At 36.6% G+C, this 576716-nt stretch overlaps 3 protein-coding genes and 3 long non-coding RNA genes across 10 annotated transcripts; 2 read left to right on the top strand and 4 right to left on the bottom strand.

The window, feature by feature from the left end:
- Window positions 1–14653: 14653 nt before the first annotated feature.
- Window positions 14654–17808, bottom strand: LOC102125611 (melanoma-associated antigen B6-like). 2 transcript variants are annotated; one of them, XM_045384458.2, is made up of 3 exons: window positions 17722–17808; window positions 16239–16756; window positions 14654–15986 (listed from the first exon to the last, which is right to left on the bottom strand). In XM_045384458.2, exons 2-3 carry the CDS (start codon window positions 16714–16716, stop codon window positions 15241–15243), a joined length of 1224 nt encoding a protein of 407 aa, XP_045240393.2. In that variant the 5' UTR covers window positions 16717–16756; window positions 17722–17808; the 3' UTR covers window positions 14654–15240. The 2 variants fall into 2 exon arrangements, with proteins under 2 accessions (XP_045240393.2, XP_045240392.2); XM_045384457.2 differs by lacking the exon at window positions 17722–17808 and having other exon boundaries at window positions 15241–16269; window positions 16519–16716.
- A 24293-nt stretch (window positions 17809–42101) lies between these two features.
- LOC102125222 (melanoma-associated antigen B6B) lies at window positions 42102–44101 on the bottom strand. The gene has a single exon (XM_074029200.1). The coding sequence runs from the start codon at window positions 44050–44052 to the stop codon at window positions 42577–42579; it is 1476 nt and encodes a 491-aa protein (XP_073885301.1). The 5' UTR covers window positions 44053–44101; the 3' UTR covers window positions 42102–42576.
- Window positions 44102–65684: 21583 nt separating this feature from the next.
- MAGEB18 (MAGE family member B18) lies at window positions 65685–68049 on the bottom strand. The gene is made up of 3 exons (XM_045383955.3): window positions 67925–68049; window positions 66404–67508; window positions 65685–66248 (listed from the first exon to the last, which is right to left on the bottom strand). The coding sequence occupies exon 2, from the start codon at window positions 67444–67446 to the stop codon at window positions 66412–66414; it is 1035 nt and encodes a 344-aa protein (XP_045239890.1). The 5' UTR covers window positions 67447–67508; window positions 67925–68049; the 3' UTR covers window positions 65685–66248; window positions 66404–66411.
- Window positions 68050–225881: 157832 nt separating this feature from the next.
- Window positions 225882–477523, top strand: LOC123570889 (uncharacterized). Of its 4 annotated transcripts, none has more exons than XR_006695105.2 (4): window positions 225882–226168; window positions 390988–391090; window positions 456433–456558; window positions 476325–477523. It is a non-coding gene; the product is annotated as an uncharacterized lncRNA (long non-coding RNA). The 4 variants fall into 4 exon arrangements; XR_012430262.1 differs by lacking the exon at window positions 476325–477523 and adding an exon at window positions 457149–457423; XR_012430264.1 differs by lacking the exon at window positions 456433–456558.
- On the bottom strand, window positions 272713–324526 carry LOC135969034 (uncharacterized). The gene is made up of 3 exons (XR_010584086.1): window positions 324308–324526; window positions 322156–322252; window positions 272713–273508 (listed from the first exon to the last, which is right to left on the bottom strand). It is a non-coding gene; the product is annotated as an uncharacterized lncRNA (long non-coding RNA).
- LOC135969168 (uncharacterized) lies at window positions 403352–408031 on the top strand. Its single transcript, XR_010584242.1, has 2 exons — window positions 403352–404088; window positions 404152–408031. It is a non-coding gene; the product is annotated as an uncharacterized lncRNA (long non-coding RNA).
- Window positions 477524–576716: the final 99193 nt, after the last annotated feature.

Here is a 576716-nt window from a genome sequence, read left to right as displayed (position 1 = left end):
TATTCCTTTATAACAGTTATTCCAGAGTATAAACTGGCTTATAGCAGTTTATACTCTGGAACCAAAAATCAGGTGAGCAATCACAATACCTGGTTTTAAATTCCTATCACTGAAAGGGGCATTGAGGAAGGCAGAAGAGAGAGTCCTGAAACACTGTTACCCCTCACCCAGCCTCTTTCACCCCTCACACTTCCCCACAGTAGCCATGCAGTGCAGAGAGAGAATCTGTGCACTGTGGGGAGAGAACACAGTGACTGGAGGATTTTACATTGAATTTGGTGCTGCCCTGTCACGGTGAAGTATAAACTGCTGTTTATACTCTCCTACTTATATGTTAATCCTTCTACATAAATATATAGGTATACACACAAACATACATACATATTACATATATGTAGGTATGAGTGTGTGTGGCCCACAATCTCTGTACTCAAGTTTTTATTCTAATGTTCTTCCACTGTTGATTAGTTTGCAGTTTGGGGACATTATATTTAGCCATAATAATTTAGGTTTTAAATTTGGGTTATACTACTTATGCTTCTGGAAAAGAAGAATAAAAGGGAATAGATTTAACTACATACCTAAAACAACTTTAAAAAACAGACAAAAATGACAACATATCTATGTCAATTTTTAATATATTGGACATCCGGCAACAAAAGACAGTGATTCCTGTGAGACTGAAAAGAAGGTGAGCCTATAATTTCCCCAGCTTGCTGCCTTGAGCCTGCAGTTCAGGGAGGGGTAACTCAGTTGAAACCTGGCCATCTGTTGTTGAGATGAAGCTGACGGTGAGAGGAGGATCCGATGTCTAGAGTTCCTAGCACAAAGTATCTGAGAGGAGAGAGTTTCAGAGAGAGAGAATTCCAGCCTACCTAGGGGGTTCCTGTTCTCACCAGCCAATGTAAAAATCATGTCATGCCCAGAATATGAGAGGGACAGACCAGAGAGAGACAGAGAGAGAGTGTGTGTGTACTCAGATACTCAGAAGGGCTTAATGTCTGTAGCGATGTGAGATTCGTCCTAGATTTATGAAGCTCTGGTCACACCTAAGAAACTTTAAAAGCAAGAATTATCAGGACCATAGCATTTTGAACAAACTTAACTGAGTCATAGAACAAAGTATAAGAATACGAATCTATTAAAAAAATAAATATCCAGCACACTTATGCTGTACAAATGTGAGCGAGGCCAAATTCACAATACTTGGCATACAATCTAATTGCCAGACATGCAAAGAAACAGGAGAATATGTCCACTAGGGAGAATACATACATCAAAACATCATATTGTATCCCATAAATATACACAATTATTATCTGTCAATAAAAAATAGATTTTAAAAATCAATGGATTAAAATTCATCGAGAAATGACATAGATAACAAGAGCAGACAATGGCATTAAAAGTTAATGTATCTTCAATAAATGGTTGTGGGTAAACTGGATATCTATGCAAAGGAATGAAACTAGAACACTATCTCTCGTCATATACAAAAGTCAAATTTAAGTGGATGAAAGACTTAAATCTAAGACCTCTAACTATGAAACTACTACAGGTAAACATGGTGAAAACTCTCCAGGACATTGGTCTGGGCACAAATTTCTTGCATAATACCTCATTAGCACAGGCAAGCAAAGCCAAAAAAAAAAAAAAAAAAAAGGAAAAATAGGATCACATCAAGTTGAAAAGCTTCTGCACAGAAAACGAAATATTTAAAAGTGAAGAGACAATCCACAGAATTGGAGAAAATATACTCAAACTACCCATCTGACAAGCAAATCATGAACAATATATAAGGAGCTCAAATATCTCTGTAGGAAAAAATCTAATAATCCCATTACAAATGGGCAAAAGATTTAAACAGACATTTCTCAAAGGAAGACAGGCTAATTGCAAGCAGACATATGAGAAGGTGCTCAGCATCTCTGATCAACAGAGAAACGCAAATCAAAACTAGAATGAGATATCATGTCACCGCAGTTAAAATGGCTTATATATAAAAGACAGGTATTAAATGCTGGCAAGGATGTGGGGAAAAGGAAGGCTCCTACACTCTTGGTAGCAATGTAAATTAGTACAACCACCATGGAGAACAGTTTGGAGTTTCCTCACAAATACTAAAAATTAAGCTACCATATGATCCAGCAATCCCACTGCTGGGTATATACCTAAAAGAAAGGAAATCAATATATTGAAGATGTATCTGAACTCCTACGTTTGTGGCAGCACTGTTTACGATAGCTAAGACTAGGAAGCAACCTAAGTTTCCATCAACAGATAAATGGACAAAGAAAATGCGTTACATATACACAGTGGAGCACTATTCAGACATTAAGAAAGAGATCCTGTCATTTGCAACCACATGGATGGAACTGGAGATCATTATGTTAAGCGAAATAAAGCAGGCACAGAAAGAGAAACATGGCAAGTTCTCATGTATTTGTGGGATCTAAAAATTAAAACAGGCCAGGTGCAGTGGCTCAAGGCTGTAATCCTGGGACTTGGGGATGCCAAAATGGGTGGATCACCTGAGGTCTGGAGTTCAAAACCAGCCTGGTGAACATGGTGAAACTGTGTGTCCACTAAAAATACAAAAAATTAGCCAGGCGTGGTGGTACACACCTGTAATTCCAGCTACTTGGGAGGCTGAGGTAGGAGAATCACTTGAACCTGGGAGGCGGAGGTTGCAGTGAGCCAAGATTGTGCCACTGCACTCCAACCTGGGTGAGAGTAAGACTCTATCTCAAAAAATAAAATCAAAAATAAATAAAAATGAAAACAATTGAACTTATGGAGATAGAGAGTAGAAGCATGATTACCACGGACAGGGAAAGGGAGCGAGAGGAAGGTTGGGATGCTTAATGGGTACAAAAAATAGTTAAAAATAATGAATAAGCCATATTTGCTAGCGCAACAAGGCGACTATGGTCAATAGTACCTTAACTGTACATTTAAGAATGATTTAAGAATGATTAAAAGAGTATAACTGGATTGTTTATAACAATCAGACGTTAAGAAAGAATGAGATTCTGTCATTTGCAACCACATGGATGCAACTGGAGGTCATTATGTTAAGTGAAATAAAGCAGGCACAGAAAGAGAAACATGGCATGTTCTCACTTATTTGTGGGATCTAAAAATGAAAACAGGCTTGGTGCGGTGACTGATGCCTGTAATCCCGGCACTTTGGCAGGTCGAGGTGGGAGGATCACCTGAGGTCAGGAGTTCAGGACCAGTCCGGCTAACATGGTGAAATCCTGTCTGTACTAAAAATACAAAAAATTAGCCAGGTGTGGCGGCACGCATCCGTAGTCCCAGCTACTTGGGAAGTCAAAGCTACAGTCAGCCATGATCAAGCCACTGCAATCCAGCCTAGGTGACAGAAGGACCCCATTTCCATGATAAAGAGCCCACTGGAACCTACTCCTGAAAAACAGCATTTATCCACTCATGAGAGCAAAAACCTCGTGGCCTAGTTATTTCCCCCTAAGCCCCATCTCCCAACACTGTTGCACTGGGGATTAAGTTTCCAACATATGATTTTTGAGGAACACATTAAAACCATATTAGTCAGGAATGACCCTCATAATGCAGGATCCTCTGAGTCCTGCTTATTATGATCAATACAATGAAGTATGAAATGACTGATGCTTGAGATTCTTTGAAAGTAGCTAGGCAAATAGGTTATTTATTTACCTTCTTTTTAAACTGGGTGAGGTGCTTGAGGCTAAGCAAGGGGTTATACTCTAGTTTCTCATGTTTGCTTGAAGGACTCTTTGGAAAACTTTAACTTAATATGCTTTATTAACCTTTTGTGCACAAAGAAGTCACTTTCTCTCTATCCAATCCTTCTCCCATAGGCCTTTGGATCACCTTAAATGAAAATCTTACACAGAGTACAGAATCTTATGCATGTACGATATCTCTTTCCCCTTTTTGCACAGCAGGTCTTTTGGTATATCTGTCTTGTTTTCCTCCCCAGCAGATACCCTTCTTCATGGCTCTTTAAGGAACTAGAGACCGTTGGCCTATGAAATTCTAAGGTGAGCCCTCAAAAATCAATGTTGGGGATAATTACTCAGTGCCAACAGAAATTCTGGTAAAAGAGAAACCTCGTGGTATTTGGGATGTTGGGAATTTTGAGTGAAGCTGACCTGACAGCTTCAGGTTTTCCAGGACTCAGGAAAATAACAATGAACTGAGAATGTATTTCTGGAGGACATGCCAAGACATATGCCTTCAGACAAATGAGTTTTCCTTTGTGCAGCTGGGGAAGTGAAGCTGACTTTGGATATCGGTAAGGAGTGAGGATAGAAGTAGGCATAAGTCTGAGGTTCTAAACCTAAGAGGCTGAGCAAGACATTTGGGAAAAATGCTTAGTCTAATTTCTTTAAAGTAGTCTTCAGCTACTCCTACCTGGTGCTGAAAGCTGCATTGTTGATATATCCTTTTAAAATTTTCAGGCCAGGCTCAGTGGCTTATACCTGTAATCTCATTACTTTGGTAGGCTGAGGTGGGAGGATTGTTTGAGACCAGAAGTTCAAGACCAGACACTGGCAACAAAGACCACACCTCTACAGAAAATAAAAAATAAAAATTAGGTGGTCATGGTGGCATCCACCTGTAGTCCTAGCTACTCGAAAGGTCAAGGCAGGAGGGTTACATGAGCCCAGGAGTCCGACGCTGCAGTGAGCCATAATCCTGTCACAGTGCTCCAGCCTGGGCCACAGAGTGAGACCCTGTTTCTAAAACAAACACATAAATAAATAAAAATTATAAAAATTTCATCATGATGTCCCGAGATTGCTCTGGAAGTTAAGAATAATTTCAAAAGTAGAAATCTAGCTGGGCAGTGTGGCTTATGCCTGTAATCCCAGCACATTGGTAGGTGGAGCTGGAAGGATCTCTTGAGCCCAGGGGTTCAAGACCAGCCTGGGGAACATGGCAAAACCCCGTCTCTATTAAAAATATTTTTAAAAATTATCTAGGCATGGTGGAATGCACCTGTAGTCCCAGCTACTTGGGAGGCTGAGGTGGGAGGATCACTTGAGTCCAGGAAATTGAAGCTGCAGTGAGCCATAATCAAGTCACTGTACTCCAGGCTAGGTGACAGAGGAGAGACCCAGTCTCAAACAGCAATAATAAAGTAAAAATCCACAGATATACAGTTGGTTCACCTCCCAAACCAAGCACTTCTTAAAGGTCCCTCAGACCTGTGTGGAAGACTGTCCCACCCTCGAAGAGGGCTATCACATAAATCTATTCCTTCCTGGTTTCTTCATGTCCCACTAGATTTCTGCAGTCCCAATCACCCAGCCCTGTTCTTTAAAACAGGAAGCTAGATTAATTGTTGTCTTTGTGTGAATTGGCATTTCAGGGTGAACTTTCAGGAGCGTTGGAAAGTAAAAGAAAGGCTCTATCCACTAGGAAATTACCTTCCCCCACAATTTATATGTTGAAAACATGACAAATCTTGGCAGTGATAGACATCCTGTAGGCTCTGAATGTACCTTTCCCCTCTGCCCTGTGCTAAAACATTAAATTAGAAGTCCTATGGCACCATGATTCCATTGGGTAAGAGGAACAGTACTGAGGTGGAGGAAGCCACCTGAAGCAAGCAGGACCCACTCTACATCAGGAAGGGGATGTGCCTTGGATCAGATGCCCTTTGGGAGTAGAGGACCTCTGCTCTATTCTCAGAAACTGCTAGGAATCCTGTTGGAATTCTGGGCCAGCCAAGCCTCTGGTAGCTTAAAGCCAGATAGAAAGGCAGTAGGTATGATTGTCCTGGGTCTTAGCCAGTCTGTGTTTCCTTTTGTCCCCACCAGTCTTTAGAATTTTCTCTGTTGTCTGGATGAGTTCCTGCAGGGAGGAGGACAGAAAATCAGTCTCTTTGCTCTGGGAAGTCAGCCAGAGATTTCTGGGAAGATAATCCTTAAAATCAACACTTCTCAGTCTCTCCCCTTTGCCTTTCCAGAGTCTTCTTACGTAGTTACGGTTGCACTTGATGCTGTAACATCTTCCATGACTCTTACTGGCACTTTCTTGACAACCCTGGTGGCATCCCACCTATTAAAAGTTATGCTGCTTTCAAAGGAATTTGAGCTTTTAAATTAAATCTATAACCTTATAGATCCTGTAAATAGGGGGATCACAAAGATAATATCTTGTGTCATGGCAGATACTTTATAAACTGTTGTTTCCTAAATCATACTACTATCTTAGAAGTCATGCACTTCCCAGATTATTATGATCTTCAAAATGCTTTGTAAGATGGGGTGAGGGGAGTGGAAATATATATGTGTATATATATATAAATATTTTTTTAAAATATCCAGGCATGGTGGTATTTTATATATAAATATATATATATATTTATGTATATATATTTATATATATATTTATGTATATATATACACACACACACACACACACATAGTCATGCACTTCCCAGATTATTATGATCTTCAAAATGCTTTGTAAGATGGGGTGAGGGGAGTAGAAATGTTATATATATGTGTAATATATATATTATTTATGTACACACACACACACACACACACACACACACACACACACACACACACACACACAGAGTATACATTTTTCTAAACTTTCTTGTGAATTCCTTCCGGAGCTTCCTGTTTGAATCATGATAGAAAAGGAACTCAAGTTCTGTGTGTAGGAAACTTGAGCTTTCTGCCTGCTGGTATTCTGGAAATTGCCTTATGTATTCACAAGCTCTAGGAGTTTTGAGGAGAACAAGCAAGAGGCACTTTATCCAGTCCCACTCATCTAAAAAAACCTATACTTTTAATGTTTAAAAAATGAGGCTTTATGGACCCCACACATTATTGTATGTGTTTTTTATAATTTGTAATTGTAAAAACGTTAAAATACACAGTTGGAAAATCAAAAGAGCAATTGGAAATCAAGTTAGCTGCAATAAAACAAGATGACTTTTGCATGTACAAAGATACTGCATGTAGACTGTGAAAATAGCAAATAAAGCTTTGATGTAAGTTAAAAATATTTTTTAACTGATAAATAAATACACAAGAGAGCATTTTTTCCTATATATTTATTGGCCACTTGTATGTCTTCTTTTGAGAAGTGTCTGTTTAGGTCCTTTGCCCATTTTTTTATTGGAGTTGTTTGTTTTGTGCTTGTTGATTTCTTTGAATTCCTTTTAGATTCTGGATATTAGACATTTGTCAGATGCGTAGTTTGCAAATATTTTCCCTCATTCTTTAGGTTGTCTCTTTGTTCTGTTGATAGTTTCCTTGGCTGTGCAGAAGGTCTTTAGTTTAATTAGGCCCCACTTATTTATTTTTGGTTTTGTTTTGTTTTCTTGGTCTATTTTTGGTATTTTGTCTATTTTTTATTTATTTTTGTCTATGTTTTGTTTTTGTCTATTTTTCTATTTTTTTTTTCTATTATTTGTTGTTGTTATTTTTGTTACAATTGCTTATGGTGTCTTCATCATGAAATGTTTGCTGGGACTATGTCCAGAATGGTATTTCCTAGATTTTCTTCAAGGGTTTTATAGTTTTAGGTTTTACATTTAAGCCTTTAATCAATCTTGAATTGAGTTTTGTATATGGTGTAAGGAAGGAGTTCAGTTTCACTCTTCTGCATATGGCCAGCCAGTAATCCCAGCACCATTTATTGAATAAGGAGTCCTTTGTCCATTGCTTGTTATTGTACAATTTGCAGAAGATCAGATGGTTGTAGGTGTGCGGCTTGATTTCTGGGCTCCTTAACCTGTTCCACTGGTCTACGTGTCTGTTTTGCTACCAGCAACTTGCTGTTTTGGTTACTGTAGCCTTGTAGTATAATTTGAAGTCACGTAGTGGGAGAACTCTGGCTTTGTTCCTTTTGCTTAGAGTTGCTTTGGCTATTTGGGCCCTTTTCTGGTTTCATATGAATGTTGGATAGTTTTTTCTACTTCTGTGAAAACTCTTGTTGGTATATCATTGAATTGGTGAACTGGTTTGGACAGTATGGCCATTTTAACAATATTAATTCTTCCTGCCTATGAATATGGAATGTTTTTCCATTTGTTTGTGTTGTCTCTGATTCCTTTGAGCAGTGTTTTATAATTCTCACTGCAGTGATCATTCCCCTCCCTGGCTAGATGTATAGCTAGGTGTTTTATTCTTTTTGTGGCTATTGCGAATGGGATTACATTTTTAATTTCACTCTCAGCTTGGACATTATTGATATATAGAAGTGCTACTGATTTCTCTACATTAACTTTGTATCCTAAAATTTGACTAAAGTTGTTTATCTGATCTAACAGCCTTTGGAAGAGATTATGGGGTTTTCTAGATATAGTATCGTATCATCTGCAAAGAGAGGTAGTTTGACTTCCTCTCTTCCTATTCGGTTGCCTTTTTCTTTCTTTCTTTTTTCCTGATTGCTCTGGCTAGGACTTCCAGAACAATATTGAATGGACTGGCGAGAGTGGGCATCCTCGTCTTGTTCCAGTTCTCAGGGGAATGCTTTTAGCTTTTGCCCATTCAGTATGATGTTGACTGTGGGTTTGTCATAGATGGCTCTTATTATTTTGAGGTATCTTCCTTTAATGCCTAGTCTGATGAGAGCTTTTACCATGAAGGGATGTGGAATATTATCAGCATCTTTTTCTATATCTATTAAGATGATCATGTAGTTTTTGCTTTTACTTCTGGTTATGTGATGAATCACATTTATTGATTTGTATATGTTCAACATCACCAATCATTCAAGAAATGCTAATCATGACCACAGTGAGATACCATCTGATGCCAGTTAGAATGACTGTGATTTAAAAGTGAAAAAAATAAATGTTGGTGAGGTTGTGGTGAAAAGACAACACTTATACACTGCTAGTAGGCATGTAAATTAGTTCAGCCACTGTGAAGAGGAGTTTGGACATTTCTCAAAGAACTTAAAACAGAATTTGCCATTTCATCCAACAATCCCATTACTGGGTATACACCCAAAGAAATATAAAGCATTCCACCATAAAGAGATATGCACGCATATGTATATCACAGCACTATTCACAATAGCCAAGACGAATTCACCTAGCTGCCCATCAGCAGTGAGTGGGATAAAAAAAAAATGTGGCACGTATACATCACAGAATCCTACACAGCCATAAAAAAGAAAAAAAGCATGCCTTTTGCAACAACATAGATGCAGCTGAAGGCCATTATCCTAAGCAAATTAACACAGGAACAGGAAACCAAATACCACATGTTCTCACTCACATGTGGAAGCTAAATATCGAGTATACAAAGACACAAGGAATGGAACGCTGGATTCTACTTGAGGGTGGAGGGTGGGAGGAGGATGAGGATCAAAAACTACTTGTTGGGTACTATACTTACTACTTGGGTGATGAAATAATTTGTACACCAAACCCCAGCAAGTTGCAATTTACCCATGTAAAAATTCTGCACTTGTACCCCCTGAACCTAAAATAAAAGTTGGAAGAAAAAAAATAAATAAAGCAATATTTGAAAACAAAACAAAACAAAATCAAGTTATTCACATAGAACAGAAACACAAAGAAGATATAAACTTTATTTCTTCCAGTCCTGCTTAGGTCCTCTACTAAGTTGAACATTAACTGCATTATTTTTCAAAAGGGTAAAGAATCTCCCTCAACCTTCACTTGACATGGGAGAAACTGCTGTTTGTAGCCCCAGAATGTGCACTGGTCATGGCATTAGCCTCAGTCCTGGCTGCAGCTATACCTCAGGCTCTCTCTTCCTCATGTCTCAGTGCCTTGTATAAAGGGATGGGAAGACACTTCAGGATGGTATCCTTGACTTTGGCCAAAAGTCACCAGTTTTTCCTCTTGCTGGTTTCAGCATGGGCACTTGGATTCCACAGGAATTCATAGTGTAGGGGACTTCTGTTGGACACCTGCTGGTACTCTAGGTTCTTTCCTGTACCAAACTTTTTTCTGGACTCTTCATATATGAAATCATTCTCCCAGCATAGACCCAAATCTTACTCAGAAATGTTTGGATCTCCTCTTCTGTGGTGCAATTACCTTTCGTGAAGCTTATACCCAGGAGCATCATCAAGATACCACTTTTAGGCAATGCATTATCACCACTCAGACTCCTATTGCTGGGGACACCCAGTTCACTGAAAAGAGCATTGACATCACTACTGGGGTCAACTTCTTCAATTCAAGGCCAAAGAGCAGCTCCATGTACTCAGAGATTCTCCTGAGGATCTCAGGGAAATGGTCCTTGCACTTTTTGTTAACAATGTTCAGCAATGCTGCTTTTGTCATGGGATCTTTAATTTTACATTTCTCCAGCAGAAATTCTATTACCAAACTTCCCTTCCAGAATAGAAGGTCTCTGTGTGAGCTCCAGTGGAGGCTCTTGCTGGAGAGGTGCTTGGTTTTTCCTCATTTTGGCTCTTGGCATGTTCATCAGATCTTGTGCATGAAACATCTACAGAAGCAGTGATGATGCAGGGGGCTCTCTGAGATTCCTGGGGAATGCCAGTAGAAAGAGAGCTCTGAAGAGCACTTCCCAAAACAGGAGAAAAAGAGGAGAGGGACTCTTCCTCTCCTGCAGTGACGTGAGCACCCTGGTAGCATTTCTCATGAGTGTGGAACTTCCTCTTCTGACCCCAAGGCATGACTATGGGCAGGGACAGCAGACAGAAGTGTGACTAGGGTCACAGGTGAGACGGGCACCTGGTGGAAGGAGAATGAAATGGTGTAAGCACCGTCAGCAGGGAGAGACCACCTTGGCTCTAACCAAGGCTGCCAATGCAGGTTTCTCTGAGATCACTGCTCTAGGAATCTACTGGGCAATTGTTCTCCCATCAGTCTGTCCCCTGAGAACCCGGTAAAGCAACTTAGAGTGAGTCATAGGCTGCAGCTTGGCAACCCAGCTTGGGGTCTACTAGAGTGGCAGCAGAGACTAATTGGGGAGCTCCCTGTGTTCTGGGGTTGGGGAGTACATTCAGGTGATATTCCACATCATTATGCTAACTGTTGACAGGGCCTGGTACCTCTTTCCTGTTCTGCTCAGAAGTTGACACTTGGAAGCCCCTGGAACCCACATAAAGCGAGAGAGTGCCTCAGCCCACCACCCCTGTCAAGGATGACAACTTTGAGGGATCTTTTCTGTCTTGGGATCACTGGACCCTCAGTCCTTATTCAGAGTTCTCATATTGGCTCCACGTTGGCTCCGTGTAGGGCCTGGGACCCCTCTTCTGCTCTATCATGGCTTCACTTTCTTATTAAGGAGATCACCTCCCTTAGACCCAATATAAAACAATGTGGAAGCCTCTCCCTGACAGTCCTGCTATGGGTTTTCAAATGCTGAAAGCCAGGGTGGGTGCTGGTATTATGTTGCCCCTTTTGTTGGGGGAAGGAATACGATCACCTTAGTCTTCACCAAGGGTCCTCAATTTGACTCCTAGAAGGACCTGCAGCTTCTCTGTTCTTTGATCTGAAGGCATCTCCTCACAGCAAGGCCCAGAACTCTCTGAGACCTAGTAGAGGGAAGGGAGGGCAGCCTTATTGGGCCATACCTGCCTGTAGTCTCCTGAGGCAGAAAGCTGTGGCAGGCATTTTGGGCCTCATGAGGATTGGCCTCACCAGCCCTTGCCCAGATTCTTCATTTTGACTCATGACAGTGCCCACAGTTTCTCCCTTTCGTGGCTTGTCACCATCTCCCTCAGAATAAGGGCCTCATTTCTCTGTCACCCTGAGGAGGAATTGAGGGGTGCCTCTGCTCTGCCTGACATTTATCCCTGAGTCTCCCAGGACTAACAGTAGGGGAGAGATTATGTGCTGCCTCCACTGTTGCAGGTTTCATGTTCTGCTCCATCCTCATGGTCCTCACCCTGACTCCTGGCTCAACCTGGTAATGTTCTCTATGATGAGATGGCCAACCTCAGACCAAGTTCCTCACCACGTGGAGTCCCCAGATGTGGAAGTCAAAGTGATCTCACTGCAGCTATTAGGGGATTCTGAGAACTAATAGCAAGAGAAAGACTCCATGGGACTCCTCTGTTCAAGGGTTTGCAACTCCTTGAGTCCTCACTCAGCCAGGATCTCAGACTCCTCCCTCTAGTGATGCGAGTCCTACAGGGCGAGGAGAGTGGCTGACATATCCGGTTATTTGTGTCTGGGGATTTCCAGGGCTGAAAGGGGTGGAGCTATGTGGGTTCCTTTCTCTTCTAGGTTGGTTGCTCCCCTAAGTCCTTGCTCAGAGTCCTCACAATGAACATTCCCAAGACCTAGAGGCCTGTCTGCTCATATACAGATTTAAAGTCCCTAATACTATCAAATGGTCACCTACGGCTGACAGTACCTGAGGGATTCTGCGTTGTCTGTACTGTTAGGATTTGAGTGGTTCCTTCCATTCTCATGGTCCTCGGCTTGACTGTTTGTATGACCTGGAATTTATCCCTGTGGTAACCTCAGACTGACCCCTTAGACCAGGTGCCTTACCTCCTTGAGATGCCTTAAAAGGAAATGAGTGGGACTCATCATCTCAGAATTTCCTGGTTTGCCAGGGAGAGACACCAATGGCAGGGCTTCGTGTAGCTCCAACTGTTCTAGGAGGAGTACCATCATCCCTGTTTAGGGTCAGCAGTGTGACTCCTATTAAACATCCTCTGCTGAATAGGGTTGTTCCCATTAGAATAAGGCTCTCACTTCCTTGAGACCACTGCCAGAGGAACTGAGGGGGCACTTCAGTCTGAGAGTTCTGCCCTGGTCCTCCTAGGGCTGACAATAGGGACAGGACACTGCATTCCCACTGTTCTTGGGTGAGTGGTCTCCTCTATCCTCCCTCAGCATCTTTACCTTGACTCCTACCTAATGAAATCTGAAACTCCACTCTCCACTGACTCAAGGCTGCACTCCTCTGACCAAGGCCATATCTTCCTGGAATCTCCCAAATGGAAGTTAGGAACAGCCACATCTGGCCACAGTTATTGAGGATCCTCTGAGGAATAATAGCAGGGTCAGAATCTGACAAGATTCCACTGTTTTGGAGTCAGTGGCTCCCTCAGTTCTCACTCAGGGTTCTAATATGGATTTGGGGATGTAGAACTCCTTCCTCTACTAAGCTGAGTCTGCCAGCCTCAAGCCAAAGCTTTTCCTTTACTGAGAAACCAGAGGGGGAAGTCAGGGTGCTACTCCTTGGCTACCCCACATGGGCAGAATCGGAGCTACTGCCATGAGATCAAAGCCTTTATCTCCCTGGGGCACCAGTAGAAGCCCTAGAGAAAATGAGGAGGAGCCTCAACCAGATAGCCCTGCCTATGGCCACCCAAGGCAGAAAGCAAGATAAAGCTTTAAGAGCCCCTACTGTTCTGGGTGGATCATTCCTCATTTCTCATTCAGAGTCCTCTTCTTGATAGTTTTCAGAGGCTGAGATCCTCCTCCCAATAACCAGAGCACACCACCCTTAGACCAGGACTCTTATGTACCTGAGAACTTGAATAAATAGAGAAATTTTAGCTTGCTGCTATAGCTTGGGCCTTCTAGATCTGAGAGTAGGCAGGGCCTGGTCTCTCAGTGACCCCGATATTCTGAGGCAGTGATCTCCAGAATCCTCATTTATGGGGGTTCTCATCATGCCTCCTTTCTGTTTAAGCCTGCTGGGAAATGTCACACACCTGCAAACAATTGAGCAGGTTCCCTACTGCAAACCTTGCAGACAATGGCTCCCTGTCCCAGGTTCTGTACGAGACAGGGAAGCTGTACCACAAGGCAGGAGGCCCCAGACAGGTGGTGGGCTGTCAGTGAAAAAAGCACACTGATCTATTCTTTGCTTTGCCAGCCAGACTTAGCCTATTATGTACTTTGCTTTGAGGATATTTAATTTCTATGGGGAAAGGGCAGAGCAAGATGATTTGGGGAGCTCCTGATCTTATTGGGTTATCTGATGTTGCATATCCAGATGATCATACTGTCACTGTGTATTATTTTTTCTTTTAGCAATTCATACTACTCATTTATTCAGCATTATGATTATTCTAGTTGTATATTCCAAAGAAGTGCTTTGGGTACAGTGTCCTTTTAATGCTCTGATAAGCATTTTGGGCAGTGAGAGGAAAAATGAATTAAAAGACACAAAGTCTGGCTCAGGCTGAGAGGACTGGAAAATGTGTGCTCTAGATGAATCCAGACCAGAGATCTAATCCCAGCTCTGTCAATTACAAGCTTGTGAGCTTTTAGAAATGTGTAATTTATTCATTTTGAAGTAAGTCTGCTAAACCCCATCTTGTAGGAATTTTGGGGTATAAATACTGTCCATAAAAAATATGGCATACTAAGTAGGAAATGCTGAGTCTGTCATAAATGACAGTTACTATAGTATGTGTTTTTATATAAATTATTAATTTTTAATTTTCCTAAGGATATATTAAGAAACAAAATTACCACATCTTGAAAATATTTGGGACAATTTAAGCCTATGCAAGTTCTTGAATGTAGCCGCCTTTTTTCAAGAAGGTTTTTAGTGAACTCATTCTGGCTTATATTGATCACTGCATTTCATGTGATGATTTTAAACCCAGAAAATACCACCCTGCAATCAGAAAGGCTTTTTGATGCAGTAGACAACATAGAATATAAAGTGCACTAGAACAAAACAAACGGCAGTCTTAATAACCTAAATAAATCCAAGTATCCTTTATTTATACTAAAAGAAATAGGAAAAGGAATTAGGCAAACCAAGAATTAAACAAACTTTTACATTTCTGTTTTTCCTTTTCTTTCTCGTCATATTATGATGTCAACTTTTTTACTGTGGAGTTCTTAAAATTCATATCAAAATCCATTTTCTATTACCATGTTATCTAGTTCTGAATTACAACGAAAATATGTTGTGTGATTTTGTTTTATTAATACCCAAACCGTAACTTTCAAATTGGTTAAACAGCCATGAATGTGAGAGCTATGTTTTTGATAACTGTATAATCTGAAGCAAAATAAACCTTCACTTAACAGAAACAATCTTAAAAATTGACAAAGAAATAAAACATAAATCTACAAGTTACTCATATATAACAAGACAAAAGAAAGAGATATATCTTGTTCCCTCCAGCCTCTACTATACTGCAGTACTTAGAAGGCTCATTACTCTCTTCTAACATAAAGCGAAAATCCTAATTCAGACCTCCCTAGAAATGGGAGGATCTGTAGGATGTGGCCCCATAAGGTGCCCTGGCCAAGGGAATAGTGCCAGTTCTGCCTTAAGCTCTCAGTCTCAATGCTCTCTCTACCTCATCCATCAAAGCGTCTTCATACAGATGGGGGTATAAACCAGGGCTGGTGTTATTGCTCTTGGCCAAAACACGCAGGACTCTCATCTTGGTGGTTTCAGCATGGGCTCGTGGACCCCACAGGAACTCATAGCGTGGAGGATCACTGTTGCGCACCTGCCGGTAAACCACGTACTTATCTTGCACCAAATCCTCAGTAATGAGCTTCTGGGGATCCCCATAGATTGGGTGTGTCATCCCAGCATAGATCCCCAAACAACTCAGGAACTCCCAGACCTCCTCTTCAGTGGCACGGTTACCTTTCATGAAGATCACACCCAGGACCGACATCAGGAGACCCGACTTCCGCAGCCCCTTAGCATCATTCAGAATTCCTTCACTGGAGAGACCCAGCTTGCTAACAAGGGTGTAGGACTCGCCGCTGGAATCCATTTCTTTCAATTCAACGCCAAAGGCCACCGCCAAACGTTCGGAGGTTCTGTTGAGGATCTCAGGGAAGTAGTGCTTGTAACGTTTGCCAACACGCTTCAGCATGTCTGCCTTCAAAATGGACTCTTTCTTCTCAAACTTCTCCTGCAGCAATTGCACCAATGCACACGCCTTCCTCTTTAGAGGATCTTGGCTTAAGCGCTTAAAAATGATGGCTTTCTGTGAGGCTCTTACACTTTCCTCATCTTGACCCTTGGCAGCCACATCATATTTTGAGCCTGAAATACCTGCATCAGGAAAGCCAGTGGGTGAAGCTCCCTGAGACTCCTGAGAAATGGAGGCATCAGGGGAGGTGCTCGGACTGTTCTCATCTTGACCCTTGACAGCCACTTCAGATTTTGAGCATGAAACACCTGCATCAGGAGAGCCAGTGGGTGAAGCTCCCTGAGACTCCTGAGAAATGGAGGCATCAGGGGAGGTGCTCGGACTTTTCTCATCTTGACCCTTGACAGCCACTTCAGATTTTGAGCATGAAACACCTGCATCAGGAGAGCCAGTGGGTGAAGCTCCCTGAGACTCCTGGGGAATGGAGGCTTCAAGGAAGGTGCTTGCACTTTTCTCATCTTGGCCCTTGGCAGCCACATCAGATTTTGAGCATGAAATACCTGCATCAGGAGAGCCAGTGGGTGAAACTCCCTGAGACTCCTGAGGAATGGAGGCTTTGGGGGAGGTGCTTGCACTTTTCTCATCTTGGCCCTTAGCAGCCACATCAGATTTTAAGCATGAAACAACTGCATCAGGAGACCCAGTGGGTGACACTCCCTGAGACTCCTGAGGAACGGAGGCATCAGAAGACCTACGACGAGTCCCCAGACAATCGTGAGAAGAGGATGAGGAAGAGTGGGACTCTTCTTGCTTCTCTGCAGTGACCTGGGGACCTGTGAGACCCTGTGGCTGACCATGGGTCTCCTGGCGTTTCTCACGGGCACGGAGCTTACTCTTCTGACCCCGAGGCATTATGGCTGAGTGTGGGTAAGAAGACTGGGAAGGCTGGTACCTGGATGGGAGAGAGTGATGTCACGTCAATACCTTCGGCTGAGAGTGACCATCTTGGCTTTAACTAGCGCCCCTTCTGCAGGTTTCTGCAAAACAACTGCTCTAGGAACCCACAGGACTCCTGTTCTCCTGGTCAGTTTATGTCCTTCGAACTCAGGAGGAAGTTAGAGTATTAGGCTCTAGAATGACAGCCCATTTTGGGGCTTATTGAGGTGACAGCACCGGCTGGCAGTGGATGACCTTCCGTTCAGGGGTCGGATCCTCTCTGTTTACATTCAGGATCATCATTAAAATTGTTGACAAGACCCAGAGGCCCATTTCCCTGTGCCGCTCTGAAATTGACACTAGCAATTTTTACAATACTAACCAGCAGGAAATAAGGAAGCACTTCTGCCCAACACTTCACTCCGGGGACACGCAGACCGCCTAGGGCTGACAACAGCGGAGGCATTTTAGTGCTCTTCCTGTTATAGTGAGAACGGTCCTCACGGTAATTAGACTCCTCACCCTGACTCTTCCCACAACCTGGAAATCGCCCTCACTAACCTGCTGCCATCTCCTTACAACCAGGGGCCTACCTCTCTGACTTTCACAGGGACAAAGTGAGAATGCACCTCAGTCTCTAGAGACCTGCCCAGACCCCCAGGCTAACGTCAAGGGCAGAGTTCGGTGCAACCCGTTATGGTACATGGAGTTCCCTCAGTCCTAAGAAGGGTCCTCTTAACTATGTAGGGCCTGAGATTTCTCCCTCTACTGACCTACGTCCACCAGCCTTGGACCAAGGCCTTCATGTTCTACAACATGATGGAAAAAATGAATGGACTTTGGGCCTAACAGCCATGCTTGGGGACTCCTCCGGGACCAGCTCGGGGCAGGTTGGAGCAGGGCTCTGTGGAGCCGCCATTTTTAGGGGGAAGGGGGTTGAAGTTGGGGAATGCCCCCCCAGTTCTAGGTCAGGATACCCACCAAGACAGCTGAGAAGATCTGGGACACCTCCTTCCGCTGACGTAACACAGCACTTTTCAGACTGAGGCGTGCTGCTCAGACCCCTTTCTAGGTGGAAGTCAGGAGGAACCACTTCCGGCCACGCCCACCTGGCCCTCCCAGCGTAACAGCAGCTGCGGGCTCTGTCACTCCCCCTTGTGTTCTGTGGGTGCAGCAGATTCCAGGGAAGTCACATAAAGTTCTTTCAGGGGCTTTTCGTGGACCCTTGGACTTCTCTATCTGTTGAGCTGAATCAGTCAACCTGAGATAGAGGCTCTCATTCCCTGAGAGTTCAGAGTAGGAAGTCAGGTGCAGCCTGAGCCCAGAAGCCATGCCGGGACCTTCCAAGACTGATGGTAGGGGTGGGGCTCTGTGGGACCCCCTTTTTGTAATGAACTTTGCCCTCATCCCTTACTCAGTGTCGTCGCTTCATTCTTGCCATGCCCCCTCTAGTGACTTGAGGACACCCTCTCAGACTAGACTTCAACTTCCTGAGACTCCTCATGTGAAATTCGGTTACACCTCACCTGGCCACTACTGCCTGGGGCCTCCTGAACCTGGCTGCAGCTATTAAGTTGTGATGCAAGATCAGGGAATGAAGGGAGATTTGGGGGGCACTCTTGTCTCTTCTGATGTGTGGAGCCCCTCAGTCCTCACTCAGGGTCCTCACATTGACTGCTGGCAGTGTCTCAGTTTTCTCCATTTTCTGATGTAAATTCATCCCCTTCCTCTGACTAGATCCTGTAAAATTCATAAGGAGAAAGTGAGAGGACTTCTTAGCCTGACAACTATGTCTGGGACTTCTCTCTTGGCTGACATCAGTGTCTGTATTCAACACTTTCATGAGTGAATTTCTACCATTATCTTGTGTGACTCACTGCAATCTTTGCTATCCTAATTTAGTCCATTCTTTATATTATATTAAAATAATACGAATTTAAAGGCCAGTCCACTTCCACTAAAGAAGTTTCAGGTGGTTATTAGCATAGTGTCTGGATTCATACTTCTTCAGCCTACCCAGAAGTTTTTGCTGTCCCAATATTACCCCATGGAACTGGCACATAGGGTCTGAGTTCCTGACTGAATTTCCTTTAGATAAGCAGAAAAAAAAAAAAAAATGCATTGTGCAATGGCACAGCGAAGGAAGCAAAGACCAAAGTTTTAAAGCTTTTTCTCTAGCCAATTCCGTTATCTGCCTCTATTGTAGGCTACAGACCTGTCTCTACTTCAGTGCATGCCCCTAGCTGCCCACACACCAGTTCTTGTTCAATATAAACTGACCGTCTCTCAGGGATCTCATTTTTGTTTGCTGTTGTTAATATTGCCTTTTTTTTTTTAAATTCTTCCTTTAACTTCTGTATGGTTGAGTTTGGTCATGGGAAAGAACCGCCCAGGTTTGGTTGTCATCTTCACAGCTATGGCTAAGGCAGTGAATCTGTAAACATTTTAAGGAGAATCAACATCTTTACAATATCTCCTCCACAGTAAATAAACATAGTATACTGCTTTATTGGAGACTTATTTTTCCTAAGTCTTTCAGTAAATTTTTATAGCCGTCTCCTTAATGAACAGGTACATTTCTATTTGGTTTTCTGTTAGATATATTTTGGATATTGTTGCTGTTGTGAAAGGCATATTTCACATTACATGTTATAATTAGTTATTGATTTTGTGTGACTATACTCCTGACTTACCTATAGTGATCTTTTGTACACACATTTTCTTAATTTCCTTATACATTTAAATATTTTTGCACCAATTACGTTGTTTTGTGTTTTTTTTTTTTAATAGGAGATTCTATTATCACAATTATCTCCTTTTGTTATTGTTACCTCTAATTTACTTGGCATTATTATGGTTGTGGACTATAGATGTATTTTCATCCAATTGTCAGCAGTAGGGTTTATATTATACAGGTGTATATTCTTCTGGACTCTATTTGGGATGTTTGTAATGTTTCACATTCAGTATGTCAATTTATAGATTTTACAAGATGGAAATTCTCTCCTAATGTAAGTTTGCTAAAAGTTACTATCATGCACTGGTGTTGAGGGATTTTTAAGGCTCTTTCTTTACCCCTGCACACGATCACATGCTTTTTCACCATTTTTGGTAACAGTGATTTCCAATTGATAATATTTTCTAATATGATATCATCTTTTCATTTCTTGGATACAGGCTATTCATTAATTCACTGCTATATTGGATATGCCTATATTGGATATACTATGAATTTATTGAGAATATTTTGTCTCTATGTGAATGAACTTGTCTTAAATGTTATTTTATTGGAATATCTTCATCTGGTCTTTGTGTCAACGAAAGCAAGCCTGTGAAAATGATGGAGTAATTCTCCCAATCTTTTTGTGTTGTTTGGAAGAGTTTACATGAAGTGGTGACTAGTTTCTTCTTCACCATTTGATGTAATGGGTCTCTAAACCTGGCTGGTCCTAAAACAGTTTGATGGTACTTTGGGTTTGGACTATAGTTTCAGTTTCTACTGTGCATTCAAAGAGTTCTGTAATTTTATGGGTCGTTTTAGTCATTTTCAGTTTGCTAAAAATTGTTCCATTTTACTTAGGTTTTCATATTTAAAAGCATTATATTCATAATAAAATCCTGTTATGGAAATTCTCAAATATATGCAGTAGTACAGAGAATAGAATAATGAACTCAATTAGCTAAGATTTGTCATGAATAATCTTCAATTTTTATAAGTAGAATATTATTCATATTAAAGTTTATTGGCAAGTGCACCCCAGAGGTGATACGGTACAGTTTCATTAAGAGATAGATAATTTCTGTTATTTCCTTTGTGATGATGTTGGCAGCCATCACTTTTATCCTTTTATCTGTCACGGGTTACAAGATGGTAATTCTCTGATTCCAAAATTCTTTTGAGTTTGTTACCCAAAATTTTTCAGATAGAACCTTCTCCTTGTCCATCATTTGTTATCCTGAGATACAGATAATACTTACAGTGTTCCCTATTAGCATTACATCTTTTCTACACCCAAGTTTTGTATAATTTTACTTATCTAATATCATTTATTTCTGCTTTTTTCATTTGTAATTGATAATACTCATACACATTGTTATATAAATCTTTTCAAAGAGCTGGCTTTTACTAGTTGGTTCGACTATTTTCTCATTTATCACTTTTGAATTTATCTTCATTATTTCCTACCTTTTCTTTGTGTTTAATATGCTATTCATTCTCTAGCTTCTTGAATTGTTACAATGTTTCAAACATTTTTATAGTAAATCTATTTAATGCAATAAATATCCCTGTAAGTACTGCTTGGGCTACTTTTCAACAATTATGCTAATAGAACTTTATGTGTAGAGCTCAATTTTTTTACAAGCTGAACATATATCTCTTAATGCTCTATAATATTTTCAATATATAAATATAAATATATGTATGTATTTTGTGTGTATGTTTATGCATACAAAAACTAGGGAGTGTAAAATTTATTTAGGACAGAAACAATTATTTAAAGGAGGTTTAAAGAGCCATGGTGTGTTGTGTTGTGTTATATTTTACTTAATGATAGAAGACACTTGAGCAAATTTAACTACTAGTGACAGAATGGCTGTTTTCTTAAGGAGTGAAAGAGTTTCAGATGAGAAAATCAATACAAATAATTAGCTAACTGCAAATATTCATGGGTTATTCCAGGAAAACAAACTACTCTAAATATGTAACGCAGGGATGGAGTTTTAATGGGCATACTTTATTTTGTAGAGCGGTTTTCAAGTTTACAGAAAACTTCGGTGGTAAGTACAAAGAATTCTCATATACCCTCTCATCGGTTCACACACTGTTTCTTGTATGATTAACATCGTACATTAATGTGGTATACTTGTTAAAATTGATGAGCTAATATTGATTCATTTTTATTAACTAAAGTCAACAGTTTATATTAGGTTTAATCTTTCTGTTATATATCCTATGGGTTTTCAAAAATGAATGACATGTATACACTATGACAGCATCATACAGAACAGTTTCACCATACTAAAAAAAATCCACTGTGCTCCCCTTATTCCCCCATTCCCCAGAACCCCCTTTTTTTAACTGTCTCCATAATTTTGCCTTTTCCAGAATGTTATATACTTAGAATCCTACAGCATGTAACCTTTTCAAATAGGCTACTTTCACTTAGCACTATGCATTTAGGTTCCTGCATGTCTTTTCATAGCTTAATAACACACTTTTTAATCACTAAACTATTTCATTGTATGCTTGTGGGACACTTAATTCTCATTGGTTTCTGCTAAGTTTTGACAATTAAGAATAAAGCTGCTTTGAACATTTGTGTTCAAGTTTTTGTGTGGACATCAGTTTTCAACCCATTTGGCTAAAAACCAAGGAGAGCAACTGCGGAATCATGTGAAAAGAGTATTTTCAATTTTGTAAGATGTTGACAAACTGTCTTCCAACGAGGCTGTACCATTTTTGCACCCCCATCATTACTGAATGAGAGGTTCTATTGCCCCACATCCTCTCCAGTATGTGGTCTTGTCAGTGTTTTGGATTTTATCCACTCTAATACATGTGTAGTGATATCTGATTGTTTTAATTTGCAGTTCCCTAATGATCCATGATATTAAGTATATTTTCATCTTTGTGTTTGTTTGCAGAGAATTGATATCGTTCCTTCCTAAAGATTTGACAGCATTCACCAGTGAGCTCATTTGGCACTGTTGTTTATTCTTTTGGAAGGTTATCAATCATTGATTCAATTTCTTTAATAGATATAGGCCTATTAAGATGATCTCTGTCTCCTTGTGTGAGTTTTGTTGGATTGTGTCTTTCAAGGAATTGGTCTATCTCATCTAGGTTACCAAATTGGTGGGCCTAGAATTGTTCATAATATTCCTTTACTATCAGTTTAATGTCAATAGAATAATCAGTGATGGCCTTTCTTTCATTTTTGACATTAGCAATTTGTGTCTTCTCTCTTCTTAGTTAATGTAACTGGAGGTTTATTAATTTTATGAATCTTATCAAATGAAGATTTGATGACTGATGACTGCCTTAGTTTTGCTGATTTTCTCTATTGATGTGTTCAGTTTTATTGATTTCTTCTCTAATATTTATTTTTAACTTTATTAGGATTTAATTCACTCTTCTTTTTGTAGTTTTCTAAGGTGGAAGGTTAGATTATTATATTAGATATCCCTTTTGCTAGTATATGCAGTCAATGATATAAATATCCCTGCAAGTTCTACTTTTTTTGCTCCTCACACATTTTGAAAAGTTGTATTTTTAAAATTTCTCTTGAGATGCCTTCTTTGACCCATGTGTTATTTAGAAGCATGTTGTTCAATCTACATATATTTGGGGATTTTCCAGCTATCATTATGTTTTCAATTTCTAGGTAAATTCAATTGTAAACTTAGAGCATACTTTGTATGCTTTCCATCCCTTTAAATTTGATGGTGTGTTTTTATGGGACAAAATGTGTTCTATCTTGGTGTATGTGAGCCTGAAAAAGTGCATTTTATCATTTGGTTAAGTATTATATAAAAGTCATTTAGATGTGGTTAATTGATGGTGCTGTTCAGTTAAACTATACCCTTACTGATTTTCTGGCTGCTGTATCTGTCAATTACTGATAGAGGTGTGTTGAAGTCTTCAACTTTAAGAGTGGATTTGTCTCATCAGTATTTGCCTTATGTGACTCATTTTAACACCATGTTTTTTGGTGCATACACAATAAGCACTGGTATATATTCTTGGAGAATTGACCCCTTTATCATTATGAAATGCCCCTGTTTATACCTCATAATTTTCCTTGACCTGAATTCTGCTTTGATTGAAACAAACATGGCTACTCCAGCTTTCTTTACATTTGCAGTACAATCACATATCTTTTTCCAGTTCATTTACTTTTAATCTATCTATATCTTTATGTTTAAGGTAGATTTCTTGTAGACAACATTAAGTTTTTTGTTTTTTGTTTTTTAATCTCCTCTGACAATTTCTGGTTTTGGTCTTTTTATTGGTGCATTTAAATCATTGTATTTAAAAGTTATTATTGGTATAGTTGTGTTAATATCTACCATATTTGTTCGATTTTAACTTTGTGGCCGTTGTGTGTTTTTTATTTTTATTTATTTATTTATTTTTAATTATACTTTAAGTTCTAGGGTACATGTGTACAACGTGCAGGTTTGTTATATATGTATACATGTGCCATGTTGGTTTGCTGCACCCATTAACTTGTCATTTACATTAAGGTATGTCTCCTAATGCTATCCCTCCCGATCCCCTTACCCCACAGCAGGCCCCAGTGTGTGATGTTCCCCGCCCTGTGTCCAAGTGTTCTCATAGTTCAGTTCCCACCTATGAGTGAGAACATGCAGTGTTTGATTGTCTGTCCTTGCGATAGTTTGCTCAGAATGATGGTTTCCAGCTTCATCCATGTCCCTACAAAGGACATGAACTCATCCTTTTTTATGTCTGCATAGTATTCCATTGTATATATGTGCCACATTTTCTTAATCCAGTCTATCATTGAAGGACATTTGGGTTGGTTCCAAGTCTTTGCTATTGTGAATAGTGCCACAAGAAACATACATGTGCATGTGTCTTTATAGTAGTGTGATTTATAATCCTTTGGGTATATACCCAGTAATGGGATCCCTGGGTCAAATGGTATTTCTAGTTCTAGATCCAATCACCACACTGTCTTCCACAATGGTTGAACTAGTTTAGAGTCCCACCAGCAGTGTAAAAGTGTTCCTGTTTCTCCACAGCCTCTCCAGCATCTGTCGTTTCCTGACTTTTTAATGATTGTCATTCTAACTGGTGTAAGATGGTATCTAATTGTGGTTTTGATTTGCATTTCTCTGATGGCCAGTGATGATGAGCATTTTTTCTTGTGTCTGTTGGATGCATAAATGTCTTCTTTTGAGAAGTGTCTGTTCATATTCTTCACCCACTTTTTGATGGGGTTGTTTGATTTTTTCTTGTAAATTTGTTTAAGTTCTTTGTAGATTATGGATATTAGCCCTTTGTCAGATGGATAGATTGCAAAAATGTTCTCCCATTCTGTAGGTTGCCTGTTCAGTCTGATGGTAGTTTCTTTGGCTGTGCAGAAGCTCTTTAGTTTAATTAGATCCCATTTGTCTATTTTGGCTTTTGTTGCCATTACTTTTGGTGTTTTAGTCATGAAGTCCTTGCCCATGCCTATGTCCTGAATGGTATTGCCTAGGTTTTCTTCTAGGGTTTTTATGGTTTTAGGTCTAACATTTAAGTCTTTAATCCATCTTGAATTAATTTTTGTATAAGGTGTAAGGAAGGGATCCAGTTTCAGCTTTCTACATATGGCTAGCCGGTTTCCCCAGCACCATTTATTAAATAGGGAATCCTTTCTCCATTTCTTGTTTTTGTCAGGTTTGCCAAAGATCAATGGTTGTAGACGTGTGATGTTACTTATGAGGCCTCTGTTCTGTTACATTGGTCTATATCTCTGTTTTGGTACCAGTACCATGCTGTTTTGGTTACTGTAGCCTTGTAGTATAGTTTGAAGTCAGGTAATGTGATGCCTCCAGCTTTGTTCTTTTTGCTTAGGATTGTCTTGGCAATGCAGGCTCTTTTTTGGTTCCATGTGAACTTTATAGTAGTTTTTTCCAATTCTGTGAAGAAAGTCATTGGTAGCTTGATGGGGATGGCACTGAATCTATAAATTACCTTGGGCAGTATGACCATTTTCATGGTATTGATTCTTCCTATCCATGAGCATGGAATGTTCTTCCATTTGTTTATGTCCTCTTCTATTTCGTTGAGCAGTGGTTTGTAGTTGTCCTGGAAGAGGTCCTTCACATCCCTTGTCAGTTGGATTCCTGGGTATTTTATCCTCTTTGAAGCAATTGTGAATGGGAGTTCACTCATGATTTGGCTCTCTGTCTGTTATTGGTGTATAGGAATGCTTGTGATTTTTGCACATTGATTTTGTATTGTGAGACTTTGCTGAAGTTGCTTATCAGCTGAAGGAGATTTTGGACTGAGACGATGGGGTTTTCTAAATATACAATCATGTCATCTGCAAACAGGGACAATTTGACTTCCTCTTTTCCTAATTGAATACCTTTCTTTCTTTCTCTTGCCTGATTGCCCTGGCCAGAACTTCCAACACTATGTTGAATAGGAGTGGTGAGAGAAGGCATCCCTGTCTTGTGCCAGTTTTCAAAGGGAATGTTTCCAGTTTTTGCCCATTCAGTATGATATTGGCTGTGAGTTCGTCATAAATAGCTCTTATTATTTTGAGATACATTCCATCAATACCTAGTTTATTGAGAGTTTTTAGCATGAAGGGCTGTTGAATTTTGTTGAAGACCTTTTCTGCATCTATTGAGATAATCTTGTGGTTTTTGTCTTTGGTTCTGTTTATGTGATGGATTACATTTATTGATTTGCATATGTTGAACCAGCCTTGCATCCCAGGGATGAAGCCAACTTGTTCTTAGTGGATAAGCTTTTTGATGTGCTGCTGGATTCAGTTTGCCAGTATTTTATTGAGGATTTTTGCATCAATGTTCATCAGGGATGTTGGTCTAAAATTCTCTTTTTTTTGTTGTGTCTCTGCCAGGCTTTTGTATCAGGATGATGCTGGCCTCATAAAATGAGTTAGGGAGGATTCCCTCTTTTTCTATTGATTGGAATAGTTGCAGAAGAAATGGTACCATCTCCTCCTTGTACCTCCGGTGGAATTCAGCTGTGAATCTGTCTGGTCCTGGACTTTTTTTGGTTGGCAGGCTATTAATTATTCTCTCAATTTCAGAGCCTATTATTGGTCCATTCAGGGATTCAACTTCTTCCTCATTTGGTTTTGGGAGGGTGTGTGTGTCAAGGAGTTTATCCGTTTCTTCTAGATTTTCTAGTTTATTTGCATAGAGGTGTTTATAGTATTCTCTGATGGTAGTTTATATTTCTGTGGGATCAGTGGTGATATCCCCTTTATCATTTGTTATTGCGTCTATTTGATTCTTCTCTCTTTTCTTTTTTATTCGTATTGCTAGCAGTCTATCAATTTTGTTGATCTTTTCAAAAAACTGGCTCCTGGATTCATTGATTTTTTTTTTTTGAAGGGTTTTTTGTATGTCTGTCTCCTTCAGTTCTGCTCTGATCTTTCTTATTTCTTGCCTTCTGCTAGGTTGTGCATTTGTTTGCTCTTGCTTCTCTAGTTCTTTTAATTGTGGTGTTACAGTGTCAATTTTATGTGTTTCCTGCTTTCTCTTGTGGGCATTTAGTGCTATAAATTTCCCTCTACACACTGCTTTAAATGTGTCCCAGAGATTCTGGTACGTTGTGTCTTTGTTCTCATTGGTTTCAAAGAACATCTTTATTTCTGCCTTCATTTTGTTATTTACCAGGTAGTCATTCAGGAGCAGGTTGTTCAGTTTCCATGTAGTTGTGTAGTTTTGAATTTCTTAGTCCTGAGTTCTAGTTTGATTGCACTGTGGTCTGAGAGACAGTTTGTTGTGATTTCTTTTCTTTTACATTTTCTGAGGAGTGCTTTACTTCCAACTATGTGGTCAATTTTGGAGTAAGTGCAATGTGGTGCTGAGAAGAATGTATATTCTGTTGATTTGGGGTGGAGAGTTCTGTAGATGTCTATTACGTCCACTTGGTGCAGAGCTTAGTTCAAGCCCTGGATATCCTTGTTAACCTTCTGTCTCGTTGATCTGTCTAATATTGACAGTGGGGTGTTAAAATCTCCCATTATTATTGTGTGGGAGTCTAAGTCTCTTTGTAGGTCTCTAAGGACTTGCTTTATGAATCTGGGTGCTCCTGTATTGGGTGCATATATATTTAGGATAGTTAGCTCTTCTTGTTGAATTCATCCCTTTACCATTATGTAATGGCCTTCTTTGTTTCTTTTGATCTTTGTTTGTTTAATGTCTGTTTTATCAGAGACTAGGATTGCAACCCCTCCTTTTTTTTTTTTTTTTTTTTTTTTTTTGCTTTCCATTTGCTTGGTAGATCTTCCTCCATCCCTTTATTTTAAGCCAATGTGTGTCTCTGCACATGAGATGGGTCTCCTGAATATAGCACACTGATGGGTCTTGACTCTTTATCCACTTTGTCAGTCTGTGTCTTTTAATTGGGGCATTTAGCCTATTTACATTTAAGATTGATATTGTTATGTGTGAATTTGATCCTGTCATGATGATGTTAGCTAGTTATTTTGCCTGTTAGTTGATGCAGTTTCTTCCTAGCATCGATGGTCTTTACAATTTGGCATGTTTTTGCAGGGCTGGTACCAGTTGATCCTTTCCATGTTTAGTGCTTCCTTCAGGAGCTCTTGTAAGGCAGGCTTGGTGGTGACAAAATCTCTCAGCATTTGCTTGTCTGTAAAGGATTTTATTTCTCCTTCACTTATGAAGCTTAGTTTGGCTGGATATGAAATTCTGGGTTAAAAATTCTTTTTTTTAAGAATGTTGAATATTGGCCCGCACTCTCTTCTGGCTTGTAGGGTTTCTTCCAAGAGATCTCCTGTTAGTCTGATGGGCTTCCCTTTGTGGGTAACCTGACCTTTCTCTCTGGCTGCCCTTAATATTTTTTCCTTCATTTCAACCTTGGTGAATCTGACAGTTATGTGTCTTGGGGTTGCTCTTTGCGAGGAGTATCTTTGTGATGTTCTCCATATTTCCTGAATTTGAATGTTGGCCTGCCTTGCTAGGTTGGAGAAGTTCTCCTGGATAATATCCTGAAGAGTGTTTTCCAGCTTGGTTCCATTCTCCCCATCACTTTCAGGTACACCAATCAAATGTAGATTTGGTCTTTCCACATAGTCCCATATTTCTTGGAGGCTTTGTTCATTTCTTTTTACTCTTTTTTCTTCTCGCTTCATTTTATTCATTTGATCTTCGATCACTGATACCCTTTCTTCCACTTGATTGAATTGGCTACTGAAGCTTGTGAATGCGTCACGTAGTTCTCGTGCCATGGTTTTCAGCTCCATGAGGTCATTTAACGTCTTCTCTACATGGTTTACTCTAGTTAGCCATTCGTCTAATCTTTTTTCAAGGTTTTTAGCTTCCTTGCAATGGGTTTGAACATCGTCCTTTAGCTCAGAGAAGTTTGTTATTACCGACCTTCTGAAGCCTACTTCTGTCAACTCATCAAAGTAATTCTCTGTCCATCTTTGTTGCATTGTTGGCAAGGAGCTGCAATCCTTTGGAGGAGAAGAGGTGCTCTGGTTTTTAGAATTTTCAGCATTTCTGCTCTGGTTTCTCCCCATGTTTGTGGTTTTATCTACCTTTGATCTTTGATGATGGTGACCTACAGATGGGGTTTTGGTGTGGATGTCCTTTTTGTTGATATTGATACTATTCCTTTCTGTTTATTAGTTTTCCTTCTAATAGTTCCCTCAGCTGCAGGTCTTTTGGAGTTTGCTGGAGGTCCACTCCAGACCCTGTTTGCCTGGGTATCACCAGCAGAGGCTGCAGAATAGCAAATACTACAGAACAGCAAATTTTGTTGCCTGATCCTTCCTCTGGAAGCTCCCTCTCAGAGGGGCACCCGGCTGTATCAGGTGTCAGTCAGCTGCTACTGGGAGATGTCTCCCAGTTAGGCTACATGGGGGTCAGGGACCCACTTGAGGAGGCAGTCTGTCTGTTCTCAGAGCTCAAACACCGTGCTGGGAGAACCACTGCTCTTTTATTTTTATTTTTATTTTATTTTATGTTATTTTTGGTCTTCCACTCTTTTGCTGCCTTCTCTGGTTTTGAGTATTTTGTACAGTTCCATTTTCTCTACTGTTTTAGCACATCAATCATACTTCTATGTTTTTAGTTCTTTCAGTGGTTGCCCTAGAGTTTGAAATATGATCACGACTAATTCAAGTCCACATTCAAAACATACTCCACCACTTCACAAGTAGCACAAGTACCTTATAGAAGAATATTCCCAGTACATATTTCCTGTCTGTTGTAACACTACTGTCATTTATTTTACTTGTTCATAAGGTATAATCAATGAATACATTATTGCTATTATTATTTTGAACAAACTGTTATCACTTTGATCAACCAAGAATAAGAAAATACTTTCTTTTACCATCATTAATTTTGTAACACTCTTCCCACTTTCATGTAGAGCTGAGTTTCTGATGTATATAATTTTCCTTCTCTCTGACAAACTTAACCTTTCTTGCAAGGCATGTCTACTGGTGACAACATCCCTCAGGTTTTGATTTTTATTTGTCTGAAAGAGTTTTTTCTCCCCCTTCATTTTGAAGAATATTTTTACTGAATATATAATTCTAGGTTGTTTTTTGCTTTTAACAGTTTGTCTTTAACCCTCTTCTCTCTCATTTTTCTGTTTACCTACCATTCTTGCATGTTGTATACTTTTTCCATTATAGTCCTTAGCATATTCATCATAATTATTTTAAATTCCTGGTCTGATAATTCCAAAATGTCTGCCATATCTAAGTCTGGTTCTGATGATTGATCTGTCTCTTCAAACTGTGTATTTTGTGTTTTAGTATGACTTGTAATTTTTTTGTTGAAAACCAAACATAATACACTGGGTAAAAGGAGCAAAGGTCAGTAGACCTTTAGTGTGAGTTTTCATATTTTTCTGGCCAGGAATGAGTCTGTGTTTACCACTTGCTATAGCTGTAGGTGTTAAATTCCATCATTTCCTTGAATGCCCTTGTTTTTGTCTCCCCTGTTCTTCTTAAATAAGGTCTTAGCAATGTGCAGTTCTTTCAGTTATAATCCTTGATTCTTCTATAGGAGCCCTGCTGATGTAGTGGTAATGTATGGGGTGAGGGGAAGCATTCTATGATTCTGTAGTTAAGTCTCAGTCTTTTGATGAGACTCTCCCAGTCCAGTAAACTATGACTTCACAAGTACTTCAGGTTTTTCACCCCTTAGGGGAAACAGGAAGTCAAGAGGACCTGTAAATGAGTATTTCTCGTCCTCCACTTACAAGGATATAGAGGGGGCTGGAATGGAGACTTTCTCTTTTTTCAAGTTGTTTAGGCCCTAGTCTAACCCTTGTCAGAGTCTGGTAGATAGGTTTATCTTTAAGCAGGCCTTGTTATAAGGAACAGGTTGCTCTGGGCATGTTTCAAAATGACTTTTTTCCTCCCCCTGCTGAAAGGACAAGAGCATTTTTATCTGATCTCCAATCTTCACTGTAAGAACCTATTAGGACCACTGGAGGAAAAACTCACAAGAATATGAAAGCCCCTTAATATACTGGGCCCCAGTAGAGTTTTTAACTGTGAAGCTAGTCTACACTGAAGATTCAGTAACTTGTCAAATATAGCTTACATTTTCTTATCCTGGTACCAGCTCTAGCAGTGGTTTCTGCTCCTGGGGTTCTGCTCCAGTGAGCTGTGGATGCTCTGTATCTTCTAGCCTGTCTCCATTTTGTGGGGACAGCCATTTGCTCTGTGACCTCAGTTAACTGATTGGTCTAAGAAAGGTGGTTGATTTTCAGTTTGTTCAACTTTTTTCTCATTGGTAGGATGGGAGTGACACATGTCTAAGCTGCTTACATGTTGGACTGGAAACTGAAAGTGGACAAGAAAATATCCACTGTCAAGCTCACTCCGGGTTTTTTGCATAATTAATTACCTTTTGTCTATAGGACTAAGAGTGTTTTATAAGCTCTTGCTTAGAGACCAACCTCAGTCCTAACCAAAGCCTGCAATTTCATGCCACATTTTCCTCTTTACAGGCCATTCAAAACATGGCAGGTTTCTTCTTCAAGACAAGCAGGATAGCAAGAGCCTATCTGACAGCAAAATAGTGTCTTACATAGTATCCGTTATTAGACAAGTGTCATCTCTACTCTGACATCTAATGTAATTGCTGGAGTGATATCCCATCACCTTTGTCATAATCTATTTTTTAGAATAAAATCAAGTGCCCTACCTACATAAAAGTTAGGAGTACACAAGTCATGACCACCAGAAGGTGGGACTCTTTGGGGACGCATAAGATTTTTTTTCTGTTGCAGTCTGCCCGCTAGAACCCATTGTTTCCGATCTCTACCTTATGCAAAATACATACATCCCTTCCAAAGATCTCCAAAACTCTGTTCTCACTACAGCATCAGCTCCAAATTCAAATTGCACCATCTAAATCAGGTCCATCTGCAGATGAAGAGGCTCTTGGGGTAGTTGTTAAGTATAGCAGTTGGGCAAGATACAGCTTTATATGTGGATCTCTATAACAAAAGAAACAAGTTGTCTGTCTTAACTCACCCAATGTACAACGATGAGATAGGCATAAGATAACAGCTATCGACTTGCTTATGTAAAAACAGGCATAATTGGAGGTACAAAAGAGTATCTAGAAAATAGCAGTTCTGAAATCCCAATGAACAACAGTTATCTGTTCCTTGATTAGATTTCAAAGCCTAAGAATAATTTTCTTGGGTAGTGGCTCCATCCTATGGGTTCTTGGTTGTACCTTCTATGTGATCTTTCTTTTTTAATGGAAGGTAGCATATGTTTGCAGTTTAGTATGCAGAACAATTATTTACCAAACTATGATCAAATACACTGAGTCAAGTACAGGGAACACCTATCTTACTTCTCTCTGGAAAAGTTTGCTTTAGTTTATCCAGGATTCAAGAATAATTGCTAAGAGCCATTTTGCATTCTAAGCTTTAATAGACCCTGAGACACACCATTTGAGGCCCTGGTGCCAGTTCGTCACTCCCAGAGCCTTACCTCACCAACCACAGGGAGAAACCTAAACATTAGTACCAGTGAACAAATACTGTTTTTCAAATATCCAAACAGACTTGTCTCAAGATGCTTACATTTAATTGCTCTTGCCTTAATTCCCACCTTCTCACTCCTTCTTTTAAATCATCCCGCCTGGCTACCTTAGATGCCACCAACTTCTACTGCTCCTATAACAGAAATCCTAGGATCTCCAACAATAATATGGTGTTTTCCAAAAAGTGGATATTCAATTAATATTTAGAGAATAAATGAGCATTGTTATATACTGAATGTTTGTGTCCCTCTAAAATATGTATGTTGAAATCCCAACTCCCAATATGATGGTATTAACAGGCAAGGTCTTTGAATAGTAATTAGACCATGAGGGTGGAGCCCTTGTGAATGGAATTAGTGCACTTATAAAAATAAATGAGGAAGCTTGCTTTCTCTCTCTCTGCTCTCTGCCATGTGAGGATACCATGAAAAGACAGCCATTTGCAAACCAGGGGCCTTCATCTGTCTATATTTATTAAGATTTAATTTCTCCCGCATTCTTGAATAAGCTAAGTAAATTTATGTATATATGTATGTATGTATATGTAAATTTCAAAGGAACAATACACTGAAAATTTAGAGAATCTAAAAGTTGAACATCTTCCACTTCATTTGTCTCCATTTCTTGAGCCAAACAATTTTACTGTTATTTCATATTTCCAATGAAACACTTAATTCATTGCCACATTATCTTGTTTCAGATCATGAAATACAATAGAAGATTTTCCTTTTTTCTCAAAACACCTTAGTTCCTACCTTTAGACCTAATACATAGCAATAAATGTATAATCCAAGTGACAATTCATAAACTTATATTCTGAAGCAATTTAAACTTTCGATTTAAAAAGTAACATTTAGAAATTAACTGAAAAGAAAGAAAGAGAATTAGGAAAAAAGGAAAGAATTAAGAAAGAAGAAGATAATGGAAGGAAGGAAGAAAAATGTTTGTTATTTGGTTAAACAAAATACAAAAATGATACATGTACAGTGTGTTTCCTCCTGCCCAATAATGGCCTCTACTACTTGAAAGTTGTTTGCTCTATTTAATTGGAAATAGAAGAACCTACCTCAGACTTTACTAGGGATATAAAAGGCTGTTGTACATGGCCCTGGAACATGCCCTAGCCATAGTAATAGTGTCAATCCTGGCTGCAACTCTGGCTTGGGCTCTCTTTTACTCATCTCACAATGACTTTTCACACAGGAATAGAAAGAAACAGTGACATATCATTGGCCTTGGACAAAAATTTTAGGACTTTTATTCTTGCTGATTTAAGTGTGAGCTCTTGGATACCACAGGAATTTATAGCATGTAGGATCACTACTGGGAACTTGCTGGTACTCCAGGTACATTTCCTATGTAAAATTTCTGGTGATGAGCTTTCTGAACTACCTACAGATGAAATGCTTTGCCCCAGCATATGTATTTAGCATATTTAGAAACTCTCAGACCTTCTCTTCAGTGGTGTGGTCGCTTTTCATGAAGGTCACACTAAGAAGAATCATCAACAGTCTGCTCTTTGGCAACCCCTACCAGCACTCCAACTCCCATCATTGATGAGTTCCAATTTTCTGACAAGGGTATAGAGATGCTTAGTAGGGTTAAAACCCTTTGAGTCAAAGACAACGAGCAACTCCACGTGTCAGAGGCTCTCCGCTGGATTATGGAGATGTGGTCCTTATACTTTCTGCTGTCATTTTTTAGAATGTGTGCTTTCATGATAAAAGTCTAATTTTATATTTGAGCAAAGTAAACATATGAGGTTGTGCATAAACAAAGCCACCTCCTTGGTTAGAAGGTCTTTGCGTGAGTTTTCAGGGGCGGGTGGGGCTTGTGAAATGCTTGGATTTTCATCATCGTGGCTGTTTACCCCTTCATCAGTTTTCGTACATGAAACATCTACAGCACTCTTCGTGGTGAATGGGGTGATCTGAGGGGCCTAGGGAGAGCTGTGTGTCCTAACAACCAGCAAAGTCTGAAGAATACTCAGAAAAATAATCCTTCTACTGCAGTGGCCTATGATTTTCCCCACCTTCCCTAGATTCTGGGTACAACCTCAGGCAAAGATGTGAGACACAGCTGCCCGGTGTCTCTCATGACTGAAAGCAGAGGTAAGAATGTGTTAATCCTTATGTTCTGAAATTTGTGGTCACCTCAGTCTTCTCTCACACAGGTCTTCATATGGGATCCTTGCTTTTTGATCAAAGGCTCTCTGGTAATAACACCTTCCTGCAAGCTCTGAGCTCTGGCCCAATTGCATACCTTACAGAGAATAAGTCAGGGTCTCACTGTAGATGTGAAATAGGGAAGCTGCACTCAATGTCATAGACCACAGGACAGCAGGACTGTCAGAAAAAAACACACTGACCTATTCTTTCCCTTGGCCAGCCAGACTGTCTCTATGAATTCTCTGATCAAAAAAGATATATTTCTACGGGGAAGAGGCAGACCTGGAAGATTTTGTAAGCCCCTGATCTTTCCAAGTTGTATGTAACATTGCATAGTCCAGTGCAGGGACCTTTATTTTTAACCTCCAATATAGTATAATAATAAGAAATATCTACCAAATGTGTTAGTGATTTGGAGTTTTTATGTACATACATATAATCAAAGTTCCATGCAAAATTACCTGGCTTATCTATGTGTGATTCATTCTGGTATTTACTATTCTATTTTTAGTCTATTAGATATACTTTATAAGATAATAAAGAATTCCAAGACTTACTTCTAAAGGAGTTTCATGTGTTAGTTAGTATATCCTCTGGAGTCACAGTGCCTCAACCATACAAACTTCTGTGCTTCCTTATATAAACGCATGGTACTGTAACCTGTGGTCTGAAGTGTTGTCTCAGATTCCTATAGGGAAGCAGTAGAAATGAATGTTCCAAGACACACTGGGGAGAAACAAGGGCAGAATTTTTGAAAACCTTTTGTCCAACTGGTCTTCTATTGCAGACTGTAGAACAACCTCAACTTCAGCATATGCTCCTTCCCTCTACCACAAAGCATTTCTCGACCTAAAATTAGATCCTTAAAAAAGCATACATAAATTGTCCTTTATCAAAACTAAAACCTGAGGGAGAGGTAGAGCAAGGTGGTGGAATAGAAAACTTCACCCATTGTACCCCCTTCCTACAAGGACACAAAGTTAGCAACAGCTTACACAGAAAAAAACACTTTGTTAAGGACCAAAAATCAGGTGGGCGCTCATAGTACCTGATTTTAACTTCACATCGCTGAAAGAAGCACTGAAGAGATAGCAAAAATAGTCCTGAATCATTGACACACCAGCCCTCCCCTACCCCTGGGCAGCAGTGGCATGGTGCAGAGAGCATCTCTGGGTGCTGGGGGAGGGCGGACACAGCAATTGTGAGGCACTGAACTCAGCTGTTCTGTTAGAGTAGAAAGGAAAACCAGGCCAAACTCAGCTGACACCCTCCCACAGAGGGAGCATTTAAACCAACCCTAGCCGGAAGGGAATCACCATTCCCAGTGGTCCAAACTTACATAGAAACCTCGCCACAGAGGACTACGGCACTCTGGGTCTCCAGGTAAATTTGAAAGGCAGTCTAGGCCATAATGACTGCAAATCTTAGGTGAATACCAAGGCTGAACTAGGCCCATAGACAGTGGACGGGGGGCACAAAACATACTGGGACATCAGCTGGGGCAGCCAAGGAGGTGCTACCCTGCCATTGCCCCTCACTTAAACCCAGGCTGCACAGCTCACAGCTCCTAAAGAAACCCCTTCCTTCCACTTGTGGAGAGAAGGAAGAGTGGGGAGGGCTTTGTCTTGCATCTTGGATACCAGCTCAGCCAAAGCAGTATAGGGCACTGGTGAGAGTTGTGAGGCCCCCATTTCAAGCTTTAGCTCCCAGGTGACATTTCTAGACACATGCTGGGCCAGAAGGGAACCCGCTGCCTTGAAGGAAAGGACTCAGTCCTGGCAGCAATCATCGCCTGATAACTGAAGAGCCTTGAAGCCCTGAATAACCAGTAGTAATACCCAGGCACTACATGGAGGGCCATGGTGAGCCTCTGACACTTGTGGGCTTCATGTTAGACTTGGAAACTTACCAGCTGTGCTGGCTATGGGGAAAAGCTCCTTCTGCTTGAGAAAAGCAGAGGGAGAAGTAAAGGGAACTTTGTCTTGCACCTTAGGTACCAGCACCATCACAAGGGCGTGGAGCCCCAAGCAGGCTCTTGGGGTCCCCAGTTCCAGGACTTGGTTCTTGTATGGCATTTCTAGACCTGCCCTTGGCCAGATGGGAGCCCACTGCTCTGAAGAGTCCCAGCTCAGGAACATTCACCACAAACTGACTTGAGAGTCTTTAGGCCTTAAGAGAACATCAGTGTTAGTCTGGTGGTACAGCTCATGGCCAGGGGTGGTGATGGCTATGGGGTAAGGTTAATCCGCCTTTGCAAAGGGGACTGCCGAGTGGGAAGAACGGTGTCTTGTGGTTTGAATGCCAGCTCAGCCACAATATAATGAAATATGAAGTAGACTTCTAAGGTTTTTGGCTCTAACCTCTGAATCCCAGACAGCACTTCTGTACCCACATGGAGCCTGAGGCAGCTTGCTGCCCTGAAGGGAAGGACACAGGACTGGTTGGCTTTGTCACATGCTGAATGTAGAACCCCACGGCTTTGAGCAAACATGGGCAGTACCCAGGGAATGGTTACACAGGCCTTGGGTGAGACTCAGCACTATGCTGGCTTCAGGTCAAACCCAGTGAAATCATAGTGGTGGTGGCCACAGGGGTGCTTGTGTCACTCAACCTGCAGCTTTAGGTGGCTCAGAACAGAGAGAGAGACTCTGTATGTCTCTGAGAAATTAAGGGACAAGAACAAGAGTCTCTGCCTGGTAATCCAGAGAATTATCTTGGATTGTGTCCAAAACCATCAAGGCGGTACCTCTATGAGTCTGCAAGAATCACAAGGTTACTGGGCTTGGGATGCTCCATAAAGCAGAAACAGCTTGTAAGGAGACATTACAACTGATGCTCAGGAAATTGAAAGGATCATTAGTGGCAGCAGTAAGCAACTATCTGCCAATACATTACAAAATCTAGGAGAAATGGACAAATTTCTAGATACATACAACCTACCAAGTTTGATCCTGGAAGAAATTCAAAACCTGAACAGACGAATAACAAGTAATGAGATTGAAGACACAATAAAAAGTTTAGCTGCATGAAGTCCTTCATATAAATATTGAATCCAGTCATGTCAAGGAGCATATGTTTTAGATACAGAGATGTTCTTCGACTTATGATGGGACTACATTCCAGAAAACATAAGTCAAAAGTATCAATTGAAAATGCATTTAATACCACTTATAATGGGTTACATCCTGATAAACCCACTGTAAAACCAAAAAAATCATAAGTTGAACCTCATAAGTTGGAGACGATCTGTAAATATAATTTCTGTTTTTAAAATATAATTTGAAACTTTTTCTGGAGGGAGTCTTTCAAGTTGGTTGAATAGACCTAGTTTATACTTAACTTTTAATGTTTTCCTCTAGTTGAAAAAACAGCAAGTAAACCAGAGGCTAAATAGAGTCAGGCAAGAGGTTGACCAATATAAAAACACAAAAGCAACAATAAAAACCTAGAGGATGTGTATTCATTATTAGTATTGTGATGGTTAATTTTACATGTCAACTTGCCTGAGCAATGGAGTGCCCAAATATTTACTCAAACACATTATTCTGGGTGTTTCTGTAGGGCTGTTTTTGGATGAGATTAACATTTGTATCAGTAGACTGGGTAAAGCATATTGCCTTCCCCGATGTGTGTATGGGCCTCATTCAATCAGTTGAAGGCCTGAAAGACAAAAACAGTAACTTTTCCTTGAATAAGAGAAAATTTGTCCCTCATTACTTCATTCAAGCTGGGTCATCAGTTGTTTCCTGACTTCGCACTTCAATGGGGTGACAACTTTGGGGGATCCTTTCTGTCTTGGGATCACTGGACCCTCAGTCCTTATTCAGAGTTCTCATATTGGCTCCATGTAGGGCCTGGGATCCCCTCTTCTGCTCTATCATGGCTTCACTTTCTTAAGGAGATCACCTCCCTTAGACCCAATATAAAACATTGGGGCAGCCTCTCCCTGACAGTCCTGCTATGGGTTTTCAAATGCTGAAAGCCAGAGTGAGGGCTGGAAATTATGTTGTCCCTTCTACTGGGGGAAGGAATATGATCAACTTAGTCTTCATCAGAAGTCCTCAATTTGACTCCTAGAAGGACCTGCAGCTCCTCTGTTCTTTGATCTGAAGGCATCTCCACACAGCAAGGCCCAGAACTCTCTGAGACCTAGTAGAGGGAAGGGAGGGCAGCCTTATTGGGCCATACCTGCCTGTAGTCTCCCGAGGCACAAAGCTGTGGCAGGCACTTTTGGGCCTCATGAGGATTGGCCTCACCAGGCCTCGCCCAGATTCTTCATTTTGACTCATGACAGTGCCCACAGTTTCTCCCTTTCGTGGCCTGTCACCGTCTCCCTCAGAATAAGGGCCTCATTTCTCTGTCACCCTGAGGAGGAATTGAGGGGTGCCTCTGCTCTGCCTGACATTTATCCCTGAGTCTCCCAGGACTAACAGTAGGGGAGAGATTATGTGCTGCCTCCGTTATACGTTTCAGGTTCTGCTCCATCCTCATGGTCCTCACCCTGACACCTGGCTCAACCTGGTAATGTTCTCTATGATGAGAGAGCCAACCTCAGACCAAGTTCCTCACCACCTGGAGTCCCCAAACGTGGAAGTCAAAGTGATCACGCTGGAGCTATTAGGGGATTCTGAGAACTAATAGCAAGAGAAAGACTCCATGGGACTCCTCTGTTCAAGGGTTTGCAACTCCTTGAGTCCTCACTCAGCCAGGATCTCAGACTCCTCCCTCTAGTGATGCAAGTCCTACAGGGCGAGGAGAGAGTGGCTGACATATCCAGTTATTTGTGTCTGGGGATTTCCAGGGCTGAAAGGGGCAGAGCTATGTGGGTTCCTTTCTCTTCTAGGTTGGTTGCTCCCCTAAGTCCTTGCTCAGAGTCCTCACAATGAACATTCCCAAGACTTAGAGGCCTGTCTGCTCATATACGGCCTTTAATTCCCTAATACTATCAAATGGTCACCTATGGCTGACAGTACCTGAGGGATTCTGCGTTGTCTGTACTGTTAGGATTTGAGTGGTTCCTTCCATCCTCACGGTCCTCGGCTTGACTGTTTGTATGACCTGGAATTTATCCCTGTGGTAACCTCAGACTGACCCCTTAGACCAGGTGCCTTACCTCCTTGAGATGCCTTAAAAGGAAATGAGTGGGACTCATCATCTCAGAATTTCCTGGTTTGCCAGGGAGAGACACCAATGGCAGGGCTTCGTGTAGCTCCAACTGTTCTGGGAGGAGTACCATCATCCCTGTTTAGGGTCAGCAGTGTGACTCCTATTAAACATCCTCTGCTGAATAGGGTTGTTCCCATTAGAATAAGGCTCTCACTTCCTTGAGACCACTGCCAGAGGAACTGAGGGGGCACTTCAGTCTGAGAGTTCTGCCCTGGTCCTCCTAGGGCTGACAATAGGGACAGGACACTGCATTCCCACTGTTCTTGGGTGAGTGGTCTCCTCTATCCTCCCTCAGCATCTTTACCTTGACTCCTACCTAATGAAATCTGAAACTCCACTCTCCACTGACTCAAGGCTGCACTCCTCTGACCAAGGCCATATCTTCCTGGAATCTCCCAAATGGAAGTTAGGAACAGCCACATCTGGCCACAGTTATTGAGGATCCTCTGAGGAATAATAGCAGGGTCAGAATCTGACAAGATTCCACTGTTTTGGAGTCAGTGGCTCCCTCAGTTCTCACTCAGGGTTCTAACATGGATTTGGGGATGTGGAACTCCTTCCTCTACTAAGCTGAGTCTGCCAGCCTCAAGCCAAAGCTTTTCCTTTACTGAGAAACCAGAGGGGGAAGTCAGGGTGCTACTCCTTGGCTACCCCAGTGTCCTCACCTTAAATCTAATCCAGGCTCGTGAGGATCTCCTTCATGGGCAGAATCGGAGCTACTGCCATGAGATCAAAGCCTTTATCTCCCTGGGGCACCAGTAGAAGCCCTAGAGAAAATGAGGAGGAGCCTCAACCAGATAGCCCTGCCTATGGCCACCCAAGGCAGAAAGCAAGATAAAGCTTTAAGAGCCCCTACTGTTCTGGGTGGATCATTCCTCATTTCTCATTCAGAGTCCTCTTCTTGATAGTTTTCAGAGGCTGAGATCCTCCTCCCAATAACCAGAGCACACCACCCTTAGACCAGGACTCTTATGTACCTGAGAACTTGAATAAATAGAGAAATTTTAGCTTGCTGCTATAGCTTGGGCCTTCTAGATCTGAGAGTAGGCAGGGCCTGGTCTCTCAGTGACCCCGATATTCTGAGGCAGTGATCTCCAGAATCCTCATTTATGGGGGTTCTCATCATGCCTCCTTTCTGTTTAAGCCTGCTGGGAAATGTCACACACCTGCAAACAATTGAGCAGGTTCCCTACTGCAAACCTTGCAGACAATGGCTCCCTGTCCCAGGTTCTGTACGAGACAGGGAAGCTGTACCACAAGGCAGGAGGCCCCAGACAGGTGGTGGGCTGTCAGTGAAAAAAGCACACTGATCTATTCTTTGCTTTGCCAGCCAGACTTAGCCTATTATGTACTTTGCTTTGAGGATATTTAATTTCTATGGGGAAAGGGCAGAGCAAGATGATTTGGGGAGCTCCTGATCTTATTGGGTTATCTGATGTTGCATATCCAGATGATCATACTGTCACTGTGTATTATTTTTTCTTTTAGCAATTCATACTACTCATTTATTCAGCATTATGATTATTCTAGTTGTATATTCCAAAGAAGTGCTTTGGGTACAGTGTCCTTTTAATGCTCTGATAAGCATTTTGGGCAGTGAGAGGAAAAATGAATTAAAAGACACAAAGTCTGGCTCAGGCTGAGAGGACTGGAAAATGTGTGCTCTAGATGAATCCAGACCAGAGATCTAATCCCAGCTCTGTCAATTACAAGCTTGTGAGCTTTTAGAAATGTGCAATTTATTCATTTTGAAGTGAGTCTGCTAAACCCCATCTTGTAGGAATTTTGGGGTATAAGTACTGTCCATAAAAAATATGGCATACTAAGTAGGAAATACTGAGTCTGTCATAAATGACAGTTACCATAATATGTGTTTTTATATAAATTATTAATTTTTAATTTTCCTAAGGATATATTAAGAAACAAAATTACCACATCTTGAAAATATTTGGGACAATTTAAGCCTATGCAAGTTCTTGAATGTAGCCGCCTTGAAATTTTCAAGAAGGTTTTTAGTGAACTCATTCTGGCTTATATTGATCACTGCATTTCATGTGATGATTTTAAACCCAGAAAATACCACCCTGCAATCAGAAAGGCTTTTTGATGCAGTAGATAACATAGAATATGAAGTGCACTAGAACAAAACAAACGGCAGTCTTAATAACCTAAATAAATCCAAGTATCCTTTATTTATACTAAAAGAAATAGGAAAAGGAATTAGGCAAACCAAGAATTAAACAACTTTTACATTTCTGTTTTTCCTTTTCTTTCTCGTCATATTATGATGTCAACTCTTTTATTGTGGAGTTCTTTAAGATTCATATCAAAATCCATTTTCTATTACCATGTTATCTAGTTCTGAATTACAACGAAAATATGTTGTGTGATTTTGTTTTATTAATACCCAAACCGTAACTTTCAAATTGGTTAAACAACCATGAATGTGAGAGCTATGTTTTTGATAATTGTATAATCTGAAGCAAAATAAACTTTCACTTAACAGAAACAATCTTGAAAATTGACAAAGAAATAAAACATAAATCTACAAGTTACTCATGTATAACAAGACAAAAGAAAGAGATATATCTTGTTCCCTCCAGCCTCTACTATACTGCACTACCTAGAAAGCTCACTACTCTCTTCTAACATAAAGCAAAATTTCTAATTCAGAATGGGAGGATCTGTAGGATGTGGCCCCATAAGGTGCCCTGGCCAAGGGAATAGTGCCAGTTCTGCCTTAAGCTCTCAATCTCAATGCTCTCTCTACCTCATCTATCAAAGCGTCTTCATACAGATGTGGGTATAAACCGGGACTGGTGTTATTGATCTCAGCCAAAACACGCAGGACTTTCATCTTGGTGGTTTCAGCATGGGCTCGTGGACCCCACAGGAACTCATAGCGTGGAGGATCACTGTTGCGCACCTGCTGGTAAACCACGTACTTATCTTGCACCAAATCTTCAGTAATGATCTTCCGGGTATCCCCATAGATTGAGTGCAGGATCCCATCATATATCCCCAACACACCCAGGAACTCCCAGACCTCCTCTTCAGTGGCACGGTTGCCTTTCATGAAGATCAAACCCAGGAGCGACATCAGGAGACCCGACTTCGGCAGCGCATTATCACCACTCAGACTTCCTTCACTGGAGAGGCCCAGCTTGCTCACAAGGGTATAGGACTCGCCGCTGGAATCCATTTCTTTCAATTCAACGCCAAAGACCACCGCCAAACGTTCGGAGGTTCTCTTGAGGATCTCAGGGAAGCAAGGCTTGTACTGTCTGCGGACACGCCTCAGCATATCTGCCTTCAAAATGGACTCTTTCTTCTCAAACTTCTCCTGCAGGAATTGCACCATCTTGCTCGCTTTCCTGTTTAGAGGATCTCGGTCTGCGGTTGTAAAGAACACAGTTCTCTCGGAGGGGCTTATACTTTCCCCTTCTTGACCCTTGGCAGCCACATCAGATTTTGAGCCTGAAACATCTGCATCAGGCGAGCCAGTGGGTGAAGCTCCCTGAGACTCCTGAGGAACGGAGGCATCAGGGGAGGTGCTTGGACTTTTCTCATCTTGACCCTTGGCAGCCATATCAGATTTTGAGCATGAAACACCTGCATCAGGAGAGCCAGTGGGTGAAGCTCCCTGAGACTCCTGAGGAAGGGAGGTATCAGGGGAGGTGCTTGGAATTTTCTCATCTTGACCCTTGGCAGCCACATCAGATTTTGAGCATGAAATACCTGCATCAGGAGAGCCAGTGGGTGAAGCTCCCTGAAACTCTTGAGAAACGGAGGCATCCCGGGAGGTACTTGGACTTTTCTCATCTTGACCCTTGGCAGCCACATCAGATTTTGAGCATGAAGCACCTGCATCAGGAGAGTCAGTGGGTGAAGCTCCCTGAGACTCCCGAGAAACGGAGGCATCCCGGGAGGTACTTGGACTTTTCTCATCTTGACCCTTGGCAGCCACATCAGATTTTGAGCATGAAACACCTGTATCAGGAGAGCCAGTGGGTGAAGCTCCCTGAGACTCCTGAGGAACGGAGGAATCAGAAGACCTACGACGAGCACTCCGACAAACAGCAGAAGAGGATGAGGAAGAGCGAGACTCTTCTTGCTTCTCTGCAGTGACCTGGGGACCTGTGAGACCTTGCGGCGGACCATGGGTCTCTCGGCGTTTCTCACGGGCACGGAGCTTACTCTTCTGACCCCGAGGCATGGTGGCTGTGGCCTATGACAGCAGGTAGGAGTGTGGACATGAAGGTTGGCACCTGGACGGGAGAGAGTGACATCATGTCAACACCTTCGGCAGAGAGCAACTATCCTGGCTTTAACCAGCGGCCCTTCTGGAGGTTTCCATGAAACAATTGCTCCAGGAACTCGCAGGACTCCTGTTCTCCTGGTCTGTTTGTCTCCTTCGAACTTAGGAGGAAGTTAAGAGTGAGTGTTAGACTATAGCATGACAGCCCATTTTGGGGCTTACTGAGGTGACAGCAGGGACCGGCAGTGGGGGCCCCTCTGTTCAGAGGTGTGGTCCTCTCCGTTTTTATTCTGGATCATCATAAAAATTGCAGTCAAGTCCCAGAGGCCCATTCCCCTCTGCCGCTCTGAAATTGACACTAGGAATTTTTACAGTACTAACCAGGAGGAAATAAAGAAGCACTCCTGCCCAACACTTCTTTCCGGGACACCCAGACCGCCTAGGACTGACAGCAGCGGAGGCATTTGAGTGCTCTTGCTGTTATATTGAGAACGGTCCCTACGGTAATCAGACTCCTCATCCTGACTCTTCCCACAACCTGGAAATCACCCTCGCTGACCTGCTGCCACCTTCTTACAACCAGGGACCTACCTCTCTGACTCTCACGGGGACAAAGAGAGAACGCACCTCTCTCTAGAGACCTGCCCGGACCCCCAGGCTGACATCAGGGGCGTAGTTCGGTGCAACCCATGCTGCGGCATGGAGTCCCTTCAGTCTTAAGCAGAGTATTCCTCCTAGCTACGCAGTGCCTGAGATTTCTCTCTCTACTGACCTGAGTCCACCAGCCTTCGACCGAGGACTTCACGCTCTTCGACCCCACGGAAAAAGCGAATGGACTTTTGGCCTAACAGCCATGCTTCGGGACTCCTAAGTTACCATCTTAGGAGCAGGATGGGGCAGGGCTCTCTGAAGCTGCCCTTTTTTAGGGGATAGGGGGTTGTAGTTGTTGGGGAATGTCCCTCGAGTTCTAGGTCAAGATACCCACTAAGATACCTGAGAAGATCTGGGATGCCCCCTTCCGCTGACCCGACGCAGCACTTTTCAGACCAAGGCCTCCTGCCTGGCCGCTTTTCTACGCGGAAGTCAGGAGGAACCACTTCCGGCCATGCCCACCTGGCCTTCCCAGCATAACAGCAGGGGTGGGGGTCTGTCACTCACCGTGTGTTCTGTGGACTGGGTGGCTGCTGAAGAACTCACATAAAATTCTTTCTAGGGCTCTTCGTGGACCCTTAGACTTCTCTGTCTGCTGAGCTGAATCAGTCAACAGGAGATGGAGGATCTCATTCCCTGAGAGTCCTGAGTAGGAAGTAAGGTGGAGCCTGAGCCAGGAACACATGCCAGGACCTTCCAAGACTGACAGTAGGGATGGGGCTCTGTGGGACACCCTCTTCCAGAATGGACTTTGCCTCCAGCCCTCACTCAGTGTCATCACTTCATTCTTGCCATGTTCCTTCCCTCTACTGACTTGAGGACACCCTCTCAGACTAGACTTCAACTTCCTGAGACTCCTCATGTGCAATTCATCTGGCCACTACTGCCTGGGGCCTCCTAGACCTAGCTGCAGCCAGTTAGTTATGCTGTGGAGTTAGGGCAAAGGAGGAGACATGCTGAGCCCTCTTCTCTTCTAAGATGTGCAGTCTTTCAGCAGTCAATTAAGGTCCACCCACTGACTGCTGTCAGGCCTTGCGATTTTTCCCTTTTTTATTATGAATTCATTCCCATCTCCCAACCATAGCCTTCAAAAATCAACAAGGAGAAAATAAGGGGACTCCTTATCATGGCAGCTTTGTCAGTGCTTTCTCTTGGCTGACATCAGCATCATCAAATGTTTCAGGAGTATATTAATATTCTTATTACATGTGCTTCACTGTGACACTTCTATTTTAGTATATGTTTTATATTCTATTACAATGATCATTTAAAAAATCAGCCCTCATTCGCTATAGAGATTTTAGGTGGTTATTACTACAATGTCTGAACTCATACTGCTTTAACCAACTCAAATGTTTGTTATTACCCCATGATTCCAGCATGTGGCACCTGAGATGTTGCCTCAGATTCTTTAAATGCAGCTGTAGAAAATCATTGTCCCAGGCACGCAGAAAGAAGCAAAGGCAGAACTTTAAAATAATTCCTGCAACTAATGCTGTCATCCGTTTGTTACTGCAGGCTATGGATCTGTTTTCACCTCAGGGCAGGCCGCCATATAAGCACTGGTTCAACAGAGACTTAGTATCTCTCGGGGTTCTCACTTTGTTATTTTGCTGATGTTTATGGCATTGTTCTTTTTTTTTTCTTTAGATTTCCCATGGTTAATTTTGGGCATGGGAAAGAAACACTAGCTTGGTTGTCATCTTGGAAGCTGTAGATAAAAACTATATCTGTAAATAACCTAAGGAGAATGGATATCTTTGCAATATAGGCATACCTCATTTTATTGCAATCTGATATATTATACTTCACAGTTATTATGTTTTCTTACAAATTGAAGCTTTGTGTCAACGTTGATTCAAGCAAGTCCTTCAGTGCCATCTTTCCAACAGTATGTGCTAACTTTGTGTATTTGTGTCACATTTTGGTATTTATGGCAATATTTCAAACATTTTCATGACTATTATATCTGTTATGGTGATCTGTGATTAGTGATCTTTGATGTTATTATTGTAATTGTTTTGGAGAAGCATGAACAGCACCCATATCAGATAGCAAATTTAATTGATAAATGTTGTGTGTGTTCAGGCTGCTCAACTGGTCAGCCATTCCCCTTTCTCCCTCTATTTGGGCCTGCCTCTTCTCTAAGGTGAAAAATATTGAAATTAGGCCAATTGATAACTGTACAATGGGCTTTAGGTCATCAAGTGAAAGAAAGGCTCAAATGCCTCTCACTTTACATCAAATGTTGAAAATAATTAAGCTTAGGTAAGGAAGGCATGTTGAAAGCTGAGAGGCTGAAAGCTAGGCTTCTTGCATCAAACAATTAGCCAGATTGTCAAAGCAAAGGAAAAGTTATTGAAGGAAGTTAAAAATGCTACTCCAGTGAATGTACAAATGATGAGAAAGCAAAAGAGCCTGATTGCTGATTTGGAGAAGGTAGAAGATCAAACCATTCACAACATTCCCTTAATCCAAAACCTGATCCAGATCAAGGCCCTAACTCTCTTTAATTCTATGAAGGTTGAGAGAAGTGAGGAAGGTGCACAAAAAAAGTTTGAAGCCAGGGGAGGTTGGTTTGTGAGATTTAAGGAAAGAAGCTCTCTCCATAACATAAAAGTGCAAGATGAAGCAAGTGCTGATGGAAAAGCTGCAGCAAGTTATCAAGAGTATCTAGCTAAGATCATTGATGAGGATGACTACACTAAAGACTTTCAAAAACAAATGAAACAGCCTTATATTGGAAGAAGATGCCATCTAGGACTTTCGTAGCTATATAGGAAAAGTCAGTTCCTGGTTCCAGACTTCAAAGGACAATCTGACTCTGTTGTTATGGGCTAATGTAGCTTGTGATTTTAGTTTGAGGCCAGTGCTCATTTACCAGTCCATAAATTTTAAGGCCCTTAAGAATTTTGTTAAATCTTCTCAGCCTGTGTTCCATAAATGGAACAACAAAGCCTGGATGACATCACATCTTTTTGCAGCTTGGCTTACTGAAAATTTTAAGCTCAATGTCAAGACCTACTGCTCAGGAAAACAAAAAAAGATTCCTTTCAAAATATGAGTGCTCATTAACAGATCATTAACAATGTACCTGGTTACCCAAGAGCTGCAATGGAGCTACACAAAGACATTAATGTTGTTTCTATGCCTGCTAATATAGCATCCATTATGCAGCCCATGGAACAACAAGTCATTTTCACTGCCAGGTCTTATTATTTAAGAAATACATTTTAAAAGTCTGCCAAAGATTGTGATTTCTATGATGTACCTTTGCAAAGTAAATTGAAAACCTTCTGGAAAGGATTCACCATTGTACATGTCATTGATGGAAGGAAGTCAAAATATCAACATAATAGGAGCTTGGAAAAAATGGACTCTAACCCTTATGGATGATTTTGAGGGGTTCAAGACCTCAGTGGAGGAAGTAACTGCAGATATGGTAGAATAGCAAGAGAATTGAATTAGAAATGGTGCTTGTAGATGTGACTGAATTGCTGTAATCTCATGATAAAACTTGAATGGATGAGGAGTTGCTTCTTATGTATGAACTAATAAAGTAGTTTCTTGAGATTGAATCTACTCTGTGAAAATGCTGTGAACATTGTTGAAATGAAAACACAATATTTTAAATCTTACAAAATCTTAGTTGATAAAGCAGAGGCAGGGTTTGAGATGATTGACTGTAGTTTTGAAAGATGTTCTACTGTGGGTAAAATGTTATCAAACAGCATGGCATGCTACAGGGAATATTTTGTGAAAGGAAGAGTCAATCAATGTGGCAGACTTCCTTTGATATGGTTTGGCTCTGTGTCCCCACCCAAATCTAATCTTGAATTGTGACCCCCAAGTGTTGAGGGAGGAAGGTGATTGGATCATGAGGGCAATTGCCCCCATGCTGTTCTCATGATAGTGAGTGAGTTCTCATGACATCTGATGGTTCTGTAAGTGTCTGGCATTTCCCCTAATTGCTCTTCTCTCTCCTGCCACCATCTGAAGAAGGTCCTTGCTTCCTCTTCACCTTCCACCATGATCATAAGTTTCCTGAGGCCTCCCCAGCCATGTGGAACTGTGAATCAATTAAACCTCTTTTCTTTATAAATTACCCAGTCTCAGGTAGTATCTTCACAGCCGTGTGAGAAAGGACTAATACAATAAATTGGTACCAGGAGTTTGGGGCACTGCTATAAAGATACTTGAAAATGTGGAAGCAACATTGGAACTGGGTAACAGGCAGAGGTTGGAACAGTTTGGAGAGCTCAGAAGAAGACAGGAAGGTATGGGAAAGTTTGGAACTTCCTAGAGACTTGTTGAATGGTTTTAACCAAAATGCTGATAGTCATGTGAACAATGAAGTCCAGGCTGAGGTGGTCTCAGATGGAGATGAGGAACTTATTGGAAACTGAAACAAATGTCACTCTTGCTATGCTTTAACAAAGAAACTGGTAGCATTTTGCCTCTGTGCTAGAGATCTGTGAAACTTCAAACCTGAGAGAGATGATTAGAGTATCTGGCAGAAGAAATTTCTAAGCAGCAAAGTGTTCAAGATGTGACAGAGCATAAAAGCTTGAAAATTTTGCAGCCTGATGATGCAATAGAAAAGAAAAACCCACTTTCTGGGAAGAAATTCAAGTCGGCTGCAGAAATTTACACAAGTAGTAAGAAGTCAAACGTTAATTGCCAAGACAATGGGGAAAATGTTTCCAGGGCATTTAGGTGACCTTTGTGGTAGCCCCTCCTATCACAGGCCCAGAGGCCTAGAAGGAAAAAATTGGTTTCGTGGGTGGGCCCCAGGGCCCCTCTGTGCAGCCTCCAGACTCATTTTCCTGTCTCCCAGCTGCCCCTGCTCCAGTCATGGCTAAAAGGGGCCAAGGAACAGCTTGAGCCATTGCTTCAGAGGGTGCAAGCCCCAAGCCTTGGTGGCTTCCATATGGTGTTGGCCCTGTGGGTGCACTGAAGGCAAGAACTGAGGTTTGGGAACCACCACCTAGATTTCAGAAGATGCATGGAAATGCCTGGAAGTTTGCTACAGGGGTGGAACCCTCATGTAGAACCATTGCTAGGGCAGTTCGGAAGGGAAATGTGGGGTTGGATCCCCCACACAGAGTCCTTACTGGGCACTGCCTGTGGAGCTGTGAGAAGAGGGCACCATCCACCAGACCCCAAAATGGTCGATCTACCAACAGCTTGCACCATGTGCCTGGAAAAGCAGCAGGCACTCAATGCCAACCCGTGAAGGAGCTGCCCAAGGCCGTGGGAGCCCAACCTTCCATCAGTGTGCCCCAGATGTGAGACATGGAGTCAAAGGAGATCATTTTGGAACTTTAAGATTTAATGTCTGCCTCACTGGATTTCACACTTGCGTGGGGCCTGTAGACCCTTTGTTTTGGCGATTTGGAATGGAAACATTTATACAATGCCTGTACCCACGTTGTATCTTGGAAGTAACTAACTTGCTTTTGATTTTACAGGCTCATAGGTGGAAGGGACCTGACTTGTCTCAGATGAGATTTTGGACTTGGACTTTCAGGTTAATGCTGGAAATAGTTAAGGCTTTGGGGGACTGTTGGGAAGGCATGATTGCTTTTGAAATGTGAAAAGACATGAGATTTGGGAGGGGCTGGTGGAATGATATGGTTTGGCTCTGTGTCCCTACCCAAATCTCATCTTGAATTGTAATTCCTATGTGTTGAGGGAAGGACCTGTAATCCCCATGTGTTGAGGGCAGGAGGTGATTGGATCATGGGAGTGGTTTCCCCCATACTGTTCTCTTGATAATGAGTGAGTTCTCATGAGATCTGATGGTTTTATAAGCTCTGGCATTTTCCCTGCTTGCTCTTCTGTTTCCTGCCACCATGTGATGAAGGTCCTTGCTTCCCGTTCACCTTCCACCATGATTGTAAGTTTCCCGAGGCCTCCCCAGCCATGTGGAACTGTGAGTCAATTAAACCTCTTTCCTTTATAAATTATCCAGTCTCAGTTAGTATCTGTATAGCAGTGTGAGAATGGACTAAGACAACATTGTTGCCTTATTTTGAGAAATTACCACAGCCACCTCAACCCTTGGCAATCACTACTCTTATTAATAGGCAACCATCAACATTAAGGCATGATCTTCCACCAGCGAAAAAGGTTACAATTCACTGAAGGCTCAGATGATCGTTAGCATTTTTTAGCATTAAAGTATTTTTTTTAATTAAGGTATGTACGTTTTTTAAAAAATCATGTAATTGAAAACTTAATAGGCTACAGTATAGGGTGTACATAACTTTTTTATGGACCAGGAAACCAAAAAATTGTGACTCACTTTATTGCAATATTCAGTTCATTGTGGTGTCTGGATCTGAACCCACAATATTTCTGAGGTGTGCCTATATTCTATTTTCCTGAATAAACATAGAATACTGCTGTATTTGGCACCTTTTCCCCAACTGTATCAGTAAATTTTTATAATTACCTCCATAAAGATCTTGTACATTTCAGTAAGGTTTCAACTTAGGTACGTTTTAGGTATTGTTGCTGTTATGAATGGTATTTTCTTCCATTTCATGCCTCTTATTTATTTTGATATTTTTATGCATGGATTTTTATTGGCTATATATGCCAATCCAGATTTGTGGTATCATACCTCTGTGTGTTTTTCCAGACTTTATTGGGAATGCTTCTAATTTCAAAGTTACAAAGGTTTGGCTACAATTTACCGTATGGAAATTTCATTCCTATGTAAGTTTGCTAAAAGTTATTGCCATGTACTTGTCTTGAATTTTTATTAGTTATTTTTTAATTTTTGTGTGGACATAGTGGATGTATATATTTATGGAGTACATGAGATGTTTTGATGGAGACATGCAATGTGAAATCAGTGTGTCATGGAGAATGGGGTAGCAGTCCCCTCAAGCATGTATCCTTTGTGTTACAAACAATGCAATCACAGTCTTTTAGTTATTTTTAAATATGCAAATAAGTTATTATTGACTATAGTCACCTTGATGTATGATAAAATAATATGTATTATTCATTTTTTCTAACTATGTTTTTGTGCCCATTAAACATCCCCACATCCCCCTCAACTCCCACTACCCTACCCAGACTCTGGTAATCATCCTTCTACTCCCCATGTCCATGAATTCAATTGTTTTGATTGTGTTGAATTTTTATCAAAGCCTTCAACTCTGCCCTTGCACATGATCAAATGATATGGGAAAAAAATGCTCAATATATAGGCCAATATATAGGGGAATGTCAATTAAAACCAGTGTGAGATATCACCCCACACCTGTTAGAATTGGTTTTATGAAAAAGACAAGTGATAGCAAGTGTTGGCAATGATGTGAAGAAAACAGAATCCTTGTACACTGATGGTGGAAATGTAAATTAGTGCAGTCATTTTGGAAAATGCTATGGAAGTTCCTCCAAAACTAAAATTAGAATTACCATATGATCTAGCAACCCTACTTCTGGGTATATATTCAGAGAAATTGAAATCAGTCATTTCAACATTACTCCCAATAACCAAGAAAGATATGGACGTGGTGTAAGTGCCCTTCAAAGGATGAATGGATAAAGAAAACGTTTATATGTTTATATGTATATATAAACATAAATTTATATTTATATAAATACATATAAATGTAACATATACATGTAACATGTATAAACATATATGTATATATGAATATATGTATATATACATATAAACATATACACAAATATATGTATACATATATGTATATACATATATACATGCATATACATATATACACACACATATATATGCACAGTGGAATACTATACAGCCTTAAATAAGGGAATTCTGTCATTCATGACAACACGGATAGACTTGGAGGACATTATGCTAACTGAAATAAGCTAGGAACAGAAAGAAAAATAATATATGATCTCACTTATATGTGGAATCTAAAAACATAGATCTCATGGAAACAGAGAGTAAAAGGTTACTAGAAACCGGGGTGTTGGGGATAGGGAATAGAGAGATGCTGATCAAAGAATATAAAGTTTCGGTTAGACTGGAGGGGTAAGTTTTCATGATCAATTGCACTACATGGTGACCACAATTAATCATAATATATCGCACATTTCAAAATTGCTAAAAGAATGGATCTTTAAAGTCTTCACCACAAAAAACATAAGTTGATGAGATGATGGCTATGTTACTTTGATTAAATCTTTCTACAATGTATACACAGACAAAACATTACATTGTATCTCATAAATATACACAATTATTTTTACCAAGTAAAATAAATTTCAAAATACTATAGTAATTAAAAATTTATGCTATACTTATGCTATACTTACAGAGATAAGCAAATAGACTAGGAGAACTGAATAGAATGTCCGAAAATAGGCCTACTTATACATGGATTCTTGATTATTAAAAATGTCATTTTGGGGAAGTGGATAAAAAAGAGTGTTTTTACTAAAATAAGACTGGATATACAAATATGAAAAAAGTGGAACACTTCTTCACACTATACAAAATTCAATTCTAGGAGGGATTAAACCCTTACTTTAAATATTTCATGATGAAAATGTTTAAACTTACAAAATAGTAAAGAAGAGTAAAAATAATTTTGCATATATGTTTTTCTCAACTAGGGAGACAACAGCACTGGGCAAGTAGGATGTATGGAAGTAAAGTACTGAAAGATAGGTGACACTAGTCAAGTGAATAACAGGAGGGCTTGCTGGGTAACATGTGAGCTAGAGAAGAAATGGCAAGTCCTTCTAATAAATGGCAACTCCATTATTCCCCTTTCCCCCCCTCAATACCATTTGTTGTCCCTGATACCATGATGGACCTTTACTTTCAAAGAGTAGTGGATGAGACATGTTGCTGGCTTTGGAGAAAGCTACCTGGGCCAAAGATCTGTTCATTCCATCTACCTGCACACCAGCACCAGTCTCCCCACTGACCTGTGGATCTCTGCTTTCCCAACAAGTATAAATTTGACAGTAGTGTTTTAGAAAGTAGTGACTAAGGAATGATTACAGACACACTGAAGAGAACCAAAATGTTACTGAGTTAGAGGCAGTGCCAACTTATCCACTATATGACAGGAGCAGTATCCTACCTCATTCCCCAGCAAGATCAATATTTCTGATGTAAGGTTAAAAAAACTTTTTTGGAGCATAGCCCTCTCCCGCTTTTGTCCAAGTGGAGGCATCCTGCACATTCTTGTGTTTAGCTGGGAAACCCTTTTGTAGAAGCTCATAATTGGGGTTTAGAGTACTTAATGGAGCAAGGGAGGAGTCTCTGTGTTGCTTTCAGGACTACTCTGAATGAAAAGAGGTCAGAAAGCAGGGAGTAACATCAAGTTAATTCCACAGCTTAGAATGATCCCGTTGTGAGGGCCTCTTCCTCTAGCTAGTGAACTATTAGGTTGGTGCAAAAGTAATCGTGGTTTTGCCATTAAAAGTAATGGCTAACAAATACAACCACACAGGGCAGGTTGTCCTTTCAAGTGCCTAAATGAGGACTCTCTACTGTGTACGTGGTATTTGGGTCTCCAGAGAGAAATAATTTAGGCTGATAACCTGTGCTTAAATGTGGAGAAGTCACCCAGAAATTGGTCCAAAGGATCATAATCTGAGGGGAACTGGAGGAGGATGGGTGCTATCTTGCCTGCCTCATCAATCATGGGTACTTCCCAGCCCAGAGCAAGGCTGGTTTCCACCTCTATTCTACATACTTCCTTCCAACTATCCTCAACTTTGACAATAAGAACAACTCCTCCTTACTCGAACATTAACTTATTTCTACCTGTTACAGGTAACACTTTCGGCTTAGAAACTTGGAACATAAAGAATGAAGAAAAACTAGAAGAAAGAGTTACTATCTGGGTAAATATAATAGACTATCTTATATTCATTTTCTATTGCTGCATAACAAAGTATCACCAATTTAGCAAGGCAAGAAAAACAAATTTATTATCTCACAGTTTTCTGTGTATAAAATGTCCAGGCAAAACTCAACTGAGGTTTCTGCTTTAGAGTTTTACCTGACTGCATTCAAGGTATCAGCTGATCTGTGTTCTCATCTGAATGCTAAATGGAGAAAAATCTAAACTCACTCACTGTGTCACTATGTTGGCAATAGAGCTAAGAAACCTGCTGTGCAAATGTAAAGTTACCATGTTTTATACACTGGATGAAGTATCTGTGGAGCTCCTTGGAAAAAGAAAAGATACCTGATTTTAAGATGTGCCTTCTGAAAGACAAAGGGTATGGCAGAATATGGCAGTATCACTCCATGCTGGAAAAGCACTCTAAGCTGAAATAAATCTATGCATCACTTTGGGCTATGGAGAAAAATGAAACTTGTTTAATTAAACTTATAGTACCGTGAAAAATAGCTTAGCAAAAGAATAAGCCATGGCCATATGTAAAACCATATCTTTTGTTAAGAGCTCATTTAGAAGTAATAAAACTAATTTTAAAAGAATGACACAGAAAGGGGGGAGAATGAAAAAGAAAAAAGTCATTCTCCGTATAATACCACCATATTTCCAGTAAAGAAGGAAAGTAAATGTTATAAAGAGGGTTGACCACAATATATATTTGTATAAGATCTTAGAGAAATAAATGTGTCATTCCATTAACCCATAATCATGCAACTATTCTGACTTGTTACTTTGGTACCATTATTTGCAATATTTATCTTTCTCTGTAGTTGATCTATGATCTGATGTTATTCTCCCTCTTTTTCTGTTTTTCTAGCACACAAGTCTATAGTCTTGTGTTTGCTTATACAGAAGTCCAGTATTTATGGCAAAGGATTCCTCAAGAACTTTAGGACTCTCCTACAATTTTCTCTAGCCATTTCCAGGAAAACTTGGAGTAATTTGTCCCATTAGGGGACTCTATAATTATTTAATACTTCGGTGATTTGCTGGTAGCCTCAGAAACTAAAGAGCAACACAAAACTGATACTTTGACTTTGTTTTAATTCCTCTCTCCTGGTACAGAAAAAGGAGAATTTTCCCAACCCTTTTTTCTTAGAGCATTTACTTCAGAGAAACTATAAATATAAAATATTTTATTTTATAAGCTAAATAAGCCACTTGCCAGTTTTACAGCTCAGGATTGTTTTCCCTTTTGATGAAAACAATTAGCCAACACAGAAGGCCACCTTAATTATTAAGTGAATTTAGAAAGGACTCTGCATGACAAATGGTGCCATTAAGTTCTCTTCCTTGAGGACTAATTATCTTTTATATGAAGAATATGTATTTAACAGATTGTATCGGCTTGACTACATAAAAGGTGGAGATTGCTTTCTGTCTTTGCTATATCTTTAGTGGATTGCCTATGATGTGCATCACATTCCAGTTTAATGATTATTCAATAAAACTTATTTTTCTTTCTTATATGATAATGTTGACGTTTACCTAAGCCCTGTGATCTTGGGAAACAGTGCAGGTTAAGAAAGTTTCTTTCCCCCCTTGAACCCCCAACTTTGTTTTCTAGCAGAAAAAGGTTTATTGGAAAGAACCACTCTTCACCACATGACTTAGACAAGACTCATGGAAGCCTCTCTGGTTTACCAATGACAAGCCCGGACAAAGATCCTCAATATTCCCTTTCTTTTCCTTGTACATGACAGATAAACTGCTTGTTTCTACTAATCAATCGAAACAAAATACTTGTTGGCCAAACTTTGGTTAGGATTTTCTTTTTCCTCCACGCTCGTGAACTTTGGCCCACTCTCCACTAAGCCGGTAGGCAACCCCTCTTGAGGATAGATTGGCCTCAGGGTAAAAATTCTCTAATCAACTATCAAGTCACAACAGCCTTTCATCCCACTTCCTCACATACCTGGTTCTTTCTAGCTTTGTTTATTTCTCTCTATAGAAGAAAAACTTTGCCTAACTCTTGAGATACTTGCATATCTTATAGTCACAGTGTTCTTCCTATTGCAGTAGTCTCCACCTATTTCAAAAGTCTCTCTTGCAATAATTATTTTTGAGAAAAGTCTCTTCTTACTAAGTCTGAATTGTTTTTTATTTGCCATATATTTTGTGGAGAGGTATTTTTGCATTAGCAGGATATTTTGTTTTTAACTGTTTCCTCAACACATATAATCATGAGGATGTCATTTCATCATCTTTACAATGACTGATTATATAGAAGCAAGTCACAGGCCTACTAATGTTCAAGGATAGTCACACACAAAGGCATGATTGTCAAGAGGTGGAGCTCATGGGATACCCATGAGACTCTGTCAGCCACAGTCCATTCTCTAGGTCCCAATGTTTAATGTTTCTACCTTATTCAAAATACATTTAACTTCCTCCAAGGTCCCCCAGAATCTGACTCAATTACAACATCAGCTCAAAATTCAAGTCTCATCATCTAAATCAGGTCTAACTGCACATGATGAGGCTGTGTGGAGAGTAGTTCATTAAGCACACCAGCTGGGGACAATAAATCTCTATTTGTGGACCTGTGAAATGAAAGAGACTAGTCATCAGTCCTAACACATCCAGTGCACAGTGGTGGGATAGGCATAGGATAACATCTGTACACATTTCACTTGATCTCCATTTTTTGAGCCTCAAAACTTTACAACTGCCGGGCGCGGTGGCTCAAGCCTGTAATCCCAGCACTTTGGGAGGCCGAGACGGGCGGATCACGAGGTCAGGAGATCGAGACCATCCTGGCTAATATGGTGAAACCCCGTCTCTACTAAAAATACAAAAAAAAAAACTAGCCGGGCGAGGTGGTGGGCGCCTGTAGTCCCAGCTACTGGGGAGGCTGAGGCAGGAGAATGGCGTAAACCCGGGAGGTGGAGCTTGCAGTGAGCTGAGATCCGGCCACTGCACTCCAGCCTGGGCGACAAAGCGAGACTCCGTCTCAAAAAAAAAAAAAACAAAAAAACAAACAAAAAAAAAACTTTACAACTGAGTTATTTCATATTTCCAAAGAAACACCTACTTGATGCTCTGTTATCCTGTTCCAAATGATAAAATGAGATGGAAAATTTCCACATTTGTTTTATAAAATAGAAAACTTCTACTCTTAAACCTGATACACGGCAACAAATGTATTGAATAATTGAAGTGGTGATTCATATACTCGTAAGGCTATTCACATTTTCTGTTAAAATGAGCAACATTTAGAAATGAACTAGAAAGAAAGAAACTATAAAAGAATGAAAGTAAGAAAAAGAAGGAAAGGAAAGAAAGAAAGGAAGAAGAAAGAAAAAGAAAGGTAAACTCTATGTTGCCACATAAAACAGGAAGACAAAATGTTACACACTGTGTTTCCTCCAGTCCAATACCAGTCCCTCACTACTTAGACTGTTGACTGCTTTCTTCAACCACAAAATGGAGAAACTAACTCAGATTTATTCATTACAGATGGGAGAAGCAGTGGGACAGTAACCCCAGAACATGCACTGTTCATAGATAGGAGTGCCAGTCTCACTCCTGCTCTCATCTCTTGAAGACTCTTCATACAGATTTGGGAAGATACTACAGATTGTATCATTGATCTTGGTCAAAACTTCCAGGACTTTAATCTTTCTGGTTTCAGCATGGGCTCTTTCACCCTGCAGGAACTCATAGAGTGAAGGATAATTATTGGACACGTGCCAGTATTCCAGGTACTTTTCCTGTACCAAATTTCTGGTAATGAGCTTTCTGGCTGTCCGTAGATGAAGCGTTAGCTTCTATCCTGCACCTTCATTGTATTCAGGAATTTCCAGATTTTCTCTTCAGTGTGACAGTTGCCCTTCAAGAAGGTCACACCCAGGAGAGTCATTAGGAAACTGACTGGTCTTAGATAACCACTTATCACCACTCAGACTTCTCTCATTGGGGGAAATCCAGCTTCCTAATAAAAGCATAAGAAGAATGACTATAGGATTGACTTCTTTCAATTCAAGGCCGAAGACCTGTTCCATGTGCTTCAAATAACAATGAGACAATATTTTTCACCACAAAGATTGAATAAAATGTAAAAGAATGATAAAAGTAAATGTCTCTGAGAATATAAGGCACTCATATACATTAAGAGACTAGGGACTGCAGTATAGCATTTTGGAAACAGAACTTTAGCAGTACAACATTTGTAAAACATTTCAGTCTTCACACCTTTCCCACTTTAATCCAATTTGCACTTCTCTATGTCTTTCTTATGAGAAGGTGTGCACATTTTCCTCAAGATTTCATGTTCAAAAATGTTCATTTTAGTTTCATTAATCATAGCAACAAATGGTAAACAATTCATATGTCCATCAGGAAACAATTAATTATCGTACAAACATAATAATTCTAGAGAATAGTTTAAAAGTAAGGTGGGTCTAAATGCACTGTCATGGAAATATCTTGCACTCATTTTATTAAATCATCAGGTCAAGAGGCAGAAGAATATGGACATTGTTACCTATGTATATTAAAAATTCAATATATTTTTATAGCATACCTATATGTGAAAAAGCCTAGTATCAGCTTTAAAATGATACATACCAGATTAATTGTGGTTACCTCCAGAGAGGGGCTGAATTTTGAGGAAAGGGGGAGATTGTGATTTCCATACCAATAGAATTTTTGGTAACAAGAATGTATGTACTATTACCTTTGTAATGAATATATATATATATATATATATATATATATATATTTTTTTTTTTTTTTTTTTTTTTTTTTTTTGAGGCGGAGTCTCGCTCTGTCGCCCAGGCTGGAGTGCAGTGGCGTGATCTCGGCTCACTGCAAGCTCCGCCTCCCGGGTTCCCGCCATTCTCCTGCCTCAGCCTCCCGAGTAGCTGGGACTACAGGCGCCGCCACCACTCCCGGCTAATTTTTTTTGTATTTTTTAGTGGAGACGGGGTTTCATTGTGTTAGCCAGGATGGTCTCGATCTCCTGACCTCGTGATCCGCCCGTCTCGGCCTCCCAAAGTGCTGGGATTACAGGCTTGAGCCACCGCGCCCGGCCTATAATACAACTAACCACAAAAATAGTAGTTGTGCATTACTTATATAAAGTAACTTCTAGCTGATACAACATACAAAACCTGCAACTGAATGGCTTAAAACAACAAAGTTCATATCTCATACACATAAAATCTGATGTAAGTAGGCAGAGGTTTCCACTAACAGGTGATCCAGAGATACAGGCTGCCTCCAACATGTTGCTTTACATCTCAGCATGAGCTCTTAATAGCTTGTTTCAGGGGCAAGGGAAGTCACATAATCCTTCCTAACTACAGGTGAACTGGGTAATGTAGTCTTCCCGTGAGTTCAGAAAGGAGAGTAAGACACCATGTGGATGAGCACTTGCAGTCTCTCTCATTAACTGTTACATAATAAGTGCTTGGTAAAGGAGTAATCATTAGAATTTGTTATGAAAACAACCCTCTTCATTTCTTGGTGGAGTTTCTAAGGAGGCAAATTTGCAATTCAACAATTTCTGTCAGCTTCCTACATGACAGTTGCTTTCAAATACAGGATCACATTTCATTTTCAAAAGGACGCTGTAAAATCTCAGCATGGAGAATTCTCCTTTTTCATTCAGTAGCACCTTTCTGCACTGATCTCACGGCACTGAGTGTCAGTAGGATAAGAATATGCACCTTTCTATTTCTGCATGGTAACAATCTTGACATGAATTCTGCAAACCTCGACATGACTGAACATGCAGGACACTTACAAGTGCCATTTGGCACAAGGGAAAATCAGGATTTTCCTCTGGGACAAGTACTGATACAAGAGGCAGCACAACAATGGTGAATTATTTTTGTCTTTGCTGTTCAAACACAGCATGTCTGCCAAAAAGCCATTTTTTCTTCTTAGACAGGCTCTGATCGGGGAAGGACTGAGGAATTTGGCCTCAGTCAATGTTTGCTTCACAGTAATTTCCTTGGCCTTTCCTCACCTTCAACTTATGAGGGTAGCTTTGTTTTTGACCATCTAGGTAGGCTCACCCATCAGTGCATTTGTTCAGGGGCTGGCCTCAAATAGCACACCCTTTAAAAATCCTGCTGAAAATCTGGGTTATTTAAAAAAGCCTTCTCTCACACTTCAGTTACATCCCAAGAACCAGTACATGGTCTGTGAAAAATCAGAACCAGACTCTAATAATTGGTTCATTTGAAATACACTTTAAGACTACTTAAAGATGTGGGGTGGAAGGGGAGTTTGTGGTAATCAGATATCAAAACATCACTGTCAGAGGTTCCACTGAGAGGGATGGGGCCTCCAAGGGGCATCTGCAGAGAGCAGAATGCTCTAAGTCTAGAGGCAGGCAAGTGATTCTGGTCTGTCCATATCACAGAAAACAGGGGTGCAGTCTTCAGAGAAGGCAGTGAAGAGCTCGGTAGAAAACAAGGTGCCATTTTGTACATGAAGGCACACTGGGGAATACTTAGGGGAAAGGTGCTGTAATGTAAAAAAGTGCTGAATCAGGACTCATGTCCCAGCACTTGGGCAGAATCTACTCTCAAGGAAACCTTGGGCTTGGGACAGGAGGAGCCTCAGAAAATGAATCCCACAAATAATCCCAAATGTATGCTTTATTCTCATCTTTACCTTCCTTCTTTAGGCCTTGTTATGGTTTGGATCTATGTCCTCCCACAAATCTCATGTTGAAATGCAATCCCCAGGGCTGGAGGTGGGGCATTGTGCAAGGTGATTGAATTATGGGGGCAGATTTCCCCCTTGGTACTGCCCTGAGTTTTCATGAGATCTTGTTGTTTAAAAGTGTGTAGTACTTCTCCATTCTCTCTTCCTCCTGCTTCGGCCATGTAAGATGTGCCTGCTTCCCCCTCACCTTCTGCCATGATTGCAAGTTTCCTGAGGCCTCCCCAGAAGCAGAAGCATCCTGTCCAGCCTACAGAACTGTGAGCCAATTAAACCTCTTTTCTTTATAAATTACCCAGTCTCAGGTATTTCTTTAGAACAATGTGATAGTGGCTTTGCTATAAAGAAATATCTGAGACTGGATAATTTATAAAGAAAAGAAGGGCTGCCCAAGGTATCGAGGAGTGGGGGACTGCTGTAAAGATAACTGAAAATGTGGAAGCAGCTTTGGAACTGGGTAATGGGAAGAGTTTGGAAGGTTGTGGAGGACTCAGAAGACAGGAAGATGAGGAAAAATTTGGGACTTCCTAGTGACTTGTGAAATGGTTGTGACCAAAATGCTGATAGTGATATGGACAATGAAGTTCAGGTTCAGGAGGTCTCAGATGGAAATAAACGTACTGGGAACCGGAGCAAAGGTCACTTTTGTTATGTGTTAGCAAAGAACCTGGTGGCACTGTGCCCCTGCCCTAGGGATCTGTGGAACTTTGAACTTGAGAGTGATGATTTAGGTTACCTGGTAGAAGAAATTTCTAAGCAGCAAAGCAGTCAAGATGTGAGCTGGCTGCCTCTAACAATATATGCTCATATATGTGATCAAATAAGTGATGTAAAACTGGAACTTTATATTCAAAGGGGAAGCAGAGCATAAAAGTTTGGAAAATTTGCAGCGTGGCCATGTGGTAGAAAACAAATGCCCATTTTCAGGGGAGGAATTCAAGCAGGCTGCAGAAATTTGCATAAGTGAAAAGGAGCCAAGTGCTAATAGCCAAGACCCTGGGAAAAAGGCCTTGAAGGCATTGTGGAGACTTCCACAGCAGCCCCTACCATCACAGGCCCAGTGGTCTAGGAGAAAGGAATGGTTGGTTTTGTGGGCTATGCCTAGCCCTCCCGACCCGCTCTTGCTTTTCTGTGCAGCCTCAGGATATTGCTGCCTGCATCCTGACCACTCCAACACCAGCTGTGGCTCAAAGGGGCCCAGGTACAACTCAGGCTGCTGCTTCAGAGGGTGCAAGTTGTTAGCCTTGGCAGCTTCCACATGATGTTAAGCCTATGGTTACACAGAGTGCAAGACTTGAGGCTTGGGAGCCTCTATCTAGATTTCAGAGGATGTATGGAAACACCTGGTTGTCCAGACGGAAACCTGCTGCAGGGCCCAAGCCCTCATGGAGAGCCTCTACTAAGGCAGTGTTGGGAAATGTGGGGTTGGAGCCCCCATACATAATCCCCACTGAGGCACTGTCTAGTGTAGTTATGAGAAGAGGGCCATCGTCCTCCAGACTCTACGATGTTAGATCCACTGGAAGCTTGGACTATGCACCTGGAAAAGCTGCAGGCACTCAGTGCCAGCCCATGAGAGCAACCAGAGGGGTTAAAGCCTGCAAAACCACAAGGGTGGAGCTTGGGAGCATCAGAGTGCTTTGGATATGGAATATGGAGTCAAAAAGATTATTTTGGGCCAGGCACGGGGGCTCACACCTGTAATCCCAGCACTTTGGGAGGCTGAGGCAGATGGATCACTTGAGGTCAGGAGTTCAAAACCAGCCTGACCAACATGGTGAAACCCTGTCTCTACTAAACAAAAATACAAAATTTGCCAGGCATGGTGGCGCACATCTGTAAAGCCAGCTATTTTGGAGGCTGAGGAAGGAGAATCGCTTGAATGCAGAAGGCCTGCACTCCAGCCTGGGCAACAAGAGTGAAACTCCGTTGCAAAAAAAAAAAAAAAAAAAAAAAAAAGATTATTTTGGAGCTTTAAGATTTAATGACTGCCTTGCTAGGTTTCTGACTTGCATGGGGCATGTATTCCCCTTCTTTGGGCTGATTTCTCCCTTTTGGAATGGAAGTATTTAACCAATGCTTTTACTCCCATTGTATCTTGGAAGTAACTTTTTTTTTTTTTTTTTTCCTCCCTATAAGTGGAAGGTACTAGCCTTGTCTCAGATGAGACTTTGGACTTTTGAGTTAATGCTGGAATGAGTTAAGACTCTGGGGCACTGTTGGGAAGGGATGATTGGATTTTGCAATGTGAGAAGGACATGAGATTCGAGAGGGGTTGGGGATGGAATGATAAGGTTTTGCTATGTGTCCCCACCCAAATCTCATGGTGAAAGGTAATCCTCGAGGCTAGAGATGATGTCTGCTGAGAGGTGATTGGATTATGGGGGTAGATTTCCCCCTCCATACTGCCCTGAGTTCTCATGAGATCTGGTTGTTTAAAAGCGTGTGGCACCTACCCCTTCTCTCTCTTCCTCCTGCTCCAGCCATGTGGGTCTTGCGCGCTTTCCCTTCACCTTCCACCATTATTGTAAGTTTCTCACGGTCTCCCCAGAGGCGCATACTGCTATGCTTCCTGTATAGCCTATAGAACCATGAGCCAATTAAACTTATTTTCTTTATAAATTACCTAGTCTCAGATATTTCTTTGTAGCAATGTGAGAACAACCTAATACAGGTCTGCTTCTAGTACTTTGGCCAGAGTCCTTTATTTTTAATTGTAATAGATTTTGCAGTAGTGAAAAGACTAGTAAATTAGACAAAAGATCTGTCTCAGATTGGGAGGAGTGGAAAAATGTGAACTTAGAATAATTCTGGCCACATTAGACTAGTAGTCTAGTCTCAGCTCTGTCACCTATCAGCCGTGTAAACTTAAAATTATAAGTTTGGCAAATAATGTCTGATAAGCTCTAACTTGTAGCACTGTTGGAATCTATGTAATGGATATGAAGCACTTAGCAGAATTATGGAAAATATTGGGTCTTTAAAGAATGGTAGTTATATAATTATTTTTACTACAGATGATATCACCCTCCCCTCTGGGGAGATTTATTTTTTATTAATTCAGGAAAATATGCAGCTTTCTAGGACAATTAATATCAAATTAACTCATTATGTATTTAGCATATAAAAGTAAATAAAATTTCCCCATCTGAATATAAGTTGCTGAATTTGCATGTAGGGAGTCTTCCTCAGCTGAATGAAACACGAAGTCCTAGAATTTGTGTCAAGGACCAACAACTTCCCCCCCAGGTGCCATTCCATCCAAACCACCCCTATTTTCATTCATTTCATCATCATTAAATGTGTTCTCCCTTAGAGTTTGCCAAATTACACTGAAGATAATTAAAATATCCTTTTGAGTGTGGTGGTTCACACCTGTATTCCCAGTACTTTGGGGGGCTGAGGTGGTTGGATCACTTGATGTCAGGAGTTCAAGACCAGCCTTGGTGACATGGTGAAACCCTATCTCTACAAAAATACAAAAAATTAGCTGGATAGGGTGATGTGTGTTTCTCGTCCCAGCTACTTGACAGGCTAAGGTGGGAGGATTGCTTGAGCCTGGGAAGTCAAGGCTGTAGTGAGCCATGATTGCACCACTGTGCTCCAGCCTGGGAAAAAGAACCAGACCCTGTCTCAAAAATATGTCCTTTTAAATACTAGGATCTGGCTCTCTCAGTTCAGAGCAAAGGAGCCAACACAGTAGCTTTTCAGCATCGCACATCAAGGCAGTTTCACCATTATTTCTCAAAAATTCCCTGGGGAGGCTGTACATAAAATAACTAGATTATGCTATGTGTTCAACTGAATGTGAACAAGAGCACAGGACACTATCCACTTCTGCTCCAAGAGGTTTTCTTCTGCTTTATTGATGTCACCAAGGTAACTCTTAAGTGGAGGTTTCCACTCCAGGGTTTTGTCCTTCAACAATGAGACACACCATCTGAGTGCCTGGCCTCTGCTCTCCAGTCCCACAGCTTCATGTAGCTCACCACCCAGCTTAAATTAAAAGTATATCCCACTGAGAGACTCATAGTTTCCAAAAGTCTAAAAGGGCCTTTCTTCAGAGAATTTGCACCTTACCATTTTCAGCCAGATACACTCCAGCACTTTTCCCAAACCCCTCTCTAACTCCTTACCTCCTTACTCCCTCTTCTTACTTGTACTTTAGGTCTTAGAAGTATTTCACCATCTTCCATGCATTATTATTGTTCATTAATTGTAAAAGTCTAAGCAGGGCTGGGTGTTTTGTATCCTAGTTTTCCCATTTCTAACAAAATTACTTTCAAAGATCAGATGTTTTATTAATATTGGAGGAATGAATGAGGCAGTAAGCATAGATGCTAGTTCATAAACATTTTATTTTTTCCTACCTTCTTCAGTAAGCTAAGCCAATCCAGGTATGACTCTTTTATCTTTATATAACAGAATAAAATGGATAAAGAAAACCAAGAACTAAAAAGTATTACTTTTTCTCACCTATGTTTTGATCTCCAAAATTTTACTGCTAAATCATTTCACATTTTTTAAGGAAATACCTATTCCAATACTGTGTTTCCTTGTTTTGGCTCATTAAATATGAAAGAAGGTTTCCCAATTTGTTTTACAGAACAATAAAACTCCTACTCTTAAATAGCAATACATGTGTAACCAAAGTCATTAATAAATTTCGATTCTGAAGTAATCTAAAACTTCTATTAAAAGAAACAACATTTGAAATATAACACCAAAAAAAAAAAGAAAGAAAAAGATACAACTCCAAGTTACTATAGAATATTAACACAACATGATATATGCTGTGTTCCCTCCAGACCCACCCTGGCCATTCACTACTTAGAATGTTGATTGCTTTTTTCTTCCACAAAGAAAACAATCTTCTTCAGACTTCAACATTTGAAATGTAACCTAGGGAAAAAAAAAAAGAAGGAAAAGTAAAACTCTACTTATCAATATACAATAGGAACGCAAAGATGATATACGCTTATTTCTTCCAGCCCCACCATGGCCCTCCACTATTAGAATGTTGACAGACCTTTTCGACCAAAAAGTGAAGAACCAACCTCAGATTTCACTTAGCATGGGAGAAGCTGCTAGACGTGGTTCTGGAACGTGCATTTGCCATGGCAGCAGTATGAGCCCTGGCTGCAACTCTGGCTTGGGCTCTCTGTTCCTCATCCCTCAAAGCTTCTTCATAGCAGGATGGGAAGGCACTAGGGACGGTATCATGCATCTTGGCTACAAACTCCAGGACTTTCATCTTGCTAGTTTCAGCGTGAGCTCTTGGACCCCACAGGAATTCATAGCGTGGAGGATCACTGTCGGGCACTTGCTGGTACTCCAGGTACTTTAGCTGCACCAAATCTTTGGTCATGACCTTCCTGGGATCCCCATAGAGGAAGTGCTTCCTATCAGCATATACACCCATCACATTCATAATTTCCCAAACTGCCTCTTCTGGGGCACGGTTGCCATTCATGAAGATCACACCCAGTGCAATCATCAGGAGGCCAGTCTTGGGAATTTTTTCTTCATCACTGGTTGTTTCATCATAGGTGAGGTCTAGTTTGCTGAAAAAGGCATAGTAGTGCCTGATGGGATCCACTTCCTTCAAATCAACACCAAATGCCAGCTCTATGTGCTCAGAGGCTCTCTTGAGGATCTCATTGAAGTGACCCTTATCCTTTCTGATAACAAACTTTATCATATCTCCCTTTGTAATTGGCTCTTTCTTTTCATACTTCTGAAGCAAGAAATGCACCAGCGACACTACTTTCTTGCTTAAGGGATCTTCTTGCCAGCCCTCAGCTTCCCTTGAGGAACCTAGACTTTTCTCGTCTTGGTTGCTGGCACCTTCATTTGAACTGGTGCATGAAACAGGTGCAATAGTATTGGTGGTGGATGGGGCTCCCTGAAGCGCCTCAGGGATGCTAAGTGTCTCAGCAGCAGGCAAATTCTGGGGTCTATCACCAAAGAGAAGATTGGCAGAGGAGGACGACTCTCCTTCTGCCACAGGGGCCTGAGTAGCACCCAGATCCTGATTCTCACAACGAGCCTGGTGGCGTTTCTCACGGGCACGGAGCTTACTTTTCTGACCTCGAGGCATAATTACTCTTGTCAGGGACTACAGACAATAGTGCAGGCAGTTGGGTTGATGAAGAGGTCACCCTAGAAGACGGAGGATAAGATAGTGTTCACAGCCTTGGTAGGGAGATTCTACCTTGGTCTAAGAATGGCCACCTCTGCTGGTTCTCTTGAGGGTATTGCTTTAGGAACCCATAAGGCAGGAGCAGGCTGGGACTGTTCTGTGGGGGTTTATCACATCAGTTCTAACTCAGGATATTAATTTTACTTTAGTCCTTTGAGTCCTCCCTCTGTTGACTTGAGGCTGCCTCGCTTTAGACCATGGCTTCCCATCCCACAGATTCCCAACAGGAAGTAAGGGTATTAGGCCTAACAGCTGCGCTTTGGGACACACACAGTTGACGGTGGGAGCAGGACAGAGCAGAGAAGGATGGGTCTCTATGAGGCCGCCTCTGTTCTGGGAAAAGTGTGTCTCGAAGGTCATAACAAACGATACTCACTTTGACACCTGCCGGATCCTGAAATTTATTTCTCTGGCCACATCTTTCAGACCAAGGCTTCGCCCGTAACAGCTTGATGACGTGGAATATAGGTCAAGAGAAACACTTCCGGCCACGCCCACCTTGCTCTCCCAGCATAACAGCAAATGGTTCTGTGTTCTGGGGGAGGGGCAGTTCTTAAAGAAATACATATATTTCTTTCACTGACTTTGCAGGCACTGGGACTTCTCTCTTTGCTAAGCTGAATCAGTCAGCCTCAGAAAAAGGATCATTTCCCTGAGTTCAGAGTAGGAAGTAAAGTGGAGCGTGAGCCTAGCAGCCATGCCTGGGGCCTCCCAAGATTGACAGTAGGGGCGGGGTCTGTGGGGGTCCCTCTTCTTGGGTAGGTAACGCCCTCAGTCCTCACTCAGTGTCTTATCGTGACTTTTTATAGGTACAGGGCCACTTCTCTGCTGACTTGAGGCCATCAAATAAGGTACTAAATCTGTAAATAAAGATAATTGACATCTGTACAATATTATGTTCACCACGTATAAATATATTGTATTGCTCTACTTAGGCATCCATCTGAGTCTATCAGTAAACTTTTATATTTGCTTTGATAGAGTGTATGTTTTTGTTAATGTTCTTTTTAGGTACATTTTGAATGTTGCTGCTCTTTTGAATGGTATATTTTTCATTACACTTTTTTTTTTATTTTTAAAGCCCTCTCAAATTTGTTGAAATAGATTGTTTTCAGGACGGTACATTAGGAGAAAAATGAGGATGACAAAAGCATCAAAGGATCTTTCATTCAGGCACTAAAAGGAATCCAGAAAAGAACTTCTTAGAGAAAATCTGGAGTAGCTAGGATCTTTCCTTATTTGAAACCATGACTTTCAATTTAATGCTTTGTATATTACTTTTGTTTTGTTTCTACTACACTGGCTGAGTCAGGTTTGGATTTCTGAAAAGCTTTACTTCCGCCCCTCCCGTAAGATCCTAATCCAGTTCACAGTGAATTTCAGTGACTTAAAGCCTTGAGGTAGCACAAATGTTTTTTATAAGATTCCTTGAGGCTTCTTTTTTTTAACCTTTATTTTAAGTACAGAAGTATATGTGCAGGTTTGTTATATAGGTAAACTCGTGTCATGGGGGTTTGTTGTACAGATTATTTTATCACCCAGGTATTAAGCCTAGTACCTATTAGTTATTTTTCCTGACCCTCTCCTTCCTCCCACCTTCCACTTTCTAAAAGGCCCCAGTGTCTATTGTTCCCCTATATGTGTCCATGTGTTCCCATCATTTAGCTCCCACTTATAAGTGAGAACATGTGGTATTTGGTTTTCTGTTTTTATGTTAGTTTGCCAAGAATAATGGCCTCCAGTCCCATCCATGTTCCTGAAAAGGGTATCATCTTTTTTATGGCTGCATAGTATTCCATGATATATATGTGCCACGTTTTTGTTATCCAGTCTACTGTTGATAGACATTTAGGTTGATTCTATGCCTTTGCTCTCTTGAATAGTACTACAATGAACATATGTGTGCATGTACCTTTATGATAGAATAATTTATATTCCTTTGGGTATATACCCAGTCATAGGATTGCTGGGTGGAATGGTAGTTTTGTTTTCAGCTCTTTGAGGAATCGCCACATTGCTTTCCACAATGGTTAAACTAATTCATACTCCCACCAACAGTATGTAAGCATTCCTTTTTCTCCACAACCTCTCCAGCATCTGTTATTTTTTTGACTTTTTGGTAATAATCATTCTATTTTTTACATTGTTACATTTTCTAATTAGTTATTTGTTGTGAGATGGTATCTCATTGTGGTTTTGATTTGCATTTCTCATCAGTGATCAATGATGTTGAGCTTTTTTTCATATGCTTTTTGGCCATATGTATATCTTCTTTTGAAAAGTGTTTGTTCATGTCCCTTGCCCACATAATGGGATTGTTATTACATTTTCTCTTTTTTTCTTCAACTTTTAAGTTCTGGTGTACATGTGCAGGATGTGTAGATTTGTCACATAGCTAAACATGTGCCATGGTGGTTTGTGTCACATAGGTAAACATATGCCATGGTGGTTTGCTGCCCAGATCATCCCATCACATAGGTATTAAGCCCAGCATCCATTAGCCAGCATTCATCTTCTTGATGCTCTCCCTTCCTCACTCCCACCCAATTGTTACATTTTCTAATTAGTTGTTTGTTTCATGTGGCTAGATTTCTGATTTTACTATAGTGATTTTCTATACAAGTTTACTGAATTTCTTTATACATTTGGATATTTTGTGAGCTGACTTCTTTAGAATTTTTAATTAGAGGATCATATTATCTCTTTCCTTTCATTTTTCATAAATTTTATCTTGGTATCCTGTGTGCCTGTATACTGGCTGTGCAATCCAGTCTGTGTTTGACCAGCAGAATTGGTACCACACCTCTGTATCTGGTTCTGAACTATTGAGAATGCTGCCAACATTTCAAATAGTATGATTGCTGTTTATTTTATGATATGGAAATTCCATTCTAATGTAAGTATACTACAGGTTATTACCATGAATTAGTGTTTAATTATTACCAGTGGCTTTTCCTTTACTGCTGCATGTGATCAAATGCTTTCTCTTTCTCTATTAACATAGTGAATTCCAATTCACATTTTTCCTTTTATGATATGATCTTTGCATTTCTTAGACACAATCTATTTCCCTATTTCTTCACTGCTGTATTATTCACTGCTATATTAGACATTCTATAAATTTATTTAGAATATTGTCTCTATGTGAGTAAATTTGGCTGAAGTGTTCTTTCTTGGGATATGATCATCTAGTTTTTGTATCAAGTATAGCTAGCCTGCTAAAGTGGTTGAATAGCTTCCCATCTTCTTGTATGGTTTGTAAGAGTTTATTTAATGTGGTGATCAACTTTTCCTTCATCATTTGGTGTAATGGGCTTCCAAACATGGCTGATCCTGGAAGATTTTGCGGGTGCCCAGGGCTAGACTACGGTTTGCTTGTACTATCTGATTAAAGTTTTCTATTTCTTTATGAACCTAGTTATTGACTTATATTTCATTAAAAATTGTTTTATTTTACTTGAGTTTTCCAATTTAAAGGCATGATATTTATAATAAATCATGTATTATATAAATTCTCAATTATATACAACTTTACAGAAAATAGAATAATAACCCAATATACCTTTCAGCATCATAATCTTCAATAGTTATAGGGAGAAGCTTGTTCAGATTAAGGTTTATTTATTTATTCATCTGTGGGCAAAACCACTCCAGAGATGATGCTGTGCACTTCCATTAGGAGATACATAGCAACTGGGCGTGGTGGCTCACGCCTGTAATCCCAGCACTTTGGGAGGCCAAAGCAAGTGGATCACTTGTGGTCAGGAGTTCGAGACAAGCCTGGTCAACATGGTGAAACCCCATCTCTACCAAAAACATAACAAATTAGCCCCGTGTGGTGGCATGCACCTGTAATCCCAGCTACTTGGGAGGCTGAGGCAGGAGAATCACTTGAACCCAGGAGGTGGAGGTTGCAGTGAGCTGAGATCATTCCACTGCACACTGCACTCCAGCCTGGGCAACAGAGCAAGATTCTGTCTCAAAAAAAAAAAAAAAAAAAAAAAAAAAGGAGATGCATAGCGTGTGTTCATTTTTTGTGGTGATGGTGGTACAGTCACTCAGGATCATCACTCTCATTCATCATCATTAGTGGCTGCAGAATTATAATACTCTAATTCTATTATTCCTTTTGAGATTATTAGCTGAAATAGATCTAGAGGTAGAATCTTTTATTAACCTTCATTTGCTATTCTTAAGGTGTGCCATTTTACTGCCCAGAGGAATAAATAAAATAAAATCGTTGTCTAATTGATATCAGAAAACATTTTAGTCCAAAAATTTTTAATACATATTTATAATTTTGAGTTACAAAAAATATTTTTCTGGAGAATGAATCTGGTTTGTAACCCATTGAATAATTAATCTCTTATTAAGGATTATTAGTTAGAAGTGTTGGAATAAATAATGTTCAGGCCCTAGTGTTTGTCACATGACATATTACTTGTGCCTACAAATAGTTATAATTTTGGAAAACAGAAAATGTTACTATGATTTCTTCAAAGCTACCTTTCTTTGAAGGTTTCTGTGTTGTTCCTATATAGCTAGCCAGTTAGTAGGCCAACTGGATTTTATTTTTATCTTTACAAATTGTAATATGGATATGGTAAGTGATATGAGTTTTGTTATTATCTTAGCTTGCATGTATGTAGACCTAAAAAACAATTGTGGCACTCTTCCCTCTGGGTTCACAAACTTATTCAATATATGGCTATTCAAATGAACTTTATATCAAGACTCTTTTCATTAATGTGGTAAATGCAGAAATGTTCATGTATTTGAATAGATATGCTAATATGTTGTCATAATTTATTAAAAGAAATTTTCCAACTTCTCAATTCACCTGTTACTAAAAGAAATATTTAGATTGTTCAGTGAATATTTACTTCTTGAGCTTGTAACTTTTATGACATGTTTCTGGGTTAATAAGCCTAGAAATGTAGAATGTTATGGAGCAAAGATATTAATCTATGAGTAAGGAGTCTTAGGTTATTTTTATGGCTTGACTATGTTCCCCAAAGTTCACGTGTTAGAAACTTAGTCCCCAAAGCAATAGTGTTGAGATGTGGGACCTTTACGAGGTGACTAGGTCCTGAGGGCTCTGCTCCTATGAATGGATTACTGCTGTTATTGCAGGTTAGTTATTATGAAAGTGAGTTCCTAATGAAAGGATGAGTTCAGTGCCCTTTCCTCTGTCTTTTGTTTGTGCTTTCTTGCCCTTCTGCCTTCCACTGTGGGATGATGTAGCAAGAAGGCTCTCACCAGATGCAAGCCCCTTGACCTTGGTCTTCCTGGCCTCCAAAAGTGTAAAAAATACATTTCTTATAAACTACCCAGTCTGTATTTTACTATTATAGGAACACAAAATGGGCCAAGGCAAATACAAACCTAGGTTTATCACCATTCAGCTGTTAGAATTGATTTTAGAGCTTTTTATCTACTATAGCTTCCCTCTCTCCCTGTTACCCTACCCATCCTGTAACTCCCTGAATGATATAATAACAACTTCTCAAACAAAAGAAGGTCTCTAGAGTGATCTGGCAAAAACTTTAGCCTTTCTGTGGTTGAAGACTTCGTTCACCTTTACCTTGATTCTGCTGCAGTCTAACTTGGACTAATTGCTCATCCTTAAACCTTCTGTTTTCAATAGCATTTTAACCATTTCAGTGGCCATGCTGCCAATGAATGACTAAAGTTCTAATGGCTTCCTCTTCCCTAAACCTTATTCTTTTGATTACTGAGAATTTTTGGTCTTCCCTTACTTTAAATTTTGAACTCAAAGCAAATGCCTCATTTGCCTCATCCTAGCTCCAGCCCTGGTGAGTGTTAAATCTTTAATGCTAATTCTGGCCACACATTTTAAAAAGCATAATTAATTATATTATTTTTAATTTGTTATATTCATTTGTTGTTTACTTTTATTTTCACTTGTTTTAGATTTTAGTCATAATTTTATTGTCTGCCTTTGTGATATTGAGCAATAAAATTATATATCTTATAAAAATTTTAGAGTGGAGAATAAGGATATTCTTTTTACTGAGTTGATGGGAGGATTAAATTAAAATATATATGTGAAAAAACACTTTGTAAACTTTACAAACGTCTAGTTACTTATAAATATTTATTGGAATGAAACTTTGAGAAAGTACTAAAAATGTCTTTACCCAGTCTTTGAGATACTCAGTACATTAAGTGTTCTGTTAATGCATAACAAGTTATCACAAACTTCCTGGCTTAAAATAACACCCATTTGTTATCTCACAGTTCTGTAGGTCAATAATTCTGATACAGTTCATCTGTATTCTCTGCTCAGGTCCTCAGTTTCAGAGTGTCTTGTTGACTGGGCAGCATGCTTATCAGGAGGCAGCAGGCACAGATTTACTTCAAGGATTCAGGCAGATGGCAGAATCAAGTTCCTTGTAGTTGTAGGACTGAGGTCCCCATTTTTTTTGCTGGATGTCAGGTGGGGCCATTCTTAGTTCCTGGAAGTTGCCTATATTCCTTGCCATGTGGACCTCTCCATTTTCAAACTCAGCAATGGAAAATCTCCTTCATATAGAATCCACAATAATTTTAATCCCTTTCATCAGGAAGAATCTTGCCGCTTTTAAGGGCTCACCCCATTAGGTCAGGTCCACCAAGGATAATTTCACTTCTTAAAGTCAGCTATGTCATGTAACATAACCTAATCATGCGAGTGATATCCTATCATATTCATAAGTACTTCCTGCACTCAACGGGAGGGGATTATACAGGATTGTGGGTCATCGGGGAAAATCTTAAAATTCTGCCTATCATACCTAGAAAAAATAAATTATTGCAGAATTTATGACCATAACAGTAGCTAGAACTCCCAAGTTGCATACATAGATTGTGAAAGAAAAGGACAGGAAGATAAAATCATGGAATATAAAAGGATTTAAAATCTCTACTGCTGTAGATTTTTTTAAAATTATTCTCTTTGAAGCAATTGTGCTTAGTGGCTGCTGGCATCTATAAACCAACAATTTCAATGGAATATTTGCCTCAGTAGGCAAAATTCAGGCCCCTAATTACCTAACTGGAAGGCTGCATTCAAATATTCAACTTTACAGTGTCCGTTGTTTCATCATGAATGTCTTCATGTTGTTTCTTCAATTCAGGGATTACTTTCTTTCTGCTTATCATTTATTTAGCAAATGCATATACCAAGCACTTTGCCAAGAGTGGGTATGCAGTACGAATGAGCCCGCCTATATGTCTTCAGTGTACTAAGTCAAAATCAACAGAGTTTACAGCTCATTCATTCTTTCTATTACAGTAACTTTAAATATAAAAAGCAATACATTACTCTTACATTCCAGTATTTTCAAAGACGTAGCAATGGTAATATAACACAGTAGGAGTGATACATGGAATACTAAATTGGAACCAGGACAACTGGGTTTCAGTGTTAGCTCAGCTTCAGCATGCCTCAGAACTTGACTGTACCTTTACCTGCCTAGGCCTCAGTTTCCATTGGACTAGCCTGTTATGAGTATTTATTTTTCGTCACTCGTGTTTACAAAAAGCAAACAATAAATTTAGATGCCGTAGGATATGTATACATAATATAAAAGAAATTTCAAGAGAAGTGGCACTAATTCATTTGGAAAGGAATAATCTGCCAAATACATATAATAATAACATGTAAATAATAATAATAATATGGTAAGTTGAGACTAGCTAGTGGCTAGAATTTTCCTGTGCTAAAAAAAGGGGAAATTGTAGGAATTTAAGGAAGAAAAAAGGATGACAACCAAATAAAGAAACAAGTTTAATTAATTTAAACACTAGGGGATGTATATTTTATAGATGTAGAAGATGTATTGTTAGAAAATGCTAAAAGAAATTAAGAAAAAAAAATTAAAAGGCTCCTACCAAGCAAAGGTAAAAGTTTGGTTAATTTAGAAAGTATTATTTGAAAACTGAATTGAGACTACAGCATTTTGAGCATTTTAAATCTGATCATCTAGGAGGTTTTGAATTGTTTGTTCATTGGTTTTCTTTTGTTTTCACTTAGGGGAACTAATCCTCTCAGTGTACATGTGTGTACTCATAGGACAGGTAAGAAGGAATGGGAGGGCAAGTTAGCAACTGAGCAAGTGAGGTGGGTCCTAAGAAAGAAAAAAAAATAATTAGCCTGGCTTTTCAGACTTCTTTGTAGATTTAAAGTGTGACTGAATTATGGAATGAGACCCACAGATATCCTCACCCCATTCTCTAAAACATCTTTCTGTTATTGGACGACAATAATATGAGGGAATAGTGTAAGGCAGTAGAACAAATATTTTAAAATACAAATAATAATAACTATTTATTAAGGACCATGATGTTCAAGAAAGTGGATTATGTGCATTGTCCTACTTAGCCTGTGGTTTGGGTTTTATTAACTGGACTGTACATTCAAAGAAACTGAGGCTCATAAAGATTAGGATGCTTTTATCATCCATATAATTTATATTTACTATAACCAGGAAGTTGAACAAACTCATGAAAATAGCAAAGGCTTAGACTGAACAAGAGGTAGAGAAGAGTATTGTCAGAAGTCTTTTTCTGGTCAATTGTGGGAAATGTTCCTTGGCAATGTATATGCAACTTTATTTAGTTTCACGTATCATACTCAACCTCATGCATCACTTTGTTTTAGCCTTTTCTGGTTATTTTTTGTAATATTACTCATTATCTTAATAACCAAAATGATTATTCTGAATTAGTCCAACTATAAACTTAGCATTAAAATCATTATAAGGAAAAAATAGTGATATTTACTGTAAGGATGTTATTCGTGGTAGTATAATCTCAAATATTCAGCTGTAAAAACTTAGGAAATGTGATTTTAGCTTAGCTCTTTTATTGAAAAGAAACTATGTTGTCTTTAATTGGTGGACAATCAGTTGTATTTTTTAGTCAAGTCAAATGGGAATCTCAAAGTCAGATTTATGCATTCTCATAGCAAGCAAACATGATCTAATTCTATGTACTTTGATTACCACCTCAATAAATTTCCTTCCCATTCTAATATTTTTCTGGGTACAAAATAAATAAGCAATCCTTAATTCGACAGCTATTTATTGGTAATGTAATTTGGTCATGTACTGGGCAAGGATTGGAGGATAAAATGGTAAGTAAAATGTGGGTATACTCTGCCTTCGTAGAGCTTGTCAACTTATGATCTAGTGAGAAAGACAGATGTAAATCTAATAGACACACACACATACATACTATGAATTGTTAAAAATTATTAAAGAAAAAGACAGGAAAATAGAATCATGGGATATTATCAAATTCAACAAATTTGAGAAGGCTGTCCTGAAATATTAGTACTTGAACCTAGACAAAAGGATGAAGGTGAGTTAGATTCACAGGAGTGGAGTGAGGTTTAAGAAGTATTTCTTTAAGGAACTGTCTGTTCAAAGGGTTGAGTGAAGAATAAGCCTGGTACACTCAACTGACTGAAAGAGGACCACTTTGACAAAAATGTAAAGGTCAGTGAGGAGAGTATAGTAAGGAGTTGGGTTTCTCAGACACAAAATAAAACCACTAAATGTTTTAAAGCAGAGGAATGACCTGATTAGATATAAATTTTGTAAATGCCACTGTGACTGCAACGTAGAAAACATGTTTAAACATATTTAAGGGAAGCAAGCAAACATCCACACACAGACATACACACATGCACAAATATATATTTAAAAAAAGAATATGGATGCTGAGTATTCTAGAATGGTGACACTGGAGATGGAGAAATTTGGATAGATTAAGAAGTCATGTGTGAGTAGAATTTGCAGGACTTATGGGCTAATTTGGATATGGATGGTGTGAGAGGACAGTGTGAAAGACACCTATTTGTATCCCAGCATTCACAGTAGTACCACCTATTAAAATTGGGAATTCTGCAAGTGTGCAGTTTACTGGGCTTCAGTAAAGTCTGGGCTTCAGATGCACAGCTAAAGTCATGAATAGGTATTTGAAAATGGATGGAATGGATATAAATGAGATTGGCAAGGAAGAGAGTACAGAATGAGGTCAGAAATTTGTAGGAAACCCAACATTTAAAGAATGAGTAGAGAAGTATGCTCACTGTAGTTGACTTAGAACACATATAAAATAATTTTATTACCCACAATACTACTGCACGTACATAGAAATTAACATTATATTCCAGGGCTTGCAGTTCCTAAACATTTTACTCTTAATTATCAGATATAGTAAGTGCTCATTCAATTTATTTATTTATTTATTTATTTTGAGACAGAGTCTTTCTCTGTCACCCAGACTGGAGTGCAGTGGTGCGGTCTCAGCTCACTGCAAGCTCCGCCTCCCGGGTTCAGGCCATTCTCCTGCCTCAGCCTCCCGAGTAGCTGGGACTACAGGCCCCCGCCCCAACACCGGGCTAATTTTTAGTATTTTTAGTAGAGATGGGGTTTCACCGTGTTAGCCAGGATGTTCTCAATCTCCTGACCTCGTGATCCGCCTGCCTCGGCCTCTCAAAGTGCTGGGATTACAGGTGTGAGCCACCATGCTCGACCGATTCACTGCTAATAAGTGAATTAATCCACTTAGAATATTGTTAAATTAGAAGCATAATGAGGCAATAATAAATACATTCTGTAAAGAGGTAAGCCTATATAATTAATAATTCTAGTTTTAGGGCATCTGGAGAATTTGGTTAAATATAGATAAATATGTGGAATTCCATACTGTCTTTGCTTCAGGAAAAAACTAATTATCACCATTTGTGAAACAGCAGAAAGCATATGTTCTGTCGATGGTGGTATCATGTTGCTATGTGAAGGACCACAAATTAAATGCACATTATGATGGCAAAGTAGAATAACTCATTGTTAGCTTTTACTAGACTAAGTCATTTGTCTTCCTATTAAAACAAATATTAACTAGTTTGTTCTAATTCGATTTCAAGTTGAACAGCATTTAAAAATATCAATGTCTACAAGCAGAGTGTTTTTTAAGTGCACCTAAAATCCATTTTTAAGGAAGGAAAATGATTGTGTGCGTTGTACTTATATAAATGCGAAATTGATGGCAAAGCTTATTGATAGTAATGTGTAATATTTCACATTTACATTAGAGAGTTCCTTTCAACTTTCAGTGGTACCTAGTTTATGGAGTCTGCGGCAATCACATTATTTATGATGTAAGATACCAGCTGAGCCCTGAGATGAGCATGATATGTAAAAATTTATTTTCTCAGAATGGATAAGTAATTTTTGAAGTAATTAACTTCTTTCTTGCTTAGTTACAGCCATGCTTTCCCAGAATTTAAGAAACTGTCCTCAGGATTATTAATTTCAGGTTTCATTGCATGTGCATTTAATGTTAATTGTGACAACTATTGAGGCATGTACACATTTATTGTCATTTTGATTAGTTTGGATGTTTAAGTGAAAAGAAATATTTTCTATTAAATTTTAAATTTGATGTAGGTCTTTAAATGTAAGTTTTGTCTTAGTAACTGGATAGTTTTTTAACTCAATTTTTATTATTTGCCATTTTAAAAAATATATGTTAATTTAACTAAAAAGTAAGAAATATCTTAGATACTCAATGGCAATGAGGTATAGGATATATAGGTAATATACAAACAAGTATGTAATTCAGAAATCCTATTTTAAAATCTCAAAAATTATTCTAACCATTCTTTCCTTTTTATGCTTCTACTAAACCAAACTGTTTACTCTTTGAATGAAACTAATTCTAATTATTTTTCTCTACTTCTTGGACTGATGACTGGATTAATGGCCAAAAGACAAACACCAAGAAAGAAAGGTGTTGAAACAATAACCAAGCTATAGCTAAATCAGACACATCTACTTCAAACAAAGAAATCATAAAGATAAATAATGAAGAAAACCAGATATAACAAAACAATTCATTTACATATTTTATGAAACATTTATAACCCTGGTATTATTACTTTAGATAGTTATAAAGAATTAGAGATATGTACAAAGAGATTGGCATATATCAGGTATCTGTATATGTTTATTGCTGTTATTATTTATTATTATTATGTGATTGATAGAGAATACCTTTCTAGCATGATGTCATATTTACTTCTGGCTAGAATTCTTTCTATTCAGAAAGAGAATTGAAGGTCTAAAGGTGATGCTTTTCTGAGGGATTTCTAATGACTGTGAGGCATCCTAGCCAAAGGAGCCTCTTAAATCAGAAGAAAGGGATAAACCACACACTCAGAATTTCAGGCTAATCTTGAAAGAAGTAGAGACTGCTAGTCTTCACCTCCCTTCAGCACAGGGACGGGATATGATTCTGAGGGAAAAGATGTGGGACAGTATACCACAGAACTCCTATAAAATGCTTTGGTTATATTATATTACTATATTTTTATAGAGCAATAGAATATATTATGTTATTATAATTATATAAAATAGACTCTATGTTGTAATATTATGTATATGACATAATGCATAAATTATATATATATTCTTACCTAATTCATTACATATATCTTATTCATATACATGTAAATATGCTAAAAATAGTTCCTCTTGTTCACCTTCAAAAAGACAATGATTTATTATTTTTATTGTATGAAGGAAAATGCATTCTAATAGCTTCAACATAGCACATACTTTGACCAGAGCCAGCTTCATGGGCATGCTACCTGTGCTATAGCATGCTTAGAAGGCCCCATGCTTGCTTTAAAGCTCTGCTGTCACTAACTTGAAATCCTTAATAATTTTTTAACAAGAGGTTCCACATTTTCATTTTTAACTGGACCTGGCAAATTACATAGCTGATCCTGATTTACACAGACATTTAACTATGAAATCACATAATTCTGATTTTTAAATTTTAATATGTTTCTTGAAATGTGTATATGAGTAAACATATACATGTATAAAATATTAATAGACAAAATGTCATTCAATCATTCAAAATGTAAATATTGAGGGCAGATTTAAATCTATTAAGAATGTATTACTTTATTAATTTATTTTTATTGCTGTATATAATTTTAACAGAATGAGAGAAACAACAAGAAGTTTTGTGATTCATGAGACAGATGTACCAAATAATGTTTTTTATTTGAAAGCTCCTTATTAACTATTCAGATGAGGGCCACAGAATGTGTAGAAGCATGCTCCCTAAGTGTTTACCTTGAGATGTCTTTTTTTTCATGATGTGACCAACTCAGTTCTCCATGTGCTCACCCAGCCAAGAGTAGTACATTTACTATCAAAAAAATCATTGTCATTATGCAAAACAAAGTGATTCAACTGTCAAAAGCCATCTTCATGATGAAAATGGCATTGTTTTCTCTTTGTACAGATAAAGTTGCATATAATAATGTACATTAAGCTTTAGGAATAATGGAATGCTCTTTATTTCTATATGTGGTTTTAGAATTCCTTCAGTTAACAGATTACAGTAATTTTTCACATAGAAACATTTTGATATAAAATATTAGGTGATGTATTAGTCCATTTTCTTTTTTTTTTTTTTTTTTTTTTTTTTTTTTTTTTTTTTTTGAGACGGAGTCTCGCTCTGCCGCCCAGGCTGGAGTGCAGTGGCCGGATCTCAGCTCACTGCAAGCTCCGCCTCCCGGGTTCACGCCATTCTCCTGCCTCAGCCTCCCGAGTAGCTGGGATTACAGGCGCCCGCCACCTCGCCCGGCTAGTTTTTTGTATTTTTTAGTAGAGACGGGGTTTCACCGTGTCAGCCAGGATGGTCTCGATCTCCTGACCTTGTGATCCGCCCGTCTCGGCCTCCCAAAGTGCTGGGATTACAGGCTTGAGCCACCGCGCCCGGCCGTATTAGTCCATTTTCACACTGCTATAAAGAATTCCTGAGACAAGCTAATTTATAAAGGAAAGAGGTTTAATTGACTCACTGTTCCACATGGCTGGGGAGGCCTCAGGAAACTTATAATCATGGCAGAAGGCAAAGAGGAAGCAAGGCACGTATTATATGGTGGCAGACGAGAGAGAGAGAGAACGGGGAAGTGCCAGACACTTATCAAACAACCAGATCTTGTGAGAACTCACTATCATGAGAACAACATGGGGGAAGCTCCCCTCATGATCCAATCACCTCCCACCAGGTCTCTCCTTCAACATGTGGGGATTACAATTTGGATTACAATTCCGGATGAGATTTGGGTGGGAACACAGTCAAACTATACCAGGTGATCACCAGAAATTTTAATATTGTGAATCTTCAAAAGATAAAATATAAGCAAGTGATCAAAGTAAGCAATTGAATAGAGGCTGTGGTAGTAAAGGTGATGTCATGGTCCAAATGGCTATCAAAACATAAAATAGTAAATCAAATTTCATTGTGTCCTTACAGAAAGTATCATGATAGCTCAATCTCCATCATAGAACTGGGGGTTACCAAATGTTTGCATCTACATAATGATGGCCTTGGTAAGCAAATTGCCAATCTTCAGCTGATTCAAAAATCCAAAGTTAAGTCCAATCAGCAAATCTATCATTTGAATTCTATTTTTGCATCTACCTAATAAATCTCTAATTAAATATACAATGCTTTTTAATATTAGACAGTGGATTATAGGTTTTGTTTTCTTTTTTCCAAATATCAGTGTAAAATTTCAGCATCTAGAGTCCTGCCCATTATTTATAAATGTTGATTAAAAATTCCAGAAAAAGTAAGACTATAAACAAACTGTTTATATGTGAGAGAACCTTGATACATAGGCCTGTGGTGTACATGTACACTAAATATTTTACATTATTAATTTTAAAGGGTCTTAAAGTTCTGACATTAAAACACTTTTAACTACTTTACTATTTTTTAGTGTATCACAAATAGAAAATTGTTCGCATTCTGGTAATCCATAACAAAAACTCAAAGGCAGGTTGCATTTTTATTCAAGTATAGATGATAGATTAAATTATCATTGAGCAAATATTCACTTCTTACTTCCCCTGCCCCCATCTATATGGGAAGAGTATACATCCACAACCCACTGATGTTAGGTTTGGCAATATGACTTACTTTTGCCAATGGGATGCTAGTGGACATGAAATAAGATTTGAAATGTGCTATGTAACTGTGAACTTGGACTTGTTCTCATGCATATCTTACCATTGCTATAAGTAGTAGATGCCACAGCTAGCCCCTGGTAGAAACAGGATGAAAGTTATATGTAGCAGACTTGGGCTCTAACTGCAGTTTGGAGCCCAGCCCAAACAAACTCAACCAAGGTCTTAATTAAATACCATCCAACCTGCATAACATGAGAGAGACATAAATACTTACTGTATGCATTGAATTTGGGATTTAAAAATATATATACAGTACAATTGTGGCAATAGCTAACTGAATCAATAAACGATTCAAAGAACTACACAGGCATTTTAAAACTCTTTCAGGGCAAAATCTGGTTCAATATATACCCATGCAAGGTAAATTGGATTAATTGCTAGAATTGTTAAACTTGGATTTTATAACAACTTGGAACGATTTGAAAATAATGGATATAGTTTGGGTGTTTGTCCCCTCCAAAACTCCTGTGGAAATGTGATCCCGAGTGCTGGAGGTAGGTCCTAGTGGGAGGCGTTTGAATCATGGGAACAAATCCCTCATGGATTGCTCAGTGCCCTCCTTGGTAATGAGTGAGTTCTTGCTCTATTAGTTTATGTGAGAGCTGATTGCTTTAAGAGGCTGGCACCTCCTGCCTTCCCTCTTGCACCTTCTCTCACCATGTGATAAGCCTGCTCCTCTTTCCCTTCTGCCATGACCGTAAACTCTGTCAGACTTCAACATAAGCAGATGCTGGCACCAGCCAAAATAAATATCTTTTTTAAATAAATTGCCCAGCCTCAGGTATTCCTTTATAGCAACACAAAGGCGACTAACCCAATATTCTCTACAAATATTATGTATGCAAAATTACTAAGCAATTATATTAAAATACACCAAAATTTATCTTATACTACAGTAGTCCCCACTTATCTGTGGTTTCACATTCTATAGCTTCAGCTACCTGCAGTCAACCACAATCCAAAAATATTAAATGAAAAATTTTGGAAATAAATAATTCATACATTTTAAATAGTGCATTGTTCCAAGTAGTGTGACTAAATCTCATGCCATCCCACTCCATTCTGTCCAGGATGTAGATCATTCATTTGTGCTGTATATACTACCTGTTAATCACCTTATAGCCGTCTCAGTTATCAAATTGAAAACAATGTAGTATATATAGGGTTTGGTACTATTTGCAGTTTCAGGCATTTAGTGGGGGTGCTAGAACATGCCCCCCATGAATAAGGGGGGACTACTATACTGTGATAGTTAATTTTGTGAGTCAACTTGACTGGATAAGGAATGCCCAGTTAGCTGGTAAATCATGTGTATTAGTCTGTTCTCACACTGCTATAAAGAACTACCTGAGATTGGGCAATTTATAAAGAAAAGAGGTTTAATTGACTCACAGTTCCACATGGCTGGGGAGGCCTCAGGAAACTTATAATCATGGCAGAAGGTGAAGGGGTAGCAGGCATATCTTCACATGGCTGTTAGGAGAGAGCAAAGGGGGAAGGGCTACACACTTTCAAATAACCAGATCTCATGAGAACTCACTCACTATCATGAGAACAGCAAGGGGGAAATCTGACCCATGATCAAATCACCTCCCACCAGGTTCCTCCCCAACACTGGGGATTACAATTCAACATGAGATTTGGGTGGAGACACAGAGCTACACCATAACACCATAATTTCTGGGTGTGTCTATGAGAGTGTTTCCAGAAGAGATTAGTATTTGAATCAGTAGACTGAGTAAAGACTACCCTCACCAATGTGGCAGGTTATCATGCAAACTATCGAGGGCCCAAATAGAACAAAAAGGCAGAGGAAGGATGAATTTGCTCACTCTCTCTGTTGAGGTGGGACAATCGTCTTTTCTTGACCTTGGACATTGGCACTTCTGGCTCTTGGGCCTTCAGATTCAGACTGAGACACCATCACCCCTCCCTGCCCCTCGCCTATTCTCAGGCCTTCAGTCTTGGACTGCATTATACCACTAGCTTTCCTGGTTTTCTAGCCACCAATCATAAGATTCTGCTCCTCCATAATCACATGAGACAATTTACATTATCTCTCTCTCTCTCTCTCTCTCTCTCTCTATCTATCTATCTATGCTATCATCTATCCTTTTCTTCCCATTTCTCTGGGGGATCCTGATTAATACAACCAACAATTAAATGTTCATCCTGACATTCAACAAATACTTAGTAATGTCTACTATAAATAACCAGGCACATGTGAGCATCATTTAGATCTGCAAACCAAATGTAAACAGGGAGTTGTCAATAGTTCAATAGGCCGAAAGAAAAGAAGATCCATCTGGGAATTTCCTGACGTATTTTCCTCATCATATTTCTTTCATATTGTCTCAATTTGTTATTATACTCTTTCTTGTTGACTTCGCTATGTCTAGAAGTTTTATTATTATTACTGTTCAATCCATTTCTCTACCTCTTCTTCACTACTTTCTGTTTTTACAGTATTTTTAATAAAGCACCAACAAAAAGAAAATTCATCTTTCTAATTTGAAATAATTTTGCTCCTGAGGATAGGAGGAAAGATTAGTAAAATATTCAAACTTTTACCACTATGCACAGTGAAATGTATGTTCTAACAACTTTAAGCAGATGACTTAGCTTCTCTGTGCCTCAGTTTCCTTGATCCATGAGGTGGGGACATAACAATATATACCCACACTCCTCAGCACTGAGATAATCACATTATGTGTCTGAAAACACTTAAGTAATGTAAGTCATTTGTTCTCTTTTTAAATGTAGAGGCACTTTTGAATCACATAAAATTTGTTCCTTACAAAAAAAAAAAAAAAACTGGCTTTGAAAATTTCAGCAATACAGCTATTTTATATATTCTTCCACTAAATAAAAAATACTTACCTCTTTACAAAAGCAAGAAAAAAATGTTAAGTGGGAAAGCCTTTAAAAAAATTCTATTCTAGCATTGATAGTATAGATTTGTTTGGAAGTAAGTTTATCACTACACAATAGTCCAAACGGTCCAAAATAGATCTTGTCATGAGCAGATTGTTATTATGATTATACCTACAAAATATTACCCACATTTTACCTTTTTGTCAATATGGTTATTTTTTCTAGGGAGGGATCTGATTGATTACTCCAGGAACTAAATTATTCAAATAATGGCTACATAGCTAGTCCTGGGCTTTCTCTAAGCATAGTCATATCAAAGTGGATAAAAAAAAATTCAGCTCTTTGTTTACTTTGAAGTATGTTTTTAATTTTTCTTTTGATTCTTTTAGTCTTACTAGTGATTCATAAGCCAAGTAAATTGATAACTCTTCATGGAAGACTGAGTTTATGGGAAAATCTAGGTTCAGAAAAATAATTTGTTCATTCAGGCGAGACTGTTCTTTCCTGCCAACACCAAATTTTCAAGAAAGAGTCTCGGTTAAAATGATGCCTAACAGAAAACACTTTATAACTCACTTCCTATGTACAATAAATCTATTGTAATCCTCTTTATGATGAAACCTGGGAGTTTCAGAAGGTCCCTGGCTCCTAAGAAGAGCACTACAGCACCAGTAAACTGTTATATATCCACTTAGAACTTCACAGTAGAAAACACAGGGAAAATGAGAACTCAGAAATGTAGTTTTACCTCAGAAAAACTGTGCTTTATTAAGTAGGTTATCAAGAACTTGGGGGCAACAGAATTGCTTTGGTGCTTTATTGAAAAGGAATTTTCAAAGTTCCAGGGCCTGGATGACTCAGAAAATTTTCCATGGAGAAAAGAACTTTGCAGCATAAAGTTAATTTAACTATTAAGACTACTTTGCTCTTCGCGAAGTCTAAATTTATGTTCTTTTGTCAGTTTCTATTGGTGGAGCAATATGAAACTTGTCAAAAGTAAAAACAACAGACATTTGTTTAAATACATTTGAATATATATGGTCATGCTAACTACATTCTTACGAGCTGGAAATTATGTTTCCTACTTACGGGATCACTAAGTCAGACAGTACGGTGAACAGAGTCATAGCTCCCATAGTGTGATGATGTTGGACTTGATTCTACTACTTGAGATATATCTACCAAATCTTTAGTGGTTACACCATGGCTGATTAATTGCTTTCCTCTTGCCTTGACTCTTCACTCCAAGAAAGCAACATACTGCATAAATTGAAGTTCTCATCTAACAAGTAGTCAAAAAGTTTTAGAATTTCAGAACCAGGATGTACTTTGTAGATCCTTGAGTTAGTAGGACATTAGTGGGGGAAAGCTTGGCCTTAGGAATCAAGAAACCTGGGTTTAAGTCCGGTCTGGGTAACTTACAATCAGTCTGTTAGTCAAGACAATTTCCTTTACCAACTCTTGATTTTATAATCTGTAAAATAAGGATATTAATACCTGTCATAGGAGATAGAAAGTAAAAATATTTCTTCCTTGTGTATGCATTTTCAGTGAATGCACACACATGCATATGCTTAAGGGTGCTTATGTGTTTGCTCTTATGAAACAGGCACTATTTGGTATAGATTGTAAAAATGGTTCTGAAAATTGGAGGAAGATATTTCAGCCTTCAGGGAGCCTTGGTGGAATCATTATATATCAAATTGCAGGTGTAAGGTCATGGATTTATTAATTAGCTTGGTTTAATCATTCCATAAGGTAAACATTTATCAAAACTTCACATTGTAGCACATAAATATATAATGTATACAAGTATCATTTGTCAATCGAAAATAAAATAAAGAAATCATGTGGTAACTTACCACCAGTCCAACGTTTAATACAAAAGACATAGTTTTCCCTGTGTGACCTGTTTAGTATGCTTTTGGCACAGATTCTGATTTTGGCATTCCCACTTGCTCACAATTACCCTACAGGGTTTAAGATGTGAGCACATGAGAATCCAGTGCATCTCACAGGGAAAACAAACCAAAGTGGGAGGATATCTCTATGTTGTCTTGCTCATCCTGTGCTTTCAACACCAATTAATGTGTGCAACTTTTTTTTAGTTTGATGATGATAAATCAATGTATTTTACACTCCTACTATGAGTGTGTTTTAGAGGGTCTTTTTGCTCAGCCAAGAGAACACTTAACCCACACTTGTTTTGAGGATCAAATTATTCTTAATAGTCTTGGAAATCACAAAATGAACAAAAACGAGTTCAAGAAAATGTTAATGTATTAAATTTACATTCTGTTCTAACACCACATTTTAATTTGCCTTCTTCATTGCTTCATTTTTTTTTTTTTTTTTTGAGACCAAGTCTCACTCTGCCTTATCGCCCAGGCTAGAGTGCAGTGCCACAATCTCGGCTCACTGCAAGCTCCACCTCCTGGGTTCATGCCATTCTCTTGCCTTAGCCTCCTGAATAGCTGGGACTACAGGCACCCACCACCATGCCCAGCTAATTTTTTTTGTATTTTTAGTAGAGACGGGGTTTCACTGTGTTAGCCAGGATGGTCTCTGTCTCCTGATCTTGTGATCTGCCCGCCTTGGCCTCCCAAAGTGTTGGATTACAGGCGTGAGCCACCGCGCCTGACCCATTGCTTCATTTTTACAAGTGTTAATTCTAATTTTAATGAAAGAAGAAAATACAAATAAAAAACATTTTCTAATTAAAAATCACCACCTAAGAAGAATACCACTTTTTTCATGGCATTTTTGTATTTGTTTTTTGCACAAATAACATGCTATAAGTATTAGTCTTCATTTAATTTTTAATTAAAAATTTAAGAGCTGCATATGGCTAGCGGCTACTGAATTGGACAATATAGACTTAAGGAAAATGGAAACTGCTTGAAAACAACAAATGCAGTTGAAACCAGTTGAGACAAGTTAAAACAAGGTTAGTATTAAACAACTGAAACTGACTGAGACCAGCTGAATTTCAGATGCAACTGGCTGAAGCTGGCTGAAACTAGATGGAACTGGATGAAATCAGCTGAAACCAGAAGAAAGCAGCAGAAACCAGATGAAAGCATTTGAAATCCATGAAACTGCCTAAAACAAGGTGAAACCTCGTGAAATCAGATGGAACTGGCTGGAACTGGAGGAAAAGGTTTAAACAAGCTGAAGCTGGCTAGAACAGGTAAAACCAGGTAATACAGTATGAAAACAGAGAAAACCAGATGAATCCAGTTGCAGCCAGCTGAAACCAGTAAAAAAGCCAGCTGAAATAGGCTGAAATAGGCTGAAACCATTTGAAGACAGCTGAAACCAGTAGAAACCTGTGGCTCAAACCAGAAGAAACCAGCAGAAATTGGCAAGAACTGAATGAAACCAGAAGAAACTGGCTGGAACTGGAAGAAACCAGCTGGAGTGAGATAAAATTGGCTATAACTGGATGAGGCTGAAAGGAACCAGTTGTGACAAGAAGAAACTGGATGGAACTGGATGAAGTCTGCTGAAACTAGATGTAACCATTTGAAACAGGATGAAGCTTGTTGAAACCAGAAGAAAATGCCTGAAATTGCATGAAGTTGTCTGAAACCAGCTGAAAGCCAATGGAATTAGATGAATCCAGTTGAAACTTGCCCAAACCAGATGGAACTGGCCAATACTGAATGGAACTGGATGTCACTACAAGACTCTAACCAAAACTGGATGAGACCAGTAGTGACTAATTGAAGCTGACTGAAACTGAATGAAACCAGCTGAAGCTGGCTGGAATCTGGATGAAACTGGTTGACGCTGACCAAAACCTGATTAAATTGGCTAGAACCAGTTGAAACCAGATGAGACCATTTGAAAACCATTGATATCGATGGCACCCACTGAAACTGGCTGAAACTGTTACCAGAACGTGTGGGAATCCCAGGTTCAAATGCTTAAACTAACTTGAAAGAAAGCATGCAGTCAAGAGATTCATAGCAAGGGTTAAGTAGCAGAGTTTATTTAAGTACATTCCTAGAGAGGAGTGTAAAACAGATCTGGGTTGGTCCAGTTGGAGAAATAGTAGAAGCAGTGTTTATTTAAAGAGACAGTACAATCTGAAAGACAAGACAGAGTGGGCTGCTCAAAAGAATGAACCAGCAGCAGCTAACACTGGGGGACTTTATGAGAATCTTAAATGATTATTCATGAAGGGGCATGAGAGGATGTTACTTGCAAGCATGTTTTGGGACGTCTCTTAGGATGCACATGCTCTGTGGTTGTACATGCTAGTACACATGTCACGTGTCTCATTAGCATTTAAAATCTCCAACCGGGGATGTGCTTTTTACCATTATAATGAGCAAAGGGCTACTCTAGGGTAAATTTTTGAGGAGTGTGCCTGCTCATCAGCAGAGAAAATCTCTTCTATAGTTATCTCCAGTTAGGGCCTGATAAGTCCCCTTCAGGGTCAGATGAGCCTAACCTCAAGGACAGATGTAGCCAATGTAGCCTGTCTCAAGAATTAATGAAAAAGTCTACAAATTCTGCAGTAGAAGAAAACAGATCTAAACAAGCATTTGGAACATAAATTTTTTTTTTTTACTCAGTGCTACTTTGTACCTAGTATAGTGCTAAGTATTGGGAATAACAGAATAAATGAAACTTACAGTTTACTGGAAATATATTAGTGATCAATAAATATCAAAATTAAATGCTGCCTTACACTTGACCAAAGAAATGCAAATGGAAACAGCAATAAATTATAATTTTCAACTGATCAAATTGCCAATGATAAACAACGAAGAAAACAAGCCAATGTTGACTTGAATGTAGAGAAATAGGCATTTTGTAATCTGGCAAATTTGGGGATATGATTTATCAAAATATATTAAATTTATTTTAATATAAATAAATTCAAAGATTCTTATCATAGTATTGCTCAACATTACAAAAAACTGAAACCCAAGAATGGAGGATGGGGTAATTGAATTCTCAAGACACTTTAATATATGAATTATATTAATTTTGTATAAATATAATGCATGTCATGTATTTATCCCAAATGTATTAACCTTTACTACATATATGTAATTATGAATATTAAATATATATAGCTATCAAAATAGAGATATAAAATCCATCTAGTACTTGTTCTAAGATGTGGAAAATGTTTTGAGTTAATCAGGTAAAACTCATATTTTGTCTTTTTGCTTTTGACAGCAGGAACACATTTTCCCCTTAGCCCTGAAGAGCATGCAGACCATTATTAGCAAGGAAGCTAACTTGTTTTTTGCACCAAAGGTAAGACAAGTAGACGTTGCCAATTTATGTGCTCTGTTACTACAATGCTCACTAGCAACCTGGGCTCCTTTTTCTAGTCTGATGCTGTGTGACAATTCAGGCAAGGCAGGACCATGCTGTCGATACTTGTTACTTTTTGTCAGTTGGCTTTCTTCCCTCTCACTCTGATTTCAAAGATGCATCATCAGTTATTAACATCACCATATATTTGTTGCTCTCCAGTGGAAAAGTAACTCTAGTAGCTGACAAAACCTTCCAGTGAGCAAGTTGTATCAACCTCCTGAATGCACCATGGGAGAAGTGTCACTTCACATATAAACTAGAAAACTGAGCTGTGTCAAGCCCTTTCAGAGCATCTCTCGCTAGGAATGTGGCCTTACATAATATCTCTTCATCAGTAGATGTGGCTACTTTTGGTCTGGCTTCTTTTACCAGAGATAAGTAGAAGAGAGCCCAGGGGTAGCAATAGCAGATATTACAAGGGAACATTATGGAAAGCTGAAACACAAAGCCCGAAGAGAGACAATATCTGTTTGACACTGATCACAGGCATTGCATTATATCCTTGCTGTATACAAAAAGATTCTATGGACCAAGCGGCATTACTTAGGCCTATAATCCCAGTGCTTTGGGAGGCCAAGGCAGGAGGATTGCTTGAGCCCAGGAGTTCAAGGCCAGCCTGGGCAACATAACCAGACCCCATCTCTATCAAAAAAAAAAAAAAGATCATATACTTTATGATTCCATTTATAATTTATATAACATTCTGAAAAAGGCAAAATTATAAAGATGGAAAACATACATACTAGTGGTTGCCAGCGGTTAAGGACAAGGAAGTATGCTACTATACAGGGGCAGCACTAGGGGGTTCTTTTTTGATTATGAAATAGTTTGATATCTTGATCGTGGCTGTGTTTACATGAATCTATATGTGCGATAAAATTACATAGAACCACACACACACACACACACGAATGCATGTAAAAACTGGTGACATCTGAATAAGTTTTGCAGTCTGGTTTTGATATCGTACAATAATTACATAGGATGTTATATGGTGGAAGCTGGATAAAGAGTTCATGGCATCTCTACTATTTTTACAACTTCCTGTGACTCTATAATTATTTCAATTTTTTAAAGTTTAAAATGTATAATCAAAAGCCCTTTCTGATGTATAATATTTAGAGTAGAAGAGGTAGGGTTTTTTTTTGTTGTTGTTTTTGTTTTTTTTTACATGCTTTGAGGCAGAGGGTAAACCAAATACCACAGCATGTGCAGGATGAAGAGAAAACATGAGTTTCTCCAGCATCCTGCATGCCTTAAAAACAAACTGGACTCCAGGACTAGAAGGCAGTGAAACTTTAATATTCAGCTCACTTTTTTTACATCCTCTGGGAAACCCTCCTGAAATTCCTAGCATAAATAAGTGTTTTTTCTTTCTTTATTCTCCCATAAGACTGTGTTCCTTTCTCTACTGTTGAATACACTGTGGTAGTACTTATTTCCTCATATGTGTGACTCCACACTGGATTGAGAACAAGGGAAGATTCTGCTCCTCTTTCTCTTCCCCATGATATGGCAATGCTTAAAAGTTTAAGTACTAATAAAATTCTGATTTAAAAAAACTAATGAAATAACCTGGGTTAAAGCATGAAAAAGCAGGAAGGAGAACTCTCAAATACTATATCAACTTGTAGAATACATGCCTGTGTCCTGCAGTCGCATGATAGTACAATGTGACTATTGTCTCCCATTTCATATATTAATTTGCCATATATTTTCAGTATTTTTAATATATTGTGCTATTCTAGCAAAAAATAATGTGGGTAGGGTTGAGGTCAGGATTGGAATGAAAACAGTGGGTGGGGCTAGTGTGTCAGTGAAGAAAGTCAAATAACTAAATTGTACTAGTTAGGGCTCAGCTTTTTAACAGAGTGATGATAGATTAGCTTGAATTAAACAAGATAGAAAGTTGTTTCTGTCAAATGAGAAACAGACCACAACTGAGTCGTCCAGGCTCGTAGGACAGAATTGCTCCTCAAGCACATTTACAGACCAGATTTTTCCCATCTTGCTTCACTGTCTACTGAGCTGATGTGTTCTCTTCTGGCTTGGTTGCTTCCACATTCAAATTCTAGCTTACAGAACACAGGAAAGCAAATGGCTATGGCAAGCAGCTTTGCCTCTAAGGCTATGACATGAATGGTTTCATGCCAATGTCTTGAGCCCACCTAACTACCAAGTAGTCTAGAGAATGTAGTCTGATGTGGGGGGCCAGATCAAAATTTGGAGATTCTAGATAGACATGAGATAACATGCAACGGTGAATTTTTACTACATTTTAAGATTAATGAAATATATTTATTGAATAACATATTTCATCTTATTCACTATTATATGAGGCCATATTTAAATTCAATTCCTAACTACACAGCTTACTTGGTAAGTTGAACTTGACTCTAAACTTCAGCTGCTTTCCATCCTTAAATGTTTATATGAACCCTTTGCAGGATTGCTATGTGGCAATTATGATAATTAAATAAGATAGTTTACTGTGACAATTACATGTAATAATAAACGTAAGTTGGTTACCATGATTTCTATGCTCAAAAATGGTAGCTATTATTTGTAGACAGTCACATTTCATTGTAATCTTTTAAAATATCCACCAGCTCCCCTTATTTGCAAGACTCTTCTTATGGCAAATAATCTATGCAGTGTGGCAAGCTGTGCAGTTTGACAAAACTTGTATTTTGGGCTTGCTAGTTGTAGCAGCCGATTTAAGGTAAAATTCCTTAACCCAACGCAGAAAAAAATAACACACATCAGTTACTAGGTGCAGAAGCAAATGTTTTAGCAATCAGTGTATTTCACGTATAGGAAAGACAGCCACATCTGAGAAATATTTCCAGTAATTTTTGAAGCCTAATATATTCTTAGATTTTTGTTTGTCTGTTTGAATATATATGAGAGAGAATATATTCTGGGAAAATTTTAAACTATGCATTAATCATGCTGATGATGACTTTGCATTCTGCATTTTTATAAATATATGAGATGGATATAAAGAAAGAAAAATATGGCCACATTTAGCATATGACCTAGAAAGTAGGAGACAAATACTACTGTAATACAGTAATGTACATGTAATTACTGTGCCTTAATTGAAATGTGTATTTCTGGATTAAAATATCTAAATTATTTTAATAAAAATCTATAATATTCCTCAAATTTATATTCAGGTTAAATTCTGGCATGTATACAGCTGACTGGATAAGGGATGAGAAATAGATTATATCTAGCAGGCCCAATTTGGATAAATGGCTAGTGGTAGCCTGTTGGATTGTGTTGGTAATGATTATGAGGTCATGTTTGTTAGGAGTGGGAAAGAGGCCTGGAATCAGTTGGTGATGTCTGTTATGGACATTGAAGGTGGAGCAGAGGCATTTGTTTTGGGTTCCTGTCATCTTGAGTTATAAAGCAGTCTGACTTTTCAGTGATTAGCGGACTGCTTGGAACAAATGTGCTAATTGATAATTAGAGGACAAATGAATATCCTTTTACTGATTTCATTTTTACCCAATAATTTATCATTATGATTTCATTTTAATTGTAAGCTCTCCATTTCTTTTTCTTAGCCCCTAAGATAATGCACGTTTGACTTGCAAAATAAATTTGACCTACAAAATAAATATGCTGATTTACAAAAATAAATAGACTTTTAGAATTGGCAATGAAATTGACTCTTATTCAGTGGTTCAGTTACAGTGTCAGAGCATAAGGTGAAATGTAAGCATAATTAAATGTACACCTCTGACTAAATATCTATTACACAGTATTGGGTATAGAGTCTTGAATAGCAAGGCTTTTTTCTCATACTAATGAAGGTTTGGGAATTCCTGAGTTAGACAACTAAAGAAACAAAAAGAAAATCTGTATAGAGATATCTTGATAGGCAAACTGTTCTACCTTTAAGATAATGATAAAATACTTAATACAAATGAACGAAAGAAGGAGAATGCTAAATTACTGAAACTCACTTGCAGAGTTTACTCCATTCTGTATTCTATATTAACAGTAAGCCTGTATCATTTTAATTCATATGAAAATATTTGGATACTGTCTTGTGGATCAAGTGAGATAGTGGAGTAGCATTTTGGGGAAGGCATTAGGTTAGAAAGTCAGTTTCCTCTCAGGGTGCTAAGTAGTAATAGGAAATATCATTTGCCTCCACAGATTGATCAGTCTACAAATTTATGGATGCACACTTGAATTAAGACCTCAAAACCACCTGTAAATCTTATGTTTGCCTAGTCAGCTTTTTCTGTCTCTGAATTCCTTGTCACAGAAGCTATCTCAAACTTTCCCTCCACATCTTAAACCTTCCCAGTCACTATCTCATTAGAAGTCACCTCCTACGTAACAAAGACAAGCCATCCTGAAAGAAATTCTCCTATGTATTTCTATTTGTATATATCTCATCTTGCCTTGTCCCATGTCATACATTAGATATCTTTCTCTTTGTCTCTCTTTCAATGTCTTTGGCCTCTGTTGTCCTCACTCCTTAGATGCCTCACTCCATCAGTAATCCACTCTTACTTGAATCCTTAGCATAACTCACCAAATGACTTATTTCCCTAGCAAGCTTTACAAGTTCTCACTTCTCTTCTATCTTGAAAACAGATCCCTCAATCCCACTTCCCTTCCAGTTTCCACTCTATACATTTTCTTATCTCCATGGAGCAAACTTAAAGTTTTTGCTACACCTCCATTCTTAATTCCTCGAGTCCCATTCACTCCTTAGCCCACGGTAATCTGGCTTCTACCACTACGAAGTCACATGAAACCAACTTTTCTAATATCACCAAAGTCACCAGTGTTGAAATCCGATGGAAACTTTTCCAGTTATTTTTAATTTTATTTCTGGCCATCATTTGATACCATTAAACACTACTTCTTTCTTAATGTTCTCTCTTTTGTTGACCTTCATGGCACCACTTTTGGGGGTTTGCTTCTTAATTATCTGACCATTCCCTATAAGTCTAGTTTGTAGACTGTATTTTCTCTGCTAAATCTTTAAATATTGGTGTTTAACCTTTAAATGTTGGTGTTTCTTAGACCTTCTAACTCTATACTCTTTCCCTAGACTTAGTGTCATAGATTTAAATGTCATCTACATTTTGGGGGTGGCGGGGGGAACTGATTTTATTGCTTCAGTAACCCTGCTGCTCTTCTCAATTTCCTTTATTCCTTTCCACCTTCTACTTTAAAGGCAATAAAATTTAAGGGAAGTCTGCTGGGCAGCTTTTGAGTAAAAGCAGAGGAAAACTTGTTGAGACCATGCCTTCCATTTTCATCCTTTGAACTCAGACATGACGCCTGGATCTGCGGCAGCCACTTTTCCATTAAGAGGAGTCATAAAATAAAACCCCTCTTGGTATAAAAGAACAGAAACCTTAAGAGAGGAAAGTTCTTGATGTCATTTTTGAGCAACTAAAACAATGCCTGAAGTTGCCTGCCACCTGCCTTTGGAATTGTTTTATGTAAGAAAAATAAATCTGTGTTTTATGAGCCACTATCAGTTAAATTTTCTGTGCTGTGGTGTTAAAGGCCTTCATAAGACAGAAAATCCACATTGTTCCCCTAAACACCAGAACTTAGTTATCTACTGAGCATCTGCATTTGCATGTCTCAGAAATATGTCAAACCCAATAAGTCCAGAATGGAAATCGTCAACTTCCCCTTGCAACACTGCTTTTCCTTCTGTATCCTCTCATTAGTGAATGGAACTGAAGCTTTAGTGTCATTCTTGCTGCATCACTCCTGCTTTCTTAATCCCACATCAAGATCAGTAAAGATTATTGATTGTTGATACTACCTCCTAAATATCTCTGACTTATTTTAGAACATTTCATTGTATGTTTAAAAATTTGAAATATAAAAATATGTAGATGAGGGCATATTAAATACCTGTACAGTAGAATACATCATTATAATGCAAAGATAGGATTCCCATTCCTGTCTCCAGCGTGTTCTCCCAGTGGCAGCCAGAGTTGTATTTCTAGACTGTGAGTAAGATTATGCTGTTGCCCATTTTAATGTTTCAAAAGTTTCCTATAGTGCTCAGAATAAAGTTCAAACTCTTTAACAATCTTTACATTACATTTCTTGCACCCCGCTCTGGTTAACTTCTCTTGCCTTTTCTCTGGAAGTGACCTTTCTATCTGCTTAGTACCTTGCACTTAGCCCTTTAACAAACAGAACTTAATAAAGTTGGCTTTACTTTATATCTTCTATCAGACTCTGACCTTTGCCAGGCCGAGAAGAAAATCTTATTTACTACTGTACACTCAGGCCTAACACTGCCTGGCTCATAATAAGCATAAATATATGCTTACTTTGTATTCATATAAAATATATGAAGAATTCTGAATAAATGGAAAAACTCCACACTTCTTTAAAATTAGACCTCTATAATTGACTTTATACTTTAAAATCACTTTATTGAATAATCAGTTAATTTAACAATTCATCCTCATTGTTCAAAAAATTTAAATACATACATAAATAAATAATCCTCCTCTCTTCCTCTTCAATCCTTCTCCAATTCAAAGTAACCACTTGTATCAGTTTTTTGTGTAAAAAAAGGTAACTTTTTGCATATAATACATAGATTCTATATTAGTTTCATATAGCTCCCATAATAAATCATGGCAAACTTAGTGGCTTAAAACAACACCCATTTTTAAACTTACATTTCTGCAGATCAGCAATTGGGCAGAGTATGGTTAGATTTTCTATTTAGGGCTTCACAATTCCAAAGCCAGAATGTTGGCCAGATTTGTTCTCACTTGGATCACAGAGCCTTTTTCCAAGTTCATTTCTGTCATTGACAGTTCCTTGTAGTTGTAGGGGCTGAGGTTCCTGTTAACTTGCTGGCTATAGGCCATGGACCATTCTTAGCTCCTTCAGGCCCTGTGCATTCCATCTCTTGTGGCACCACCATCTTCAAACCAGCAATGGTACTGTTAAGTCCTTCACATGCTTCAAGTCTCTTTAAGTTCTTCTGACATCAGCTGGAGAACATCCTCAAGTGATTAGCAGGCCCATTGGATAATCTTATATTAAGACTGACTATTCCATATAATATAACATAACATAAGATAACATAATGTAACATAACATAACATAACATAGCATAACTGCAGGAGTAATGTTTCATCATATTCATGGGTTCTGGAAAGATTAGGACAGGAGATCATTGTGAGAGCATAGATTTTCACAATACATGCCATTTTCCAAATTCCATTCTTTTCCCCTCATGAAATACTTTAGAGATGTTCCCATTGTAATTGCCACAGAACATTTCATAGTCTATAGGTGATGTAACCAACTTAATGATTTTCATATTGGTGGGAATATCAGTTTTTAATTTTGTGTTATACAAAGACTACATAGTTGTTAAGACCACGGATTTTGGCATTGCATATTCAAAGTATGTTGAAGTATTTTTTCCGTAGAAGATACTTTAAGATTATTTCTACCGTCCAGTAAACAAAGTGAATTATTCATTTTTTGGGAAAATTATCAGAAGAGTGATTCATTGAAAGAGAAAAAGATAGATGGCGGTAGGGATACATATCTAAACAGAACACTTTTAAAGCTTAAAACATTACTTTTGTTTTAAGAGACAGAGTCTTGCTGTGTTGCTCAGGCTGGACTTGAACTCCTGACCTCAAGCTGTCCCCCCATCTCAGTCTCCTGAGTAGCTGGGACTAATGGTGTGTGCCATGTTGCCTGGCTTAGTATTATTAGTTTTCATTTTGATTATCCAATCAAGATATGTGATTATAGGTCAGAATACCATAAACCCATGATATGAAGCTCCTGGTGATGTTTCCCACAGAATTGTTTAATGAACTTCAAGGAACATTTCTTTTTTGTTTGTTTGTTCCTGTTGCAGTTATTGTTTACATGTCTATGTAGCCTACTAGTTTACTTGAGTGTAAGTATGGTCTCATTTGATTTTATTGCCTTCACAGCTTCTGGCACATAGGAGGCGTACAGTGTGTTTGTTCCAAACTATATGAAAAAAAATGTTAATGGAAGAATCTAGTTCCTATAATAATGTAGGCAGGGAAAAGGAGCTATATGGAGACGGAAGGTGAGAATAACAATTCACTATTTGCATTTGACCAACCTATCTGCTCTCAGTCTCCAAATACTACATGCTCATTTTCTTCTCCCTGACTTTGCTTTTCTACTGTTTCAACTAGCTCTGCCACTTTCAAGTTGTTGGATAGTAAGAGTATTTTTTAAAAACTTTTATTTAGAAAATAAATATAGATTTACAGAAAAGTTACAAAGATAGTAGACAATTCCTGTCTACCCTTCATCCAGCTTCCTCTAATACTAACATCATACCTAAACATGGCACATTTATTAAAACTAAGAAATTAACACTGGTGCAATATTATTAACTCTAGACTTTATTCAGATTTTACCAACTTTTGTACTATTGACCATTTTCTGTTCGAGGATACAATTCAGGTTACTTTGTATTTAGGCCTCATATCTCTTTAGTCTCCTTTATGAATGTTCTTCAAATATAAATTAGGGAAATATTTATACCAACTTATAGGTCTATTGTGACAGGTAGATAAATGACCATAAGCTAAGCATTTATAACAGATTATGGCATATGATATTCGCTATGTTAGAAAAAGGGAGGCTATAAATATTCTTGTACTTGATTATTTGGGGGCATATGCATTATTTCCTCCGGATTAGATACTTAGCAATGGAATGAATGGATAAAATGATATTTATATTTTAAATTTTGAGGTATACAATCAAATTGCTCTCCAAAATGATATACCAATATGTATTAGAATATTCATTTTTCCATGCCCTTTCCAATAATTGATTGTTATCAATTGTTTTCATTTTTGCCAATTTGATGGGTGAAAAATTACGTCCCCTATTTTAAAAAACTCAAGTATCTCTAATTTCTAGTGAGATCATGCATTCTTTTAAAAGCTTATTGGCTATCGGTATTACTTCTTGTGTAAACTATCAGTTCATACCCTTCATACATTTTTCTATTGGGATCTGGATATGTTTCTTATTGATTTGTGGTTATTTCTATATTCTGGAAGTTTATACACCATATGCTTTGCAAATATTTTCTTTCAGTCTGACACTTGAATGTTAACTTCATAGTGCTTTTTAAAACCTGTGTCCATGGTAATATTTATGTAATCAAATTCAGTAATTTTAATATTGATCTGAATTGATCTGAAATTATCTTATATATGATATAAAGGAAGGTGGCTTTATCATGTTTAGGTAAACTCCCATATGTGCCATGCATTACATTGAATTTCAATATAATTATACATTTTAAAATTCAGGCAAATTTAGTGTCATAGCAGATCATCTAAAACATTATTCCCTTCCATTAACCCTGATCATCAATATAGCTACATTTTAAATTTGCACTATTATTATCAATATCCAATGATAAACATACTAAGAGAGAATGAGAAAAAGAAAAGAGAAGGGTGAGACACATTCCAAAAGGAAAATAATGACAAGCAAAATTTTGACCATGGGGTCCAATAATTATTTTCCGTTGATATGTAGGTAACTGTGTGCAGTCCCTCTCTCCCTCTCTCTCTCTCTCTTTCTCTCTCTCTCTCTCTCACACACACACACACATTTATACTCTCAGAATAACATAAATTAAGTGCTCTGATGTATAATATGTTAGGTTATTTTTAATGGTAATAATATGTGACCTGTGAATAGAATTAGTTACCTATTAATTTGGAATACTAGAAAACCCAACATAATTCTAACTAAGGCATAAATTAAAATTGTTTCTGATATAAAGCATTCTTATTACTACCACATTAAGATTTAGTATGCAAAAACAAAGCAGATTTTACAAAAACTTGACTTTATATTAAAGTAGTAGTACCTCACCTGCCAATATGATTGTTAAAAGAAACCATTCTCTAGCCTCCTCTACCCTTCTCTAGCACCATTTTAGAATTTTTTAAAGTCTCCCTTTGGGCAGTCTTCTTATGGCTTGAGTATAAACAACACTTGTTTGTTAAATTAGTCTCAGTTCCACTCAAAGGTGCCTGGGCTTGGCTAGGCAAGCATGGACTGAATTGACACCCCAACTCTCCCCACAGCCAGATGATCATGTGCAGGTCTGAACTGCACAACCATATACAATAGTTCTGATGCCCCTGACCTCAGACTCCCATTATGAACTTCATTAACCCTGCCACTTTGAGGGTAAGACATGATTTCTCTCAAAATCAAATACAGAAACAGTGCAAAAACTAGTAATGAAAGGAAGTGGCTTCTATCATCCTCCGTCAAGACAACCTGACACTAAATTATCAAGATCTGCTAAACTGTTATTGGTAACTGATAACATACTCACTCTTATACTGATAGCAATACAATTATTTATAAAATCAATCAAAGTTAAATTCACCCTTGTATAAATACTATCCATTAACCACATGGGATTTTACATCTATTTCCAGATGCATTTAAGTCCACTAGTCCTTTGGGTAGACTCTTTAATGCCTTATTTTATGGCTTCCAAAATCTTGTGATCTAAGACTCACTTGGCTAATTACATGTGTGGAATACAAATGATGATACGGGAAAATTATTCTGGGTCAATATGAATGGTGACTCAGTGGGGCACTACAGAAAGAGGGAGTTTTGTTAATTGGAATTAGGAATTAGAGTTGGTCCTCTAAAATTTAAAGAGAATCTCAAGGGCCAAGAAGCTCCCCTTTTGCTGATTGACTATCTATACTGAAGGAGGATTCTAAACACCCTTCATCAGAGCTCTGTAAGATGGAGCTCCACAAAAAAGCAAAGACAACAATCCAACAAGAGCATTAGTTAGCCTCACCATTATCCTTTCAAAAGATCTGAGATACATATCAGTAAATGTTTGTAGACTATGGGCCTTAGTGGGCAAAATAACTATATTATTGTTGCTTCTTGTCTTGATGCCAAAATGCATAAAAACTGCTAATACATTAAATAGATATTAACTTTCAGTGATTGCAGACTAGATGTATGTTTTTAAATAGGTTATGCTTGCATATATGTAGCTGATTAGTCTTTATGAATTATATGCAAAGGTATTCTTTTAGAACCAAACGATACTGTTCTATTTGCTTTAGTATGATAGTGTTTTGCTATCATGAAAAAATAATTGAATAGTCACATTGTACAAAGCTGAAAGCTTTTAATAAAGAATAGTTAAGATAATAAATGACCATAAAGAATACTGGGCGTTATAGTATAGAGTGGTAGAAGGCCAAATGGAAGCTGGGGCAATCTCCTCTAGTACAGTTTGCTAATGCAGTAAATAGTACAGATTCTAGATTTTTCTTCTACTGAAATCTTCTCCAGCAAGGGCTTATCTCATGCCCTTGGTCCAAAAAAAATTTTTTTTTACTCTTTTTTTTCCTAATTTTGACCCCATCACTATATTTGTTATATAATTTAAAGATCTCTACACATATTTTTGGCTCACTTTATCTTTAGAATCTTTGATGTATGAAGCAGATGAAGCTTCGATTATCAAGTATTTGTTGGAAATTTTATTAAAAATATACAATGAGGCCATATTTACTTCTGTTACTATCAATTTATTGTTAATTTGTTTCTTATATATATATTTTACAAAGTAGTAGTAGAAGCAAATTTTGATATTATACTTCTTCAATAAGGGTCACTAACTCATTATATGTAGCTTTGTGGAATTCTGCCACTTAAAAAAGTGTTAAAAGCAATGGGAAAATGAGACACGGTGTCTTGCAGGTCAAGAAATGGTTTATATATGATGGTAATGAGTTTAAATTTATTTTTATGGTGAGTGAAAGCCTTTCAATTGTTTTAAAAGGAAGAGGAGAAGGGGAGTAGTATTTTAAAGAACTAACTATGGGTCATGAATTGTGCTTGTAATATACATGTATAATATTAGATAATCCTCACAATTTCATAATGGAAAAAGTATTGCCCTGATGTTACAAATAACATCAGTTTTAGAGAGGTCGATACATGGCCAAGATTGCAGACTCAGAGTGAGAGTTTGTTTGATACTAAAACCTGTTCTCTTCCCCTACCTCTGGTCATTTGAAATTGGTGGGGAAGATGCAGTGGAGGGTATTAAGGCTAAACATACTAAGGAGCTACTGTTGTAGGTGATAGCAAAGGATATTGAGCTCCTGAACCTAAGCTGTAGAGGTGGATACCAAGAGGAGAGAATGAATTCAAGAAATATATGAGAGAAAAATATCTCAAGACATGCAGAACAGAGTGAAGCAAAAAAAAAAAAAAGCCTCAAATTTCAGCTTGGGTGATGGGATAATGCGATTGTTACCAATATTTTAAACAATCCAGAAAAAAGCATTGTTTTGCACCTTTGTTGTGGAGAGTGAGGGATAATGATTTGATTCATGTTGTTTGTGTTGAATTTAAAGTGCCTATTTGACAGCCCAATAGAGCCATCTAGCATGAAATTGGATGAAAGTAACTAAAGCTGATAAAAAAAAAAAAAAAAGGATCTCTTACACTGGTGGCAGCTGATTGAGATCAGAAGGTTATTGTAGTACCCCGAGAAACATGAATATTTAAGGCAGGAGTCTGCTCTGAAGGGTATATGAACCCTCTAATGTTTTTAATGTTTTTGTGGGGGCCGTATCCCCCATTTTATAAATAGTATGCCCTCATTATTAATTACTTTCTAAAATGGACGTTGGAAAAGATAACCCTACATAAACCCTGAGTGTCTCTGCACATTCTTGCTGGGAATGCCAAGATTGCAAGGCCCTGACCAATCTTTATCCAGGCCATTTGTCAGAGTTAGGTTAACAAGAGCAATACTGAGGAATAAGCAGGCTTACTGCTTGCTAGAAAAAGGAAAATTCCCTAAGCTCAGAGTTCTTCAGTTGCGATGCAAACCAACTGCATGTATAACATCAACTGAGCCCTTCCGTGTCATCACCATGAAACTTCCGGGAAAGGGAAACTAAAACAAACACACTAAGGCTCATAGGTCTTTCTGTGCCACAAATAATGAAGTTCTTTGTCTTTTACTCGTGTGCCTCAGCATTCCTGAACTACTAAAAAGGCTAACTTAATAATTTATTCACTTTTAAGTAAGGTAAAATCAAATCCAGATCTGAAAATGGATTGTGTTTTTTAAAGTTTGAATGTCAGAGGTGAGAAATTAAACCTAGCCTATGTATAACCCTGAGAAATGATGAAATATGAGAGTAATTTTACAGAAGCAAAGGATTTGAGGAGATGTGAAGGGAAAACGAACAGGAGAGAAGGTAGTCCCCAAAACTTATAAAGTTCAAGTAAAGACAGATTAAAATAATAAGTGAATTTGATAATTAAGTATTTGAATTTTCAATGGGAGCCAGTTCAGAGAAATGGTATGGTATATAAACTCTGGAATATCTAGTACAGTGATTTTCAAACATCTTAGTCTCATGGCCCTTTTACACTCATAAATTTTTGAATTACTAATCACTGTAAAGTAACAATTAATTACATGTTAATATAATATTTTTTAAAAATCTATATTTTCCAAAGAAAATAGTAGTGAAGAGTGGCACTGTTTTACATTTTGTAAATATTTTAAATATCTGGTTTAATAGAAAATAACTTGATTCTCATACTTATTTCTGCATTCATTTTGCTGTGATATCACATCTTAGGTCCTCTGGAAAATTCCACGTGCAGCCTAACATAAAGTGAGACTATCTGCTGTCAATACAGTATAGTGGTTATTTTTTAGTCTGTGGGGGAGTTAGTAGAATCTGGAAGGGGGCAAAAAATGACTTCTAGGGTACTGGCACTAGTATTGTTTCTTGATCTAAATGCTAACTCCATGACTGTATTCAGTTAGTAAAAATTAAATGAGTTATATACACTTACTTTCACCTTTACTGTATGTATGCTATACTTTAGTAAAAACATATGTATGTAAAGCATAAGTGTCAATCTTATTATCTCTGCTAATATTTAAAACACAGTTTAGTCTATCAATGAAGTAAGATAGATGCATAGTTTGATCGACAGATGGTGAATGTGGACGCATGTAGGCATGGAGTTAAAATGTGTATTTGCAATATAGTACAAAAAAAACCTTTCTAAATTGTGACTAAGCTAAACATTCTTTAAAGTTATGTTTACACATCCATTTATTTACAAAGTGAATGTTTCTTAGTTGATGACAGTCATTACTGCATGCCTGAGAGGTAAACTGATTTCATTTCCCAGATCTGCTAGGATGGAATTGCACCCATCCTTTAATTTCCGGTAAACTCCTCAACTCAGTATTTCTATTCCACAAAAGTTTCTTAAAAGGTAGATATGTGGCTGGCTTAATGATTCTCTTCACTTCAGTGTTCTGAAAGGATATTAATTAGTAGCTCTTATCTGGGTTTGCTTCCAATAATTCCAACCTCAGTATGAATGTGTTGTTGCTGCACTCTGAGAAAGTGCCAAAAATCATTTTTAATACACACAGAAAAGTACCCAGAGGGATCGTTTTCTTTGTTCTGTATGATTCTCGCTTAGTTTGGACAATTTGTAGAAAAGTCTCAACATGTTTGCAGGGCACATATAAAGCAGCATTTACACTAATGTGCTCCCCTGTTAAAGATGGCACATATGTAATAACTAATAGGAGATTGTTGTGGGTTAGTGAGAATGAATATGCTTCACGTGCTTGTGAATGTGCCAAAGAAGTGATCACTCCACTTATCTTGGGCATCAAGGCTAATTCCTTAATACCTATGTGTAATGTAGAACAAGTATTTCATGGTTTGAAACAAAGTTGTCATTGCTGAAAGTAAAAGCAACTAATTTAATGCCATAACAGTGAAATGAACTAAGAGTCATACTGTTGAAAAAGCATTTAGGCAAAGAGCAATTTTCTCTTGTTTAACACTGGGAAAAGGCTTTAAATAACAGCAGACAAGTGATTTGAATAATGCAGACTCTTCTTGCCTAGAAAGTCCCTTAATCCATTGCTTAGTCTTGGAAGAATACTGGAGGCTAACTTAAAATAATAAAATCATTGTAACTACTTTCACGGCAGTCAACTTCCTTATTCTACAAAATGAGCACTACCAATACAATATGATCATACTTTCATATAATTCTTGTTTACTTTGGAGTTTAAACTGCATTAATCACCACTCCTTATTGAATTGGAAAGCACATTAAAACCAGTGAAGAGCACCTCCTTGCAGTGGTACTTGCTAGCAATAGGTTGTGGTCTGAAATAGCAGTACATTGACACACGGAGAGAAGCACAATTTTTGACAGAAACCAGATACCATTCAGATTTTAAAACAGAGTCGCTAAATTTAAACAAGGTGCATCTGGGCAATGAGTTTGGCGAGAACAAGATTTGGAGTTCAATTTTGTAGAAGCTCTTAAGTTAGTGAAGTAATTCCGGTAAGTCAATGATCTTCTTCATATTATAAGCAGCTAATTAAAATTGCTATACAACCTGATGTCCTAGTTGTGCGAAATTTCATAGTTTAAAATAGCTAAAGTAATGGAGCAGAATTCTTGAATTAGATCAATTGGTATCAAGGGATTTTAAAAGCACACCTGGGGCATGTTTGGAAAATTCTTGAATGTCAGGATTATGCAAGTTGGAGGAAAGCCAGGATGTTCTATGGGGTAAAACTCCCACCCCTTTCTACTTTTTATGGTGTTCTGAGCTATTTGATTCTGAAATTAGCAATTATTTCCATGCAGACACCCTGGAACAGTGAGTGGTCCTTAAATTTTTTCATGCATCAGAATCCCCTGGAGGGCTTGTTAAAACACAGACAGCTGAGCCCCACACCCAGCATTTCTAATCAGTAGGTTTGGGGCAGGGCCTGACAATTTACATTTCTAATAAGTTACCAGGTGATGCTGATGCTTGTGCTGACGCTGCTCGCCCAGGGATCACACTTTGAGAACCACTGCTCTGGATAACAGCAACATCTCCACCAATGTTTCTGAAACTTTGATGTGCATGTGAATCTCCTAGTTACCCTATTAAAGCGCATACAAAGCATGTGGGGAACTTATGAAAATGCAGATTCTTACTTGGTAAGTATGGTGTGCCAATTTTTCTGTTCTGTGGAGCACAATTTGAGAAGCAAGGATGTATAATATCTTCATGTGTGTGAATCTATTTCTCATGCTATTCTTTCCCTAATAGGAGAAACTCTGCAAGGCATGAAAACACTGGCCAGTGAAGCATTGTGAGGGAGAACGGGAGCATGCTGAGGTTGGGGTTAAGCTCAGAGAGAGGGTATCACACTGAAGACAAACTAGACCAACTTTATAGTGTCTCCTTAGTTAAGCACTTAAAAAATATCTTAGTATGAAATATAGACCTTTTACTGTTTTATATTGCATGTATCTCACTTTGAAAATTAAGTGTTCAGAGCCCAATAGATTTGGAATGAAACACTCTAGACTTAACTATATTTTCAGGATAGTGTTCTTTATTTTCAGAATTGCGAAAGGAAACTCAGTGGTAGCTACATAATTGTTCCTCCCGTTTACAATAAGCTTAGTTACCTGTTTTTGTCTTGCCTTTCAAAGTTTACAGACAGCAACTCTCTAGCAGTATATACCCAGCCTTGAACGTCTGTCGTGATTATAGATGAACCAGTGTCTAACTACTGCAGAGGGTAATTAGGCATTTGGGACTATGCTTTCTCAAATCTTATGCAAATTATAGTTAGTAAGGTGTAAAGAAAATAGCTCATACTTCAAACCCCAAGCTATTGTTTCCTGTAGTCTCTATGTTGATGTATGTTCCAGATCACCAGTGGAGAGTTTCTCTCTCTCTTTCTCTCTCCTTCCTTTCTTTCCTTTTCTTTTGTTTTCTTTTCTTTTTCTTTGTCTCTCTCTCTCTCTCTCGTTTCTCTCCCTCTCTCTCTCTCTTTCTCATTTCACTCTCTCTCTCTCTCTCTCTCTCGTTTCACTCTTATTGCCCAGACTGGAGTGCAATGGCGCAATCTTGGCTCACCGCAACCTCTGCCTCCTGGGTTCAAGCGATTCTCCTGCCTCAGCCTCCCAAGTAGCTGGGATTACAGGCATGCACCACCATGCCCAGCTAATTTTGTATTTTTAGTAGAGGCGGGGTTTCACCATGTTGGTCAGGCTGGTCTCCAACTCTTGACCTCACGGGATCCACCCACCTTGACCTCCCAAAGTGCTGGGATTACAGGCTTGAGCCACTATGCCCGGCCAGTGGAGCATTTCATGTGCATACATTACTGCCTGTATTACTTTATTCACACATTTTACATGTTATAATTGTGTTTTTTTAATATGACAAAATTCTAGGTTTAATTTTTGATTTACATGTGTTTTGGAAGTGGAGAGGATGTGCCTATTGATGCTGGAAGTGATGCCTTAACATCTGTGGAAACCAATTATGCTCTTGCATACTGATAATTTGCTTACCCCATGTTAGCCTTGTTATTGTACCTAGATATGGAGCCTAGAGGAAAGAAGACAGTGATTTCAGGAGACGAATGTAATTTAATAGTGAGGCATTGAAAAGATAAGAAGTGCAACAATCCGTAGTAAGAAGTAAGACTTTTCCAATAAAAGTTGCCTATAATTCTAAGAAACTTTGACATGGGTGTTCACATGACTAGTTGAGGTTCAGTGTGCATTTCACTATAGCAGGAGGCCTCATTCAGTTAATATGTTATATTAAGTGCTACATTATTACCTAACAAAAACAATACCATATGATCTGCGATAATATGATTTCCTTTCCTTTTATAGAAACATATGTGATTAAGGTTTTGTTCTTGTTGAAATAATGATATTTGGATTTTAAGTCCCTGTTTTGAAGGTGTAAGGAAAACTACTGTTTATTATTTTTTTCTTAAAGTGTCAAATGCAAGGATGTTCCCTCTCGCCACTCATAGTCAAAACCTACTAGAAGTCTTAGCTAATACAACAAGGAAATAAAAGCTATAAATATTGAGAAGAAAGAAATCAAAATGTCTGTTTACAGATGAGGTGATTATGCAGAAAATCCTAAAGAATCAAGGAAAAATTCCTGGGACTAATAAGTTATTATAGCAAGTTTGCAGGATACAGTGTTAATACATGAAGGTCAATTGCTTTCTTATATATTAATTAGAATTTGAAATTTAAAGCAGTACCATTTATATTAGCACTTGAAAAATGAAATGCCAATTTCCTATTGTATAGTTGGCATCCATGGCAGAGTCATCTTGATGAGACTTTTTCCAAGAGGGCTATTTGCCAAAATGAGGGGATCCAGCAATAAAAAGTCACAGAGCAAGTACTCAGAGAGGTCACAAAATAAGCCACAAAACACATAGCCCATGAAAGAGAAATGTGTTTTCAAAAACTCTCAAAATAAGTCTTGTGAAAGACCAAGTATTCTATTGCTTTCCATAATAGAGGCCATCCTGGCTGGTTTTGATCAAGAGAATACTAAAATACCTGAGTTTATGTAAAGCTATTTGCTCCTCTTCCTCTGATTCTCCCTCACTCCAACTCTGACAAGCAGCCCAAAGCAAAACTGGAGAGGAGGCGGAGGAGTGTAAAAGAGACCATATTGCTCTCCCTCTCCTAGTACAGGTTCATACATCTTGTGTCAAACCTAAGGATGGGACAGAAAGGAAGATTAAATGAGATGTGAGCTTAAGGTTTTAATTTATACAGTACCATTCACAAACAGAAAATGATTAGGAAACATCAAATGAGATTATTCTTATTTCATATATTTACAGGAAAGCTAAGGGAACCTCCTAAAATGCCATGCACGGGTAGAGAAGAGATCATTGTTGATAACAACAAACAAAAAGGTAAAGCTATTAATAATTTGTAATGTGGAATTAAGCTAATTTGACAAACCAGTACCCAGTAAGTTGTTACAACAAAACAAGGAAAATTACTGAATATGGTTGTGTGCCCTCTGTCAGCCTTCACTTTTTCACTCTTCTTTGAGAGAAGGTATGCAGGTATTTCACTTGTGGGGAAAGTTATATTAAATAAATTTAGCGTGCCTTATATTTTGATTGCTAATTTAAAAGCTAAGATGGAGAAGTGGGAGGGGAAAGATGAGAAATTGAATGTCTTGGTTGAAGGGATTACTAGGTACCTGTTGTTATCCACCTAATAGTAAATAAATACATGTATGATGAGGGCTGGTAAGGAAATATAACTTTTTTTAAAGCTGGGATAAAAAGGAAATGGAGGAGGTAAAGAGTTACTCATCACCCCAAAATCTAAGTGAAAATGCCATGAGGGTACATTTAGGTTTAGATCCCCTCCCTTTTTCTGGTAAGGAATCATTTTTGACAGCTATAAATTAAGGCTCATAACTCATCTTAAATCAGAAGATTGCTACTAAATAGGGGTATATTTACAATAAATGTTTAGCAGGAGCCTTGCCAGTCCTTGATCCATATGTAAATAACATGGGCAATGAACCTTGTACATAATGGGGAAGATTAATTTGTGAATTCATAATTATAATAAAAATTATAACAGATGTCTGAACAAAATATATCAGAAGTTTAGAAAGAGTAATTGATTAGGGTGATTAATCAGTGAGAAAACAGGAAAATTACAAGAGAAGGTGAACTTCTTGAAAAAAAATACACCACGGCTTATTGTTATGTCTCCAATGTGTTGCCCAATGTCTGTGAGCTAGAAGTAAACACAAGTTGACATTTGAATGCATGACACAGTTAACAGTGTTGGATTCGGATTCGCCCCTACTAAGTTGTATGTCTTCTAGGGTAGAACACCATCCTATATGACCAATATTATATCACTTACAGCACATAGCAAAATATCCCATTTATAGTAGAAAGAAAGCAAATTCTTATTTACTGAGTGACTTTTAATAGCTGTGCAACAAGTATGCTTTACCTATGTATTGTGTACTAGACGTAGTTTGTATAAGTTATCTTTTTACATATATTATTTCATTTTATGTTTCTTGAGGTAGCTTAATGTAGCTTAATGACTTTGACTGAAAGCTTAAGTTGTCAAAGTACCACACTAGGTATAACAAGGAGCTGAAGATATAGTATATTCATAAAGAGATATAGAGATCCACTACAAAAGATGGAAAGTAGGACTGGTGGAGCAGCCTTGTACCCCTCAGTCCTGTTATGCTAGGTCATTCCTAGGTCAGTCTGAAATTTTATAAGCCCACAGCTATAATTATTCTCACGTGCAAATGCAGTCCCACCTCAATTGTTCAGTATTTTGGTCTGAAAGTAAGAAGCCCTCCACCCTGCGTCAGCCTATAGCCAATGGTCTGAAAGCAAGTATCCTGAGGTTCTTATCTAGTCCTCTTTACTTATTGCCTAGAACGTGTCAACTAGTGGGCTAAATAGAAAGCAGGCAAGGCCTGAACGCCTATATTAATAGTATAGGCAAGCTAACAGGCTCAGATATATTCATAATTGTAATTGAAATTGAATATAATAATTGCATAGGTTTTACAGCTATACCAGTATGAGAGGGCTTCTGATCATATGACCCATTTTAAAAACAACTGAGTAGATAAGAAGTATTCTCACCACAAAACAACCACCACCACAAATCAAGGAAACTATGTGAGGTGATGGAAATGTTAATTAGCTTGATCGTGGTATTCGTTTCACAATGTATATGTATATCAGTTCATCACATTGCACACCTTAAATATATACACATTTTATTTACCAGTTAAAGCTCAATAAAGTCTACGTTTTAGTAACTCATTTAAATTTAAGAAAAATTGCACAGGGAAAGAACAAAATGAAAAATTATTGCAAAGCTAAAGATAACTACAAATCCAGTTCTAATTTATAATTGATTCTCATTTGAAAATCATCCATTACATTATCCCATTAAACATTTTTGAGTACTTGCTTTATATCAAGGACTGTCTAAGAGCTCAAAAATAAATACTTCCAATAAAATAATTTTCATAATTTATAATATTAAGCACATATCTTCAGGAAACTTTACATATTCTCTGCTCCTTTGAAACAACGCTTCACTGTGGGTTTTGTTGTTCTCCTTTTACAGCTAATGTCACAGGTTCAGAGAAGTTAACTAAGTGGTCCACGTTTAGAGCTAATAAGTAAAATCCTCCTCTTTGAGTCTGATGCATTGTCTATTTTACCATCCTGCCCTTGTGAATTCAATTACGGATTCCAACATTGTTTTGGGATTCGAATAATAAAAAGAACTTGCAATGAATATTTACATGGAATATCAATAGAATGACCATATATCAACCCCAAACCAGGGTATTTTGAGAGTGAAACATGAGTATTAAAATACCATATAGCAATAGGTGTAATGTGGTATATTATCACCTTTTGTGTTAATGTTCTGGGCAGAAAATACATGACAAATTGGGAAGGGTTTAACTGAAAAGAATTTGAAAAAGGAAGAAAGTATAGAGATATGGGTAATGTAAGACATCTGATAAGGGATGGCAAGACTCCATGGATTAACAATAGCAGATTTGAGGGGGCAAAAAACAGAGCAGTGCCGGCTAGAGCCTTGTGAGAGTTGGAGTCATGGCCAGAAAAGGACTGCCTTTCAGAACTGTAGAAGTGAAGGAAAGCAGACACTGCCGTGACTGGAATGAGGGACAGAGGAAGTGGGCAGGAATACTTTCCCGCCTTCTCTATCTTCCCACTCTCCAATTTCCTACTGGTTCAATTTTATTGGTCAAATCCAACCAGAATACTGAGGACACGTTATCTGATGTCCTCTGTAGGGGCCAACCCTCTGGGATCTAGAGTAGAGCAGAAAATGCACAAGAATCGATTTAAGGGAAGAAATGAGAATAACCAGTGTGAAGGGCTTCTGATCATATGACTTATTTTAAAAACAAGTGAGTGGATCTGAAGCATGTCCACCACAAAACAGCAACAACAAGAACCAACTATGTGAGGATATATACACTTCATATTTGTCAATTAAACCTCAGTAAAACTGGGAGGGAGGATGAAAGAAACCATGAAAAGTCATTGAAAAGGAACAAAAAATTAAAGAAATCTAAATATTTAAATGTCTCTGATCTTAGCCAATAATATGGGCTTCAGCATGAAGATATTCTTACTACTTGTCCTACTTTGAATTTTAGTCCCACTACTGACAAATGATCCTAAGATAAGCCCTGCATCCAAATTCTGAAAATTATTTGTTTTGTTTGTTTGCTTGCTTGTTTGGGGCAGATTTTCTTGGTAGCCTGTCTAGTAACCAAGTCTTTCTAGAAGGTGGCACCCTTAGTGATACAAAAAACAAAAAAACAAAAAAACAAAAAAAAAACAGGAAACCTGAAGTTCTGCAAACCTGGGTTTAACCCAGATTTCTCCCCCTAACTAATTGCAAAACTATGAATATTGCCTTCTCTGAGTTTTAGTTTCTTCTCCCATAACATAAGGCCAATAAGACTGACCTTAATAAGAGAGAATATAATAAATGCACCTAGGAGGTGCCTAACATGTTACCAGAGGTCAAGAAATAGTAGTTATTGTTATTACTACTGTTAGTATCATTGTATGATATTTAGTTATATAGTAGAATATTCATTTTTTCCAGTGCGTTTTCCTTAGTCTGACTGCCTTTTTGCCTAGATGTCTTTTAGTTGTACCCATAACGTTGTCTTCTGCTTACTTGATGGAATGTCCAGTTTGACTTCTCTGCCTCCCTAGAATGGCTCAGGTTATATGACATACTCTAACTTCTATTAAAATTCTTTTAGTTATTTTTCCTGATCCTCTCCCTTCTCCCACCTTCCACCCTCCTACAGGCTCCAGTGTCTGTTGTTCCCCTCTCTGTGTCCATGTGTTCTTATCATTTAGCTCCCACTTACAGGTGAGAACGTGCAGTATTGGTTTTCTGTTCCTGTGTTAATTTGCTAAGGATATTGGCCTCCAACTCCATCCATGTCCCTGCAAAGTATATGATCTCATTCTTTATGAAGAGAGGTAGTTTGACTTGTTCTTTTCCTGTTTGAATGCCTTTTCTTTCTTTGTCTTGTCTGATTGCTCTGGCTAGAACTTCCAGTTATATGTTGAATAGGAATGCTGAGAGTCGCCATACTTGACTTGTTCCAGTTCTCAAGGGGAATGATTCAAGCTTTGTCCATTCAGTTTGATGTTGGCTGAGGGTTTGTTGTATATGAGTTGTATTATTTTGCAGTATATTCCTTCAATGCCTAGTCTGTTGAGGGTTTTATTATGAAGGGATGTTGGATTTCATCTAAAGCTTTTTGTGTGCCTGTTGACATAATCACATGGTTTTTGTTTTTCATTCTGTTTATATGGTGAATCACATTTATAGATTTGGTTATATTGAACCAGCCTTGCTAGGAGAGAGATAGCATTAGGAGAAATACCTAATGTAGATGACGGGATGATGGGTGCAGCAAACCACCATGACATGTGTATACCTATGTAACAAACCTGCATGTTCTGTACATGTATCCCAGAATTTAAAGTATTAAAAAAAGTCAAAAAATAACAGATGCTGGTGAGGTTGTAAAGAAAAAGGAATGCTTTTACACTGTTGGAAGAAGTGTAAATTACTTCATCCATTGTGGAAGACAACGTGGCGATTCCTCAAAGACCTAGAGGTAGAAACACCATTCCATGCAGAAATCCCGTTATTGGGTATATACCCAAGGGAATATAAATCATTCTATTATAAAGATACATGCACACATGTGTTCATTTGCAGCACTATTCACAATATCAAAGACATGGTATCAATTTAAATGCCCATCAATGATAGACTGGATAAAGAAAATGTACATATACACCATGGCATACTACACAGCCATAAAAATGATTGAGATCATGTTTTTGCAGAGACATTGATGGAGCTAAAGGCCATTATCCTTGGCAAACTGACACAGGAACAGAAAACCAAATACCACATGTTCTCACTTATAATTGGGAGCTAACTGATGAGAACACATGGACACACACAGGGAAACAACACACACGGGGGCCTTTCAGAGAATGGAGGATAGGACGAGGGAGAGAATCAGGAAAAATTACTAATGGGTGCTAAGCTTAATAGCTGGGAATAAAATAATTTGTACAACAAACACTCCTGACACAAGTTTACCTATGTAATAAACCTGCACTTGTACCCCTGAACTTCAAAGTTTTTAGAAAATGTGAAAAAAAAATGAATTCAGAGTTGCAGACTCAGGAATGAAATTTTGCTTTTCAAATAGTGTGTGTTAGTCCACTCATGCTGACATAACAAAATACCATAAACTGGGTTTTTTATACAACAGAAATTTATGTTCTCACAGTTCTGCAGGCTAGAAGTCCAAGATCAAGGTGCCAGAATGGTCACTTTTGGGTGAGGGCTCTCTTCTGGTTTGCATGACCACATTCTCTCTCTGGTCTCACATGGCCTTTCCTAGGTGTGTGTTTGGAGGAAAGGACACAGAGTGCTCTGGTGTCTCTTCTTATGTGGATACTAATTTTACCAGATTAGGACTCCATCCTTATGACCACATTTAACTTTCATTACTTCCATAAAGGCCTTATCTCCAAATACAATCACATGGGGCGTTAGAACTTTGGGGGACCACATTAAATTCATAACAGAAAGGAAAGGAATATTACAGTTATTTAAACATAAATTTGATTAGGATTATATATGTGCAGTTAACAAATAGTATCTTAATTCTTTAAATATAAATATACCAAGTAAAATAATGTAATAAATAGATTTCAATTCCATATTATGTCAACAAAACCCAGACTATGAATTAGGTTTGTATCATAGTTTTATGTTATTTTTGTGTCATCCATAGCGTACTTTTCTGACTTGATACTACTGTGTATGATCATTTTCATTTTCATCTTCATGTTCATGTTTTTCTGTAATTTTAAAATTTCTATTTAATTTTTAAACTTGAATAGCTTTTGGAGCACAAGTTTTTTTATTGTTACATGGATGAATCATATAGTGGTAAATTCTGAAATCTTGGTGCACCTGTCACCCGATTAGTGTACATTGTATCTAATGTGTAGTTTTTTATCACTAGCCCCACTCTCACCGTCCCCTTTCTGAATCTCTAAAGTTCATCGTATCACATAGTTACTATTTTATTGTGTTAAAAGGTGATTTACTGTTTACATTGTAATGTACTGTATGCATCTAATAATTATTAATGCTTGCCATTTTTACAACTTATTTCTTGTAATTCTAAATTCTTTTACTAGTAACATGCTAACTCTCTTCAATGATCAATTTTATTGAATTGCATTAGTGCAACTCTCAAAGGAGTTACTGTATCATTTCAGTTGTTCAGCAGGTGTTTTGCCTGTAACTCCGTAGTACTTTTGCACAACCTAAGAAAGTGACAATGAAAGTTGAAGACCAGATGCATTAAAATAAGAATTTGCCGTTGTTTTCCTTGAATTCACAATGCAATCTCTTTTACTGAAATTTTTGAAATTGGTTATTAGACTTAATTTGAATAGGATCAATGCAAAATGATTTTTTTTAAAGCATACTAGGTAGAAAAGCTTGTTTTTATCACAGTTTAAAAATAAAAAGTAGGCATCTATATCATTAACATTTATCTACAATTTAACTTATAGCTGACTCCTTTTCTTTTTTCAGTTCTTTTTCTATTGTAGCAAGATATACAAAAGTGGCACAACTGATTGTCACAAATTGTAAATCAGACTTCAAAATGTGATTACATTGTTTTTCTGTTTTAAGATTAAAATCCATTTTGCTTAGATTCATTTTATTTTTTTCAAAAAATTTTCCAAGGGATATACATTATTCTATGAAATACAATAAAGCAAATTATTTGTGCCTGCATTTGCCATACCAATTATTAAAAGAAAAAATTTTCTGTTTTTTTCATATACATTGGCACTTAGGAAGAGGAAAGATTAACAAAAGACTAAATTTTTACTAGTCTACTTTTCAGAAAGATTGTGAGTAGGATTGAACACTTTTTAGATTTAAACACTATGTAAAAAGATAGTTGAAGAAAATTGGTATTTGTTTTCTGAGCTATAATTTGAAACTTATTCTAAGCAGACCCTTGGGAAATTTATACACACATATACAATATACCCATGTGTGTGTGTGTGTGTATGTATATATAAATATACATATTATATTTGTATATATACTAATATAAAAATATACACAAACATAATATATACTCTATTACAGATGTATATATAATATGTATATACATGCATATGTATATATGTATAAACATGTATATATACATATATGTACATATGTATAAATGTGTACATATACATATATGTATATAAATATACACACATATATAAATAATACATATATACTCTAATTGTTACAGATGTAACCTTTATTTCATACTAGAGACAGGTATATGCTTAAAATTCATGTTTTATTTATTTATTTATTTATTTATTTATTTATTTCTCTTAAGACATTATAACCTTGCCTATTAAACCCACTTCTAGCCAGAACTCTCTTTAATCACATGATTTCATTTCCCAATCATTCCTGAGTTTTGGAGCCCTCTACTGTATCCCCTATTTGTTACCACTGAATAAACTCAGAAAAAGAGCATGCAAATTTCTACAGGTGTTTTAAAAACCAATCTTTGAAGTAATGTATATTACTTCCATTCATATTTCATTGTCCAGAATGCAACCACATGGCCCCACATAACTGCCAAGGGGTGTCTCAAAAAAAGAGAACATTGATATTAAGGAGAAGTAACATTCTGTCACATCTTTTCTACCATGAGGATGTGCACATTATACCTAAGCAATTGACTGTTTCTGAAAATTGGATTTTGTCATCTTCAGGAACACAAGAACAACAGTGGTTTTTACTTAGATGACTTAAGTATTTTCAAACACGTAGCTTGACTTTACGCCAATTCTTTCATGTATTTAACTCTGAATAAATATTTGTCCTAAATATCTCCACTGAATATAGGAAAAGAATCCTCTACTGTTGTCAATCCATGGCCCTTCTTTACAATAATAATACTATTTTTCCTTTGATAAACTTTGTATCATGGATTTATAGAGCATTTTTATTATTTTGGACCAACAGTTATTGTTTGTAGAAGTGGTCAATGTTTTTAATGATTTTGTATTTATCTAATAGCAAACACATAACTATCTTGGTTATACATAGGCTCTGTACTCAAAGAATGAGAAAGTAACAGGAGATAAAGGAAAGTAGTATTTATACTTTGTCTTCACAAAATTCATGTGAATTAAGAGGTGCAGAAATGGTTAATCATCATGTCGCAATCAATAGCTCTCATGTGGAATTCACACACCTGGCTTAGGGCTAAGCTTCTGTATGAATAATTTAACTGTTTTACTATTTATGCCTTCACTGTGTTTTAAATCAGGTCAGAACATTGCTATTTCTTTGTAAATAAAGTGTTAATGAAACACAGTCATGTCCATTGTTTATGTACTGTCTATAGCTGATTTCAAGCTACAGTGGCCGAGTTGAATGGCTGTGACAGAGGCTATATGTGGTCCACACCACTGAAAATATTTACTATCTGGCCTATTCCAGAAAACATTTACCCATCTGCTCTAAAGCCTTGGAGTATGAACACTAAGTTTACTTTTATCATTGGAAAGTTTTCATTTTTATCCTACAGAAAATAATTTTTAAAAAACTAAAAGCTATTAAAATCCAACTACAACACCTAGTTAACAATGTTGGTTGTTTAGTTTCAAGAAGGTTCAAACTCAAATTGAACTAAGGAACACTAGGAAACTTTATTGAACAGCATTTCTTTGTAATGATTTCCTGCTTGTGGAGGCCAGTTTTGAATGCATTTTATCTTCAGTTATACAAATATGAACACAAAGACAAATTGTCTATAAAATTACAGTTTTAGTCTTGGATATTTCCTATCCCAGTGATTTAAGTTTTAATCTTTGTAAATAGTTTGAAAAGAATAAGGAGACTTTAAAATGTAACATAAATCTTACTGCTATCTGGGACATGTTTTAAATAGTAGGCCTGTAAAGAAGTTTCTAAAATATGACTTTGTATTCTCAAACCTATGTGCATTAAATAATGTATAACCAAAGTCTAATTTAAATTGAACATACTGAGGTGCCAAGTTATATTTTAATCATAAATATTAAAATTATATTTCTTTCGTTTAAAAATATCTAAAACAAAATATTATATAAACTATTCTTACCAAATTACTTCACATATATATAATTAACCCCATTAACGGCAAATGTGCTCTAGTTTCTAGGACCATTAAAAAGCAGGAAATTATATTTCATTTTTTATGGTCTTCCCACCTGATAAAAATTAATATAAAACAATCATATTTGATGATTGATAACTTCAGACTCACAATTGATAGTTTTTATTTCACTCAGAGACACATGTATGTAAAAATTTAAATGAAAGCATATCTTTTGGAATCTGCCTTGTGAATATGCCATGCTTTATAGTACTTTTTTTGTTTTTTACTTTTGTATATATTCTCATAGATTTCAGTTACTTTAAGGTATGGCCATGCAGTCTGATAGGGACTCCATCAGAAGCCAGCGTTGGCCAAATATACAAAATTGATTTGTTCTCAAAGTTCCTTTCTCCTACCTTATAATCACTTTCCAGTTCAAAGTTCCCCTGGCTGTTTATTGGTTTTATGAAGCAGCCCTTTCTTTCTAGACAGAATTCCTATGGGTCCTTTACTAGACCAACCATAACACACTCGATGGGGGTGAGGGGTGCTTGATATGATATACAGATATCTTGGCCACATTTCAGTCTTACTGTATAAAATTATAAGAGAGATGGGCCTGGAAACCAGTCCAAACCTAATCATAGAAAGTAGGCTAATGGCAGACAATGCCATAATGTGTTTTTTCTCTGAATTAGGTATTGCCATTTTAAGAGTATTCTTCATGAGATAAATACTTAAACTGGAGGAGAGTGTTAAATTGGAAGGATTTCAGGTAAATTGGAAAGATTATATAGATATGTGGGAATTTGGTGTTTTGGGTTTTTTTTTTTTTTTCTATTTATGGTGTAAAGTGGGTATCTGGAGGTTCGATGCTTGCTTCAACTGTACATGTGATTTTCACTTTATTAGCTTACATTCTACTACCCTGGATTGCCTAACAGAAATTATTCCTAGGAAATTTTCTAATGTGGTAGGCAATAGCATATTTGCCTACAAATTTATGCAATATTTTGAAGACTTACACATTTACCATTTTTAGGAAAACCATGAATGTTAGGTGAGAACATTTCTTACCAACTCAGAGTACAATATTTAAATGACTGGTTTAAATATTTTGTGTATTTGGAAACGTGGGCCCTGTGACTTTGGAGATGGTTATTTTCTTGTATAATTCTTTTTTCAGCAAATACAGAGTATCCCTTAAAGTAAAATATTCAACTACTTTTATTTTAGTATTTAAGCCATCTAGAACCATAATGAGAAATTTGTTGTTAAGAGTAAAGCCATTTTTGTTTGAAATTGCTTTTAAAGAAAGCTACTTATGGCTAGACACGGTGGCTCACGCCTGTAATCCCAGCATTTTGGAAGGCTGAGGTGGGTGGATCACCTGCGGTCAGGAGTTCAAGACCAGCCTGGCCAACATAGTGAAACCCTGTCTCTATTTAAAATACAAAAATTAGCCTGGCATGGTGGAGCACACCTATAGTCCCAGCTGCTTGGGAGGCTGAAGCATGAGAATCACCTGAACCCAGGTGGCAGAAGTTGCAGTGAGCCAAGACCATCCCACTGCATTCCATCCTGGGTGACAGAGTGAGATTCTGTCTCAAAAATAAAAAATTAAATTAAATTAAAAAATTAAAACTACTTACAAACTAGTGAGTACCTATTAAATCTAAAGCCTAGACCAGTGATTAAATCTAAAACCTAGACTAGTATATTTTATGAGGACAAGAAACAAAACAGGAGCTTTATTATTTTGCTTATAAAAGAGAAATCCTTAAATGAGAAAAAACAAATGCATTAAATTGTAATGTTCCCTTTGCAACCTAGAAAGTGAATGGGAAAATAAAAATGGAGGAAAGAATCGTTAACATACTGAACATCTACTGTGCTGTGAGCTTGATACCTACATAATCTCATGTAGCCTTCATAAGAATACAGGGATCAGCACATTGTTAATTGTATACTTTGCAAATAATAAAACAGAGGCACAAGTATTAAATAACTTGCCATGCTCTGTATCCCATATAGGATGGCTAAAAAGTGATGTGTAGTCAAGATGAGCAAATGCTGAAGCAAAATCAAACCAACTGTTGAGGAAGTGTGGCATTTCACTAACGAAAATGAAACATGATTTCCTTTGATTAACTCAAGAGAGTGGATGAAGTTAACTGCCAATATAAAAGTAGATTTAAATAATGTAGGGGTTTTGACTTTGAAATTAAGTAATTGTGGTATTGTCTCTTTAAAACCAAACTAAAGAAACAACTTAAGAATTTAATGATAAAATTGGTGCTTTTATTTTCTTTATTACCTTATCTAATTATCATTATATCTTTTCTTTTAGAGCATAATGGAAAGTTATGAGTTTAATAAAACATATCTTCGAGTCATGATTTCTGTAGAAAAATAATATTTCAAAGACTGTTAATATGCTTTACTTTGAATTTTTCTTTATGCTGCCAGAGTACTCCATTGCTTCATTCCTCAGGGAGTCCTATGCTATATCTGGAAAGCAAGAGAAAGAGTCATTGTTCACATTTTTAAATCTAAAAGAGCTTTCAAAAGCCAATCTTTAGAAATAAGAGTTGTGAAAACCGGGTCTTCATTTCAAAACCCAGGCATCTGAGAGAGAAAAGTAGAAGCCCCAGCTAGGTTGAAGATGGAATCTAAACCAGTGAGGGCCAATGATTAATTTTCAAAATTGAACTCTGGGACTGAACAAGGTTTCATTTCTAAGGTCAAGATTGGTTTGCTTTGGAAGATCAGAATTGGTAACAGGATATGCAGACAAGGAATGTCACTTTATTTACAAATAAGTTTCCATATGACCCAAGTGAGTATGTGAGTGCTATAAAGGCTAGTCAATAGCCAAGGATCAAGGATTGAGATAAGGATGACCTTTAAACCAGAAATCATGGCAGGAATCAGGAAAATCCAAAGCAGGTACTGCAGTGCAAGAGCAGCTGTAGCTTCTATGAAAACCAACATTCAGAGACCAAATGGCAAAAGACTTTTCAGTGGGGGCCACCGGGGTACAGCCCTTAGATTGTTCACCTCTGGTGCCATAGTAAGTTTTTGTCTCAGGCATGACCTTTGGAAATGGAAAGGAGAAACCTTGGAATCTGTGTATTTACTCAGCAGAGATCACATTAACGCAAAAGAGACTCATATAAGATTGGAGATGACTAAAATGTCAAAGCAGAAATCCAGACTAGTTAGAGATCGAGACGAAACTGCTATAGTAGAGAACCTTCAAAAGGATGTGATTTCTTTATGAAATTTTCTTGGTGTCCTTATTGGAGAACGGATCAGTGTGAAAAACTACTGGGAGAACAACTTCAGCAATGGAGAAGTACTCGTCTATACAACTTGTTGTTTTTCAACATTCCTGTAATTTTTTAAATTGATTAACTCCAGTTTTGGGTGGTACATAGTTGCTACCATCTCCTCCTTGGTATTTATTGCTCCTCAGATTTTGCAGCAATTATCTGCCTTTATCAATTCTGAAAACTGCATTTTGCATACAAGTTCGATACAAAGGTCGTGAGTGAGAAAGCACAGCCTTTTACAAATATAACTGTTAGTGGGAATATCCCATTTTTTCTCACAGGCTAAAATAACGAATGAGCAAAATGAATTATCTAAAGAAATGTATTTTAAAATTTACATTTCTATGATATCTGAGTCAGTGTAACTATAAATCTTAAAACTGCTACATTTGAAATCATTGTTAACCATATTTTAGTCAAGAATACTTTTGCCTTATTTTTTAGGAATAGTGAAACATGAATAATGTGATTTTCTAGAGCTATATACACCACCCATTGTGTGTGTTAATGTCCAGTGTTAAACAGTAAATTAACAACATTATAAGAGTATTTAAAAACTTCATAATAGATCACATATGCAATGGGTTTATTGAACAATTTTAGACTACAATTTTAGAATGCATACATACATACACACATGTAGGAGAAAAACTGGGAGATTATAGCAAATCATTCTCAATTTTATTTCTGGTGGGAAAATTGAGAGATTTTTTCACATGCAATTCTGTATTTTCTTTATCGTGAAGATTTTTTGTTCTCCCCCAAAAATGGCATAGAATAAGTTATCTTCTGACTGTTTAATTGGATATTTATGATGTTTCATTGCTTTTTCTATCATTCAAAGATTTCGAAGTATCTTTAGAAGGAAAATTGACGTATCAATAGGGTTCATAAAATTGCTACAATAAGTGAAAATATTAGGTCATAGAATAATATATATTATGCAGTATTATGTTTATGTGGGCCAAAAATATGGAAAACTAAACAGCGTATTTTTAAACAAATGTGACAAAACAGTTTTTTAAAGGAAAGAGGCCATCTGGTGACTTTTACTTCTGGGAAGGAAGCTTAGAGAATTACTAAGCATCCTGCTGAGGACAATTAAAAGACTTAGATGAACTTTAAAAAATAAATCACTAAGTGCATAAAATAGCTAACAAGAGAGTAAGAAATTACCAGATAAAGATGTGTGGGGTGGGTTTGCAAAATCAAGAGAAGTAAGCTTGGTACCAAAGTGATTATTTTCCCTCAGGGTATTGTTTCTTGTAAAGAAACAGCTGTGAAACTAAGTTGTAGTTTTTAACTGGCCTTATGGGAATACTGGGAGGCACATAAGAAAATAAGACCAAAAAAAATGAGAACCAGTAAAACAGACCATGAAAATCTGTTGAGCTTATCAGGGTATAAAATAAGTACATTTCCTTCAATATATTAAGATAAAGGCTTAAAATATATTCAGTGAATAACCATAAAGATGACATAGTAGATATAAAAACAACAAAAAAAGAATTACTAGAACACAAAATAAAATAAAATCAATAATTCAGTATATGTGGTTAACATCAGATTAACACAGCTGAAGAGAGAATTAGTGAACTGGAAGCAAGTCAGTGAACATTTATAAATGTTCATTTTATAAATTATATGAACATTTTATAAATTATAAAATGACTACTGATGAACCAGAAAATACATCAGAAAAATACTTAGAATAAAGCACAGTTAAACAAAAGTACAAAACAGGATAAAAGTCATGGAGGATACAATAAGAAGATAGAATATATAGTTAATATCAGAAGAAGTGAGAATTAAAGACGAAAAGGCAGTATTTGAATAGATAACGGCTGAAAAATATTGTAAAACTGATGAAAGATACTATTCCACAGATTCAAGTAACCCAACAAATCTCCATCAATGTTAAGTACATATGTGCATGTATACACATACACTCTCACTAGGCACATAGTGAAACAATAAAAAGCAGAAACATTAAAAATAATAAAAATAAGGTAACCCTCAAAAGGGAGACAGACTGTAAGTCACAATGGAATTCAGGAGAAAGTAGAATGACTTGTTCAATTTGCCTTTCAAAAAAGTAAAATAAATCCTATATGTATATCCACGTAAAACATTTTTCCCAGAACTAATGTAAAAGAAACCAAACAAAATGAAGCTAAAACTGGAATTTGCCATTAGCAGACCCAGTCTAAAATAAATTCTAAAGGTTCAGATTCACCAATAAATCTCTGAAAGGCAGAGATTTATGAAGAGCTGAAAATTAAAGAAATTTAAAGTAATGTCTGATCTTAAAATGAACAGAATCAAAATATAAAAATAGTCAAAAGATAGCAATATCAAAGTATTTTAAGGTTTTAAAATTGGGAGGGGATAAAGGTATCAATTAACATAATATTTTTAAAACAAGGGAGAAATAAACACAGCATTTAGAATAGTGGTTACCTCTGACAAGGCAGGGTAAATATCTAAAATATAGTCTACAAATAAAAGCAGTATATTACGTTCTAGTTCTTAAGTTGGATGGTAGGTTCTTGGGTACTTACTTTATTATCATACTTAATTTTTACACAAAGTACATACATGTTATGTATTAATACATGCTTATATTTAAAATAAATTATAATACTGGACAAGAAATGGAAATAATATTTAATGAAACAGTAGTCTAGAACAGTGGTCTGCAAGTTTTTTTTCACCAGGGACCAGTTTTGGGGAAGACAATTTTTCTACAGACAGTCTTGATGGGGGAGGGGGGTGGTTTCGGGCTGAAACTGTTTCACCTCAGATGATCAGGCATTAGTTAGATTCTCATAAGGAGGGTGCAACCTAGATCCCTTATATGCACAGTTTACAGTAGGGTTTGCTCTCCTATGATAATCTAATGCCTCCACTGATCTGACAGGAGGTAGAACTCAAGTGGTAATGCTCACCCATCTGCTGCTCACCTCCTGCTGTGTTGCCCGGTTCCTACCAGGCTATGGTTGACAGCCCAGGAATTGGGGACCCCTGGTCTAGTCTAGAATACAAAAAGGAATGAATAAAAAATTTATAATTTTGTCAGCAAAATATTTAAATTATTTGTATAATACTTATAATTCAAGCTAACTCATATTTTGATGATTTTATGTGTTATCAATCCAATTTGATCAATTATTATTTCTCCAATAGATTGTATTCTCCTTTGCCTAATAATAACATACATCACAATATTTTTTCCTATTCCTTTCAGGACATAACACAATTCTGGGAAGGCATTACATATTATACTTGTATGACTCAGGATTTATTCACCAATACTAAAAAATCAGCAAACATATGTCCTACTTTAGATTGAATGGATGCATTAGTATAAATATGTTCTCACTTGTGAGTAGACATGCTCATGCCACACAGATATACTTTCATCATTTTCATAAATGTGGACTGGTGGATTTTATATCATGATTATGTCAAATGTTCAAGAGCCATTATAAGCAAACTAATTAATTTTACTGTTTATTATTATTTTAGGACTTGCTTTTTCATACATTTCATCTCATTTGAAAATGTATAAAATAAAGGTTTAAAAATGCATATCATATGTATACACACACAAATGAAAGTGATAAACTCTATAAGAGTCTGTATGTGTATATGTGTAGTTCTTAGTTGATATTAATGGTTTATTATAGTATGTAGCAATTAATGGCTGTGAATATTAAAATAATTAGTTTCTAGGTTTTCAGGAAAGCCTTTGTATACCACTTTGTTCATCATCCTCTTACAGGTCATTTTAACCTTTCACTGGAGTATGCCAATATTTTATGTGTTGGCAGTCACTCATCTTGGAATGTCAATAATTTTGAATACAGCAGAACATACAAAGACATTTGAAAGCCTTACTATTTTAACGAAATTAATTCACTAATAGGCTTTTAGACACATACCATTTGGATAATAACAATACACGTTCTCAGGTAGAGTCTGTTTACTCAGAGTTTAACTTTCATTTTAACACATTTGGATATTTTATTTTCCATAGAGGAGAACATTAAAAGCAAAAGTTATAATGTTTGAGAGAATAAAGGAGTTATTAGGGATGCAGTCATAGCACTTCTCTGAAATAACTGATGGTCTAATAGAGGGAAAACAGAGTGAGAAAGTCTTTAATAAGTATAATCCACTTTGAAATGATGAATATTTTAAATTTTAAAAAGACCAAAAAGGGAGCCAGGCTCAGTGTCTCATGCCTGCAATCCCAGCACGTTGAGAGGCCAAGGCAAGAGTATCACTTGAGGTCAGGAGTTCTAGACCAGCCTAGGCAACATAGAAAGACTCTGTCTCTACAGTTATTTGTAATTAACCAGGGGTGGTGGTATGCACCTGTATTCCCAAGCTACTTGGGAGGTTGAGGCAGGAGGATCGATTGAGCCCAGGAGTGTGAGGCTTCAATGAGCTGTGATCATGCCACTGCACTCCAATGTGGGTAACAAAGCAAGATCCTGCCTCAAAAAAAAAAAATTTAAGAAATAACAAACATAAATATCAAAAAGGGAATTAACTGAATCCAAAAACTGAAAACATAGATAAATGAACCTATAATCTATATCAGACTGATTATATGTATAACTTAGATCCTTGGCCCAGTTAAACCAGTACCTCAAAAGTTTCCTCCTTGCACCACCTGATTAACCTCTGCAAGTCCCACGCTATTCAAATGTGGCCCAGAGGATTTTTCTTTTCTGGTTGCAGGTTGCCTGGTGATTGCGCACTCTTTGATTGCACTCTGAAAGGTTGTTTCCTGCTTGTCCAGTTGACTGCAGACCAGCTCTGGCCTGGGAAAACCAGCAAACTTCTCCACTATCTAGTGGGCTGAACGACACCTTCACCCACAAAGTCTGAAACCCAACCTTGGGGCAGGGCCTCCTTCTAAATTTGTCCTCCTACAGAAACAATAATTCATATTTGCATCCAGGACTGTGATTAAATACTTAGTAGATATATTTTAAGAACAGAAATCTTCAAATAAGCATTGAGTGTTACACAGTAGTTTCGCTGTTAGTAGTGGTATTGGTTTAGTGATTCTAAACAGTATTGTGTATATTATAGTGTAATATATCCTGTGTGTATCTGTTCTAATGATTAATATATTGATGTTATGAAACAAGTTTCTCACTGTGGGAAAAGGGAGATACAACTATGAAGAGTGAGGAACAGCTTGTGGAGATGCATTTGAATTGGAGATATCAGTGTGAGTTCTTTATGTAAGCATTATATCTGTGCCCACTCAAAGAACCTACAAACAATGGCACTTATTGCAATGAGCACTCCTGTATCAGTCTGAGCCCAATCAGGATACAGAAATCACAATGTGGGTTAAACAGGGGAAGATTAATAAAAAGAATTAGACTGTAATAATAGGTGACTGTAAGATGTACAGAAACTCTATATGGTACTCTAGCTGAAGGACAGTACAGAAGGAAGGACAAATTTGGAAGGAGGCCCTGCCCCAAGGTTGGGTTTCAGAACTTGTAGGTGAAGGTATCGTTCAGCCCACTAGATAGTGGAGAAGTTTGCTGGTTTTCCCAGGCCAGAGCTGGTCTGCAGTCAACTGGACAAGCAGTAAACAACCTTTCAGAGTGCAACCAAAGAGTGGGCAATCACCAGGCAACCTGCAATCAGAAAAGAAAAATCCTCTGGACCACATTTGAATAGCATGGGACTTGCAGAGGTTAATCAGGTGGTGCAAGGAGGAAACTTTTGAGGTACTGGTTTAACCGGGCCAAGGATCTCAGTTTGCCAAGGATCAGGCACATTATGTGCATCACTGGGGCAGAGTTCCACCCCGTGTCCTTTCACTGGCACAACTGTTCTACCACACTGCAAGAGGATCCTTTCCTGCTGTAATATGTCCCTCCTGTGCCTCCAAAGAAAGCCTAACATCACTCCCACTTCATAGGAGAAACAAAGGAATTTTGTGTATTACCACAGAGTATATATTGAAGTGTGCAGCTGGAACTGAGAGGTAATAAATTGATTACTGTCACAACAATTAATACTCAAATATTTGTTTCTAAATACCATTACTTACTGAAAAGAACTAGTCCTCCTTGGATAGACAACTGATTCTAGGTCTGAATATGGAAAGAGCAGAGTCTGGAACTTTTTTGCCAAAGACTTGCTCAAATATCAATGAGGGCATGTCAGCTTAAAAGGGCTCCCACTGGCCACATGTGGTTCAGTTGAACATCAAAAATAATAGTGAGGCTGGGCACAGTGGTTTGCACCTGTGATCCCAGCACTTTGGGAGGCTGAGGCGGGTGGATCATTTGGGGTCAGGAGTTTGAGACCAACCTAGCCAACATGGCAAAACCTTGTTTTTACTAAAAATACAAAAAAAAAAAAAAAAAAAAAAAGCCAGGCGTGGTGGCACTCACTTGTAATCCCAGCTACTCGGAAAGCTGAGACATGAGAATGACTTGAACCCAGTAGGTGGAGGTTGCAGTGAGCCAAGATCCTGCCACTGCATTCCAGCCTGGGCAACATAGCAAGATTCTATCTCAAAAAAAAAAAAAAAAAAAAAAGAAAAGAAAGAAAAAAGATAGTGACAGTAAAACCTATAACATAGACAGTTGAGAAAAAATCATTGAATCCATGTTAGTATTCAAAAAGAGGGAACAGAGGAGTGAAAGTTTTTTTAGGAAAGAATGACAGTCAAAATAGATGGAATAAAACAATTAGAAAATGACAATTATAAATGAGCAAAGTGATAACTGATTTAGGCAAGGAACATTAATGGATGCTAAACCCATTGGGTAAAAGTTTTGGGGGACCTGAACTTTCCACTCTGTTGAAAACTATCACCCTGGGCCAAGATGGCTGATTAGAAGCAGCTGCAGTCCGTGGCGCTCATAAAGAAGGAAAATGGTGAGTGAATTCTACACCTTCAATTGAGACCAGGTGCTCGCATTGGGACTGACGAGGTGGTTGGCACAACCTACAGAGAGCAAGGAAAAGCAGGGTGGGGCAATGGCCTGCCCAAGAATGGTAAGGACCATGGGGAACCCCCACCCCCAACCACTGGAGGTGGTGAGTGATTTTGCGACCCTGCCCAGGAAACCATGCTTTTCCCACAGATCTTTGCAACCCGTGGATCAGGCGATCCGCTCATGAGCCCATGCCACCAAGGCCTTGGATCCAAAGCACAGAGCTGTGTGGACTCTTGGCAGCCACTCAGGCAGGCAAGGAGACACAGGAGTTTTTGCATACTCCTGCCCAGGAATTCCGGTGAGGCAAGAGAGCTGACCATGCCCCTGGGAAGGGGGCTGAAGCCAGGGAACCAAGCAGCGTCGCTCAGCAGACTCCACTCACACAGCACCTCAGTGGTTAAGACCCACTGGCTTGGAATTCCAGCTGGCCAGTGGCAGCAGGCTGAAGACTGCCCCAGAGATGACTGAGTTCCCTTTGGGGAGAGGCAGCCACCATCACTGCAGCTCCAGTGGGCCGTTCTCCCCCGCGAGCTCCTGGGAGTCTGGGTGGTCTGGACCTGGAGGAATTCCCCACAGTGCAGCACAGCTGCCGTGGCAGATGGTGGCCAGACTGTTCCTTTAAGTGGGAGCCTGATCCATCCCTCCTCACCAGGTGGGGCCTCCCTGCAGGAATTTCAGCAACTCCAGCCAGGGTTTTATGGAACTCTCATCTCACTGGGATGGAGCCCCTGGGCAAAGGGGCAGCCATGGTCTCTGTGATTCAGCTGACTTAGTCTTTTCTGCCTGCTGGCTCTGGGGAGGACAAGGGGGGTCCCCCAACCAGGGCAGTGTACCTGCTCCACCAAGGGGCAGCCAGACTGCTTTTTAAAGCAGGTTCCTGATCCCGTTCCTCCAGACTGGGTAAGACTCCACCCAACAGGGGTCTCCAGACACCTCCTACAGTAGTGTTCAGGCTGCCATCAGGTCGGTGCCCCTCTGGGATGGAGCTCCCAGAGGAAGGAGCAGGCTGCCATCTCTGGTGTTTTGCACCCTTCCCTGGTGATACCGCTAGGTGTGGGAGGGAGCCCCAGCAAACTGCAGCAGCCCTACGGAACAGGAGTCTGACTGTTAAAAACAAATAGAAAGCAATAATAACATCAACAAAAAAGACCCCTACAAAAACTCTGTTTAAAGATCAGCAATCTCAAAGACAGAAAGTAGATAAGCCCACAAAGATGAAAAAGAATCAATGCAAAAACGCTGAAAACTCAAAAAGCCAGAGTGCCTCACCACCTCCAAATGACTGCAACACCTCTCCAGCAAGGGCACAGAACTGGGCTGAGGCTGAGATGACTGAATTGACAGAAGTAGGCTTCTGAAGGTGGGTAATAACAAACTTCACTGAGCTAATGGAGTATGTTGTAATCCAATGCCAAGAAGCGAAGCATCATGATAAAACAGCACAGGAAATGATAGCCAGTTTAGAGAGGAACATAACTGACCTGACGAGCTGAAAAACATGAGAATTTCACAATGCAATCACAAGTATCAATAGCAGGATAGACCAAGTGAAGGAAAGAATCTCAGTTTGAAGACTATCCTTCTGAAATAGGCAGACGAGAATAGAGAGTGAGAAAACAGAAAAGGAATGAACAAAACCTCAGAAATACGGGATTATATAAAAAGACCAAGCCTATGACTGATTAGGGTACCTGAAAGAGGTGGGGAGAACAGAACCAAGTTGGAAAACATACTTCAGGATATCATCCAGGAGAACTTCCCCAACCTACAGAATGGGAGAAAATTTTTGTAATCTGTCCATCTAAGAAAGGTCTAATATCTAGAGTCTACAAGGAACTTAAATTTACAAGAACTCATTAAAAAGTGGGTAAAGGATATGACCAGACACTTCTCAAAAGAAGACATACATGTGTCCCAAAAACATTAAAAAAAAAAAAAAACTCACCACCACTGATAATTAGAGAAATGCAAATCAAAACTGCAGTGAGATACCATCTCACACCAGTCAGAATGGTGATTGTTAAAAAGTCAGGAAACAGCAGATGCTGGTGAGGTTACAGAGAAAAAGGAACAATTTTACCCTGTTGATGGGAGTGTAAATTAGTTCAAGTATTGTGGAAGACAGTGTGGCAAGTCCTCAAAGTTCTAGAAGCAAAAATATCATTTGACCCCGGAATTTCATTACTAGGTATATAACCAAAGGAATATAAATCATTCTATTATAAAGATACATGCATGCATATGTTCATTTTAGCACTAGTCACAATAGCAAAGACATGAAATCAACCCAAATGTCCATCAATGATAGACTAGATAAAGAAAATGTGGTACATATACACCATGGAATATTATGCAGCCATAAAAAGAATGAGATCATGTCCTTTGCAGGGATGTGGATGGAGCTGGAAGCAATTATCCTCAGCAAACTAATGCAGGAACAGAAAACCAAACATCATATGTTCTCACTAAGTGGGAGCTGAAGGATGAGAACACATGGGTGGGGAACAACACACACTCGGGTCTGCTGGGGAGGACAGGAGAGGAAGAGCGTCAGGAAGAATAGGTAATGTATGCTGGGCTTAATACCTAGGGGATGGATTGGTCTGTGAAGCAAACTACCATGGCACATAGTTACCTACTTAACAAACCTGCACATCCTGCACATGTACTCTGGAACTTAAAAGTTGAAGAAAAAAAAAAAGAAACTGTCACCCCACTGACTATGTATAGCTACAAAAGTAAAAGGGTACCTTTTAAAAGGATATTGTGGAGAACCCCAATTTAACTAAATTGTCTGCAATAATGGGGTAAACTGATATTTGTCCCCTTGATGCGACGTGAAGGAAAGCATGTACTACCCCTGTAGAAATTTTACCAAGCATGTTTAACCTGAATCTGATTATGTGGAAATAATTATACAAATCTGAATGGTAAGACATTCTATAAAACAATTGATCTAGATGCTTCCAAGATGTCAATATCATGAAGGTGATATGCTTCTGAATTAAATGACATTTTAGAAACATAAGTAAATGCAGTGCAGAATCATGGATGTGTAAAAAGGTATAAAGTCATTATTTGTAATATTGGATGAACTTAATATAATACTGCTGCATACATAAATTTGTGTGTTTATGATAATATAGTTATATATTTCATTCTTAGGGGATCCCTGCTGATATATATATGTTATATATACATATATATCATATATACAGCCTATATATCATATATACATCATATATATCATATATACATCATATATACATCATATATTGTATATATCATCTATATCATATATACATCATATACATCATATATATCATATAATAACTTTTAAATGACTCAGAAAAATAAACACATGCATAGAGAGACTACATACAGTTGTGGCAATTAGTGACACAAGTGTTAGTGAATCAAGGTGATGAAAATACTGTGTTTTTTTTTTTAACATATAGAAACTCAACTCCCATCACTCCTGCTCACTTCAGACACAGAGGCCAAAATATAAAAGTAAATGTGGTAGGCTGAGTATATCTAAGGTTAAGTATAGGTAATTCCATGACTTTTGTTTGTGACAATGGTACCAGAATTTAAAACAGAATGCAATAATTGATTTACTGATAATAAGCTTATCTCCCAAAAGGTTAAATTATATCATGTGTGTTAATTTAAAGATAATATAAGCCATCGAATATAATTTAGAAAATTCTTAATCTGCTTGCTAAAAGGGGGAGATTTTTGTTACCTGGAGAATTCAGTTGTTTGGTATCTGCTTATTACCCTTGATATCCAAAAAAGGAAACAGTTTAGTAATTATTTGGTGGTTTTTCATTTACAGTTGTGTAAATTTAAGAAGCTATCACCTTGAAGGAAGGTTACGCTATGCAAATGTCATTATCTCCAATGAAATTTTGGCAATCTCATCCTTGCTTATAGACTTTTAAAATTATATTTATTTTTTCCCTTCATAGACGGTGGATTTTGTGGGCACATACCATTTATTCTTTAAAAAATTATTTGCAAGACATAGTGTATTTCCTGGCACTCTAAAATTTCATAAACAAAGCAAAATAGGAAAACTTTAACACTGTGGAATTGGCAAATTTACATTCTGAGACACTGCTAATTTTTATAGCTCTTTCTAACTGCCAAAATAAAATATCACCTTAAAGATATTTTCAGTTCAGAAGATTTTTAATATTTCCCAAACTTTACATACCAAAACGTCACAGTGGGTGACGTTAGATATCCCAGTGATGGCTACAAACTCTCACTGGGATTGACAATGGGAGGAAACATGGTTTTGCAACATATATATTTCCCTCAGTAGGAATTTGCATTGGCTGGTGTAATGTGTGCAACATGATTTCACTGTAGTAGGATCAATACTGTTATAGCATATGTCTTTTCCATTTAATTCCTTTTGTTACACAATTTTTTTTAAGAGGTAGCTTTTTGTTTAAATTGTTTTTCTCATTGCAATGAAAACCTTCCCTAATTTTTTCTTTTGTAAGACCTTCACAAATTCATTTACACGTCTCCCATCAAGGAATGAGATGTAAGTCCTGTCCCCTTGAATCTGTGCTGGCCTTTGTGACTGACTAATTAAAAATAGAATGTGGTGAATGTAACACCTCATGATTTCTGAGGCTAGGTAATTAAAGACAATGCTGCTTCTGCTATACTCAATGGAACATTAACTTTTGGAGCACTGAACTGTCATTAAGAAATCTGACTACCTTGAGATGAGCATGCTCTGAGAAAACCCAGGACACATGGAGAGGCCCTGTTTATGAGTTTTGGTCAACAAACACAGCTGAAGTCCCAGCTTACAGCCAGTATTAAGCACCAGAAATGGAAGTGAAGACATCTCCAGATAATTCCAGTCCTCAGCCATTGATGTACCTACAGTGTGAAGTCTCCCTCGCTTAGACCCTAGGCATTTTGGAACACAGACAAGCCATCTCACTTCACTATCTCAATTCCTAAACATAGAATCCATGAGCATCTTATGATCATTTTAAGCTGCTACATTTTGTAGTAATTTATCATGTAGTAATGATACTCGGCTGAGACGATCAAGTTGATACTTTATCTTGCTGGAGGAATTGGTGACAAGGATCTTATTATGTGCAATATTTTATCGTATAACCTAGGCAAACTACAAAACTACACAAAAGCAAAGTGGATATTTCAGGCCAGACTTTATGAGTTACAGAGATCACTATATACATATATATGAGTAACTGTGCTGATTTGTCAACCAAGTTCATATAGGTGTATAAGCAGCTTCATAGCAATTAAGTGACAGGTGGCTGATCAGTTATACATGTGTCCATGCTTGACCAGTGAGCATTGCTGACTGATCTTTGTCAATTTCCAAATCATTCTACAGAAGCTTTTTTATTAGGTGTTAGCAATTCCTAATGGCAAAGGCAACTGTAACTTTTTAGATTTGCCAGTGCTAACTATATGTTGGCTGGTATTTCCAAAGTGATACAAGATGACTTAATTCTTCCTCTCTGGTGTTTAACTTATTTATCTGTATCAAAGTCATTTCTTTTCTTGTCCTCCCTAATTAGATTACACGCTCCTGGAAAGCAGAACCTCTTTTTTTTTCAGTTGTAAATCTACATTGACATCTAGCTTAGCTCAGCATTTCGCTTTAGATGATCAAGTCATAACGGTGAAAGTAAAGCAAATTCTAAACAAGGATAGCCTTTGTTGCTGTTGTTATGTGTGTTTGGAAGGGCAAGAGCAAGCCTGTACATCACATAGTATACTAAGAAAAAAAGCCTGCTTTCCGTTTTACATACAAAAAACAAAACAAAACAAAAAAACTCTAACAATTTGTGCTCATAGGCAAGGCCTGAAAGAATACATCCAAAATTTTAAAGGCAAACATTCTTGGGAAGTAAAATTTTGGAGGGTATCACTGAGAAAGGGATTCACCTTGCAATGTATATACTTTGGTATAATTTGGCTTTAAAAATTTTGAGCAAATATGTTACTTTACAATTTTTAAAATAAAAATTCATAATTTGCACAGATTACAATTAAAATTGCTTTTGGATTTCACCTTTGGAATGCTAATAATAATTTTTATTGCAGAGGCTAATATAATACAAAGAGTTTTGTGATAGCTTTTGGCTTACAATTTTTCTCTTGATTGGAAATTACACTCAGAAATCTAGGAAAGTCACCAACTAAAAACTTGAGACTTCCATACTTGCAGACATTCTATATTAAATCTTTGATAAATTTGAATTCATACAATTATAAGATATTGATAGAGGTTTGCCAAAACGAATGAACAATACTATTTCCTGCTCCTCTGCTCAATTTTTAGGACCCCTCCATTCAGCTTTATATTACCCCAAGGTTCCTGCTGCTTCCATTCTTTGCAAGCCTTTTTTTCAAATTGAAGTATAATTAAAACACTGTAAATATATAGAGATTTTACCTGTTCAGTTTGATGAATTTTGACAACTTCATATGACCATGTAACCACCACCCAAAGCAAAATGCAAAACATTTCCACTACCACTTAATTTTCCTTCATGTTCCTTTTTGAGCAGATCCTGCCATCACTGCTCCCCACATCTGGAATCAACAATTTTCTGATATCTGTCTCTGTAGATTAGTTTTACATGTTCCAGAACTTCATAAAATCATAGGTTATACCTTTTTTATATCTGACTTTTCTTGCTCAACATCTAAGTTATTGTTTGAATGAAAAGTTTATCCCTTTCAGTTGCTGAGGAGTATTCTGTTAAATCAATATAACATATATTTTTCATATTTTCACCTGTTAATGGACATTTGGGTGGTTTCTAGTTTCTGTTATTATGAATGAAGTTGTGAGGAATGTTCTTGTATAAATCTTCTTGTGAACACATGTCTTCACTTCTCTTGGATAAGTACCTAGAAGAATAGTCAGGTTTTGACACCAAGATTATATTGACCTCATAGAATGAGTTGGGAAGTGTTCACTTCAATTCCTGAAAGTATTTGCATAAGAACTTCTAAATTAACTGTGTAAAACAATTTACTGGTAAAGCTCTGTGAGCATCAATTTTTCTTGATATAAAATATTTTAATTCATTTTTGTAACATATAGATATTCAGAGTTTTCAATTCTATCTTACTCAGTTTTGTAAGTTGTATTCGTCTAAGGAATTTATTCATTTCATGTAAGTTGTTAAATATATTGAGATGGTGGTTTGCAAACCACAATGGCACACGTATACCTGTGTAACAAGCCTGCATGTTCTGCACATGTATCCTGTTTTGTTTTTTTTTTTAGAAAAAAATAAGAATAGAAATTTAAAAGAAAACCATATGTGTGTCTGCGCGCGCGCGCGCGCGTGTGTGTGTGTGTATGTATTTTCTGGTTGCTGTAAGATATCCTCTGTACCTTTTGTTTTCAGCAGTTTTATGATTCTATGCCAAGTTATGCTTTTCTTGTGTTTATGCTGTTTGGGGTTTCCTGACCTTGAATCTGTGGGTTGATGTAGTTAATCAACTTTGAAAAGTTCTTAGTGATAACTTCTCTTGATACCCTTCTGCTACATTATTTCTCTACACTTGTTCTGAAATTCTAAGAACATGAATATTTTGCCACAGATATCAGGTCTTCTGCTTCATTTTTTAGACTTTGTATTTGATTTTGGTAATTTCTGTTGCTTTCTTTCAAAATCATCTTTTTTTCAGCTATGCAGAGGAAGAGCTGTGTATTAAGCCAATTGAATGAATTATTCATTTATGTTATTGTGTATTTCTTTATTCACTATATTTTCTTGTTATTTTTTATAATTTACAGTTCTATGGTTTATAGATTTCCAGTTTTTTATATCTTTTATTGCTTTGATGAATTTCTACACCTGTTCATGCATGTTACCTCCTTTGGTACTAGATCTTTTAGCCTAATTACCCTCATTATTTTAAAGTCATCAAGCAGTAATTCAGGCATTTGGGCCATCTCTGTATCTGCTTATATGGAATATTTCCTCTCTTGATGACAGGTCAATTTTTTTCTTCCTTCTTTCACAGTTATTTATTTTATGCCAGACATTGTGTATAAAAGAACAATAGTGACTGGAATAATACTGTTTTACCACAAAACTGGTACATTGTCTCTTCTCTCAGGTCAATAGATCGGGTGACAAATTTAATCTGTTTTCAGGTAGGGTTTGAATTTTGTGCCAAGTTCAATTATGTTAGATTAATTACTGACTTTCAATATTTTGAGGTAGGGATCAATAATTATACTTCAGCAACATTTGTGATCTGAGCACTGAAGTTTTAAAAATGTTTTTCAGGCTGGCTGCTATCTTTTAAAATTGGGAGAGATCACTCTACTTTTTGCCCCCATGATGGATTGTTGGTTCTTTATAAAGTTCTCTTTGCTAATCAGTTCTCACCATAAACTTCCTGCATATCAGATCATCTCTCAGCCCCTTCCCAGCTTTCAGAGGTTAATTCAGTACACCCATTGAGAATTATCTTAGCTCACTTGTTCTGAATTCAAACTTCAGCTGGTGGTAATCCACCTTGAAAGGTCTTGGTGCCTTCAAGGAACTTTTCTCAGTTTACTTCCTCTGTACTCAGGTGTGGAGGTCAGCTTCAGTTCACTTGATGAAGAATTGATGTGCCTTATAGGGAATTTTCTCCTTTCTCCTGCTTTAAGCCTTCAGATGACTGCTGCCTTGAGCTTGGAGAAGGCCCTACATACCTCGAGGATTATCTCTGAGCTCTCCTTCCTTGCACAGGACTTCAGTGTACTACTTCTGTGTGTCAAGTGAAAGTTCATATTATAGGAAAGGTTTGGCAGGTCAGGGAAGACTTACTCTGGCTGAAACTCCTCAGGTTTCTAATACATCGTGTCCTCCCAATCACAGCCATTTGTTAAAAATTTGGTTTCTTCTTCTTAATTCTAGCTATGGCAGATACCTTCTACTTCTATGTTGCAGTTAAAGCAAACATGTACCTTTTCTTCTAAGCTTTCTGAATGTAACCTATTTGGATTTATTTGCTTCCTCGGCTCTCCAATAGGCTTAATAATTATGCATGTCTTTATTCAGTTTATTCTTACTGTTAAAATGGGAACAACTGTTTCTTGAGAATTTGTATATACCCATTTCTTCCATCCATAAGTGGAAGTCTCTGATTTTTTATAACACCTGTAGAATATAGCGTACTGCTTCTTTCAAACAGTTATACCCTATTCCAGTTCTTATTGCTCATATATCAAGTTTGCCCAAGTACTGAAGCATATAACATTAACATGAAATTCCCTGGACATATTTCCAACTCAGTGACGAAACTAAAATAGAATTAAATGGTATCTTTTTTGATGAATTACATACCTGCATCAGTTTTTTATTGCTGTTATAACAAATAATCACAAACTTGGTGGCTTCGACAGGAATTTATTACCTTACAGTTCTGTAGGTCATAAGTCTGACACAAACCTCATTGGGCTAAAATCAAGGTTTCAGCAGGGTTGTGTTCTGTTAGGGGACTCTAGGGAAGAATCCACTTTCTTCCCTTTTCCAGGTTTTAGAGGAAATCCATATTTCTTGGCCCTTGGTCTGCTTCTTCTGTCTTCAAAGCCATCAGTGTTGGATCTGACTGACCCTAATTCACATAGGCACATCTCCCTCTCTGACTCTCCTCTTCTGCCTCTCTCTTTCACTTATAAGGACCCTTGTGATGATATTGGGCCCACCTAGATAATCCAGGTTAATCTCTCTATTTTAAGGTCATCTGATTAACAGCCTTAGTTCCATCTATATCCTCAGTTCCCCTCTGCCACATAACATAACATATAGGTAGGTTCTGAGAATTAGAATTTGGATATCTTGATGAGGCGGGACTTATTATTCTGCCTACTCCTCACCTTTTATTATTCAGAATTCCCAGAAATTGATTAGTATCATTTCATCAAGAAGATCATTCTAATTCCTCAGTAGTTTACACATACCATGATTAACTTTCATTCTACTCTCATGGAAACAATTACAAAAAATTAAAAAATATATCAACCCAACAAAAATGGCAGTACCCTCAAATGCTAATATTTAAAATCATTTTTACTGGCGTTATTAAATTTTACAGCATAGATATGTTTTATACTTTTATAATACTTGAATTTACAAGTATCAATAAAATACATGTAGAAATTTAATCTTAAATGTATTTTCGTAATAAATTAAGAGTAAATTACATGTTCAAGTGATTATGTCAAATATTTTATTGGCATATTTTAACTAGCTTGAGGTGTTATCACAAATCTATCTGATGAAGGAAAAATATGTCTTGTTCTGAAGAAAACATACTATGGGATAAAAATATGCTGAGAATTGGGTGACAGAAAGCAAGTCATTTTTTATAATATCCCAAGCATTTTAATGGAGAGCTATTTATCATGCTTTCCTATTATCACTTGGTATTTGAACCATAAAGGTAATTAACTAGGAATAAGTGAACCAAATAATATGCCTACACCTGTCCACCCTTTTTCAGCAAGACTTTATGATGCACAGTAGTAGGAGAAATGTTTTAGCTGGCAGGCAAAATATTAAAATATTAATGCTTTTAATATTGAATGCCTTTATGCCTTTGGAGCAATGATTCAATAATGTGAGCCAGGCCTTGGGATTTAAAGGTGTTAGAGTCACACCTGAGTAGCATAGGAGTTCCTTTGCCAGACCCAAACATCCTGACTCTAACTTCTAACCTGGAACTATCACTAAAATCCCTCACTTAGAAACATTGCCATGCTCACTAGCTGTAAGGGTTGATAGATCAAATTCAATTTATAATATATTGTCTGTGAAACTCTTGCATATTTATAGAATGGTTAATTATAAATAACACAAAATCGTTACACTAAATTCTCAAAACAAATAACAGGCTTTTTTGTTTATTTTCCTAATTTTGAGATAAGACGGGAGATTATTGCATTTTGAGATGCAACAAAATATCCTGGAGAATGAAAAAAAAACCTTTTTTTTTTGAAGATGGGGAATTAGAAGTTGGGAGAATGTGTGATTCATGGAGAGAAAGTAGAAACTGAAACCAAAATAAATTAACCAAAGAATTTAAAGCCCAAAACAAGAAAATGGTTTACCCATCTAAATTCAGGGATATTAAACACAGGGCACATATATAAATTTAAAGGTCATATGTCAGGCAATAGGGAGAGAAAGGAGGAAAGGGAATGAAAAAGTACAAATCTAAGAACTGTCTTTAAATCATGATACACACTTAATATACCTGTGGAGCTTTCTACCATGCCCCATCCCTGGATTTTTCTCTTTTCGTATGTCAGAGAGCAATTCAGGCAAATGCATTTATTGTTATTTAAATATATATCCTGTATTGTTATTTTTTACATTAATCTATCATTTGAAATTTCCGAGTCTAAGTCACAGAATACAAAAGTGAAGAGTCAGGTACGTTCAATGAAGGTTAACAGTCAAATGTATAAAGGTTTAGTTAAACTACCTGTGATTTTCAGGCTATTCCACACAAGCCAATTGGCACGGTAGTATTTTGGGGAATAGATGCACATTTAGTCAGAAGTGTCAGTAGCAAAGAAAGAGCGTTCTGAGGAGTCAGTTTATTGACCATTATAAGGGTGAGGTTCATTATTTGACATCCTGGAAAAAAATCAACAAGTTGGTGGAGTGTTTTTTTATTTTGAATCTTTTGTTTGGCCTTGCACATATCTCGCATCTAAGAAAATGCTTAGCATATCAAGAGTCAACTTAGCAAGACTAATGTAGAAACAACTGCTATGAATATTCTACCATTCGGAATGGGAGAGGGAGGGGGTCTTATAAATAAAAAATAAGGCCATCTGGTTGTTTACTTACACCTCTATAATATATGTAACTAAAATAATAATAGTTTTTCATATTGTTCTAATATATAACCATAGCCTGCCCTATTCCATGGACTACCTTAATGGTTTCATTCAAATTATTTGTGATACAATGATGAATATGTATAAATTATAATATATGCTAAACAAAGGAAATACATGAATTAGAAAAAAGAAAAAACATTCTATAAATGCTTATGTTGTAATAAAAACTTGCCCTGAATTTAAAAAGGCAGTTTTTAAAATCAAAAATTTGTAGAGTCAAAGTATTAGGTGTTTATTCAAATTATAAAGTAATAATATGCTTTCAAACAGATGCGATGAGTAGTTCTTTAAAAGACCTACACTAATTTATTTAAAATATTTAATTCACACACATTAACATGCACACACACACATATCAATCAATACGCAACTATTACAAGGATATTTCTTTGATAATTATCTAGAGTTGCATATTATCTTTTTTGGAAAGCTTCTTTAGTGTCTAGAAATGTGTCCTCTTTTAAGCAAAAGGGATTTATTTAGTATAATGATGATACAATTAAAAGTGTAAACTTAATGCTATTCTACTCAGCAACCATAATCATCTTTTGTTTTTCTGGAATTTCTTCCCCTTTAAGGTCACTAATAGTTTTGGTTTTTCCCAGGGACATACATAAAAGAAAACAAAGCTCATATTTTTTAATATACGAGGGAGACATTGCACGTGCATCCATTCAGCTGTGTTTTTCATTGGTTAAATACAATATTCTGCACTTTTTGTGTATTATTTGCTTTTCTCTTATTATAATCACTAGCTTTGTGCTCTGTCATTATTTTGCATGCCAAACATTAGGATTTTCCATCCTCTGTTATGATGTTAGGGCTTTTGATATTTTAATCACATTTAATTTAAAAACAAACCTATATACATTTTTATCTTTGTGGATTTTTATCACATCTCTTGTAGCATTTTTAATGCCAAGGGAAAAAGCATTGCTTTGTCAACACAATCTGATTTGATGTTTAAACAAAAGAGGCCATTTTATTTTTATTTTTTTTAGTTCCAGTGGAGTTATACAATTATATTTTCAAATTCTGCTCTGTTATTTTCCTCCATTAAAATATGAAATTCTCTAACACACCTAGCATAATGTGCTCTACTTCTGAAACTTTCTGACTTGACATGAGAAGCAATGTAGCATACGGAAAAAGCATGAATCAAACAGATTTAAGTTAGATCCCTGCCTTTGACAATTAATAGTTGTGTAAATTAAGTCTAGTTTATTAATTTCCCCAAATCCCTATAGCTTCCTCTCTAAATGAGGGGAACATGCCCACTCTCAGAGTCTATGAAGTTTAAATGAGAAAATGAATATAAAGAGCTGAGTAACAGCGAAGCTTTATCACAATGCAGTGAATAAGATCTAGGAAATTCAATCCACATGGAGTCATCATGATGAAGAAATTGTGAATGTAACAGAATAATGACCACTACAAACCTGTACACTTAGTTGGTAGGAGTTCTCAGATTTCAGTTGCCAGATGCAAATCCACCTGGTTCTATTTGCATGTTGATGTCACCTGATGGGATTTGTAATGTTGGCTTAAATTCCTATGGGGATACTTGTGGAGTTTATGACTAAGGTGATCAGATAAAATACAGGATGTCTAGTTAAATTTCAATTTCAGATAAACGATTTTTAGTGTAAATATGTCCCCCAAGTACTGCATGGGGAGGAGGAAGAGAAAGTGATAAAGTGAGAAGTTCTGTGTCTAGTTATACACAGACATTATTTGAACAATAAGGTGATGGATCCCTAGGGTTTGGGATCATTTCCAGGCCTAGACTGGGAGATGCTGCAAAGCTTCCATGGGAGTCCCAAAGGCTATATGGTGCCACATCTGACATGGCACAAGGATTGCAGAGCATGGTAGAGGATCTGTCAGAGGATCTTCAACCTTTTTTCTTGCTACAGAGTCTGGTGCCTATGAAATCCTTCCCAAAATAAGGTTTTGAATACATAAAACATAATATATGGTATTATAAAGGAAATTCATTATATTAAACTGTAGTTAACAAAATTAAAGCAAACCGTGATATTGAGATACATTTGCTTTTAATTGAGACATTAATAAGAACTATTGGTAAATCTAAAAATCTATAATTTCAAAATAGACAATTCAAGTCATGTACAAAATTGCAATGTGATACTAAAATTATTTCTATTGGTAAAAAATCATAGGTAATGTTAAAAGTACTGTGGTATGTTGCCTAAATTCATGCTCATAGAAAATACCAAATTTAGCTTAGACATTATGAAAATACGGATGTAAGATCAACTTGAGGTATTTTTTCATTTTTTTTTTTCCCCCAAGACAGAGTCTCACTTTATCACCCAGGCTGGAGTGCAGTAGCATGATTTCGGCTCACTACACCCTCCGCCTCCCAGGTTCAAGCGATTCTCCTGCCTCAGCCTCCCGAGTAGCTAGGATTACAGGCCCGCACCACCACACCCAGCTAATTTTTGTATTTTAGTAGATAGAGATGGGGTTTCACCATGTTGGCTAGGCTGGCCTTGAACTCTTGACCTCAAGTGATCCGCCCGCCTCAACCTCCCAAAGTGCTGGGATTACAGGTGTGAGCCACTGTGCCCAGCCAACTTGAGGTATTTTTTCAAACGTTCAAATTTTACTTAAAGGTGTAGTCACAGAAAGAAAATACAAGCTGGATATTAATAAATTTAAATCTTTGCTTCATAGTTAACAATATTAATGGTAAGAGCATGGAAACATATTCTGAGCTCTCTGAGTCTTTTTCCTCATGACCTAAGGAGAGGGTTGGACTAGAGAGTACCTAGAAATAACATTAAGTGATTCTATAGCATCTACCACATTAGATAATGAAGGACACAAACAACATGCCATTTGGCAAACACACACACAAAATATAGTTTTTAAAGGCATTGATATTTTTGTTTGCTTTGTGTGTAAGACAAAGATAGGCGAATTTAAGCATTTCAGAGCTGCAGATTTTGCTTCAGGAGTGGTAATATTTCATGGACTACTTATGTAATGATGTTATCATACATCATTTCTCATATGTGACCAGGCAACATGAAATGTTCCATAATACCAAACCCATAAAGAAGGGAGTGATTCCATTCAAGGCCAAGTGAATTTTTTAGACAATTCAAATTTTTCCTTTAATTACAAAAGAGGCAGTTTAACAATGCTATGGTGATGTCAGCAAAATATATCACAGTTAATTGTAGCCCGTTTATTGAAATCATGAAGATTATAAGGCTGTGCATCAATTATTTTACCATGATAAAAGGCAGCTATAACCTCAAGGAAATTTGGAATGTGTATGACTCATTATTCATACCCTAAATGTACTCAGATTACTCTTTTGTTTTTTTTCTCAAAACATATTAGAATTATTTTCTGATTTCTCAGGCACTTTCAGTTTGGCAGTAATTATTTCTGACAATCATCCGTGTGCTCATTTTTGACCAGCAGCTTCATACTTTGTTAAGCTTCCTAAGTTAAACAATTAGAAAAGCAAATCTCAAAAAAATAAGAAGGAAGGAAGAAGAAGGAAGAACAAGAAAGAACAAGAAAGAAGAAAGTGGAAAGAAAGTGAAAATAAGGTATGAATGATGACCTGAGAATTTTAGACCAATATCCCTGATGAACATCGATGCAAAAATCCTCAATAAAATACTGGCAAACCGAATCCAGCAGCACATCAAAAAGCTTATCCACCATGATCAAGTGGGCTTCATCCCTGGGATGCAAGAGTGGTTCAACATACGCAAATCAATAAACGTAATCCAGCATATAAACAGAACCAAAGACAAAAACCACATGATTATCTCAATAGATGCAGAAAAGGCCTTTGACAAAATTCTACAGCCCTTCATGCTAAAAACTCTCAATAAATTCGGTATTGATGGAATGTATCTCAAAATAATAAGAGCTATTTATGACAAACCCACAGCCAATATCATACTGAATGGGCAAAAACTGGAAGCATTCCCTTTGAAAACTGGCACAAGACAGGGATGCCCTCTCTTACCACTCCTATTCAACATAGTGTTGGAAGTTCTGGCTGGGGCAGTCAGGCAAGAGAAAGAAATCAAGGGTATTCAGTTAGGAAAAGAAGTCAAATTGTCCCTGTTTGCAGATGATATGATTATATATTTAGAAAACCCCATCGTCTCAGCCCAAAATCTCCTTAAGCTGATAAGCAACTTCAGCAAAGTCTCAGGATACAAAATCAATGTTCAAAAATCACAAGCATTCTTATACACCAGTAACAGACAGAGAGCCAAATCATGAGTGAACTCCCATTCACAATAGCTTCAAAGAGAATAAAATACCTAGGAATCCAACTTACAAGGGATGTAAAGGACCTCTTCAAGGAGAACTACAAACCACTGCTCAGTGAAATAAAAGAGGACACAAGCAAATGGAAGAACATACCATGCTCATGGATAGGAAGAATCAATATTGTGAAAATGGTCATACTACCCAAGGTAATTCATAGATTCAATGTCATCCCCATTAAGCTACCAATGACTTTCTTCACAGAATTGGAAAAAACTGCTTTAAAGTTCATATGGAACCAAAACAGAGCCCACATTGCCAAGACAATCCTAAGCAGAAAGAACAAAGCTGGAGGCATCACGCTACCTGACTTCAAACTATACTACAAGGCTACAGTAACCAAAACAGCATGGTACTGGTACCAAAACAGAGACATAGACCAATGGAACAGAACAGAGCCCTCAGAAATAAGACCACACGTCTACAGCCATCTGATCTTTGACAAACCTGACAAAAACAAGAAATGGGGAAAGGATTCCCTATTTAATAAATGGTGCTGGGAAAATTGGCTAGCCATAAGTAGAAAGCTGAAACTGGATCCTTTCCTTACTCCTTATACAAAAATTAATTCAAGATGGATTAGAGACTTAAATGTTAGACCTAATACCATAAAAATCCTAGAGGAAAACCTAGGTAGTACCATTCAGGACATAGGCATGGGCAAAGACTTCATGTCTAAAACACCAAAAGCAACGGCAGCAAAAGCCAAAATTGACAAATGGGATCTAATTAAACTAAAGAGCTTCTGCACAGCAAAAGAAACTACCATCAGAGTGAACAGGCAACCTACAGAATGGGAGAAAATTTTTGCAATCTCCTCATCTGACAAAGGGCTAATATCCAGAACCTATAAAGAACTCAGTCAAATTTACAAGAAAAAAACAACCCCATCAAAAAGTGGGCAAAGGATATGAACAGACATTTCTCAAAAGAAGACATTCATACAGCCAACAGACACATGAAAAAATGCTCATCATCACTGGCCATCAGAGATATGCAAATCAAAACCACAATGAGATACCATCTCACACCAGTTAGAATGGCAATCATTAAAAAGTCAGGAAACAACAGGTGCTGGAGAGGACGTGGAGAAATAGGAACACTTTTACACTGTTGGTGGGACTCTAAACTAGTTCAACCATTGTGGAAAACAGTGTGGTGATTCCTCAAGGATCTAGAACCAGAAATACCATTTGACCCAGCCATCCCACTACTGGGGATATACCCAAAGGATTATAAGTCATGCTGCTATAAAGACACATGCACACATATGTTTATTGCAGCACTATTCACAATAGCAAAGACTTGGAACCAACCCAAATGTCCATCAGTGACAGACTGGATTAAGAAAATGTGGCACATATACACCATGGAATACTATGCAGCCACAATAAAGGATGAGTTCGTGTCCTTTGTAGGGACATGGATGCAGCTGGGAACCATCATTTTCAGCAAACTATCACAAGAACAGAAAACCAAATACCACATGTTCTCACTCATAGGTGGGAATTGAACAATGAGATCACTTGGGCACAGGAAGGGGATCATCACACACCGGGTCCTATTGTGGCCGGGGGAGAGGAAGGGATAGCATTAGGAGATACACCTAACGTAAACGACAAGTTAATGGGTGCAGCACACCAACACGGCACATGTATACATATGTAACAAACCTGCACGTTGTGCACATGTACCCTAGAACTTAAAGTATTAAAAAAAGAAGAAAATGCTTCTGTATTTCTAAGCAACATTCTAGATATATGGGTCTCTTGAAAGTAAGCCTTGTATAAGCAGTGTTATTGTAATGTTCTGTAATGTCACTAGAAATTTATTTCCTTTATATTCAGTGTCCACATGGAATAAGAACTTCCTGGTTAATTCTTCCTTCCTTTCCTTCCTTTTCTCTTTCTCTCTTTCTCTCTCTCTTTCTTTCTTTCTTTCTTTTCTTTCTTTCTTTTTCTTTCTTTCTTTCTGTCTTTCTCTCTCTCTCTCTCTTTCTCTCTTTCTCTTTCTCTCTCTCTCTCTGTATCTCTTTCTTTCTCTCTTTCTCTCTTTCTTCTTTCTTATTTTTGATAGAGTCTGCCTCTGTCACCCAGGCTGTAGTGCAATGGTGCGATCTCAGCTCACTGCAACCTCTGCCTCCCAGGTTCAAGGGATTCTTCTGCTTCAGCCTCCTGAGTGGCTGGGATTACAGGTGCGTGCCACCATGCCCTGCTAATTTTTGTATTTTTAGTAGAGACAGGATTTTACCATGTTGGTCAGGCTGCTCTAGAACTCCTGACCTCATGATCCACCCGCCTCGGCCTTCCACAGTGCTGAGATTACAGGCATGAGCCACCGTGTCCAGCTGATATTTTATATTATTCAAACATTGGTTTGTCTAAGCATGAAGATTGAGAGCAGATATCTTTGAAGCAAAAGGCCACAAAATTACTTAAGAATACCAGTCATTAAAAAATAACAGACAGTAAAGTGAAAAGGAAGTTGAATTTAAGAGCATTGCAACGAAATGCCAAAACTATTTTTCATGCCTGTGACTTCTACATCTATAAATTTCAGTGACAAATATGTATGAAACACATCATATCAGCATGGATCTGAGGTCTTGATGGTTGCTTCAGGTTGTGTATACATGTTTATGATGATGAATACATATGTATGTGTGTGTATGTATGGAGGAATATATATATAATTATGGGAGGAATAAATATTTTTCTGTCTTCAAATAATATGCTAATCTGTATTCAATTCTTCATGTTTTAAAGAATTCAACATAAAACTTATATAAATGCAAATTAATAGAAAAAATTTTACTTACCTTTTTTTGGTAAAAAGAAAATGCCATTTTGTCCTTATTTCCTCACTTCTATAATCCCTTACAACTGTTTATACCTTTCTAGAGGAAAAAAGGAAGTCTTTATTTTCTAGGATTTGTGAAATATTGGGAAAACAAAATCATTTCAAAATATCACCATGCAGTAATGATAATATGAAATAACTAATCCCTGTAATTAAAAGTGAAATCCCAAAATACATTCTGTTTTTATATTTAAAAGTTATTTAATTTTCTCATTAAGACCATTGTAACATGCAGCTTATCAGAAATATTATCTGTATTTACTAGAAACATCTAAAAGTATTTATTGCACCTAAATTTTTTTTAAAAAGAGGACAATTTATTTCATTTATTTCTTCTTTTGTTAAGATAATTGCAAGACTTCTAAAAAAACCCTTGTTTTCTTTAATATTTATCAGAATTTTTAGAAATGATTGAGTCTAATTTGGCAATTTATTGTGTCTTTATGATTCTTTCTTGAAGAAAATACTCATTAGAAGTTCCAAAAGTATGGTAGATGATTTCCAGTTTTCTCACCTGTGATTCATACAGATCTAATTCTACTTCAAACTAGTGAGGCAGAACTATCCTATCTATAAAAATTGTACTTTGATATATCCAGGTGTTTAGGAGTCACTTTAAAGGAAAACTTTTAAAATACAAGACAAAAGATATTAAAATGTGAGTACTTCTGTGTCAAAAACATAGAGGAAACATACAGGAGAGTAAATGTAACATTCAGAATTGAAAAAATATAATAAGTTGCCTCAAAAATTTTGATTTTGTTTCAGTCACATGTAATTTTATTATAGTATTTCTTTGCATTTTCTATTTATTTCATTTTATTCTTGGATTTCCAATTAATACATTTACCATCTGTATTAGTCTGTTTTTACACTGCTGATAAAGACATATCCAAGACTGGGTAATTTATAAAAGAAAGGGGTTTAATTGGACTTACAGTTCCACGTGGCTAGGGAAGCCTCACAATTGTGGCAGAAGGCAAGGAGGAGCAAGTCACATCTTACATGGATGGCAGCAGGCAAAGAGAGAGAGCTTGTGCAGGGAAACTCCCCCTTATAATAACCAGTAGATCTTGTGAGTCTCATTCACTATCATGAGAACAGCACAGGAAAGACTTGCCCCCATGATTCAGTTACCCCCCACTGGGTCCCTCCCACAGCACATGGAAATTCAAGATGAGATCTGGGTGGGGACACAGCCAAACCATATCACCATCATAATTCTTTTAATTGTTAAAAGTAGAAGATACAATGGAGGTAAAAGTAATTACAGAATGGCAGAACAAATAACTTTATATATCACATAATACTATTTCCAAAGTCTGGAACAAGGAATTCTTAACCAGGGAGTTTTATTTCCCCCTTAGCTTTGGCTTTCTGTATTGAAACTGCTTTATTAGGAATCAAGAGATAGCTGATAATTTCTCTAATACCTTCTTTGATCCACTTAAAGATTACTTTAATAAACTGTTATCTCAGACACAAGGAAAACTAAAAGCATTCTTTAAAAATTCCTCAAATAAAATAACCATGTTGCATTAATATTCAGGGGAATATAAGCTCCCTACTGTTCTGAACCCTGCCATTTTGTATTTTTCTTTAGCTTGATCTGATTCGAGACCCTTTCACCTGTATTTTCCAAACAAGAAGTACTTTTTATCTTCAAAAATGATTTTGAAACTTCATCATTAGGAATACACAGTCTTTGAAATGGCCATTTTTCTTGCAGAACTTCCCAGGTCTCAGATCAATTCCTCAGGCAAGATCGAAGGTCATGGCCCCTGTGCTTCTTTCTCTACATGTATGTCTGTGTTGGCTAGGGGTGAAGACAAAATTTATCTTCCTCTTCCCTGAGCAAATACCAGGGATAGAATTTTAGTTTTTTTGTTTTCTCCTCCCATAACATTGTATTACATTAAATCTCCACTTTGATTGGGAAATAAAAAATAGGCAAGTCCTTAGGGCTTTAAAAATGATAGGATATTATTACACTTTTGACACCTTACCAAACAGGCCTGCTTAAAAGCTAAATCACCTATTAAACAATAGGATACTTGGTGTAACAATATAAATGGCTTATGTATACTATTTTTTGATTAACATGTGTTTTCTCTCCCACAGGGAGTAAAGAACAAGCTCTCTCTGTTTGAAAATAAACCCAGCTGTCAAATAATTAACTTTAACACAATTGGAAACCAAATAAGCATGCCAGGGTTTTACTAAAGCATTTTTTACTTTCTTGTGATTATTACCATTTACTCATTAACTCCAATTTCAAGAAGCCTTTAAAAAAGTACATAAAATCTTCTCTTTCTCTATTTTATATAAGTAAAGTTCTTGACCCAAAATGTCTACAAACATACTATTTCCCATTCAAATAAAATTGGTTTTGTGTATTCTGCAATTTTTCTTGACCACTAAATGTCAGTGTAACCAAGGGTTCTGTCATCTGCTGACTCTATTTTGGTAACCTCATCTACTTTGACATCTGGTATAACCATTTTTTCTCTAAAAGTCTTGACTAAAATTTCCAAAGGCTTATTTTATGTCTCTGTTTCTTAAACAACATTCCAAATGTTAAAACTCATCTTTCCTACTAAAGTTCCTTTCCTTCTCGGCTTTCTGAAGTAAATAAATCGATAACAAAGTAAAAGTATAATCTTTTTGCTGTTGTGCAGGTCTAAAACTTCAGAATCAGTGTTGATTTTCTTCTTGTCAGTTGATTCTTATACTATTATTCATGTGAAATCTTGCCAGTCTATTTTCTATCTACTTTCTTCTTTCCTCTGCCACTTGTGCTTGTGCTATGGGGCCTCATTTTCTCTTAGATTATTATAATAAGCTCTCCATTAGTTTCCAGACCTGTATTAAACATAACAAATATATGAGTACTAATCTAGCTGCAGGGGTGATCAGAGGACCACAGGATATTCAGTATATATTGAAACAACTTGATAAGCTAATTTTTCATTGCTACAGTTTTCCTGCTATTACAAATATGTTCAAGGACATAAAGGAAAACAAACATAATGAGGAGAGAAATGGATGATATAAAAAAGATGCAAAATAAATTTATAAAAATAAAAATTACAATATTTAAAATAAAAATTTCACTAGCTGGGACTACAGAAGAATAGACCTGCACAAGAAAAGGTCAAGAGAAAAGAAGACAAATTATACAAAATAAAGAACACGGGTGGGGGAAGGCTCAGTGAACTGTATGACATTATCAAGTACTGTAGAATATGTGTAATTAAAGTCCCAGGCAAAAGAGGAAGTCAGGATGAGAGAAAAGAAATACACCAAAACATTCACATATTTGAAAAACTCTGAACAGATAGATTCAAGAATCTCGATGTATTACAAGTACAGGTAGATCAACACACACATACATACACAAACACATCATAATAAAATTTCAGAAAGGCTGTGATACAAATAAAAGTCTTAAAAGTAGCCAGAAATTCTACTCCTAGGAATTTCCTCAAGACAACTCGGGCACGAAGTAATTTTGCATTATTAGGTCAAAAGTGCATGATACTGGGCTAATGAAGGTTTATGATTACTTGGCCTTAGGAAAAATAAGAGAGGGTCTCAAATATGAGGCAACTGTGAAGATTACAAGAATGTGAATCTTGTTACTGGAAAAGGGATAGAAAGTAGAAATCTGCTTTCAAGGATCAGGTAACCATGTATAGTAAAAGCAAGATTGACTTAATGTTGAGTGACCCAAGTGATAGAGTCTTATCAATTCTTCCTAAGCTAGGATGCAAGTGGGGAATGAATTACATTACAGTAGGTTTCACCTAAATTTCTCCTATATCACACAGCATTTTGGAATCTGAGTTGCTAGATTATGGGGAAAGGAAAAGAAGAGTTGAACAATTAGTACCAGGATGACTAGTCTGGGAAGTTTTTTTTTGACAGTAAGAAGAGATTTTTGATTTTCTTGAGTCAGTAATTCCTAACATGCTGTCTGATACAGTATATGTTTGCAGAGTGTGAGAAATAACATGAGTACTAATATAGCTTCAGGGATAATCAGAGGATCAAAAGATGTGAAACAACAGACAATAGACTCAGTGTCACTCTTTACGGGATCATCTTGCTATGCCTTTACAGAAGTTGGTTGGATGAATAATGAATAAGATTGTTATGTCTCAGAGGATTCTTTCCATAAGAAGCAGAATTCCAGACAGTGACCAGAGTTATCAAAAAGCAGGGGACAATTTTCTCTTAAATAGTTCCTTTTAAGAAAAGTTACCTTCAAATATCACATGAAAGTGGGCAAACTGTTCCCCAACACAAAAGCATTACAAAAGTCCTGCTAAATGGACTAAAGTAAGGTGAGAGTTTGAGAGCTGGAGTTTGATGGGTACGGTGTGTCTCAGAATCATAGCATACTAGATACTAGTTTGAGGACAATAAAACTAACTTCAAACTTCAATTGCTTCTAAGAATAAGGCTCTTGCAAACTCAGGGAATCTTGGCTCAGAACTGAGTGATGAAGCTAAATCTGCAGATAAGAGTTCTACAAACCCTGCAGTGGAGAGTGGAGTCCAAGATTTGGGAAGGATGGAACTGGAGAGGACAAGGATTGTTATAATCTGGAAGAGCCAGGAAATTACGTGTGTGCACGTGTGTGTGTGTGTGTTTCAATTCTCTCCTGAATTTGATATCACTGTTTAACTTGACCTCAATAACTTTTGCTTTTCTTCATTGGTTCCTCATATTCAATCATGAAATATGTGTCAGATGTCTATTCCATGCAAAAAGATCCCTTACAGTCTGCCTTAGCCAGCGTTTACCATGCACTTTTGACCAATGACTCTTGAGAAATAATTTATTTTTGATATTTGCTAAAAAGACACAAATTATCAAATTTCTCTTTTGTCTCACTAAATTAAGCTTATATTGCCACCTAATGCCCAATATGCAATTAATTGGGGTTTTATTTTAGAGTCTTTGAAAGTCTTACATGCTCAGAGGATCTCTACGTCTTGTTCCTGTGTATATATGTGGAATGGACGTGGCATCCTTTGTATTTTCTTCTATCAGAAATTTATACCAGGTTATTAGTGTTACTGTGGATTCACAGAACAGGAACTAGATCCATTCAAGTTGTTTTTCAACACATAGCTTCTTCTAATGGATTGTAAATTGTAACTATGTATAATTAATTTTATGGCCTTCCTTTTGAAAAAACAGTTTTTAGTTTAATGTATTTTCAATAATTATTAATGTTCTTGTTACAAATGTTATTTTCTACTTTGTTACTATAACAAATGAAGTCAAAGATTGTCTTAATCTGTTTATGTGTATCTCTCTAGTGATAATAGAAATTCTAAGAGACAGCATTACAGGTCTAGATATAGTTGTGGTTTAAATTATTAAGTCTATGTTTGTCATAAGGATAAACATATATATTTTAATTTCATGCAACTTGGTAACAGTTATGACTTTTTTACTACATAGGGACATGTCTGTGACAAGATTTAGTCATCCTGAAGTTTTAAGAGACATGTAACTGTCTTACCTTTTTGCTTGAATGTTAAAGTGATTCAGTACTGTCTCAAGCTATATATTATTCCAACCCAGCTGTGTCTGACATTTCAGACTGATGCTTGAAAATTATGAGCCTTATTGAACTCAGTTCTCAACAGATCTTTTCATTTCAAGACTAAAATCCAATGTGATTATAAGACCTATTCTTTTAAGGATCTGGACATTCCTCTGCATAGACTTAAGACAGTATAAACTTCACTCCTGAATCCTAAAATTATTTATGTAAACAACCAGATGTACTCTTTGTACTCTCACTTGGGTGCCTTTTAATATATAATAATAATAACAGTAATAGCACAAGCAGTAATAGTAGTAGTAGGAGTGGCAATATTGATCACTAAAAACTGACATATATAGAACACTTGCTATGCTAGGTGAAACCACATTACATGAATTATCTCATTTAACCAACATAACAACCCCAAGAAGTATTGTGATGACCCTCAGTTTAATTTTTTAAAAAAGAACAGTATTTGAAGCAATTTGTCCAGGGTGCACAGTTAGTAAATTTCAGTATCCCATCCAAGGTTTTCCAATTCTGTTATTGTGGTAAAGACATTTAACATGAGATGTATCCTCTTAAATTTTTAAGGGTCAACACAGACTTGTTAACTATAGGCACAATGTTGTACAGCAGATCTCTAATCTTATTCATCTTGCATAACTGAAACTTTATACTTGTTGGATAGCAGCTGCCCATTTTTTCCTCTTTTCAGCCCCTAGCACAACCACTCAGTGCTTTGCCACTATGAGTTTGACTATTTAAGATACCTCATAAAAGTATAATCATACAGTATTTGTCCTTCTGTGACTTGCTTATTTCACTAAGCATTAGGTTCTTAAGTTTCATCCATGTTGTTGCATATGGCGATATTTCCTCCATTTTTAAGGCTGAATAATATTCTATTATTTTACAGAGCACTGATTGGTCCATTTTATAGAGTGCTGATTGGTCCATTTTACAAACCTCTGGCTAGCCACAGAGCGCTGATTGGCACATTTTACAAACCTCTAGCCACAGAGTGCTGATTCGTGTGTTTTACAATCCTCTTGTAAGACAGAAAAGTTATCCAAGTCCCCACTTGACCCAGAAGTCCAGCTGGTTTCACCTCTCAGGTCTATTTTTAATTTTTTGAGAAACCTTTATACTGTTTTCCATGGCAGCTGCACCATTTGACATTTACACCAACAGTGTACAAGGGTTCAAGTTTCTCCACATTTTTGCCAGCACTTAATTTGTTTTTTTGATATCAACCATTCTAAAGGTGTGAGGTGATACTTCATTGTGCTTCTGATTTGCATTTCCCTGATAATTAGTAATGTTGAGCATCTCTTCATATTTCTGTTGGCCATTTGTATGTCTTCTTTGGATAAATGTCTGCTTAAGTCCTTTGCTTATTTTTAAATTGCTTTATTATTTTTTGCCGTTTTTTAGCTGTAGGAGTTATTGATGTATTCCATATATTAATCCCTTATCAGCTATATAATTTGAAACTGTTTTCTTCCACTCCATTGTTTCCTTTGCTGTGCAGAAACGTTATCATTTTATGTAGTCCTGCTGTCTATTTTTTTTATTTTGCTGCCTATGCTTTTGGTGTCCTATCCAAAAATTCATTACCGAGGCCAATATTTTTCCAAGACAAAAGCCAAAGCATTTCCACAATGTTTTACTCAAGGAGTGTTACAGTTTCAGGTCTTATGTTTAAGTCTTTAATTTATTTTGAGTTGACTTTTGTGTGATATATAAGGGTCTAATACCATTATTTTGCTTACGGATATTCAGTTTTCCCAGTACTATTTTTGAAGAAACTATTCTTTGCATCCCTGTTGAAGATTAATTGAACACATATGTATGGTCTTATTTCTGGATCGCTACTCTCTTCCACTAGTCTATATGTCTGTCTTTATGCCAGAGCCATACTGTTTTAGTTACTCTATCTTTGTAATATATATTGAAATCAGTAAGTATGATGCATCCAGCTTTGTTCTTCTTTCTCAAGATTGTTTTGGCTTTTCAGGGTCCTTTCAGAAATGTCTTCTTTATTTATAGTATATTATTATTTAGAAGTTTGGAGAATATAAACAGAATAGAGGAGATATAAACAAGAAGTTTTAAATTTAATTATGTTAACTCTAACAGGGAATATTTGCATCAGCTAATCAATAAGGTTGATTGTACCCTGGTGTCTGCCTGCTTAATAATTGGAATTTGAAGATGAATAAGGTAAAACATAGCCTTTGGAGGAACTCATTAATAAATAACTAAACCCATTAATTATTTTCAATTAAATGAACCACTAAACATTATTTAAAATAGCATGATTTAAATGTTATATAAACCAAAATAACAATTAAAATATACATGTTAGTACAATATTCTGGTTTGGACACTAAAATATAAATACAGAAAAAATTGCTTAATTTACAAACCAGCTAAATGACAAGAAGAGTTAAAGACTTGGCTGAAAGTTTAAGGGCAGATAAAATGGTCAAACCTTGACAACAAATTGCAATTATTAAATAGCGATGTTGAAATTCATGGAAGTTGCAACTCTAAAATTAATTCTAAGCAACAAAAACTTGTCAGAGATATGGACATAGAAGGAATCTTGGAGGAATATAATATGAGGCTTAGGAATTGATAAGAGTAAAGAAAGATGAAACTGAGCATATTTAGATGTGGCTGAACTTCAGGAACATTTTGACATCTCAGGGGAAATATTGGAACTGCTAAAAATTCCAACAGTGGAAGGTTTAATATGAGTTACAGGCTTAAAATATATTTTGATTGTATTTCCAAATAATATCATTGAGAAAAAAAATATCGCTTTTAAAATAACTACTGTGGATTCATAATTAACTCACAAATAAACACAAAACTGAAAAAGACAGAAGATACACATGTGATTTTTAACAAAACTATATTTATAAGGATCAAAGATACTTTGCATACTTTTGCATAATTTGGGGGTGTTACATTGCTAACAAATGACAAACATGCATGATAGATATTCAGTAATAAAAAGGAATAAGTTACTGATATACACAAAACATGGATGAATCTTTAAAATATTCTAAGCAAAAGAATAGTCAAAAGCACATAGTGTATAATTCAATTCATATGATGTTCTAGAATGGGCAAAACCAATATATGGTGATAGAAATTAAAACTGTTGGTATCTGGGGAGAGTGGGAATAGATTGGAAAGTGTAACTAGTGTTTAAGATCTATATATTGATGGAGGCATGTACATTACATAGATGTATGTATTTGCCAAAGTTCACTGAAACGTCTATTTAAGAACAGCATGTTTCTTTGAATGTAAATTATACTGAATGAAGTGATTACTATTTTCTAGCAACTCTATTTGATACTTTATATGTTTTGTCATTTAACTTGAAGTCTTGCAGCAACTTTCTGAAAAAGGAGCTATTATTTTCATTTAACAAATGAGAAACAGAAAACAGAAATTAAGTGACATCAGAGGCAGAATTAGAATACAAAATAAGCTGCTTGCTGAACATGAATGGTCAGTCACTACACTATTTTATTTTATTTTTGTCTCCTGTGAAACACAAGTTAATTGCAGTTATATTAAAGAAGGTATGATATTGTGTAAAGCTGATTTTGGAAAACAGAATATTTTTATAGAATTATATATTAGAATACCAAATAAATTTAAATTCAAACTTAAAATAATGAACACTATAGTATAAATGAATGAAATAGTTACTAAATATGAATAAAATCCAGCAGGAAGAAATTTATTTGCAGAAAAGCCTTGGTAAATATATCTAGTTTATGCCTGAATACCTGGGTAAATAAAAAGGAATTGATTAGAGTAGGGAAAATATAAGACAAGATAATATCTTATTCACTTTTTTTACATGAAGAACAGAATAAAAATAATAAAATTCATTTTAAATAAAAATAAGACAAATAAAATTAAAATATTGTTTTATAGTATATAACGTGTTTACATTAACATATTGATTAATGTTTAATGTTTATAGTATTAACAGTAATATATTGTGTATAAAATATTTAAATAAAAATAAAATTGTAAATAATAAAATATAGTTATAAATTCAGAAATATAAATATGCAGAAGTCCTAGGAGTTATGATGGAAGGACTCAGAGAAATTGGAATTTGAGTCTGACTCCATATGAAATGCATGTGGCTTCAAGTACACTGCAAAATTTGCCTTTCTGTAGTAATACCCAAAGAATTATTCCACCTAATAATGTTTTGTTATCACTTTGAAATTCTGGGTTCAAAAACACTTCGTAGAAGTTATAGCATGCTAAGGTGAAATATGAATCTCTTACACATTGTATACATGTATCAAAATATATGTTCCCCCAAAATATGTACAACTATGATATATCAATTAAAAAATAGAAAAAAGTAAAAGTACGTATATACACATACGTATATATGTATGTATATAATATGAATATAAAACCATTTTAAGGATTCTCTTAATGCAGAGTCATTTATGAAATATACGCTAGAAATTTAGAGGATTTCATTGCTCTTATAATAGCCACTTATAGTAACTAAAAGTACTAAGAATAAAGATTTTGCTAAATGTTCAAGACTTTATATTTACCTGAAAGAATAATATCTAACAAGTATTTGAACCCCAAGACTAAAAAGCTTAGTAATTCTACCTCATTTGCTGTCTTTGAGTTACAAAAGGTGACCTTTATATTTACTTTTAAAAATATCGAATGTATAGTTTCTACATAAAATTACATTCAATTTGTGAATTGAATTTTAAGAAAAATAATTCAGTAGCAACTCAAAATCAATAAAAGTTGAAAGATAATACAAAGAACAGCAACTACCTGTTATAAATGTGATCAAATGTCATATTTTAATAAATTATGTCATAGGATAATGAAAGCACATTAGAGATCACAGAAACAATACTTTGTTTGAGAAAGAAGACAATGAAAGTTGTGCATGAGAGTGAAAAAGATACATATCCTGATTTTCATAATAGGAAAAATAGATTGATTATGGGAAGCATAAACAAGGAAGTGTAATGTAAAATCTCAACATAATCGTTGCATATATTACTATTTAGTTAATAATAAACAACTAACCTGGATAAAATGGTAGTGAACAACAGCCCAGTGGATTATGGGAAACATTCTCTTGGCAAATTTACTAGATTCATAACTATAGTAATATTGAAAATGTTATATATATGTATATATTTTGAGACGGAGTCTAGCTCTGTTGCCAGGCTGGAGTGCAGTGGCACGATCTTTGCTCACTGCAACCTCTGCCTCCCGGGTTCAAGCAATTCTTCTGCCCCAGCCTCCCAAGTAGCTGGGATTACAGATGTGCACTACCATGCCCAGCTAATTATTTTTATTTTTTAGTAGTGACGGGGTTTTACCATATTAGCCAGGCTGGTCTCAAACTCCTGACCTCAGGTGATCTGCCCACCTTGGCCTCCCAAAGTGCTGGGAATACAGGCGTGATCCACTATGCCCGGCCTGCAAGTGTTATGTTTTAATTTCAGAAAGACTTTCAGTTTCAGAATCTCTGACAAGATCCTGTGGGCAAGATTTAAAACAAAGGGTAAATACTTGGATTGCTTGTCACATATACATTCACAAGATAGATTAATGGCTTATTGTCACTTTGCAGCATGCTGTATGACATGCCCTAGGTTTTTTTCCCACAAGCCATTCTGCTTCACTTTATAATAAGGACTTCAGCAAATGCCAAGAAACATGTGAAAAAAAAGTTCAGGGAGAATAAAAACTAAGAGTAATAATTACATAGCTGGTAGCAAAAGCGACATTCAAAACATTCCAAATAAAATGAAATTATATACCAAAGCCCCAGAAATGAAATTTAGTTAAGATAAGTGCATTGACCTGTACTTTGGTTATCAAATAGTAATTAATTAGCATACAAGTAAGAGGTACATCGACAATAGTCAAAGAGTTAAAGTTTTAATTAAGAAGTTCAGTGTACCTCAGTTTAGAAATTAAACCAAAAAATTAAAAAAAAATACCCTATACCATGTAAGCCTACACTAATAGAGCTATAGTATCTGCAACAAGTGAGCTGGTATACCATTGTTTTATATTGATCATGATTTTTGTGTTCAGTTCTAATATCACATTTTTAAAGGGTCTTTGCCAAATCGTATGTTTAGAAAAGGGAGAACAAAAAACAATGAAAATACATGTGAAGGTTATTAAAGGAATTCAAGATAATTAATACATAATGAACATAAGTACTAGTTGTAAAGTGCCATGAAGGAATGGCAGAAAGAATTCTGATAGTGAAATAACACTCCTTTTTATTACCGAAGACACTTTGCCCTACATACATTGTCAAAATCACAAGGAGCCTGTTTCAAACCCATTTTATGATATTCAGAGTACTGATTTCCACTACAGCATACTCTATTTTCAAATACTTTAGAATTGCTGTGTGGACGGAAAATTGGCCAAATATAACTGGCAGATGACAAACTGGAAAAAAGATATGGAAGATTCCCCTGAATAACACACAAATGCTTTCATCCAGCAATTCAACGGCTAGCATTTTATTTTATGGATTTATTCATGTAAGTCAGCAATGGAGGCAGATGATCACAGCAAAATTATAAAAAATATATAATATTAATAATAACAAACTAAGGAAAACGGACACCAACAGTGTTACATCACCAGCATATACTTATACTGATGAGATAATATTCAGTAGCTAGAAAGCCTGAGTTTGAAGAATATGAAGCCCTTTGCAGAGAGAAAAGAAGATTCAGGCCAGACATAAAAGCTTTATCTTGGATGTCTAGAAAGAGTGACTGAAAGATGAGACAGCGGCTAAATAAAGTTGTTGAAAGAATGAATAAAATATGTAAGTCATGTCGAAGCAAAATAAAGTTTGTTCCCTTTAGTTCCAAAGGATCAAAAAGAAACCAGAAATGGAACATGCAGAAAAATAAATTTCAGGTGAATGGTAAGAAATTTTCCCAATCTTTAAAGCTGACCAAAAATGCTTTGGTTGTTCAAGAAATGAGTTTTCTATCCCTGAATGTGTTTAGGCATAGGCTGAGTATGCTTCTTATGAAACAAATATTATGGAGGTGCTTTAAAAATTGTTTGTTAGACAAGGAAACTTATTATTGTAGTATATTATTGTACCTTGGACAGTTGGCTCCATCACTAACCATTTGTGCCATCTTGGGTAAGTCACATAATTTTTGGAACTCAAAATCTTCATCTCTAAAACTAGGGTTTTAAAAATAAAGGAGGGAAAGAATTAACTAGATCATTTTTGTCCTTTTCTGCAATATACCTTTTTTGTCTTTTTTATTTTTTGGCCTTTTTTGTTTTTTATTTTTTTATTATACTTTAAGTTCTAGAGTACATGTGCACAACGTGCACATTTGTTACATGTGTATACATGTGCCATGTTGGTGTGTTGTACCCATTAACTTGTCATTTACATTAGGTATTTTTCCTAATGCAATCCCTCCCCTCTTCCCCAACCCCACAACAAGCCCTGGCATGTGATGTTCCCTACCCTGTGTCCAAGTGTTCTCATTGTTCAATTCCCACCTATGAATGAGAGCATGCATCATTTGATTTTCTATCCTTGCAATAGTTTGCTCAGAATGATGGTTTCCAGTTTCATCCGTGTCCCTACAAAGGACAGGAACTCATCCTTTCTTATGGCTGCATAATATTCCATGGTGTATATGTGCCACATTTTCTTAATCCAGTCTGTCACTGATGGACATTTGGGTTGGTTCGAAGTGTTTGCTATTGTGAATAGTGCCGCAATAAACATACATGTGCATGTGTCTTTATAGTAGCATGATTTATAATCTTTTGGGTATATACCCAGTAATGGGATCGCTGGGTCAAATGGTATTTCTAGTTCTAGATCCTTGAGGAATCACCACACTGTCTTCCACAATGGTTGAACTAGTTTAGAGTCCCACCAACAGTGTAAAAGTGTTCCTATTTCTCCACATCCTCTCCTCTCCAGCACCTGTCATTTCCTCACTTTTTAGTGATCGGCATTCTAACTGGTGTCAGATGGTATCTCATTGTGGTTTTGATTTGCATTTCTCTGATGGCGAGTGATGGATGATGAGCATTTTTTTCATGTGTCTGTGGGCTGCATAAATGTCTTGTTTTGAAAAGTGTCTGTTCATATCCTTTGCCCACTTTTTGATGGGGTTGTTTGATTTTTTCTTGTAAATTTGTTTAAGTTCTTTGTAGATTCTGGATATTAGCCCTTTGTCAGAGGGTAAATTGCAAAAAATTTCTCCCATTCTGTAGGTTGCCTGTTCACTCTGATGGCGTGCAGAAGCTCTTTAGTTTAATTAGATCCCATTTGTCAATTTTGGCTTTTGTTGCCATAGTTTTTGGTGTTTTAGTCATGAAGTCCTTGCCCATGCCTATGTCCTGAAAGGTACTGCCTAGGTTTTCTTCTAGGGTTTTTATGGTTTTAGGTCTAACATTTAAGTCTTTCATCCATCTTGAATTAATTTTTGTATAAGGTGTAAGGAAGGGATCCAGTTTCAGCTTTCTATATATGACTAGCCAGTTTTCCTAGCACCATTTATTAAATAGGGAATCCTTTCCCCATTTCTTGTTTTTGTCAGGTTTGTCAAAGACCAGATGGTTGTAGATGTGTGGTATTATTTCTGAGGGCTCTGTTCTGTTCCATTGGTCTATGTCTCTGTTTTGGTACCAGTACCATGCTGTTTTGGTTACTGTAGCCTTGTAGTATAGTTTGAAGTCAGGTAGCGTGATGCCCCCAGCTTTGTTCTTTTTGCTTAGGATTGTCTTGGCAATGCAGGCTCTGTTTTGGTTCCATATGAACTTTAAAGTAGCTTTTTCCAATTCTGTGAAGAAAGTCATTGGTAGCTTGATGGGGATGACATTGAATCTATGAATTACCTTGGGCAGTATGGCCATTTTTGCGATATCAATTCTTCCTATCCATGAGCATGGATTGTTCTTCCATTTGTTTGTGTCCTCTTTTATTTCATTGAGCAGTGGTTTATAGTTCTCCTTGAAGAGGTCCTTTACATCCCTTGTAAGTTGGATTCCTAGGTATTTTATTCTCTTTGAAGCAATTGTGAATGGGAGTTCACCCCTGATTTGGCTCTCTGTCTCACTCTGTAACCCAGGCTGGAGTGCAGTGGTGCAATCTCAGCTTGCTGCAACCTCCGCCTCCCAGGTTCAAGTGATTCTCCTGTCTCAGCCTCCCAAGTAGCCGGGATTACAGGCACCTGCCACCACACCTGGCTAATTTTTGTATTTTGAGTAGAGACAGGGTTTCATCATGTTGGCCTAATTTTTGTATTTTGAGTAGAGATGGGATTTCACCACGTTGGCCAGGCAGGTCTTGAACTCCTGACCTTGTGATCTGCCCGTCTCGGCCTCCCAAAGTGCTGGGTATTATAGGCATGAGCCTCTGCACCTGGCCTGCTATATACCTTTTTTTTTTTAAAGGTTATTTTTCATTGTTAAATTAGTGGTAACACAACTTGTTAAATATCCTTAGTGCTTGTTATCTTAATATACGTGGAGCTTAACTATCTCTGTTGGAAGAGACAATTATTCAACTTAATATGTTCACTCTGGAAGAAGTGTGATGGAAAACCATATAGTTGTCAGCTTAGCACAGCTGCACAGTTTTAGGACCCTAAGGGAAGGGTGTTGTTTTCAGTGAAACTCAGTAACGGAGAAAAGATGCTTTAGGGCAGGCATAGAGCCAGAGGTAAGTTTGCCAAAGTTGGCATCTCTCACTCTCTCAGCATCACTGTTATACAAGGAGTCTGGGCTTTGCTGGTATTTCAGTGGTACTCCATACCTGTCTTTCTCTTGATGTGTTCCTCTTACCTACTTCAGTTTCCCAGTACAGGTATGTTGTATGAGAAAATGCTTTTGTAGTACCAGTGGGAGTACTTGTTAATTGCTGTGACTGAAAGCAGAATTGACATCCTCTTGGTTGTAATGGGAGAACATCGATCACAGACTTGGAAATGAGCCATCCTAAAGGAGGAGTGAACAAAGTAAGTAGCAAGATCTTGAGTCTTTAATTATCCAATGCCCTTGGTGACTTGTGGCTCAGAGTGTGTAATTTTCTGTGGTTCAGAGCTGATGTATTGTGGTTGGGTTGGAAAAAAAAAGAGAGGGGAAAAAAAACTCAGCGGGAAACAGGGAAATGCCTCCATGATGCTGTAGTTCCCTTAAAAGTAATTCTCTTGTTGTTTTATGGACTATAAAATCTTTGAATACTTCATTCTTTCACAGATTGCTCTTCAGATTTAAGTGTGCCATCATAACAAGGAAATATTTAACAACAAAATGTCTTTTAATGTATCAGCTCACTGGGGGGTCTGCAACACTGTGCATACCTAATTGCAGACTGCTAAAAGAGAGGGAAGATGCAAAGAGCAGAGGGCAGCATGTTTTGGAACTTCCTCTGTTTTTCGTGTTTTTTTTTTTTTTTTTTTGTCTATTTAAGGTTCAAGGGTCTATGTGCAGGTTTGTTACACAGGTAAATTCGTGTCATGGGGTTTTCCTGTACAGATTATTTTGTCACCCAGGTACTAAGCCTAGTACCCAATAGTTATTTTCTCTGCTCTTCTCCCTCCTTCCACCCTCCACTAGCAAGTAGACCCCAGTATCTGTTGTTCCCTTCTTTGTGTCCATAAGTTCTCATCAGTTAGCTACCACTTATAAGTGAGAACATGCGGTATTTACTTTCCTGTTCCTGCGTTACTTTGCTAAGGATATTGGCCTCCAGCTCCATCCATGCTCCCGCAAAAGACGTAATCTCATTCCTTTTCATGGCTTCATAATATTCCATGGTGTATATGTACCATATTTTCTTTATCCAATCTATCATTGATGAGAATTTAAGTTGATTCCACGTCTTTGCTATTGTGAATAGCGCTGCAGTGAACATTCGCATACATGTTTCTTTATAGTAGGATGGCTTACATTCCTCTGGGTATATACCCAGTAATGGAATTGCTGGGTCAAATGGCAGTTCTGTTTTTAGCTCTTTTAGGAATTGCCACACTGCTTTCCACAATGGTTGAACTTATCCAAAGTCAGAAGATTACTTTTCAAGCTTCTCTAGGTTTAACATACAGAAGGTGAGTTGTTGAGGAGTAAGTGTTGCTCTATTTCCTAGACTCAGAGGTGGAGAGAGAGGAATTTTAATGGCCTTTGTCGATTTTAATTTTTTGTAATGTGTTTCATGAGATCAAGCTCCAATATCACAAAATACCAATACAAAATAACCTATTATACTAATATATTGACTTTGACATACTTTTATTATAGTGATTAACTCTCTAGTTATGTGGAATAGTGCATTGGATTAAAAGTTAGAAGGCTAGGCTTTAAATATGGGCCTATATTCTTAATTACTCCTTTGCATGGAGGCAAGTCATTTACTCTAGGCCTCAACTTATTCATCTCCAAATAGACAGTATCCCTTTATTTGTCTCATGAAGTTTGTATAAGACTTTTAAAGAAGTGTTTGTTTGACAGTACTTTTTAAACTGTAAAAGTTACACATAGCTATCATGTGCACTCAGCCTTTTCCTAGAAAACTAAACATAAGAATTAAATAAAAATAATCAGTTAATTCTTACAACCTGTATGAGTATAAGCCCTTGGATATGTTAACCAGTTGAATAATTGGCTTAATTTTTGCTTTTTGACATCTGAATGTTTTTCTCAATAAATGATTTTGGCCAAGCAGTATGAATAATTGCATTTACATATCATTTCTTGTCACATGTCTTTTTCTTGACTATTAATAATATCAAAAACAGTCTGTTAACTTTTGGTTATTTGGGACAAATCTTAAGGAAAATGATAATTAAGTGGTCTTAATTATTTTAAAAAAATCTTTTACAGGAATGTAAGTGGCGTGCCTATTATCTCCATTGTTAAAGCAGAGACCAAGCCTTATTCAGTTATCATGTCAAACCCCCAATATGGCATTTCTGTTACAGGGCAGTTTCCAAAGAAATGACTGATAAAAGAAGTTACCAATGGTTATTCCTTATTAACAAAACTTTCTATATTTATTATTTAAATTCATAGTCACTGCAACCCTGAACATCACAAAATGACAAGGTTTAAATGTCTTGATGTATTACCTAACACCTGTCATTAATCTATCATTGGAATTTTCCTTACAATCTTCTTATCAACTGCTCATCCCATTTATTTCCAATCACTCGCTGTAGTGGGTAACTCTATACTTTTTGAGACAGGTAATAATTCCCTTTTTGTCAGTTTTCGTTTATTCCCTTATTAGCCATACAAATTTGGTCAAAAAATTTAATCTCTATGAACTTGTTTACTCCATTTTTTAAAAATATGGAGTTAAAGTCCAACTTGTGTGTTTATTAAAGCAATCAAATGAAACAACATTGCCTAAAATTATTTAAAAATGGATAGTTCTTTAAAAATGGAAGTTTCATCATTGTATCATATTTAGACAGTTTTGCTGACTACATCATTCTAACTTTTCTACTACTGATACATTAAAACACAATGTCACATCCAGTGTCAACCTTCCCTTCAATCTCCCAGGCATAGTGACATCTTTGTTTCATGTAACATTTTGTTAATGCTTTTGCTATGTTTGTGTTACCTTGTATTAAAATATATAATATTTTGGTATCCAAAAACAGACCCTGAAATCCTAAGTCTCAAAAATTATCTTATTCATATTTGTATCTCTAGCACTTAAAATGCTGCCTATCACTCAATGTGTATTTAATGGATAAATGAATGATTCAATGAGTAAATGATATGAAGATTTTTCTCCTCATAGCTCCTCCCCAGTAATCCTAATACAGCCTCTAGTTTCAGGCAATTTTGAACTTGAAGATTTTTAAGATTTTATAGTTTTTTTTCAGCAATACTTTATCAGAATTCCATTGAGTAATTTTTAGTTCAATTTCTAATAAAATCAACAGGTCATGCAACACTAACCTCTCAGTAAATCTGCTGTGTAGATGCCTAGTGTCATAGTCTGTTTAGGCTGCTATGACAAAATATCATACACTGTGTGGCTTAAACAACAAACACTTATTTCTCATAGTTCTAGAGGTTGAGAAGTGCAAGATCAATGCTCTGGCAGATATGGTGTCTGGTGAAGGAGCTGTCTGATATTTCTAAGGGTAGTAATCCCATTCATGAGAGCTCTACCATTATGGCCTAATTATTTCCCAAAGGCTTCAACTCTAAATACCATCACATTGGGGATTAGGTTTCAACGTACAAATTCTGGGGGGACACAGATATTCAGTCTAGAGCATATAGTATTAAAAGAAATTATTATTTGGTTTATTTATCTACCAGCAAATATTTACTTATTTATTATAAGCACTTTATGGAAGCAGTAATGAAGGAATAAATACCCTGCTCTTCGAGAATTTATTTAGTAAGAAATATAAGAAAAATACAGGAGATCCATCAGCAATTATGAATTTTCCTTCCTAGAGTTATAGTGTTATCTGTGTTTATCCATTCTGTTTCCTCTAACAATGACCCCCTTCACCTGGGCCTGACAGTGCATAGACCAATTTGAAAAGGGTTGGAAACGTTGTTCGTTTGTCACCTGTATGCTACTAATTTTTTTTTTCACACATATTTAAATCCCTGAAATACTCATTACTTGACAATAGAAAGTATAGTGGAGAAAAAATGAGTAGACTGATGCTGGGAGTAAGTAAACCTTGAGCCCATGTCTCAAAATTATTTGTCATTCTATGTTACTGTTAGATGTTCACTTGAATTTACTATTTTATTGGCTTGGAATAGTTACATGTTCCTGTCTGTTGCTTCAACTAAATGAAAATCTAGTTGTAGCCAGCTTCCATTTTTATTAAGAGTGGGAAGGCAATGAAAACAAAAAGTAAGAGGAAGTGATAGTGTGTGCAACAGAATTCCATCTCTTGTGGGGCTCATTTGCCTCTAGTCCCTCCCAGTTTTTCATCTTACTGGAACAACCTCAAAATTTCCTCTTGCTATTAGGACTGATAAAGTTTTCTCTTTAAAATGTGTAGGCCCTATATCTGTTAAAGTTGAGTTTACATTGAGAAGCTGTGGATACTGAAGCCCAAATATGGTGTACATATAATAATTGAAACTGGAGCTCTGATGTTCATCATTTTAGAGCATAGTGACATATCCTTGTAAACTCATAATAACAGAAGCAGCAGCAGTAATTCTATAATTGGATGTCCACACAGATACTATAGATAGCAAAAATCTAGGTTAGATTCATACTGCCATTCTCCTATAACATCCTGTACTTGGCCTAATATCACCATGGCACTGCATTATAATTCATTGCTTTCCTCTAATCCACTCCATAGACCCCAAGCTCTGTGAGAACAGACACCTGCTCTGTTTTTCTTTTTTCTTTTCTTTCTTTCTTTTGTTGTTGTTTTGTTGAGACAGAGTCTTGCTCTGTTGCCCAGGCTGGAGTGCAGTGGCAAGATCTTGGCTCACTGCAGCCTCGACCTCCCCAGGTTCAAGTGATTCTTGTGCCTCAGCCTCCTGAGTAGCTGGGATTACAGGTGCGTGCCACCACTCCCAGCTAGTGTTTTGTATTGCTAGTAGAGATGGGGTTTTGCCATGTTGGCCAGGCTGGTCTCGAACTCCTGGCTTCAAGCAATCCCCCCGCCTTGGCCTCCCAAAGTGCTGGGACCACAGGTGTGAGCCAATGTGCCCGGCCCATCTGCTTTATTTTTTCAACTGGTTAAGAGATTAGCACACTGCCATCAAGAGGGGTATTATTTGAGAACCTAGGAGCTGCAGTGATACTAAGTTCATGGACAACCTGGGTCTGAAGCCAGCATCATTTGTAACAGGACTAAGGAGCCGCTGGAGAGTGAAGTCAGGCTCATCCTGCCTCCACTCTAATGAGCAGGAATGCATGTGACCTGAACTCAGATAACATATTTGTCTTTATATAGGTATCTGAAGAGATATTCGAGGAATTCAGTTGTATAGCATCCAGCATTGTGCCATATGACCACCCTGCAGGAATGATGTCCATTTCCACTACCCAAGTCATTGTTTAGTCCCTGACCAGCATACCTTTTTTGGACAGTGCCCAGCCTATACTGGCTGATCACTAATTATTTGCTGAATGCAATGAAGGAATGAATGAATGTGATATCTCTGGGCACTAAATCCCTGCATATTTTGGGGAATATTTTGTGATATGAAAGGAAATAAACAGTTCCTTTATGAGTGAGAATGCAGAAGATTCTCTCTGAATCTGAGCATTGGTTAAACATACTCATGTTACAGATGAGTGAATGAAACGATCTTTCTATGGCAAACTATGACTTAACTGTAATCACAATGTTTAAGATTCAAAATGTATGCAGAGATAACATACCTAGAATAAGCTATAGCTTAATAAGTTCTAACCTTTATTTAAAATAGTTGCAGTGGATGAAATATGCTACCTTGGCCAATATGAAATTTCTTTATATGTTTAAATGTCATTCTTTCAGACTGTTTCACTCAGTAATATGCTATGAAGATCTAACCATGTTAATTCATGCAAAACTTATTCATTTTGCCACTCTATTGTACTTACACAAATGCACGTAATCATATAAATGCAACACAAGTTATATTTTTTATTTAATTAGGAATGTGTGATTGAATTCGTATTAGTAAAAATTCCCACAGGAACCAAATGACTAGAGTTTAATAAAGGAACTATTTCTCCAAAGTGTGAGAGGATTTCAGCAAACCTGCAAGTGGTAATGTAGTACCCCATAGCTGGCAACAGTGAAGAGCCCTCCTCAGCCCTAGATCTGAAGGGAAAGAAAGCAGTTACACAAACTTTGAGAAGGTAGATAGAAGATAGAAGGAGGGGGCTGCCTGCCAAGAACTGTGGTCTTCATAGAGTGAAAATGCTGCCAAGTCAGAATGACCTTGCAGGGAGGCTGCTGACAAATACATAACTCAACCCCACCCTTCTAAGAAACCTCCCAGTTTCCGGCAGTGCCTTCTGCAGCTGAAAAAAATCAAGAGCTGGAAGTTAAGACTGAGTCAATCGATGGTGTCCAAACTGATTCATCCATCTCTCAAAGTCCAGAATAAATGAAGAAGAATAGAGTGGATTTGGAAGCGGAAATGAGTTATTCAGCAGTTCAGCGATCGATAGATAGATAGATAGATAGATAGATAGATAGATAGATAGATAGATAGAGATAGAGATATATAGATAGATAGATATATGTGTGTGTGTGTGTGTGTGTGTGCATGTGTATATGTAAATACATTGTCATTTTCAGAGAAGGGGTGATGGAGGAAGAGAGAGAAGAGAAATCTGTGCTATGCTATGAACTTCCTTATGTTTGTCTCCTGGAGCTAAAGGATAAGGGTTTCTTCATTGTATAATACCTAGGGAGTGAATTGCTGTGTCATCATCATCTTCACTATCAAAATGCTTGGTAATGTCGTATGGTTTTCCAAAGTATTTGTTTGAATGTGTACTTCAATCACCTGTGTATGACAATCCCTTTTGCGGTTTTAACTTTTTATAGTACTCAATATCATTTAGTTTCTCAGACTTTCCCTTATTCATAGTATGTTTCAGCAACATTTTAAAAATCTTAATATCTGTTGAGTTTTCTTCCTCAGGGGACTATTGTTTAAGGTTCTTTTGTCTATTTTACTATTTTTTCTTATTTATCATCTACCTGCCATTAGATAGATAGGAAGGTCGATAGATACACGTATAGATATTACTTTATCAGTCATACAAATTGGAAATAACTTCTTTATATTTTCATTCTCCTTACAGTGTCTTTTATTAATCAAATGTTCTTAATTTTCAGGTAGTTTTTATGGTTATGGTTTTTGATCCTTATTTAAAACATCATTTTCTATGCAGAGTTCAAAGAGAACGTGAATATTGTGCCACAGATATCAGGTCTTCTGCTTCATAGTTTTAGACTTTGTATTCGATTTGGATAATTTCTGTTGCTTTTTTTTTTTCCAAAATCATTCATCTTTTTTTCAGCTATGCAGAGGGAGAGCTATGTGTTGTTAAGCCAATTGAATAAATTATGGTATTGTATATTTCTTTATTCCCTTTATTTTCTTGTTTTTAAAATAATTTAGAGTTCTATGGTTTATAGAGTTCCTTTTTTTTCTTTTATTCTTGCTTCTCTTATTTCCTTGGTCAGTTTTTTTAGGGGTTTATCAATTTTATTGATCTTTTCAAATAACTAACTTGGCTTTGGTGAATTTCTACACTTATTCACACATGTTACCCTCTGTTGGCAGTAGATCTTTTAGCCTACTTGCCCTCATTATTTTAAAGTCATCTATCTACTAGTTTGCTGTAATAGTGGTGGTTGTCTCTAATGCTCTTGCTCCCACTGAAAACTCTCTCTGTTATTCTATTCCGTGAGTGATTTTGTAGAAATCTGGAGTTATCTCTTCTTTAAATGTCTGGGATAGCCTTACTCTCTCTCTCTCTATGGCAGTCCTGGCCTAGTGTTTTTTACATGGAATAATTTTTCAAGTTTATTATCTCTTCTTTGTCATCTCAATTCTGTTGGTAAATTGCAAATTCCTTTAAATTTATCAGTAACAAGTAACGTTTCAAATATTCAACATAAAATGTGTCAGCAAGTGTTCTTATAACCTTTTAAATCTCTGTTGTAATTTATGTTCCTCCTTTCCATTTCTATTTTTAATCTATTCTTTTTTTCCTTTACTGTGCTTGCCACAAATATATCAATTTTCTTAGCCTTATCAAAAAACTACTTTTGGTTCTGTTGATTGTTTCTATTTTATGTTTGTTTTACGTTTCATTAATTTCTCCTCTTATTTTTCTCTAATACTTGCCAGCTAATTAGGCTATTTATTTCTTCTTATGTTAGATTTTTAGGTTATTAATATTTAGCTTGTCTTCTTTTTTGACATAGTTAAGGCTCTACGTTACTACAAACTGTTTTATAAGCATATCATAAGTTTGATATGTATTATAGTTATTATATTTTTTATTTCTCAATACTTTCTAATACCCAGTATTATTTTTATTTGATGGGTTGTTTGGACGTGTAATCTTTAAATGTCCAAGGATATGGGTGTTTAAAGGTATTTTTATTTCTATTAATTTAAAATGTAAATTCCTTGTGGTTAAAGATTACAATCTGCATTATGTCATTCCCATAAAATTTGTTGAAACTCACTTTTATAACCTACCACATAATCAATTTCTTTAAATATTCCATGTCTTCTTGAAGACAAATGAGACTAACTTTTTGATTTAATATCCTATATATGTCTAGTAGAACAATCTTATTAATCTGCTATATTCTGACCTATGTTTATACCATTGATCTATTAGTTACTGACAAAAAGTGTACTGAAATCTTCCACTATAATGATATACTTGTGTATTTCCTCTTTTATGTCTGTAAATTTTTCCAATAGTTGTTTTGAGCCCATGTATTATATACAAAAACTATAGAATTTGTATGTCTTCTTTGTCAATTGAAACTTCAATCATTATGACACAACCTTACTTATGTTAAGTATTAGTTTTTTAGTTAAGTCTATTTTGTTTGTTACAAGCTCATCTTTTTGTTAGCATTTGACAGGTAAATATGAGTCCACCCTTTGATTTTCAAACTTCTGCATTCTAATGTTTTGACAGTGTCTTTTATGCACAACATGTGGCTAGATGTAGTAAATTCAGGACTAAATGTCTTTTACTTTCAACTGAATAATTTTAGCCATATGTGCTTATTGATTATCTACTCACTTTTATTTATTATCTTTATTCTGTTTTCAATATATCCTGTTTTTGTTCATTATTTCCTTTCCTTTCTGTCTTTTTTAATTGAGGTTCTATTTTTGCCATAATTTATTTCCTTCTACTAGAGTGCAATTTACATTCTTTATATATAATCTTTTAGTGTTTACCTTAGTTATTTTAAGCATCAAAGTCAAAATAGGTAAATTTCCTTTTTGTTGTGTTGATATCTTCTCCTATGTGACAAACTTATTTTTTAACATAGTGAGAATGTAGTTCTCTTATTAGACTCTGGCTTACACAAGTCATCAATTTTTCTCCTGTCTCCTATTCCTGATCAGGTGACAGGAAAGAAGCTCAGGGTCACCATATTTCTGATGTTACCATCAACCTGAAAAACTAATTCAACATTCATCTTCCAGTTTTACCACTTTCACTTTATTTTCAAGTTGGAATTTTTAAAAAATCTTACCAGCTTAGGGATGTATACAGTTATTTTTGTGTATTTCATTCACATTTGTGTTATAGCTGTTTAGGGTTGTTTATGGTATCTAATGGATCATATTACCAGAAACTCAATTCCCTCTGAAGAATTTTTTTAAACTCTGTAAGAATGGGATTATACACATTTAAAATCTCAAACATAATATTTTCAATTAATCACTAACTTTTATTTCAATTTTGAAATATTAACATCCGTAAATTAAAATTACTCCAGGAACTATTATAAAATATTTGCTATGAGCTGGTCCAGGGCTTAGTGAAGTAATGCATTTCTGAATCCTTCAGGAAACAGAATATCCTGTGCAACACTTCTTTGACCATGAATGGCCTTTCTGATTCTGGGGAGAGTCAGAAAAATGAAAGGCATATTTATGAAAGTTAGAACTCAGAAAGTAAATGTTGATGATCTAAGAAGTAAGCAGCACTGCAGGAACTACTGGAATTACCACAAGATAGTCTTCCTTGACACAACTGAAAATTAACCATGTGGACTGGGGACATTATAATAGTGTCTTCAGACTGACACTTGCTCTGAATTTAGGAAGATTTTGTAGATCTGCCCAATCTTTTGTGATTAAGGTTACCACATTACTAATCCCCTTCTATTATTGAGCATATAATAAGGATTTAGTGTAGACTTTTTGCTAGAATGATAGGAGGGTAACTTTTTGTTCTAGTTAGTATTAGATGATACAAAATATATCCCATCACCAACCCCTATTAATTAGAACGCCTATTTCACCCTACAAGATGTTAAGCTCAGTACATTACATTCTTTGAGAAATGGATTCTGTGTTGCAGAAAAAATTGTGGAGGTAAGATCTGCCAAAGTTCTGGAAATAAATCCTAATGGATGGGTAGTTGGTTTGAAACCTAACTGCTCCATGATTAATAAAACTGGTTGGCAACAAAAAAGAGAGTGCCAGAGATTTGTGTGCCACATAAAAACTGCTCATTAAATCAAGCTTCATGTAAAATTGATTTTGACAAAGAATTTTATTTGCAGATATTCTGGCACTTTCTAATGGGAGTGCATAACAATTGTGAAAACATATACATTCTCACATATATCTAGCTTGCTTTTCTGTCAAATGAATGCAGATATTTAAATGGAAGGCTAATTTTCCTGAGGATAGATCAGTTCCATTACACTATAAAATAAACTCTAGTTGAGGCATTCTTGTTTAATTTAGGGCATACAAGAATGTGCAGAAGGCTTTTCAAATACTGCACAAAATATAAAGAATTTAACTCAAAATATTTGAAAAAATTCGATTAGCTATATAAAATTTGTATATAAAAAGAATTTTTTAAAATAAAGGATAAGCAGCACCAATAAATGTTTCATAAAAATGGATTCAGCTTTACTGCATATAGACACACTAACAAAATAGTTGCTTAATTTGCTAAAAAATATTTCATTTAAAAATACTGATATTCGGCTGGGCACCGTGGCACAAGCAAATCCTAGCACTTTGGGAGGCCGAGGCGGGCGGATCACCTGAGGTCAGGAGTTCGAGACCAGTCTGGCCAGTGTGGTGAAACCCTGTCTCTACTAAAAATACAAAAATTAGCCAGGCGTGATGGCAGGCGCCTGTAATTCCAGCTACTGGGGAGGCTGAGGCAGGAGAATCGCTTGAACCCAGGAGGCGGAGGTTGCAGTGAGCCGAAATAACGCCATTGCACTCTAGCCTGTGGTACAAGAGTGAGACATCGTCTCAAAAAAACCCCTCAAATTACTAAGCTAATATAATAAAGCAACCTATAAGGTAGGACTGTGATGTCATTTTTTTTTTATATCTCAATTTCTCTTTCTCTGTGACTGAGATGTGTTCAAACATTTCATGATCTTTCCATCTGATTTCTTGAATCCGTGAATTCAGGTACTTTTTCATGTGCTGTCAGGGTAATGAGTGGACTCCCTGTTAACTAACTTAGATGATCATATGACCTTTGGGTGAATACAACCCAGGAGCGCTCACAAACCTTGGCATTCTTAAAGGACAATGAGATGCAATAGCATACATTTTTGATAAATTAAACATCTAGACAAAAGGGATAAATCACCAATAAAGCAGCCCATATCAGGACTTTTTATTTGTTGTTATTTATTTTTGTTTTTCCTGGAGTCAGAACATATTCAATCTAAACCTTTTATAATCTTATTTCCATATCACAAATTAGCCTTTAATACATGCTTATGATGTGAATATATAAAATCCATTTTTACTAATTTCAAAGCTTGGTGCAAATAAAAAGGGTAAAATCAATGAGGATTATATTTAAAAGGTGAATATCCGTAGAGAAAGAAATTTCATTTGTAATCTGTGAGGATGTTGCAAGAAAGAATAACTAAAAATGAATGATACAACATTACTTGCTCATCATTGACTCATTCAAATGCAAGTTTTGCCTCTTGATATTTTGTGTTTGCTCTTACATATGCTTGATACATGTGTGCATGTATCAAGATAAATCTATGTATATTAAGTGCCTCTGTTAATATATCTGAGTGGTTCAAACATATTTTTATATTTTCTCTGATTCTACATGCTCTACTACCTATATTTTTAATATTTTGATTTGCAGATTTTTTTGTTTTCTTACTGATAGAAAAATTCCAGCCAGAAGGGAAATATATGTCCAGAAAACCCCAGCTCAAACATCATCTCCTTTATAAAAACTATATCCATTTTCTTGGTCAGGTAATCCAGTTATTCTGCTGTAATCATAAATAATCATCTATTATGGTATGTATTCTTTTGTTTATGTTCTTCTTTTTGCTAAATTTATAGATCAGGTTTTATTCCTGTTTGCCTTGCTGGGGAGAAAGGGACAGAGGCAGGGTAGATTGAGAGAAGGAGAAATCAAACACTGCCTTCCACTTTCTAAGTAGTTAATTCATGAATGGCAGCTTTGACTTAGTAATCCTATAAAGTGAAAGTTTGAATTGCCTTAAAACATATGACTGCCTCAGGAGGGGTCTCCAATTTTGAAAATTATTTTCTGATTACATGATACCAATGAAAGATAAACGTCTATATGTATAAGACAAATTGAGCTATATATATATTCCTGAGAGTTGGAGAGAACATCAGCAAAAACAGCTCTGTGTGTGGACATGGGTTTGATCCTAGTAGCTCTGCCAAGTTAAGCAGTTTAATACCTTTTACTTTAAAAAAGCTTTTCATAAAAATAAATACATTTTTTCTCAAAGAAAACATGTTGAAAAGGAAAAATAATCCACTAGATTTCTCTATTTAGTTTGAATAATTAGTTGTTTGGCCATAGGGGAAAATTTTAGGGGAATGGAGTAATTTTCTCTCTCTCTGGGGGGAAAAAATTACCAAAACAGCACCTTGTTCTGATTCTGGCTGCTTTTGGAAGGGGTGAAGTCCAGAAAAGGTATGTGCATTCTACCAACATGATCTATGGGGGTGAAAAGGCTCTATGATGGTCATAAATCTCACTGCCTCTGTGAAAAAGCTGAGAACAGGAGCGTGATGCCATCCACCTGACATATATAAATGATGCATTTTCCACTAGAGCCACAGCTCATCTCCATAATCCACACAACTGCTGAGAAGACAAAGTGAGAAATGCAGTTTATCCGATGCCATAGCTAAAACAAAATAAGCTGCAGTTAATCATTTATCGACCTCCACAAATAATAATCCTGGAAAGTAAATACCAGCAGTAGACTGCAGTGATCTAAGGAATTTTGTGGTAAACGTTGCACTTATAAATAAAACCATGAACAACAACCAATTTTGTCATTTATATGAAAACATAGGTATTATATACTACTTTTATTTCACTAGAGTTTCATTGTCAGGAATGAAGTTTCACCTTATACGTGAAACTAAAGAGTATTATAGTAAAAGAAGATTGATTTTTAAAACTTTAAAGGCCAAATTTTTTTAATGAACCCCCAAAACTCCCACATCAGTTGAATTATATAACCAGAGTAAAAAATAAGTGCTTTAGAATTTCAATTAATTTGCTTATTCTGTAAAGTTGACAGTTTATGATGGTATTCTAATACCATTTTTGGCCTGTGGAAATGAGAGACACATGTTAATAAATGGAAGAGTCTTTCATAATATTAGTCCCATTTTCACACTGCTATAAAGACAAACCCAAGACTGGGTAATTTCTAAAGGAAAGAGGTTTAATTGACTCACAGTTCCACGTGACTAGGGAGGCCTCAGGAAACTTACAATCATGGCAGAAGGCAAAGGGGAAACAAAAACCTTCTTCACATGGTGGCAGGAGAGAGAGAAGAAAGTGAAGGAGGAAGAGTCCCTTATAAAGCCATCAGATCTTGTGAGAACTCACTCACTATCATGAGAACAGCATAGGGGAAACTGCCCCCATGATCCAATCACCTCTCACCAGCTCCCTCCCTGGACACCTGGGGATTACAATTCAAGATGAGATTTGGGTGGGGACACAGAGCCAAACCATAACAAACACCCTGCCATTTCCTCCCTCCTTCCCATGTTTAATCCTCACTTTGGGTCTCTGAGACAGTGACCACTCGGAACCAGCGGGAGAACTGTAAATGGCAGCTCTCTGCTTTTCTTCAGGAGGACAGTTTTTTGTCAATAAATTATTTTCCCCACAATCCTGATACTCCTTTTCCCTTCTGTCATGCTGTTGTCCCAACCTAACTGTCCTGTTATGCCATACTATTGAGACAAGAAATGAAGCCTGAGAATGCAAACAAAGAAAGTTGCTGACCTCATTTTATTCACTCATTAAATATATATATTTAGATGAAATAAACTATACAAAATGACTTTCTAATTTACCAGCCCTCATAACTTTTGATTAGCCTCTCCATATTAAAAAACATACCATTGCTTCAGAGAACACAGATATTTATGATTTTCATCTTCTCATCCATATTTAACACAGGAATATACATTTGATATAATGGAAAATTAGTAATATATATAAATACATACGTATATAATGTGTAACAGATATATATGTATATGGGTTCTTTTTATTCATAGTAGTGGTTATTAACGGAGAGCATATTCCAATTTCTTAGAACCTCTGATGGGAAATAACTCATTTTGTCCAGTTAAGGTAAATGTTTTAGACTTTGTACATAGTGTTCATCCTCTTACATATGTTAATGGACTGGTGGGCACTTTCACATTTCATTACTTGTGGATGAAACCAATTGGATAAACAATTGCAAAGATACAAAGCAAGTACAAAGTTCATTTTTGCTATTATCTAAAATCATTTTACACAGAAAAAAATGAACAGATATTTAAGTTACTTTAGGCATAATACATTGAGAAGACTTGGTTAAGCAAAATCAGTGATAGCAACTGATACAATCAGCTGTTTATCATCAAAGATATTACTTTTTTCTTGTAGAACTTTTAAACTCTGTTGTTAAATTGGTACTTTTGTGTGGATCTTTTCTGTAGGTTTTAAACTGCATCAACGGTGAGGAACAGGACCTAAAATCTGCTTTTGTGTCCCTCAGGACTTCATATGTGGTATTGTCCACTCACGCTTGCAGATTGATAAATTATTTAAAAAGCACAGGTTTAGACCCAAGTCCATTCTTGTCTTGTCACATCATAACAGCAATAGAATCAGGCTTTTTCTTATTAGCATAATTGTGCTTCCTCACTCCTGCTGGCTCTGCAGGGCCACATGGATGTCCCCTCCATACTGCCATGCCAAACACTCCAACACATTCTCACCCCTACTGCAAGCCACCTGCCAGGGTCATATCCACCGTTCCACATGTCCCCAAGAATCGTACTTGCTCAGCTAAGCACCATGTCCCAACCATCAGAACTTGGGCTATTGGCTCTTATAGCAGGATTATTTGGTATAAAGGTAGAAGCAGAATTTGAAAGTTGTGGCTACCCTTAAAAACACAGACACACTATAAAAAGGTGAACCCTTGACTAAAGAGTAAAGTTGCTATGAAGAGGTTGCTGAAATACAGTCAATGAAAATAAACTCTTCAGGTAGATAAATCACATAGTAGAGAGAAAAAATCAATCAAAACACTGGTTTAGGTGGTCCACATACTCAAACAGATATTTGTATATAGCTGGGGTAATATGGTTTGAATGTGTGTCCCCTCCAAATCTCATGTTGAAATGTGATTCCCAATGTTGGAGGTGGGACCTACTGGGAGGTGTTTGGGTCATGGGGGTGGATCCCTCATGAATGGCTTGGTGCCCTTCTCATGGTAATAGTGAGTTTGCCCTCTGAGTTCACAGGAGATCTGGTTGTTTAAAAGAGGATAGCACTTTATTCCTCCTCCTCATGTGACACACTGGCTCCTCTTCACCTTCTGCCATGATTGTAAGCTTCCTGAGACCCTCACCAGAAGCCAAGCATATGCTGGCACTATGTTTTTCGTATAGCCTGCAGAACTTTGGACCAAAATAAACCTTTTTCTTTATAATTTACCCCATCTAAGGTATTCCTTTACCTGAATACCTGGTAAAGCAATGCAAATGGACTAACACATGAGGTTACATTACACTTTGCGAAATTAAGAATAAGAGGTCATTTTAAAATAGCAACTTAATTTTAATTTAATTATAGATGGTTTTTAATTATATTTCAAACATGCCTATAACAGAAGAATATATAACAAAAATATGTGTTCATCACTATAGATTGAGCAGATGATGCCATCTTGCTATATAGGTTTTATATATTTAAAGAAAAATAATAAGTATTTCTGATGATAAAAGTAATCGATGTTGATTATTAAAATTTAAGAAAAAATTATATCATTTTGATGTATATATGTGCTATACCTGTTGTACAGTTGGGATCCTATCAAAAACATTGTTTTCTTATGTAAAAATATTATCTTAAAATACGATTTTTATCATCTGCTGCCATTGACCTATTATTAAATAATTTTGTTGTTTTTAGTTTTTACTGTCATAAAGAATTCTAGGATGAACCTGAAGCCATTATGTTAAGTGAAATAAGACTGGCACAGAAAGATAAATACAACATGATCTCCCTCATATGTAGAACTTAAAATAGTAGATCTCATAGAAATAAAGAATAGAAAGCTGGTTATCAGAGACTGGGGTGGTTGGTGGGAGTGGATTGGTGAGATATTGGTCAAAGGATACAAAGTTTCAGTTTGATAAGAATAAGTTTAGGAGATCTATTGTATAACATTGTGACTATAGTTAATAACAATGTATTGTATTATTAAAAATGCTGATAGTAGATACTGTTTCATCATAAAATTACAACTATGTGAGGTAACACATATGTTAATTAGCTGGATTTACTCATTTCATAATGTATACATACTTTAAAACATATTATGCACAATAAATACATATAATTTTATCTGTTAATTTACAAAAACATTACAAGAAAGCCAATAATCATAACTGATTCATTTCTTTCCCTTACTCCCTATATTCAACCCCTCAACAGCATTAATGAGCTATAACTCCAAATGTAAATGGAAACTGCATTCTTCCTTCTCTGACTTAAAATTTTAAAGATGCCCTCTAGACGAGAGCATTAATAGAGTTTGGTCTGTGGACTATGGGTACCCCTATCACCAAAGAGCCTGTTAAACATGGAAAATCTCAGGCCCTATCTCAGTCCTACTGAGTCAGAATCTGAACTTCAACCTGATTCATAAGAGAATCATCAACAGCAGAGTTGGAGAAGAATCACTGATATGGTTTTGCTCTGTCCCCACCCAAATGTCATCTTGAATTGTAGCTCCCATAATTCCCACGTGTCATGGAAGGAACCCAGTGGAAGGTTATTAAATCATGGGAGTGGGTCTTTCCCATGCTGTTTTCCTGATAGTGAATAAGTCTTACAAGATATGATGGTTTTATAAAGGGGAGTTCCCCTGCACAGACTCTCTTGCCTGCCACCATGTAAGATGTCCATTTGCTCTTCCTTTGTCTTACACCATTATTGTGAGGCCTCCCTAGCCACATGGAACTGTGAGTCCATTAAACCTCTTTCCTTTATAAATTACCCAGTCTCAGGTATGTCTTGATTAGCAGCATGAGAACAGACTAATATAATCACTGTGCTGAAAATCACCACCATCTCTAATTTCTTAAGCTTCCTAGCTGTTCTCTCTACTACTTCTCCCATACTACACTCCATTCTCCTCTCTTCAACCAAAGTGATTCTGCTAATAAGTTTAATCAGTTTTCAGTATTTTCCTGCTGAAAATTCTCCAGTAATTTGCATTGGGCTTAGAACAAAAGCCATATTATTTTGCAAGGTTTAGAAATCTCCCTGCCTGTCTATCTCTTCATCTTCTATGTCTCTTCCTCCTCTTACTATGCTCTGACTGGTCTTACTCATACAGTTATGTTTTTTTCTGTTGCTCATTCCATTTTCATTTGCTACTTGTCCTTGCTGTTTCCTCTGCTTGGGAAAGTATTATCTCCCCAGAGCCATGGTGGCTTCTTTATATTAGTTAGCTGGAATGTCACTGCCTTGGGGAGTTATTTTCTTCTTCTCACTGCCTACCATATTACCATGTTTTATTATTTTCATAGTTCTTACGTAATTAGCATTTTTCATTGCACTTTTAATTGTCTTCTCCTATAAAAAATAAGCTGCATAATACATGTTATGGAAGTAGGGCCCAGAACACTAATTTTTATGCAGATCATGCCTGATACATATTTGTGGAATAAATGGATGCTGTGGTAATCATTCTTGTACACTAAACTTTGTGTACATCATTGTTCCTAAGCATAATTCACCTGAATTTTTTTTTCATGGAATCTCTTGATTTAGAATTTGAAAGCATATCACCAAATTGAATTCCAGATCATCTCTTATCAATTAGAGGGTAAACAAATACACACACACAAACACACACACACACACACACACACACACACACACACACACACACACAATTTTATGTGACTATTTCCCAAGTTGATAGGGGAAATCAGAATCTGAAGTGTTTTTTGCTAACTACCAAAACTTGGACAACTTTGATAATACTCTGGTATTTATGTTTTTTAGCTTTTGTTTTCTTTAATGGAATATCCATCTCCTTTTCCCATGTTCCTGTTGGAGTGTTTACACTTTTCTAATTGATTTTTAAAGTTTTGGTGAATTTTTTAGGGGTTTGTACATTAAGGTCATGTCATCGGCAAACATAGCCAGTTTTAATTCTTCCAATCCAATTTGCTTTTCCTCCTTTGATTGCTCTGGCTAGGACTTCCAGTGCTATGTGGAACTGAAGTGGTGAGAGTAGGCAATCTTGTCTTTTTCTTGATCTTAGAGGAAAAGCTTCCCACCTTTTACTTTGAGTATTATGTAAGCTGTGGCCTTGCCATATATGGCCTTTATTATGTTAAGGTACATGCTTCTACATCTAATTTGTTGACAGTTTTTTTTTTTTTAAATCATGAAAGGAGGTTGAATTTTGACAAATGACTCTTCTGCATCTCTTTAGATGATTATATTATTTTATCCTTCATTCTGTTAATGTTCTGTGTGTATCACATTGATTTACATATGCTGAGCCATTCTTGCATCCCTGAGATAAATTCCACTTGATTATGGAGTATGATTCTCTTAATGTACTACTGAATTCAGTTTACTAGTATTTTGTTGAGGATTTTTGCTTATATGCTCATCAGGGATATTAGCCTATAATTTTATTTTCTTATAGTGCTCTTGTCTGACTTTTGTACCAGGGTAATGCTGGTGTCATAAAATTAGTTTGGAAGTGTTTCCTCCTCTTACAATTTTGGAAGATTTTAAGAAGGATTGATATTAATTCTTTAAGTGTTTGGTAGACTTCAGCTGTGAAGCCATGTGGTTCTGGGCTTTTTTTCACTGGGAGATTTTATTTCTTACTGATTCAATCTCTTTACTTGTTATTGACCTGTTTAGATTTTGTATATCTTCATAATTCGGTCTTAGTATGTTGTATGTTTCTAGGAATTTATCCGTTTATTTTAGGTTACCCAATTCATTAGTGTATAATTGTTCATAGTAGTATTTTATGATACTTCTTGCTTCTGTATCAGTTTTTATGTCTACTTTTTAATTTATAATTTATTTTTGTCTTTTCTATTTTTTTGGTTAGTCTAGCTAAAGGTTTTACAATCTTGTTTTATCTCTTTAAAAAAAACCCTCAGTTTTGTTGACCTTTTCTACTGTTTCTTTAGTCTCTATTTCATTTATTTCTCCTCTGATCTTTATTTTCTTTCTTCTGCTGACTTTGGGCTTAGTTTTTTTTCCCTAGTTCCTTGAGGGTGAAGAGTTAGCTTGTTTATTTCTGATCTTTCTTTTATTTCTTAACGTAGGTGCTTATCTTTATAAACTTCTCTCAGAACTCTTCTGGATCTTATAGGATTTGGTATGATGTGTTTCCATTTTTGTCTCATGGTATTTTTTATTTCTCTCTTGGTTTCTTTAATCCATTTGTTGTTCAGGAGTGTCTTGTGTATTTACACACCTGCATATTTTCCAATTTTCTTCCTGCTACTGATTTCTAGTTTTATATCATGTGGCTGCAAAAGATACTTGATATGATTTTAATTGTCTTGAATTTCTTAAGACTTGTTTGTGGCTCAATATGTGATTGATTGTGGACAATGTTTCATGTACTCTTGTAAAGAATATATATTCTACAATATATAATTAGATGGAATGTTCTGTATATGCCTGTTAGATCCTTTTGGACTATGGTGTTCAAATATACTGTGTCTTTATTTATTTTCCCCCTGGATTATTTATACATTGTTGAACGTGGGGTATTGATGTCCCCTAATGTGTTGCTGTCTATTTCTCTCTTCAATTCTGTTAATATTTATTTTATGTATTTAAGTGTTTCAATATTGACTACATACATATTATATGTATAATGTAGAAGTGTATTAGTTCATTCTCACACTGCTATAAAGAACATACCCAAGACTGGGTAATTTATAAAGGAAAAAGGTTTAATTGACTCACAGTTCCACATGGCTGGGGAGGCCTCAGGAAATTTACAATCATGGCAGAAGGGGAAGCAGGCATTTTCTTTCTTCGTAAGGCAGCAGGAGAGAGAGTGTGTGTGAAGGAGGAACTGTCAAACACTTATAGAACCATCAGATCTCATGAAAACTCACTACTGGGAGAACAGCATGGGGGAACCACCTCCATGATCCAATTATCTCCCATTAGGTCTCTCCCTCAACACATGGGGATTATGTGGATTATAGTTTGAGATGAGATTTGTGTGGGGACACAGACCCAAACCAAATCAAGAAGATATAATTCAATCCTCTTGATGAATTGGCCGTCTTTCATAATATAATGATCTTCTTTGCTTCTTGTTAGAGTTGTTGACTTAACATCTATTTTGTCTGATACAAGTATAGCCATTCCTACTCTTTTTATGGTTACTATTAATTCATGTGGAATATCTTTTTTTCATCCTTTCCTGGTCAGCATATGTGTGTCCTTAAAGGTGAAGCGAGTCTCTTATCAGTAGCACATAGTAGCACCTTGTTTTTATTTTTTTATGTGTACAGTCACTATATTTCTTATTATTGAAAATGTAATCCATTTACATTTAAAGTAATTATTGATAGGTAAGAACTTACAATTTCCATTTTTAATTGTTTTCTGAATTTTGCTGTTTTATTCTTCTGTTTTATGTGCTGACTTCCTTTGTGGTTTGATTATTTATTTTTTTGTGTGTGATGGTATGCCTCAAGGGTTTTCTTTGTGGTTGCCATGAGGTTCAGGTAAAACATCTTATAATTATAACCATCTATTTTCAGGTGATTACAACTTAACTTCAAATGCATAAAAGAACTCTACAGTTTAACTTCTCCCCCCGCCAACATTTTATGTTATTGATATCACAATGTACATCTTTTATATATTGTGTATCCATTAACAAATTATAATAGTTATAGTTGTCTTCAATGCTTTTATCTTTTAATGTTTGCTCTAGATTTAAAAGTGATTTGTGCACCACCATTACATTAGTATTTGGAATTTGACTATAATCTTATCTTTACAGTTTTCACACATTCATATTTTCATATTGTTAGTTTGTGCCCTTTTATTTCAACTTGATATCATTTAGTTTTCTATCTTTTTGTTTGTAGCTCACTGAACTCCTTTAAGGCCACTGATATGGTTTGGCTGTGTCCCCACCCAAATCTTGTCTTGAATTCCCACATGTTGTGGGAAGGATGCGGTGGGAGGTAATTGAATCATGGGGGCAGATCTTTCCTGTAAGGTTCTCATGATAATGAATAGGTCTCATGAGATCTGATGGCTTTATAAGGCACAGTTTCCCTACACAACTCTCTCTCTTTGCCTGCCACCATCCACGTAAGATGTGACTTGCTCCTTCTTGCCATCCACCATGATCGTGAGGCCTCCCCAGCCATGTGGAACTGTGAGTTCACTTAAACCTCTTTCTTTTAGAAAATGCCCAGTCTTGAGTATGTCTTTATCAGCAGCATGAAAACTGACTAATACAGTGACTATTTTGAATTCTTTGTCATGCAATTTTTAGGTCTCATTGTCTCTATACCTCTCCAACATGTTTCACTGGATCCTTCATATTTAGCCATATTCCTTTCATAATCTCCACTTCTAACTGATTGCTACCATAATTTGGTAAAAACTGCAAGTGGTTTGGAATCAGATATCCTTTGGTTCAAATTTAGACTCAAACACATTTTACTGAGAATCTTGGACTAATCATTTCACCCCATTTGAGCCTCAATTCTTTCACATAGCAAATGCTGTCTGCTGAATATGCTCTGACTGCTAGCTCCTATGCATGTCTTACAGCCTCCTATTATAAGTGCCTATAACTCTCTGCCTGAGGGACTTTTTTTTTGGCCTACAGAAACATGATTGGCCTGACTGTGGAGCATTCTGAAATTGCTGGTTGGTTGATGGGTCTGTAAGCAGTCCTGAGAAAAATGATAGATATACATTGGAGGTTATAGACTTGGATTTCTTATCCCTTGGGTAGGGTAAACTATGAGGCATATTCAAAAACAACTTTCAGAAATCCACACTAGGATTGATCTTCAATTACACACACTGGTGACCTGCTCATTAATATACCCTTTAGTGGTGTTTTTCCCTTCCCTGTTTGACTTCCCTGCTCTCCAGCTGGTAATCTATTAGGATCAACTCCAAAATCAACTATTTGTACTTGAATCTTTATTTCAATCTTTAATTCTGGAGGGATACAAGCTAAGACTCCTGTAACTATGAATAATAAAAGTGACAATTACAACAAATAATTAATTGAACATTGAAAAATACATAAGTCATTGCAATAAGGCCTTTATAATAATCCTCATGAGCCAATTTAGAAGATATTATCCTCCCAATTTAACAGATAATATAATTGAATCATCATAGAGAGTAACTAACTTGTCAAATCTCACAGACTTCCATGTGATAAACTAGAATTCTGTTTCAGATCCTTGACCTCTTCAGTCATGAAACACCATTTTCAGCTGGCATAGTAGAAAAAAAATCAAGAATCTAGGATGGTAGAATTAGCCAGAACAAGGCCTTGTAAACCTTTTAATGACTTCTTTTCATAAAATGGAAAGGAGAATTATTTAAGAACTTCTTTTGGGTTGGGGGCACAGAGATGAGGGTCATATTTACATTGCATTGCTAGAAGATCACACAAGGGAAGCAAGATCACACTAGTTAGAGGCTATTGTAATAATTTCAGGAATTGTTAACTTTACTAAGGAAATACCAGTAGGAATTATTATACTTAATGATGCAAGGCAAGTGACAATGAGGGGAGATGAGATCTCTGAACCTTTTAGGTTTCTGACTTAACTGACCAAGTACTAAGTACTACATTTGCTGATATGCAAGGCATAAGAAAAGAAACTAATTTAGAAGGGGATATAAGTATACTTAAGAAGTACAGGTAAACAGTCAATTATAATGTGGAGTAAAATGCATTAACATAGGGTAAATACGAGGGCACTGGAGATACATTCAGCATCTAACTCAGTCCCAGGACATGATTGGTGAACAGAGAGATATCTAAGCTCAGAAATGAAGAATGAAAAGGTGCAATCTGTATCCCTTAATATCCTATATGTATCTGTGCTACATTTTACATCCAAGTGATTCACCTTTTGGTAGCTGCTTCTCTCAATTTTTAATATATTGCATTCTACTGTAATTTATTATTTAAAGTTTAGGGGCATTCTGCTCCCCAAAAATCCCTAAACAGCATTAATAATATTTATTGTCAACATCCATCCCTCTCTCCCTCTACTTTTCCCTTCTCCACTGACATTTTAAATACTATTTCACATTTCACATGGAAGTTAAAATACTGGTCAGATACTGACAAGTATAGGACAGAAGCCTCTCAAATGTTTTTAAGCACACTTCAAGTAGAAGTCACAGGTAGAAGAGCCTGCCAGTCTACTCCTTCTATTCTAAAATTATTCTTGGAGCTATTATTAATTCCACATTGGTAGAGATATGGAGTTTTCTCATTTATGAAGTGTCTGCCCACAGTACCCTGAAGACCTGGGTTTTCCTCCTCTGGAGGAAGTCTTAAATTTCAGTGTAGAGACAGCATTCTTGAATGTGTTGAGTAAAATAATATACCTGGATATATGTTTGGGTCATATCAACATCCCGTGTTTCCTATAGGATAAATTTCAGCCATAATCCTAGAACTAACCACATTTCAAAATTCTAATCTAGAACTAACCACATTTCAAAATTCAAACCTAAAAGTACATTATTAATCAATTCCTGGGCAATGTATAAGCTATACTAGTGATGTATATGGAATAACAGCTTCAGTACCTGTGAATATGTACCTTACATGGCAAAAAAGACTCTGAAGATGTGACTAGGAATCTGGAGATGAGGAGATTATTCTGGATTATACTTGAACTAAATCTAACCACAAGCATATTTATAAGAGGAAAACAGGAGGATCAGAGTCATAAAGAGGAAGTATAAAGATAAAAGCAGAGGTCAAAAAGGAGAGAAGATTCTACACTGCTGGAGTTGAAAATGGAGGAAGGGACCATGAGTCAGTAATTATAGTGGCCTCAAGTGGGCAGAAAAGACAATGGAAGGTCTGGCATGGTGGCTAATGCCTGTAATCCCAGCACTTTGGGAGGCCAAGACGGGTGGATCATCTGAAGTCAGGAGTTCGAGACCAGCCTGGCCAACATGGTGAAACCCCATCTCTATAAAAATACAAAAATTAGCTGGGCATGATGGTGCACGCCTGTAATCCTAGCTACTCAGGAGGCTGAGGCAAGAGAATTGCCAAACCCAGGAGGCAGAGGTTGCAGTGAGCCAAGATCACACCACTGCACTCCAGCCTGGGCGACAAGAGTGAAACTCCATGTCAAAAAAAAAAAAGAAAAAGAAATTGATTTTTCCCATAGTCTCCATAAGGAAAGCAGGCCTGTCAACACCTGATTTTAACCCAGTGACCCCAATTTCAGACTTCCAACCTCCAGACCTATAAGATAATAAATCTGTGTTGTTTTGTGCCATTACTTTTTGGCAATTTGTTACAGCAACAGTAGGAAAACGATACACTTAGTAAACAGCACTATCATTTATGGAAAAACTGTAGTTCAATCGTTTTGAAGAAAGTCATTTTATTTGCATTGAGATGTCCTGATTCTGGAATGTAGTCAACCAAATATTAATAACAACCATTAATTCACATAGTTTTTCATGGTTTCAATTTGCGTTCCGGATGAAGGAACTAAATCATGCCATAATAAAACTAAATAAAGGGTACAATAAAGTTACAGAAGTGTGTCTTCCAGCCTTAGATTTATGTCCGTTCAATAGGGTAGCCACATACAGCTATAGCCACTCAAATTTAAATAAATTAAAAATAAAATTAAAAGTTGAATTCCTCAATTACACTAAGCCATATTTCAGGGGCTCAGTAGCAATATGTCATTAATGGCTTCTGTATCAGAAATCACAGATTATAGAATATTTCCATTGTACTGCTTTTGAGAATCTCTCTCTCTCTCTTTCTCTCTCTCTCTCTCTCTCTCTCTTTCTCTCTCTCTCTCTCTCTCTCTCTCTCTTTCTCTCTTTCTCTCTCTCTCTCTCCCTCTCCCTCTCTCCCTCTCTCTCTCATTTTTAATTTGGCCACATAATAGCTCACAAGTCCTATCTTCCAGAAAGGACACTGAAATCTTAGAATTGACAACACATTTACACTTCTTGTAATTTCATCTTTTTATTTAGAAAAAAAAAAAACAGCAAAGTATAAAGTATCGTGACTTTCTCAGTAAAGAAGGAATTGATAATCTGGAAAATCAGGAGCCAACAAAAAAGTGTAAGTAATATTTAAGAGTGGCAAAACACTTTTGAAAAATTCAAAATAAGAACTGAAAATGAATCCAGCAAGAAAGAATAAAACCCCAGACTGGAAGTAAACAATCATTGTAAGTTAAAGAACAAGATTAAACATTCTCTCTCTCTCTCTCTCTCTCACACACACACATACACGCACACACACACACACACACAAGTACATATGCACCCATATACAGTTTTCCCTCCCTTTTCGGGGGAAGAGGTCAGAAGATAATTAAAAAACACATAAACCACCATGAATTATACTCCAAAGAGAACTCATTAGTTTAACTTATCCTGGTTTATTGAAAAATTCACCTGTAATTAAATAATCAAGTGAAATCAGGATCTTGTAAGGTCTAAAGGAATTAATACTGACTCTTGGAATTATGCTGTTAGACCTTAAACATAATTCCAATGCTAGTATTTTTACACATAGGATTGTTGTTGAAATTACATGTAGGGAAATTTTATCATAATGATGGAGAAGTGGACAGAGCTAATACTCTGCTTACAGCTAAGGCTTTTTTGCAGCGTAATAACATTGATATTAAGGAAGTCAATACATTGTGATAATACAGAAAACTTATTAGCAGTTTTAGAGGAAATAAAGGATGCATATAAAAATGCTTCAGGCTGTCAGAAAAGCTGGATGATGATAGAAATATCAATCACAACTGCCTAAATTGATGACTACAGTGTCTTGAGAAGGCAGCAGGGTTTGAGGCTTGGAGAAGGGGAAGCATAAAGTTGTTCTCAGGCAGGAGAGAGAAATTTTGTAAGGGAAAAGATGCATACTTGTAATAACTAAGATGAATATGCTAAGAAAGGACCCTGAAAGACGTAATACAGAAGCAGCCTGTTACCCATACTACACAAACTCCCAAAGTCTTCTGCAGAAGCTATTGACAACCTAACTGTTTTGGGGGATTTTTGATGACCCATCTGGCTCCCCAACAGCAGAAGACCCTAACTGGTGCAGATTGCCAGGTAACCAGCATCTGACTCAAGAAGGGGAAAACAAAGTTGGCTATTCTAAATGTCTGCAGATTCTTCTTCTTTTCTCGTTCTCATATTTAGATCCTGTTTTTGCTTTTTGTAGATGAGATCAATATATGTATTAGTTTCCCTTGTATACAAGTAAATACCATGCTAATAATTATATATTCCTTGGCAAAGGGAATTATTCCTTGACAAAAAGAATGAGGTGAGATGGAGTTTACAGGAGATCTTTGGCTTATCAGGCCACCATTAAATCAGAATACACTCCAGATCCCTGAAGAAGACGGGTGTAATCCTCTTTAGTCACAAAGCCCCCTAAAATAGGCCTTTTCCTGTTCAATTCCCTCTCAAACTTCAAATGAGCACAGAGTTTATGTGGAACTGGGTACCATACAACTTCACTACCCTGAAAGGATCAAGTCCGGATTTCCCTGCACAGTGAAACAATTCCCCACTGCTTTTTTAAATTTTATTTTTATTTTATTTTTGTTATAAAATAATCACTGAACAATTTTATTTATTTGAATATTGTTTTACTTCTGAAGCTTCCAAGAATAAGAAATACTTTAAAAGGTGATCTAAAATTTAAGAAATAAAAAAAGCCTAAATCTTTATTATAATTTTACATGGTAGAAACAAGAGTCTAGAGTGAGAAGACTTGGCTCTACTTCTTATCAGCTACTGGATGCTGTCACTCATGTCATTTAACTTTTCTGCCTCCCTCATAAGGGAAACATTACTAAAAAATAAAAATTAAAAAAAAAAAAAACAGCAGTCAGGTCTGAATGGTGGCATCCCCTTAATCTCTAATACGGGAGTATTTTCTAAATGCTTAGGCTCCCAGAACAATGTTATCATTAAGAGCATGGATTTAACAGGCCAAGTGTAGTGGCTCAGGCCTGTAACCCAAACACTTTGGGAGGCCAAGGCGGGTAGGTCCCTTGCATTCATGAGTTCAGAACTGGCCTGTGTAACACAGTGAGACTCTGTCTCTACAAAAAATACAAAAATTAGCGAGGTGTGGTGGTGCACAACTGCAGTCCCAGCTACCCGGGAGGCTGAGGCAGGAGAACCACCCGAGCCCAGGAGGTTTTGGCTGTAGTGAGCCATGATTGTGCCACTGTGCTCCAACCTGGGCAGCCCCACTGCTTTTTTAAAAATAAACGTTTTTTTTTTTTTTAAGAACTGTTTTAGATTTACCAAGAATTACAAAGATCATCTATGTTACCATACATCTAATCTCTCCTACTAGTAACATCTTACATCAATATGGTATATTTGTTACAATTAATTAGTCAATATTGATACATTATGAACTATGTGCTTTTTCAGATGTCCGTAGTTTTTACCTAACAGTATTTTTATTGTTGTTTTCCCAGGATACCACATTACATGTAGTCCTCATGTCTTCTTAGGTGCTTCTTGGCTGTGGCAATTTTCTTAGACATTCAGTGTTTTTGATGACCTTGACAGTTTGAAGATTATTGGTCAGGTATTTTGTAAATTTCTGTCAATCAGGATTTGTCTGTTGTGTTCCTCATGATTAGACTGAGGTTAAGTGTTTTGGAGAGCAAGACCAAACAAGTAAAATGCCGTTTTCTTCACTTCATACATATCAACATGACTTCTCACTGCTGAGGTCAACCTTGATTACCTGATTCAAGTGTTCATCGGATTTCTCCACTGGAATGCTATTCTTTTCCTCCTCTTTTCATACTGTACCTACTATTTGGAAGGAACTCCTTATGTCCAGCACACACCTAAGGAGTGGGGAGTTAGGCTCCATCTAGTTTAGGCCAGAGTATCTACATAAATTATTTGAAATTCTTCCTCATAGAAGATTTATCTATTCTCTTTCATTTATTTTTAATTCAATTGTTTATCTATACAACTACAGACTCATGGATGTTTATTTTGGATTATAACCTAATAATACCTCGTATTTGTTTCTTAAATTATTCCAATTTTAGCCATTAGGAGGTCTTTCAGTTCCTGTTTACCTTTGACATACTGCCATCAACATAGGGTTGTTTGTTTATTTTGAGCACTTTCTTACTTTCTGGCACTGAACCATTCTCTGGGCTCTTTTTGCAGATCAAAAATTGTCTGGGCTCTTTTTAATTAGGTCAGCAACTTTTGCCTCTACCCATTTCGGTAAGGTTATTGTGGATTCCCTGCCCCAGTACAAGAATCAGCCATTTCCCCAAGGATCCCTAGGATTTTTTCTTTGGACTAAGGTATTAGAAGCCAAGACCTGAATACTAAGGTACACTTCTTGCTACTGTGGTATCATTGCTTAGGCCCTCTGAGCAGACAGAGCAAGGGCATATAGGTATGTATACTAACCCATGTACATACACATATCTTTAAATATTTCTATATGTAAACACTGGTTATGTATATTAAACATGGGTTCAGACTGATGTCTCCAACTTTAATTCATTACCAGATGAACCATTCTAGCCTCTTTCCTCGCTTATCTGTACCTTCCCACTCCAATAGTAAGAAACCTGGCTCCCACAATCTGTAATTAATTTACTTAATTGCTTAACTCCAGTATATGTGTATAGTAGTATCAGAGTTATTAACCCAAACCCCCATGGGAAACAGCAGTTTCAACTACAGTACTGTTTATGCAGTTTTTTTTTTGTTTTTTGTTTTTTGTTTTTTCCTTTACTGTTGCTGACTAGATTCATTTCCACATTTACTTAGGTCAGCAACTTCTGTCCCTATCCATTTGAGTGAGTTTATTTCATACATTTGTAATATAGTTAGACTGTTTCATCACAATCTGGATTTCATACCCAACAAGCCGTATATATCTGCAATAAATCCCACTTGATTGTGGTGTATAATTCTTTTTATACATTATTGGTTTGGATTTTCTAATCTTTTATTGAAGATTTTTGCACCTCTGTTCATGAGAAATGTTTGTGTATAGTTTCCCCATTTTCTTACAACTTTATCTGGTTGTAGTAACGAGGTAATGTGGGCCTCACATTCCCTCTGCTTCTATTTTGTGGACAAGATTGTGGAGAACTGATATTTCTTTCTAAAATGTTCGCTAGAATTTATCAATGAAACCATCTGGGTTGAGTGTTTTTCTTTTTTGGAAGGTTATTAACTATTGATTCAACTTCAAGAGGTACAAGCCTTTTCAGATTATTTATCTTAGTGTATATTTTAGTAGGCGGTGTCTTTCAAGGAAGTGGCCAATTTCAGCTAATTTATCAAATCTGTGGACATAAAAGTATTGTTAGTATTCTTTGTTATCTTTTTCATGAGCATACTCAGTAATAATGACCTTTCCTGCATTTCTGGTATTGTTACATTTTGCTTTCTTCTCTTTTTTTCTTGATTATACTGCCTAGATGTTTATAAAATTAATTGATTTTTTTCAAAGAATCAGCATTTGATTTTTTCAAAGAATCAGCATTTGATTTTTAAAATTTTTCCATTGTTTTCTTATTTTCATTTAATTGGTTTCTGCTCTAATTTTTATTATTTACTTTCTTTTGCAAGTTATACAATGTTGTTTTTTAATTTTTATGTATACATAGTAGGTGTATGGATTTATGGGATACATAAGATATTTTGATACAGGCATGCAGTGTGAAATATATCATGGAAAATGCAGTATCCATATCCTCGAGCATTTATCCTTTGTGTTACAAACAATCCAATTATACTCTTTAAGTTATTTTAAAATGCATAATTAAATTATTGACTATAGTCACTGCATTGTGCTATCAAATGGTATTATGCATTCTTTCTATTTTTTGTACCCATTAACCACCCCTACACCACCCCACAACACCCTAGTACCCTTCCCAGCCTCTGGCAACCATCCTTCTACTCTCTATGTCCATGAGTTCAATTGTTTTGATTTTTAGATTCCACAGATTAGAACATGCTGTGTTTGTCTTTCTATACTTGCCTGATTTCACATAACATAATGATCTCCAGTTTCATCCATGTTGTTGCAAATGACTGGATCTCATTCTTTTGTATGGCTGAATAGTACTCCGTTGTATGTATGTACTACATTTTCTTTATCCATTTATCTGCTAATGGACATTTAGATTGCTTCCAAATCTTAGCTATTGTAAACAGTGCTGCAACAAACATAGGAGTGCAGACATCTCTTTGATATACTGATTTCCTTTCTTTTATGTATATACTCAGCAGTGGGATTACTGGATCATGTGAACCCCAAATATCTGAGATGATCTCAGTTAATTTATAATGTTTATTTTGCCAAGGTTGAGGACGTGTGCCCGTGACATAGCCTCAGGAGGTCCTGATGACATGTGCCCAAGGTGGTCAGAGCACAATTTAGTTTTATACATTTTAAAGACATGATGATAAGGAGCTAGAAATAAATTATTTAGGCAGATAGTGATGGCTGTTGCCTTGGCAGAACAGCCCCTTCTAACAAAAAGAAGCCACCAAATCACTTCTCTTCTGATAAAAAGCAGCCTGAGACATTGAGCTGCAAACATAGATAAGCAAGCTGGAAGCTTGTGCAGGGGAATGCCAGCAGCTGTGTCAATAGAAAAGGGATACCTGGGGGCCAGGCATGTCCAACATGGCGTCTCCATATTCCTTTTTTTTGTTACCACATATACAGTAAAGAAATGGGCAACACGGCACAGCCCAGGCAGAGGACCCGCTTGCATACTAAAAGATTAGGGTGGGGGCAGCCAGAAATTTGTGCCCTATGCAAAAGGCACATCTAGTCCTAAACAGTTTTTCATGTCCTATGCAAATGGCACACCTGGTCAAACCAATTTTTTGTGCCGTATATAAATCAAACACCACTTCCTCACCAGGTGTCTATAAAACCCCCTGCTTTTCACCGCACATCTGGCAACCCATTTCTCCGGGACCCAACTCTGCAGCAGAGAGCTCTTTCTTTTGTCTACTAAATTTCTGCTTTTAACCTCACTCTTGTTGTGTCCTCTTCATTCTCTGTGGCCATGAAACCATGAACTTCGGGTGAATCTCCAGACAACGAGGTCGTTTCATTGAGACATCAATCAATGTGTGTAAGATGTACATTGGTTCCATCCAGAAAGGTGGAACAACTCAAGCAGGGAGGGGGCTTCCAGGTCACAGGTAGGTGAGAGACAAAGGGTTGCATTCTTTTAGGTGTCTGATTAGCCTTTCCAAAGGAGGCAATCAGATATGCATTTATCTCAGTGAGCAGAAGGAAGACTGAATAGAACGGGACCAGCTTTGCCCTAAGGAGTTCTCAGCTAGACTTTTTCCTTTAGTGATTTGGGGGTTCCAAAATTTATTTTCCTTTCACAACTATATGGTAGCTCAATTTTTAGTTTTTTGAGGACCTTCCAAACTGTTCTTCAGAGCGTTTGTATTAATTTACATCCCCACCAACAGTATACAAGGATTCCCTTTTCTTTATATCCTTGCCAGCATTTGTTATTGCCTGTCTTTGGATATAAGCCATTTTAACTGGGGTGTGATGATATCTCATGATAGTTTTGATTTGCATTTCTCTGATGATCAGTGATGTTGAAAACCTTTCCATATGCCTGTTTGCCATTTATATGTCTTCTTTTGAGAATGTCTATTCAAATGTTTTGCCCATTTTTGATTGGATTATTAGATGTTTTCCTATAGAGTTGTTTGAACCCCTTATATATTCTGGTTATTAATCCATTTTCAGATAAGTAGTTTGAAAATAATTTCTCCCATTATGTGGGTTGTCTCTTCATTTTGTTGATTGTATCTTTTGCTGTGCAGAAGCTTTTGAGCTTGATGTGATCCCATTTGTTCATTTTTGCTTTGGTTACCTGTGTTTGTGGAGTATTGCTCAAGAAATCTTTGCTGAGACCAATGTTTAGGAGATTTTCCCCAATGTTTTCTTATGGTAGTTTCATTGTTCGAGGTCTTAGATTTAAGTCTTTGTTTCATTTAGATTTGATTTTTGTATATGGCAAGAGATAGGGGTCTAGTTTCATTTTTCTGAATATGTATATCCAGTTTTCCCAGCACTATTTATTAAAGAGACTGTCTTCCCCAGTGTATGTTCTTGGCACTTTTGTCAAAAACGAATTCACTGTAGGCATGTAGATTTGTTTCTGGGTTTTCTATTCTGTTTTATTGGTCTATGTTCTATTGACCTGCTTAATTCCTTATCTGGTATTTCAAAGATTTCATCTTGGTTTGGGTCCGTTGCTGGAGAGTTAGTGTGATCTTTGTTTTGTCATATTACCAGTTATTTTTCTGGTTCCTTCTCATTTGGGTAGACTATTTCTTCTAATTATTCTTGAATTTATGTTTGATTTGATTGTGTTTCTTTTGTTTGTTTGCTTTTAAATTTATTTTTCCCCCTTAAGGATGAGACTTTAATGCTTATAGTTACTTATAGCCCAGTTTGGTTTTTGGTGCTTTCAGGGTGAAGACTCTGTAAGAGTTCTTTGGTTATAGAGTTCTTTGTATGATGGCTTTCTCATATACTGGTTGCAGTAGCAATGTGCTCAGTGTGTGACCAAGTTCATTGTCTCCTATGCAGTTGGAATGGTAGACATCTCTTAAAGCTTATCTCACATTTCTCCATGGCATTTACTTTTTTATTTATTTATTTTTCCCCAGTATTTTATTTACTTGTTTGATTGTTCAGGCTTCAGGCCAGTAGGGGAGGTGTCCCTGGGTAGGAACCACTTGTAACTAAAGCAAGTGAGTAAATGAAGTCCCAGGCTTGACAGAAGTGGTTGGAGGAACTCTGAGTGAGTTGCACTGAGGTCTTATCAAGGGGAAGGGTTGGAGCCACCTCTGCTCCCCTGACAGGTGAGCAGGAAAGTTATCCACCTCTCAGACATGCTCTTGTCCCAGTACTCTGGCTATTCAGGTTAGACAGGCACCTCTTTTCATCTGAAGGAATGTTGATGTTCCAAATAGAGAGGAATTGTGACTCTGTCTCTCTCCTGCAAGCCTGAACCTGGAAGGTGCTCCTCCTGTGGGGATGCAGTCACCTGATGTGTTCCAGAAAGGCTATCTAAAGTGGCACCCACACCAAGCTCTCATAGGAGAAGGCCCAACTGTGACTATGGTGGTAGACAAGGGGAGAAAGACTTCCTCTTCTCCAAGACCTTTCATGTGCACCAGGGCTGTCTGACTGTTGGGACAGAGCCAAAGACTTTCCCCACTGAGCCCAGCACTTCAACTGTGCCTCTGCTGAAGTAAGCTTTCCAGCAGTGAAAAGATCTAGTGCTCAAGGTCTGTCATTTGGATTCTTTTGTCTCATGGTATGTTCCCTTGATGTACACTTCCACTTCCCCTGTGAGAGTCCCTGGGAGCCAGACTACTGTGAGTGTTGTTGCTCCTCTGAGTCTAGCTGCCCAATGAAGTTGCCATACTCCAGAGTGGTGCTGGAAAATGTCTGAAAGGGATCTGGCAATGTGACCTGTCCTCAAGTTTCCCGGCAGTGGGTAGCAGCACCAGTTCTAATAGGAGTGGCAGAGGAGTGACGTAGACTCTGTGAAATTCCTTGGTTATTGATAGCCTTAGCCTTAGCGTGTTGGCTTTCTTGACTGCTGGTTATAGTAGTAATGAACTGGTCATGTGGACAAACTCAGGACCTTCTGTTTAGCCAGAGTGGTGCAGGCAGTGGTGATAGCTGAGATCTCGAAGCCGTTTTCTCCTTCTTCGGCACAGTGTTATACTACCAGGAGATATTGTAATGGACTATGTTGGTTGGCCTCGCTGTGGTGGTTGCGGTAGCAGTGGGATGTTTGCTTGCCTTATGTTTCAAGGGGGAGAGGTGTACTCTGGTTTCTCAGGCAATGGGCAGGGCCATGTAGCTCCCAAGAGATTGTCAATTCTGTCCTTTGTGTAAAGCTACCAGGGCTGTGGTGGGACAAAGCCAGGTGGGGCCTGGGTTGGGTGTGTTTGCACAGGAGTGGGTCTCAGGCCACTGGGTTGATGTTCCAGAAAGAAGCATTGCCACCTCTGCTGCACAGAAGAGTTTGTGCAGGGAGTAGGGAGTAGCAGGCAGTGGTAAGTTCCATAGTTCCCATGCACGTGGCAAGAAGGATCCACTCCCACAGTGTTCCACTGGCAACAGTGAGCTAAGCTCCAGTCAGCCTGTAATCAGAACTTGCCACTGCCTGGAGTCATAAGCTTTCCCCTAGGAGATTGCAACCAAGGCTTTCGGGCCACACCTCTCCCTATAGCTGCAAAGCCCTGTGCCCAGTTTCAGCACCGATGACTCCTGTACACGTGACCCCAGCACTCACAGGCTGCTTTTCACTCTTCTCTGCTCCGGCCTTGGCCAAAGGAGCTCGTCCCCACCTGAGGTTGTATTGTGAAACCCCATTGGGAGCTTCTTGCAACCTGCAACCACTGCCTGAACTTTTTGGCTGTCCTCTGCAGAGTCCCCTGTGAGGAACAGTAAGGAATGGCTGGCTGCCTTTGATCCATGGTGGGATCTGGGAGTACGTACAAGGGTCTTCCGGCCACTGCTCCTACTTTTATATTCCATGACCTCCCCCAAGTCAGTTCCTTCACTGGTTGGAGTTAGGGCCTTCCCCTTCAGGGTCCCTGGTGGGAGTGTGTATGCCCGAGGCAAAGTCTCCCCACGTGCATGGGAACTATGGGGCTTACCACTGGGGACTCACAGCCCTTCGCCTGACTCACAGTGTAGACTGCAGCTTTCTGCCTTATTCAAAGTGTCCTTAGATTCCTTTGGTTTTTCTGTTCAGTTACCATGTCGCTTCTTGAAAAAAAGTTTACAATGTGAAATTCTACACACTATTTTGTCCTTCCAAGTGGGGAGAGGTATACTAGCAATGCCTCTAATCCACCATTTTGGAAAAAACAAAAACAACAAAAAAACAACTTTGGTCCATTTTTTTCATCAGATTATTTTGTGCTAATGAGTGGTTTGAGTTCCTTATATATTTTGGATATTAATCCCTTGTTAGTTATATAGTTGCAAATATTTTCTCCCATTTGCAGGTTGTTTCTTCACTTTGTTGATTGTTTCCTTTGCTATGAAGAAGCTTTTTAACTTTATATAAGCCCTCTTGCTTATATTTATGTTTGCTTTTGTTGCCTGTGCTTTTGCGGTCTTAGCCAAAAAAAATCTTTGCTCAGACCAATGTCATAGAGCATTTTCTAGTGTTTTCTATTAGTAGTTTCATAGTTCCCAGCCTTACATTTAAGTCTTTAATCTATTTTGAATTGATGTTTTATATGCTGTAAGACAGGGAACGAGTTTCATTCTTCTGCATATAGATATCCAGTTTTCCCAGCACCATTTATTAAAGAGAATGTCCTTTCTCTAATTTAGGTTCTTGGCACATTTGTTGAAAATGAATTGGCTGTAACTGCATGGATTTATTTCTGTGTTCTTTATTTTATTCCATTGGTCTCTGTGTCTGTTTTTATGCCAATATCATGCTGTTTTGGTTACTGTAGCTTTGTAGTATTTGGGAAATTCATTAGATATCTAGTTTAATTTCAGTAATCAATAAATTATACAAAAAAATAAAGATTCCTTTGAAAGTAACAAAAAAAGTGTGACCTAATAGAGAAAAACTTTGAATAACATAAATAAAACTTTGCTTATAGACAAAAAAGTAGATTTATTAATCAATGGGAAGATAGAATATTGTACTCTATTGTTCATATATTAATTTGCTGCTTTAATTTAATCCCCACCAAAATTCATTTTGGGAAGCTAATTCATGAATATAGGGGCAAAAAAACCCAAACAAAATATTAGCAAACCATACCATATACCACGTACAGGATAAAATAATTGTAACATATTATGACTAAAATGAGTATATTTCAACATTGTAAGGATAGTTTAACATTAGAATATATGTAAAGATCATTCTCAACAAGAGCTGATTAAAAGAGAAAAGCAATATCTGTACTTCAGAGTGGCATAAAAATAATGTCATAAAATTCAGCGTATCTTTGATTCCAGTAAACTAATAATATAAATGAACCTCTAAACTTGATAAACAGAATCAAACAAAAAACTTAAACAGACATCCCTTATAATAAGAAAAATTAGAAGCATCCTCTTAAAATTTAGAAACAAACAAGAATGTCAATTAGCACTGCTTCTAATCATTATTGGACTGGAGATCTTAGTGCAACAGAAACAGAAAAGAAATTTAAATGTGTGTGTGAACACGTGTGTGTGTGTTTATCAGAATGGGGAGAAAATATCATTATACAGTGGTTATTATTACTTAGAGTTTCTACAAACAAATATTATAAATAAGAAAATGTTAGTGAGTTGCCTGGCTATAACATCAACATAAATCAAGAAACAGATAGAAGCATAATTTAAAAGAATGTACCCTTTACATAGCAATAATAACAACAAGATTCACAGAGAAAAAAAAAAGTCTAGTAGAATATGTATTAAGGTGTAAGTGTGACACCAGCTCCTCCTTGTACCTCTGGTAGAATTCGGCTGTGAATCCATCTGGTCCTGGACTTTTTTTGGTTGGTAGGCTATTAATTATTGCCTCAATTTCAGAGCCTGCTATTGGTCTATTCAGGGATTCAACTTCTTCCTGGTTTAGTCTTGGAAGAGTGTAAGTGTCCAGGAAATTATCCATTTCTTCTAGATTTTCCAGTTTATTTGCATAGAGGTGTTTATAATATTCTCTGATGGTAGTTTGTATTTCTGTGGGGTCGGTGGTGATATCCCTTTTATGTACCATTCCTTTTGAAACTATTCCAATCAATAGAAAAAGAGGGAATCCTCCCTAACTCATTTTATGAGGCCAACATCATCCTGATACCAAAGCCTGGCAGAGACACAACAAAAAAAGAGAATTTTAGACCAATATTCCTGATGAACATCGATGCAAAAATCCTCAATAAAATACTGGCAAACCGGATTCAGCAACACATCAAAAAGCTTATCCACCATGATCAAGTGGGCTTCATCCCTGGGATGCAAGGCTGGTTCAACATTCGGAAATCAATAAACATAATCCAGCATATAAACAGAACCAAAGACAAGAACCACATGAATATCTCAATAGATGCAGAAAAGGCTTTTGACAAAATTCAACAGCCCTTCATGCTAAAAATGCTCAATAAATTCGGTATTGATGGAACGTACCTCAAAATAATAAGAGCTATTTATGACAAACCCACAGCCAATATCATACTGAATGGGCAAAAACTGGAAACATTCCCTTTGAAAACTGGCACAAGACAGGGATGCCCTCTCTCACCACTCCTATTCAACATAGTGTTGGAAGTTCTGGCTAGGGCAATCAGGCAAGAGAAAGAAATCAAGGGTATTCAGTTAGGAAAAGAAGAAGTCAAATTGTCCCTCTTTGCAGATGACATGATTGTATATTTAGAAAACCCCATTGTCTCAGCCCAAAATCTCCTTAAGCTGATAAGCAACTTCAACAAAGTCTCAGGATACAAAATCAATGTTCAAAAATCACAAGCATTCTTATACACCAGTAACAGACAAACAGAGAGCCAAATCATGAATGAACTTCCATTCACAATTGCTTCAAAGAGAATAAAATACCTAGGAATCCAACTTACAAGGGATGTAAAGGACCTCTTCAAGGAGAACTACAAACCACTGCTCAGTGAAATCAAAGAGGACACAAACAAATGGAAGAACATACCATGCTCATGGATAGGAAGAATCAATATTGTGAAAATGGCCATACTGCCCAAGGTTATTTATAGATTCAATGCCATCCCCATCAAGCTACCAATGAGTTTCTTCACAGAATTGGAAAAAACTGCTTTAAAGTTCATGTGGAACCATAACAGAGCCCGCATCTCCAAGACAATCCTAAGTCAAAAGAACAAAGCTGGAGGCATCACGCTACCTGACTTCAAACTATACTACAAGGCTACAGTAACCAAAACAGCATGGTACTGGTACCAAAACAGAGATATAGACCAATGGAACAGAACAGAGTCCTCAGAAATAATACCACACATCTACAGCCATCTGATCTTTGACAAACCTGAGAGAAACAAGAAATGGGGAAAGGATTCCCTATTTAATAAATGGTGCTGGGAAAATTGGCTAGCCATAAGTAGAAAGCTGAAACTGGATCCTTTCCTTACTCCTTATACGAAAATTAATTCAAGATGGATTAGAGACTTAAATGTTAGACCTAATACCATAAAAATCCTAGAGGAAAACCTAGGTAGTAGCATTCAGGACATAGGCATGGGCAAGGACTTCATGTCTAAAACACCAAAAGCAACGGCAGCAAAAGCCAAAATTGACAAATGGGATCTCATTAAACTAAAGAGCTTCTGCACAGCAAAAGAAACTACCATCAGAGTGAACAGGCAACCTACAGAATGGGAGAACATTTTTGCAATCTACTCATCTGACAAAGGGCTAATATCCAGAACCTACAAAGAACTCAAATTTACAAGAAAAAAACAAACAACCCCATCAAAAAGTGGGCAAAGGATATGAACAGACATTTCTCAAAAGAAGACATTCATACAGCCAACAGACACATGAAAAAATGCTCATCATCACTGGCCATCAGAGAAATGCAAATCAAAACCACAATGAGATACCATCTCACACCAGTTAGAATGGCGATCATTAAAAAGTCAGGAAACAACAGGTGCTGGAGAGGATGTGGAGAAATTAGGAACACTTTTACACTGTTGGTGGGATTGTAAACTAGTTCAACCATTATGGAAAACAGTATGGCGATTCCTCAAGGATCTAGAACTAGATGTACCATATGACCCAGCCATCCCATTACTGGGTATATACCCAAAGGATTATAAATCATGCTGCTATAAAGACACATGCACATGTATGTTTATTGCGGCACTATTCACAATAGCAAAGACTTGGAATCAACCCAAATGTCCATCAGTGACAGACTGGATTAAGAAAATGTGGCACATATACACCATGGAATACTATGCAGCCATAAAAAAGGATGAGTTTGAGTCCTTTGTAGGGACATGGATGCAGCTGGAAACCATCATTCTTAGCAAACTATCACAAGAACAGAAAACCAAACACCGCATGTTCTCACTCATAGGTGGGAACTGAACAATGAGATCACTTGGACTCAGGAAGGGGAACATCACACACCGGGGCCTATCATGGGGAGGGGGGAGGGGGGAGGGATTGCATTGGGAGTTATACCTGATGTAAATGACGAGTTGATGGGTGCTGACGAGTTGATGGTTGCAGCACACCAACATGGCACAAGTATACATATGTAACAAACCTGCACATTATGCACATGTACCCTAGAACTCAAAGTATAAAAAAAAAAAAAAAAAAAGATGTAAGTGTGAAAAGCCACCCTTAAAATCTTTAAAACAAAATACATAATTATGTGTTGCCAACCTTGGGATAAGAAATAATTTACTAAGGATAAACACAAATAAGTTCATTCAATTCAACTAAATCAAAATAAGAACTTTGTTCAATGAAAGAAACAATAAGAAAAGTAAAAAGAAAATATAAGCAACAATCAGAAAGAAGAAAACTATAACACATGTAACTTACTAAAGATTAGTTCTTACAATGTAAAAATTCTCCTATTGGATGAGAGAGCAATAAACAAACATCCCACCTTCCCTCAATAAAAATAAACAAAACACATGAAAAGTCCTGTCACAATTATGGCCAATACATACTATGTAATCAGAAAAATGAAAATTATGATCTTGCCTTAACCTGGGTTTTCCAGATAGCTACTACTTTATTAGAGAATTCAATCCCAGGTAGTAGGAGTGGGGGACGGGGAGAATGGAACAGGGAAAGAATGAGAGTCAATATGAAGGTGTATTAAGGAGCTAGTTGCAGCTAAGTATGACTGATTACTATAGGATTGCCTTCTGAGAAGTTGTTTAACTGCATTTCAGGTCATTCAATCTTGGGGGTGAGCAGTGGTGAGCAGAAAGATGTACCCAGCAGTTCCCATGTTACCTAGTCAAAATTCATCCCATGGGGCATATACATGGTCGTAGAGCAGAGTCCCATAGCATCCCACATCTTGGCATCAACTTGGAATCCCCAGGCTGTAGAGGGGGTATGGGGAAATGTGCTATTATTTCATAGCTGCTTAAAAATGCTATAAGGCTACACTGGCTGTATAGCATCTGGAACAAGAGATAGGTTGAGAGAATCTGAAGTGGTTCATAAGGTTTGTCTGACAAAGGCACTAGGTACCATTTTATACCCACTGTATTATCAAAAATTAAGAAGTCTAGCTACATCAGTTGTTGGAAAGGATGTGAAACAAAGAGATTGCATTATTTTTTGCTGGTAGGTATTTTTATATATATATATATATATATATATATATATATATATATTACTGGTATATTACTTTAGAAAATAATTTAGATTTTTTCCTTATAAAGTTGAAAATGTATTTCCTATGACTCAGCAATTAGTCCTAGGTATATAAAGTGGAAAAGCTCTTGCTTGTGTTCACCAGGAGACATGTGAAAGAATGTTCACAGAAGCACAATTAATAATAGCAAAACCTGAACAAATTCAAAGGTATAGGAGATAAGAGATAGAAAATAAGTATATTTGGGTGTATCATCACAGTACAAAACATACAGCAGTGAAAATCAATGACTTTCAGCTCTACAAAGCTATATGAGAGGACCTTAAAAACATACTATTAAGGAATTATAAAGCAAGTTCCAGAACTTAATATAGTTTAGCCATACATACATATAATAAAACTATTTGGAAAAAATGCAAATGATTATTACATACCAGATTCAGTTTAATTGTTACACGCGCGCGCGCGCGCGTGTGTGTGTGTGTGTGTGACGTGGGTAAATTTAAGTTACTGGTCATGTTTGTAAGGGTAAATATTAATAGAAATATAATGAAAAAAATAGTTTTCTCTGATTTATATCCGGAAAAGAATCCTCCTCCCTTTCAAAGCATTTTATTTAGAAAACGTGTAAATTCTTTCTTTTTTCCTTTTAGATATATGTACATTTTATAAAAAACCTAAATAAACTTCTTTCCAGATTTACAACCCAGGAATATCTTTCTTAGGAACCTAGATGCTGTGTCTTTGGAATATAATCATCAAAGGTTTTCTGTTTTCTTTGGGAGAGTGGGCTCCTCACTTCAGCTTGAGTCTAGCTCAAAAACTACCTCCTATCATAAAGACATGAGAAGTTTATTTTTCCTTTGGTTAAAGCCAGTTAGCTAACATAGATAGTCACTCCAACTATCAAGTGAATTTGAGATGAACTGTGTGGGACAAACATTGCAGTCAAGTCCTCTTACTTGAGACTAGTTATTTTTTTCTCTTGAGAACGTTGTTATAATGAGTTGTGTCTGCTTAACTATAGAAAAGGGTGAAATTTCTTTCTGTCTTTGTAATCTCTTTAACAGATTGCCTGAGAGGCACGTGACATTTTGGTTTAATGCTTACTCAATGATAAAACTGCTTTCTTTCTCTTCTACTTTCGTTGGAGAGATTTTCTGAGTGGCAGGAAATTTTGTTTTAAATTATATTTCCCTAACAGGTTCTCCTTTTGGATTTGGGACTTAAGTTCATGAGGATTCATTATATGATTGTGATGCATAACTTACAAATACACACACACAGATATGTATTATTTGGATGATCACATAACATTTTAAAACATATTAAATAAAATATTTGAGCCTGTACAAAATAATCTTCAGAGCTGAAGTTAGATAGCCAGCTGGTAATTGTTTACAGCAAATATATAAAATTAAGTTTTAATAATCTTAATATGTAGATCTCATATAAATTAATGTTTTAAATATGCTGCTAGGCTGTCTAAGGTTAGGACATGACCTTAGCAAGGCAACTCCTTTGGTCTCTGACATTTCTTAGGGATGAAGGAAATGAGATGTGAACTGTCAACAGCCAACCCTCCTAGCCATGGGGTGAATGAGTGCTTCAGTTCTAAAGAGGGATCTGAGGGGCGCAGCTGTATCTTTTTCCTGACAAGATAGCGAACTAACATGTCTCCGTCCTTCAAGCTCAATTCAAAATTTGCCACAGAAGCAAGAATTATAAGTCACGGAAACCAACATAAGAAAAGCCATGTGAATAGTTTTGTAAAACTGAAATTAAAGGTAAAAAGAAAAAAGACAAGTAATGAAAATAGAAAGAATTAGCTAAAATTACCAGAGCAATCCAAATATAATAGTATTCAAATAAAAGTAAATGTTTTCCTAGCATTTCTAGACACAGAACACTAAGATTGGATTTTTAAAAAAACAATTCAAAAATGTCTACCAAGATGTAACCAGAAATGTTGAAAATAAAAGGCATACACAAAAAATTCTAGATGCATATAATACCTAGGTGTGCAAGGTAAACCTCTGAAACTAACAAAATAAACTGTAGGAGAACATCTTTTTGCTGGAAGAATTCAGAAGAACATCGTCAAGGTAGTAAGATCCAGAATATCCAAGGAAATCCTGAATGTAAACAGGAAAAATAGGTAAAGGATGGATAATTTGTATACAAATAACTGTTCATCTTTGATCACTCAACAAAAATGCAAATTAAAAGAGATGCTATTCACAATCATCAGTTTAATAATATTGGAAGTCGGCAATATAAAAGTTTTGTGAGGATGAAGAGCAATGGGTCCCTGTTTGAAATCTGAACTGGTAAAGGCTTTCTGGAGAGTAATAGGACAACACTTAATACAATTAAGTATATATGTTTGTTTTCGGTGGTGAGTGGGTGGAGAACCTCCCATCTGAAATGGGAAAATTCTTTTTTCAGTCTGGCATAATGTAGAGTCCTCTTTAGAACTCTCTTAATAACTTGGGAAAATCACCCATTCTGTTTCAAGCTTTTTTGGAGGTATTTGTAGGAAAATGCAGCAAATTTATAGTGACTTAACCAAATAATGGTTATCTTCTCCTTTTCTGAAGACCTAACCGTGGGAAGAACGCACAGGAACAGGAAAAGAGGAGAGAAAGAGACACCGTTATAACATTAAGATACACTAATTAACCCTGTTAGTAGACAGAATGACAGATTTGAATTTATTTACTTCTCATGTGTTTACTTGCATCATTAATATACCTGAGGAGTTACTACAGTAATGACAATAAATATACTTTTGGGACTAGATAAGTAATTGATATTTAATTTGACATGTACATGTATTTAATATCTAGGTAATAGTAAATTTAAGCAGAGGAAATTTAAAAAAATTCACACCGTGGTTTATTGTTTCAATAGTCTTAATCAAAATGTGTATCAGTCTGCTTTCTGGAGAACTTTAAATAAAAATGTATTTAGATTTTTGTAATTTTCTAATGAACTTTAACTCACAAAAAGTCAGCAGATGTTTTCTACACCTTCAAGGATAAAAAATAGATTTCTCTTTTTAAAGAATCAGTTTTACAAGTAAGAAGTGAGCATATACCCCAGATTCCTCTGACTCATAACAAATCCTGAGTAATTAGTTGCTAGTATCTACTTAGTTTTCAAAGAATATGACAACATTAGTAACATGAGTTTACAGTCACTGAATACACACCTTAATTTCCTTTCAACAATGTCGGATCCCCTTCTTATTTGTGAATAATGTAATTTTACAGATTTCAAATTATCTAGGTAATAATGACAGTTCAAAACCATTTAAGAGGCCAAGTTTCATTTGCCAAATGTGTAACTGTGTTTTCTACTTTGAACAGCTTACATGACTCAGAGTTCAATAATCGTTAGTGAATTTCATCAGATCACTTTTCAAAACATATCTTTAAAGTCATAATGAAATCTCAGGCCAAATAGATACATTTTCATTGCAATTTATTATTATGTAAACAATTGTTTATGGTAATATTTGAAATTGTTTAATAAATCCATTTATTTAATAATTCCCAAAGGTGTTTTGGAATGGGTCTTGTCCTTCAATTTGATAAAAAGAGATAATTGTTTGATTTATTTTAGATTTATGGGAAATTTAGCACCATTTTAAGACAATGATCTTATGAAATGAAATACAAATCATCCTGACTCATGGTGGTTCAGTTTATAATTTTTTGACTTGAAGATGATGCGAAAGTGATGTGCACCCAGTAAAAACTAGACCTCAAAGTTTGATCTTTTACCGAACTAGGGATACGCAGCATGATACCCTTTTGCAGTGCTGGGCTGTGGCGGGGAGCCATGACTCCTAGTCAGCCATGTGATTATGGGTAAACAACCCATACTCTACAGTGTAGTGCGTTGCCAGCATTTCTTGCATATTTTGTTTTGTGTTTAGTGTACCATCACATGTATAAAACACCCATCTATGTCTCCTGCTTAAGGTGAGAAGAAGAGGAAAGCGATTACTCGAGATAAAACGTAAGAGAATTTCCCAGCATGAAGGCAGCAAGCCAGTAATGGCCTCTGCACATGAGTTATAACTTCCATAATCAATTATCATGACCCTCTTAAAGGATAAGAAGTGAATTAGTGATGCAATGAAACCATCGTCATCCGTTAAATTCACTGTCATTATGAAAAACCAGCCAGGCCACTTGAAATTACTTGCCATGTGATGGAAAACAAGATTCAGAACCACATACCTCTTAGCCTATTGATGAGCCAGGTAGGCAAGAAGTTTTTCAATACACTAAAAGTACGTGCCAATGATCCTACATATATGGAACTGTTTATAGCAAGTCGTGGGTGGTTCCAACTCTTCAAAAGGCAGCATAATTTTCATAAAGTGAAGGTCAGTGGTGAGGCAGCAAGTGCCAATACTGAAGGTGTCAAAGCTTTTAAGAAAGAACTGCACAGGATAATTGTGGGTAAGAAATAATTATCAGAACAAATATTTAATGTTAATTAAATGAGCTTTTTCTGGAACTGTATACCAGAGTGTATATACAGATGTGTCTTGACTTACAATGGGGTTACCTCCTGACAAACACATCATAGATTGAAAACATCATAAGTCAAAAATCTATTTAATACACCTAACCTATCAAACACCATAGTTTAGCTTAGCCTACCTTAAACAGGTCCAGAACACTTCCAGTAGCCTGCAGTTAGGCAAAATCATCTAACACAAAGCCTACTTTATAATAAAGTGTTGAATATCTCTTCTCTCCTGTAATCTTTTAAATACTGTACTGAATGTGAAAAACAGAATGGTTATATGAGTACTCAAAATATGGTTTCTACTGAATGTGTATCATTTTCACACCATCATAAAGTAAAAAATTGTGAGTCAAACCATTATAAGTAGAGGACTGTAAATTCATCAACAGTCCAAGACAGTGCCAGTATTCAAAGCATTCAAAAACTGTGTAATACTGGTTTTAGGCTGAAATGTTACAGAGTTCAAATTAAAGCCTTTCCTCATCTACCACTCCAAGAATCCTAGAGCATTCAAGAATGTGAGCAAGCATATTCTTCCTGTTTATTAGCACCTTGGCCAAAAAGCCTGCATGACATCCACATTGTTTGAAGACAGGTTTTTGAATTGTTTTATTCTTCAGGCAAGAGAATATTGTAGGCAAAACAATGTCACATTCAAAATTCTTCTGATTTTAAACAATGCTCCAGGGCATCCACGGCATATAGGTGACATGAATCTTGATGTAATGAGTGTGTATTTGCTGTGAAACACAACCACACTCTTCAACCAACAGACCAAGGCTTAACTGCTGCATTAAAAGAATACTATTTATGCCAAACATTTTCACAGGCTATTGAAGCTACTGAATATGGCCAAACACTTAAGAGTTTTGGAAAGGTATTAAGATTCTAAATGTTATCTGGAACATCACTGCAACATGGGAAAAAGTCACACAGCAGTGCGTAAATGACATTTGGAAGAAAATTTTGAAGACATGTGAACACATTCAAAGGCTTTAATAAAAATTCCACTATTGGTGAAATAGTAAGTAATAAGATATTGGTGCTTAAGAAACAGCTAGAATTGGGCATTGATGAAATGGTTATTTATGAACTTGTTGGCATTGATGCTAGAGAGCTTTCCAACGAGGAGCTGATCAAACTGGAGGAAGACAGAAGTAAAGAAGTTGAAGCAAAGGAAGAAATTGTACCTGAGGCACAGAAAATGTACAACAAAGAAGCTGTCAGAGGTGTTTGCTACTGTCAGCAATGGCATGTTCATGTCAGAAAAAAAGTGGACATCAATTATGAGGAATTTACAAGACATCATGGGCAGATACGGGATGTTTTTGCTTGCTATAGGGAAATACATAATGAAAAGAAGAAACAAACTGTGTGGTCAAAACTTGACATCTTCCTGGAGAACACTATGCCTACTAAACTGTCACCAAGTTTTGATGCCCCAGTGCATTCTACCAGCTATTCTAGAGCCTCATCAGAAGATAGAGAAATTGATGACCTAGGCACTGTAGTATTCCCATAATCCAGCATTAATTTTAGTTCAATGCATCAAACATTCTGCAGGCTCACTACGCTTTCAGCTGTATATGTTAATAGTGAGTACCCAAATTTTCACTTTCATTACAGTATTCAATAAATTACACGAGAGACACTCAGCACTTTATTATAAAATAGGCTTTATAGTAAATGATTTTGCTCACTGTATGCTAATGAAAATGTTCTGAATATGTTTAAAGTAGGATAGGTTAAGTTATTGATGTTTGGTGTATTAAATGCATTTCCAACTTAATATACTTTCAACTTAAAATGGGTTTATCAGGAGGTAACCCCATTGTAAGTTAAGGAGCATCTGTACTGATTTATAAAGCATGCACACAAGCACACATACAATTTAATCTGATTGAACCTTTTGTGAATACCTGATCATTGAGGAACCAAAATAATGTTTATGGTGAAATTCTGTGCTCCATGCGGAATATCACAGATGTCTTGGATTTACCAATACCATAAGTTGTTTCCTTTTTCACTAAGATGATTTTTTTCTTACAGAACAGGATCATGTGGCAACAAAGTTTTATTTCCAGTAGGGTTGATAACAAAATATATATTTCCTGATAGCTTAGTTAAAAAATGATTGTTGGTATAACAGATGAAAGAGATTAAAGGAAAAGTAAGAAGCATCTCTTTCCTAGCAAAGATGAGCTTCAAAGAGAAGAAATTAGAGCACAGTTTTTGTGATATTAAGAATATATAAAATCCAGTCCCAGTCAATCATATTGATTACAGTTTTTAAAAATATATGACATGAGCAAATGAGCTAAAGTTCATTTTAGAAATACATTTGAATTAATGCCAATAGAATTAGATTTAATACTAGCTTTGATTTTTTTATTTTTTATTTATTTATTTATTTATTTATTTATTTTTGAGATGGGCCTTGCTCTGTCACCCAGGCTGGAGTGCAGTGGCATAATCTTGGCTCACTGCAACCTTCGCCTCCCGGGTTCAAGCAATTCTCTTGCCTCAGCCTCCTGAGTACATGAGATTACAGGCACATGCCACCACGCCCGGCTAATTTTTGTATTTTTAGTAGAGACGGGGTTTCACCATGTTGACCAGGCTGGTCTCGAACTCCTGACTTCGTGATCTGCCCGCCTTGGCATCCCAAAGTGCTGGGATTACAGGCATGAGCCACTGCGCCCAGCCCAGTTTTGATAAATTTTTTATTCCGGTGTTAAAAAACCTAAGCGTTTACTACAGTTAAGTTCTGGAACCCAAATTCAGCAGGTCTCATATTATAATTGCTATTTGCTTTTTAACATCCTTAAGTGACTTGTGTCAATTTTGTTCAAAAAAATTGAAATTGAGTTTAAGGAATGAAAAATAAAATAATTTTATGCAGGTAGCTCTCTAATAAACCAAAGGATCAAGTAAATATTAAAAACTGACAAAGCAGAAAAAGAACTTGTATTAAGGAGATACTTCTATTTAGGTATCTGTGTTAAATTGGGATTGTGAAAAAAATTCCGCAAGGAAATTCTTAGGCAGAAAAATGATGGCTTATTACCTCGGTTAGGGGAAACTAAAAAAGGAGCAAGGCCAGGGTGCAGGTCAAAAGGAGAAGCTAGAGAAATTTACCTGAATATTATTTTTGATTCCCTTTATTGGTATCTGCAACTTTTCTCAGGGCCCTCATGAAACTCAGAACAAATCTTTAATTCCCAAACATTTTATTCTTTCCAGCTTCCATGAAAATCTATATAGGCAGACATGAGAGATACTGGAGATTTGGTTCCAGACCACACCATAAAGCAAATGTTGCAATAAAGTGAGTCACACAATGTTTTTTGTTTCTTTGCATATAAAATTTATGTTTATATTATATTGTGGTTTATTAAGCATGCAATAATTCATTTTACGTCTTAACAATGGATTTTATTGCTAAAAATGATGATCATCTGAGCCTTCAGTGAGTTGTAATCTTTATGCTGGTGGAGGGTCTTGCCTCGATGTTGATGGCTGCTGACTAATTAGGGTGGTTGTTGCTTAATATTGGAGTGGCTGTGCCAATTTATTAAAATAAGAAAACAGTGAAGTTTGCTGCAGTGATTGAATCTTTCTTTTATGAATCTCTGTAGTATGTGATGGTGTTTGATAGCATTTTACCCACAGTAGAATGTCTTTCTACTGTGGGTCAAGTCTCTCAAACCCTGCCACTGCTTAATCAACTAAGTTTCTGTGATATTCTAAATCCTTTGTTGTCATTTCAACTATGTTCATAGCATCTTCACTAGGAGTAGATTTTATCTCAAGAAACTACATACTTTTTTTTTTTTTTTTTTTTTTTTTGAGATGGAGTCTCGCTCTGTCGCTAGGCTGGAGTGCAGTGGCACGATCTCAGCTGACCGCAACCTCTGCCTCCTGGGTTCCAGCAAGTCTCCTGCCTCAGCCTCCTGAGTAGCTGGGACTACAGGCACATGCCACCATGCCCAGCTAACTTTTGTATTTTCAGTAGAGATGGGGATTCACCATGTTGGCCAGGATGGTCTCGATCACCTGACCTCACCACTTTCCTTTTTTTATGCACAAGAAGCAACTCCTCATCCAGTTTTATGATGCAATTACAGCAATTCAGTCACATCTTTAGGCTCTACTTCTAATTCTAGTTCTCTTGCTATTTCCACCACATCTGCAGTTCCTCCACTGAAGTCTTGAACTACCTGAATTTATTCATGAAGGCTGGAATCAACTTATTCCAAATTCCTGTTAATGTTATTTCGACCTCTGCCTATAAATCAAGAATATTCTTAATGGCATCTAGAATGGTGAATACTTTCCAGAAGTTTTTCAATTTACTTTGTTCAGATCCATCAGATGAATCACTACCTTTGGCAGCTATAGCCGTATGAAATGTATTTCTTAAATAATAAGACTTGAAAGTCACAATTACGTATTGATCCATGGGTTGCAAAATGGATGTTGTGTCAGCAGGTGTGAAAACATTAGTAGCCTTATACATCTCCACCAGAGCTCTTGGGTGACCAGGTGCATTGTCAATTAACAATAACTTTTTGAAAATAATCTTTTTTTCTGAGCAGTAGATCACAACAGTGGACTTAAAATATTCAGTAAACCATGCTGTAAATAGATGTTCTGTAACCTATGCTTTCTTCTATTTATAGAGCATAGGAAGAGTAAAATTAGCATATTCTTAAGGGCCCTAGCATTTTCAGAATGGTAAATGAGCATTGGCTTCAACTTAAAGTCACCTAGCTGCGTTAGTCCCTACAAGCGAGTCTGCCTGTCTTTTGAAGCTTTGTTTTTGTTTTGTTTTGTTTTGTTTTGTTTTGTTTTGTTTTGTTTTGAGACGGAGTCTCGCTCTGCCACCCAGGCTGGAGTGCAGTGGCCGGATCTCAGCTCACTGCAAGCTCCGCCTCCCGGTTCACGCCATTCTCCTGCCTCAGCCTCCCGAGTAGCTAGGACTACAGGCGCCCGCCACCTCGCCCGGCTAGTTTTTTTGTATTTTTTAGTAGAGACGGGGTTTCACAGTGTCAGCCAGGATGGTCTCGATCTCCTGACCTCGTGATCCGCCCGTCTCGGCCTCCCAAAGTGCTGGGATTACAGGCTTGAGCCACTGCGCTTTTGAAGCTTTGAAGCCAGGCGTTGACTTCTCTCTAGCTACAAAAGTCCTAAATAGCATCTCCTTTTAATATAAGGCTGTTTAGTCTACATTGTAAATATATTGTTTAGTGTAGCCACCTCCATCAATGATTTAGCTAGATCTTCTGGATAACTTGTTGCAACTTCTGCATCAATGCTTACTGCTTTACCTTTCACTTTTATATTATCGAATGGCTTCTTTCCTTAAACCTCATGAACCAACCTCTGCTAGCTTCAAACTTTTCTTCTCCAGCTTCCTCACCTCTCCTAGCCTTCACAGAATTGAAGAGAATTAGGGCTTTGCTCTAAATTAGGCTTTTGCTTACAGGAATGTTGTGTCTTGTTTGATTTTCTATCCAAACCACTGAAACTTTCTCCATATCAGCAATAAGGTTGTTTTTCTTCCTTATCATTTTTGCATTCACTGAAGTAGCACTTTTAATTTCCTTAAGGAACTTTTCATTTTCATTCACAACTTGGTTGTTTGGCACAAGAGGCCTAGTTTTTGGCCTATTGTGGCTTTAAATATGCCTTCCTCACGAAACTTAACCATTTCTAGATTTTGATTTTGTGCAACACTTCATTTCACTTAGGCAATCGTAGGGTTTTAATTGTCCTCATGTTAATATTATTGTATGTCTAGCAATACAGTGGCCCGAGGATAGTAAGAGAGATAAGGGCACTGCTGGTTCATGGAGCATTAAGGACACACACAACATTTATTGATTGCTTACCATCTTATATGGGAGTGGTTCATGGAGCCCCAGAACAATTGCAATAGTAATATCAAAGATCATTGATCACAGATCACCATAACAGATAAAATAATAATGAACAATTTGGAAATATTTGGGAGAAATACCAAAGTGTGACCGAGAGGGATGAAGTGAGCACGTGCTGTTGGAAAAATGGTGCTGATAGACTTGCTTGATGCATGGTTGCCACAAACCTTCAATTTGTAAAAAAAGCTCGGTGGCTATGAAGAACAACTAAGTGAAGCACAATAAATCAAGCTATGTGTGTACATTCTTTATGCCATTGCTCAGATAATGTCAGACAGTGGATACTCTAGGCTGTTTAGACCACACAGGCCTTGTAATCCTTAGCTGTGTCTATTTAGGACCCCAAATCAGAAATTCCAGTTAAGTGACTTAAATTATATAGCTGTTTTGGACAACTTTGAAAATATCGTGTTCTGAGTAAGAATTCAGAAGTTTGATCCAGCAAAGCTTGTGGTTTATTTATCCCTTCATTCAATTAAAATGTATTGAATGACTACTTTCCTCAGAAACTGAATATCATAATCAGTGCATTATGGTGAGTGTTTATACAAGATATATATTGTGGAATTATCATCAAAGATCTTGGCCCTACATGAAAAGTCTGGAGAATAGACAGTATTTGCATATTTTACATTAATGCAAAATATTTAACATGTATATACATTATTTTTATTCTTCATTTTAACCTATATTTTGATTAATATATTAATTTTCTATTTCGACTGTAACACATTACCGCAAAATTACTGCATAGAACACAAATGCGTTATCTCACAGTTCTGGAGATCCAAAGTGTAAAATGGGTATTACCAAGCTAAAATCAAGGTGCCGGCAAGTCTGTATTTCCTTCTGGAGGCTCTAAGGAAGAATCTATTTTCTTGCTTTTTCTAGTTTCTAGAGGCTGTTCACATTCCTTGCCCATGGCCCCCTTCCATCTTCAAAGTGGCAATGGCCAATGGAGTCCTCGGATTGCATCACTCTGATTCTGCTTCTGTCATCATATCTCCTCTGACTCTGACTCCTTCCTCCTTTCCTCTTCCACTTTCATAGATTCTTATGCTTACACTGGACCCACCTAGATAAGCTAGGATAATCTCCCTATTTTAAGGTCAGCCGATTAATTAATTCCCTTTGTCGTGTAACCTAACATATTCATAGGTTATGAGAATTAAGACATGGGCATCTTTGGAGAGCCTTATTCTTGCCTACCATAATTAGCCAACTACTAGTTTCAATTTTGTCAGATAAAAAGGATAATATTATGGCTAAGTTTGGTCAGTTACTTTGCTCACATCCGAACTCCAAACGGTGATGTCATTCCATTCACTAATCCTAGACCCTCCAAAACTACAGCAGTCAGAATTGGTGTATAGTAATTTGGTGTCATCAGAGAAGTAATTGGCTTCTGCTCCTTCAAAGGTGGTTCACTGGGGACCTAGGAATTTAATATGAAATTTAAGAGAAAAGAAGGAGAAGGAGAATACTTATTCCTACTCATCTTTCAATCTCTAACTGGTCAGTCATTCCAGTCTTTCTTGAAGAGGTGTGACAAATTTATTAGAGTAAGCCCTAATGGTTTAATTATATTCCCAAAGCCATTTATAGAACAGAGAACAGATCATATGTCATGTGTGACCTATTTATTAAGAAGTCAATTAGGGAAAAATACTCATTATTGACAGTATAAAAATAAACTCAATGCTCTTTCCATGTTTTAAAGTTATCTCTTCCTTTTCCACGCTTTTATTTTCATCTTTGTTGTTTATTTGTTGTATATTTAACAAATATCCCTACTGAAAAGTGGCTACTTAAAACACCTTAACATTTTTATTTGGAGCTCTGAGAAAATAGAGTTCAATACTTTGTATGGGGCCAGGCACGGTGGCTCATGCCTGTAATCCCAGCACTTTGGGAGACCAAGATGGGTGGATCACCTCAGATCAGGAGTTCGAGACCAGCCTGACCAACATGGTGAAATGCCATCTCTACTAAAAATACAAAATTAGCAGGGCATTTTGGCACATGCCTGTAATTCAGCTACTTGGGAGGCTGAGGCAGGGGAATTGCTTGAACCCAGGAGGCAGAGGTTGCAGTGACCTGAGATCGTACCACTACACTCCAGCCTGGGCGATAAAGTGAGAATCTGTCTCAAAGCACAGTAAAAAATAAAAAATAAATTCAATGGCCATTATGATAATATAAACTTTAAGAGCTGCATAAATAATTTATAAGGATTTGTTTTAACTGAGTGTGTTAGAGAAGAAAATGGATTACTGAACTGTTATGAATGTGATTAAAATGCCCAGGCCGCTGTTCTCTCAAAAAGAGATATTTTGCCACACTTTAAAAAAGGAGGTAGATAATTTCAGAATTTGGAGCACTCTGTGGGATAAGGCATGGAAGGGTTAGTTGCAACAGAAGAGGGATTAGGCAGTTTAAAAATAACTGATTTGAAAGGGAAACTTATAAGTAAATCTTATTGGTAAATGGAAAATTTCTCATCCGTTTTCTGTCCCTGTCTTCTACAAAAATGCCAAGTCATTGAAGAATTATTGAATATTTGAGAATTAAGTTGAATTCATTCCAACATAGAATGAAAAGTAAATTCCAGACAATATTATTTTATTTTACATTTATATCACTCAATGTGATAACTTGTTCAAAGCATGCATTTCTACTTGATAATATATAGCGCTATGTTTAGAATTTGTACGCTAAAACCATTCATTATTTTCTACTTATATGGCATTTTCTAAGCCAAAACTCTAATAGGTATTTTGTGTGTGAATTTCATACTTGTTTATTGCTGATTAAATAGATGGAAATGAGCCTTTCACTATCTCAAATGACAGCCTACAGGTTGTTAACAAGATGAAAAGTGAAAACCTCTGTCAATTGTTTAGCACTTCCCAAATAACTAGGTAAACATTAAAGTGTGCATGAAATATTGGCATGATGTAACAACTATTATTTATTTTTCATTTGGAGGATTTGGCTTTGTGTAGTTAGTAAGTCAATAGTGATCAATGAACAGAACATATGCCTCTTGATTACTGGCTCAAAGCTATGAGCAATGGCAGTTAGTAGCACTAAAATTGAAGATATATACTAAAAGTGATTTTAAAGACATAAGTAAAGGACATTCATTTCATCATTAAAAAAATGAGAAATGTAAAATGACAAGCAGAAGAATAAAGGAAAACCATTAGGATTTATTCCATTTAAAAAACACTTCTTACTTAAATATGCACAAGTAGATCAGAGAATAGAGCTAAACATCAGTAGCAAACATGTGGACTTGTTTTCAGGGCCACAGAGAGCAGAGTGCCTAGAATTTGTGAGATGTCTCCTTTTTCACTCAGTTCCTTCACATTCACCACAGTGCTATTTTAAAATCTAATTTCAGAGGAAAATTTGATTCTCATTACTCAAGCTGTAAAGTGAATTAGGTCAGTGTGTTACTATTACTATTATTTGCAGAGATAAAATGCCTCATCATTGAAAGAGATCAGCCTTAGAGTCAGAAGGATGTGCATTTTAATCCTGATTATGCCACCTAATCAGCTGGAGGAACATAAAATTTATTTACTTCTCGGAACCTATTTATTTCTGGAAGTAAGGTCTGCTTTATAGCAACATTGTGATAATTAAACATAAATTTGCTTAATTCTTACATAAGGATTCAGCAAATTGTAGCTATCAATACTGTTATCTAATGTTATCATTGTTATTCCTATTATATCGTTCTACGTTTAGTTATTGCAGCCTCAGGCTATTTGCTTATTCTGTGGTTGCCTTAGTCTCCAAATATGTAAAATGGGGATAATAACAATATATATTAACTGGGTAATGTGAGGGTGAAATTAGTTAATATATGGAAATCACATCATAGAATTCTCTGTGTACTGCATGTACAATATAAATGCTAACTCTTTTTATTCATATTAGAGGAATTACATTTTATAAGCATCAGTGAGCAGATTGGGGAGGTATTTGAGAAGTATAAAAACTCATACGCCACAAACATTGATTTGTTTTGTCTACACATTATGGATATCAGCAGCCAATTTTATGGTTTTTTATTCCTGCACCCATATAAAAATGTCCTAAAAAATTAAATACATGGAAACAGAGAGGAAAATAGTGGTTAATGGGACCCGGGGAGTTCAGGGTGGGGTGAGGGTGATGGGAATATATAGGGAAGATATATGGGAAGATTTTTTTTTTTTTTTTTTTTACTTTAAGCTCCCGGATACATGTGCAGAACATACAGGTTTGTTACATAGGTATACGGGTGCCATGATGGTTTGCTCCACCTACTGACCCATCCCCTAACTTCCCTCTCTCACCCCCCTGCCCCCCAACAGGCCCTGGTGTGTGTTGTTCCCCTCCCTGTGTCCATGTGTTCTCATTATTCAACTTCCACTTATGAGTGAAAACATGTGGTGTTTAGTTTTCTGTTCTTGTGTGAGTTTGCTGAGGATGATGGCTTCTAGCTTCATCCATGTCCCTGCAAAGGACGTAATCTCATTCCTTTTTGTTGTTGCGTAGTATTCCATGGTGTATATGCACCACATTTTCTTTATCGGGTCTATCATTGATGGCATTTAGGTTGGTTCCATGACTTTCCTATTGTAAATATTGCTGCAATAAACATACGTGTGCATGTGTCTTTATAGTAGAATGATTTATATTCCTTTGGGTATAGATCCAGCAGTGGGATTGCTGGGTCAAATGGTATTTCTGGTTCTAGATCCTTGAGGAATTGCCATAATGTCTTCCACAATGGTTGAACTAATTTACATTCCCATCAACAGTGTAAAAGCGTTCCTATTTCTCCATAGCCACCAGCATCTATTGTTTCTTGACTTCTTAATAATCACCATTCTGACTGGGATGAGATGGTATCTTGTTGTGGTTTTGATTTGCATTTCTCTAATGATCAGTGATGTTGAACTTTTTTTCATATGTTGGTTGGCCGTGTAAATGTCTTCTTTTGAGAAGTGTCTGTTCATATCCTTTGCCCACTTTTTGATAGTTTTTTTTTTTTCTTGTAAATTTGTTTAAGTTCCTTGTAAATTATGGATATTAGACCTTTGTCAGGTGGGTAGATTGCAAAAGTTTTCTCCCATTCTATAGGTTGCATGTTCACTCTGATGATAGTTTCTTTTGCTGTGCAGAAGCTCTTTAGTTTAATTGGATCCCATTTCTCAATTTTGGCTTTTGTTGCAATTGCTTTTGGCATTTTCATCATGAAGTCTTTGCCCATGCCTATGTCCTGAATGGTATTGCCTAGCTTTTCTTCTAGGGTTTTTATGGTTTTTGGGTTTTACATTTAAGTCTTTAATCCATCTTCAGATAATTTTTGTATAAGGTGTAAGGAAGGGGTCCAGTTTCAGTTTTCTGCATATGGCTAGCCAGTTTTCCCAGTACCATTTATTGAATAGCAGATCCTTTCCCCATTGCTTGTTTTTGTCAGATTTGTCAAAGATCAGGTGGTTGTAGATGTGTGATGTTATTTCTGAAGTCTCTGTTCTGTTCCATTGGTCTATATGTCTGTTTGGGTACCAGTACCATGCTGTTTTTGTTACTGTAGCCTTGTAGTATAGTTTGAAGTCAGGTAGCATGATGCCTGCAGCTTTGTTCTTTTTGCTTAGGATTGTTTTGGCTATATGGGGTCGTCTTTGATTCCATATGAAATTTAAAGTAGTTTTTTCTAATTCTGTGAAGAATGTCAATGGTAGTTTAATGGGAATAACACTGATTTCATAAATTACTTTGAGCAGTATGGCCATTTTCACAATATTGATTCTTTCTATGAGGATGGGATGTTTTTCTATTTGTTAGTGTCTTCTCTTATTTCTTTGAACAGTGGTTTTGGTTTGTAGTTCTCCTTGAAGAGGTCCTTCACATCCATTGTTAGCTATATTCCTAAGTATTTTAATCTCTTTATAGCAATTGTGAATGGGAGTTCATTCATGATTTGGCTCTTTGCTTGTCTATTGTTGGTGTAAAGGAATGCTTGTGATTTTTGCAAATTGATTTTGTATCCTGAGACTTTGCTGAAGTTGCTTATCAGTTTAAGGAGTTTTTGAGTTGAGATGATGGGGTTTTCTAAATATAAAATCATGTCATCTGCAAACAGTGATAAGTTGACTTCCTCTCTTCTTATTTGAATACACTTTATTCCTTTCTCTTGCTTGATTGCCCTGGCCAGAACTTCCAATACTATGTTGAATAGGAGTGGTGAGAGAGGGCATCCTTGTCTTGTACTGGTTTTCAAAGGGAATGCTTCCAGCTTTTGCCCATTCAGTAGATATTGGCTGTGGTTTTGTCATAAATAGCTCTTGTTATTTTGAGATATTTTCCTTCAATACCTAGTTTATTGAGAGTTTTTCACATGAAAGGATGTTGAATTTTATCAAAGGCCTTCTCTGCATCTATTGAGATAATCATGTGGTTTTTGTCTTTGGTTCTGTTTTACGTGATGGATTACGTACATTGATTTGCTTATGCTGAACCAGCCTTGCATCCCAGGGATGAAGCTGACTTGATTGTGGTAGAGAAGTGTTTTGATATGCTGCTGGTTTTGGTTTGCCAGTATTTTATTGAGGATTCTTGCATCGATGTTCATCAGGGACATTGGCCTGAAGTTTTCTTTTTTTGTTGTGTCTCTTCCCAGTGTTTGTATCAGGATGATGCTGGCTTCATAAAATGAGTTAGGGAGGAGTCCCTCCTTTTCAATTGTTGGAATAGTTTCAAAAGGAACGGTAGCAGCTCCTCTTTGTACTCTGGTAGAATTTGGCTGTGAAATCATCTGGTCCTGAACTTTATTTGGTTGGTAGGCTATTAATTACTGGCTCAAATTTCAAAACTTGTTACAGGTCTGTTCAGAGATTTGGCTTCTTCCTGGTTTAGTCTTGGGAGGGTGTATGTGTCCAGGAATTTATTCATTTCTTCTAGACTTTCTAGTTTATTTGCATAGAGGTGTTTATAGTATTCTCTGATAGTAGTTTGTATTTCTGTGCGGTCAGTGGTGATATACCCTTTATCATTTTTTATTGTGTCTACCTGATTCTTCTGTCTAGTCTAGCTAGCAGTCTATCTATTTTGTTAATTTTTTCAAAAAAAAAAAAAAACAAAACCCAGCTCCTGGATTCGTTGATTTTTTGGAGGTCTTTTCGTGTCTCTGTCTCCTTCAATTCTTTTCTGATCTTAGTTTTTTCTTGTCTCCTGTACCTTTTGGATTCGTTTGCTCTTGCCTTTCTAGCTCTTTTAATTGTGATGTTAGGGTGTCAATTTTCGATCTTTCTGGCTTTCTGATGTGGGCATTTAGTGCTATAAATTTTGCTCTTAACACTGCTTTAGTTCTGCCCCAGAGATTCTGATACATTGTCTCTTTGTTCTCATTGGCTTCAAATAAATTCTTGATTTCTGTCTTAATTTCATTATTTTCCCAGGAGTCATTCAGGAGCAGCTTTCCATGTAATTTCCATGTAATTGTGTAGTTTTGAGTGAGTTTCTTAATCCTGAGTTCTAATTTGATTGCACTGTGGTTTAAGATACTGTTTGTTATTATTTCAGTTCTTTTACATTTGGTGAAGAGCGTTTTACTTCTAATTATATGGTCAATTTTAGAATAAGTGCCATGTGGCACTGAGAAGAATGTATATTCTGTTGAATAGGGATGGAGAGTTTTGTAGATGTCTATTAGGTCCACTTGATCCAGAGCTGAGTACAAGTCCTGAATATCCTCATTAATTTTCTGTCTCCTCGATCTGTCTAATATTGACAATGGAGTGTTAAAGTCTCCCACTATTATTGTGTGGGAGTGTAAGTCTCTTTGTAGGTCTCTAATAACTTGTTTTATGAATCTGGGTGCTCCTGTATTGGGTGCATATATATTTAGAATAGTTAGCTCTTCTTGTTGAATTGTTCCCTTTACCATTATGTAATGCCCATCTTTGTCTTTTGTGATTTTTGTTGGTTTAAAGTCTGTTTTGTCAGAGACTAGGATTGCAACCCCTGCTTTTTTTTTTTTTTCTTTCCATTTGCTTGGGAAATTTTCCTCCATCCCTTTGTTTTGTGTGTCTTTGCACATAAGATGGGTCTCCTGAATACAACACACCAGTATATTTCTTTGAATTGGGGCATTTAACCCATTTACATTTAAGTTTAGTATTGTTATGTGTGAATTTAATCCTGTCTTTGTGATCTTATCTGGTTATTTTGCACACTAGTTGATGCAGTTTGATCTTTATAATTGGTGTGGTTTTGCAGTGGCTGGTACCCATTTTTCCTTTCCGTATTTACTGCTTCTTTCAGGAGCTCTTGCAGGGCAGGCCTGGTGGTAACAAAACCCCTTAGCATTTGCTTGTCTGGAAAGGATTTTATTTATCTTTTGCTTATGAAGCTTAGTTTGACTGGATATGAAATTCTAGGATGAAAATTCTTTTCCTTAAGAATGTTGAATATTGGCCCGCAATCTCTTCTGGCTTGTAGAGTTTCTGCTGAGAGGTCCACTGTTAGTCTGATAGGCTTCCCTTTTTAGGTGACCTGGCCTTTCTCTCTGGCTGCCCTTAACATTTTCCTCTTCATTTCGACCTTAGAGAATCTAATAATTATGTTTCTTGGGGTTGATCTTCTCATGGAGTATCTTAGTGGTGGTCTCTGTATTTCCTGAATTTGCATGTTGGTCTGTCTTGCTAGGTTGGGGAAGTTCTCCTGGATAATATCCTGAAGTATGTTTTCCAGCTTGTTTCCATTCTACCTGTCTCCTTCAGGTATTCCAATCAATCATAGTTTCGGTCTTTTAACGAAGTCCCATATTTCTTGGAGACTTTGTTCATTCCTTTTCATTCTTTTTTCTCTAGTCTTTTCTGCATGCCTTATTTCAGCAAGTTGGTCTTCAAACTATGATATCTTCTTCCACTTGGTTGATTTAGCTATTGATACTTGTGTATGCTTCACAAAGTTCTTTTGGTGTGTTTTTCAGCTCCATCAGGTCATTTATGTTCCTCTCTAAACTGATTATTCTAGTTAGCAGCTCTTCTAACCTTTTATCAGGGTTCTTAGCTTCTTTGCATTAGGTTAGAATATGTTTAGCTCACTGTAGATTTTTATTACCCATCTTCTGAAGCCTACTTCTGTCAATTCGTCCATCTCATCCTCTGTCCAGTTCTGCACCCTTGCTGGAGAGATGTTGCAATCACTTGGAGGAGAAGAGGCACTCTGGCCTTTTAGGTTTTCAGTGTTTTTTCATTGATTCTTTCTCATCTTCGTGAGTTTGTCTAGTTTCGATCTTTGAGGCTGCCGACCCTTGGATAAGGTTTTGTGGGGACCTTTTTGTTGTTGCTGATTCTGTTATTGCTTTCTGTTTGTTTTTCTTTCAATGGTCAGGTCCCTCTTCTGTAGGGCTGCTGTCATTTTTCTGGGGGTTCACTTCAAGCCCAATTCATCTGGTTCGCTCCCGTGCCTGGTGATGTCACTCGAGGCTGGAGAACAGCAAAGATGGGTGCCTGCTCCTTCTTCTGGGACATCTGATCTCAAGGGGCACCAACCTGATGCCAGTGGGATTGCTCCTGTATAGGGTGTCTGACAACCCCTGTTGGAGGGTCTCACCCAGTTGGGTGGCATGGGAACAGGACCCGTTTAACAAAGCGCTTTTACTGTCCCTTGGTGGAGGGGGTGTGCTTTGCTGGGGGAAAACCCATTTGTCTGGGCTGCCTGGATTTCTCAGAACTATCAGGAGGAAAGACTGAGTCTGCTGGTCCACAGAGACTGTGGCCACCCCTCCCCCTAGGGTCTAAAGCCCAGGGAGATCTAGGTTCTGTCCCTGAGCCTCTGGCTGAAGTTATTGGAGTTCCTGCAGGGAATTCCCACCCAGTGAGGAAGGATGTGTCAGGGTCAGGCCTGAAGAGGCACTCTGGCTGCAGTCTGCCACAGCGGGTGTGTTGGGCTGTGGGGGGCACGTCTTGGGACAAAGCCGTGCAGCCTCCCTGGCTCCAGCAGGGGAAAAGTGCGGCCAGGAGCTATAGAGATGAGTGCCACCCTTCCCTCGCCCAGGAAGCTTAGCTTGTTAGGCAATTATCAGTCCCAGTGCTGGCTGCTGCTCCTCCCCTAAGGAGCTCAAAAGGCTTAGACAGCAGACAGCCTCAGCTGTGGTGCTGGTCACCCCTCCCCCCACAGGAGCTCCCCGCCCCACCCCCGCAGGAGGTCAATAGGCTTAAGCAGATTCCAGCTGAGGCTGTTGAGAATCTGCGTGGCTCCCGGGTGGGCTGGGACGCTAGGCCCCAGTGGTATGGGTTTGCAAGTGGGATCTTCCAATCCCTGGGTTGCACAGTTCCGGGAAAAAGCACGGTTTCCCTGGTGGGGTAGCACACTCACTCACTGATCCCCTTCGCTGGGGGGTAGGGGCTCCCCTGCCCCGTGTGGCTCTCAGGTGGGCCACTGCACCAAACTGCTCTTCCTGCCTCTCCGTGGATCACGCCAGCCTCCTAGTCAGTTCCCATGAGAGAACCGCCACAGCTTGGTTGCTGGTAAGGATTCACACGCTTATTATGGTTTTTTCCAATGGGAGCCTCGGATCGCCGCTGTTTTTAGTCAGCTATCTTGGCCCTACCCCCGGGAAGATATTTATTATCCTGTGTTAGAATCTGAGAATCTATGGTTTAAAGTAATGAGTTATTTCACCTTTGGCATCTGGTATGTTTTTTGTTTATTTATTTATTTATTTATTTGAGACGGAAAGTCTCGCTCTGTCGCCCAGGCTGGAGTGCAGTGGTACCATCTTGGCTCACTGCAACCTCTGCCTCCCGGGTTCAGGCGATTCTCCTGCCTCAGCCTCCTGAGTAGTTGGGATTACAGGCACCCGCCACCACGCCCGGCTAATTTTTGTATTTTTAGTAGAGACGCGGTTTCACCATGTTGGTCAGACTGGCCTCAAACTCCTGACCTCATGATCTACCCGCCTCCGCCTCCCAAAGTGCTGGGATTACATGCGTGAGCCATCGCGCTTGGCCAGAATTTGTTTGTTAATATTCTTTATTATCTATTTTTATCTGAATAATTATACACTAAGTATATATAAATCTTTAAGTCACTTGAAGATGAAAATCTTATGGAGATGAGATTAAGCCAACTTGTTTGCAGTTGAGATTTAATTTCGGAGCTTAATGAGACTTTTTGTCCACTGGATCTACAATGGTTTCTTTTGAGTAGATAGAAAATTAAATATCTCACAACAGTCAACATTGAAGGAGTATCGTACTTTTACAATGATAAAGGAAAGCTTTTACTAAATGAATAGTCCAAAAGTATTGGCAAATAGTCAATTTAAATTTCTCAAATTAACAGGAAATACTTGATTACTTTGTATAAAATCCAAACAGGATATGTGGAATGATAGAATATGTGTTTGATTCCTTTTAAGTTTCGTATACGAAATTAATATCACTGTTGGTCATAAAGTTAAAAGAAGGTGACTTGCATCATTTTTGTATTGAAGAGTTGTCCAAATTGTTTTCATTATTTTTGGGGAAAGAATTTCAGGGCTTCCAAGTTTTTAAGTTACATATTTAAAAATAAACTTTTTTTTTTAATTTTAGATTAAAAGTGTATATGTTAAGGCTTGTTACATTCGTATATTGTGTGATGCTGAAGTTTGAGCTTATAATGATCCCGTCACCAAAGTAGCAACAAAGTGCTCAGTAGAGTTTTTCAATACTTGCCCAACTCCCTCGCTTTTTTTTTGGCGTCCTCAGTGTCTATTGTTCCCATCTTTGTGTCCGACTGTACCCAATGTTTAGCTCCTACTTATAAGTGAGAATATACAGTATTTGATTTTCTGTTTCTGTATAAATTCACTGAAGATAATGTCCTCTAACTGGATCCATGTTGCTGCAAAGAACAAGATTTTGTTAGGAGCAGCAGATTTGATGAGTCTGCAGCAAATTCGATCCTTGCCTCCTCAGAGGAAAGAATATTCAGCTGAGGGACAGAAATAGGTTTAAGTCAGAGGGAGAGACTGAGGCAAGTTTTAGAGCAGGAGTGAAAGAAAGTAAAGTACACTTGGAAGAGGGCCAAGCAGGTGACTTGAGAGATCCAAGTGCCCCATTTGGCCATTGCCTTGAGGTTTTATACATTGGCATGGTTCCAGGATTTGTGTTTCTTCTCCCTTCGTTCTTCCCTTGGAGCAGGCTGTCTGCATGTATGGTGGCCTGTCAGCATTTGGGAGGCGCCGCATGTGCAGTGCGTTTATTGAAGTTGTGTGCATGATCACTTGAAGTGATTTTCCCTTTTCAGTCTAGTGTTCTTAGAGGGAGGTCATATATTGTTTATACTCCACTATCTTGCCTCTTAGTGTGCATGCTTGAGCCTCTTCACCCATCTCCTGAGATCTTATTGGGAAGCTGCTAATCACCAGCTTCAGGTGTTTTCTATCTATTAGGAGAAATCTTTCCCTGGTGCCAGCTGTGACCAATCATTGTTTTAGTGAGATTGTTTAACAACAGCCTGACCATCACCTGATGGTCGCCTGACATTCCTGAGTGGTAGGGGAGCTCTCCTGCCCTGCACATATCTGCCTAACTACCTACTCTTAACAATTTCACTCTTTCTTATGACTACATAGTATTCTGTAATGTGTGTGTGTGTGTGTATGTATGTGTGTGTGTGTGTATATATATGTATATATGTATATATGTATGTATATATGTCTATATGCATATATATACATATATATGTATATATGTATATATACATATATATGTATATATATGTATATATATACATATATATGTATATATATGTATATGTATGTATATGTATGTATATATGTATATATATGTATGTATATATATATGTATATGTGTGTGTGTGTGTATATATATATATATATATATATCTTCAATCTGTCATTGATGGGGAAGCAGGTAGATTCCGTATCTTTGCTATTGTGAATAGTGCTGCGATAGACATACAAATGCATGTGTCTTTTTGGTAAAATAATTTATTTTCCTCTGGGTATATACTCAGTAATGAGAGTGTAGCATTGAATGGCAATTTTGGTTTTAGTTCTTTGATAAATCTCCAAACTGCTTTCCACAGTGGCTGAACTAATTTACATGCCTACCATCATGTATGAATGTTCCCTTTTCTCCACAGCCTCACCAGCATCTGTTACTTTTTTTTTTTTTTTTTAATAATAGTGATTCTGACTGATGTGAGATAATATCTCAGTGCGGTTTTCATTTGCATCTCTCTGATGCTTACCGATTTTTTTTTATGTCTGTTGGTCACTTGAATGTCTTTTGCGAAGTGTCTGTTTATGTCCTTTGCCCACTTTTTAATGGGGTTGTTTTTTTCTCATTGATTTTTTTAAGTTCCTTAAAGGTTGTGGATATTAGTCATTTGCTGGAATCATAGTTTGCAAATATTTTCTCCCATTCTGTGGGTTGTCTATATACTCTCTTGATAGTTTCTTTTGCTGTGCAGAAGCTCTTTAATTAAGTCCCATTTGTCTGTTTTTGATTTTGTCACCTTTGCTTTCAGGGTCTTCATCATACTTTGCAGAAGCCAACATCTACAAGAGTATTTCCAAGGTTTTCTTCTAGGATTTTTATAGTTTGAGATCTTACATTTAAGGATTTAATGCATCTTGAGTTAATTTTTGTATATGGTGAAAGGTAGCGGTACAGTTCCATTCTTCTGCATATGGTTAGCCAGTTATCCCAGCACCATTTATTGACTAGGGAGTCCTTTCCCCATTTTTTTTTTTTTTTTTTTTGGTCAGCTTTGTTGAAGATCAGTATGCAGCTTTATTGCAGGAGGCTCTATTCTGTTCCACTGGTCTATGCCTATATTTTTGCACCAGTACCATGCTATTTTGGTTACTGTAGCCTTATAGTATAGTTTTAAGTCAGGTAATGTGATACTCCCAGTTTCATTCTTTTTGCTTAGGATTTCCTTTGCTATTCAGGCTCTTTTTGGGTTCCATGTGAATTTTAGAATAGTTTTTTCTAATTGTGTGAAAAATGATATCAGTAATTTGATAGAAATACCATTTAATCTGTAGATCACTTTGGGCAGTATGGAGACTTTAACAATATTCATTCTTTGAATCCATGATCCATGGAATGTTTTTCCATAATTTTGTTTAGAAGTGTTTTGTAGTTGTCCTCATAGATATGTTTCACCTCCTTGGTTAGATGTATTTTTGGGTAGTTGTGTGTGTGTGTGTGTGTGTGTGTGTGTCTGTGTGTGTGTGTCTGTGTGTATGACTATTGGCAATGGGACTGCATTATTGATTTGGTTCTCAGCTTCAACATTGGTGAATAGAAATGCTACTGATTTGTGTATGTTAGTTTTCTATCCTGAGAGTGCTGAGTTATCAGTTCTAGGAGTTTTTTCATAGAATCTTTAGTGTTTTCTAGGTATAGAATCATATAATCAGTGAAGAGAGATAATTTGACTTCCTCTTTTCCCATTTAGATGCCTTTTATTTATTTATCTTGCCTGATTGCTCAGGCTAGGACTTCCAGTACTATGTTGAATAGGAGTGGTGACAGTGGGCATCTTTATCTGTTCCAGTTCTTAAGGGGAATGCTTCCAGTTTTTGCTCATTCAGTCTGATGTTGGCTGTGGGTTTGTCCTAGATGGCTCTTATTTTGAGATATATTATTTTGATGCCTTGTCTCTTGAGGGTGTTTATCATGAAGGTACGTTGGATTTTTTCAAAGGCCTCTTCTGTGTCTACTGAGATGATCAGATTTTTTTTGTTTTCAATTCTGTTTATGTGGTAAATCACATTTATTGATTTGCGTATGTTGAACCACCCTTGCTTCCCAGGGATTAAGCGCACTTGGTCATGGTGAATTAAGTTTTTGATGTTTTGCTGGATTTGGTTTGCTAGAATTTTGTTCAGGATTTTTACATCTACGTTCATCAGGAATAGTGACCTGCAGTTTTCTTCTTTTGTTGTGTTTTTACCAGATTTGGGTGTAGGTGTTGTGTTTTTGCCAGATTTTGGTTAGAGAGGAGTCCCTTCTGCACAATTTTTGGAATAGTTTCAGTAGGATTTGTACCAGCTCTTCATTGTATGTCTGGTAGAATTTGGCTGTGAATCTACCTGGTCCACAGCATTTTTTGGTTGGTGTATTTTTTAAAATTACTGATTCAATTTCATTACCATTATTAGTTGGTTCTGGATTTCTGTGTCTTCCTGGATCAATCTTGGGAGGTTGTGTGTTTCCAGGAATTAATCCATTTCTTCTTGATTTTCTAGTTTGTATGTATAGAGGTGTCCATAATGCACTCTGCTGATCTTTTGTATTTCTGTGATAACCGTTGTGTTGTGATGTCACCTTTAACATTTCTGATTGTGCTTACTTAGATCTTCTCTTTTTCTTTATTAATCTATCTAATTATATGTCGATCTTGCTTATCCTTTCAACAGACCAACTTTTTGTCACAATCCTTTGTGTGGATTTTTTGGGTCACAATTTCATTTAGATCTGCTTTGATTTTAGTTATTTCTTTTCTTCTGCTAGCTTTAGGTTGAGTTCTTGTTTTTCTCCTTCCTCTAGACGTGATGTTAGATCATTAATTTGAGATGTTTCTATCTTCTTCATGTGGATGTATAACAATACAAACTTTTGTCTTAGCACAGCTTTTGCCATATCCCACAGGTTTTGGTATGTTGTGTGTCTATTTTCTTTTTTTTTCAGTGAACTTATTTCTCCCTTAATTTTGTTGCTTACTCAGAAGTCATTTAGGACCAAGTTGTTTAGTTTCCATGTATTTGTGTGTGTTTTTTAGAATTCCTCTTGGTATTGATTTCCATTTTTGTTCACTGTGATCACAGATGATGCTTGGCATGATTTCAGATTTTTTGAATTTATTAAGACTCCCTTTATGATTGAGCATATGGTCAATCCTAGAATATGTTCCATGTGTAGAAGAGAAGAATGTACATTCTGTGGTTATTGGGTAGAGTATTCTGTAGACATCTATCAGGTCTAATAGGTCAAGTATTGAATTTAAGACCAGAATTTCTTTGTTGGTTTCCTGCTGCAATCATCTGTCTAATGCTATCAGTAGGATTTTGAAGTCCCCCCATTACCATCTGTTAAAGTCTTTCGTTAGGTCTAGAAGTAATTGTTTTATAAATATCGGTGCTCCAACGTTGGTTGAATATTTATTTAGGTAGTTAAGTCTTGTTGTTGAGTTGAACCCTTGATTATTACATAATGCCCCCTTTGTCCTTTTTTCTCTGTTGTTGGTTTAAAGTCTATTTTATCTGCTACAAGATTAGTGGCCTCTCCTCTTTATTGTTTTGAATTTGTTGTGATAAATCTGTTGCCATCCCTTTACTTTGAGCCTGTGGGTTCCACTACATGTGACATGGGTCTCTTGAAGACAGCAGAAGAATGAGTCTTGCTTTTTGAAATCCAGTTTGCCATTCTGTGTCTTTTAAGTGGAGCATTTAGGTCATTTACTTTTTAGGTTAATATTGACGTGTAGTTTTGTAACAACTTGTTAGCTAGTTGTTTTGTAGTTTCAACTATAGAGTTGCTTTTGGGCTTCGTGGGCTCTGTGCTTGCATGTGCTTTTATGATAGCAAGTACCATTATTTTGTTTCCGTGTTTAGAACTCCCTTAAGCATCACTTGTAAGGCTGGTCTGGTGGTGATGAATTCCCTTAGTAATTGCTTGTTTTGGAAAGACTTTATTTTCCCTTCAGTTATGAAACATAGTTTGTTAGGATATGAAATTCTTGGCTAGCATTTCTTTTCTTTAAGAATGTTGAGGCTGGGCACGGTGGCTCACTCCTGTAATCCCAGAACTTTGGGAGGCCAAGGGGGGTGGACCACGAGGTCAGGAGATTGAGACCATCCTGGCTAACATGGTGAAACCCCATCTCTACTAAAAACATAAAAAATTAACCAGGCGTGGTGGCACACACCTGTAGTCCCAGCTACTTGGGAGGCTGAGGCAGGAGAATCGCTTGAACTCAGGAGGCAGAGGTTGCAGTGAGCCAAGATCGCACCACTGCACTCCAGCCTAGGCGACAGAGCAAGACACCATTTCAAAAAAAAAAAAAAAAAAAAGAGCTGAAAGTGGGCCCCCATCTCTTCTGGCTTGTAAGATTTCTGCTGATACATCTACTGTTAGTATGATGGATTTTCCTTTATAGCTGATATGACCCTTTTCTCTTGCTTCATTTATAGTTTTTTCTTTCACATTGACCTTGGATAGTCTGATCACTAAGTGCTTTGAGGATCATTGTCTTGTATAGTATCTCATAGGAGTTCCCCAGATTTCTTCTAGCTATATGTCAACCCCTCTAGCAATTTTGGGGAAATTTTCCTGAATTGTATCTTCAGATATGTTTTCAAAGTTTCTTATCTTCTTTTCTTCTGTCTCAGTAATGCCAGTAAGTCATAGATTTGGTCACTTAACATAATCCTGTATTTCTCAAAGGCTTTGTTCATTTTATTTATTCTTTTGTCTTTAGGTTTTCTTTTTTCCACTGAGTCATTTAATAGGACCAATCCTTGAGCTCTGAATTTTTTTCTTCTGCTTGGTCTAATCATTTGTTAAGGTTTATGATCATATTTTGAAATTCTTAAAGTAAATTTTTAAATTCCAGACATTCCATGTGGTTCTTTCCTAATGTAACTATGTTGTACTTTCAAATCTTGGATCATTTTTCTGGCTTCTTTGTGTTGGATTTCTCTTGGATCTTGTTGAGTTTGCCATTTATATTCTGAATTCTGTATCTGTCATTTCAAACATTTGACTCTGTTAGGATCCATTAGGAGTTAGTGGGATCCTTTGGAGGTGATTAAACACTCTGGCTTTTTGTATTGCTGGAGTTCTTGTGCGGGTTCCTTCTTATCTCAGAGAGCTGATGCTTTTTGGTTTGTTTGTTTGTTTTTTTAATTTGCTATTGTTACGATGAGGCTTCTTGATGTCTTATTCTTTTCTGCCTTGGGGGTATGACTGCGGTATATAATGTGTATGATCATCTGGCTTTATTTCTGGATGCTTTCAATGTGCCAAGGCTCTGTACGTGTTCCATGGTTGAACTTAGGTTCCTGCCGTGGCTTTCTCAGACATTGCTTGTTGCAGCAGTCTAATTTATTTGTTGGTGTAATTTAGGCTGCTTCCAGGAGATGGTGCATAAGAGTAAGAGCCAGCAGGTTAAGGCAAGGCAGAGGCAGTGGAGCACAAAAAACACTGTCCCCTAGGGCGCATTCACCTTCATTGTGGGTGGAGCTGCTGGAGAAGCCCTTGGAGAAGTGGACTCTTAGCCCATACTCTTTGGGTCTCCACAGCAAGAGCCACTACTGAGTCTATGACATTGCACCGAGGAGGGGGGTGGAGGAGTTGAAAGAATTCCCCCTTCTCTACATTCATTCCTGGGCTTTGGTGGTGCCCCCTTCAGTGGCCAGCACCATGTTTGCATTTCCTTTGACTCAAACTGGGCTTTGGCAGGCTGTGATACCCAGTCCCTTAAGGATGATCCATGTTGAGGGGGTAGATCTCCAGGGGAGTGGAGGCTACCTCCCTTCCACTCCTCAGAGCTAATGGGGCACTGTCCCCCAGCTGACCAAGGGAACCAGCTGGGGCATCCAGCAATGACACACACAGAATGGTTCTGAGTTGCAAAGCTGTCCCTGGTTTCTAGTCTGGTTGCCCGGGAGAAACTTCAGCTTCAGCAACTCCCATCACTCTCCAGTACTGTGATGCGAGACTGCCTAATTCCAGCACCTAGTGCTGAGGCATTCTCCACACTCACTGTTCAATTCTGGCTGTGGGGACTCTCCCCCCATTCCAGAGGAAGCACGCCAATCTCTGGCCCCAGACTACAATGCCATGTCACCAAACAATGCCTCTGAACTCTCAAAATGTTGCCAGCTGTGGGCTTGTAACTACAGAGGGTGGATCCCCTCTCAAGCAAGCAATGTGGGCAAAAAGCTGTGGAGAGTGTGGTTTGCATCTCAGTCTGACAGCAGCCTGTTGCAGAGCAGTGGGTATTGTCCTAGATGTGCATAGGATGGCCTGGTCTCCCTCTCCCTCCGCAGCTACATCAAAGCTTAAGCCAAAGGCAGAGTGCAGGCTCGAGTTAAACTCTCAAAATGGTACCTTGAGCCTGGGGCCAGGGAGGGTAGGACACCACCTGGGCAAGCAGCTTGAGCAAGAAAGTGTGGGGAGTGTGGTCCACTCACATCTCAGTCTCAACAGCAGCTCCTGGCAGAGCAGCAATACTCTCCCAAGCGTGAATAGCGAGCCTGTTTTCCCCTGTCCTTCCTTGTAGCACTTCAGTGGCTGCAGCCATGTCCATAAACCCCTGGCATCTGGGCTCTCAGAATGGCTCCCAGCTGAGGCTGCTCCAGGCTTGGATGTGTGTGGGATTCTGTATGGGTTCCCTTTCTGGAGCAACATCTCTGTGCAATCTTTATGCAGCTCCAGATGTCAGGCACAAGGCCCTTGTGGGTCAAGGGTTTCTTCCACAGCCAAGATCATAAAAGCCTGTTTCAGAGCCCTGGGTATTTCTCTCTTGCTGTTTCCCTGTGTCCAGGAGCCACTCTGAGGTCTTAGCCAGTTCCCAGCAGGGCAAGCTGCCTTGAACCCTGTCCTTATGTACTTCCAGGGCTTCCCATCTCTTCTCTGGTGAATCCAAGTGTTCTCTCCTAGACCATCTGGTCAAAATGTGTCTACTTACTATTCTGGCTCTTCTCTGTGGAGGAAGCACACACCAGAAAACAATAGGAAGAGCTTAATGTTTTAAAAATTAGGTAACAGTTTTAGAATTTAAGATAAGCCAAACATTACCGTAATTATCTCACTTTATCTTCACACCAGCCCTATTATTAACACTGTGCAGTATTGTTTAGATTTTGTTGATTAAGATACTGAAACTGAGAGAACTTATATCGTGTACTCGTGGTCAGTCAGATGGTAAGCTTAGCAGAGTGAGGGTTTGAATCAGGCCTGCTTGTATCCAGAACCTCCATTCTTGACTATCAGAGTACAGGTTATATGAGGCTGCTAAAGGAACATGATGAACCAAAATACTGAGTCTGATGCAGCCATTGGGACTTTCAGAGAAATGGCAATGGAGAGAGTTCTTGTTTGGCCAGCACTTCTTTGATTATTCTCTTTAACCTATGTGGATGGGGTCATAATGGATGAGGTAGTCTTGCGCCTTAGTTCATTTTGTGTTGCCATAATCCCACAGACTGGATACTTTTTAAATAACTGAAATTTATTGACTTATGGCTTTAGAGACCGGCTAGTCTAAGAACAAGGTACTGGTATCATGTAAGGGCTCTCTTGCTTCATCATTCCATGATGGAAAATGGAAGAGCAAACAGAGTTTGAGAGAGCGAGAACAAGAAGAGGCCAAACTAATCCTTTTAGAAGCAACCCACTCCTATGATAATAAACCCACTCCCATGATAATGACATTAATCCACTCATAAGAGTTGTGCCCTCATGACCCAAACACCTTTTATTAGGTCTCACCTCCCAACACTACCACACTGCGGAGCTAGTTCCCAACACATGTACTTTGAGGAACACATTAAAACCATAGCACTTTGTATCCTTCTCATTTGGAGAGACATATGGCTATTTATAAAACTAAAAATGATATAATTAAGATGAAAGTGAGCTATAGTAGATATAATGGTTTATTAAAGATCAAATTTTTGAGGGTGGGGGAAGAAATGTTGAAAGAAAGGCATTGGGGCTGCCATTTGCCCTGGAGCTTTTACAACTAAAGCTATTTCTAAAGACACATTTGTGTAGACATTGGAGGTCCCCATAGTAGCTTCAAGCATGGTAATTTTCTTAATACCCACAATCTGATTCACTGCTTTATTATTTAATCCACTGTGAGCACAATTCTGGGGCGCTCTTGTTAATTTTGTAAGGTTGAAAATGGATACAATCAATTTTTATTAACAATAGATAATATTTGTTGAATGTTGTATGGCCTCTTCTAAGATATCTATATGCTGCAGAAATATGAAGACCCACTATTCAGATCTCTATGAGCCATAGAGAAGAAAATATACAGGACAGCAAGATAAAGGGTTTATTTTGTAGCTAAGTGCTACAAAGTTTCTCTGTTGCCTCTAGGATATCAAGCAGTACAAATCAATTTTGTAAGTATTAACAACAGACCTGCTTCTCTTGCAGTTTAATGATTTGTATTATGGGTTACCTTTTTCTCTCAGTAATGCAAAATCCTCTTGAGCAGTACTTGTTTTGCAAATTTTGTCAGCATGATGACAAGGTAGTGTGAATGTGCACTGAAAGAACCCTGCAGTTTTTAAATATTCAATAGTTAGTCAAGGTATAATTTAGCCTCTCTCTTGAAAAATCCATAGAAGAAATTACCAAAAATGCTTACTTTGTTTGTTCTCATAGTTTTCTCCTAAAATAGCTTGCACTTACTATGATCACTGATAGAATGTAACCTTCTATTCTGATTATTACTATCATAAAATGGTGAACATTTTATTTCATATTCTTTGGAGAATTCCAGAAGTTTAGGGACACACAGGTACAATTTTCTTCAAGGTACTTTTTTTTTAAGTGAGGTACATGTGAGGGTGACTGAGAACTAGAAAACCACAGGAGATTCAGGGCCAAGAGTTCCATGTCTATAGCCATCATTCAGCTTGAAAGTCAGATTGACAAAACAACAACAACAACAACAAGAAAAAACACTAAAGTCCATTCAGCATGGGAACTCAAATAATCCGTCCAACAAATATGAAAGTTCTCTTCCAAGCCTACGCAGTCATTCAATAATTCAGTTTTAAAGCTCCAACATCTATTCAGTATTATATGTTGGTAGTATGTAGCAGATGTTGATAATGTCCCGCTCATACCCCTTTGGCATGTGACATTTCAGTGCATATCAGCAAGCTTGTTAAAAATGGTCATCTGTGTTGAACTGGGAGAATGTTGGGTTGAACAGAACACTCTTGCTGGTATGATCATTTAGGCATTTTAAAGGTATGGGAAGAAAATGCATACAAGCACAATGGAGTTGGCTGGTTATCACTAAGTTGTATTGACATCTTACAGAGAGATAATGAGAAAAGGAAGGGTCTTACCAAAGGAATGTTATACAAACCAAAAGAACTCTTTTGCACTTTACAAATACAAGCAGTCCTCCATATTTGTGAGTTCCACATTTGTGGATTCTACCAACTAGGGATTAAAAAATATTCAAGAAAAAAAGGATGGTTGCATTGGTACTTAACATGTACAGACTTATTTGCTTTTCATTATTCCCTGAACAATACTGTATAACAACTATTTACATAGCATTTATACATTTACATCGTATTAGGTATTATAAGTAATTTAGACATGATTTAAAGTATATAAGAAGATGTACTAAGGTATGTGAAAATACTACACCTTTTTTTATAATTTAAACCTTTATTTTAAATTTAGGGAATGCATGTGCAGGTTTGTTACCTTGGTATATTGTGTGATGCTGAGGTTTGGGGTATCACTGATCCTGTTACCTAATGTATTAGTCCATTCTTGCATTGCTATAAAGAAATACCTGAGACTAGGTAATTTATGAAGAAAAGAGGTTTAATGGGCTCACAGTTCTGTAGGGTGTATAGGATATGTGGTGCTGTCTGTTTGGTTTCTGATGAAGCCTCAGGAAGCTTAAAAGCACAGTGGAAGTTTAGCGGGGAGCTGGCATATTACATGGTGAGAGAGAAAGTAAGAGAGAGAAGGAGGAAGTCCCAGACTTTTTTAAACAACCAGATCTCACATGAACTAACTGAGTAAGAACTCACTCATCACCAAGGGGATGGTGCTAAGCCATTCATGAGGGATCTGTCCCCATGATCTAATACCTCCCACTTAGGCCCTACCTCCAACATTGCGGATCACATTTCAGCATGAGATTTGGAGAGGACACACATCCAAACCGTGTCACCCAGGTACTAAGTATAATACCCAATACTTTTCCAACCCTTGTCCCCCATCCTTCCCCCACAACTAGTAGTTCCCAGTGTTTCTTTTTGCCATCTTTATGTCCATGAGCATCCATTGTTTAGCTCCCACTTGAAAGTGAGACATGCAGACTTTGATTTTTTGTTTCTGCATTGATTTTCTTAGGATAATGGCCTCTAGCTGCATCCATGTTGCTGCAAAGGACATGATTTTGTTCTTTTTTATGGCTGTATAGTATTCCATGGTATTTATGTACCATATTTTCTTTATCCAATCCACCACTGATGGGCACCTAGGTTGATTCCTTGCCTTTGCTATTGTGAATAGTGACACCATTTTATATCAAGAACTTGAGAAAGTGTGGATTTTAGTATCCATGGGGTTGTTGGACTCAATCCCCCATGGATACCAAGGGATGACGACCTCTTTTTCTGACCAAGACTTTCACAACCCCAGCCTGAGAAGGGTATGATTACTAGAGGCTTAGACTCCCTAGAAATGTGGGGTTTAGGCACACCTCCATGGCTGCCACAGTCTACCTTTCGTATCATACAGATCCACTTTTGTACAGATGTTCGGGGAGCAGCTCTTTGATAATCCCCATGTCTTCTCTTCTGAGAGGAAACTTCCAAGAAAGAGATTAATGGGACAATCTATAGCCACCTAACCTATTATTTGAGGCCCCATTATCCCCATTAGTTACAGTAAATCAAGCTCTGTGACAGTCTCTATGATAGGTCTATGTCTTGATGATATCCAGTTTAGCAATTTTTTCTTTTATTATTCATGCTTTTTGTGTCCTAAGAAAGCTTTGAGTACCTCAAGTTTGTAAGGATATATGCATGTTTCCTTCTATAAGATTTATGGTTGTAGAATTTACCTTTAGGTTTCTGATCTTTTATAAGTTAATTTGTTTGTTTGTTTAGTGTGAGGTAATAGTTGATTTTTTATATGAATATCAAGTTGATCTAGCATAATTTTTGACAGCACTTTTCAAAGAATCTAATTAGAAAAAGTAATCTACCTCTATCATTACTACTGTTACTAAAGCAATAACAACTGTCTTTGGTGCCTTACTATTGTCAAGGAAAGATGGCAAGTTCTTTATATATGTTATCTCATTTTTAATTTTGAAATCAGCATGTGAATCAGTTTGACTTTAAATGCTATGACTGTCTACCACTGAGGGTAAAACTTCGAGCTGTTGAGTTCTTATTTATTGCTTTTCTATAAAACCAGGTTGACTTTCTAATAGATTCTTTAAAAAGTATCAGCAAATTAAGACAACTGTAATAAGGAAAATAAACACCTGAATGAGGACCATGTCCTGTCATTGTTCTGAAATTTTTATGATGCATTACTAAATTTAAAATACTATCAAAAGTGTGATTATTAGGTATATTTTTCCTTTCTTTGATAATCCATATTATGATATCTTAGATCAATAGGTTTAGAATTAATCACTTAAAACACATTATCAGAGGTTCACATGTATTTAACAAAGGTTTGTTATATACACAAATTCTACAAAACAAAGTCAATAACCCCTATATATCAATTATGTAAAATGTAGTGGCTGGTTTTTCCTATACCTCTATAAATCGCAAGTACATATTGATAGTACTATAATAACTATACCACTGAAATTTAGTGGAATATTTTCAACATTTATAAATGCAGTGCGGTTAGTAATATTACTAATTTAATATTACTAAATATTACTAAATATTACGAATTTAAAATTGACTTATTTTAGGCAGGCAAACATTAAATACAGTAGAATCACATGTTAACATTTTAATCCATTATTTATTCACTTTCTTAGCAATTAAGTTCAAACATTGCTCCTATTATTATATTTTGCATGATGTAAATTAAATCTCACCCATCAATTTTGCTTCAAGAGAATGCCCCACTGAGCAAGCAAGATGGTTTATCACTGAGAATTCAAACAGTTTATCATAGCTTATTATTGCTAAGATTTGTTGTGTTTTTCATTTTCTAAAAATGTGGCTTTATATTCAACAGGACAAAATTGGTTCATTCAGATATTTAGTTATGATTTTTTAATAAACCATTCATGCATTATTTAACTTTTTTCCAGACAATTACCTTGTTTGGAGGAATACATTGTGTGTGACTCTAACACAATCAAGTTTTCCTGGTAGCTGTACTTATAAGGCCAGCACCAGCTTTATGTGGAGAAAAAGTAGATAACTGCCTAAAGAGCCATGATTGAAATGTTTCACATAGTCCTCTCAGTCCCAGAGCATTTCCTTCATCAGCTTTCATGGGGTAGCTGTGGATTTACCTATGCAGAAATTCCATCATTATACCGGTATCCATTGTTTAGACAACAAAAACAAGGACATATCCTCTAGAATTGTGTTGGTCAATTGAAATAGCTACTAGCCAGGTATGGCTAGTTAACTTTAAATTAATTAAATATAATTAAAAATTCAGTTCTTCAGCCGTAGTGATCACATTTCAAGTGCTCAATATTCACATGTGGTTGGTGGCTACCATATTGGACAGTGTAGATCATTTCCATCACAATAGGAAGTTCTCTCACGCAGCACTGCTCTAAAAGGTCTAGAAAGTATCTGTTTAATAAATTAGCCCTTGAATACAATTCAAGTTACATTTTATGAGAGCTGTGGATATATCTAGCATTATGTATGCTGGGTGAAGGCATAGATGTTATTATTTGTTAAGTGCCACAGCAATCCTTATGGATAGATGCTGTTCTCATTTTAGAGATGAGAAAACAGAGACTGTGCACAACACAAAAGAAAATGACAAGCTGATTCATGCTCTTCTCACCAAAGCATGCTGCCTCAAAAAGTGAAATGTAATCAAAGATAGTTCTTAAGAGTGAACATGAGAGAAAGCTACAGCCTAGCCAGAGCTCAGTTTGGAAGAGTTTCTTCCCTTAGGTGAGGACACTAAAATAACAATTGTTATGGCTGGAAATAATGACAATGGGGATGGAGGAAAAAAACAAAACACTGAAATGCAGGGCCTTATCCAGAGGGAACACTTGGGTATTTCGGTTTTTTCTCTAACATATTCAATACCTACTATATTCTATCTTAAGGCAAAATTTGATATATGTAAAACTTTAATGCATTAAGATAACCTTCATAAGTTTATTTAAAGAATGGGAAAATGGAAACTACTTAAATGTCTAACAATAGAAGTATACTTAATGAAACTCAACAGAATGTTATCCAACCCCTGGAAACAATTGTTTGGAAATTGATATAATAATTTAGAGCAGTACTTTGATGTGTTGTTGAGATCAAAAGGGAGTGCTAACTCAATAAATGTATATACAGTAAAGATGACAGCATTGAATGGAAAGACATAAAATTCTAACAGTTTGAACCACTGGGTAGATAGAATCTATTTTTACCTTTGCAGTGCTTAGCAATTACATAAATTGTACAATTAAAAAATGTTTAATAACCTTGAGCAAGAGGACAATATGGAAATATCCACAAATCAAATGAAGAGAAGCAGAAGTTTGAAGACTTTCAATTATAGTCCACCTGACATAGAATAAGCAGTTTTTCCCTATGTATTCATCACACACATACACATGACATCTTCCAATCTATGCATTAGTGTAACTTAAATATTTATTGGTAAAAACAATTCCTGGAACTAATAAGCAATTATAGCAAGCTTGCATAATATAAAGTTAATATACAAAAGTTAATTACTGTCTTATGTACCAACAATGAACAAGTGGAACTTGAAATTAAAAACAGAATACCTTTAGGGCATCCAAATTGGAAAAGAAAAAGTCAAATTATTCTCATTTGTAGATAATGTGATCTTATATTTGGAAAAACCTAAAGACCCCACCAAAATCACAACTAGAACTGATAAACAACTTCAGTAAAGTTGCAGGATGCAAAATCAACATAAAAATCAGTAGCATTTCTATATGCCATCAGCAAACAATCTGAAAAAGAAATCAAGACAGTAATTTACAATAGGTACAAATAACATAAAATACTTAGGAATAAATTTAACCAAAGAAGTAAAAGATCTCTACAATGAAAGCTATAAAACATTGATAGAGTAAGTTGATGAGGACACAAAAAAATAGAATATGCAGCCATAAAAAAGAATGAGACCATTTCTTTTGCAGGGACATGGATGTAGCTGGAGACCATTATCCTTAGCAAACTAGTATAGGAACAGAAAACCAAATTCCACATGTTCTCACTTATAAGTGGGAGCTAAATGATGAGAGCTGATGGACACAAAGAGGGTAACAACAGACACTGGGGCCTACTTGAAGGTGGAGGGTGTGAGAAGAGAGAGGAGCAGAAAAAATAACAATTGGGTACTAGGCTTAGTGCCTGGGTGACAAAATAATCTGTACAACAAACCCTCATGACACAAGTTTACCTGTATAACAAACCTGCACATATACCCCTGAACCTAAAATAAAAGTTTAAAAATGTAACTTCTAAACTAATATTCTTTTTCTAGCTTTAGGAGTCACTGTAATTCTCCCTTAGTTAATGTTTCTGAAATATGTCAATCTCTCTATTATTTCAATTAGGCTTCTTGAATTTATAAGCTTTTCTCTCTGATTTAAGATGTCATTTTGTTAGTATTCTATGTAAGATAATGAATTCAAGTGACACTGAAAATTTGTCTCATAAGAGTTATATTTTAAAGGTATAAATAATCTCTCAGTGCTAATTTAAAACTTTCCATCTAAAAACAACTTTTTTTTTTTTCTCTTTTAACACAAGCTCTGCTGCTTATGGTGTTATTTGATTTAGCAGTTCCTATTTCACCTAGAAATAACAATGCTTATTGTTAGACATACACTTAGACACACAGAAGTTACAATACTGCCCTGTCAGTGCTCTTGAAACTAACTGTATCATCACTGGACCAGGGACTTGTATTAGTCTGTTCTCACACTGCTAATAAAGGCATACCTGACACTGGGTCATTTATAAAAATAAAGGAAAATGTTTAATTGATTCACAGTTCCACATGGCTGGGGAGGCCTCACGATCCCAGCTGAAGGCAAATGTCGAGCAGAGTCGTGTCTTATATGGCAGCAGGCAAAAGAGCCTGTGTAGGGGAGCTCCCCTTTATAAAACCATCAGATCTTGTGAGACTTATTCACTATCATGAGAATAGCATGGGAAAAAACCTGCCCCGATGATTCATTTACCTCCCACCATGTCCCTCCCATGACACATGGGAATTATGGGGACTAAAATTTGAGAGGAGATTTGGGTGGGGACACAGCCAGATCACATCAGGATTCTTAAATTTAGTAGAATCTAGACATTTTATTATTTTTGCTTAATCACTACATTAATTATATTTGGAATTAAATATGTCATTTTTTTCAAGCTAAGATTGCTTTTGTTATAATTGCATAGCTGCAGTCTTTGAAAATATTTTAAACACCTTGCTAACATCCTGATTATGTCATTACCAGAGGTTGTAAAGGTGATGAGAAACAAATGAAAACATACTTTTCTTGCAGAAATGAAAAGAAATGAAGCAGTGACTTGTATAAAATAAAGATCCACAATTAAAAGTGGCCTGTATTACTAGCTACAGCCCATGAGCTCAAGGTTACAGTGGGCTGTGATAGTGCCACTGCACTCCAGCCTGGGCAACAGAGCAGGAACCTGTCTCTGGTGGCGGGGAGGGGGAGTTGAGGTCTATATCTATTAAATAGATGTGTATCTTGAAAGCTCACCATCTTCTGCAGTGATATAATTTGGAATACTAATATGTAACCTGTTTGAGTTTATTATACTGCATTTTGGTAGGAAAAACAAAAACTTTAAGGAATAAATTAGATCTGATGATCTAGTTTCCAATGCCAATAAATATGTGATGCTTTTTTATTATTTGATGTGATGTCTCTGTTCATGAAAACTCCTTTTTGTTAATATTGACCTTCTTTCAATGATATAATGGTTACACTTTATTTCCAAAATAGTTAGTTCAAGGTCTTACAATAATTAAGTAAAATACCAGGGTATTCAAATAACACTTATCCTTGTATAAGAGAATATTTATAAGAAATACCATTGGCATTTGGGTTAAAACAAAGAAAAAGTACCTGGAGGTTAATGAGTACTTCTAGTGTGGAAAGCACTTGTCCCACAAGACTGGCTGGCAGTCAGACAGGCCTTACTGGAGAGAGACAATGTGTAGAATCCAACCAAGCAGGAATATTTCTTCAGCCACTAGATAGCTGAGTATGACGGAGTTTGATTCCAGAAAAGCAAATAAATGCTTGGCTATATATACTTACATACTTTGAGTAACGGTATGGCCTTCTTACTTAAAGACACAAAAGCATAAAGTAAGGTTAGGGAGCAAAAGACTGTTGGAGAATAGAAGAGATGAGAGACTTAACTTCCAAATTTAATATGTGGGTGTTGTTTGGGTTCAAGCCAACCAACTGTAAAAAGATATCATTGAAATAATCATGAAAATGTAATACAAATACAATATGAAGTAAGTTTTAAGGGATTATTGCTAAATGTATTAGATGTAATATGCATATGTGTGTATATATAAGTATATACATGTATATATGCATTCACACTCATATTCATGTATGTATGTGTATGTGTTTTGATCAGAGACACATACTAAAGTATTCATGGATAAAATGATATGATGTCTGGGATGTGCTTTAAAAGGGGGCAGATAAATGAAGAAAGATTGGTCTAATACTGATAAATGTTGATGTTGATTAATGGATACATAGGGCTCATTATTCTTTCTATGTATGTATTTGAAAATTACAATAATAAAATGTTTTGATTTTAAATAAAAGGGATCAATAGGCAGTCCAGTAGGCAGGGAATAGTTCTGTCAGACACTAAATAACCAGGCAGAAAAGAAGTTGATTTCAGAGATTGCCCCACTCAGGCAGATAAATGCGGAGTAATCAGCCTGGTCACCAACGTCCAGAATCTTGGGATTCTAACAGTCAGCAAAGTCAGCAAGAGGAATCAAATTAACTCATAAGGCAGACACTGTTTTCTCTGTCTTCTATTTCATTCTGTTTGTTTAAATGGGCAGCCTGGGTTCTACAGTGCCCATTCTACCTAAGGGCCCTGATCTGATTCCTGTCTCTTCTCAGAGACAAAGACTGGGAGACTGAGACACAAGAATTTTCACTCAGGATCAGATAACAAATTTTCATTTGCTTATTTAGAGAGAAGAAGGAAAAGAAAACTCTTAAAAACATTTGTACAAAAATGCAATTCATGGTATAGTTCTGTTATGGTTATAAAGACTAGATGTGGCACATAATGCAAATATTCAATCCTTACATGTGTTAATTTACAGAGAAGCCAGAATGGGAGAGGCAGGAGAAACCTCTCCTTGATTGATTTTGATTGCCAGAAAATACAGAACTTTATAAAAGTCAGATCTGTCCTCAAGATAAACTTTGATGTCTCATGAGCTCTCAATTGAACATCATAGGGTACTAATTGATTTCCTTCATAAATCAAGTCTTATTTCTGACTTTTGTCTCTCAGTTTTTAATATCATTATCATTCCAGTCGTTCAATTTCAAAATTCCAGAGAGACCTGCCACTTTTCCTTCACAAACAAATCTTCTAACGAGATATTTCTTTAATTGGTCCCTTTTTTTCTTACACATACTGCTACTACACCAAATCAGGCTATAATTTTTTTGTCTCATGGACATTTATATTTGTCCGCTTATCTGAAAATTTTACTGCCCTTTTCACCTAATAACGCGCTACTTCTCTAAATAATAGTTGTTTCATATTTCCGTGTCTAGTCTATTTTCTTTAATGCCATGGATTAGAAGTGATATGTGCAGCTTAAGTGTTATCTCAACTATGATTAAGCCACTTGCCTTGGATTTCCTTCTTTCCCACTGGATGGAAATGGCAATGACCCCAGGTACTTTGGTAGATATTAAGGATAGCTGAGCTACACTACAATCCTGGGTTCCTGGATATTCTCATGCAGCAGCATTCGTTTACTTGTCCTGGACTTCTTTATATAAAAGAATAAAATACTTCTAACTTATTTGAATAAAATACCATCTAATTGAGCCATTGGTTTTGAAGAGGACTCTTTGTTAGTTTAATCTATGCCTTAACAAATAAAAAGAACAAAGTTATTTTTGGCAGAGCAATACCATGAGAAACACAGCTCAACATTTTTTAAGAAAACCAAACTGAAAGAAATCCTGTTAAATGCTGAATGTTGCTGAGTTTTAGGGAGATTTATTTGTCAGCAGTGTTTAAAGCAGTCTCCTGCTAAGAATCTCACTCTGAAGGCTGGGAAGGGCGTGTGGAGCAGGATGAAGAGAATGGGTGAATGGGTACAAAATACGCATAGGAAGTGTAAGTTCTAGTGTTTGATAGCACAGTAAGAGTGACTATAGTTAACAATTTATTGCACATTTCAAAATAGCTAGAAGAAAGGATATTGAATGTTCCCAACACAAAAAAATGATAAATGTTTGAGGTGATGGCTATCCTAATTACCTTGATATGATTCTTGCACGTTGTACACAGATATCAAAATATCACATGTATCCCACAACATGTACAATTGTTAGGTATCAATAAAAAGCAGAACAAAAGATAACATAAATGACAAAGGAATGTGGGTTTGAATTTTACGCAAATATTGATAGAAAAAATTTTACCTAAAAGATTTAAAGGGTAAGCTAATCTCATGTATCTGTAATTATCATACGCCCCCCAAAAAGTATAAAGGGAAATTAGGGCTTAAATTCTCACTTTAGGTATTCAAACATCTGTAAATAAATTGTATTAAATTGTTTCAAAACTTAGACAAATGACAGTGTGATTATTGCACCATGCGCATTATAAACTAAGCATGTCCAAAATTAACCTCAACTTGTATACTTCCATTCATACTCCACTGACCTGAACTTAACCATATGACCCCATCCCAGCATAAATTTAGGAGATTCTATTACTAAAAGCAAAAAGTTATAATAGATGGAGGAGAACTAGCAGTCTCTGCCAAATGTCTACCAAATAGAGTATATATTTCTAACCTGTGCATTCAGTTGGTTTCATGTTCCAATGTCGGGCTACTTTTCAAGAGTCAAGGGATTCAACTTAGTTTCTAAAGTGAACCTCATATTTTCCTAGCTTTTCCAAGTCTGCTAGAAATATTCTGGCAATATTATTTGGTTTTCTGCAACCTTGACCTAGGAAAAAATCTATGAAAATTCTGCCAGTTCTTCTACACTCAGACCAAATTCTGCTCTCATGAAGCTTTCCTAGATCCTTTTCACCACACTTTAATCACATATTCATCCATACTTTTTTGGGCATCATCTCTATGCCAAACCTTGGATTAAATATTAGAGAATGGTAGATGAATAAGAACAATTTTCTGCCTTGGACATTGCCTCTCTCACTCTTCTATATCTTCTTGTTTTATTTCACATGCTAGTCGTCACATTCTATATTTAATTGGAATTATTTGTTCACATAATCAATTTTGGTTTCATCAATTCCTTGAGGCAAGGAAACACAGTTTGGTTTTTTCATTCTATTGCCATTTAACAAAGGACATTACCTATTGTAGTCACTGTTTTGAATCAGCCAAGAGAGTGAGTGAAATTATAAATCATATTGTCAGTATTCTCCAAAGCATATTTCATATTAAAGTTCTATGACTCACTACTTTTTAAACTGACTTTGCCTCATAGTATCATATTATTTCCACTCAAATTTGTTAGCACTGCCCAAATTAAAGTAGGCTTTTTGGTTTAAATCTAGAAATATTTTTTCAATCAAATAGTTCCTGAGATAACATAAAATAGATATTTCAAAATAGAATAAGCTGGGCTTTTGGCACATTAAACACAGACATGTCTTTGTTAGTCCCCCCGACACCTCATTAAAATAACAGTACATAAAATAGAAATGTGTAAGGCCACAATAGTGAAAAGCATGGGGGTAGAGCAATCAACAGACAAGAAATGAAACAATTACCTGTAAAATGGAAAGCATATTGCCTTCCATAATGTTGGCAGGCCTTATCCAATCAGTTAAAGGGCTGAATAGTACAAAAAGGCTGACCCTCCTCCAAGTAAAGATAATTTTTCCTCACTGATAGCCTTTGAACTAGGATACAGGAATTTTTTCCTGCCCTCTTACTTGAACCGAACCTTTGGTTCTTCCTTGGCCTTGAGTCATCCAACCTTTGAACTGGAAGTATCCCATCAGCTCTTCAGATTCTTAGGCCTTTGAACTCAAACTGGAATTAAACTATTGACTCTACTGTGTCTGTAGCTTGCTAACTCACTTCAAAGACCTTGGAGTTGCCAGCCTCCATAATTGTGTGAGCTGGTTTCTTATAAATCACATATATAGAGCCAATAAGATGTGTGTGTGTGTGTGTGTGTGTGTGTGTGTGTGTGTGTGTGTGTGGTATATGTATGCAGACATACACATCCTGTTAGTTCCATATCTCTGGAGAACCCTGACTAATACAGAAAGGAGAAGGTGATTTAGAAATTCATTTAGAGTAATGGAACAAGAAATAGAGGTTTAAAATATTTGACAGGGAGGATAAGATGAGTGGAGGAGTTGAGATTACTGTTATGAAACTGACTGGGGAGAGACAACAGCAGGATAGTCAAGCAGAAACCTTTTGTGTTTGTTCCTCCCCGCGAAAATAACCCAAAAGACAAACGACTACATTTTGATTAAAATAACTAAAGGAAAGCACCAGTGTGCATCAGAGGAGTAGCAGAAACCCTGTAGAACACAGAAACCCAGGATGATTACATGGAGAAAGAAAGAAAATACCTGGCCTCCACCCCATCCACCAGCCCAAATCAGCTCAGGACCAGCAGGGACTTCTCCCTGTGGAGAAAAGGTAAGCAAGAGTACTTCAGCAGCTCCAATCAATACCTTAGACACCTATGGTCCTTACCACTAGGAAACCCCTACAGTCCACATACACTAAGCCCAGCTGAGGGAGCTTCCTGGAGTCCACACAACCATGCTCCCCATAGATAAACAGCCAGCAGTGCCCCACTCGCTGTGGCCTATTGGGCTACACCATCTTGGAACTGGAACTACTGCTGGAGTGTGTCCTGCTGCAGTGGTGAGTGGCCACAGCACCCTTCCACCAGTGAAACTTAGGTGCCACTGAGCCACCCTTGCCTGGTGGTCTGCCATACCTGAGCCAAACTACTGCTACACCCTACCCCATGGGGCCAAGCTACTGTGGAGGTGGTCCATCTACCCCTCCCAGTCACTACTGAGCCTTGCCTCTCAGGGCTTGACCTAAAGCTGTACACTGCCTTCCAATGAAACAGCGCATTGGCAGAGCCATTCTATCTACCCCCTCTACTGCTGCTGCTCCCCATCCTCTGTGCCTGAGCTGATGCGGCACCCTGCATCCCAGGGAAATGGTGTCTTGGCTGTCCAAAGTAGTAATGCCTTCCAGGCCTGAGCTGAAGAGGTGCATCACCTCCTGGGAAACCAGTGCCTTGGCCAAGCCAAACAGACCTACATCCCAGAGCAGAACTGACATAGTACCCCATGTCCCAGGGAAACAGAGCTTTGACTGAGCTGAGAAACCCCACCCTACAGGCAAAACAACTCTAGGACCCTGCTTCCCTGGAACTAGACTAGGACCCTAGACACTTGAGCTTTTGAGACACCCTTCTACCTGGGAAGTGGAGTCATGATTGTGCTGCTTCCTGCCCCCCAACGGCACAGGCTACACTCTACCATTCCGAGATCCTTCCTGGCGCTGCATCTGGACTCAGAGTTTGAGATACTGCCGTGTCCCATCATCTAAGGATCCAGAGTCACCACTAAAAGATGCAGGATGAGAAACCAACACACAAAATTGTGTAGTGTTTCTATGCACTAACAGTAAACTATCTGAAAAGGAAAGCAAGAAAGCAATCCCACTTGAAATAGCTACAAAAAAGATACCTAGTAATAAATTCAACCAAAGTGATAAAAGACCTCTACAATGAAAACTATGAAACATTGATGAAGGACATTTAAGAGGATACAAATAAATGGAAATATAACCCTATCATGATTAGTAGAATTAATATTGTTGAAATGTTCATACTGCCCAAAGAAATCTACAAATTCAATGCAATTCCTATCAAAATAACAATGACATTATTCACAGACATAGAAAAAAATCCTAAAATTCATATAAAACCACAGAAGACTGAACAGTCAAAGCAATATTGAACAAAAAGAACAAAGCTGGAGACATCACACTACCTGTCTTCAAAATATGGTAATCGAAACAGCATGGTACTGGCATAAAAACGAACACACAGACTAATGAAACAGAATAGATAGGGAGCCCATAAATAAACACGTACATCTACAGCTAACTGACTTTCAACAAAGACGCCAAAAGCACTCACTGGGGAAAGGACAGTACTCTCAAAAAATGATGTTAAGAAAATTGGGTATCCATATGCAGAAGAATAAAACTAGACCCCCATGTCTCACATAAACAGAAATCAAATCAAGATGGATTAAAGATTCAAAGGTAAGACCCACTAACTATGAAATTACTAGAAGAAAACATAGGAGAAATGCTATGATGTTGGTCTGGGCAAGCGATTTTGGATAAGACCTCAAAAGCACAGACAACAACAGCAAAAAAAGAATCAAATAGCATTACCTGAAACTGTAAAAACTTCTGCACAGCAAAGAAAATAGCAATATGAAGAGACAGTCTACAGAATGGGAGGAAATATTTGCATACTATACATCTGACAAGGGGTTAATATCCAAAATTTTATAAGGATCTCGAACAACTCAATAGCAAATAATATAATTCAATTAAAATCAGCAAAATATCTGAATAGACATTTTTCAAAAGAAGAGATAAAAATAGCAAGCAGGTATATGGAAACCTCTCAGAAGCACCGATCGTCAGGCAAATGCAAATCAAAACCACAATGGGATATCGCCTCTCTCTAGTTAGAATGACTTATTTTAATAGAAGAGAGAAGTGTTGGCAAGGATGTGGAGAAAAGAGAACTTTACACACTATTGGTGGGAACGTAAATTAGTGTAACCATTATGAAAAACAAAATTGAGGTTCCTAAAAAAATTAAAAATAGAATTACTATATGATCCAGCAATCCCACTACTGTATATATGTACAAAGGAAGTGAAATCAGTATGTCAAAGAAATAACTGTACTTTCATGTTTAATGCACCAATAGCAAAAATATGAAATCAACCTGTGTCCATCAAGGGATGAATGGATTAAAAAATGTGGTATATATACACAATGGAATACTATTCAGCCCTAAAAAGCAATAAAATCCTGTCATTTGTATTAACATGAATGAACTTGGAGGACATTATGTTAAGTGAAATAAGACAGACACAGAAAGACAAATACTACATGATTATCACTTATGTGTCGAATATAAAATGCTGATCTCATAGAAGTAGAAGGCAGAAGAGCGGCTACCAGAGGCTGAGGAGAGTAGGGGAGAAGCAAGGAAGGCATGAGGTTGGTCAACAGATATAAAGTAGATAGGAGGAAATAGTTTTGGTGTTCCATTGCACAGTAAAAGTGATTGTAGTTAGCAATAATATATTTCACAAAAGCTAGGAAAGGGGATTTTGTATGTTCTCACTACAAAGAAATGATAAATATTTGATGCAATGGATATGCTAATTACCCTGATTTGATCATTACACAATGTATACACTATGCAAAAAGTAAATTATACCCCGTAAATATGTAAAATTATGTGTCGATTAAACATAACACTGTAAAAAATAAAAAACAACAAAACTGACTTGGCAAGATAAGAAATAGAGGGTGTGGGATGGTGTAAATAAGCCAGTTGCTTATCATCAATAGAGAAAGCCACAGACAAATATTAAAGTCAATAAATGTAAGCATTATTATATAATATTTAGAAATAGGACAGCAGCCATAAAAGGACCTTCAAGCAGAAAATGTTCAAATTGATTATTTCTGGGGAGTGAACCAAACAAGGGATGATTGGGGATAGAAGATTATTGATTGTATTAAACACCTTTCTGTACTATTTTATTTAAAAACGTGCATGTATTACTTTGGCAAAATTATAAAAAGTTGATTTTCGTTAAAATGAATTAAATACCAAATTTCTTTTTCAAAAAAAGTAAAGCATCAAATAAGACTATAAATTCTAATTTTATTTCTCTATATGCAAAATTCGTTTCCCTATTATTAAAAAGCAAGTTGTCTCTTGCTTTGTATAGTGAACGGAAGGCATATATATCATTTCGTATGAATCAACACATTTAATATGCAAGGAAATTATTTTGCAACTTGTCCAGTTGCTCACAAACAGTAAGTGACAGACTAAGGAATCATGCACCTTTTCTTGTGACCATAGAGCAGATGCTCTGAAACTATTGCCTTGGAAGGGAAATTTGGGAAGGCAGTGTAGGGGCTGAAAAGGAGCGTTATAAAATCATAGACATGGTATTAAATTTGGCAATGGCATGAAACATTGATAGTTAAAATAAAAGGCTTTTGGAAAATACTGAATGAAAGGTTCAGGATAAAATTATGACCCTTTCTCATGCATGCACCCTCCTTCCTCTTCCCTGAATCCATCCCACACCTACTGTCAAAAAGATAGTGCTAAAACAAAACTATGAGTATTACAATCTGGGTCCCCATACCACCCTATGAGTAACTTTATCCATCACTTACTCTGGTGTACTATAGGTGCCACTTCAATTATCTGTCTCCCAAAAAGATTGTAAAATACGTAAGGATGGGAATATATTACATTTATGTGTGTATCTTAATGCCTAACAACACATCTTGTATACAGCTTGTACTCAATAAAGACTGGTTAGATTAGCAGAATAATTGTGTTTAGGCTCAGACTGCCCAAGATATCCCTGCTCAATTAACATTGATTTAGTGTTCATTATGTGCCAGGTACTGAGGCATGGTCACTGTCTTTGAGAAGTTCACAATTTAGAGCTAGGGAAAGTCACATAGATAGATAGATAGATAGATAGATAGATAGATAGATAGATAGATAGATAGATAGATAGGGCACAAATACAGTTGTTCAATATTGGGAGAGTTAGGAAAGGAAAGAGACTATCTTTAAATATCACTGGTTAAAAAGAGTGAAATGGTACCAGCACTATTACTTTAAGGTATTGAGGACTCTGCAAATCATATTTTAATATGGTCTTAGTAGGGAGGATACTCACTGTACAGTGTGTTCTTAAGCCATATCATTCATTCGGTACAGGAAGAAATAATTATCTAGGTTTCTACATATCTGTCATTTGGATTCATTGGCTTCATGCTGATACACAATAAATTTTGTTTTCATTGGTCTCGGTTCTTTTTATCCTCCTAGAAGCATAGTTTAACAAGAAATAAATTCTGGTTTGATCAGTTGATAAAGGGTTTCTCCTTTTTGTTTTCACAAATATCTTTGGAGGAAATGTCCACAGGGTAGTAAACTGTGTGCCTCGCTATATGCAGGTTTCCTGGAACTCTTCCAAAATATAAGGCAGCTTATATCAATGATCATTGCTAGTCATGTTTTTTTCAATGATGAGGGGGTGAACAAGTTGAACTGTGATACTCTAAGAGTGTACTTTATGATGGTGCCAAGTAAATGGGGAAAAATAAAATTCATTCAAAACAAAACCCATTAAAAATTAAGCAATCTTTTTGACAAATATAATAATTTTGACAAATATAATACTTTTTCATATATAATTCTATAACATTACATAAACAACTTGGTTGAACTGCAGTATCAGAACCAATTATCTTACTAATTATCCAGATTAAATATACTATGAAAATTTCACTGTGACTAAGGAAGTCTGTTTTAATTAGATGGGTTACTTTTCATAGGTTTTCTCAATAAGCTGAATTATATATTATATTAATGATCTGTCTTAGTCAATCACATCCTTCTAAATCTTATCTATATCACAAATGTTTCATGTTTTCCTTAGTTAGAATTTAAATTAATTATGACCGTTGACTTAACTATTTCTCAAACTTTCAAGTTCTTTTTAATATTTATACTCAATTAGCCCAATCTATACTTACATCACCAAAAAATCCAGTTGTGTGCTTTGCACTATATTTCAAAAATTAGATTTTCCTCGTGGTCTTGAACATAAGCCTTTTTTTATGCCAGAAAATTACACTGGGAACCTGCCTCTGGAGTCTTAAAATAATCATAATTTTAAAAATTATTTTTTTGTTGAACAAAATTATATATATTTATCATGTACAACATGTTTTGAAATATATTTAGGTTGTGGAATAGCTAAATTGAGATAAATGAAATTATTTTTTGTGGCAAGAACACTTAATATCTCTCTCAGCAATTTTTAAGAGTATGATACATTGTTATTAAGTGTAGTCACAATGTTGAACAATAGATCTCTTGAACTTATTTCTCCTATCTGATTTTCTATCATTTGAACCAACATCTCCCCAATCCTAGCCTCTGGTAATCAACATTCTACTATCTACTTCCATGAGTTCATCTTTTCTAGATTCCACATGGGAGTGAGATCATGTAGTATTCGTCTTTCTATGCCTGACTTATTTCACTTAGCATAATGTCCTCCAGGTTCATTCATGTTGTTGCAAATGATGAGATTTCATTCTTTATTAAGATTGAAAGGTATTCCATTATGGACATATAGCACATTTTCGTTATCCATTCATCTGTTGGTGGACACTTAGATTGATTACATATCTTGGCTATTGTAAATAAGGCTACCATGAGCATGAGAGTGCAGATATACCTTTGAAATACTGATTTCATTTTCTTTGTATGTATAACCAGTAGTGGGATTGCTGGATCACAGGGTAGTTCTATTTTTACTTTTATTTTTATTTGTAGATCCTTCATATTGTTTTCAATAATGGCTACATTAATTTACATTCCCACCAACAGTGTGCAAGGGTTCCCTTTTCTCCATACCCTCTCTAAAACTTACCTTTCATCTTTGTGGATAATAGCCATTCTAACAGGTATGAGGTGATATCTCACTGTGGTTTAAATTTACATTTCTCTGATGATTAGTAATTTTGAGCATTTTTTTTTTCATATACCTAATGGCTATTCGTATGTCTTCTTTGAGAAATTTCTATTCAGATCTCTTTCCAATATTTTAAATGGGCTGTTTTCTTACTATTGAGTTGAGTTCATTATATATTTTGGATATTAACTCCTTGTCAGATGTATAGTTTGCAAGTATTTTCTTTCATCCTATAGGTTGTCTCTTCATTCTATGGTTTGTTTCCTTGGCTGTGCAGAAAATTAAATTTTACCTAATTCCATTTGTCTAATTTTGTTTTTGTTATGCTTTTGGACTCATATCAAAAAAATCATTGCCCAGATCAGTGTTGTGGAGCTTTTTTCCTATGTTTTCTTCTACTAAGTGTATTGTTTCACATCTTACATTTCAGTCTTTAATCCATTTTAAATTGACTTTTGGATATGGTATGAGATAAGGGTCTAATTCCATTCTTCTGAATGTGTTTATCAAATATTCTTAATACCATTTATTGAGGAGACTATCTTCCCCATTGTGTGCTCTTGGTACCCTTGCTGAAAATCAATTGACTATAAATACGTGGACTTATTTATGGGCTCTCTATTCTGTTCCATTCATCTGTGTGTCTGTTCATGTGCCAGTACCATGCTGTTTGGGTTGGTTAGCTTTGTAGTATATTTTGAAGTCAGATACTGTGATGCTTTTAGCTTTGTTCTTTTTGTTTAAGATTGCTTTGGCTATTCGGGGTCTTTTGTGTTTCCACACATATTTTAGGATTTTTTTTTTTTCTATTTCTGTGGAAAATGTTACTGGTATTTTAATGGGGATTGAATTGAATCTGTAGATTTCTTTGGGTGGTATGGACATTTTAGCAATATTAATGGTCCAATCCATGAGCACAGAATGTATTTTCTTTTATTTGTGTCCTCTTCAATTTTTTTAAATTGCTGTTTCATAGTTCCCAGTATATGGGCCTTTCCCTTTTTGGGTTAGATTTATTCCTAGTATCTTCTTTTATAGCTATTGAAAATAGGCTTGTTTTCTTGATTATTCTTCAGGTAGTTCATTTCTGGTATATAGAAATGCTACTGATCTTGTATGTTGATTTTGTATCCTGCAACTTTGCTGAATTCATTTATTAGTTCTTAGTCTTTTCATGGAATCATTAAGGTTTTTTTATACATAAGATCATGTCATCGGCCACAATTTAACTTCTTGCTTTCCAATTTGGATACCTCTTATTGCTTGCCTTATTGCTCTAGGCTAGGACTTCTAGTGCTATGTTGAACAGAAGTGGCGAAAGTCAGCATCCTTGTCTTGTTTCTTATCTTAAAGGTAAAGCTTTCATTTTTTTTTTTTTTACCATTGAGTATGATGTTAGCGGTGGGCTTGTCATATATAACTTTGATTGTGTTGGGGTACATTTCTTCTATGCCTAATTTGTTGATAATTTTTATGATGAAAGGATGCTGAATTTTTAAAATTGCTTTTTGTCCATTGCTCAAGATGATCATATGGTTTTTGTCCTTCATTCTGTTAGTGTGGTGTATCGCATTTATAAATTTGTGTATGTTGAACCATCCTTGCATCTTGCATCCCTGAGACAAATTTAACTTTGTCATGGTGCATAAGCCTTTTATTATGATGTTGAATTTGGTATAATAGCATTTTGTTAAGTAATTTTTCATCTACGTTCATCGGGGATATTGGCTTGTAATTTTCTTTTTTCCTTTGTTTGGCTTTGGTATCAGGGTAATACTGGCCTCATAAAATGACCTTGGATGTATTTTTTCTTCAATTTTTGGGAAGAGTTTGAGAAGGATTCTTATTCTTCCTTAAATGTTTGGTAGGACTTAGCAGTGAAGGCATCAGCTACTGTGCTTTTCATTTTTATCACTCATTCAATTTCTTTTTTGCTGTTTCTTCCCGATTCAATCTTGATAGGTTGTATATGTCTAGGAATTTATTCATTTCTTCTAGTTTATCCAATTTGTTGGCATAAAATTGTTTATATTAGTCTCTTATGAGTCTTGATATTTCTGTCATACCAGTTACAATATCTCTAATTTCCGATTTTATTCATTTGAGCCTTCTTTTTTTCTTAGTCGAGTTAGTCAATTTTATCTTTGAAAAAAGCAACCCTTAATTTTGTGAATCTTTTCTCTTGTTTTCATAGTCTCTATTTCATTTATTTCTTCTCTGATCTTTACTATTTCCTTCCTTTTGCTAACTTTGTGCTTAGTTTGTTCTTATTTTTCTAGTTTATTAAGGTGTAACATTAAGTTATTTGGGATCTTTCTTCATTTTTTACTGCTGTAAACTTCCTTTTTTATAACTGTTTCTGCTGTGCTCCATCACTTTTGGTATGTTGTGTGTTCATTTTCATTTGTTACAAGATTTTTTTTAAGTTTCCTTTTTAATTTATTCATTGACCCATTGGTTGTTCAAAAGTATGTTGTTTTATTTTCAGGTATTTGTGATTTTTTTTTTTAAATTCCACCTGATATTGATTTCTAGTTTTATACCATTGTGGTCAGAAAAGATACTTGATATTATTTCAATCTTTTAATATTTGTTAGGACTTATTTTGTGTCCTAATGTATGATCTCTCCTGGAAACTGTCTTGTGTGCCCTTGAGAAGAATATTTTCTTTAGCTGTTGGATCAGATGTTCTATATATGTCTGTTAGGCCCATTTGGCCTAAAGTGTAGTTTAAGTCCAATGGCTTTTTATTGATTTTCTGTCTGGATGATCTGTCCTTTGTTGAAAGTGGGGTCTTGAATTCTCCTACTATTATTGTTTACTGTCTTTTTCTTCATATCTATTACTATTTGCTTTATATATTTAGGCATTCCAATGTTGGGTGCATGTATTTGTAATTTTATATCCTCTTGGTGAATTGACCCCTTTATCATTATATAACGATCTTCTTTGTCTCATTTTACAGTTATTGACTTAATGTATATTTTATCTCATTTAAATATTGCTACTCTTACTCTCTTTTGGTTTACATTTGCTGCAATACCGTTTACCATCCCTTCACTTTCAGTCTATGTGTGTCCTTACAGGTGAAGTGAGTCGCTTCTGGCAGCATGTATGTCATTTTAAAAAAAAAATCACTCAGTCACTTTTATATCTTTTGCTTGGTGAATTTATTTACATTGAAGGTAGTTATTGATATGTAAGGACTTATTGCTGCCAATTTGTTAATAGTAATTTTGAAGTAGCTTAATGATCACTCAGTAGAAGCGCAAGACTGCTTAGAATACTTTGCATCTCTTTCTTTTCTCCTTCACCTAGTCCATGTCTAACAATACTTATAAAGTTTGGCCTCAGTCTGTGTTACCCCTGCCCCACTCCATAAGCATGATAATGAAATACTGCCAAGGCAAAAATGCTATAAGGGGTAGGTTAAGTTTAAAGACAGTATAGAAAAAGGTCTACTTGGCATTTTTAAAGTTGAATTCTAGCAATCTCTAACCTGCTAAAGTAAAACTATAGAAATACATTTCGTAGAAAAACTATAATCAAGGACCTTGATCAATATATTTTTGTGATTAGGAACTAACCTCATACACTTTTTCTACTCAAATGAAGATTACTTATGCCACTGAAATTCATGCTTTGCTGTTATGCTCCCAATTATTTGACTACTTCTTGCAGCCATTTTCCAAATATAAACTTTGTCTTAATTTACCCTGTTCTTCTGGAAAGCCAAAATGTGTAAGAGTAAGATCAATACTTGTTAATGTATTATCAGCTCATTTGAATCATGCAGCCTATCACTGAGCATGGATATGAAGTACTTACTGTATTCCAAACACTGTTCGTGGCATTGACACAGGATTCATGAAACTTTCATTATCAAAAGCTTTCTTTGGAGAAGAGGACTGTTTTGATTTTACTTTGTTTTGTTTGCAGAGATGGTGTTTGCAAATATATTACAGGAACTGTTTTAGTGAAAAATAATCTTAATAGGTTGATGTAAAAATGTTACTGCAATCCAAAGCATTCAGTATGGAAAAGTACCTCAGGCAGCAGAGATCACTCATGTTATACAATGGACTGGCGAGCCACAGAAAGATGTAGATTTTGAGATTTGCTTCCCTGTTAAAAATATTCTTTAAAAACCCTTAATATTAGAAAAAAACTAAATTAAACTTGAAATATTTAAATGTGAGGGAAGCAGCTCATAATTAGCATAAACATTTGGAGTAACTGCCTGTAGATAGTTATTCTCTCCTCTTAGCTTGAGTCCCTAAGTCTAAATCATCAAGCCTGACCTGACCACTTCAGAGACTGACAATAGATATAGCGAATAAGAGTCTAGTTGGGTGTCTAAAAATATTCCCTTCATAAAAGTCAGAACTAGATTTCCAGGACACAGACCTAGAAACCATGTTTCTTTGTTTCTCCTTCCCCTATTTTTCTCTGTCTCACTAGTGATTTTGTTAATTAACACTTTATCCAAGTGTTATATCTCTTAGAGGCTCAAGAGAGTGTGAAATTGTCCTGCTGATAATGACAAAGATGAAGGAAAATCTTAGTCTTATAGCTGTTACTCTACATCTAGACTTAATATTTAATATTTTAAAGACTACTCTGGTGACAGAAAAATATGATTCTATGGCAGTGGTTCTCAAAATGTGATCCCTAGACTAGCTACATCACCACTACTCAGGAAAGTGTTAGAAATGCAAATTATCGAGCCCTATTCCAGACCTAGTAAATCAGAATATCTGGAGCTGGGGCCCAGTAATCTGTGTTTTAACAAGTTGCTCTGGTGATTCTCATGCATGATAAAGTTTGAGAACCATTGGTCTGTGAAATTACTATGTTGCATGTGAATATATTATTTAGTGATACAAGAAGGCTTAGGTTGAATTATTGGTTAGTAATTTACATTGTAAACCACTGCCTTAGAATGTAAAACAGACTAGTTCAAGTCCATGGGGCTCCATCATTATTGTATTTCATTACACAGCATGTAGGTCTGTTGGCAGAGAAAGAACTAATTGTCTTAGTAAATACAAAAGAAGGAAATGCCAGCTGGTGAGTGGCAACGCTTGTTTAAACAAAGGCTCCCAACTAAAAATGCACTCAGTAGTTAGGGTTTTAAATGCCATCATATTCATTCTTGATACTTTGTATAATCTTCAAGAATTATTATTGCTTCTTTGTCCCTGTCTTACGTCATAGTGATCTCAATCAGCTCATTTACCATTGTGGTTTTACCATGTTAATGTTATTTGTTCTAAATAATGCTAATTAGTAGTATTGCTAATTTTGATGCCAAGGCAATATTGTTGTTGAAGAGAAAGTAGGAGTTCCCTGAATGAAGGTAAAGGCAGAATTTTATCCCTATGAACTCAATTTTTCATAGTGGAAAATTCAGCCCTGTTCATTTCCTCCTCTCTCACTCACCACAAGTGATCTGTTGTCAGGTCCTGTAACTTTTTTTCTCAGCCTTCTCCATCCACCTTCTGCATTTCAATTCCTTTGCCACTGCTGTGATTCAATTGCTAATCATCTCTCAACTGGTTGACTCTAAATCCAGAGACACAGAAAGGATTACTGTATCTATAAAATCCCAACTATTTCACAGGTCTAATAGCCATTCTAGCGTCTAAAGTGAGCTCAGGTACTTCTTTATTGCTGCTGTTACCATAAGCGAACTGAATAGGAGAACCACCTAGGTGGATTGTGATGGTTTCGTTCCTTTAAAAATCTCCCCTGCCTCCCTCATAATGTACTATATTAATGATGATTGCAGTAATTCATTTAGTCAAAAATTTTTTCTTATGTGTCAGGAGCTGTTTTAAACATAAAGATAACAGTAGTCAACAAAGACAAACATCAGAAACACTCTGCTTGTAGAATTCATAATGTAATGTTAGTAATGAGTGGATGAAGACATACTGTTATATCTACATCTATATCTATAGCTATATCTACATATATATCCACATCTACAGGTGTATTAATATCTAGCTATCTATTTTGTTATTTTTGATATGATGGTGAAAGACGTCTTCTGATGTGGTGACATTTGAACAGAGACCTGAATGAAGTGATGAGGATGCCACCTGGCTATATGTGGAAAAAATGTTCCAGTATAGCAATTGAGGAGCCTGGGGGAAAGAAAGGAGAGTGATATGAATAAAGAGAGATAAGGAAGGGGCAGGGTAGAAAAAGAGGTCAGAGGTAGGAAACAGATCACCAGGGACCATGTAGATTATAGTGTAGGATTTAGTTTTTATTTTAATGAGATGAGAAGCTTTTAAGATTTTGAGAAGAGAGATGATATAATGTGGTTGATATTTTTAAAGGATAACAGTGATAACTGTGAAGCAGAGACTATAGGCAAGCAGGAGTTGAAGCCAGGAGACCAGTTAAGGGACTATTTGCAATAAAACTTCTAAGATTTGATGATGGCATAAACCAGGGTGGTAGGGGTAGAGGAGGTGATATTTCCTATTGGATTTAATGTGGTGAGGGATTGGCAAGAGTCAAGGATAAACATAAAAATTTTGGCCTGAGCAAACCGAAGGTGGAATTACCATGTGCTGAGACAGGGAAGGGCTTAGAAGGGGAAAATTTGCTGGGGAGAGGAGAGAGGGGATGTTGTTGAGGAAACAAGATTTTAGCATCGAATGCATTATTGGGATACCTACTGGAAATCAAATTAAAATAAGCCATAAATTATTGGAGTCATGAATTCAGGTAGGAGATTTAAAAATATACCCTTAAGTCTCATTCTTTTCTAAATTAATTTTTTTATTGTATAGTGTTGTCTAATATTTCTGTTCTTAATACAAATCAAAGCTGCTCATTCCTCAAAAATACAATATACAGATATATAAAAGAAAACTAAAAATTAGTATCATCTATTCTTTCCAGATATCCATTGTCAACACCTGAGTGTACATATTTCCAAATCATATGTTATATGCATATATATTAGTTTAAACCATATGAAACTACTACTATTCAATCTTTTCAACCTATACAAAATTGTATATTTCATCCCAATATATAGAGATATTAACACTTCATAAAAAAATGTGCAGAGCATGCTTATATATGCAATTGTCAGATGTTTGAATTATTTCAACTGATACTCTTATGTTGCCCATGACCGGAAAAACCTGGAATAACTGGCTGACAATTAATTATAATAATGAAAGGAAAATGGTAGTGTAAAATACCCTGAAAAACTTCTATAATATACAATGTATCTATAAAAAATTAAGTGTTACATAGGGGCCCAGTTAGACAGAAGGCATGAGTTCTGAGATCTACTGCACAGCAGTGTGACTGTAGTCAATGATAATGTATTGTGTATTTTAAAATAAGAGACTAAATTTCAAATTTCTCATAAAAATTATAGGTAAGCAAGGTGATAGATACGTTAATTAGCTCGATTTAATTGTTCCACATTGCATACATATATCAAAACATCACATTTGCATCCTCTAAATGTATACAATTATGATTTGTAAATTGAAAATGCTAATTTTAAAAGATAGAAAATATCATTACAAGTGAAAAAATAAAAGGTCCCATGCTACCCCAAAACTAACAACAGACACAATACCCAGGGCTAATTATTTTTTAAATGACTTTATTTTTTAGAACAGTTCACAGCACAATTAAGGGGAAGGTACAGAGATTTCCCCTCTACTTCCTGTCCCCCACAGATATATTGCTTCCCTCATTATTAACGTTCCCCCACCAAAGTGGTACATTTTTTACATTTGATGAACCTATAATACATCATCATTACTCAAAGTCCATAGATTACATTAGGATTCACTCTTGGTGTTGTATATTGTATAAGGTCAGACAAATATTGTATAGTGACATGCATCTATCATTAAAGTATCATACAGAGCATTTCCACTGCCTCCAAAATCCTTTGTACTCCCTCTATTCATTCCTCCCTCCCACCAACCGCTGACAACCACTGATCTTTTCATTGTCTCCATGGTTTTGCTTTCCATGTCATATAGTTAAACCTACAGTATGTAGACTTTTCAGATTGGCTTCTTTCACTTAGTAATATACATTTACATTTCCTCCATGTCTTTCTGTGGCTTGATAGCTCATTTCTTTTCATCACTAAATAATACTCCATTGTCTGGATGGACCACAGTTTATCCACTCACCTATCAAAGGACAGCTTGGTTGCTTCCAAATTTGAGCATTGTGAATAAAGCTGCTATAAATAAAGATGCCAGTACGTTTTGAGGCAATTTGTTATGCAGCCCTAGTAATTTATATAAGATGCTAAAAGATTATATTCAGGAATCCATCTCTTACTCAACTCTGTTTTCTTCTACATTGGCTTCGATCGCAAGCAGTTCTCTTCTGGTATTAGCTTCAAGTTCTCATTTTCTTTCTTATTATAGTTGCAGCAAAAGTTTCAAGTAGAGGTCTGATTAGGGCAGCTTTGGACCAATTATTAGTGCCTGGGAGAGGCAGTGTTTTAATTTATTCAGGACTACAGAGACTGTTCTGAAATTGAGGTTGGAAATTCTCCTCTGAACCACACAGGCAAAAAGTGAGAGAAAGGCGGCCTATCTAAGGGAAATCAAATTCTGAAACCCAAATGTGAGGCATATGTATTCAGACAAAGACAACATATTTTAGCTACAGAAGTTTCAAATATAAAAATAGAGTATTGTACACTAATACTTTTAATTTAAGATATTAAAAATAAAATGGTAAATTGTCTTTACTTCTAAGGTTATAATTAAGGAAATAACTTATAATTTTAAGTTGAAGAGAAGGAAACAGATGCAAGCAGAGTAGTGAGTCATTTGGAAGTATTTTTCAAATCTCACTAAAGATTTTAATAACTGAAAACAAACAAACACTACCCCTCAACTGTTAAAGTACATATTCACTCATCTCAATGGCTTTTTTATTTACTGTGTTTAGAAAAGCAACACTAAACAAATTGAGGAATATTTGTTGGTGACCAAGCATGATGTGGATGAGATTGAGATTACAGATTTAATACTTCCCTGGGTCAATTTTGGGACGTAGTCAATAATCTTAGCTATGTATATCATTGTTCTTAAGGAAAGCACGAAAAATATGTATCAGCTAGCACATTTCTGCTTCAGGAAAAATTACCCACAGTGGAAGTCACAGAGTTATTTGAGGATTAAAGGTAAAAATTACAGCATGCAAAATGACTTTATAAGCCATCAATCACTAAATAAATTTAAGAGATTATTCTAGTGACAAGATATGCTAGTAAACATATAGAAAATGGATTGTCGTTTCTTTTTTTTTTTTTTTTTTTTTTTTTTTGAGACAGAGTCTTGCTCTGTTGCCCAGGCTGGAGTGCAGTGGCACGATCTCGGCTCACTGCAAGCTTCACCTCTCAGGTTCACGCCATTCTCCTGCCTCAGCCTCCCGAGTAGCTGGGACTACAGGCACCTGCCACCACGCCCAGCTAATTTTTTTGTATTTTTCGTAGAGACGGGGTTTCACTGTGGTCTTGATTTCCTGACCTTGTGATCCGCCCACCTCGGCCTCCCAAAGTGCTGGGATTACAGGCGTGAGCCACCGTACCCAGCCGGATTGTCCTTTCAACTTCAATCTTTTGTTGTTTCTTGTAGGTATTATAGATTTGTTTTTGTTTTGTTGTTGCTTTACAAATGAAACAAACAGAAACCTAAATTATACTGTGGGGCAAAAAGAAAACAAATAATTTTCAAAAAATGTTTTTGTCTTCTTTTTAAATGTTAACTCAAATGTTTTCTTTCATTAAGGATGATCTTGGCTGTTTTACAAACTCCCTATGTCACATTTCTCTGTATAGCATCATAAGCAAATCTATATTTAGTGTTGGGTAGGTGCAAAGCATTATGGAAAGTGTTAGAAGTACTAACTTCTTACAGTAGTCAGATATACACCCTACTATCAAGGAGTTTACACTATAGTAGGGTAAACTGCCAAACTATTTCCACCTAGATAGTAAATACCATAGGACAGTACCCATGTCATATTTATTTCTGTAGATTCATTTCCAGATCACTTAGCATCATGCTTTGTTTGTAGAATAAGTTTATTAATGCAAAGACAACTAAGACTACTCAAATATCAATTGTGGTACAGATTGCAATGCCACCGAAGCTCAAACGTCTCTAAGCTGGCAAAAGGATATTTGTGTAGAAGTTGAATCATGAGTTTGTTTTATGGGTATAGAACTGGAGAGGACAAACAGTGTTTACACAAATATCACAGCAACCCCAAGAGTATATGTTGTCATTTATATTTTTCAGATGAGGAAATTGATGTTCAAAAAGCTTCCAAAATAAACCTTGATCAGTATCCCAGGTTGTAATTGTTAAAGCCATTGCTTCAAACATTTTCTTCCAGGTTAGCAGAAAGAAAGTAGGTATGGAAGTGAGAATGAATACAACAGTTTCCCCAGAACATAGTTCTTATAAGGGCAATAGAAGCCATCCATTTTAGAGCATAATTAAGAAATAGTTAAAGGAAAGGTTGAGTGGCATACTAAAAATTCTTTATTTTATAAGCAATAGAAAGACATTAGAGATTTTTGGGTATTGTGTGACAAGTGAAAAACAGCGATTTGGAAAAGTTAATTATCCATGATGTTGGCAATGGCCAATAAATGAAAAAGTCTAATGCAGGGAAATGAATGAAGAGAACGTTACAATATGTCATGTATGAAGTGATGAGTGCCTGAATTATAGTATACAAAATTCTTAATTCCTCACATGCCCCTTGCTTACTCTCCATAAACCAAATATTCCAGTTTAATAATAACTTTTCTTAAGGATACAGCTAATCATTTCCCAGGATACACAAAATAAATTATATTTTTTCTACTATTATTAGCATCTTACATTAATGTGGTTCATTTATTATAATTGATGAACAAATATTAATACACTTTTATTAACTAAACACCAAAGTTCACATTAGAGCTCAATCTTTGTATTGTACATTAATGGGTTTTAGCAAATATATAATGCCATGTATCCACCATTACAATACCATACAGAATAATTTTACTCTCCTAAATATCTTCCATACCCTGCCTATTCACCTCTCCCTTCCTCCCTCCTCCTGGACCGCGATAATCACTGGTCTCTTTATTGTCTCTATAGTTTTGCTGTTTCCAGAATGTCATATAGTTTAAATTGCAGCCTTTTCAAACTTGTTCATTATTTACTTAGCAGTACTTAAGCTTCCTCCATGTCTCTTCATAGCTTGACAGCTTATTTATTTTTATTACTAAGTAATATCTCATTGTATAGATGTACCAGTTTGTTTATCCATTGACCTCTATGGTGACATCTTTGTTGCTTTCAAGTTTTGGCATTTATAAATAAAGTTGTTATAAACACTTGTGTGTAGGTTTTTATGTGGATATACATTTTCAACTCGCTTGGGCAAATACCAGAGTACAATTAATTATTTGTATGGTAGGATCATGTTAACTTTGCAATAAACTGCCAAACTGTCTTCCAAAGAAGCTATACCATTTTGCATCCCCATCACCATCTTTATATGTATAATCAAGATTATTTTTGAGATTTTTATCATAGTTTTTATAATAATATACAATTTTTGCCTAAATGGGTTTCTGCCCTGGCCATTTTACAAAATTTCAAATCACTAGTATTAATTGGGGAAAGCCTATTCTCTTTTTTTTTTTTCTTTTTTTTTTTTTTTGAGATGGAGAGTCTCGCTCTGTCGCCCAGGCTGGAGTGAAGTGGCCGGATCTCAGCTCACTGCAAGCTCCGCCTCCCGGGTTCACGCCATTCTCCTGCCTCAGCCTCCCTAGAAGCTGGGACTACAGGCGCCCGCCACCTCACCCGGCTAATTTTTTGTATTTTTTAGTAGAGACGGGGTTTCACCGTGTTAGCCAGCATGGTCTCGATCTCCTGACCTCGTGATCTGCCCATCTCGGCCTCCCAAAGTGCTGGGATTACAGGCTTGAGCCACCGCGCCCGGCCCAAAAAGGCTATTCTCTCAAGTCATACATAGTCTTCATATTAGTTTTATATCTTATAAACTATTGATGCAGTCTCTATTTAGAATGTAGAGCAACTTAGCAAAAACTATTAAATAATGATGTAGCTTATTTTTACAAGGATTTCTCTGGTTGATGGGTGGAAAGTCAACTATATAAGTACAAGAGCAGAAACAGAGAGACCAGATATTATAATAGAAGAAGTAGGTATTCGATGATCCTAAGATCTAGAGCATTAACTCTGGAGATAATGTGAAGTGCTCAGCTTCAGAATATAACTTGAATGTAGAAGCAACAGGACGTAGTGATAAAATGAATGTGGAAGATGAAAGAAAAGACTAATGATGACATTTGTAATATTGACATGAACAATTAGATTTTAACTGAGGCATGTAGGGGTGAGTGTCTTGGGAAGAGTCAACAATTCAACCTGGACATACGATATATGAGATAGCTATTAAACATTCAAATGGAGAGATGAGTATTTGGATTTAGTAGTCTCAAATTCAGTAGAGTTCATAAGAATCTAAATTTGAGAGACACTGGCATATATAAAGAAATCAAAGCCATGGGACAGAATGAAACCTAAGAATTGAATATAAACTTCTTCCTAATACTGTACTTATGGTTCCGAGTAAATTCACTTACAATCAAAGAAACTTACCTTATTATGGATATGGTTAGCATTGGATGTGATGGAAGTGACTCTTATACTATGGTTTGGATGTCTCTGTTTTCTTCGAATTGTCAGTATATCTCAAAGTTGGATCTCTAGCCATTTTGTAAATATATAGATGTTCTGGGTTCTCTTATATTGTCTTTCCCCTTTGTTTCTGTTGTAACAATTTGGGTCTACCCTTCAGTGTTTTACCCTCTGCAAGACTGTACACTAAAAACAGTGAATTACTTCTCATTGGCTAGTCTATTTAAAGTAGAGCCTGTTCTTTTTAACTCAATTGCAATACCTTGATTTTTAGATCTATCAAATATGGAACAATAAAATGTTCAAACTGCTAAACTTCAGGGGTATTTAATGGAAGGACAATTTATAAAGGTGTGGAGAGTCTGTTAGGAAAGTACAAGCACTGTAGGGCACAATGTTACTAATCCTATGCCTAAAGAATGAGAGTAGAAGGAAATTTCTAGAACCTGGAGACAAAGAGCTGTGTGAAGAAGGGCAACTGACAGGAGCAAACAAAGTTGGGGATTTGCAACCAGCTTAAGCGGATCTGCAAGGAGGAGGCAGAAAGAATAAGCACCCTGATCTTATTTGTCTCCCAGTTTCCTACCTGTGGGTGTTCTTAATATTTAGGACTCTCCACGGGTGCCACCATAGCTAATTTAAAAGAATAAATAAAGTTTAGAGACTGCATCTCACTATGTTGCTTAGGCTTGTCTTAAATGCCTGGCCTCAAGCAATCCTCCCACCTCAGCCTCCCCCATAGCTTGGATTACAAGTGTGATCCATCATGCCCAGCTCTGTTATTTTAAAGAAGAAAAATTGCTCTCAGCTCTCATACTCCAAGAGGCTTTAACCCCAGGCTAAACACAACTTCGGCACAGACATTTGGTAAAGTGGAGGGAGCTGACAGTGCCAAGGAAATTGATAGTGCCAAGGCTAAAGGGATATTGAAGATGTGTAGGCCGGGCACGGTGGCTCACGCCTGTAATCCCAGCACTTTGGGAGGTCGAGGTGGGTGGACCACCTGAGGTCGGGAGTTTGAGACCACCCTGACCAACATGGAGAAACCCCGTCTCTACTAGAAATACAAAATTAGCTGGGCGTGGTGACACATGCCTATAATCCCAGCTATTCGGGAGGCCAAGGCAGGAAAATCTCTTGAACCTGGGAGGCGGAGGTTGCGGTGAGCCGAGACCACGCCATTGCACTCCAGCCTGGGAGTGTAGCAGAAGGTGCTTATAGACAATATATTCAATCACATGGCTAGTTGCAGAAAGGAAAACGATGGCCATTACACATTTTATTTATTAATATAAGTCAACTTTTATTCTCTATTTTGTATATAGACTATTTGGTTATTTAACTTGAAATGTTAAAATAAAAAATATTATAAGTGATAGTGACTAAGCTAATAAAGGAGCGTATATTATCCAGAGACGAACAGAGTTATTTATGGGCAGGGTGACTATATAATTTATAACTTGGAAAATTTAAGATATAAGGGGAAGATAACAAAATTATAAATTAAAAATATTTATCTATGTCAGTGAACCTCAAAATTAGTTCTGTTCAAAAATTTTCTATAATGACTCTCAAAAAACATATATCTGCATACATTAAAACAATTTTATTCATATTCTGAACATTAAAATATAAGTGAAATAATTATTAAATATCCACATACTTCTATCAGTTTTTAAATATATATTGCTAATAGTGTATCATTAGTATTTTTCTATAAAACATATTTTTCCAATGTTGTCTTGTTTTAAATTTTTTCCAAGATAATATTTGCAACTTCCTCGAAGTTGCATTTAGTGGCTAATAAATTTTGAATTGGTGACAATTTCGAATGCCTTGTCTCTGTAAACTTTAATAATTTTAATTGAGAGAAGTATCTCTGTATAGGTGCTTAGTTGCCTGGTAAGCTCAAGCTAAATCTGCTAAATGGGAGATATTGTCAAGGCTGTTTTTTCATATTTAAAAGAATAAATATTTAATTTCAAATATTTTATTTTTTATTCATACTAAGTGTCTTTGATAAATATTTTACCAGAAAAACTTATAAAATAAGTTGCTTCTATTCATGATGCTTTTTAAATATTTCATTGGATTTAGAGACCATATAGTCATATTCTTTCTATTTATCTCCTTTTCAGGACAGAATACATTTTTTTCAATTAAAAATATGAACTCCATTAAGACATTCTTCCTACATGTCTAGATTTCCAGGCACAATTATAAAATTTCAAAATTAGATATCATATTACATGTAAGCTCTTACAGTTTATTGTTTCTTCCTTGCCTTTGTAAAAATAAATTTTAATAATTTACTGTTTATAAGCTTTTAAAAAATAATTGCAGTTTGCAAACAAAGTTCTTTGTTGCTCCCTTTTGTGACTACTGTGATTAAAGCCTTCATACTGATTTTGAACAAAATGCAGCTGACATTTAGAAGAATCATTTAGAAAAACATCGTTCAGACAACAAATATGGTCAATTGATATGCAGTAGTGATGGTTGAATAATTGGATATCCATGTGCAAAAAAAAACACAAAAAAAGTAAGAGAGAGAGAGAGAGCTCCCACCCATACTTAACACCATATACAAAAATCATTTCAACATGGACCCTAGATATTAATTTAAACCCCAAATTATAAAACTTGTAGAAGAAAATATAGGAGAAAATTGTTATGGTCTAGGATTAGCAAAGATTTCTTAGATACAACACGATAAGCACATTCCATAGAAGAAAAAAAAAATTGGACTTCATCAAAATTCAAAAGATGATTAAGAGAATGAAAAGCCAAACCACAATTCTGATAAATTATTTGTGTCCATGGTATACGTAAATTTAAAAATATGTAAATATATATTCACTATATATGTACATATGCATATATATACACATACATTCTCAAACGCTAAGAAAACAACCCAGTAAAAACTGAAAATGGGCAAAAGAGTATATAGACACTTATCCATAGAGGAAAAATGGATGCCAAATATGTGAGGATGCTTATTAGTCATTAGGGAAATGAAAAATTAAAACCACAATAAGATACAACTACACATGTACTAGACTAGCTAAAACCTCTGACCATACCAAATGTTGGCAAGTATATTAAACAATGGGAAGTTTTAGTCACTGATGATTGGAATGTAAAATAGTACAGCCAGTTTTGAAAAAAGTTTGGAAGTTTCTTTTTAAAATTGTTTATATTTAAGATGTACAATATGACATTCTCAGATACACATACATATTGAAATTATCACTACAAAGAAATTTACATAGCCATCATCTTTCATAGTAATTTTTTTGTGGTTAAGAGCACCTAAAATTTATTCTCTCAGCAAATTTTCAGTATTTAATGTTATTAATAATAATCTTCATGCTATACATTAGAGCTCTAGACTTATTCATCCTACCTAACTGCTAATTTGTATCCTTGAACTACATCTCTCCATTTTCTCCCCCATCCCCACCCCTTGTAACCACAGTTCTACCCTCTATTTCTACTTATTTACCTTTTCTCTTTTTAGATTCCACATACAACTGAGATCATATACTATTTGTATTTCTGTGTCTGGCTTAGTTCACTTAGCATAATATCCTCCAAGTCCATCCATGTTGTCACAAATGGCAGTATCTCCTCTTTTAAGACCAAATAATGCTCCATTGTATGTATGAATCACAATTTCTTTATGGATTCATCTGTCATTGGACACTTAGGTTGTTTCCATATCTTGGCTATTGTGAATAATGCCATAAAGAATATGGGAGTACAGCTATCTCTATGGAATGCTGATTTCATTTCATTTGTGTAGACACCCAGTAGATGGACTTTAATTTTAAAAATTGATATTTTTAGTTTTATTAAAGAGATAAATTAGTTGTTAAATAAATGCAGTAAAATGTCATATGTATTAAGTTTTCCAAAAGAATGAGATTCCTTATTAAAATTGTAGATTTTAATTCAATAAAATATTTTTATTCACTTTAATAAACAGTCATCCATCTAATTTTTCTCCAAACTTGTATGGGTTTCTGAAATAATTTGGAAATATTGAGGTCCACTTGCCAATGAACTTGCTTCCTTATTTGCAAAATAGGATGCTGAATTATCTTAACTGCCAGGACATGATTGTTGTGACTATAATGTGACAGATTATAGAGAAAGGTTTAAATAAAAGAAACATCCTACAGAAATATAAAGCATTTTATCATGAAAATAATCAAATATTTGTTCCATATTTTTTCAGAATCAAAATTATTAAGAGCAAACCCATCTGGATTTTTTAGGATAAAGGTAAGTTTATGTGACAAAAATGAAAACACACATGGCTAAAAGTAGACAAAAGCATATTTATTTCTCAGATGAGCTCAATAGGCTAAAGGTGTGGCTCAGCTCAATCATGGTATACAGTGGTGTAGATACTTTCCACATTGGTGTAGCATCATTCCCTAGCATATAGACTACTTCTGTATGGTCACAGTTGTTCACTGCCTCATTTGGCTTTAACCAAAAGGGGATAGGAAATAGGGAAAGTTCAGATTCACAAAAAAATTGTTTATGCTTATACTTTATTAGCAAGACTTTAGTTGAGTGTCCAAACATGGCTACCTACAAAGGAGGCTGGGAATATTGTCTTCAATTGGGTTAGCCTATATGACCAGGGAGAAAAGTGCAACAAATTTAGAGGAGAAAACTACCAGTCAGTTGCATCCCCCTATGCAGCATATCTGACCACTTAGTATTTACTATGGAATTCAGTAATAATATTTTAATGAATTTCTTTGTATTCATGATGTAACTGACTTTGTGCCTAAGTCATACCGTTTATCTTTTACTCTGTGTGGATTTTCTTTACAGGCTATAATTTAGTATAAGACAAAAAATAATTTTGACAAGTCTTCTGCATTTTATAGGGATTTTATCTCTTCTAGTCACAAAGGAACTCTGTTCCATCATCAGATGTCTTGCTTCTCAGTATCGCACTGTGTAAAACTTCATGAGCGTTGTGGACGAAATTAATGTTTGAAATTGGTTAACTTTGATGGCGTCTGTGAGGGATACGAAAAAAAAAAAAGTGAGGAGAGAATATCTGAGCTATTTCAGAGAAAAACACATTTTATACAAAAAGCTTATAATGCAACTTACAGATTTGGCAAAATGCCCAAGAGGTAGTTTAACATGCCGTAGTAATGGGAGATTGCTTTAATACGCTCATGAAGAAGCAATTTCTTTGTTAAAGGCTTTCCAATTGAATGAGTATGCCCTGTGCATACCGTAGGAGGCCTTCCTTTCCTAGGAACCCATGTGCATTGCTTAATGCATGTCTGGAGACAAACCTAACCTTGATTTTCCAAGGGAAAAAAATCTTACCTTTAATTCGAAAAATGGACTTAATATATCAACCCATTAAGCCTTTCATTATTAAGTATTATTTCTAGGATTAGGAATAACCTCATACTATTCAAAACTCCCTCCGTTACAAGAAGCATGTGGTTTGGGACAGAAGGTCTCAAATCTAATTTCAAAATTTCCATGGTTGGTGTAAATTACTTTGGGCAGAAAGGTGGTAGCAGAGTTCCTATGAAAGATACTATTTTAAATGTCATAGAGAGAATCGATAATCAAGGTTTGTAACATAAAGTTTCTTTTGGCAAATACAAGAATGGAGAGAGGCTCTATAAATTCCCTAAGGTCTTTTGTCTTATTCCTACACAAGGAATTAATAGTAAGTGAACAGTTTGAGCAACTTAAAAAAATAATTCCTTCATGATCTGGAGAATGAAAAATGAGAATTCAAAAGAACGTGTTAGAGTCATTAAGCAGCTATTTCAGAAATTGTGAAAAATAGGGGATGTGAAGTCATCATAGTGAGAAACCAGTTACATGCTTATTTTTTAAAAAATATTTTACAAAAATGTATCATAGATTCAGACAAGTAAACAAATCTTAACTGTACAACTTGTTAAATTTTCACTAAGTAAACACATCCATATAACCACTACCAAGATCCAGGAGTAGAATATTACCATCACCTTTGAAGTCCTCCTTGTACCTACTTCTAGGCTCTAAGTGCCACAGTAAAAGTAACCATCATCCTGCTTTCTAACACCTTCAACAAGTGTTGCCTGGTCTTGAACTTTATATGAGTGAAATTATACAATATATAGTCTTTGGCATCTTTCACTAAATGTTATGTTGATACTTATTCATGTTAATGGTGTGTAACAATAATTTATTTCCTCTCATTGTTATATAGTGTTCAATCGTGTGAATATTTCGCAGTTTATTCTTTCTAGAGATGATATGCATTTAGATTGCTTCCAGTTTAGACCACATGTGAATAATACTGCTATGAACACTTTTGTATCTATAGATAGATAATTGATAGGTAGATTAGATAGATAGATGCAGGTACACACATTATTTTGGGTTATGCATACTTAGGACTTGAATTTATTTGTCATGCATAAATAAAGTATATGTTCAGATTTAGGAGATATTGACAAAGATATTTCCAAAGCAATTGTACCAAAATAAACTCTCAACAGCAAGATATGAAGGTTCCAGTTACTCTCTATCCTCAAAGATCCTTAAAATTGTCAGTCTCTTTAGTTTTAGGCATTCTGATTGGCATGTGATTACAACTTCTTTTGTTTTAAAATTCATATGTAAATTTGCATTTAAGCATATAAGAATAGTTTAATTCATATATGATTTAGGGGCAGTAAAATTAATTATATAATATCACTAAATATAATAAATCATTGCAAACTTCAAGCATTCTGCACTATATATGAATATACATAGAGACAGATTTTAGTTTGTGAATTATTTACACATGTTATCTTAATAGCAATTTATTTTAGTAGAAATTTTAAGACCTTCATTATCCTTTAGGAATCAGATGAAACATTTTCTACATTTCCATTTGACTGAATAGGTTATATCATAAAATATAATCAAATTATTGAAAGAAACACTTTAATAGCACATGCTGAGTTTCTATCACAAAATTTGGTTCAAGGAGTTTATGTTCCTTTCCATTTAAGGAGTTGAGTCATTATGCTGCAATAATGAGAAATTAATAGATTTTTTTGAGTTCTGCAAGCAAAAAATCTTACACTCCTACATTATTCTTAATTATAAAATGTTATGGCTGATTTCCTTCAATGTCGATCTATACAACAAAGGTACAATTTTAAATGGATGTAAACCTTTCACTAAGGCACATGGAAAATTTAGTTTGTTCTTAACAATTGTTCAGAAATTAAATAGCCTGCAATTTAAGAATCATAGACTTCCTGCTAAAGAAATAGTTGATACAAAAACTAAAATGTCCTTATAACTCACTACCTCCAGACCTTCTTGAAAGAGGGAGCTAGTCATCAGTTAGCACTGTTTTGTAGGTCTAGAAAACCATCTAAAAAATAGTAACAAGGCTTCATAAATGTTTCTTTCATTGATTTTATTTCTTAATATAACATAGTATGATAATAAGGTGGATTAATCTGTGCAAGTTCTCAAATGATCTAAGGTTAGAGGCACTGAATATAGAAAATGAACCCACAGGTTAGAACTCAATAACATTCATTTACCCTTTAAACAACTGGAGAAATCCATTATCACTCTGTTTAAGATGACTATCTTATTGCCAGCTGTACAGTGTTTTATCTGCTTTTTTTAAGAATTAAACTCTAACTCTGTTGGAGCAATTTAAGCTTGATCCTAATGCTTTCCTCTCTGTAGCATGCCCTTTCTCATGTGACTTTGTAGTTTCACTAGAGGCAGAGTTAACTTTCTTCTTGATTTGGGCTCAACCATATGACTTCCTTTGGCTAATACGTTTTAGCAGAAGTGATGCAACCAAAATCATGAAACCTACTTGGTTAGTAGGACTATGCTCTTGAAATTGTGCCACCACTATGAGAAGAGAATGGGTCTCAAACTAATGCTGAATAAAATGGAGCCCAATATATAGCCAGGAATCATGCCCAGCAGAACTTGACATTTGAAGCAGCCAATCAGATGATTAAAGGAGCGATTACCCAATCCACAATTAACCTCCATACCCATGAGCGTAAAAGTAAATCTTTATGGTTACATGCCACTAAGTTGGTTATATAGCATTGTTGTCGCTGTAAGTCATTGATATAATTCTCTTTTTTATTTTTGAGATGGAGTTTTGATCTTGTCACCCAGGCTGGAGTGCAATGGCTCAATCTTGGCTCACTGCAATCTCTACCTCCTGGGTTCAAATGATTCTCCTGCCTCAGTCTCCCGAGTAGCTAGGATTACAGGCCCCCACCACCATGTTCAGCTAATTTTTGTATTTTTAGTAGGGACAGGGTTTCACTGTGTTGGCCAGGCTGGTCTTGAACTCCTGACCTCAGGTGATCCACCCACCTCGGCCTCCCAAAGTGTGGAATTACAGGCACGAGCCACCACGCCCGGCCTCACTGATGTAATTCTTAAAGGCAGACACTATGTTGAATTCGAGTTTGTCCATAGCTTTTATCTAAATGCATATAGTAGGTGATCAAAAAAAGATTATGATATGAAATATATGAAAATAATTATTTTCAAAAGCCCAAGCTTTGAAGACTTCATTTTCTTCTCAGTATTTTATTTATTTGCTGTTATTTTATTATTTTATTTTTTATAATTTCAACTTTTATTTTAGATTTAGGGGATAGCATGTGCAGGCTTGTTACACAGGTATATTGTGTGATGCTGAGGCTTGGAGTATGATTGATCCCATCACCTAGGGGCTGAACATAGTACCCAATAGTTAGTTTTTCAACCCCCACTCCTTCCCTGCCTCCCGCATCTATTAGTCTCCAGTATTGTTGTATCTTTATGTCCATGAGTACCCAATATTTAGCTCCCACTTATAAGTGAGAACGTGCAGTGTTTGGTTTTCTGTTCTTCCATTAATTCGCTTAGGATAATGGCCTCCAAATGCATCCATGTTGCTGCAAAGGACATAATTTTATTCTTTTCATGGCTGCATAGTATTCTGTGGTATATATGTATTATGTTTTATTTATCTAATATACCATTGATGGGCACCTAGGTCCATTTCAGGTCTTTGCTATTGCAAATAGTGCTGTGATGAACATACGAATGCATCTTTTTGGTATAATAATGTATTTATTTATTTTTTGATATATACCTAGTAGTGGGATTGCTGGGTCAAATAGTAGTCCTCGTTTAAGTTCTTTGAGAAATCTTCAAACTGCTTTCTACAGTGGCTGAATAATTTGCATTCCCACCAACAGTTTATAAGCATTCTCTTTTCTCTGCAGCCTCACCAACATCTGTTGTTTGGGGACTTTTTAGTAATGGCCATTCTGACTGATATGAGATGGTATCTCCTTGTGGTTTTGATTTGCATTTCTCTGATGATTAGTGATATGGAGCATTTTTTTCATGTTTGTTGGCTGCTTGTATGTCTTTTGAGAAATGTCTGTTGATGTTTTGCACACTTTTAATGGGGTCGTTCTTTGCTTGCTGAATTGTTTAAAACTCTTATAAGTTCTGGATATTAGGCCTTTGTCAGATGCATAGTTAGTGAATATTTTCTCCCATTCTGTAGGTTGTTTACTCTATTGCTAGTTTCTTTTGCTGTGCAGAAGCTCTTTAGTTTAATTATGTCTCACTTGTCAATTTTTGTTGCAATTGTTTCTGGGGACTTACTCATAAATTCTTTCCCAAGGTTGATATCCAGAATGGTGTTTTCTAGGTTTTCTTCTAGGGTTTTTATAGTTTGAGATCTTACATTAAAATCTTTAATCAATCCTGAGTTAATTTTTGTATATGTTGAAAGGTACTGGTCTAGTTTCATTCTTCTGCATATGGCTAGCCAGCTATCCCAGCAACATTTATTGAATAGGGAATCCTTTCTCTATTGTTTACTTTGTCAGCTTTGTTGAACAGCATTTGGTTGTAGGTGTGCAGCTTTATTTCTGGGTTCTCTATTCTGTTCCATTGGTTTATGTGTCTGTTTTTGTACTGGTTCCATGCTATTTTGTTTACTGTAGCCTTATAGTTTGAAGTCAGCTAATGTGATGCCTCTGGCTTTGTCCTTTTTGCTTAGGATCGCTTTTGCTATATGGCCTATTATTTTTGTTCCATATGAATTTTAGAATATATTTTCTAATTCTGTGAAAAGTGACGTTGGTAACTTGATAGAAATAGCACTGAATTTGTAGATTGCTTTGGGCCATATAGCCATTTTAACAATTTGATTCTTCCCATCCATGAGCGTGGAATTTTTTTATTTGTTTGTGTCATCTATGATTTCTTTCAGTAGTGTTTTGTAATTCCCCTTGTAGAGATCTTTTACTGTTGTCAGTATTTATTATCAACATTGATACTGAGAAAAGCTGAAAGAATAGTACAGGGAACACCCATATACCCACCACTTATATTTGCAAACCTAACATAAAAGTTGATATGTCATTTACAATAACCAATAAAATAATCTCATAGAATGTTCATGCACTTTTCCCCATACATTGTGGTTATCACTTTGTTTTATCATTTATTACATTCCTTAAGTAACTCAGGAAAAAAAAAAAAACAGATCAAGGCTAGTATGCTAAAGGATAACTACTCAATACATGCTCCATTGGGATTTTAGAAAGAGTAATTGAATTACTAAGACAAATTACATAATTGCATTGCATATACATTACATTACTAAGTATACATTTAGGTAAGAATGGTTTCTGTTATTGATTATCTTTCCCTGGCATAGTTCTTTCGAGAAATGCCCAAATAGACATACTGAGAAATAACACTTCATGTTGAGGAACAGGGAATCATTTTTCATGGAGTGGAACTAGGCTAGGTTTGTCATCTCTGGGTGTCCCACTAGACACAGGGTCTCTTCCAGAGATAAGGAGAAGAAGTGACTTACATTTCAGGGCTTATCATTCCACCCACTATACATTGTGTAACTATAAATAAAGACTCAAAGGTGTTTAAAACAAAGAGATTATGAAGTTGAGGAAGCACAATCTAGTCTAAACCACTCAGCATGCTATACATCCCTCTCATGCTATGTGCATTTGTGTTTTTTGTTGTACTGTTGAAGCACACCAGTGTGCATTTAACTCATACTAATTTAACTACATACACTCAAAAGGGAAGAATGGAGGAATAAGAGAGAGAAGAAAAACAATTAAAATATTTGTAGTGATTCTGTAGTTATTCCATTCAACCAAACATACATTTAGATAGAAGAAATAAGTTCTACTATTCAATAGCAGGATAGGGTGACTATAGTTTGCAACACTATATTGTATACTTCTGAATATTCTGAAGAGAAGAAATGTTCTAACACATAGTAATTATGAATACTCAAGGTGATGAATGCCCCAAATTCCCTGACTTGATCTTAACATATTCTATGCAAGTATCAAATACTCATATGTACTCTGTTAATATGTAAAATATTATGTATCAATAAAATAGAAAAAGAAAAAAATACATGTTTTCATACACTATAATCTTAAAATATAAGCAAAATAGTTCATCTGTTGCCAAACTGAAGAAAGAGAGATCTCGTAAAGGAAGAGCTAGATAAAAAGCTATCTGTGAGATGGGATGTCCAGACAAAATCAACCCCCACAATTCTAAGGATGATCAAAGGTAATTTTGACTTCAAATGATATTGTGTACACTGATGTTAAAATCTAAGCCTCATGAAAAATTGATTTCAGTCCCCTGACATGAGAATAAAACCTCTCTCAAATGAATTATGAAGTATCCAATCTATCACATAGAAATAAGATTTATTAAATTTTATAATGAATTAATATTTATCAAATACTACTAATATATGAATCATAGTTTTACTGTTTACCATCTGTAAAATGATTTCCAGTAGTTATTTGCCTGTTTCTTATCTCCTATACTAGATTCTAGACATTTTGCTCTCTTTGCATTGCTCAGAGCATTAGAATATTTCACTGCATAATCTTGTGAATGAACAACTAAATAAATTAGTAAAAAAACATTAAATGTAAACAGATGGGAATATAGATACTATGGTTTTATATTATGCTAACTCAAAATAGAGTCAGACAAATTATGTTAAAAACAAAAGAGGAAAAAGCAGTGTGATATAACAGCTACGACACATAGGAGATCTAATCTGATGAAAAGCAAATCTTTTCTTATTTGAATCATTTAATTGTAAGGATTGACTTGGAAAAATATAGAACTAAAAGAAAATACTACAATATTTTATAATGCTAACATTTTTTGACTTCTTAAAACAATCCTACGAGGTAGGTACTATTCTTATCTTCATTTTTTAGATGAGAAAACTATCACGTGAAGTTAAGTAATTTGCCTAATGTCACACAGCTGATGTTATTGCTGGAATTTGAACCCAGGCAGGCTAGCTCCAGTCTGTATAGAGAATCTTTTTGTTTTAGTACCTAGTATAGGTATATGACACTAAAAACTTATATCTATACAAATGTTTCCCCTTTTTGCCCTGTTGGGAGTGAGAATTCATATATATGAATTAGATTGTGACTATCAACTCTCATTTTAAGAAATATATTCCCAAAGCGATGTACTTGGCCATGAAATAATAATTTTAAAAAGGAAAAACCTTTGGAAGCATTTTTGAATCTAACACTATATGAGGAAATAATGCACAAATCAGCAAAATCAATCAATTCTACATTGTAGAAGCAGCTTATAAGAAAAGAGATAACTCTTCGGTACCAACAATTGATCAATACATGTTTTATGAGTAAAAACGAAAGCAGTCTTTATTGTAACTGTAACTGTACTGAAGTCCAAATAAAAATCTAAACGTATTGATAATCTTTCTCAGCTTTATCACTAACATTTCACGTAACAAATTGCTTCTCAAACCCATGTTCTATCTACAATTTATCTGGAAACATCATTATCTATTGTGGTTTAGTATCGTTTGGATAGGTAAAGACAAGCACCCCAAGAAGACTGAATACAGGCTGTATCTTGTCAATTACTTAGGAAAGCCCTGATCATTGTGTTCTCTTTATATCTAGGAGTAGGTATGCTTTTGTATTTTTCTATGTGTGTTAATAAATTCACATTTTCCAGTGCTCATTCTAATGAAAATTGGGGCTGCCTATTTCCCATTTGTTCCTTTTCTCAAATATGTTTTGTCCTCTTCTCTGCTGTCACTCCTTTCCTATGATTACTTAGAACTACTAAATAAATGTTTGTGAATAATGAATAGTATCACATAAACATAAATCCTTAAACCCCAACCACCTTACATGCTGATTTTCTAGCTTCCAAACATCATAATTCACGACTACTTTTCTAATTGATTATCTTGACATCCAAAAGGATAAATCCAATCCAATGAATCTTCTGATTTTCTTTGGGGCAATTTTAATACAACCCAGAACATTCAGTGGACTCCACAGGACCTTTACTACTTCTTTTAACTTTAAGATTGACACACCTATCTGGAATTTGATTCAGATTAACTCAGCCAGTAAGTTCTGAGGTAAAAAATGAGATTGTGGTTTATTCCCCATAAGCCTAAAAGACATGTATTTTTTATTTTACTAGTAGCACTTCCATTCAGACCCCTGATATTTGGTAAATCTATTATTTCATTTTGATAAACTGTAAAATTACAACAAAAGGCCACTTTCACCTTATTTACAATATACAGTTAGAATTCATTAAATATAATTTATATATTAGGTAAATGTACAATATTAATAGATCAAATGTTACTTCCACTGCCTGCTTTTTAAATAGCCTGTGTCCCCAAATAAGAAATCACATATATGAGCAAAGACACATTTATACTCTAAAAACAAACTTCCACCATTAAAATACCTAAGCTTTAAAACTTCCAGATGGATGGTTTCTAATTAGGAAGAGGGAGAACCTAACACTTTCATAGGTAGTAAGAAAAGTGCCTAACAAAGGATTTTAGCTAATCCTGTGTGGGTGGAAATTTCAGTCAAGAGAAAAGAAACCTCATAAGAAAGATGTTGAACAGAAAAAAACAAACTTTTTTAATGCTACAAGAAGGAAAAATACAGTAACTTACCAAAATTTGACACATTTGTCTGTGTCACCACATTATAGGGCAAACAGGCTATATGCGTCTATTAGAGTCAATAAGAAAACACCTTTTTAACACCTCCCATGTGATATGACCTAGGTCAGTAAAATTCAGACCTAAGGAGGAGACATCCTTTTTTTTTTTTTTTTTTTTTTTTTTTTTTTTTCTTCCAGATGTGAGTGGGAAAATACTTTGCAACACCATTGAGGTCATTATGATGAAAGCGATTAAAGGTGATCTGGGGTAAATATAACAACATAGTTCACTGACTGACGGTACAGAGTCTTAAGGTTGAACTGGCTGTATTTGATCCTGGTTCTCCTATATTTGTCTGCATGGCCATGAGTAAATTATGCAACCTTTCAGGTCTCATCGTCTCTTTATATAACACCAAAGTAATAGAATTCTTATAAGGAATAAACAAGATTTTGTATGTGAAGCTCGTGGGACAGTGTCTGTAATGCAGCAGAGCTGTAGTTATGGGTTTGAGATGTTAACAAGACTTATAAGACAAAATTAGACTTTACTCTGATTCTACATTTACTTAGTTTCATAGAACAATTCAAGGCAGGAAATACAACAGGTAGGTCATCAGCATCTCATTGGCAGACCCAGCATCTATCCAAGTTCACACATTCTTTTTCCCGTTACTCTTCTACAGCATGAGCACCAAGGTGCCTGTGGGTCACCTTGAAATATAAAAGCCACAAGCCCATCTCCTTATTAATCTTTTATACTGTCCCAGTCACATAGGCCAGAGTCCTGCATGCCAAGCCAGAGCTCTGTCAACATAGGCAGCTTCCCACAACAAAGGGGGGAGACATAGCTTTTCCCATTTATCTTTACTGTTTGCAAGGAGATAATGGTGCAGATCCCCAGATCATTCTCTGTAAGGTCTGCATCAGCCCTAACCTTATGATAATCCTTGATTCACAGTCAAGCATGTAGAAAGTGTTCTAAAAATGTTGCCTGTTATTGCTCCAATTAGCAAAACAGGTAATATTTTAGGTGAGTTAGTGTGTACTCTCACGGCTAATGAAGGGTACTGACAATAACACATAAAAGTGAAGACTCTGGAAGAATTTAAATGATCCATTGAGTATTGAGACAGTAACTGTATGTTGTAAATAGAAGGAGTTGCTTTTTTTGTCTGATCAGTATCCACTTCCTCTTTATTCTGGTAAGAATATAATATTGTAGTTTTTCTTTGTGAGGTTTATTCTTTCTTCAATCCCATGTAGTTCTGATGGGTTGAACCACCCTTCTATCTAATGGCAGGACTTGCATCACAAATATCTGCCCCTGTGGTGAATTCAGGACTGACATATGACTTAAGTGAGGTCAATGAGTATTACCTTGGATTTTTCCAGAGATACTACAAAAGAATTTTTTTTCAGCCACTAGTTTGTTACAGTAGCACTTCCTGGGAGAGTGTCAATGACCTGATACCAAATGGATAAAGCCTACCTGGGAATAAAGGAGACACGGAGAAAATCAATGACAAAAGATGAAAAGAAGGTAAAATCTAAGCTCTCTGGAATTTTCAAAAATGTAAGTCAATAAATTCCTTTTTTATTTTCAATTCAGTTTGAATTTGATGTCTGTTAAATGGAGTCTATAAGATTCTTGACTAATACAGGGCATGAATTGGATGAGGAGATGCACTTGGAAAGAGCCTGCTTAAAGAGAAAGAGCAAAATCTATAACAAATAATTCTAGCAAGTATTTGCCAATGTAGATCAATTCCATACATGTATCAATGGCTGAAAGAGGTGGTCTGAAAAGGACTAAGACTGAGGTTGGAGAGAGGGTCAGGTAAACCATTTATTGGGAATAGACACTTATGAATGTCCCCTGGCAGATATGAACAGTCTATTGTAAAGCAAAGATGAATTGCAACAAGCTTAATTCCTGGAAAAGACTGGCAAACCTTTGGCACACAAGACATATCCAGTCTGTTGCCCAAGACATAGGACTTGGCTTCTTTCAAGAACCAGAAATCCTGTGGGGATGAAAAAACCTGGGGTTATCCCAGAGACAGAGGCAGAAGCAGCCAGAGACCAGAGGGAAGATGAAATAGACATTTAAGGAAACTTCCTGATTGTGTTAAAAAAAAAAATTCGTGGGGATCCAATGTGAGCAGTGTGGAGATGAAAGAGGAACATGGCTGGTATTTGGTGAGGGACTACTATGCGACAGGCCTTGCTATTTTACATTACTAGGAAAATATAAAAGATATTATTTGCTTCCCAAATTTATTGGATAAGAAAAATAAAAGGCCAGTAGAACTAAAAGTTTTTTTAATGTTTGTCATTCAAATGAAATAAACCCTTTTAATGAATCCAGTAAAGTTGTAGGATATGAAATCAACATACAAAAATCAGTTGTTTCTCTATTCATTAATAATATACTATCTATAAAGAAAATTAGCAAAGCAATCTCATTAACAATAGCATCAAAAAGAATAAAATAAGGAAGTGAAGGACTTCCTTATTTCTGAATTTTAATTAGAATTTCTGAAACCATAATAAAACAAATTTTAAAAGACATGAAAGTATCTCCTGTTCATGATAGGAAGAATTATTATTGCCCAAAACAATCTACAGCCTCAACGCAATCCCTATCAACATCCCAATGGCATTTTTTCCAGAAATATAAAAAACAATATTAAAATTCTTGTGGCACCACAAAAGACCCCCAAACAGCGAAACAATCTTGATAAAGAAGAACAAAGCTGGAGACATCACACTTCTTGATTTCAATATATATTACAAAGTTACAACAGTGAAAACAGTAAAGTACTGGCATAAAGACAGACATACAGACCAATGGAATGGAATAGAGAATCCATAAATAAACACACATATATGGTCAACTGATCTTTAATGAAGCTTCCAAGAACACCCAATAGAGAAATAACAGGCTCTTCAACAAAGGGTGCGGGGAAAATTGAATATCCACCTGGAAAAGAATTAATTGGGATACTTGTCTTACACATACATTTTATTCAAGTATAAATGGATTAAAGACTTAAAACTTAAGACCTGCAACTATAACACTCCTTGAAGAAAACACAGGAAAATTCTTCATGACATTGGTCTTGGCAATGATTTCATGGATATGACACTAAAAGCACAGGCAACAAAAGCAAAAATAGACAGTGGAACTAAGTCAAATTAAAAAGCTGCATAGCAAAGCAAACAACAGAATGAAAGGGCAACCTGTGGAATGGGAGAAAATATTTGCAAACCATATAGCAGATAAGGGGTTAACTGCCAAACTATACAAAGGAGTCAATAACAACAACAACAAAACCCTAATAACCCAGTTAAATGGGCTGAGGACTTAAATAGACATTTCTCCAAAGAAGACATACAAATGTTCAATAAGTATATTAAAAGATGCTCATCATAACTAATCATCAGGGAAAGGCAAATCAAAATTATAATGAGATGTCGCTTCACATCTGCCAGGATAACTATTATCAGAAAAGTCCTCTAAAACAAAAGACAAATGTTGGCATGATTGTAGAGAAATTGCAACAGTTGTACACTGTTAGTAGGAATGCAAAATGGTGCAACCACTATAGAAAATAGTGTGAAGATTCCTCCAAAAATTAAAAATAGAACTATCTTATGATCCAGCAATCCCACTTCTGAGTATTTAGCCAAAAGAATTGAAATCAGGATCTCAAGAACTTATTAGCACTCCCATATTCACTGCAGTACTATTCACAACAGCCAAAATGTGGAAACAACCTAAATGTTCATCAAGGGATGAATGAATAAAAAATACAGTATATGCATTCAATGGAATATTACTCTAAATATACAGAAGGAAACCCTGCTATGTGCAATAACATGGATGAGCTCTGAGGACACTATGCTAAGTGAAATAAGCTAATCAAAGAAGGGCAAATACTACATGATTCCACTTTTATGAAATATCTAAAATTATAACATTTATGGAAGCAAATAATAGAATTTGGGGTATCAGACTTAGGGAAATGGGGAGTTGCTAATCAGTTATGCAAGATGAATATGTTATAGAGATCTGCTACATAACATTTTTCCTATTAACAATATGGTATTGTATACTTTACAATCTGTTAAGAGGGTAGATCTCATGTTAAATGTCTTACCACAACAAATAAAAAAAAAACAGCAGTTATCAACAGCAAAAAATAAAGCAGTGATTATATACTTTTTAAAAATAGTAGAAAATGGGACAATTTCTCTTAAGGACAATCTCATTAGTGGAGATGTTATGTAGCATTAGATACTCACATAAAAATATCAAAAATTTTAAAAAGCATATATATAGCAATAAAATATTTCTCTTTTATTGGTTAATAGAAAATATTGATGACATACAAATATACTAGAGACTTAAAATCAAACTTGATATAATACAAGTAAACATTACAGGGTTATGTGATATATTCTGGTCAGGCATTTCTGTAAATTAGGTAAAATGAAGCATATATATACAAAAGTATCAGTATATAAAACATCATTCCTAAAAACTGCAGATGATTGAAAGTCAAGCTGTATTCTTTAATAGTCTAATATAATTTATTCACAATTTACTACATGATAATGTTAACAATAAGCATAGAGTACTTAATGAGGGCTCACTAGGAATATGTTGAATAGTTTCACATATGTTTTCTAATTTATTAAAAGAATTCCCTCAGGCTCCAGCACACTACAAGATCAAATGAGATCACATTAAAAGTAAAAACCTAGATTTCCATGGCTCTTACCCCCAGTGCTTATAAAGGACTTCCACTTACCTGCAAAAATCTCACACGGTTATATCTGAGAGTCTGCAGGTGTGAACCTATGTATGTTCATATAAGTGCCTATAGTTGCTGGGTACCTTCATAGTCACAGGCAATGGGCATACTATTGAAAACTATTTTCAGCCACTGCGGGACACTCTGTTATTCCTCCAGACATCCAGAGATAAAGTCTCTTCCAGTCATCCTCTGGGTGCCATGTCCTATTTCTGTTAGGTCAGACATCTAGAATTGTCGCTGAGCAGTACAAATGAAGGCTTGATACACTTCTGTTGGCAAAGCTGTTCAAGAGTGGTGCAGTGAAGCAGTACAGTGAACCCTTAAATCAGAATCTCTGGCTCTACCTGCCTGTGGCATGTGCTTGTTCACTGTTATTAGTATACTACAAAAGATGAAGCATCTGATAAATGTTGCCTTCCCTGCTGTGTTTAAGTTCCCATTCAACCAGATATTTGGCTCTTTGTTCATGCCAACTTGCAAAAAAGTAACTGACACTCATGTATTAGCAATGAATTGGCCGGCCATCAGTTCAGTGCTGTTTTGGGGATACTGCCAATGCAGTGGCTCAAAAACTCCCCATAACCGACCCGATATTCTAGCCAGAGATTTTTTAAAAATTATATGTTAGAGATGCTCTAAGTTTGCGTGGAAACAAACGTGGCAGTATTTTCTCCATATATTTAATACAACATTGAATCAGTATGTCATTAGCTTTGCCCTGGCCACCTCTAAAAGTCACCATATTGAGAAAGCTCCTCAGCTTACCTTCGTGATAAAAGCTTAAAGAAAAAGGAGGAGGTTGTTTCTTCTGTTAAGAAAATTAAGGCCTGAAATGATATTTTTAAATGCCTATGCATTTTAGAATACAAAAGCTGACAAGAGTAAAATGAAGAACCAGCAAGGATGCATCCACAAAGGAGCACTTGCCCAAGGATCTGCATCGTTAACATTTACACTCATTAAGATTTGAGAAATAATTTGAGGCAGTTGTTACCAACCTTTGCAGTATAGTAGAAGCATCTGGGGAGGATTAACAAACACTGTATTCTGGATCCCAGCCCCCAAATCTCTGATGTAATTGGTCTGGCATGTAGTCTTTGTGTTCCACAGGTGATTCTAATATGCAGTGGAGGTTGAGAACCACTGTGACAGGGGAATATGATATTGATTACTGAAAACATTTACAAAGGTGTTTTAAAGGCCATTTCTCTTCTGAGGAGAAATGTGAAGAAAGTGTTCATCAATGTGGCAAAAGAAACTGGGGAGGTTTTTCTAGGAGAAATAATGGTGAATATAAAAACTCAGAGGCAAGCCTAAGACATGAACTCTCAAAAGTAATTAGGTTTGGAATACAGAGGTTTATGAACGTGACTGGATGGAAAATAGGGACTTTTAGATAAAAGTGTATAAACAAGTCGAGAACCTTACCACCCAGAATCAGGAAATTAAATTCAAACTGAGAGCCAATTAAGAGCCATCATAGGAGTCTGCAAATGGCAGTGGCATGATGAAAACCATGTTTTAAAATGAAAACGTTGGCCAGGTGCGGTGGCTCATGCATGTAATTCCAGCACTTTGGGAGGCCGAAGCAAGCAGATCACTTGAGGTCAGGAGTTCGAGACCAGCCTGGCCCACATGGCAAAACCCCATCTCTAACAAAAATACAAAAATTAGGTGGACGTGGTGGTGTGCGCCTGTAATCCCAGCTACTCGGGAGGCTGAGGCAGGAGAATCGCTTGAACCCAGAAGGTGGAGGTTGCAGTGAGCCGCATTGTGCCACCGCACTCCAGCCTGGGTGACAGAGTGAGACTCGGTTAAAAAAATAAATAAATAAAAAGAAAAAAGAAAACATCACTAATAGCATAGCAAGGTAGTCAATCCAATGTATGTTTTTAAAAAACCACCTCCAGGGAGCTGCATTTCCTTGTTTCTCCCTAAGAGGCATTTTAAGCTACAACAATGAAATATATCCACAAGGAAACTACATGTGGGATCATCAAATTATCTAATATTTAACAATGCAATTTTATGATGTCTGTTGAGTTAGGCCAGATTACAATTGTTAGTATATGTTTAAAGACTGATGAAAATGAAGATTTTTGAGTTAATTTGACTTTGTTGCAAATAAGCAGGACAAAGGATCCATGCACCTGCACATGATGCCATGAAACCTGAGTTGTTCCTTGGGAAGCAATTATGCTTGAAGTTAGATTGCCAGAGCAAGCAGGAAGTGAGGACTCTATCATGTGAGAAGAGCCAAGAACAAAGGACTCAGTACTTTTTAAATATCATTCTGCTTAAGGTTTTTTCTTTGTACGTCAGCACTCAAAGATCCCCCTCAATATAAAAGGACATCATTGCAGGACCACAGTAAAATACTTTCTTGTTCTAATTTTTACTTCGTTCTTGGGACAGCAGTAGGCCTGAAGACTACCAACTATACCTGGCAACAACCAGATCAGGAATGTGCTCTGTTGAACCATTGGGTATGTAATGGTGCTTGTCAATGGAGCTGAGTAGATTCAGATAAGGGGAGGCTCTACTGAAGAACTAATCAGTGACAGGATGATCAGTTGAGGTCATTCGGTTTAGGTGTGGTACTCCTAATCTAAATATGTCAAACTAAAAGTCTTTAATTTGGGACTTACAAAACAAGGATTTGAGGAGAACCCAAAAAAATATATTTGGTAGAACCATATGAAAGATAGGTTAAATGGCTAAACTTAGCACTTATATAATTAATTGTAACAAATTTGGCCCAGGTATTGTCAGACTCTGCCAGGTTTCCAAGTCTTATATTCCCCTTTCCCAACAAATGAGACAATTTGCCTTCTATCTGATGCTTCAAATTTTAAGACATATTATGACCTTATGTGGTCAGAGTTCCTTAAGGTATAATCCTTGACCAGCTGTATTAAAATTCCCGAGTTTCTTTCTCCAAAAATGTGACTCCTTGGTCCTATCAGAGACCTCTTCAATCAGAACATCTGGTGGATACAGCCCATTAATATCCATTTGTCTATGTTATCCAAATACCAAAGTTGAAAACCACTGCTCTGGTAACTTTCAAATATAGTACTTCCTAAAGTCAGGGAGTTGTATACTAGGCAGGAGTTTTATGCTACCAGCCTAATACCAGACTGGGTACCAGCATTTGGATATTGAAGTTCTAAGGCCTGCAGGTATCACATCCCCACTTGACAAAAATTCCTCCTGGTCCTGTTGACCAGTTTTGGTCCTTGCCTAGTATTAAAGTCACTCTCCCAGACTATTACATATTTTGGTTGTTAATAAACTCTCTATTTAGTCCCGATGCTAAATCTCAGTGATTGCTATGGCCTCCACTAGCACATTATCAACTTCTAACAGTTCTTTCTCTATGGTCTGGGATGGAAAATGATACAGTATTTCAAAATATTGCTGGTTATGGTCTGATTAGCAGTAATGAGACAGAAAAGAATAAGGAGACCCACTATCTTAGACATACCCATTTGAACAGGTATATTCTAGAGGGCAAACTCAATTATTATCTTAGATAGGAAATCCAAGCCCTAGGGTGTGGGTGAAGGATCAAAGTGCTAAATGTGTAGGGATGGTACTCCAGGGACTCTCTATTGGAGGATTCAAAATAAAACTGTGCTGATTTCTTAATTGCTGGCAATGGCAATGGAGGAAACAGCAGTCAACATTGGAAAATCAGGATTGACAGATTTGGGGATCATGCAATCTTAGAAGTAGGTAACAGAGTTCCAAGTATTGGTCTTTACTATAAGGGCAGAATTCCACCCAACTGGAGTGAATTTTTTTTCTCTTAAACTTCATTTCTTATAGAAGTTACCAAGTCAAGAACTTACAAACAGGCAACCCCTCTTTGGCATATGATATAGGGACATATCTTAGAACCTACTGGAAGAAAGGATGACTTGATGGGCTAGAGCCTCTTAAATCTCTCCTATGTTAGGTTGAACCTGAGGCTGCTTATCAGAATTATCCTCAGAGCATCTTTGTTATTATTGTCTTGTTGTTTATATACAGATCCAGAAATTCAAGAAGCATATAATGAAAATCTCCTATGTTTTGTACATTTTAAAACTGCACAGGTCATTCATATGAGCTACAGTCCTAAAAATCAGAATCAGGCTGAATCTGAAAGGGGTACTGGGCAATGGGCAGTGGTGGTGAAAGTGTCAAGTGAATGTAACTATTGGGCCAATCAAAATAAATCTCTGGGCAAAGTGCAATAAAGAATATTAATGCTTAAGAAACATAAAGCAATTCTTTTTTTCTGGTCCACCTACTCCACTGAATCATAAAATGTAAATAAAAAGAGTTCAGCTTTGTATTCCAAAATTGTGGAGGGTTGAGAATTACTGCAATCCGAGGAAAGGGGAGCCTTTTCAGCACTTTTACCTTTCTCTCGCCCCTGCAAATATAGGTTACCGTGACACACAGAAGATTTTATTTATACCCTATGGACCATTACACATTTAGGTCTGTTATTCAAAAGAATTTCGTACTATGAAAAATCTCTGAAACATCTAAAGAAAGTAATTTTGGCACTTTTCTATCATTCAAAAATTGATAAGCGATTCACTTCTCACCTCCCAGTTATATTATTTTAGATGAGGGAATTTTGTTATCAGTGATTCTTTCATATCTGTCCAGAAAACCCATTACAAACAACCACAGGAAAGCAACTATCATCTCGCTAAAAGTGAGAGTAAACACAAGGCTTAATTTGTTCATGTGCAGTAAACAGTTTATTTTTGAAAGCAGAACCTGAAGATTTTATTTCTTTGTGGTCATTTTGATCTCCCCAGTTGAAAGATACTACTGAGAGATAAGGAAGTGTCAAAACCTAGCAGCAAGTAATCAGAGTTGAAGGAATATAACTTTCTTTGGCATTATTGTCTTAAATCTTCTTTGGCTCAAGATAGTAAAGCTTGTACCCCTTACGGGCTTTCTTCTGAGATGGCTTGAGATACGAATCTGGCCTGTACATACTTTAGGAGCCAAATAGTGAAATACAAAGATTCAGTTGGTAATTAGGTGCTTGGGATTCAGATCTTGCTGCCAAATGAGGAGGAGAAGGCAAAATCTGTTATATTGCTTCTAAGTTGGAGAGGCTAGGTCACTTTGTGATTATGTTTGTCAGATACCCAAGATCATTATCACCATGGAAAAAGACAACCAACTCCAAAACAGCTTTGATCAGCAGGAGTGCACACCATGGATCTGGGACTAGAGAGGACATCATATCCCTGAGACCAGAGTGGCTTTAGAGTGGGAGTTCAGAATTGCTAATTGGCTCACTGTTTACTGAGGGATACACCCTCCTGTTGCAACATGCACTCAGACTAGTAGAGCTCTTGTATGCATTGTCTTTTTCTTTTAAATGAAAATAGTAATTCTATGAAAGATGATTTCACAGTAGGTATAAATATCTAAAGCTGCAGTTCTTTACTGGTGCCAAGGAATCCATACTGTTTGTTGTTTAAGTCGAAAGTCAGTTATGTTGTGACTGTACCTTATTCAGTTACATTTTGAAATTTCTTTGACAGACATTATTTTTCCTCACGCAACCTTTTCTGAAGCTGAACAGACAACTTCCATAAACAAATAATTGACACTTCTCTAGAAAATGTAAACCTCAAGGTGCAATATTCTGTCTTTGGAAATAGTAAAAATATATACAAAGAATAAGCTGGTTTATAACAAGAAAGCCAACTATTATTTCAAATCTCCAGACTAACACTTTCACCTTTTCACTTTATTCCAGATAACTGCTGCATGAAGGTAAGTACGGGGGAAAAAGGAATCTGACACAAAATTGGTTTCTAGTATACTCTGGAATGAGATGATTAGTGCTGGATCAGACCCTGATCCAACTTGGGTCAACCACGCTCTTTTCCATGGGAATTTTAAAGTCACATTGAGAGAAAGAATGGCCAACCTTGCTAAACATAAAGTCAACATCTATGAGTTGTTTTCAACAAATCATCTACCATATTTTTTTCTTCAGGAAAATCAGGGGAAGCCTATCTCAAAGGGAAAAACAAAATAAGCAAACAAGCATAAAGTGACAATTTGTGCAAAAGGAATACCGGGGAAACTGCTTATAGTTAACTTCTGTGTTCTGGAAAAATCCCTGACTCAAAGTTCATTGAGATACCTCTGAATCCTGATACTAAATATCACCCCCACAATTTGTATGTATAGTCTAGTGCAAGTAATGCAGTTTTCCTGACTAGCAACAGTAATCTTTTCTAATACATTAATTTTAAAATGTGGAAAAAAATCTTATTGCTAGTGATCAAAAATGTAAAATCTCTGATAATAATAACACAATGTTATAAATGATATGGGATTTTATATCAAAAATTACTGAAGTATATAAAAGAAGATATGCATAAATGGAAAGAGGTAATCAATTTCTATGTTAAAAAGACTCATATAAAGACAAATTCTCATTCACTTAAAATATATTCTGGATGAATTATGGCTATCTTTTAACTTGACAAAATGATTCTAAACTTCTTTTTAGAAGAATTAACAAAAAAACTAAAAAGAAAGAAGAAGGTAACTTTCAGTGTTGTATATTAGAATCTGGATTAAAATGCTAATTATTACAATACTGTGTAAATGTGCAGGAATAGAAAGATCTGTGAAACATAAAATCCAGAAACAGACCAAGTTTTATCTAAACAATTACTGTTTGATTAAGAAGGATCATCTAACAAATAGGGCTTGGTTAAATTATTATTTTTGGAACTATAAATTAAAATTGGAGCTCTATATCCAATTATACAACAAAATATCAGGTAAATTAAATACAGAAATCTAGTTAAAAATCATACATGTACACAAATTAGAATAATGTATGGTTAAATATTAATTGGATTGCTGGTCAAGGAAGACCTATTTAAGTACAAAAGTAAATAAATAGGAAGGCCTAGTTGGAGGAATCAGGCAAGAGAAAGAAATAAAAGGCATCCAAATAGGAAAAGTAGAAGTCAAAATATTATATCTCTCTTCACTGATTATATGATTCTGCACCTATAAAAACCTAAAGATTCTGCCAATAGGCTACTAGATCTGATAATTTCAGTAAGATTTCAGGATACAAAATCAATGTACAAAAATAAGTAGCATTTCAATACACCAGCAGTGTCCAGACTGAGAGTCAAATTAAGAACACAATCCCATTTACAATGACCACACAGAAAATTATATACCTAGGAATACAGCTAACTAAGGAGGTGAGGGATCTCTAAAAGAAGAACTACAAAACACTATTGAAACAAATCAGAGATGACTCAAATTAATGTAAAAAAATTCCATGCTCATGGATTAGAAGAGTCAATATCATAAAAATGACCATACTGCCCAAAGCAATTTACAATTTCAACACTATTCCTATCAATCTATGAACATCATTCTTCACAGAACTAGAAAAACTATTATAAAATTCATATGGAACCAAAAAAGAGCTGAAATAGCAAAAGCAATCCTAAGCAAAAAGAACAAAGCTGGAGACATCAGGCTACCTGAGTTTGAACTATACTATAAGGCTACAGTAACCAAAACAGCATGGTACTGGTAAAGAAAGAGACACATAGACCAATGGAACAGACTAGAAAACTTAGAAATAAAGCCATACACTTGATCTTCAACAAGGTCAACAAAAGCAATGGTGAAAGGACTCCCTATTCAATAAACAGTGCTGGAATAACTGGCTAGCCATATGCAGAAGAATGAAACTGGATGCTTACCTTTCACTATATATAAAAATTAGCTTAAAATGGATGAAAGATTTAAATGTAAAACCTCAAACTAAAAATCCTAGGAGAAAACCTAGGAAATACCCTTCTTGACATAGTCTTGGCAAAGAATTTTTGGCTAGGTCCTCAAAAGTAATTGCAATAAAAACAAAAATTGACAAGTTGGACCTAATTAAAGAGCTACTGCATAGCAAAAGAAACTATATGAGCATGTGAACAGAGTACATAGACAACCTACAGAATTGGAGAAAATGTTCACAAACTATGCATCCAACAAAGGTCTAATATCCAGAATCTATAAGGAACTTAAATTAACAAGCAAAAATGAAATAACCTCATTAAAAAGGAGCAAAGGACATGAACAGACACTTCTTAAAAGAAGACATACAAACAGCCAACAAACATGAAAAAATGTTCATCATCACTAACCATCAGAGAAATGCAAATTAAAACTACAGTGAGATACCATCTCAGGCCAGTCAAAATGGCTATCAAAAAGTCAAAAAACAAATGCTGGTGAAGCTGCAGCAAAAAGGGACGCTTATACACTGTTGCTGGGAATGTAAATTAGTTCAGCCACTATGGAAGGCAGTTTGGAGATTTCTCAACTTAGAACTACCGTTCAACCCAGCAATCTCATTATTGGGTATATATTCAAAAGAAAATAGATCATTATACAAAAAAAGACACATGCACTCATGTTCATCACTGCTCTACTCACAATAGCAGACATGGAATCAATCTAGGTGCCCACCAATTGTGGATTGGATAAAAACAAAAAATGTGATACGTATACCATGGAATACTATGCAGCCACAGAAAGGAATGAGACCATGTCCTTCACAGAAATATGGATGGAGCTGGAGGCCATTATCCTAAGCAAACTAATGCAGGGAGAGAAAACCAAATACTGCATGTTCTGACTTCTAAGTGGGAGCTAAACATTGGGCACACATGGACATAAACACGGGAATGATAGACACTGGGGACTACTAGAACAAGCAGGGAGGGAGTTGGGAATGGGTTGAAAAAGTACCTATTGGGTACTATGCTTACTACCTGGATGCGGCATGCTCATGTAACAGACATGCACATGTACCCCCTATATCTAAAATAAAAGTCGAAATTTAAAAATAAGTAAACATGATATATGGGATTATATAAAGATTTAAGATATTCTTATGTGAATAATAACCACAAGCAAAAATAGATATATTGGGAAAAATATGTTCACATTATATATCAAATTAGATCCTAATATTTTAGATAAAACAATCTTAAACAGATAAAGGACATGGACTAGCAGCTCAGGAACAAAATAAGAAAAATTAATAAACATGCAAATTCACAAAGTATCCAAGGAATTAAATTAAAACAACAATGAAATTTCACTGGCCAATTTGTTGTTCATTTATTTGTTTTGCTATATTAAGAAGTACCTTAGCACCCTTGCATGTTGCTGAATTAGAGTAAATATGTATGACCTTACCATTAAGCTGCTTTCCAAAACATATGAAAAATGCTCAGAGCCTAAATCAGTTATTTAATTTGGGGAACTTATTCTATGGAAATTATGAAAAATATTCACAAAGAAGTAACCATGAAGATGGAGAGTGCAGAAATTTTACCACCTGAAATGGCTAAAATATACAGTAATAATTTATCAATTAAATTGTTGAAGGCTGGGTCCATCCTGCAGACCCTGGCTAAGCAACAGATGAAAGGAGTACTCAGACACAGGTATGCAGTGTTAGAGCAGCTAGGGGACTGCTGAAGAGTGAGCAGTTTTGATAAGCTGGAGCTGCTTGCTTTTATTTAGTACAGACATAATGCCAAAAGCCTGGAGCCAACACAGTCTGTGGGTAATTAATATTATTGTTCCCCCTTTCTAGGAGCAGTCTTGCGTGGATGATCAAAGGTCGATTCCTGGTTAATATAAGTAAACAAGCCTATTTACGCTAAATTCCCCTACACTTCCTTGTACTTACTCCTTACCCTCTGCCTCAGGGTAAAAGAACAGCTTCCTTCAGCTTCTTTTCCCCCAAAGCTATGCAGAACCTTCTGACCTTTCAGAAAGTTTGTGCCCTTTCCCTATAATTTATCCCACCACTCTGACCAATCTCCTACGTCTCCCCCTTTTCTGTTGTTTGCATCAGGTTTTGCTGATTGAAGAGGACAGGTGTGTGCAGCAACAGGTTTGACAGGCATACCAGTTACAGCTCCTGTTCTGGCTTTGCATCCTAGAATTAGTAAACAGCATAAGACAAACATGAGTATAATCAGTAATACTTTTTTCCAATCAAGGAGTGACCCCCCAGGAGTGGGGGCCTATTCAAGAGAGATGTTCTTGCACATCCTTCCATATGCCTGTTTGTTGGGCATGTAGATCTATGGTGTTTAGGCATTCTTGAATTTTAGTTTTAAGTTGCTTTATGTCTGCTGTTAAATTATCATGTACGGTTCCCCAGAGGTGGTGTTTCACCTCATCCCAACTATATATTGATTGATTCCGTGGTAGAGAGGTGACACAAATATGCTTATGCTCCCAGTCGCAGTTTAATTCCTGTTGGAATGCCAGTGTATCTTGTCATTCCCCTACCTATTCCAAGGCAGCCTTGAGGGCTTGCAGATGTGCAAGAATTTTTTGATTTATACCCTGCTGTAGGAGAAGTTCATTAGACACATTTCTGGCTAAGCTATCCACAAAGGTAGCTATTTGTGCCAGTTCAGTAATAGATGCAACAGCAACACTAGCAGTGGCTAGGATGACTATGGCTGAGACCGTAAAGGCTATAAGTATACCTATGAATCTTTTGTGTCTGACCTGGGACAGGGCTCATGCTAAGGTGGCAAGAGCAGAGGAACCTTGCCAATTGCATATCAAATTGACTGGTAGTAATGCCTCAGATTGTCTTCTTAATACCATGACACTAGTAATATTTAAATTAGATATATTGTAATTAGTGATACATGAGGCGAACCAAGCCTTTCCCTGCACTCAGGTCACAAACATGGAGTTTTGGGGTGTTATGGAAATACTGGTTTCCATAAGGAAAGTATATGGATGGGAAGTGCAAATCAGGCATTGAACTGTGTAATTATGAATAAAGGTCATAGTATAATTGTTACTGGAATTTTGATATTTCCTATGCCAGGTTTTAAGGGTGGTGCTAAGATGTCCCAGGTACCATAAAGTGTCTTGGAGTGGCATGGACTTTATTTGGGGTCTGGGGTTTCCTATCCCCCCATCGGCCCAAATCACAGGGGAATGGGATGTGCCTATGAAACTGTGATTGATGCCACAATGGACGTGGACATCAGTATGGTTAGCCTGCAAGTGGCCGTGGGGTCTCCAGTCTACGATGTTATCATTGCCTAACTGGAGGCTATGGGCTTGTCCCCTATGACAGACCTCCCAGCCAAAGTGGGATCCATTACTTTCCTGCCTTTGTCCTTTAGCACAGGGAGGAATGTTGGGAAAGCGGCATTGGTTGTGTTGCCCAGTTTGACACTACCTTCAACCAAGAATGTTAAGGCATTTCCTTTCCCATGATGTAGCCATAATTGTGTTTGAGCAGGTACACAGTAGGGGTTAGAACTTTTATAACTTAGGCACAGTGGGAGGATAGTGGAGTGATATGTAGTGTTACCTGACACCTTAGTCCAATGTGTGCCATTAATGAGGGACCTTACTGGGGGTATGTCAATCCCTCCTAGCCAAGTAGTCACATTGTTACAAGCTGGGAAGGGGGCGTCCGCCCAAGTAACAAGGTGGAAGAAGGGCAGATCCAGAAGATGGGCCCAATAGAGAGCAGCGGGTACGGGTTGCAGGCAGAGTGAGAGAATAAGAAAGGTTAATAACCTGCGAGAGTTGCAGTGTACAACAGAAAGCATAGCAAGGAACAAATTATCTGGAGTGAATGGTATCTGTGTCCAGAGCAGGATTTGCTCAGCCTTCTGAGTTGTCTTCTTTAGCATCCCTCAGGTAATATCCAGGGTCTGTGTCATCTGAGGAAGCCGCATCGTCTGGGGCTTTGGGTCCTGCAGGGTCATTTCCTTCATTTCTGGTACGAGGTTGGGTCCTAGCCACATCACGGTATGGTTTGATGTGTTGTGCTGGAATCCAAAGAGGACCTGAGGGGTGTGAACACAAGCATATCCTCTTTCCCACGTTAACAAATCATTTGGACCACACCATACATTACTATTTATATCTTTCCATAAAGCTGCAGGTTTTATGTCTTAAGGGGCTTTTGCAAAATGCTTTTCTATGGCTGATTGAAATTTATCTAAATTTAAACAGTCAAGGGTAAATAAGGCTTGTGCCAGTAGTGTTGTAGGGTCCTTACTGATATTCCTCCTTTTTTGTTTTCTGAGTATCTCTTTAAGGGTGGAGTGGACACGTTCTACTATGGCCTGTCCTTGGGGGTTATATGGGATGCCTGTGGAATGTTGGATGTTTCATGTGTGACAAAATTGATGAAATTGTGAGCTGGCATAAGCCAGACCATTATCAGTTTTAATTTTTGTGAGTCATCCCATAAACGCAAAAGTTAAGAGAAGATGTTTAATGACATTTTGGGAAGACTCCAGGAAGAGCATGAGCACTAATTAGATGGGAACAGGTATCAATGGATATATGTACATATCTTAGTTTTCCAGATTTAGGGATGTGTGTAACATCTGTTTGCCATAATTGATTAGGTTCTAGTCCTCTAAACACCTGTTGAAGGAGGGGATGTGCCTGTGAGCTGGCAATCTGGGCACTGTAAAATAATTTGTTTAGTCTTTGGATGAGTTGAAATTGTTTAGTTAAGTTTCTCCAATTTTAGTGGAACAATTGATGCGACTGGGTGGCTTGGTCAAGCAGTGACATCATAACCTGCAGGTCTGCTTGATCATTGCCATGAATTAGTGGACTGGGCAGTGAGCTGTGGGCCCAAACATGTGGAATAAAAATAGGATATGTTCATTGATCCAGCAGTTGCTGAAGTTGAAGAAAAGGTGCACACAGGGTGGGCTTGAGAGTGGACTTAATGAGGGCTGTCTCAATGTTCTGCAATAAATAGAGTAAGCAGAGTCACTAGGCTGAGAGGAAAAAGTTTCTAGGGCCACTATTAGGGCTTTAACTTCAGCTCTCTGAGTACTAGTAAATCCAGATTGAGTGAGGGAGTTATGCGGTTCCCACCAAATAGCTGCCTTTCCATTTTTACCACAGCCATCAGTGAAAAGTGTTAAAGCGTTAGGTATGGGGGAGTAAACAACCTTTGTAGGTATAACTATAGGAGTATGAGATAAGAACTGGAGTAGTAAGCAGGAAGGGCATGTTTTATATGACCCACATATTCAGAGAGTGCTATCTGAAGGTTTAGAGATAGGGGCAGGACTGCTTCAAATTGTTGTTTACTTAAGGGTATTCTTATGACATCAGGGTCATAACCTAGCAATTGATTGCATCATCTGTGGCCTGTATAGATGACTTTACTAACTAGCTGGACATAGGGAGATAGTGTTTTAGTCTAGGCATGTGAGCAAAAAACCCATTCTAGGAAATGTAGCCCTGGGGCCATCTGTCATATTAATCCTGTTGGGGAATGTTTAGTAGGAAATACAAATAATTGGACTGAATATCATGGGTTTATGCGATCTAGTTGCCTCTGAGAAATAGTTTGCTTTATTTCCTCAATTTCCCTTTTTGCAGCAGGGGTTAAATAACTGGGGTAGTCCAGGGCTGCACTGCCCTTTAGCATAGAAAACAGGTTCTGTAATTTATCAGTAGTTATGCCCAAGGTGGGGCAAAGCCAGTTAATACTGCCCAGTAATTTTTGATAATTATTTAAGGTGTATAAGTTGTCAGTGTTCAGTTTAACCTTTTGAGGTCTCACTGACCAGGAAGTTAGTATGTATTTAAGATATTTCCAAGGAGAGGTCATCTGTCTTTTTTAGGTGCTATGATTAAACCTTTTAACTGTGTATTCTTTTTGACAGAGACATATACATTTAAAAGTATTGGCTCTGTTGGTGCTGCCAGTAAGAGATCATCCATGAAATGGATGATCTTGCAATTAGGAAATTCTTTTCTACTGGGGAGCAAAGCCTGATTTACATGATACTGACACATGGTAGGACTGTTTAGCATTCCTTGAGGAAGTACTTTCCAGTGAAATCCGCAAGCTGGCCATTCATTATTGATAGCTAGTAGTGTAAATACAAATTTTTTTCTGTTCTGTTTTGCAAGGGGAATAGTATAAAAACAGTTTTTAAGTTAATAATGACAATGGGTCAATCTTGAGGAATCCCTGTGGGGGAAGGGAGCCCCTGTTGAAGGGGCCTCATAGGTTGCAAATTAGCATTGATAGCATGTAAGTCATGTAAAGGTCTCCATTTACCATTTTTTGGGAATGACAAAAATGGGCGAATTCCAAGGACTGTTTGATGGTTTTATATGGCTGGCTTTTAATTGTTCCTTAACTGATTCATGGGCTCTTTGTAATTTCTCTCCCTTTAAAGGCCACTGTTCTACCCAAATTGGATTATGAGAGAGCCACGTCAGGGGCAGGGAAGGAATAAGTGGCTGTTAATAGAAAGGGGTCAGCAGAGTGACTCCCTAATTGGGCTAATAGGTCCCATCCCCAAAGATTAACAGGGATGGGCATGATTAGAGGTGTATGACTGCTTTCCTTCCCTCTGAATTGCTACATGTTAGGGAGTGTGCACTCTTCCTGGCTGTATGTGCTTCCCCGATGCCAACAATTTTTGTTTCTTAGTGACCCAATGCCAAGTTTTGATTACTAATGATCGAAATGTCCGTTCCTGTGTCTAATAAATCAGTAAAATTTTCATTTCCAATTTTTAAGGTAATCGTGGGTCTCTGATCAGTGATTAATTGGTTCCAGTATACTCTTGTGGCTCCCGTGCTTCCAAAATCTCCTTGTCCCCTTTCCTTTCCCTGGGCGTTGGGGATCCAGTATGGTACAACTAGTAATTGAGCTATTTTAGATTTGAGGGGAAGAATATGTAGACCTTTATATTGCAACATAACTAATATCTCACCTTGACAATCACAATTACCCTGGTGAGCACATTGATTCCTTTACTGGATAGGCTTGATCGCCCTAGGACTAATCCCAGTGTTCACGGAGGCAGTGGGCCCCAGATTCCTATTGCAACCCTTTTAGGGTCTTCTCCTCCTTTTAGCACTAATTTGTTGGGGGCAGAGTTAAGTCCAGTCCTGTACTCCCCAAGGTGGCTGCTCTAAGAGAATTGTGGGCCTCCCATCTGACCGAGGAAAGCCTCTGGTATTGCCCCAGTTTGGAGCGGGGCTTATGGCTGGCCCTGCATTAAATTTCCCACCTGATTACTTAGGGGGGGTTCCTTTTTTTAAAAAATCAAATTTAGACCTGCATTGATTTGCCCAATGTTTCCCCTTTTTACATCAGGGGCATATAGAGGGGGGTACTTTTCCTGAGTTACTTTGGTCTTTACTATTGGGGCATTCCCGCTTCATAGGACCTGGCTCTTCACATAGAAAACAATTTGGGTTTTTCTGCCCTTTTCACGTTAGGAGGCTTTAATGCCATAGCCAATATTCTGGCTTTGTGTGTTTCAGTCCCCACCAGCTGACATGCTCATATAAGTTTCCCAACTGTAGCTGCCTTTCCTCTGATTGCCTGCATTGCCTGCTGGCAGTCTACATTAGTATTTTCATAAGCCAACTGCAACAATAAGATATCAGCGGCCTGTGCATGATTGTTTTTTAATTGCCTGGGTTAACTGATTGATAAATTCAACAAATGGCTCCTGAGGCCCTTGTCGAACATTTACAAAAGATCCCTGTTGAATTCTGCATTTGAGAATTCGGCCCCAAGCCCTGAGAGCACACAAAGACACTTGTGCATAGGCCTGGGGAACAAAACTTAATTGTTGTTGTACATTGACATAGGGACCACTCCCCTGGAGCATAGCAGCCGTTATATTTTGCCTGGCAAATTGATTCTGGTTGGCTTGTTGTTTGCACAAGTCATCATATTCCGCCATCCAGAGGAGGTATTGACTGGTCTCTAAAGTTGTTTTAGCTAGCACGGACCAGTCCCATGGGGTCATATGGAAGTTGTCTGCTGTAGTCTCAATTAATCCTTTCATAAATGGGCTAGCGGCTTCATTTTCTCTAATGCTTTTCCTTATCTCTTTATAAGTATTGCCTTGTCGATCTTGCATCACCGGGCAGGGCAAGAGCTCCCCTTTTAATGCTGCTTGCCTAAGTAAGACAGGGTTCCATAACTGTACTGTATCCCTTGTCTTTTTTCCAATGTATTAGGGGAGAGGGCTCAGGGAAAATCTATTTCCTCTTTCGTATCTTTACCCGGTAATAGCAGGGCTGAGGGAGGAGGTGGTGGTAAGGTAGGTGATGGTTCTTCCTCCTTTCCCATTTTAGGCTCTTCTGTGTAGAGCAGGGCCAAAGCAGCCCTAAGGCCCATAACGTTAAAGATGTTACTGGGACCCATTGCCGTTGTGCATCATGATGTTTGTGATTTCTCCCCACTTGCTCCCAGAGCTCTAGGTCTAGCGTACCTTTTTCTGGGAACCATAGGTTACGGGAAACAACAGTTTGCATTAGATTCCTTAACTGAGCCTGAGAAACCGAGGCTCTGCCAGCTTTAAACAGCTGTTTCAATATTTTTACATACTGTTGTTATTGATCTGATAACTGTTGTCCCATGATGAAACCCTAGCTTGAAAATTCCCTCAAACTTGGAAATCCCGAGCGGGCACCAATGACTTACTGCACAGTCTCTTAACCTTCATTTTTGAGGGTTCTGTCACAATCCATTGCAGTGATCCTCATACAGGGCACCAGCTGCCAGGTCCATCCCACAGACCCTGGCTGAGCAATGGATGAAAGGAGTACTCAGACACAGGTATGCAGTGTTAGAGCAGCTAGGGGACTACTGAAGAGTGAGCAGTTTTGATAAGTTGGAGCTGCCTGCTTTTATTTAGTACAGACATAATGCCAAAAGCCTGGAGCCAACACAGTCTGTGGGTAATTAACATTATTGTTCCCCCTTTCTGGAAGCAGTCTTGTGTGGATGATCAAAGGTCGGTTCCTGGTTAACATAAGTAAACAAGCCTGTTTATGCTAAATTCCCTTATACTTCCTTATACCTACTCCTTGCCCTCTGCCTCAGGGTAGGAGAACAGCTCCCTTCAGCTTCTTCTGCCCTGATGCTATGCAGAGCCTTCTGACCTTTCAGAAGGTTTGTACCCTTTCCCTATAATTTCTCCCACCACTTTGACTGATCTCCTACAGTTGAATGTAATTGTGATAGTTAAAAATAGTTATTAGATTATCAAATAGTAGTAAGAGAAGCTCACAATATTGCAAGGAATGGTAGATTATAAAATAGTATTCATGATAGTCCATAATAGTTTAAATTATAACATTGTTTAAATAAATGACTAGACGTATACAGACCAAAACTACAGTTATAGATGGATTTGTATGGTGAGATTTTTATTTTCCAAAACTTTCCAAATTTCCCAGAATTAAAACAAAAAAGTACAATCATGCCAACAGAAAAAAAAATGTTAAAAAAATAGTAACAATAATATCAACAATTCAAAACAACAAAGCAAAAATGAAAGACAGAAAGTAGGCAGGAATAGTCATTCCAGACACAGGGGACCCATGCACAAATGTACTAAAGTAGAAAAGTTTGAGATATTCTGGAAACTCCAAGCAATTCCATGTAGTTAAGACACAGGCTAAAAAAGGGATAATATCAAAAGATGCAGTTCAAAAGGACCTTGTCCTAGCATAAAAGAGTGTATTAGTTTCCTGGTGATGCTGTACTGAATTACTACAAACTCAGAGCCTGCCATGAGGAGTCTGCTCTGGAGATACATTAGTGGTGGGGAGACCAGTTATAAGTGTTACCTTAACAAATCAAGGGTAAGTTTTTAACTAGCCTGGATAAAATGTCATTTACACAGAGACTTGTAGAACGTGAAAGAATGGAGGGTAAACTGGTGTCTTCAAAAGCAAGGATGAGAGAGATTACCTACCTCACTCCTTTCCACAGATCCAAAGCCTGTGCTTAGGGCAATGTCTTACATGTAGCAGGGGATCAAGAGATTCATGTTGAGTTACACTTGCTGAGTCACAACTTGCTGATTTGACCCAAGCAATAATTCATTCTATTTTCCTAAGTTTCTAGAGTTCAATGATACCATCTCAGACTTCCTTAAATCTGTCTGAACCTTTTAGTTTAGCATTTGGTCAAGCAACAACATTGTTTTGCTTGTATTCTTTATTTCACCAACTATGTTGACATATAATTCTGTTATTAAAATTGACCTGTCATATTAGCCACTATCTAGTTGGTGAAAGAGTGGTATTCTATAAACTACACCTTTGAAAGCTTGTTTTTGTAAGCAAACTTTCATACTTTGTGGACTCTCCATATAGATATGGCTGATATTTTTCCAGGTAGATATGACTACAACCTCTGTTCTCTCTCTTTTTTTTGTGTGTGTGTGTGTACTTTTGTTATGGCTTCAAGGACAAGTACTATATAATCATAAAGGGATTTATTGAGTAGTTGTGAGGTTACTAGAATAACAACAACAACAAAAAACTTTTCTGTATATTTTGCATAGCCTTACTTCCCTCTCCAGTATCCTGATATATCATAAAATTTTGAATAGTAGTCAGAGTTTGTTATGTCAATTGCTAAAATGGATAGTTCTCTGTTATATTAAATGTAGCTGAACCTGAATAAAGTATAAAAAGAGCAGAGCTCAAAAGTTCAGCATCTTAGAAACATTATGCGATATTTACAATAAACTCCATGCTATTTCTCATCTTAATTTTAGAATTTATTCTGAATCATCTTTACACTGAGTACACAAGTATAATTTAATAAGCATCCTCAAGTAATATTAATGAATGACACTTATACTCAAGTTATGTCAAGATATATTAATGACAAAGACACCAGAGCATATTTTGTATGACAATATAATGATCTTGTAGGGCAGAAATAGCTGATAATTCAGGAGAAAGCAGGACTCACTGCAAAAAGAGTATCTTATAAAAAAATGTAAATGAGATACAGAGATCGTGTGGAAGGTAAAGCATTTTGCCAGGTAAGTGCAGTATGAAGGGCAAGTAAGCTAGTAATGGCCAGGGACTTGCTACAATTGAAGGACTCCAGAATATAAGCTGAATAAGAAAGGAAGTCAGTGTATGGGGGGTGGGATTGTGGGTACAGAAATATTAATGTAATATAAATAGATTGGAGATTTAGGGGTCATTGAAAAATAATGGAGTGAAGATAGGGAGTAGGCTAGAAGGACTGGCAGGGGTGGTCAGAGTTGTAATTACAGTCACACACAACATAACAATGTTTGGGTCAACGACAGACCACATTTATGAAGGTAGTCCTATAAGATTATAAAGGAGCTGAAAAATTCCTATTGCCTAGAGATATAGTAGCCATTTGTAAAGTAATAGCATAAAACATTACTCACGTATTTGTGATGATGCTGGTGTAAATAAACCTACTGCCCTGCCAGTCATATGAAAGTATCACATATACAACTGTGTACAGTACATAATACTTGATAATAAATTACTATGTTACTGGTTTATGTATTATACTATACATTTTTGGTTATCTTTGTGTGTACTCCTACTGATTTTTATTAAGTTTAACTGTAAAACCATCTCAGGGAGGCTCTTCAGTAGGTATTCCAGAAGAAAGCATTGTTATCATAGGACATGGCAGCTCCATGTGTGTTATTGCCTCTGAAGACCTTCCAATGGGACAAGATATAGAGGTAGAAGACCGTGACGTTGACATTGATCCTGACGCTGTGTAGGCGTAGGCTAATGTGTGTGTGTATGTATTTGTTTTTAACAAAAATGTTTAAGAAGTAAATAAATAGAACAAAACTTATAGAAGAAATATTTTTGTACAGCTGAACAATGTGTGTATTTTAAGCTAAGTTTTATTACAAAAGAGTCAAAAAGCAAAAAAACTTGAAAAGTTTAAAAAGTAGAAAGTGTAAAGTAAGCAAAAGATAATTTTAGAGAAAGAAAAACATTTTTATAAATTTAGGGTAGCCTAAGTATACAGTATTTATAAAGTCTATAGTAGTGTATAGTAATGTCCTGGCCTTCATATTCACTCACCACTCACTCACCCAGAGCAACTTCCAGTCCTTCAGCCTCCATCCATGGTAAATACCCTATTTAGGGTACCATTTTTAATCTTTTGTATCATATTTTCACAGTATCTTTTCTGTTTATGTTTAGATAAATACTTGTCATTGTGTTACAACTGTGTACAGTATTCAGTAGTCGCATGCTATACAGATTGGTAGCCTAGGACCCATAAGCTACACCATATAGTCTAGGTGTGTAGTAGGCTATACTATTTAGGTTTATGTAAGTACACTCTATGATGTTCGCACAACTAAATCACCTTATTGATGCGTTTCTCACAATGAATTTCCATCATGAAGTAACTCATGACAATACAAGATTACATGTTGAGCATCCTTAATCCAAAAATCTGACACCTGAAAAGCTCCAAAATCCATAACTTTTTGAGCATTGACATGACACCACCAGAGAAAATTCCATACATAAGTACTTAAACGTTGTTTCAGGCACAAAATTATTTAAAATATTGTATAAAGATACCTTCAGGCTATGTGTATAAGGTGTATATGAAACATAAACGAATTTCATGTTTATCCTTGAGTCCCATTCCAAGATATCTCATTATATATGTGCAAATATTCCAAAATCTGAAAAAAAAAAATCTAAAATCTGAAACACTTCTTTCCGGTCCTAAGCATTTCACAAAGGGATACTCAACCTCAGTACTACTATTCTGAGTGTTAAGTGGGAGAAATAGAAGGTGTCCTGGGAGCCTAGAACCAGACAGACCTAACAAAGTTTGCAATGTCAGGCAGTCTTCCTAACAGAAATGATGTTTAAGCTTAGCCTTATAAGATGTGAAAGGGATAGGCTGAGAAAGTTGAAAGTGTTACATTTAGAAAGAAGGCCTTGATCTGTTAAACTTATGGTGCATTGGAGCAGTTAATTTATTTATTCAGGTAACAAATTTTCTGAGTGTCTTCTATGTTCCAGGCACCATTTTAGAGGTAAGAGACAGAAATATGTAAAGCCAAGGAGGGAGAGTTTGGGGAAGCCACGTTGTAGGTGTTGAATAAGGATTTCAACTTTTATCTTGCAGGCAAAAAGAATCCATTGAAATAATTTGGACAGTAAAGGAACAGATTTGCATTGTTTCCATTATAAAAGCTATACATGATTATGGTTTAAAAATTAAAGAAGATTAAGCTAAAAAAAAGATATTCCCTTTTTCTGGTTATTTATCCCACAGACATAAAACTATTGATATTTCTATTGTTTCCTTACAAACAGACAGAAACACAGACACACAGACACACACACACACACACACACACGTACGTGTATTAGTTTCCTTTACACAAATGTAACAATACGTATTTTTTCTGTAACTTTTTTAGATTTAATATATTTTGAACCTTTTTATATTAGTAGTTATGTATCTACTTCATTTATTTAAAAACTTTATTTTCTTGCAGTACAGTATTTTAATATATTTAATTTTCCATTTGTTATCAGACATCTAGGTTGCTCCCAGTTACTTGCTGTAGTAGTTTCTGAGGGCTGCCATAACAAAGTACTACAAATCAAGTGGCTTAACCCATTATAAATGTATTGTCTCACAGTTCTGGAGGATGGAAGTCCAAATTCAAGGTGTCTGCAGGGCAATACTCCCTCTGGAACCTGTAGGGGAATCTTTCCTTGCGTCTTTCTAGCTTATGTTTATTTGCCAGCAATCTTGGGCATTCCTTGGCGTGCAGTTGCATAATTCCAGTATTTGTCTTTGTTATCACATGACATTCTCCCTATGTGTTTCTGCCCAAACTTCCCTTTTCCTATAAGAATAGCAGTCATATTGAATAAGAACCTAGTCTACTCCAGTATGACCTCCTCTAAACCAATTACATCTGCAATGACCCCATGCCCAAATAAAGTCACATTCTGATTACTGGGGGCTAGGACTTCAGCATATCCTTTGGTGGGACACAACACATGACTCTAATATAGAATGCTGCTAAAACCCTCCTTGTACACATTTTTTTCCAATTTATGCAGTGAGTGCATTTATGAAAACACTAAGAATCAAAATGTAGCCAGGAACTCAGCACTGTCCCTATCCATACCTCCTCCTAATCTCTAACCTTTCCCACTCCTATCACAATTGATTAATTTTACCTTTCTGCAGTTAATATAAATGGAATCACATAGTATATTCAATTTTGGTTTTGATATATTTGGTTCTTTGAGGTTCATCCATGCAATTAGTTTCTGCACTGTTTTATTTGTATTGATATATAGAATCAGTTCTCAAACTGTAGTCTGGGCACCCTTGGGAATTCCCAAGACCCTTTCAGAGGGTCAGTAACATCAAAACTACCATCATCATCAGATATTATTTGACTTTTCATTTTCTTTTGAGTATACAGAAGTTTTCAAACGCTATGTAACATGTGATATCAAAACAGAATGAATGCAAAAGCAGATACGCTTCTTTCACTAAACCAGGCATTGAATAGATTTGTAAAGTTGTAAAGCAATGCCACTCTCTCCAATAATTTTGTTTTGGAAAATAACAATTTTTCATAAAATGTTATTTATTTTAACGTGGAATAAGTGGGCTGGAGGATAATTCTTTGAGCCTCTTCTGTTTCTGCACTTTCTTATGAATGGAAGGACTCCCTGACTTTGTTCCGGAGTGCTTTTTCAAGGATGTTTATATAAGGAATAGCTTTGGGAAAGAGAGGTCTCCCTCCTGAACAAAGGGAAGACATGCTTACTGCTCATTATAAAATAATCAGGCTCCTAAGCTCAGGGTTTCTCTCCTATAACATTAGTCATTGCATGTGCTGCTGTCACTTGGCCGTAATCATATTGTCCTGGGGGAACTTGGGCTTGGAAAACTGACATAAGATAATGCTGATACTCTGTGTACTGCTATTGCTGTAAGTTACAATGTCCTTTGTCTTTGACTTGATATTCTTGTGTCTTCTACCAGCATGCATGAAACTCTGGCAGGCGAACTTGTTAGCTTACAAGCAGAGTAAATTCTCAGACACTTCACAATTCTTGACAGAACATTTAAAACATCTCAGTTTCAGTTGCTAATACTGTAAATATCGATAGACAAAACTCGTATAAACAAAAGCATTTTAAGGTCTTCAATTTTTTGTTAGAGTGTAAAAGTCTCCTTAGATAAAAAGTCTAAGAACCATTGCTATTATAGGTTTTCATTGTATGATGTGTCCTATATTTATTTGTCCATTTACTAACAGACATTGGGTTGTTTCTCATTTTGGCAATTACAAATAAAGCTGCTGCAAACATTCTAACATATGTTTTTTGATTCAGTTTTATTTTGGGAAGATATGTGTGCTTTATACTATTATAAATAGTACCATTTTTAACATTTTCCAATTTTGCTAGGATATAAGAATGCAATTGATATTTTTGTATTAACCTTGCCAATACCATTATTAATTTGATTAGTCTTCCTGTTATTTTTTATTTTCTAAATAGACAATGATATATGAGAATTAGTTTTATTTTTTCCTTAAAAACACACATACTTTCGTTCATTTTTCTGACATTTTTGCACTCTTGGAACTTTCAATTCAATGATGAATAGAGGTGATTATAGAGTACATCCCTTTATTCTTTATCATAGAGGGAAGGCTTTCAACATTTTGCTATTAAATTCAATGTTTCACATAGTTTTATTTTTTGTAGGAAATCTTGACAAATTTAAGAAAGTTGTCTCCAATTTCTAGTTCGCTAAGAGGTTATATTTTCTTTTTGGTAAGTAATGTTTGGACATTGTATTTTATCAATTGCTTTCCTCATATCAATTGAAATGATCATGTGATTTTTTAATCCTTTATTTGATGGTGTGCAAAATGGCACTGGTACATTCTTAAATATGAATCCAACCTTTAATTCTTGTAAAACTACTTGACCATAATATACTTTATGTATATCTTGATGTGTTATTTTTTCATTTATGATTTTTGTATCAATTTTTCTGATACTGGCCTGTAATTTTCCTTTATTATGAGTCTCATTAGGTTTTTCAACTCAAACTTTACATTAGAGTCCCAAAACAAGTTGGAAAGTCTTCACTTTTTGGTTCTCTAGAAAAATTTATATCAAATAGGTATCTTTCTTAAAATTAAACTTTTAGAAGAATTTACCTGGGAAGTAATTTGTGCCTGGAGTTCTCTTTGTGAGGATTATTTAATAAAATGTGGCTATTCAGAATTTTTAAAAATTGTTCCTTTTAAATTTATATGTAATAACTGTACATATTTATGGGATACAGTCAATAATGTGTTTTAAGAAATTGCCCATTTTATATGTTTATAATTATTCTAACATTATTAATAACATCCTTTATGCTCTCTTAAATATCTGTGTAATCTGTAGTAATTTATCTTTCTTTGTTCCTCGCATAAATATATATCTATATATATATAATTATTATTACACTTTAAGTTCTCGGGTACAGAACTTGCAGAACGTGGAGGTTTGTTACATGGGTATACATACATGTGCCTTGGTAATTTGCTGCACCTATCAACCCGTCCTCTACATTAGGTGTTTCTCCTAATGCTATCCCTCCTCTGGCCCCCCCAACCCCCGACAGGCCCTAGTGTGTGATGTTCCCCTCCCTGTGTCCATGTGTTCTCATCGTTCAACTCCCACTTAGGAGTTAGAATATGCAGTGTTTGGTTTTCTGTTCTTGTGTTAGTTTGCTGAGAATGATGGTTTCCAGCTTCATCCATGTCCCTGCAAAGGACATGAACTCATCCATTTTTATGGCTGCATAGTATTCCATGGTTTATATGTGCCACATTTTCTTTATCCAGTCTATCATTGATGGGTATTTGTGTTGGTGCCAAGTCTTTGCTATTGTGAACAGTGCCACAGAAACGTATGTGTCCATTTGTCTTTATAATAGAATGATTTATAATTCTTCGGGTATATACCCAGTAATGGGATTGCTGGGTCAAAAGGTATTTCTAGTTCTAGAATCTTGAGGAACTGCCCGATATTTATGGGATACATTCAATAATGTGTTTTATTAAGAAATTGCCCATCATTCACAATGGTTGAACTAATTTACACTCCCACCAACAGTGTAAAACCATTCCTATTTCTCCACATCCTCTCCAGCATCTGTTCTTCCCTGACTTTTTAATGATTGCCATTCTAACTGGCATGAGATGGTATCTCATTTTGGTTTTGATTTGGATTTCTCTAATGACCAGTGGTGATGAACATTTTTTCATATGTTTATTGGCTGCATAAATGTCTTCTTTTGAGAAGTGTCTGTTCATAGCCGTTGCCCACTTTTTGATGTTTTTTTTTTTTTCTTGTAAATTTAAGTTATTTGTAGATTCTGGATATTAGCCCTTTGTCAGATGGATAGATTGCAAAAATTTTCTCCCATTCTGTAGGTTGCCTGTGCACTCTGATGATAGTTTCTTTTGCTGTGCAGAAGCTCTTTAGTTTAATTAGATCCCATTTGTCTATTTTGGCTTTTGTTGCTGTTGCTTTTGGTGTTTTAGTCATGAAGTCTTTGCCCATGCCTATGTCTTGAATGGTATTGCCTAGGTTTTATTCAAGGGTTTTTATGGTTTTAGGTCTAACATTTAAGTCTTTAATCCATCTTGAGTTAATTTTTGTATAAAGTGTAAGGAATGGATCCCAGTTTCAGCTTGCTGCATATGGCTAGCCAGTTTTCCCAAAACCATTTATTAAATAGGGAATCCTTTCCCCCATTGCTTGTTTCTGGCAGCTTTGTCAAAGATCAGATGGTTTGTAGATGTGTGACATTATTTCTGAGGCCTCTGTTCTGTTCCATTGGTCTGTATCTCTGTTTTGGTACCAGTATCATGCTGTTTTGGTACCAGTATCATGCTGTTTTGGTTACTGTAGCCTTGTAGTAGAGTTTGAAGTCAGGTAGCATAATGCCTCCAGCTTTGTTCTTTTTGCTTAGGATTGTCTTGGCTATGTGGACTCTTTTTTGGTTCCATATGAAATTTAAAGTAGTTTTTCCCAGTTCTGTGAAGAAAGTCAATGGTAGCTTGATGGGAATAACATTGAATCTAGAAATTACTTTGGGCAGTATGGCCATTTCCATGATATTGATTCTTCCTATCCATGAGCATGGGATATTTTTCCATTTGTTTGTGTCCTCTCTTATATCCTTGAGCAGTAATTTGTAGTTCTCCTTGAAGAGGTCCTTCACATCCCTTGTAAGTTGTATTCCTAGGTACTTTATTCTCTTTGCAGCAATAGTGAATTGGAGTTCACTCATGATTTGTCTCTCTGTTTGTCTGTATTGGTGTATAGGAATGCTTGTGATTTTTGCAAATTGATATTGTATCCTGAGACTGCTGAATTTGGTTATCAGTAAGGAGATTTTGGGCTGAGATGATGGGGTTTTCTAAATATACAATCATGTCATCTGCAAACAGAGACAATTTGACTTCCTCTCTTCCTACTTGAATACCCTTTATTTCTTTCTCTTGCCTGGTTACCCTGGCCAGAACTTCCAATACTCTGTTGAATAGGAGTGGTGAGAGAGGGCATCCTTGTCTTGTGCCAGTTTTCAAAGGGAATGCTTCCAGTTTTTGCCAATTCAGTATGATATTGGCTGTAGGTGTGTCATAAATAGCTCTTATTGTTTTGAGATATATTCCATTGATATCTAGTTTATTGAGAGTTTTTAGAATGAAAGGCTGTTGAATGCCTTTTCTGTCTATTGAGATAATCTTGTGGTTTTTGTCATTGGTTCTGTTTATGTAATGGATTACATTGATTGATTTGTGTATGTTGAACCAGGCTTGCATCCCAAGGATGAAGCCGACTTGATCATGGTGGATAAGCTTTTCGATGTGCTGCTGGATTTGGTTTGCCAGTGTTTTATTGAGGATTATCACATTGAAGTTCATCAGGGATATTGGTCTAAAATTCTTTTTTTGTTGTGTCTCTGCCAGGTTTTGGTATCAGGGTGATGCTGGCCTCATAAAATGAGTTAGGGAGGATTCCCTCTTTTTCTACTGATTGGAATAGTTTCAGAAGGAATGGTACCAGCTCCTCTTTGTACCTCTGGTAGAATTCAGCTGTGAATCCATCTGGTCCTGGAATTTTTTGGTTGGTTAGGCTATTAATTACTCCCTCAATTTCAGAATTTGTGATTGGTCTACTCAGGGACTCGACTTCTTCCTGGTTTAGTCTTGGGAGGGTGTATGTGTCCAAGAATTTATCCATTTCTTCTAGATTTTCTAGTTTATTTGTGTAGAGGTGTTTATATTATTCTCTGATGGTAGTTTGTATTTCTGTGGGATTGGTGGTGATATCCCCCTTTATCATTTTGTATATCGTCTATGTGATTCTTCTCTCTTTTCTTCTTTATTAGTCTTGCTAGCAGTCTATTTTGTTGATCTTGTCAAAAAACCATCTCCTGGATTCATTGACTTTTTGAAGGGTTTTTCCTGTCTCTATCTCCTTTAGTTCTGCTCTGATCTTAGTTATTTCTTGTCTTCTGCTAGCTTTTGAATTTGTTTGCTCTTGCTACTCTAGTTCTTTTAATTGTGATGTTAGGGTGTCGATTTTAGATCTTTCCTGCTTTCTCTTGTGGGCACTTAGTGCTATAAATTTCCCTCTACACATGCCTTAAATATGTACCAGAGATTCTGGTACGTTGTGTCTTTGTTCTCATTGGTTTCAAAGAACATCTTTATTTCTGCCTTCATTTTGTTATTTACCCAGTAGTCATTCAGAAGCAAGCTGTTCAGTTTCCATGTAGTTGTGTGGTTTTGAGTGAGTTTCTTAATTCTGAGTTCTAATTTGATTGTACTGTGGTCTGAGAGACAGTTTGTTATGATTTCCTTCTTTTGCATTTGCTGAGGAGTGTTTTACTTCCAACTATGTGGTCAATTTTAGAATAAGTGCAATGTGGTGCTGAGAAGAATGTATATTCTGTTGATTTGGGGTAGAGAGTTCTGTAGATGTCTATTAGGTCTACTCGGTCCAGAGCTGAATTCAAGTTATGGACATGCTTGTTAATTTTTTGTCTCGTTGATCTCTCTAGTGTTGACAGTGGGGTGTTAAAGTCTCTCACTGTTATTGTGTGGGAGTCTAAGTCTCTTTGTAGGTCTCTAAGCACTTGCTTTATGAATCTGGGCCCTTCTGTACATATATTTAGGATAGTTAGCTCTTCTTTTTGCATTGATCCCTTTACCATTATGTAATGGCCTTCTTTGTCTCTTGATCTTTGTTGGTTTAAAGTCTGTTTTATCAGAGACTAGGATTGCAACCCCTGCTTTTTGTGCTTTCCATTTGCCTGGTAGATCTTCCTCCATCCCTTTATTTTGAGCCTATGTGTGTCTCTGCACATGAGATGGTTTTCCTGAATACAGCACACTGATGGGTCTTGACTCTTTATCCAATTTGCCAGTCTGTGTCTTTTAATTGTGGGGTATTTAGTCTGTTTACATTTACGGTTAATATTGTTATGTGTGAATTTGATCCTGTCATTATGATGCTAGCTGGTTATTTTGCCCGTTAGTTGATGCAGTTGCTTCATAGCCTCGATGGTCTTTACAATTTGGTGTGTTTTTGAAGTGGCTGGTACTGGTTCTTCCTTTCCATGCTTAGTGCTTCCTTCAGGAGCTCTTGTGAGGCAGGACTGGTGGTGACAAAATCTCTCAGCATTTGCTTGTCTGTAAAGGATTTTATTTCTCTTTCACTTATGAAGCTTAGTTTGGCTGGATATGAAATTCTGGGTTGAAAATTCTTTAAGAATGTTGAATATTGGTCCCCACTCTCTCCTGGCTTGTAGGGTTTCTGCCGAGAGATCTGCTGTTATTCTCATGGGCCTCCCTTTGGGGGTAACCCAACCTTTCTCTCTGGCTGCCCTTAATATTTTTTTCCTTCATTTCAACCTTGGTGAATCTGACAATTATGTGTCTTGGGGATGCTCTTTTCGAGGAATGTCTTTGTGGTGGTCTCTGTATTTCCTGAATTTGAATGTTGACCTGCCTTGTTAGGTTGGGGATCTTCTCCTGGATAATATACTGAAGAGTGTTTTCCAACTTGGTTCCATTCTCCCTGTCACTTTCAGGTACACCAATCAAACATGTATTTGGCTACTTCACATAGTCCCATATTTCTTGGAGGCTTTGTTCATTTCTTTTCACTTTTTTCTCTAATCTTGTCTTCTTGCTTTATTTCACTGAGTTGATCTTCAATGTCTGATATCCTTTCTTCCACTTGATTGATTTGGCTATTGATACTTGTGTATGCTTCACGAAGTTCTCTTGCAGTGTTTTTCAGCTCCATCAGGTCACTTATGTTCTTCTCTAAACTGGTTATTCTAGTTAGCAGTTCATCTGACCTTTTTTCAAGGTTCTTAGCTTCCTTACATTGGGTTAGAACATGCGCCTTTAGCTCTGAGGAGTTTGTTATTTCCCAGTTTCTGAAGCCTACTTCTGTGAATTCATCAAACTCCTTCTCCATCCAACTTTGTTCCCTTGCTGGCAAGGAGTTCTGATCCTTTGGAGGAGAAGAGGCGTTCTGGTTTTTGGAGTTTTCAGCCTTTTTGTGCTGGTTTCTCCCCATCTTTGTGGATTTATCTACCTTTGGTCTTTGATGCTGGTGACCTTTGGATGGGGTCTCTGAATGGACGTCCTTTTTGTTGATGTTGCTACTATTCCTTTCTGTTTGTTAGTTTTCCTTCTAACAGTCAGGCCCCTCTTCTACAGATCTGCTGGCGTTTGCTGGAGGTCTACTCCAGACCCTGTTTGCCTGGGTATCACCAGCAGAGGCTTCAGAACAGCCAATATTGCTGCCTGTTCCTTCCTCTGGAGGCTTCATCCCAGAGGGGCACCTGCCAGATGCCAGCAAGAGCTCTCCTGTATGAGGTGTCTGTCGGTCCCTCTGGGAAGTGTCTCCCAGTTAGGATACATGGGGGTCAGGGACCCAGTTGAGGAGGCAGCCTTTCCCTTATCAGAGCTCAAATACTGTGCTGGGAGATCCACTGCTCTCTTAAGAGCTGTCAGGCAGAGATGTTTAAGTCTGCTGAAGCTGTGCACACAGCCACCCCTTCCTCCAGATATTTTGTCCCAGGGAGATGAGGGTTTTATCTGTAAGCCCCTGACTGGGGCTGCTGCTTTTTCAGAGATGCCCTGCCTAAAGAGGCAGTCTGGCTACAGCAGCCTTGCTCAGCTTTGGTGGGCTCCACCCAGTTTGAACTTCCCAGATGCTTTGTTTACACTATAAGGGGAAAACTGCCTCCTCAAGCCTCAGCAATGGCAACGACCCTCCTTGCACCAATCTGGAGAGTCCTAGGTGGACCTCAGACTGCTGTCTAGCAGCAAGAATTTCAAGCCAGTGGATCTTAGCTTGCTAGGCTCTGTGAGGGTGGGACCCACCAAGCCAGGCACTGGAGGGGGTCTCCTGGTCTGCTGGTTTTGAAGACCATGGGAAAAGTGCAGTATCTGGGCCAGAGTGTACTGTTTCTCCTAGTACAGTCTCTCATGGCTTCCCTTGGCTAGGAACGGGAAATCCCCCAACCCCTTGTGCCTCCGGGTTGAGACAATGCCCCACCCTGCTTCGGCTCACCCTCCCTGGGCTGCACCCACTGTCTAACCAGTCCCAATGAGGTGAACTGAGTACCTCAGTTGGAAAAGCAGAAATCACCCGCCTTTTGTGTCAATCTCGCTGGGAGCTGCCCTGGCATATACATTTTGTTTATTGTCCCAATCATTCTTGCCAGTACATTAGCAGTGTTTTAGTCTTTTCAAAGGACCATCTTTTCACTATCCCTATCGCTTTCCATTCTATTAATTTCTTTTATCTTTATCATTTCCTTTTTATTGTATTTGTGTAGAATACACTGTCCTTTTTCTAATGTCTTGATAAGTTGTTAGGATGCAGTCTGGAAAACAGAAATCACACAAATACTTAAAACAGATGGCTTTTAACAAATAGCATTGTTTAATTCCTATTCTCAGCCTCAGATAACCACTAATGCTTTTTATCACTATAATTTAGATTTGTCATGGCTTGAATTTTATGTAAATAACATCATATAATATATACTCTCTTATACCTGGCTTTTTCACTCAGTAAAATGTTCTCCAGATTATCTAAAAGATCTAAGATTATCTCCAGAATATCTAAGATATTCCATGTTATCCATAGTTCTTTCTTATTACTAAGTAGTATTCCATCATATAGATATACCATAATTGTTTTGAGTTGTTTGCAGGTTTTGGTTATTAGGATTATCTTGATTTGTTTTCTGTTGCTAATAACAGAATACCTGAAACTGGGTACTTTATAAAGAAAATATATTTATTTCTTACAGTTATGGAGGCTGAGAAGTCCAAAGTCAAGGGGCCACATCTGATGAGGGCCTTCTTGCTGGTGGGGACTCTGTGCAGCGTCCCAAGTTGACCCAGGGCATCACATGGCAAGGGGACTGACCATACTAATATGCTAGCTCAAGTCTCTGTTCCTTTTCTTAAAAAGCCATCAGTCCCACTCCAGTGATAACCCATTAATCCATGCAGGAGATTAGGTCATTCATGAGGGCAGAGTCCTCGTGACCCAGTTACCTATTAAAGCCACCCCCTCCCCCTGATAGTGCCACATTAGGGATTAAGTTTCAACATGAATTTTGAAGGAGACAAAAATTCATACTATAGCAAGGATAAAGAGTCTATGAACAGTACTATATAAGTTTTTGTGTAGATATATATTATTTTTCTCAAACAGGTGTGGAAATTCTGAGTTATATGGAAATTATATTGAGATATTAAATGCAATTCTTAAGAAGGTTTAGTTAGTGACCCTCTTATAGTCCCTTAATAGCTTAACAGTATACTTTTCAGTATTAGGCACTTTTTTCACTGTAACTTCATTGATATATTTGTGGGTTGTTAGGTGATGCTACACTTAAATTCTAGGCCTGAATTCATGGTAGTAAACATTTGTTAAGTGTTAGCAGTATTATAATTACTTTATGTCATTTAATTTTTTATAATAACCCAAAAGAGTCTGTATTCTCAATTTTTAGATGAGGTATAAACTGAGGCAAAATCACATTAATTAACTTACCCAAAGACACAAGCCTAATAAGTTGCAGAGCTAGGAATTGAACTAAGTTGTCTTCTCAAGTCTATGTCTCTGTTACCTTAAATATAGAATTAAAGGGTAAATATGTACCTAAAAGTTGAAACAAGAAAGAAAAAAGATGCACGTGGATTTAGCAGAAACTGCAATATTTATTGAAATGAAGTAGATTCTGGATGTCTAATTTTGTTCAATATATGCAAATTACAGATTAAAGTATAGAAATTAGGCTAGAAAATAAGTTTAGGTATATTTTAAAACGTTCATTAATTTTGTCTATCTTGTGAAACTCTGATAGCCTCACCCAGTTTAAGAACTATTTATTTCAGAAGTCAGAACTCAAACTATTTATCTATAACATATACATACTGTATTAGTCTGTTTTCACACTGCCAATAAAGACATACCTGAGACTGGGCAATTTACAAAAGAAAGAGGTTTAGTTGGACTTACAGTTCCACGTGGCTGGGGAAGCTTCACAATCATGGCAGAAGGCAAGGGAGAGCAAGTCATATCTTACATGGATGGCAGCAGGCAAAGAGAGGAGCACTTGTGCGGGAAGCTCCCCCTTTTTATAACCATCAAATCTTGTGAGACTTATTCACTATTTCGAGAACAGCATGGGAAAGACATGCCCCCATGATTCAATTACCTTTCACCGGGTCCCTCCCACAACATGTAGGAATTCAAGATGAGGTTTGGGTGGGGACACAGCCAAACCATATCACACACCAAATATTGTTTATGTATTATTTTGGTATTAGACTAGTTTTTGTAAACACTAATAGTACATAATTGATTAAATAATTAAAATGATACATGCCAGTCTTGGTCTGTTTTTGGTGCAATGGCAAAATACCATAGAATACCATAGACTAGGTAATTTATAAGTAATAGAAATTTATTTGTTATAGTTTTGGAGGCCTGGGAAGTCCAAGATAATGGTGCCAGTACATTTGACATCTGATAAGGGCTATTCTGTAGATGGCCTTTTGTTGAGGCGTTCTCACATGGTGGAAAAGACAGAAGGCATAAATACTGTGTTCACACATGACAGAAGAAATGGAAGGGCCAGGAAGCTGCAGCCTCCATGGTAAGGACACTAATCCCATTTATGAAGGCAGAGCCCTCATAACTACTTCCCCAAATGGTCTACCTCTTAATACCACCACAATGGGAATTAAGTTTCAATATAAAAATTCAGAAGAGCACAAACACTCAAACCATAGCAATGTCATATTTTTGAGTTTTTTTCTACTTTTTGCAGTGGCTGTTTGAGTTTCTGTACAGTGGCTGTTTGAGTTTCTGTACAATTTCTTCTACCAGTTGTACAAAACAAATGCCTATATAGCTGTCATATCGTCACTTTATTTCTCAGCTGTTGACAAGGAATGAATGAAAAATCTACAGTGTTACTGTATTAATCATGATGATAGGAAAAGTTCAATTAATGTCTCTTTCAAAGAAGAAAAGTAACAGTTGTTTAGTATCAATTTTTTGACTATGTGAATCTTTTTTTTGAGAAATTATTTTAAAACTTGCTAGTAAAAGAGGCTTTAAAATAACAGTTTATGTTCTGAAATATAGAAAACAATCTCTGTATGTAAACAGAATGTATGTTTGTTGGGTGCAATGCTTTTCAGTTTATCACAGCTCCTATTGATATAGAATATTGCCATTGAGATCTCTAAAGAGAACAGTAAATAATAATTTCCTGAGAAAAAATAGTATCTTTATTAGATAAGTGAAAACAGTTTAATCTATTACTGAGAGACCTATAAGACAAACATTTGAGAGAAGAAAAGTCACACTTTGTACATGCCGCCTGACAAGGATTGCTTATAGGAAGAAAAGGGGCCATGTGCATTGTAAGATAGAAAGACAGGAATTTGAACTAAACAAACTTAAAATATCTGCTCACATACTTAGTACTTGTAATGCATATTACAAATATTTTTCTATTTGCCCAAGAAGAAAATTCCCTTGTATGAGCCATCTCTGATTTTATAAACTGTAATCATGAAAACAATAGCCAGTTTGGTTAAAAAAAAATACAACATTCAAGGTTTTAGAACTGATATTTAGTTATTACAAACTGCACAAATTCTCAAAACTATTAACTTCCTTAAAAATAAACGCTTTCTTTCATATCGATTATAAAAAGGCACATTCACCACTCACAGAAACGGTGATTTCGGATTGCAAGAAACCCATGCAAAATCTATATGGAATGCCATTTACAGAGTGTCGTAAAAGTGAACTGTTGCTAATGAGCCCTTCCCAGTGGTTTGCGTCATGCTCATTTCTAACTCTGCTTTTATGGCAGCTACTGTTCAGGAAAAAATCCCATCCATTCCATGTAAATCTGGCTGTTCCCTGCTCTAGTACCAGTGTTAGGAAACTCAATTTAAATCAAGCCTAATCACTTCTGCCAGCTGCAGTGCACTTCCCAGTACTCCTCACCCACCTGTACATTCTAGCATGACTTTGTTTCTTGCATCTCTCAGCCTTACTCCAATTCAACCACGCTCTAATTGGCTGGCTGGGGATTCCACTGTCACTCAAGCTAAACCCCAGGCTCATTGAGAGAATTGGAAACTGAGTTTGCAGTTTGAGTTTCGCTCCCAGGGTACATATTTCCTGGCCTTTTTATTTTTTCAAGCTCCTATAAGTAGCCAGAGAGAAAGTTAAAACAATGCATGAAACTGTACCTTAAAATACAGCAGCTTTTTCTTTTCTGACAGGTTTAATTGTTTAGTTCCATGTTGGTGGTCAAGAAGGGAACTGAAGGCTTGTCTTCACATTTTGCTGTGAAAAAAAATGAATCATGACATCATTCCATGGCCCTTTTCAACAACCACTGGTTTACCACTTTTTAAAATGATCTCTTGTGACCTAAACATTATTTGGTTTCTGAGAGGAAAGTTAGCAATACTTTTCTGTAAGTACCAATTCAGACAATTTAAGATTTAGTTTTCTGCTTCTAAATTAGAGCTGTTAGCCTCAAATCATTTAAATGTTTTAAATTCACAAAATGCAAAATATTTCTGGATTGTTACTAATGTCCAAGATACTAGATAATATAAGAGACAAATTGTATCTCAGTTATGCTGTGCAAACATTAGGGGAGATATTATTAGCTCTGTGTCACTGAGTTTTAATTTCACTGACAATGAACAAAGGACCAGCTGGTGGAATCTCTTACTGTGTGGTAAGTGTTAGGGGGGCTACAAAGAAACCTGACACAAAGTCCTTGCCTTCAAGTAGTTTCCATCTTTTGAAGGAGATATTTAAATAGAAAATGCCCAGTTACATATAAATTAAGGACCAAATTTGAAACACAAGCCAAAATTAATAAAGTACTCTGAGGTGGTGAGAGATGACTAAGGTAGGTATTTGTCTCAGTTACCACTCTTGACTAGCGATTTTCTCCTCTGCTTCTCTGGTCAAAGGCAGAGCAGCAGCAGCAGCAGCAGTAAGCCCAATAACTGGTTAACCTCAGCCCTCAAATAATTCTAAGTGGCTTTGTGTGATTCAGCAGGAATGCACAGTATGGCCATTGCACAATCGATTTCCCCGAGTCAATTGCAAATCTGACTCATATCAAAACTACAAATTTGCCAAATTGTTAAGCAATGAAAAACAACCTTTTTACCCTAGATTTAAATTCATGTGAACAAGTACCAGACTAGAGTTGACTCCTAGGGGACCGAAGTGAGTTTTTCTTTTTCTTTCTTCACAGTTTTTTTTTTTTTTGGTATAAGTTTATGTCTGTTTTTTGATCACATAGCCTTAATATAACACAATCTTTTTAAAATGCCTTGTTTTCATTTCCTAGCATAAAATTTCCCTATGCTCACTTTTTATTTCCAATCTTGGTCAATTAAATATTTTAGTATATATTTTCCAGTTGTTGCTTATTTTCCCCCTTTTCACAATTATCTTATTTAACTTTATCATACGCTTGACCCATTTTGTTTCTACTAGACAAAATGTAAGCAAATCTCCTCAATAAAAGAAATGTTTGTTGTTGCTCCATTAAAAACAACATTAAATAGAACATAAACCTTACTTATAATGTTCTCACTTCTGAGGAGCTGTCATGTCATTGAGTTGGCTTTTATTAACTCTGGGAATTCAAATGGCTTATCCCTTTAAAATGGAACATCCAAATAAACAGTAGATACAGAGTACCTACCCTTCTCCTATGCTCACACAAATCACAAATCTAAGTCATTGGACTTGGCACTGAGAAGGACGGAATGAGTCTCATTGTCTCATTTTCCTGTTATATAAAATCACTCTGTGTAATTTCAGATTGTTTTTCTCTCTGGAAGAAAGTCCCTTAAGTATCTTTGTCTGAAACAAGCTATTTTATTAAATACTCTAAGCAGTTTTCCTAAATCTTTATTCTTTGTTGATGAGGATGAGGATAATGTTGATTTGGGGGGTTGTCTAGTCCAAAATAATCTTTCTAAGCATATTACAAGCTAGAGATTTATATGAGATTTTGTTTTTTTCAGTGATTTCAGCTTTACCAGAAAGCTGGTCCCTTCTCTTGTAGCTAACTTACTGAAAGATAATAACCAAAACCCTGTGGCATAGAAGGAAAAAATATCAGTTTTTAAAATATGTAAATTTAACTATTAATCATTAGCAGGTCTCTTAAATTCCCCAAACCTCAATTTCCTCATCTCTAAAATGAAAACATTGAACAACATATTTTTTAAGATCTGCCATAGGTAGTACTGAGATAAAGATCAATTGCATGAAAGCAAACTTCTTAGAAAATTTAATTATTAAGTCCATAGATAGCCCAGAACCACTATTTACTTCATTTTCCCAAACTAGTCCTTTTCCTACCATCGAGATGAATCTCCATCAGATTGGACCACCCAGTGTTCTCACTCTTTCTATTTTACTTCACCGTTGTTCTTCTGGTCTTCTCAGATCCCTTCTCAGATCTTCTCAGGTCCAGCTTCCTTTTCCTGTCAATTTCATGACGCCCATTAAGGTAAGGGGCTTCAGATTCTGAGTGTAGCAGGCAGGGATGAACTGAAATGGTATAATGAAAAAAAAAATCATAAATTGTTTCCTTGGTAAAATTGATAATTTAATGATGTAACAACAATATATTGTTACACTAACAGCATATCTGTTCTCCCCATCTTACCTTATTACTATTGCCCTATCTTTGTTTTGATCAGGACCTAAGAAGGGCTACGTCAATGTATGCTAATATCACATTTTAGAAAAGAAGTTAGGAGGTAAATAGCATGCCTTCAACACATGATCCTGAGGCACTCTCCACATTATTTGTCTTTTCATAAGCAGGTATGTCCTGGTGAAAGTTGTCACTTTCCTACTGTTTTCAGGGACTAGCAGTCTCCACTGTAATAGGATATTCAAGCTCTTATTTCCCTAGGGATCAAGCTCATTATGAAATTGTACCTTCTGATTTCCATCTCTCATCAAAAGGATGCCTGTTCTACGTATTGATTATTCAAGTCCTTGTAGATAAGCTGATAAATGATTTTAAATATGCTAATGATCGCTCATTAATGTGTCCACACTAGTGTTTCATTTTTTAAATTTTATTTATTTTTGGAGACAGGGTCTCATTCTGTCACCCAGGGTGGAGTGCAGTGACACAGTGATAGCTCACTGCAGCCTGGAATTCCTGAACTCAAGCAATCCTCCTAAGTAGCTGGGACTACAGGTACAGGCACCACTACACCCAGCTAATTTCTGTATTTTTTGTAGAGACAGGATCTCACTATGTTTCCCAGGCTGGTCTTGAACTCCTGACCTAGTGATCCACCCGCCCTGGCCTCCCAAAGTGCCGGGATTACAGGTGTGAGCCACCACACCCGGCCCAGTATTTCTGTTTTTAAAAGTCTTCAGTAACTATACTAAAAGAATCCAACTATATAACCATGTGAAAATCCTAAGTTCAACTGAAGGACTAGATGGGAGGAAATATTTTGGGCTTGGGAAATTTTTAGAATTGCTCTATTTATATCAATGAGGAGAATGCTTACGAATAAAATTATCAATAAGTGTTTGAAAACAAAATGAATGACTTTGTCTATTAAGGATCTACATACAGAAGAGTGATTATATACATAGAATTGACTGAAGTTCTTCTGTTTTTTTTTTTTTTTTTTTTTTTTTTTTTGAGACAGAGTCTCGCTCTGTTGCCCAGGCTGGAGTGCAGTGGTACAATCTCGGCTCACTGCAACCTCCACCTCCGGGGTTCAAGCAATTCTCCCTGCCTCAGCCTCCCAGGTATCTGGGATTACAAGCACCTGCCAGCACGCCTGGTTAATTTTTGTATTTTTAGTAGAGAAGGGGTTTCACCATGTTGGCCAGGCTGGTCTTGAACTCCTGATCTCAGGTGATCTGCCCACCTTGGCCTCCCAAAGTGCTGGGATTACAGGCGTGAGCCACCGCACCTGGCCAGAAGTTCTTAAATACAAATGCATATGTATATGGCAATTCAGACAGAACGTTCATCTGTACTCCATGACTCTAAAGTTTCCAACCACTTCCCACAATTTTGTTTCCCTGTTCAATAAGCAAAATGCCAATGTAACAAGGTACCATAAGGCAAAATTTTCTCTTAGAAGAACTTTGCTATCACAAAATTCCTATCCCTTTCCCATACCTCTTTCACATTTAGAGTACTTAATCGGTGGTTACAACTAAACAGAGCAGGCCTTGCTTCAGTTTTCTACCTTTGGGATACACTACTTAAAGTGACATCCAAAGTACTTGAAGACTTTGTGAAGGAACAGATCAGGAAACGTTGAGGACAAACCATATGGGATTTAGAGGAAAAGTAGCTATAAGTAAGAGGGATTTTTGAACATGTTGACATTTAATGAATATGTAATGTCTTATGCAAATAAACACATAACTTTTTTCCTTGAATCAGTACTTCTGATAATCAGAATCTGATACCATTGTCACTTGGTTTAAACAGAAATATTTTGAGTAATTCAATAACAATTCAACCACGTGACTATTTGGGAAGCAGTCTGTTAAAATAATCAACATCCATAAGCTAACAATATGCATCTGAATTTCTTAAGCAGATCATGATTATGCAATGTTTTCAGCAACACAGAACAATTGAAATACAAGACATTTGAACTGGATTATTCCCTCCATGATTCTTTTCTGATATTTAAAATGATACTTCATCATTCTTATTTCTGTCCCATTAATGTTCCTCCTTCAACTCTGATGTGTAAAGGCATCTCATACTTCAAACTACCAAAAAACTAAAATATGACTGTTGGTTCTTGTTCTTCCCACCCACCACAATAAAACCTGCTTCACATTAAGTCATATTTAGTTTGAACAGCTGTCCCAATTTGCCTAGGACTAAGGGTTTTCCCAGGACACAGGACTTTCAGTGCTGAAACTGGGAAAGTCTTAGACATGCCAGGATGAGTAAATCACACTAAGCCATCATCCGTGTACACTCATGCATCACTTAATGACAGGAATACATTCTGAGAGATGCAGCATTAGGCAATTTCATTGTTGTGCAAACATCATAGAGTGTACTTACATAAACCTAGATGGGATAGTCTACTACACACCAGCGTATATGCTATAAACTATTGTCATATGCTACAAACCTATACAGCACATGACTGTACTTCATGCTGTAGACAACTGTAACACAATGGTAAGTGTGTATTTAAACATATCTAAATATAGAAAAGGTATAGTAAAAATACAGTATAAAAGATAAAACAAGGGTACACCTATATATGGCATTTGCCATGAATGGAGATTGCAAGTCTGGAACTTGCTCTGGGTGAGTCAGTTAATGATTGGTGAGTAAATGTGAAGGCCTAGGACATTACTGTGCACTACTGTAGGCTTTATAAGCACTGTACACTTAGGCTACACTAACTTTATTTTTCTTTCTTCTGTAATAACACTGGCATCAGCACAAATATGTGCATAATATGTTGTGCTATGATGTTACAACAGCTATGACATCTATAGGCAATAGGAATTTTTCAGCTCCATTATACTCTTATAAGACCACTGTCATCTATATGGTCCATTGTTGATTGAAACATTATGTGGCACATGACTAGTTTTTCTAAATCAAAATCTAGGTGTCACCCAAGATTCTTCCTCCTTCTTAATTCTCTAGCTCTAAACCATTAGTAAATCTTGAAGTCCCTGCTATTAAAATGACCCCTGAACTCACCACTCTTTACGTCTCAGCTGTAGCCACAGCAGGTGGAGCCAGCATTACCCCTCACCTGTGCCACTATAAGGGCTAAGGAAGTATTCCCCTTGTAGCCTTGCCCATTTACAAAACTCCGTACCCGTGAATACCAGATCATGCATGATCTTGTCTCATCTCCTATTACTCTTGAACCTGCCACTACAATTCAGTTAGGCTGTCTTTTGTTCCTGTTCCTCAAACATGCTGAGTTTGATCCTGTCAGGAGATCTGTGCACCACTGTTTCCATAGCTTGCACTGATAATCACCTGTTTTTTCCTGCAGCTAATTACAGTGCTTGCCATATATTCTAAGATTACGTAGAACCTCCACAGAGAGCCTTCATTGACAACGCAATTTAAAAATCCACTCAGTGACTTTCAATCACATCACCACAATTTAATTCTCTGTGTAACAGAGAGATTAAATTCTGTGTAACAGAGAGCTCTGTAACAGAGAGATCTGTTAACAAGTATTACTGTCTGATATTTTCGTGTTTCTACTTGTTTATTCTATATTTTAAGGTCAATTTTTTACAAAAGGTGCATAATTATGAACACCATAAGAACACAATCCTTTAAAACAGATGCAAAAATATGTGCAATGAAATATTTAAAACTAAATGTGTATCTTTGGAAGGTAAGTCATGGGTGATTTGTATTTTTTTATTTATGCTTTCTATATATTCCATATTTCTATTATATTCAATGCTTTTATAAGTTTATAATTAAAATCAGTATCAAAAAAGGGTTCTAGCCTCTGCTATGGCCTCTGCTTGGAAGCCTCACCCAGAATTGTTTAGTAGGCCATAATCCCCGTTGCTTTGTCTTTTTTTTTCTTTTTGTATGCCTTTAGCATAGTACTTATTGGATCATTTGCAATTTTCTCTTTGTAAGTCTCACTCTACATTCTGAGCTCCAGTGATGAATAAAAGGCAAGGTCTGTGTCTTTGGGTTTTCATTCCTAGTATCTACAGCATATATAAACAAACTCTGCCTTTGAACATTTCCATTCATAGTTATGCCATCTATATTGCTATTTATTCATAATTTTAAAATGGTTTTACACTTCTAATTCCTATCTACACATGTTTAGTTGCATAGTTTTTCTTAAAATAACAATCTCAGCATATGTCAATAAACTATCTTAAGCATGTCACTTGAAACTGCTCTACCACCAGTTCATTCCCCTTTTAAATTTCAATAATCATACATGGCAAACTCCTCGGGATAGTCTAGATTTCCTATATTTTGTTGCATCAACTACATAAATATGCCCTAACTAGGTTGATTATGTGTTTCACTTGCTTGTTTTGTTTTTTTCCAAAAATGTCTGCTGTAGAAAGTTTTCTTAGAAAAATAAATTTTTTAATTTAAACTTTTTCTTTAATGAGCAAAATATTTGAACAGACACTTCACCAAAAAAGACATACAGATGGCAAATAAACACATGAAAGATGCTGATAACCATGAGTCATTAGGAAAATGCAAATGAAACCCACAATCAAATACCACCACACACTTATTATAATATATGCAATTAAGACTGACTATACCAAGTGTTGGCAAGGATGTGGAACAATTAGAACACTCAAGCGATCCTGGGGAATGTAAAATGGTGCAAATTATTTGGAGAATAGTTGGATTGAGTCATGTAGTAGGTACATATTTAAATTTTCAGAAAATATAATTTTTAATCCTATTAGAGTTTTAAAGATTAAAAATCTTGGCATATATATTCTGGAATTAATATGCCTGTCTTTCTCTCCCTGGATTTGTCTTTCTTATTGAGTGTGCAAAGGAAATAGCACAAAAACTCATGACAATCTAGTGATGTGAAAAACATAAATCTATCACATGACATTTTAAAGTCCCGCAATTGTGATGTAAATCATTTACCATTGACATTGCAACATAGGAAAAGTTAACAAACATTAGAAATTCTAATTATATCACTCTAATTTATATCATGTACCATGAAAATCAGAGAGCTAACTTCTCTTGGGAGAATTAAGTAAGGTGATAGATGTCTTGCAGCTTACAAATAAGTAAGAGGTTTCCAGGTGAAAGTTAGGAAAAGGTGATCCAGGAAGACTCAATAGCATTATGAAATGTGTACAATTAGGAGGAAGTTAAGAGTGCAGGAATTTTAGAGAAAACTGGAAGGAGAGAGGGTTACAGATATAGATAGCAAATCAAGTTAGAAAAAATGTATTTGTATGTGGAACTGAGGAGACAGTGTTTATTCACTAGAAAACTGGGAGCCATTTGAATAGATTAGAAGTTTTAGGTGATTAATCTGACAGAACTGTAGAAGACGAATTTAAATAAGAGGACTTAATGTTAGGAAGAATGCCTGAGTATCTTAAAATAAAATATACTGGTACAATTTATTGCCTTTGAGATAGCTTCAAAATGTATCTTATTTCTTATTTTTGATTTATCAAGCTATATATTATCAAACTATCTCTTACTCATTTCCTTTTGTGTTTGGTTTGTTTTACCTTCTGCAAAACCATGAAATTAATATATTCTTTCAAACCAAGCGTGTATGAGGCAATATCTAAAAATCATTCTTTAAGACAATACAAATATTTTAACACTTAGTAATAAAGAATACTGAGCAAACTAGTAATAAAGAGTACTGAGCAAACTACTAACATTTTTTATGCACCAACAAGCTTGTAAAAAAAGGTTAACAGATAACAAAATAAAAATTCAGTCCTCTAGATGGTAAATTTTAATTACCATCCTGAAATGGCTCTAATTTAACATTTATCTAAGCTACTTTTAAATGGTGTTTTTTTTTCACAGTAGTAATTTTAGTTCTCACAGATATAAGGAAGATAAATATTTTGCCTGAGGAATCACTCAAGATCTGATTATTAGTCCACTGCCATGTTATTGTTTAGAATTTTGAATAAAAGTAAAGAGGAGATATAAATACCATGTCATTTATCTATGAATGAAGTTTCATTTCATTTCATTTCTAATGTTCTTGAAAAGTATCTTGACTATAATTAATAATGTATTACATATCTCAAAATAGCTAGAAGAGAGGACTTGGAATGTCTTGAGTATAATCAGTTATATTTTTTTTCTAAGCAACTGTAACAAACACAGAGAAAGCTGAAATACATCTCTAGATCTATGTTTGAAGGCACTGGAGAAATATTAAGGCAGTGAAGATTCAAGGGGTCAACATGCCAAGAGAAAAAATCCAGAGCAGTGAGCCTCAAATACCACACTGCTTTACTTTTTGAGGCATTTGTAAATTCACAATTAGTATTAATCCAAACAGAAAGCAGTGGACTAAGAGGATGGGAAGATGAGCAGAGCTACTAGTAGTCTTATGCAAGTCAAGTGATAAAAGCTAAGGTTACGGCCCATCAAATATGAGGGGCCCTGGTAGCCACTACAGATATTCAGTTGTGATGGCCAAAGGATTAAGAGTAAAATAGATTAGCCTGTAAAAATACTGAAGCCCTGTTTTGAAACAGCTAAACTCCAAATTGGGTTAGGTTTACTTACCCTGAATATCACTGCATGCCAGAATCAAAGTACATTCCTTCAAGAGTACATCATCCAGTGATGCAAATTATTTCACAGTGTGTTTTGTATAATGTCCAACAATCCATTAAAAAGTAAGCAGTCCTATAAGACCCAATGCATGAAAAAGAAAAGACCAAATAAATAACAGAAGCAGAATCTAAGAGATTCAGATATTAGTGTTACCAGAGGTGAGGTTTAAAATGACTGCAATTAATATGTTCAAGAAAGTAGTTGAAAGCATGAAGAATTTCAGAAGACAACAGAAAATTATGGCAAAAATAAAATATCTAGAACTAGAAAAGATAACTGATATCAAGAACACAATGAGTGTGCAATAGCACATTAAACACTGTTTAAAAAGGTGTAGTGAACAGGAAGACAGTTCAATGGAAAAATGCATATTAAAATATGGAGAGACAAGGGTTAGAAAATACAGATGAGATCATAAGAATCATACTGAACATGGTGAAAACATCTAACATATAAGTCATTAAAATAGTAAAAAGAAGAGAGAATGATCAAGAATTTTCCCAAGTCCATGAAAGACATCAAGCCACAGATTCAAGAAATACCCCAAATACCAAGCAGAAAATATGCAAAGAAAACCACTCCAAGACATATCGCAGTAGTAAAACTGCCAAAAAAAAAAAAAAAAAAACAACAACAACTAACAGTTGATGCCAAAAGAGAATGGAATTCGTCTTCAATGTGTGACAGGAAAAAACTGCAAGCATAGAATTTTAGACCGAGAAAAATGTCTTTCAAATAAAGGCAGCAAAAAGACATTTTCAGTGAAGTAAGAACTGACAGGAATCAATCATCTCTAGCCAACATGCAATAATGAAAATATTAAGGGAAGTACTTAAGCAGATCAAAATGAACTCATTTGGAAGCACAGAGGATTGAAGAGTAGCACAAAATATTAAATTAAAATAAATAAATATTGGTTGTCTAAAATAAAAATGTTATGGTATTTAAAATAAGTGTATTGTAAGAGTATATGAAAATGACAGCACAAAAGATGGGAGGTTAGTAAAAGTATTATCAGTCTGTTTTTCTGGAAGTGATTGAAGTACTAATTTACAACATACTTTAATGAGTTAATGATGAATATTTTAATTGCTTAGATAAATGAGGAAAGTTAAAATATAAGCTGACCAAGTAGAAACAGTCAATATTTACAAAAGCAAAACAAAAGAAGGCAAGGAAAAAGAGAAATGGACTGAAGAAAAGTTAGGGAAATTAAAGAGCATATAGTTTTATAGTTGATTCAACCCCAAATATATTATTTACATTATTAAATGCATTAATTAAAGTGTTTGAATGTGAACTGGACTGTAGTAAAAACAAGCTTGGAAGCAAGGATCTCACTGTGATGGTTCAAGAGAGAGAGGTTGAATGAAATGATGTCAGAAAATAGCAAAGAGACCATTCAGAGACACAAAGTAGGAAACAAACTAGGCAGATAAACATGGTCATGGGTGCTGACAAGTTGATGGGTGCAGCACACCAACATGGCACATGTATACATATGTAACAAACCTGCACATTGTGCACATGTACCCTAGAACTTTAAAAAAAAAAAAAAAAAGTCATGGCTGGTTGCAGAGAAGATGATAACATGAAGTAGATATGAAATCTTAAATTTACTCTAAGATTGTGTATTAGTTTGCTAAGACTACCATAAACAAGTGTCACAGACTAAGTGGTTTAAACAATATAAATTTATTGTCTCAGTTCCAGAGGCTGGAAGTTGAAATCAACTTTCTGAGGACTGCGTGGAAAGGATCTGTCCTACGCTTCTCTGCTTGGTTTTGTGGATGGCTTTCTTTTCCCTAAGTCTTGTCACATTGTCTTCCCTCTATCCGTGTCTGCGTACAAATTTCCTCTTCTTATAGGGACATGAGTCGTATTGGATTAGGGCCTACCCTAATAACCTAATTTAATTTGATAACCTTTGTAAAGACCCTATTTTCAACCTATTTTCAAATAAGGTCACATTCTGAATCACTGGAGGTTAGGACTCCAACCTAACCTTTGGGGGTGGGAGGACATAACTTCAGCCACAATAGATTGCTTATCATTAGTGTAGTGATCTGAAAATAAAATGCATTTGGACTGCTAAATAAGCCTTTTGAAAATGTTAGCAGAGCTATAAAAATGTTAGTAGAGTATATAATTCCTGTTATACACGAGTGGAAATAGATTCTGCTATCATTAGCAGTAAATCAACTGAAGGATCTCTTATCTGTGTACAATTATGGGTTCCACACATAGAAAGATTTCAAAATGCTGTAGAAGATAGAACTAAAGTGTTAGTCAGATACCAGTTAATATCATTTACAAAGAATAAGAGATTTGAAATCAGTTATTTAATAAAAAGATATTCACTTCTTTTTTTCCCATGCCCAGAACACCCAATACCCACCCCCAAAATGTTGGATGAGTTTCTACAACTCCTTTTAAATATTGTTTGTAGCATTTTAATGACATCATAATTGAATACACGCTGATATACACTGATATTTTTTAAAGTTCTACTTAGAGTACATAAATGCTCAGCTATCTTGCCTCTTTTATTTTTAAATAATACCTTAATACCACCACATTAAATTATATTTTTGTCCTTCAAAGTGGGTTGTGTGAAAAACAAGAAGTTTGCAAGATATTCAATTTGGGTAGAGGAGGAAGGAAAATGTAATCTATTTTAATTCCAGAAATATAAAAAATTAAGCTTTTTTGATTTCTCTTGTAAAATTTGTGCATTTGAAACCTGATCCCCAATGCAGACATACAGGGAGGTGAAACTATTAAGAGGTGTTTAGATCATGAGGGTACCAGCTTTGTGAATGGATTAATTATGTGGATTTGTTATCCTGGGAGTGGGTTACCTATAACAGAATGAGTTTGGGCCCCCTCCTGCTCTTTCTCTTTTTCTTATCCACTCTTTGCCCTTCTGCCATAGCTTGACAGAGCAAAAAGGCCCTCAGAAGCAGCAGCCCCTCAATCTTGGACTTCCCACCCTCCAGAACCATGAGCCAATACATTTCTGTTCATCATAAATTAACCAGTCTGTGGCATCCTTTACAGCAGCACAAAATGGGTTAAGATAGAAAATTGGTATTGGAGAAATGGAGTGTTACTATAACAAATACTGAAAATGTAGAAGCAGCTTTGGAACCTAACTCTTGTTCATATCAATGAGCTTATTGAAAATTGGTTTTGTTATACTTTGTTTCACTTAAAGTCACAGTATCCAAGAACCTATCAACAACATTAAGTGAGGACTTACTGTGCAGGTATTAGAGTTTTCTCTCTTTTTTTCTTAGTTTCTGTAGAAAAGTATTTCTGAATATTGTTTGTCTTTTCATAAAACGTAGTTTTTTATTTTTAAAAATTGATACATAATTGTACATATTTTTGGGGTACATGTGATATTTTGATACATATAAATAATGTATAATCAAATAAGAGTATTGGGATATTTATCATATATCAAACATTTATAATTTATGTTGGGAACATTCCAAATCTTCTCTTCTAGCTATTTTGAAATATATAATAAATTACTGCTAATTGTTGCCACCTTAACACTAGAACTTACTCCTACCTAACCGTATTTTTGTACCCATTAACCAATCTCTCTTCATCTCTCCCTCCCACCTACTTGTCCCAATCTCTGGTGACTGGCATTCTACTCTCTACCTTTGTGAGACAAACTTTTTTTAGTTCCCACATGTAAGTGAGAACATGCAATAAGCATCTTTCTGTGCCTGGCTTATTTCACTTAATATTATGACCCAGTTACATCCATATTGCTCTAAATGACAGGGATTCATTCCCTTTTATGGCTGAATAGTATCCCATTCTGTATATATACCACATTTTATCTCTTTATTCATCTATTGATGCATACAGATTGATTCCATATCTTGGCTACTGTGAATAGTGTTACAAAATCTTGATAGTGCAGATATTTCTTTGATATATTGATTTCCTTTCTTTGTATAAATAACCAGTAGTGAGATAGCTGGATCATACGATATATCTATTGTTAGTTTTTTGAGTAACCTCTATACTGTTTTCCATACTGGGTATATTAATTTACATTCTTACCAACAGTGTGTTAGTGTTCCCCCTTCTCAGAATTCTCACCAGCATTTGAGATAGGCAATAAGAAAAGATGTAAATTTTGAAACATCAGTAAATCAAAATGGGGTGAGAGATGATGTTAGAGTTTGTTTTGTTCCTTTTTTATTTACTTGCAATTAAAAATAACCTGCTATAACTAAAGAGGTCTTTTATAAACCTCATGGTAACTACAAAGCAAAAACCTATAATAGATACACTAAATATATACTAAACGTATATATCACAGAATAAAAATGTGCTACTAGAAAAAAATCAATAAACCACTAAGGAAGAGAGAGACAGGGAAAAAAGGCACAAGGAATCTAAAAAAAAAAAAAAAAACTAGTAACAAAATGGCCACAGTAAACTCTTACCTATCAAAAATAATTTGAATATAAATGGATTAAATTCTCCAATTTGAAGACAGAATGCCTAAATGGATTAAAAATAAGACCCAACTATATGCTGTCTACAGAAAACACTTCATCTATGAAGAAATACATAGACTGAAAGGGAAGAGATAGAAAAAGTTACTCCACGCAAGTAGAAACCAGAACAGAGCAGGAGTAGTTATACTTTTTTTTTCTCTGTTGCCCAGGCTGGAGTGCAGTGGTGCAATCTCGGCTCACTGCAAGCCCTGCCTCCCGGGTTCATGCCATTCTCCTGCCTCACCCTCCTGAGTAGCTGGGACTATAGGTGTGTGCCACCACGCCTGGCTAATTTTTGTATTTTTTTAAGTAGAGACGGGGTTTCATCATGTTAGCCAGGATGGTCTCGATCTCCTGACCTCGTGATCTGCCTGCCTCGGCCTCCCAAAGTGCTGGGATTACAGGTGTGAGCCACCGCACCAGGCCGGGAGTAGCTATACTTTTAACAGATAAAATATGCCTTAAGAATGGAAAAGAAAAAACAAAGAAGACCTTTGTATGATAAGGGAGTCAATACAACAAAAGGATATGACAAATTAAAAATGTATATGCACCCAAAACTAGAGAACCCAAATATATTATTTATAACAAATGTTGATATTTTCTGTTGCTTTTCTGTTACCTATTTCAGTGCTGATCTTTGTTACTCCCTTTATTCTAATTTTGGGCTCCTTTTGTTCTTCTAGTTTCTTGGGGTACAAAGTTAAATTATTTGAGATTTTTCTTTTCTATCAATGTGGACATTTATATGCAGCAAAAGCTGTTCTAAGAAAAATGTTAAGTTTTTGTATGTTGTGTTTCCATTTTCAATTGTGTTAAAATACTTTTTGATTTCCCTTTTGATTTCTCCTTTGATCCATTGATTTCTCAGAAGTATATTGTTTCATTTTCACATATTTATGAATGCTCCATCATTCTTTATATTATTGAGTTCTAGTCTCATACCATATCATTGAAAAAGATATTTGATATGATTTTAAACTTCTTAAATTTGTTAAATTTTTAACAATTTGTGAAATTGTTTTGGGGACTAACGTGATCTACCTTGGAGAACATTCCATGTGTGCTTGAAAAGAATATGTATTCTGCTGCTGTGGGATGGTATATTCTGTAAATGTCTGTTAAGTTCATTTGGTCTACAGGGTTGTTCAAGTTTGTTGTGCCCTTACTGACTTTCTGTCTATGATCTATCCATTGTTGAAAATTGGGTATTGAAATTCCATACTATTATTGTATTGCTATTTCTCCCTTCGGTTCTGTTACTACTTACTTTATATACTTAGGTGTTCTGATCTTGACTACACATTTACATTTTTATATCCTCTTGATAAATTGACCCCTTTTTATTATATAATTGCCTACACATTTACATTTTTATATCCTCTTGATAAATTGACCCCTTTTTATTATATAATTGCAATATTTGTTTCTTGTGACTTTTTTTTTTTAACTTAAAGTTGTAGCATCAACTCTGATCTCTCTTAGTTACCATTTACAATGAAATATTTTTCTTTCTTTTTTTTTTGTTTTTGAGACGGAGTCTCACTGTCACCCAGGCTGGAGTGCAGTAGCGTGATCTTGGCTCACTGCAAGCTCCACCTCCTGGGTTCATGCCATTCTCCTGCCTCAGCCTCCCGATGAAATATTTTTCAGTCCCTTCACTCCCAGCCTATTTGTATCTGTAAAGCTAAAGTGAGTCTCTTATTGGCAACATATAATTTAATCTACTTTTCTTTCATTCGGTCACTCTACATCATTTGATTAGAGATTTAATTATTTACAGTTAAAGTAATTGTTAATAGGTAAGAACTTACTACTGTCATTTTATTGTTTTCTGTATGTCTTATAGTTAATTTTCCCTCTTTCCCTCTCATGCCGCCTTCCTTTGTGTTTCATTGATTTTTTGTAGTGACTTTCTTTGATTTTTTTTACACTCTATTTTATGCATCTTCTATAGTTTCCTTTGTGTCTACCATGGGTGTTGCATAAAACATCTTACAGTTATAACAGTCTATTTTAAGTTGGTAACAACTTCAACTGCATACAAAAACTTTGCACTTTAACTTCTACCCCCATATTCATGTTATTGATGTCAATTTACATCTTTTATGTATCTATCCATTAAAAAATTATAACTATAGTTATTTTAACACTTCTTTCTCTTTTGTACTAGAGTTAAAAAGTGGTTAACACATCACTATTACAATATTGGAAAATTCTTATGTTTTCATATTATTCATTAGTGTCTTTTCATCTCAACTTGAAGAGTTCCCTTTAGCGTATCTTACAAGGCAGATATAGTGGTGAAGAAGTCCCATAGCTTTTTTTCATCTGGGAGAAGTCTTTAGTTCACCTTTATTTATGAAGGACAACTCTGAAAGCTATAGTATTGTTGGTTGACAGGTTTTCTCTTTCAGCACTTTGAATATATCATCCCTCTTTCTCATGGCCTGCAAGATTTTTGATGAGAAAACTATTCATAGTGTTGTATCTTTGACAAAGCAAATAAAAACATAAAGTGGGGAAAGGACACCCTGTTCAACAAATGGTGCTGGGATAATTGGCAAGCCACATGTAGAAGAATGAAACTGGATCCTCATCTCTCACCTTCTACAAAAATCAACTCAAGATGGATCAAGAACTTAAATCTAAGACCTGAAACTATAAAAATTCTAGAATGTAGCATCATAAAAACCCTTCTAAACATTGGCTTATGCAAGGATTTCATGACCAAGAACCCAAAAGCAAATGAAATAAAAACATAAATAGCTGAGACTTAATTAAACTAAAGAGCTTTTGCATGGCAAAAGGAACAGTCAGCAGAGTAAACAGACAACCCACAGAACGGGAGAAAATCTTCATAATCTATACATCTGACAAAGACTAATAACCAGAACCTACAATGAACTCAAACAAATTAGCAAGAATAAAAACAATCCCATCAAAAAGTGGGCTAAGGACATGAATAGACAATTCTCAAAAGAAGATATACACATGGCCAACACACATACAAAAAAAATGCTCAACATCACTAATTATCAGGGAAATGCAAATCAAAACCAAAATGCGTACCACCTTAATCCTGCAAGAATTTCCATAATCAAAAAATAAAAAAATAATCAATGTTGGCGTGGATGCAGTGAATAGGGAACATTTCTACACTGCTGATCCAAGTGTAAACTAGTACAACCACTATGGAAAACAGTGTGGAGTTTCCTTAAAGAACTAAAAGTAGAACTACCATTTGATCCAGCAATCCCACTACCGGGTATCTACCCAAGGAAAAGAAGTCATTATACGAAAAAGACTCTTGCACACGCATGTTTATAGCAGCACAATTCACAATTGCAAAAATGTGGAACCAACCCAAATGCCCATCAATCAACTAGTGGATAAAGAAACTGTGGTGTGTATATATATATGTGTGTGTGTATATCTACATATATATGTGTGTGTATATATATATGATGGAATACTACTCAGCCATAAAAAGGAGTGAATTAATATTCTTCGTTAGGGAGTTTTTGGATTTCCTTTTCTTTAAGGTTGGTTACTGGTGCTTTATTTTTTTTTTCCTTTGCTGGTTTTAAGTTTCCCTAATTATTCATAATCCTGTGACCTAGCATTAGTATTTGTACATATAAAGAAGTAGGAACCTCTTCCAGTCTTTTTGCACTGCATTTGGCAGAGAAATCTTTCACAAGTCAGCCCATCCAGACATTCTGGGTGGGCCCACTGGCAGGGACTGCAGGTGGGCTTGCTGCTAGAGTCCTTGGACTGGCTTTCCTGGTGCTAAGGTCAGCAGGCATGTGGGCCTGGCTACTGTGTCCACAGGGCTAGCCTAATGCCTTTGTCTATAGGAGCAAGCCTGGAGCCTGGGCCAACTGATGCAGGTCTTGTGCCTTCATCAACTTGGGTGAGTTTGGCACCTGCATAAATGGGGCAAGCCTAAACTGTGGGTCCACAGGTGTGGGCCTGGATTCTGGGTCTCTGGGGTCCAATGGGGGTAGGCCTGATGACTGTGTCCACAGGAACAGGCCTGGAGTTTGCATCCATAGGGATGGACCTAAAGACTGGATCCATAAGAGCTGGCCTGGGGCCACTGAGGCTGGCATAGTGCTAAGGTGGGCCTGGAACCTGAATCTGCTGGGGGATACCTGGAGCCTGGATCTTCAGTGGTGGGCTTGGAGTCTGAGACCTTGTGGGCTGGCCTGGAACTTGAGTCTGTGAGGGCTGGTCTGATGAAGTGGTTCACTGGGGCTTGCCTGGTGCTGAGGTCTGTGGTAAAGTTGAATGCTTAATTCACTTTCCTTTTCCCGTACAGAGGGTATCTCTCTCCATGCTTTAATGTGCAGATGTGAGAAAGAGATAACACATGTAATGTAAAAGCATCCTTTCTGTCCTCTTCACTGCATTTTTCTTATTTCTGCATTCCACTTAAGTGCCATAATCTCTCACCTGGATTCCTTAGCTCTTATGAAGGTATTTTTATGGGTGGATGATTGTTCAAATTGATGTTTTTGTAAGAGCATGAGAGCTGGAAATTCATATTTTTCTATCTTGCTGACATCAGTCTCCGAATATATTTTGAAGGTAAAACCAATAGTACTTGATGTGGAATTAGGAAAGAACAGGGGAAAACTGAAAATAGCTCTAAGGTTTAGGGCCAAAGCAACTCAAATTGACATTGGGAAGAGCATGTTTGGTTCAGGTGGGGTGGAGGAGCTCATTAGGGAGAATGAAGGAAGGTCATTAAGGACAAAGGAAGTGCATTAGCAAGGAGAAAGAAAGTTTGGAAGTATTATATAGGAACAAGGAGTGGGCCCACTCTAGATCCATGGTACAAACAATGAGTTTATGAAATACTAGAGCCAGTAGAGAAGGAAGCTGCAACGGAAGCAGTGCTATCAGGGGAAAGCAAAGTTTCAGATAGAGTAATAAGATGAAGGGAACATCTTAAAGAAAGATCTAAGGTATACAGATTTATGATGTGGAGTTTCGCTGATCAGAATAAAATGAGGCTCAGAGACACTAGTGGAAATATTTGTGAAAAGAGGGTTTGGGATAGATTAAGGAATGTACAGAGTTATGTGGGTATAAGAGTCAGGGAAGAGGGACATACAAAGTGGAGGGCATTATATAGTAATGCCTACTGACCTAATATTTTGATAATTGATATTATGATAACATCATTTGATTAAAATATATCATTATTATTTCAAATATAAATCAAGTTCCAAAGAACTCTTGAAGACAAACCATGTCAAGAAGTTCAATGCTAAGAATGCTAATAACAATGTAGTTGGAGATTTAATCCAAATACATGAAAATTTTTATAAATCTAGTAATTTATAAAAATTAAAAATATAAAATTGTTGTAAGGCTATATTTAAACAAGCACCAAATGTGTGACATATTTTTCAAAGTACAAGTTCAGAGGAGAGATAACTAAGTGTGGTCTCAGGTTGCCTGAGGAGGTATAATAAAAATAGTGAAAAACAACATAGTTTCAAGGGGGAAGAAGAATTTTAGGCAGACAGAAAGATAAAAATGTAAGGAACTTTGCTGAGTTTCTAGGTAGATTTTCTTCTTCTATTCAAAACATAAATTCTACATGAATACTGAAATATTGTATTAGTATGATTATTAATTATTGGATATTTCTTTTCAAATGTATTAACCAGCTTGTCTCTACTGACATAGCGATACATTTTTATTTTTAATTATGCTACTGACATAAAAAGAAAGCAAAGACAGCAGATGTGTATTCCACAGGATTTAAAGATTAATCTATCCTCCATTGCACCCACTTAGTTTCAGGCAGGAAGAAACACTTGCTAATGAGTCAGATGATTACCAGCATGGAGTTTATTTAGAGGAATTCCATGTGTGAGGGTGGGCTTGGAGTGAGTACACTCAGAAGTGAAAATGTGAATGCCACTCTTTCAACATTATTAGCAAAAAGACATGCTGACAGTGCTTTGCACAACTGAACTTTATCAATTGTTAGTGTTTTAAAGTGAAGCTTAAATCGAGATGTTCTCCTAACAGAGACTAATTTTATAGGTGTTGGTAAGCTGCCCACACAGCAGAGGTATGCATGACAAAAACCAGAAATTGAAATAATGCCATGTACTTGGAAAGTCTATGGCAAGAATTCTACTGCCATCAAGAGCATCTTTCCTTCATAGCAGGTTAAATGTGTCTCTAATTCAATTTGTAAAAGGCTAAATCTTTGTTGGAGAAATAGCTGTACCAGCTCCCCCAAAGCACTATGAATACTCTGTCTATATCAAGCTGAAATTTATTTTACAATAACTATTTGCTTTTAGATGTAAACTAAACAATTCACTACAACAATACATGCTGTTAATCATTAATTTGCTATGAATGTTAGAGGGATACACACATACTAATAATCTGCCACAAAAAAAAGAAAGCATTTCTTCTTTTGATTTCAGATTATAATAATTGCTTGGTTATTTTGTTTTAGTAAACAAAATACTTCAAATTTATAAGTTAATGAGTCTGTTTGCAAACATATGATAAAATATATTTTCTAACTTTGAATTTTTCAATTCTATGTTAAAATGCTGTTTTAATTTTTGTCTTTTCTCCAAAAGACATCTTATCTTATCTCTTTTTAGGAAATCTGCTGATTTCAGAAATATTTAAGATACTTGATAATCTGAAAGGGGCTGCACAGTTTCACTTCTCTCAGCATTTAATGATATCCAATCTTAGGTAATACTCTTGTACAGCTACAGTGAAAAAATCATTACTCTTTCTAGAGTGAGTCTGACATATCCCCAAATAAAAGATTTACTTGAGGATTGTCTCCTTAAACATCATAGTATCACAGAGTTTATAGTACAGTTGCTCCAAGGTTTGTACTTAAAGGTGATTCTGAGCAATAGTTACAGATGTTGACATTTATCTGATAATGTAGATTAAGATTTTTGAATTAAGTGACTTTGCCTTTCTCATAATGGTGCAAATGGTCAAATATATTAATGAACAAAACAGTTGCTTACAGCATTTTTGTTTTCTAACAGACCCACTACCTAGAATCCAGATACCTGGGTTCTAATCTTATTTGCTGTTTGTTAGTAAGGCTAACTAACCTGAGTCTGTTTCTGTTAATATTTAAGACAGTGACGTTAACTTATATTTCATGGTTGTTGAAAGAATTAAATGATTGCCTGTCACATATTTGGTCACATCATAACTAAAACTAATTAACTGCCTATATTGGCTCTAGCCCCATAAAAATTATTTAAATCAATTACACGATTATAAAAGGTGATAGAAGGGAAATATTCTCTATTAGGTAATAGCAAGTATCTGGGAAAACAGTTATTTCCACAGGCATAGAATCAGTATTATATGCTCTCTATTTTCCCATCCTCAACACACACACATGTGCCACCATGGTCTCCACACTACCAGAAGGCATGAGGCACCCATTAAAGGAAAGACTATTACCTCCATATAGTAATTGATAGGAATTGGATGGGAAAAAGAAAGATATGTAGGCCAAGATCTAAATCTGGATAACATGAAAGTCAAGGTATAAAAGAAAGGAGAACATTAGTACTATGAGTAAACAGTTATTCTAGGATTTTGGCTTTCGAAATTTGAAGAGCATCTGGAAGAGGCAAAGCCAGCAGACAGTGGATATAGGTATCTAGAGTTCAGGAATGAATTCTAGATTAGATGTATATATTAGAAGTTCAATAGCATTTAGGAACTAATTGAAGCCATGTGTATGGATGAGATTTCTCTATAAGAATACATAGGATGAGAAAAGGCAATGTCAAAAGATAGAATATTACCTTAGGGACACCTGTATACAAGCGTAGTCAAAGGAAAAGAAACCCACATTGGGAAATAAAATATTTGGTAGATAGATATAAGGAAAACAAATATGAGTAGTCTCACAGAAATTTGGGAAAAAGGAGAAATAGGAAATAGGAAAAGTGATCATTGGATTTAACGGTTATTTTCTAGGAAAAGTGACAACAATTGCCACATTTATCTGATGTCTACGAAATTAGTGACTTAGAAATTGCAAAAACAGTAAGTATAGCCTATTTCATTAGGAAGTTTGAGAACAGAGGGAAAAAACTGGACACTATTTATTGTGGGACATAGGCTCTAAATACGGTATTTTCAGAATACGTCTTAAGCAGAGGAATCCAGTATACAGAAAGAAAGTTGAAATGCAAGGGAGAGAATAATAGATACCAGAGGAGAATGGAAATGAGTCTTGAAGAAGAGGAATGGATTAACATCTAAAACTTAGTGTGATTTCCCATGACTCCAAGGAAGGACGGATAAAAGGTTTCATTAATGCATAAAAACTGTCAGATACAACATAACATCACTTGGTCATCTGCCAGAAGTCACATTCAGCTAAGATAGTTCATACAATAAATTACTGACTTTCAATGCTGATAATTCTATTATTTCAACAGTTGAGAAGGCAGCCTATGAAAACGTGCTAAACTCTACCCACTAAAAAATTGGAGGTGAGGTAGAAGGGATAAAATGTCTGGAAGAAAGTGACTGAATCAGATAAGAAGTTTCAACTGAAATTAAGGAAATGTCTGGAGCCTGAAATGGCCTATAGACAACAAGAAAGACGGCTTCTAGAAAGTTCATAGTAAAAGCCACTGTGATGAGTTGGGTGGAGATTACAAACACAAGATTCATACCAAAGGATGAAAGATACTGAGAAAGATAAATAACAAAATTTGTTTGACTTCTGATACTGTGAGCTAGAAAAAAGACTATGAATCTAGATCAGAACATGATATCCAGAAACAGGTGGTTTTATCTGACAATACAGAACTTTTCAATATTTATTTTGATTGAATCTTGGCTACCAAGGACCATGATTTTCAAACTGAAAATAATAAAGCGAGCATGGTCAAAAGGTATTTGAAACAGGAGGTGACATAAGAGAGAATAATTTCCAGTATTAAAGAATACATAAATAATTCCCAGAGGACAAAAAGTACTGGCAAATCCAGCGAATACAATCCTTTGAGACTGTTATTTTTAAATAGAAAAACAAGAAACGCGCAAGGAAGCATGAGGGAAAAATCATCTTAACTACTTTTCTTAAAAGAGAGATCACAGAATCTTAGGAACCATAATGCCAGAATAGGAACCATAATGCTAAAGGCAAAACGCTATAATGTATTATTATATAAATACTTTGTACATATGAGAGATCAAAGAAGGAAAAAGTGATAACACATAGCTTGTGGGGTGTCTTAGTCCATTTTGTGCTGCTATAACAGAATAACACAGACTAGGTACTTTATAAACAATAGAAGTTTATTTGGCTCACCGTTGTGCAGGCTGAGAAGTCCAAGAGCATGGCACTGGGATCTGGTGAGGGCCAGGGCCTTCCTAGTGCATCATGCCATGGCTGAAGGTGGAAGAGTAAGAGAGCAAAAGAGAGCAAGAGGAAACAAAGATGACTTTTACCAGGAAGCCACTGCTGTGGTAACAGCATAAATCCATTCATGAGGACAGAACCCTCATGGCCTAATCACCTGTTAAAGGTCCTACTTCTTAATATGGTCACAATGGCCATTACATTTCAACCTGAGTTTTGGATGGGTATTCAAACCATAGCATGGGGATATCCACAAAGGCTCTTTAGAAGAGATGCCTTTTGAACAATAAAGAATGGGAACATTTTAACATGAGAAAGAGGGCAGGAACAGAGCAGGGGCAGTGGGTAGGGCATGTCAGACAATGGAAATAGCACTTCAGAGAAAGAAGCAAGAGTGTACTTGTTATGTTTGAAAAAAATAAGTGGTATACATATGGTGGAATAGAAAATAGATCTGGAACTAAAATGAAGTAAGCGGGTATATTATGCTTTTCCTGGTAATGATAGTGTTAGCAAATGATAGGTTAGCTTGAATGCCAAGCTAAATATTGACCTTTTTAAAATTTCAAGGTGTAGCATTCATAATATTAAAAAAAACTCTATCTACTTTAAACTCACAACCAAATCAAGAGGGAAGAAGCAAGGCCTCTATCAAGACATCTTTGCAAATTCTAACATGTTAGGGGTCCTTTACAGAAAGCCTCGTTAACCCTTCACTTTACTGTAGTAAAGGTCAATACTGCAGCACTTCCTACACACTTTAAAGGTTTTCATTGTTCACTTCTTAATATGCCTTGAGTCGTCTTCAATACATCCCTTCACAGTGTAGGTGTTCTATTAAGGGTTTTGCTCTATTTTATAAGATGTCAGCCTGGCAGGCAGAGTTGTGGAAAGAGTGAGTGATGAGAGTCAAAGATGTTCAGAACTCTGATGACCTAAGTATTACATTTTGATCATGTGCATCTTTTTAAATAAAAAATTCAATAAAGGTCTTGATACTTCAAAGACTGTTACCCATCAATACTAGGTCCCTTATTGTCAAGATATTGTCACCATCAGCCTTCTTCAGACTAAATGCACAATGCAATATGGCAATTTTATTTATGCATGAATAAACCTATTCCATTGCCTTAAGTTTCCGTAGTAAAGCAAACAATATAATTTTCTGGGCAGTTGGAAAAATAACACTTGTACATTTCAGTAGCATTCCAACAGATGTACTGGTAGATATTTTAATAGCTTAGGCAATAACTTAAACAATAGTGTTGATTATAGACTTGGAAAACTCAAAATTATAAAACATACATAAATTGAATTTAGGGTACTAGCAAGGGACACATGTTACACTGATCTGGTTTTAAACTAGGGATCCATATGTTTGACTCAGATTTAGCCTTCCAGTTAATCATCTGTAAGATGGGAATCATTTACATAATTGTGATAGTATCAGAAACAAAATAGAATATAAACGTACATAGTACATAGTAAATGTCTAATTTTATTGTAACATTTATATTTGCGTCTTTTAATAAGGGTATTTCTTGACCCAGATTTGGCACAGACATTTGTCTAAATGATTATTTAAAATATTTGAAACTTTTGGAAAACATATGTAAGCTGAAGTCTATTAAGACCATTTTGTTTTGAAATATTAATTTTTCTCAAGCAACCTATTACTTCACAGGGACTTCTGTTGTATCTTCAACATAACCCATTTTTTTCACAACTCAGCTTCAACTTGCAGGGAATATTTCATCTAGTCAAGTATTGACATAGAAAATGTATTCCTGTCCTAACCCAGGCAATAAACAGCCGACACATAGAGGTTCAATATTTGTGCACCAAGTGTTATACAGATGATTTGTGATGACACAAAAGTGTACTTTTCATCTTTTTGAAAGCATTTCCTTGGCTTTCTGCTGAAAGAGGGGAAAACCTGCCATCACGCGTTTCTATTTAGACACCTGAATTTCATTGAGGAGACTTGGTGACAGAGTGACATGATTACATGCTGCCTAGTGGTTTTGCTGAGCAGGGGGATACCAAGGCAGGTTTGAGGATGAGGGAGAATGTGAGAAATGAGTTAGTTCATGCATTTGATATTTGCTTAACCAAAATGACTATATGTAGTTATAAAAAGACACACTGCTTTTGTATGCATCTTTCACGTGGCCATATTTTAACCCCCAATTAGCTGAAGTCTCCCTGGTTTTCCCTAATGCCCAGCCAGCTAGCTTCTGAACATAAGGCAGGCCTGATGCCAAATCCTAGAGTATCTGGCACCTACAGGTATAATGACCTGCCCGTGGCCACAGGTCACCTACATCTACCAGGCAGGAGTGACAATTTGATTTTTATATCTCTTGTCATTACAGTGAAGCAGACGCACATACTTATGGCATCTATTTCCTGTCACTGGAAGAAGGAATTGGTAACTTTTTTTTTTTTAACTAGGTCATTTTACTTGCTAATGAAAACAGGTTTTCCTGAAGCAGCTAATAACCTCAAGGCACATGGATGAGACAAATTTCTTCAAAATGGGGACATAATTTCTTCTCAAGCTGTTGAATTAGTGTCACCTTAGGCCAGAGGAAACTGAGAATGCAAGCCAATTGAGAAAAAAATTCTTGGGGGATGACCCTCAAGTATAGAGCACTCATTTTATAAAACAGATTAGGTCTATTCAATACACAGAACAGCTACAGTTTTACCTGGTTCATACATAACTCCTCAATCCCAATAGATACATTCACCAGTTCTCCACAAGAAATAGATTAAAAGGGAGTACCCATCCCAATGAAACGCTCTTAGCAGTCCAGTGAATGGAAGAAATGGAGAGCAAAATGCAATCATCCATCAATGACAGCCACCACTGTGCTACTTTTAGCATCTTTGGAAGCCAGCAGCTAGAATGGCAGTCCCACTCAGAACACCTACATCGATACCCAGCTTCTACCTACACAGTAAAACTAGGAAGCTTTTTCTTCCTGGTTGATCATTTTCCATTTTTAAAGTGTTTTTTGAAGAATATCAACAAGTGAAATACATATCATTTTCACTAATGGCCTTGATCTCCTACAACTCCAAACACAAATCTTGAATAAATCAACCACCAAAGTAATGTTTTTTATTTGAGATATTTACTGTTCTTCAAAAGTGGAAATATCTCAAATGAAGCATAGATCTAAACTGGTAAGGAGTACAATAAAAATGATATATATAGTACATGTGTATGAATGTATACATTTATACATGATGTTTCATATTTAATATTTGGCATTTCCTCATGGGAATATATCTCTTCATTTCTGCATTAAAAAACAAATTTTGAAGCAATAATGTTGTTCCTTTTACCTTTCGACATCTATTTAATTATGTTTAGGAATGGGGGCTTTAAGATTATAACAAAATTTACATAGTTATTCTGCTTCCTCCAAATACTATTGGTCCTAATAAAGCAAGTTCACACTTAAAAGGGCATCAGTCTCAATCTAAGAGAGTCACTCTATTTTTTTTTTTTTTTTAATTTTGAGACAGAGTCTCACTCTGTCACCCAGGCTGGAGTGCAGTGGCACGATCTTGGCTCACTGCAAGCTCTGCCTCCCAGGTTCACGCCATTCTCCTGCCTCAGCCTCCCAAGTAGCTGGGACTACAGGCGCCCGCCCCCACGCCCGGCTAATTTTTGTGTTTTTAGTAGAGACGGGGTTTCACCTTGTTAGCCAGGATGGTCTGAATCTCCTGACCTCGTGATCCACCCACCTCGGCCTCCCAAAGTGCTGGGATTACAGGCGTGAGCCACCATGCCCGGCCTCTATTTTTAACACATTAAAAAGTCTAGTGTGAAGGGAGACAAATGTTTAATCTCTCCATTTGGATTGATAAGGTATATGCAGTTTGTGTTTCTCTCGCTCTCTCTGTGTGTTCGCCCTGTTGTATATTGTGTAACTTACCTCCCTGGAGATAACTTTAACAGACACACCTCAGGCCCTGGAAAGTGACCCAATACCTTGGAAATAGGCATCAGGCCAGGTTGACAGATGGATATCAGTTTGACAAGAAATATGCTGGGCTACGGATCATGTAAGTGCATCACAAGCCAAATTCTCCTTTGAAACCACTCAAAGGGAAGTCTGTGAATACTTGCATGCTTTTATACGTGAAGAGATTTTCTAATTAGGCTATTACGGTATTATCTTAAATGGATTACTTAGAAGTAAATTTAGTTGTTCTTGTTTGTTGATTTTACTTTTTTTGTTAGACTTTGAGTTTATACACTTATCCATATACAACACGAAATGGTTTTTATATTGCTGAAATTTGTGGAATGCTCTCAGAAATTGTATCCAAAAGGCTTCTGTCCTCCTGCGCAAGTCTCTAGCCAAAGCAGGAAAATAATCACTCAGGACTGTTTCTCCTGGATGCTGAAGCTTGCTACGGAATTGCTAAATGTATTTTACCCCATCTTGTACTTGATTGAATCTGCTCTATAAACTAAATGAAGATGAAATATCACCTTCTTTGATAATCACTAAATAGTTCACAGATTAGCATGAAACTGCAAATGAAGGGATAATGTGTCTTTTTGAGAAAAACAGATGCTTTCTGTTCTAAAGTATATGTGATAACACAGTGGAATAGTTAATGTACAATGCATGCCATCTGCTGACTAATACAGAGTATTTACAAGGGTAAATACTTCCAATAAACTGTGCTTAGTAAATGACTATCTGACTTAATACAACTACATTTGAACCACAAATTTGATTTTGCCCGTTGTTTTAAATTTCCTGGCCATGATTTGGCATTAAACTAATTAGAAAAAAAAATTAAAGGTAATTGCTTTGAGGTCAGATGCCATGGTAAGTTTTCAAATGCCTCTCAGAGATATAATAAATAATGAATAAATCTGAATGCTTCTCCCTTTATCCATGTGAATTGAAGAAATACATTTCTTAAAACCCCATAGGGAGAATCATGAATTTCTGTACTTTTCCCATTTCTAATGTATGTTTTGTGCTACTTTACAAATCAATTTGAATGTAAAAAACATAATTGAAGAAATGTGATTTGTTATGTCTTTGTTTAGTAACAGATGACTTTTAGAGATTGTGTACAATTTATAATCAGTAGAAACAATTCAAAGAAATGATGATGACCTATCTCTGTACTGTTAATAGTTAAATCTGTACAACTGGAATGTGTTTATATGTAAATCCATTTAGCAGTGCAAAGCAATTTTCAGGTAGTGATTTTATGGCTATAATAATTTCTGCCGTCAAAGATAAATAGAATAACAGAATAACAATATTAATTATATTGTTTTCTAGACTAAAATTTTACCTCTAATGATAACCTTTGATTTACTGCCACAGATAATTCATATTTTCAGTTTCTAAGGTCAAATATCATTTTAAATGTCATGGAAACTTTATCACCAACTTCATTTGACTTGTACATGTTATTAGATTATAATATCACCACCTCTGCATAGGTATTTATTTAAATTGATTATGTGAATTCCCATTTTAAGGGTCATGAGAAAAGAGAGTATACAGCAGAAAGAAACTGAAAGTAATTTGAGTCTTGAAATAAAAGAATCTTACTTTGTGATCAATTAAACACTTTTTCACCTGAGGGCAGTTCTTAGTTCTTACAATGAGGAATAGTTAGAACTCAAGGGAAATCTCAGTCTTACTGCCTTGAGGAGTCAGAATATAAAGTTTTAGGTGGTCTGAATGGTTGGGAATTGAGGAAAGAATTCACAGAAAAGAGAGTCAAAGAGGGGGGCTCCAAAATCTGCATATAAATTCCATTCAAATATTTAGCTGACCTCTACACTGTGCATGTGCAAGAAAGACCAGGAACAACAAAAGGAAGGATAGCTGCCTATTTCAGCAAAGACAGAGTTTGAATCCAGCCAAGGTAACTAACAAAATCAACACAATTCAGAAGAAGAAAACAGAGTCTCTACAACATATAATTTAAATGTCTACTAAATAATAAAAAAATTAGTAGACATAAGTGAAATGTGGCTCATGTTTAATAGAAATCAAGCCTGAAAGGACCCAGATGTTGAAATTAGCAAGCAAAGGTTTTAGATCAGCTATGAGAAATATGTTCAAAGACTTAAAAGCTATGGTCATAATGAGTGTACCAATGGGGAACATCAAGAGAGAAATGGAAGTTATTTTTAAAAGGACCAGGCAGAAAGTCTGGAAATGTTAAAATACAATATCTGAAAGTACAAGTTCAGTAGAAGTGCTTAATAGGAGATTAGGAGAAGACAGAAAGGATGCAGTGAACTTGAAGAGATCAACAACAATTATCTAATCAGGAGAGCAGGGAGAAAACATACTGAAAAACAAAATAGAGGCTAGTGACCTGTGGGACAATATTAGGGATCTAATACATATGTAATTGGAATATTAGAGAAGACTAGAAGAGAGTGAGAGGATGAGGCAGAAAAAAAACTGGAAAAAAAATGGCCAAGGTTTTATAAGTTTGGGAAATATATATATATTTCCAAACTCAAGAGGTCCAGAAAACCCAAAGCCGGATAATGCCCAAAAAACATGCCTAGGCATATCATAATCAAACTTCTGAAAGCCAAACATAAACATAAAATTTAAAAACAGGTAGAAAAAACAACATATTATATACAGGAGAAGAATTAATACAAGTAATGACTACATTCTCATCAAAGGAGACCAGATGTTATATTTAAATTTCTGAAAGAAAAAAAATCGTTTAACTCAGAATTATATGTCCAGTGAAAATATCCTCCAGAAATGAAGCTCAAATAAAGACATTCTCAAAAAGAAGACCTGCATTAGAAAAAAGAAATGCTGAAAGTATCTCATCAACCCAAATAGAAATTGTACCATAAAATGGTGTTAAAAATGAAATGAAGAAGGCCGGGCGCGGTGGCTCAAGCCTGTAATCCCAGCACTTTGGGAGGCCGAGATGGGCGGATCATGAGGTCAGGAGATCGAGACCATCCTGGCTAACATGGTGAAACCCCGTCTCTACTAAAATACAAAAAAAATTAGCCGGGCGAGGTGGCGGGCGCCTGTACTCCCAGCTACTTGGGAGGCTGAGGCAGGAGAATGGCGTGAACCCGGGAGGCGGGGCTTGCAGTGAGCTGAGATCCGGCCACTGCACTCCAGCCTGGGCAACAGAGCCAGACTCCGTCTCAAAAAAAAAAAAAATGAAATGAAGAACACCAAAGAAGGCCAATATCTGGGCAAATGTAAAGGACAAGTTTTTATTGCCATGTATTTTATTTTCTTAAATTTCTTTATTAGAACCACAACTGTTTAACTCAAAATATGAAAAAGTAATTGTGGGTTTCATAGCTATGGCACAGTAAAACATAAGATAACAAAAATTAAAATAGCAGTAGGTATAAATAGAGTTACGAAGGCTTTAATATTATGTGGACTTTGATTCTGTAATTTATAATCTCTAGATCTACTGCTAAAATAACCCAAAGAGGTATAGTTAAATGTTAATATAGTAGGTAAAATAGAATCTTAAAAAAATAGGCCATACTCCTTAAGAAGGCAGGAGATAGGGGAAAAGAATATGTAAGTATAAAAATTGATATACTATGAAAACATTGGTCTTAAGAAACCTGATAAGGCTATTGTACTATAAATCAGTGTAGACCATGCATATTGCTAGTAGAGATAAGGATGAATACTTCACAATGATAAAATGATCAAATCATCAAGAAAATATAGTCCCACATGTGCATGCACCTAGCAACAGAGATTTAAAATACGTGAAGCAAAAAACTGACAGAACTAAAGGTCAAAAGTAGATAAATTTATAATCATAGTTGAATATTTTAACACCCATTCTTAGCAATTTATGGACAAGTACACCAAAAGAACTGAAAAATACATAGAATATTTGTACAAGTAATCAAAACAAATGATCAAAATCAACCAATTGAAATATATGAAAAACTATACCCATGAAGAGAAGAATACATTTTCATTCAAGAGCACATGGAACAGAACAATGACCAAGATAAATCAAACTTTGAAAGGACTGAAATCGTAGTGAATATGTGCTCTGCCTACAATGGAATGAAATTAGGAATCAATAAAATAATGTATCTAGAAAAGGCTCAAATGTTAAGAAAAATTATCAACTTACATCTAAATACCCATGGGTCAAATAAATCAACATCACTTTTTTCAAATGTTGGAGAGTATGTAGATCAACTGCAACTCTCTTACTTTTCTGGCAAGCAATTAAAATGGTATAACCACGTTATTAAATATTTTAGTAGTTTTTTTTTTTTTTTTTTTAACAGAGGTAAGCACACACCTGCTTTTTGACTCACCATGTATACCAGGTATTTATTCAAAAGGAAAGTAAACATATATTGACAAAAAGACTTATGCAAGAATGCGTATTGCACCATATCCATAATAGCTAAAAATCAGATACAACCCATCAACCAAAAAAATAAATTAGGTTGTATCTATGCAATGGAACTACACACATAAAAATAATGAACTAGTGATATACAAAATAACAATGAATCTAAAGAACTGTAGGTTTAGTGAAGAATCCATACATGAAAGAGTATATTTTGAATAATTTTTTATCTGTGAAGTTTAAGGAATAGGCAAAATTACGGTATTGTGATGGAATTCAAAAAGAGCTTGCCAATGAAGGTTATGGGTTGGCTGGAAGTGGACATGAGAAACTTGTCTGGGGCTATGGAGTTTTCCTATTTATTGATTGGAATAATTATCACCAAATTACATACATATTTATCAAACTGTACCCTTCATAACTGAGCATTTCACTGTATGTAACTTTCACCTAAAAACAACTGTAAACAAATATTGGACTCTAGTTAGTAGACAAGGTTTGCTTTTTGTAGTGGCATGGGTTAGCAATTCTGAAACTAATATTCTAGGTGTGAACAAATAAGTTAATATATTAAAGATAATAGGTGGAAGTTTTCTCATTTGGAGAAAAGTTACAAAGATGGAAGAGAAGGCTAGAATAAACCCTTTAGTATGGAACTGGAGTTATCAAGGAAATAAATTTGTGTGTGTGTGTGTGTGTGTGTGTGTGTGTGTGTGTGTGTGTGTGTGTGTGTCGGTCTGTTTGTTTTCTAGTTCAGTCCACGTAAAGTAGCAATAGTTTCCCAGAACATGGCCTACCTACTACCTACATCTTGGTTTCTAAATACCATTCTCCACCAAAACAAGAAATATGGCTTCCTAGGAAAATAGCTGACTCTAGCATCGAGACTGTGCCAGCAAATAATTAAGTGCTCAAAGAATTGCAAGAACACACAAAAACATACCATAGTCAGCTGAAAGAAACTTGCACAGCTCAAATCTGGGAAAATTTGAATATCAAAATAAATTTAAAAATACTAAGGGAATACAGCCAACTGAGTAAAATAAGAGCCCAAGAATCCATGTTTTCATATTAATACTAAATAAATAAGTTAATAAAGAAGGAAAAGATCTTCATAGTACAATGCCAACTAATTGATATAAAATCCATAATGGTGTTACAATATTATCAATGGAAGATAAAGCTAATGGGTGAAAACTGAATGAAAAAGGATATTTCTATAGCCTCATTGCATCACTCCACAACTTATAAATTACAAACAAAGATATAGTTACTTTACATTGGCACATTCTGGCAGACGGTATTTTAACCAAGTTCAGAGAATGTAGGCATATACACATACAAACACACACACATTTATAGAAGGAGGGAATGATTAAGGAGCAAAACAATATATAAACAATTGGTAGACTCAATAAGGATATATGACAGTTCTTGGCACTATTTTTATATCTTTTATCTTTGAATTCATATTAAAATTAAAAGTTAAAAATAAAATATCATCAATGTTCTGGTTCCACTGTAGTAGTATACACCCACTGCAACCCATTGTGCCATTGGTGACAACAACAACTCTGACCAAAATATAAAAGCCAGCTACCTGAGGACTCTGAAAAGTAAAGAAAAGCAGGAAGATTGTGGAGGGAGGGGATCAAAACATGGTAAAGCAACCTGTTAGGAGGAGCCTATACTCAGCTTGTTTTCTAAGTGTTTTTACTATCTTGCTTTATTTTCACATAAACGAAACTGAAAATCATACACAGTCCATCATGGTTGCAGTTATGTAAAAAAAAAAAAAAAAAAAAAAGTTCGTGCAGTGGGATAAAACCCAAAGAAATTTTAGTGAATAGATGCAAGCTATATTTTTTTAGTATAGGTAAACATTTTTAAAATGTTATGGTTTGCCATCGAGTACATGGAAACAAAGAAGGGAACAACAGATACCAGGGCCAACTTGCAGGTGGAAGCAGATAACAGGGTATGGATAGAAAACCTACCTACCTATTGGGTACTATGCTTATCAGTTCGGTAACAAAATAATCTGTACACCAAACCCCTGTGACATGTAATTTACTTATATAACAAACCTGCACATATACTTCTGAACCTAAAATAAAAGTTTAAAAAATGTTATGGTTGGTATATATCTTATGATTTCCCATTTAAACAAAAGTTTTCAATTTACCAAAACTTTTGGCCATAATCCTGTGATATGATGGAGTTTCTACTCTACTAACAAATTCGCCAGTGGCAAAAATAATGAAAACAAATGGTATTCGGTCAATATAATATGCACATGTACAAAATTTTGCTAAGATTGTGCTTCAACAGTGTTTTGTATTTTCCAACTTTAACAAAGGAATTTCTTAAATTCCTGTGAGATTAAAAGAAAATTAGATTAGATTAAAATTAACCCAAAAATGTAATGATATAGACGATTAAAAATGTCAAAAAGTCTACGTAAATGCTAGATCTTTTAGTTTTGAATGTCTACTGTTTGGAATACTTGGAGGAAGTTTGGATATTTTATAGAATTGGGAGTTATTAAATTAGAATACTTGCAAATGATAAAGTATAATTTTTAACAAAAGCATAGGAAGAACATAAAGTTTAAAGTTAAATATAAATGTAATAAATTTTATTGTAGGTATTAACATTATTATTACCATAATTTTTATGTGCTACAGCACTAAAATCACTCTTACTGAGGAGATCTTGAAAATGTACTGTTTTCCTCGGAAGCATATAAAAGCGTTGGGACTGGAGAAAGAGATTACCTTGATCTCTTGTACATTAATAGAGAACAAACAACAAAACACAAGTCATTGTAACAGATGATCATAAATTGTTGCCAAAAAAACCCACATGGTTATGGGACGAGAAGATCAAGAATTGAGTGATTGTTATCTTCAACAATCTGGGGGACAAGGTGGAAGACAGATTAGAGAAGGTTACATTTTAAGGTGATTTTTCCTTTTCAGTTTCTTTGATCAGTGTTTTGTTATTTTCACTGGAGAGGTCTTTCACTTCTTTTATTAAATTTAGTCCTAGATATTTAATTTTTATAGCTCTTATAAATGGGATTGCTTTCTTGATTTCTTATTCAGAGTACTCACTGTTGATGCATAGAAATGCTACTAAGTTTTCGAGACCATCCTGGCTAACATGGTGAAACCCCATCTCTACTAAAAATACAAAAAAACTAGCCGGGCGAGGTGGCGGGCGCCTGTAGTCCCAGCTACTCGGGAGGCTGAGGCAGGAGAATGGTGTAAACCCGGGAGGCGGAGCTTGCAGTGAGCTGAGATCCGGCCACTGCACTCCAGCCTGGGCGACAGAGCGAGACTCCGTCTCAAAAAAAAAAAAAAAAAAAAAGAAATGCTACTAAGTTTTATATGTTGGTTTTATATCCTGAATTTATTTATCAGATCTAAATAAATAGAACCGATTATATATTATAGGAATAGGTTTTTGATGGAGTCTTTAGTTTTTTCTAAACATAAGATCATGTTGTCTGCAAATAAGACCATTTAACTTCCTCCTCCCAATTTGAATGCCCTTTATTTATTTATCTTGCCTAATTGGTGTGGCTAGGATTTTCAGTAGCTATGTTGAATAAAAGTGGTGAAAGGTGGCATCCTTGTCTTGTTCCAGTTCTAAGAGGAAAGGCTTCCAATTTTTCTCCACTCAGTATGCGGTTAGCTGTGGGTTTGTCATATATGGCACTTAATGTTTTAAGGTATGTTCCTTCTATGTCCAGTGAAGTAAGGATTTTTGTCATGAAAAGATGTTGAATTTTATCAAATTCTTTTTCAGCATCTATATTTTCTTGGTCTTTTTTACATTTTAATTTTTGGATTCATGGGGTACATGTGAAGGTTTGTTACAAGAGTATATTGTGGGGGCGGAGCAAGATGGCCGAATAGGAGCAGCTCCAGTCTCCAACTCCCAGCGCGAGCGACACAGAAGACCGGTGATTTCTGCATTTTCAACTGAGGTACTGGGTTCATCTCACTGGGGAGTGCCGGACGATCGGTGCTGGTCAGCTGCTGCAGCCCGACCAGCGAGAGCTGAAGCAGGGCGAGGCATTGCCTCACCTGGGAAGCGCAAGGGGGAAGGGAGTCCCTTTTCCTAGCCAGGGGAACTGAGACACACAACACCTGGAAAATCGGGTAACTCCCACCCCAATACTGCGCTTTAAGCAAACACGCACACCAGGAGATCATATCCCACACCTGGCCGGGAGGGTCCCACACCCACAGAGCCTCCCTCATTGCTAGCGAAGCAGTCTGTGATCTACCGGCAAGGCAGCAGCGAGGCTGGGGGAGGGGCGCCCGCCATTGCTGAGGCTTAAGTAGGTAAACAAAGCTGCTGGGAAGCTCGAACTGGGTGGAGCTCACAGCAGCTCAAGGAAACCTGCCTGTCTCTGTAGACTCCACCTCTGGGGACAGGGCACAGTAAACTAAACAAACGCAGCAGACACTTCTGCAGACGCAAACGACTCTGTCTGACAGCTTTGAAGAGAGCAGTGGGTCTCCCAACACGGAGGTTGAGATCTGAGAAGGGACAGACTCCCTGCTCAAGTGGGTCCCTGACCCCTGAGTAGCCTAACTGGGAGACATCCCCCACTAGGGGCAGTCTGACACCCCACACCTCACAGGGAGGAGTACACCCCTGAGAGGAAGCTTCCAAAGCAAGAATCAGACAGGTACACTCGCTGTTCAGAAATATTCTATCTTCTGCAGCCTCTGCTGCTGATACCCTGGCAAACAGGGTCTGGAGTGGACTTCAAGCAATCTCCAACAGACCTACAGCTGAGGGTCCTGACTGTTAGAAGGAAAACTATCAAACAGGAAGGACACCTACACCAAAACCCCATCAGTACATCACCATCATCAAAGACCAGAGGCAGATAAAACCACAAAGATGGGGAAAAAGCAGGGCAGAAAAGCTGGAAATTCCAAAAATAAGAGCGCATCTCCCCCGGCAAAGGAGCACAGCTCATCGCCAGCAACGGATCAAAGCTGGACGGAGAATGACTTTGACGAGATGAGAGAAGAAGGCTTCAGTCCATCAAATTTCTCAGAGCTAAAGGAGGAATTACGTACCCAGCGCAAAGAAACTAAAAATCTTGAAAAAAAAGTGGAAGAATTGATGGCTAGAGTAATTAATGCAGAGAAGGTCCTAAACGAAATGAAAGAGATGAAAACCATGACACGAGAAATACGTGACAAATGCACAAGCTTCAGTAACCGACTCGATCAACTGGAAGAAAGAGTATCAGCGATTGAGGATCAAATGAATGAAATGAAGCGAGAAGAGAAACCAAAAGAAAAAAGAAGAAAAAGAAATGAACAAAGCCTGCAAGAAGTATGGGATTATGTAAAAAGACCAAATCTACGTCTGATTGGGGTGCCTGAAAGTGAGGGGGAAAATGGAACCAACTTGGAAAACACTCTTCAGGATATCATCCAGGAGAACTTCCCCAACCTAGTAGGGCAGGCCAACATTCAAATCCAGGAAATACAGAGAACGCCACAAAGATACTCCTCGAGAAGAGCAACTCCAAGACACATAATTGCCAGATTCACCAAAGTTGAAATGAAGGAAAAAATCTTAAGGGCAGCCAGAGAGAAAGGTCGGGTTACCCACAAAGGGAAGCCCATCAGACTAACAGCAGATCTCTCGGCAGAAACTCTCCAAGCCAGAAGAGAGTGGGGGCCAATATTCAACGTTCTTAAAGAAAAGAATTTTAAACCCAGAATTTCATATCCAGCCAAACTAAGTTTCATAAGTGAAGGAGAAATAAAATCCTTTACAGATAAGCAAATGCTTAGAGATTTTGTCACCACTAGGCCTGCCTTACAAGAGACCCTGAAGGAAGCACTAAACATGGAAAGGAACAACCGGTACCAGCCATTGCAAAAACATGCCAAAATGTAAAGACCATTGAGGCTAGGAAGAAACTGCATCAACTAACGAGCAAAATAACCAGTTAATATCATAATGGCAGGATCAAGTTCACACATAACAATATTAACCTTAAATGTAAATGGACTAAATGCTCCAATTAAAAGACACAGACTGGCAAACTGGATAAAGAGTCAAGACCCATCAGTCTGCTGTATTCAGGAGACCCATCTCACACGCAGAGACATACATAGGCTCAAAAGAAAGGGATGGAGGAAGATTTACCAAGCAAATGGAGAACAAAAAAAAGCAGGGGTTGCAATACTAGTCTCTGATAAAACAGACTTTAAACCATCAAAGATCAAAAGAGACAAAGGAGGCCATTACATAATGGTAAAGGGATCAATTCAACAGGAAGAGCTAACTATCCTAAATATATATGCACCCAATACAGGAGCACCCAGATTCATAAAGCAAGTCCTTAGAGAATTACAAAGAGACTTAGACTCCCATACAATAATAATGGGAGACTTCAACACTCCCTGTCAACATTAGACAGATCAACGAGACAGAAAGTTAACAAGGATATCCAGGAATTGAACTCATCTCTGCAGCAAGCAGACCTAATAGACATCTATAGAACTCTCCACCCCAAATCAACAGAATATACATTCTTCTCAGCACCACATCATACTTACTCCAAAATTGACCACGTAATTGGAAGTAAAGCACTCCTCAGCAAATGTACAAGAACAGAAATTATAACAAACTGTCTCTCAGACCACAGTGCAATCAAACTAGAACTCAGGACTAAGAAACTCAATCAAAACCGCTCAACTACATGGAAACTGAACAACCTGCTCCTGAATGACTACTGGGTACATAACGAAATGAAGGCAGAAATAAAGATGTTCTTTGAAACCAATGAGAACAAAGATACAACATACCAGAATCTCTGGGACACATTTAAAGCAGTGTGTAGAGGGAAATTTATAGCACTAAATGCCCACAAGAGAAAGCAGGAAAGATCTAAAATTGACACTCTAACATCGCAATTAAAAGAACTAGAGAAGCAAGAGCAAACACATTCGAAAGCTAGCAGAAGGCAAGAAATAACTAAGATCAGAGCAGAACTGAAGGAGATAGAGACACAAAAAACTCTCCAAAAAAATCAATGAATCCAGGAGTTGGTTTTTTGAAAAGATCAACAAAATTGACAGCCCACTAGCCAGACTAATAAAGAAGAAAAGAGAGAAGAATCAAATAGACGCAATTAAAAATGATAAAGGGGATATCACCACCGACCCCACAGAAATACAAACTACCATCAGAGAATACTATAAACACCTCTACGCAAATAAACTGGAAAATCTAGAAGAAATGGATAATTTCCTGGACACTTTCACTCTTCCAAGACTAAACCAGGAAGAAGTTGAATCCCTGAATAGACCAATAGCAGGCTCTGAAATTGAGGCAACAATTAATAGCCTACCAACCAAAAAAAGTCCAGGACCAGATGGATTCACAGCTGAATTCTACCAGAGGTACAAGGAGGAGTTGGTACCATTCCTTCTGAAACTATTCCAATCAATAGAAAAAGAGGGAATCCTCCCTAACTCATTTTATGAGGCCAACATCATCCTGATACCAAAGCCTGGCAGAGACACAACAAAAAAAGAGAATTTTAGACCAATATCCCTGATGAACATCGATGCAAAAATCCTCAATAAAATACTGGCAAACCGGATTCAGCAATACATCAAAAAGCTTATCCACCATGATCAAGTGGGCTTCATCCCTGGGATGCAAGGCTGCTTCAACATTCGCAAATCAATAAACATAATCCAGCATATAAACAGAACCAAAGACAAGAACCACATGATTATCTCAATTGATGCAGAAAAGGCTTTTGACAAAATTCAACAGCCCTTCATGCTAAAAACGCTCAATAAATTCGGTATTGATGGAACGTACCTCAAAATAATAAGAGCTATTTATGACAAACCCACAGCCAATATCATACTGAATGGGCAAAAACTGGAAACATTCCTTTTGAAAACTGGCACAAGACAGGGATGCCCTCTCTCACCACTCCTATTCAACATAGTGTTGGAAGTTCTGGCTAGGGCAATCAGGCAAGAGAAAGAAATCAAGGGTATTCAGTTAGGAAAAGAAGAAGTCAAATTGTCCCTGTTTGCAGATGACATGATTGTATATTTAGAAAACCCCATTGTCTCAGCCCCAAATCTCCTTAAGCTGATAAGCAACTTCAGCAAAGTCTCAGGATACAAAATTAATGTGCAAAAATCACAAGCATTCTTATACACCAGTAACAGACAAACAGAGAGCCAAATCAGGAATGAACTTCCATTCACAATTGCTTCAAAGAGAATCAAATACCTAGGAATCCAACTTACAAGGGATGTAAAGGACCTCTTCAAGGAGAACTACAAACCACTGCTCAGTGAAATCAAAGAGGACACAAACAAATGGAAGAACATACCATGCTCATGGATAGGAAGAATCAATATTGTTAAAATGGCCATACTGCCCAAGGTAATTTATAGATTCAATGCCATCCCCATCAAGCTACCAATGAGTTTCTTCACAGAATTGGAAAAAACTGCTTTAAAGTTCATATGGAACCAAAAAAGAGCCCGCATCTCCAAGACAATCCTAAGTCAAAAGAACAAAGCTGGAGGCATCACGCTACCTGACTTCAAACTATACTACAAGGCTACAGTAACCAAAACAGCATGGTACTGGTACCAAAACAGTGATATAGACCAATGGAACAGAACAGAGTCCTCAGAAATAATACCACACATCTACAGCCATCTGATCTTTGACAAACCTGAGAGAAACAAGAAATGGGGAAAGGATTCCCTATTTAATAAATGGTGCTGGGAAAATTGGCTAGCCATAAGTAGAAAGCTGAAACTGGATCCTTTCCTTACTCCTTATACAAAAATTAATTCAAGATGGATTAGAGACTTAAATGTTAGACCTAATACCATAAAAATCCTAGAGGAAAACCTAGGTAGTACCATTCAGGACATAGGCATGGGCAAAGACTTCATGTCTAAAACACCAAAAGCAACGGCAGCAAAAGCCAAAATTGACAAATGGGATCTCATTAAACTAAAGAGCTTCTGCACAGCAAAAGAAACTACCATCAGAGTGAACAGGCAACCTACAGAATGGGAGAAAATTTTTGCAATCTACTCATCTGACAAAGGGCTAATATCCAGAACCTACAAAGAACTCAAACAAATTTACAAGAAAAAAACAAACAACCCCATCAAAAAGTGGGCAAAGGATATGAACAGACATTTCTCAAAAGAAGACATTCATACAGCCAACAGACACATGAAAAAATGCTCATCATCACTGGCCATCAGAGAAATGCAAATCAAAACCACAATGAGATACCATCTCACACCAGTTAGAATGGCAATCATTAAAAAGTCAGGAAACAACAGGTGCTGGAGAGGATGTGGAGAAATAGGAACACTTTTACACTGTTGGTGGGATTGTAAACTAGTTCAACCATTATGGAAAACAGTATGGCGATTCCTCAAGGATCTAGAACTAGATGTACCATATGACCCAGCCATCCCATTACTGGGTATATACCCAAAGGATTATAAATTATGCTGCTATAAAGACACATGCACACGTATGTTTATTGCAGCACTATTCACAATAGCAAAGACTTGGAATCAACCCAAATGTCCATCAGGGACAGATTGGATTAAGAAAATGTGGCACATATACACCATGGAATACTATGCAGCCATAAAAAAGGATGAGTTTGAGTCCTTTGTAGGGACATGGATGCAGCTGGAATCCATCATTCTTAGCAAACTATCACAAGAACAGAAAACCAAACACCGCATGTTCTCACTCATAGGTGGGAACTGAACAATGAGATCACTCGGACTCAGGAAGGGGAACATCACACACTGGGGCCTATCATGGGGAGGGGGGAGGGGGGAGAGATTGCATTGGGAGTTATACCTGATGTAAATGACAAGTTGATGGGTGCAGCACACCAACATGGCACAAGTATACATATGTAACAAACCTGCACGTTATGCACATGTACCCTAAAACTTAAAGTATAATAATAATAAATAAATTTTAAAAAAAAAGTATATTGCATGATGCTGAGATTTGGGTTTCTATTGATTCCATCACCCAGAGAGTGAATATAGTACCCAATAGGAAGTTTCTCAGCCCTTCCCCTACTCCGTCCCTCCTTTTGGAGTCCCCAGTGTCAATTGTCCCCATCTTTATATCTGTGTGCACTTACTGTTTAGTTCCCACTTATAAGTGAGAACATAGAATATTAGGTTTTCTATCTCTGCATTAATTCACTTAGGTTACAGGCCTACAGCTGCATCCGTGTTGCTGCAAAAAACATGATTTTATTCTTTTTTTATGGCTGCACAGTATTTCATGCTGTATGTGTACCACATTTTCTTTATCGATGGGCACCTAGGTTATTTCCATGTCTTTGCTATTGTTTCAGCATCTATTGAACTGATCACATGGTTTTGGCCTTGATTCTATTAATATGATGTGTCTCATTTATTAATTTCCATATGTTGAACCATCTTTGCATCCCTGTGATGACTGCCACTTATCCCACTTGATCATGGTGAATGAGATATTTTTAATATATTGTTGAATTTGATTAGCTAGTATTTTGTTGAGGATTTTTGCATCTATATTTATTACATATTGGCCTGTAGTGGGGGGTGTATGTGTGTGTGTGTCCTTGGCTGGTTTTGGTATCAGGGTAATGCTGCTGACCTCATATAATGAGTTTGGAAGTATTCCCTATTCTTCAATTTTTTGGAATACTTTGAGCAAAACTGGTATTCATTATCCTTTAAATGTTTGGTAGATTGAACGATATCCCATGTTTATGGATTTGAAGAATATTGTTCAAATGACTGGTATAATCAACAATGATAAATAGATTCAATGCAATTCCTATTGAAATATCAATGACATTTCTCATGGAAATAGAAAAAACAATCCTAAAATTTGTTTGGAACTACAAAGGACCCAGAATAACCAATGCAATTCAGAACAAAAAGAATGAGGCTGGCTGCATCACACTATCTCGCTTCAAAATACACCACAAACTGTAGTTAAGCAAGCATGGTACTGGCATAAAAACAGACACATATACCAATAGAACACAATTGAGAATAGAGAAATAAATCCACATGTTTCTAGCCAACTCATTTTTGAAAAAGGTGCCAAGAACATAGATTGGGGGAAAAGCAGTCTCTTCCATAAATTGGACTGGAAAACCTGCATATCCATTTGCAGGAGAATAAAACGAGATCCCTATCTATCACCATATATAAAAATCAAATTGAAATGGATTAATGACTTAAATTTAAGACCTGAAACTATGAAATTACTAGAAGAAGACATTGAGGAAATGCCTTGGGACATTGGTCTGGGCAAAGGCTTTAGGAGTAAAATCTCAAAAGCATAGGCAATAAATAAAATATTGACAAATGGGATATATCAAGCTGAAAAATTTCTGCCCAGCAAAGGAAACAATAGAATGAAGAGACAAGCTACAAAATGGGAGATGATATTTGCAAACTATCCATTTGACAAGGAATTAATAACAACTCAATAGCCAAAAAAAACCCATTTCAAAAATAAATTATTTGAATAGACATTTCTGAAAAGACATAGAAATGACAAACAGCTATATTAAAAAAATGCTCACCATCATTAATCATCAAGGAAATAATACAAATAGAAGTCACAATGAGGTGTCACTTCACTCCAGTTGAAATGGCTATCATTGAAAGACAAAAAATAAAATTCTGGTGAGGATGCAGAGAAAAGGTAACTCTCAGACACTATTGGTGGGAATGTAAATTAGCAGAGCCATTATGAAAAAGAGAGGTTTTTCATAATGGAGGTTTCTCAAAAAACTTAAAATAGAACTCCCATATGATCCAGCAATCCCACTACTGGGTTTATATTCAAAAGAAAGGAAATCAGTATGTCAAAGACATATCTGCACTCCCATGTTTATTGTAGCACTATTCACAACAGCCAAGATATAAAATCAACCTAAGTGTCCATCAATGGGTGAATGGATAAAGCAAATGTGGTATATATCCATGATGGAATACAATTCAGCCAAGAAAAAGAATAAAATTCTTTGATTTGCAGCAACACAGATGAACTTGGAGGGCATTATATTAATTGAAATAAATCAGGCACAGAAAGGCAAATATTGCATGTTTCCACTTACATATGGGAATTTAAAAAGTGGATCTAGAGGTAGAGAGTAAAATGATGACTACCAGAGGCTAGGAAGGGTAGACGAGAGGGAGGGATGAAAAGAGTTTTGTCAATGGGTACAAACATACAGTTAAACAGAACGAGTAAGTTCTAATAGTCAATTAAGGTGCTATAGTTAATAATAATTTGCTGTATATTTCAAAACAGCTAGAAGGGAAGATTTGGAATATTTCCAACACAAAATATAAATATTTGAAGTGATGGGTATCTCGATTACTTTGTTTTTATTATTACACATTCTATGTGTGTTTCTTTTTACATTTTAAGTTCAGGAGTACATTTGCAAGTTTGTTATATAGGTAAAGTCATGCCATGGAGGTTTGTTGTACAGAGTATTTTGTCATCCATGTATTAAGCCGAGTATCCATTGGTTATTTTTCCTCATCCTCTCCCTCCTCCCACCATCCACCCTCCAGTAGGCCCCAGTATCTGTTGTTCTCCTCTATGTATCCATGTGTTCTCATCATTTAGCTCACACTTACAAGTGAGAACATGCAGTATTTGGTTTTCTGTTCCTGTGCTGGTTTGCTAAGGGTAATGGCCTTCAGCTCCATCCATGCTCCTGCAAAGGACATGATCTCATTCTTTTTTTTGGCTGCATAGTAGTCCATACTGTATATGTACCACATTTTATTTATCCAGTCTATCACTGATGGGCATTTAGGTTGATTCCACATCTTTGCTATTGTGAATAATGCAACAATGAACATTCGCATGCATGCATCTTTATGATGCAATGATTCATATCCCTTTGGGTATATACCCAGTAACAGGATTGCTGGGTCAAATGGTAGTTCTGTTTTTAGCTCTTTGAGGAATCACCACACTGCTTTACACAATGGTAGATGTGATTTACACTTCCACCAACAGTGCATAAGTGTTTCTTTTTCTCCACAACCTCACCAGCATCTGTCATTTTTTGATTTTTTAGTAATAGCCATTCTGACTGGCGTGAGATGGTTTCTTATTGTGGTTTTGATTTGCATTTCTCTAATGATCAGTGATATTGAGCATGTTTTCATATGCTTGTTGGCCATATGTGTGTCTTCTTTTGAAAAGTGTCTGTTCCTGTCCTTTGCCCACTATTTTTTACATTGGATAAAATTTATTATTTCTTCCATGTATGTTTGCTTGAATTTTCCAGAGAAATATTGTGGGTCTTGAATTTTCTTGTTTTTATATTTCAGTAGCTTTTGGGGTACAACTGGTTTTTTGTTACTTGGATGGTGGTGAATTCTGAGATTTTAGTGCATCTGTCAACTGAGTAGCACACATGGTACATAATGTGTAGGTTGTTTTTTTTTTTTTTTTATCCTTATACACCTACCCCTCCTGACTCCCACTTCTGAGTCTACAAATTCCATTCCATTACTCTGTATGCCTTTGCATACTCATAGCTTAGCTCCCACTTATAAGTGAGAACATACAGTTTTTGGTTTTCCACTTCTGTGTTACTTCACATAGAATAATGGCCTCCATTACAAGTTGCACAAAAGACATTATTTCATTCATTTTAATGGATGAGTAGTATTCCATGGTGTATGTATACCACATTTTATTTATCCACTCATTTGCTGATAGGCACTTAGGTTGTTTTTACATCTTTGCAATTGTGAATTGTGCTGCTATAAACATACGTGTGCAAGTGTCTTTTTTTATATAATGACTTCTTTTCCTTTGGGTAGATACCCAGTAGTGGGATGGCTGGATCAAATGGTAGATCTACTTTTAGCTGTTTAAGAATCTCCATACTGTTTTCCATAGAGATTGCACTAATTTACATTCCCACCAGTAGTGTACATGCATTCTCTTTTCCCTACATCCATGCCAACATCTATTGTTGCTTGACTGTTAAATAATGGTCATTCTTGCAGGAGTAAGGTGGTATCTCATTGTGGTTTTAATTTGCATTTCCCTGATGATTAGTGATGTTGAGCATTTTTCCATATGCTTGTTAGCCATTTGTATATCTTCTTTTGAGAAATGTCTATTCCTGTCCTTTGCCCACTTTTTAATGGGATTATTTATTCTACTTGTTGCTGATTTGTTTGGGTTCCTATAGATTCTGGATACTAGCCCTTTGTTGGATATGTAGTTTGCAAATATTTTCTCCCATCCTGTGGGTTGTCTGTTTCCTCTGTTGATTATTTCTTTTGCTGTTCAGAAACTTTTTAGTTTAATTAGGTCTCATTTATTTTTGTTTTTGTTACATTTGCTTCTGGGGTCTTACTCATGAATTCTTTGCCTAGGCCAGTGTCTAAAAGAGTTTTTCCAATGTTGTATTCTAGAATTTTTATGGTTTCAGGTCCTATGTTTAAATTTGTGATCCATCTTGAGTTCATTTTTGTATAAGGTGAGAGAGAGGGATCCAGTTTCAGTTTCATTCTCCTACATGTGGTTTGCCAGTTTTCCCAGAACCATTTATTAAATAGGGTGTCCATTCCCTAACTTATGTTTTTGTATGCTTTGTCAAAGATGAGTGGGCTGTACATATTTGGCTTTAATTCTAGGTTTTCAATTCTGTTCCATTGGTCTATGTGCCTACTTTTATACCAATACCATGCTGTTTTGATAACTATAGACGTAGTATAATTTGAAGTTCTGTAATGTGATGCTTCCAGATTTGTTCTTTTTGCTTAGTATTGTTTTGGCTATTTAGCCTTTTTTTGTTCCATACTAATTTGAGGACTTTTAAAAATTATTTGCCCACGTTTTAATTGTTTTTTTTTTCTTGTAAATTTATTTAAGTTTCTTATAAATGCTGGATATTAGACCTTTGTCAGATGCATAGTTTGCAAATAATTTCTCCCATTCTGTAGGTTGTCTGTTTGTTGATAGTTTCTTTTGCTGTGCAGAAGCTCTTTAGTTTAATTAGGTCCAATTTGTCAATTTTTGCTTTCGTTGTGATTGCTTTTGGTATCTTTACAATGAAATCTTTGCCTGGTTCTATGTCCAGAATGGTATTTCCTAGGTTATCTTCCGGAGTTTCTGTAGTTTTAGGTTTAATATTTAAGTTCTTAATGTATCTTGAGTTGATTTTCGTATACAGTATAAGGAAGTGGTCCAGTTTCAATCTTCTGCATATGGCTAGCCATTATCCCAGCACCATTTATTAAATAGGGAGTCCTTTCCCTGTTGCTGGCTTTTGTCAGCTTTGTCAAAGATCAGGTGGTTGTAGGTGTGCAGCCTTATTTCTGGGCTCTCTACTCTGTTCCACTGATCTATGTGTCTGTTTTTGTACCAGTAAAATGCTGTTTAGGTTACTGTAGCCCTGTAGTATAATTTGAAGTCAGGTGACATGATGCCTCCAGCTTTGTTCTTTTTGCTTAGGATTGCCTTGAGTATTTGGATTCTTTTTTGATTCCATATGAATTTTAAAATAGTTTTTTTTTTTAGTTCTGTGAATAATGTCTTTGGTTGTTTGATAGGAATATCATTGAATCTATAAGTTACTTTGGGAAGTATGGGCATTTTAATTATATTTATTCTTCCTATCCATGAGCATGAAATGTTTTTTCATTTCTTTTTGTCATCTCTAATTTCTTTGAGCAGTGTTTCATAGTTCTCATTGTAGAGATCTTTCACCTCCCTGGTTAGTATTCTATCACATGTACCCCATGAATATATACAACTATTATGTATTAATAAAAAAGGAAATACTATATCAAATTTAAGAATATTGGTTGGGAGGCTGAGGGGAGGATCACTTGAGTCCAGGAGTTCAAGACCAGCCTGGGCAAAATGGTAAGACACTATCACTACAAAAAATAAGCTTTAAAAATTAGCTAGTTGTGGTGGTGTACACCTGTAGCCTTTGCTACTCAGGAGGCTGAGGTCAGAGGATAACTCGAGCCCAGGAGATTGAGGTTGCAGTGAGCTGTGATCACACCACTGCACTCCAGCCTGGGCAATGGAGCAAGACTGTGTCTCCCAAAACAAAACAAAACAAAACAAAACAAAACAACCACAAAAGAAAGGAATATTCATGGGATCCTTCTAATAATATAAACAACATACATTTTAGAACATTTGGAAAAAAAGAAAATTTGAAAAAAGTGATGTTTCAAAATACCTAGGCATTTAAACTAATCTTTACATCATTATAAAATTTAATCTGAGGAGCTAGACTATACTTAATTTAAATATGCCCTAATTCTTAGAAAATGCCTGAGTTTAGGTTACTGTATTAGAAGACAGTGAAGACGACTATGTAACGCTATCTAACATCTTAAAATTGTTTTTGATCCTTGGTTTATTGAGAAACACTTGAATTCATCAATCTAATCCAATTAACTTAATTTGTATTCCTAAGAATAGCAGGGCTTTTGCATTTTAAAAATTAATTTTTACATAACTCAAAGCCACTTTTATTCTTATATTTTTCTAAACTTAGAACATGCTTTCAGGAAACAATAATAAGTCATGAATTATTTCAATTTCATTGTTCTTCACTCCTTTCTGCAACAGCTCCAAAATCCTCTGAGATCCAACATCTCTGTAGGTTTGCATTTGAAAACCACAATAGCCCAAGCCTCAACCTCTGTAACTTTTATTTCTTCACATCCCTCATTTATTCTGCTTTCCCTTGTGTATTTTTCAGATGCTGGTGCTTCATCTCTTTAAAATGCAACTAGATTTTTAAACCTAACTCATCTCTCCAAAGCTTCTCTTGACAAAGACTTATAGAGCCACCTGGGGATCAGTATAGAAGACAGTCTAATAAAACAGAACAGTCTCAAGACTTTTCACTTCGGCTGCATTGAAAGAGGACATGTAAACCCTTATTGCAGAGATCACTGTGAGGAAAATGGAGTTGGAGTTCCGTGAAAATAAACTGCTCCCCCTCAAGTCAAGGAAATAGAAAATATTTTAAAAGGTAACACAAGTAAATTAGATCTGAACAAAACACATAAATTAGATTTAAATGTAAAGAAAAGATGGTAGAAAATGTTTTTTTAAAAAATGAAATACTGTTATTTGCAGCAACATGGATGGAACTGGAAGTTATTATGTAAAGTAAAATAAGCCAAGTACAGAAAGACAAATGTTTCATGTTCTCCCTCATATGTGGGAGCTAAAAAAGTAGATCTCAAGGAGGTAGAGAGTAGAATGATGCTTATCAAAGGCTGGGAAAGGAAGGAAGGGATGAAGAAAAGTTGGTGAAGAGATGCAAAAATATAGTTAGATAGAAGGAATACATTCTAGTATTGGTAGTATGACAGGGAAATTATAGTTAAAAATTACTTATTATATATTTAAAAATAGGGTAGGCACAGTGGCTCATGTTTGTAACACCATTGCTTTGGGAGGCCAAGGTGGGAGGCTCGTGACCCAAGAATTCAAGGCTGCAGTGAGCTGTGATTGCAACACTGCACTCCATCTAATCTAGGTGACAGAGCAAGACCCTGTGTAAAAAAAAAAAAAAAAAAAAAAAGCTAGAAAAGAAGAGTTGTCATTTTCTCAATACAAAGAAATGATAAATGTTTGAGTTGACTGATATCCCAATAATCCTGATTTGATCATTACACATTGTATACATGTATCAGAATATCACATGTATCCCTCAAATATGTAAGACTATTGTAGATCAATAAATTTTTTAAAGATTAATATGTAACAAACCATTCAATGCTGAAATAATAATTGAAAATATTGCATTGAGTAAAAACATTTACTTGGCCCATATAAGAAACACATATGTGTATCTCATGTAAGAAATATATGTATTACATAATATGTAATATATTTATATAAAATATATATTTCCTATAAGAAATCTAATCAACCTTTGTATCTGTGTACAGTTACTGAGGCATAGAATATTCACATATTTGTGATGTTCTTGATATACAATATATTAATGGTTTTAGACACTAAACGAACCAAAACAAAACCATCTCACAATTATGAGACCTTAATGTAACCTAATCCAAGCATGAAGCTATGAAGAGCCTGCTAGATTTCAACTGATCTTCAATCCTTACATTGAAAGGTGACAATTAAATTGTACTGTAGTGGCTCAATACTTAATTTTACATAATTTTAAAAAATTTAATGTATATGACATTATTTTTACCCCAAGGCTTCATTCAGAAAATGATGTATTTGTTTAAAACATATTCTGCAGCACTTACAATGGATCTGTCTCCATCTTAATATAAAAATGACCATCCATTTGATAAATATTTCCTCAATAATATAAATTACTCAATAACTATGAAAGATATCTTTGTGACCAAAACCCATCAAGCTACCAATCTGCTAGGGCAATGAATCATCATCATAGTAATAAACTCAATAAAAACCACTTAAAAGGAGGGCTGAAGTCAGATAAAAGTTATCAGTAGAGATAAAGCAGGGAGTTTTAGTAATATACTTAGAAAGTGAATACATGCACTTGGTCAGACATTATTAGCTTTCCATGTTCTTAAGAACACTACTCAATACTCCACGGAAAAACTTTTAAGGAATTTTGAGTGCTATTTGTCTTACCTAGCTTTATTGCAAATTATCCTAAATTGTTACTTAACATCATGCTTTAACATAATCAGTAGAATAAAGCACACTGGTCCATCAACATACATTTAGCAACTGTAATGTGTAAGGCATTGCCAAACTCAAAGTCTGTTGTTGATCTCCAGCTAAAATGTGAGGTTTTTTCCCTCCAAATAGGTTCTTCATAACGTTTTAAAACATCAAAACTTATTTACTTGGTAATCAATAGACTTTAAAACTTGTAACTGAAGTGTATTATAATACCTAAAGAGACATATTTCATAAGCTGATACTTTGATAAATATTTACCAACTATATAATTGTACAATCAACACCTTGTATTACGGGTGCTAATTGTGGCATCAACACCCTGTATTAAGGGTGTTGATTGTTCTCTGTATTAAGAAAGAGAGCATTATATGCATCCCAGAAGCCTCCTTATTTACCCTCCCAGTGATTCCATCTCTACAAATAACTACTATCCTGCCTCTAACTGGATAGGTAAGTCTTTGCCTCATATTGAACTTCATGTAATGGAATCACATAGTATAAGCTCTTCTGTGACTGGCTTCTTCCAATATTACATTTGTGGGATTCATCCACATTGTTATATGTAGCTATAGGTCATTCGTTTTCATTGCTGTATAGTATTCCACAATGTGAATATACCCCCCATTTATTTATCTATTCTTCTTTTGTAGAACATTAATATTTCTGTTTGAAGCTATTACAAGAGGTGATGCTAGGAATATTCTAATGTATGCTTTTTTGTAAACATGAGTATATAACTGGGATGAAATTGCTAGGTTATTATACTTATTAATTTGTAAATACATTTTAAAGTTGAAAAATGAAAGTGTTAAAAAAATTCACTAGGAAGTTCACCATTTTGAAAAAACATACAAAGTAAGAAGTTAAAGGAACACTCCCCAACTTTAACCTAAGTCTTAGCCCATGCCAGATAACCACATTCTGCAATCTTACATATACTTCTCCAGACTTCTTCTGTGCTATGTGGAATTAATAAAGGCAGAACAACCATTACAAATGAGAGTCAAGAGTGAAATCACACCAGGTGTTGAGTGAGGCTGTTAATTCTCATTTCAAAAATATCTCATCACCAATGTACAGAAAATATTTCTGATCACATCATGGTAATTAAACTGAGAAGCAGACAGCATGAGATTGGGAAACTACTGCTATCTTCGCCAGTAGATAGCCAACAGCTCGAGAAATTTGTTTACTGACATTTTAAGGTACTTTCCTTGATTTTATAATTTGAATGGCACTCAGCTATGTGATCCCTTATGGTAATAGCCAAGTTTTACAGCTTTACACAAGTCTTTAACATAAAAGCATCTGAATGAAAGCACTTCTGATTCAAATTACAGCAGATACATGTATTTTTCCACCAGAAAAAATAAGCTTCACACTTTTAATTCTCTCAGTTTACATGCTATTTTCAAACTTAAAAAGAATTAAACCCAAATATTTGTCACTATCTCTCATATAAAGAAACATAAAGCCAGACAAGGACACAACAAAAAACAGAGCTACAGATCAATATCCCTGATGAACATAGGTGCAGAAATCCTCAACAAAATACTACCAAACTGAATCCAACATGATATCATAAAGATAATATACCACAACCAAGTGTGTTTTATTCTAGGGATGCAAGCATGGTTCAACATATGTAAATCAATAAATGTAATTCACCACATAAATATAATTAAAGACAAAAACCCTATTATTGTCTCAATAGATGCAAAAAAAGTATTTGATAAAATTTAGTATCTCTTCATGATAAAAACCCTCAACAAACTAGGCATAGAAGAAACATACCTTAAAATAATAAAAGTCGTATGTAACAAACCCACAGCCAACATCACACTGAATGAGGAAAAGTTGAAACCATTCTCCCTAAGTAATGGTAAAGAAGAACAGAATACCCATCCACCACTCTTATTCAACACAATACTGGAAGTCTTAGCTAGAGCCATCAGGCATGAGAAAGAAAAAGTATCCAAATTGGAAAAGAAAGAGTCAAATTATCTCTGTTTGCTGACGATATGATTTTTAAACCTAGAAAACCCTGAAAACTCCTCCAAAAGACTCTTAGATTTGATCAATGAATTCAGTAAAGTTTCAAGATTCAACATCAACATACAAAAAACAGTAGCATTTCTATACACCAATAATGATCAAACTGACAACCAAATCAACAAGTCAATCCCATTTACCATAACTACAAAAAAAAAAAAAAAAGAAACCTAGGAATATTTAAGATGGTGAAAGATCTGTACAAATAAAACTACAAGACACTGATGAAACAAATTGTAGATGACACAAATAGGAAAACATCCCATGTTCATGGATTAAAAGGATAAATATCATTAAAATGACCAGACTTCCTGAAGCAATCTACAATTCACTTCCATTCCTATCAAAATACCAATGTCATTTTTCACAGAATTAGAAGTAACAATCCTAAAATTCATAGGGAACCATAAAGGAGCCCAAATAGCCAAAGCAATTCTAAGCAGAAAGAACAAAACCAGAGTCATCACACGACTTGATTTCAAATTATACTGAAAGTCTGTAATAACCAAAACAGCATGGTACTAGTATAAAAACAGACATAAAAATCAATGGAACAGAATGAAGAAATCAGAAATAAAGACACATACCTACAGCCACTTTGATCTTTGACAAAGTCAACAAAAACATACACTGGGAATAGGACACCGTTTTCAATAAATTGTGCTGGGAAAATGTTGGATTGCTATATGCAGAAGAATGAAACTGGACCCCTATCTCTCTCCATATGCAAAAATTAAGATGAACAAAATACTTAAATGTAAGACCTGAAGCTATGTATACTAGAAGTAAACCTAAAAAACCTCTTCTGGACTTGGAGTAGGCCAAGAATTCATAACTAAGACCTCAAAAGTGAATGCAACAAAAACAAAAATAGACAAATGGAACTTAAACTAAAGTTTCTGCACAGCAAAAGATATAATCAATGGAATGAACAGGCAACCTTCAGAATGGGATAAAATATTCAAAAACTACGCATCTGTCAAGGGACTAATATCCAGAATCTACAAGGAACCCAACAGCAAAAATCCAAATAATGCAATTTAAAAATGGACAGATGTTCCCCTTCCTGTGTCCAAGTGTTCTCATTGTTCAATTCCCACCTATGAGTGAGAACATGCGGTGTTTGGTTTTTTGTCTTTGTGATAGTTTGGAGAAGGGAGGGATAGCATTAGGAGATATACCTAATGTAAATGATGAGTTAATGGGTGCAGCACACCAATATGGCACATGAATGCACATGTACCCTAGAACTTAAAATATTATAATAAAAAAATGGACAAATGATCTAAATAGGTATTTCTTTAAAGAAGATGTACAAATGGCCAAAAGGCATATGAAAAAATGCCCATCATCACTAATCATCAGAGAAATGTAAATTAAAACCACAATGAGATATCATCTTTCGCCAGTCAGAATGGCTATTATTGAAAAGTCAAAAAATAACAGATGTTAGCAAGCTTGTGCAGAAAAGGGAACTCTTGTACAGTATTGATGGGAATGTAAATTAGTACAATCTCTTTAGAAAACAGTATAGAGATTTCTCAAAAGAACTAAAAAGAGATCTACTCTGTAATCCAGCAATCCTACTACTGAATATATACCCAAATATATATCAAAAAGATAAGCACACTCATATGTTTACAGTACTATTCACAATAGCAAAGATATGGAATCATATCTTTGCAAAATGGATGGAACATGAGGCCATTCTCTTAAGTTAAATAACTCAAGCAAAGTTAAATACCAAATGTTCTTACTTATAAGTGGGAACTAAATAATGTGGACACATGCACATGAAGTGTGGAATAATAGACATCGTAGACTCAGGGGAGGGAGACTGGGAAGGGGGTGACGGATGAGAAATAAAATAATGTGCAATGTATATTGTTTGGGTAATGGTTACACTAAAGTACAGACTTTACCACCACACAATATATCCATGTGACACTTGTATCCCCTAAATTTATGCAAATGAAAAAAGAAATATATTTAACAATGATAATCTTAAGCAAACAATTTTTAAAACCCCACTTTCTCTTCTCATAGACATTTACATATTTAAAATATCCCCACCACTTTAAATAAGTGTCATTTTTCCCCACTGTTTAAATCTGGATTAAACAACAGTTTTCTTTGAACCTCACTTAGTTCTCTTACTGCACTCTACTCTTCTTTTTCTCTACTTTTAAATTTGCTGAAGATTCTGAAATATCACAGGAAACAGAAGATAATATTTTACTTTTGCTTTTAGATTAAAGATATTTTGAAGCATCCTTCTGTTTTCAGATAAATTATTGTATTATGTAAAGCTATTTCCTCAACAGTAGCCTTAGAAGTGTCTCAGTGCTGAAGATTCCTTGTCTCTTTCTCCTGAAGTTACTCGTACATACAGATCTTACTTTTAAATAAAATCGACATCTCAGTGTTTTATAAACAATCCTCACTGAAACTGATTTGAACAATAGTTTTTAAAAGTACACTTTTCCTTTTTAACTAACATTTATTGAGTGCTTAGTATACATCATGTCCTAACTTAAGTGCTTTGTACGTACAATCTCATTTAGTCTTCACCCCCTCCTCAACAAAAGGAAAGCTAAGATTAATAATATTATTATGGTCATTATTCTTATTTAATAAATTTAAAAATAAGGCATAGTGAGGTTAAGTAATTTTCTTAAGACCATGCACAATCAAATGCAGGAGCCAGGATCTGACCCAAGGCAGAGCGACAGTGAAGTCCACCTACTTAACTACCATGCTGTCTCCCAGTTTCATGGATATGTCTGTATATTCAAAAGACTTTTAATCTACTCACTGTTCCCACACAAAACTCTCAAAACAGTAAAGAAATATCTTCTGCTGACGAGTTGATGGGTGCAGCACACCAACATGGCACAAGTATACATATGTAACAAACCTGCACGTTATGCACATGTACCCTACAACTTAAAGTATAATAATAATTAAAAAAAAAGAAATATCTTCAATCACCAAGAACTGGAATAATTACTTTAAGGAACATTCAGTACCCCTAGAGACTGGATTGTCAAAAAACTAAGGTGGCCTACTGACACCAATTGAGCATCTTAAGACTGATGGCCCTTGTAGGTGGATTCAAAAGGAAGATGGAACAACTGAGGCATCCACTGTCCACGAAAAAGATCATCATCTTGGGGATGTGCAGTGACTGAAGGGGCAGGCAAAATGTATCAAAGATTCAGGGAAAGTGGGTGGAAGAATGACAGGAGTTGGAGTAAGGGAAGAAATTAAGGAAAAGAACAGATCATCAGTACTTACAGCTCAGAAAGAATATCTGCTATCCTACTACAAAAAGGCACACATTTCCTACTCAACCCCCAAGAGTCAATGCTATATAAGCCTGCCTTAAGACTGGTGGGAGGTGAACACATATTGATGGTATGTGAGGGCAGGAAACCAACCCCCGAATGAGAAGATATTGTTCTTATGTCAGATTAGCATAGGAGCCCTGCAAAGCTAAGTGGGAACAAATCGAGCACTGTAAAATACTCCAAGTGGGGAAAAGGTGCCAATTCCAGTGTCAGAGCCACTCCAGGTAAACTTCCCCTGCTTAGAAGTTTTACACTGAGCAATACACAAAATTATGGAATCACAATATTAGAGGGATTTCATAAAGTTTAAGATTGCATATCTCTAAATATCTTGTTTACCCATCTGTAATGCTTTTTTCTTCTCCCTTCTTTTCCAATTAGAAATCAGCAGGGGAAGATAAAAGGGATAAAAGTTGAGAGGCAGGAAAAAAATCTCATGCACATGCATATAACACATATACAAATGTCCCAATTCTGTAACTGAAATATTAAGCCCTTAAAAATCATCAAAACTATGGACTATATTCAGAGTTAAATCTTTTCCCCTTCCCTAACTGGGCTTTGCCAATGTGAAGTGAGGAAGAGTAAGGGAAGGTAGAAAAACAGAGACTTAGTTGTCTTTGCTTCCATAGGATGTCACCATTATTTTCTGGGCCAAGAGAATATTTATTATGTTAATTCTTTCTTATGTAGGTATTTTTATGGATTCTTCCAAAGCCCCTACTAAGAAAAATCATTTACACTTCTCATGACACAGGAGACTCCCCTAGAGGCAGATCATTCTACACAGACTCTTTATTGTTGTTCCTTGGCCTTTCTAACCTGTCCCCTTTGGGCAAGAATTTTTTTTGTTGGTTTTTTTGAGACAGAGTCTCGCTCTGTCGCCCAGGCTGGAGTGCAGTGGCGCGATCCCGGCTCACTGCAAGCTCCGCCTCCCGGGTTCACGCCATTTTCCTGCCTCAGCCTCCTGAGTAGCTGGAACTACAGGCGCCCGCCACCACGCCTGGCTAATTTTTTGTATTTTTTAGTAGAGACGGGGTTTTGCCGTGTTAGCCAGGATGGTCTCGATCTCCTGACCTTGTGATCCGCCCACCTCGGTCTCCCAAAGTGCTGGGATTACAGGCGTGAGCCACCGCGCCTTTGGGGAAGACTTTTTAAAAAACCCAGGCCAGATCTGTTTCCTCACTTGACCCACATCTGGTCCAACTGCATCTTTTGGAAGTCCCACCCAAATTCCATGTAGCTGCCTCTCCTCATTGCATCATCAGAGTGAGCAGATCCATCCAAATCCTCTCGGATTTACACTCCTGAACTGTATGGCAGATGATAGGCCACTCTGTCCCCATACAGCAGGAGACACAAATGAAGCCCTTCGAATGTTCCTGTCACACGTCAAGTGTTGTCTCACCTATGGTGAACTGAAAGATAAAATTCCTCATGCCTTCTTCGCAGGAGGGTGAGTTCACAACATGCTAGCAATTCTCCCCCAACTAATCTTAAATATAAGGCTGGGCGCAGTGGCTCACATCTGTAATCCCAGCACTTTGGGAGACTGAGGTGGGTGGATCATCTGAGGTCAGGAGTTCCAGATCAACCTGGCTAATAATGGCGAAACCCTGTCTCTACTAAAAATATAAAAATAAGCTAGGAATGGTGGTGCACACCTGTAATCCCAGCTATTCAGGAGGCTGAGGCAGGAGAATCGCTTGAATCCAGGGGACGGAGGTTGCAGTGAGCCGAGATTGCGCCACTGCACTCCAGCCTGGGTGACAGAAAGAGACTTTCTAGCAAAAAAAATAAATAAAATAAAATAAAAATAAACCAAACCTTTCTTAATTACCACTTAAGACAAGGTGGAAAGTAAATGATAAATAGTAGGAGACCATAAAAAAGCCTTTAATTTGGGCTTAATATTAAATTATTAAAATATGCTTATTTTATTTCATAAATAACAGACTTTAGTTGCAATGCTGCCCTATTCATTAGAACAAAACAAAAATAAATCAAGTCCAAATGTTTTTGCCTAATTTCAACAAAACTGTACAATGTCGTATGACAGTTTCCATTGAACTTTTGACTTTAGGTGGCTATCTTTTAAAGAAGATCCTGTTGTAAGAAATAGTTGAGGGCTTTATCCTTAGTTTCAGTGTACCCTGTGAATACTTTGTTATTCAAGTAATCCACTTCTGAAGAGCTTTTGCAGTTGTTTTGCATCGTTATTTTAGTTTACCTTTGCAACTTGTGGCAACCACAGAAAGACCAACAGGAGAGGCACTAATGTTAAACAGAGGATTTAGTGGGGTGCAGGGAAGACTAATTGTATATCTCTTTATTCATTAACAAATGTTTTAACATTGCAACAACTTTTATTTTTCTAAAACTTTCCCCAAATATGGGACTCTGATGAAGAATACTGAGATAATAAAGACCCACTATACTCAGTTACTGTGGGCATATTTATATATTGATAAAGGCACAGAATAGCATCTACAAGGAAATCTACCAATCATATATGTATGGACACTAATGAGGTAAACATCTGTCAGTTTAGTTAGTTGATTCATTTATTTCCTCATTATGAGTCTTATTTTCCTGCATCTTTGCATGTCTGGTAAATTTTGATTGTGTTTCAAGACACCGTGATTTTGCCTTGTTGGATACTGGATATTTTTGTATTCCTAAAATATTACAAAGCTTTATTCTGGGATGCCATTAAGTTATGGAAATAGTTTTATTACTTTGGATGTTCCTTTTAAGATTGGTTTGGAAGGACTAGAGCAGTGCCCAGTCTAGGGATGATTATTCCTCACTACTAAGGCAAGACTTTTCTGTATACCCTACCTAATACCACATGCTTTCCTTCTCTGACTGGTAGAAACAGGTACATTTCTCAGCCCTGTGTGTACACGGGACACTTCTACCCCTAATTATTTTAAGTTTTTCTTTCCCCTGACTCAAGTAGTTTTGTCATATGCTGATCAGTACTCAACTGAATACTTGGGTGGAATTCTTTGCAGATCTTTGGAGCTCTCTCCTCTCTAGTGTTCTGTCCTGCCATCTCTAGCCACCTTGGTCTCCCAGTACACTTAGCTTTCTCCTCAAATTGGTGAGTTTACTGGACTTTGCCTGATTTCCACTCCTACACTCCCATACATGCACCATGGCCAGGAAACCTGCAGGCAGTAGCTGGATTTATCATATGGTTCTCCTTATTTGTTTCTTATCTCCCAGAGATCTGTGCCCTTCATTGCCTGATGTTCAGGAGTTCATTTATTTTATTTTTCCTTTTTATTGTTACTGTTTCAGGCGGGAGGTTAAATCCTGCCCCTCTTATTCCTTCTTAGCTGAAAATGGAATTCCTCTGTTTGTTTTAAAGAGAAGAAAAGGAAGAAGATATATATATATACACACACACATACACACACACATATCTTCTATATCTTCTATATATATGTGTGTGTGTATAGATACATATATAGATACCCCCCCATACGCACATATGTGAATATGTGTGCATATTTTAAATCTGTGTTCCAAAGGGGGCTTTGTTTTCATCTCAGAGTGTTAGGTCTATTCCAATGGTCCCACTAAAACTGCTTAAATTGGCTACTAACGATTCTGCTGTGGCTGCCACAAGCACCTATTGTTCAGGAACCAACTTTTGTGACCTTTTTCTCTCTGTGAACTTGATGACTGTTTTATGAAGCTCCCAAGAGAAGAACCTGGATCTCTCTTAGAGTGGTGAACAACTTTCTCTGGGATGTACTGGAAGAGAATCTCTGGTACCACTAAGCATCACGCAAAAATGCCATGACTCTTATCTCCCAAAAGACCCCGAGCAACTCTCCCATAGAGGCGCAAACATTTTTGTACACTCTAAGGTCAAGACTTTCCTACTGTCCGTTACTTCTAGCATCATTATCAAAGAATTGGTCTAGAGACTGCATTTTCAGATGACATATCTTGCCCCTCCATCCTTTTCCACCTTTCCTCACCAGGGTTCCTCACTGTGCTTAAATAATAGAATGTATATATTTCAAATATCTTTTGTTCATTTTATGTAAAATGTTATTTCCCATATCTGCGATATTTTCTTGATGAATAATGTAAAATAAGATTTTCCCAGATGAAATGGAGATTATTACTCTGTTGAAAATTTATACTGGTTATGATCATATTTCACATAAGGCAATGTTTTATTGCTCTCCAATAATAAGGGAACAAATTTCTATGTGAAATACATAAACTCACTTTTAATAATGTAATTGGAAAGGTTAACTGTTCCTGTTTGTCCCTTACTTCTCATCTTTGGTTTCTTTCTTTCTTTCAGCCCCCTATTTTTCTTTTGCGTTTGAAAATGTTTTACTTCACTTGTGTCATCCTGTCCCCTTTAGCCCTTCAATATATGTAGATACCTCTGGAGTGCCTTTGAATCTGCTTGGCATCTTTACAAAAAGTGGTAGTATAAGTTGAAGAGTTTAGCTTTCCTTTGTCCTAATCCATTAATAATTGCCTAATAGGCCCACAAAATTGAATCCTGGGAGATGCGATAGCATATTCTTATTTATCTGTAAAGAAATAAATCTACTTAGAAGATTTAATCTTAGAATCCTTTAAGAAATGGGCCCAAATGTCATTGACTTCCAACTGAGAAGTCAATTTTTTCAATGTAGGAAAATAACGCACCATTTTTCATGAGAAAAATCTTTATCAGTTTTTGATTTTTAAGAATATTATCATTAATATCAATTTAAAGTACACGTAATGTCAGATTGTACAGATCAAACAAGAAGAGTCATTCTTAGGTTCATGTTATATAAGCTTTTAGATGATGTAGGAGTGTGTGGTGGTGGTAGTGGTGGTGTGTGTGTTGTATATTGGTTACATGAGGAATACAATGATTATAAGAAGATGCCTTTCTTTTTTCATAGATAAATGGATCCATGGATGGATGCATTGGAAAAGAACATAAATTATGTCTGCACTAAAGGCAGTACAAAGAAAATTTCTTATAGATATACATAAAGCCAGAAATGTATCAAATATACTTTTGACCACAATCTATACTATTGATTGAAATCATAAAATCTTACTTTTGTGAAATTGGAATAAGGAAAGTAAGTAGCCAGAGACCAAGTCTGACAAATAGTGAATCTATTAACAGTGATGGATAAAAGTATGGATTCTGGAAATAATTTTAAAAAGAATTCTTTAAGATCTGGCTAAGTGTCAAAATAAATTTGAAATTGGGAAAATGAGAAATCAAAGAAGATTCTAAAATCATATTTTAGAGTCTTGTATTAGACAGAAAGAAGAATGATGAGGAGGAAAGTTATGGGAAATGTGTGAAGTTCAATTTCCCACAGAATCTTGGCAAGACCCTGGGAAAGAGAATAACCTCCTTTCATGAAGATATTTAAATCAAAAGAACGTATTTATCTGAATTGGTTTGAAAGCAATTCTACCTAGAGCTACAAAAGGTGAACTGGAAAATATTTTACAATATTTTAAATTACAGAAGCCTAAGCCACAAGTCAAAGGCGAACATCTCTTTTTGTTTATTTTTTATTCAACAAGAACTTGCTAAGTGCTTAAAATGTTTTAAATAAGCTGATGTGTTCAGTACTGAATCTAAAAGGGAGGTGGCTCATGAAGTAAGAAACTTCCTTTCCTCTATAAATACAACACTATAGAAGCAACTGTATTAATACAGGTTTCGGTTTAGGCCAAGAACAGTGAGCTAATTTTCTATCCTTTTCACTACAGAGATGGCACGGCTGGCAGAGACTGGTTCATCAGGTTTAAGAAAAGAACTATTTCCATAATATAAAAGTACAAGGTGAAGCAGCAAGTGCTGATGTACAAGCTGCAGCAAGTTATCCAGAAGATCTAGCTAAGATCACTGATGAAGATGGCTACAGTAAAACAACAGAGACAATGGAAGCAATTTTCAAGGGAGACAAAAAACATCCAGATGACTAAGATGTATCTAGGACTTTCATAGCTAGTGAGGAGAAGTCAATGTCTGGCTTCAAAGCTTCAAAGTACAGGCTGACTCTCTTATTAGGGGCTAATGCAACTGGTAACTTTAAGTTGGCTCATTTACCACATCAAACATCCAAAGGCCCTTAAAAATTATGCGAAATCTACTCTGCTTGTGCTCTACAAATGGAACAGCAGAGCCTGAATGACAGCACATCTGCTTACAGCATGTTTTACTGAATATTTTAAACCCACTGTTGAGACCTACTGTTTAGAAAAAAAGATTATTTTCAAAAATCACTGCTCATTGACAATGCAGCTGGTCACCTAAAAGCTCTGGTGGAGATAAATAAGAAGGTTAATCCTATTTTCATGCCTGCTATCACAACATTCATTCTGTAGCCTATGGATCAAGGAGTAATTCTTGACATTCAAGTCTTATTATTTAAGAAATAAATTTCATAAGGCTATAGATGTTATAGATAATGATTTCTCTGATGGATCTGGGCAAAGAAAATGGAAAACCTTCTGAAAATGATTAATTATTCTAGATGCCATTAAGAACCTTCATGATTCAGGGCAGGTGGTAAAAATGTCAATATTAACAGGAGTTTGGAAGAGATTGTTTCCAACTCTCATGCATGACTTTGAGGGGTTTGAGACTTCAGTGGAGGAAATCAATGGAGATGTAGTGGAAACAGCAAGAGAACTAGAATTTAAAATAGAGCCTGAAGATGTAACTGAATTGCTACAATCTCATCACAAAACTAGAACAAATGAGGAGTTGCTTCTTATGAATGAACAAAACAAAGTAGTTTTTTGAGTTTGAATCTACTCCTGGTGAAGCTGCTGGGAACATTATTGAAATGACAGCAATTGATCTAAAATATTAAATAAACTTAGTTGATAAAGCAGTGGCAAGGCTTAAGAAGACACTCCAATTTTGAAAGAAGTTCTGTTGTGAGTAATAGCATCACATACTATGCAGAAATCTTTTGTGAAAGGAAGGGTCAATTGATGTGGGAAACTTTACTGTTGCCTTATTCTAAGAAATTTCCCCCACCACCTGACCCTTCAGCAACCCGCATCCTGATCAGTCAGTCAGCAGCCATCTATATGGAGGCAAGACTCTCCACCAGCAAATAGATTACAACTCACTGAAGGCTCATATTTTCCTTAGCATTTTTTAACAATAAACTTTTTATTTTAAAATTAAGGTATGTACACTGTTTTTAGACATAATTCTATTGCATACTTTGTAGACTACAATATAGTGTAAATATAAGTTGTATATGCACTGGGAAACAAAAACAATTTGTGTGACTTGCCTTATTGTAATATTTGCTTTATTGCTGTGGTCTGGAACCAAACACACAATATCTCTGAGGTGTGCCTGTAACTGGTTCACAGTTCATTAAGGACACTGGTGGAATCATTAGAAATTCTAAGCAACAAATCTAATGAGGCACAGAGAAAGAGATTAAATTAAAGTCTGTAAAATTGCAATGGCTATAGATTTTAATTCACTATAGAATGAGGTGGTCTATTTCTAAGAAGCCTATTTAACCCTACTATTTTACTCTCCCTAAAACAAAAGAGAATAATCACTCAAAAGAGCAATCATTGGTGCACAGGCAAACATGGTAAAATAGAATATAATCCTGTTTATGTGTGTGCATTTCTGTGTTTATGTATGTGTAGATTAGAAAGCAGACAAGGGACATAAAGCTTGTTTTAAGATTGCTATCTTAATCACTGAAATTTTAGGCTGAAGGTTAGTTTCCAAATGTGTTTAAATTATTCAGTGGAAGTTCTGATAAAAAGAATTATGTAGTCAAAAGAAGTTCCTGCTACTTATATTAAAATGCTTGTTATGCTTCTCTATGTTTTTTGCAGGAGCATTTTTGGAGTCCTGGTAAAATGTCTATATAAGGGTAACAAACTATCACCATTGTGTAAATATTTGTTTCAAAACTGTGAAGAAATTATAATGAGAGAGCAGGAAAGTAAAATAAACAGAATAAATAAGATCACATGAAAATCAGATATAGGCTGCCACCATGAATGAAATTTGTATTCAATGCCTCCCTAATCACCATGATTAAAATGATAATATACACAGAAAGTTTTGAAAATGTATTACATATGCTCAGGAATTTATAACTTAGCTAATATAAAATTATTCATTTTTCAATAAAAACCTAAGGAAATTTTTTATTAATATCATCTTTCTTCTTTGTTGTGCATATGCATTATCACAAATTGGAAATTTTGAAAAGATGCGTTTTTCCCTTAGAAGGAGCACTGCCACTTCTAAGTGGCATCAACTACCTCATTTGTAATGAAATATTGATAGAATTAATATTGGAGAAGCCCAATAATACTGATTATTATAAAAAGCAGAATGATACTATATCCTCAAGACATACACACCTGCATGCCACTGTACATTCGACTAAAACAACTAGCAGTAGTAGTGGTAGCTCTCCTAATAAGATGGTAGCTGGCTCAGGGTGTTTTGATCAACATATCTGCATTTTTATCATACAATAATATAGTTCCATATGCCCAGTATTTGATTCTACGCCTCAGTCTTCAGAGTAGAAGTTCCCTAGGCTTCCTTTTTTGCATACAGAAGGTGGATTTCCAATAGAAAATTTGAAAAAGTAACTACTGTGCTTTAATTTATCAAGGGAATTAATTACATATTCCCTGCTTCTTGCCATCAATTCTCTCACTTCCCACTTCCATTATACCATTCAGAGATGGCCTTAAAAGCAGTTGTGGTCTGCCATCAGGTGATTTCTAGAAGGGTAAATGTTGTTAACAATAATAGCTAATATTGCTTTAGTAATTTCTATCTGCCAAACACTTCTCTAAGTGTTTCAGCCATTTTTATTAACCACATTTTCAGAAGAAACAGAAGCTTAGAAAGATTGAGTACTTTATTCAAAATTACAGAGTTATTAAGGGTGGAGCTAGAATTCAAACCTCCTATGTGTCCTACTCAAGAAAACAAGTATTTAATCACTCTTACACTGCTTGCAATTCAAAAGTAACTACAGAAATACTGGTTATGTGCCAATTTCTGATGTCTTGAGGCTAGATAGGAAAAACTGAGGATGACTCAGAAAATTCTAGAATCACAGACAGCATATGGTTCATTGAGCATATGCTGATGGCACTTAGTTTCAGTCCCAGTCTTGTCTTTAATATATGTCTGTGTCAAATGAGGCAGCAAGATATTCTCGGGCCACTCTAGACATTTAGATCACTGATGTTCTCTCTTTTGTCTATGTATTTGGAATATCTGTTACTGATGCAAGTTTAAGATCTTCATCAGTCACTTGCCTATCTTTTTGTGAAGATTTTATCAACTATTTGTTCATACGCTTTTTCCTGTTTCCACCAGCTTTGAGGTATATTTGATATACAAAGAACTGAGCATATTTAATGTGTACAATTTGATGACTTTGAACATATTTAAACACCCATGATACCAATACCACAATCAACATAACAGACATATTCAACACCTCTTAAAGTTTCCTTGTGTCCCTCTTTGTTTTTGTTTTTGTGGTAAGAACACTTCTTAACAGATTTTGAAGTGCACAATACGTTATTGCTAATTATAGGCACTACGTTGTACAGCAGATCTCTAGAACTTACTCATCTAGCAAAACTAAAACTTTGTACCAATTAAACAACTCCCTACTTCCCTCACCCCCTTCCCCTGGCAACCACTATTATATTCTCTGCATCTATGATTTTAACTATTAAATAACTTCTCCAAGTGGAATCATGCAATATTTGTCCTTCTGGGGTTTATTTTATGTAGCACAATGGCCTCCAGTTTTATCCATGTTGTCACAAATGGCAGTATTTCCTTCTTTTTAAAGCTGAATAATATTCCATTATATATTATATATTGTAATATTATATATAGGAATATTATATATTATATATAATGAAATATATAATATATAATGAAATATATAATGAAATATTGTATATTATATATAATGGATTATATATAATGAAATATATATTGTATATAATGAAATATTGTATATTATATATAATGGAATATTATATATGTAACAAAATATTGTATATTATATATAATGGAATATTATATATGTAACAAAATATTGTATATTATAACAGAATAGTATATATATTTTGTATAATGGAATATATAATTAATCATACACCATACATTATTCATTCATACATTCATCCAGACACTTGGTTGTTTCCGTATCTTGTCTAATATGAATAATGCTTCAATGAACATGGGAGTACAGATATCTCTTTGAGATTATTATTTCAATTATTTTGAATATATACCCAGAAGTAATAGTGCTGGATCATATGGTAATTCCATTTATAATTTTTTGAGGAACATCCATGCTGTTTTCCATAGCTGCTGTACTATTTTATACTCCCACCAACAGTGTACAATGATTCCAGTTTATCCAGATCCTCACCAACACTTCCTTTTTAATAATAGCCATCCTAACAGGTGTGAGTTGATATTTTATTGTAGTTTTGATTTGAATTTTCCTGTCAATTAATGATTTTGAGTACATTTCTATATACCTTGTTGGTCATTTGTATGTCTTCTTGGAGAAATTTCTGTTCAAGTTCTTTGCCCATTTTCAATTGGGTTATTTATATGTTTATTTGCTATAAATTTGTAGGAGTTCCTTATACATTTTTGAAATTAGCCCCTTATCAGGTGTATAGCTTGCACATATTTTCTCCCATTCTGTAGGTTGTCTTTTTATTCTCTTGATTATATCATTTGGGGTGCAAAATATTTTTGTTTGATGTAGTACCATGATATGGTTTGGCCCTGTGTCCCCACTCAAATCTTATCTTGAATTGTACTCCCATAATTCCCATGTGTTGAGGGAGGAAACCGGTGGGAGATAATTGAATCATGCGGGCAGTTTCCCCCATACTATTCTCATGGTAGTGAATAAGTCTCATGAGATCTGATGGTTTTATTAGGGGTTTCCGCTTTTGCATCTTCCTTATTCTCTCTTTGCCTGTTGCCATACATGTAAGACAGGACTTGCTCCTCCTTGCCTTCTGCCATGATTGTGAGGCTTCTCCAGCCAAGTAGAACAGTAAGTCCAATTAAACCTCTTTCTTTTATAAATTGCCCAGTCTCACGTATGTCTTTACTAGCAGTGTGAAAAAGGACTAATTCATACCACTTGTCTATTTTTTCTTTTATTGTCTAAGCTTTTGTTGTCATATCCAAGAAATCATTGCAGAGACCAATATCCAGAAGATATTCCCCTATGTTTTCTTCTTGGGGTTTTAGGTTTCAGGTCCTACATTTAAGTCGTTAGTCCATTTTGAGTTGGTTTTCATGTATGGTGTAATACAGGGGTCTGATTTTATTCTTACATATGTGAATATTCAGTTGTCCTAACACTATTTGTTGAGGAGTGCCCTTTTTTTCATTGTGTGTTCTTGGAACTCTTGTCAAAAATCAGTTGGCCATATATGTATGGATTTATTTCCGTCCCTTGGTCCATATCTCCACCTTCATGCCAGTACCATACTGTTTTAATTATTGTAGCTTGTAATATATTTTGATGTCAGGAACTGTGATGCCTCCAAGTTTGTTCTTTCTGAAGATCACTTTGTTTATTCTGGGTCATTTGTGGCTCCATATGAATTGTAGGATTGATTTTCTCTTTATGCATAAAACATGCTATTTTAATTTTGATGGAGATGGCACCGACTCTGCAGGTTACTTTGGGTAGTACAGACATTTAACTTAAGTCTTCCAATGCATAAATACAGGATGTCTGTCATTTATTTGTGTATCCTTTAGTTTCTTTAATCAATGTTTTGTAGTTTTTAGTGTATACACCTTTCACTTCATTGGTTAAGTTTATTCCTAACCATTTTATTATTTTTGATGCTATTGTAAATGGGATTGTTTTATAATTTTTGAGAGTTCATTATCAGTGTATAGAAATGCAATGTATTTTTGTATGATGATTTATATCCTGCAATTTTACTGAGTAGGTTATTAATTCTAACAGTTTTTTTTGTGGAGTCTGCTTTGTGAAATCTTTAAAATCTATTGCCTAATGTCTGAGAAGTACAAAAGACTTGGCTTCTGTACATTATAATAAGATCTTTTTTATTTACATAGATATATTCTTTATAGGATATTCTTTATAGGAGTACTAATAGTCAAATTTTACTGTTTAAATTCTATTTAAATAGTTAAATAGAATTTCATATGCTTCAAGAGCTTTGGTGAAGATGTTGAGATATGGAATAAATATCTCAATCAATTGTTATCCACTTTTTAACCTGCATCTGAATAAATGTAGCTGCTCTTAGTCATCTCTGTTGCCATCCTCACAGGTTCTATATAGCAATCAGGTGTGGCTAGTCAAAGTAGATTCAATTATACACCTATAGAATGTTTTTACTTATAGCTCAGAAATGTCAACACAGATATATTTTGAATTCTATACAGTAGAATTATAGTATGTTAGAAAACTTCCTTAAACTTGAGCAACTCTGAAAGCTCTGAAAACCTTCTTACCCTGCATCCCTCATAGATTGTAAATGGTACATAGATGTCCGTGAGAAAACTCAATTTTATTTTTCAGAAAATTTTATTTTATTTCTGAAAAATAAAATTTTCTCCATTTTATTTTTCACCATGATATGCTTGTTAAAAGTCCATTTCCAAGGCCAGAAAGTCTGTTGCTATTTTCCAGGTGTTCTGAAGAGGGACTTTATTCATGGTTTCTGTGTTGCTAAAACTTAATCACATAATCTCCTACCAAGTCCTGAGATGGCACAAAGTAAATAATGCTTTACTGAATAACAAGGGGAAAGTTAATGAAAAGGTTAGGGAGGGGAAAGAAAAAGAGCAGGACCCCACAGAGGAAAAAACAGAGTTGGATTTCTTCCATTTAGTCTGATATATCATGAAAACTAATGATATAACTCTCATGAACTGCATGCAAATCAGGGCATTAATCTCTAGCAAAATGGCTTATGTTATAGGAACCCACAAACAGATTTCCTTCAACTGCAGTAAATCAAACATGGTGGGTAGTTTCCATTTGACTGATGAGTACACATGTCACTGGCGGGAGGGCAGTGACATATGGAAGAGCAATAAATATTTTTTTCTGACACTTCAGCAGCCCTTGCTCAATGACACTAAAGGAAGATAGAAGACTTCAGGAGAAAATGCAAGCCTGTCTCTATCAGCTGTCGTACCACTGCCGAGGCGGCAACTCCGAGGTAATTTCGTGTTCTTTGGTGTAGCTTGCACATTTAGTCTTAAACAAATGAGTAGTCTGAAAGCAAAGAATCAATAGTTCTCTCAGAACAGTGCTTGCATTTTCCTTCTAATTATGGCATTCTCTCAATAACTTAGATGTCCTTTAATGACAGTGATATTGGGCATCTTTAGATTCTATGACACAGTGCCCAACCAAAGTTTGTTAAAGCCTTTATTCTTTGTCCCCCTAAACAATAAAATCATAAAGACAGAAAGTGTCTTTATAATTTCCCATTTTCAATGGGAAAAAATCAGGGACAAATGTGTTAAAATATATTACACACGACGCATTTTACATATTATATTATAATCCATGTCCAAGAGATTTTGAGGTATTTGGTTCCAAAATGCCTTTTACTAATTTTTTCAACTATCTCAGAATTTTCCCAACCTCCTCAAATGTTATGATTTTGGCACTGATTAAGCATGTTTATTAATTGCTACCATAATTCCCTCTAATAGGCAAAATTGAACTGTATTAAAATATAAACCTGAGTTGTTTCCAATTTGACACATGTGGCTTCTAATTCCTTTTGAACACCTACTGTCAGGTACCAGAAGACACCCTAAATCTCAAGTGCTGAGCTGACTCAACTCATGGTTGACCAAATGCATTTCAAAATGGACCTCTAACAATTCCGGTGCCAGGAACCAAGTATAGTGAAGTATAAATAACTCACGGGATTCAACCAGATTCTGTGAGCCAGTACTGGGAACGCAGAGTCCTGAGTTTCCCACAGGGGACTGATCCAACCAGAGAGCCAACCATTTTCAGGGCTGCCAAGCAAATCACACAAAGAGATGTATGTGGCAATTAATAGCAATAGGAGACAGGCAAAGTATACATTTTGAGATCCAAAGAAAATAAGCTGGAGAGGTGTGGATACCACATCATGGTAAAAGCATTGTAAGGCTCTTTGGTCATGTTACTAGGAGCTGTGTTTGCTTTTTGAATGCCCTTATTCCAATTTCCTGATTGTACATTAAGGGAAATTAACAAATCTGTCTTGGCCTCATATTCATTCAAAATTTCATACTTAAAATGTAGGAATATTATGGAACAGAAAAAGAGGTCAGAAATTTGGAGTTACAATTTTCTTCTACCACTAATTATCTTTATGACATTGGGCAAATCACTTATTATTTGTATTTATTTATGACGTGTTTTTGTTGTGCTAAATGAAGCCTAGGGTAGTTCTACCTTTCAAATTCTGACATTTTAATTCTACTTATTATTGAAGAGATATATTTACAATCATATCTTTCTATTTAGCTGTTGTGTTATAATCACAATTTATAATGAATCATTCTTGCTCATAAGTTATGTTATGCATTGTCAATTTTACAAAATATATTTCAAGATTTAAAGTTTTCATGAATTGCAAGTGTCAATATACCTAATATATAATGTAGTTTTCTTCAATATACCTAATATATAAACATTACAAAGCTAAAAATTAAAAAATATATAAAAGCTAAAACATTTCACAGAACAGATAAAAGTAGAGAGATTACTATTCACTATATTAAAAGTTAATTTTTTCATCAATTAATTCAACAACTATTCATTGAACAAGTACCATGAGCCAGATCCTGTATTAAGGGGCTTGGGATAAGGAAGATGGGACTTGAATAAGGAAGATAAGGACTTTATCTTCATAGACCCCGCATGTTGGGGGGAATTAAAATCAGCTAGGGAATATTTATATTGTCATTTATAAATGTCCTGGGCAGTGTAGTCCCTGTCCTAATGAAACACAGTTTAGCTGGAAGAAACATCGTTTAGCTGCAAAACAAGTGGTTACATGAATACTTTCACTCATACTTTGACAGGTATTACAAAGAAGTGCAAGGAACAGAGGGAACATAAAACATTGCAAATGAACCTGCTATGGGGATCAAAGGATGCTTTTCCAAGAAAGTGACTTTATCCTATAAGATAAAGGAGGGAATTTTGTTTCTTAAAAGTGAGAAAAGCAAATGGAGGAGGGAGGAAAAGAAGAGTGTTTCTGGTGTGGAGCATGTGCAAAAGCCTGAGACAGAATGGATTTTGGAACACTGGAGGAAATTAAAGGCCACTGAGTATCATTCGTGCACAGTAATTGAGAGGTAGAATTGCAAACCAACACACTGGGGAGATGGACAGTGATCATATCAGCTAAGGCCTGGTTGCCAATTTTCTCATTTCTTTGATTTTAAAATAACAAATACATTTTCAATACAATTCTACCCATTTAAAATATTGTATAAAAATTGTTTGTATCTCTTTTGTAAAGTGAGAAAAACAATATGTAAACCTGTGATTATCAAAATGTTTGAAATATTGATGTTAACCTGCCCCTGAGTATATATGCCATATCATTTTTATGTGTGTCTGTGTGCATGTGTGCATTCTATTACTGAAAATTTCAGAATTGTATAAGCTCTTTCTCAAGGGACATATACGTCTCCTATAATACTCAAAATAAAAAATTAGTTTGCTGGCAAAACATTTTAAAATATTATCTGGTTAGTTATGATACTGCTGGGAAAGTGACATAAATTGTAAGGGCAACATTAATTTTCTAGGGCAGTTCCAAACATTATATACTTAGTTCATGTGCTACAGAGTAAAGAAAAAATTCTGGGGTTCCCAGCCCAGATTCTGACTCAAACATTTTATTTTTCCTCATGCAGAGGCTTAATCAGGCCAATTGAACACAATAAAGAATTCAATCTTATATTTACAAGTAATATTGAATAATTATGCATAGACATAAGGGAAATAAATTATCCTCTCTAGACATTGTATCATGAAGATATATACCCTTTATATCAATAAACTATTTGTAGAATTTACTCTGAAACTTAGGTATTCCAAAGCTTAAGAGAAGCTCTTAGAAAGGACACCAACACAGCTAGATTCATTGATGAGGACTGGAATAAGAAACAAAGCAATGCTCTTAGTGGCAGATGCCTCTAGATCATTCTGTTTTCTAGCAAGCCCTGAAAACTTAGCTGCTGTGACATGAATCACACCCATTCCTTACATTAAGTACAAGCTAGGAACATGCAGTCAGAAATTGATGAGGGAAACAGTGCGCTTTGAGTGTAAACATTTCTTTTTGAGGGTTTTAAATTTCCTATTTCAGTTCCATTAAGTCTAGCTAATTTCCACTTCTTTTCTTTCAGTTTTTTTCTGATACATCCCTCTATCAAACATTGATAAACGTGTGAAGTAAATACATGTATTAGTTTATTTTTGTGTAATATAATGTCACATTGTGTAAACTATGGGTTCAAATTACAATTCTGCATCTGACACCATTTTTGTTTGGTTTTTTTTTTTTTTTTTTTTTTTTTTTTTTTGAGACGGAGTCTCGCTCTGTCACCCAGGCTTCATTTGTTATTTTTATTTTTCAGAATCTGGGGCAGAAAGTTCAGGCTTAAAAAAATAGCAGTTACACTCAATCTACCACATATTTTAGATTCAGTCTGTAAATTCAGGGAATAGTGTTTTTGTTTTTATTTTTTTCTTTTTATTCTTTAATCTCAGAAGATTAAAGAAGAAAATATAAAACTCAATTTAGATCAACTTTATAACATGTTAAAATTGAAGTTTAAATCAAGAACCAATGCACAATGAATATTACATTTCAAAGTCAGATTACTACATGCAGAAATTATAGGCCAGATGTAGTACCCTATGACTATAATCCCAGCACTTTGGGAAGTCAAGACAGGAGGATTGCTTGAGGCCAAAAGTTCAAGACAAACCTGGGCAACAGTGTGAAACCCCATCTCTACAAAATTTAAAAAATTATTTGGGTATGGTGGTGCACACCTGTAGTCCTAGCCACTCGGGAGGCTGAGGCAGGAGGATCACTTGAGCCAAAGAGCTCCAGCCTGGGTGACATAGCCAGACTCTCTCTGTCTCTCGCTCTTTCTCTATCTATCATCTATCTATCTATCTATCTATCTATCTATCTATCTATCTATCTCTATCTCTCTCTCTCTCTCTCTCTCCCCCTCCCTCCCTACTTACTTATATGTGTGTGTGTGAAAATATATGTGTGTGTGTATAGATATATGTATATATAAGAAATATTTTTTAACTTTTGGATGCACATCGAAATAACCCAAGGAGCTCAGGAAAATACTGATACCTCAGTTAGTTCTATCTCGAGGAATTATTACATTTGGCTGATGTAGCCTGGGAATTGGGATTTTTAAAAAGCTCCCTGTATTAGGGTTCTCCAAAGAAATATAATGAATAGGGGAAAGAGAGTAAGAGAGAGACAGAGAAATAGGTAGATGAAAGGAGATTTATCAGGGAAATTGGCTCACAGAATTATGGAGTCTGGGAAGTCCCAGACCATCTGCATGCTGCAAACACTGGGATACCAGTATCACGGCTCAGTCCAAGTCTGAAGGCCTCAGAACCTGGGGGATTGCTGGTGTTAAGTGTTGGAATCCAAAGACTGAAGAGCCTAGACATCCTGTCCAAGGGCAGGAGAAGAGTGTATCTCAGCCCCAGGGGAGAGAGAGGGGGCGGGGGAGGGGGAAGGGGAGGGGAAGAGAAGGGGGGAAAAGGGGGAGGGAGAGGGAAAGAGAATGAGAGAGGGAGAGAAGAAGAGAGGGAGGGAAGGGGAGGAAGAGAGAAGGAGAGAAGAAGAGAGAGGGAGAGAGGGAGAGAGGGAGAGAGGGAGCGAGGGAGAGAGGGAGAGGAGGAGAGAGGGAGAGAGAGAGAGAGCAATTAGCTTTTCTTCTGTTTTTGTCCTTTTCAGGCTTCCAGCTGATTGGATGGTACCTACACACATTCAGGGTGAATCTTCCCCCACTTAGTCCATTTAGACTCACACACCAGTGTCCTCTGAAAACACCCTAACAGACATACCCAGAAATAATGCTTTACCAGTTCTCTAGGTTTTCCTTAATTTAGTCAAGCTGACACCTAAAATCAGCCATCACAAATCCACCCCTTGTCAACTTTGCACCCTTATGTATCTCCTTAAATCATAATTTCCTGCATACAACCAAAAATGCACTAATTCCTTTCCAGAAAAAAAGATAAAGTCATTGGGTGATGTTTACTCTTCTCCTGATATCCCATAACAAATACTGTAATTTTTTTTTTTTTTTTTTTTTGAGACAGTCTTGCTCTGCCGCCCAGGATGGAGTGCAGTGGCATGGTCTCAGCTCACTGCAACCTCTACCTCCCAGGTTCAAGCGATTTTAGTGCCTCAGTCTCCCAGGTAGCTGGGATTACAGGCCTGCACCACCACCCCCGGCTAATTTTTGTATTTTTAGTAAAGATAGGGTTTTGCCATGTTGGCCAGGCTGGTCTCTAACTCCTGGCCTCAGGTGATCCACCCACCTTGATCTCCCAAAGTGCTAGGATTACAGGTATAAGCCACCATGCCCAGTCTATGACATAAATTTAACAATACTTAAATACTGATATAAAGTCAATAAATTTTATGTTACATGATAAAGAAATGAGAGTAAAGAATGATATGTACTTAATGTTGAAAGCCACCATTTTAGCTAATAGTAATGTTTCAGAGAACGTTAAGAGGATATACTTTCCAAATGATTAACCAATGTAGTTGCTCAATAAATATTTGTTGAATTAAATGAATAACTAATGCCTCAAATCCTAAGGCTAGTGAAATATTAATGTAGGAATTCTGTTTAAACTAGTGAAATAGAGATTTAAGTATCCCTCAGCTGATACTGCTTATGGACTTGCTAGGAATAAAGCCAGCCGTCTTTACAGAGTCTTTCTATAAGAACTATAAGAGCATAGCTAGTTCTTCTGTTATTTATTGAATCACATATAGTGTAGGTTTATTAATGTCTAGATCGGTTATAATTTGATATGTGTAGAAACTTTTGTTAAAGTCTAAAAACAATATTCTTGGATTAAATGTTATCTGGACAGTACAATTTCAAAATAGATTCTACCTATTAAATTTGTAGGTATTGTGTTACAGAAAAGTAAGGAGTATTCTTCTTATACAGGTCACAAAATAACAGTTACAGACCTGAATTTGGGAAATAATTTAGGACTGTTAGAAAGCTCTACCAGCTGAGAGGTTCTAGCAAAATATTAATTAATTAAATTTCCCATGAAGCTTTCTACGATTTACTCTGTACCTGCACCCTTGTGTGTTACCATCACATTCACATTTTAGCACAACCAGAACTTTTTACTTCAACCATTCTTTCCTCTTCTGTACTTAACACCAGTCAATTTGCTTTGCTTCTTGTATTTCCAACAACTTTAAAACTCTAGTCTGAGGGATGCTCTATAGTTTTGGGATTAAAAGCAGACACAATGGCAGCTTATCAACAAGAAAGTTGTGTTGTCCATACATATGGACAATTAACTTTGGGAGTTTAGAGAAGGACTGGGAATAACTGAATATTAATATCTCCCATGTAGCATCATAACTAGAGAGGTTTAGACAGTTGTCCTTTTCTTTAGCCAATAGTGATATAAATTCTTTCAATGGTCCTTCTGCTTGCAATATTATAAATGTCTCATTAATAGGCTCTCAATTTGCAGAGAATTGAATTTTGTTATTTTATTCAAAGAAACAGTTATTTTATGTCATCATCAGTTAATTTCTGCCTGTCAGTAAGGAAACTATTTTCTTAGTTGGTTGATTGAAAAGACTGGGCACATTCTTTAATGACACTGGCTGAAAACCAGTAAAAGACCTCAGTATCACTTCCAATGAGATACATTAATTATTATCCATATTAAGAAACTCCTCAAATTGCATTTCACAAAGTGATTATATTTCTGCTGAGGCTGTTACTCAATACTCTGGAAAAGTAAAAAGCACTGTATTGTAAATTTCTTTGTGTAAACATCACTGTAATATTTAATAATGATTTACTTAAAGTTTCTATCATCTTCATCCACCTCGCCATAACTCTCTTTGTTCATAAATAAGTGCAAGTGTAGGGTATATGGCTATTTAACAGCATGTCTTTTTCTCCACCCTGAGTACCCCAAAAGTTTAGGACAGATTCCTAAAATCCAGCAGAGTTAACAAGACTGAGATACAGAAAAGACTAAAGACGTAAGGAAGAACTAGCCTATTGATTTCATTTGTTTCCATCCTATTACAGATTTGGCCTGGCAAAGTTTACAAACTCATGAAACTAAGCTCAATAATGTCCTCAAGGATAGGTATTGTTAAGTACAAGTGTAGTCAACCAATAGAGGAGCAGTTCTATAAGGAGGAGGCAATTACTTTGCAATTAGACAATCCTACTGTCAAATGCTAGCTCTGCTACTTACTAATGGTTTAACTCCTCTAAGTCGCAAGTTATCATTAGCACAATAGAAAGAAGTTTCTGAGAAAGCTGAGTGGTATTCAGTCAGTTTAGACTGTTATTCAGCAAATATTCATAGATCATTTACTGTATCTCAAGTATAACACAAGGGCTGAGAATATGAAAATGAAAAAGGCAGATTCTGCATTCAAGGGGACTAAGAGGTGACAGGCATACAGACTTATAAACCACTATAACAGAATATGGTAATCACTGTAATTACAGTGTGTGGTGGGTAGAAAGGGGAAGGATGTCCAGAGATGCTTAAAAGAATAAAGGAACTCTCCACAAGGAAGATAGCCTTGGGCTGAGGCTTTGAGGGTTCAAATAAATTATTAGAGATACTATTTTAGGGACGGCATACTTGACAGAAAGAAGACTGATATAAATGACATAAAGATGTAAGATTAGTCTTGGGCAAGAGATTAACAGTCAGAGGATATTAAAGAGCAGTTATAGAAAAGTTGCATTGGTCAGGGAAGTGAGGGCCAAGAATGAAGATACTAGTATATCATGCCAAAGAATCTCCGATTTTATTCTAAAGGTGATGAGATATTTTGTGCAAATCTCAAGAAGAGATTAACTTCTTGCAGAAAATATTTTATTTGAGGAAGATTATTATCAAAAGATTTTTGGAAGATGGATTGGAAATGGGTAAAAATTAAGGGAGAGAGAAGAGTGAAAAGGATATTCAATGGTACAGGTAAGATATAATGAGAGTGCTGGTAGGGCTGGAGACAAGTTCATAGATCAAGACATTAGTCATGGAGTAGAATGAATAAATAAGTGTACACATGGAGTATGGGAGATAGGGAGAGCTAGAGCTAGTTTTAGGTTTGGAACTTGGACAACTGAATGAATGATATTGTTAATTAACCAGCTAAGAAATTTCAAAAGAAGCAGGTAGAAATGAAGAGGTGGTGAACTTGATAATAAGCCTCCAGGATATGAGGTGTTTATGACATGTTCATTTGAAAGTGTAAACCATCTGGAAAAGAGCCTGACATATCATAGTCAATAAATTGTAAACCATCTTCATTTTGCACCAAGAAGAATTTTCATTAAGCTATTGAATACATGTAAATTAACTTGAAGAAGAATAACTGATATCCTTTCAGTTTAATAACAAGTTCTTTTCTAGAGATATTGCACATGCTCGTCCTTTTGCCTCTACATTTCTGCCTGCCCAGTCTTTCACATGGCCAGTGAAAGACTTCTTTCATCCTTCCAGTCTTGATTTGAACATCTACTAAGTCAGGCTTTTTCTAGTCATGCTAAGCAACAGTCTTTTCCCAACTTAGTATGTATTGTGTATTGCTATTCATAGCCTTCATAGAAAATTTCTCAATTTTCAAATAAATAATTGATATTGACTTATTTTCTTATTAGATTATCTGCCTTTCCCACCAGATTCTAACCTAAGGTCTACACTGAATAAATGAATTAAGTCCGTACACTCTGCTTTATTCTTAATTATTCAACTTGTAGATATGAAAATTATTTAAGTTATGTGTATTATAAATATATGCAGAACTCACTGTTTTCAGCTTTTGCATATTTTACTCCTAAACATCTCAGAATAAAGCAGGGAAAGAAGAGGTAGTTAAAAAAAAAAAAAGTAAAATTGTGAAATAGTCTTTTCCACAAGTAATAAGAAATGCCTGAGGTTTTTGCACCATCCCATGGCAAATGTATTGATGATTACAATTCTAACAATAACAAAAAAAGAACCAACAAGGAAATATCCCCAAGAGCAATGAAAGTCAAGAAAATCTACTCGAGCATCTATTACAGAAAAAACACTGTACCATTTTTCACACGTGATAAAAATGATTTACAGTATCTTTCTTAAATGAATTTACAATTTAGTAATGACGATAAGAAAATTACAAATGACTAAATCACATGGCAGAATGTAAAACAAACGATGAGAGATGTTCAAACACAGCAACATCAGAAACTATAAAAGTCCTTTCCCAAGTCAGCAATGTGCTTTCTTAAAATATAGGACATCATTTCTAAGGTAAGCATAGACAAAGTAAAAATCCTGAGAGCAAGGGATGGAGTCAGGCCATGGGAACGTGATGCTGTCTTTGGAAATGCATGCCACAGAGTGTAATGCAATCATAGGATCAGAAACCACAGAATAAGTTCATGGTTTCAGTGCATATGTGGTAACCATATCTTATCAAATTTTTGTGAGTTTTTAGGCATCTTAGTGAAAGTAGTTTTAGTAAAATGTAACAGTGACTACAGAATACATTTTTAAGGAATTCCATATTCTACCTAGGGGGATGCTAAATTATTGCATATACTACTATGTTCTAATTGTTTTTCCTTCATGTAACTTTTGACTTTCAAATACACATAAAAGACCCATAATGTCTACAGCCTGAGAAATTATATTTGTGATTTTTATACTCATAGTCCTTTTATTGCTTACCTTATCACCTGAGAAATACAAATCAATGGTCAATTCATTTCCTTAATGATGCAGGACCAAACAAAACCCAGGCCAATTGTCCTGGTTGTGAAGTGATGAGACATTTTGTCAAAGTAAATAGGATATGAAGACACTGAATGATACATTAAATAAGGTTTCAATAATAGTCATCTTTATCATTAATTCCACAAATTAATTATTAAATATCTGCTTCTAAAACTTTTCTTCATGTTGAATTTTAATACACCAGAATTTTTATTTAAACATAATGAAGAAATTCTACAGTAAAATTAAAAAATCTTACTTCTTTTGGCCGGGCGTGGTGGCTGATGCCTGTAAATCCCAGCATTTGGGAGGCTGAGGCGGGCAGATCACGAGGTCAGGAGATAAGAGACCATCCTGGCTAACACGGTGAAACCCCATCCCCACTAAAAATACAAAAAATTACCCAGGCATGGTGGTGGGCGCCTATAGTCCCAGCTACTGTGGAGGCTGAGGCAGGAGAATGGCGTGAACCCGGGAGGCGGAGCTTCCAGTGAGCCGAGATTGGGCCACTGCACTCCAGTCTGGGCGACAGTGTGAGACTCAGTCTCAAAAAAATAAATAAATAAAAATAAATCTTCTTTTACCACATAGATCCGGCCAAAATTTACAATAATGCTTATGACTCCCATGACTATTGCTTTTAGATTAAGTTCAATGTCTGTATTCTTCCACATGTGTTAATTTGTGTCTTAACAATTTAATGCAGTCATTTGATAATGAAATAGATCATTTTATTTCTACCATATTCATTATAGTTATTATTTTATCAGTAATATTTCCTTAAGTATATGATTTCATTACAATTTTATGTGAACTGTAAGAACTTACTGGTGTCAATGGCTCCATTCTTTCAATAGATAGTAGCAATGCATTCTCTTTAGCACTCCACTCATCACTTTATCCTTTTATTAACATTATATCAATATTAACTTTTATTAACATTATATGCATTAATTAAAAAGTCCTATGTTACTCCTTAAAAGTCCTTTATTACTGACAAAGGATATAATAGTTGCAAATTACATGAAACTCCGTATTTATTTGTAAAGGGTACAGCATAAAGAAATAATTTTCATAATAAAACGTAATGCACCGTGGGGTTGGGAGGGTGGAGCAAGATGGCAGAACAGAAGGTTGTACCAATTGTCCCTCAATCCCCCTGCAGGAACACCAGATTTAACAACTATCTACACAAAGAAGTCACCTTCATAAGAAACAAAAATCAGGTCAGCAATCAGAGTACCTGGTTTCAACTTCATATTCCTGAAACAAGCACTGGGAAGGGCAGGAAAAAAAGTCTTGAATTGCTAATGCCACCCCTCCCCCAGCCCCATGGCAGTGACTGAGTAATGCAGAGAATCTGTGCATTTGGGATGGGAGAACACAGAAATTCTGAGACTTTGCATTGAACTCAGTGCTGCCCTGTCACAGCAGAAAGAAGAATTGGACTGTATTTAGCTGACACCCACTCATAGATGGAGCATTTGGACCAGCCCTAGCCAAAGGGGAATTGCCCATCCCAGTGGCTGGAACTTAAGTTTCTCTGCAGGCCTCACCACTGCAGGATAAAGTGCTCTGGGGTTCTAGGTGAACTTGAAAGGCAGTCTAGGCCACAAAGACTGCAACTCCTAGGTGAGTTCTAGTACTGAGATGGGCTCAGAGGCAGGGGACACATGAACTGCTGGGACACCAGTGGAGGCAACCAAAGGAGTGCTTGCACCACCCCTTCCCCAATCCCAGGTTGCACAGCTTGCACCTCCAAGAGACTCTTTCCTTCTGCTAGAGGAGAGAAAAGAGAAGATAGAGGACTTTGTTTTGCATCTCAGATACTAGCTTGGCCACAGCAGGATAGGGTACCAGTGAGAGTCATAAGTCCCCCTTTCCAGGCCCTAGGTCCTGCCTGACATTTCTAGACATATCCTGGGCCAGAAGGGAACCTGCTTCCTTGAAGTGAAGGACCCAGTCCTGCCAGGACACATCATCTGCTGACTAAAGAGCCCTTGGGCCCTGAATAACCAGCAGAAATACCTAAATAATATGCTATGGGCCTTGGATGAGACTGAGATTTCCTGGTTTCAGGTGAGACTCAGCACAAGATTCCTCCTGCTTGAGAAAAGCAGAGGAAAAAGTAAAGGAGATTTTGTCTTATACCTTAGGTACCAGCTGGGCAGCAGTGGGGTAAGATACCAAATGCTCTCTTGGGGTCCCCAATTCCAGGCATTGGTTCTTAGACAGAATTTCTGGATGTGCACTGGGCCACAAGGGAACCCACTACCCTAAAGAGTGAGTCCCAGGCCAGGCAGAATTTACTGCAAGCTGCCTGAAGAACCCCTGGGCCTGAAAGGAACATCAGCAGTAGCCTGGCAGCACTCCCTGTGGGCTTGTGGTGGTAGCAGCCATGGGATGAGGCTCCTCTGCCTTTGGAAAGGTGAGGAAAGAGTGGGAAGGACTGCGTCTTGTGGTTCGAGCACCAGCTCAGTCACAGTACAATAGAATACCAGGTAGACTTCTAAGGTTTTTGACTCTACTTCCTGGCTCCCAGACAGTACCTCTGGACCTGCCTAGGGCCTGGGGGAACTTGCTCCCCTAAAGGGAGGGACACAAAACTGGCTGGCTTCACCACCTGCTAAGGGCCTTGAAAAAATAAACATAGGCAGTAGCCAGGTAGTGGTTACAGCAGACTATAGGCAAGACCCAGTGCTATGCTGGCTTCAGGACTGACCCAGCACAGTCTCAGTGGTGGTGGCCACAGGGGTGCCTGTGTCACCCCACCACCAGCTCCTGGCAGCTCAGAACAGAGACACAGACTTTTTTTGATTGGGAGAAAGTAAGGGAAGAGAACAAGAGTCTCTGCCTGGTAATCCAGAGAATTCTCCTGGATATGATACAAGACCATCAAGGTGGTACCTCTACAAGTCTGTAAGTGCCAGTGTTATTCAGCTTGGATTCCCCTAATACAAGCTTAAATCACAACACCCACATCCATTCAAATACCTGGAAAGCCTTCCCAAGGATGGGTACAAAAATGCCCAGCCTGAAAAAAACTACAACAAATAACTAAGCAATGGCCAGACAGAGATGAATATCCATAGGTATTAAGATCATCCAGGAAAACATGATCTCACCAAATGAATTAAATAAGTATCAGGGATCATCCTGGAGAAACAGAAATATGTAATCTTTCAGACAGAGAATTCAAAATAGCTGTTTTGAGGAAACTCAAATTCAATGTAACACAGTGAAGGAATTCAGAATTCAATTAGACAAATTTAACAGGGAATGAAATAATAAAAAAGAATCCAACAATTCTGGAGTCAAAAAATGCAATTAGCATGCTGAAAAATGCATCCGAGTATTTTAATAGCAGAATTGATCAAGCAGAAGAAAAAATTAGTCAGCTTGAAGACAGGTTATTTGAAAATACACTGTGAGAGGAGAAAAATGAAAAAGGAATAAAAGAAAACAACGAAACATGGCTACAGGATCTAGAAAATAGCCTCAAAAGGACAAATCTAAGAGTTATTGGCTTTAAAGAGCAGGTAGAGAAAGAAATTGAGGTAGATATTTATTCAAAGGTATAACAACACAGAACTTCTCAAACCTAGAGAAAGATATCAATATCCAAGTACAAGAGGGTTAGAGAACACCAAGCAGATTTAACCCAAAAAACACTACCTCAAGACATTCAATAATCAAAATCCCCAAGATTGAAGACAAAGCAAGGATCCCAAAAGCACCAAGAGGAAAGAAACAAGTAACATACAATGAAACTCCAATACATCTGGCAGCAGACTTTTCTGTGAAAACCTTACAGGCCAGGAGAGAGTGGCATTACATATTTAAATGTGAAGGGAAAACACACACACATACACACACACACATACACACACACACACACACAAACTTTTGCCCTAGAATAGTAGTATATCTTGCAAAAATATCCTTCAAACATAAAGGAGAAATACATGCTTTCCCAGACAAACAAAAGCTGAGGGATTTCACAAACACTGAACCTGTCCTAGAAGAAATGCTAAAGACAGTACTTCAATCAGAAGGAAAAGGAAGTTAATGAGCAAAAAGAAATTGTCTGAAGGAACAAAATTCATCAGTAATAGGAAATGCACAGAAAAAAACACAGAATATTATAGCAATGTAACTGTGGTGTGTAAACTACTATTATCGTAAGTAGAAAGACTAAAAGATGAACCAATCAAAAATAATAACTACAACAACTTTTCAATACACAGACAGTACAATAAGATGAATAGAAACAACAAAATGTTAAAAGGTGGGGGGAATGAAGTCAAGGCATAGAGTCTTCATCGGTTTTCATTTTGCTTGCTTGTTTATGAAAACAGTGGTAAGTTGTTATCAGCTTAAAATAATGGGTTATAAGATAGTATTTACAAACCTCACAGTAACTTCAAATAAAAAGTACAATGGATACACAAAAATAAAAAGCAAGAAATTAAATCATACTACCAGAGAAAATTACCTTCACTAAAATAAAGACAGGGAGGAAGGAAATAAGAGAAGACCTGAAAAAAAAAAATAACAAAATAAGAGGAGTAAGTCATTACTTATCAATAATAACATTAAATGTGAATGAACTAAACTCTCCCATAAAAAGACATAAGAGTGAACTAATTTACACTCCCACCAATAGTGTAAAACCGTTCCTATTTCTACACATCCTCTCCAGCACCTGTTGTTTCCTGACTTTTTAATGATTGCCATTCTGACTGATGTGAGATAGTATCTCATTGTGGTTTTGATTTGCATTTATCTAATGACCAGTGATGATGAGCTTTTTTTCATGTTTGTTGGTCACATATCTTCTTTTGAGAAGTGTCTGTTCATATCCTTCACCCACTTTTTGATGGGGTTGTTTTTTTTTTTTTTTGTAAATTTAAGTTCCTTGTAGATTCGGGGTATTAGCTCTTTGTCAGGTGGATAGATTGCAAAATTTTTCTCCCATTCTATACACTGCCTGCCATTGTGGAAGACAGCATGGTGATTCCTCAAGGATCGAGAGCCAAAAATACCAACCAGCAATCCTATTGCTGGGTATCTATCCAAAGGACTATAAATCTTTCTACTATAAAGACACATGAACACATATGTTTACTGTAGCACTATTCACAACAGCAAAGACTTAGAACCAACCCAAATGTTCATCAATGAAAGACTGGATAAAGAAAATGTGGCACATATACACCATGGAATACTATGCAGCTATAAAAAAGGATGAGTTAATGTCCTTTGCAGAGACATGGATGAAGCTGGAAACCATCATTCTCAGCAAAATATCACAGGGACAGAAAACCAAACACCGCATGTTCTCACTCATAAGTGGGAGTTGAACAATGAGAGCACATGGACACAGGGAGGGGAACATCACACACCAGGGACTTTTGGTGGGTGGGTGGGGGGGGTTGGGGAGGGATAGCATTAGGAGAAATACCAAATGTAGATGACGGGTTGATGGGTACAGCAAACCACCATGGGACACGTATACCTATGTAACAAAACTGCACATTCTGCATATGTAACCCAGAACTTAAAGTAAAATTAAAAAAAAAAAAAAAAAAAAAAAAGACAGAGTGCCTGCATGAATTTAAAAAAAAAAAAAAAAAGACCCAATGATCTGTTGCCTACAAAAAACACCAAGAAACACACTTCACCTATAAAGATACACATAGACTGAAAATAAAGGGATAGAAAAGGATATTTTATGCCATTGGAAACCAATAAAGAGCAAGAGTCACTATACTTATATCAGACAAAACGTATTTCAAAACAAAAACTACAAGAAAAGACAAAGAAGGTCACTATATAATGATAAAAGGGTCAATTCAGCAAAAGGATACAAAAATTGTAACTATATATGCACCCAACATTGTAGCACCCAGATATATAAAGCAAATATTATTAGAGCTAAAGGAAGCAATAGACCACAACGCATTAATAGCTGGAGACTAGAGCACCTCACTTTCAGCACTGGACCGATCTTACAGACAAAAAGTTAACAAAGAAACATTAGACTTCATCTGCACCATAGAACAAACGTACCTAATAGATATTTACAGAATATTTCATCCAACGGTTGCAGAATACAATTCCTTTCCTTGCATATGGATTATTTTCAAGGATAGGCCATATGTAAAGTCACAAAACAGGTCTTAAAGCTTTAAAAAAAAAAAAAAAACCCAAGTAATATCCAGTATCTTCTCTGACCACAATGGATAAAAACCAAAAATAACAAGAGGAACTTTGGAAACTATACAAGTGCATGGAAATTTTAAAATATGGTCCTGAATGACCAGTGGGTCAATGAAGAAATTAAGAAGAAAATTGAAAAAAATTCAAACAAATGATAATGGAAACACAACATATCAAAACCTATGGGATACAGTGAAAGCAGTAGTATTATAAGTTTATATAAATTTATAGCTATAACTGCCTATATTATATACCTATTCTATGCCTATTATTATAAATTTACGTAAGTTTATAGCTATAAGTGCTTACATCGAAAAAGAAGAAAAACTTCAATAAACAACTTAATAATGCATCTTGAACTAGAAAATCAAGAGCAAACCAAACACAAAATTAGTAGAAAAAACAATAATAATGAAGATCAGAGCAGAAATAAGTGAAATTGAAGTAAAGTTCATCAGTACATTAAAAAAAATAAATAAATAAGACCTCCTATTTGACAGGACTATTTGGTGACTATAGCCAATAATAACTGTATATTTTTTAATAACTTAAGAAATGTAATTGGATTATTTGTAACTCAAAGGATAAATGTTTGAGGGGATGGATACCCCATTCTCTATGATGTACTAATTTCGCATTACATGCCTATATCAAAACATCTAATGTACCCCATAAATATATGCACCTATGTACCCGCAATTTTTTTTAAAAAATCAAAAAATTAAAAAGAGAAAACAATATAAAAGATCAATGAAACAAAAACATAGTTTTTTGAAAATATGAACAAAACTGACAAATTTTTAGCCAGACTAATGAGGAAAAAAGAGAGATGACCCAAATAAATAAAATCATAGATGAAAAAGGAATATTACAACTGATACCACAGAAATTCAAAGAATCATTAGTGGCTAATATAAGCACCCATATGCCAATAAATTGGAAAATCTAGAAGAAATGAACAAATTCCTAGACATATACAATCTACCAAGAATGAGCCAGAAAGAAATCCAAAACCTGAACTCACCAATAACAAGTAACAAGAGTGAAGTCATAATGAAAAGTCTCCTGGCAAAAGAAAAAGACCAGGACCTGAGGGTTTCACTGCTATATTCTACCAAATATTTTAAAAACAGCTAGTATAAATCCTACTCAAAATATTACAAAAAATAGAGGAGGAGGAAATACTTCCAGACTCATTCTATGAGGCCAGAGTTACCCTGATACCAAAACCAGACAAAAACATATATATATATAAAGAAAACTACAGGCCAATGTTACTGATGAATATTGCTTCAAAAAGCCTCAACAAAACACTAGCAAGCCAAATTCAACAACACTTTAAAAAGATCATTCATCATGACCACATAGGATTTACCCCAGGAATGCAAGGATGGATGGACATATGCAAAGCAATCGGTGTGATACATCTTATCAACAGAATGAAGGACAAAAATTACAATTGATAATTTCAACAGAGGATGAAAAAGCATTTGATAAAATCCAACATGCCTCCATGATAAACACGCTAAATATCTGGGTATATAAGGAACATACTTAAACATCATAAAGACATATGTGAGAAATCCACAGCTAGTATCATACTAAATGTGGACAATTTGGAAACCTTTCCCCTTAGATACAGAACATGACAAGGATGGCCACTGTCAACACAGTAGCATTTCTATATGCCAACAGTAAACAACGTGAAAAATAAATTTAAAAAGTAATCCCATTTACATTAGCTACAAACAACATTAAACACCTAGGAATTAACTTAAGCAAAGAAGTGAAAGATGTCTATAATGAAAAATATAAAAGATTGATGCAAGAAATTGAATACAAAACAAAATAGAGAAAGATATTCCATGTTCTGGATTAGAATAATCAATATTGTTAAAATGTCCATATGAGCCAAAGCAATCTACAGATTTAATGCAATCTCTATCAAAATACCAATGACATTCTTCACAAAAATAGAAAAAAAAAATCACAAAAGACTCAGAATAGCCAAAGATATTCTAAGCAAAAAGAATAAAACTGGTAGACTCATATTATCTGACTTCAAATAATACTAAAGAGCTATTGTAAACAAAACAGTATGTTACTAGCATAAAAGCAGACACATAGATCAATGGAACAGAATAAGGAGCCCAGAAACAAATCCACACATCTACAGTGAACTCATTTTTGAAAAAGGTGCCAAGAACATACACTGGAGAAAAGATAGTCTCTTCAATAAACAGTTCTAGAAAAACTGGATATCCATATGCAGAAGGATGAAACTAGACCTTTTCCTCTTACCATATACAAACATCAAATGAAAATGGACTACAGACTTAAATCTATGGTCTCAAACTATGAAACCACTACAGGAAAATATTTGGGGAAATCTCCTGGGCATTGGACTGGGTGAAGAGTTATTAAGTAATACCCCACAAGCACAGGCAACCAAAGCGAAAATGGACAAATGGGTTCACATCAAATTAAAAAGCTTCTTTACGGCAAAAGAAACAGTAAACGAAGTGAAGAGACAACCCACAGAATGGGAGAAAATATTTGCAAGCTACCCCTCTGACAAAGGATTAATAACCAGAAGATGTAAGGAGCTCCCACAACTCTATAGGAAAAAAAATCTAATAAATCTGATTTTTAATGGGCAAAATATTTCAATAGACATTTATCAAAGGAAGACATAAAAATGGCAAACACACATATGAAAAGGCACTCAACATCATTGATCATCAGAGAAATACAAATCAAAATTAGAATGAGGTATCATCTCACCCCAGTTAAAATGGCTTTTATTCAAAGGCAGACAGTAACAAATGCTGGTGAGCATTTGGAGAAAAGGGAACTCTCATACACTGTTTTTGGGAATATAAATTAGTACAACCACTATGGAGAACAGTATGGGGGTTCCTCAAAAAACTAAAAATAGAGCTACCTTAGGATTCAGCAATCCCACTCATATGTATATACGCAAAAGAAAGGAAATCAGTATACTGAAGACATAACTACACTCTCGTGTTTATTGCAGCACTACTAACAATAGTCAAGGTTGATAAGCAATCTAAGTGTTCATCAACTTAGAAAATGAGGTGCATATGCACAATGGAGTGATATTCAGCCATAAAAAAGAATGAGATTCTGTCACTTGCAACAGCATGGATGGAACTAGAGGCCATTATGTTAAGTGAAATAAATCAAGCAAAGAAAGACAAACATCTCACTTTCTCACATCTGTGGAAGCTAATATTTAAAACAATTGAATTCATGGATATATAGAGTAAAAGGATGGCTACCAGAGGTTGGGAAAAGTCGTGAGGAGGGAGTAGAAGTGGGGAGGGTTAACGGGTGCAAAAAATAGTTACAAAGAATGAGGAAGACCTAGTATTTGCTAGCACAATAGGGTGACTGTAGTCCAAAATAATTTAATTGTACATTTAAAAATAACTAAAAGAGAATAATCAGATTGTTTGAATCACAATGCATAAATGCTTGAGGTGACGGATATGCCATTTACCCTAATGTGATTTACACATTGCATGCCTATATCAAAATATCTCATGTAACCCATAAATATATACATCTACTATATACCCACAAAAATTTAAAAAGTTAAAAACTTAATGCACTCTATTAAGATAACAGACTAAATTGAAGCTATAGGAATTACTTTTGTAGACATGTTGATTTTAAGTAACTTTACTCTTTAATATCACTTGTTTCCCCCTGAATTCATTTTAAGTCATTTTTTAAAATCATTATAAATTGTAGGGTTTTTCAAATAACATTCATTTATAATTATAAAGTAAATGAATTGAAAATTGCATATCTAAAACTACAACCATTGAATCTTTCAATACACTGCAATTTACCAATTATTTTCTATTAATAATTGATTATGCAGCAACTCTGACTTCTATTGAACCCTAATGACATTATTCTTCTACATTTTGGGGAAGTATCAGATTTGTCAGTAAAGTTCCCACTCCAGCTTTAGATTCTGTATTAGTCCATTTTCCCACTGCTATAAAGATACTACCTGAGACTAGGTAATTTATAAGGAAAAATAAGAGGTTTTTGGGGGGGTTTTTTGTCTTTTTTTTGTTTTGTTTTTGAGACAGAGTTTCGCTCTTGTTCCCCAGGCTGGGGTGCAATGATGTGATCTCGGCTCAACACAACCTCCGTCTCCTGGGTTCAAGCAATTCTCCTGCCTCAGGTTCCTGAGTAGCTAGGATTATAGGCATGCACCACCACACCCAGCTAATTTTGTAGTTTTAGTAGAGATGGGGTTTCTCCATGTTGGTCAGGTGGGTCTCAAACTCCCGACCTCAAGTGATCCACCCGCCTCAGCCTCCCAAAGTGCTGGGATTACAGGCGCAAGCCACTGCACCCAACCAGAAAAAGAAGTTTAATTGACTCACAGTTCTCCATGGCTGGGGAGGCCTCAAAAAACTTAACAATCATGGCTGAAGCTGAAGGGGAAGCAAGGTATGTCTTACATGGCAGCAGGCCAGAGAGAGAGAAGGGGTAAGTGCCACTTATCAAACCAACAGATCTCATGAGAATTCACTCCTGGCATGACAACAGCATGGGGAAAACCACCCTCATGATCAGATCACCTCCCATGAGGTTCCTCCTTCAACACAATTCGGATTACAATTTGGATTACAATTTGAGATGAGATTTGGGTGGGAACACAGCCAAACCATATCAGTATCTCCTTAATGGAGAGTGGGAAGTTTTTCAATATATTTTTAGTTTGTCTTGTCTTCATTACAAACATATAGAGGAAGCATTAAAGATGTTCCTTTTGTGAAACACAATTAAAAGAGAAATATAATTAAAGGTGAAGCTAGTTCCTCCAACTTTGGACAAGTTCTGTATATAAATGTGCACCCTCTGTTCCTCAAATATGTCTCATCCTACAAAATATATTATATCTTCAATTAAAAATGTCATGAACTTGAATTGGGCTTACCTTCATTCATTCAAGGCAAAAAGTACATTCATTTCTAGCTCACTGCTGACAAATGCCGCTAATACACATTGATTTTAATCATTCCCATACATGAAGTGATCCTACAACTGAGCAAGAAGCCAACAGCCTATTAAGAATTGTGGGCAGATGATGCGACCAGGCAGTTCACAAAAAAAAAAAAAAAAAAAAAAAAAAAAGAGAAATTCAAATGGCTATTAAACATATAAAAGGATGCTCAACCTCACTCAAAATAAAAGTGCAGATTAAAACTCTACTAATATACCATTTTTCATCTTTTCAACTGGCAAAAATCAAACATTTTAAGAATGTATCTACTTTGAAGATATGGTGATACATACATTCTCATACACTGTGAGTAGGAGTATCAACAGGGAGAACCCCTATGGAGAGCAATCTGGCAATATCTGTCTAATTTAGAAATACATACGCTGTTTTACCAAACAACTCCCACCTCTGGGAACTGATCCTATAAAAACACATACATGTGTGCACATGCCAAATGAGACATAAACCGAATTTCTCAGATCAGCACTCATGCCAACTCCTCTTGAAGTTAGGTATGATCGCATCACTAAGTGCTTCCCAGTGAAATGTGGGCAGAGGTTATGGGTACCTTTACCAAAGAACCCACAAGTTTGCTCCACTCTTTCCCCTTAAGCAGAGTGATGGTGGAAGCCACGTTTCTGGATTCTGTAAATGTCATTTTTGAGTTTTGATTTTTTATTAGAAGTGACCCATAGCATGAATAATCAGAATACACATCTTATATACCTTGACAACATGAAAGTGGTGTTATAACTAATAGAAAGTCAGAGGTACAGGAGTAAAGCTGAAGGAAAGTGGTGAGAGGGGGCTAAGTTTTTCATTTGACATAGACCAGGATCAAGAGACACTTTCTAAAATTGATAAAGAAATGTATGTTTATGTAAATTATGAAATGTAATAAGAGAAACAAAATTTAACCCATATATAGATGAGGAGGGTGATATATGGCATAAGGAAACTAATCTTCCTCTTTCATAACTTAGAGTCAATGCATATTGCTTAAATATGATAAATCAAAAAACAGAGGGAGAAACAAATGTATTCTTTTAGAGTTACTAAGGAATATCTTAAATTCCTTAAAAAAAAAAAAAAGTCAAAAGCCATTATCTCTGAGGAGTGAAATTTAGCAAGTACTTTATCTTTACCTCTTTTTTTTTCCTGTTAACTTCAAACAAAATTTATTTGAATAATTTTATTTAAAATTAGATTAGCCCTCCAGTTTCTGAACATCAGTGCTACAGAATAAAAGTACAGAGGGCAACCCTACAGCTTGTACCTTCCTTCCATCCGCCCCTTCCTTTCCTCCTTCCTTCCTTCTTTCCTTCTCTCGCTCTCTCTTTCTGATTTTTCCCCCTTATGTACACTTATTTGTTTCTATATGTGGTCAAAATAAGGCTTATCAACTTTGCAGGATACAAATATTCTCATATATAAGCACTCGGAAAAAAAAAAAAGACAGCTGGTATTATTTAGCATGGTATAGGAGCTCAAAGCAGTCGGAAACATGCAGGTTTTATTTTATGATGTTTCCTAAAAATTATGCACCTCACCTCTGATTTGACCTATTCCTTTTCTACCCCAGTGTTGTCTTACTTTTTTCCTTCCTCAAATGCTTTATATCTAATAATTCTTGCTCCTGGAAGCACAGTCTTCTTTTCTGCTTCACATAAAACACTTACTTCTATGCTACAATATCCAAATCAAATCCTACGGTCTGGCAAAAACCACCTGCCCAGATTCTCAGACAACAAAGTAGTCCTTCCTGGGTCACATGAAGCTATTAAGACTTTAGAAGTATTTTTTAATGATGAGCAGCACTTTAAAATGGTAAAAATATACTATGATTGCAACATTGTCCAAAGCATAGTGAGAATAGAACTTTCAAATTCCCTAACCTTATGCAGTGACCACCTTGCCAGAAGGTAGTTCTTTTTCCAGTTTGATAGCCCTGCAGTCATCTTAGAAATAAATAGCTCATTAGAAACCTAGTATTCAGTTGCCATTTCAAATTTCTAAGGCAAAAATAAGCATGAAGGGCAGCAAATCTCAATTCTGCCAAAAACAAAAAACATTTGACTTTATAAAATGAAGCGCAACTCTGACTTCTGTTGAACCCTAATTCATCTAATAATTCACAAATCACTTAACTCTCACTAAAGCAGAGATGTAGCTGCAAAAATTTAAGTTTGAAGCTCTTGATATCAGCACAGAATTAATACCACTAAATTTCATGTTCTTATAAATCATTAATAAAAAAGGTCTTAGACTATAAGTCGAAAAATAACAACTATCTTAGATAGAATGTTTAATTCTCACATTTTCTACTCATTCCTTGCCAAAACACACAATGAAAAGGAGCTAGAGTGTGGTATTGTAATTATGAGGCAAAAATGCAGAAAAACACATGAATTGGGACAAGAGCAAAGATGATTCTGCTGTGTTGAAGAATATTCTCACGAGTTTTCTCATTTTAAAATAAATATAGTGAAGAAAGCAAACCAAGCTAATAAAGTTCACTCATTCTGTGATCTAGCTGATCTTTACATTGGAGTTATTTATAATAATATATGTGTATATTATTATAAAAATGCTTTGGAATGCTTTGAAGACTTTGAACATGGTCCTCTTAATTTTCAAAATCTCAACTAAGGTAAAGAATCTGCTAATTTTATTGTGTAAGCCTAAGGAACCTGTTAAAGAAAGCAGTCAGGCTCTAAGTGACTTTCAGGCCAGGCCTGTGCTTTATCTTTCTTTTTATTTTGAGCCTAGCATTCATAGTATATGCTTAATATATCTTTGTTAAACTAAGGACAAAAATAAAGAAATAAGAAAAGTGGAAGGGAGGGAGGGAGGAAGAGATGGAAATGGGAAGAAAGAAACAAAGGAAGGGAGGAAAGAAAGAAATGAATCTGAAGAGCAATGCCATGTTCATTTCCTTCTGTGAATTGCTCAAAAATGACATGTTTATTTAAAAATACCTAAATATAAACTGATTAAATGAAAGGAAAAAAGGGCAAAATACATTAATGGCTATCTAAGGAGGAATACTGATATTGTCACAAGAGAAATAAGTGAGCAGAATTTATGGGGCACACTATTTCTCTAATTCGTGCCATCTTAATACGGAATCACATGATCTGGCAAAGACCACCTTCCCAGGAACTATGTTCTCAGACAATAAAATAGCCTTTCCTGGGTCACATGAAGCTCTTAAGATATTAGAATTATTTTTTATGATGACCAGCACCTTAAAATTGGTATTTAAAAGAGACTGTTATGATTACAGTATTTTCCAAACTGGCAAACTTCTACGGGCAATGAAAACCCTGGAACATGTATTTGACTAGGTCTTCAGTTGATAAAATTCAAGACCAAATTTTTTTAAATCATCTAGTCCTCCAGATATCACATGATATAATCAATTGATAAACAACTATGCAGGCTCAATTTTATCTTTCTGACACCAGGTTTTAGCAATGTTTGAGGAATTTTTTGCAGAAAGCAAAAATATGACTTTAAAATAATATTTTTAAAATTGAAGGTGTTTCTGGGCACCAGAAAATACAAGGAAGGAGATACGGTGTTTTACTAAGAGAAACAGGAAACCAGGAACTAAATTTGTGAGCATGGAGATGGAATACCCGGTTTCTGCAAACCACTCAGTTTATAACATTTTGTATGCTCTTAGAAAGATGGTTCTTCACTCTAATTATTCAGTTTTTTCTTTATAATTATTTTATATCCACCAAAGAACATACTACCTGATGACCTGAAAAAGAAAGTTTACAACGTTGACAACTGAGAGAAGTAAAACTTAAAATGCAATGCAACCTAAAATACAAAAGAATGAAGTAGAAAATTATCATTGAGACAAATTAACTTATAGATTTCCTTTCCCTCAATATAGTTGGAAAGAGATACTCAACATCACCCAGTTGATTTCCCTTTATGTTGGGAATTAGCTTACAGTACTTATAATTGGTTTATTTAATCAAAAGAGGCAGGGGATTTTTATAAATGACATTGATAGCACAAAATCTCAATAAAAGCAATAGTTTTGTTCAGCCCAGAGATTTTTTTTTTTTCATTTCTATTTAGGCCATTTATAGTACATGTGAAAATCAGAACTGTTAGCAGGGATATGGGTCTGAACTAATGAGTGTGCTACAAGACAAATGACTGATTTTTTTTTTCAACTTTACTCAACACTGTAATGCAAGTCCATGCCCAGTGTCTTTAATGCCTATTAGGAAACCAGGGAGGAAGAAAGAATTGTCACTTTCAGTGAAAATAATGAGAACCATTCTAGTATAAATCCCAATTTTGATCAGGCTAGCAAAGCAACAGTGAGATTACACATTTAACAAGTCCCAAGTTTGTCCCAACAAACTGCACAATTGACTATTAAGGACTTAAAATGTGGCACACAATGCTAGGGCCCATTACCAAAGTATAACAGTTGTTAAGTTTTGGAATTTGTCTCAGCTTAATCTGAATAATCATGTCAAGCCAAAAAAAAAAAATTCTCTACGCTTTGACATAAAATACTTATAGAACTGTAGGGAAAATGCCCTTAACTCTTTTTTGATACATAATAGATGTACATATTTTTGAGGTGCACGTGATATTTTGATACGTTCCTATAATGTGTAATGATCAAATCAAGATAACTGGATCATTTCACAAAGCATAATGACCTCCAGTTCTGTTCATCTTTCTGTAAATGGCAGGATTTATTTTTCTATGGCTAAATAATATTGCATATGTATATATACCACATTTTCTTAACCCATTCATCTATTGATGGGCACTTAAAATGGTTCCAAATCTTGGCTATTGTGAATAGTTTTGCAGTAAACATGGGGTGCAGGTATCTCTATGACATATTGATTTCTTTTCTTTTGGATATACATCCAGTAGTGGAATTGCTGGATCATATGGTAGTTTTATATTTAATTTTTTAAGGAAACTTCATACTGTTTTCCATAGTGGCCATACTAATGTACATCCCATCAAGAATGTACAAGGATTCCCCTTTCTCCACATCTCCACCAGCATCTGTTATTCTGCCATTTTTATAAAAGCTGTGTAAACTTGGATGAGATGATATCTCATTGTGGTTTTGATTTGCATTTCTCTCATGACTAGTAATGTTGAACATTTTTTATACCTGTTGGTCATTTGTATATATTTGGGAAATGTCTTTTCAGATCATTTGCCCATTTTTAAATAAATTTGATCATTTGGGTTGTTTTTGGTTTTGTTTTGCTATTAAGTTGAATTCCTTATATATTCTGATTATTAACCCCTTGTCAGATGGACAGTTTCCAAATATTCTATCCCATTCCATAGTTTGTCCCTTCACTCTGTTAATTATTTTATTTTCTGCGTGAAGCTTTCTACCTTGATATAATCTCATTTGTCTATCTTTGATTTGGCTGCCTGTGCAGTGGCATGATCTTGGCTCACTGCAACCTCTACCTCCTGGGTTCAAGTGATTCTCCTGCCTCAGCCTCCCAAGTAGCTGGGATTACATGCATGTGCCACCACACCTGGCTACTTTTTGTATTTTTAGTACAGATGGGGTTTCACCATGTTGGCCAGGCTGATCTCAAACTCCCGACCTCAAGCAATCCACCCGCCTTGGCCTCTCAAAGTGCTGGGATTACAGGTGTGAGCTACTATGCCTGGCCTGAGAATATTTTCTTACAGTTTCTGGGTTGCATTTTTACTTTCTTAATGGTGTCTTTTAATGAACAGAAGTTCTTAATTCTCATATGCCCTACTGTGTCATTTTTCTCTCCTTACTGGGTAGTGTTTCTCATATCCTGTTCGAAAATGTCTGAATACTTCAGAATCATGAAGATGTTTTCCTATGTTTTCTCCTAAAATTATAGTGGTTTTCATATCATAATTAGTGCTGAAATCCATCGGGAAGTGTTTTTTGTATACTCTATGAAGTATAGTACAGACATCCCTTTTTCAATCTGTATAATGAATACACTCAACACCATTTAGTAAACTATTCTTTTCCCACTGCACCAAAATGTCATCTTTGTCATAAATCACATAACCGTGTGTGTGTCAGATTGTTTTGGGGCTATTCTGTTTCACCAATCAGTTTATCTACCTGTGCATCAACACCAGACTGTTGTAATCATTACAGCTTTATAATAGATCTTGATATCTGGAGTGAATATCCTCCAGCTTTGTTTTTTCTCAAGGTGGCCTTGGTTACTTTGGGCCCTCTGATTACCATATGAATTTTAGTTTGTCAGAGTCTCCCAAAAATAAATTAATAAAATAATCTGCTAGGATTTTGACCGTGATTGCACTCAGTCCATAAAGTAAGCAGAGGAGAACTGCTAACACTGAACATTACATTTTCCAATCCCTAAACATTTATTTAGGTCTTCTTTATCTTATGTTGAGAATGTTTTGTAATTTTTAGTGTAGAAGACTTGTACATATTTTGATGGGTTTTTTTCCCCGGGTATTTGATGAAATGATGAACATTTCATTTTCTATGTGTTCATTTCTGCCATATATAATTGATTTTTTTGCATACTTTGCATGTTGCTAATTTTATCTGTATATGTTTTTGAGTTTTATCACTTTTAGTTCTTCTATTCCAGTCTGTATTCATTTTTATTTCTTCTATTCTAATCTATGTCATTTTACTTCTTTTTCTTGACTTATTGCATTGGCAACTTCCCTTATTATGTTGAATAGAATGTGAAAGCAAGCATCCTTGTCTCATTCCCAGTTTCTGGGGGAAAGCTTTCAATAGTTTGCCATCAACTATAAGCATTGCTGTACAACTTTTGTAGATATTCTTCATCAAAAGAGGTTCCCTGATATCCTTAATTTACTAAGATTTTTAAAATTATTAGTGGTTGTTGTACTTGTCAAATTTTTGCATCTACTGTGATAATCTTATTATTTATTTCCCTTTTTTGTTAATGTACTAAATTAATTACATTGATTAATTTTTTAATAAAAAACTTACTTTGCATCCAAGGAATATTAATCCTTCTCATTTGTAATATATCAGACTTTTTCTGCATTGTTAGATTAGATATTGTATTCATTTTCTAGGGCTGGCATAATAAAGTACCACAAACTGTGTGGCTTAAACAACAGAAATTTATTGTCTCACAGTTCTAGAGGTGTGAAGTCCAAAATCAAGGTGCAGGCGGGATTGTTTCCTTCTGAGAGCTGTAAAGGATGGATCTGTTCCAGGTCTCTCTCCATGGCTTCTTAGCTGTCTTTATGTTTACTTGGTGATCTCCCTCTATACCTGTCTGTCTCCAAATTTCCCCTTTTTATAGGGAATCAAGTCCTTTTTTATTAGGGCCCACTCTAATGTCTTCATTTTAATTTGATTACTTCTGTAAAGACTCTATCTCCCAACAAGGTTACATTCTAAGGGGATAGGATATCAACATGAATTTGGGACAGACACAATTTAACCTACAACAAATATGTTAACATTTTGATTTAGAATTTGTGTGAGATTTAGAATTTTTATGTGAGAGATTGGACTGTAATATTTCTTTCTTGTTATGTCTTTGTAATGTTTCCATATTAAGGTTATACTGACATATTTACAAATTTCAAATTCTTTTATTACCAGAATGATTTGGGACTTTAGAACTTTGCATTTTGTCTTTGTTTTTTGTATTTGGTAGATTACATCTTCATATCTTTAGCATCTTTTGCTACGAGGATCCATTTTTTATTAATTATAAGTAAGAACTTTTATTATGGGATAAGACCTTTTGCCTGTTGCATGATGCTGTATTTTTCAGATTTTATATGTTTTTAACCAGTTAGACATTATTAATACTTAGGTACTCAAGTTTATAATTTTTATGGATTGTTTACTATCATGTTCTTCCCTCATGAAATCCCTCCCTCATGTCAAAATTATATTATTTAAGGTATTATATGGCCATCTAAGTTTATTATTCATCTTACATACGTGACCTGTTTTCTACAGCATTTAATGTATAATCTAATATTTTAATGCTGATTTGAAATGCCAAAGTTTTGTATGATACACATATGTATAAAATTACATCTCTTTCTATACTTTCAGTTTTTCTCAAGTCATTTATCTATCAATCTGTACACCAATACTTATTTTGGCTACTATAGTTTTCTAATACATTGTAGTATCTGTAAGACTAAGTACTACCAAAATGTTACATAATACTCAATATATTTTTTTTCTAAAATCTGTCTGTGCTATTCTCATATGTTTAGTTTTTCAACTAAAGTATAGAATCCTTATTCTCAGGTGCAGGAAAAGAAATACACCATTGGGATTTTTGTGGTAACTGTGTTAAATGCATAGATTGACTTGAGATAAAATGATCATCTTTACAGTACCGAAACATCCATCCAGCAAAATAATATCTGTCTTCATTTCGCCTATTCTTCTGCTAAGAAGTTTTGTGATTTTCTTCATATAGTTTTTCTGCATTTTGGGTTCATTTTGTTCTCAGGCTTAAAATTTGTTTGATAGGAAAAGGATATTTTGTTTCATTTTACTTCTAATTTGTTATATTTGTTTACTTTCAAATCATAACTGTTATTTTAAAATGTATTTATGAATACCTTATCTGATATCAGTGAGAATAGCTACTCAGATAGCTTCTTGTGCAATGTACAATTCTAGGATGTTTTCTCATATATACTGTGATATAAATGACATCCCCCTGGAGTTACCTACAGCCTCAGTATTTTATATTTTTAATGAATTTGACCCTTTGGCTAAAATACTGTATACTTTAGTGTTATTTATTTTTAATTTCAAACTAGTGAGTCATAAAAATAATGGCCAAATGTTCTTTATAAATTTAAATGTTTTGCCTTCTCTGTTATCATCTCAATAGTGCACTCAGAACTGCAAGTGATGGAAACATTATTGATGCCAACAAATGGTTACATAAAGAATAAAAGAATATTCATAGTGGTGAGACATGCAATATTTTTCCTCACATGGCTCACTTATGTTCATAACTGTTTCCACAATCACATTTAACTCAGCATGCTTGACACAAAACTGATCCTCCTCCTCATCCCAAAGAGTATCTCTGATTGGTTTATATATATATATTTTTTCTATCAGCTGGTCCCAGGTGCTCTGAGTTTAAAAAGCTCACAGACATTTTCTCCACCTCCAAGTAATCTGCAAATTCAATCAATTCTTCCATCAAGAGGCATCTTGAATTCACCTTTGAATTTCCTCCTTCACTGCCAGCATCCTAGACGAGTTTTATGTTACAACAGTCTGTTTTACTTCTTTCATTATAAAATTTTAACACAGTAAAGTTAACATTTTTCTTCCTCACATCTAGGTCCATCCTTCTTACCCCATTATCTAGGACTAATTTTTGTCCAGGGGCAACATTATTAGTCAGTTCAGGAAAACAACATCAAACTTCCCTTGGCCCTTTGTTTCCTCTGAGTCCTTGGCAATTGGATTTCCTTCACTGTTCTCTAATCACATTTTATTACATCTTACCACTGTTCTTGTAGTCTGTCTTCTAACCTCACCGTCTTTGCCTACATCCTAGTTTTCTAGAGTCTGGCTCCCCAGAACACACTACTGGACTTCCTCATTAAATGTATTTTCCTGAGCTTCTACCATCTCTGAAGCACTTTAACATCTGCCATGCACCAGTACTGATCTGCTTGGGCCTTGTACTTGGCTGGAATTCTTTGTGAATATGACCTCCCCCCAGCTTCAGGTCAGTCGCATATCAAACTTTATTTGACCTTTAAAAATATTCAAATCTTGTTCCCATATTCAGAACACTAACCTTGCCCTTAGCCTACACATGTTCCCAGATCACTTAAATAGTATATAGCAAGTAGTGATTGCTAAATGGAACAATTAAAGTTGACATGTTTAAAACAAATGGCTACACTGAAATACTAACAAGACTAGATAATAGAAAAACAAATAGCAGTTTTCACTTTTCTGAAATTTGCATCTCTCATGATTCAACCATTAAAATCAGTCAGCCAAATGCTTTCATTCATAAATGTCATAAATGTGTAAAGTTTTACTTCAAAGTGAGGGCTGAAAACAATATTGCTAATTGAAAACTGAAAATGTCAACAATTTTTATGTATTTATTATTGGAAACCATTAGTGTTTTATGTCAGACATATTAAAAAAACAACAACGAGAAACTTCATTTCTAAGTTGATACTTGAAAACCACACAGAATTTAATCATACCTGCAAAGAATGCTTGTTGGAAAATTGACCTCAAATATCATGAAAGCTCTCTAATTTGTCTCTTTGAGATTTGTGTTGCTTGTATTTTCTTCTGAGTGGCAGAAATGGGAAGTCTTCTCTAACACAGTTGTCCTTTGGTATCTATGGGGGATTGGTTCCACAACCTGGTGGATACCAAAGTCCATGGGTGCTCAAGTCCTTTATATAATAAAATGGCAGGGGGCTTGCATATAACCTGTGTACATCCTCCTATATATGTTAAACCATCTCTAGATTACTTATAATACCTAACACGATGTAAAAGCTACGTAAATAGTTGTTATGCTGTATTGGTTTTAAAATGTGTATGATTTTCATTGCTGTATTGCTATTTTATTGTTTTTATTTTCACAATATTTTCAATGCCCTATTGGTTGAATCCATGGATGCAGAACCTGTAGATACTGAGGACTAACAGTATTTATATATACCGAAGACTGACAGTATTTATGAAGGTTGATAGATGATGTCATTGTGCCAGGTATTTTACAGCAGAGGGAGAAACATATGGCTACATTTTCTGATATGGTATTCAGTAGCACTACAGAGAAACAGACAGACATGTAACTCTGGTGTTTTAAGTAGAATTCTATACTTGTTTCTTTTTTTTTTTTTAACTATCTGGGTCCAATGACCCCTCTTTAAAAATTGTTATTGTAAACTGTCAATTTATAATTGTATATATTACTAGGTACAAAGTAATGTTATGGTGTACAAATGCAATGTGGAATAATTAAGTTACGCTAATTCACATATCTATCCCCTCAAATATTTATTTTTGTGGTAAGAACTTTGAAATTTACTTTCTTAGCGACCTTGAAATGTACAATACACTATTATTAACTATATTCACCACACTGTACAATAGATCTAAAAAAGAAAAAAAAACTTATTCCTCCTGTCAAACTTAGACTTTGTACCCTTAGGCCATTATTCCCTCACTTCCCCTACCCCAGGCTCTATAACCCCCATTCCACTCTCTGTTTTGTATGAGTTTAATTGTTTTAGATTCCAGATATAATTGAAAACATGTATTTGTCTTTCTGTACCTGGCTTATTTTACTTAGCAAAATGTTCTCCAATTCCATCCATGTTTCTGCCAATGACAGAATTTCCTTATTTTCTAAGGATTAATGGTATTCCATTTTGTATATATACCACATTTTCTTTATCCATTTATCTGTGGATGGTCACTTAGGCTGATTCCATAACTTGGCTATTGTGAATAGCGCTGCAATAAACATGGGAGTGGAGACATCTCTGACATTCTGATTTCAAATCTTTTGGGCATATACCCAGGAGTGGGATTTCTGGATCATACGGTAATTCTATTTTTAGTCTTTCAAAGAACCTCCATACAGATTTCCACAACGACTGTCCTAATTTACATTCCTACCAACAGTGCACAAGGGTTTCTTTTTCCCTATGTTCTCACCAACGTTTATTATCTTTCGTCTTTTTTTATTACAGCCAGTCTGACTGGTGTGAGGTGATATATAATTTTGATTTCAATTTGCATTTCCCTAATTATTAGCAATGTTGAGTATTTCTCATATACCTGTTGGCCATTTTTATGTCTTCTTTTGAGAAATTTCTATTCAGGTCCTTTACCCATTTTTAAACTGGGTTATTTATTACTTTGCCATTGAGTTCCTTATATATTTTGAATATTAACCCCTTATTAGATACAGGTTTGCAAACATTTTTCCCCAATCTATAGGTTATCTCTTCACTCTGTTAATGTTTTCTTTACTGTGCAGAACGTTTTTAGGTTGATATAATCCCATACACTTTGAAGTCAAATTCAACCCAGACCAATGTCATGGAGCTTTTCTCCTATGTTTTCTTCTAGTATTTTTACAGTTCCAGGTCTTATATTTAAGTCTTTAATCCATTTGGAGTTGATTTTTGTATATGGTGTAAGACAAGGGTCCTATTGAATGTTTCTTTGAAAGCCTCAATCATTTATTTTGACTCACAAACTATGTTTTCCCCCAAGAGTAATAGAAAGCTGTTAAAATAACTAATTCTGCATAAGTTTAAAGCTTCTGATATGGCCTTGACGAAAGCTCCCATCTTTCAATATTCTTTTGCATTAGGTGAATCTTCTGGCCAGTCAAGCCCAGTCTGTTGCTAGTCCAGCCTTAACTGGCCAAAGAAACAGGTTGTGAGGAAATCATTATATTCAGGGCCCCCTGAAGAGCATCCTTGTCCAAATACAAGCCAAAGTCCTTGAGATAAATCCAAGAGTTAAAGCCAGGTTGGCTAGAAAGAAGCATCCAGTCCAAAGAGAGAAGCAGAGTCCCTGGTAGCAGAGATGGAGCCAAGAGTCAGAAGCCAGATGGATTCGAGCGTGGTCAAATGAAGGCAAACAAAGCAGTTTTGGCACAATTGATTTTCAAAGAGGACAGGATCAACATGGATACCAGTGCTCTTCCAATTGGTATCACAGATATTTGTAGAAAAGGCATTACAGCAGTACCTTCCAATTTGAGTCATTCAATTTAGATAATCACTTACAGAGAATAGATTAAACCAGAAAAAGAAAACTATGCCTGCCAATAATGAAAAAAGAATTTTTAAAAAAATAAAGATGAATCAATTAGACAACACAATACAATCTATTTTATCGAATACTCTATTAACTAACATTCTCCATTAATTGAATCATCTACACACCCATAATGCAATTATAATAGATGGTTATAAGACAGACCCTCAGGCTCTACAGTATTCTGAAGTAATTTCTTAGCACTAGATGAACAAATTATATTATGAATGGTTTGGAAGCAAAGGTAATCGATTCCTTCTTAAATGAAAAATTAATTCAATTAAGCATTTAAACTGCCTAGTTATGTACAATTGAATGACGATACAGTTTTTATATTCATTAGAATACTTTAGTATTCACAACAAGATCTTGCCTCACAACAGAGTTTTCTGACTAGATAACTTTCATCTAGTCAGTTTTTTATTCATCAGAATACTTTAGTAATCATAGAAAGATCTTGCCCGCAAACAGAAAGTTTTCTGACTAGATAAAAATATAACAACATTAAACATGAGGAATAATGCTTAATTTCTGTGCTGTTATAAAAATAATACTTTATATTTGTTAAACATGTACTATGTACCAAGTTCTATTTTAAACACTTAACATGTTTGCCTCCTTAATCTGAATAGCAGTTCAATTTAGTATTTACTATTATTACCATCCAAATTTATAGTTGAAAATTGAGATTGAGATGTTAAGTAACTTGGTCAATTTCACACAGACAATATATAAAAGATCTATCATAATGTATAGCTAGGCAGGTAGGAGACAGACATAAATAGAAGGATAAAACAAGAGAAAACAATACTTATTATTATTATTTTTGGAAGGGCAGACTGCATCACACCTAATTTATAGTTGAGAAACTGGGATTTAGAGCTCAAAAGCCTTAGCTAGGATAAAGAGTAGAAATCAAATTCATCCTTGACTTTTTATTTAGGTTAAATTATATGGAATTCCCAATACTTGAACATTTTTGACCTAGAAAAATGGCACTGTCATGTGGTTCAATCTAATACATCCTTTTACAAAGCACTTAAAAATACAATTGCCTCAATATTAGAAGTCATATTACTCATACTACTACTCCTTATGAAACACTTAATTTGGCATTGATAACTAAATAAAATTTATCTGAGCATGCACATAACCTTAAAAACAATAAATTTAGGAAGTATCTACTACTACAATGGTTTAATTTGGGTAATAACTTAGGAAATAGATTTAAAATAAGTTTAACACTTTTTATTCAAAATTTTCAAAATACTTTAGAACAATGCCTTTATAAATTCCACATCTTCACGATGTGGGCAAGCTCTTATTACCATTCTTAAACATCCTGGAAACCAAAACACAAAAAAATTTAAATGACTTTCTGCTGTCATTCAATGAGTCAGCAGTGATAGCAACATTTTGAGTTATGAAGCATTATTTATTCCATGCCACATAGTTAATTTCACAATATCATATGGTGGGGTATATTTTGACTTTCATATAATAAATGAAATTCCTACAACACTACCTAAGAAAAAAATATTAAAAATAATGTGATGATTGTAAGTAATGAATGAACCAGATGAAAACTATAAAACTTTGGCAGTTCAGTTGGCTCATCTTTATAGTGTCACCATAGCTGGCATCCAACAACACGATTCTCTCTTTCCTTGCAGTTACAGACAACCGCAATAGTCTGGGATCATTTTATTCATAATCTTCCATCTGGCTATCTCCCCGTTTAGCCTTGGTTTACCATCAGTCAAGTGAAATCTCTTGGTTCCGTTAACATTTACGAATAATTTCACATTCCTGATCTGTGAAGTTTCTGATATTTTTAATATTCTATTTGTCCAATACTGTACTCTAAATCCAGTGCCTAATTAAATGTTTGTTGAATAAAGGAATCTCTCATTATGCAAAAAGGATCCAAAACTACTGAGATGCTAGCAAAGCCACTAAACTGAAGCTACTGAATTTGTCTTTGTCTGGTGACATACTTGGTCAGAATCCTGAGAAAAGTGTACTTTCATGGTGACTTCACTCAAACAAGTCTTACGTATGGTAAGATGTTTTCATCAAGTGGAATATGCTTATATATACAGTCCTTCCTTCACATGGTCCTGATATACATACATTTCAGTTACCACAATTTAGCTAAATAACACAAGTCCCAGACAACACCATTCAAATTTCAATTGTCATAATATATTAACTGTGAGAAATTGCTTAAAGTATAAACTTTTTTGCCAGCTCTTCAGTCTATAGATCTGAATAACAGATAACATAAATAACAGTGTGTCTCATGACAAGTAACAACTCATATCTCTCCTTTCTAAGTCTGTCAGTGATTGATTACTGGGCATTCAGTACTCAGACAGCAAAGTACATAGTTGTGTTGCCTCCTTGTTACCCCCATGATAAACTTATGTGACATTTTACACAAATTGGTAATCCAAAAAGGGAATTGGGCAACAAAATGTAAGTGAAACAAAGAAGTAAAGAGTAATAATGCTGGAAGTGAAATTCAAATAGATTTTATATGGATTTATGGAAGAAAGAGTTAACCATGGGAATGATAATACCACTACCATTTGAGGGAATATAGGTATATAGCCAGAGAAACTAGGTAAAGGTGAACTTAATGGAATAATTGATAGAAGTAGTCACGACAAAAAGAATGATGCTGTCCCAGAGGAAGTGATGCCAGCAAAAATATTCACATTAAAGGAACTCTTGGAGATACTTCATAACATTTAATGAACAAAGGATAAAATATTAGAAGTTGATCCAATCTTAGAAAAAATAGTATGGCAATTCACCTTGGCAGAGAAAGACTACTGCTATATTTCATAAGTTTTATAAGGAGAAAGCTAGCACTGTTCAAACTGTCCTGGATAAGTTGTTTACAAAGAAATAAAACACTTTAATTCTCAATGTCCCTAACATTTTAATTTACATGGTACTAAATAAACATTTGTTTGACTATTTTTATCCTTCCACATTTAAAAATGAAGACAGTTTTAATATTTTGATAAGAATTTTCAAGGGTCATAAAATAATCACAATTTTTCCCATTGGTTATTAAAATCATATTGCATTATTTCAAATTGCACATTCATTTTTATGGTCTTGCACTACTCTGAACATTGAGTATTTCCTATAGTTTATTATAGGTCAGAATCAACTTCTGCTAAGAACAACTAGAAACAATGGACTAAAACAACAGATAATTTTTTTTTAAGTTGTCTGTTTAAAGCTATTAGGGAACAACAGAGGTGTTGAGGACTTTTTGACACAGGAGTGGAGTGCCAAGTACGTGGAAGTTCTAGGGAACTAGAGAGTCTCTAGATCACTAAAAGTGCTCAGTATGTGATTGTCAAGTGAATTAATGAATAAATAATAAATGAAAGAAGGAAATAATTCAGCTTCCAATTATTACCATTACCTAGGTTAAGAAAAGTAGCACTGATAATTATTCTTTGTGTTGACAGAAATCCTCACTGGGTTTTCAACCTGCCAAGATTAATGAGAAGGCCATAAAGCAGCTACTGAGTTTAACTCACTGCCAGCATATATATATATATATATTTTGGCCACAAAAATCCTTGAATAGATAACATCAGCAATAGAGAGAGAATGACAATTTGAGGCTTGATTTCTCATCTGATATTCTGATTACTGTCTGCCATAAGTGTTTTGGGGGAAAAAAAGGAAATATATTGAATTTTGAAGACAGAACTCAATAGGAAATTACTCTGTGTACATACAAGAATCTTGCCTTTCACACTAGAATCTGCCATGATCTTCCTTACCTGTCCTTTACTAATAAAATATGTTGCCATGTCCTTTGCTTCCTGATCCACTGCAGAGAAGAAGAAACCATGGCCTCTGATGCCCATCACTTCTACTAATGTTGGCATGGGTTTACTAACATTTGAATTCAACATTGTCTATGTTCAGGTTTAAGTTCAGAGTCTGGGACTAAGAATGTATAACCAGCTACTAAATTGTGGCCATGAATCCTATGCCCTCTCTCTTTCTATCTAGCCTTTTAGCAACCCAGTCCTTAATGGTTTAATTTCATTGTTATATAAACCCATATATGCCTATTGTAAGTGAAAGGTACATATCACTCTAAAGATGAGAACTGAACAATACACTTGGAATAAGGACATGATAAAAATCCAGGTCAATTTTATCACCCCAATAGTAGTCAAGAGATCTCTGAAAAAATCACTTCTATTTGATATCACATTGTGAAAACTATATGATAAGTTGTGATTTCATAACCAGGTACTGTGATGATACTCTTTGACTAGCTTAGAAACAAAGCCAAATGACTGTATTAAATAGTACAATGATAGCTGGGCACAGTGGCTCATGCCTGTAATCCCAGCATGTTGGGAGGCCAAGGCAGGTGGATCACCTGAGGTCAGGAGTTAGAGACCAGCCTCCCCAACATGGTGAAACCCCATCTCTACTAAAAATACAAAAAATCAGCTGGCCATGGTGATGGGCGCCTGTAATCCCAGCTACTCGGGAGGCTGAGGCAGGAGAATCGCTTGAACCTGGGAGGCGGAGGTTACAGTGAGCTGAGATCGCGCCACTGCACTCCAGCCTGGGCAACAAGAGCGAAACTCTGTCTCAAAAAATAAATAAACTAAAATAAAACAAAACTAAACTAAACTAAATAAAATAAAATAAAATAAAATAAAATGAAATAAAATGAGTGAAGTGATAAGAGATGTTTCTTCCATCAGTTCCCAGTCTTGAATGACAACACTTGTCTGAGAAAACCCTAGGGGTAAATTAAGATAGCACAAGTATACTCTTCTGATAGAGTGATACATGGTCTAGTGAAACAATAAAAGATATATTAACACTATAGGTTTTATACTATAATATACATAAATTAATATATAAAAATAAAATATAAAATGATATTAAGAATTTTAACAGATGAAAGATTAACAAGCTAATCGATACTTTTTTAAGGATTTTACTTGAATAACTTCATTCATTTGGATTGTACTAAATTGCATTTCATAGATTTTGAGTTATAGCAATGATGAAATGGGTTGATTCTGACCAATTCTCCCTCTGAGAAAAGATAGATTATATAAATAAAATATTTTACAAAAAAAAAAGTCTCCTTTTAAAGGCATTTAACAGCTACCAAGGCAGTGAGCACCTGTAAGGCTAAGATCCAGAAAAGAGGTGAGCCTAAGATTTGGTATTTCAAAGAGAGGTAAGAGGGATTGGGACAGGACCAATATTTGAAGATATAATTCCTAAGAATTTTCCTAATCTGATGAAAGGCATCAAGGTATAGATTAAAGAAGTAACATGAATATCTAGCAGGATCAATTCAAAGGGAATCACATTTAAAAATATTCTAATAAAACTGTTGGAAACCAAAGACAAAAGAAAATATAAAGTGTCCACAGTGAAAATAGCATATTAGCTTCAAAAATAAAACTGAGACTTAAAAATAAGTTTTAAAACAATAACAAATATCTGACTTCCCCCAAAATTAAGTAACACCAGAAAACAATGAGATGATATAATCGAGGTCTGAAAGGAATAATGGCCAATTTATATTTCTCTTTACAGTAAAATGTTATTTAAAAATAAAGATAAAATGAAAACATTTTTAAACAAATAAAACACAATTTATCACAAACAGATCACCTCCTAAAGAAATACTCAAGGTAGATTTTAGGGCAGAAGTAAAATGAAGCAAATGGAAAATTCAAAAATGCAAGAAGAAAAGAAGAACAGAGGAAAAGGAAATGGGTAAATATAAATGAATATTGGCAGTATTAAGTAATAATAAGATCTTCATTGGAGTGGAGAGAGCAAATAAAAATACACGACAACAATAGTGCATGAGTCTGTAGTAAGTAAATGCCTGTTAGCACTGCAAGTAGTCAATTTTATCCTGGAGATCTTTGAGCAATCAAAAAGAAAAAAATGAAACAAAAGTCTTAAGAGTTGGAAAGGAATAAATAAAATACTTGGCATTCAAGACAATATGACTATTTAGAAACTCCAAAAGAATAGACAGATAAATCACTAGTATACATACATATTTATATTAGAAGGTACTTAATGTGATTTCAATTTTTAAAAATGTATTGATATTTCCTTTGTGGGATTAACATATCATCTATCTTAGAGAAAGTTCCATGTGCTAAGAAAAAGAATGTATATTCCATGGTGGTTGGGTAGAATTTTCTGTAAATATCTGTTAGGGTCATTTGGTCTAAAATCCAATTTAGTCCAGTGTTTCTTTGCTGATTTTCTGTTTCATTATCTGTCTATTGCTATGACTAGGGTGTCGAAGTTCCCCATTATGATTATATTGCTGTCTGTCTCTTTTCTTAGTTCTAGTAATATTTGTTTTACATATCTGAATGCTCTGGTGTTCCATGAATATACATGTAGGATTGTTATGTTTCCTTGTTGAATTGATACCTTGATAATTATATAATGGCCTTCTTTTTTTTTTTTTTTTTACTGTTGCTGATTTAAAGTCTGTTTATTAAAATATAATTCATAAAATTAAAATACAGATTTGTGAGGTGCTTACATTTACAATTATTAGTACAAACAATTTTCAAAGCTAATCGGTAGTATTAGATTGGTTTCTGCCATTACTTTTAATGACAAAAACAGTAATTACCTTTGTACCAACCTAATGTTAAATAAATGAGAGGTATTTAACAAATCAAGAACAAACTATTTTTTTGAAAATTTGTCATGCCTATATAAAATAAATAAAATACTAATTGGAAACTATTTTGATGTAAGTAAATTTAGCACAAGAAAAAAAGTTTACTTGTGACTAGTTACTATGTTTACCTGAAAGTAATAAAGCTTCATTAATTTTAATTATATTTTAGAAATCAGATTTTTCCATGAAATCAAGCAAGCCTCTCACATTTACCAGAATTAAATTTTAATGTGTTTGGGTATTTCTACACATCATTAACATGGTGAACGGGACTAACTTTGGCAAAATTTAGACAAATTAATTTATGTATTTTTGATATAAAAGCCACATTAATATTTTTACACTTTGTCCCTGATTTATTCTTGTTCTCTCCTAGACCTTTAGTTATCTTTGTGTGAACATTATTTATATGTAGGAAATGTTTATCATTTAAAATGTCATCTTCAGATCATACATTATGTTACCTGTTCTTTTTCAACACCACAGCAGTTCATTACAGGAGACAGAAAACTGGACAGAAAAGCCAAGGAACATGCTCTGCCATTAGGTATCTGAGCGATCTTGGGTGAATCACTTTACCACGTTGGGCCTCAGTGATGTTGTATGTAAAATAAGGAGAGGAAACTTTCACTTGTTAACATTTAAGGAACCTATAAATCTATTTTACCTTAAACTTTTGATTTTGGACAGAGAAGATTTGCTAAAAGTCATTATGATTATTCTTTCCTTGTTCTATTCCACCCCATCTTGAGTGATCCAACCCAACTCTTCTGCTTGCTTAGATTACTTGAATCTGAAGCCAACTAACTCAGTCTTTTCCCCAGTCTCAGTTCCTAAGGGATTCTCCGAAGAAGCAGAGCCAACAAATGGAGTGGTTAAGACAATACAGATAAATTAAACACTGTTGGAAAACTCCACTGATTTGAGTAGGGTTAAGGGGAGAAGAAGCAAGTCTGCAGTACCTAGTAACTTTATCAGATGTGCTGGTTTATATTAATCTCTTTGTACATGACTCAAATTCCCCAATTTACACCACTTCTCTGCCTCCCCTACAAATCTCTGCAAAAGGTGGTCCTTGATCTTACCTTTCACTCAGGTCAAAAAACCTAGATGTCTCTGATGATTAACGATCATGAGAATGTTTTTCATATGTTTGTTGGCCATGTGTATGTATTTTTGGAGAAGTGTCTGTTCCTGTCCTTTGCCCATATTTTAATGGGGTTATTGGTTTTTTCGCATGTTAATTTAAGTTCTGGATAGTAGACCTTCGTTGGTTGCATAGTTTGTGAACATTTTCTTTCATTCTGTTGGTAGTCTGTTTATTCTATTGATAGTTTCTTTGTGGCTATTGCAAATGGGATTCTGTCAATAAGATACCATCTCACACCAGTCATAATGGCTATTATTAAAAAGTCAAAAAACAACAGATGGCGAGGCTGTGGAGAAAAGGGAATACTTATATGCTGTTGGTGGGAATATAAATTAGTTCAGCCACTGTGGAAAGCAGTTAGGAGATTGTTTAAAGAACTTAGAACTGAGCTATCATGTAACCCAATAATCCCATTACTGGGTATATACCCAAAGGAAAATAAATCACTATACTGAAAAGACACTTGTAATCATATTTTCATCCCCACACTATTCTCAATAGCAAAGACATGGAATGAACCTAAGTGCCCATCAGTGGTGGATTGGATAAAGCAAATGTGATACATACACACCATGGAATACTACACAGCCATAAAAAAAATTAAATCGTGTACTTTGCAGCAACGTGCATAGAGCTGGAGCTGGATGCCATAATACTAATACAGGAACAGCAAACCAAATACCACATGTTCTGATAAATGGTAGCTAACCATTGAGCACACATGGGCAAAAACATGAGAATAAAGACACTGTGAACTACTAGAGCAGGCAGGAGGGAGCATAGGTTGAAAAAGTACCTATTGGGTACCTTTCTCACTACCTGAGTACAATATGCCCATGTAACAAACCTGCACTCATACCCCCATATTTAAAATAAAAAGTGAAGTTTAAAAACAAAATAAAAATGTAGATTGCATTTGTCCTTATCTCTCAAGAAATACCACTTAAATGTGATATTTCCCTTATGACGTTTCCACGGGAGTTTGGGACCTAACGCCACTGTAACAAAATTAGAATGCACACAATTCACCCTCAATTTGGATAATGACTCCACTCAGTTTGACCTTTATTATGTTTTTCACTACTTTCATTATTGTGGCCAAGAGAATGCAAACCACTTCATAGTTTTGCTTGCTTTATTTCTTCTCCCACTCTTCCCCCTCTCAAAGGTTAGCCTGATCTCTAAAATTTACTTTTAATGTATAAAGTCACTCCTTTTATTTCTATAAGATAATATTTATACTATTTTGTTCTCCTATACAATAGGTGGCCCTTTTAAATCCTCCCTTATTACTTCCCATTCAGGATTCCCATTTAATGTCCCACTCAGCATTCTTAATATTAAATTTTTATTTATCTATATATATATTTAAAAACTCTATATTTTACATCCCAATGGTTCATCAGAAGTCCAGGGTAGCCATTATCTAATTTGTGTTAATTGACATATATTTTATAGACACTTAAAATTCATGCAATTTGGTTTATGCATTGTAATTACATTTAACAAGTTCTGAGTACCCATTCCATTGATAGTATTGACATGAAACCAGGACTTCTTCTAAACTCATTGTTGTAATTAACTTTAATCATTCTATCCCTTTTTAATATGCAATTGTCACTACTTGGCCATTGGCAGCCCTCTTTGTATGCTGGCCACTTTGTCCTTTTAAACACTAATCCATGTTTCTCTGAATGAATCCTGGCTTTCTTGCAACAATAAGATGCTCCAAGCTCATCTTTATTTGCTTCTTCCCCAAACAAGAAATTTTTTCTTCTAGTGGAATACAGTGTTGAGTTCAAATATATGAGAACCTAGAAAGCACATTAGGTTGTTCTATTAAATGACCTGAGTAGCCAGGATAGTGCCAGAGATTAGTCACTTTATTGACAAAGTAAGAGTTCCCTTAAAAAGAAAAGAGGGGCAGAGGATCCGCAGTCATATTAATTTTTCCAATTTAGTTGTATTTTTACTTATCTCCACACTTTACTATGAGAGCTTATTACTTCATTTTTTTCTGTTTTGAGCTACCATTTTACAGTTATCTAACTTTAAATATTTCATGCTATATATTGTATATGTGATTAAATTATGCTAATGCCCCCTCCAGAAAATTTTTTAATCTTCTTTACATGCATTATTTTTGTTCATTTTGACCTGTGGCCAAATGATCCTGAAGTTGGCCGTAAACTGTACAGGTCTAGATGACCTAATGTGTCAACTTTTTCTGAGCCTAGAGGATAAAACCATCCAAACTAATTTCAGAGGAAAACCAAAATATTAAAGTCATACAGCACTTAGATCAACAAATTAAATCCATGCACTTGGTGTAAAATAACAAATAACTGAGTTTCAAGATTTTTACATAAAATCTTTCAGTTTTCATTCCCATGAGCCAAAATATGTGCTTAAAACCCCATATTTGAGATACACTATTTTAATCTACTTTCTCATTTCCTTTGCCCTTATTATTGTTCATTTAAGGCACAAGAATTCTAGTGAACTCTGATATTTGCAGAAACCCTTAGGTATATACTTAGGTATATACTTATGACTCCAAATGCTCTAAACCAAATATATCTGAAAAAAATAGAAATTAATATTGAGAATTACCAAATAATTATGCCAAATATTACAACATGTAAATACTTAATCTCCTAATCAGAAAGTTGATGTATTAGCCATATTATTGTCCATACAAAGCACATTCACAAATACTGTTCACCATGACTATGCTCCACAAGACTCAGCTCATAAAATGCAAATGCACAATTGATGATAGCACATTTCAGAATTCTATAGTAGCTCTCAATTCCATTGGCCCATATCCAGAGATTGTTTTAGTCTCATAAAGTAAATACTGAGCATTGAGAAAGCTATATCTACAGGAAAACTTACTGCTTACCCTGCTCTGGGTTCCTAGGTTTCCATCAATCAGAAATGAGAATGAGTATTAGAACTGGTGAGAAAACGTAGAAAATTTACTACATTATGTATTACTACTGACCAAAGTAAGTTGGAAAGATAGCAGATATGCAGTATCCTAAAATTCTTGTACATGCACCAGTTCATGTAAATCCTTTAATATTTGACTCAAATTATTCCTAATGTCCTCACCAACTTGCTTGCCACACAAATGCCTTCCAGGTGTATCTGGAGAATTTCCCACCTGAGGGAGAAATAGCTAGCACAAGTGTGTTCCTGCCTCTCAAAAACTTTTATTTCAATTGCATATTAGAGTTCATATTAAAATTCCATCCCCTTAAGATATGATCCTATTTGGACTAATCACTGTTTTATAAACTAGGCCACTTGAGGGCTAAGATAAATAAGATAAATAAGAAAGTAGGAAAGGAAAAAGAAATATCTCTCTTTTACTAGATCCAAGTTTCAGTTCCATAACTATTATGATGGGAGGGGCATTATAAGAAATCTAAACTGTAAACCCTAATTCAAAATTTCTTAAGCTCAAAACTTAAAAACATATACTTTGGATTCCCTAGGCAGGATAATTTTTTGTAATAATTAATTAATATTGACTATGGTAATTCATAAAGTAATTCGTGTACTCCGTAGTTTCCTGTGCAAGAATATCTTATACATTCTGTGTCACTTGGGATATTTCTGAGGCACACACACACACATACTCACACACACACAAAATTAGTGCCTCAGCAACTTTAAAAAATACACAGAGATATTACTAATTGCATGCTCAAATTAGTAATTTTATACAATAGCCTCAAGGAACAGTTATTTTTTTGATTTCAATGAGTTGTTAAATTTGTTTGTTTCTTTCAATTCGGTTTAAACCTGAACCTCACAGAAGTGATCTGAATTTCTCTTTTTCTACATTGTTTAAACTTTGGCTGAAAAAGTTTATAATTTTGCCAGCTGACTATAATTACATAGTCCCCATCCATCTCCATTATTGCCTTTGTTTAGAAGATGAATTCTATACCACTTCTGTTCCCCAAGCCACAGCTTCTTTAAAGTAATCAGTACTTGATATCACTATGTAGTTCATCTTCTTTTTCACTTGTTTAATAGCTTTATTGAGATATGATTCACATACCATAAATTACATCTTTTAAAAATGTACAATTCAGTGATTTTTACTAATATGGTGGTCACTCAGTATATGCAGGGGATTGGTTCCAGGACCCCCATGTATACCAAAATCTGTGCATACTTAAGTCCCACAGTCAGCCCTGTGGAACTCACATGTATGAAAAATCTACACTCCATAGATGTGGGTTTCACATCCTGAGAATACTGTAGTTTCAATCTGCGTTTCATTGAAAAATCTCATATAAGTGGATCGGTGCAGTTGAAACCCATGTTATTCAAGAGTCAACTGTACTTACAGAATTATGCAACCACTGCTGCTATTCTATTTCAGAACATTTCCATCACCCTAAAAATGGGAAACTCTTGTTCCCATCAGCAGTCACTCACCATTTTCCCTCAAGGTCTCCCCACCCAGCCCTAGACAACCACCAGTCTATTTCTGACTCTATGGATTTACCTATTCTGGGTATTTCATATAAATGAAAATTAAACACTACATGTTTTTTGTGTCTGGCTTTTAACCTAGTAAAATGTTTTCAAGGTTCATCCATATTATAGCATGTATCAATACTTAATTCTTTTTTATGACTGAATAATATTCCATTGTATGGATATAAAACATTTTGTTTATCCATTCATCAGTTCATGAGCATTCTGGTTGTTTCATTTATTGGGCTATTATAAATAATGCTGCTGTGAACATCTATGAACCCCGTTTTTGTTGATATATGTTTTCAGTTCTTTCTGGAGTGGAATTGCTGAGTCATATAGTAACTCTGTGCTTAAACACTGAAGAACTACCACACTTTTCCAAAGGGGCTGCATCCTTCTACATTCCCACCAACAATGTATGAGAGTTCTAATCCTTAGTTCATCTTTAATTACCATATTAAAACTGATAATTTTTCACTAATAAATGTTTTCATTAAAAGCAAAGTATTCAGTTTTATTTTGTCCTGGGTTTTTATTTTTTCCAAGCCCTTTATACATTTTTATTGCATGAAACTAGACCCCTAATTTTAATGCATAAAACTTAATTTATCTATCCTGACTTGGTGCTTCTTGCTCTTACAATTCATCCTCAGCCCCAGCAAGCTTTCAACCTGCCTATATCCATCTCATTACTATTGTTCTCTTAAAGTAATAAAGAACTATGAGGCTCATGATTCTTAGCAATGTCAGGCTTTTAGAACCTGCATAAATTATGAGAGAGAAATGTTGAATGTTTCAGTTAGTGATGAATTTCAAATCACTGTGACTATGCAGAGGGAGCCACAGTTTAAATTATATTCTGTCAATATGTCTTGTTTATGAGTGCTTATTTTCACATTTAATATGAGGCCTCAGAATCCAGATCCCAGGAACAATTGTTTCTGTTGTTTGAAGCAGTTTGTTTCTTACTATTATAAAAATAATGCTACTTAGAGAAGTAACTGCTGCTTATTTGGTTTCCTTGTTTCCAATTTAATACAGAAGGTGGAAATGCTCAAAGGCTAATGATATTCATTTTATAGTTTTACACTCCTGTTCACTTTTAGCCCAACGGCCTGCGTGAGCAGAGATATCAGTGGCACAGTTTTAACCACAAAAATTGGATTACTGCTGTTCTTTGCTCATTCTGCTAGGCAGCAGAATCTGAACTGTTTTTCTGGTGCTTATTATCTATGGAAAAGAGGCTAAACAGCACAGTATTTTTTACCCTTTCAGCCACAAATATTTTTTATTCTGAACAAATACTTTAGTTTTCCATCCAGATTTTCAGATTGGTCCCCTCACTTCTAGTGTTGCTGATAAACATCTGGGCCAACAGTGAAATTGTGCTTCATGCATACAAACTAAATCATATTCATTTGTCTACAAAGAATGTGGCTATGTTGATGCCATAGAAAGTCTCCGTTTATTAAGCAGGTCCCTTTGCACCTGTTCAGTGATCGGCTCAATTTAATCTGGGCACTTCACTAAATATTAATGAGGTTGAACAGGCAAAATTTTTCAAATCCTTGCCACCTCTAAAAAAGGAATTCTCAAAGAATATTATGAACAGTTAACACATTTAGAGTATCCTAATTGTGTATGTGCTTGGTTTCCACATTGTCTGGAAAACACAAGCATAATTACTGTAACATCAATTGCAGATAGATTCTTAACAAGAACAGAAAAACTAAAATGTGAATTCAACGAATAAAGGAAGAAAGCTCTTAAGAACATAAGGATTTTTTATTGTTTTCCCCTCTCTATATGGGTACTTAGCCCTGGCTGCAAATTACAATCAACTGAGGGAGCTTTAAACCTATCAAGGCTTAAGATGGTATTCCGTATGTAAATTGCAAATATATTATGCTTCAATAAAGCATTAAATGAAGAAAAAAATCCAAGGCCTGGGTCCCATCTCAAATCAATGCAAAAGTATACAGTTTACATATTTCAAATATTCTTCCATCCTAGGACACAGCCTTATGAGCCCATCAGGTGATAATAACTGTGTACTGCTGTGATCTCAGGGTTACCCTGAACGAGGTTTACCTTCCCAGAAGGACATGGGGTTGTGCCTTCATCTGGGGTGGGACTTCCTCATTCTCTTACTTAACCACGTGGGTTTTGAGTTAATCATTTTTATTACAATCTGAGCTCTACCACTCACTGGCCTTATGGCCTTGGGAGAGGCATTTAATCTCTCTGAGCATTATTTTCTTCACCTTTCCATGGGAGGTATTTTATGACCCTCTCTACGTATTGAAGCTGAAATGAGATGCTAAGTATAAAACTTTAGTACAGGTCCTGACACTCAGTATTGTAGGTTTTCTTATTAATCATTGAAATCAAATGTTTTAGATTCAGTGAAAAATATAGGATTTCAAAGCAAGGACAGCAAGCTAAGGCTCATCAACTAAGAGTCACAAGTGATTGTCTTAGACCTGTGTGTTAGACCATTTCAACTTTGAAAGTAGCCTCTAGTCAAATATGGGTATGTTTTAATTGTCCAAAATGTGTACCTGTAGTCAAAGTTAGGTAGGAGGGAAGGACATGTGAAAGGAAGATTTCAGAATGTTTTTCATTTACATTTTGGAGGAAGAGAAAGAGTGCACTCATTCCTGGAAATCTCTCTCTTGTGCTCCCCATTGGCCAAGCACATGCGTGTCTCTCTGATATTCTTAAAATATCAAGTTTGTGGGAGTTGGTATCTGGCTCATGGAGCAGACTGTATCCACATGTAGACAGTCACTTAGGTGATGTGATTCCAGGAGCCCCTAGAAGTCCATGAATCTCCACTCTCTTCCTCTATTATCTGTAACATTGTGGGCTATTCTGTCATTGACGTTTATTCTTTGTGTTGAGTCTTCACCTTTTAATGCTCTGTCTTGGTCATACTCATACAAACTAATCATTAGAACATGACCTTATATTAACTACTAAAGTCTGGAATGCTTTTGAATGCTGATTACAGTATACATCTATAATTTGTCAATTTAAAGAAACACAGAGTGCTGATCCCCAGCCCCAGAGTTCCTGATACAGTAGATCTGGGGCAGGGCCTAAGAATTTGCATTCCCAGGTGGTACTGATGAGGCTGGTCAGGGAATGCACTTTGAGAACCACTGCTCTAGGCTATATCTGGACCTTACCATATACAAAAATAAAATAATTTAAGACACAATTATAGTTTTCACAAAGTACAAATACTAAAGCAGTAATTCTCTGAAACATATTAACTCACTCAATATGTATTTTGAACAGGTTGAGTTATCTGCTTTCCTATACACATAAAATGAAAGCTTCAAGTCTGAAGCAAAGTTAATGCTCTGGTGGAAACATACTTTTACAATTGTCTGAGCATCAGTGATGAAGGAGCAGATATATTAAAAAGTAGAAATGGAACTCATAAAGCACAACAGGTGTCAGGGAACTAACGCTGCCAAAAAAAAAAAAAAAAAAAAAAAAAAAATCTGTGCCTCAGCCTCACCCACTATACAGCCAGCTGTTCCCAATTACCAGCAACCTGTAGATACCTACATCAGGGTTACTCAGAAGTGACTCTCAGTAAGGTTTAGAGGTATGTGTGGCAAACAGGGTTCTTCTTTCTGCTAGAAACTTGCATATGCACTTCTACCTGCCTAAATGCTTAAAAAAAAAAAAAGACCAAATTCATGAAACAGAAGCTACTGGAACAATGTTAGTGATCCTAGTTTCCTAGTTTTTGTTTTTCTGTTTGTTTATTTTGAGACAGAGTCTTGCTCTGTCACCCAGGCTGGAGAGTAGTGATGCAATCTTGACTCACTGCAACCTCCACCTCCCAGGTTCAAGCAATTCTCCTGCCTCAGCCTCCCAATTAGCTGAGATTACAGGGGTGCACCACCATGCCTGGCCAATCTTTTTTGTTTTTAATTTTTAGTAGAGACGGGGTTTCACCCTGTTGGCCAGGCTGGTCTCAAACTCCTGACCTCAGGTGATCCACCCGCCTCAGCCTCCCAAAGTCCTGGAATTACAGGCGTGAGCCACTGTGCCCAGCCTCCTAGTTTCTATTATAGATCTACCAAGTGCTGATTGCCTGGGTTTTAAAACTCATTTCTGCACATACACACTGCCCTCCCCAGTTCCCACTCACATACGAATTGTCTTTATTTTAATTTGCCTATCTAGCTAACTCCTAACTGAAGAGATGCTTATATTCAACATGACCATTTTCCCAGCCCTTGCTCCTTCTATGAACCCTTAATCTGATGCAACCTTTAACCTGGTATGATGCAGCTAATTTAACATGCAGCTAATCTGTGCGTGTAGGAATTAGATATATGGTCTACCTATGCCAATGACCACATGCACTTCCCCTAAATTTTAGTAGTAGCCAGATATAGATCAATATATTGCGATATCAAATATTTTAGTAAGTTGCTGAAGTACATTTTTTAAAATACAGAAAAAAACAGAAAAGCATAGAAGCTAAATATATTAATTATTCTTTATCCCATCACTCAGAGGTAACTTCTATCATATCATATACATCTATATGTCTGTGTGTGTGTGTGTGTGTGTGTGTGTGTGTATTTAAGAGACATGCTCTGTGTTTCCCAGGCTGGTCCTGAACTCCTTGGTTTAAGTGATCCTCCCACCTCAGCCTGTTGAGTACCTGGGACTACAGTTGTGCATCACCACCATCTCTTTATCTAAATAAATTATTTGGTATTGTTTATACAACTCTCTAATCTGCATTTTTCTCACTGTGCCTGATTATGTTAGATAGGGTACTCTTTTCTCCCTCCCTTTCCCTAAACATCCCCCTCCTCCAATCCACTCTATGAGGAAATGTCTATTTTCATCCTCCAGGAAGGAGCATTATCACATGGAGCTTCGAACTTGTATTGTATCTGATTTTCAGTGATAACGTTTTGGAAGAAGAATGGATTACTTGAATGGAGGCTGCTTTAAAGCCTCAAGTTGATTGGTACAAATTACCAGTAGTGTCTAAAAATAAACCAACCCCAGTTAGAATGGCAATAATTAAAAAGTCAGGAAACAACAGATGCTGGAGAGGATGTGGAGAAATAGGAACACTTTTACACTGTTGGAGTAGGAGTATAAATTAGTTCAACCATTGTGGAAGACAGTGTGGCAATTCCTCAAGGATCTAGAAACAGAAATACCATTTGACCCAGCGGTCCCATTACTGGGTATATACCCAAAGGATTATAAATCATACTACTACAAAGACACATGCACACGTATGTTTATTGCAGCACTGTTCACAATAGCAAAGACTTGGAACCAACCCAAATGCCCATCGGTAATAGACTGGATAAAGAAAATGTGGCACATATACACCATGGAATACTATGCAGCCATTAAAAGGATGAGTTTATGTCCTTTGCAGGGACATGGGTGAAGCTGGAAACCATCGTTCTCAGCAAACTAACACAAGAACAGAAAACCAAACACTACATGTTCTGACTCATAAATGGAAGTTGAACAACGAGAACACATGGACACAGGGAGGGGAATGTCACATACCACAGCCTGTTGAGGGTTGGGCGGCTAGGGGAGGGAGAGCATGAGGAGAAATACCTAATGTAGATAATGGGTTGATGGGTGCAGCAAACCACCATGGCATGTGTATACCTATGTAACAAACCTGCAGGTTGTGCACATGTATCCCAGAACTTAAAGTATAATCGAAAAAAAATTTTTTTTAAATAAAATAAACCAACCTACAACCCTCTCTCTCTTTTGTCTCTTAAATGACCTCCCCTCAAGCTTCTGACAGGTCTATCCCAGGGGTCTGCCATATTTGCTCCATCCTCTGAATTATTTACAGTCAAGAACTTTGCAAGAGCTAAGTTAGGAGCTGGAGGTCAGAGGCCAGATGCATTGGCCTGTTCTCCATTCTAGCTTTAACTACAATAAAGCTGAAAATGTAAACCCTTTTAGATTCCCTGTGATTATTTTTAATTGACTCAAACCAAAGTGTGGTAAGAGGATGTCTGAGTGTTTGTATTTACTTGGTTCCTGACTCTTGCATGTACTTGTTACCTCCAAGTATTTATATCTATACAACTGCTTTAATAAAAATCATTTCACATATATATCTGATTACCTCTTTGTCATAGAGTATGTTTATACAAATGGTATTACTGAATCAAAAAGTATGAGCATTATAAGGTTTTTGATATGTATTACCAATGTTTTTCTACAAAGTTTTCAATAATTGACCATCCCACCAGTAATATATAAAATTGCTATCTTATTTTATCCTCATCAGCATTGAGTATTATCACTGTTAAATGTGTTAATATTATAAAAGAAAATCATTTTAATATTTTATTTTGATTATTAGCTAACAAACAATTTAACATATTTATTAATCATTTTTATTTATTTGGTTGCTATACACATTTCATAATTTTCACATTGGATGTTTAACAGTAAAGATTTTTAAATTATTTCAAGGAACCATTTTCAGACAAGATATATTTGGTGAAAATGGTGAGATTGGTTACCACACTATTATTTTTCCGTGTACAATCTTCATGGCAGTTAGATTGGGGTGACAGGGCAGCAGTGTCACCAATGGGAACATGAGCAGAAGACATGTATCACTCCTACTGCGAGTCAGTATAAAGCATTGTGAATTCTCCTTGGCTTGCTCTTTCATTCATATAGCAAGAAGTAAAGAACTGTTGAGGTGGCTAAACTGCAATAAAGAAGCCTGAAGTTGCAATATAGAGGTCTAAATTATCAATATGGAAGCTGTCCTAGATTTCCTTCATTGAGGAAGAACCACAAAGAAGAGCCAACTGACTTTCAAAATACAGTGAAGTGAGTGAAAACAAAAATTTTGTGTTAACTCCCTATCTATCACAATTAGTACAACATAGCACAGCCTAACAAAGGGGAAAAGCCAAAAATCAGTTATTCTAAACCGGGGGTGGATTCGGCACCTCACAGGGGATATTGACATTGTATGGAGACCTTTTTTGCTTATCAAAACTGGAAGTATACTAACTGCATCTGATTGGTAGAGACCAGGGATGCTGCTAAGCATCCTGCAATGTATAGGACTACCCCTCAGAGCAAAAATTTATGTGGCTTAAAATGTTGACAGTGTTTAGGTTGGGGCGTGCTTTAAATCTATCATATTTGCAGGAAATATTTTCCCAGTTTACCTTAGACTCTTAAACTTTCTTTATAGAAGGTTTTCTGAAGTCCATAAACATTTTCCGATATAGTTTGTGTGGGGTTAATTTGTTTCCATTGTAAGAACAACATATGGTCACAATAGATTACTTGGGAAATAGAGGACATCCTTGCTAGATGAACCTGCATAATTGGGTGAGAAAAGCTGATCTTTATGACCAAAATGGGGAAAATAAGAAACATCTTTCCTCAGAACTTGAACTAAGAAATAGTTTTAAATAGATGGCATGAATTTCAGACTGAAAAAAAGTCACCTAGGGACGATGCCATTCTTACCAAGAGAAATGGTGCTATGTGGTAGGAAATGAGTAAAGGACATCCTGGGAAACATCATCGACACTTTCAAAGTTGGAAAAAATTGCAGGGGAAAGGGGAAGACTTTGTTAAGCTATTTTTTTTCTCTGAAGACAATTTCATTCAGAGGTTGCTTTAGCCAAGGAGTCTCACCAAATTTAAAGTCTCTGGCAGTGCTCTCACAAAGACCCATGTCCTCATCAGTCATTTAGCATCATCCTGAGGTAGAGAAACACTTCCCGGAATTAGATTCTCCCAACCTACAAGGGCAAGTATTGGAGGTGAGTGCAAGCTACAGGACAGGAAGGAACCACTCCCCAGAGAGCCATTTTTACCTTGCATTTGGAAATAATAGAATAATTGATTAATAAAAAACACGTAGCAAATTGCAAGTTGAAAGCATACAGGATGTGTTCTAGATATGTACTGCTAAGTTACAAATCACCCCATTGTTTTTAGCTTAGAACATTTATTCAGCTCATGAATTTGCAATCTGGGCAGGGTTCACTCAAGAGAGCCTGTCTCTGCTCCACACAGCATTACCTGGGATTGCTCCAAGGCTAGGGGCTGAAATGAGCTGAAGGTTTGCTCACTCCTGTGTCTGGCAGTTGATGCTGGAAATATAGAAACTGTCAGGGACTGAAACAGCAGTGTCCTGGTATCTATCGGCCCTAAGTGACATCTGGGAGCTGTTTAGGTTACAGCTTTCTGGTTTGTTTTCCCCATATCGCCATAATTTCTCGATAGACATGTATAGTTTACGCCCATGCAGTTTTCTGATGCTTTTTCCCCATGCAACTAACTCCCTCCTCTCTCATACTATTCCCTGTAAGTCTTAGCCACCTAGACCTCCCTGTCTCTTCAAATCAGAGAAAGTTTCATGCTCTACCTGTGATTCCTTTCAGTATAGGGGAGGACAGCATATGCCTCCACACAACAGGTCAGGACAATCACAGGGTGCACATTTGTTTTCCTTTTCAGAGACCACAGGCCTGAATTTCCTATTGTGCAATGTCCAAAAATTATACATACATGTCAATGAAAAGAAGTCAAACTCTGTAAAAATTTGCAGAGATTTATTCTAAGCCAAATGTGAGGTCTATGACCCATGACAGCCCCAGGAGGTCCTGAGAACATGTGCTCAAATTGGTGGGGTTACAGCTTTTACACACTTTAGGAAGACAGTAGTTACAGGCAGATACACAAATCAATATATACATGTAAGGTGGGCATTGATTCAGCCCAAAAGGAGGGACATCTTGAAGGTGGGGGAGGGGGCTTCCACATCATAGGTGCATTTAAATATTTCCTGATTGGCAATTGGTTGAAAGGGCTAAGCTCTGCCTCAAGAGTAGAAGTGAGCAGAAAGAAATGATTGTAGATAAGGGGGGTTATGGAAGCCAAGGTCCTTGTTATATAGATGAAGCCCCCAGGTAGTGAGCTTCAGAGAGAATAGATGGTAAATATCTCTTGTCAGATCATGAAAGGTGCCAGACTCTTAGTTAAATCTCTCCTGGATCAGGAAAAGACCTGGAAAGGGAAGGGGATTCTTTACAGAATGTAGATCTTCCCCTCAAGAGACAGTTTCCAGGGCCATTTCAAAATATGTCAAAGAAATGTATTTTGGCAAAATACTTCAATTTATTTCAGGGCCCGTTGTCTGTCTAGAGTCAGGTTGAAATTTGGTAACTTATTGCTACAAAGAGTCTGTCTTTTTTCTTTTTTTCTTTTTTTTTTTTTTGAGATGGAGTTTCACTCTTGTTGCCCAGGCTGGAGTGCAATGGCGCAATCTCGGCTCACAGCAACCTCCACCTCCCACTTCAAGCAATTCTCCCGCCTCAGCTTTCCAAGTAGCTAGGACTATAGGTGCCCGCCACCATGCCTGATTAATTTTTATATTCTTAGTAAAGATGGGGTTTCACCATGTTGGCCAGGCTGGTCTCAAACTCCTGACCTCAGGTGATCCACTCGCCTTGGCCTTCCAAAGTGCTAGGATTACAGGCATGAGCCACCATGCCTGGCCAATTTATTTATTTCAGGGCTCGCTGTCTGTCCTGTGATGCTACACTAGAATCAGGTTGGAATTTGGTATCTTATTGCTACAAAGCGTCTGTTCTGTCAGTCTTAAGATATCTGTTTTAATGTTATTGCTGGACAGTTGTGCCTGAATTACAACGGGAGAAGAGTATAATGAGGCACGTCTAACCCTGCCTTCCCATAATGGCCTGAATTTGTTTTTTCAGGTTTACTTTGGAATCCCCTTGGCCAACAGGAGAGGTCCATTCAGTTGGTTAGGGGGGCTTAGAATTTTATTTTTGGTTTGCATATATATTGATATGATTTGGATCTGTGCCCCCACCCAAATCTCACATCAAATTTTAATCCCCAGTGTTGGAGGTAGGGCCTGGTGGGAGGTGACTGGATCATGGGAGTGGATTTCCCCCTTGATGCTGTTCTCATGATAGTAAGTTCTCATGAGATCTGGTTGTTTAAAAGTGTGTGGCACTCTCTCTCTTTCTCCTGCTGCAGTCAAGTGCCTGCTTCCCCTTCACCTTCCACCATGATTGTAAGTTTCCTAAAGGCTCCCCAGAAGCAGAAGCTACTATGCTTCCTGTATAGCCTGCAGAACTGTGAGCCAATTAAACTTCTTTTCTTTATAAATTGCCCAGTCTCAGGTATTTCTTCATAGCAATGCAAGAACAGACTAATATATATATACACACATATATATACATATATAGACACATATATACATATATACACACACATATATACATATATATATGGAAGCAAGGAAAGTCTAGTGCCTCTTCCTGTATCATGGCCTGGAGCATCAATTATATATTGATTATAAATGTTTAAGCTAATGGGTACATCAGGTCCACTCTACTATTATCTCTACTGTGATATATGATTATTTCCCTGTAGCCAAAAGAAACAACCTAAAAGAGCTGGTAGATGAGATTTCTAACCAAGTTGCCATTCCCATTTTAGAAGAACAAAAAGACAATTTCAATATCTGGTATTCAAATCTACAGAGGATAACCACCATAAATTTCCTGTCTGAAAACTGATGCTCCAAAAATAAGCAATCCAATAATTTGAACATAAAATTGTACTTAAACATAAAACTAGAAGTCACAGTGATAGCTATTCGAAATATGTAAAAGAGTGATGAATAGAATTTTTAAAGGTCACATTAGCAAAAATTTGTTGAGGCTCTAAGTAAAGATTAAAAAAGCTTTCAAATATAAATAATTCTTCAGACATCCAGGAAGAAAAATCAAGTCACCTATCAAGGGGGAAACGTAGACAAGCCTCAGAGTCTCCACATGAGTAGCTAATGTCAGAGGGCAATGGCACACTACGAGTTCTGAGGATCAAGCCCAGGATACCCAGACACATTGTTGTTTAAAAAGATCAGTAACAAGAAGACATTTTTAAACATTAAAGAAGTCAGCTTCTCAAGACACTTTTTGAAAAACTACTCCACATAAAAGATCAGGAAACCAAAAGATGAAACAAAATAAAATAATTGAGGAGTGGAATAACTGTGATAAAAAGGACTGATGGGAAACGTTGAAGCTAAATATGCAACCAAGCTTAAAAGACCAGAGTAATTACTATACACACACATATACACACATATACAAACACACACATATACACATGAACATATATACACATACACACTCATGCATACTTGAACATATTTTCATATATATGTATATATACATATCCATTAAGTGTCATATAGGACGGTGACTTCTTAACTTGGATGCTAATATGTGTGTAAGATAAAAGTCATATTAATGCAAAAATTACCCTCAAAAATCCTTTAAACCTCTAAGAGAGTTCAACACACATGGTTTGGTGTCTGCAACCTTATATATTAAATATTTTAAAGACTAACACTGCCTTGAAAATTACTCCTTTAACAAAAGGAAGGAACTAAAGGAAATTTGTATGCAGATAACTGGGTATGCAAACAATTCTGCCTTTAAGCTACTTATCAAATACTTATTGTGAATAAGGAATTGGTAGAGAATTCAAAAACATTTCTGTTCTTCTGCAGGGTTGATTCCATTCTGTTTTAGTATTATACATGTATTCACTATGCAGCTCTCCAGAAATTCAAAAAAAAAAAAAAATCCAGTGGTGAATGGAAAAGTGATAGAAAATTCTAAAGAGTTCTCCCTTGCTTACAGAATTTACTCTAATTTGTTTAAATATCAAGCATCTATAAACATAATAAATGTTAATAAATGTATTTGTGATTGTAAAGATTAAAGGTTAACTTGTAAAATCAGTGTGTAACTTAAAAGATTCTACTGTAAATCTTAGCAAAGTTAAAATATATGCACAATTTTAAAAAATGGAGTAAATTTTTAAAAATAAGTACTTTATCTTTTATAGTAGAGAGTAAACAAATACCATCTAAAATTGGAAGTTAGCTTTTGAAAATGGTACAATGAATGAAAATCCTTTCATTTATGTAACAACCTTTTCTCTCAGTTTCAAATGGATATTTCAGGAACTAGTACATGTTATATTGAAGAATACAGATAGGTTCAGTTTCACTCCATTTTCTTTATCATCAATAAAATAAATCCAATCAAATTTTTGTATTTTATTTAAATTAGAATGTACAATATAACCCAGTTTTTCTATAATTATTTCTATCTCCCTACCTGTTTTTCTAACTCTATGCTTGTATAAAAGATGTCTCTGAAAATACTAACACTGATGATTTTTGGTGACAATTTGAATGAATTCAATTTTTAAAAATTATTAGTTTCTATATTGCTATAACAACATCAAAACTAAAAAAAAACAAAAACAAAAACAAAAAACAAAAAACAAAAACTCTCTAAGCAAGTGACAGAAGTGCCAGTGTCCTATCCCCTCCATTGCCCTCGTTCACCATTTCTATACCAACTGCTACTTTTAGGTGTCAAAAAAGAAAAGCCTCTCTTCTCTTTCAACAACAAAAAGAATCTTTCCTCCACATAAACACCTTCTCATAGATATACATAGAGGTCTAGTTCAGTACTAGCTATCAGTTTATAAGCATTTTATCCCAAAGAACCCTGTTACAGCTCTGTCTTCATAAATGTATTTGATATTTTGACAAAATCCAATAATAAAATGACTAAAAACAGACATCTTCCCACACCAGACTACACCAGTTCAGTGATATAATTCAGAGTGATGGCTTGCTCAATTGCAGATTAATATAGTATATTCATGAATGAACAGCTAATTCTTCCTCAAAGTTACAGTTTTTATTTTGTTGCCTAAAACCGATGCTTTTTAACAGTGATAGTTTGTAACTTTTTAAGTTTCATTTTTCTTGGCTTTGTCATTTTGATGACCATTAAAAGCACACATTAGCGATGTCTATTATATGACGCATGTCTTCTTTAAGGAGAATTTCTTTTTATAATTAACTCCTCAGCCACTGACTGGTCTGTCAGGATTCTTCTGATTTGGTCTTCAAAACCTGGCTTTAACTTTGGAACATAAGGTTAACATAGTGAGAAACATTTAAAATAACTAAAGAGTAAAGCTCCATTGTTTTGAATTTTAGACTACCCTTAAAGGATACATTTTTTTATCCTCCTCACCCCTTAAGTACAAATGAAACACTTTGTTTTCCTATCTTTTACTGGAGACGGAAGTGTAGATTTCCTTGTCAACACTTGCCGTGATTGGTAAATGCTGAACAAGGTAGTTGGCACGGAGAATTTCTGTGGCAAAAATGAAAATAAAGTCACCATAGACCTTGTGGATTTAACCCTAACATTGGCTTTGCTTTTTGACACTGCAATCAAACATAACCTAATATTTCTATGTGGTATGTGTATGCATCGCTCACCACAAGATCAGTGTGCTGGGGCTTAAAAGGAAAACATTTATGAAAATATAGCACACATGTAGGACACATATACACACAAAGTGTTGAAAATTTGGTGGTAAGAGTTATATTAGACCACATCTACGATGACAGGTATAGCTCCACATTCCATGGTTTACCAGAATGTTGAACTATAGAAAGTCTAAAAAGGAAGTTGACCAAATTGAGGGAGATCTAGAAACTATGCTAGGAAAAGAAAGAGGAGGATGGAAAATGTCCACCTTGAGTAAGAAGAGCCTCAGGAAAACCAGGATAAGCTGGCATGTGGAATACTTTAAGGGAAAACCTTAACCAATAAGTTACTATTTTAGGAAGGTAGATTTCAAGTCAGTAGAGGAAACAACTATCAATGCTAATATTAGAACAAAGTGGTTGGGAGGGGTTGTTTGTTTTGAGATGGCGTTTCGCTCTCATTGCCCAGGCTGGAATGCAATGGCACAATCTCAGCTCACTGCAACCTCCACCTCCAGGGTTCAAGCGAGTCTCCTGCCTCAGCCTCCTGAGTAGTTGGGGTTACGGGCACCACACCTGGCTAATTTTTTTTTTTTTTTAGTACAGACAGGGTTTCACACTTTTGCCCAGGCTAGTCTCGAACTCCTGACCTCAGGTGATCCGCCCGCCTTGGCCTCCCAAAGTGCTGGGATTACAGGCAAGAGCCACCACACTGGGCCAAAATAAAGTTTTATGTTAAAAAAAGAAAATTCCCATCTTTGAACTGCTTTAAAAGGAAGTCAAAGTGACCTATCAAGCTCTCAGAAATGTAGCACGAATGATGATTAAAGTGAACAGAAATTCTTTCTATATGTCCCAATTATTTTACATTCTAAGAATTTCATCACTTGGTTAATAAGGAGAGAGAAATCCAGTTTTCAAAAGCGTAATGAAAGAGTTGGCTTTCAGAGAATTGTCCAATTATGAACAGGGAATGCTGAAGCTGGAATCCAGATCTTCTAACTGTAAATATGTTCTACCTGTCTAAGTTTTTTTACAAAACTGTTCAGATAAATAATACTCATTAGTAATATAATATTAAAATATTTAAAATCATGGTCATGGGAATACAAAGAAGAGTTCTTAATCCTTAATCTGCCTCCCTGTATCTTAATATTGCATCACTCAACTTTAACTAATATGGCTTTTGAAGATTTCACTAAATCTGTTCTTCCTGAGTGAAATACTTTCTGAATTTATCTCATAGGTAGAGGGCACTTATATTTTAAAATGTCCACTAATAGACCATTTAGATTATATAAAGGCAGGCACAGTCCACTGGAATGTAAACTTCGTAAGTGCAGGCATTCATTCATTCATTCATTCATTCATTCATTCATTTGAGATGGAGCCTCGCTCTGTCACCCAGACTGGAGTGCAGTGGCACGATCTATGCTCACTGCAACCTCTGCCTCTCGGGTTCAAGCGATTCTCTTGTCTCAACCTCCCGAGTGGCTGGGATTATAAGTGCACACTACCACGCCCGGCTAATTTTTGTATTTTTAGTAGGGACAGGGTTTCACCATGTTGGCCAGGCTGGTCTCAAACTCCTGACCTCAGGTGATCCGCCTGCCTCGGCCTCCCAAAGTCGTGGGATTACAGGCATGAGCTACCGCACACGGCCAAGAGCAGGCATTTTCATCTGTTTCTCTGAGCCTAAGGGCCTAGAACACAGCCCAACACATGGCAGGTACTCAATAAACATTTATTGAGTCAATCATTGAGTGAATGGAGATTAAGGCAAAATGAAAAAAGTATGTTTTTAGTTGTCTCCTGGCTTATTCAGAGGAAAGGGATAACGGCTTTAACCTCAGAGAAGACAGAAGATAAGAGACGGCGCTTATGGCAGGAAGGAAGAGAGGGTATGATCCGGAGAAAGGACTGGATAGAGGATGGCAGCTTCAGGAAGCAAGATGACAAGAGAGGATAAGAAATCTAATTCAAAGCTCCTACACTTCTTTGAATGAATCTAAGACATAAAGTGATAACTGAACTATAAAGGCATTTTAAAACTAGAATTATAAAAGTGAATGGATTTCTAATGGTATCTGGTAATAGAAGTTTAGAATTTAAAATGCATTAGCAAAATCTTAAAAAAACTACATTGTTTGCTTGAAAAGATTTTCTTGGAAATTTGTTTCCTTCTAAAAAGAAAAATGGGATGGTTAGTCAGTAGAGCTAGGGCATTTATAACAATGTCCTTTATATCTTACCATTGATTTGTTTTCATTAGGTAAGTAGATTGTTTTCTAAAGCCTTTTTTCCCCTTTTGCTCTTGGCCTTAATAAAATTGGTGGTTCTGGCACAGTCATTAATTCCATAGTTGTAAAATTCCCTTAGAGAAACATGGTAACTTCAGTTTATTGAAAATACTAGGAGAAGGGTAGTTTATTAGGTATTTGGATGACTGGATGTTGAGAAATATATCATTTATCATTTAAAATATCCTTGGTACAAGGGCACTGCTAAGTATATGCATATAAAATACTGAACATCTGGATTAAAACAGAAATGGCAATGAGATGTGATGTCTTCATTATGCCAGACAACTAGATATGTGGAGACATATGGCAGAGTGAGTTTTTACATTTTATTGGCATGTTTATAGATCCACAGAAAGAGCCTAGAAGGAATCCATCCAATTCTAGAAGCTAAGTGTTTTTTTCTTCCATTTTAGATATTAGGAACAATTAGGAAAATCATCCCATACCACAACTGTATGAGATTCAGTCAGTAACAGACAAAAGGATGTCTAAACAGCCAAATCTTAAATAGGATAGTAATACTGATGGCCAAGTTGGATCTATCAATACCTATGCAATTTATCATAAATGTCCTCCAAAATATCAAATCTAAGAATTATATTAGTACAAATTTAAAGCTGGGAAGGATTTTGGAGATTATCTTGCCTGATCCATCAACTTTAGTGAAGAGAAAATCAAAATGATGATAGTAACACACATTCCTGTCTTCGAGGGGTTATCAGCTTAATGAAAAGATAACCCCTCAACAGGAAATTACAATATAGGGTAATGGAGGGCAAATGGATACAAAAACTGAGTATTATAGGGTTACATAAAAATGATATTATCTCTTGCTTTGAGGGCTGAGGATCAAAAATAACCTCCCAGAACAGATAACTCTGAAGCTAAATCAATAAAGAAAGAGTAAGAGTTATGCAGGTCAAGCAGAGAAAAGGCATTACAGGAATGGAAATAGAAATAGAACAGAAATAGAAATAGAAATCCCTTAAGGAAAGAAAAGCCATGTTGTATTGAGGGAGCTGCAAGCAGTCCATTTGAGTTGGTTGGCACACAGAAATGGCAGTAAGACAGAGGCTTCTGGGTGTCAGGATAAGAAATAAACTCTACAACTACACTTAATACGTTTATGTATGTATATGTGTTTATGTATGTATACATGCATATGAGTGGATGTGTGAATCAAAATTCAATGGCATAATACTTAGCCACTTACAGGCAATGCACTCTATTTTCTATTCTTATTGTAATTTATTTAAAAATATTGGTAAACGCTCACTAACATAAAGGACATGATCCACTAAAGTGCTATGATCTGCTGTTTGAAAGACACTCATGAAAGTTGAAGGACAGTAAGGTCATGATAAACTATGGATATCAGACATTATGCATTGGAGAATAGAGAGTCATGGAAGAATTTTGAGCAGGGGAGTGAAGTGATGCCACTTGCATATAGAAAGATCATCTAAATCACTCCAAAAAGGCCTGGAAAGGCTTTCATGAAGGAGGTCAATTTGAGAAGTTTCTAGAGGTAATTTAAACCATTGATAGTGGTGCCAGAATTAAGATATATGTTTTGAGGATGATGAAATGCAATTAAGAAGTTATAATTAATTGGACTTCATTATTATTTGGAAGAGGGTAAATCAGGGGGAAACGTGGTGAGATTTTGGAGTCTGTCATAGGAAGTATGTGGATAGTAATACCATTCACTGAAGGAAAAATAGGAAGAATTTTTCCTATTTTTAATAGGAAGGGCTGAGAATAATGATTCAGTTTGGGCATTCTGAGTTTCAGGTATCTGTTGGATATCTAAACAGAGATATCAAGCTAAATGGTAAATACAGATGCTCCTCAGCTTACGATAGGGTTGCATTCTGATCAACCCAATTGTAAGTTGAAAATATCTAAGTGGAAAATGCATTTAATACACCTAACCTACTGAACATCATAGCCTAGCCTACCTTTGAGGTGCCCAGAGCACTTTCATTAGCCTATAATTAAGCAAAATCATCTGGGAACACAGTACACTGTAGAGTATCAGTCGTTTACCCTCATGATCACATAGCTGAGTAGGAGCTGTGGTTCAGTACCACTGCTCAGCATCTTGAGAGAGTATAGCACACTTTCTACTGAATGTGTGTGATTTTCACACCACCCTAATACCAAAAAATCTTAAGTTGAGCTATCGTAAATTGAGGACTGTCTGATATGATTCCAGAGAGCAAATGACAGTTGTGGCTGGACAGATTTACAAGCTAGTAGTGTACATGAAATAACTGAAGCCACCGTTTAAAAACCCATTTATGGATTGTGAATATTTGCAATAATATTTTCTGACCCTCTAAATGCATAAACCAATATTATAACATGTGTGAGGTACATTATTATCATGCCCATGTACAGATCAGGAAACAGGCCCAGAGACTTTAAATACTTTTTAAAGCTTAGTTTTGCCAGAATGCAAGACAGAAGCCCAAATTTTTTTATGATGCCCCTTTTGTTTTTTTTCCCCAGTCTACTGGGTTGTTCCTCTTCATCATGCCATCTGCTTTAGCTCAAGTAAGAATAAATACATCTCTTCTTGTCCAAATAATACCTAGTTTATCTGCATTTATAAGTCATTAATTATTAGGTTGTTTGTTTTGCTCTGTTTTGTTTTTTGTGTGCAGGGTTTTGATGAATCATCCTTCATAATTCATAGAACATCATCATCATTCATTCCTGGAAGGCCAGTCTCTTATGTATTTATTCTCTTTTATCCTCATTCAATATTTTTATGTCCTGCTATTGACTACCTTTCTAATATGTTAGATATTCATCCTGTTATTTATGTTGTTAAAGCAAACTAAATATGACCTGAGAAGGACTCCATACTTCTCTATTTGAGTCCTTGTGGACGAACCGAAACCTAACTTAATAGGTAGACAAGATTGAGAACCTAACTTGGGAGTGTGCATCTGTAACAGTGGCCAGGCCTTGGCCAATCCCACTAGACATACGTCAACCACTCATATACTGTCGAGTGTTCAAACTTTGTTCAAATAAGGCAAATGCTGAACTGTAACCAGTCCAGTTGTTTCTGTACCTCACTTCCGATTTCTGTAGGTAACTTCCCTTTTTAGTCTATAAATCTTCCTCTACCACATGGCTGCACTGGAGTCTCTCTGAATCTCCTGTGATTCTTAGGGCTGCCTGATTCACAAATCATTCATTGCTCAATTAAACTCCTTTAAATTTAACTCGGCTAAATTTTTTAACAGACGGTGTCAGAAGCGGGGTCCAAAGTAGACCCTCTAACGAACCCCAGGAGTACTGAGTGAACAAACAAGGTACCTGCAGAACCCACTTGTGTCCATTGATCTCTCAAGAGCAGTTGGAGATCATGGGTAAGTTCTCTCTTGGATTTTGGAGCTCCACGGATTGGTGTTTTGAATTCTACAAGTTTCTTTGAGCAAACTTCCAATAGAAACTGGGTTTGGAAGTCATGACAGAAACTGCGCTGGGTCCAGGAATGGATTTTATCTGGTAATTAGCTGACTTGGATCCAGTTAGAGGCCTCTTACATCTGACTCGGTCAGAAAGCAACTGGTAGTAAATGGTAATATTGCAGGGGTTGTAAAATTTGGCTTTTAAAAATTCGAGGGGATTTTTGTGTTCTCCCCCTTTGTTTCATTTTTCTTTTACAAACTTAGGTAAGAAAAATCATTGGCTAAGTTAAGGTAATACGCTCTATAACAGATCTACTGTAAAGGCTATAGTTACACATCAGACTTTAAGTTCTCTTGTAAAAGTTATGTTAAATAATAGAATTGACTAAACAGAAAAGTATCTGTACAACTACTGACCCTTGTGGCCTATGGAAAAATACATCAAATGTAGATTATAAAAATTCAGTTATAGGTGATTAATGAAAAGACCACTTAGTTAAGTGAAAAGACTCCTCATGTAACTCATTCCTTGATCTATTTGATTTTAGGTGGTTTGGTTTTTGAGGACCCTGAGTGAAGAACATACTCCAAACACTTGGTATTATCCTCCTGACAGTCATAATAATAGTCTCCCTGGTACACCACATTCTCTCAAAGGTTTTAAATGTTTACATTTAAACAAACATTTACATTTAAATTTACATTTTCATTTACATTTTTTAAAAAATCAAAGGTTTTAAAGGTTTTAAACACAGCCATCTCTAGAATGTCAAATGGTCTCTCTTCAACTGGAATGACAAAAACCGAAAAAAAATAAATACAACCATGAGGACATCATAACCTATGAATGACGTACTGAGGCCAAAAACCCAAAATGATGGTAACTAAGAGTGACACTAAGGCCCTAAGTTTTAGTCACACTCTCACCTAAATGAAAACTTGGCCAAAAAGGAAGCACCTTTTTAGACAAAATTATGGAAGGCCATTATTTTGGACTGAGCTCATACACCAGACCCCAACAAACTAAACTAAACCAAAATGGAGTCACTTATACTAAATGTAACATAATCAAACTAAGACTTTAAAGAAACATATAGATCCTAAAACAGACCAAGTTTTGTTTTTCTCCTGTAAACAGAATGTTTCAACATAAGGAACTACCCTCTACTCAGTCCTTCTTCCTACCCTTACAAAACTCACTGTTCTACTGTTCCCCAAGGGGTTTCAAGACCAAATAAATACATATAGGATGGTAACAATGACATCAATGACTAAAGTTTTGGCCAATCTCTCAAAATTGAGAAAATGACCAAAAAGGGGGAATTGTTAAAACAAACTAAATATGGTCTAAGAAGGACTCCTATATTTGCATAGAACTATAGAAGTACTACTATATTTGAGTCCTTGTGGATGAACTACAACCTGACTTAATAGGTAGACAAGATTGAAAACCTAACTTGAGAGTGTGCACCTGTAACAGTGACTGGGTCTTGGCCAATTCCAACAGCCATACATTAACTTCTCATACACTGTCAAGTGTTGAAAGTGTGTTCAAATGAGACAAACACTGAACTGTAACCAATCCAGTTGTTTCTGTACCTCACTTCTGATTTCCGTGCCTCACTTCTCTTTTTTTGTCTATAAATCTTCTTCCACTACGTGTCTGCACTACAGCCTCCCTGAATCTACTATGATTCTGGGGCCTGCCCATTCATTGCTCAATTAAACTCCTTTAAATTGAATTCGGCTGAATTTTTTACCTTAACAATGTGTACTGTGTTATAAGCGTCCATTTCAGTTTGTTTTCTTATTGTCTTAACTCAGCACTATTGTTTTTAACAGCTATTCATAACTATGTAGACATATCTAGTCTGTTCTTTCCAACTACTCCATAGCAATCCAAGGTATCTATCAACCACATTTTGTTTATCACTTCCCTCTGAGGTTGGTATCTAGTTGTCTCTAACTTTTTGTTACTGACAACAACCCTGTGGCAAATTTCCATGTAAATATTTTCTTAATAGACCTCTATGAGAATCATCTGAGCTATATACCCCAAATAGAAATGCAAGCTCATAGGATATGCATGCACTTAATTTCATTAAGTGTTATCAGACGTTTTTTCAGAATGGCTATTAACAGTGTGCTCTCCAAATCACGTTTGTATGTTAGTTTTATTGAAGAAGTTCTTCCCATTCCTAGGTCTCCAAAATACTGCTCTACTTTTCTTCTATTAATTTTATGGTTTTACCTCTCATATTTAGACCTTAACCCACATTAATTACATATACCTATATATATAATCGATTATATAAATTACATGTGGTGACTATTTATAGTTTTTAACAGCTTTATTGAGGTATGATACTGATATAGGGAAAAACTGCATGTTTAATATATACAAGCTGGTGAGCATGAACATATGCCTATATATAATGTCTTATATAAAATAAATTTTAGTAATGTAATTTACTACCCAATCCATATTTTCTCCATTAGTTTTCAGTGTCATTGTTATCAAATATTAATTTTCTGTATCAACATACTCTATCTTCTCTAAAGCATGACTCTCCAGCCTTGGAAAGAATCATCTAGTAGGTTTTTATTTAATTCAATCAGCTTATCTCAAGCTTTTATAAATGTACATTTTTCTTATTGCAGTCCTTCTATGGAAGCAGTGAATCCCTTGATTTTAAGTAATGTTAAATGGGATTCAACCCAGTTGTGCCACACCTCTTTGAACATTTGAATTTGGCAAAAGCCTCTAAAACTGGTAGATACAACACACCTGAGAAATAACATTGCAAAGAAGTGTGAGAGCTTACACACAGCTTTGGGTTACAATAACCCCAATTGTTCCACTGATTCAAGAAATGATTTCAGGGCAGTTATTTTCGTCCTTCCTGGGTAAAATAAATATTATACCTGCCACCTGCGTACTTTGAAGAAAGTTTCAGATTCACTGACTGGTATTTATGGGATAATAATGTGAGACATTTACTGATACAAAATCTCTGTATTTCCAATTTATAAATTTAGATATTCTGAACAATTAGTAAAGATGTCTGATGACCCTTCTTTCCTTCTAAACCAAATCTGAATAAACACATAAATTATTTTTTGTACAATTTGTTACTCAATGTTATCTTTATAATAAAGGTCTCCCTATCTCTCCAAAATAGTTTTAAAAATTCTAATTTAGGTCGGGCACGGTGGCTCATGCCTGTAATCCCAGCACTTTGGGAGGCCAAAGCAGATAGATAACAAGGTCAGGAGTTCAAGACCAGCCTGGCCAAGATGGTGAAACCCCATCTCTACTAAAAAGAAAAGAAAAGGCCGGGCGTGGGGGTTCACACTTGCAATCCCAGCACTTTGGGAGGCCGAGGCGGGCGGATCACAAGGTCAGGAGATTGAGGCCATCCTGGCTAACACGGTGAAACCCCGTCGCTACTAAAAAATACAAAAAAGTAGCCAGGCGTGGTGGCGGGGGCCTGAGGCAGGAGAATGGTGTGAACCTAGGAGGTGGAGCTTGCAGTGAGCCAAGATCATGCCACTGCACTCCAGCCTGGGCAACAGAGTGAGACTCTGTCTCAAAATAAATAAATAAATAAATATATATATATTAGCCGGGCAGGGTCGTGTGCACCTGTAATCCCAGCTACTCGGGAGGCTGAGACAGGAGAATCGCTTGAACTTGGGAGGCGAAGGTTGTAGTGAGCCGAGATTGTGCCACTGCACTCCAGCCTGGGTGGCAGAGTGAGACTCTGTCTCAAAAAAAAAGAAAAAAAAAATTCTAATTTAACTAACAAGTTGTCCCTAAAATATGAACAACCTTTAAAAACAAAGTCTTAAATATCATGCTATTAACAGATTCACTGTCCTAAAACTCTCTTCTGGACAAACAGGAAACACAGAATCTTCCTTTTCTCCTCCTCTCACACCACCAGCAATCCCATTAGTTGCTAGTTCTCCTTAGCATCTCTGTTTACTAGTATAATGGCTGTTAATTCACAAACACTTGCAGAAGCCTATGCAAATTTATTCCAGATGAGGGCGGCCAGTAGCTACTTCTAATACTTCTGTTCTCTGTTATCGTGCAGCCTACCTCAGCTCTAAGTAACAATTTGAACTTTACATTTGCCAAATGATGCTAGAAACATCTGTTGACTGATTCCCCCTAATATAGCTCTGGGTATCTAACCTTCATCACCCCTATTCCAAAAGGTCAGACCATTTTAGCCTCTACTAATTGCCATGGTATCTCTCCCTATAAGCATCGTTAAGACAAATTGTCCCTTCCTCTGCTCTTTATCATCATTCTTTGAGTAATTTTCATCCAATTTTTTAAACTTTTAAAGTGACTGACAGTATTCATTTGAAGAACAGTCTCACCTCTTCTTTATTTCTTAATACTTCAGTTTTAGGAAAGCAAATGTGAAAGAACACGAGCTGATGAATTTCTCACTTCTTGTACCTTTTTACAAACATTTATGCATTATTTTTCTTAGAGAAACTATTATATGGTAATTAATTCAAAACCATTCTCATTTTCTCTATTTCACATTATTAGAACAGTCTTAATATCTCCCCAATCCAACCTTCAAATCTATCAAAATATTTGTAAGTTATTATTAATATAATAAGAGTTATCTTCCTCTGAGTGATTTCTTTCCTTGTCACAATTCCTTTGAAAGCATTATTTGAAGAGTTTTTCATTTCCATCCTTTTCATGGTGAATGTGTTTTGGTTTCCTTAAGCACTGCTATGTATGAAAGCTACAGCACATCAAAATGCTGAAACAGAGTAAACACACACAAAAAAAAACCAGCATAGGAAAAGCAAAAAATCACATCTGCTTTTCAGCATTGTGAACAAATTCACTCATCTTCAGAAGACATGGTTTTGAGCAGATAAGAATTAAAGGCTTTTGGCTGCATTTGTTACGAGTAAAGACAGGGCACTGACTACTGTAATTAATGTCAACATTCAAAAGAAAAAACCCCAGCAAGTTATTTGAAAGAGTGATTCAGCATTTTAGTTATTTCTCCAGTAAGAAAAAAAATTAAGAAAGTTAACTCATAGAAAAAAAAATGAGCCAGATGATTATAAAGGAAATATTTAGAAGGAAGAGGCATAAACATTCTGATGAGAAAACTTGTAAGAAAAGAAGAGAGAAGAAATGATGTGAGAAGAGAAGAATGGAGATGGCAGAGAATAACAGAGGTAGTTAAGAGGAGAACAAAAAGAAGAAAGAGAGATAGTGAGAAGAGAAACAATAATGCAGGGTTAAAAGAATATTCTTGGAACCACTGTACAAATCACACGGTCCTGCTCACCAGAGAAATTTACTGCACAAGTCCTTCAAGAATAAAGTCTTAAACAGTGTCAGTCACATTTTGAACATGCATCACTGACTGTGTGTCAGTATATGTGTATGTGTATGTGTATGTGTATGTGTGTGTGCATGTGTGTGCGTGCAAGAAAGAGAGAGAAACCAAGACAGATCACAAAATCTATTACAATTCCATTTGTCATGATTTTAATCAGAGTGCATATCTAAATGTTTACAAGATTTACTTATTAAAACAATTACTAGCACTATAACTTTGAGCAAGTTAGGTAACCCCTTTGAATTTCAATGTCCTCACCTATGAAATGGGGATTATAACATCTATCCTGAAGTTTTTGTGAGGATTAAATTTGCTAACATACGTAAATAACTTCTAATAGGGCCTGACATATAGTGAGTACTTAAAAGTATTACCTAAAATTAGTAGCAGAGTTAATAGGAGTAATAACAGCATTAAAGAAGCTGTGGATGAACTGGTACACAGAATTGGTTAATATTCTTTCCAGAGAATCAACAGAATGATGTGTACATGAAGAAACCCAAGACCAGGAGTTACAGGATAAGGATTTAAGTTTGCATTCCTCAGTATACGACTGTGTGACCTTTTAATTTAATTTCCCTGAGCCTGGCTTTCCTCATATCTGACAGGAATGCATTGGTTTATTGGTTTAATGCATCTGATTTATATCAAAGTTTTTACACACACTAATCTTCGATGGCAGCTTTTATCTATGATTTAAGTTATCATGGGATCTAGTGTTTAGAAGATCTGTCACTAAAGAGGGTGCTTGATGATAAACATAGCCCTTGGCCATGTGGGTTCACATAAGGTGATGGTGCTGATCCAGAGCTCAGGATGAGCTACTGATTCAGAGCACAGGATGAGCCACAGTATAAGCCACTCTTCCTGTGGCCACTTCATGTTATTTCTTACTACAATCACTGAACCAAAGCCTTTTGAAGAGGGCCACGCCTGCGCAAAGTATGAAGAGAACACAGATGGGCCAAGGCCTTCTAGAAACCACCACCTCACAGTCCTCACCCTGTTATCTTTGCCTATCACTCTACCTTAGGTTACATCCATTATAGGAGTCTGAACAATTTTTCAGAAAAGCTAATACCTGAATATTTTGCTAAGTAACTTAGATGTCAGGCTTGATTTGAAACTCCACTGTCTCACAGTTTTCAGAGACTCCCTGTCTTAAGTTGCCCTGTTGAATATGCTAACTCATTTTTTCCATCCATTCACCATTCTCTCCGAGGCTATGAAGTATGTGTATGAAGTATGAAGTATGTGCCATATCCTAGGAGTCTCCAATGTGGTGTTATAAATGGCCTGTTAAGGAGCAGAAAAACCTAAATGAATTTTTTGGATTAGCTGTGAGTAGACAGTTATGAATAGATTGGTTATATTAAAAAGCCCACTTGTAGGGTTAAAAAAAGCATTATAAATGTCTAGATTGAAAATTATACCATTGATTCAATAATTTTTAGTGACAATAATTTTTAGTGAGAACAGTGTACTGATAAAATCCAGCAGTGCCAAACCTATGGAGAGAAAATTTAAATGAAACTTTGAAAAAAAATAAGAGAACAATCTATTAATCTATAATCCTGGAGTAGCGTTAGAGATTTGATTACTATGATCTTATATGCCAGCCAATATCAAATTATATGAAATTTCAATATTTAATTGTAAAGGTAATGGCAATCTGATATGTATATCATTGTATATATATACAGCCATAATTTACCTAGGCTATCTATATGTGTGTATATATATATATTCCCATTTAGCTTGAGAAACTAAAGAATATGTAGAGTCATAGCCAAAAACATATTTTATAGCCCCCATTTCTCGAAGTTATTTTCAAATAAGTAATACTAAGTTTTTTATTAACTTATGAAACTCTAAATACTACCACCCTAAATTATATTGCAGTGAACTTTGCAAGTATATTTTGTTTTCTTGATAAATATTGTATATTGCGATTCAGCATGAATTACCACTTAATTTTTCACTTTGTACTTGCTCATTATTTTATTCCTTTCCTCCATCAGTACATGAAATTATGAAGATTTATGATTTCATTCAATAAGCACATATTGATTCCTCAGGAGTTACACATGTTTCCAGGAAGCTTTAAACACCAGACATCTTGGTCTTCTCCGTGTTCTTTGCTTGACTGAGTCTGAAACTTGTTTCACCATTTCTTAAACTTCTAAAGCTTAATAAAGTAGAAGAGTGTTTTGTGAACACTCACTGTATCCCTTCAAGACAATCAATATTTGGAAGTGTATTCAACAGTCAGTAAATAACTCTTCAGACAATAATTATAGAGCACAATGGCAGCTTCTCATTCATCAGTGTAAAAAAAAAAAATGTCTAGGGGAGGTAAAAGAACATCTAGGGTAGGGAAAAATTCACCTGAGATTCTGCTCCCGAAACATTCTCTTTCGTTGACACATACCCATTAGTTGGGCTTGGTTGTGAAGAGTTTGCTTGCTTTGTAACAAAATGTTGATGCCATTACAAAAAATGGTGCATTCTGTCAGCTGTTTCTCAGCATAATTACTTCAGAGATGACAAATGGTTGCTCAGACTATTAACACAGCGGTTTATCATCTTTTGGTGGGGGCAACTCTGCCACATTAAAAGAGCAACAGAGCTATTTTTCCCAAAGAGTAGTAAAGGAATTTGGGGAAAATATTTATTTAGTAAGCCTATTTATATATCTAATATAGCTCAAAAAGATAAGCCAAAATGTTTTAAATGAAAAGTATAATAAATGAGAAAGTGTGTTTGGCTCAAGGAATGCTGAACAAATGCACATGTCTACTGCCAAGCAACTCTATGGCCCAACAGCATCATTTTTTGGTCTGAAGGATCACAACTTTCCATGTATTAGTGTTAACAGCAAAAATATTAGCTTTCTCTTCTTTCCAATGGAACTCACAGGAAGTACATTATGGTTTACATTCTCTTTTCTTTTGAGGATTTGAATTATGAAAGAATAAAATCTTTCTCATCAAAAATGGATGTCGCCTTGTAGATTACATGAAAATATAGAAAATAGAATAAAAGTCATACAATGAACTTTACAAAAAATTACTAAAGGACCTCTCTTAGCTCACTGTCACAGAACCACTTGTCAACTGAGCTTAACTAAAACTAGGACCTAAACTGTATTTAAGTTCAAGCAAAGTTTGTTGCAGAAACACCTATCAGATGCTTACAACATGCCACGTATTACCCTAAGTACTACTCAGACACAGAGACACAGACACACAATATCTCAATTAATCCTCAGAACAATAGCATGCACTAGACATTTTAATTACCAGCCATTTTAATATTTTTTATCTTTAAATTTTATAATAGACATTTAAATGGAAGCTCAGTGTTGTCAAATAACGTCCTCAAGGACACATAGCTTGAAAGTGAAGAAAATCGAATTAAAATGCAGGTTTAACTCCAAAGCATTTGTTCTTTCTGCCTCCATTAACTCCATTATGCTGCCTCCATTAACTCCTCTATTAGTTGTAGTCTAATGGGTTGCCCTAAAATTGATTAGTTTGCATTTCCATTTTAATTCTTGTGATATCATTTACTGTTCTTCCTTCCTCACTTCCCCATCCCTAAATTTGTGCTTTACACTGTCCTTTACCATCATGGAGTAAATAAATGACTCAAAAAATACTTACGGAGCAACTACTCTGTGCTCAGCACTGTGCTGGGAGATTAAAATAGAGTAAGTTCTGCTCCTGGGATCCATGGATCCCCAGTATGGGAAAGAGTGAAAGCAGAAACAAACACACAATAATCATCATATGCTAATTAACCTCTAATTAATACACTAATTAATTTCTATGTGTCAAACAGTGTACGTACTTTATATGTAAAACTACTTCTAATTCTAACAACATTCTTATAGGACAGAAATTACCAATATTCCCAACTTATCAATGACAGTAACCATCCATAGTTTAGGAAGCTAAATAACTTTCCCAAAGAAAACAGTTTGTAAGAGACATAACTCACATTTAAAGTCATGTTCTTAAGGGCACCCCAAATTAAGGCTGCTATCTTCTTTTCCCAGTTAAGAGAACCACCCCCCATGTACACACCAAAAAAAATACATTTCTTCCAACTTGAATATATGAAAACCTTTTTGGAGATAGACTTGATATATTCATGTGTCTAGTTTTAATACTTGATTTATTAATATGGTTATGCATAAGTACAAGGAAAATCACGTATTTTATAAAGAATTAAGAAATACAGCATTTCTTTTCCTATCACATTTTGAATAACAATTTTTCTTGCTATACTTTCATATAGTATCATGATGTCACTGGAGCCACAGGCATCTAATGCAGCTTCCTGAGCATTTTGTTGTTACTTTTACCAAGATTACCTGAGCCATAGCACCTTTTTATTCTATCTATAATACTGTCACTGCTAATTGTACCACAACCCACCAGCACCAATTCTCATAACTGTAGGACCATTGTTTACTTTTTTTTTTTTTTTTTTTTTGAGACAGCATCTAGTTCTGTTGTCCAGGCTGGAGTGCAGTGGTGCAATCTCGGCTCACTGCAACCTCCGCGTCTTGGGTTCAAGCGATTCTCCTGCCTTGGACTCCTGAGTACCTAAGATAACAGCCCCCCACCACCACACCTGGCTAATTTTTGTGTTTTTAGTAGAGACGGAGTTTCACCATGTTGGCCAGGCTGGTCTCGAACTCTTGACCTCAGGTGATCCACCCTACCTTAGCCTCCCAAAGTGGTGGGATTACAGGCATGAGCCACTGGCCTGTACTCATTCTTTAATTATTTGTTGATGTATAACAAAGTATTTCTGATTTTTAGTGTCTCTTAAAAGGCTTATTTACAATTTCTAATGTCTGCAGTTATAAAATTATAAACCCAGGCAGTCCAAAGGAAGAGATTTGAAAAGGACAAAATAACAGAAATGGTCTCAGGATATAATTTGCACACAGAAAAATTCATGGCCTTAATTACTGAAAAAAAAAGGACTAAAAGAATTAATAAAAATTAATTAATCATCCAAGCAGGAAGGTGAGAAAAAGAACAAAAAGTAAACCAAAAAAGTAGAAAGGAAATAATAAATATAAAAGCAAAATGTAATAAGGTTGAAAACAAAGGTAGTGGAATAAATAAGGTTTTTTTTTTTCAAAAAAAAACAAAAATGGCAAAACAGGACAATCACTAGGTAACCTAATCAAGAAAAGAAAGCATAACATACACACAATAACAAATGACATGATTGAAATAACCACTAAAAGACTACATTTTAAAAATTGGGATGGGCATCTTCCACTAGTCTCTCCCTGTCTTGTTTTCCCTGCCCTGTGCCCTAGGAGAGCTGCCCCATAAAAGTTTCAAGCCGCCTTATCCTATGGTTTCCATTTGGGTTTGGCCAAATGAAAGATTAGAGAATGTTAGTAAGGAAATCAGATTGGAGCAATTATCCCTACTACCCCAAAGGTTCTCCTACTGGGCTATTTTGGATTGGCTGCATTCCTCTCCAAAACCACAGCTCCTGCCAGTTGGTCCTCACTATGAAACCATCCTCTCTGTGTTCTAGTAATTACTCCTTCTCTTTGCCCCTTCCCTGGGTTGGTGATGCCACCCCTGGGTTAAAAGCGCAGGATTCTATACTATTTCTCTTTGATTTCCTTAAGCCTTGTCCACATTTTGTACATTGTCTTTTTATTTAACTGTTCTCAGAATGCCCAGGTTAAATACATGTTTCCTGCCATGATTTCTGACCAATGGAAGAATCATAGTCATTGCAAATATATCTGAAAAAAATAAGTGAAATTGATAATTTTATTTATTTTTTAAATTTAATTTAGGCCAGGCGCAGTGGCTCACGCCTGTAATTGCAGCACTTTGGGCGGCCGAGGCGGGTGGATCCCCTGAGGTCAGGAGTTCGAGACCAGCCTGGCCAATGCGGTGAAGCCCTGTCTCTACCAAAAATACAAAAATTAGCCGGGCATGGTGTCAGGTTGCCTGTAATCCCAGCTACTCAGGAGGCTGAGGTAGGAGAATCACTTGAACCCTGGAGGCAGAGGTTGCAGTGATCCGAGATGGCATCATCACACTCCAGCCTGGGTGACAAGAGCAAAACTCCGTCTCAAAAAAAAAAAAAAAATTATTTTAGGTTCGGGGTACATGTGCAGGTTTGTTATATAGGTAAACTCGTGTCATGGGGGGTTTTTGTATAGATCATTTAGTCACCTGGGTACTAAGCTTAGTACCCAATAGTTATTTTTTTTAATCCTCTCCCACCTCCCACCCTCCACCCTCAAGTAGGCCCCAGTGTCTGTTGTTCCCCTTTGTGTACATGCGTTCTTACCATTTAGCTCTCACTTACAAGTAAGAACATGTGGTATTTGATTTTCTGTTCCTGTGTTAGTTTGCTAAGGATAATGACCTCCAGCTCCATTCATGTTCCTGCAAAGGAACTATAAAGACAATTACAATACATGAATTGTAGTTGGATCCTGATTCCAAATAAGTCAGCTATAAAATAGAGGGTGGCAATTAAGGAAATTGGAATATGAACTAGATAGTCACTGAATATTAGGATATTATTTTTAATTCTTCTGAATAATGATATATTATTATGTAAGATAACGGCCTAATTTTTAGGAGGTACATGCTTAAGTATTTAGGGTTATACTGCTGTTGTGTTTATAACTTAATTTCAAATGATTCAGAACAATAGGAAGATGGATGGAAGGATGAAAGGATTGTTGGATAGATGCTAGACAGACGACTGATACATAAAAAGAAATTTGGCAAAATATAAAGTTCAAAGTTGTTGAGTGTACCTGGTGGCTAAATATGTGCCCATCGTATCTTTAATTCAAATTTTATGTATATTAGAAAGATTTTATTACTACAAAATAAGAAAACACTAACAAAAACAGGTTGTTCTACTTACATTTGAGATTTTACTCACCAAACCATTTATGTAATAATAGAAATTTATATTTAAAGAACATCCGGGTCGGGCGCGGTGGCTCAAGCCTGTAATCCCAGCACTTTGGGAGGCCGAGGCAGGCGGATCACGAGGTCAGGAGATCGAGACCATCCTGGCTAACACGGTGAAACACCGTCTCTACTAAAAATACAAAAAAAATTAGCTGGGCATGGTGGTGGGCGCCTGTAGTCCCAGCTACTCGGGAGGCTGACGCAGGAGAATGGTGTGAACCTGGGAGGTAGAGCTTACAGTGAGCCGAGATCGCACCACTGCAATCCAGTCTGGGCGACAGAGCAAGACTCCATCTCAAAAAAATAAAATAAAATAAAATAAAAAATAAAATAATAAAAAAAGAACATCCAAGTTGGGCACTCTTCTAATTTCAAAACAATCAGTCCTAAGATTACCTATCACTTCTCACCTCCTTCTAGAATTGCTCCCTGAAGTATCTGTTTCTCCATCATCTTCTATCATATCGTTACTCCAAAAACCAGCCTTCTCTTTACTTAATCTTCCCTATCTTAAAACACATTTTCTTGATGCTGAATATATACACCAGATATTTTCAGTTCATTAAATGTCAAACTTTCCAAAAATACTGCTTAACACCTTATCATCGATATTCTATATGTGCCTTCAATCTGCAACACTTAACAATTTGACTTTCGCTAATCCGTCTATAAAACTTCACAAGTAAAACCCATTCAGGTCACAGCACAGTCATACTACTGACATTTTACATTTTCAAATCTAAACTTTCAGATATTGACATGGACAAGTCTGGGGAAATCCTTATTTGGATAAGCATTACTAGAGTATGGTAGAGGGGGAGGAGGTGGAGCAAGATGACCAAATAGAACCCTCCAGCATTGTCCACCCTATAGGAACACCAAATTGAACAACTATCCACACAAGAAAGCACCTTCATAAGAATAAAAAATCAGGTGAGTGATCACAGTACTTAGTTTTTTGTTTTGTTTTGTTTTTTTGAGACAGAGTCTTGCACTATTGCCCAGGCTGGAGTGCAGTGGCATGATCTTGGCTCTCTGCAACCTCTGTTTCCCAGGCTCATGCAATTCTCATGCTTCAGCCTCCCTAGTAGCTGGGATTACAGGCGAGTGCCATCACACCCAGCTAATTTTTGGATTTTTAGTAGACACGGGGTTTCACAAAGTTGGCCACGCTGGTCTTGAACTCCTGACCTCAAGTGATCCGCCCGCCTCGGCCTCCCAAAGTGCTAGGATTACAGGCATGAGCTACCGCACCTGACCCACAGTACTCAGTTTTAACATCATAGCAAGGAAAGAGGCATTGAGGAGGGTAGAAAAGACAGTCTTGAATTGCCAATGCCACCACTCTCCCATCTCCTGGCACTGGCCACATGGTGTGGAGAATCTGTGGGCTTGGTGGGAAGACAGCGTAATGATTATGCGAATTTGCAGTGGAACATAGTGCTGCCCTGTAATAGTAGAAAGCAACACGAGGCAGAACTCAGCTGGTGACCATGGAGGGAGCATTTAGAATGACCCTAGTTGGAGGCAAATTTCCATCCCAGCACTTGGAATCTGAGTTCTGGCAAGCTCCACCACCATGGGCTTAAGTGCTCTGGGATCCTAAGTAAAATCAAAAGGCAGTCTAGGCCACAAGTACTGGAATTCCTGGGCAGGTCCCAATGCTGTGCTGGGCTCAGAGCCCATGCACACTGGTTGCATGCGACCTAGTGAGATAGCAGCTGAGGCAGTCAACAGAGTGCTTGTATCACCCTTCCCTCAACCCCAGACAGCACAGCTTCCAAGTCTGGGTGATACTCCTTCCTTCCACTAGAGAAGAGAAGGGAGAGTAAAGAGAACTTTGTCTTGTGACTTGGATATCAGCTCAGCCTCAGCAGAATGAGCACCAGGCAGAGACCTGAGGCCTCCGTTCCAGGCCCTAGCTCCCAAACATTTCTAGACACACCCTGGGCCAGAACAGAACCTGCTTTCTGGAAGGAAAGGACTGAGTCCTGGCAGGATTCATTAACTACTGACTAAAGAGCCCTTGAGCTCTGAATAATCAGCAGTGTTAGCCAGGCAATACTTGTCACAGGCCTTGGGTATTGCCCAGTGCTGTGACAGCTTCAGTTGTAACCCAACACATTCACAGCTGTTTTGAATATGAGAAGACACTCTTGCTTGAGAAAAGCAGATGGAAGAGAAAAGGAGACTTTGTCTTGCAACATGGGGACCAGATTGGCCACAGTGGGGAAGAGCACCAAGCAGCCTCCTGGGGTGCATGATTCCAAGCCTTGGCCCATGGATGGCATTTATAAGTCTGTACTTAGCTAGAGGGGAGCTCCTTGCCCTGAAGGCCTGGTAGTATTCACACAAGCTGACTGATCAGCCCTTGGACCTTGAGTAAACACTGACAATAGCCGGGCAGTACTTGACATGGGCCTGGGATGGTGGTATCTATGAGGAGAGAAAGGAAAGGGAAGAGTGGGAAAGACTTTGTGTAGGGGCTGAAGTGTAAGCTCAGCCATTGAATAGAACACCAAGCAGATTCCTAAGGTTCTCGACTCCAGGTCCTGGCTCCGAGATGGCGTGTCTGAACCTGCTCTGGGCTGGGGTGGAGTTCATCACCTGTATTAGTCCATTCTCATGTTGCTATAAAGAACTGCCAGAGATCGGATAAATTATAAATCAAAGAGGTTTAACTGACTTGCCGTTTCACATGGCTGGGAAGGCCTCAGGAAACTTACAATCATGGTGGAAGGCAACTCTTCACAGGGCAGGACGGGAGAGAATGAGTGCCCGGTGAAGGGAGAAGCCCCTTATAAAACCATCTGATCTCATGAGAATTAACTCATTATCATGAGAACACGATAGGGGAAACTGTCCCCATGATTCAGTTGTCTCCACCTGGTCCCTCCCATGACACGTGGGGATTATGGGACCTACAATTCTAGATGAGATTTGGGTAGGAACACAGTCCAACCTTATCATCACCCTAAAAGGAAGGACATAAGCCTGGCTAGATTAGCCACCTGCTGACTGGAGAGCCCTTTGGCCTTCAGTGAACATTGGTGATAGCCAGGCAGTGGTCACTATGGCGCTTGGGTATAATCCAGTGCTCTGATGGCTTTAGTTGTGACCAAGCACAGTGCCAGTGGTGGTGACCACAGGGGTGCTTGTGTCACCCCTCTCCCAGCCCAAGAGGCTGAGCACACAGAGAGAGAAAGAGAAACCCCATTTTTCTAGGGGAAAGTAAGAGAAGAGATCAAGAGGGTCTGCCCGATAATCCTGGGAATTCTCCTGAATCTTACCCGAGATCAGCACGGTAGTACCTCTATGAGTCTTCAAGAGTTAACAGAATTACTGGGTTTGAGGTGCCCCCTAATTCAGATACAGGTGCAATAACTAAAGATTTAGATCACAACACTCCATTATCTTTGAATACTTGGAAAGCCTCCCCAAGAAGGATGGATCCAAACAAGCCCAGACAGCAAATACTACAAAAAATACCTAACGATTCAATGCCCAGACAGTAATGAACAATCACAATCATCAAGACCATTCAAGAAAACATGACCTCACCAAACAAACTAAATAAGGCAGCAGAGGCAAACGCTGGAGAGAGAGAGATATGACCGTTCAAACAGAGAATTCAAAATAGCTGTTTTGAGGAAACTCAAAGAAATTCAAGATAAACACAGAGAAGGAATTCAGAATTCTATCAGAAAAATTTAACAAAGAGTTTGAAATAATGAAAAAGAGTCAAACAGAAATTCTGGAGTTGAAAAATGCAATAGACATACTGAAGAAAGCATCAGAGTATTTTAGTAGAACAATTAATAAAGCAGAAGAAAGCATTAGTGAGCTTGAAGACAGGCTATTTGAAAATATACAGTCAGAGGAGATAAAAGAAAAAAATGAAGCAAATCTGCAGGATGTAGAAAGTAGCGTTAAAAGGGAAAATCTAAGAATTATTGGACTTAAAGAGGTCAGAGAGAGACGGGGTAGAAAGCTTATTCAAAGGGATAATATCTGAGAACTTTCCAAACCTAGAGAAAGATCAATATCCAAGTACAAGAGGATTATAGAAAACCAAGCAGATTTAACCCACAGAAGACTACCTCAAGGAGTTTAATAATCAAACTCCCAAAGGTCAAGGATAAAGAACACATCCTAAAAGCTGCAATAGAAAAGAAACATATCACATACACAGAAGCTCCAATACATCTGGCAGCAGACTTCTCATAGGACACCTTACAGATCAGGAAAAATGTTAAGGTGTTGGGGGGCGGGGGTTAGTGGGAATGGTTAATGGGTACAAAGATATAGCTAGATAGAATGAATAAGATCCAGTATTTGATAAAACAATATGGTGAGTTAAGTCAACAATAATTTGCTGTACATTTTAAAATAAAGAGTATAACTGGAACATTCATAACACAAAGAAATGATAAATGCTTGAGGTGATGGACGCTCCACTTACCCTGTTGTCATTACACATTGTTTGCCTGTATCAATATATCTCGTGTACCTCATATATTTGCCTATCATATACCTATGAAAATTAAAAATTAAAACAAAGAATATTTTTAAAATATGGTAGACTACCTAGTATATAGGTGCTAAAAATTTTGTTCACTGGACCAATAAATAAATACGTAAAAGACTTATTTTGCCCTGTCTTCTCTGAGCTCATACAAATGCCTATTTGTATCTCTACTTAAAGCTTTCAAAAGTGTTTCAAATCCAAAATTTTCACACTATTCTAAAATCCTTTATTCTTTGTTCCCACCTTGGTATTCTACCTTAGTGAATGATATGTCTCCAATCCATTCTCCACATTATAGCCATGATCAATAATTGATAGAAAATGGTATATAATATAGTGGTATCTAAAGCCTCTGAGCGTTAATACTTTAGGAAGAGGAAAGAACAAATGAGAGGAGAATCTGTGATGCTGGACAGCTTAACATGGCCATTTCCTTTTTCTTCCAAATGGCTATTCAACTCCAATGGCTTTCTATACCCCTATTGTTCTAGCATTTACAAGTCTTGCCCCACTCCTTGTAAGAGCTCTTGAACCCAGCTTTCAATTTTCTTTAAATTTCCACAAGCAGTAAAGACAAGGAAAACTACTAAGGAATTCCTTGTAAGTTCAGGTTTCTGATACTATTGTAACAGAATCAGAATGGCAAAACTAGGGTTTAGAGTAGAAACAGATGCCTGCTGTCACCAGAATTTCTCATTGAATTTATCACTAAGTAGCTAAGCAGACAAACAAAACTTCAAACTAAATTTTGGGTAACTCTTTTATCCTCGAAAATAAATAATGAACAATCAGATTTGTGTGTTGTTTTAGAATAGCTGTGTGTTAGAGTATTTGGCTGTTAATACTTAAAGTCTACAGCAATAGCACCAAAGAAATGAACACAAATTTTTAATAAAATAAGTTTGAAAACTAGAAATGTTTGAAATAGCTGTAAGACCTTCAAAATGATCAGCCCGGTGTGGATATATATCCAAAAGAATTCAAAACAGGATCTCAGAGAAATACTTGCATACCCATATTTATAGTGGGATTATTTACAATAGCCAAGAGGTAGAAGCAACTCAAATGTCAGTCTATAGATGAATGGATTTTTAAAAATGTGGTATCTATGTAAAATAAGAGTATTAATCAACCTTAAAAAAATAAGAAAATCCTGTCACATGCTATAACATGAATGAACCTTGAAGGACACTATGCTAAGTGAAGTAAGCCAGTCACAAAAGACAAATCCTGTGTGATTCCACCTATAGGAAGTATCTAAGGTAGTTAGACTCATCAAAACAGAAAGTAGAATGGGAGTTAACAGGAACGGGGGAGGGGAGGGAAAGGAGAGGAGAGTTGGTGGTCAAAGGGAGAGTAGAGGAGAGTCAGTTTTGCAAGATGAAAAAGGCCAAGAGATCAGTTGCATAATAATGTGCATACACTTAACTTACTAAACTGTAACTTACAAATCATTATTGTGATAGGAAATTTTATGCTATTTTTTTTTTACCACAATACTAAAAAAAAAAAAAAGAAAAAGAACGATCAGCCATGGATTTGGTTCAACAGTTACTATAGTGATTAAAAATAACAACTTTATAATCAATCAAAATTCGATTTGAACCCTAGCTCTACTACATTCTAGTACTGTGATGTTTAAAGGCCACAGCGAAGGTGTGTGCCTATTATACTACCTATAAAATAGAGACATATAAGAGCCCAGACGCGGGAGACAGATTACCTAGATTTGAGTGCCCACTCTGCTACTTATTTTTTTATAACTTTGTGAAAATTACTTAACTTCTTAAAGCCTCAATTTTCTAATCTGTAAAATGTAGATAACAATATATTTTCTTTGTGAGGATACAATGAAATTATGTATTAATAGCATTTCACAGGCAGGCACATAATATTCATTAAATGAAAACAAACATTTATTAAATATCCAATATGTGTCAGGCACTATTCCAGTTGCTGGGGATATAGCAGTGACTTACATTTCCTCCCAGAGCTTGTCATGATATTAATATAGTTTAAAAGAAAATATATTACTTCCCTGAAGCCCTCAAAGTCACTTATTTGTATTTGAGCCTCTTATTTTAGGTAGATAACTATTTTTTCCCTTGATTTCGTGTCGCTAATTAACTTTTAGTCCCTATTTCCCTGCATTCTGCTTCCCTATTGCCTCGAATGGAAGGAAAACAAGGGAAGAATATTACAGTACTAGTTGACAAGATGTGATCCCTTGGTAAGACATTCAGCATCTAAATAGCTGAATACTGAAAGTTTAAATGTTAACATGAGGTTCCATGTATAAAAGAGTGCTCAATCTCTGAAACTTCTTGCATACTTAACAATATTAATCTAGTTTTCCAAAAAAAACTCTTTAAAAGGCAAATAATTCACTAATAAGAGCTCAAGTTTCTATTAATGGCAATGTACATAATTCATGCTTCAGGTGGGCACCATTGGTGACATCATTAATCAAAGTAAAATCCATTAAGAAGTCCTCTATACAGCCTCTGTGTGCCTAATATCAGAAACGACTGCCATCCCCTTGAAAAAATAACCATTCAATTCAGGCACCAAGTCCTGATTCTGGCAACAGATCATTACAGAGGGTTGTTACTCCTGCCTCAACATACTTCAGTATGAATTGTAATTATTTCTACTCTAAATCTAAATTCAACATAAGGAGAAAAAATAATGTAGTAGTTATTTGTAAATGTCATTTTTAAAATATATTTTGCCAATATGAATACTTGGTGTATTATTATGAAACGCTAAAATATCCTACTGAGGCTTTCTGGGTTTTTTTGTTTTTTGTTTTTTCTGCAGAAGCAGCAGCAGCGCCATCTTCTGGAATAAACAGAATGAGAACTATGGTGAATTCATTATCTATATGCGTACAGCAAAATAAAAAGCCAGCAAATAATTTTAGTTGTTAGTTATCACATAAGAAATTATGGGAAGGGTAGTGGGGGAGGTTTAGGGGAAGTAAGGATGGTTAATGGGTACAAAAAATAGAAAGAATGAATAAGATATAGCATTTGATAGCACAACAACAGAGTCAATAATACTTTAACTGTACATTTTAAAATAACTACAAGGGCATATTTGGATTATTTGTAACACAAAGGATACACTCTTGAGGTGATGGATACCCAGTTTACCCTGATGCAATTATTCATTGTATGCCTGTTTCAAAATATCTCATGTACTCCATAAATATATACACCTACTACGTACCCACAAGAATTAAAGGTAAAAAAAAAAAATTAAAAAAAATTAACACAACAAATTTCTGACACTAGATAGCAACTGCACAAGAGCAGCAAACCTCTCTCCCACCATCAAGATTGTGTGGGTAGCTCATGCCATCATGAAATTTTTTTTTTTTTTTTTTTGAGACGGAATGTCACTCTGTCACCCAGGCTGGAGTGCAGTGGAGTGATCTCGGCTCACTGCAAGCTCCGCCTCCCGGGTTTATGCCATTCTCCTGCCTCAGCCTCCAGAGTAGCTGCGACTACGGGCGCCCGCCACCAGGCCCAGCTAATTTTTGGTATTTTTAGTAGAGACGGGGTGTCACCGTGTTAGCCAGGATGGTCTCCATCTCCTGACCTCGTAATTCGCCCGTCTCAGCCTCCCAAAGTGCTGGGATTACAGGCGTGAGCCACCGTGCCCAGCCGAAATTTTTTAACGTATAAAATATGCCTGGAAATGACACACAATTAGCCAAAAAGTATGTTTCATGAATTAATTGAAAAAAGTGAATCATGAGATCTTTTGCTATGGGAAAGTGGGAGAGATAGATAAAAATATAAATAAAATTTATATTTATATTCTTGTCTGCCAGTGAAGATACATATAACATCAAAAGGAATAAAAAAGTTCACAAAAGAAAATGACTGCAGCAAACCACACAGTGAGTCAATAAATGGTGGAGCAGGATTGCATCTGGGATAGGTTAACCTAGGGCACTAGTTAAAAGGAGCACTGAAACCATCCCTGGGAAATTAAGGTTATGAAAAAGAAAATTATCAGCCGGGCATGGTGGCTCATGCCTGTAATCCCAGCACTTTGGGAGGCCGAGGCGAGTGGATCATTTGAGGCCAGGAATTTGAGACCACCATGGCCAACACGGTGCAACCCCGTGTCTACTAAAAATAAAAAAATTAAAAAAAAAAAATTAGCCGGGCCTGGTGGCCGGCGCCTGTAGTCCCAGCTACTCGGGAGGCTGAGGCAGGAGAATGGCGTGAACCCGGGAGGTGGACATTGCAGTGAGCCCAGATCGCGCCGCTGCACTCCAGTCTGGGCGACAGAGCGAGACTCCGTCTCAAAAAAAAAAAAAAGAAAATTTCCGGGAGCGGGGAGGGATTGCATTGGGAGTTATACCTGATGTAAATGACGAGTTGATGGGTGCAGCACACCAACATGGCACAAGTATACATATGTAACAAACCTGCACGTTATGCACATGTACCCTACAACTTAAAGTATAATAATAATAAATAAATTTAAAAAAAAAAAAAGAAAAAAAATTTCCAACAGAGCTCTTGCTAACATGGCTAAACGGAATACTTAGAATTGTGGGATGGGAGCGGAGCCTCTCGCAGTGGGGAAGAGGCTGGGAGGCACCCGTAAAAGGCATGTTCAGCGTGGTAGGCAGAAGGAAGAATTCTTTTTTTTTTTTTTTTTTTTTTGAGACAGAGTCTTGCTTTGTCGCCCAGGCCTGAGTGCAGTGGTGCGATCTCGGCTCACTGTAATCTCTGCCTCCCGGGTTCAAGCTATTCTCCTGTCTCAGCCTCCTGAGTAGCTGGAATTACAGGCACCTGCCACTATGCCGGGCTAATTTTTGTATTTTTAGTACAGACGGGGTTTCACCATGTTGGTCAGGCTGGTCTCGAATTCCTGACCTCAGGTGATCCACCCGCCTCCGCCTCCCAAAGTGCTGGGATCACAGGCATGAGCCACCGCACCAGGCCGTGGTAGGCAGAATTCTAAGATATCCATCCAATATTCCCTCTCCCTCATATTTACTCATCTTCTCCAATTATTCAAACACTAATCTAAAAAATTCTGTGTAGAAACTTTGCAGTGAATTGACTTTAAGATACAGAATGTCAGCTGGGTGTGGTGGCTCATCCCTGTAATCCCAGCACTTTGAGAGACTGAGGCAGGAGGGTCCCTGGAGCCCAGGAGTTCAAGGCTGCAGTGAGCTATGATCACGCCACAGTGCTGTACCCCAAGCAACAGAGTGAGACTGTTTCTTAAAACACCAACAAAAATACGAAGTGCAGCGAGGTGCAGCTGACTTAACCAGTAGCCCTTTAAGAGCATCATGTTTTTCCCTGGCTGGTGGCAAAAGGAGAAAGGGCCACATGGAAAGGCATGTGGGTGGCCTCTAGAGGTGAGAAGCAGCCCCTGCTGACAGCTAGCAAGGGAATGGGGACCTCAGTCCTACAATTGCAAAGAAATTAATTCTGTCAACAAAAAATGCACTTGAAAGCAAAGTTTCCCCCAGAGTCTCCAAATAGAAATTCCACCTGGGTGACACCTTGATTTCAGCTCTTGATATGTGATATTCTGAGCTGAGAACCTGGCTATGCCATACTATACTTTTAACCCATAGGATTGTGAGCTAATAAATAAGTGGTTGTTTGAAACCACTACGTTTGTGGCAATCTGTTATGCAGCAATAGAAAATTCAGAGTTAGAAAAAAAAAACAAAAACAGGCTTAAAATTGCTTTCTAAGTAAAGTTCTTCCTGTAACCATCCTGCTTTTGTATTTGCTCAGGAGGTTGCACAATCTGCCTTTTCCTTTCACAATGCTTAGTCTCATCTTTAAATAAATACTTTGGGACACAATAAAAGATTAATGCTGTGTCCAGCAACAAATTATCAGTTTTCTCAGTGGGCCTACATCATTATCTCACACTCAGGTGCCTTCATGTTTGCCAGTAACCAGGGGTGAGAATCGAAATATTGAACTAGTAGTGCATGGACATGGACCAATCACTCAGATGCCCAATCTATCAGAAAGACAGCCAGCTGGTTATTATACTGCCATTGGCCAAATGTTGCCCCTGCCAACAAGCCATGTTCCTAAAGAGAAACAGATGAGAACAAAGGTTTGAAAGTGGTAGAACATCTTCTTGGGAGGCAGGGAATAAGACAGTTTTGCAAAGCTTATTTTCTCTATGCGTCATTCCTTCTTGGTTTCTTGAAGGTGCAGTTCTCACTCCCAATAGCTTCATCATTAGGATTGACAGATTTAAGTAAAAAAACAAAAAACAAAAAACATGACACTGAATTAGATTTAGATTTCAGATAAATAATGATTTTTCTTAGTATAACATGTACCAAATATTTCATGGACCCAATGTAGATGAGTTGGCCCCCAGGCAATCCAATCACCAAATACTGCATGAGACATAATTCTACTGTAAAAAGTTATTGTTTATCTGAAATTCACATTTAACCAAGCATCCTGTATCTTACTGGGCAACTGTCATTTTTGTCTTCTCTTCCTAGATAAGTCATTTTTACTTAAAATTGATCTAAGTTTCAGGTCTTTGTCTCTTCCAAAATATGTTACATTAACAACCCAAATGTTTACCATGGCTATATTTGGGCACTGTAACTTTTAAGTTCATCTTTATTAAGAGTTGGAGTATATTTCCCAACCCACTGACTTTGGGTTCAGTCACGTTACTTGCTTTGACCCACAGAACAAGGTGGACATGACATTATGCCATTTCCAAGTTTGAACGTCATAAAAGCTTGTGTGTTTCCACTTGCCCACTTGTACATCTGTATCACCTTGAGTGTAAGGAGGAGGATGACAGGCACATGCAGCCACCCTAGCTGAGTTCAATATAGACCTGTTTACTCCCAATTACCAAACTCATGATTGGAATAAAGGTGTATCGATTTGTTGTTTGCCAGGGAGATTTTGTGGTGGCTTCTTACACAAGCACTACTGTTATCCTATGTAACCCACACTTCCCTTATCACTCATAATTAAGGTATTAAAAGAGAAGTTAAATGACCACAGTGCTGGCTGGTTTAAAAGTCCACAAAAAGAGAAAAAGAAAATCAGCCCCTATACCTGCAAGAATAAATTGTACTACCTCTATGGCTCCCTCAGTGCTCTGAGAGAATCCCAGTGAAAGCACTAAGGGGAAAAAGGAAACTTACTGTACCTGACTCTAATGTCCCAAGAGTTATTGTCTTGTCATAGCCCTATTTTATTTTGAACTGTCGTGCTGAGTTTTATTGAGAATTACAATGCTGGTAGAGAGGGTTTGATAAAGCTTGTGGAACCTTTCCTTGTGTCCTAAACTTTTTTTTCATTTTACCTGGTATATATGTGAATCGAGCACTTATGATTTTATTATCCACCTAAGGATTAGTGCTAAATAACTTTATTAAAGCCCAATGAACTATAGTTCAATTTTCCCACACTCAGATATATTTCCTGCATATGTAAGGCTTTCACATACATAAATATCTCCACAGTTTGATTTCTTTTCCAGTATACTTTCTTAGAGTGTGGGCAGTTGAGCATTTATTTTTAATATGATTGATACTCTAGCAGATACCCAGTAAATCTCTGTGCCACATAACCTTTCAAATATGGATTGAGGTAATAGCTCATACTTGTTCATTTGGCTTCTGTGATTGTTGAAAGACTGAGAATGGAATATTGGTCCATGTATTTCTGGTTCGTCATCTCTCCGAATTCATCTGGATGTCATCACCAAAAGTACCATGAAAGCTGGTATATGCAGCATTCTATCAAGTGGACATCTCTATTAACTAGCGCTGCTACTTTTTGCCAGGGTAATGATTGCAGTATATATACAAGCCCCTAAAATGCCTCCTGGCTTGTAACATTAAATTGTATCCAGTGTCATTTTTGTGCTACATGAATATTACTGAACCTCAGTACTCCTAACATTGGAAGATCACACATATTGCATGTAGCAGAATTCAACTTACTTCATTAGAGCAAGCTGATCTTTCTCTCACTATGTGGATAACACTTTACTGAGACTGCATTGTCTCAAAGGATCATTTATATTTGCTTCCAGGAAACAAAGAACTGCTACCCTTTAGGGAGTCCTTATAAGCATAACTGCAACTGGTATTCCAGGCATATTTTAGAAACCTTAGGATGATCTTAAAGGAATGCTTTGCTTATCAGGTGTGATCTGCAGGGCAGCAGTATCAGCATCACCTGGAAGTTGTTAGAAATGCAGAATCTCAAGCCCACATCAGACCTCCTAAGTCACAATCTGTACTTTATCAAGATCCCCAGGTAATTTTTATGAACACGAAAGTTTAAAAAGTACAGCTCAACACTTGTTACCACTAGGCTATTACTCCTAGAAGCAAGATACACTCTCAAGTTTCCAGCCAGGCACTTTAGATATGCCACCAAGTCTTAGAAGGCTGAATTTTCCGACTAAATGGGTTTCGCATGGCCTATATGTCTCAAATATTAAATAGCATACATTTGAAAGCAATAAAGAGCCTATACAAATGGTAGCTGTTGCTACTTTTCAATGAGTGTTCCCTCATCTTTTCATTCCTGGTGGAGTGTTCAAAAAGAATTATAATGATAGTCAATATTTATTAAGTCCATATCATGTGCCAGATACTCATCTAGGGCTTTACACAACAACCTCAAGAAGTAGAGTCTGCTGGCCCCATGTTATAGGAGGTAGAACTGAGGCACAGATTCAAACCCAGGCAGTCTTCTCCAGAGCTATTTTCTTAGGCCATACCCCAAACTGTCGCTCATTCTGATACACTAAGAAATCTTTTATATGTGAGGTCACATTATTCTTAGCCTCTCTTTTCCTTAAGAGTCATCTGACATGCTCATGACAAAATATAAATCTGAAGCCCCTCCCCTGGAGATGCTGATGCAATAGGTCTGGAGTCTGGCCTAGGAATGGATATTTTTAAGATGTGTTCAGGGGAATTTTGTCATCAGTAAGGTTAGTGAAATACTATTCTGCCTTGGGGTACCCACTTCAGACCCAGCTGTGGCCATGAGCTTGCAGCACTTTGGTAGTCTCATAAATATCAATATCATCTCCACACATATTTTAAGAGTCTGGCCCACAAAGTACAGAGCCCAGCTCTCCTTGGGCTTGCATCAGAGCTTCACTACCTCTCATGCTTCTCTTGGTGACACAGGCCAGGATGCACCTGCCTTCATCTTGTAAATGAACTGAAGCCACCAAGACAGGTCTTCTCTCACTCACATACCTAGAGCAGATGTGGACACACTAATGAGACCTCTCTCCCACTTTGTCATTGCCTCTGCCCTTACCCCTGCCATGCCCTGGAATAAATCTAAATCAGGTGGCATGTCTAGCTTTATTCCTGACATATACTTTGGTGCTCAGGTCCCCAAACTGTGTTTGTAGTTGAGAAGGTAGCAACATCATTCCAACAACAAGAATTTCTATGTCTGAACCTACATTATGTTTTGAATTCCAAGTCTGCCATTACATAGAAGTTGAAATGCCATGCAATTCCCCAAAGTTGGGTGGCCTGCACAATGACAACATGTTGGGGTGGCTAGCATACTCTTGCACACTGATTTCCACTGTGACATCCACATTGCCATCCATTTTGTGTGTGTGTGTGTGATTTGTCCATGGAGATCACTGTTTGAACCTCTATTAGTCATCCAAACAATGGGACCTCTTCAGATGTATCAGCTACATGTGCCAGGTTTGTGGCACTGTCAGAGACATGGAATAAATTCTGCCCTGCATTGAACACCAGGAAACTTTGTGACAGGGTCTCAAACCCACTATTCTTCCTGTACAGTAATGTCTCATGATTTCCTGTGTTTTGCCAGGAAAGGGAAATGATAGGCAAGAATTAGAAGTATCCTTTGTTCTTGGATTCCACAGAGCTACCTGGGATTTTAGTGAAAAGAGGGTAACAGTAGGTCCCAAGGCTCCTTCCCTAGGATCCCCAAACCAAGCTTTTTTTGTCACTCCTCTTACTCTCCCTGCCTCATTTTGGGCATCTATTTAAACTTGAGAGGAGAAAATATTTGCTCTATGATATTAACTTTTCCAAAGTGATGGCTTATGCCTTGGGCTTTTGCATCCTCTCCAAAACTTAAGCTTTTGAAATCCAAACATCAAGAACTGACTTCTGCTTTCTGCTGTGAATACAGATTTAATCATTTAACCTAACTGTCCAAACACAGGGAAGTGTAAGAACAGGAGGAAATATAAGGGAAAGATGCATAGGTTGACATTTCAAAAATAATATTCTTATACACAATTATTTTTGAAGCATAATGGCATTGCACACCCTCCCCATCTCAGTAGCAGCCACAGTGAAAGAAGCAGCAGGGACATGACATGGGTCATCGAAACTGCACCATCAGAAAGAATGAGGAAGCAGTATTCGCAAGTCTACATTAACTCTATCAAGCCACTCAGCATTTAATTTTTCCTTCTGATAAAATGGACAAAGCATCCCTCTCTTGGTGCACTTAGTTAGGGTTCCACCAAGGAAGAAATTCTAATTAGACTCAAATTGGAGAAGCACATACACATGGAACAGTGGAGGGAACTGGAAGGGAAGTGTTAACTCCCTGTCTGGCTTGTCAAATTAACCTTGGCAATAACAAAAGTTAATGTCTACTGATGGTGTATTATGTGGTGTCAGGTACTCTACAGAGTCCTTTGCACTTATTATTTCCTTTTTACTTCAAATTCTATGATTGTATTATCTCTACTTTTTCAGATGAGAAACATAATTGTTGGTAGAAGTTGTATGTCTCAAACACAAGTGTTTCTGAATCCCAAAACTAAATTCACAACCACCACATTGTATTGCAGATGAAGAAGAAACAGATGTCACAATCAGACTGTACTCTCATTTAATTGGGTATTGGATCTTATTTGGTGCCCCTGAGAGCAAAGCCTGTATGAATCAAACATGTAAGCAAACCCGATATGTTTAGAGAAGTATTACCACCTGACCTACCACTTCCATAACCTGGAGGTACCTATTTAATCTTGGAATGACGTATGTAGGAGGCTCCTTTTTCTTCTGAGGACAGTAGAGTATTATGTAGACGTTAGTAGGTACAAAACATGGATTTCAGACTAAAATGTATTGTGGCATAATCAATAATCTTTCAGTTGAAATCTGAAGATATCTAACCTATTTGAGGTACCTCCTCCAAGTAAGTTTCTGGCCTGTAAATATAAAATAAAACCCAGGAAGACAAACTTACATGAACTGAACAAATAAAAGGCTAACAGAAAATTCATTTAAATATGAAATGTGTATGCTATATATCTACTCATTTCATTTGTGCTTAATTGTATGGTTTTGTAGAAGTTTCCATGGATATTTTAACTCCTTAATCATCATTTCATACATAATATCTTGCCAGCTTCCTCTTGTATTGACAACTATTTTCACTCCAAAGCTATCACTATTATATCACAATTAGCTATGTATAGAGTTGAGTCCTGTCAGAATGGGGGGAGGCCTATAATCCAGTTGCAGGCTTCTTTGTCTCTGGCTATAAGCGCTCCTTTTGATAAAATGCTCGTTATGGGAACTAAATGACTAACTCTTTTGAAGCACATAAAGAAACACAACTTAAGCTTAATTGGTAAATATGAACTAATGCTTAAGCGTCATCTACCCCAGCCCATGGGGCCCATGGTGCTCCATAATGGCAGTGCTTCAGCCCCACACACAGCATGAGCTTCTTTCATTGCTGTTTTCCTACATTTCAATTCTACTTGCTGAGCAGAAAGGATTTCGCTAAGAACACTTCATTCCCCCAGCCAAAACGAATTTATAATTATAAAGTAACCAGTTGCATTGTGTTGTACTTAAAGTGCTTTAAGAACTTGTGTTGCCCTGAAAATGAGCCCTTTTAACTTTGATGTAAACTTGTTTGGTCTTAATCACCCAGCTTTAACTCTCTCCAACCTTCTTTTCCGTGGTCTCTCCCCATCTGATGTCTTTCCCACGGGAGAAATGTAACAGTAGCATATTTAATTACTTAATACACTTTTCAAATAAATTTTAGGATAACCTAACCATCACTGAGAGCCAAACAAAATAACATCTTACAGCTCAACAAGACCCAAGGAATTAACCTCCTTTATTATTTTATGGGCTTTCAAATTTCCTCCAAGAAGAAAATATTTTTCCCTCCTTTCCACTGGTCTTTAATTTCTTCAATTATTTAATTAGAATAATTCCTTTCAAAAAGTCATTTTTCATCTTTCTCCTTATTGCAAGGATAAACTGCTTACATTGTCACAGCTAGAGATATAGGAATTTCAAAGATTCAATAACATAATCCTCTCATTTTACAAACAAGGGGCTTAATGTCCAAGGAAGTCAAATGACTTTATCAAGGTAACATAGCAAGTTACACCCCTTACTTTTTTCTTTCTTCAAGTAATTAATATTATTTTCATATTTCCAACATTCCATATCAAACTCTCAAATGACATTTCACAAAGTTATTGAACATGAATAATTATTGGTTTAATGGGATTTGAACCCCCAATGAAACATGTACAAAATACCTGCTCGCTGGAATTGACAACACATTCTCATTGGGATAAACAAGTTGCAATGACATTCATTAAGGCAGACATTTATTGTTTAAAAATGCTTAGAGGCAAAGTGACTTTGCAACCTGCAACATTCACTAGCTTAGCTACAACTCCATGTAGTCTGATAAATTGCTGCCCCTGGTTCTTAAAAGGAAGTGTCAGAATTAGTTTCTTGCCTCAGTCAATACCTATTTTCTCAGTTCTATAACAATTCCATTAAAATGTGGGATATTTGTATGGTTTATGGGTTACATTGAAGAAAATGAAAAATATTTTTTCCAAAAGTATAGCCCTTCAGAGGGTAACAGTTGAAGGGCACTGTGTGTACAGATGGCTGCTGAAAAGGGCTTGAACTATGGTTGGGTAGAAATGCAATGCTTTGGTCAAAAGTTGAAAAAATGCTAGCTGTTTTAACCTCTATGTCATGTGGAAGTAGTCTGGCTCCAACAGTAGATCATTTAAAACTATAAAAACTTCTTCAATAATACCAGCAAGGCTCATTAGCCCCTCCAAAAGTCTCAACTATACCATTTTTTCCACAATATTTCAGTGGCGAGCTGAACAGATATTATTTTAATAAATGAAAGCACTTCTCTACCTTAGAAGATGGAATATGATAGGATACTCAAAAATTCAATAGCTATCCCAATGTATTAACAAAATAATGTGTTATTTTTAACTATTTATTAAATGTCTATTATTTGCCAGACTCTGTTCTTACTGTTAGGGAACAATTTATAGTAGTAAACTAGATGAAGCTCTTACCCTCATTTGAATCCATTTGCCTTGCAATTTGACAAAGAATTCCCACCCACTCCCCCATTACAGGCAGAAATCCCTATTATAAAAGTAGCCTCAATCAATAAGTACTGTGTGAGAACACACTATGTTTTCATCTGAATATGTGATATAGTTCCCAATCTCCACATTAATATAGTCACTGATCCTTCTCCTTTGACCGTAAATTTGGCTGACAATTAGCTTCTCCTTATTTGGAATTCTAAAGTGCAATTGCCCCTACAGAGCTCATTAGGACTCTTGCTCAAGTTACATGCACTCTGGTTCACAGTTGGCATATTTTCTAACATTATGAGTGTGTCTTATTAAGCAGAATCTTGCTGAATGAGGCAGACACCCATTCTTGCCCTCATTTTTATAAGAGAAAAAAAAAGATACTATTGAATTCCAGAAATATAGGCTTTAAGCACTCCAAGAAAATGCAAAACCAGCCCATAAAAGTGACCATAATTTCCGACTCTTCTAGCAAGTGCACTATGAAATACTTATTTTTTCATCAACATTAAACATTTAAATCAACTGCATACAACAAAAAATCTAATTATCTGATATCTTCTATAAATATGAATATAGGTTCATTAATTGATAAAAATAAGTGATTTATATAAAATTAGGGACTGGCAAAATTTATCTATGGTGATAAAAATTAAAACAATGGCCACTATGGGTTGTGGGGGTAAACTAGATGTGGGCATGAGGGAACTTTCAGGAGTGATGTAATGTTTTGTATCTTGATTGGGCTGTTGGATAATTAGGTACATACATTTGTCAAAACTCATCTAATAGTTAGGATCTATGTATTTCACTACATGTAAATTTCATTTCCATTAAAAAATAATAGGTAGAGATAACTAAATATATGAGGGGAAAATATAACCAAAATTACTCTATAAGGAAGAAAAAATTCAGATGTTCAGGATTCAGGAACAGTTGGAACAGTTTCCAGGAGAATTAGCAGCCAATAATAGATATGAAGAATGATATGAATTAGTCATATAATGAAAGAGAGGCAGGGAAGGCTATCCTAGATGTTAAGGGAAAAATAGACATAAAGGTGGGGCTTAGGTGAGGAATGATGATAAAAGAGGGTGAAAGTTACACAAGAGCCAAGTCATGGAGAAATTTAATGTCCTACTAAAGATATCATGAAAGATATTTGGAGAAGGCTTAGAGAATTTTAAACTGAGGGATGATACACGCACACATACACATACTCAATTTGCAACAACGTGAAGAATAGATTAAAGGAGGTCAAGACAGAAGGTCAATAACTACTTTCATAGGCTATTTTCTAATTGGGGAATGAAATTGAAAGCCTCAACTCAAGCAAGAACAACAGGCATGGAGACCAAGGAGAGAGTGGACAGACTTATAATTCATTATTAAGGAAAACATGCTGATAGAATTTACAGACCTATGGAGCAGAAGGTAAGGGATTAGGAGCAGTTCGGGATACTGACCATATTTCTGACTTGGGCAACTGTGGGAAATGATGATGTGGCAGTAGAGAATGCAAGATGAGAAGATATGGAAGAAAAAGCTGATCTCTCTCAGGCCACTGTATTTTAAGAGCCTAAAAGACATCCAAGTAGAGCTATCAAATGGGCTGTCGGTTACATGTAGGGTGATCATATCTACAGATCTGCCCAAGACAATTCTTATTTATTACTGTTATCCCAGAAAAAATTAATAGTACCACCTTTCACTTCTCCAAAATGTTCCAGTTTTGTCAATAAATTATAAAGTCACCCTGGTCATGTGGAACTAGATTTTAGGGCACATGTGTTCAATTTAGAGATAAGATTTTTTTGTGTTATAATTTTATAGGTAGTAAGTAAAGCCCAGTTAAAAGATGAGATCATGCAAACAGAGATTTTGATGGAAACTTGGAAATGTCAACACTAAGAAAGGTGAAAGGAAAGGTACCAAAAAAGGAGAATAGCAAAACTAACTAAAGTGCTGAGTGGTGGGGGGCAGGGTGGAGGGGGAACTAAAAAAAAATCATTCTGGAAACCAAGGATGCTTTCTTTAAGTAATCCTTTCTAGAAGACTAAAAACTCTTCAAGAGGAGGAGCAACTTCTACTGCACTTAAAGAGTGCTAATGTCTACTGTAGAACCTTATATGTAGAAAATCTCAGTAGATATCTGATGATTAATTAGTGGAAAGATAGAATTTCTGTTCCTAGGTGGCAAAAAATTCATATTGAAGCTGCTTTAATCAGTTCAGGCTGCCACAACAAAAATATCACAGACTTGATGGCTTAAACCATACAACTTTATTCCTCACAGTTCTACAGGCTAGAAGTCCAAGATCAAGGTGCCAGCTGTTTCAGTTCCTGGTGAGGGTCCTCTTCCTGGTTTGCAGACAGATACCTTCTTGCTGTATCCTCACATAGGTGACAGATCATCTTTCTTGTGTCTGTTCTTTTTGGGGCACTAATCTCATCATGGAGGCTCCACCCTCATGACTTAATTACTTCCCAAAGACACTAACTCCAAATACCATCACACAGGGGATTAAGGCTTCAACATATGAATTTGAGGGAGCAACAAAAATAGTCCATAGAAGAGGCCCAGTTTCAAAAATGTGAAATTATTATAAAATAAACCTTTGGTTTCAGGAACTATGACACAAATAAATTCTCCTTTTGAAATAGAGTACACATTATAGCTCTAACATTATATACTCTGTGTGATTCTTCTTCCTTGCTTCAAATGATATACAAGGAGATATGTCTTTGTCCATAATTCTCTCAAATACTGTCTTCCCTTAGCTTTTACTGCTCTATATTATCTTTGAGTGTAGAGATTTCAATTTTAAAAGTATTGCCCTTCCTACTGTTTATATGTACCTAACAACTAGAATTATTTTCCCCTATCATTCTTACATTTTTCAGCCATCTCCACAGAATCTTGCCAAAAACAAAAACAGTAGCCAAAATCTTCTACAAAGAAATTGTTCATCTCTTGGCACATCTAGAAGTTAACTGTTTGATATCCATCAGTAAATATAGAATATGCATAATTATAGCAAAAAAGTTATAAAGGGTGGAAGAGCTACCTAAGATGTCTTTTCCTATTCTCAGAAATATAAAAAGTCAAAGTTTTACTTGATCAGGTTTATTTATACAAATCTAAACACTCCCATGAACAATAATTTACATAAATCTTCTAAGAGTTGGAGCTTATCATAACTCAGAAAATAAATTGGCATTCTACAATCTAAATCTCAAGTAATTTTATCTTAAAATCAATAGCTTATCTGTGCTGATGGTACCCAAAAGAGAAAAAATAAACAGGAGGAAAAAAAAAAAACACACATCTTATTACTAACAAGAGGTATAATGGGCATAGTTGCTGACAAATCTGTCAGGTTGAAACTGGCATACAGTAAATTATCAAAAAATAAAAAAGTAAGTTTCCTTTCTTTTTAGAATAAATAAGAATGCTTCTGAAAATAGTGAGAAGAATCTGGTTGATTTACCAGGCTCATGTGGATGATCCAGAGTAAATAAGTGCCCAGCATGGTACTTTGAAGTGGTATTTCAAAGTCTGATGCTCTTCAGTGCCTAACCAGTGGTGAGGCACTGAAGAGAAGGTCTACCCATATGCATTTGACTGAATGACTATAAAACACTGTAATACGCATTCCTTCCTTGTATCAATTTTGATTGGCTTTATCATAGAATATGACTCTAGAGTCTTCCCTCTGCTGGTATGACATCCTTTGCTAGATTTAATACCACATTATCTAACCATGACCCTTATCATAGACTGAGTTTTAGCTTATTGTTTCATAGCTTTCATAACATAGTAGAAGTTTTTAATAACATCTGTATTGTTACACAGGAGTGGTAAAAACAGAATATAAAGTAGGAAAATGTATTTGGACTTGTAGCAACTTTGGACCTGTAGTAAATCTTGAACACCAAAAGAAGAAATCTGGACTATATCTAATGGGTAACAATGAGTTACATATAGTTTTTAACCAGTGGCCTTATAGTAATGTAAGGCTGGGGAAAGGTAGTCCGACATCCTTGCAAACAGATCAGAAAAGAAAAATAAAGTACAAAGAACAACCTTGATGATGACTTAATTCTTAGGCTAAATTTTGGGAAACTTGGTACATAGGTTATCTAAGCTATTCTTCAGACATAACTGGGCTTATTTTAACATAGTTATTTATATTTTCTCAGTAATTCATACTGGCGCTTTCTTCCATAAATGTTAATGAAGCTTTACAAAGGTATCATTAAAAACAGCAAGAACACAAGTTTGTAATTTTGACACTCAATTTAGTGCAATCTTACCTATCATGAAATAGTTTAGACATGACATTCTTGCCTTAAATTCTGAAAAACAAAATTTATTCAATGAAATTGCATGGCTCGGCTAAACTTTCAGTCTTCTGAGTAATCACCACAATAGGAATCAGCTAGATATGGCAAAGTTTTACCTTATGAAGCTAAATAATATTTTGAGATATTGAGGGTTTTTTCCCTCTATAAGTTTCCTTGAGACCATTTCTCTTCTTTTCACCATTCAGCATCCTCAAGGGGAGGATGAATACAGTTAAAAAGTTAATTGAGCTTCTGCAAGAAATAAAAATGAAAACAGACAAATAGTAGACATAATATTTCTGAAAGTCATGGTTTTCAATCTCAAGATCTATGAACTTGGAAGAGAGACAAATTATTTTGCTTTTTTAATTACAGAGATTTGTCATGTATATTAACACCCGGCAGTTTAGAGCACAGTATTAGTTTTTTTTCACCCTACTAGAAAGAACACTTGATACTGGGTAGTTTATAAAGGAAAAAGGTTTACTTGACTCACAGTTCCATATGGCTGGGGAGGCCTCAAGAAACTTATAATCACAGCAGAATGGAAAGCAGGCACCTTCTTCACAAGGCAACAGGAGAGACTGCATGTGTGAGTGCAGGAAAAACTACCATTTAGAAAACCATCAAATCAAATAAGAATTCACTCCCTATCACGAAAACAGCATGGAGGAAACTGTCCCCATAATCCAATCACTTCTTTCTCTCTACATGGGGGGATGAAAGGTCCCTCCCTTGACATTTGGGGATTAAAATACAAGATGAGATTTGGGTAAGGATAAAGAGCCAAACTACATCATTCCACCAATGGCTCAAGATTTCACGTCCTCACATTTCAAAACCAAACATGCCTTCCCAACAATCCTTCTAAGTCTTAACTCATTACAGCATTAACTTAAAAATCCAAGTCCAAAGTCTCATCTGAGACAAGTCAAGTCCCTTTCACCTATGAGCCTATAAAACCAAAAGCAAGTTAGTTACTTCCAAGATACAAAAATGGTCCCATTCCAAATGGGAGCAACTGGCAAAAATAAAGGGACTACAGGCCCCATGCAAGTCTGAAATCCAACAGGACAGTCATTAAATCTTAAAGCTCCAAAATGATCTCCTTCAACTCCATGTCTCACATCCACATCACAGTGATGCAAGAGGTGGGCTCCCATGGTCTTGGGCAGCTCCTCCCCCTGTGGCTTTGCAGGGTACAATCCCCCTCGAGGCTGCTTTTACTACTGGCATTGAGTGTGTGCGGCTTTTCTAGGCACATGGTACAAGCTGTCAGTAGATCTACCATTCTGGGGTCTGGAGAATTGTGGCCCTTTTCTCACAGCTCCACTAGGCAGTACCCCAGTGGGGACTCTGTGTGGGGGCTTTGACCCCACATTTCCCTTCCACACTGCCGTAGCAGAGGTTCTCTATGAGGGCTCTGCCCCTGCAACAGACTTCTGCCTGGACAACCAGGTATTTCCAAACATCTTCTGAAATCTAGGCAAAGATTCCCAAACATCAATTCATGACTTCTGTGCACCTGTAGGCCCAGCAACACATGGAACCTGCCAAGGCTTGGGGCTTGCACCCTCTGAAGCAACAGTCTGAGCTGTACCTTGTCCCCTTTTAGCCACAACTGGAGCTGAAGCAGTTGGGAAGCAGGGTGCCATGTCCCAAGGCAGTACAGAGCAGCGGGGGCCCTGGGCCCAGTCCAGGAAGCCATTTTCCTCCTACTTCTGTGGGCCTGTGATGGGAGCGGCTGCTGCCAAGGTCTCTGACATGCCCTGGAGACATTTCCCCCATTGTCTTGGGGATTAACATTCGGTTTCTCATTGCTTATGCAAATTTCTGCAGCCTGTGTGAGTTTCCCCTCAGAAAATGAGATTTTCTTTTCTATCACATTGTCAGGCTGCAAATTTTCTGAACATTTATGCTCTGCTTCCCTTTTAAACATAAGTTCCAATTTCAAACCATCTCTTTGTGAATGTATAACACTGAATGCTTTTAGAATAATCCAGGTCACATGTTCAATGCTTCGCTGCTTAGACATTTCTTTCACCAGACACCCTAAATCATCTCTCTCAAGTTCAAAGTTCTAAGATCTCTAGGACGGGGGCAAAATGCCACCAGTCTCTTTGATAAAGCATAGCACGAGTGACCTTTACTCCAGTTTTCAATAAGTTCCTCATTTCTATCTGAGACCACCTCAACCTGGACTTTATTGTTCACATCACTATCAGCATTTTGGTCAAAACCATTCAACAAGTCTCTAGGAAGCTCCAAACTTTCTCGCATCTTCCTGTCTTCTTCTAAGCCCTCCAAACTTATGGGTAGAGGTTCCAACCTCTGCCCATTACCCAGTTCCAAAGTCACTTCCATAATTTCAAGTATCTTTATAGCAGTGCCCCACTTTTTATGGTACCAATTTACTGTATTAATTTGTTTTCACACTGCCATAAAAAACACTCAACACTGGGTAATTTATAAAGGAAAGAGGTATAATTGACTCATAGTTCCACATGGCTGGGGAAGCCTCAGAAAACTTACAATCATGGTGGAAGGGGAAGCAGGCACCTTCTTCACAAGGTGGTAGGAGAGAGATAGCATGTGTGAGCACAGGAAAAAATACCATTTACAAAACCATCAGCTCTCATGAGTGAACAGCGTGGGGGAAGCACCCCCATAATTTAATCGCTTCCCTCCCTCCACATCTGGGGATTACAATTTGAAATGAGATTTGGGTGGGGGTACAGAGCCAAACCACATAAAGCACTGATAATTCAGTAGTAGAGAATCAAAACATTAGGGAGTCTGTGGGCAGATGGACATGGAGGAGAACTCACTAAGTCCTCTCATTCAATCATTTATTCATTCAACTAATTTCTCCAGGGGATTATCATGTTCTAGTCACTGGTTTTGATGCTGAGGATATAATAATAATTAAAACAGGCAAAAGCCAGTCTCTCAAAGAGATAATATCCTAATTGGTGCAGACAGACAAAAAAATGAGATAACACAGTAAAATGTATAATGTGCTATGTAGTAACAGGTGTGAAGGTAATAAATGTAGTGTGGGAGTAGCTCCAAATTGACTAAGAAATAAAATGGACACCCAAAGGAATCTGGTACAAGGATGAAGAGAACAAAAAGTACATCGCCACCATGAGCAAAGACCATCATAGAAAACTGAGACACTTAGTTGTGGATCCAAGCAAACAGCTTGATATCCAACAACCTCATGGACTAAAGCAAAGGTTAGCAAGGACAAGAGTTTTCAGACAAAGCTGATGCTTCTCTTCCAATGCCTATGTAGTAGATTCCTTGCAAAGACAGTTATAACTTTATCCCTATTTGTGTTGACATTCTTTGAAATGTGACTTAGTGGCAATTCCCATCAAGAAGTCGAATCTATTTCCACAACTCTTGAAACTCGTTTGGCCTTTTTACATAATTTGGCCATAATGAAGTACAGTTGTGGTGTACTAGTTGTGAGCCTGAGCCTCAAGAGACTATGTGTCTTTTCACATACTCTTTTGGAATTCTGGCGGCACCACCACATGAGCAAGCTTGGGCTACCCTGACAGAGGATAAAAGATCACTTTCAGGAAACCTCAGTTATCTCAGTAAAAGCCATCGTAGACCACCAGACTGTTGACACATGACCACCAGATATGTAAATGAACCCCAGAAAAATCAGTAGGGCAGCAGATACCTAAATGAACACAGCTGAGACTATAAGAAACACCCAGCTGACAACTTGTGAGCAATAATTGACGTTAATTATTTAAAGCCACTGAGTTCTGTAGTGTCTTGTTACACAGCAATAAATAACCGATATAGCCAGGAAAATGTATGAATTCCATATAAATTCTGCAGGATCTTATAATACCCCTAGGTAGAGTGTAGAAGAGTAGAAAAATATTGAATTAATTGAGTTTAAATCCTGAACTGACCACATTTAAATCTGGAAGTAATCAAGTAACTTTTGATTGGTAGACATGGGGGTTTGTGAACTATCAAGTTCAGTATGAAAGAAAAAAGTCACACACACACATGAGATGCAATTGTAAATTGTAAACTGGTTGCGCTTCTGCTAAAATAATTTCAGTTATTCCATTGAGGCAGCTACTTCAGAGAAATCACTGTTGTCATTAGGCAGCCATGTCCTTCAGAGACCACAGCACCTAGTATACCTCATAGTTTCGGAATAAAAAATTATTTTAAGAATTCTGTAATTCTTGTTTCCTTGGCACATTATTTAATTTTTTTTAATGAGAGTATTATCTCTGTGTACAATGGGTAGCTTCTGAAAGAAAAATGTGAAATTAACTCTAGGCTGTAGCTAAAAGCATGCAGGCTATAATATTACCAAGAAGACTACAGATTTCCTCATCCTCTGTTACTTATGTGACCTAAAGTAGGGATTGAAATAAAGCCCCTCTATATGTTTGCTATTGCTTATGCAATAATATTTAATCACCTACTATCCTCAACCAATAACTTTGATAAGAGAATAAGAGCTGGGAACCAGGCTAGTGAGGACACTGGGGGATTGGATTTCAGATAGTATCATCTAATGCTAGAAGTCAATGAGTTAACAAAACTAGGCTCCAATTCAGGAATGATAATTCAAAACAATACAAATGGAAGAAGAACAGTTGAAAAGATTAGGAAGACCTTTCTAAATAATTTTGTTTCTCTTTTCTTTTCTGAGAATATTTCACAACTCCAGGAGTCAATTTCATATACTGATCTATGTAATTGACACCCTCTGTAGTTGTGCTGCGTACAGCACATTTCTCTCCAAGAGAAATGTGGGTAGATCAAAGATTTATGGATGAATTATTTGTAGCTACTATGTGCTGGGCAGTTTGCTCATGTTATGTCACTTGATTGTGCAATCATTAGCCATTATAATTATTAATAATTATAATATAATCAATGATAATATGTAGCTACTCAAAGCTCCAAAATAGAATAGGGGGAAACATTTATGTTCTTGCTGCTCAAAGTGTGGTTGACCATAGACCAGCAGCATCAGCATCACTGGAAAACTTGTTAGAAATACATATTTCTCAAAGAACTAAAAATGGAACTACTATTGGACCCAGTAATCCCACTACTGGGTATCTACCCAAAGGAAAAGAAATTGTTCCATCAAAAACGAATCTACACTCGTATGTTTATCACAACACTATTCACAATAGCAAAGTCATAGAATCAACCTAAGTGTCCATCAATGATTGACTGAATGAAGAAAATGTGGTACATATACACCATGGAATACTATGCAGCCATAAGAAAGAACAAAATCAAGCCCTTTGCAGCAACATGGATACAGCTGGAAGCCATTATCCTGAGCAAATTAATGAAGAACAGAAAATCAAATACCACATGTTCTCACTTGTAAGTGGGAACTAAACACTGGATACACATGGACATAAAGAGGGGAAAGATAGACACTGGAGACTCCAAAAGAGGGGATAAGGAGAGTAAGGGTTGGAAAACTACCTATTAAGTACTTGTTCATTATTTGGGTGATGGGTTCAGTAGAAGCCAAAACCCCAGCATTATACAATATACTCGTGTAACAAACCCACACATGTACCCCCCTGAATCTAAAATTTAAAAAAAAAATGAAATACAGAATCTCAAGACCAACTCTAGATCTGCTCCACACCCAGACCTATTAAATAAGAATCTGCATTTTTAATAAGATCCCCATGTGATTTGTATGCACATTAAAGATTGAGAAACATTGACCTATACAACATTAAGCAGTGTCATATGCCATACTATTCTTTAACTTCCAAGGCTGTGACCTAAGTTGGATAATAAAGAAGCCTGCATTTCCCATCAGATAATAAAAATTTTTATAAATTGATGTTAGTTTGAAAATCATATCAAGTCATGTTGCTATCCACAGAAAAAAGCACATTTAAAAAATGCCTATAAATTCAAGGTGCCCCGAAGCATTCATCCTTATCTCATAAACAGATGGGATCTATGTCCCTCCCTTTGAACCTGGGTTGATCTGTGACTATCACAAAAGTGAGGTTAGGTGACTGGCAAAGCTAAGTCATAAAAGGCGATAGATACAGCTTCTGCCTAGAGTCCTTGTCTTGCTTTGGAAGCTAGCTGCCATACTGAGAGAAAGCCAAGCAGCCACATAAAGGAGACACATAAAGATGTTCTGGCTAACAGCCAGCATCCACCACCAAACATGAAAAATTGAGAGTCTGAAATCATAAGAAGAAGAAACTAAGAATGGAAGTTTTTCTGAGTCACCTCCAGACTTCCATCTGCCCCAACTTATATCACATGGAGCAGAGATGAGCTGTCATCACTGAACAGTGTTCAAACTGCAGATTTGTGAGACAAGTAAATAACTATTGTTGTTTTATGCCACTACATTTGGGGTGGTTTGGTATGCAGCGATAGATACCAGAACCAATTTGGTCCATAAGCCCCAAGTAAGGACCACTACCTAAAAATGTTCTCTCAGTGTTGTCATGGGGAGTGCAACCTCCTCTTCTAGCAAGATTCAAATCTGGAAAACAAGAAACTTCATAAAAACAGGCTTTATTTCCTTTTGATTCCCACTGGGCCCTGACAAATCTACAAAACTGAAATATCAAGAGCAGCCCTTGGTATCTGATATGGTTTGGCTCTGTTTCCCCACCTGAATTTCATCTTGTAGCTCTCATAATCCCCACGTGTTGTGGGTGGGACTGGTGGGAGATGATTGAATCATGGAGGAGGATCTTTTCCATGCTGTTCTAGTGATAGTGAATAAGTCTCACAAGATCATGAGTTTAAACAAGTGGGAGTTTGCCTGCACAACTCTCTCTGCCCGCTGCCATCCACACAAGATGTGACTTGCTTCTCCTTGACATGCACCATGATTGTGAGGCCTCCCCAGCCACGTGGAACTATAAGTCGATTAAACCTCTTTCTTTTGTAAATTGTCCAGTCTCGGGTATGTCTTTATCCACAGCATGAAAACAGACTAATGCAGTATCTCACCATCCCTCAGGTTAAAAACCTATCTAGCCAGGCATGATGGCTCATGCCTGTAACCCCAGCACTTTGGGAGGCAGAGGCGGTAGGAGCTCTTGAACCCAGGAGTGTGAGACCAGCCTGGGCAACATGGTAAGACCACGTTTCTACAAGAATATAAAAGTTTTTTTTAAAAGCCAGGCATAGTGGCCTGCATCTCTAGTAATAGTTACTCCAGAGACTGGGGTGAGATGATCATTTGAGCCTGGGAGGTCAAGGCTGCAGTGAGCCGTGATCACACCAATGCACTCCAGTCTCAGTGATAGAGCAAGACCTTATCTCGGGGAAAAAAAAAAAAAAAAACATAAAAAAAATTTCAAAATAAAAACCCACTATCTCTAGAACCCTAGGTGATAAAATATGTCTTTGCAGAATCCTACATAGCTTGGAAGTTTCTAAGGTTAAAATACTGATTATAAAGAAATCGTATCTTCTGCAATTAGAAAGTGGGTCCAGAGTTCAGTTAGCATGTCTCCTTTTATCTCCTTATGGATACTGGATACTATGGATACTCTGAGACTCTCCCCCCGACTGATCAGATGCCCCGTATGGTTGCTCATGTCAACAAAGGGACTCTAAATAGTGATTTTTTTAAAAAATCTTTTGCCAGAAAGGTGCATGTGAGTTCTGAATAAGAAAGTCTGGTCAAGACTGTTCACTGACATACTTAGGGCATGTGGTGTTCTCAATAATTCAGTACTCTAATTCCCTATTGTTCACTACTACCCATGTGTGGCCATCTATATTTAAAATAAAATGAATTAAATAAAACTAAATTATGAATTTGATAAATTGAATTCAATTGAATTTATCAAATTATAAATTCAATTCAATTCAGTAGCCACATTTCAAATGCTCAATAGCCACATGTGTATTACATTGTACAGATAAAGGATATTTTCATATTTACAGAAGTTTCTACCGAACAGCACTGACCAAATTATCTAATATCAACCAGAAAAATGCTCTTTTTTAACTTAAATACATTTTTCATGTACCCTTTGATAATAGCTGATCCTGGCTTGTCTGACAATTACTAATTTTAAAAGTAAGCTAAAATTTCAAGGTTAAAGTAGATTGAGGTTTGCATTGAATCCAGTCCAGGTCTTGGAATTTTCTCTTTTGAAACAACAAGAATAACAAAATTCTGTCATCCAAAACCAACAAAAGACTCTGCCTTGTTCTGCAAAACTAATTTACATAATAAATGTAATGATTCTAAAAAGTGATATGATTAGCTGGGATTTGGATAATAAAAAATTTTCCCAATTGTATCTCACAGCAATTTACTGATATTTAAGGAAGAAGGAATTTCAACACAGAATCAAATGCCTTCAAAGTAAACTGACTTGATTTATGAGAATTTCATCTACAAATTATTATTTGAAAAAATAAAATTCTTCTAGAAACAAAGAAAAGCATTTTTCTCAGAAAACATCTCTTCAAAGCCAAAGAAGGACTTAAGAAAAAACATCTCTTCCCTTTCCCAAAAAACATCAGAGTTCTTAGTTCATTGCTATCAAAAGCACATAAAGATCAAAATGGACAATATATGTAAGTCACATTATCGCCATTAAACAAATTTGCAAGTCATCTCAATACCTAACCAGAGTGCATCAGGTACATCTTATTCTTGCATTTGAAGGATGAAGAATTTTCTTATTGGTTAAATCTATATAAAAGAGACGATCCTGTACTTGACCCTTGTAACAGCGAACTCTTTTTGATCTCAGTTCTTAAAACATAAGATCAGAAAGTAAGCAGGAACAAATTGTTTACTGCTTGTCTTTTCTGTTATTTTTCAGGGTTGGAGGGGATTATATTTGTAAGTAAGCTCCCAGAACTCTTTTTCCAAATTATAGTCTCTTAACCTAGCAAAAAGGAAGTAGTTTGGTAATATATGTGGAAGCAATACAAATATTATGAAATTACTTTTTTTTGGTAAGAATGGAAGTTTTTCTTTACAATCTCATTGCAATACTGCAGTAGTCATTCCACTCATAATTTAAAAGCTTGGTGTTCTAAATCTAAAACCTACAATGGTACACAGATCATAAGGCTACAGAAAGTAGCGACTATATTTTAAACAGATTTAGACTATGTTGTGTACATAAAGGAGAGTTTTTAAAAGGCATCTGAAGTTGGCTGAATAATATTATAAAAACCAAAAGTCAGAAATGTCACGAAGATGTAAAGCAGCATTATAATATTATTTACACTAGGAATATATCTGTATTCTGGGTAAGCATTTGGTTCAGAAAAGTCTATGTAATTAATCATGTCTGTGCTTACACATTAAACACTAAAATAGAAAAATTTCATCTTGGTGGTTGCCAATAGAGGTCCTTCAACTTTTAATATGTGAAGAATGTAAAGAGGACTTACAGCAAAGAAATAAAAATGATTAAAGGTATAGAAATAGGACTTAAGAATAAAGCTGAAATGATTTGGCACTATTTAAACCTAAGGGAAAGAAGGGCAGGAGGTGTTTTAATAATGATCTCTAAAACATGAAGGCTTATTACAGAAAGACTGGGTCTCCATCTCTGGCACTGACAGAATAAAAGGAATTATTGAAAGATAAGTAGAGCTGCTATTTTCTGGTGGAATGCTGTCACACATTCTGTCACAAGCTTAGAAAACATTGTTTTCAGGCTGTAGAATGAATTTTTAGTTACATAAAAATCACAATCAAAGAAGAGAGGCAAGTCCCCCCATGTAGTCCCTTATCTTACCTTGTAGATTCATATTTGCCACTAATAAAGGAGGTAACAATCATACCCTTCAGTCTCCCATCTTAACACCATGTAAACAAAACACCTTAGCAAACCACATCCTGTCACCACCACAACCACCAAACAATTTTTATCCAGTCAAAACTTACTAAGGCACATGAGAAAGAAGGAAACAGACAAGTCATTAGGCAAAGAGCTAAAAGATTTGACTCTTCAATATCAAAAAATTGAACACTAGAAAAGTGATTTTTAAAAACAGAATGCCATTTAAGTTAGATCAAACAGGGTTTAAATTCCATCTCAGCTATTTACTAACTGAATAACCTTTCACCCTGTGTTGCTTTTATTTCTTCAATCAACAGATACTTAGTGAGCACCTACTGTGGTATTGAGCACTGCTCAGGCTCCTGTGGAAATATCAGTGAGCAAAGCATAATAACCCTTGTCCTTTTGGAATGTATTGTGTAGGGCCTTATATGCCATTGCAAAAGAACTTTGGCTTTTATTCTGAGAATGTATTCGACAAAAGAGTGACCTGATCTAACAAACATTTTTTAGGAGATTGCTCTAGTTTCTACATGGAGAATCAATTGCAGAAGGTCATGAGTGGAGTAAACAGATTAAACACTAACGCAATAATCCAGGGAAGAGATGATAGTGGTTTGGACCAGGATGATAGCAGTGGATATGGTCTGCTTCTGTAAATACGTTGGATGTAGAATAAATATGATTTATTGATAAATTGAATTTGAAGTATGATAGAGAAATCAAATACAACCCCAAGCTGTTACACTAGAGCAACTGGAAAGATAGGCTTGCCATTAACTGAGATGGACAAGACTGTGGGTTAAAAAGATTGTGGGGAGAAGATACTAAGTATTAAACAAATGTTTGAGATGCCTATTAGAACACTAAGTGGAGATGTCGAGAAAGCTATGAGGTAGGGAAGAGGAGGTGGAGCAAGATGATGGAATAGAAGGTACCACCGATAGTCCCCCACCCAGCAAGGACATTAAATTAACAACTATCTACACAGGGAGGGGAAAAAAATCTTCATAAGAACCAAAAGTCAGGAGGCAAGCAGTCATAGTACCTGGTTTTAACTTCGTATCACTGGAAGAGGCACTAGAGAGATAGAAAAAAAAAAAAAAAAAAACTACAGAATTCCCAATTCCATCCCTCCCTCACCCCTGGCAGTGGCAGCATGGTGCCTAGAGCATCTCTGGGGGCTGGGCGGTGGGGGTGGGAGAAAACAGCAATTGGGAGGCATTGAACTCAGCGCTGTCCTGTTAGAGCAGAAAGGAAATCAGAACGAACTCAGCTGATGCCCAACCACCGAGGAAGCATTTAAACCAGCCCTAGCCAGAGGGGAATCATTGATCCCAGTGATCAGAACTAGAGTGCCTGCAAGCCTCGCCACAGAGGTCTACAGTGCTCTGTGTCTCCAAGTAAACTTGAAAGTAAGTCTAGATCCTAAGGACTGCAACTCTTAAGTGAGTCCTAGTGCTGAACAAGGCCCAAGACTGTGGACCAGGGAAGCATGTGACATATTTAGACTCCAGCTGGGGTGGCTAAGGGAGTGCTGGCATCACCCCTCCCCTAAACCCAAGATACACAGCTCCAGGCTCCAAAAGAGACCCCTTCTTTCCACTTAAGGAGAGGAGAGGGAAGAGCGAAAAGGATTTTGTCTTGCATCTTGGATACCAGCTCAGCCGCAGAAGGATAGGGCACTAGTCAGTCATGAGGCCCCCATTTCAAGTTCTAGCTCCTAGACAACATTTCTAGATATATACCCTGGGTCAGAAGGTAACCCAGTGCCTTGAAGAAAAAGACCTGGTCCTGGCAGCATTCATCATCTGCTAACTGAAGAACCCTCGGGCCCTGAATAAGCAGCAGTGATACCCAAGTACTACATCAAGGGCCTTGGCTAAGCATCTGAGAGTTGCTGGCTTCAGGTACCATCATGGCCACAGGGCAGCAGAGCACCAAGCAGGCTCTTGGGGTCCCGGATTCCAGGACTTGACTCTTAGACAGCATTTCTGGACCTGCCCTGGGCCAGAGGGGAGTCCACTGCCCTGAAGGGTGAGTCCCAGGTCAAGGCAGCATTCACTACAAGCTGACTTAAGAGCCCTTGGGCTGTAAGGGAACATCGACTGATAGTGTGTAGTATGGCAGTACTCCTTAGGGCCTAGGGTGGCGGTGGCTCCTGGATCAAGCTCCTCTATCTTTGAAAAGGGAGGGAAGAGTGGGAAGGACTGTGTCTTGGGGTTTGAGTACCAGCCCAGCTGCAATACAAGAGGTGGGTGGAGGGAGAGGATCAGGAAAAATAACTAATGGGTACTAGGCTTAATACCTTGGTGATGAAATAATCTGTACAATAAACCCCCATGACACAAGTTTACCTACATAACAAGCCTGCACATGTACCACTGAACTTAAAAGTTAAATTTAAAAAATAAAAATAAATTTAAAAATAACACGAGGTAGACCTCTAATGATTTTGACTCTACTCTCTGACTCCTGGACAGCACCCCTGGATGTACTTGGGGCCTGGGGGACCTCGCTGCCCTGAAAGGAAAGACATAGGCCTGTCTGGCTTTGCCACCTGCTGACTGTAAAGTTCCAGGACACTGAGCAAACATAGGCACTAGCCAGGGAGCAGTTACAGCAGACCTTGGGTGAGATCCAGTGCTGTGCTGGTTTCAGCGCTGACCCAGCACTGTCATAGTGGTGGAGGCCACAGGGGAGCCTGTGTCACCAAACCCACCAGATTTAGGTGGCTCAGAACAGAGAAAGATTCTGTTTATTTGGGAGAAAGTAAGGAAAAAGAACAAGAGTCTCTGCCTAGTAATACAGAGAATTCTCTCAAATCTTGTCCAAGACCATCAAGGTGGTACCTCTATGAGTCTGCAAGAACCACAACATTACTGGGCTTGGGGTGTCCCATAAAGCAGGAACAGCTAAGATCAGAACACCCTCATTCTTTCAAATATCTGAAAAGCCTTCCCAAGAAGGATGGCTACAAACAAGCCCAGACAGTGAAGACTATAATAAATACCTGCCCACCATTTATTATTTATTTATTTATTTATTTTGAGACAAAGTCTCACTCTGTCACCCAGGCTGGAGTGCAGTGGCACGATCTCGGCTCACTGAAACCTCCGCCTCCCGGGTTCAAGTGATTCTCGTGCCTCAGCCTCCTGGGTAGCTAGGATTATAGGCGCCCACCACCATGCCCGGCTAATTTTTGTATTTTAGTAGAGATAGGGTTTCACCATGTTGGCCAGGCTGGTCTCAAACTCCTGACCTCAGGTGATCCACCCACCTCGGCCTCCCAAAGTGTTGGGATTATAGGCATGAGCCACCGTGCCTGACCAATACCTAACTCTTTAATGCCCAGACATTGAAGGACATCTACTAGCATCAATACCATCCAGAAAGTCATAACCTCACCAGATTGACTAAATAAGGCATCAAGGACCAAATGAACTAAATAAGGCACCAGGCATCCTGGAGAAACAGAGATACGGAACCTTTCAGACAGAGAATTCAACATAGTTGTGTTGAACAAAGTCAAAGAAATTCAAGATAACATAGAGAAGGAATTCAGAATTCTGTAAGATAAATTTAACAAAGAGACTAAAATAATCTCTAAAAGTCAAGCAGAAATTCTGGAGCTGAAAAATGCAATTGACATAATAAAGAATGCATCAGAGTCCTTTAATGGCAGAATTGATTGAGCCGAAGAAAGAATTAGTGAGCTAGAACATAAGGTATTGAAAATACACAGTCAGAGGAGACAAAAGAAAAAAGAGTAAAAAACAATGAAGGACACCTACAGGATCTAGAAAATAGCCTCGAAGGGCAAATCTAAGAATTATTGGCCTTAAAGAGGAGGTAGAGAAAGAGATAGGGATAGAAAGTTTACTCAAAGGGATAATAACAGAGAAGTTCCCAAACCTAGAGAAAGATACCAATATTCAAGTACAAGAAGGCTACAGAACACCAAGAAGATTTAATCCAAAGAAGACTACTTCAAGCATTTAATAGTCAAACTCCCCAAGGACAAGGATAAAGAAAGGATCCTAAAAGCAGCAAGAAAACAGAAACAAATAATATACAATGGAGCTCCAATATGTCTGGCAGCAGACTTTTCAGTGGAAACCTTACAGGCCAGGAGAGAGTGACATGACATATTTGAGGAACTGAAGCAAAAAAAATTTTACACTAGAATAGTATATCTGGTGAAAATATCCTTCAAACATGAAGGAAAAATACTTTCCCAGACAAACAAAAGCTGAGGAATTTCATCAATAGCAGGCCTGCCCTTAAGAAATGCTAAAAGGGGTACTTCAATCAGGAAGAAAGGACATTGATGAGCAGTAAATAATCACCTGAAGGTACAAAACTCACTGGTAATAGTAAGTACACAGAAAAACACAGAATATTCTAACACTTGTAACTGTGGTGTATAAACTACTCTTCTCCTAAGTGGAAAGACTAACTGATGAACCAATCAAAAACAATAACTACAACAACTTTCCAAGACATAGTCAGTAAAATAAGATGTAAATAGCAACAACAAAAAGTTGAAAAGCAGAGGATGAAGTTAAAGCGTTGAGTTTTATTAGTTTTCTTTTTGCTTGTTTGTTATGCAAATAGGGTTAAGTTGTTATCAGGTTAAAATAATGGATTATAAGATAGTATTTGCAAGCCTCATGGTAACCTCAAACAAACATACAATGAACACACAAAAAACAAAATGCAAGAAACTAAATCATATCACCAGAGAAAATCACCTTCACTAGAGGAAGATAGGAAGGAAAAAAAAAAGAACAAAGAAAAGACCACAATACAACCAAAAAACAAATAACAAAATGGCAGGAGTAAGTCCATACTTATCAAAATAACATTGAATATAAAAAATAACATTGAATGTAAATAAACTCTCCAATTAAAAGACAGAGACTGGCTTACTGAATGAAAAAACAAGACACATTGATCTGTTACCTACAAGAAATGCACTTCACCTATATAAAGATATACATAGACTGAAAATAGAGGGATGAAAAAAAGATATTCCATGTCAATGCAAACCAAAAAAGAGCAGGAGTCACTATATTTATATCAGGCAAAAAAGATTACAAGACAAAACCATAAGAAAAGACAAAGAAGGTCACTGTGTAATGATAAAGGGGTCAATTCAGCAAGAGAATATAACAATTTTAATATATATGCACCCAACACTGGAGCACCAGATATACAAAGAAAATATTATTAGAGCTAAAGAGAGAGAGAAGCATGAATACAATATTAGCTGGCGTCTTCAACACCCCACTTTCAGCATTGGAAAGATCTCCTAGACAGAAAATCAACAAAGAAACATTAGACTTAATCTGCACTATAGACCAAATAGATCTAATAGATATTTACAGAATATTTCATCCAAGAGCTGGAGAATACACATTCTTATCCTCAGCACATGTATCATTCTCAAGGATAGACCATATGTTAGGTCATGAAACAACTCTAAAAACATTCATAAAACTGAAATAGTATCAAGCAGATTCTTTGACCACAATGGAATAAAACTAGAAATTAATAAAAGAGGAATTTTGGAAACTATACAATATATAGAAATTAAACAATATGCTTCTAAATGACCAGTGGGTCAACAACGAAATTAAGAAGGAAATAAATGTTCTTAAAACAAATAATGGAAATACAACATTCCAAAACCTATGGGATGCAGCAAAAGCAGTATTGAGAGGGAAGTTTAAGGCTATAAAAGCCTACATCAAAAAAGAGAAAAAAAACTTCAAACGAACAATCTAATGATGTATCTTAAAGAATGAGAAAAGCAAGAGCAAGTCAAACCCAAAATTAGTAAAAGAAAACAAAGACCAGAGCAGAAATAAATGAAATTTAAGTTAAATAAACAATACAAAAGATCAATGAAACAAAAGTTGAAAAGTTAAACAAACTTGATAAAACTTTAGCCAGACTAAGAAAACAAGAGAGAAGATCCAAATAAGTAAAATCAGAAATGAAAATGAAGATATTACAATGAATATGCAGAAATTGAAAGTATCATTAAGTGGTTACTATAAGCAACTATATGCCAATAAACTGGAAAATCAAGAAGAAATGAAAAAATTCGTAGACACACACAACCTATCAAGATAGAACCAGGAAGAAAACCAAAATCTGAACAGACCAATAAATCTAATAATCCGATCAAAACATGGGCAAAAGATTTGAATACACATTTCTCAAAAGAAGACATACAAATGGCAAACAGACATGTGAAAAGGTGCTCAACATCATTGATCATAGGAGAAATGCAAATGAAAACTAGCATAAGATATCATCTCACCCCAGTTAAAATGGCTTATATCCAAAAGACTGGCAATAGTGAATGCTGGCGAGGATGTGGACAAAAGAGAACCCTTTTATACAGTTGGTGGGAATGTAAATTAGTACAACCACTATGGAGAACAGTTTGGATATTTCTCAAAAAAATGAAAACTTGAGTTACCCTATGATCCAGCGATTTCATTGCTGGGTATATAACTAAAAGAAAGAAAATCAGTATATTGAAGAGCTATCTGCACTCCCATATGTATTGTGGTACTGTTTCAACAGTTAAGATTTGGAAGTAACCTAAGTGTCCATTAACAGATAGATGAATAAAGCAAATATGGCACATATTCACAATAGAGTATTATTTGGCCATAAAAAACAATGAGATCTAGTCATTTGCAACAACATGGATTGGAGATAATTACGTTAAGTGAAATAAGCCAGGTACAAAAAGACAAACATCACATGTTCTCACTTATTTGTGGGATCTAAAACTTGAAACAATTGAACTCATGGACATAGAGAGTAGAAGGATGGTTACCAGAGACTGGGAAGGATAGTGGGAAGGTGAGGGGAGGTGGGGATGTTTAATAGGTACAAAAATAGTTAGAAAGAATGAATAAGACCTACTATTCGATAGCACAACAGGGTGACTACAGTCAATAATAACCTAATTATATATTTTTAAACAACTTAGAGTTTAATTGGATTGTTCCTAATGGTAATGGATACCCCATTCTCCATGATGTATTTAACTCACATTACATGCCTGTATCAAAACATCTGATATACCCCATATATATATATACACCTACTATGTACCCATAAAAGTTAAAAATTTAAAAAAGTGATTAGATGAACTTCACACCTCTGAACTTCATTCTATTTATCTTTAAAATTAGGTAATAATAGCTACCTTTAAGAAATGAAAGAATCAAAGAGAGATGTAAAAGCACCTGGCACATACTAGGCAATCAGTAGAGTGCATGGTAACCACTATTATTCTTCAACAAGACCATGCTAATGTCAGCAGGGTAGACTAAGGCAAGAAACTGATAATTATGTTTCTGTCATTCTGCAAAACAGCCGTAACATCTCAGAGGCAGACAACAGTAAACATTTATTTAGCCGACTGTCAGCTGATTTAGGCTGATCCAGACTGAGCACACTCATGTATCCGCCACCAGCCAGAAACTCAACTGATTTAGGCCAGTGGCAGCTTAGAGTGGCTCTATTCCATGTGGCTTTCGTCATCCTCTTTGGACCAGTATATTAGTTCCACAGTAATAAGTGATGCTCAAGAGATGAATACTGAATAGTTAAGAAAAGTAATTTTGTTGGAATATATCACTTAATTTCATACTAACTAAACTAACTTAGGCATCCATCTCTAAACCCCTTTGGTCAGCTCAGAACTGCCAATACTGCGCTATTGCCCCTTAGTGACAGGGATTCATCCTGGAAGCCCTTGGTTAAGGGCCATCCTGCTCAAAAGCTGATTTAAACTGTACATGGCATAACAGATTGTCACAGATCTACATACCATCATAAATCTAACCACATTATTGCAGGAGATACTAGATTAACAGTGAAAGATATTTTCCACTTTAAATATGAGAAAAATGCATATCTCTTGATTCTATAACACCACAAATGGCCAATGTTTTCTGAGTTACCAAAATATTTCTAACTGCTTGCTAATGATGACTAGGATTCAGATTCAATCTCAAAAGCGATCACTTCAATTTCACTTATTACTCTCTTTCTTACCCTTAGCCTGATTTCTTAAAAATCCAAGCATTACAATATATTAGTGGATGGGGGGGATCATTAAGAATTGGGCTATGTTTCCTACATTTCTCAAATTAAATCATTTTTATGAGCTGATGTTTTCACGGATGGAGTAAATGTACCAACTAGTACAAGTTAATACTAGGATATGAAATGTAAATGAACTTGTCTGAGATACAAAAGGCTCCATTATCTATGTTTAGTCCTGCTTGTATTATGTATACATACATATAGCATATAGATTTAAATATAGTTTATGAGGATGGAATTATGGTTTAATTATTAATTAAGCAATATGTAGCAAGGCAACAGTTCTGACATTTATGAGAAAATTAAATTTCCAACATAGAAAGCATAAGACACAGTCGGGTACATCCAATCCCCCAAGGATGTGATTATCTAATGATAAACCATGTTTTCTGCAGCTGCATGATTGCCGGTACAAAAAAAATGTTTATTATAAGTAAGATTGTGTTCTTTTTGCATGGAGAATAGATGAAGTTGGTTGCACAGAATATCAAACAGATGTTTCAACCAAATTGTGTATCTTCAATGGATTAATTCTTGCTATTTAAACTGGACTACATCTGAAAGCAGATACAGTCTATATGAGGAAAATGTAAATACTTCTCAAGCAAATTTCACATCACTGTAAAATAACAAACAGCTAGTAAAGGTACAGATGCAGGCAGTTTTGAGCTTTCCAGCCTCATTTTGTATGTACATATACACAAAAGCTCATGAGAATAATACTGACTCAGGATGATTTGTGAAATTTTTCCATTAGTAGGACTAGTTTTGCTGTGTTTCCACCATCTGTGAGAAGACTGTCAAGGAATAAGCACAAGCTCTTTTTTTTTATTTTTTTATTTTTATTTTTTTACTTAGTAGAGATTAAATCTAACTTTTAAACAATTTTCCCGATGTCTTGATCTCAATCTGGGCAGGCCCACTATGTGCTAAACAATTTATAAGACATTTACATATACCATTTCATCTTAACCATAACCTTGAGAAGGTGTTTTTACTATTACTACAAACTGAGGTGAAGGTATATAAATCATGTTATACATTATCACACAACTAGAGAATAGAAACACTTGGATTTGGAACTAAGATCTGGCAGATTTCAAAACCACACTTCTTTTCATTATGTCATTGTGTTGGATATATTCCATTTGACCCATCCAGATCTACTTTCCATCCTTCTCCATTCTGTTTTTGCTACATGGAACCTAATCTGTATGGACTACATGAATATATTCCCTTGCCTTCTTACTTGTGATTGGGTTTGGCCAAAGGTATCACCAGAGGAGATCTAAAAGCTACTGTCTGGAAGCCTTCTGCTCCTTCTTCTCCTTCTCTCTCTCTTTCTCTCCCACCCCCCTCCCCACCCTGACTCTCTCCCACTCTCTCTCCCTTGCTCTCGCCCCCGCCCTGCCCTCCCTCCATAAAGTCCACTAGCAGCTCCCTACCTGGCTACCTCACTTGTTTAGGCCATGGTGGCAATACCTACCTGATATGACTAATACCAATTCATTGCACTTTCTCCCTGTTTTCTACCCCTATGTAAAGATTTCCTTTATTACACTATCTTCAAATTATTTAACCTTAGTGTTCCGTTTGCTGCTGACACTCTAATATGGCCATGTGTGGTTTTTGTTTTTTTTTTTAACTTATTAGGTAATATTCTAAAAATTTTAGTTTGACCTTAATCTTTTAAAAACAGTTTTTAAGTACAGTTATCATGTTCTACACACTGCTAGGTACTAAAAACACTTAAAGATAAAGCACAGCTTTTCCTTGAAGAAGCTGAAAATCTAAGAAGTCAAAACATTTTTTAATGGTATTATATAGTCCCAGCTACTGGGAAGCAGAGGTGGGAGGATCACTTGACCCCTGGAGTTTGAGGTAATAATGAGGTATGATTATGCCACTGCACTCCAGCCTGGATGACAAAGTGAGACACTGTCTCAATCAATCAATCAATAAAAAAGTGTTATAGAGGAAGTTACAGAGGACGAGGTCTTAATCCAAATACAAGGGTCAGGGAAAGCTTCCTAAGTAGGTGATGTCTGAACTGGACCTTAAAAGGATGCATGGAAATTCGTGCTTATGGCATTGGAGTTGCTGAAGGGGAATTTCAATCAGAGGGCTCAGGGTGTCAAAGTCACAGAGGCTTGAGAAATCAAGGGATGGAGGTAGAGGAGGTAATCCTGAAGAGGTTAACTATTGGTTTCTAATGATGAACTTTCTGGTCTGTCCCTGGCAGTTTTATTTCAGTCTTGAAATATTACAAATAGAATAGGTACATCCTTTGCCTTGCATTTTAGGAAATATTTTGAAAACAAAAAAGGGAGTGGATAGAAGGAGCAAGTCATGAATACCAGTTCAGAAGATATTATAAAAGTTTGAGGCAGAAGTTATTTTGGCTTGAAATGGCCATTACCATTAGAGTACTTCTCTACTTTCCATTAAAGTAGAGAAGAGGTAGATAGAACATTTTCTCTTGGTGAATTGGTCTCTCTATATATATGTGGTCTATATATAAGGACATTGGAGAAGGTATCAAGGATGCCTCCAAGATTTCTGGTTTAGGCTACCAGGTGAAAATCTCCTAAATATCAAGGTTTCTCAACTGCAGCACCATTGACATTTGGGGCCAGATAATTCTTTGTCATGGGGAGTAGGGGAATGTTCTTCCTGTGAATTATAGGATGGTTAGCAGTATCCTTGACCTCTACCCACTAGATACCAGCTGCAACTGCCTTCCCCCAAGTTGTGACAACAAAAAGTATCTCCAGGCAGTGTCAAATGTTCACTGGGGAAAGGGAGCAAAATCATTCCCAATCAGGAACCACTCACTGCCTGATGTGGTAGCACTAAGGAATGAGTTGTGTAGCAAAACAATGAATACCATCTTGGACAAAGGAAATTTGAAGTTTTTATGATAAAGGAGTTATTTGTACAAACAAGAAGGGGATCTACGGCTGGATATTTCCATTTGAGGACATTAGTACATAGACAGTTGAAACCCTTGGAGAAACTGAGATCATCTCGGGTGCATGGGTAGTTGTCTGACATATTTCAATCAGGAAATTTATAAAGGCCATCTGAACTTTTATGAAAATAAAACAATCATATACACTAGAAATAGTATTTTGTTTCTGAGTTTCCAGAATCTATAACATACTATAAACAAATTTAAATATACAGAATCAAACAGCTTTTGGTTTATCTGGGAACCAATAGTCCATCAAACAAATCTGTGTGGGTATCCATGTGTGTGGACAGTTTCCACCTTCACTGCTTTCCCACAGCTATCTTAGAAAGTGAGGGGAAACAGCATTTATTGCTAAAATATCTCTGTTTTGAATATATAGAGTTAATATTGTCTATAGTCACTTGAATGGAAAGCAGCAGAGCAGGAAGTAGAGCTTAATGGTGTATGACTTTTTGTCAGGTACATTTTTTTGTCAACACAATATGCACGTTTCTGTATTTTATAAAGAGCCCAATAGCACTTGCAATCTTGTCTACCATCCTGATAATGATAGCTAATGCCATTGAGAACTCACCAAGTGCCAGAAACCCTTAAACTTTTATAGGCACCGTCTCATTTAATATTCCCCCACCAAACCCTGGGAGTCAGACATTGTTATTATCCTCTTTCACCAAAAAAAAAAAAAAAAAAAAGAGAGAGAGAGAGAGAGAGACAGAAAGGTTTAGAGAGATAATGAACTTGCCCAAGAAGGCATAGCTGGTAGATAGCATAGAGCTGGAACTGGAATGCTGGTTGGTACTATTACAAGCCTCCCTCTTAAACACCATTCCACAGTTTCTCTGTCTCGTATACCTATAGATACCTGGCGAATAAAAAAGTAGGGTTTGCATTTGACTTAGTAATATAAAATGACTGTTCAAAAATTGTCAAGCTTTTCAAATACTTAATGCATGGGTATACTCAGAACTGAAACTAGAAATTGTGTTTCAAAAAACCTTGAGGTTTTTTTTTTTTTTTTAGCTCTTATTTTACTCGGATTTGTATTTCCTCTAGTCGTTTACAAGATTGTCTTTCCCATTCGATTTTAAACTCCTTGAGAGCAGAGACTGTGTCTTTGTAACTCTTATAATACAAGGTTGTATTGATTGACACATGGTAAGTGCCCTCAAACTGTTTTCTGATTGCTTAATTATAAATTAAGGAATGGATTAGATTCTAAATGTCTGACGGTGAACTTATTCCTGCATATTGTGGTATTATCGCATTGTATTAAACTGTGCTTCTGGCTGTTTCTTTTAAACGGCAAATAAATCCTGTTCAATTCTTACAGACAAAGATTGTCCCCTAAAATTTAATTATTTGACCTGCTAAAATATTTCCTGTAGAGAGGTAAATTATTATTTTTCTTATTTTGAGTATGGCTCTTTGTTGAATAAATTCCTTCAGGAAAAAAAAAAAAGATTTAGGCAGCTATTTTACTTTGTTCCCAGTTTACACGGTTCAAGAGAACAGAATAGCAAGTAGTCGAGTAGTAACACATTCAAGTTTTGGCGTCAGACAAATATGGGTTCAAATACTACAACTGTAACTTAATAGCTGTTTGATCTTGGGCAAGTTATTTATCCAAACTTACTGAGTCTCAGGATATTTTTTCCTTCAATCTAAAATGGAGATATCAGCAACTTTATTAGGATGCCGTGCAATTCAAATAAAATAACACATCCTAAGAGTTCTCCACAGCTTGCCATTCTTTCACATAGGTTTCTAGTTCTGGGGACACTGCTGAACCAGGTGGAAGATAGCTTCTGCCTTCATGGAGCTTACCCTACATTAGATGAGGGGAAGAATATATAGTAAAGATACTTAAAATACTGCACACAAGTTTAAAAAGGAAACAGATGACCTACTGAGATGGGGAGACATGGGGGAACATATTATCTGATCCTTCTTCATGGACAGTGATGTTCAAGCATTTTGGATACCATAAGACTTTTGGTTCCCATGGGAGTGGGGGGTTTCTACATGGTTGAAAATTCTTTGTTGGGAAACCAGACCATCAGTGAAGGGGTTGAAGATTCAGTGAACACAGATAATCAAAGCTCCAACCAATGTAGATGCTAATTTCACCACGCATCAAAAAATTCCTTATTAATGCCAACTGATAGAACTTACTACAATCATGGAAATATTATTTATCTGTTTTTCTCCATATGGTTGACACTAGGAATATACAATTACTTAAGAATATGAAATGTGGCTAGTGCAACTGAGAAACTGAACCTTGAAATTTATCTTATTTATAGTCATACATGACTTATTGATGGATATACATTCTGAGAAATATGTCACTGGGTGATTTCATCATTGTGGAAACATCATAGAGTGTACTTACAGAAATCTAGATGGTATAGCCTACTGCACACCTAGGCTACATGGTATAGCCTATGTTGTCAAGAATACAAACCTGTACGGCATGTGACCGTACTGAAAACTGTAGGCAGCTATAAAAATGGTAAGTACTTGTGTATCTAAACACAGCAAAGATACAATAAAAATAAAGTACTATAATATTATGGGACCACTGTCCTATATGTAGTCAGTCATTGACCAAAAGTTCATTATGCAGCACATAATTGTAATTATATGCATCTGGGAGCTACCATATTGGATTGCTCAGTTTTAGACTGTTCAGTCCAGTGATCTTGATTTCTTTGGGTGTTGAGGATATTGTCATTCATTTCCTTTTTCTGGTCACCTGAATTTAAATAGAATAAATCTTAATATCTTTTTCAGACAAAGACCTGGTCTAAGTTTTCTTCTACAGGTGAGACCAAGATATAGAGCTTTTGCACATAGTTTCCACATAATAAACTAAAATGTCTTCTTCTCTATAGACCTAATCCTTCATAAACCATCTAGTTACTCTTTAGAAATGTCTGTCTCTGTTCCCCTCTCTTCTGTGGAGATCTTTGAGACCTGGTGCCAGCAGCAATCCCTGGTAGGTGGTACTAAGTCTATGGTGGAAATAATAGTGGTAGACATTAAACTGATATATTTTCCTCTTAATCCCAGTCTTTAAGATGTGAGTTCAAAAGCTAGGATAGAGTGCCTTTCACAGGGTAAAAAAAAAAAAAATCCATTTCCATTCATGACATAAAGTTTACTGTCATGTATTATATGGATGTAATAGAGGTTACAAAGCAAAACCCCACCTATTAATGGGCTGGATTGTGCCACCCTGCAAATTCTTTATAGAAGCTATAATCCCCAGTACCTCAGAATGTGACTATATTTGGAGATAAGGCCTTTAAAGAGGTTGTTAAGAATAAATTTGGACATAGAGAGAGACATCAGGGTTGTACCTGTGGAGAGGAAGTATCATGCGAAGATACAGCAGGAAAATGGCCATCTACTGCCCAAGAAGAGAAGCCTCAGGAGAAACCAATCCTGCAGACACTCTGATTGTAGACGTAACAGTCACCAAACTTGTAAGACATCTGTTTAAGTCACTCAGTCTGTGGCATTTTTTATGGCAGCCCTAATAAACTAACGTGCCACCCCTTCAGGTCTTGGTATATTGTGAGGGAAAAGGAGAGGGAAGAAAACAAGGGAAGTCTCTTATCCACACCCACCTCAGCCTCTTCCCCAACCCAATCCAGACTCAAAGAAATAAGGAGAAAGAGGGGCCTTGGAAATATCAGGAGTGATGATTTTCTGCTCTAAGTATGGGATGAGGTATGTTGCAAGCATTAAACCTATATGAGAATGTCAGTTATTGCCTAGGATTCACTCCCTTGATGGTGAAGTAGAAAGAAACATATAGAGCCTGAGTCAGCTGCACTGATTTTCCACTATGTCTTTGCATAATTCATGGGAACCAGAAGTGATCATCTACATTATACCCCTACTCTAAATCAGCAAGCCTCACAACCAACATCCCAAGCCTGGAGTATCTTCTCTATCCAATGTTTTCCAATAGGAAAAACATTATGACCTTGGACTGTAAGTGGGGCTTCCGTCCTTGTAGCTGTAGGATGATTTGGAACTAAAGGTTATGGAAAAAGAAAACATATTGGTTCAATATCTCCCAAATAGTATCTTACCTCAAGCTATTAATAGAAAGTATATATTAAGAGTTCCAGGAAATTTATTAGTAGGGAAACAATTTATGTTAGTTAATTAAAACTTTTGGCTTCTATTGTTTAAATTATACTAAATGGGCAGAGTTGAGATTGTTTAAAATGTTAAGGGCATTAAGCAAATCATTAAAGGCAGAGTCCTTCTGTGACTAGAATCTGGGCATGAAATTTCTCTGTCAATAAGCCCTGGAAAATGTATAAAACCAGAAACAATAAAGGAATAGGGTAGCCATCTGAACCTGGTGCATGCATCCTGTGCATCATGAGAGGACCCCTTGAATCCAGCAAAAAGATGTGAACTGTAACCTAACTGCTAATGAGAGGCAGAAAGCCATTCAAACAAACCTTTCAAACCCCACAGGTGGGGTAGATCCTTCTGTTCTCAAGTATTTTAATATATTAACCTCATGATTTTCAGACATTGTGTTTCTCCTAACGCACTGAAAAACATACACCCTTTCCTCCTTTCTGGGCCTTAATTCTTTCCCCTAATCCACAAATACTTTGACCAGGCTCTTCTGACAATGCTGGATTTTGTTTGTGCATGTTTGCTTGTTTCTGACTTTCAACTCATTTTGTTATTAGGTGAAACATATTCACTCATGGCATAATCAGATGGGTTTTAATATTTTAAAGTATTTATTCATGTCCCAACCCTTGGGTGACCCCCAAGGTCTTAGCCTGGATGTATCTCAGACCGTGCGAGTGTGAGGAGAAAGGACTGTATTTGGGCCCTCAGCTTCTCCAATAGTCTCTGTTCATCACCTGGATGTAGCAGAGCAGCAAATATCTACAAATCCAATTCCCTATTTGAGGTAACAACACGGCAGAAGATAGCAAATGAATCTAAGACATCTTATATAATAGAAGCATCAGTAGTATATCAGTATATTATCACATAAAATTCGGATTATTATTATATATGACTGATGTGGGACTTGTGTTAGGCATGTTCTCATTTGATCCTTACAAGTACTCCATGAACTAGGTCCTATTATCATCCCCATCTACAGATCAGGAAACAGAGAAACAGAGTAGTTAAGTGACTTGCAAAAGTCACACAACTAGGAAGTGGCAGAACAGGATTCAAACCCATGGAATCTAGCTCTGGCATCCATCTCCATAGCCCCTATCCTCCCTTGCTGATGCCCCAGGTGGCTTAATCTTTCCATCCCCAATGGAAAAGATCATTAAGTATCTAACGTGATGTAGGTGTGTCTAGTCAAGCCTTTGAAGAAAACATGCAAAGACCAGCCCTAGCCTCAATCAGCCACATAGTGTACACAGGAACCCTCACCATGTGCTGCTACTGTGCTATGGCTGGTCATGACCAGTCACCAGGGGACACTGCTGGTGACTAAAGGATACCAACAGTCATTGACAATCAAAGGTAGTCAAAACTGGTTGAACCCAGTCATGGCAAAACTCATTGCAACCAGCCAAAATGAACAGAAACAAGACACAACCAGTCAAAGCCAGTAGAAGCTGATCAAAGTCAGCTAAAAATGAAACTGGTCTAAACCAGTAACAACCAGCCAAAACCAGTAGAAACCATTATAGAAAAAAACAGTCATAACTAATTGTAAACATTAGAACCAGTTATGTACAGCCAAAGCCAGTTGAAGCTGGTCAAAACTGGCTTAAGCCAGTCTAAACTGGTACTGACCAGTCAAAACAAATTTATCTGCTGGTTTCCAGGTAAAACTAGTTTAGATCAATTGTGATGAGTCTAAAGCTGCTGTGGCCATAGAAACCAGTCAGAATCTGTGATGACTAGCCAAAACAAGTCTAAACAGACTGAAGCCAATCTAGACCATCTAAACCAGTCCTGGCCAGTCAAAACCAGTCTAAAATGGTTATGCCTGGCCAAACCCTGAAACAACCAGTCCTTTCCAGCCAAAATCATTATAAATTTGTCATGGGAGTTGAAACCAGTTGAAGTCAGTCTAAACCAATTGTGGCCCATCAAAAACCGTTGAATTTCGTTGCAGCTGGGCAAAACAAAGACTAAGCTGGCTGCAGCAAATTTAGACTAAACCAGTTGTGGCTGCTTGAAACCAGTTGAAGCTAGTCTAAACCAGTTGTGACTGGTCTAAACCAGTTGGGGCCATTCAAAACCAGTTGTGGCAAGTTGAACCTGGCCCAACACAGTTGCAGCTAGTCAAAAAACAGTTTAAACTGGTCAAGGCCAATCTAAACTGGTCATGACTGGTCAAAAAATGTTAAGTTCAGTTGTGGCTTGTGGACAGTCAAAACTGGCCTAAAATGGTGGTAGCAAGTCTAAACTGGTATAGACATTCAAAACTGGTGTAAAGTGGCCAAGGTTACAACCAAACTAAAACTAGCCTGGATGGATTTGAACTAGCCATGACTAGTCAAAACTGGTCTAACCTGGTCATGCAAAGTCTAGAGTTATTTATGAAAACTCAAAACATGTCTAATCTATTTGTACCCAGTCTACACCAGTCAAAGCCAGTCTAAACAAGTCATGGCCAGTCCAACTGGTCAAATCTGGTGTAGCCAGTTAAAACCAATTGAATCTGATTGTGGCCAGCCTACACTGGTCAAAGCCAGTCTGAAGAAGCCAGTACCATCTGAACTGGTTATGGCCAGTCAAAATTTATTAAATCCCACTGTGGCTGGTCTAAACCAGTCATGGCCAGGATAAACCAGTTGTAACCACTTGAAACTGACCTAAACTGATTGTAGCTGGTCAAAGCCAGTTATGCCAGACAAAACTGGTCTAAACTGGATGCAGCTAGTCAAACCAATCTAAACTGGTAGAGGCCTACTTTAAACAGATATTGCCAAAAAGTCAAATCCAGTTGTGTCCAGGTGAAACTGGCTAAATCAAGTTGTAGACAGTCTAAACCAGTATAGTCAGGTTGTGGCCAGTCAAAACCAGTCTAAACCAGGAGAGACTGATCAAAAACACTCAAAACAAGTCAAGGCCAGTTACAACAGTTTTAAACCAGTCGTGGCCAGTCTAAACCAGCCTGGACTGGTCACAACAACCTAAGTGGACTTGGTAGGAACTGGTCAGAACTGGCCTGAACTGGTCAGGTCCAGTCTAAACTCATCTAAACTGGTTACTCCTGGAAAAAAACTGTTCAAATCTCATTGTGGCCAGTCTCACCAAATCATGGCCAGTCAAAAACAGCCAAAACCAGTTTCAGCTGGTCACAACCAGTTCAAGCTGTTCAAGACCTGCTAAACCAGTTGTGGCAGATCCAAACCAGTTCAAGATGGTTGAGATACACCTAAACATCTTCTGCCTTGTGTAAACTAATCAAATGTGGTTGTAGCTGGTCTAAACTGGTCAAAACTGGTTTTAACCACTTGATGCTTCTCTGAACTGGTAGTGGGCATTCAAAATCAGTCACATCATTATGCAGCCAATCTAAACCCCTTGTGGCTAGTAGAAATGATTGTAGCCAGACAAAACTAGTCAAAACCAGCTGACACATGACTTAACCAGTTGCCACCAGTGACAGTAAAAACCAGCCAAATCCAGTTGCTGGTGGTGTGAACCTATATAAAACAGTGTGGCTGGGCTTGCTGAAACTGGCCTAAGCTTGTTGAGGGCTGGAAAAAAAACAATCTAAGCCAGTTGAGCCCAGTCATAACCTGTCTAAACAGTTTATGACCAGTCCAAACCAGCCTGGACTGGTCAGAACTAGCCCTGATTGGTCAAAACTGGCCTAAACCAGTCACATCCAGTCTAGGCTGACCTAAACTTCCTGGGGCTAGTCAAGACAAGTCTAAACCCGTCATTGCCAGCTGAAACCAGTCAATGCCAGTAATGGCCAATCAAGACCAGTCAGATCCTGTTGTAATCATTAGAGTATGTTTGAGGCTGATCCAAACAAGTCATAGCCAGTTGAATCCATTTATGTTTGGGCAAAACTTGTCTAAACTGGTTGCACCTGGTCTAAACTGGTCATGGCCAGTGAAAATCAGCCTAAACTGGTTGCCACCAGGCACAACTGACCTATGCTATTTGCATCAAGTCTAAACCAGTTTAGGCCAGGTGCAGTGGTTCATGCCTGTAATTCCAGAACTTCAGGAGGCCAAGGCAGGAGAATTGAGCCCAGAGGTTGGAGACCAGCCTGGGCAACATGGCAAAACCCTGTCTCCACAAAAAAATACAAAAAATTAACCAGGTGTGGTGTTGCATGCCTGTAGCCCCAGTTACTCAGGAGACTGAGGTGAGAGAATCACTTGAGCCCAGGAGGCTGAGGCTGCAGTGAGCCATGATCGCACCACTGCACTTCAGCCTGGGCAACAGAGTGAGATCCTGTCTCAAAAACAAAAACAACAAACAAAAACAACAAACAAAAACAGTTGAGTCCAACCTAAGCTGATTGAAGCTGATCTAGACCAATCAATGCTGGTCTGAACTGGTCATGGAAAGTCTAATCCAGTTGTGGCCAGCCAAACCTGGCCTGAACAAGTTGCATCCAACCAAGAATGGTTCAAACCACTCAAAGCCTAAGTCAGTCATGGCCAGTCAAAACCATTCAAATCTGGGTGCAGCTGGTCTAAACCAGTGTAAACTGGCTGTGGCCAGTCACGACCAGACTAAACCAGTTGTGGCTAGTCTAAACAGGTCAGTGCTGTTCAAAACCTCTCCAAACCAGTTGAGGCCAGTCACAGTCAGTCTAACCCATGACAGTCCAAACCAGCCTGGACTGGCTGGAACCAGCCATGACCAGTCAAAACTGGCCAAATCCTATTGCATCCATTCTAGACTCATCTATACCACCCATTGCTGTTCAAGATAGGTCTAAAATGGTTGTGGTAGGCAGAAAGCCTTACCAGTACCTCCTTAAATAACAATTACATCCAAATAAGCAGAAAACTGTACTTTGGGGCATTCATTTTGCTTTCTAGGCCACCACTGACCTACAGATGGAGGCATCTATAATTTGGTCCTCATATTCAAATAGCTTTACTATTAACAATTTAAGCCACTTTGTCAAATTATTTTCATGGCAGCTGAATTTCACAGCAGATTAAGTGTCTGGCAGGAGATTAATTAGATGCAATATCTAGTGAACGCTTTTTAAACATTGCTCACAATTCAGCCAGAGTAAATACAGGCTAAAAAATTTCACTACCCAATTCTTCCTGAGGTCTTGAGTTTAAAAGTATATCAAAATTCAGTCGTAAATATGGGAAGTTGGTGAATTCCATGAAAAATCTATGTGCTAATACTTCTCTTCCTTTTTGTCAGTTCTGCATATATATCCTTTAAAAGTTAACAAAGTGTCCTTTTCAAAATAATTTCAAACTTAGAGAAGGAATGCCAGAATGAAACAAGACAAAAAACTCCTGTACAATCCTCAGTCAAACATATTAATTGCTAACATTTCCCCGCTAACCAATTTGGGTGAACGTTGCAGACATCAGGCCTCTATATCCACAAATATTTCAGTGTGTATTTCCTAAGAGCCAGGACATATAATTATATAACTATAGTACAATTAGAAAAGTCAAAAACTTTAACATCACTAAACATTAATAATTAACTGTAACTTCAAATTTGGCTGTTTGTCCTAACAATCCTATTCCCACCCACCACCTCTAACTAAACAGTTCTATTAATTTCTGGTTTCTTTCCTGACTAAATTTTTGAAAAATGAACAAATATTTTTGTTATTTCTTTTTGTTGTTATACATGAAATGCTTTATTTTCCCCATATTATTCCAATTTTAGAATAAATGTTACCAAAGGGAGCACTAAGGAAGTATGTGAAGTCAATAATTTTCTAAGATACAGCTGCTTAATGTGGCTTTGTGGACAAGCAGACAAGTATATGTCCTCCAACTATACCAGTCCTCAAGGAGACAGATGGAGAAATAGAAAGTAAGTGTGCTTGCAAATTTTTCTTAGCAAACTGGAGAAGTAATTTTATGCCTATTGAGTCTAGTCATTAAAAAACTTGGATTGCATTTTACACCATTGTTAATTTTTCCAATGTTTAATTTTTATTGTATTTTACAAAAATATGTGTCCACAATGAATTTGAAATTTAACTTCTTGTTATCTTGTTACTGTTCAAGAGGAACTTCTCTGTGTGTTTTTTAAAATTTTGAAATTACAAAGTCTTAAAGAAGTATGCTTAGTAGAAAGTAGTGAAAGTATTGAATTAACTCAGCTGGGATACTGAAAATACAAATATTCAATTCAATTTAGTAAACAGCTGCTGAACATGTTCTACATATACAAGATATATATGTTGATTTTTAAAGGAAGCTAGGAATAAGCAATGATAAGAATATGGATTTTAGAGTCAAAAAGGTAGTCCCAAGTTAAAATTCCAGTCTCACCACTTTTACAAGCTAAGAACTAATGCTTACCTCCTTTGATGTTTAGATCCTTCTTCAACAAAACACGAAAAATATTAATTCTGCATATTTGTGAAGAAAAAGGTAAAGTTTAAGTTAGAGATTAATATCTATATATATTGCTTGACACACATAGATTTATTGTTTTGTTTTAAGTGTCTTTAAAAGAGGTATATACTATTGAGACGGGGCTACCAGTTTCCACTGAGTTATATTATACCTTCACTAACATATACTAAGATCCCATTTTAACTTATAGATTAATCCTTGGGTGCACACAAGCCTGAATATGAAGGTGCTTGGCTTCAGAGGGTACCAAATGAAGGTCTGATTCTAAATATGCATTGAAAACACACGAAACTAGAAATCAAGTAGGTAATTTATCTTCAAATGCGCTGATCATATGTGTGCTTTTCTAAATATCCATTTAGGCATAACTTATAAAACTTTTTAATCAAAGCTTGCGAGTTATCTAGTAATAAAGAATAGACTGTAGTAGAAAAAAAAAGCATCCTAGAATAAGAGTCACTCTTGAAATTCTTATTACATTTCCTCATCTGCCCATTTTTTATATAAATATAATGTCTTCGTTTCCTTGCCTCTTCAAAAAGTGCTTTTCTGGCATCCAAACTGATTTTAAGATTGAGTTTCCATTTTAAAAGCCTAAATTGGAACTTAACACTGAAGCAAAGCACAAATAGAAACTAAGACTTGAAAGCTGCATGGGAACCCTGTTGAACAGCTATTGAAGCAAGGTTGGCAAGGCAATTTGGTATGCTGCTCTTTTCCGGCACTGTCTCACTGCTCGAGCTGCTGTGTTCAGCAGTTCTTTGTTGATGGCTAGTCCACAGTCAGTTTTTGTTCCCTTTAAAAAGCTAAATTTAAGGATTTTATTTTTGACAGCAATCTAGTCGCATGGTCGCCAATACCCACCTACTAGTGTTTCGGAGAGCTAGGATAGGACAAGAAATAAAAAAATATTGCCTTCATGCTGAAGCATGCTATTGACTTATATGTTCTTCATCAAGGATATAAAATTTCTGTTAGGAGATGAAAAGTGTATGAGAGAGAGAGAGAGAGAGAGTGTGTGTGTAATGGCAAAAGCAAGAGATGAGAGAGTGATGAGATGAGATAGATGAGATGCTAATTTGAGGCTAGAGAAAACTCAGAAAAGGAAATATTCTCGAAAGTAAAATTTTAGTTTTAGATTATTGCAATGATGGCCCACAATTTGTTCACATTTCCCTATATTATACCTTTGAGAAGTCCCCTCCCATGCTGACTCTGTCCAGGGCCATATGAATTGCTTTGGTCCTTCGGAGATTTGAAAAATTCTTATGGACCGAGACTCTCTTCCTTTTCTTGGAAACTGCTGCCATGTGAAAAAGCCTGTGCTCGTTTGCTGAATGAGGAGAGTCACATAGGCCATTTGTTCCCTAACGCTATGTCTGACAGCCAGCCAGCCCCAGAAGCAAGGCAACATTGCTAACTTGCATCTGAATGTAGATGCATGAGTGGGTTCAACTAAGACTAAAAAAAGTACCCAGTCGAGTCTTGCCCACATTGCCAACCTACAGAATCATGAACTTAATTAGTGGTTGTTGTCTTGAACCACTAAGTTTTGGGGTGGTTACACAGTAATAGATAGCCAATACAAGCCAGTTTGAGTTTTATTTCTTAAAAGTGTTAGATAAATGCAAAATGATAATGTTCTTATCATGCTTCCAATCTTGGTATTATTGCCTGTAATAGAAGTGCTCAAAAGAAAAATCAGTTATATTCATACATAACAGTAAGTAAATATTATTGCCACCTCTTTTCATTTTCTCAAGACTTTATTTTAATAACATACTATCTTAAAGGTTGCAAGTGTTGAATCTATAATTTTATACTGAAGTTACTTGTGAAAAATACTTAGCACAGGGCTCTCAGACAATGTGTTTTTAAAAAGAAAAACACCGAACAAAAACGGTAAAAATATTTGGGCAACTCGAAAATTAACAACCAAAGCCACCTCTAGGGACAAAAAAGGCTTTCAAATGTAAAATCTTATATTAAATTAAACATATTGCAATGTTTCTAGCTCTCAATCATAAGCAGTTAATGAAGAAGCCACTGAAGAAATGATTTAAAATAACTAAGAGGAAAAGCCCTGGGAAGGAATGGTTTAACAGCAGGCCTTTAATTTAGTCCCTACCTACTGGGTGAAAGACTTTGTCCAGACTGCCATGTAAACACTCCAATGGTATTTACTAGCAGATTTTTAAAGTGTAAACAAACCTGGAATTTGTGTATTTATGAAGTATGGCTACCTGGAGATGAGGGATAACCAAATAAGCTATGTAATTAATGAAATTTAAAAATGAAAATATTACAAACCCAAATGGATTCTTTTTGTTGGGAGTGTTTCTACATACATTGCCTAAGCCACATCTGTTAACCCAGCACCAAAAAGTGGCTAATGAAAAAAGGGCATGTTTGGAGGCTGGAACTGACTGTGTTGGTATCCTCCAGGGATAGAATGTTTTACCTGTGTCTAATGCTTTTCTGTATCCTGTGAATTATTTAGTTTTGTTCTGAGTAAGACTGATTATGATTCTGTTTTGTGTTATCATGAGCAATTTCTACCTTTGTGACAGATTTCTTCATAAGCCATTAGTTAATAAGTGTTATTGTAACCATGGTTAATAACAATGTATTGTATTCTTTTCTGAACATTGTTGAGTAGATTTTAAGTGTCCTCACTACAAAAGAATGATAAATATTTGAGGTTATGCATATGTCATTTAGTTCAATTTAGCCATTCTGCAATGTAGAAATATTTCCAAAAATCATATTGTCCTAGTTTATACAATATATGTTTTTTTTCTCCAAATAACCAATTAATCAATTAAAAATAAATGCTATTGACTGACCAACCCTTTCAGATCTCCAGCAAAATTGTCTCCAAATTCTGTGTTCCTATAACAGTTCTAGTAGAGATTTATCATGTTTCATATAGTTATGGCTTACAAATCTGGACCCCCCCCCCCCGCCCCAGAGACTATGGATTTCTTAATGTTAGGAAATGTATTCACTTTTATGTCTTCATCAAAATACCTAGTATCTAGGAGACATTTAATAAATGTCTGTTAATTCAATTAAATAACAGGAAACTCCTTTCACATTGAAACTTTAGAAGAAATACTTCTAAAATGATCACAGACATGTTAAAAAGTATTTTAAAGGAGTAACGTGCATTTTTACGTAATCTTGGGGATTGGGGATGGGCCCTTCTAAGAATGAATCCCAAAGAATAGGTCATATTGGAAAAATATTCAGATTTGTCTATCTAAAAATTTAGAATTTCTTATGGAAAATATTAACAAATAAATAAAAATAAAAGCAAATACTAATCTAGGAAAATATTTACAATATATACAATAGACCAAGGGAAAAATAATTCTCATATAGATAATTCTTGTAAATTAAATTTTAAAATAAACATTTCAATAGAAGAATGGACAAATAAATGAGCAATTCATAAAAGAAATACAAATAGGCATAACATACATGAAAAAGTTCAAACCTGTAATCAAATAAGAACATAGTGAGAAACTTTTGTCCAGCCAGATTAGCAAAGATAAAACAGAATGATAAACTTCAGCAGACATCTGGAAACATAGCAGATGTGAAAAAATAACAGCCAATATATGAAACAAATTTAAAAGAAAGTCTAAACCAGAAAAATACAACTTCACTTCACTTCTATTCATCTAAGGTGGTTAAGTACTTTTCCCAAAATCTCTTCTATTAAGGGAAGGTTATTAGACAAGGTGATATTTGGAAGGTAGAAGAGAAGCAGCAGACAGAACTCCCAGATTTTAAGTAGATCTACACAGTGACAAACAAACATAACTTCCAGCTTATATTTCCCAGCTTCTGGCCCAACTGACCAACACTGGCCCCAATTCTACCTCACAGTAGTACCAGCTTGCACAGACCTCTCCAGTAGCCCATTTGTGTTACCACTTCAGCAGTCAGACATCCATGGCTTCTTGGATTTTACCACAACCTTTCCATGATTGTGCTTTAGGCTCTCACGGTTAGTAAATTACTTTAATCCTCTGATTTCTGCCTTTCAGAGTTTCAGTTCTCCCTCGCTCCTTCCACTTTTATGTAAATTATAATTATTTTGGTCAATCCCACGTACACACACATGCACACAAACACAAACATTAAGAACTCAATACTAAATGGACGGGTTTAACTGTAGGATAAAGGAGAATTCATGAATTGTAACATAGGTCAGATAAAGGCCATTCAACACTCACATATGAGCACATATTAATAAAATGGCAAAACCACTCTGGAAGACTCTTTGGTAGTTTCTTAAACATATAGCTACCTTACGAATCTGCAACTCTACACCTAAGCATTTACCTGAGAGAAATAAAGTATATGTCCACAAAAAGATATTCATGAGAATGTTCATAAAGCTCTATTTTTAATAGCCTCAAACTAGAAACAATGCAAATGTCAAAGGTGAAGGGATAAACAGATATTCATACATTGGAAACCTACATAGCAATGAAAAGGAATAAATCATTGATACAGGCAACAACATGTGAATCTCAAAAACATTGTTTTGAGTAAAAGAAGCCAGAAACCAAAGAGTATATATTATACAATTTTATATATAGGAAGTTAAAGAACTGGCAAAACTATCCAGGGGGATAGATGTCAGAAAAGTGGTTGCTTCAGGAGAAGGGGATTGACTGGAAAGGGGTACAAGAATATTTCCTGGAGTGATAGAAACATTCTACACATTGATTGCTGTTGTAGCTACATGGACATATATACTTGTCAAAGCTTATTAAATTCTACACTTAAAAATCTATATTTTATTATATATAAATTATACCTTCAGCCGGGCATAGTGGCTCACGCCTGTAATCCCAGCACTTTGGGAGGCCAAGGCGGGTGGATCACCTGAGGTCAGTCCCAGCTATTCGGGAGGCTGAGGCAGAAGAATTGCTTGAACCCGGGAGGCGGAGGTTGCAGTGAGCCAAGAAGGCACCATTGCACTCCAGCCTGGGTGACAAGAGTGAAACTCCATCTCAAAAAAAAAAAAAAAAAAAAAAAATTATACCCTAATAAAACAATTTAAATACAGTGGAAAAAGAATGAGAATCTAATATCTGTTTATGCGAAGCGCCAAAAAGAAAGCAGAAACGTGACAGAAACAGCATTTGAAGAGATAATGACTAACGTTCTCTAAAACAGAAGGATGAAGTGTTAGGTTAACATAAAAAATGAGTATTTCCTGAAGAAAACACAGATACTTTTGCATGAGGTGCTGAATTTTCATAAACATTTGGCAGGCATACAGTTAAACTAGTAATTTTCCTCCTTAATGAGAAGATACTAAAATATTTTTACATAACTTTATCCCTAAAATCTCAACTATCTCTTACACATTTACTTTAATGAAGGCTCAGATCCAATCGGAAAGAAAACGCTTGTCTCCACACTTTTTAATTCCAGCAAGGTGTTCTTAATTATCTCCTTTGATGGGCCTTTAAATGCCCTCATTCTAGAGAGCTACCAGCTCAAATAGGAAAACTCCAGAAAGTGAGGTAAAATATAGAGATTGGCCTTAAAATTCTATTACCTTGTTTACTGTTTGTCATTGAAAACAAAAAACAAAAAACCTCATGTTCATTGACTTCTGTATCCCTCACTGTCTAAGGCAGCATCTAGCACAGAGTAGGCACTCCAAATTTATTTGGCAAATAAATTGATTAAAGGCTTATTATTTTTCAAGTTTTGTGCTACTAATTTTACAATCAGTATCTCACTTAATGCTTATACTAATCCCATAAGGTAGGTATTGTCAACCCATTTTACAGATGAGAAAAAATATGTGAACTTTCCTATGTGAGAGCTGGATTTGAGTCTAGGTTGTTCGGTCCCCTCTTTTGTTTTTTGGCTTCCGTTTTATAGCTTCAGGCTATAAACCTCAGTCCTAGATTCAGTCACCCAGTTGATGACCAGAGTTTATGATCAATTATTCTCTGATCATAATCTCTGATCAATTAATCTCTGCACCAAACCATGTTCCACCTCAGGTTTTGAACTCATGGCTACTGTGCCTAGGTTATAGACCGGGTTTTTGACCTCTTCTCTAAAGCCTTTGTCAGTGCTGTAGCACACATAGCTAACTACCACTCATATCTAGATCTGTCCTATTCAGTACGATAGCCATCAGCCACATGTGACTATTGAGCACTTGAAATAGGGTTACCAAAAATTGAGATGTGCTACAGGTACAAAATACACATTGGATTTCAAAGGCTTAGTGCGATAAAAAGAACATAAAATATCTCAGTACTTTTATGTTGATTGTATGTTAAAATAATACTATTTTAGATATATTGGGTTAAATATATTAAAATTAATTTCACCTATTTTTATTACCCTGTTAAGTGGCTATTGGAAAATTTAAAATTAGATGAGTAGCTCAAATTTGTGGCTTATGTTATATTTTTATTGGACAGAGATGGCCTAGGCAGATACCAACACCATTTTTAAAACATTTTTATTGTGAAAAAATATGTGCATAGAAAACTTCACAATACATAATACATAACTCAATGAATAATTATAAATAGAACATCCATAGCTACAACCCTGGTCAAGAAATAAAACATTTGTAGGATTCCAGAAATCTACCATATGCCCATTCTCATTCATAATATTGTTTCTTTTTCCCCTAAAAGTAACTATTCGTTTATTGTAGTCATAATTTTTTTTACAGTTTTACCACCCATATATGTAACCCTATAGAACATGGTTTAGTTTTTGTCTTTTTTATACCTTTACATGAATTAAATCAAACTATATGTAGTCCTTTTGGTCTTATTTTAAATATGTTTTCAATATTATTTATGGCAATATGTGTATCTGTACATTTCTATGGTTACATAGTGTTCCACTGTATGACTATACCATAGAATTCATATTCATTTTCCTGTTGATAGACATGAGTTGCTTTCAGGGCTATTACTGTTATTGTTTTGGCATTACGAATAATGCTATTATAAACAGTTATGTACATATACCCAGAAGGATATTCTGGAAGTACATACATTTGAGAGAGTTGACTGGATCATAGATCATGCATATTTTCAATTACTAAATATAAATTTTTCCAAAGCAGTTATATGCAAATTATACTTCCACCAATAAACTTTACATCCCATTGCTCATCATTCTTGCCAAAACTTAATCATTATAAATTTTACTATTTGTTATTTTAGTGAGTGTATACTAGTATCTCTTTGTAGTTTTAAATTGCCTTTTACTAGTCACCAATGAAATAGAGCAGGTTTTCAAATGCTTAATGGCTATTTGAATTTCTTCTTTCTTCAAGTACCTGTTAAGTCTTTTGCTCGTATTCTATTAACCATTGATTTATATTTTGATTCTCTTGTATGACCACCAAAACTGCACTCAATTTAACAGGTAATTATTCCACACTGGCCAACGCTGTCAGTAAGAAAATATCTTCGTTAGAATGTCCTCAGTTAGAAAGTTGGTCTAATTTACTATTCCATCATTTTAAAAATCAGAAATTCAGACAATTTTTTTGGTTTATACTGATTTATTATCATACAAAACTTTGTTGTGATTTTCATATATATTGATCTTCTATTTAAAAATTTACTACATGGATTTTTGCTGCCTAAGAAGAAATAACTGCTGTAAGAAGTACTCTTGCACTATAAACAATCAGAAAACAACAAAAATTATGAAGTAACTGCTTTGTGACATTAGACACCTGGCAGCATGGGACTGTGATCCCTGAGGGAAGGAAAATAAATGAGATCTATGCCTGACTCAGCTCTTTGCTGGGAGGAACTTTCTGAACCGTGGCAAACGGAGAGGGAATCAAACAATCCTTGAAAATCTCACTGAGTTGAGGAAACAAAAATGAAATTTGAGGAGGCCAAGGTGGCTAGAATTTTGGAGGTAGAGTACCACAGCAGAGAGAGCTACACAGAGAACATCCTCCAGAAAATATTTTGTTTGTTTTCTTGAATCTTTATATGAATACAAATCTACATATGCACAGGGTGAAACTCCCTGAGGCCAGGCAAAGCAGAACTGGTGGGCAAAAAACAATTACTAGGGAGCACAAAGTTGAGACTTACTCAGCTATTCACTGGCCTGAGAGGAGAAACCTTGTTAAATACATGAAGTATTTGGAAAAAACCCCAAAGGACAGTGTCTTCATAGTGAGGCTAAACCAATCCCAAAATAAAGACTACTGTAGACCTACCCAAAGGAAAGCTTTAAAACAAGCCTGGAAAGGATCAAGCTGATCTGTAAATACCTAAACTGACTGCCAGAACAAGTCTGACTTAACAAAAAATTTAAAATGTCAGAAATTCAGTAGAAAATTAGTAGATATATGAAGAAACAGAAGAATATAATCCATAAGCAGGGAAAAAAAAAGTCAAAATAAGCAGACCTAGAAATGACAGAGATGAGGAAATTAACAAGGATTTTAAAAGTTATTACATGCTCTAAAGTTTGAAAGAAAGCATGAACACAATGAAAATAGAAATAAAACAATGAGTAAGATGGAACTTCAGAAGATGGAAAATGCAATATCTAAAATGTAAATTTCGCTGGAGAGAATTTACAGCAAATTAGATGCTATATATATTTTTTTAATCTGTAAACATGAAGCCCTGGGAATAGAAACTATTCAAAATGAAGCACAAAAATGAATAAAAATAGTGAAAAATAAACCTAGCTTCAGTGCTCTGTAGCACAATACCAATCAGTGTGTAGCATATGTAATCACAGTCCCGGAAAGAAAGTGGGTGATGAGGGTGAGTCAGAAATAATGTCTAAAATAATGATGGTCAAAAACTTTCTAGTTGATAAAAACTATAAACCCACAGTTGCAAGAAGCTTAACAAAAACCCAGTGAAAAGCACAAACACAATCATGCCAAGGCATTTCACAAGTTGATGAAAACATTAGTAAAGAGAAAGTAAAAAAGCAGCTAGAGAAGAAAGATACATTATATGCAAAGAAACAAAGATACAAAACACTATATACTTCTCATCTGAAATTATGCAAGGCGGAAGAAAATTGAACCGTTTTTAAATGCTGAAGAAAAAAATGTCAATCTTGAATTCTATCCACTATGAAAATACCCTTCAGAAATGAAGGTGAAATAAACAATTTTTGTCAGACAAGAGCTGAAAGACTTTATCGCCAACAGACCTGTACTATAGAAAATGTTACAGTAAGTTCTACGGGCGGAAGGAAAATGATAACAGATGAACTCGGACGTACACAAAGAAATGAAGACTACTGGAAAGGGTACATATATGGGTAAATGTTAAGTATTTTCTCATGTTTTTAATGAGAAAATGGATACCTAGAGAAAAATGGTAATAATGTATTGTCAGGTTTTAAATATATGTACAATAAAGTGTATGACAGCAATAGCACAAAGAACAGTACGAGAAATCAAAGTACACTATTCATAAGGGCCTTACATTATTTGCAAGACTGTATATTATTTGAAGGTAGATTGTGATGAATTGATAAATTAAAATACACATTACATACCCTAGAGGAACCCCTGAGAAAATAAGCCAAAACATTATAGCCAGTAAACCAATAGAGGAAATACATAATGGAAAAAAATCAATTTATCTAAAAGAAAATGGGAAAAGTGGGCAAAAAGGACAAAGAACAGATGGGACCAATGGATACAAACAGCAAGATGGCAGATTTAAACCCAGCTGAATCTGTAATTAAATTTTAAAAACTGATCTGACGATTCCAATTAAAAGGCACAGATTGGCAAACTGGATTTTAAAAAACGCAAGATCTGACTATGTATGTGCTTTTTATAAGGAACCCACTTTAAAGACAGATTGTTTAAAAAGATGAAAAATGTATACCATGCAAACAAAACTAGGAATTTATCCAAGAGAAATGTAAACATATGTCCAACCAATGATTTCTATGAAAATGTTAATAGAAGCTTTATTTATAACGGTCAGAAACTGGAAAGAGCCCAAATTTCTCCCAACGATTAAATGCATAGTTTGTAATATATCCATGAAACAAAACTCTACTCAGTAATAAAAATAACACACCACTGATACAGTATGATTGAAATTCATTATGCTGTCCAAAATAAATCAGGCAAAAAATAGTACATACCATGAAATTCTAAAAAGGTAAAACTAATGTATATATAGTGATAGAAAGCAGATCATTGGTTGCCTGGGGCTGAGGATTGAATGGAGGTATTCACAGCACACTCAAGGGAATTTTCGCAGATGACAGAAAATATTCTATATTTTGATTGTTGTGGTTACACAAATGTTTACATCTGTCAAAACTCCCGCAACTGTACCTTTAAAATTGACGCATTTTATTGAATGTGATTTTTCACCAATAAAATTGATTTTTATGGAAATGCTTTCTAAGTTGTGAGCCAAAGTTTTGAGTCTTATCTCCCCATTCCCTTTCATTCATTCTGGACTCCAGGCTTCTTGAACTCCTAGCAATTTCCAGAAAGAACAATGGTTTTTTCATTTATATGAGTCAGGACCTGGAATGTCCTTCATTCGTTATGTACCTGGAAAACTCTTATTTATCCTTCATGACATTGCTCAAATAGAATGGCAACATTTCCTAGAAACAGATCTGGATAGAATGTATTCTGCCATATTTTTGCTCTGCGACATAGAAAAAATTAGCTAATCATCTTCAAGCTGATATCCTCATTAGTAGCCTTAGGATATAAATTCATTCTTCATATAAATTTTTGTAAGGGTTAAATAAAATAGGATACATAAAAAGCACTTGGAATATATCGGACACATGATAAAGGCTCATTTTCATTCCTCTATCCTAGCTCTCATTATATCATAATACGATTATCTCCAACATCTACCAGAGTGTCTGACAAATAATAAACACTAACTGAGTATGTGTTAGTGATATTAACATGAATGAACAAGGATGAATAAGGAGCCATGAAGGCTAAATTTTAGTTCTAATTTCCTTACTATTTTTGCATATTTTCTTATTTTTATGGAACCCCAAACTCCTTTATTCCCTTTTTTCCTTCAGCATATTTTCCATATAAAAGATTTGGTAAAGCTTATGCAATATAGATGACCTAAACTGATATATAACTGGCATCTTCCAAGGGGTATCTCTATTGAATAACAAGGTTCTCATAAAATTGTATGACTCTAAAATGAGTATGTTGCTATAAGAAAATTAATAATATTTTAATTGATTGGTTCAAAAAAGATTAGTGGTGATATTTATCATCTTCCATTCAGAATGAAAACAAGTAATATTTTATAGGTATTATAGGTATAAGCCCCCATGTTTTAAAAATATTAGTCAGATCTCTTAATTTTAAAAAATATAAAATATTCATGTTTTTCTACCTTATGAAGAATGATTAAAGCCAGTCGACAGATTTTTCTAACACCTTTATACTAATGTCAACAACCTTGTCTTTTCTTTCCTTCATCTTCCTTAAAAGCAGCCTATTTTGGTTTTGATAAAACCAAGATTTCTGTATTCAAGGCTGACACCATAAAATGGGGGCAAAAACATCTGGTGGGTGTAGAATTGAGTCGTCATTTTGTGCAGGGCGATGGCAGTTGTAAGAGAGAAGCAAAACGACAGCTGTGAGGAGGTTCTGAGCAGTTCCTATTTTCAGGATGTGCTGAACTCATAATTCAGGCCTAATGAATATGTCTTTGAGATGTAACAGCCTGTTTAGATTCCTGCTTCCGCCACTGCAGAAGAACTGAATACAAAAATGGTAATGATTTCATGTAAAATTCATAAATAAAATGCAAAGACAAGGGGAATGGTGTGCCCCAGTGATACACAATGGATTGCCATGCAGTATGAAGGCTAAGTCAATGGAGCTGTTTTTAAAGCCTTAACTACAGTTTATTTTACTTGGTTGGAATATATGTAGAGCCAAAATATTTATAAAGGCCTCTGACACCATGCTGTGCAATAAACAGATATGCTCTGTTCTTCCTACAAAACTACTTGGTCCATGTCATGATCAGTATAAAAACCGAGTTAAGCTACAGGAGACATAGGCCAGGGATCAAAGTTTACAATGGAGGATTGAATGGAGAGTGTATTATACAAGTCTTTATTTAGGTAAATATTTTTCACATTATGGGTTCAGTTCAAATCAAGCACATATATGTGTCGGCATTCAGATGACTGTAAATAGTTACTTTCTATAATATCTATAAATGATTTAGAAGAAAATATTAGTACTCTAGGATGTTGGTTGATAAGTGCCAGTAAATAATGAAAAAGAAAGATATTGTAAAGCTTACGAAATTCTTACTAGTCCAGCTAGCTAGGTATAGATAAAGACATAACATAGTTGTAGATAAAGAAAGTCTAATACTGGGAAAATTTCTCACATACATTTTTTGTTTATTCTAATATTCTGCACAAATTTAAAAAAAAAAAAGAAAAAAATCAAGTAGGAAAAGGACATAACCAATCATGGATAATGATTGGGTTCATAGAACAAGAAAATGTTCCTCATTTGAATTTTAAATAACAGAATGTGGCAATCTTTGACCTTTCTCCTTTCTTGAAAATGAGAAAGTAGACAGACCGAGGCAATATACAGTATCTGCCTGAATACTGTCACAGAATTCCTAAGTTATATACGCTTTCTGCATTGCAGCTGGCATCAGGACTGAGTGAAAGGTCATTTCCCAAATGCAAATATGAGAATAAACACATTTATGCAAAGTGGAGCATAACTTTATTCAAGGTAATGAAATTGAGATGTCTAGCTAGTTCAATATGAAAATTGTCACTTTAAAATCTTTGCATTCACACAGTTGTCTAGCTTAATAAAAAATTTGTATACTCACAGCAAATTTAATCCTGGAGCATGTCTTTTTCTCCCAATTTCCAATGAGCAAATATGAAAGGAAAGTAAGCGTGACACCATTGAAAGGGAAATTGGTGATCTGACACAAAACCAAACATTGATATATGGTTAAAAGTGGTCCTCCTTATAATATAAGAGCATGTGAGCCCTATTGACAGGGTCCTCTTGTATTTACATTGTAGTGAATTGTTGTCTCAAATTACTCCTTCAGTGAATTTTCTCTCACAGAATGCTTTAACCCCTTCCAACCACAGGTAGACAAATACATAGTGAAGGGACAGTCATTTTGGAACCTGAAGTTGGTAAATTCCTACCCAGAGGCCTGTCTTTTTAATTAGGTCTTAACAATATATTATGAGAAGATTATGATTATAAACTTTGACGATCTTATGGTGATTTAGGTTATAAGCCTAAAAACCACCAACCAACCAACATTCAAAATCCATGTATTTTGCCATAGTTCCCAAATTGTGACCTCCAAATTCTGTCTTCCATTAAAAGGTTCCAAGGATTCCTTGGAGAAATGGTTGAATTCAGGAATGTGACAGGAAATATACAAGATGAGTTTAGGACATTATTATTGTGCCAGAAATCAAGAAAGCTATTAAAGACTAACGAGTTAATGTCAAGGTGGAAGAACTTCCAAAGAACTAAGACAATTTGAGCATCAATAAGAATAATGACTTCAATGGATTTAAATATATCAAGTTCATACAAATCCATAAATTCATAATGATAAAAAAAAATCAAAGCCAGGTGCAGTGACTCATGTCTGCAATCCCAGCACTTTGGGAGGCTGAGGCGGGCAGATCACTTGAGGTCAGGAGTTCGAGACCAGCCTGGCCAACATGGTGAAATCCAGTCTCTACTAAAACTACAAAAAAAAAAAATAGCATGGTGGCAGGCACCTGTAATCCTAGCTATTCAGGAGGCTGAGGCAGAAGAATCGCTTGAACCCTGGAGGTGGAGGTTGCAGTTGCAGTGAGCTGAGATTGCACCACTGCACTCCAGCCTGGGAGACAAAGTGAGACTCCATCTCAAATGAATGAATGAATGAATGAACGAACGAACGAACAAATGAATGAATGAATGAATAAAATAATCATTGGTCTCAATTATAACTTTCCAGGGTATTAACTGACTACTCTGAAAATAAACAAATAAAGGAAAGATTCAAATGCTTGTCCTGCCTTTCCTAGGCTAAATATATTTTAGAGTAACTAAAAAGTTGATAAAGGAAAGTCTTACTGTATATGAGCCTTCTGGCTAATTAATGCAAAATGAATCCTAAAATCAGAATATCACCATTGTGCAATCGTTAATAAAATAATGAATCTAAAGAAACAGCATAAATGACTGCTAATGCCAATAGAACAAAGATTGATGGGGAACTTTATAATGGTTGGATAAAGCTGAAAACTCCCACTGATCAAACATAGCAGCACCTAAACTAGAACAACCAAAGTATTAGGTCCTTGACATAATGCTTAGAAAGTAGCCTGCAAAGTTGCCTACCCACAATGTAAACCCAAATCCAATCAAGATCTAATCACCTTTTCACAAGATATATGAGAGATATAAGAACAATTTTAATGACACCATTAGGGAACAAATCAGCCCAAAGCAGAATGTGGGACACTTTAATGGAGAAATGACCTGGTCTCCCTGATGATTAGTGATGTTGAGCATTATTTCATATACCTGTTAATCATTTGTATGTCTTCTTTCGAGAAATGTCTATTCAAATCTTTTGCCCCTTTTAAAATCAGATTATTTGGTTTTTTTTGCTTTTGAGGTGAGTTCCTTGTATATTCTAACACATAATAATTCTAATATGAGTTATTAATCTGATATTTGGTCATTATACATTGTACATTTGTATCAAAATATCACATGCCCCATAAATATGTACAACTATTGTGTATCCATAAAAATTAAAAATAATTTTAAAAGAAATTTTTAAAAAAGAAATGTTGAACAACTGGATATCCAATTCCCAAAGAAAAGAACTTTGACCTATGACTCAAACCTTGCACAAAATTAACTCAAAATATATCATATGCACAAATATAAGTTTTAAAATTAACCAAATTTTTAGCAGAAAACAAGTGAGAATATCTTTATGATCTTGGGTTAGGCAAAGAGTTCTAATCCATAAAAGGAAAAAAATTGGACTTTCTCAAAATTTTTTTTAAATGCTCTTTTTAACATTTTGTTTTTAATTAGCAAATAATAATTACATATGTTTATGGGGTATGATTTGGTATTTTAATCCATATATACACTGTAGCAAGATTCAGTCAAGCTGATTAACATAGCCATCGTTATTTTTTTGTGGTGAGAACTTTAAAAGCTATTCTTTTAGCAATTTTGAAATATACAACACATTATTATTAACTGTAGTCACCATGTAGTGCAAAAGATCACTAAAACGTATTCCTCCAGTCTATCTGAAACTTTACATCCTTTTTTTTTTAACAACATCTAACCTTTCCCCATCCCTCTGCCCAATCCCCAGCATCTGGTAGCCATCCTTCTACTCACTGTTTTGCTCTTTTAAAGATCACAATAAGATAATAAATTGACAATGTACAGACCGGGATAAAATATGTACATATCATTTATCCAATGAAGAACTTACATACAAAATATATAAAGGATCCTCAAAATTCAACAATAAGGAAATAAACCAATTATTGTTAATGGACAAAATTTTGAACAGAAAATTCACCAAAGAAGATAAACTAAATGCCAATAAGCATATGAAGACACTTTATTAGTCATTAGGAAGTGCAAATTAAAATCATAAGATATAATTATACACCTATTAGAATGGCTAATATAGACAGCCTGACAATATGAAGTGCAGGGGAAAATAAGGTGCAACTGGATTTCTCATATTTTGTGGAAATGTAAAATGGTACAGTCACTCTGGAAAACAGGCAATTTCTTAAAATGTTAAACACATACCTACCATATGGCCAAACTCCTATGTATTTACTCCGCAGAAACTAAAACTTATGTTCACATAAAAACCTGTATATAAATATTTACTGTAGCATAATTTATAATCTCCCAAAACCAGAAAAATCCAATGTCATTCATCTGATGAATGAAAAAGATAAATGGAAAAATAAATTCTGGTATATTTTTACGATGAAATATGACTCAGCAAAAAAGGGGGCACATTATTGACTCACACACAATATGGATAAATCTCAAATGCATTATGCTAAGTGTAAAAAACAGCCAAAAAGATTACATTCTATATTAATCCATTTATATGGCATCCTAACGGCAAAGCTACAGAGACTGGTAATAAATTAGCAGTTTCCAAGGGTTAGGAAAGGGTCCCCACCACCTCCCCCCACCGGCCACAGACCAGTACCAGTCTGTGGCCTGTCAGGAACCAGGTGGTACAGAAGGAGATGAGCTGCAGGTGACTGAAGCTTCATCTGTATTTGCAGTCACTCCCCATTGCTCACATTACTGCCTGAGCTCCGCCTTCTGTCCAATCAGTGGCAGCATTAGATTCTCATAGGAGCATGAACCCTATTGTGAACTGTACATGTGAGGGATCTAGTTGCATGCTCCTTATGAGAATCTAATGCCTAATGATCTGAGGTGGAGCTGAGGCAGTGATTCTAGCACTGGGGAGTGGCTGTAAATGCAGATTAACATCAGCAAAGAGGTTTGACTGCACAGGTACCATAATAAATCACTTGCTTGCAGATTCATATCAAGACCCTATCAGTGAGTGGCAAGTAACAATTAAGCTGTATCTGGTGGCAGGTTTTATAGTGGCAAGTGAGTTGATGTACTTTGATTGTACAGCTGCATCTGGTGACAAGCTCTAAGTCAGAATCCGACACTTATTTTAATCCATGTGTGGCCTGCCTATTATTGTATTTACTTCCATCTGCACCTCTTTCCTGGACTGAACTCTACTCTCAGTCACCGTTTTGGTAAGCCCTCAAGCTAACCCTAGCCAAAATGAGTAAAAAACAAATGTCACTGGAGAGCTTCTTTGAAAAGGGGGAAAGGCCCAAGAGAGCAGAAGACTCTAAGACTGCCAAGAAAAAGAAAGCTGCATTTACAAGAAAATACCAAGAGTCTTTCCTGAATTACAGGTTCACTGCAACAGGTGATTGATACTCTCCAAGCCTGCTTGGTATGTGCCTACTGGGTATCCCACAAAGTCATCAAACCTTCAAAACTGCTTCACCAGGCCAGGCACGGTGGCTCACACCTGTAATCCCAGCACTTTGGGAGGCCAAGGTGGGAGAATCACCTGAGGTCAGGAGTTCGAGACAAGCCTGGCCAACATGGAAAAACCCCATCTCTACTAAAAACACAAAAATTAGCTGGGCTTGGTGGTGCATGCCTGTTGTCCTAGCTATTTGGGAGGCTGAGGCAGGAGAATTGCTTGAACCTGGGGGATGGAGGGGGGGCAGAGAGGTTGCAGTGAGCTGAGATTGTGCACTCCAGCCTGGGTGATAGAGACTCTGTCTCAAAAAAAAAAAAAAAAAAACCCACACACACACTGTTTCATCACATGGAGACCAAGCGCCCTGAATTAAAAGACAAGCCTTTGAAGTTTTTCAAAAGAACAAAATAGCACAAAGAACAGAAGCAATTATTGAAGACCACTACTTCCTCAAATGTGTCTGCACTGACAGCATCATTTTTAGTGGCTAGTCATATTGCCAAAGCTAAGAATCCCTTTACTATTGGTGAAGAGTTGATCCTGCCTGCTGCTACGGACATTTGTCATGACCTTTTTGGAGAGGCTGCAGTTCAAAAGGTGGCACTTGTTCTTCTTTCGGCTAGCACCGTAACTAGATGAATTGATAAAACAGCAGAAGTTATTGAGGAACAATTGTTAGAGAGGATTAATGAGTCACCATGGTACATGATCCAAGTTGTGTACCGATGTTGACAACAAGGCAGCAATGCTTGTTTTTATGCAACATACTTTTCAGGAGGATGTGCACGAAGACATGTTATGTGCACTTTTGTTCCCAAGTAACAATACAGCTGCAGAACTATTCAAGTCTTTGAATGATTACATATCAGAAGAACTGAATTGGTCATTTTGTGTTGCTATATGCACAGATGGAACAGCTGCCATGACTGGATGGCTTTCTGGTTTCACTACTCAAGTCAAAGAGGTTGCTTCTGAATGTGAATCTACACACTGTGTCATCCGTAAAGAAATGCTGGCTAGCCGAAAAATGTCAACTAAACTTAACAATGTTATGCAGGATATGATTAAAATTATCAACTACTTTAAAGTGCATTCCTTTAACTCTTACCTGTTTGCACAACTCTGTGAGGAGATGGACACAGAGCACATGTCTTCTCTTGTACACAGGAGTGAAATGGCTTTCTAAAGGTTTCTAAACTCACTGGCTAGAGTTTCTGAGTTACGAGAGTTGCTCCAGAGATTTCTTTTCGGAAAACAGTCACCACTGGCAGCACATTTCAGTGACACACTATGGGTCACAGAACTTGCTTACTTGTGTGACACAGTCAACCTGCTCAATGAACTCAATCTGTCACTTCAAAGGGGAATGTCAACTATGTTCCAGTCCAGCAGATAAAGTGGGGGCATTCAAAGCCAAACTGGAATTATGGGGGCAATGAGTGAACACTGGGATTTTTGACACGTTTCAAACATTAGCACAGATGTTGAAAGACACTAACCAAGGCCTTCTTTTTCCTAGCTGGTGCATGATTACCTACCTCAGCTTTCAAAAGAGTTTAAGCATTACTCTCTAACCACAAAGACTCCCCAAACTGGGAAAGAATAGATATGCCACCCATTTGTGAATAAGCCAGGTGAATTGACTTTGTCCATGCTAGAAGAGAATCAACTGCTTGAGATCACAAATGACATTGCCCTTAAAAGTATGTTTGAGACAACTTCAAATCTCCATACATTCTGGATTAAAGTCAAGGCAGACTATCCTGAGACTGTCACAAAAGTACTGAAAAGCCTGCTTCCATTTCCAACTTCCTATCATTGTGAAGCAGGGATCTCTGCAGTGACAGCAACTAAAATAAAATTACAGAGTAGACTGAAAAAGCAACGCACTTTGGGTGATACTGTCTCCCGTCACCCCTAGATGCAACCGATTAGTTGCAAGAAAAAAACTCAGGCCTCCCACAGATTATACATTATGGTGACTTGTATAATTATTTCATTATATATTACAATGTAACAATAATAAAATGGACAATAAATGTAATACACTTGAATTATCCTGAAACCATTCCCCCAACCTTGGTCGGTGGAAAAACTATCTTCCATGAAACTGGTCCCTGGTGCCTAAAAGGTTGGGGATCACTGGGTTAGGAGGTAGAGGAGGGTTTGATTACAAGTGTGTAGCTCAAGGGACTTTTGGTTGCTGAGGAAATTTTTCTGTATCCTAACCATGGTGGTTGTTAGAGAACTCTATGCATTTGCCGAATCTCACAGCAGTATACACATACAGACTTCCCCACAGACCCTGGTTCCAGGGCCACCCCAATGCCAAGTTAACCTCTGTGGACCAAGACTCCAGGCCTGAACCCACATAAAAGACATACAAATTACCAACAGGTATATGAAAAGGTGCTCACCATCATTATTCATGAGGTAAATGCAAATGAAAACCACAAAAAATGAAACATAAAAAGTATACACACACAAAATTTCTGTATGTAAATTTAAAAATGAGAAAATTTAAAAATTAATCTTTAAAATATTGTTAAATTTAGTGGTATGATATTAAAAGCCAGAAGATCACTTAGATGTGCTTGTAAAAATGGCAACAACCATTCCTCCCATCCCCCACATGCTTCTGTGCAATGTGACTTTGCCCCTTCTTCCATACAGAGGTAGAGTCTATTTCCTCCCCTCAGAATCCGGGCTGGCCATGTGACTTGCTGAGACCAATAGAATGCAGCAGGAAGTAGTGGTATGTGCCTTCCAAGGCTAGCGCTCATGAAACTTTTTTCTCTCTCTTGGAACCCTGAGACCTTGCTGTGAAAAAAAGCCAGGTCTAGCATATCAGAGGGTTAGAGGCCATACGGAAAAAAATCAAGGTGCTCCATCCTACAGCCAGCAACAAATGTCAGACATTTGAGTGGAGACATTCTGGATCTTCCAGTCTAGTTTAGTTGACAGCCAACTGAAAATGCATGAGTAAGCCCAAATAACATCATGTGAATCAGGGATAAGCCAGACAGCTGAGTCCAGACCATATCGAAGAATCATGTACTCAGTACTGGAGTGGATTATTTAGCGATCAATATATGTAACAGAAATATGCTGAGGTATTCAAAGGGTGAAACGGCACAATATCTAAAATTTAAAATACTCTAGAAAAGGAGAGAATGAGTGAAAAAAAAAAAGGCAAGACAGTGGAAATTGGTAAGGCAGTTCAATTGAATTTTATCACATTATTTTATCTATTTTTGTGTAAGCTTTAAAAATTCAACAAAAAATTTTTTAAAATATCATACTTTTGAAATGATTAAAATAACATTATTATTTGGAATTATCAAATTTTAGACAAATTTGGTCAATAGGAAAAGTGTATTGGTTTCAAATGGGATAACAGTACGGCTTTTCGTAAAGCACAACAACCCTGCCTATCAGGAAACATGAGAAGATTTGAGATAAATTAGTAGCTCTTTGTTATTTTATGTATCTCCATATTAGACCAAATAACAAATAAGAGAATAACTCAGTTTCATTGGCACAAAACATGGTTTGATGGGAAAATTTATTTTCTGTGGGCAGGTAGTTGAGGAGGTTTATAGGTGATCACTACAGAGCTAAATGGACTCCCAACACCCCACGAAAATGCAGAAACTGAGGCTCAAAGAGGCTAAGTGAGTAACCCCAGGACACATAGATTGTAAATGCTGGATCTAACACTTCTGGTATTTGATCTGCTACAAAGTTTATAGAATGGAAAACATTTTCTAACAAGTAATATGCCAATGCTGAAAAAGAGCAAAAAACACAGAAAAAAAGCCAGAAGAAAGGTGAAAAGATATAACGTATCCAACTCAGACCTCAGTCATACTGATAAATAAAGCATCCTTTTATTCTGTCATTCGACAAATACTTTAAAGAGTACAATATTTGCTATATAATAAAGATTCAGAGAAGGGTGGGAAGGAAGAAAAAACCACAATTCGTGCCCCATAAGATCTCATAGTCTAGGGCTGGACTTCTTAAACTAAAATGCTTTGATGGACATCAGGAAATTCTTGAACCCACTAAAACTTTTGGAAATGTTTATGGGGGCGTTTTTTTTTCTCAGAAGAGATTCTTAGTTTTCATTATATTTTCAAGGAATACAATGATCTGAGATTCACAATAAATTAAGAACCACTGATTTGAAAACAACTCAGTAGCAGGTAGTGTCAGGAATCTTAAATATAATTTTCCTCCATAAATTTTTAAAAGATCCATTTTTCAAAATCAATTGCACAACAATTTGTTAGTTACTATTTTTAAAGCATAAGAAAACTGTATAAATCCTTGCAAAGACAGAAGAAATTATATATCAAAAAGCAAATTATACTCTTGTATTTAATGGAGCCAATTTAAGTAATTGAAGTCATTCAAATAACAGGATTGTACAAAATGATCTCAAATACCATTAAAAAATTAAAGTATCTTTTTTTTTTTTGGTTTTGAGTTGAGGTCCATTATGTTGCCTAGTCTGGTCTTGAACTCCTAGGCTCAAGTGATCCTCCCACATTAGTCTCTCGAGTAGCTGGGAAAGATGATTTATCTTCGTGAAACAAAGATTAAAAAATTGTTATGGTGAACTGAATTACCTTAAGAAATGAGTGGGAAATCAACTTAGTCTCTTCAAACATAGGGTACACTTATATTCCACTGTGTAACTACATACTTTTTCATCCAAACAAGAACATTTTTAAAAATTAGTATTATTGTGCATAATTAAGGTATACAGCATGATGTTATGGGATAGATATAGATAGTAAAATGGTTACTGTGGTGAAGCAAGTTAACATATCCAACATTTCACATAGTTACCAATTTTTCTATGTGGCAAGAGCAGCTAAAATCTTATCATTTAGCAGAAATCATCAATGCAGTACATTTGTATTAACTATAGTCTTCATGTTGTTGTACATTAGATCTCCGGGTTTGTTCGTCCTACATATTTGATCCTCAATTTGCATCCTCTGACCTACATCCCCCTCATTTCCTCCCCCTGCCTCCACCTTTGGTACCCACTGTTTTATTCTCTTTCTCTGTACATTTGCCTTTTAAAAAAAAAGATTGATAACAAATGTTAGCAAGAGTATGGCAAAAAGGAAACCCTTGTACAATGTTGATGGAAATGTAGACTGGTGCAGCCATTATGGAAAACAGTATGGAGATTCCTAATGAAATTAAAAACAGAACTATTTTAAGTCAGAAAATTGGTGGTAATGTGCTATGGTAACTATAGAAAACTGACACATTTGTGTTAATCTGCTATTAAACCTGACCACTGCTTTAAAAAAAAAAAAAAAAAAAAAAAAAACTATCATATGACACAGCAATTCCTCTTCTGGGTATATACCCAAAGGAAATTAAATCACCACTTCAAAAAGGTATCTGCACTTCTATGTTCACTGCAGCATTATTCACAATAGCAAAGATCTAGAAACAACCTATGTGTTCATTAACAGATGAACAGATAAAGAAACGGTGGCATATGCATGTATTGAATAGAATATTATTCAGCCTTAAAAATGAAGATTCTGCCATTTGCCACAACATAGATGAACCCGGAGAACATTAAGCAAACAAGAATATTTTGATATTAAAAAGGAGTACAAAAAATAATCAACAGTCATAAACCAGGATATATGGTCAAACCAATGTTACTGAACATATCAAAATAATAAAATTGATTCTTTTATTGTTGTTGTATTGTTTTTTCATTTCATTTGCTTTGCTTTTTCTTTTTGATTGAAGACCCCAGGCCTACAGCCCTATAATCATATATCAACCAACTTTAAGTGTGGACAAATTTATAAAAATTTGTAAATACAATTTTCATGAGACTGTGATTTTTTCCTAAAGTCTTTACCTGCTAATTTAATTTTCTCATCAATAACAGAGTTCTTTAAAACAGAGCCACCATTTGAACCAGCAATTGCATTACTGGATATACATCCAAAAGAACACAAATCATTGTACCAAAAAGACACATGCACTTGCATATTCAACACATCACTACTCACAATAGCAAAGACACTGAATCAATCTAGATGCCCATCAACAGTGGACTGGATAAAGAGAATGTTGTACATATACACCATGAACTACTATGCAGCCATAAAAAATGAAATCATGTTCTTTGTGGCAACATGGATGGAGCTGGAGGCCATTATCCCAAGTAAACTAATACAGTGACAGAAAACCAAATACTGCATATCCTTACTCATAAGTGGGAGCTAAACATTGGGTACTCATGGACAATAAAGGTGGCAACAATAGAAACTGGGGACTACTAGACAGGGGAGTGAGTGAGGGGGCAAGGGTTGAAAAACCAGCTATTGGGTACTATGCTTAATACTTGGGTGATAGGATCATCTGTGCCCCAAACCTCAGCACCATACAATATACACAGAAAACAAACCTGCACATGTACCCCCTGAATCTATAATAAAAGTTGAAGAAAAACAAAATAACATAATTCAGTCTATAAAATATAATTGCATGCAAGAACCAAGATTCTTATAGGATCTAATATACCAGATGAGCTAACTTTTCTCATAAACCTCACAAACCTTTCCACAGCAGAAAACCATGCTGTGTTTTTAACTAATCCCACCTCTAAACTAGAAAATCTCAAGTCCCTAATATGATGCCTCTATAAAACAAATAAATCAATTAAAAATCATATTATTATGTTTAACTTTTCTTTAGTTCTTTTTGTCCGTGGTACCAAGAGTTTCATCATAACCAGGGACTAATGACTTGATTCCAGTTAGACTCTATCTGTTGTCTTTTACTTGTAATGAGTTCTTAAGAGTTTCCTTACAGCCTAAACTACTGGCATGAAGTGTCTGTCTACTAACAAAATCCACTAGGAAAAACATTTTTGTTGACATACCATGGTTTGTCTCTTGTTAATTCATTAATAATTCATTTTTAAAAAATTTTACAATTGACAATTTATCAGTCTTAATAAAGACAAAAATCTATTAGAGCTGTAGAGTTCTGGGTTGAGCTATGCATTCTGACTAGTACTGCCTTCTACACATACTTTTGGTATTACTGTTTTTTAGAAAATAGTCAATTTCATAAATGGCTGATAAATTTAAGAACAAAATGTTACCACTTGGGGGTGTGAGGAGAGATGGAGAACAAGAAAAAAAGTCTAAATCAGAGTCAGTAGTTGGAAATATGTCAGTGTAAACTCAATCAGAAATAATGTTTTGCATACTAAAAAAAAATTGAGGTACATTGATGCTGGCAAAAATAAATGCACACCTTATAATGATTACTTTGGCATTCAACTGATATTCTCTCTCACACACACACACGCACGCACACACACACACACACACACTCCATTTATAGATCAATGCTCCAAAGTGACCTAAAGATTTTTTGCTTTGTTTTAGGACCAAAATGAGTTTTTTCTGATAGTATTTATCTAAATTGACTCAGGAAGAGCCTTTCTGAAATTATGTTATAATGGGAATTCTTAAAAAAAAAAAATACTATTTGCTGAGTTCATGATGTAGTTAACAATAATTTCCAAAGCAGGTTTAAAGTAATAAAAAGTGGATGGGACTGGTACCATAAAATTTGTCACACAAATGCAAAGAGTACATAACCGCCCCCCACTGCATAACTTTCACGTAAAATTTTGCCACCAGGTAAAATATAGCTTTTGGGCTAAAAAGGAGAGAGCAAGTGACTCCTATCTCTGGCAATATCCATAAATAATTTACTGCTAGCCTGTAAACAATAGAGCAGCACAGTATGAATGCCAAAGAGGGTCTTTATATGTCATAAAGCTACTCAAAAGTGTACTTGCTGCAGCAAGTCTGACTGTGAGCTTTGATGTGCTGGAAAAGAAACTGCTAAGCTGAGGTCATCAGTTAGTAGAAAACTATTTTCCTCATACAGAGAAGGAGACTTACTGCTGTGCATCTGACACAGAGAGATTGGAATTTTAAAACAGGGTTGCATAATGTGAGTTAGCTGGGAAAATGAATCATGGGTTCTCTTTCTGAATGACTAGAACTAAAGCCAAAGGTGTGGCACCTCCTCGACAGCAAGGTTTCTTAATTCGGCACTATTGCTATTTTGAGACCCAAGAACTCTCTGTGGTAGGGAGCTGTCCTGTGTATTGTAAGAGGCTTAGTGGCCTCTACCCACTAGATTCCAGTAATGTCCTCACCCCTACACACCAGTTGTGTCAACCAAAAATGTCTCCAGATATTGTCAAATGTCCCTTAGGGAAGTAAAATTGCCCCTGGTTAAGAATTACTGGTCAAATGGAAGGCAGAACTTTACAGAAACATTGCAAGTTTACATGATGCCTTTACTTAAATTTCTAAGTTGATTCTGGTAAGATTTACTTCCTTTCCCAAATCCAAAAATGCACTCAAAGACATGCCATTTGTTAACTGTGACACCCTTCCCCCAAAACCCCCACCAACAATCAAAGTTAGCGAAATAAGTCTGTATCCTATTTCAGATCATATAAAGAGTTTAAAAATAAGGCATCATCAAAAGAATTAGAAATCAAAAGAATTAGAGAGAAGTATTATCAAAAGATCATCAAAAGAATTAGAGAGAAGTATTTAACTGCTGGTCATTTTTTTCCTTTAGTTTCTTAACAAATACGATACAAAAAGTAATATTTTCTGGGATGCAAAGGGAAAGAAACCTAATAAAGACCAAGTCGTTATTAATACTGAATGCATGAAACTATTCAAATAACAAAGCCCTGCTCACAAGAATGTATATTCATAATCATAACGCATAAAGGAGGTAGATTCAGGAGAAACAAAAATAAAAATTGTGATTAAAAAATATCAGAAGCAAACAAAAAGGCACAAAAATATAATTGAGTGCAAATGTCTTAACTATGTCAGTTTTCCCAAAATGTATGTGTAACTACCCACTATTTTAAAATGCTGGTCTGTGGATACTTATCCATTCTGTGGCTTGCAATGCTTGATATCAAAAGGCCTGCCAGAATATCTTTGAATTTGACTTGATTTCTAAAACTTTACTTAAGTCTGCTTCAACCTTCTACTTACCCAAGGCCAGAACCTCCAAGTTAAGTGAATGACAGAACTAATGTAGCTAAGAAGATATTGCCTTGCATTGCTTCATAAAGCTTTCAATCTAATAAGTCATCAATGTCTATATATAAATTTATTGACTTCCATTGAGATTAACAGCAGGTTGATCATATTGACTGAATTCAAATGAGTCCACTGGACCACATTAGTCAATAAATGTTGATCCAAATTATAAATAGCAGCCAGGGTTGAGTGTAATGAAGCTTATAATAATCTATACAATATGTCTTTTGTTAAGGAACATTGCCACTAAGAATGAAAACCAAGCTTAAGGTAACAGCATATTAATGTTGACATTCAACCCCAAATAAAACAGTTGGACACATGTTCAGGTACAACCAGGAATATGCTGATGTAGCATTCTGAAGCAACATCATTAACATGTCTTAGAATGTTTTTCATTCTCAAAGTAATAAAATTATGGGAAGTTCCAGTTCCAAAATGGCAATATAGAAGCAAGCTGACTCCCCTCTCTTTCAACAAAATATACCCATAAACAAATATACAGTGCTGAGCTTATTACCAGAAATATCCCAGAACTCACATGTGAAGATGAGACAGTTCCAGGGGCCACAGAGAAGTTAAAAAAAAAACTCCAAGCAGACAACAAGATACTCAGACTTCCACATCTGTGATGCCCCTTCCTCTATTCTACCTAGCACCAAGAATTCAGAAAATTTTCCCTTAACTCAATGTTCATATACTGGGAAAAGTGAAATCAAGGTAGGCAAACAGCATCCTCAGCATCTTGGGTTCCCTGACAGTAGACCTGGCCCTGTCTTAACCCACCGGAAGCATCATGAATGCCTGAAGGGAGAAATACCACTTAGGACAGGCAAAGACCAAGGGAAAGGTGGGAATCCTATCCCCACCCATGAAAACCCCTTTCCATAACTCTATCAAAAAAGATGTAAATCAGAGTGGCTCTTCAGCAGCACCATGCTGTATAAGGTTTGTCCCATAGGACCCCTGGGCATGAACCCATGGCCAGCCTTCCCACACTGATAGGATATTCCCATTTGGACTTCCCCGTCATTTGGGAAGGGAAATACTCCAATTGTTTACTAGTGTTGAGGCAAACCTGGACTTAAGGTGCCACCTAGAGCTGAAAAGGAGTCAGTGACCTAGCAGTAAAGAACGTCTAAACAAATATATCCAATTAAAAAAAAAAAAAAAAAAAAAAACAGAAAGAAAAGACTGGAAGAACTAATACTCTAAGGCAAATACATAGATGTACATCCACAAGAAACAAGAGTAAACAGGGAACCATGTTCTTCCCAAACAGATAAAGCAAGGAACAAGTAATAGACCCTAACAAGACGGTGAGATGGGAACTCTCTGACCAAGAATTCAAAATAGTAGATTTTTAAAAACTCAACTCAGAGAAATTTAACAAAGAGATCAAAATGATTTTTTAAAAACCAAATAGAAATCTTGGAACTGAGAAATATATTTGCTGAATTGAAGAATTTATTAGAGGCTCTCAACAGCAAAGTGTATCAAGCATAGCTCATGCTTCAGTGAGCATGAAGACAGACTACTTGAAAATACCTAGAGGAGAAAAAATATAAATGAATGAAAATCACCTACAATACACAGAAAATTATCTCAAAAAACAAATCTAAGAATTATTGATGTTTAAGAGAGAGTTGAGCAAGAACAAGGGGGTAGAAAGCTTATTCAAATAAATAATAAAAGAAAACTTTCCCAAACTTGAGAAAGATACAAGTATCCAGGTACAGGAAGCTCAGACAATACCAAAGAGATTAGGCCCAAGTAAGACTAACCCAAGGAATATAATATTCAACTTTAAGGTCAAGGAAAAAGAATTCTAAAAACAGCAAGAGAAAAGAAGCAAATAAAATATGAAGGATCTCCAATTCACCTGGCAATAGACATCCCAACAGAAACCATACAGGCCAGGAGGGAGTGGAACAGCATTCTCAAAGGGTTGAAAGAAAAGAAAATACTGCCATATAAGAATTCTGTATCAAGTAAAGTTATCTTTCAAATATGAAGGAGAAATAAAGTCTTTCTCAGACAAACAAAAGCTGAGAAAATTCGTGACAAGACCTATCTTACTAGAAATGCTAAAGGAAGTTCTTTGATCTGAAACACACACACACACATGCACGCACGCACACAAATTTGGAAAAATACCCTTTGAAAGTATAAAACCCACTGGTAAAATTAAGTACATGGACAAACTGAGAATACTCTAATGCTATAATTATGGTGTGCAATCCACTCATAACTCTACTAAGAAGGCCAAAAGATAAGTCTGTCAAAATAAAAAAAGCAACATCAACCTGTTAAGAGACAGTAATATAAAAACATTTAAATAGAGACAACTAAAAGTTAAAATGTGGGGTGGATGGAGCTAATGTGTAGAAGTCTTTTTCTTCTTTTCTTTGTTTCTATTATTTCCTTTGTGATCTAAGATAAATTCTTATCTTATTAAAATAACTTGTTATATCTATGTTTTTTGTAAACCTCATGGTAACCACAATGAAAAAATCTAAAATAGATTCAATAAAAATTAAAAACAACAAATTAAAACATACTACCAGAGAAAATCACTTAACCCACCAAGGAAGAAAGAAGACAAGATAAAGAAAGAGAGAGAGAGGGAGAGAGAGAAGGAAAGAAGGAAGGGAAGGAGGTTACAAAACAACCAGAAAAAAATAAAATAAAATGACAATAGTAAGACATCCCTTATTAGTAATACTGCACATATATGGAGTTGATTCTCCAATTAAAAGGCATAGAGTGGTTGAATGGATAAAGAAGCAATACCTAACTATATCCAACTGTATGCTGCCTATAAGAAACCCTCTTCACCTGTGAAGATACACTAGGCTGAAAGTGAAGGGGTAGAAAAAGATATTCCATGTAACTGGAAATCAAAAAAGAGCAGGAGTTGCTACACTCACATCATATAAAATAGAGAACAAATCAAAGACTGTAAAAAGAGACAAAGAAGGTCACTGTATAATGATAAATGGGTCAATTCAGGAAGAGGATATAATAATTATAAATATCTATGCACCCAACACTGGAAGTCCCAAGTATATAAAACAAAAATTTATATACCTAAAGAGAGAGACAGACTGGAGTTCAGTAATAGTAGGAGACTTTAACACCCCATTCTCAGTAATGAACAGATCATTTAGACAAAAAAAAAGAAAAAATCAACAAAGAAACAGCAGAGTTAAGTTATACACTAGACCTACTAGGCATAAGTGACATTTACAGAACATTTTATCCAACTGCTGCAGAATATACAATCTTTTTTTCTCTTTTTTTGAGACAGGCTCTTACTCTGTCACCCAGGCTGGAGTACAGTGGTGTGATCTCAGCTCACTGTAACCTCCACCTCCCAGGCTCAAGCAATCCTCCCACCTCAGCCTCCTGAGTAACTGGGGTTACAGGTGCTCAACACCATGCCAAACTAATTTTTGTATATTTTGTAGAGATGGGGTTTTACCATGTTGCCAGGCTGGTCTCCAACTCCTGAGCTCGGGCGATCTGCCCGCCTAGGCCTCCCAAAGTGCCGAGATTACAGGCATGAGGCACTGCACGCAGTCCACATCTTCATCAGCACATGGAATGTTCTCAAGAATAGACCACATCTTAGGCCAAAAACAGTATGAGCAAATTCAAAATAGTAAAAATAATATCAAGTATCTTTTTTGACCACAATGAAATAACACTAGAAATCAATAACAAGAGAAACCTCAGACCTTTACAAACACATGGAAATAAAATTTAAAAACCCTAAATGACCAATGGGTCAATGAAAATATTAAGAAGGAAATCTAAAAATTTATTGAAACAAAATAAGATTGAAATGCAATATACCAAAATCTATGAGATACAGCAAAAGCAGCACTAAGAGGGAAGTTTATAGAAATAAATGCTTACATTAAAAAAGTGACAAACTTCAAATAAATAACCTAATGATGCACCTCAAGGAATTATAAAAGCAAAAGCCCACTAAACCCAAAATTGTAGAAGGAAAACATAAAATAAAAATAGTAGAAGAAATAAATGAAATTGATACGAAAAAGACAAGACAGAAAATCAATAAAATGAAAAGTTGGTTTTTTGAAAAGATAAAATCAACAAATCTTCAGCTAGAATAAGAAATAGAATGCCCAAAGAAATAAAATCAGAAACAGAAACAAAAAAGGAGACATAACAACTGAGACCACAGAAATATGAAGAATCATTACAGACTATTATGAATAACTATACCCCAAGTTGGAAAACCAAAAAGAAATGCATAAACTCCTGGAAGCATACAGCCTATCAAGAGTGAACCATTAAGAAATAGAAAACCTCAATAAACCAATAACTAGTAACAAGGTCACAGGTATAATAAAAGCTTCCCATTAAAAAAAGCCCAAGAATTTATGGCTTCATTACTGAATTTTATCAAACATTTAAAGGAGAGCTAATATCAGTTCTACTCAAACTCTTCAAAAGAACTGAGGAGGAGGAAATACTTCCAGATCTATTTCACAAGGCCAGCATTATTCTGATACCAAAACCAGACAAGAATACAACAATGACAAAATTACAGGCTAATATCACTGATGAATATAGATGCAACATTTCTTAACAAAACACTTGCAAACTAAATTCAACAACACATTAAAAAGATCATTCATCATAATTAACCAGGACTAATCCCAGGGATGCCAGGATGGTTCAACATATGCTAATAAATACATGTGACATATCACATTAACAGAACCAAGAACAAAAACCATCTGATTATATCAATAGGTGGCAAAAATTCAATAAAATTTTACATCCCTTTATGATTAAAACCCCCAAGAAACTGGACATAGAAAGAATATACTTCAACATAATGAAGGCCATATATAACAAACCTATAGCTAAAACATCATATTAAATGGGGACAAATTTAAGGTCTTTCCTCTAAGATGTGGAATAAGACAAGAATGCCTGTTTTCACCACTTTTATTCAATATAGTACTGGAGTTCCTGGCCAGAGAAATTAGGCAAGAAAAAGAAACAAAGGCCAATCAAACTGTTAAGAAAGAAGTCAAATTAGCCTTTTTTGCAGATAATGTGCTCTTACATTAAAAAAATAAATAATGATGTCACCCAAAAACTGTTAGAACTGATAAAAGAACTTAGTAAGGTTGCAGAATACAAAATTAACATACAAAAATCAATAGCTTTTCTATAAGCCAACAGTGAACAATCTAAAAAACAAGAAAGCAATCTCATTAACAATAGCCAAGATGAATATAAAATACCTAAAAATCAATTTAACCAAGGAAGTGAAAGATTTACATAAGGAAAACTATAAAACACTGATGAAAAAAATAGAAGACAACCCCCCAAAATAGGAAGATATTCCATGCTCATGGACTGTAAGAATTAATATTGTTAAAAATGACAATACTACCTGAATAAATGTACAGATTCAGTGCAATCTCTACCAAATTACCAATGACAAGCATCACAGTAATAGAAAAAAAAAAATCCTAAAATTTATATGGAACCACAAAAGATCCTAGACAGTCAAAGCAATCCTAAACAAAAAGAACAGAGCTGGAGGTATCACAGTACATGACTTCACAATTACTACAAAGCTATAGTAACAGTATAATCATGGTACTGGCATAAAACACACATAGACAAATGGAACAAAATAGAGAACTCAGAAACAAATTCACATATTTACAGCTAACTGATCTTCAACAAAGATGCCAAGAACATGCAATTGTGAAAGGACAGTCTCTTCAATAAATGGTGTGAGAAAGACAGGATAATTATATGCAGAGTAATGAAACCAGATCCTTATCTCTGACCATATACAAAATAAAATCAAAATAGATTAAATACTTAAATCTAGGGCCTGAAACCATGAACCTGCTACAAGAGAACACTGGGAAAATGCTCTAGGACATTGGTCTGGGCAAAGATTTTTAAAGAAAGACCTCAGAAGCACTGGCAACCAAAGCAGAAATAGACAAATGTGATTACATCAAGCTAAAAGCTTCTGCACAGCAAAGGAAACAGTCAACAAAGTGAAGAGACAACCCACAGAATGGAAGAAAGTATTTCCAAACTATCCACCTGTCAAGAAATCAATAACCAGAATATAAATGGAGCTCAAACAACCCTATAGGAAAAGAAAACTAATAATCCAATTAAAAAATGAGTAGATGATCTGAATAGACATTTCTCAAAAGAAGACACAGAAATAGCCAAGAGGTTTATGGGAAAACGCTCAACACCACTAATCATCAAAGAAATGTAAATAAGAAATACAATGAGATATCATCTCACCCCAGTTAAAATGGCTTTTACCAAAAAGATGGGCAATAATGGATGCTGGCAAGGATGCAGAGAAAGGGGAACCCTGGTATACTGTTGGTGGGAAGGTAAATTAGGGAAGCCACTATGGAGAACATTATGGAGATGCCTCAGAAAACTATAACAGAACTGCCATATGATCTAGCAATTCTACTACTGGGTATATATCCAAAATAAAGGACATCAGTGTGATACCTGCACTTATGTTTATTGCACCACTATTCATAATAGCCAAAATATAGTATCAACCTAAGTTCCCAGCAACAGATGAACAGGTAAAGAATGTGTCGCATATATACACAATGGAATATTATTCAGCCATAAAAAAGAATGAAATCGTGTCATTTGCAGCAACACAGATGGAACTAGAGGTCATTATATTAAGTGAAATAAGACAAGCGAAGGAAAACAAATATCACATGTTCTCAGTCGTGTGTGGGAGCTAAAAAATGTTGATCTTATGGAGGTAGAAAGTAAGTTGGTGGTTGCCAGAGTTTGAGAAGCGTAGGGAGGTTGGAAGGATGAAGATAAGTTGATTAATGGGTACAATTATAAAGTTTGATAGAATAAGACCTTGTGTTAAATAAGTAGGGGTGAGTATAGTTTACAATAATTTTGTATAATTCAAAACAGCTAGGAGAAGAATTTGAATGAATCAAACAAAATGAAAGACAAATATTTAAGGTGACATATATCCCAAGCACACTGATTTAATCTTTTAAACTTATATGAACGTATTAAATTATCACACATTAAATTATCACACAAACTGTGTAGCTCTATTATGCATCAATTAAAAAATGAAATTGTGTGAGTATGATGGATATCAATATCCCATCAATTTGGTGACTACTGACAATAGTGAGGTCAGTTAATTTTCAAACTGAAAAACAGAAAATAGTTCACAGAAATATAAATATTTGAATATTTAAACTACACAGTGAATGAGAAAGATAATGAACAAATAATGATGATGTGAATGACAACAATGACTAGTAATTATTATTACCCACATATTATGAGTTGACTCGTTTAATTTTCACAATTCTAGGAGGTAGGAGTATTACCCTTACTTTACATATGGCTAAATTAGTGGTGGAGGTGGGTTTTGAACCCACACAATCTGTCTTCAGAATCTGCAGTCTTAATATATTTACAATAAACATTAAATATCTAAAGATTTGGGAGGAGAATGTTTCAGGTAGAGGGATCAGGCAATGCAATGTCTAAGGTAGAAAATAAACTTGGCATATTTGAAAAATTAAAATTAGGCCATGGTTGCATGAGGGCAGGGAGTAAGAGAAAGAGTGAGATTAGAAGTAAAAGGAATTTTAACCTTTTCTATCATTGTTGACAACGAATTCATATCTTTAGTCTGTATTCTTCCTTTATTCCTGCTTTCAATTGGTTTTTCAAAACACTTAGAATTTTATTTCCAGATTTTAAACATATCCCCTTTGTTTGTTTGAAATTGTTTTTGAACAATTAGGAAGGCAAATATAAATAGCTTGTTTGAATCCCATCTCCATTTTCCTGGGGAAAAAAAGAAAAAAGAAAAAAAAAAAAAAAGAATCTGGCCGAATCTCCTTGTACTTTGACGGTATATGGTAACAGAGTGTGGAATGCTTTTGGCAGGATACACCTGGTCTGTGTTGGTTACTTAGGGTAAACAAATCTGTAATTTATGTAATTTTCCCATGGCCTACAGGAAAACATAACAGGGAGATAAGTTGCTATCAGAGAATAAAATCAATATTCTTTGTGACCAAAATAGGCTTCTTGTGTAAGTATTTTTGAATAGGTGTTTTAATAGAGGTTGAAAAAGTTTAGTCTTCAAGATAAAACATAAATTGTCAAATTAACAGTTATTGTTTACAAAATTTTAGTATATCCACCAAAAACTCACTAAAGCCTTACAAAAGGAGAAACTATGCAGGACTCATTCTCTAAGAGCAAGCAGTAAAATAAGAAATTTACAAAACAAAAGATAAGGAGGTCTACACATGTTGACATTTTTAAATTTAATTGATACATAATATTTTACATATTTACAGAGTAGAGGTGATATTTTGTTACATGCACAGAATGTCTAATAATCAAGTCAGAGTATTTGGGGTATCCATCTCCTTGAGTATTTATTATAACTAAGCGTCGAAAACATTTCATGTACTCTCTTCTATCTACTTTGAAATATATAATTCATTGATGCTAACTGTAGGCACCCTACTCTGCTCTTGAACATTAAAACTTATACTTTCTATATAACTATGTTTGTACCTTGACCAACCTCTTTTAATCCCCTTCCTACCCACACACCCTTCCCAACCTCTAGTACCTACTATTTTACTCTCTACCTCTATAAGATCAACTTTTTAAGCTCCCACACATGAGGGAATAAGAACTTACTAACATGAGTAAGAACATGTGATATTTGTCTTTCTGTGCCTGGCTTATTTCATTCAACATAGTAACCTCAAGTTTTATCCTTGTTGTTGCAAATGACATGATTTTCTTTCTTTCTATGGCCAAATAGTATTCCATTGTGTATATATACCACATTTTCTTTATTCATTTGTCCATTAATGGACACTTAGGCTGATTCTATATATTTGTTATTGTGAAGAGTGCTGCATAAACACGTAAGTGCAGACATATCTTTGATATATTGATTTCTTTTCCTTCAGATAAAAAGCCGGTAGTGGGAATGCTGGGCCAAATGGTAATTCTACATTTAGTTTTTTGAGAAATCTCCATTATGTTTTCCATAGTGGCTATACTAATTTACATTTGCACCAACAGAGTCTAAGAGTTCCCTTTTCTCCACATCCTCACTAGAATGTGTCACTTTTGTCTTTTTAATAATAGCCATTGTAACTGGTGCAAGATGATATCTCATTGTGGTTTTGATTTGCATTTCCCTGATAATCAGTGATGTTGAGCATTTTTTCATTTATCTGTTGGCCATTTGTATCTCTTCTTTTGAGAATTATGTATTCATATCCTCTTCTCACTTTGTAATGGTAGTATTTGTTTTCTTACTATTGAGTTGTTTCAATTCATTGTATATTCTAGATTTTATTCCCTTGTCAGATGAGTGGTTTCAAACATTGTCTCCTATCCAACAGGTTGTGTCTTCACTTGGTTGATTTTTACCCTCTCTGTGTAGAGATTTTTCGTTTAACATAGTCCCATTTGTCTAATTTTTTATTGTCTGTGCTTTTGAGGTCTTAGCTGTAAAATTTTGACTAATTTCCTAAAGTATTTTCCAAAAGTTTTTTTTTCTAGTAGTTTTATAGTTTCAGGTCATATATTTAAGATTTAATCCATCGTGAGTTGATTTTTGTAAATGGTGAGAGATAAAGGGTCCAGTTTCATTCTTCTGCATATGGATATTCAACTTTCCCAGCATCATTTACTGAAGAGATTATTCTTTCCCCAATGTATGTTCTTCATGACTTTGTGGAAGATCAGTTGTTTGTAAATACATGAATTTACTTCTGAATTCTCAATTCTGTTCCATTGGTTTATTTGTCTGTTTTTATACCAATATCATGCTGTTTTGGTTACTATTGCCTTGTAATATGTTTTGAAGTCAGGTAGTGTAATAGCTCCAGTTTCATTCTTTCTGCTCAGAATTGCTTTGGCTGTTGAGGGTCTTTTATGGCTCCATACAAATTTTAGGAATTTTTTTCTATTTCTGTGAAAAATGATATTAGTACTTTTATAGGGATTGCATTGAGTCTATAGGTCGCTCAAAGCAGGATGGTCATGTTAAGTATATTAATTCATCCAGTCATGATTATGGAATATCTTTTCATTTTTATGTCCTCTTCAATTTATTTTATCAGTGTTTTGCAGCTTTCCTTGTAGAGATCTTTCATCTCTGGTTAAATTTAATCCTAGGTATTTTTTTTTTTAACTATTGTAAATGTGATGGCCTTATTGATTTCTTTTACAGCTAGTTCATTATTGGTATATGGAATCCCTATTGATTTTTATAGTTAATTTTGTAATCTGCAACATTACTAAATTTTTGTATCAGATCTAAGTTTTTTGGTGGAGTCTTTAGGTTTTTCTGGGTATAAGATCATATCATTAGCAAAGAGGAACAATTTGTCTTCTTGTCCAATTTGGAGGCTTTTCTTTCTTTCTTTCTTTTGCCTGATTGCTCTGGCTAGAACTTGCAGTATTATGTTGAAGAGTGGTAAAAGTGGGCATCCTTGTCTGGTCCCAGTTCTTAAGAGAAAAGTTTTCAGCTTTTCCCCATTCACCCCAATGTGAGCTGTGGGTTTGTCATAAATGGCCTTTATTATGTTGAGGTATGTTTCTTCAATGCCTAGTTCATTGAGAGTTTTTATCATAAAGTTATGTTGAATTTTATAAAATAGTTTTTTCTACATCTATTGAGATGATCATTTGTTATTTGTCTTTCATTCTGGTTTTGTATGTTTTTGTTTTTTCAATACAGGTTCTCACTCCCGTCACTGAGGCTGGAGTGCAGTGGCACAATCATGGAATCATGGCTCACTGCAGTCTCAACTTCCTGGGCTCAAGCAATCCTCCCACAGCAGCCCTCCTGAGTAGCTGGGACCACAAGCTCCTGCTACCACGCCCAGAGTTTTTTGTTGTTGTTGTTTTGTTTTTTTAGTAAAGATGGGGTTTTGTCATTTTGCCCAGGCTGGTCAAATTCCTGGGCTCAAGAGATCCACCTTCCTCAGCCTGTCAAAGTGCTAGGATTACAGGTGTAAGCTACTGCACCTGGCCTGTCCTTCATTCTGTTGATATGATGTACCCCCACTTATTGACTTACATACATCAAACCATCCTTCTATTTCTGGGATAAATCTCACTTGAATATGGTGTATTCCTTTGTTGATAGGCTGTTGGATTCAGTTTTCTAGAATTTTGTTGAGAATGTTTACATTCATGTTTATCAGGGATACTACCCTGTAGTTTTGTTGTTATTGTTGTTGTTGCATCCTTGTCTGGTTTTGGCACGTTTCATGCTGGCCTCATAGAATGAGTTAGGAAAAATTCCCCTCTCTTCAATCTTTTGGAATAGTTTGAAGATAATTTGTGTTACTACTTTGAAAGTTTGCTAGAATTCGGTTTGGATTCCATCTGGTCCTGGGCTTTTCTTTGTTGGGAGACGTTTTATTACCAACTCAATCTCAATATTCATTATTGGTCTGTTCAAGTATTCTATTTCTTTCTTAATCTTGGTAAGTTGTATGTTTCCAGGAATTTACCCCTTTTCTCTAGGTTTGCTAACTTGGTGTACATAGTAGTCTCTGATGATCTTTTGTATTTCATGGTATTAGTTGCAGTATCTCCCTTTTCATTTCTGATTTTGTTAATTTGTGTCATTTGTCTTTTTTTCCTTCGTTAGTCTAGCTAGTGGATTATTGCTTTTTTTTATCTTTTCAAAAAGCAGGTTTTTGTTTCATTGATCCCTTGTACCTGTTTTTTAGTTTTGTTTTGTTTAGTCTCTACTTGGTTTAGTTCTGTTGTGATCTCTAATATAATATTTCTTTTCCACTACTAATTTTGGCTTTGGTTTGTTTTTGCTTTTCTCATTCCTTGATGTGCATTATTAGATTGTTCAAAACCTTTCTATGTTTTTGATGTAGGCATTTATTTCTATAAACTTCCTTCTTAGTACTGCTTTTGCTGTATCACATATGTTTTGGTATATTGTGTTTTAATTTTTATTGGTTTCAAGAATTTTTTTATTTCCACCTTAGTTTCTTCCTTGACCCAATCATAATTCAAAGGTATGTTATTTAATTTCCATGTATTTATGCAATTTCCAAAGGTTATTAATTTTTAGTTTTATCCATTGTAGTCTGAGAAGATACTCGATGTTTTTGATTTTTTTAAAAAAGTGTTGAGACTTTGTGTCCTAACATATTGTCCACTCTGGGGACTGTTCCATGTGCTAATGAGAAGAATGTATATTCTGTAGCTGTTAGATAAATGTTGTATAAATATCTTTTAGGTCCATTTGTCAAATGTGTAGTTTAAATCTTACATTTCTCTGTAAATTTTCTATTTTGATCATCTGCCTAATGCTGAGAGTGGAGTGTTGAAGTCTTCAACTATTCTTATATTGGAGTCTGTCTCTCTCTTTAGATCTAATAATATCTGCTTTATATATCTGCATGCTATAGTTTTTGGTACATATATGTTTAGAACTGTTATATCTTCTTGCTGAATTCATCACCTTATCATTACATAAAAACCTTCTTTGTTTCTTTTTACTGTTTTTCACTTAAAGCCAGTTTTATCTGATACATATACAGCTACTCCTGCTCACTTTTGATTTCCATTTGCACAGAATATCTTTTTCCATTCCTTTACTTTCAGTCTGTATGTGTCTACTGTTAAGGTGCATTTCTCATAAGCAGCGTATTGTTGGGTCATGTTATTATTTTGATGCATTCAGCCATTCTACATCTCTTAGGTGGAAAATTTAATATATTTATTTTCAAAGTTATTATTGACGTGTGAAGGCTTATTCCTGTCATTTCATTAACTGATTTCTGGTTTCTGTGTATTTTTGTTCTTTATTTCTCTCTTATTATCATTGTGGTTTGGTGGTATCCTGTTGTGTTAACATTTGAGTTTTTTCTCTTCCTTGTGTTTTTGCTCTACCACTAGCTTTTATGCTTTGTGTCTTTTCATGATGGTATCTTACCTATCATTTTTTTTTTCACTTCCAGGTATAGGACTCACATAAGCATTTTTTATAGGGCCAATGTGTTGGTGATTAATTCCCTGAACTTTTGCTTATATGGAAAACACTTCATTTCTCCTTCATTTATTCCTAACTTTGCTATGTATAGTATCTTTGTCTGGAAGGTTTTTTCTTTTAGCCATTTGAATATATCATCCCATTCTCCTCTGGCCAGTAAGTTTTCTACTGATTAACGTGCTATTAGTCTGATGGTGGCCTTTATAAGAGACTAGAGGCTTTTCTCTTCCTGTGTTTAGAATTTTCACTTTCTCTTGACTTCTGATAGTTGGGCTATAATGGGCCCTTTTAATGTACATTTTAAAGTTGTATCTACTTGGAGATCTTTGAGCCTTCTGTATCTGGATGTCTAAGTCTCTTGCTAGACTTGGAAATTTTTCATCTATTGTTTTTAAAATAGGTTTTCCTGACCTTTCATTTTCTCTTTGCCTTCTGGGACACCAAATATTTAATATTTGGTCACTTTATGGTGTCTCATATGTCACATAGGCTTTTTCATTTTTTTATTCTTTTTTATTTTTTGTGTCTGGGTTATTACAGAAGACCTGTCTTCAAGTTCTTAAATTCTTTCTTCTGCTTGATCTAGTCTATTGTTGAACCTTTTGAGTGTATTCTGTGTTTTATTAAATGAATTATTCAGTTCCAGAATTACTGTTTAGTTCTTTTTTATGATATCTCTTTGGTAAATTTCTCATTTATATCCTGAATTATTTTTCTGAGTTATTTGTATTGTTTTTCAGTATTCTCTTATATCTCACTGAGCTTCTTTAGTATCAATATTTTGAGTTCCTTCTTTGTGATTTCATAAATTTTTTCTTGATTTATATTTTTGCTGCAAAATTGTTTATTTGGAGGTTTTATATTTCCTTGCTTTTTCATGTTTCTTATGTCCTTTCATTTATATCTGCACATCTGGTATAACAGTTGCTTCTTCCCATTTTTTTGAATTTGGCTTCATAGGGGAGAATTTTCTCCTGAGGATGTACCTATGGTATTGGCTGTGTAGGGGACTTTGGCTCTGATTATTGGTGCATGCAGTAGGGTATACTCTTTATGATTTATTTGGCTGTAAACAGCATCAGTGGTATCTGATTTCCTCTATGTCTTATGATTCAGTTGTTAGTGGCGGCTGTGGTAAAGTTTTATTGGGGACTGGGGCACCCGGTGAGCCAATTTTTGGACCCAGTAGTAGCAATGGTGGGCTGAGCATGCCTGTCCTTGGATCCCAGGGTGGTATATACTGCCACCATTTTTGGTGGGTCCTTGAAGAACATTTATTGACCCTTCAACTGGCTCTCTTGGGTTTTAGGAATGGCAGAGGTGGGTTGGGTGGGTGGACAGGTTTGTGAGCCAGTGGGAAGTGGGCATAGTGTGGGCAATGGCAGTAGCAGTGGTGGAACAACACTCTGGGATCTACACAGACTGTGCTGGTGTTGGTAGTGGCTGCAATGGACTGCTGAGCCAGTCCTCAGGCCCACAGCTGGCACCTGTGGGTGGGAGCCTGCTTTGTTGGTAGCATCAGGTGGAGTGGGCCCTAACTCAGACCCTGGGAGGAATGCTCAGGTGCTAACAGTGGTTTACTAGGCTGGACAATCCCCAGGTCCCTAGATGGCATGTTCTGGTTTTAGGGAGGATGGAGCTGGGCTGGGCAGACCAGCCCTCAGGCCTCATTGTGGTACATGCAGGTGCTGGCTGTTGTAGGCAGGGGCAGGGTGAGTCACAGACCTCCAGCAGAATCATCCTTTGGAGTAGCAGTGGTTGGATGGCTTCCCTATTACTGATGAGGCTGTGGCTGCTTTCAGTGAGAACAGCCATCTGCAAGTGACTGGTGGACATTAGCTTTGCTCATACCTCGGTACCACAGCAGCCCATAGTGGTAGCAGTTGCAGTGAGTGCAATTTGTCTTAGGCATGTGTGAAAATGAGCAGGCACCCCTCTACTTAAGAGGCAAAGTTGCTGTCAGTTGTCTCACCATGGGCCTCAGTGGTGGCAGCTGTGGCTGAGGAATGTCCATGGGTCTCTAGTGATATAAAGATGCAGGAGCTGTTGAGCCCAAGGGCAGGCCAAAGTCTGGTGGGGACTGGGATCTCAAAAGGGTGCTATGCAGCAGCTGCTTAAAACTTGGAGTTTGTTGCTTTAAAGTTCATATGGAACCAAAAAAGAGCCCGCATCGCCAAGACAATCCTAAGTCAAAAGAACAAAGCTGGAGGCATCACGCTACCTGACTTCAAACTATACTACAAGGCTACAGTAACCAAAACAGCATGGTACTGGTACCAAAACAGAGACATAGACCAATGGAACAGAACAGAGTCCTCAGAAATAATACCACACATCTACAGCCATCTGATCTTTGACAAACCTGAGAGAAACAAGAAATGGGGAAAGGATTCCCTATTTAATAAATGGTGCTGGGAAAATTGGCTAGCCATAAGTAGAAAGCTGAAACTGGATCCTTTCCTTTCTCCTTATACGAAAATTAATTCAAGATGGATTAGAGACTTAAATGTTAGACCTAATACCATAAAAACCCTAGAGGAAAACCTAGGTAGTACCATTCAGGACATAGGCATGGGCAAAGACTTCATGTCTAAAACACCAAAAGCAATGGCAGCAAAAGCCAAAATTGACAAATGGGATCTAATTAAACTAAAGAGCTTCTGCACAGCAAAAGAAACTACCATCAGAGTGAACAGGCAACCTACAGAATGGGAGAACATTTTTGCAATCTACTCATCTGACAAAGGGCTAATATCCAGAACCTACAAAGAACTCAAACAAATTTACAAGAAAAAAACAAACAACCCCATCAAAAAGTGGGCAAAGGATATGAACAGACATTTCTCAAAAGAAGACATTCATACAGCCAACAGACACATGAAAAAATGCTCATCATCACTGGCCATCAGAGAAATGCAAATCAAAACCACAATGAGATACCATCTCACACCAGTTAGAATGGCAATCATTAAAAAGTCAGGAAACAACAGGTGCTGGAAAGGATGTGGAGAAATAGGAACACTTTTACAATGTTGGTGGGATTGTAAACTAGTTCAACCATTATGGAAAACAGTATGGCGATTCCTCAAGGATCTAGAACTAGAAGTACCATATGACCCAGCCATCCCATTACTGGGTATATACCCAAAGGATTATAAATCATGCTGCTATAAAGACACATGCACACGTATGTTCATTGCGGCACTATTCACAATGGCAAAGACTTGGAATCAACCCAAATGTCCATCAGTGACAGTCTGGATTAAGAAAATGTGGCACATATACACCATGGAATACTATGCAGCCATAAAAAAGGATGAGTTTGTGTCCTTTGTAGGGACATGGATGCAGCTGGAAACCATCATTCTTAGCAAACTATCACAAGAACAGAAAACCAAACACCGCATGTTCTCACTCATAGGTGGGAACTGAACAATGAGATCACTTGGACTCGGACTCGGGAAGGGGGACATCACACACCGGGGCCTATCATGGGGAGGGGGGAGGGGGGAAGGATTGCATTGGGAGTTATACCTCATGTAAATGACAAGTTGATGGGTGCTGACGAGTTGATGGGTGCAGCACAGCAACATGGCACAAGTACATATATGTAACAAACCTGCACGTTATGCACATGTACCCTAGAACTTAAAGTATAATAATAATAAAAAAAAATTAAAAAAAAAAACTTGGAGGTTTGTGGGAGTCAGCATGAGCCCTGTCTCTGGAGCAATGCCTTTATGTGATCTCTAGACAGTGCTCTGTATTACTCTGTGGGCCCATGAGGGTTGAAGGCCTCTCCCATAACTAGGATTACAAGAGTCTGTGGCAATACCGGGAGTCCTCTCACTTACCTCTCATTTGGGATCTCTTACAATGTCCCACTATTACGGAGCCTCTCTAGACTCCCAGAGAATCCCAGCTGAACAGGCTGCCTCACTTCCCTCTCCTTCCTTGCTTTCAGTGTCTCCCATCAATTCTCTGTTCAATTCTAGTGTTCTCTCTTAGATTATCTACTTGAATTGTGATTATCTACTCACTATTTTGGCTCTTCTACATGGAGGAGGCAAGTGCCAGATGCATCTATTCAGCCACTTTGAAGCCCTTAGTGTTTGGAAATTTAAAGCACTCTTCTAAATAACCTTTGGGTTAAAGAAAATATCAAAATAAGCCACTGTCCCTTTAGCTAGAAATGCTAATGAGATTAAAGCACACATTATATAGAAGACAACCAAAGTCGAATTCAGAGGAAAATACACATATGAGTAAACAAAAATGATTAAAAACAAAGGACCAAAAGTCCATTCGAGGAACAAGAAATGGAACAAAATGCCCATGAAAGAAGAAAGGAGTTCCTGATGATATAGAAAATAGTAAAACAAAAAGTATATTCTTTAAAAAGAAAAATAAACGAGATCTTATAAAACAAAAAAATTAAATCAATTTTAATGCCTAAGAATTACTTCAACAACCTGGCCCTGTATCAGACAATTTTATAGTTATGTTCATTCTATATTATAAGGGACAGATAATTCCCATACTGTATCAACTATATCCAATCAGAGAAAAGGAGTCAAATCTTCTCAATTCACTTTATAAGTCTAACACATTTCTGATTCCACAATGTTGCAACAGTAGCACGTACACACTGACACACACACACACACACACAAAAATCAATATTAATATATCCAATAAAAATTCTCAGCAAGTTTTTAGCAAATCAAATCTAAAATGCAATGTTTCTTAAAATAAGCATTAAAAAAATCCTCCAAAACAAACTTTTATTCCAGGAATTCAATAGTTATTTAATATGAAATTTCTCTTCCATAAGAAACTACATGCTGGCCACATAAGTATCAAGTCAATACTGTGTTAAATCTATTTAACAAAAAACAAAATAATTTTAAGCAAACCAGGAGAAAGAAGACAAATTTATAATTATTTCCAGGATATTCTACCCAGAAAACTAAAAAATAAAATAAAATGAGTTATGCTATCATTTATATTGTATACATATAAAAATTAATAGTTTATCTGCATACTAGCAGTAGCCAGTTATAAAATATAAATGGTAAAAATTCCATGTATGATAGCACCAACAAATATATGTGTATATATGTATATATACACACAGAGATTTATGTGTGTATGCATATATGTGTATGCACACATGAACAGAGATATAACACATATACACATGTGTATATGTATGTGTGTGTCATACCTAGAAGTAACAAACCCTCAGTATCAATATGAAGTCTTCCACTTAATCTGTTCTTCATCCTTGTGCAGACTGCTCAACTCTTCTCCTTGCCCATACAAAGATGACCCTTCCCTTCAAGCCTATCCCAAGTTGCAAGCCAAGACCCACCTCTACCTGGTATCACCTGTCTCCACACATTTTTTCAATTCTACTTATTTTCATTTCTGGCCATGGGATCCTTCCCCATTTCCATAAGTAATGAAACTTCCTTGGGTCCACTGAATAAACTCTTATGTAGGATGGACTTTTTAAGCATTAACTGATATGCTTATGAACTCTACTACACACTCTCACTTCGTCCTGTACTTTCTTGTAACCACATGACCCCCATGCCATCATGAGTTGAGGCTGTAAGACATGCAAGATATGAGACTATTATTAATCTTCAAGAATGAATATCATGATAGAACCAGTCCCCATGAGATACAGAGTATAATACAACCCAGAGACAAGGTTCTCAGAGCTGAGTAAAGAAGAAAACTGGTCCAAAGAGCCCTGACAGCTCTCTGAGCCACTACTACATGAAGTGAAATGGGCCTGAATCACCCTGCAGCCTTGTAGCTTCTCCCTCCCACCTTTGTACATCTTGGGAAAAAGCCAACTATGTTCCCAAGTTGCACTCATGAGACCCAGAGTGCCAGTGGGAACTTGTCACCTTGCCAAATGCCAATGAGGAGGACAGCACAGATCACCTCGGTAGATATCAGCGTAGTTCACATGACCACAGCTGAGGCCTGGTGCCACCTCCCCACCAATGGCCACCTCGAAGTCACCCCCAGCCACCATATAGAGACATAATGCTACATAAACTCCAGAACTTAGCTTCCATCTTGAAAAGAAAGATTAGAAGGGGGAAAATTCTTAATTAAGTGCATTTAAACCTTAAATAACTGCTTGTCCAGAACTTACTACATTTACGTTTTCTGCCACTAGAAAGACTAGGGGGTTAGAAGAGAAATAAGGCGAACTACAGAAAAATAGTCACAATTTTGTACACATAAAAACAGCACTTGAAAATATTACATCCACTGCATCATAAAATACAAAGAAAAATTTCAATCAATGCAGGGGACAGCCATGTGATGGCTCAAAGTTGGCTCAGAGGGGCATATTTTGGCTCAGATTTATGAAAACCTACAGATACTTCTCCCACAAGGAACAGCAGGAGAGAGGGCTTTATTGTCCATCTTTTAGGGCTAGTGGAAGGGTTGGGATGGAGTGATCACTTTTGCAATCTATCATTGTATGCAGTGTGACCAAGTGCAGTTCTGAACCACAACATTTCAAATTTGCTGATCCTGGGTTATCCACATTTATAGATAAAGGAGATTTAGGAAAGTAAAAGCATTCTAAAATCAACAGCTGGAAAAACAGAAGGAATAATAGAAAAATATATTTATGCAGATGCCTGGCAATCAGGACATTCTGCTTAAGATACTATCTGATCCCTGACAGATAACGAGGCAGTTCTAAAATTTTCCTTCCGGGCAGCTTAATTTCCATAAATTTCTGTTTGAGTATTAAACCCTTGTTACCTTATAAAAAATTGAGTTTACTTAAAACCAATTATGGATATAGACACTCAATCACATTGTCCCTCAAATTATTTCATGTATCAAATAGATTCTAAGTAGAGCTTTGATATCTTTCTTTCCAGTCATCCTCAAATGAGTTTACCATAGCCACTTCTCTTCAAGAAATAGAAATTTAACTCAAAAGATTGAATACTAACACCTTCACAACTAAGTAGGAAGAGGATAACTTCACCTGTACATGGCGTTCTGAGAGGAGACTAGAGTAAGTGATTAAATTTAATGTGAGTGGTTGTGTGGGCCAATATTCTACTTCAGTAGGTTATTCCTACTGAACACAGGTGGTTTATTACAACTTGGAGAGGATTCCTGGAAAGCTAAGTATTTCTATGGGAATTTTAACTCACAGATAAAAATTTTGGACAATTTTTTCCTATTTATTCAACACACACTGCCAGGTAAATTAGAAGCTTCACAGCTAGCTGAATGTGAGAAGTCAAACAGGTGTTAGACTTGCTTCTTTCCCCAACTGGTTCAGTTCCAGTTTCACTTGTTAGGGTCCAGCCAGAACCAGGGTCTCCCAGATAGCCAGTCCCATTATCATAAGGTCCAATAAATTCAAAATAATGCCTGAAGTTGACTACTTTCCAGAACTATGTCCAAAGAAAAATCTGACTAAAAGTTTCCAGCAAGGCCAGGCACAGTGGTTCACGCCTATATTCCCAGCATTTTGGGAAGCCAAGGCAGGAGTATCTTTTGAGGCTAGGAGTTCAAGACCAGCCTGAGCAACACAGCAAGATCCTGTTTCAACAAAAAAATAAGTTTAAAAAAATTAGCCTAGTGTGGTGGTATGCACATGTAGTCCCACCTACTTGAGAGACTGCAGTGGGAGGACTGCTTGAGCCCAGGAGTTCAAGGATGCAATGAGCTATGATTGTGCCACTGCCCTCCAGTCTGGGCGACAGAGCAACACTCTGTCTCTCTTTAGAAAAAAAAAGTTTCCAGCAATCTCCAGAGCCACTCTTCAACAGAACCAAGATGATGCCAGAAGACTCAGTGATTAACGCTGGTCATTTGCTTTTCCAAAAATAACTCACTAGGCCCAGAAGAGGCAAAAGTGCAGATATACAACTGTCTCCCTCCCTAGAGGAGTACTCTGGCATTGGTAAGTCTTCCAGTGCCAAGCACAGCAGAAAGATGAAACCAATTTACAGGCTGGGCTCCATTCTAGTAAAACCACATGTTACTTTTACAGAAAACTAATGGGTTCTGAAATTCTACATGCACACACACACAACAACAACAACAACAACAAAGCCATCCTTTCAGTCCTTAGGTTCACATCAGTTAACAAGGTTAAAGAACCCTGGATGTTACTTCAAAGTGTAATATAAGGCTATAGTAACCAAAACAGCATGGTATGTATAAAAATAGAAACATAGATGAATGGAAAAGAAGAGAAAACCCAGAAATAAAGCCACATACCTACAGCCAACTGATCTTCAAAAAAATCTACTGGGGAAAGCATACCCTCTTGAATAAATGGGGCAGGGGAAATTGGGCAGCCATTTACAGAAGAATGAAACTGCACCCCTATCTCTCACAATACACAAAAATTAACCCAATGTGGATTAAAGATTTATATGTAAGACCTTAAACTATAAAAATTCAAGAAGAAAACCTAAGAAAACTTCTGGACGTTGGCCTAGACAAAGTATTCATGAATAAGGCCTCAAAAGTAAATACAACCAAAACAAAAATAGACAAATGGGACTAAATTAAACTAAAAGCTTCTGTACAGAAACAGATATGATCAACAGAGTGAACAGACCACCAGACAACCTACAAAATGGGAGAAAATATTTGCAAATTATGCATTCAACAAAGGACTCCAGAATCTACAAGGAACTCAAACAACTCAACAACAACAACAGATGCCCACAAGTAGCCCCATTAAAAAGTGGGCAAAGGCATTATCCTAAGCGAATTAATGCAAAAACAGAAAATCAAATACTTCATGTTCTCACTTATAAGTGGGAGCTAAACATTGGGTACACATCAACATGAAGATGAGGACAATAGACACTGGGGAATACAAGAGTAGAAAAGGAGAAAGGGGAACAAGGGTTGAAAAACTTCCTATTGGGTACTATGCTCACCACCTGGGTAATGGATCAATTGTACTCCAACCCTCAGAATCATGGAATACACCTCTGTAAGAATTCTGGACATGTACCCCCTGAATCTAAAATAAAATTTTAAAAAATAAAATAACAATTATGGTTATTTTTTAAAGTGGGAAAAAGACATGAGCAGATATTTTTCAAAAGAAAACATACAAATGGCCAATGGATATATGAATAAAAATGATCAACATCACTAATCACCAGGGAAATGCAAATTACACATATATATGCCACAGTAAGAAGAGCACAGCACCTGAAAAAGGTACCCAAGCTTCAAATGAATTAGTTTGCTAGGGTTGCCAAACTAAGTACCATAAACTGAGTGGCCTGAACAACAGATTTTTATTGTCTCACTGTTCTGGAGGCTAGAAGTCTGAGATCAAGATGTCAGCACCTGAGATCAAGGTGTCAAGGCTAGGCTTCCCCTGAAGGTGCTCAGGAAGGATATCTTCCAGGCTTCTCCCCTAGCTCCTGGTAGTTCTTTGACTTGTAGCAGCTTAACTCCAATCTTTACATGGTATTCTCCTTGTGTGTGTGCGCCTGTCTGTTTGTCTCTAAGTCCAAATTTCCCCTTCCTATAAGGACACAGTCATATTGGATTAGGGCTTGCTTTAAAGACTTCATCTTTACTTGACCATCTGCAAAGACTCTATATCCAAACAAGGTCACATTCACAGGTGTTTGGAGTCAGGACCTCAATATATTTTGCTGGAACACAATTCAACCCATAACAGCAAAGTGCATATGTATACATTCTCAATCTGCATACATGTCTTCCCTTCCTCTGATATTCTCATTCATTATTCCTCAAAACTCAGCATTAAGAACAATCATTAAGGCTGAATTCAAAAAGTTTAGAAAAATGAAAAAGTTTTTAGTGGAAAAACTGGAAAAATCATATAAAGCCTGTAGATTAGTTAACAGCATTTTAGCAACATTAACCTTATGGTTTTGACAAGATGGTAGCATTACAGAAAACTGGGTGAAGGGCACATGAGAACTCTACTGTATCTGCAACTTTTCTAAAAATCTAATATTTTTTCAAAATAAAAGCTAAAGAAAAAGTTTTATGATCCCAAATCCAGAAATTTGATAATGATTCAAGCTGAACTACTCCATGATTTTGAGGAATAAGCTATTTAGATGCATATATTTTGGTAGAGTTTAATCCTTTATACTCAGTATATTCCTTTGTGAGGATGGATGAATGGATGGATGGATGGATATAGATAGATAGGGCTTTCTTAGGGGAAAAAAATTCATGTAGCAGTTTTCCCATTGCTTATATTGATTTAAATGCAAAATATTTTGTCAACGATTTAAAGAGAAAGAGTAAATGACCTTTAAATGAGCTCCAGTTATATACATATATAGACATGCATCTACATCCATCCAATCTTCCTTGGCTGACCAACTCTACTCCCTAAAATACTAGTTAATGTTAAATTTACAACTGATAAAGTGTGAATGGAATTACTGAATTGTGTGTGTGTGTGTATGTGTGTGTGTGTGTGTGTGTAGATAGATAGATAGATAGACAGACAGACAGACAGACAGACAGCTGTTCAAATATGTAATTCCTTTCTAAATAACACTGTAAAACTTTATTTTCCTAGGCCATATCAGCACTGGGTGGGGGGAGCAAGGGCTTCCATGACCATCAAAATGTGTTTGGTTCCTGGGTCCCCCAAAATAATGCTACTTGGACTGTAGGTTCTCAAGATACTCTCCCTTCATGAAGGGTCTTAAATTACCCCTAAATACTCCTCTATGATTGTAGGAGTTTTTTCACTGCTGTTAATCCAATCTCTCTCTTCTTTCAAGCCAGACAGCCTAAGTTTGAATCTCTACTCAACTCAACTCTGGGTAAATCGTTTTCCCTCTCTGGATATCAGTTTCTCCATCTCCAATAGCACTGATTCCTCTCTCAAATGCTGGATTTCATTAAATGTTCCTGACACATAGTAAGCACTTAGCAAATGGTTGAAAGAATAGATAAGGTAGTCATATAATCCTGATTTCAATCCTTAGCAGCTGTGTGTGATCCTGATACATCACTGACACATCCTGACACAAATTCAAGTTTGAATCCCAAGTAGTTGTATGTGATCCTAACATCTCCTACGTTCATTTATTCATTTATCAACTGTAGATAATAATGGTATCTACAATGGTATCTACATCAAAGGGGGGATGTGAGGACTAAAATGAAACACCCACGCAAAGCATTAGCACAATGCTTGGCCAGTGAGCCCCATATACACATTTATTATTATATGGTTGTTATTATTATGATTAATCAGCCTGTGAGAGAGCCCAGTCGTACAAATGTAAGGGTTGCTGGCTTTTTCGTCATTGCTTCTGTGCTCTTTCAGCAGTCATAAGGGTGCCTGAGAAGGGAAAATCATCTCTCTTCAGCCAGGAAATTTCACTATGGCTTCAGAACACAAATGCCAGCTGGTTCTTTCTGTGTCTATACACCTGTTTCCTGAGGGGTTGGAAAGTGCTCCCTGGACCTTGGCTGCTCAAAGTTGGTTCAAGGACCAGCATCATCATCATCATATGGGAGCTGGTTAGAAATGCACACCCTCAAGCTCCATCTAGACCTATTGAATCACAAGTTGCATTTTAACCAGATCCCCAGGTGACTTATATGCACAATAAAGTTGGAGGGACCTCTACTCTGGAGCTTGCTGGGTCCTTTGAGAGATACAACCCAATGCTGGATTTCAAGATACCTTCCCCAACTCCACACTTAACTCTATCCACCCCAGCTTTCTTAGATGTCGGAGTGGAGTTCATGCCCTCTGGTCTCTTAGTACCTACCCATCACCCACTTCTGCCTTCCAGATTATTTCAGCTTCCACTCATTTTTATTTCTTAGTCTTTCTAATTATATCCCCTTACTACAACTGGATAAGATTTCTAATATATAAATCAAGTTTATGCTACCCATCCACATTCTGAGCATTGCAGTGTTTTAAGTTTCAGAACAATTCCATTGCTTCATCTAAACACATAATAAGGCCCTGAAACTAATAAACTGTTCAAGAAAACTCAAACATTTTTCACCTTGAAAAATGTTTTTAATGTACTTTCAGACATTACAATCTGCCCAGTCACACTTTATTAATACCTATATTGCTAATATAGGAATAAACATTTTGTGTTATAGTTCCCCAAAACAATCTTCCACAATACAAATCACTTAAATTTCTATTAAGTATAAATACATCTCCGCTTTGGGAATGTAGTTTTGACTATACATCTCATAAGGATTTTCAGCGTTTACATATATAATAATGTAATTAAACTGGAAGGTTAGATATAATAGTTTAATATCTAAGCTATCCTTATTTAAAGAAGCTTCATAATAAAGATTTATTTTTGCAAATATTTATCAGAGGGTAAATAAGGGTATTTTTCCTACCCTTTCAATCCCTATCAAGTATATTCATTGGAATAATGGGCAAGGTATTAGGAGAGATTGCTTATATTCATTTTAATAAAGTACATAAATAAAGACATAAAACCTATTATGTTTCACTGGCAGCAGAATCTCATCCTGGAAGGTTACCCAAAGCTCTACGACAATTTCAAGGACATTCTGCTATAAAAGCATAGAAATCTCATGTTTGTGGAATTGTTAAGATTATTCTGTGCATTTCTTTACCTGTGTTTATTTATCTACATTATAACCACACTGATCTTCCATGTAGAGTTGGAAGAGAAAAACATAATGAAAAAAAGCTTTCCATGTTATATACCCCAATGCAAAATGGGTTATATTGAAATGCCAATGTTAAGCCAACTTTAAAGATAAAATGAATAAATAAATTTATACAGCAAAATGTATACCTTCTCCTCTCATTCATGACCTCATTCATGAAGACAGACATGAATAATGATGATGGAGATGAATAAGGAGGGGGAAGGACAAAGCCTCTTCCTACTCTCATAACATCAGTGAAGAGTTGGGGGAGTTGGAGAGATGAGAGTGGACAAGGGATGCTTCCATTTTCTGAGTTATTAATCCCTTCAAGGAGTAAGATATACACCTATCACCTTGAAGTGTCTTCTTATTTATTTTTTAACCTAGACTCCATAGACAATGTGTGGAAATTCTACCTTACAATCTGAAATGTTCAGACTCAATGTGGTAAGAATAAAAGTAAAACATCAGCATTCTGAAAGTCAGGTGCAGTAAATTTAAAAGTCTTACTCAGAATACCCATTGACATGTTGTAATCTGTCCACAGTGGTCAGGCAAATAGAAACTATTTACTTCTGGGTCTGGCACTTAAAACTAGCAACTGGGGAATACAGATGAGAACGTTTTTCAATTTGTTTCAACTTCTTTTTCACCATCTGAATAAATGATTTTTTTCTGACTAAATTATAACAATCTACATATTTTATCAGTATCTATATTTGCTATCTCTGCATTCAGTACTTTGACTACTCTCTCCCAAATCCCTGAATCCTTCACAATATTTTAATAAGTAACAATTCCTAAAATGCTTTTACCACTAGATTTACAGTAGTATGTGCAAATCTCAAAAGCAATGCAGGATGGGTACAAAAAGCAAAATGAATATGACTTACTATTTGATAGCACAACAGGGTGACTGTAGTCAATAATAACCTAACCGTGCATTTTTAAATAATTTAAAAAAGTAACTAAATTGTTTCTAATACAAAAGATAAATGCTCGAGGGGATAGATACCCCAACTTACATGATTTGATTATTATGCATTGCATGCCTGTATCAAAACATCTCATGTACCCCATAAATATATACACTTATAATGCACCCACATAAATTAAAAATAAATTTTTTAAAAAGAAATGCAGGGTAAAAGACACAAGACAGGACCTAAAGTGGGATTTGAATCGGAAGGTGCACAAAGAAGCTTTTGGGAGCATATGTGGAAATCTCCTATATCCTGAGTATTGTGATGCTTATATAAGTACATAAGGCTGTCAAAACATCAAAATGTAAACCTAAAATTAGCCTGTTTTATTGTATATAAATTATAAAACAATAAAATTGACTTTAAAAAAATTATTGCTCCATAGCCTTTCATGAACCACCTCACCTATCCTAAATATTCCAAATTATGTTGATTCTTCTCTTCTTTTAGCCTCATCTAATAGTTTTCCATTATGCTCCCATCTTCATACCCCTCATATTCCAATAACCATATAGCATATCTTCTAAATATATTATTTTTTCATATTCCTGCTAAATATCAGACTAGTAAGGATTTAAAAACTCATAAAATTCAACTATCTAATCTTAAATGCTCTCCTAATGTGAAATAGGCCATGTCCTATTTTTATCACTTGGTTAATCCAGAATCTGCCTACTTCTAATTCTAGCCACTGAATCCAATCATGTCTTTTACAGCCATATCCAAAAAACTTAGTTACACCTTCCAATATAATCATTCAAGTATTTGACACATGAATACATGAAACTGATCATAGTTCCCTCAATCCTTACACTCTTCAAGCTGAACATCCTCAATCGTTTCTTCTTTTACAAAAGCTACAATTCTCCAATACTAAATTCTTGTTGAGCTCTTGATATCCTC

This window comes from Macaca fascicularis, chromosome X (genome assembly GCF_037993035.2).
Source record: "Macaca fascicularis isolate 582-1 chromosome X, T2T-MFA8v1.1".
Lineage (NCBI taxonomy): Eukaryota > Metazoa > Chordata > Mammalia > Primates > Cercopithecidae > Macaca > Macaca fascicularis.
The sequence above is the reverse complement of the archived record's forward strand: the minus strand, read 5'-3'. Positions and strand labels throughout refer to the sequence as shown.

Excerpts from the sequence above, each read along its gene's own strand:
- MAGEB18 (XM_045383955.3), bottom strand. The coding sequence starts at position 67,446 with ATGCCTCGAGGTCAGAAAAGTAAGCTCCGTGCCCGTGAGAAACGCCAC.
- LOC102125222 (XM_074029200.1), bottom strand. The coding sequence starts at position 44,052 with ATGCCTCGGGGTCAGAAGAGTAAGCTCCGTGCCCGTGAGAAACGCCGA.
- LOC102125611 (XM_045384457.2), bottom strand. The coding sequence starts at position 16,716 with ATGCCTCGGGGTCAGAAGAGTAAGCTCCGTGCCCGTGAGAAACGCCAG. Across the intron at positions 16,270-16,518 it reads TTCCTCAGGAGTCTCAGGGA|GGAGCTTCACCCACTGGCTC; the intron begins GTGTCACCCACT and ends CAGGAGTCTCAG.